Source organism: Homo sapiens, chromosome 2 (assembly GCF_000001405.40).
Source record: "Homo sapiens chromosome 2, GRCh38.p14 Primary Assembly".
NCBI lineage: Eukaryota > Metazoa > Chordata > Mammalia > Primates > Hominidae > Homo > Homo sapiens.
The window spans coordinates 120,621,238-121,184,022 of record NC_000002.12 but is presented as its reverse complement, the minus strand read 5'-3'; the positions used below and the strand labels follow the sequence as shown (position 1 = coordinate 121,184,022).

The window sequence follows — 562,785 nt, the reverse complement described above, 5'->3', positions numbered from 1 at the left end:
AATTCTATTTTTCTTATTGTTAGATTTGCACTTCGCCATCTTTGCTATTTAAATCTTAGTTGTTGATGGAAGTTTCCAAAGGCTTATATTGCCTCTCCTGAAACAAAACACGAGCTCTTTGAGGAACAAGACTTTGTATTTTCATCTTTGTACCCTCACAGCACCTAGTACGTTGTAGTTACTTAATACAGTTACTTAATACATATTTACTAATTAGATTCTAATTCTGCAGGGTCAGTAGGTTTCATGCTGCCTGGACTTTCCAAAAAGGATGTTTGCTGACGGGATGGCTTGTTGGAGGAGGAAGATTCTGTAGAAATTCAGTTCCCTTGTATGTTCCCAGCCTCTGGCAGGAGTTGGGGATAAAATTGAGCCCGTGGTACAATGGGGAGACAGGTAGGTATTTACTGTCATTACAGAGTCATCTGTGTTTAAATAATTATTTAGGAATGCATATACTCTGTTGTTCAGCCTATCCCTTAAGCCAGGTATCATACAAGTGCTCTAAATGTCTTCTCTCATTGAATTGTCACAAAGCTCTTCGAAGGTAGGTGTTATTATCAACCTGATTGTATAAAAGTAGAATTTGAGGCTTAGGGGCCTGCCCAAGTTCAAATAGCAAGTAAATAGTGGAGCCAAGGTTTGAACCCAGATGTGTCTGACCCCCAAATCCATTGCCCTAACCACTGCTTTGTGCTACCTTGATAGAGACAAACTCCTTGTTCAGGAAACCCAGAGGAGGGAATACCTGAATTGGCCAGGAAAGTCCAGGAAGCCTTCCTGGAAGAGGAGGTGCTTAGACTGAAATTTTAAAAAACCACACTTTTAAATGGACATGTTCAAACACCCGCAAAAGTAAAGAAGATATGAAATAAATCTTTAAGAAACGAGGCAGAGTTGGGGAACAGGTGCCTGCCAGAGTCCAGGATTGTTAAGCCTTGTGCATCCTGGGGACACTCAGAGACAGGTAGGAGGCCTTGCAGAGTGTAAGGTGTGACCAGAGGCAGTGTAGGGGTCAGATGGAGCTGCAGCGGTGGACACCCCTTTGGAGCTTGAGTTACTTAATTCAGAAGATGGCTGTTCCTTATGTTTGGACTTCCACCCATTTGTTTGGGGCAAAAAGAAAGCATCGGCACGTGGCACATGGCAGGTGAGGAAACGTGCTGTTTTTGGATTTCCCCAGCAGTGGGTAGGTAAATAATTTCTTGCAGTTTGGCACAGTTGGGTTCAAGGGTGAGGACTTCAATCTTTCAGCACTGATGGTTTGAGGCAAGTGATGGGAATCTGAGTCACTCTTGCAAAGCCTTAGTTCAGGGGAGGCTGAAGGACTTCATGGGAGCTGGGGCAGGCAACAGAACTGGGTAGAGCTGGGTGTGGCCCTGGGTTTTACAGCCATGGTCCCTGGGCAAAATCGTTTTCCCTCTTGGCATGTTTAGACAACAGAGATGGTTGTTGCTTGGATTAAAAAAGGTTTTATGGTTGGTTATAATTTTTGACATTGGAAATGTCCCCACGTGTGGTGGAGTGGTCAAACTTCCTGAAGAGCAGAGGAGGAGAAAATTTCCTGGGATGTCTACAGCAACAGAAATTGTCACTACGCCAGGATACAGCCAACATCACCATGTACCTGGCCTAGGGGCAATTTTGCAGTGTTCAGACTAATTTTTCCCCCTTTTTTCTTTTCTTTTATCTTTTAAGATTTATGTAGAGCCACTTTTGCTGTGTTGCCCAGGCTAGTCTCAAACTCCTGGCCTCAAGCAATCCTCCCTCCTCGGCCTCCCAAAGTGTTGGGATCATAGCCCAGCCCAGACTCATTGTTCATTCATTCTCTTACTCATCCACTTATTTCTTCTACTTGTTCACCCCTGATTTATGGCCTTGCCTTTGTTCTGGTAATTTTTCTGTTCTGATGTCCAGGTTTATACCTAGATGAAGAGAAAAGAGAAATAGCTAAGAAGGAATTCTCTGACATTCCTTCTTAATTTCCTCTGCCAGCCTGTCTTTCTCAGGTGAGGCTTTAAGTATTTTGGCAAGCAAAGAAACACAAAAGACAAAGCATAGCTGAACTTCACTAGCATGTGTGATAAAATCACTCAGTCTCCCTGTGGGCAAGGTGAAGGGAATATACTTTATTTACTTTAGCCGCATCCCACAAATTTTAATACTCTATGCTTTCATTCAGTTAAAAATACTTCCTAATTTGATCTGTGGTCTCTCCCTTTCCCATGAGTTATTTAGAAGTGTGTTGTTTGGTTTCCAAATGTTTGAGTATTTTCCAGAAAATTTTCTATTACAGATTCCTAATTTAATATCATTATGATCAGAAAACATACCTTGTGTGATTTGAAAACTTTTAAATGTATTGATACTTCTTTTATGGATTACAGTATTGTCTGTTTTGGTAAATGATTCTTGGGGACTTGAAAAAATTATATTTTCTTGTTGCCATTGTTGGGTGGAACGTTCAATTAGTGTAGTTGCTAGTGTTGTTCAAGTCACTGTATAGTTACTGATTTCCTGTCTACTTGTTCTATGAATTATTGAGAGAGAGATATTGAAATATCTAATGATAATTGTGAATTGGTCTATTCTTTAAGTTCTACCAGTTTTTCATTTATGTTTTTTTCAAGCTCTGTTATTAGGTGCATATTTAAAATGATAATGTAATCTGGAAGTAGTGGGCCCTTTATCATTTAAATAATGGCCTTCTTCATCCTTAGTAATATGATTTGCTTTGAAATCCATTTTTTTCTGATATTCATAGATCATTCTAGTATTCTTTTGATTGTGTTAGCATGGTATATCTTCTTTCATCCTTTTGCTTCTGACTTATTTGTGTCTTTATATTTAGAGTGCAATTCTGGTCAACAGGCTATAGTTGGGTCTTGCTTTTTTATGGCAAAATATACACAACACAAAATTCATCATTTTAACTATGTAAAGGGTACAATTCAGTGGTATTTAATACATTCACAGTGATGTACGACCATCATCATGTTCAAGAACATTTTCATCATACTACAAGAAAAAACTCTGTACCCATTGAGTGGTCACTCCCCATTTCCCACTCCCAGTCCCTGGTAACCACTATTCTACTTTATGTCCCTGTAGACAAGTTAAGCAATTTGAACTTTTAGTGGAGATGCCTAAAATAATTTTTTCATAAAGTCCAATAATTTTACTAGAATATATCTTGATATTGGCCATATATTTTACTTTTCCTAGGTATGTGATAATGCTGTTTCACTATGTAGTTATAAAATATTTTATTTCAGGAACATTTTCTTGAATTACAGATTTTAGTGTTTGCTGTCTTCCATTCCTCATGTTCTTCTTGAGAGCCTCTTATTACATATGTTAAATCTTCATTGCCAATCAGTTACTTTCTTTGAATCCTTTGTATCTCTTTTAAAATATTAAAAAACATTTTCCTCTCTACATTCTATTTATCTGAAGGCATCACTGTACTTGTTCTTTCTTGTTTTCTTCTAATGTAATCTTCATTTTTAAAAAAGTCTCTTTTTTCTAATTATATCCTGAGTTCTGCCCATCTCAAATCTTCCTATTCGCCAATCACCTCATTTATAAGGTTTTAAAGTTTTAATTTATATTGTTCTTTAATAATTTTTGTCATTTTCATAACATATTTTACTTGTTTTTAAAATTAGATAATTTTTATGTCTTTCATACATGTCTTTCATATGTGTTTCGTTGCCTTGTGTATTTCAATGTTGGGTATATTTATTGTCCTTCTTATTTTATTTTATTTTTTGAGATGGAGTCTCCCTCTGTTGCCCAGGCTGCAGTGCAGCGGTGCAATCTCAGCTCACTGCAACCTCTGCCTCCTGGGTTCAAGTGATTCTCCTGTCTCAGCCTCCCGAGTAGCTGGGATTACAGGCATGTGCTACCACGCTGGGCTAATTTTTGTATTTTAAGTAGAGAGTGGGTTTCACCATGTTGTCCAGGCTGGCCTCAAACTCCTGACCTCAAGTGACCTGCTCACTTCTGCCTCCTAAAGTGCTGGGATTACAGGTGTGAGCCACCGTGCCCAGCCTATTGTTTTATTCTTATATATTCCTATAGTACTCCCTATTCTTTTATTTCCTCAGGATAAACTTCCTATGGCGTTTGACTGTGATTATTTTCTGTTGCTCACTTTGCATATGCAATGAATTTTCTTTGTTTCTAGGATGGAAAGGCGTGCTAGGATAGCTTTTTAAGCTTCGTGCCAAAGCTCCCTCTTAGGTTTTTCTAACACATTTATTTATTTACTTACTTATTTATTTTTGAGACTGAGTCTCGCTCTCTAGCCCAGGCTGGAGTGCAGTGGCGCAATTTTGGCTCACTGCAACCTCCACTTTCCGGGTTCAAGTGTTCAGGACGGGGTTTCACCATGTTGATCAGGCTGGTCTTCAACTCCTGACCTCAGGTGATCCACCTGCCTCAGCCTCCCAAAGTTTTGTGATTACAGGCGTGAGCCACTGCGCCCGGCTTCACAAAGTAATTTAAAATGTGGCCTCCTATTTTCTGAGCTCTGCCTACTTTGCGCCCCTCCTCTACTTTAATCCAAACTTTCTTTTCTCATTGCTTCTATTGTCCCTGTCCTACTCAGTTTGGATTCTGTTCCCATCTGTTTCTTCTCAATGTGGATCTTTGTCTGGGGAAAGAGATTTGATTTGTTCATTTCATGGGGTTATAAGGCCCACGCTACTCCAGCACCATCAGATCCACCATATCATGGCCCCATTGCATTCACCCACGTACTGGATCTCTTAAAACCTTCCCAGTTTTTATTGTTCTTCTCAGATTGGCCCACGGTGCATTCCAGTTGGTTCATACTGGTGACTTTGGGGTTGTTCTATCCTTGGGATGTAGGAGTTAAGAAGCAATCACTTAGGCAGATAGAAAGGCATGAGAGTCCTCGGTAAGGCTTTTCTCTTTAATGAAAAGCAGCCCAAATCATTTTCTAACAAAGGGCAGCCTGCAAAGTCGAGCCGCAGACATAGACAAGCAAGCTGGGAGCTTGCACGGGTGAATGCTGGCAGGAACTCCGCACTAGACATGTTCAAGATGGCGGCTCCATCCTCCCTTCTCTGCCAGCCACTTGTACAGTAAGGAGCAGACAACATGGCGCTGGCCAAGAAGAGACAACATGTCGCTGGCCAATTGCTTATTAGGCAAATGCTGGCATGATCATTTGCCTAATAAGATCAGGGTGTGTGACTAGCCTTCCAGCGCTATATAAACATCATACCTGATCAAACGAATCTGTGAGTCCTGCATAAATCGGACACTGCCTCCTCAAGCTGGGCTATAAAATCCGGGCATCCACAATCAGCCGGTCTTTTCTTCTCAGAAGACCCCTCTCTCTCTAGAGAGAGGGCTGTTTTTCTTTCTCTTCTCTTCTGCCTATTAGACCTCCACTCCTAAACTCCTCTTGTGTCTGTGTCCTAAATTTTCCTGCCAGGAACAACGAACCCCAGGGTATATACCCCGGACACTATAGCCACTTCACTTGCAGTCATCAGAAGCCCAGGCACCTTCTGACTGCACAGACGTAAGACCACGCGGTCCTTTAGCTGCCAATGGTTTGTTCCCACCCACTTTTAGGAGAGTCTTGGGGAAACCGTATTACCTAGTTTTGTGGTAGATGTTGTCCATCGGTCTTTAGTTTTGCTATCTTAGTTACTCTGTTTGTTTATATGGGATAATCTGAGAATATTTAAAACTCCACCATCATCTTACCAGAAATCCAATGTACATTTACTTTTTTTTTTCATAATTCAGCTAGAGATATTTTCTACTGCTCACAAGTCAGAACTTGGACTGATACAGAGGTTTAATTGACTATCACAAAAGGAGTGGGGGCATGGCTGCCATATAAAGAGGTCACAAGACTGTCATTTCAGCCCACATCAAAGACAGCAGTGCATTTAAACCATGGCAGGTGATGATCCTACCCACTCTTCTCTCATCAGCCCTTGGGTGCTGCACAGCTCTGCATTTTGCTCTGAGCACCATGATTTTAACAGACACTCATTTGTGAAGTGTGTTTAGGAAGTCGAGGCCTTTTGAAATCTTGCTGCTTTAGTAAGAAACTACTAGGGAACTACTGGAACATCTCAGGGGGCAATATGATTGTCAGGCCTCTGAGCCCAAGCTAAGCCATCATATCCCCTGTGACCTGCATGTATACATCCAGATGGCCTGAAGCAACTGAAGATCCACAAAAGAAGTAAAAATAGCCTTAACTGATGACATTCCACCATTGCGATTTGTTCCCGCCCCACCCTAACTGATACGATAGTCTCCCCCACCCTTAAGAAGGTACATTGTAATATTCTCCCCTGCCCTTAAGAATGTATTTTGTACGCCTATCCCAAACCTATAAGAACTAATGATAATCCCACCACAGTTTGCTGACTCTCTTTTCTGACTCAGCCCGCCTGCACCCAGGTGAAATAAACAGTCTTGTTGCTCACACAAAGCCTGTTTGGTGGTCTCTTCACATGGACACGCGTGACAATGACCATCACCTTCGAATATTTGATAATGAGAAAAGCAAATAGCCTTGCCTGTGTGGCTCCAAAGAGTAGAGCCTCAACCATGGGTGGACACCACTGGGGGACACATATTCATTTTACTTGAAGAAGAAACTTTTCCTCCACTTAGAGGCTGTACATATGCTTGATGGGTACACCCTAAGGATGACACAACAGCAGTGGGGTTAGACTAATCACCTCTAAAGTCTCTGCAGCTCTAAGACAAGCTTTGGACTTTCCCCACCTTGGAGCCAGTAATGTTATTAAGCTTGAAAGAGATGCCTAGCATTGTACTAGGTGGTGTTGAGGCTTAAAGTTGGTTGTGGGATTATAGAAAACTAAATGACAGACTTCACTTTCTTTCCTTTTCTTTTCTTTCTTTTTTTTTTTGAGATGGAGTCTGGCTCTGTTGCTCAGGCTGGAGTGTAGTGGCATGATCTTGGCTCAGTATAACCTCTGCCTCCTGGATTCCAGAGATTATCCTGCCTCAGCCTCTCAAGTAGCTGTGACTACAGGCGAGTGCTACCATACCTGGCTAATTTTTGTATTTTTTAGTAGAGATGGGGTTTCACCACATTGGCCAGGCTGGTCTCGAACTCCTGACCTCAGGTGATCCACCCACCTCGGCCTCCCAAAGTGCTGGGATTACAGGCGTGAGCCATTGCTCCCAGCCACTTTCTTTTTTTTTCCTTTTCCTTCTTCTGAGGCAAGAGTGACAACTTTACTCTCAAGTAAGTCATGATTTACTTTATAAGATTTCACTGATGTATCCATGAAATAATAAGCAAATAAGAGTTAATAGCTATATTTTCTGAGTGCTGCTAGATGCTGTCTGTCTATATTATCTCGTGTAATCCTTGCAGCAACCCTGGGAAGTAGGTGCTGTTATTATTTCCACTTGATAGATGAGGCTTCAAGAGGTGAAGCAAGTTGTGCAAGGCTGTACAGCTATTAAGTAGCCAAACTGGGATTCAAACACAGCTTTGTCTCTAAATGTGTGCTCTTAAACATCTCAGTAGGAAAAATGTGAGATTTTTGGAAAAGCTGGTACCATAGGAGTCTAAGGGTATTCCAGAGGGAAGGCAAAGGATGAACACAAATTGAAGGCTTTGGACATGCCAGGTACCATACAATTTCATCCTCAGAAAACAGTAAGAAGCACATGTTGTTAGCCTGAAAGATCGGACAGGACCCAGTCAGGAGACAGAAAACACACCCATTATTTTTACAAAGAGCATTAATATAAATAGCATTAGCCAGGCATAAAGTTGGTAATTAGGTAACTGAAAAGGCAAAAAGAAAACTGAGTTGTTGGCCGGGCGCAGTGGCTCGAGCCTGTAATCCCAGCACTCCGGGAGGCCGAGGCGGGCGGATCACCTGAGGTCAGGAGTTCGAGACCAGCCTGGCCAATGTGGTGAAACCCTGTCTCTACTAAAAATACAAAAATTAGCCGGGTGTGGTGGCACATGCCTGTAATCCCAGCTGCTCAGGAGGCTGAGGCAGGAGAATCACTTGTACCCGGGAGGCGGAGGTTGCAGTGAGCCAAGGTCGCGCCATCGCACTCCAGCCTGGGGCGACAAGAGCGAGACTTCATCTCAAAAAAAGAAAGAAAAAAAAAAGAAAGGAAAAGAAAACTGAGTTGTTGTGGAGGTAATAACTGCTAGAAGCAGCTCCCACCCCCCAAGGCTGGGGGACTAGGGAAGAGATTAGAACTGTTAGAATTTAAGAGCTTGGAGGAGAAGCCCCCTTCGAGCCAAAACTCAGACCTCTGGGGGTAGGAGAAGGAGACTCTCCTGCTCCGCTGCTCTGGGGCTGGTGTCTCTGAGATGCAGCACCATGAGGCTGGTTCTGTGAAGGTTGGGAAACTGCAGACTAGATTCAGCTGCTGCTACGGGAGGGACCTGCTGCTGCCGAGGGGAAGGAGTGTGGCTGGAGCTACAATCACCTGAGCTGAAAGGAGACTGGCAGGACCAAACCCCGTCTTCCAGGCCCAGCACTGAGCTTCCCGTTAGCATCCCCTATTGGCTAAGACTACTATAGAGCCCGCTGGCAATGTAGGAACGTGGTTCGCAACATGGTTTTGGCATCAAAGAGACGGAGTCTCAGAGAGCTGAAGACATTTGCCTCAAGTTTCACACTCGCCACTCCACCACCCAGCCTTGTATAAGTGCTGTCTGCTTTTATGACCTCTTTGCTCATTTCTGGGGCTGCACTGGGGCCAACTTAGCCTCCTTCTGTCACTTCCCTGCCCTTGGTAGGAGCTCTTGCCTCAATGGGCAGCACAGCCTGACACTGGCAGACCCGGAGGCCGGGCAGGCTCCCCGGAGCCCTGAGAGTGCCCTCTTTGTGTTCCCCCGGCCCTGGAATCTCTCCTGACACATTCCCTGGCTGGGCCTCACCCCCTGTTCTGGCAGGCCCAGTCTGGCGGTGGTAACTGCCAAGCATCTGCTCAGCCTGCCTTGATGCTGGGAACAAAGAGACCAGCTTAGCCCAAGCCATTACCTGCCTCTCAGAGGCCTCAGGCACCGTGGCCGGGGCCAAGCCCCTGTGTCGGCTTCCCAGAAAGCGGGTCGGGTGGGGGTTAGGGCATGTCTGTCTCACGTGCTGAAGGAAGGAATACTTGTGCCAAGGGACAGGAGACCATTTTTGGGGTGGTGGGCTTATAGTGGGTGAGTCAGGGGAGCTCACCGCTGCTCATCCATCTTGTGTAGCCACCCCCGAAAATATTTACTGAGTGCATAGTATGTGTCAGACATGGTGCTTGTGGTGGAAATACAGTGCTTATAAAGGGAACAACTTTGCCACACTTAGTGAACTTAGGGTCAAGTGCAAGATACAGCCCATAGCTGAGTAAGAAAATGGGACAGGCATGGAGTTCATATCCTCAATCCCAGATTCGTAAAAAATAGAGCTTCAGGTTGGCCGGGCGTGGTGGCTCATGCCTGTAATCCCAACACTTTGGGAGGCCGAGGTGGGTGAATCACCTGAGGTCAGGAGTTCGTGACCAGCCTGGCCAACATGGCGAAACCTCATCTCTACTAAAAATACAAATATTAGCCGGGCATGGTGGTGCATGCCTGTAATCCCAGCTATTCAGGAGGCTGAGGTGGGAGAATCGCTTAAACCCGGGAGGCGGAGGTTGCAGTGAGCCGAGTTTGCGCCACTGCACTCCAGCCTGGGTGACAGAGCGAGACTCTGTCTCAAAAAAAAAAAAAGAACTTGAATTTTCTATAATTCACATTGATTTCTACTTTGAGACTCAATTCACTGGGAGACGAAAGGCGTAATGGATCACAGTTAGTTTAGGATAATTGTCTTTTTCTAGGGCTGTGTTTAGGTTCTAGGAGGCTTATGTAGCAACGTGGAATCTGAGGCATTAAATGAAGCAAAAAGTCTCTTGAGCCCTTTGATTCGTATCCTGTCGGCCTGGTTCCTCCGTGCACACATGTAATGTGCATGCATGCACACTTGCATACACAATCACAGTCATCCTCATTTCCCACTCAGCAGCCACCTCTATCTCCCTGCTCCCCTTTCGTGTCCCTCCCTTCACTAGCAGACGATTGGCTGAGTGGACCCAGTACATCAACACAAGTTCAGGATACATTCTGCAAAGGAAGACACAGCAAACAGACATCAGATAAGAGGCAGTCACACGGCAGACGTAGAGCCAGGCACTTGACATGCTTTTCTTCAGTCCTTACCATGACCCATTAAAGTAGATATGTTGTTATCCCCATTTTACAGATGAAAAAAACAGGTTCAGTGAGGTTAAGGGATACATCCCCCTCAGCACAGTGAGGATTCTATCAGAACCCCAAACCCTTCCCCCACTGCCATATCCTATGGCCTAAGTGTAGATCCTGGTGCCCCAGAGGGTCCAGATCAGGAAGGGAGTGGCAACAGGACTCCATGTGGTTCCTGGGACAGTCTATGAATGGTCTCTTCAGGCCTGGACTTGATCCATTCTTAACCCTTCACCTCCTGGACACAGGGTCAGGAATTTCTGCAGGAAGAGTCAGAGTATCAAGTGTGATGCATCCTGACAGCTTCCCAGGTGTTCGATGACAGCCTGGTGAAACGGAGAAAGCTGGGAGAATAGGCCCTTAGCCAAGGCACCCAAACCACCAGAAAATGGAAGAGACTCAAGTCTGTGGTTTTCCTGATGCATGAATGGACAGGGCTGAGGATGCAGCTGAACAACCTGGGGGTGGGGAGGGGACAGTGCCTGCATAGTCAGTCTGAGCCCCAGGGAAGGGATGGCAGCTCCCCACTTCTTACCCACCCCGTGCCCTTGTGTCTCACTCTGCCCCCATCCTAGAGGGCAAACCCAGGAGTGGCTGCACTCCCTCTTACTTCCCGTACTTCTGCTGCAGACATGATTAAATAAAACCAGACCTCGAATCCCAGAGCACCACTCAGGTCTGGAGCTCAGAAGATTCCAAATTTAAGTAGGTAAATCCCCACTAAGAACATCAACAAAATGTCAAGAGCCATGACAGCAGCTGGGCTCTTTGTACACGTGATTTGATAGAATCTATAATGAAATTTAAAAAAGCATGTATGTAATTATACTTTTAAACGTATTTGTACTTAAGTAGCATTCGACTACTTTGGTTGGAAAAAGATGGCAACAAGTAGATGTGTGTGATGTTATTTGTTCAGAGTAGAGACAATTGCTGGAGCAAATATGGATTCATAGGCCAATTGCAATTAGTCTCAGTTCCCCTGCCACAAGGAGAGCCTGGGTATGCACCCTACACTGCTACACCCCCAGGTCCATGGCCCATAGGCCGGGAGCCTGGAGCTGCAGATTGGAGGGTTCTAGTGACATCCCTTCCTGAACTTCCATGTGCCCCTTGGCAAGTGACTTGACTGCTGTGAGCTGTGGTTTTCTTATTCTTACCTGCTTGTTGGGGTGCTGGGACAGAATGAGACAGTGGCCACAAAACACATGGCTGGGAAGACACAAGCCTGTGGCCACAGAAGTTATTCCTCTCTTCTTGTTTCAGATGGGAACAAATCATATGTCCTTTTTTCTATCATTATTGAACCTTCAGGCTTGGAAGGGGAGGGGAAAGAAGAGAATCGACAGCCAGGATATTTCTGCCTCAACTTTTCCAGGAGGATCTTATCAGGGAGAAAGTCAGCTAGGACTCAGTCACCTTCCTGAAATTAGGGATTGTTTGGTTTTCCCTTCCACCTTAGGGGCTGGATCAGGTCCCAGGGGCTTGGTTAGATCAGTCAGGTAAGTTACCCTGAGCCACGGGAGTTGATGGAGCCAGAGGGTAGAGCAAAAGAGTTTTCAAGGAGACCCAGAGGCCAAGCTCCCTCGTTGATTTCTTCACCCATTCTTTTACGAAGCCATCCAGTAAATCCTTCCTGCTGCCTTTTCTGGGCTGGCTACATGCCAGGGGTGGAGGCCATGAAGCCCTGTTACCATTATCATAGAGTTCTGTGTCTGGGTGGTGACGCAGACGTGCTCACAGATAATGATCATACAATAATATGTGATAAGTGCCATGATCAAGTGAGACACAGGAACTGTGGGGGCAGAGAGGAGGGGCTCCTCATGCAGCTGTAGGTCACAGAGGGCTCCCTGGTGGAGGCAACAGTGGCGCTCACCACAAAGGATGAATATGGTCCAAGATGTGGGTGCAGGACTATGCTGCGTAGGGAGGTGGCAGAAGGGACTAAGCCTTCATTCACCAATAGGGTCCTTCTTTGGGGTATGGCCTCGTCATACATGGTGAGTTTTACCCGAGTGAAGGGCCCAGAGTCAGAGCAGACCGAAACCACAGAAACCACTTGCTTTTAGTAAGTGTGCCATGACTCCTCAGAAGCATAGGTGGGAGGACCCCAGAGGGAGCAGAATGACTTTAAAACATCAACAGTTTATGATTCTGAAGGTTCCCCTCTCTCCCTTTCTATTCTATGCTCCTTTTTTGGGTATCCTACACAGAGTCACCAGCTGAAATTTTTCAAAGATCGTATTTATCACACCATTCTTCTGCTCAAGAAGAAGATGTGGAGTTTCTTCTGTTTCTGACCAGGCAAAGTAACAGGGCCCAGACTTACCAAATTACCTAAAAAGGCAGTATTTGAAACAACAGTTTTAAAGACAATGAATATCAAGCAATGCAGTTTAGTGATCTCTGAGAAATGGGAAACAAATAAAGTCCTACAACTGCCCCAGCTTACAAGTTTCCAGGCCATGATGCAGAGAGGAGACCTAGAGAGACCCTGGGACTCCCTGAGTTGAGATGGGGCTGAGGGTACAGGGAGGTTAAGACCCCTAGAGTTCACAGGACTGAGTGTCAGAGAGATGAGAGCTGCACAGAAACAGAACCCCAGAGATCTGCAGAGGGTCCTCCTGGAGTATGAACCAGAGAAATGAATGATAGTGAAGAAACTATCCAAGGATAGAAAAGAGTTCGAGCTAACAGTGCCCAGCATGCATGCAAAGTCAGGAATCATGCGTGCACCTATTAGGCAGGTGGGAAAACATAATTCACAGCTCATTGGGTACACTCAGGAGGGACTTGCCTCAGTAGTGGGGAACAATTAGCTTTTAAATTAGACAGGACTCCATCTAAAACTCATGAAAGCAAGACCTTAAAGATTCAAACTGTTCCCAAGTAACTAAACTACATCTCAGAATACATCCCAAGAATCTTTACAGGAATACTAAAAATCCAGCACCCAACAAGGCAAAGTTAGCATTGTCTAGCAGTCAACCAAAGATTACTAGACATTCAAAGCAGCAGAAAAATACAACTCGTAATGAAGGGACATATTAATCAATTGAAATCAACCTAAAACTGACACAGATGTTAGAATTAGCAGTCAAAGACATTGAAACAGTTATTATATATTTTGGGAGGCTGAGGTGGGCAGATAGCTTAAGCCCAGGAGGTTGATCCCAGCCTGGACAACATGGCGAAACCCCATCTCTACAAAAAATAGAAAAATTAGCCAGGCATGGTGGTGTGTGCCTGTGGTCCCCAGCTACTCAGGAGGCTGAAGTGAGGGGATCACTTGGGCCTGGGAGGTGGAGGCTGTAGTCAGCCCTCATTGTGCTACTGCACTCCAGCCTGGCCAACGGAGTGAGACTCTATCTCAAAAAAAAAAAAAAAAAAGAAAGAAAAAAAACACCCTCACCACCTCCCCCAAAACAGTTATTATAACTGTTTTCAATATGTTTGAAAAGCTAAGTAGAGATATGGAAGATATAAAGAGACCTAAACTGAGCTTCTAGAAATGAAATTGCAATGTCTGAGATAAACAATACAGTGGATAGAACTGGCAACAGAGCAGACATTGCAGAAAAAAAGGATTAGTAAACTTGAAGACATAGCAATAGAAATTATGTAAAATGAAACACAGAGAAAAAAGAATAAAAAACTGAAAAGAGCGGCCGGGTGCAGTGGCTCATGCCTGTAATTCCAGCACTTTGGGAGGCCGAGGCAGATGGATCACTTGAGGTCAGAAGTTTGAGACCAACCTGGCCATCATGGTGAAACCCCGTCTCTACTAAAAATACAACAATTAGCCGGGCATGATGGCACGCGCCTGTACTCCCAGCTACTCGGGTGGTTGAGGTGGAAGAATTGCTTGAATGTGGGAGGCAGAGTCTGCAGTGAGCTGAGATCACACCACTGCACTCCAGCCTGGATAACAGAGTGAGACCCTGTCTGAAAAAAAAAAAAAAAAAAAAAAATTTTTTTTGAAAAGAACATCAGTGATTTGTGGGACAACTTCAAGTAGTCTAATATAAGTGTAACTGAAGTTTCCGAGAGGGGAGAAGAGAATGAAAAACATATTTGAACATATAATAGCCAGAGATTTTGAAATTTTGATTAAAGCTATAAACTCATCAAACTAAGAATCTCAATGAACCTCAAACACAAGAAATATGAATAAGGCCACACCAAAGTGCATCATAATCAAATTGTTCAAAACCATTAATAAAAAGAAAATCTTAAAAGTGACCAGGGAAATAAGTCATGCTACATATGAACAAGGGTAAGTGCTACAGCAGATTTCTTAAGAGAAAAAAAAGCCAACAAAAGGATATTTTTATTTTACTTTATTTTTGAGATGGAGTCTCACTCTGTCTCCTAGGCTGGAATACAGTGGTGCGATCCTGGCTCACTGCAACCTCTGTCTCCTGGGTTCAAACAATTCTCCTGCCTCAGCCTCCTGAGTAGCTGAGATTACCGGCACCCACCACCACACCCAGCTAATTTTTGTATTTTTAGTAGAGACAGAGTTTCACCATGTTGGCTAGGCTGGTCTTGAACTCCTGACCTCATGATCTGCCGACCTCGGCCTCCCAAAGTGCTGGGATTACAGGTGTGAGCCACCGTGCCCAGCTGTATTGTAGGGTTCATAACATATGTAGGAGTAAAATACATGCCAATAATAGCATAAAGTCTGGGAGGAGAGAAATAACTTTATCATAAGATTCTTATGCTATATGTGAAGTAGTATAATGTCCCTTGAAGCTAGATTTTTTTAAGTTAAAAATGCATGTTATAAGCCCTGAAACAACCACAAAAATAACAAATACAGATAATTATTGCTACTAAGCCAACAAAAGAGATAAAATGAAATCATTTTATTAATAATTAACATTAAAGAATCAGAAAAATAATCAAAAGGAACAAAAATATTATGACAAATAGAAATAATAAAATGTTACATGTAAGCAAAACACATTAATAATAGCATTAAACGTAAGTGGTTTAAACATTCCAATTAAAAGACAGACATGATCAGGTTGTGTAAAAAAGGAAGACAAATGTATGTTGCATATAAAAACATTTTAAACTTAAAAACACAAATAGGTTAAAAGTAAAAGGATGGAAAAAGGTATGCCATACTAACACTAGGTTAAAGAAACCTGGAGTGGCTATATGATAATATCAGGGATCATTAGATTATAATATCAGGGATCATAGATTTCAGAGCAAAGAACATTGCCATGGATAAAGAAGGTCACTTCATAATGATGAAGGTGTCAATTCAACATGAAGACATTACAGTCCAAATGTTTGAGCTTCTCGTAAGAGAACAAAACACATGAAGCAAAAACTGATAAACTGCAAGGAGAAATAGACAAATCCATAATTATTGTCAGAGTTTTTTTATTTTTTATTTTTTTATTTTTTTTTGAGACGGAGTCTCGCTCTGTCACCAGGCTATAGTGCAGTGGCGCGATCTCGGCTCACTGCAACCTCCGCCTCCTGAGTTCAAGCGATTCTCCTGCCTCAGCCTCCCGAGCAGCTGGGACTACAGGTGTACACCACCAAGCCTGGCTAATTTTTGTAGTTTTAGTAGAGATGGGATTTCACCATGTTGCTCTCTCAATAATGTATAGCAAAAGTAGACCAAAAAATCAGTAGGGTTATGAAATTCTAATGAACACTAACAACCAACTTGATACAACTTACAGACCATGTTTTTTGCCATTGGTCTCAATAAATTTAAAAGGATTCAAGTCATGTGTGGTAGGCAGAACAATGGCCTCCCAAAGATGTCATGTTCGAATCCCTGGAATCTTTGAACATATTAGGTTACATGAAAAAGGAGAATTATGGTTGCTAATCAACTAATCTTGAGATGGGGAGATTATCCTGGCCCAATGTAATTACGAGGGTACTCATAAGTGGAAGAAGGAGGGGATGGCAGAGAGCTGTAGCATGAGAAGAACTCAACCTGATATTTCTGGTTTTGAAGGTCGGGGAAAAGGGTCATGAGCCAAGAAATGCAGGCAGCCTCTAGAAGCTGGGAAGAGCAAGGATGTAGATTCTCCTCATCCTCCAGAAGGAGCACAGCCTTGCTGACACTTCAATTTTAGCCCAGTGACGTCCGTGTCTGACTGCTGAACTGTTACAGAACTGTGAGGTAAAACATCTGTGTTGTTTTAAGTCACTGCATTTGTGGTAATTTGTCATAGCAACCCTAGAAAGCTAATAGTATACGAGTATGTTAGAATTAAATTAGAAACCAAATAGACAATCCTCAAATGTTTGGAAACTAAATAATATAATTAATGGATCAAAGAAAAAATAAAAAGGAATTTTAGGAAGTATTTTTAATTGAATGAAAATGAAAACAAAATATCAAAGTTTGTGGGATTCCACTAAAGTAGTATGGAGAGGGAAATTTACAGCACTAAACACTCATGTTAGAAAAGAAGAAAGGTACCAAATCAATAACCTCAGCTCTTGTCTTAAAAAACTAGAAAAACTCGGGAGGCCGAGGCAGGAGAATGGCGTGAACCCGGGAGGCGGAGCTTGCAGTGAGCCGAGATCGCGCCACTGCACGCCAGCCTGGGAGACAGAGCGAGACTCCGTCTCAAAACAAAACAAAACAAAACAAAACAAACACAAACAAACAAAAAAACTAGACAAAGACGAACAAATTAAACCCAGAGAAAGAAAAAATAAAGGTAATAGTAAGGACCAAAACAAAAATCAATGAAATGAAAAGCAGATGAAGGAAACCAAAAGATGGTTTGTTGAGAAAATCAATAAAATTGATAAACTTCCAGCTGAACTGATCAGGAATAAAAGAATATACCTATTACCGATATCAGGAATGACAGAGGTGAGGTGCCATCATTGCAGTTTCCACAGATATTAAAAAGATAAAGGGGTATATTATCAGCAACTTTATGCCAATAAATTAAACAGCTTAGGTGAGCTGGATGAATTCCTTCAAAGACACACATGACCGCAGCTCACCCAAGAAGAAACAGATAACCAGAATAACCTTATATCTATAAAATAATTTGAATTTTTGGTTAAAAATCTACCCACAGGATACCCATTAGGTCCAAGTGGTTTCACTGGTGAGTTCTATCAAATATTTACGGAAGAAATAATACCAATTCATAAACTACTCCAAGAAACTGAAGAAGAGGGAATACCTACCAATGCTTTCTACAAGGCCAGCATTATCCTGATTAAAAAAACAATTAGCTGGGTGTGGTGGCACGTGCCTGTAGTCCCAGCTACTTGGGGGCTGATTTGAACCTGGGGGATCGAGGCTGCAGGAAGCTGACATTGCACCACTGCACTTCAGCTTGGGTGACAAAGTGAGATCCTGTCTCAAAAAATAAGTCAATAAAAGAAAACAAAAACAAAAACAAATAAATGAAATAATGTTACATTCCTTTTTTTCTTTTTCTTTTTTCTTTTTTTTGAGACTGAATTTTGCCCTTGTTGCCCAGGCTGGATTGCAATGGCACGATCTCGGCTCACTGCAACCTCCGCCTCCTGGGTTCAAGCGATTCTCCTGCATCAGCCTCCCAAATATCTGGGATTACAGGCATGTGCCATCATGCTCGGCTAATTTTGTATTTTTAGTGGAGATTGGGGTTTCACCGTGTTGGCCAGGCTGGTCTCGATCTCCTGACCTCAGGTGGTTGCCTGCCTCGGCCTCCCAAAGTGCTGAGATTACAGGCATGAGCCACTGCATCCGGCCCATTTTATTTTTCCTAATGAAAGAAAGTTACAGACCAGTATCTTTCATAAGTATATATACAAAAATTTTAAACAAAAAATTAGCAAAGTGAATCCAACAATATATAAAACAGATAATGCAAGTAGGGTTTGTCCTAGGAATTCAAGGTTGATTTAACATTCAGAATCAACCAGTGTAATCCATCATATTAACAAATTTAAAAAGAAAAACATGGTCATTTAAACAGATGCAGTGAAAGTATTGAAAAAAAAACTACCATTTTTTTCTGATAAAAAATTTTCAGCAAATTAGGAATACAAAAAAACTTCCTCAAACTGATAAAAGGCATCTACAAAAATCCCATAGCAAACACCATACTTCATCATGAAAGGCTGATGCTTTCACCGTAAAATCGGGAACAAGAAAGTGGTATCTACTCTCATCATATCTATTCAACTGGAGGTTCTAACCAGTGCAATAAGGCAAAAATAAAACAAAGCCATCCCTTTTGGAAAGGAAGAAGTAAAAGTGTCCATTTCTTTATTTGCCGTTGACATGATTGTTTATGTAGAAAATCTGATGAAATCTATGAAAAGTTACTAGAACTAATGAGCAAGGTTGCAGGGTGCAAGATCAATATACACAAATCAACTGCATTTCTATATGTCAGCAATAAACAATCAGAAACTGAAATGAAAAGACATGTAAAAATCTCTGCACTGAAGACTACAAAATATTGCCAAGAGAAATTAAAGACCTAAATAAATGATGTCATAACTCATTCATTGATTGGAAAGCTCTGTATTGTTATGATGCCAATTCTCCTGCAAATTGATTTATGAATTCAATGCAGTCCCAATCAAAACCTCAGCAGAGGCCAAGCACCATGGCTCATACCTGTAAACTCAATACTTTGGGAGGTTGAGGTGGGACAATTGCTTGAGGCTAGGAGTTCAAGACCAGCCTGGGCAACATAGTGAGACCCCACCTATTAAATAAAATTAGCTGGGTGAGGTGGTATGTGCCTGTAGTCCCAGCTATTTGAGAGGCTGAGGCAGGAGGATCACTTGAGCCCAGGACATTGAGGTTACAGTGACCTATGATGATACCCTGCACTCCAGCCTGAATGAGAGTGAGACCTTGCCTCTAAAAAAACTTTTTTAATTTAAAAAACAAAAACAAAAAACCCAGCAGACTATTTTTGTAGAAATTGGCAGGCTGGTTCTAAAATTCATACGAAAATGCTAAGGACCCAGAATAGCCAAAATAACTTTGGAAAATAAGAATAAATTTAGAGTACTAACACTATCAGATTTCAAGACTTATAAAGCCGTAGTAATCAAGACCAGGGATCAGCACACATTTTCTGAAAGGGCCAAATAGTAAATATCTTAGGATTGCAGGCCCTGTGGTTTCTGTCACAACCACTCGATTCCACCATTGTAGTGCACAAGCAGCCACAGACAGTATATAACTGAATAGGTGTGTCTCTGTTCAATAAAACTTTCTTTTTTGAGATGGGGTCTCACTCTGTTGCCCAGGATAGAGTGAACTGGTGCAATCACTGCTCACCGCAGCCACGACTTCTTAAGCTCAGGTGACCCTCCCACCTCAGGCATGCATCCTCATGCCTAAGTTTTGTATTTTTTGTAGAGACAGGATTTCCCCATGTTGCCAAGGCTGGTCTTGAACTCCTGAGCTCAAGCCATCCTTTCACCTCGGCCTCCCAATGTGCTGGGACTACAGGTATGAGCCACCATGCCTGGCTCAATAAAACTTTATTTACACAACTGGCAGTGGGCTTAAGGGCTGTCATTTGCAGACCTCTGATCAAGACAATGTGGTATTGTTATCAGGACAGACAAATAGATGAATGGAACAGCAAAGAAGGTACATAAATGTACCTACACATATGGAAAATGGATTTTTGACAATTATGTAAAGGCAATTCAGTGCAGAAAGGATAGTTTTTCATCAAATGGCACTAGATAGTTGTATGTCAAGAAATAAGCTTTGACCCATACCTTACACTATATAAGAAATTAACTTTGATAAGTGATATTCCTAAGCCATATTTAAAAGGAACTCATGGGCCGGGCGCGGTGGCTCACGCCTGTAATCCCAGCACTTTGGGAGGCCGAGACGGGCGGATCACGAGGTCAGGAGATCGAGACCATCCTGGCTAACACGGTGAAACCCCGTCTCTACTAAAAATACAAAAATTAGCCGGGCATGGTGGCACGCGCCTGTAGTCCCAGCTACACGGGAGGCTGAGGCAGGAGAATGGCGTGAACCCGGGAGGCGGAGCTTGCAGTGAGTCGAGATCGCGCCACTGCACTCCAGCCTGGGCGACAGAGCGAAACTCCGTCTCAAAAAAAAAAAAAAAAAAAAAAAAGGAACTCATGATGGATTATAGACCAAAATATGAAACTATTAAAACTATAGAAGTTCTAGAAGAAGCCACAAGAGAAAAATCTTTGTGACATTGGGTTAAACAATATTTTTTGATATCACACCAGAAGTATAATTCATTGAAAAAAAAATTAATATATTGGACTCAGCCCAAATTGAAAGCTGTGGTGAGATGGGCCCTGAGAGCTGGAAGTTCTGCTCTTCATAAGACACTGTTCAGAGAGTTAAAAGATAAGCCACAGAGTAGGAGAAAATCTTTGCAAAAACATGTATCTGTGAAGAACTTGTACCCAGAATATAAAAAGAACTGTTGAAACTCAGTAATAAGAAAACAGCCCAATTTTAAAAGATGAGCAAAAGATTTGAACAGAGACTTCATTCCAAAAAATATATAATGGCAGAAAAATCACATGAAAAGATTCTCATTAGTCATTAGGGAAATGGAGATTAAAACCACAATGAGATACCACTTCATACCTATTAGAATGACTAAACTTTAGAAAGACTGATCATACCAAGTGTTGGTGAGGATGTGGAGGAAAGGCAATTCTTACACATATCTAGGGGAGAATGACAAATCACAGATCCACTTCTGAAAACAGTTTGACAGTTGCCTAAAAACTTAAATATATACCTACCTTATGATCCAGCCATTCAACCCCTTAGGTGTTTAGGAGGAAAGAAAGGAATCATGTCTGGTAGGGCCCGGTGGCTCATGCCTGTAATCCCAGCACTTTGGGAGGCTGAGGTGGGAGGATAGCTTGAACTCAGGAGTTCAAGACTAGCCTGGGCAACATGGCAAAACTCCTACTCTACCAAAAATACAAAAAAATTAGCTGGGTGTGGTGTTGCCCACCTGTAGTCTCAGCTACTTGGGGAGCTGAGGCAGGAGGATTGCTTACACCTGGGAGGTTGAGGCTGCAGTGGGCTGAGATTGTGCCACTGCACTCCAGCCTAGGTGACAGAGTGAGACCCTGTCTCAAAAAAAAAAAAAAAAAAAAAGAGGGAACATATCCATACAAAGATTTGTACACAAACATTCATGGCGGTTTACTTTGTTCTTTTATTTTTTATTTTTTTGGAGACTGAGTCTTGCTCTATCGCCCATGCTGGAGTGCAGTGGCGTGATCTTAGCTTACTGCAACCTCCGTCTCCTAGGTTCAAGTAATTCTTGTGCCAAAGCCTCCTGAGTAGCTGGGATTGCAAGCGCCCACCACCACTCCTGGCTAATTTTTGTATTTTTAGTAGAGATGGGATTTCACCATGTTGGACAGGCTGGTCTCGAACTCCTGACCTCAAGTGATCCACCCACCTCAGCCTCCCAAAGTACTGGGATTACAGGCATGAACCACCATGCCCAGCCTATTTGTAAAAGCCAAAAACTGCAAACAAACTTCCAGCAAAAGGTGAATAGACAGATAAATTGTGATGTATTCATATAATGAAATACTACCCAGCAATAAAATATGAAATACTGATAGCATGCTACAACACAGATAAATCTCGAAGTAATTATATTGAATGAAAGGAGCCAGAAAAAATGGATACATACTGTATAATTCCATCCATGAAAAACTTTAGAAAATGCAAACTAATTTGTATTGATGGGGAGCAGATCCGTGGTTGCTGTGGGAGGGGAGGGGCAAAAAGAAAGGGTTACCGAGGGACAGAAGCCAACATCTGCGGGTGATGGATGTGTTTGTGCACTTGATTGGTGATGCTTTCTGAGGACATACAAGTAAAAACATAAGTATAATTATGTCTTGAATTGATTATCACAATTATCACTTTAAATATGTGAAGATTATTGTACATTGATTACATCTCAAGAAAGCTATTTTTAAAAAAATCCTTGTGGGCTCCCACTGCCCTTAGATACAGTTCAGTCTCCTCACCAAGTATACAAGGACCTCCACGGCTCAGTTCTACTTTCCAGAATTCACTTTAAAAAACTGGAAAGGCTTATTTATACTTCAACATGAAAATGCAAAAAAAGCTTCACCTACAATTTGTGGCAGAAATTTTGGGGGTGGGGGGGTAAATCATACTGCTTGGATGTAACTCACCCAGACATCTCTCTCTGTAGCTCAGAGTTTGAGCACAAATCAGGTTAAGGGTGAATAGGGAGCAGCTCAGAGAGGAAACAATGGGTTTGCTTTCTATCCAGTAATTTGCTCAGCTGAGAAATTATTTACATAAGATATAAATTACACAGTTATATAATTTTTATCATGGCTATTCAAAAATGAGAGCCATGGAGAATTATAAGTTGTGAGCTACCCCCAAACCATAGAGTCTTTTTTGCCGTGTTAATGATGAGGGGAAAGAAAACAGAAAGACAAGCCTCTCTTTGGAAGAACTCGATCTTTGAGTCAAATGGAGCTTTTCAAATGATGTCTCCTGTAGCAAATTGTTGCACACAAACATTCATGGCAGTTCCTTTGGCACAGGAAGTTTTAAGCAAGTTAGATGTCAAAGGAGATGTCAAGAGGCAGCCAGAAATCAGCCAGGGTCCACTGTGGAGGCCCAAAGCCAGAAGACTGAAAGAGTATGCAGTTGTTTTTTGTGTGTGTGCTTGTTTTTTGCATCAAAGGAAGAGAGACACAACATACATACACAGAGAAATGGGCTTACATGAATGGGATGGTATTGGTGTGTGAGGGCAACATTTCTTTCAGTCTTGCTCCGTGATTTTATCTGTTTCTTGCTGACATTGATTCCCTAATATTTATGTTATAAAAAGAGGAAGAAGAGGCGGAGGAGAAGGAAGAAGGTGATGTGATAGGGAAAGGATTTAGCTCATAAAGCCTAAAAAATTCACTTTACTATTTTTACCTTTCATAGAAAAGTTTTTCAACTCCTGCTCCAGGGTAAGCAGGCAAATACCCAGCATACACAGCAGTCTCCCATATTTTAGTCCCTTGCAGACATGGCTAATCCATCACAACTGTCTTTCTGAGCTGGGCTTCGACTGGGCCACAGAATCTGTCTCAGTGAACTCAAGGCAGCCATTCCAATCAATTGGAATGAGAGTGTGGGATGAGACTATTTACCACCCCTAGACTTGTGGGTATGCCTGAATTCTTCAATTCTCTTAGGGCCAAATGACGTGGAATCCAAGAGCTATGAACAATGAAACTCAGATTAACCGTGTAGTCTGAATGGTTGTGTCCAGGAGCCCTACAGCTCCCCTAAGAAAAGTGAATGGAAAGTGCGATATTAAAGTGAGCATAAAGACAAAGAAGTCTTTTATTTATGTGCTAATCCTCACCTCACACTTTCTAATCCATGATTAGCTAAGAACTGCACTACACAAACTTACCCCTAGCTTGAAGAAGTCCTTTTAACACGTTCCTGTGTCTCAGGGGTTGGCTATGAGCTGTGAGATTAGAATGTTCCTTTGGCATAGGAAATTTTAAGCATCTTAAATATGTAATGTGGAAAAAATAAGGACAATATAACCTTGTCAATAAACTGGCTCAAGGCTTCGTGGCAGGAGCTGGGGGTGAAATAAGTAGCTGGGGTAGAGTAAGTAGGACCTCCATGGAGTTAACATGCAAGGTGAACTCCAGCGCCCCCAACTAAAGAAATATAACCATTCATACACACATATACACACTTCTCATGATGTCTGCAATATTTACACTGGAGACCTTTTATTTACCCTGGAATTCTTTAACTGTGATGATAATGCCTGACAGAATGAATGGAAATTACGTGCCAGAAACTTCACATACTTGTTTCTGTTCCTTACAACAATCCCATGAATTAGTTTCTGTCATTCTCATTTTATAGAGGAAGTAACAGATATTTAGAAAGTTTAGGGAATGTGGCCAAAGTTACATTAGCTATTGAGTGCTTCAATGGGGTTTACACCCAAGACAGACTGAAATCAAACCGAACCCTCTCCTCCCTACCCTGAGCCATGCTGAGACAAGCAGTGGAGCACTGAGGGGTTCGAGCAGACCCTGAGGACCTGCTCTGTGGACTGCCCAGCTGGGCCAGCCAGAGGCCAGAAGATAAGCTGGGAGACACTTGTCCACAGCCACGTCCGCTTCTCTGCACTGGCTGGTCCAAAGGCCCCTGCCTATGAAAAGCCAGCTAGGCCAAGGGTTCGTCTGAGGATGCCAATGCAGGCCTTTCCATTGGCCTATTTTCTTCAAGACTTAATGAAGCCTTCAGAGGTTTCTGCACACCCTACGGCTTAGAGCAGGCCAATGACTTTTGGATTTTCACAGTGCCTTGGCCAGTGAATTCTGAAGCAAAACCAAATGCATGTCATGGAGCTCCCACCCATGTGGTTCTGGGATTTTTCTCCCAGGAAACTTGGAGGCTCTGAAAGGCTGAGGTGTTTGGGGACTGGTACCATTTTTTCTTCTTAAAAACAAACTGTAGTCATATCTTCCTGTCTCTGCCTCCCAACGTCAACTCCTCTGAGGAATGATGAGGCAAGGGAATGTGTCAAGGTGGAGAGTGACAAAGGGGCATGGAAAGTATTTAATGATGCAGAAAGGCTGGGACTCAGCAAGCAAGATGTTGTGTGGCACATGGAATATATTCCCAGCTAGCTGCTTCTTCCTAGGGCTCCCACCAAGCACAGCTAGAAATTCTGGGCATTATACACAAAACAACCTGAGAAGACCCTGGAGGGGGAAGAAGAAAGCAGCCTGGCTAAGGACCTCAGAGGCGAATGTCCCAGGATTGTTTGTTTGCCTAATATACCCTGGATGATGTTGGCATTGCCAGCAACCCAAAAAGCCAGGAAGCACAGACCAAAGAGAGCCCCAACAAAAGCCTGTTCTCTCTAGCCAAAGGACCAGAAGAGAGGCAGCCTAGTGGAGAGAAAACTTTTAGAAGATAATCACCTGACTCCAGTCAAACACACACAAAAAATGTGGCCTCCACCCCCAACATCTTCAGCAAAGGCCAAGTGGGAGCTGAGACTTTCATCCAGGCTAGAAGCCGTCCCCTGCTGGGGTGACAGCAAATGAGGTGAGTGGGGGAGCAGGGACTTTCATTCCTCCGTGGAAGAAGGAGGCCAGAAAATGTAAATAAGAAGTAGGGTCTCATAGCATAATGCCTAAAATGACAAAGGTACAGGGAAACACCACTTTCTATTCCAAAAACCAGGAGACTCTCACCTCAAATAAGAAAAAACGATCAAAACTGAGATGACAGAGATATTGGAATTATCCCACAAGGACTTTAAAGCAGCCATCATGAAAATGCTTCAGTGAGCAATTCTGAACACACTGAAAACAAATGAAAACATAGGAAGTCTTAGCAAAAAAAATAGTGATATAAAGAAGAGCCAAATGGTAATTTTAGAAGTTAAAAATAACTGAAAGACTCATTGAATGGATTCAACAGTAGAATGGAAAGGACAGAGAAAACAATCAGGAAACTTGAAGATAAAGCAACAGAAATCACCCAATCTAAGCAAGAGAGAGAAAGAGACTGAAAAAAAGAACAGAAGCTTGAGGCCTGTAGGGCACAACAAAAGACCTAACATTCATGTCATGAGAGTCTCAGAAGGACAGGACTAAGAATGTGGGGCTGAAAAAATATTCAAAGAAGCAGTGGTTGAAATTCTCCCAAATTTGGCAAAAAGACATAAACCTGCATATTCAAGAAGCTGAGTTAACTCCTAAGAGGAGAAACTCATTCATACCAAGACACATCATGAGCAAACTCTTGAAAACTAAAGGCAAATAACAAATCTTAAAGGCAACAAGAAAGAATCAACACGGGAGTGCTGGCTTCAGGCTCAACTCCCACTGTCCCATTTTCTGGTCTCTTTCTCACTCCATCTGTGGCTGATGTTATGTTTTTTCTCAGTTTGCTGTATCTGCCCAGTGCTCATGATTTACTGGGAAAGACAAGCATGTCCATAATGGACATCTGTCTGCATGGGTTTGAACCCCACTCCTGGTACCAATTTCCTGTATTAATCCATTCTCACACTGCTATAAAGAAATACCAGAGACTGGGTAATTTATAAAGGAAAGAGGTTTAATTGACTCACAGTTCTGCATGGCTGAGGAGGCCTCAGGAAACTTACAATCATGGCAGAAGGCAAAAGGGAAGCAGGTACCTTTTTCACAAGGCACCAGAAGAGAGGAAGAGGGAACGAATGGGGAAAAGCCCCTTATAAAGCCATCAGATCTCATGAGAACTCACTCACTATCATGAGAACAGCAGGTGGGAAACTGCCCCCATGATCCAATCACCTCCCACCAGGTCCCTCCCTCAATACATGGGAATTACAATTCAAGATGAGATTTGGGTGGGGACAAAAAGCCAAACCATATAATTCTGCTCCTGGCCTTTCCCAAATCTCACGTCCTCACATCTAGACCACCCAGGCTCAAGCAATCCTCCCACCTCAGCCTTCCAAGTAGCTGGAACTGGGGTGTGCCACCAAGTCTGGCTTATTTTAAAAAATGTTTTATAGAGACAGAGTCTTGCTATGTTGCCCAGGCTGGTCTTGAACTCCTGGCCTCAAGTGATCCTCCTGCCTCAGCCCCCCAAAGTGTTGGAATTACAGATGTGAACCACCATGCCTGGCCTAGGCATTTTCTTAATACATTTTACAGACAGATGTGCACACCCTGGCTGGGAATCTGGGGATGAGCAAACTGGCTCCTTCTTCAAGGGCTCGCCTCTGAATTACCCACCGTATTATGGAGTTGGATGTGAAGACTGTAGATCTGGCCCTGTTCAGAATTCTGGAGAAGGAGGTTTTTGCTATTTAAAACCCCAGCTTCTTTCCAAAAGAGGTGGATGGTGATGAAGGGAGGTGTCTTCTGCTGGGCTGAGGACTGCGTGGGCAGCACATGCCAAGCAGGGGATGGTGGGGGTGAGGGAGGAACTCAGGGGAGATGAAACCTCCCTGAAAGACCAGGACAAAGGTGGGTTTGGGGGGACAGGCAGGAAAGTCCAGGAGGAAAGGGGCTCGGAGGGCAGATGGACAGGGGAAGAGATGAAAGGGGCTGGGGTGTAAGCCTGAGGCCAGAGTGGGAGGAAGTGGCTACAGGATACTCTTGGTGGGGAAGGGGGCCGGCAGACTCCTGGAAAAATGACTGTCCAACGTTCCCTGTGACACGACTACAGCTTCCTCATCGCTCACCCCTTCTCTCCACCTACAGGCTCTTTAGTACAAGAGAGCCTTTCCCATTCAGCTGGGGCTGGGTCAAGCCTGAACTTGGGTCCTCAGGTCCTCGTGCACTACATAGAGACATGATGATGATCATGATGCATGAAGATGATCCCAAAACAGTAGTGACATGGTGGGAGCAGGCGTTTGGAGCCACAGGTGACCTGGAGAAGGCAAACCTTCTGGGAAATTGCAGATAACTTGGGGAGGGTCTTGGAAACCCACTAGCACAGAATGCGGGTTTTTAGGGCTGTTTGTCAAAGTATCTTCTGCTGTCCAAGAGAGAAGTGCCCACATTCTTTTCAGACTAGGATGTTTTCTTCAGTGATTCAACACAGACATGGTCCTGCCCTTCCAATGTGAGCGCATAAGTCAGGGCAATGAGCTAAAGGCCCGGGCCACCGTTGGGCACTGGGCAGGTGACCGGGTGCTGTGGCTTTGTCCCTCTGACTGCCTGGCCATGCCGGCTCCTGGTGGAGGCTCACACCCATCAGGGACCAGCCCACATCTTTCACCCCATCCCGGGCTGGCCCCTCTCCAGCTTTGATGACAGAGGCTGCTCTGGGCCCTGAACCTGGCTGGGGACCCAGTCCTTCTCACAGGGAGCATTCTGGGTTGGCAGAGCTTCCACAGAACCCCGCCCTATGGCTTGGGCAGACCTGCGCCTCCACCCCCACTTCATGCCACACTCAGAGAACAGGCTGCCTGAAAGGGTGTTTGTTCCCAGTAGGAAAACCTACTCAACTCACCTGCAGAGGCTCCCAGGACTGAGAGGGAGGGGGGCCAGTGGGGCCTGGCTGGACCCAGCTGTCCTGTGTGCACAGGGCACCTGCTTGCTTGCCACACCCGCCCTGTCCTCCTCCTCTCGGGCTTGCTGCGTTTCTGTCCCGGGCTTTCTCTGCCCTGTCTTCCCCTTCCTTCTGTCTCTGGCTGTCCCATCTGTCTCTTTCCCTGCCCTTCTTTCTCTCTCTTCCCTCTCTGCTGCCCACGTTGCCCCTTTCTTCCTCTCTGTCTCCTTTCTGTTCCTCTGTGGCCATTTTCGGCCAAGCTCTGGCTCTGTCTCTGTTTGCATCTCTGCCTCCCACCCCTGACCTCTGTCTCCTCTCCAAGCCCAGGCAGGTTTATTTGAACAATAAAGGGTGATATTTCTTTCAGAAAACAGCTTATTTTGGCTCACAAACAAGAGGTACTGGGCAGGGTCGTCCCCTGGGAACTGTGGACCCAGCCAGCTGGGGAGGGGCCTGGGGGTGTGGGGGACCCAGTGCTAGAAGTGGGCTTGGAGGAAAAATGTCCATAAGAGTTTCCAGTTCCTGTCCTTTGACCTTGCCCACCCCATCACCTGCAATGGTAAAAATAAATACATAATAATTACTATTTTTATTCCAAAGGTTGCCATTTACTGCCATGCCAACCATTTTACCTGCAATATAATATTTAGCTCTGGCAACAGTCCTACAAAATTGATCCCATTGTCCCTTTTAGCAAATAAGGAAACTGAGGGTCAGAGAAGTTACCCCACCCTTAAGTGGCAGCCCTAGTCCAACAGCCTCCAAGCTCCCCTATTTTCTGCACTAGGAGGCGTCCCTGCTGATGGCTTTCACTTTGGAATTTGAGGAACCTGGGGAAGGAGCTGGTGCCATCTTGTCATTTTCCAATAAAGGGGAATGTGTGGTGAGGTGGCGCCCTGGCCATGGCCACCCAGCGGATCAACAGCGATAGAGAGAGGGACCCGGGCCTCTGAGGTCCCAGAGAGAGGGGAGGAGTGGGCTCAGGCCTGTGACTCTGGGTGTCCTCCCTCCTTGCTGTGTGTCCTCTGTCAAGCCCTGCCCTTCTCTGAGCCGCACCTTCCCCATCTGAGGGGATCTTAGTACGCTCTCCTGGGACTCTGTCTAGGGTCCTGGCCCTGGGCTGGGGACACGGGGAGAGGTCTGAGTGTTTCCTTTTTGAAACTTAAATTTCATTATTCGATTAACTTGTGCATGAGGTTTTTGTAGCTGAGAGCGAATCCTTTTAAAGGAATTTAAAGAAATTAAGTGAGATGATGCTTAAAAAGAAAGCTCTATGTGGCCATACTGAAGTCGTTTGCAGGTCGGGGCTCCTCAGTGTTCCATAACCATGAGAAGGGGGATGATTCTGCCCCTCAGATTCCCCCTGCTTCCTAGGCCACCCTGCACTGAGGCTTCACAAGGCTGAGGGTGAGCTTTCTGATGTGTTTTGTTCATTCATTCGGCAAGTGTTTGTTGAACACCTACTATGTGCCACACACCCTTCTGAGCACAGGGGCTACTGCAGAGAACAAAGCAGACAAAAGTCCTGCCCTCATGGGTGTCCCGTTCTAGGAAGGATGGCAAGGGATAAAGATGATGAATGAATGAGATATGGCTGTATGTGAGTTTAATGTGATCCAAGGGGATGAAGCAGAGGAAGGCCCAGAGAGGGTGGAGGAGAGGCGGCTGTTTAGCCAGGGCGGCCGGGGAATCAGACGGTGTCACCCGCCCAGGCCCCTCCAGAGCTGCCCACTGGCCCCAGAAGGAAGCCCAAGCTCCTCTCCCTGGAACACAGGCCTTGGTTGCCCCCACTTCACACAGCAGAGGTGCTTCTCTGTCCCCTCTCTAGGTTCACATAAGCTGTCCCTATGGTAAGAAGGCCCCACCCTCTCCTCTCCACATGGCGTTTTCAACCTGATTCTTCAAAAGTCAGCTCAAGGTCCACTCCCTCCAGGACCCCCTCACTGACCTCCTCCAATGCCACCTGTGTCAACACCGTCCCTTTGCCCTCATGCCCCTGTGCCTTTGAGTGGACAATAACCGGACAGTCCAACGACCCCAGAGCTGATCTTCACAAGGAATTGGCCCAGTCTTTCTGGTGAGGGGCCCTTGGCGATCACCTCCCTGTGAGCATTCACTATGCTCAGAGAGGGCAGCGAGTTACCCAGAGCTACAGAGCAGGGCCCTGACTCCCAGGCAGTGTGCTGCTTATCGATAGCACTGCCAGTCTCACCTGGGACCCCTGACTCCATTGCCAGGGTAGGGACAATACCTGGGCAGCTGTCCCCATAGAGATGAAGAGGAGATGGGGCTTTTTTTTAATGTTCATTTTTTGTAGAGCTGGGGTCTCACTATGCTGCCCATGCTGGACTCAAACTCCTGGGCTCAAGTGATCCTCCCAACTCAGCCTCCCTAAGTGCTGGGATCACAGGTGTAAGCCAACGCACCAGGCCAAGATGGGACTTTAGGATTGCCCCACAGCCCTGCTTCCCCCAGAAAACCTCCATGAGGACCACGCCAGAGACATCCATTCCCTCCTGTCCCATCTCCAGGACACCTCCTGAGACCACTCCAGAACTCACCACTTATGCCCAGGCCTGGGGCCGCGAGGGACACAGAGTCATCAAGACATGGCCCCAGCCTCCAGGAGTGTGTGGTCTAGTGGGAGACAAAGACCCCAAACGCACCAGCAGCACAAGGGTGGTGGGAGCACAGAGGAGGCCTAAACAGCAGGAACAGTGACGTGCACCTGGAAGGAGGGCGGCAGGTGGAGAGGTGGGGGCAGCTGCTATCCCTGAGCAGAGGCAGAGTATCCACAGCATCAGACTACGTGAGCTCTGTGACTTCAGGCAAGTGCCCTATCTCTCTCTGCCTCAGAGTTCTCATCCGTAAAATGGGAAAGATCACATCTACTTCATAGGATTGCTGTGATTACTAAATGAGTTTCTTTTGTTGTTGTTGTTTTTCCGTTTTGAGATGGAGTCTCGTTCTGTTGCCCAGGCTGGAGTGCAATGGTGAGATTTCAGCTCACTGCAAGCTCCACCTCCTGGGTTCAAGCTATTCTCATGTCTCAGCCTCCCAAGTAGCTGGGATTACAGGCGCCTGCCACCACGCCCAACTAATTTTTGTATTTTTATTAAAGACGGGATTTCACCATCTTGGCCAGGCTGGTCTCAAACTCCTGACCTGAGGTGATCCACCCACCTCGGCCTCCCAAAGTGTTGGGATTACAGGCGTGAGCCACTGCACCCGGCTACTAAATGAGTTTCTAAAGGTCACACACGTAGAGCAGCCCTGGCCTGTGCTAAGTACCCCCCAAACTTTAGCTCTCATCACAGACACTTAGTATATACATGATTGTGCATGCATTTCAGCCGCATTTCTGCTCTTGATGCCTCTCTGAGTCTCGGGGACAGCTGTCAGGGGGGCAAATTCTGTTACAAAGGTGCACGAAAAGAGCATAGAGGGCTTAGCCGCGTACTGGGCTAATAATAGGTGCTTAATAAAGGTTTAAGTAGTGAGAACTAAGGGCTGCTGTGAGGCTGAGCTGGGGACAGAGTGTTTGTGGTGTTTTCTGGTACCCCGTTAGGGTCCTGGACTGCTCTGAGGATTGGCAATGTAGTTTTAAGATGTTACTCAATCGCAAATGTGTTTAGAGCAAGGAATGAGTTTTAGAAACCTTCGCACTCCCTGGGGCTCTCAGCACACCTTGCAGGGTGTGGCCTTCAAGAAACAGACTCAGAGACTGGTCTGGCAAGGTGCTCCCCCACACACCCGGGGCTTGCTGGGTGAGGCCAGGCCTTATTGCTTTCTGGGTTGCCAGCACCTCACCAGGAGCACACAGAAGGTGCTCAATGAGCATGCGTGCATTTCTTACCAAATCATTTTGTTTGCTTCAAAGTGTATATTTCTTTAATTTCTTTCTTTCTTTCTTTCTTTTTTTTTTTTTTTTGGTACCTAGATGAGCTGAAATTTTTCTTTTTTCTTTATTTTTGTTTTTGTGATGGGGTCTCACTCTGTCACCAGGCTGGAGTGCAGTGGCACGATCTCAGTTCACTGCAACCTCCGCCCTCCCAGGCTCCATTAATTCTCGTGCCTCGGCCTCCCAAGTAGCTGCGACCACAGGCATGCTCTACTGCATCTGGCTAATTTGTTTTGTATATTTTTTAGAGATGGGATTTCACCATGTTTTCCAGGCTGGTCTGAAAATCCTGAGCTCAAGCGATCACCCGCCCTGGCCTCCCAAAGTGCTGGGATTATAGGCGTGAGCCACTGCACCCGGCTGAGCTGAAAATTGTTAATGCTCCTTTACTTCATTTTTTTTCCAGAACATCAAAGTACTATGTTTGGTTTGATAATTAGAAAAATACAGAGAAGTGTGAAAGAGTCACATATACCAAAATGTTATTTTCTAACCTAATTCCTGCTTTCATGTTAATGTACGATATATATTTTATGTGCATGTCATATGTATATGTGTGTATATATATATGTGCGTGTGTATATATAATGTGTGTACACATTAAGAATTACAACTAATGCCTGGTGTTGATTGAGTCCGTCCTCTGCCAGGTACTGTGCTTAGTTGCCCCTGGCATTACCCCCTCTGACTTAGGCAAACTAGCTCTGGGGACAGCCCTTACCCCCGTCATATCCTGCCTCTCTAACAAAGTAAGGCATTAGGTGTGGGGGCCACAGGAACATGCATTCTGGAGACGTGAGAAGGGTGAGGTCACCTGAGCTAGAACAATCAAGGAAGGCTTCCTGGAGGAGTTGGGACTGAGCCTGACGTGGAAGGATGGGACAAATTGGAAAGTAGCCCCAGCCGTGGTACAGTGTGACAGGGGCCTGAAGGTGCAGATCCACACTTGGATACTTCTGAGCTCTGGTATCACATTCCCTGATGAGGGAGGGTGGTGCAGAGGGGTTCTGGGTGGTTAAAGCCCAGAGGCTGAATCAGGTGAACCTGTGCTGAAATCCTGGCCACTGAGAACTGGCTGCGGGAAGATGTGCAGGTCGCTTTTCCTTCCAGAGTATGTAGGGTCCTCTTCTGTACAGTGGGCAAGCCATGGCTCCTGCTTCACAGGGATGGCATGAGGGCTCAAAGGCAGCATGTGTGCCCTGACTCGAGCACAGTCCAGTCCAGCACAGGGTCAGTGCGCCATGAAAGCACACAGGGAAAGGTTGGTGGGACATAGATGGAGCTGCTTACAGAGGTACCAGGCTGGGAGGTGAGGCAGCCGTGGCTGTAACAGTGGTTACTGCAGCTTTCTCTCCAAGGCTTGTGAACACCTACTTCCCTGAAGATCACTGGAAATCCAGCATCACTTCAGGAGGTCTAGGGTGGCCGACGGTCTACCACCCTCTCTTCCCACTGCCAGAGCTGCCGAGCTGCAAGGATGTGGCTGACAGTGCTCTCTGCTCTCTTCCCCTGCACAGAAGCTCGGGGGCCTCTGCAGTCCCCCCGGGTGACAGGGGGCAGCAGCCCTGCTCTCCTGTCTGTCCTTTTTATAGCTGATCTCCTTCCCTGCTGGCTTTTCTCCCAGCTCTCCTTGCCACCTTGGAAGAGGGCACAGAGAGCCAGCCCCAAGGGGTGGGCCAGGGTCATCCTGATTCCTAGCCCCTCCCTCTGTGTCTTTACCTGCACTTTACTTCCTGAGCATGGGAAGAGAGTTGAGTGGGGAGTCCACGGCACAGCAACAGCTGACCACTTGCAGGGTGCCCTGTCCTCCCCACACCTCTTGCTCATCTTCTGGGAGTCCCAGCTGCACCTACAACCCTCATGGCTGCATGGCCCTTGGCCTCTGTGGGGAAGTGCCAGTCACTGTTCACCTTTATCATTGCTCTGAAATTCACCCACATTCGCTTTGGCTCTTCTGACTGGAACTGAGCAACTATTGCCAAAAAATCACCCTTGGCTGTTAACATAGAAGCACAGTCATCAGTTACATGCATATTTCAGAGGTATTGGGCCCACATATTTTATTTCACTTGATTCCCTCCCCATCCCCACTGTCTACCAGTCCAGCTTCATTGACTGAGGACATCTGCATGTTGCTGTCCTGTGAATTCAGCTGGGATCTCCTCCCGGAGTGACCGGCCTCAGCGGTGTGGCCAGCCCCAGGGGAGGCCCTGGGAAGTCAGGGTTTCTTGTAAGGTTTCTGTCCTCTGGGAGCTCCCATCCAATCAACGATACAAGATTTCTCTCTTGAAAGACCTTTCCCATCACCCTTTAAAAACTTTTCATTATGAAATAATCATAGATTTGTAGGAAGCTGCAAAAATAGTACAGAGACATCTTGTACTTTTCACCCAGTTTTCTCTAATGGCAACATCTTACATGGGTTTAGAATGATATCAAAAGGAGAATATCCGCATTGGCACAATTCACTGACCTATTCAGATTTCACTATTTTTGTGTACTCTTGTGTCTATGAGTATGTGTGTGTATGCAATTTCATCACAAGTGTAGATTTGCATAACCACCACCAAGATCAGTACTATCCCATCACCTCTCCATCATTCACTCATCTGCCTCCCTCTCCCTGTGTCCCTGACCCCTGGCAGCCACAAATCTGCTCTCCTTCACTATAACTTTGCCATTTTGGAAATCTTATATGAATGGAATCATACAGTTTGTAACCTTTAGAGACTGTCTTTTCTTACTTAGCATGGCGAACTTGAGATCTGTGTTAGGGTCCTCCAGAGGCACAGAAACAACAGGTGTGTGTGTGTGTGTGTTTGTATAGGCATATATATGTATGTATGTATACAAACATGTTTGTATATGTACACGTATGAGAGAGAGAATCATTTTAAAGAATTGGCTCACACAATTGCAGGAATAGGCAAGTCTAATATCTGCAAGGCAGGCTGCAGGCTTCAGACCCAGGGAAGAGTTGATTTGCAACGAGTCCAAAGGCTGCCTGGAAACAGAATTCCTTCTTCCTTGGGGGACTTCAGTCTTTTTCTCTGAAAGCCATCAACTGATTGGATGAGGCCCACCTACCCAGCAGATTAAGGAAGGTGATCTACTTTCTTCATTTTTTATTATTTATTTATTTATTTTTGAGACAGAGTTTTGCTCTTGTTGCCCAGGCTACAGTGCAATGGGAGTGATCTTGGCTCACTGCAACCACTGCCTCCCGGGTTCAAGTGATTCTTCTGCCTCAGCCTCCTGAGAAGCTGGGATTACAGGCGAGTGCCACCACGCACGCCCGGCTAATTTTTTGTATTTTCAGTAGAAACCATGTTTCAGTATGTTGGCCAGGCTGGTCTTGAACCCCTGATCAGGTGATCCACCCGCCTCAGCCTCCCAAAGTGCCGGGATTACAGGTGTGAGCCACCATGCCTGGCTGATCTGCTATTCAAATCTACTGATTTAAATGTTAATCTCATGTAAAAATATCTGCACAGTGACATCTAGACTGGTGTTTGACCACATATCTGGGTATTGTAGACTAAGCAGGTTGACATATAAAATTAACCATCACAAGATCCATCCCACGTATTGTGTGTATCCATACCTCATTCCTTTTTGGAGTTAAGTGGTATTCCAAGGAATGTATGTAACTAGTTTGTTTAACCATTCACCCATTGAAGGACATTTGGGTTGTTTCCGGTTTGGGGCTATTACAAATGAAGCTGCTATGAACAATTGTGTGCAGGTGTTTTTATGAACATTTTTTTCACTTCCCTGGGATAAATGCTCAGGAGTGTGATTGCTGGGCTGTGTGGTCAGTATATATTTAACTATTTGAAAAACTGCCAAGCTGATTTCCAGACTGCCTGTACCATTTTACATTCCCACCAACAATGTATGAGACAGCCAGTGTTTCTACCTGCTTGCCAGAATTGTTTTTTAGTCATTCCAATAGGTGTATCATGGTATTTTATTGTGGCATTCATTTGCATTTCCCTAATGGTTAGTGATACTGAACATCTTTTCATATGTTTTCTTGCCATTTGTGTGTATTTGGTGAAGCATCTTTTCGTGTCTTTTGCCCATTTTCCAATTGGATTATTTGGTTTCTTTTTTCTTTTTCTTTCTTTTTTTTTTTTTTGAGATGTAGTCTTGCTCTGTTGCCCAGGCTGGAGTGCAGTGGCATGATCTCAGCTCGCTGCAACCTCGCTTCCCAGGTTCAAGCAATTCTCCTGCCTCAACCTCCCAAGTAGCTGGGACTACAGTCACGTGCCACCACGCCCCGCTAATTTTTTGTATTTTTAGTAGAGACAGGGTTTCAGCATATTAGCCAGAATGGTCTCGATATCCTGACCTCATGATCTGCCCACCTCGGCCTCCCAAGGTGCTGGGGTCACAGGTGTGAGCCACCGCGCCTGGCCCAGTTTCTTTGGTTTCTTACAGCTGAGTCTAGAGAGTCCTTTATGTATTCTGGATACAAGTTGGGTATGTGATTCATTATATTCCTTAAAATGTGCTCCAGGGGTTTGTTCTGGCAGAAAAGGGGCTAATAGTAGTGGTAGCATTGCCAGCAGAACAAGGGTTTTTACTTTAAAAACATAAGGTCCAATTTGTCAATTTTTTTCTTTTATGGATCATGCTTTTTGTATATCTAGGAGGTCCTTGGCCAGCCTGAAGTCTCAAAGATTTCCTCCTATTTTCTTTTAGAAGTTTTACAGTTTTACACTTCAGTTCAGTGTCCCTTTTTGATTATTGTCTAGGGTGTGAGATTTGGGTCAAGTTTCATACTTTCCATGTCCAGTTGCTGTAGTGCCATTTGTTGGAAAGATTATCGCTGTTGGACTTTTACAACTTTGTCAAAACAGTTGGCTGTGCTTGTGTGGGTCTATTTCTAGATTCTCTGCCCTGCGCCACTGGTCTTTGTATCTGTCCCTCTGCCAATAGCACACTACCTTGATTAGCACTGCTATGTAGTAAGCCTTAAAATTAGGTAGAGGGATTTCTTCCACTTTATCCTTTTCTTTTTCCCAAATATGGTTTTAGGCCAGGCATGGCGGCTCATGTCTATAATCCCAGCACTTTGAGAGGCCGAAGCAGGAGGATCGCTTGAGCCCAGGAGTTCAAGACCAGCCTGGGCAACATAGGAATATCCTGTATCTACAAATGACTTAAAAATTAATGGGGCATGGTGGTTCCAACTACTTGGGAGACTGAGGCAGGAGGATCATCTGAGCCTGGGAAGTTGAGGATGCACTGAGCTGAGACTGCACCACTGCACTCCAGCCTGGGTGACAGAGTGAGACCCTGTGTCAAAAACAAATAAACAAACAAACAAAACAGTTTTGGTCATTCTAATTCTTTTATCTTTCCATATAAATTTTAGAAGAAGCTTGTCTATAGTTACAAAAAAATCTTGGGAGGAATATTGAATTTGCTTTAAAACTATAAATAATTTGGGGAAACTGACATTCTTACTTCTACATGCCAACATCCTTGCCAAAAGTTTCTTGGGATGATTTGCAGCTGTCTTTTTTTCTACTGAAAAGGCCTGTGACCATCAGGCCAAGACATGTAGATAACGTTTACTTGCATCAGCTCTCTCCAAAATTAGAGTTAAAACATAAAGTGGCATTTTACAAAAAGAAGAAAAGGTTTTACTAAAGTAAAAAAAACACATAATTATGTATTTGTCTGATTACGAAATATAACATATTCTAATGTGCAGAAGCATTGTATTTCTTTTAAATGCATTTTATTTAAAAAATTAAAAAAAGATCGATTTGACTCTAGATAGCCAAAACAAAAGTGAAAAAAGAAGAACAAAGTTGAAGGTCTCATACTTCTTGATAATTTGCTACAAAGCTACAGTAATCAAAACAGTATGGTACTGGCATAAAGACAGACATATACTCAAATGCGATCCAATACAGGGCCCAGAAATAAACCCTCACATGGTCAAATGATTTCCAACAATGATGCCAAGACTACTCAATGGGGAAAAAACAGTTTTCCACAAATGGTGTTGAGAAAACAGGATATCCACATGAAAAAAAAATTGTAGGTGAAGCCTTGCCTTATACCACATACAATATTTAATTGAAAATAGACCAAAGACCTAAACTTAAGAGTTGAAACTATAAAACTCTTAGAAGAAAACATAGGGTAAAACTTCATGACATTAGATTTGCCAATGATTTCTTGGATATGACACCAAAAGCACAGGTAAGAAAGGAAAAATAGATTAATTAGACTTCGTCAACATTAAAATGCTTTGTACATTGAAGGACACAATCAGCAGAGTGAAAAGGCAACCCACAGAATGGGAGAAAATATTTGCAAATCATATATCTGATAAACGATTAATATCCAGAATATATTTTTAAAATTCTACAACTCAACAACAAAAAAACAAACAACTTAATTAAAAACTGGGCAAAAGCTGGGCACGGTGGCTCACGCCTGTAATCCCAGCACTTTGGGAGGCTGAGGCAGATGGATCACCTGAGGTCAGGAGTTCAAGACGAGCCTGGTCAACATAGTGAAACCCTGTCTCCACTAAAAATACAAAAATTAGCCCGGCGTCATGGCAGGCACCCATAATTCCAGCTACTTGGGAGGCTGAGGCAAGAGAATCACTTGAACCCAGGAGGCAGAGGTTGCAGTGAGCCGAGATCACACCACTGCCCTCCAGCCTGGGCAACAGAGTGAGACTCTGTCTCAAAAAACAAAACAAAACAAAACAAAAAAACTGGGCAAAGGACTTGAATACACATTTCTCCAAGAAGATATACAGATGGCCAGTAAGCACATGAAAAGATGCTCGACATCACTAGTCATTAGGGAAATGCAAACCCAAACCACGATGAGAGACTGTTTCTCACTCATTAGAATAGCTATAATTAAAATAAATTTTAAAAAAGGAAAATAGAAGGTGTTGGCAAGGATTTGGAGAAACTGGAACCTTTGAGCATTCTGGTGGGAATGTAAAATGGTGCAGCTGCTATGGAAAACAGTATGGTGGTTCCTAAAAATTAAACATAGAATTACCATCTGATCTAGCAACTCCATGTCTAGGTATATACACACAAATGGTTGAAAGTGGAGACTCGGACAGATCTATGGTGTGATGGTTTATTCTGTGTCAACTTGGGGGCTGTTTGGGATGAGATCAGCACTGAAATCAGTGTGCCTTGTGTAAGGAGGTTGCCCTCAACATGTGTGGCACTCATCCAGTCAGTTGAAGGCCTGGGTAGAGGAAGAGCAACCTCCCTGAGCAAGAGCATTTTCTCTAGCAGATGCCTTTTGAGCTGTAGCTGCACGGTCAGCTCTTCTGCCTCTCAGGCCTGCCCCAGTGCACTTGCTGGAGTCAGGGATGGATTCCAGTAATTGACTGTGGATACACGACCCTGCATTCTCAGTGAACTTAGCTTTTTGTTCTGTTGAATCATTGCCTCAGGCGAAATTCTCAGGAGCTATACTCTTTGGTCAAAGGAAAGAGAAAAGGAACAAATCCTGTTGGTTTGAACTACCCTTAGAATAAACCCAGACTCTATCGCTTCTTACCGCCTCCCCAACTCCTTCCGTAGTCTAAGCCGTGGCCTCCTCCTGTGTGTACAGTTGTGGACACCCTTTCCTGGGCTCCTGTTTCCCACTTTGTCCCTATATTGCAGTGGTTCTTAACTGGGATGATTCTGTGCTGAGGGCCACTGGGCAATGTCTGGAGACAGTTTTGGTTGTCACAGCTGGGTGGAGGGCGCTACTGACACCCATTGGGTAGAGCCCAGAGATGCTGCTAAACATCCTGCAATGCGCAGGACAGCCCCCCAGCAAAGGCATCAACAGCACCGAGGTTCAGCGGCCTGGGCCCCGTATCTCATTGCCACACAGTGGCAAGAGTGTTGTTTTTCTCTGCTCGAAACTCTCTTGTGACTTCCAAGATTACTTGGCTTAAAATGCAAAACCTTTCTGTGATCTACAAGGTCCACTATGACCTGTGACCTCACCCCCACCGCTCTTCCGTCACCCTCTCTGCTCCAGCCTCACTGTACCCTGTTGATCCTCACACACACCCAGCACGCCCCAGCCTCGGTGTCTCCTGTTCTGTTAGTCTGGAATGGAGATATTCCATTCCAGATATTCACACAGCAAGATTCTTGGCTTCATTCAGGGTACATCCCAAATGTTATATTGGGCCTCCTCTTCGGCCTCATCTCTTGACAGTTGGGCCCAAATGTCATCATGGTCCACCTTCTCTGACCACCTCATCTGAAACACCACCTTCCCCACCACTCTCCCTCCCCTTGCCCTCATCATTCATCTCCACCTGAGCTTTATTTAACTGATTTTCATCAACTCACTCTTCCCATTAAAATATGAACTCCCCGATGTTTTGCTCATGAATGTGTTGACACCCCCAGATGAGTGTCTGGCACACAGTAGACTGTCCATAAATACCTGTTAGATAAATGAGTGTTTGTTGAGCACCTACGCTGTGCCAGGGTGTGCTGGGCCCTCCCGATGTGCCGTCGCATGTATTCCTCAGAGCCATGGTGTTTACCCCCATCCAGAGAAGGAAGCAAATGCCAATCAGCACAACCAGGCTCAGATGCCACCAGGCCTGACAGGGCCCAAACCTGTGCCACACCATCGCCCCAAATGTATCTATGGCTCGATAATCTGTCATCTGCTCTTTAAAGCGTTTTATTACATTTATAGCAACTCCCAACAGCTTTTCCAGGTGACATTGCTGTGTCACCGTTGTATTTGTTTTCAGACCTGGAGCCCATTGTGTTTCCATTTCTTTGTTGTGCTATCTGGGCCTGGCATCTGGGGCCCTCCTGCTCAGGTGGAGAAATGCGGAGCTAGCTCTGTCTGTGCAGGGCCACTGTTGATAGTAAATACAGTGTTTAAAGGAGCTGCCCGCACCAGGCTTAAGAATGCTGCTTTTAGGACTCAAAACAAGCCTCCTCTTGAGTGGATGAGAGAGCCTCTTGAGAGAGCTGGTGGACAAGGGGACAGATGGGCCATCCCCTCCCACCAACTGCAGGGTACAGCTGTGACGGGGGTCCCAGGTCCCAATTCCAGGGCTCTGGTGGGGTTGTCTGGGCAGCAGAAGCTCAGTCCATCTCCTTGACCAGGTCTGATGTGGCAGGTCAGACCCATCCTGGGTGCAGGCAGGGACTGCTCTGCTGACCTGTGGATCTTCTCTTGGCCTAGGCACAGAGCCTGATGACTATGGCTGCTGACACTGAGACTCACTGCAGAGCAGGGCAGGGCAGCAAGCTCTGCCCTGGAGCCAGAGACCTGGGCTCCAGTCTCACCCATGGCCAGCTGAGCTTCCTTTCCTTAGCTACTGAATCCAAAGCTACAGCAGTGGACTCATAGAACCCTTGGTATTTGAATGGGACATGTGTGAAGTTATTATTTTTAACTGAGATATAACTTATATTCAGTAAAATTCACTCTTTCGGGTGCAGTGCTATGAGTTTTATATAACCACCACCACCACAATCAAGATATAGAATATTTCCATCTCCCCTAAAAGTTCCCTCATGCCCCTCAGTAGTCAAACCCTCCCCCTACCCTTAGCCCCTACCAACCCTTCTGATTTCTGGCCCTATAATTTTGCCTTTCGCAGAATGCCATGTCAATGGAGCCGTCCAGCATGTGGCCTTTTGCCCCTGGCTTCTTTCTCTAGCATCATGCTCTTAAGATCCATCCATGTTTCTGTGTTCTTGTGTATTGCTGAGTAGTATTTCCTTGAGTGGTTGCACCAGGTTGTCCTTCACCTCTTGAGGGGCATTTAGGTCATTTCCAGCCTTTGGTGACTATGAATACAGCTGCTATTCAACATTTGTGTGTACCAAATAGGTTTTTGGGTGGACATCGTTTCATTTCTCTAGGCTCAGTGCCCAGAAAGATGACTACTGGTCATAGAGTTAAGTGCATGTTTAACTTTTCGAGAAAGCACCAAACTGTTTTCCATGGTATCTGTACCTTTTTGCATTCCCACCATAATTACTGGAGAATTCCGGTTTCTCTTTATCTTTGCCAGCAGTTGGAAGGGTCAGGTTTATTTGATTTTAGCCACTGTTTTGGACAGTTTGTTTGGACATTGTTTAGATAGCTGTTTTTTAACTGTAAATCAGCAGGACCCAGTTGTGGCAGGCAGTATTGAAACGTGGGTAGGAGACGGGGCTCTGGAGTCAAACCATTTGGGTTAAAATCCTTTTGTACTTACTCACTCTTTAATTTTCATATTTCTTGTAGGAAAAAAGTGGAGTTGGTAATGAGGTAATAAAGGTATTAATGAGGTAATAAAGGAATTAAATGTTAAAATGTATAACACATGCTTGGCTTTGCCCAGGGCTAAGCCACTATTACTACTCTTAAGAATATATTGCACACCTGATCTCTAGTCCCTCCAGCAAGCATCTGCTAGGTATTTCCATGTCCCTCTATAGATGAGGACACTGAAGGTCATAGAGGTCAAATAACGGGCTAGGGGTCATACAGCTAATTAATACGTGGTGGAGATAAGATTTGAATCCTGTGTAATTCCTGCTTCCTCATTCCTTTACCACATGCCTCACTCTGTCAGTTAGGAAAACTTTTGGCTCCAGGTTACACGAAACCCATCCTGCAGAAGTTGAATCCACTAGGACACTTATTGATTACACACTTAAGGAATGGAGCGGGAAGTCTCAGGTCACTCACAAAGACTCTTCTTGTCTCTATGTGCCACCAGCCTTCACCTGCTGGCATTTCCTGCTTATGCTTGACACCTCATCACAGATTAACTGACCACAAAAATGACCTCAGGCCTCCACCCCTCCTTCATTCAGCCCTTTGTAATATGACCTAGTGGCTCTTCCCATTGAGAGGTGGAGTCTATTATTCTATCTCTGGGATCCTGGTTGGTCTTACGATTTGCTTTGGCCAATAGAATGTGGTGACATTGATGGGGAGTTCTGGAACTCAGGCTTTGAGAGTCTTTGTGTGCTTCCACTCTTATTTTTGGAACCTAGGCCATGGGACAAAATCTGGGCTGGCCTGCTGAATGATGACAGAGGAGTGGCCAAGTCACTCATTGTTGTCCCATTTGTCAGCCAGCCAGCCACCAGACATGTGAGTGCACCCATTCTAAGTCAGCCAGCTTCTGGTCAACTTGCCAGCTGACCACAGATGCATAAGTGAGCCCAATCAAGATCAGCTGAGCCTACCATGTCAGCAGAACCCACAATTCACACATAGACATGTGACCAATAATAAATGGTTATTGTTACAAGCTAACAAATTTTGAGGTTGTTTGTTACACAGCAGTAGCTAACTGATACCTATCTAATGGTTGCAATGGGGTTGCTTCAGCTCCAGGAAAAAGTGGAAAGAGGATGCAAGTCTTCTTCTTATACCTGTCCCTTTTGCAAGGAAGCAAAGCTTTGTGATCTCAAGCAAGTAATGTATCTTCTAAGAACAATATGATCTTCATCTGTAAAATAGAGGAAATATTACCTGTCTTGTGGGTGTTTGGTGCAAACCAATAACATGTCATGTAAAAATAACTACACTGTGTTCTATGAATGTAAGTTATGCTTACTATCCCAGAAAAGCTGCTCAGATAATCTGGACATTTGTTTGTGTTTCTGACCCACAAAAGTGCACAGTACCTTGGGTGAATACAGCTACTGTATTAGTCAGTTCTCACCACAGCAATGCTGTGTAACAAACCACTTCAAAACTCAGTGGCTTATAGCAACAAGTACTTATTCTCATGGCTACAATTCTGCAGTTGACTGAGGTTCGGCTGACTTAGGCTGAGGTTGGCTGCGTGGCTCTGCTCCAGGCTGCGGGCTGCCTGGGCTTGGCTCTAAGCTGAGGGTGGAGTTTAGGTCTTCTGTATTGGTCTCCCATAATTCCTGGGCCAGCACATCATGGAAATGGCAGAAGTACAAGAGAACAAACCCAATTTCACAAACACATTTCAAGCTTCTGCTTGCATCACATATGCTAACGTGCCACTGGCCAAAGCACCTGGCCAAGCCCAACATTAATAGGGTGGGGAAAGATATCCTTTCTGTGGAGGGAATGAGCACAAGTCACGCGGCAAAGAGGATGGGTATAGGGAGGTGTGGAAAATTGGGAACAATGATACAATGCATTAGAGCTACACTGGGATATTAACCATTGTAACTGCCATTTTCCAAGATGGCAGAGGTATGATGGATATCAGACACAGCTCATAAATGAGTGCATGTGGAAAGCTTTTTAAAAGAAAAACATTGGGGCTGTTTTATCTAAAAAGCAAGATATAACTGCCCTACCCAAACAGAAATCTCATGTAGAAATAGGAAGATCTGACTTCAGATCTCTGGCCAGATAGGGAGTTGGTGAATTTCTCCAGGGTAAGACTGTGTATTATTCTTTTACGGTGTCTTCCCAATGCCTAGCACAATTCCTGGCATAGAGACAGAGTTAAATAAATGTTCATGCATTCGTTCGTGAGCATGACTGAGTCAGTTTTTTTCACCAAAGTTTCAATAAAACTGCTATGAGTTAATGCGGAGCAGGTTTCTTAACTACTGCACTACTGACATCTTGGACCAGGTAATTCTTTGTTGTGGGGCATTAAGGATGTTTGGCGGTGTTGCTAGGCTCTACCCACTAGAGGCCAGTGGCATCCCTCTCCAGGGGCAACAACCAAAAATGTCTCCAGATGTTGCCAAATCACCCCCAACTAAGAACTACTGATGTAAAGTGAAGAGCCTATGGGGCACATCCTACCACAGTTCTTAGAAGCGTGTCTGAAGTGCAGAAATTTAATTGAAGAGAAGAGAAACCACACATTGTATCGAAACAGCTTAACTCTCTCTCTCTGTCTCTCTCTCTCTCTGTCTCTCTCTGTCTCTCTCTCTGTATATACACATATGTGTGTATATATGTGTATATATGTAGATACACATATGTGTATATATATGTGTGTGTGTGTGTATATATATATATATACACACACACACATATATATATATACAGCTAAGTATAACTTGGAAGTTTGGGGATATTCTGTGCCTAGTTTTACAACCAAAGACCAGTAGGGGGAAATTCGGTGATCTGCAGACATCATCGTGGTGGTCATCAATTATTCCAGTGAAGGCACAGGATTTTCCATGGGTTGGCAAAATTCCACTTTGGTCATTTAACAAATATTTTTTGAGGGTCTGCTATGGGCCAGGCAATGTTCTACGAACTAGGGAGATGGTGGACAGCAAAACAATGTCCCCGCCTCACAGAGCCCTCATTCTAGTGGGAGAGAAAATGGTAAACATATAAATACTCCAATATATAATAGAATGGTGTAACTAAAATTATAATGAAATCTTATAAATTAAAATTATATAACTAAAAAAATGTTATTTATAGGTGCTAAGAAGAAAATAAACAGAGAACGTCTTGCAGTGGGCAGCCATTTCAGGAGGTAAATGCCGGGGGGTGGTGTTTGAACAGTGACGGAAGGACATGAAGAAGCGAGCGTGTGAAGGTGTGGAAGAAGTACAATCCATGCAGAAGAACCAGCAAGCCTTCTTTCCATCTGGCAGTATTATGCAAGATTCGGAACGAATCTCCTCCTCCTCTCTTGCCTCTTCTCTTTTCTTTTAAAAAACCAATTGAGATTATTAAAACCAAGAGGCCCCTATCAAAGTTCTTTTACCCAAAAACTTTTGTCAAGTAGAACTCATATCTGGCTAAGTCACCTCCCACCTCCAGTCTCTTCATCAGTCTCTTCATCTGTCCAATGTGAGGGTTGATCCAGATGCTCAGAGGGTTTTACGGGCAGAGGGGTAACGGGATTTGTGTTGCTCAACCTGGGTTTGAATCCTGGCTCTGCCATTTCCTACCAAAGCAGTTGTGACAGTGTTTTCACCTCTCCGAGCCTCGGTATCCTCAAAGCAGCCCTTTTGTGGTTGGATGAAATGCCCTGAGTCGAGCCTGGTATCTGAAGCCCACATCTGTTTCCCTACACAACTCAGACCCCCGGGCCTGAAAGATGGTGACTGCAATGAAAGAGGTTTGTTAACGGCTAAGAAGTCCAGGATGCAAGATTTTGCCATTGTGATGACTGTAGCCTTTCTTGGCTATTCAGAAGGATCCTCAATCTTTTGCAAGTCCTCAGGTTTAAAGGACTTAAATGTGGGAGTCAGGAGATTCTGAGTGTCAGGAGATAGAGGAACATTCAGGAGTCCAGTGTGTGAAGGAAGGTCCTTGACATTTGTGAAAAACCAAACACCATTTATGTGACAATCAGAACACTTTCATGAAAGGGAGTGTGTTCTGACCATGTGGGTTTCCCACGTGTGTAAGTTGTGGGAAAACAGGCATTTTCTGAGTGAAAATCAGGACCAACCGAGACTGCCAACCTTAGATGTTCATAGTAACCAGGCTCCTGCCAGAGGAGAAATTGACGCAAAGAACAGTGCCAGCTGCTCCACACACATTAATTCCTCAGCCTCCCCAGTTATCCTATGTGCAGCCAGATGCCACACCTGGATGAGGGAGAATGCCAGAGGCTTGGGAGGGCAGAGGGGAATAGCACAGGGGCTTGCATTCCGCAGGTGCTGGGGTCACTGTGCTGGCCCTGGATGGCTCACCTCTGGACTTGTTAATAAGTGAGAAAAAAAATAAAATCCATTCAGCTAAGCCACTTAATTGGGTCTCTGCTTCACGCAGCTGAATGCAGTGCTAACAGATTCCTGTGCAGGGACCTGTGCCCTGTTATTTTACTCTGTCCTCACGGCTCTCCTCAAGGGTCACATTCTGAGCCCCATTTGACGGATGAGGAAACTGAAGCAAGGTCCCCTCCTTGCTGTCCTATAGGTAGTAAGTGGAAGAGGCGGCATTTGAACTCAGAGCTGTCTTATTCCAAATGCTGCACTCTCCCCCTACCTCCCCCACCCTCTGCCACACACCAATTCTCACTGTCTTACTCTGTTTGGACTGCTAGAACTAAGGACCATAGAATGGGTGTCTTAAAAACAACAATTTATTTCTCACTGTTCTGGAGGCTGGGAAGTCCAAGGTCAAAGTGCTGTGAATTTAGTATCTGGCGAGGGCCCACTTCCTTGTTCACAGATGGTGCCTTCTTGCTGTGGCCCACAAGGTGGAAAGGCAGAGGGAGCCCTGGAGGTAGGAGGCAGAACTCTACTCTGGAGGTGTGGCTTAGATGCTGGACCAAATTGAGGACTAGCTAAAACAGGTCTGGGGCAGGAGCACCTGCCCCCATGACAAGTCACACCCACCCGTGGGCCATGTCAGTTTGCCATTGCCATGGCAACACCCAGAAGTAACCGCCCCTTTCCATGGCAACCACCCACCAGCAATCTGGAAGTTACTACCCTCATTCTAGGAATTGCCCCTGCATAAACTGCCAGTTAATTTGCATATAATTAAAAGTGAGTATAAATGTGAGTGAGTGCAGAACTGCCTCTGAGCTGCTGCTCTGGGCACACTGCCTCTGGGGTAGCCCTGGGCACACTGCCTCTGGGGTAGCCCTGCTCCACAAGGAGCAGCACCTCTGCTGCTGCCGTGCACTGCCGCTTCAATACAAGTTGCTAACACCACCTGCTTCTCCTTGAATTTTTCCTAGGCAAAGCCAAGAACCCTCCCAGGCTAAGTCCCAGTTTGGGGGCTTGCCTGTCTTGCATCACTCTGGTACCTTTTTATTCTGTTTTCTTTTTCATTTTAAAATACAAATTAATAGCTTCTTTCTTACCTGATGGTATCTCTTTTATAAGGACACTTGTCCCATCATGAAGGCTCCACTTTTATGAACTAATTACCTTCCAAAGGCCCCCACCCTCCTAACACCATCACCTTGGGGGTTGGGATTTCCACATACAAATTTGGAGAAGACACAAACAGACCATAGCACTAACAATTAACAGCATTCCTAGGCACAGCAGTTCTTGTGAGGCTGAATCCTGGCTGGCCACTTGCTAGTTGTGGGATCTGGGGAAGTTACTCAGAGCCTCTGAGCCTCAGTTTCCTTCTCTGAAACTGGAGACCATAGCAGTACCTGTCTCAAAGGGAGATGTTGAAGATTGCCACTGTCTGGCACTGAGCCAATACTCCCTGCATAAGAAACTTTGACTTATCTGGCCTCATGACAGTCCCTGGACTGAGTGCATTTTCAAGTGCTTGAAGATCCTCCCTGACTCTTGCATTAGCCCCTTGGAGGAGATATCATTGCTTCTTTTTGCAAGCAAGGAAACTGAGGCTCAGAGAGGGTGAGCACTCAGCTCAGGATCATCCTGCTGGTGTAAAAAGAGGAGCACCTCCAGTGGGGAAGGCCCAGGCTCTCAGGAGAGGGGCTGCCCCTCTAAGCCTCAGTCTCTCCATCTGTAAAATGGGGGTGAGACTAGTACCTGCGTCATATGGTTATTGGATTATATGAGACATGGTATGGTCAAGACTCAGCCTTGGCCATAGCTGATAGTAAGCACCCAATCTATGTAGCTCATGCTATTATTTGTTATTATCAGAAAGCTCCAGACTGACCACACCAGTCTCTTGCTTCCTCGCAACTGGGGATTCTGAGGGTGGATGTGTGTCCCCATTGCAGGCTGAGGTGGCCCTGTGGCCTGCCATCCGCCTCTGTGTTGGCTTTGCCGAGACCAAGACCACAGTGGTGAAGGCTCAAGCCCCTCACGCCTCTCCTCCACCCCATGGGAAGCAGCCATCGTGGGCCTTCCTCACAGCCCCTTAGTTCTGGGAGGCTGAAGATCATCTGCTCCCATGAAGCTCCTCCTCACAGATGCTCTGGACAGATAAAGAACCGGCTCTGACCCGGCCCACTGCCCGGGTTATCCTGACTTACAGAGAAATTCCACCTTGCAGCCTGACCTTGTTCATTCCCTGCTGGACCCGCCTGAGGTAGGGCCCCTGGCCTTCAGGTCACCTTTGTGTGGGGCAGTGGGGGTGGGCAAGGCACATACACACTCAGACACCACACACACCACACATACTTTCACACACACCCCACACACACACCACACACACATCACACATACTTTCACACACACACACCACACACACATCACATATACTTTCACACACACACCACACACACAGACACCACACATACTTTCACACACACCACACACACCACACACACATCACACATACTTTCACACACACACACCACACACACAGACACCACACATACTTTCACACACACCCCCCACACACACCAGACATACTTTCACAAACACCCCCCACACACCACACACACATCACACATACTTTCACACACACACCCCACACACATCACATATACTTTCACATACACACCACACATACTCACAGACACCACACACACAACCACACACACACACCACACACATACTTACACCACACACCACACACACAATCACACACACACAGACACCACACACACCACACAGTCTTTCACACACACACACCACACACCACACACTCTCTCACACACACACCACACACAGACACCACACACACTCCCAGATATCCCACCCGCACGCCCATGCACACTCACACACCACACACTTACACTCTCAAACACACACATACACCACACTCACAGCCCTATCTCTCATGCACACACTCTCACACTATCACCACACACACACTCACACCACACTCACAGCTCTCTGTCTCACACACACACTCACAGCTCACACACACACACTCTCTCTCTCTGCTGTGAAGGGTCCAGGGGGCAAGTCTGCCTTATATTCTCTCTGTGTCTGCCTAGCACTTAGCACAGTGCTTAGCACACAGTAGGGCCTTTATGGCACGTGCTGTGGCTGACCAGGTGGGTGGATGGACAGATGCGCCTGAGAACAGTAAGTGCGCACTCATCCACCCATGGGCTCAGCCTCTGTTCATTGTGCACCTACTATGTGCAGGCTCTGCTCCAGCCTCCGCCATGCAGTGGAGAGCCAGACCATGGGCGCCTGCTCTCAAAGGTCCAACAGGCTAGCCACGGATAGACGAGCAGATGAGTCCATCCAGCTGGAGCCAGGGGCTCTGGCGCCCCCACCCCCATTCCTCAGGGCAGAGCCATGATGAGTGACCGTGGCAGATGGCTGCATCTCCTTTTCTGGTCCCACATGCAGGGCCGCGTTAAGTGAGGTAGGTAAGCTGACCCTGCCCTTGCAAGAGCCCCAGAGTGGGCGCCTCCTTCAATGTTACGCCCAGGGCCCCTCCCTTGCCTTGCCAAGTCCTGGCCCTGCCCAGACGCTCATCAAGAATTCTCACTGACCCCTTTGTAGAGACACTGTTGCTGCCCTGGAGCTTCTACCTGAGTTGCAGGGCAGAGCAGGGCAGCTGAGAAAGGAGAGGCAGGTGGGGGATGAAGCTCCCAGGAGCTGACATTTTCAGGTTGATGGTGCACCAGGGACATACCCAGGTCACACACCTTCATGGTGATAACACGGCCCCAGTCTTCAGCTGCAGAGACTGATGCTAAGAGAGGGCAAGTGACTTGCCTTGGATCACACAGCAGGTAAGAGACAGGGTCTGGATTCCAACCCTCTCCTCTGCTGCTTGTGAAATGTGGAGGCAGGGAATGGAGTGATCCGGATGGTGAGTAGCTGGAAGGGTCCAGGCCAGCTCTCTGAGGAAGGGAGGACTTGGGGAAAACCTTGGAACATGTGTTCATCGGAATCGAAGGTGAGGAGGTGGGAGAATGGGCCTTTTAGATGAGGGCGCCTCCTGATAGCTGGGGTGGGGGTGGCTGAGCCTGGGTGGATCCTGCAGTAACAGACTGAGAGTCTGTAATATAGCCCTCCACGTGCACAGGGCAGGAGACGAGGCCCAGAAAGGGAAATGCATTGCTTCCTGCCACACTACACGGGGATGGCAGAGCCAAAGCTAGAACCAGCATTCTTCCACCAGGAATCACAGCAAACAAAGCAAAACCAAAGCAAAAAAAAAGAAAAAAAAAACACCCAAAACAATATTTCAGTCCACCAGCTAGTGAAGTTACAAAAAAAAAAAAGAGAATCAGTCATCCCAGTCATTTAGTATCTTGTGGGCAAAACAAGTGGCCGTGTGACTGCATCCTGCCCTTTGCATCCAATCCCACGTGGCCCCATCCCCCCCTGCACCCCCAACCCCCACAGACAGCCAGGTCCCTGAGGCAGCCAGCCCCAGACCCAGGCCGCTGACTTTCCTGAAGCTTAAAGTCAAGTTGCCAAAACAAACTTCTTTTGTCTTTCTTAGTTTTTCCGTGTTTAAATAATAATAATCTGAAAATGAAGTCATTGTGCTGTGGCTGCTGCCACCTGCCAGCACTGAGTCCCCAGTGTCTGAAGGGCAGCTCCTGGGGCGCACTGTGGCCGTCTCACCGGGTCCCACTCGGGGATCAGCCCCACACCCTGGCATCACCACCCTTTTCTCTCCCTCAGCTCATCAACGCCATCCAGCAGGGTCTCCTTCTCTTCCCCACGACGGATGGCATTGCCGCTTGCTGGGAGCTCCCTCCAATTTAAGACAGCTGCCTTCTACAGAGACAGGCGCTATCTGGAGACAGAATTCCCCAGCCTTAAAGGGGGATGCATTTTAAGGGGTGGAATTTGGGCCCTGGGCAGCTGACAGGTAGGGGATTTTTCAGAGAGGAAGGGTATTTGGAGCCCTAGCGTCATATAAGCACACACTCTGCCCAGCCCGGCCCCAAAGCCCCAGCTGCTCCCCTTACTAGGTTGACCCAGCAGTCCTTGGTCTTGGCCTTTGTGGCCAGGGTGGCCCTGGCCGGCTCCCTGCTGCCTTCTTTTCTCAGCAGGGACCTCTCTGGGATCATTCTCTTGGAATCTTACTCTTCCTCCACTCCTGCACACAGCCCCGGAGGCCTGGTACCCAGTAGGTGCTGCGTGGTGGTCACAGAACTGAGAAACGAAGACCCCTGAGCTCCCTCTCCTTGCCCAGCGTTCAAGTTTCTTCCCACGGGGCCACGGATGTTCCCTGGGAATCCGGGAGTGCCGAGGGTGAGGAATCAGCCTATGGCAATGGGACCAAGGCAGTCATAACACGCACCTCTTACGGTGCAGGCAGGATTAGAGGAGAGAATGTGTATAAAGTGTTTTGCAGAATTCCAGCTCCTAGTGGCATTTAATGATGGGAGATCTTAAAATACAACACTAGCCAAGATTTACGGAGCATGCGCCAAGCGCTATGCAAGCGCTTTACATCCCCTAGTGGGGCTATGCAATAGGCATCTTTACTGTCACCATTTTACTATGTGGCCTACCTGGACCTGAGGCCAGGATTATCATCTTTCACATACTGGAGGTTACTTCATGAACTCTTTTTTTCTGAGACAGGGTCTTTCTCTATCACCCAGGCTGGAATACAGTGGCATGATCTCAGCTCACTGCAGGCTTTACCTCCCAGGCTCAAGCCATCCTACTGCCTCAGCCTCCTGAGTAGCTGGGACTACAGGGACACATCACAGTGCCCAGCTAATTTATTTATTTATTTAATTTTTTTTTTTAATTTATTTATTTTTTATTTTTTGTAGAGGCTGGGTCTCACTGTGTTCACCAGGCTGGTCTCAAACTCCTGGACTCAAGTGACCTTCTTGCCTTGGCCTCCCAAAGTGCTGGGATTACAGGTGTGAACCACTGTGCCCGGCCTGTGCAGGAACTCTTTAAAGCCCTAGCCCTTGCTTGCAGGACAGACTGGGATGCAAAGGCTCCCCTGCCCGTAACACATACTGAAGGGGAATGAGAGAGAGTGTCCTCAGCCCACAAACCCTGCCCAGGACAGGCACAGAGACACACATGCACACACACACATGCACACAGGAACACTCACACATATGCATATGCACAGAGATACACGCAGACACATGCACACACAAACATAGACATAGACATACACAGACACACACACACACACACACACACACACATACACATGCATACACACATGCTTGTGGAAGATGAAAGCCATGACCAGGGCCATCCCTGACAGAAGCAGGGGGCTCTGCCAGGCTCTCTGTGATCTGTCCTCATTATCAGCTGCCTGTCTCTGGCTGAGAGGTGGGAGGAGGGTCCCAAATGTGCAGATGGAGTCAGGGCGCTGGGCCGCGGTGCCTGATTGCATCTGGAGGGTGAAGGCCCAGCTGGCCATGGGACCACAGGGGTGCTAAGCTCTGCAAACAGGAGGGCCAGCCCAGACCTGCTTGGCTAGAAACTGCTGACCTTGTATCACTGGAAGCAGTTGCTCAACCCCAACCTTCCTGAGGGCAGGGGGCAAGCACAGGGCTTTGGGGGTGATCCTGGCTCAGGGGAGCAAGGCTGAGGCAGGCTGGGTAGGTCCAGATAGGCCCAGGGTCCAGCAGCCTTGACCTGGTGATGCATCCACAGGTGTGTGCCACTCCCTACCCCCGATACCTTGGTCACCAAGCCCCTTATCCTCCCCCAACCTCCCCCAACAAGTGGAAAGGCACTCTACTCAGCACTGTGCACTGGAACTTCCTGCCATCATGGGCATACATGTTCTACATCTGCACTGTAGGACATGGTAGCCAGATGTGGCTACAGAGGGCTGGGAATAGGGCTAGTGTGTAGTCTAGCAGCTGCCACACTGGCTGGTGCAGCTCTAGACACAGCCCAGCAGCCTGGAGGCACAGGGCCTGAGCTCTGGGCTCGAGTGCCAGCTCATCTGCTTGATGGCTGTGACCCATCTGTGCCCATGTGAGTGTACCCCACAGGCCACCCCACGGCTGCCAGCATGAGGATGAGTGGCTGTGCCAGCGGGGCCTCCAGTCACCTGCTGGGCTTGAGGTCTGGGCCACAGACAGGCCCCAGTTCCCTCCTCTGAAAAATCCAGGAAAGCACAGTGCTGACCTCACGGGGCTGTGACCCTGAATAAGTGCCCAGGTGGTGTCCAGCAGGTTCACTGCTAGCAGATGGATCAGGAGTTGAACAAATGTGGCTCCATAGCCACAGGCGGCTGCAGACAGATCCAGCACTGCGGTTCCCACCCTTCTAGCTCACAGAAGTGCCAAGGGGACAGCTCTTAGGAGGCCTGAACTAACAGCCCCAATAGCTTGGGCCAGAAAGTGGGTGCAGGGACTAGCTGGTGGCGGCGGAGGGGCGGGGGTTGTACATGCTTAGCATCTAACAGGGGATCCCTGAGAGCAAGGGAGCTGTTGTCCACAGGCCCTGTCTTCATCTTATCAGAGATAACATTCCTCTAAACTCACACAGCAAATCCTCAAGAAGTAGGAGAAAAATGTTAATGAACTTCGATTAAAATTCCTTTCCAGGCTTGCCAGTCAAGGCAGGCAGGCCCCTGACCTGCTCAGGGAAGCCTGCATGTCTGGTTTCCTACCTGGGGCCCAGGAGGGCTTGAAGAATCATGGGGACTGCGCTTGGGATGCTGGTTCAGAGAGAGCATCCCATGTCCATGCCAGAGACATGCGCCAGGGTTTCACCATCAGATTCATGTTGCAATTTCTTGTCTTTTCATGAGGGTAAGACTTAGCATTTCCCAGCCAACCTGTATAGCGAGAATTTTTACCAGTCTCTATTCCAGAGGAGGAGACTGAGGTTCATAGTGGCAATGTAGCTTGCCCAAGCCGCAAAGTTGCAGTGCTGGAATTCTGTACTTGCAGAACAGGCACCTGCCCAGACACAAGACACAGCATCATAAACTAAGACCTTCCTTTAAGAAAATAAACACAATAGAACCTTCTCATCCAAATGCCTACTGCCCTTCCTCCCAGGCATCTCCCCTCTAGAGATGGGCAATACTGCCTCCAGCGGCGCCTGTCATCGTTGCTGTCAGCAACTTCCTGGATTTTCTTTGAGAAGGAGCTTCCGTATGGGTCTGTGAGCTCATTGCTTTTACCACACCTTGTTTCTGATAAGCCAGTATTGCCTAGACTGACCCCTGCCTGGATGGGTGAGTTTGCTGCTACATTTTGCCACAATGCCAACCAAGTGCTTTGAAGATGCTATTTAAGAAGGAGCTACAGAAATTCACCATGTGGTCAAGACATTGTCCCTCATCCCATTAGACCACCTTTATTTGAAACCACAAGAGAAATTACTTTCAGATTTCAGATTCAGGAAAGTCTATGTTTTGAAATAACTGGCTTGTTTATATCTTATAGAATCTGAGCACCCTGAGGCTGGCCATTTTCCCTCTTTGACCAGTAGGAAGCTCAGGATCACATAAGTAGCCCACTTCTAGCATTATAATGCATGTTTTTATGTATTGACTGTGCCCTGTTTTCAGCTTAAATTTTCATTTCTCCTTCTCCCCCATTCATTTACTTTCTTGCTCACACAGCTTTTTAAAATCACCTGTATAGGGAAAGGGTCAAATAAGCAGTATCTCAGCAGATCCTACAGAAGTTTAGGAGAGGGCAATATCACCAGGGGATTAAAGAGTTAAACAGAATAAAAAACAAAAACAACTCTTCAAAGCAGAGGACTTGATTGGAGTAGGATTCACACGAATGCATTCTTAGGGGTTCCTTATTCATTCATTCCCCAGGAGCACCTTGTTGGCCACCTTCTCTAGTTCAGGAGCTGTGCTTGGTGCAGGGAGACAGCAGTGAATAAGCCCCATCCCCTAGGCAGCAGCATGTGGAAGGACGAGTGAGACCCTCCCAGGCCAGTGGAGGCACCAGGCAAGGAGGCAGGAAGTACAGGTAGAGGTCGCACACTCAGGTGGATGGGCTATGGTGGCCATGGGCGCACCCAGGACAGAAGGGGCAGCTTCGCCAAAGGAAAGTGACCTCGACTCAGAGCTGCAGGGCAAGGAACTGGTTGCTGAGAACAGAGGGAGGGCGAGGTCAGGAAAACAGCTCCAGCAGAGCAAACCCCAAATGTCCTCAGCACTCAACACATATGGCAGAAAGAGGCTGGGATGTTCCAGGCAGAGCCTGGTTTCAGGGGAGCTGTGAGGTCTGAGCTTGGACATGGGAAGGGATGGTCCATAGGGCTTGGTCTACCACACAAATGGAGGAGACTCTTCTGCGGCCAGAGGAGCCAGAAGAGAGCGTTAAAGCAGAAGACGGATGTGATCAGATTTGCATTTTGTGAAGATCTCTCGGGGTACAGAACAGGCCTAGAGATAGGGGGTAGGAGGGGGTGCATTTGGGAGGCCAGGGCAGCAGCAGGTCATGGAGGAGATGATGGTGATCTGAGCTGGGGGTGGACAGATATGGTTCCATGGACTTCTTTCTGTGTGTGATTTATTTCAGTATTTTCCTCTTAATACTAGAGTGGTACATGATCATTTCCAAGCATAGAAAATGTCAACTAGCAAAAGAGTACAAAAGAGAAATTATTATTCACACCTCATGGCTCCTGAGTGTGCATGCACACACACATCACCACACCACCCCAGAACATCCTACCTGCTGTTTTGAAGCTCAGTCTAATTTATTAAACAAAATCCATATTGCTGGACATTTTTGTTTTGAATTTTTTTGCTATTATAGCTCAGAAAAGGACTAATTGGCTAAAAAGGAATCAAAACTAAAAAGAAAACCAGAAAAACAGCAACCCAAATCTGAAGGCAATACTTGCTTATACATGCATTAAAGGTTGAAAAGCCCAAGGTTCGCCAAACTCAGGTACATATGAACAGTCAGGAAGTGCCGGCAGTGTGCCCCAAAGCCTGCCCTTCTTCCGGTGGCCAACAAGGTCCACCAGACTGGGTGAGCAGTGGGTCCTGACAGAGGAGTCTGAACAGAAGAAACTGATCATTGCCAGCTGGGGTTCTGGGCCCCCTGGCCTCTTCAGGGGGCTGCCCTGGGCTCCTCTCCAGACAGGCCTAACCACGCTATGTGGTCCCTGCTTGGAGGTCTTTCCTGGCCCCTTGGCATGAAGCTCCTGGAGGGCAGGACTTAGCTCTTCTGGCCCCAGCACTCAGTACATGTCCGTCACCTTGTTGGAACTCACTAGATGTGCTTTCAACAAATGCATCGGGCAATAATCAACTTGATCACCTAAGGATGGGGAAGGATCTAACCGTCACGAAATGTGCTACATCCAGACACCAACAAGGCGCTCAACATAGTCACTTCAACCTGTGACACAGTCCTCAGGAAGAAGGCGCTGAATTTTAAAACATTTTAGAATTAAGGGGATTTCTCTTTTAAAACTGCTCTACTGGAATATAATTGACATACAATAAGCTGCACAGATTTAAAGTGTACTACTTAATTTTTAACATCCATATACTCCCATGGAACCATCATCACAGTTAAGATAATGAACATGTCTCTCACCTCCAGAAGCTTCCAAGTGGCCCTTTGTCATCCTTTCATTCATCCTCACACCTTACCCCTATCCTCCACAACTGCTGACCTGCCTTCTCCCAGTGTGATTGCTCTGCCCTTGGGAACACTTGCCCAAAGTCACACAGGATGCAAAATCAGATGTGTGTGACTTTTTCCATTGCATTAATTGGTAATGGGTCCAGGTAGAGAATCAATACTGTAGTTATTCTTTTTTTGCCTGCCTTCTTTCCCTGGGCGTAATCACCCCGAGACTCATTGATGTGGCAGCCTGCACCAACAGGTCTGACCATTATTCCCGTTTTGCAGACACTGGGCGTCACAGGTGCTAAGTAATTTGCAATGTCACAAACCCACGAAGTGGTAGAGCCAGAATTTGATCTCAACTCTGTTGGCCACAAAGCCCATCTCCTTTTTTTTTTTTTTTTTTTTTGAGATGGAGTCTCACTGTGTCTCCCAGGCTGGAGTGCAGCGGCGCGATCTCTGCTCACTGCAAGCTCCGCCTCCTGGGTTCACGCCATTCTCCTACCTCAGCCTCCCAAGTAGCTAGGACTACAGGTGCCCGCTACCACGCCCAGCTATTTTTTTTTGTTTAGTAGAGACGGGGTTTCACCATGTTAGCCAGGATGGTCTCGATCTCCTGACCTCGTGATCCGCCCACCTAGGCCTCCCAGAGTGCTGGGATTACAGGTGTGAGCCACCACGCCCGGCCCAAAGCCCACCTCCTTTCTATTCCATCACTGCATCTAAGAACAGCCTAAGCATGAATCCAGCTGCTGCTGCTACTGATTATTTCTTCTTCTTCTTCTTCTTCTCCTTCTCCTCCTCATCCTCCTCCTCCTTCTTCTTCTTCTTCCTCTTCCTCTTCTTCCTTCTCCTCCTCTTCCTCTTCCTCTTCTCCTTCTTCTTCTTCCTCTTCCTCTTCTTCCTCCTCCTCCTCTTCCTCTTCCTCTTCTCCTCCTTCCTTCTTCTCCTTCTCCTTCTTCCTCTTCCTCTTCTCCTTCCCCTTCCCCTTCTCCTCCTCGTCCTCCTTTTTTTTCTCCTTCTCCTTCTCCTTTTTCTCCTTCTCCTTCTTCTTCTTCCTCTTTTATTTTTATCTTTTTTGAGGCAGGGTCTCACTTTGTCGTCCAGGCAATGCAGTGGCATGATCTCGGCTCACTGCAACCTCTGTCTCCCAGGCTCAGATGGATAAGCTATGGCTGCCGTGGGAGCACCCAGGACAGCCTCCTCCCACCTCAGCCTCCTGAGTAGCTGGAACTGCAGGTGCACACCACCATGCCCACCTAGTTTTTTGCATGTTTTGTAGAGACAGGCTTTTGCCATGTTGCCCAGGCTAGTCTTGAACTCCTGGGCTCAAGGGATCTACCCACCTTCGCCTCCCAAAGTGCTGGGATTACAGGCATGAACCACCGCTCCCGGCCATGAACCCAGCTTCTAAAGGGTAACTGTGAGCTGCCATGCAGGGTCCTCCTCTGGTGTCCCAACCTCCTGCCCTGTCTCCCCTTCCATCGCCTCTGCACCTTCTGTGGGAAAATTAGGTCCAGGCTCCCTGAGTCAGGAGACACCCTGGACCTGGGGAAGGGGAGATGATGCTCTCATATCTGCCTGTGGGCTGTGAGCAGCCTGATGGCAGGGACTATGCTTAGCATTTGGGGCCCCAGGACACAGCACAGAATCCCACACATAATAGACCTTCACTAGATTTGTGTTGAATTCTCTACTCGGTTTTGTCTGCTCCCTGGAGAAGCCCTCATGGTACAGGTAGGCTCCACTCCAAGGCTATAGGCCACTTCCTGAGCAAAGAGTCCCCAGACCTACCAGGACAGTGTCTGTCTCAGGTTATCAGCTTCCACATGTCCTGTGGGCATCAGCCTTACCTGGCCCATCTGGCTTCTCCAGCAGCACATCCCTCCCACTGGGGTGCCCATCCCAGGGAGGCCCCAGGGGTCTGCCTCAGCCAGAGGCCCTTCTTGGGTATGGCTCAGGGCTCTGGACCAGCTTCAGCCCAGTGCCTGGGCAGGTCCCAAGCTCTCCAGTCCTCCAGCAGGCATGCAAAGCAGGAGATCTAGAGTGTCTCCAGCCAAGGATGGAACCTTAACTGTGCCACTGGGAGACCTGGGAAACTCCCTCACCCACCCACTTGCTCATTCATTCATTCATTCATTCACTCATTCCACTTACACAAACCTCTTGTCAGCCCAGAGATGAGTAAGGCCCAAGCCAGGGCTGCTGTGTGCAGTTGTGCAGGTTGCATCTTGCACAAGGACACCAGTCAAGGGAACACTCATGGAACCGTTACCCTGGAGTGGCATGGTACAGCAGCCCTCTGGAGAGGTGATTCTGTATGGTGGCCCTGACTCTGTCCCCGTCCTCAGGGAGTCCATGGTCAGGGGCCACAGGGAGAAGTGACAGGGAAGTATGCCTGCAGCACAGCACGATAAGGCTATGCGGAGGAACACTGAGAGAGGGAGAGTTGTCCCAGTAGCCTGAGCCTATCAGGGGAGGTTTCCTGGAGGAGGTGGCATTGCCACTGAGACATGATGATGACAGAATGAGGAGAGAGCCGATACAGCAAGGGAGACCCTAAGCACAGGACTGGAGGCAAGCAGGTGCACAATATATATTTCAGAGTGGCAGAAACAAGGGTGGGGGTGCTAAGACCCGGCCTGAGGGCAATGAGGAAATGCTGGAGGGTTTCAACTAGGTGAGTGGAGCTCTTAGTCTCCCCTCTCTCATCTGTGAAATGGGCACAGCAATTCCTGCTTCTCCAGGTCGTGGGATATGCCTGGCACGTGGTAGGTCCTCAGTAACAGGGGCAGTCTCTGTGTCTGCCCGCTAAGCCAGGGAGGGGTCTGGCATCACACTGGCTGGGCCTGGTTGGCACCACCTTTCATACTCCGCTGTCCTGCTGCCCTCCGTTGGTGGGATCAGATGATGAAACTAAAGCCCATCTCTGAGAAGAAGGACGACGTGCCTCTCTGCCACGCCACCCCCAGATGCAGGCTGTGGCCCTGGCACCCGGCTCACCTCCCCTGGTACCCAGCCCTTGAGGCAAGGCCAGGGCGACCGGGCAGGGCCGGGCTGGGCAGCATGTGTGATGGCTAGGCCTCCTGGGACTGGCACCCACTGGTGGGAGAGGAATCTGAGAAGCCTCAAGGTGCAGGGGGACCTGCCTGACCACCCCCTTGTCTCTGAGGAAGCAAGAGCACCTGCCTTTCCCATCCCCATCCCCATCTTGCCTGGCGAGGCTCAGTTAGGCAGCTGTGGGGACCCCCAGCCACACTGTATCTCCTGCTCTGTGCTCCCAGCATCTCCTGCCCCAATGGCTCAATTTGGCAAAGTTATACTTTAAACGTTTTACTAGTGGCTGTTTTTCTGATTATAAAATAACATAGTCGGGAGGTGTGGGTCATGCCTGTAATGCCAGCACTTTGGGAGGCTGAGGCAGGTGAATCACTTGAGCCCAGGAGTTTGAGAACAGCCTGGGCAACATGGTGAGACCCTGTTTCTACAACAAAAGCAGAATTAGCTGGGTGTGGTGGCACATGCCTGTAGTCCCAGCTACTCAGGGGGCTGAGGTAGGAGAATTGCTGAGCCCTGGAAGGGGAGGTTGCAGTGAGCCTAGATCATGCCACTGCACTCCAGCCTGGGCAACAAAGTGAGACCCTGTCCCCCTCACCCCCCAACACACAAAAGTAATACATAGGGTAGGTGTGGTGGCCCACACCTGTAATTCCAGCACTTGTAGAGGCCAAGGTGGGTGGATTGTTTGAGGCCAGGAGTTTGAGACCAGCCTGGGCAACATAGTGAAGTGAGACCTCATCTCTACCAAAAAGAAAAAAAAAAATAGCCAATCGTGGTGGCCTTCTCCTGTAGTCCTAGCTACTCAGGAGGCTGAGGTGGGAGGATCACATGAGCCCAGGAATTTGAGGCTGTAATGAACTATGATCACACCACTGTGCTCCAGCTTGGGCAACAAAGCGAGACCATGTCTCAAAAAAAAAAAGAAAAAGAAAAAGAAAAAAAAGTAACAAGTACTCACTTTAGAAACCTTGGAAAATACTTACAAATAAAAGAAGGAAACAAAAATAATCAATCCATCACCCAGAAATAAACATTGAATTAACACATTCGTTAGGGATCTTTTCACACCTATGTGGGTAGACACAGACACAGACACACACACACACACACACACACAATTGGGAGTTACACAATTCTGCATTTTGCTTTTCTTATTAACGATTTCACCAGTCATTAGAGATGATTCATAAAGAGGTTAAGGTTTTATTGTGGAAAACTGAAAACATACCCAAAGGGAAAGAGAGCCATGTAAAGAATACACAGAACCTGTCACCAGCACCAGGGTCCACCCGTCTACCAATAGTCTGTTTTACCTATTCTTCTTCCCACCAACTTTTTTGGTTTTTGCTGGAGTATTTTACAGTCAATCCCAGATATCCAATTGTTTTGCCCATAAATATCAAAAGCATTTTTAAAAGCACTGGAAGTGGTCTTCGGCATACCCAAGAGGCCCCTGGCCTGGGTGTTGGGAGACCTGAGTCCTAATCCTGCTCAGGCCCCTCACTGCTGCATGAACATGCTCTTCGGCTCACTTGCTCTGTCAGATGGGGGCAACAGTGCCTGCCCGCCCCTGTAGGGGGTCATGAGGGCTCGGGGAGATGCTAGACTCCCTAGAGTTCTGCTCCTCGCGTCTACCATGTGCAGGGCATGGTGCTGGTCCGGTTCAATGCTTTGCAATGCTCCAAGAAGTTGCTGTTGGAGATGCAACTTCAACAAGAAGTATCCTCATCTCACAAGGAGAAAACAGAGACTCAGAGAGGTTATGTGACTTGCCCAAAGTCACACAAAATCTGATTTTGCCCAAAGATGCAAAATCAGATGAGTGTGACTTTTTCCATTGCATTAATTGTTAATGGGTCCAGAGAGTATTTGCCTCTTTAACAGCTATATTTTGATGTCTCCAGAAGACGAGAGGGTTCGAAATGTCCCCTTGGGCCATGGGAGCAGGGCCGAGATGGGGGTGAGAAGGAATCTCATCTCATACTAAGTTTAGAAGTACATTTCCTAGAGGTGTGGCAGAGGTGTGGGCAGGGCTAAGGGGCCAGCAAAGGGCAGGAGGCCCAGGGAACAGCTTCTCAGAAGCCTGGCAGGGAGCTGGTGCTGGGCAGAGGGTCCACCCAGCAGGAGTTATGGCCACACAGCCTCTGTCCGTACCTGGGCCTGGCAGGAAGGTGCCAGGAAAATAAACCTCCATCCCCCTGCCCTCCCCTTCCACAGTCCCGTGGGAAGCCAGAGGGCACAGGGCCGGCCCTGCTGCAGACCTCAGCGTTCAGCCTGCTTGGCCACCTGGGGCAGAGAGCAGGGGCAAAGTCAGAGATGGGGCCCGGAGGGCATGTGGAGAAAACTCAGCCCAGGAGGGAATGGCTCGAAGAACTAAGACCGGAAACGGGTTGTCTGTGGGGAGAACTGGGGGAGGGAGCATGGTGGGTAGGGGACTGTGCTTCTCAGTGGCACCCTACAGGGGCTGTTTTAATAAAAAATTCAGTAACAACCAAAACAAAACCACCCCACCACTCACTTCTCTTTTACTCAGAAACTGGCTCCATTTGTGTAGTTTTATGACTTCTTAGAGTTGGAACAGGAAAAATACAGCATTCTTGGTCATTCTCACTAATGTCCTGGGGGGTGTTCCCTTCTCTTGCAGCCCCCCAAGGTGCGGGGGTGCCTCAGCACCACAGTGTTCTGTTCAAGTTCTTACAGGCCACAGAGGACGCCCGGCTGAGAAAGGGTTCAGAGGAGCCTAGCTAGAGTTTGGCCAAAAGAGGGCCTTTGTCACCGCCTAGCATCAGTGTATCATAGTCGTGAACAGCCAGGAGGGACCTCCGTTCACAGCCCCCCACTTTCCAGCTGAGTGACCCCGGGAAAACCTCATAATCTTCCATGTTAGCTTCCTAGGGCTTCTGTCCAAGGACCACAAACCAGGTGGCTTCAAGCAACAGATATATATTCTCTCACAGTGATGGACGCCAGAATCTGAAATCAAGGTGGGTGATATGGTTTGGCTGTGTCCTCACTCAAACCTTGTCTTGAATTGTAGCTCCCATCATTCCCATGTGTTGTGGGAGGAACCTGGTGGGAGACAACTGAATCATGGGGGAGGTCTCTCCTGTGCTGTTCTCACGATAGTGAACAAGTCTCATGAGATCTGATGGTTTTATAAGGGAGGGTTTCCCTGCATGAAATCTCTTTGTCTGCTGCCATCCATGTAAGATGTGACTTGTTCCTCCTTGCCTTCCACCATGATTGTGAGGCCTCCCCAGCCACATGGAACTGTGAGTCCATTAAACCTCTTTTTCTTCCCAGCATTGGCTGAGTCTTTATCAGCAGTGTGAAAATGGACTAATACAGTAGGGCAGGGTGGTTCCTTCTGGAAGCTCCAAGGGACAGTCTGCTCCATGCCACTCTTCTGGCTTCTGGCACTTACCGGCCACCCAGATGTCCCTTGGCTTGGGGCTGCGATATTCCACTCTCTGTCTTTCCACTGTGTCTGGGTCACAAATTTCCCCCTCCTTTCTCTTACAGGAATGCCAGTCATTGGGTTTAGGGCCTCCCTAAATTCAGGATGATCCCATCTGGAGATCCTTACCTCAATTCCATTGATAAAGACCTATTTCCAAATAAGTGCACGTTCACAGATACTGGGGTGTTCAGACTTGGACATGGATTTTTGGGGGCCACTATTCAATCCACTAAACCCTTGGAGCTGCAGCATGCTCCTCTGTCAGTGGGTGTGGTGGAGCCCCTGAGAGATGTGAGGATGGCAGCAGAGAAGCCCACGTGGTCCCCACCAGGAGTTGGCCGCAGCAATGGTGGAGTGGATGGCAGTGACTGGAGGGAGGGAGATGGGCCCAAGGAGGTGAGACCTTTCTTTTTCAGGTCCCCAGGCTGCTGGCACAATGAGGACAAGATTCCCCAGCCAAGCCTGTCATTCTCAGATGAGGGAGGACTGAGCAGGGCGAGGGTGGACCGGCAACCATCAAGGGTTAGTGGAAGGAGGGACTCTAGGCATAGGCTGTGCCCTGGGGGGATCTGGACAGGACTGTGACTGCTTTCCTAGGCCCATGGGACCAGCCTAGCCAGTGTCTCTCCTTGACCCTTCCCCTTATGCCTTTCAGCCTGTTCCTGTTTGCCCTAGGGCTTGGCGAGGCCTCTCCTGAGAGCTCCTTCAATGCGAAAGCCAGTGTTCTGGGAGGTTCACAGCTTTTCTCTCCTCCCAGCCTGGGACTGGGCTCCAAGCCGATGCTACCACTTCCCGCTGGGTGAGCTCCCTATGGCTCAGGGCTTCTGTCACAAAAGTGGGAATGAAAACACTTCCCTCACAGGGTGGGGTTGAAAATGATACCGTCCTGTATCCATGAAACTGCCTGGTGCAGGCTGGGCCACAGCAGGCAGTGGCCGATGTGTTCGAGATGGATCTTTGCACAGACAAAGGACCCCAGGACTTTTCCAGTTCAGAAACCTTGAAGCTCCTAAATCCCAAACTGCAGCTGTCCGCAGGCCCAGTGAACCTCGCTTCTCCCAGCAAGAGCTGGTCAGCAAGAGCTATCTCCAGCCTCGCTTGTTAAACTATTCGACTTGTTAAAAAAATTATGCAAGTATTATATGAAACACATTCTCTCTGTAAGAAAATAAAGCACTACAGAAGCATATAAAATCTAGAGTAAGAAATCCCTTTCCTGGCTGGGTGCAGTGGCTCACGCCTGTAATCCCAGCACTTTGGGAGGCCAAAGTGGGTGGATCACCTGACATCAGGAATTCCAGACCAGTCTAGCCAACATGGCAAAACCCTGTCTCTGCTAAAAATACAAAAAAATTAGCCGGGCGTGGTGGTGTGTGCCTATAGTCCCAGTTACTCAGGAGGCTGAGATAGGAGAATTGCTTGAACCTGGAAGGCAGAGGTTGCAGTGAGCCAAGATCGTGCCACTGCACTCCAGCCTGGGCTACAGAGCAAGAGTCAGTCTCAAAACAAAAATAAAAATAAAAAAAAAGAGAAATCCCCTTCCCCACCCACTATATTTTCACCTCAATCAGTCTCTCCTCCAGAGATAAGCATTGTCCAGAGAAGGATGGCTTCTATTACACACACACACATCTGTGGACAGACAGGGCCATACTTACTGCTCTGTAACTGGCTTCTTTCACATAACAGTGTGGTAGACATTCTGTTGCCGCATGTCAATCTATTTCATTGCATTTAACAACTAATTCACATTTTTTGCAGAATGTGTACACCGTACTTTATTAATTCCCCTATGATGGACATCTAGGTTATTTTTAATTCCCCACTCAAACAATGGTGCAATGCATATATCTGTGCGAGCATCTTTTTGCTTATGTGAGAGTATTTCTACTTGTCAGGTATCTTGGAATAACACTGTCCAGTGAAAGGCTGTTTGCATTATATGTGTGAATAAGCACCGATAAATTGCCCTTCCGAAAGACTAACCAGTTACCACTCTTTCCAAGTTGCGAGAGTGCATTTCCCCATGCCCATGTCAACACCCCACAATAGCAGTATTTTTCATTTTTGCCAGTTAAAAACTCTTTGTGGCATGAGTGACATTTCCCTGAGTATCCTACCATTGAGCATCTTTTCGTGGCTTCGGGCCATTCGTATTTACTCACTGTGGATTTTCTCTTTCCATCCTTGTCCGATCTTCTATTAGGTTCATTATTCATTTGGAAGTTTTGTCCCCTTTAGAAAAAAAAAGGGATCAGTGTACACATTGTTAAAAATTCAAATAAAACAAGATGGGTTTCGCCACATTGCCCAGGCTGGTCTCGAACTCCTGAGCTCAAGCAATCTGCCCACCTCTGCCTCCCAAAGTACTGACATTACAGGTGTGAGCTACTGAGCCCAGCCTAGTTCCTCAGTTTTAAAATGTGTTTTGCTACATGGTCGTTCATCTACGTGCTGAGTCGAGAGTAAAAAGGAGCCCTCCGCCCTGCCCGAGTTTGCTGCAACTGCCCAAAATCTCCACTGGCATATGGACACGGCACTGTCAGGGGCCTCTGAAAATGTTTTCATTTTAATTTATTTTAAAATCAGAAGGAAAGGCTGTGCACGGTGGCTCACACCTGTAATCCAAGCACTTTGAAAGGCCAAGGCGGGTGGATCACCTGAGGTCAGGAGTTCAAGACCAGCCTGGCCAACATGGTGAAACCCCATCTCTACTAAAATACAAAAATTTAGCCGGGTGTGTGGTGGCGCACACTTGTGGTCCCAGCTACTCAGGAGGCTGAGGCAGGAGAATCACTTGAACCTGGGAGGTGGAGGTTGCAGTGAGACAAGAGTGCATCACTGCACTCTGGCCTGACAACAGAGTGAGACTCTGTCTCCAAAAATTAAAATTAAAATCAACAAATAAAATAAAATCAAAAGGAAAAATAAATATAACCATAATGAACATATAATAATGTGTCCAGTCTGGATCACATTTGACTTTAGACAAGGCAGTTATAAAGTATCATTTGAAGTATTTTTTGATGGAGGTAAAAGTACTCAGGGCCTATGAAGCCACAACGCATGCAACCTGCCAGGGCCAGTCAGTTTCTACCTTCTTGGGAGCCATTCTAAAAATATTTTATGCAGAGTTGTTTCAAATATTTACATAGAATAAACTATTTTGCTTTTTTATTATGCTACATTTTAAATATATAGGAAAATGAAGGAAATGATATAACTAATACTTCCGAACCCAATACCCAGATTAATAGTAAATAAATTTTACCATATTTGCTTCAGAGCTCTGTTTTGCTTAATAAGAAAGGAAAGAGAATGTGATGTAAAAAGCTAACCCCAACCATTAGTTTGTCCTCTCTTTCCCGCATGATCCTGAAATTGCAGTGGGTCGCTCACTGCATGAGCATGTTTGCATGGATCATAAACCCTGTGCTGGATCCAGTAGTCCCTGGCAGCTTAGCAGGGCTTGACAGAGTGGACCACTCCATCTTCCTTGGGATAACCCCTTGCCTTGCTCCCAGGCCTCCAACCTGCCTGGATTTCCTCCTACTTCCCTGGCCACCCCTTCTCAGCCCCTCTCACTTATTACCCCTCATCTTCTGGATGGCTTACTCGTGGAGGACCCAATACTCAGTCATGCTCATCTCTGTCTAGCCTCTCTCGGTGATCTCATCCAGTCTATGGGTTTAAATAGCATTTACATGCTGACTGATATAGTATGGAGTTGTGCCCCTGCCCAAATCTCATGTTGAAATGTAATCCTCAGTGTTGAAAGTGGGGCCTGGTGGGAGGTGATTGGCTCATGGGGGTGGGTTTCTCTTGAATGTTGAAAGTGGGGCTTGGTGGGAGGTGATTGGCTCATGGGGGTGGGTTTCTCTTGGTTTAGTACCATCCCCTTGGTGCTGTCCCCATGATAGTGAGTGAATTCTTGTGAGATCTAGTTGTTTAAAAGTGTGTGAAACCCCCTCCCTCTCTATCTTGCTCCTGTTTTCGCCATGTGATGTGCAAGCTCCAGCTTTGCCTTCTGCCATGATTAGAAGCTTCTAGAGGCCTCCCCAGAAGCAGACGCTGGTGCTATGCTTCCTGTACAACCTGTAGAACTGTGAGCCAATGAAACCTCTTTTCTTTATAAATTACCCTGTCTCAGGTATTCCTTTATAGCAATGCAAGAATGGCCTAATACACTGACTGACATCCAAGTTAATGTCTCTAGCCCAATTTTCTCACCTAATTTCAAACCCGTATACCCAACTACCTATTGGACGTACCCTGCTGGATGTCTGGTAGGCATCTCCAACCAAAGGAACAAGACCAGACTCGTGAACTCCCTCCCATCTGCTCTTCCCAAAGTCTTCTACGTCTCAGTAGACAAAACCTCTGCTCTTCTGGTGGCTAACTCCTAAACCTGGATGTCACTCTTGATTTCTCTCACACTCACACCCTCCATCAAGATCAATGAGCAAATTCTGCTAGCTCTACCATCAAACCATATTCTGAATCAGACTCCTCACTCCCTCTGCTGCTGACGCCCTGGTTGGAGCTGCACCTAGCACCATCTGCTGTATTATAACATTATTTGTGTGTTCATTCATTTGTCTCCCACAATTAGAATATAAGTTTCAAGACAGTGAAGACATTATGTTTTGTTTATTATATCATCTGCATCTGGAACAGTGCTGATACACAGTAGGTGTTCAATAAATATTTGTTGGGGGCTGGGCACGGTGGCTCAAGCCTGTAATCCCAGCACTTTGGGAGGCTGAAGCAGGCAGATCATGAGGTCAGGAATTTGAGACCAGCCTGGCCAACATGGTGAAACCCCATCTCTACTAAAAATACAAACATTAGCCGGGCGTGGCGGTGTGTGCCTGTAATTCCAGCTACTCGGGAGGCTGAGGTGGGAGAATTGCTTGAGCCTGGGAGGCAGAAGTTGCAGGGAGCCAAGATTGCACCACTGCACTCCAGCTTGGGAGACACAGTGAGACTGTCTCAAACTGAATAACTAACTAAATAAATATCTGTTGGATGAATAAATATTTTAATAATCAGGTTTATTTCTATACTTTATTCTGTTTCACTGATTTGACTGCGTTGCACCAAGACCTCAGTATTTTAGTTCCTTATTTTATTTATTTATTTATGTATTTTTAGAGACAGAGTTCACTCTGTTGACCAGGCTGGAATGCAGTGGCACAATCATTGTTCATTGCAGCCTTGACTTCCAGGTTGAAGCTACCCTCCCACCTCAGCCTCCCGAGTAGCTGGAACTACAGGCACATACCATCATGCCCAGCTAATTTTTGTGTGTTTTGTAGAGATGGGGTTTCACCACGTTGCCCAGGCTGGTCTCAAACTCCCGAGCTCGAGCAATCTGCCCACCTTGACCTTCCAAAGAGTTGGCATCACAGGTGTGAGCTACCGTGCCCAGCCGAGTTCCTTAGTTTTAAAATGTGTTTTGATATATGGTAGTTCATATACATACTGATTATTATTCTTTTTCAAAATTGATTTTGTTCTCATGCATTTTCTAATACAGATGAACCTTAAGAGTAACTTTGTGAAGTTTCTCTAATTATCCTGTTGGTGTTTTGATTGGAATTACATTCATAGACTTACAGATTGATTTGGGAAGAAACAATTTTACCCTATTGAGTTTTCCTATCCTAGAACATTGAATGTCTCTCCATTTATTCAGGACTTTTATATCATTCAATCTAGTTTTAGAGTTTCCTTTATATCAATCTTGTACATTCCTTGCATTTCTGGGAAAAATTCTTTTGGTCACAATATATTCTTTTAATTTAATAGTCAATTCACTATGCTAATGTGTAATTTAAGATCTTTGCATGTCAGGATTATAAAAAGAGGCAGGAAGAGTTTTATCTTTGTTAAATTGTGGAACAGTTTGTATTACACAGGCATTGTATCTTCCTTGAAAGCTTAGAAGAATTTGCCTCTATGGCTGCCTGGGCTTGCTGTCTTTTGAGGTATAGATCTTTGACTATCTTTACAATTACATATATATGTATATTTATATATATATGGTATATACATACAATTATATATCCATATCTATCTATCTATCTATATACTGTATGTTTTTTTTTTTTTTGAAACGGAGTTTCGCTTTTGTTGCCCAGGCTAGAGTGCAGTGACGTGATCTCGGCTCACTGCAACTTCCGCCTCCTGGGTTCAAGCTATTCTCCTGTCTCAGCCTCCTGAGTAGCTGGGATTACAGGCATGCACCACCACGCCAGCTAATTTTGTATTTTTGTAAAGACAGGGTTTCTCCATGTTGGTCAGGCTGTTCTTGAACTTCTGACCTCAGGTGATCCGCCCACCTCAGCCTCCCAAAGTGCTGGGTTTACAGGCGTGAGCCACCATGCCCAGCTATATACTGTATTTTTTTAGAGCAGTTTTAGGTTCACAGCAGAATTGAATGGAAAGTACAGAGGGTTCCTGTCCCGTCACCACGCAATAACCTCCCCTATTATCAACATTCTGCAGCAGAGTGTTACATTTGTTATAATGGAACCTACATTGACACATCATTATCACCCAGAGTCTGTAATTTACTCTGGGGTTCACTCTTGGTGTTGTACATTCTGTGGCTTTGGACAAATGGATAATGCTATGGATTCACCATAATAGTAAACAGAGGCCAGGCTTGGTGGCTCACGCCTGTAATCTCAGCACTTTGGGAGGCCGAGGCGGGCAGATCACGAGGTCAGGAGATCGAGACCATCCTGGCTAACACGGTGAAACCCCGTATCTACTGAAAATACCTAAAAATTAGCCAGGCGTGATGGCGGGCACCTGTAGTCGCAGCTACTCAGGAGGCTAAGGCAGGAGAATGGCATGAACCCGGGAGATGGAGGTTGCAGTGAGCCGAGATCGCACCAGCCTGGGTGACAGAGTGAGACTCCGTCTCAAAAAAAAAAAAAAAAAAAGTAAACAGAGTAGTTTTGTGCAACAGAAAGCCAAACAGTGAAACACCATGTTTCTGCGGTGAAAGAGGTTTATTGTGAGTCAACTGGCAAGGAGACAGAAGGAAACACTCAAATCTAGCTCCCTGAGCTGGGGGATGGGGCAGGTTTTATAGTCAGAGTGTAATGAGGTGTGATCTGATTGGATCTTGCAATGAGGTGATGCCAGGGGGTGTGTTCTCACTGGATCCTGCCACAGGGTGATGCCAGGGCTCCATCTGATTGGATCCTGGATCCTGCCATGTTGTGTCCACTTCTTAACTTAACTTAAGTTCCACTCATGTTGCCTGCTTGGTTCATCTGGGCTTGCTCCAGTTAACGTGACCTGGGGATGGTTTATGGCTACTGAGAAACAACTCACAACTTTGTTACTTAAAGGTTGAACACTGGTGCAGTTATGGTTTCACTGCCCTAAAAGTCTTTTGTGCTCTATCTTTTCATCCCTCCTCCTCCCCAACCCCAACCCCTGGCAACCACTGATCTTTTTACCGTTTCCATAGTTTAGTCTTTTCCAGACGCCATAGAGTTGAAATCGTACAGTATGTAGCCTTTTCAAATTGGCTTTTAAAACTTAGTAATATGCATTTAAGTGTCTTCCATGTTTTTTTCAAGGTTTGGTGGCTCATTTCTTTTAGTGCTGAATAACGTTTCACTCTCTGATGTACCACAGTTTATTCATCCATTCACTTACTGAAGGGCATCTTGGTTGCTTCCAAGTTTTGGCACTTATGAATAAAGCTGCTATAAACATGCATATGCAGGTTTTTGCATGGACATAAGTTTTCAGCTCTTTTGGGTAAATACCAAGGAGTGTGATTACTGGAGCATATGGTAAGAGTATGTTTTGTTTTGTGAGAAACTATTAAACTGTCTTCCAAAGTGTCTATACCATTCTGTATTCCACCAAGAATGAATTAGAGTTCCTGTTGCTCCACAACCTTGCCAACATTTGGTGTTGTCAGTGATTTTAAACATGCTAGCAGGTGTGTATTGGTATCCGCTTGTTTTAATTTGTAATTCCCAATTCCCTAATGACATATGTTGACCATCTTTTCATATGCTTATTTGCTGCCCGTATATTTTTGGTGAAGTGTCTTTTCAGATCTTCTGCCCATTTTTTAAAGAGATTGGGATTTCACTCTGTTGCCCAGATGGGATTCAAACTCCTAGGCTGAAGTGGTCCTCCCAACTTAGCCTCCTGAGCAGCTGGGACTATAGCCGCACCTTATTGCACCTAGCTTCTTTTGTCCATCTTAAAATCTGGTTGTTCATTTTTTTATTGTTGAGTTTTAAGAGGTTTTTTTGTATATGTTGGATAACAATCTTTTACCAGATATGTTTTTTTTTCCAAAATTTTTTTCTGGTCTATGGCTTGTCTTCTTATTCTCTTGAATAATTTATATTTCCCTGGAAAATAATTCCAATTCCTTTGGTGGAATTGTTTTCTCACCTCCTCTGAACCTGCACCACCAATTCACCTTCTTTGGCATTTACCTACTCTCTAAATCACAGTGTGCTAGACTTTCATTGGTTAAGTGCCTAGGTTAGTTCCCTCTTGCCCAATACATGCATAATTTCCTTTGAGAAGCTACTGTTCACCATGATGTAACAACTTCATGGTTTGGGTGGGATTCAAACACATCCAGCATCAGGATGGGCCCAGACTGGGTTAATCCAATCAGTGCAACTCATTCCCCCTGCTAAAGTTTGAAGGCCCATAGTCCCTGTTGTTGGCAGTCACCTTGACATCAAGAGGAAATCAGCCTGAGGATAACATCAATAGAAAAGAGCAGAGCTGAGAGTATGGCAAAAATAGCAAGCTGGAGCCCTGATCAAACCATGCCTGAAGCCTGTGTGATTCTGGAATTTTGGTTTTTGCTAGCCAATAAATCTCTTTTATTTTATTTTAATGTTTTGGTAACTAAGTAACTTTTTTATTTCAAAAGTCTTAGACCTTCATAAAAGGTACAAAGAACTCCTTCATAATCTATATTCAGATCTCCCAGTTGTTAACATTTTACTGCAATGCTTCATTGTTCCACCTCTCTCTCTCTCCCCGCCCCCACCCCCCACATAATCCCTAGATACTCCAAGGTGTAGCTCTCCCAACATAAAGATGGTTCCTTACATTAAAATGATTCCTCCGTATCAGGAAATTAACATTGATACAAATCTCCCATCCAATCCAGAAATCTCATTCAAATTCCATCAACTCTCCCATAAATGTCTCTTGAGGGCAAGGGTTGGGTCAGGATCTGTTTCAGAATCTCACATTGTGTTTAGTTGCCCTGTCTCCTCAGTCTCCTTCCATCTGGAATAATTCCTCACCCTTTCCCTGTGTCCCTTGTCTGGAGAGTTTTAGAGAACCGAGGTCGTTCATTCCGTAGGTCGATCTCACCCACAGACCCCCCTGTGTTCACTCGTACCCAGACTCTGGCTGTCTGGTCTAGAAGGCGGCTACGGAGGCAATGCCACGCCCTTCTCAATGCCTGCTCAGTGCCTCCCCAGAGTGCTTTATGTCCTCCCATCCCAAGCCAGGTGATGCTCACTTTCGTCTCCTGGTCACATCGGTGCCTGCCAGGTTTCTCCACAATGAAGTCATCATTTCTCCTCCATATTTGATTAGTATTTTGTAGGAAGATAGTCTGATATTATGCAAATATTCTGTTCCTCATCAAACTTGTGCCCATCAGCCTTATGGCTCCTGCTGATACCAACTACCGGTGTAATGGCTGCCAAATGTGAGTGCGTAATTTTGTCGGTCCTTCTACTTTGTTAGTTGCCTTCTCTTATAAAGAATACCTTGCCTCCCATTTTGTTCATGTACATATGTATTTGTATCAGTGTGGACTCATGGATGCCTATTTTATTTGGTAGGTTGAACTTTGAACCTACTTTGGTAGGTTGTGCTCACTGCTCCTGGATGTCATTGCTTCTCAGTTCTCTCAGGGAACATACGCACAAAGCAGAATGCACCTACGCATGTATCTCTGACCGTTTCTATATCTATCTGTGTCAATGTATTTAAATACCCAGGAGTTCATCTGACCCTTCCAATGCCATTCCAAGCCCTCACCATTCCTTCCAGCCTTCCCGAATCCCATGTTTCTAAATGCCTCTTCAGACAGTAAGAAAACTGGCTCCCATTATCTTCAGCATATTTACTTATTTGCTTAATCGATTCACTGTTTGCTCAGGTAACACAGCCTTCAAAACCTGTCACCTCTGCCCCAGGTCCTCAGAGCTCAGGGAATGCTGAGGCCAAGGCAGGCCCCCTGCCTCCTGCTCAGCTTTCGCAGGTACAGACGTCTCCACGCTTCTAGGGGAAGGAAACGGATATGGGAAAGAAGATAATGATGCGAAGGCAGGCCTCTTTTTTTTTTTTTTTTTTTTTTTGAGAGGGAGTCTCGCTCTGTCGCCCAGGCTGGAGTGCAGTGGCGCGATCTCAGCTCACTGCAAGCTCCGCCTCCTGGGTTCACGCCCTTCTCCTGCCTCAGCCTCCCGAGTAGCTGGGACTACAGGCGCCTGCCACTACGCCTGGCTAATTTTTTTTTTTTTTTTTTTTTTTTTTTGTATTTTTAGTAGAGACGGGGTTTCACCATGTTAGCCAGGATGGTCTCAATCTCCTGACCTTGTGATCCACCCGCCTCGGCCTCCCGAAGTGCTGGGATTATAGGCGTGAGCCACCGCGCCCAGCCAGCAGGCCTGCTTTTTACAAAACAATTTTAGGATCGGCTTTCTGTTATAGCATAGCCCTTGTATCTGACACTATTGGGATTAGTAACTGGGACATTTTTTAAAAGCTGTCTCAAGTAGGGATTCATAAAACATGGCTCGAAAACCACGTGCATGTGTGTATTCTTTAAATCTTTTATTTAACTTTCAAAATACAGTTGTACCTTTATTTCTTAATATTCTGAAGTAGGGCTAAGGCCTTTTCTTGACGTGGGTCTGTTATGTAGGTTTTTTTTTTTTTTTTTTTTTGAGATGGAGTCTTGCTCTGTCGCCAGGCTGGAGTGCAGTGGCACGATCTTGGCTCACTGCAACCTCCGCCTACTGGGTTCAAGTGATTCTCCCGCCTCAGCCTCCTGAGTAGCTGGGATTACAGGCATGCGCCGCCACGCCCAGCTAATTTTTGTAGTAGTTTTAGTAGAGACGGGGTTTCACCATGTTGGCCAGTCTGGTCTCGATCTCCTGACCTCGTGATCTGCCCACCTCGGCCTCCCAAAGTGCTGGGATTACAGGCGCCAGCCACCGCACCCAGCCTGTTGTGAAGTTTTATATCATCTTTCATACACAGACCACACTTATTGGACATTGTATACAACTTCCAGTTATATTTCCTCAGCATGATCGTTAAAGACGTTTACAAATTCTCTGAATGCAAAGTTACTCTAGATTTGCACAATGCCTCCCAGCCCAAGCCTATATATCTCTCTTGCCCATACTCAGTTTAATGGCAATGATTTTTAGTGACTTGTGTTTACTGAGCTTTTCTAGGGCAATCTAATTTTCATAGAAATAACACTTACTTGTTACACTCTTATTTCATTGACCTAAACGCTAATTAATTAAATCATATACTTGCAATAATAAATACAATTGGCACAACCAGGCTTGGAGACATACAGCTCCTCAGGTAGTTAGTAATCATAGACCTAAGTGGGTAGGAGCAGAAGGATGTGATATTCTAGAGCAGACCAGGACACTTTTTCTGAGGGTCATGTAGTACATATTTTTGGCTTTTGTAGGTCCTGTGGTCTTCATAACAAAGACTTCACTCTCACGGTGGTGAGAAAGCAGTCACGGGCCATATGTAACTGAGTCCAAGAAAACCAAATTTGGCCTGTGGGCTAACCAGGGGTGGGAGTTTGATGACCCCTCCTCTAGAGAGTGACCTATCAGCTATGACATTTGATGTGCCCTGGGCATCCACTGCTTGTTTTGGTGGTGGAAATGGAGGACATTGGTTGGTTAAGTAGATTTCAGGCAAGAGAATTTTTCCTGCCTTGCACCAGAAAGAATCCTAACTTGAACTGCCCAAATCATCTTCTTGAACTGCCAGTCTTGCAGACCTTCCTACTCCCGAACTATAGTCAACTCCTTGGCATTTTTTCTGAGGACAAGACATCATATATATATATATATATATAAAATATATATATATATAAAATATATATACATATATAATAAATATATAAATATATATTTAAAATATATATTATAAATATATACATATATTTAAATATATATACTTATATAAATATATAAATATATACATATATTTAAATATATATATACTTATATAAATATATAAATATATATATAAATATATATTTAAAATATATATATTTATATATACATGTATACATTTATAAATATATACTTTAAATATATATTTATAAATACATACATATATTTAAATATAAATATACACGTATATTTAAATATAAATATACACGTATATTTAAATATAAATATATACACGTATATTTAAATATAAATATATACACGTATATTTAAATATAAATATATACACGTATATTTAAATATAAATATATACACGTATATTTAAATATAAATATATACACGTATATTTAAATATAAATATATACACGTATATTTAAATATAAATATATACACGTATATTTAAATATAAATATATATACGTATATTTAAATATAAATATATATACATATATTTAAATATAAATATATACATATATTTATACATATATATTATAAATATATATACATATATTTATACATATATATTATAAATATATATATATATATATTTTTTTGAGATGGGGTCTTGCTGTGTCACCCAGGCTGGAGTGCAGTGGCGCGATCTCGGCTCACTACAACCTCCGCCTCCCAGGTTCAAGCAATTCTCCTGCCTCAGCCTCCCAAGTAGCTGGGATTACAGGCATGCACCACCATACCTGGCTAATTTTTGTATTTTTAGTAGAGACAGGTTTTGCCCATTGGCCAGGCTGGTCTTGAACTCCTGACCTCAGGTGATCCACCTGCCTTGGGCTCCCAGAGTGCTGGGATTACAAGCATGAACCCCCGTGCCCAGTCTTCTTTTATTTATATTTTAAAAAACCTTTTATGATAGAACATTTCAAAGATATAGAAAAGTAGAGAGAATAGTAAATGAACCCGATGTAGCCATCTCTCAAGTGAAACAGTTACTAATAAATGGCTGATTTTTATCTGCAGGAACAGGGTAGCCTCTTGCTATCCTGGAAGTCTCCCGGCAGCTACAGAAGGATTGTCCTGGGAGGGCAGCCAGCACAGGCACACTTGAGAATCTTTCACTATCAGGGTAAGGGGCCTGAGAGCCTGGCAGCTAAGAGCAGCTGAGCCCCAAGTTCTCAGGGTCTACTGAGCTAATGCGTTTCTCCTCTTTGGGGTGGGGTGCTGTTTGTTTTTCAAGGACTCTCTCACTAAGAGGATTGATATGGTTTGGCCCTGTGTCCTCACCCAAATCTCATCTTGAATTGTAATCCCCATGTGTCGAGGGAGGGAGGTAGTTGGATAATGGGGGTGGTTTCCCCATGCTGTTGTGGTGATAGTGAATGAGTTCTCATGAGATCTGGCGGTTTTATAAGGCAGTTTTCTCTGCTTTTGCTCGCTTCTCTCTCCTGCCACCTTGTGAAGAAGGTGCCTACTTCCCCTTCCACCAGGATTGTAAGTTTCCTGAAGCCTCCCCAGCCATGCGGAACTGTGAGTCAATTAAACCTCCTTTGTTTATAAATTACCCAGTCTTGGGTATTTATTTCTTTATAGCAGTGTGAAAATGGACTCATACAAGGGTCAAAAGCTAAATGTTTCCAGGTGGACACTTGAAACCATCCACCACCTTTGCCTTCACAAAATTCTTTCCTGCCTTCATTCTTTTTACTCTCTGGAAATATAAAAGCTCAAGTGGGGCCAGGCGCAGTGGCTCATGCCTGTAATCTCAGCACTTTGGGAGGCCAAGGCAGGCAGATCACAAAGTCAAGAGTTTGAGACCAGCCTGGCCAGCATGGTAAAACCCCGTCTCTACTGAAAATACAAAAATTAGCCAGGCATGGTGGTGCATATCTGTAGTCCCAGCTACTCAGGAGGCTGAGGCAGGCGAACCACTTGAACCCAGGAGGCGGAGGTTGCAGTGAGCCGAGATTGTGCCACTGCATTCCAGCCTGGGCGACAGAGTGGGACTCCTTCTCAAAAATAACAAAAGCTTCAGTGTGCACCCTGGCCTTTCAAACAAAGATTTCTGAAGAGGCCAAACAGTGCAGTGGTCAAGAGGGGGCCCTTAGAGTCAGACTGCCCGAGTCTAGGTCTCAGCTCTGCCACTGACCAGCTGAGGAGAAATCACATAACCCCTTGCGCCTCCATTTTCTCATCTGGGAAATGGGGATGGTAAAAATTCCTGCCTCAGGGATTTTTGAGAGGATGAAATAAGTTAGATAATACACATAAGGCACCTAGAACAGGCGCCAGCACAGATTCAGCACTTAATAACATTAAAATGAGAAAAAGATACAGAAAGGTCCTACCCATCGGCCACTGGTGGTAAAAATGTTTACATCTACATCTGGACTAACCACTGTCCGTAGAGAGTGGGCTACCATAAGGACGAGATCTGACCCTTGGCCATACTCTTAACCAGCTTGGTGACCATGGTTAGCCCCAATGCCTTTCAGGGCCTCCCAGCTCCCATCAACAACAGGAGGTGTTTGAACAACCTGTCCCTTTCACCCTTTTATATTACTTTAGTCAGAAACTTGGAATCTCTTTGCATCAAGGAGACGTTCCCACCCCACTGTGGGCCTCCTCAGGCCCTGGGGCTTATTTTTAATTAACCAACCACGACTTCAGGAATGCAAGTGCTAACAGGTCAAGCACGGCAATGGGCAGCGGATCTCCCCTGGGCCCCCGGCCTGCTGCTCCTCCTGCTGCTCCTTCTCCGGGTGCAGATCTCCACTGACCAGCCACAGGCCTTCTCCAGCCGGCTGACTCATGGTGGCCACCCCTGCAGTTCAGCAGACTGCTGGCTGGACAGTTCCCAGGCTCTTACGGGGGCCCTGGCAGCTAAGAGGAGGGCGGGTACATCGTCCCCAAGACAGAGGCAGAGTGGAACATCCCCAATCCTGGGAGCCAGCCCCCTTCACCTGAGTTTCCTCCCTCCCTTCAGACATGAGATCCTAGAACCTCTCAGTCTAGAACCCAAGGCCCCTACAACATGAGGCCCCATGGGCTCCAGAATCCTGAAGTTAGTCTGCAGGACCTGGTCCTAAATAAACAAGGGCCTCTGGGCCCTCCCCTGACTGAACTCCTCTGTCTTTGGGGGTGCCTGAGCTCAGCTCTTAAGCCCATGGAATAAAATGATGGTGTTAGCCACAGGGCAGGTGCTTGGCTGAATACATCCAAGAAGAAGGGGAATGATCAGATGCCAGGAATTATGAGAGCCATCACCGGCCAGGGGCATGAGCCAGGAGGGTAATGATCATGGGCTTCAGTTTCCTCCAGGGGACTACATCTTGAAGGTCTGTGCCAACTCTTCCAGGATGAGTCTGATCTGCAGAAGAACAAGGCACAGAGACCAGAGCTTCTAAATGACACATTTCTGCAGCCTGGTTTGGCTTCAAGTTGAATGCCAGCCTTCCTCTCGCCCACTCCTGCACCCTTCCCTTTCATATGCTCCTCCCCTGAATCCTCGCCTGACCACCTACCCATCCCCCCAGCATGTTCCTGACATCATCTCTGCCTCTTGCAGCTTTAACGCCTTACATCATGCAGTAGGAGGCAGTTAGGCAGAGTTCACTCCCAGGCTCTGTACATGCTCATAGATCTCCCAGAGTGACCAGGAAGCGTTTGAGGCCCACAGAACAGAGCTCTGTCTTTCGCCTCAGGCTCTGGGGTTGAATGTGGGTGGGGCTCAGCTGTCCCTCAATGGCTACACAGGATGACACTCATCAGGTGGCCCTCGAGGGTCAGCCCAGATGAACTGAGAGGATCTCCCTGAATAAAAGTTCAAGACAGTCTTCATATGCCTGGTTTGGGCACCCTTTAAAAGCCACACATCCACCTAGAATCCCCCAAACTGGGCTCTCTCCATGGCCCTCGAGTTTTTGAACAGGTCTTCTCAGCTACCAGTCATTGGCAGCAGCCCACTTAGCACTCGGCTGTTCACCTCTGTCTCCCAAGGTCCTTGCCATAAATCCGGCATAGTTCTGTTTCACCTTTACCCACTGCATTTTCCAGCCAATCAGCATTAGCCCATCAAGCAAACAAACCACATTTGCATTGGGCAAATGGATTGCTACCCTAGCACAGGGGTCCACCCTTCCCCTCATTCTCTCTACCCCAAAGATGCAGTATCCAGTGGTTCTAAGAGCCACATGCACTTAGACTTGAATTCCACCGCATGACCTTGGGCTAGCTATGTAAATCTTTCTAAGCCTCAGTTTCTTTATCTATAAAATGGGAATAGCAATAGTAATAATCGTATGGGTTTATTAGTTGTATTGGTTTATTATGATAACCACAGGAGATAATGCATAAGATGTAATTTGCACAGTGCTTGGCTCAATGTATTTTATGTATTATTATTTGTATTCAGTTGCTCCTTCTCTTATCCCCAACAAGTAGTGAAGTAAATAGAACAGCTTAAATTATGCTTCTGGTAGCCTATATTTGTAGAATGATCTATTTCTTAAGTTACACATTAATTCAAGGTTTCATTAAGTAGCGCAATGCCTTAGGCAACAGATTACTTATAAATAGCAGAATATTTAGTGGCTCCTTAGTTTTGCAGTCAGACATTATTAATGGTCCATGACTTAGAATCAGGAAGGAGTCTGAACACACATCCCCACATGCATACACACATATGCACACACTGAATGAGAGAGAAACGTGCTCCCAAAGCTGCAAGCAAATCTCACCATTATTTTTGGAATAAGAAGGATCAAAAAGAAAGAGGGAGTAGACCCAGGTTGTCCTTCACCAAAGAATGTAGAATGGCATAGTCTAAGTGTTGATTAATACGTCCAGTTTTGCTTATACCTAATTATGGCCAAAGCACCCTTTCAGGACACTTTTTTGCAAATGTTATGAGATATCATGGGTAATTTTCTTTGCCAACGTTTCGCTTGTTAAAGAAAGTAATAAATTTCTCACAGTGAATTTAATCATTAGGTAATTTAGGTAGGAAGGAGATCACAGCGATTGAGTACACTCAACAGGGATCATTCAGGCCATCACCCATCTTGGTGCTGCTGGTGTGTATGATTCATCATGGACAGACTGCTGGAAGACAGTATCGGTGGAAGAGTGTCACAAAGAGATTGTCACACAACCACATGGAAAATACTTGACTCAGCACAGCAGCTGAGCAGGGGCTTTGAAGATGGCCTAGGTGTTCAAACTGAATCTTGGCTAAAGCTCTTTACATTATGCATGTTTTTTTGTTTGTTTGGTTTTTGGTTTTTGGTTTCTTTTTTCACTAAAAGGTCTGGAATGATTAGATTCTAGATGATTAGAGATGTGTTTATTCATGGGTTTCAAGCCCTAGGAAACTCTCTGAGCCTGAAGACCTCACCCCCTTACCCTGCATCCTCCAGTCCTGCCCCTTACACATGACCAGGGTAGCTCACACTTCAGCCACCTGCCAGAGAACAGCAACAGGACCTTGTAGGAGCCAAGTCCACCCACAAACCATTCGCTTCCAGGTACAGATGCTATTTCCAGCTTCCAAGATAAGGCATATGGAAAAATCCCCAACCAGAAGGTCTCATTGCATGGCTTTTTGTAGAGCACACAGCTCAGGGTATCTTCCCAGGCTCTGGGGAAACCTGAGAATTTTGATTGCTCTTGCATCAGTTGTGCTCCTGTGTGATTCTTGGCTCACCTTCTTTCTATCTGCTTCTCAGTGATTCCCCAAGTCACAGAACTTTACGGCTGGCAGAAACCTTAAAGACCATGTGGTCAAACCTCACAGAGCTGCAGAAAGAAAACAAAAGCTGCAGCTGTGGGCAGCATAGTGACCAGCAAGCAGGGCAGAGGCCATTTCTACCCTTCCTCATCCCAACCTTCTCCACCAGCTCCTGGAATCAATTCCTTCTCCACCACATCCTGTGTCTACCTTTGTGTCTGTGACCAGAGTCCGTAAGAAAGTCTTGAGAGATGTGCTACCCGCTCTATTCCACCTCATCAGTGATACTGAACAGATGCAGGAAAACCTGGATAAACCAAGTAAGCAGAGACGGTTGGTGCTGCAGCTCCTCAGCATATCCTTGACTTTTTCTCTCTGCTTTCTGGGAGGTGGTGGCAAATGACAAATCCAAGCAGACGTTCCTGGCCCGTAGCCCCACAATGCATCCAGCTGCACCTCGGCTGGAGCTCTCCCCACCCTGGGATGCCCAGAGAGTCCACCCCTCATGCACCAGCCGACCCTTCCGTCCAGCATGTCCCAGAACGCAAAGTGACTGGTGTTAGCTCTCCCCAGCCCTCTGCACCGTAGCTGGTTTCCCCTTTTTCATACTGGGAAATAAAACAATGGTAAACAGCTTTGTTCAGGGATGATAATCCCTGATTATTCCCTCAGGGTTGACCAGGGCCTGGGAGTGAACATTTACAGGGGCCTGAGCCCGTGGCAGATGGGGCGAGGGCATAAAAGAAGGAAGAAGCCTGGGCTGGACATCTGTTAGAAAAACTGAGCTTCTCCTCAGTTTGCCCTGTGAATCTCCAGGCACAGCTTCTACAGGGTCTCAGTTCCACAGACCCTCCACACTGCAGTGCTGGTAGGGTCAGAGAAATGCCTACAAACCAGGTCCTGGTGTCCCTGGGCCTCTCTGTGGGAGCCACCGCCATGGGAATAGATGGCTGTGTGTGAGTTCCCTGGAGGCAGCACCAACTTTACATCCCAAACACCGCCTGTCACTGTCTGGGTACGCATGGCTGTTGGAGAGCACAGGTGAATGCACCTGCTGGAGATCGGGTGGAGGGTGAGAGCTCCTCATCCACAGATGTTGCCCTGCCTGCTGTGGCCCCAGCCCCCCACCCAGCTGCCACCATGACTCCCTCAGGACAAGGAGCCAGTGTTTGCTGAGCCCCTGAGATGCACGGCTGGAGCTGGGGCTTCATGTTCATTGCTCCTGGTGACTGTCCTGCGAGGTAGGTATCATTGCAGCCACCTATGGAGGAGCAAACAGGGGCTCAGGGGACAGCAAGAGCACTTTCCCAAGACTGCACATGTAGCGGGGCCAAGCTGAGAGAGAGTGTGAGGGGGATTTGTATAAATTTAGAGCTAGAAAGTATCTCAGCCATGCCCACCTTTCAAGGAGGCTTTGCTGTGTTTGAATTTGGGGCAGGCGGCTTAAGAGTGAGAGAAAGTGAGATTAGGATTGACAGAGACAGACAACGAGAGAGAAGAGAGAAGAGAAAGAGGGAGAGAGAGAGAAAGGAGAGCCCGGTGTTGTTGGAAAGGGAGGGCAGTGTGGTGTTGAGATAGCAGGATGATGCTGAGAGGGACAGAGGCAGGGTAGGGTGATGGACACGCGTGGGGAGCTGAAGGATGCTAGTCAGAGTCAGATGTCCTACACTTGACCCAGACTGCGGAAACTTGGACCATTAACTTAACCTCCCTGAGCCTCATTTACTCATCGACAAAACAGAGCTATGAATACCTCAGTCACAGGCTGGTCAGCAAGAGTAACTGACATAATACACAGGAAGGTGCTGAGCACACAGCCAGTGCTCCATAAACACTTGCTCCCTTCCGGCTGAGCAGAAGAGGCCTGGCTAGCTTCACTTCTGGTGACAACTAGCAAGTGTTAGGACAGTGCCCCTGCCAAGGGCCCTCAGACCAACCCTCCAGGGCTTTTATGCCTCAGATGGCTCATTTGCATGCCCTGGTTGGAAACTGCTTAGCTGAAGAATGGAATGTTCTGGCCTCACCAATTTGATTTTCAAATCACTTCCCTCTGAGCAATAGCCTCCCCCAAGAGCAGCATCCCAATACTTGGTCACACCCATGGACTCGGCCTAGTGATTTTGGGACAGTGAGATTGGAGGGAGGGAAGGGGCTCACCCCACCCTTTCCACACCCTACTCCCAGTATGCATATTTCTAGAAACCAGGTTAAGAATCTGTAGATTTGGAGAGATGTCAGGGCAGGCTGAATGGGTGGCTGTAGGGAGAGGGCAGGATTCCTGCTTTGGCAGGGAAGGATGTTGTGTGTGCTGTTGGAGTCTCAGTCCCTATTTCTTACCCCAATTGTCTATCGCAGGCTTCTGTCCCAGGGGAAAAGAGCTGGCCATGTCAAGCCTCAGGAACTCTCCTTTGACCCTGAACTGCCAACCTGCCTTCTTCTTTCCTGATGATGCCAGCAGAGGGCACCAGGAGCCAGGGAGGAGCTGCGAGATGTCCTGGCCTCAGTGCTGCAGGGATGCTGCCCCCAGCCAGCCTCACCTGCAGACGGAACAGGGAGCCGCCTGGCTGGAGCCATCCCTCAGAGAGCGGTCCCTGCTACCTTGCACAAACCTCCCTCTGAGATCAGAAGCCCTTTCATGGAGGGCAGGTCTCAATTTCCAGTTCTTTTTGGAACAGGAAACAGAGGGACTTGTGTGTATTTATACAAAATTGCAACTGAGAAAGTGGAGGCTCAGAGAGTTTAAGCCACTCGCCTGACACCATCCAGCTGCTAGGTGACACCAACAGGGTTTGCGCCCTGATCGGCCTGACTTCAGAGGTGCACTACTGTTCTATCCGATTATAAATGGTGTGTCTTAGACGGCAGGCTCCCCAGAGAGGGTAGTAGGCCCTCTGAAAGGATGCAGTGGGGCCTGTCTGCCAGCCTGTCCCCAGCCCCTCTCCCAGCCTCCGCCCATGCCCTCCTCTCCAGAGGCCGTCTTATAACCAAAGGACTGAACCTCCCTGACAATGCCATCCTGCTCCCAGCCCAGAAAGCCTCTGAATAGAGTCACCTTCCTCTCCATTCAGAGGTTTCTTAGCTCTGGAACAAGGAAAAAATGTAAATGATTCCCAGAACATCGTGTGCAATGGAGGCACCGGGTTAATGTTGGAAACCATGGCTCCATGAAACCACGGTTTGATGCTGTGATCCACTGTTCCCCGAGAGCGAACGCTGGACCACCAGGATGTGGGTGGCAGATGTGATGATCCTGCAGATGGGCTGCCACAGTAGGAAATCCAAGGGCAGCTCCATCAACATGCCCCTAGTGCACCCCTGGGCAAGGTTGGGACCGAGGCTGTGTGCTGGGTCTGAGGTCTTAGGAAGCCCTGTCTTCCTTATGTCTCTCTTCAGGGCACTTTGGGTCTCAGGTGGGTGAAAAATGAGTTTCAGGTGAAAGAAGTTCTCTGGGCAAACCACTTAATTCCCAGACACAGGGTGTCATGTGGATGCAGTGACCATCTCCATTTTACAGATGGGGAAATGGAGGTTCAGAGAGGAGAAGGACTTGCTTGAAGTCACACAGGGAGAAGGGTGTGAGCTAGGGGGACCTGTGGCTTCTAAGCGGCTGCTATTGTTGCTGCCTCCCAGTGTTCACATACTCGGCAGGGACGATAACGAGAGCAACTTTTTCCAACCAAGTCACCATATGAGTTTCCGGTTGTTGATTTGACACATCACCACCAACTCACTAGCTTTAAACCACACACATTTATTATCGTACAGTTCTTTGGGTCAGAAGTCTGAATGGGATGAAATCAAGGTGTTACTGGAAAAAGGGGTCTCCATCCAGACCCCAAGAGAGGGTTCCTGGATTTTGTGCAGGAAAGGAATTCAAGGTGAGTGGAAAAGTGCAGGGAAAGAAGCAAGTTTATTAGAAACTGCTCCATTACAAAGTAGAGTGCCCTCAGGAAGCAAGCAGAGGCACGCACCATCTTTGCTTTAAGTTTTTCTTATATAGGGATCTTGTCTCTGTAAAGACTAAACCAAAGCTGTGCCTAACTGCCAGTGGGCTGACAGCATGACGTTTATTACTCTACTGATTTAAAGGAAGCTATCCTTGACATGTTCCTACATCAGCACATGAGAGCATAATTATAATTATTTTGAAAACCTATACTGTTAAGGGTATTGGGACATCTGGACTTTCTGTTGTTGGAGGAGTGTGTCCTTACAGGCATTACCAAACTGCTTCCTTAAATGTAAACATCTTAGGACCATGGGTAGTGGCTGGCAAGGAATGTGCCTTGCTAGTTTTAACATGGAGTTGATTTTATTTATATGTATTTATTTTTGAGACAGGGTCTCACTCTGTCGCCCCAACTGGAGAGCAGTGGCGCAATCTCGGCTCACTGCAACCTCCATCTCCCAGGCTCAAGCGATTTTCCCGCCTCAGCCTCCAGAGTAGCTGGGATTACAGGCGCACGCCACCACCACCCGACTAATTTTTGTACTTTTAGTAGGGAGGGAGTTTCACCATGTTGACCAGGCTGGTCTTGAACTCCTGACCTCAAATGATCCACCCACCCCAGCCTCCCAAAGTGCTGGGATTACAGGCGTGAGCCACTGCACCCAGCCAAGATGGAGTTGATTTTAAAATGGTGGCACTCTGGCTCTCCTATGCTTCTGCTTCCCTAACAAAGGTGTTGGCAGAGCTGGTTCCTCCTGAAGGCTCTGGGGGACAATGCATTTCCTTGGCTCTGGCTGTGCCGGCTTCTAGGGGGCAAGAAAGGCCATATCCCTTGGCTCACAGCTCCTTCCTCCATCTTCAAATCCAGCAGCGTGATGTCCTCAACTCCTTCTCTGACCCTCCTGCCTCCCTCTTATAAGGACTCTTGTGATTAGATTGGGCCCACTTGAACAATCCAGGATAACCCCCCCATCCCCAGGTCCTTAATCTAATCACACCTGCAAAGTCCCTTTTGCCCTGCAAAGTAACATATGCCAGGACCTAGGGATTCTGACAGGGATAGCTTTGGGGGCCATTATTCTTCCTACCACAATCACCCTGTGGGTTAGGAAAAAAGGCCTCAGGCAAGCAACCTGACCATAGGGCCCATCAGAGTCCTTGGAGCTTGGCAAGCTTGGTCTCTCAGGTCGTGGGAAGAGGCAGGGAGAGAGCGTGCCCGTTCAGGCAGGGGCTGTGGGACTGAGACTGGCTCGTTGTCCACCAAGACCTACCTCCTTCCTTCCTGGGCTGGCTCTGAGTCTCCATTGGCAGCCTCTGGTTAGGTTATGTGGAAATAAAATCCTCACGGCTCTAGGCTCCCTCTCTTCCTTCATCTTCTAGGTGGACATGGCCCCAAACTGACCTAAGTGTAAGAGTCATGTAGGGTGCTTGCCAGACACTGGTTCCCAGCTCTCCCCTGGAATGAGAATGTGAATGTTAACAAGCGCCCAGAGATCCCCGTGAGCTGAGAGTTTGGCAGACACTGCGGTAGATCACAGTGTTGCCGCATCATTCCTTGCAGCAGGGTGGGCATGGGGAATCCATAGGAAGGCAATGTGGGGGAGCACGTCCCTCACCCCTGCGATGGAGTCAGAGGGTTGCATGTGCAGTCCGTGGGCTTGGCCTCTGTGGGCTTCCTGAATCGATGGAGTCCCATTCCTGCAGAAATAGAAAGTGTCTGCTTGCCTGTATCTGATGGAAGTATCTTCTTTGAGCAGCTCACTTTTCTCCCTCGCCCAAGAGGGTTACCTGGGCCAGATGAAGGCAAGGGAAGGGGCATTGAGTCAGGGCGCTGTTGCGTGTGTTGGTACAGAGCCAGGCTACCCATTGCCCTGCAGCACCCTGGAAGCATTAACAAGCCCCCCAAATAGGAAGGGATGAGAGGACTTCAAATAGGATGGGAGGACTCTGGAATGGGATGCATGCAGCCTTGCCCCTCTGAATTTCAAGCTCACCTCTGCAGAGTACAGTGGCTGGGGATCAGCCCCCCGGGAGTGCTCACAGCCATTCAACAGGTCTGAGAAGCAAGGCTTAGAGAGTGAAGGGCTCTGTCACCCGGCCTCAGACTGGTTCCCCAGGCTGAGCTGGACCCACGCCACCTCTCCACTCAATGAGCATGCCACTGTGCCCAGACAGAGCTCAGGGGCTACACCTGCACTCCAGGGTCTCTGACACATGAAGCTGTCTGCCCCCTCCAGCCCCCGCATCGAGCATTGACCTTCACGGGGGGCAGCCCCAGGAAGGTTAGGGACACTTCCAGACGTCTCATTTCATCCTCAAATGTCCCCTCACCCTTAGTCAGGCAGGACAAGCCTTGAAGGTGCCCCATCTTCCAGGCAGCCCTCCCAGTCCAGCAGCCTGGCTTCTGGGGCCACCACCAGGGTCGGACTTACAAAGGCTTGGGCAGTGCATCCCACATCCCACTGTCCCTGCTGTCTGCAGCCTGCCTCTCCACACTGAGCACTGAGGCTACCAGAAAAAGAAGCCATTTGAACTCCAGGAGCTCCTGGGAAATCCAGCAGAGATGCGCATTTTCGTCCGTGCACTGCCGCCTGCTGGCCAGCAGGTGTTGAATTGTGGAGAGGCTGGAGGGAGGACGGACGGTCGAGGCTGTGGAAGGTTCACCTTCCAGCTCCGCCTCTCCTACGCTCGGGACTAGGGCCCAGTCCCTGGGGGTGTGACTGACCTACCACATTTCCCCTCTGCTCCTCCTGTCAAATCCATCTCGCATGCTGTGACTTTGTTTTTGAAAAGACTGTTAAAATAACTCACATGGAGGTGTTGTGACTGATGATGACTTTAATTTTATCCTTTACCCAGCCCCTCTGAGAAAAAAACAATTTGGAATCTAATTAGGATGATGTTTACCTCCAGATAAATGACTCTGTAATTGTGGAGTTTCAGGCTGTGCACTGAAACTGTGTTTTGGACAGGCAGGGCTCTTCCTAAGCATCCCGGGATCTCTGACTTGCCCTGAGTATAGAGGTGAGTCAGTGGGGCACATATCGTACCTGTCACCGCAGGATGTCATAACAGAATAGAATATTAGAGTTGGCAGTGGCCTTAGAGATCCAGCTATTGCACAGATGAATCCAAGAGGGGGAAAGGCTTTGCCCACAGGGAACAAACTGGAAACAGAATCTCTTCCCAAAAGGCTTAGGGTGAGGAAAATTCCTGGCTGATGGACGTTCTGAGAATTTTTTTTTTTTTTTTAGACGGAGTCTTGCTCTGTCGCCCAGGCTGGAGTGCAGTGGTGCGATCTCGGCTCACTGCAACCTCTACCTCCCGGGTTCAAGCGATTCTCCTGTCTCAGCCTCCTGAGTAGCTGAGATTATAGGCACGCGCCACCACCCCCTGCTTATTTTTGTATTTTTAGTAGAGACGGGGTTTCACCATGTTGGTCAGGCTTGTCTCAAACTCCTGACCTCGTGATCCGCCCAACTTGGCCTCTGAAAGTGCTGAGATTACAGGTGTGAGCCACTGTGCCTGGCCCATTCTGAGAATTTTAAGGGGAAGCATGATATTGAAATCCCAGAGAACAGCCTTGTGCCCCCCACCCCAACCCCATTATCCCCTATTCCCTCTCAAGGATACGGGCTGGGCAGAGGGAGGCATCATTTGGGCAGAGGGAGCACTCTTGCCTCCTCCAGCTCAGTGTCTGTTCTTCCATCCATATCTGCCTGCGGGACATGATCCAGCTCACGGCTCTTCTCCAGAAGGGCAGGAGAGGAATTCTGACTCATTTCCCATCTCTTTATCTTTCTGAGCTACATTTATGGATGATTCTCTCAACTTTTTTTTTTCAATTTATGAATTCCTTTGCAAATGTGCCTAATCTGATGTTTATGCCATTTTTTACTTTAAAAAAGTTTAATAATTATATATTTCATTTTGAGATGTATTTGGTGTCAAATCTGTTAGGTCATCTTGGATACTTTTATGTTCCCTGCATGTGTGTTTAATTTCCCCTTTTACTCCCATAAACATTGAAAACATGACTTTGAATCCTGTTCCTGATAATCCCATAATGTGACATCTTTGGTGGTCTAATTCTGACATCTGCTGCTCCTGCTGACACTTGCTCATGATGGATTGTTTCTCTTGTGCAGGCTCAATTTTTATGGTGAACTCATGTTTTGCAGATCTCAGTCTGTGGGAATCCTGACAGGCCTAGGCTGAGGGTTAGTCCTCTGGAGAGATCTGTCAGGAGGCCTGGAGTGCTTGTTTCCATCTTGGAAACATATTAAAATATTTCTCAGCTTGGATATTCTTCAGGGAGTGTAAATCCAGACCCGAAATCCACGTGAGGATGGCCTTTACATTTTCAGGGGGAAGGAAGAGTGAAATATCTCTCTTCTTTTTCCTCTTCCTTCTCTTCCCCCTTCTCCTCCTCCTCCTCCTTCTCTCTTTCTCTTTTTTTAACCCAAAGCTGAAGCCAGGATAGACACACTTTCTTGTTAGCTTCTTTTTCTATGTCACCTTTTTACCAAGAGTTAGCTCTTCAAGGATTCTAGCTTTTCCAAGAGTCTAAGTCCTGACACTCCATCTTGCCTGCATGGGCCCAGGGCCCTGCCTTCTCTCTTTTGTATGGCTGTTAAAACCAGTGACTATAGGTTTCAGATATTTCCAGGTGCTTCTAGGGCAGCCCACAGCATCAGGGGTCATTTCTCATTCTGGTTTCAGCCTCTTCTTCGGTTTTGGCCTTTGTGAGTTTCCTTACTTTCTTATACAATCAGGTAGTCATTTAAAAGATGTTTGTTTAGTTTCAATCAACAGGTCTAGGTATTTGTAGTGGAGTTTATTTTTTCCCCAGAACATCTAGCCTAGAAGTGGAAGTCCTAATTTTATATTTAAATATTCAGATGTTTGCCACATGTGAAGAGTTTAACCAACTGTGAAGTTGGAGGGAACACAGCCCACACAGAAAACCGTGCTCACTTCCAACACCAATTACAAGTTTTAGGGGTTCCCAAGACCACCTCTTCTGATACCAATTGCAAAGTTGGAAAGACTAGTTCCCCCAACCACTCTCAGTTTTGATAACTTGCTAGAAAGACTCACAGAGCTAACTGGAAGCTGTTAGACTCATCCTTTTTTTTTTTTTTTTTGAGATGGAGTCTCGCTCTGTCACCCAGGCTAGAGTGCAGTGGTGCGATCTCGGCTCACTGTAACCTCTCTGCCTCCTGGGTTCAAGTGATTCTTCTGCCTCAGCCTCCCAAGTAGCTGGGACTACAGGTGCATGCCACCACACCCAGCTAATTTTTGTATTTTTAGTAGAGACAGGGTTTCACCATATTGGCCAGGCTGGTCTCGAACTCCTGACCTCACGATCCACCCACCTCAGCTTCCCAAAGTGCTGGGATTACAGGTGTGAGCCGCCACACCCAGCAAGACTCATCTTATACTTCTGGGTGCAGATGAGCATCAGCCAAGGGAGGATGCCCACAGGGGGTGTCTGGGGACTACCCCATGCACAGCTGCTGTGGTCCTCCCTGTTGGGTCAGCCTCCTGTTCCCAGCATCCATGTGTAGCAGAACATAGGAGTGCTGGCAACCAGGGAGGCTCACATGAGCCTCAGTGTCCAGAGTTTTTCTTGGGCCTCATTGAGTAAGCATGGCAGATGGTGCACAGGCTGGTCTCCATCTCTAGCCTGCAGCCCCTCTGGGAGTGACTCAAAGCCACCACCTTACATTGTTGGACTTTCCGGTTTGACCAGTCCCTACCCGCAATCACATTGTTAGCTATTCAATGTGACCCACAGCAAACAAAGACACTCCTATCAGGCCTGATAGTCTTAGAGCTTAGGGATTCCCTCCCACAAGCTGAAAGCAAAAGCCAGACCTCTTTTTGGACAAGGTGAAATTATTTACTACATATCACAGGAGTTTTTTTGCTTTTTTTATTTGGTTGGCTTTTGTTTTGCTTTGTTTTGAGACAGAGTCTCTGTCACCAGGCTGGAGTGCAGTGGCTCACTACAGCCTTGACCTCCCTGGGCTTAATGGATCCTCTCACCTCAGCCTCCCTAGCAGCTGGGACTACAGGCGCACCACCATGCCCAGCTGATTTTTGCATTTTTGGTAGAGACGTGGTTTCGCCGTGTTGTCCAGGCTGGTCTCAAACTCCTAGGCTCAAGTGATCCACCTGTCTCAGCCTCCCAAAGTGGTGGGATTACATGTGTGAGTCACCACCAGACTATAGTATTTTGTCAAGCTTCTCTATTCTAGAGTTCTTCATTTTGATTCACTTCTTTGGTTAAATTAAAAAAAAAAAAAAAAGAGAAAGGGTATTCACTCTACCCCAGGCTGGAGTGCAGTGACACAATTATAGCTCACTGCAGCCTCGAGCTCTCAGGCTCAAGCCATCCTCCCACCTCAGCCTCTTGAGTAGCTGCCACCACAGGTGTGCATCCTATGATCAGCAGCCTTTTTTTTTTTTTTTTAAAGAGATGGGGTCTATGTTGTCCAGGCTGGTTTTCAACTCCTGGCCTCAAGCAGTCCTCCTGCCTCTGGCCTCCCAAGTACTGGGATTGCAGGCATGAGCCATTCCCCCAGCCCCTCTCTTCTTTTCCTTTCCTGAGCTCTTCTCGCTCACCTTCCCCCTCTTTGGGATGTAATCTTATATCTCTGCTCCAATCTCTTTCATATCTACTTTAAGCCTCCTCCCCTAAGGAGCCATGTTATCTTTCCTGGTTTTAAATATGAACTACTATGTATCTGATTTCTCCTTTACTCTGTTTCCCAGGGGTCACTGGGAGGTTCCTCTTCTGATGTGGTGTTTACTTGTCTTTTGCTCATCCTCCCGTCCTCTAGCTATGGTGCAGCTTTTTTGTTTGTTGCTTTGTTTTGTTTTGTTTTGAGACAGGGTCTCACTCTGTCACCCAGGCTGGAGTACAGTGGCACACTTGCAGCTCACTGCAGCCTCGACCTCCCAGGCTCAAGCGATCCTCCCACCTCAACCTCCCGAGTAGCTGGGACTACAGGCATGTGCCACCACACCCAGCTGATTTTTGTATATATATATTTTTGTAAAGACAGGGTCTTGTCATGTTGCCCAGGCTGGTGTTGAACTCCTGGGCTAGAGGGATCTGCCTGCCTCAGCCTCCCAAAGTACTGAGATTCCAGGCGTGAGCCACTGTGCCTGGCCTGGTGCAGCATTTTTGAATGGGAAGTGCTCTGGCCCTCTTCACCCTTGAGAACTTTGTAGACCCCATGCCATTGTTAGTGAGATTCCTCCACCTGGACTTGCCTACCCCGACTTTGAGGCTGGTCATGGAGGATTAACGGGGACACCAGTGCCCTTGCAGACACTGCAGTTGGCCCTCTTGGTCTCTTGGCAGCACTGCTCACGTGTGGCCACTGCGATCTCCTGGTCCTTCCCCCTTCTCTCTGCCTCTCCCCACCCAGCTTCCTCCTCAGAGGGCTACGATCAGGATATAATGAGGGCAAAAGCGAGGCGTGCGCGATGCACTGCTGTTACAGGTAGTTAGACAGGCATGAGCGGGGCAGGAGAGGGCTCTCCCCACCCCCCAGGAATGTCGGGTAATCGTTCCACGATGATCACATTGCCTCTCTAAAACTGACAAATTGGCAGCCGGTGCCAGGGAGAGGCCATTTCCTGATGGTCCACACCTGTTGCACTAAAGCATTAATTAAATGTAGAGGCTCTGGAGGCAACTTCCCAGGCATGCACATTAAGAGACAAAATGGCAGAGTATGAGCTTCCGGGGGCACGCCACCGGAAGAGGGAAGAAAGCCTCAGATAGGCATGCGTACACCTCCCAAGGGAAAGGAGGGCACTGTGCATGCAGGCAGCCCACCCTAAGGGAAGAATCATGGGAAAGGGGCCAGTCTATAAAGTTCTAGGGTCAAGGTTAAAAGTTGCACTTGACCTCGGTGCCTGCTTGAGTCTCTTCCAAGCGCACTTTCTTTTCTCTCCTGCTCTAAAGCCTTTTTTTTTTTTTTTTTTTGAGACGGAGTTACTCTCTTGTTGCCCAGGCTGGATTGTAATGGTGCAATCTCGGCTCACTGCAACTCCACCTCCCACGTGCAAATGATTCTCCTGCCTCAGCTTCCCGATTAACTGGGATTACAGGCACTCGCCTCCACACGTAGCTAGTTTTTGTATTTTTTCAGTAGAGGCAGGGTTTCACCATGTTGGCCAGGCCGGTTTCACACTCCTGACCTCAGGCGATCCACCTGACTCGGCCTCCCAAAGTGCTGGGATTACAGGCGTGAGCCACTGCACCTGGCCTCTAAAGTATTTTAAAGTAAACTTCCACTCCTGCTTTGAAACTTGCCTCAGTCTCTTTTTCTGTCTCGTGCCCCTCAGTTGACTTCTTTCTTCTGAGGAGGCAAGAATTGAGGTTGCGGCAGACCTGTACGGATTCGCCGCGGGGAACTTGGATACCTTCCACTGGTCACACTGTCTGGCACACGGCGCATGATGAAGATGGAGCAGTGATTCTTCTTACTGTCAGTTCACTGGCTGTCTGGACCCTCTATTTGATCGCTGCTTTCTAACCAACTGATTCGTTCTGTCCTCTACTTTTTCCTGCATGTAAACTTCTTATGAGCAATGACCCTGCCGTATGCACCCAGGGCCCATCTCCATGCCTGCTGCAGAGGCCTCCCTGGGTATTGCCAAGTGGGCTGACTCAGAGGCAGTTCTGGGGCAGGGGAGGTGCCCACCGTGTCCCACTCTGGGCCAGAGCCTGCGCCTGCAGGGACGCGCTCCAGTGGCTTCCTGGAGGTGCCTCCTCACTCAGGCCTCACCGCAGCATCTGGCAGGACCGCCAACACGTCCTTCCCCAGTCTCTGCCCCACCTGCCTTCTCGGCAGGGCTGTCTGCACGGCTCTGCCCGGGCTTCAGGCTCCAGGCTTCTGTCAAGGGGGTGGAGGACTCCTGACTGCAGGATAGACACAGGCAGCTATGGGCAGCTCACTGGAGTTAGGTCAGCGGTTCCCTGAGCCTGGGCCTCTGAAGGCAACGCTCAAGCCCTCCCCTCCCCTCAGTCTCCCACAGCAGCCTGCACCGGGGGCCTCTGGCCTGGACAGCCCCGAGCCTGCATCATGGAGTGGCATGATGAATGAAGCTACAGCCGGCTGAAATCAGGCTAAGAGTTGGGCAGACTCCAAGGAGCCCCTTGGGAGTTCCTGGGGGGTGGCCAAAAGTTGCAAACAGCTGCCCAGACATCTGTCGGGGGGCGGGGAGGGCGGGGCCCAGGCAGGCTCAGGGAGGCAGGAGGAGGGAGCCTGATGGGCCGTGGTGTGTGCCATTCCCCCTGCCAGGAGCTCACCGGCCTCACCCAAGCTCGCAGCATTGTGCCGGGAAAGGATGTTCTCGGCTCCGGCCTTTTTCCTCCTCTCCTGGGGACAGAACATGGATCCTGGAAGGCATTGAGGACCCTGTGCTCAGCCCCTGCCCATCCCTTCCACCACTTATCTGTCCTGTAGGCACACTGACGCGGCTTTCACAAAATGGGAGGCTCTGAGAGGTAAGTGAAGTGCCCACCCTGCACAGCTGACGGGAGGTGCCGCGGGGCTCCCACCCAGCCTGGTCTCCAGGGCCCCGGCCGCGCTCATCACCCCTGCCTCTGTTCCCGTCCTTCACAACGTAGGGCCTGGCCAGCTAGGCACATAGGCCTAGGACTGTGACCCCTCTAGGGGCCCCAAAAGTGTTTTATTTGTTTATTTTTTTTCCCTAGAAGGAGTGTCACTCTGTCTCTCAGGCTGGAGTGCAGTGGTATGATCTCGGCTCACTGAAACCTCCGCCTCCCGGGTTCAAGCAATTCTCCTGCCTCAACCTCCCAAGTAGCTGGCTCTACAGGCCCTCTCCACCATGCCTGGCTAATTTTTGTATTTTTAGTAAAGACCAGGTTTCACCATGTTGGCCAGGCTGATCTCAAACTCCTGACCTCGTGATCGGCCTGCCTTGGCCTCCCAAAGTGCTGGGATTACGGGTGTGAGCCACCGTGTCCGGCCTAAGTGTTTTAATTTTAATATATTTTAAAATCAAAGGAAAAAAGAATATGGTAATGAATATGTGTAACTGAATCCAGCTTAGTTATATTTGTATTTACACCAATACAGTCATAAAATGTGATATTTGCTACTTAAAGTGCCTGGAGCCCATGAAGGTGATAATGGGACCGTGGTCCCAGTGCCCAAGCCCCTCTGAGCCCCTCTCCACTGCCACCACTCCTCCAGCCCACCCTCCCTTAGCCTCAGAATGGGGCTTGTTAGACCTTGGGGTTGCCTGGGCTGTGGGTGCAGCCCTTGGGGCAGCTCACACCTGAGCAGGAAGCAGTTTGGGTTTTGTGATGGGGTCAGCCCTGCCGGGAGCAGCTAGGATAAGTGGAGAGAGATTTGTGGCAGGAGTCCCAGCTTTGGCTTCTTATATGTCCCTCCTCCTTGGGCTTAGGGATGTTCTGGGGTGTTTAAAGTATGAATGGGTTGTCCCCACCAAGAATCAACTTGCATAAAAGATGGAGGACTCTTCTGGGAAATAACTGACCCTAAGGGGAGAGACAGCACCCTGGCCTTGCTTGGTTGGAGAAAAACCGGCTGGGCAGATTGGAGAGGATAGTGGGAGACAACAGCTCCAGGTCACCCCGCTTGTGACCCTCCTGTGTGCGCTCATCTGAGAGAGTGGTCAGTGGCGGCCAATCCTTCCAAGCACCCATGGTGGCTCTGGTACCTCACCCACACGTGCCCACGCCCTGGAGTGTGGCCTCCCACGTGGCTTCAGGAGCTGGCATCCCACTGAGTTGCCATGTGATGTGGGCCTGGTGTTGGAAGATGTGGTGCCTTTTCAGGGGCAGCCCCAGCTCTGGCCAGAAGAACAGCCCACAGAGGTGACCTCTTGGGGGTGGGGGCCAGGACAGACAGATGGACAGATGGACAGGAGGAGGAGGCCCAGATCTGCCACATCAAGGAAACTCCTGGGGAACATGGCACCGTTCAGTTTCCCAGGCCCACTCCAGATCACTGAGCAGAGCCTCAGTGAAGGGCCAGGTGCCCCTCTAAGTGTGGGAAACACTGCTTTGTGCCACCTTACCCATCTTCCCTCTACATCCCTGACCCTGTGGGGAGGGCCCCTCTTCCTCCCATGACTCTGATAACAACTCTGCAGCTCAGGGAAATGAAATGCTGGGTTTAGAGGCCACAACTGGCAAAAGACAAAATGAGGATGTGACCAGGTCTGGCCAAATTCCAAGTCCATGTACCGCAGGGCACTGGCTGTGCCCAGGCTGGGAGAGGGGCATGTGAGCCACGCTTTGTTGGTGACTGTGGAGTCGGCCCATTCTGGGGGCTGCCTCAGGCAGGAACCCGCGGGGATGCACTCAGGCCACGGGGGACGGGGAGCTACAGCACACAGATGAACCCTGCTTTGGTGTCATCAGCCAGCTATGTGACCTTGAGCAGGTAATAACCCTTCCTGAGTCTCGGCCCTCCATCTGTAAAATGGGGGCAATACATCACACGGTTTTGGGGAGAGGAGCTCAAGCTCAGAGCCCAGCTCACCACCAGCCATCGGAGGGTCGGCGAGCAGTAGCTGACATGCTGGGGAGCAGGACGTTCTCTTCTTCAGGACCCTCCTCCTCCACTCTGGCATCTCTTCCTTGCCTTTTATTCATTCCCTTTCCTGAAATCCCTAGTCCTTCTAACTTCATCCAAATCCAAGATGCCTGGAGTGGAGAACAGGGTGGAAGGGGAGCTGAACGTCTCCCCCGACTTTGCCAGCTCCCCCTTCCTTCTGCCCCTCACCTTGTGGCACCAGGTGGGTCAGACCCAGCTGGAGGGGCAAGGCTGTTTTTAACAGAAACAGGGACCCCTTGAAGAATTCTGAGAAGAAGCCTTAAAGGGGAATTCCCTGGCTCTGATGTCATTTCAGTATTTCCTGGGGGAGCTGCACCTGCTCTTTTTCTGACACCTTCTTTAAGAGGCTCAGCCTTCATCCTTGACGAGGGGAAAGGCAAGGCAAGGGCGACTGCCACATGTAGTGCACAGCGCAGTCTAAAATCCTTGCACACAAAGCCAGTGGCACTTTGGCAGAGTTCCAGTGGGCTTGCTGGACGAGAAAAGCCCGGGAACTGCATTTGCTTCCCTTGGTCAGAGAGCAGCAGCCCACAGGGTGCATGTTGCTGTGGCTTTCCTCTGTCCTTGGGGATCTGCTGGTTCTGCCAAACTGGGCCCTGGAGTCAGGGGCCCTGGGGTGAGATCTCCGCTTTGACCTTGACCCTGAAGGCAGAATGTCCTGGTAATGAAGAGCTCCAGGGTCAGCGTCCAATAGACCTGGGTTCAAACCCCAGCTCTGTCAGTCACTAGCTGAGTGACCTTGGGCAAACCCCTGAACTACTCTGAGCCTCCAAATACCTTCTTCATGGGCTTGTAAGGATGCTTAAATGAGATTTTAAAGCTTCTGGTGGGCCGGGTGCGGTGGCTCACACCTGTAATCCCAGCACTTTGGGAGGCCGAGGCGGGCAGATCACGAGGTCAGGAGATTGATACCATCCTGGCTAACATGGTGAAACCCCGTCTCTACTAAAAATACAAAAAAATTAGCCAGGCATGGTGGTGGGCACCTGTAGTCCCAGCTACTTGGGAGGCTGAGGCAGGAGAATGGCGTGAACCCGGGAGGCGAAGCTTGCAGTGAGCTGAGGTCGCGCCACTGCACTCCAGCCTGGGCAACAGACTGAGACTCCGTCTCAAAAAAAAAAAAAAAAAAAAAAAAAAGCTTCTGGTGCCCGGATGAAGTACAGCTGGTATCCAAGATGCTTTACCCACGTCCCTCCCTTCAAAGATCCCCCAATACCCTGCCACCCCCACTAATGACGGAAATGTGAGACATTATGGTTATTTATCCTGGCTGATGCCACCCTCTAGTGGCAGGGCACAGCAACACAAGCCACCCCAAAAAGGAGCATTTCACCTCCTCCTGGAAGTGTCTGAACAATGGTTTGCGGTCCAAAAAACCATGATTTCTTACCGGAGTTAGGAATACTGTATTCAATACTACATGAAGGAAATAATGTGCTTTCCTTTGAAGGCCCATTTTTAAAACATTTCCAATGCATGCGCATTGACTAGTTCTTTTTTTGTTGTTTTCTCTCTCTTTTGCCCAGGCTGGAGTGCAGTAAGTGGCACGATCACGGCTCACCGCAGCCTCAAAATCCCAGGCTCTAGGGATTCTCTTGCCTCCCTCCCAAGTATCTAGGACTACAAGCATGCATACCACGCGTAGCTTATTTTTAAAACTTTTTTTTTTTTTTTGTGGAGATGGGAGTCTCGCTTTGTCGCCTAGGCTCATCTCAAATTCCTGGCCTCAAGTGACCCTTCCACCTTGACCTCCCAAAGCGAAGGGATTACAGGTGTGAGCCACTGCACCTGGCCAACAAGATCTTAATATTGATATTTTTTTCCCCAAATATTTCCATGTGAGATTGACTTGCTGTTACAGCTCGAATTTCTTACATACTGGAAAACCCAGCAGCTTCCTCTCCACCATTTAGAGCCAATGTGCCCCCGGCTAAGTCACTTCATTTTGCTGAGGGTTGATGACAGTCTCAAGAAGGGCAGGGAGGACGAGGATTGGCTCATCCACCACGTGCGGCCGTTTTGAAAAGTCTGTTTTGGGCCGTGACCAAGTGCTGAGGCAGCAGCAGCGTGCCCCTTGGCGGTGCCACCGCCCCCATAGCTCACACTCCCCCTTCTCCTCCCGGGGATTTAGAGCTCCCACTCATCATTTGGCTGAAGTGTCAAGGATTTCCTTTCCTGGAGGAAATTAACTTGCACTTTACACTTCACACCTATAGAAATTTAATCATCCGCCAATTGTTGGCATGACAGAGAGATGGCTGCCGGCCCCACTCCCGTCTATAAAATATGGCCTTCCCTACAAATCTAGGGGGCTAGAAGAGGGGGGCTTTGGCCTCAGCAGAGGGTGGGTCCTTCTTTTTTTTTTTTTCTTTTTTTTTTTGAGACGGAGTCTCACTCTGTCACCCAGGCTGGAGTGCAGTGCCACGGTCTTGGCTCACTGCAACCTCCACCTCCTGGGTTCAAGTGATTCTTCTGCCTCAGCCTCCTAAGTAGCTGGGATTACAGGCAGATGCCACCATGCCTGGCTAATTTTTGTACTTTTTGTAGAGACCGGGTTTCACCATATTGGCCAGGCTAGGGTGAGGGCGCACCCTTCTAAGTGTGCCTCTGGATACAAGCCCTGGAGTCAGTCGGTAGGTAGAAACTTACAGCCAGCAGGCATGACCAAGGGAAGAGAAGACTAGCAGCATGCACTGGTGTCCATCAGGCAACCCCAGGTGTCCCCAGTGCCCCTCTGCTTCATCTCAGTGGACTCTGGAGCCAGGCGCCTGGGGGTCCAACCCTGCTCCACAGTTGGGTAGCTTTGGACAAGTCACTTAATTGTTTTGTCCTTCAATACAACAATATCATGGCCAGGCGTGGTGGCTCACACCTGTAATCCCAGCACTTTGGGAGGCCGAGGCGGGTGGATCATTTGAGGTCAGTAGTTCGAGACTAGCCTGGCCAACATGGTGAAACCCCGTCTCTACTAAGAATACAAAAATTAGCCGGGCACTGATGGCATGTGCCTGTAATCTCAGCTGCTAGGGAGGCTGAGGCAGGAGAATCACTTGAGCCTGGGTGGCGGAAGTTGTGGTGAGCCAAGATCGTGCCACTGCACTCCAGTCTGGGTGACAGAGTGGAGACCCTGTCTCAAAACAAGAACAAAAACAAAACAAAAAACATCAGGTTGTTGAATGTATTAAATGAGTTAATGGAGTTAATGCATTGAACACAGTAAGTGCTCAATAATTGTTAGCATTTCTTTTTTTTTTTTTTTTGAGACAGAGTCTCACTCTGTTGCCCAGGCTGGAGTGCAGTGGTGCAATCTCGGCTCACTGCAACCTCCGCCTCCCGGGTTCAAACGATTCTCCTGCCTCAGCCTCCCGAGTAGCTGGGATTACAAGTGCGCGCCACCATGCCCAGCTAATGTTTTGTATTTTTAGTAGAGATGGGGTTTCACCATGCTGGCCAGGCTGGTCTCGAACTCCTCATGATCTGCCTGCCTCGGCCTCCCAAAGTGCTGGGATTATAGGCGGGAGCCACCATGCCTGGCCAGCATTTCTATTAATGTGATTCCTTCATCATCATCAGGTCTTCATAATCTGTCTCCATGTAAGTGCTGCTGCCTCCCTGCTGGCCCCTGCCTCCAGCCTCCCTCTTGTCCATTTTGCACCCAGCAACCACAGGATGCTTTCTAAAGGAGCTCTCTGAGAGGCAAACCTGACCCTACCCTACCCTAGGCCTCCAGACTACCATCCCCCCAGCCCTAGCCTGGCCCCTGCCTCTCCCTGTCTCTCCATCCCTCCCCAAGCTTCCTGTGGGTCCCAGCTTACCCCTTCCCACCCTGGACCTCTGGCAAGCTTCTCTTTGAACTTCACATTCTCACTTTGCTGTTGCACTTCTGCAGGGAACATCTCCCTGGATCCCCTCTCTTCCAATGGACCTGTGCTATGGTCTGAAAGTTTGTGTCTCCTGGAAATTCATATGTTGAGAACTAACCCCAAGGCAATGGTATGAGGAGGTGGGGCCCTGGAGAGGTGATGATGTCATGAGGGATCCACCCTCCTGAGTGGGATTTGTGTCATTATAATAGAGGCCCCAGAGGCTGCCTTGTCCTTTCCACCTCATGGGACACAGCAAGAAGGAGCCGTCTGTGAACCAGGAAGCAGGCCCTCACCAAACCTGCTGCCATCTTGATTTTGGACTTCCAGCTTCCAGAGCTGTAATAAAGAAACTTCTGTTGTTTATAAGACACCCGGTCTATGGCGTTTTGTTCTAGCAGCTGAACAGACTAAGACAAACTGTGTGCCTTAAGTGTGATTGTGTTACTGCCCAGGTCACGCGGGGCATGGGGGTAGTCGTGAGTGAAGGTTCTGTCTCCTCTGCTGGCAGGTGAGCTCCCAGGAGACAGGACCAAGGTCTGCCTTCATCCTGAAGTTTGCAGGGCAGAGGCCCAGATCCTGCAAAGGTGATGTGCTCAGGAAGCCACAGCGGAGCCCCACACGCACCATGTGAGTCACGCTGGTGCCACAGGCTTGAACTCTGCTGGACACAAACAGCCTGGGGGGTGTGGAAGTGGGCATTACCGCTGTGCTGTTCTTACTTGGGGCAGTGTCTCCAATATCCCTTTCCCATTCAGCAACTGTGCAACACCTGACTTCAGAAACAGACGTCTAGAGCCCTGCCTGATGGAGCCAGGACCAGCTTGCCTGGTGGATCTGTGCCCTGGGGACCCGCTTGGGCTCTAGCACAGCATGTGCTGTAGAGTCAAGCACACATGAGGTGGCCCCACTGCCCTGCAGACCACAGATGCAGCCCCAGCTCACCATTGACATCTGTCCCCAGTCAGACCTCTTTACGCAGCATTCTAGCCTCTCGTTCTCTGCCACACCCATTGCCCCACTCACCCCGCCCTCTCCACTCACTGGAGCTGCCCAGCATCCTCATCCCTCTTCTAAGCAACATGCCTTCCTCCCCATACCCAACATCTTTGCCTGGAATGAGTTTTCCTTGCCCAACTCTCTACCTATCCCTAAGGCCCAAGTAAGGGGAGAGGGAGAGGAAGTAGGGGGTAGGAGTGTTAGATTGTATTGATGACCTACGTTCTAGCCCCTCAAGAGGCACTTGACATCTGGTCCCTCAAGGACTCTACTCTGTGGGACATTCCTTGGCTAAACTTGTCTCCTAGACTAATTTCTCCCCCACACGCAGATCCACCAGTCAGGCTTCCCCCATTACCTCCAGGCACCCCTGGAGAAATTTGTCCCCACCCACCCACCACCAAGACTTGAGTCTTATTCACCAGTGATCAGTGACTCACTTTAAACCAGCGCTATCTGAGACGTAGGGCGCCAGCAATCGATGTCATTTTAAATTTTCTAGGAGCCATATTTTTAAAAGGAAAAAGAAACTGATTATTCAACAGAACATATCCAAAAATGATCATGTAGACGTGCGTTTAACATAAACACTTATTAATGTGGTCCTTTACTTGTATTTATACCGTCTTTGAAATGCAGTGCATATTTTACACTTTGAGCTTATCTCCATGTGAACTAGCCACTGTTGGCTGCACCTGGTCAGTGGCCACCGTCTGGAACAGTGCAGGTCTAGACTTTCTGTAATTCCCCTGGATACAGGGCACAGCGTTCACGTGGGAAGTCTCAGGTTCCTCCTCAGTGAAAGGGTGATGGCAGCGGTGCCTACATCATAGTGCTGTTTGGGGCAATATAAGTGTTCCATGAATGCTGGCTGTTGGTGGGCATGCGTGTCTGTATGCTCACACTGGGGTGTGCGTTAAGCATTGCCCTTGTCAGGTGAACTACTTTCAAATTGAATTTCCCTTGCTTACTCACTTAAGAAGAGAGTATTGCACATCTAGGACATGTCAGGTGCTATTCTACATGTTGGGTCACAGTGAACAAGATGGACACACTCTCTGCCAGGAGCGGGCGTAACACTGCAAGTTTGTAAGCCTAGAGATTCTGCTCAGCCCCCTCCCTGCACAGCTGCCCTCAGGGTTTCCAGAAATGCCCACCTAGGCCACCTCCTTTCTGGCTGTAATGTGGAGAAATGGACACTAGGTGGCGCTATTTGGCCACGTTCAGCTTTCAGCTCCTGGCTCTCTTCCGTCAGATCCCAGACCTTCAAACTTCCAGCTCCAGATTTCCCAAGACCACCAAGACTGAGACTCCAGACTCTCCCCAAACTCCTGTCTCCTAGACTCCTCATCTCCCAATTCTGCACCCCCACACCCTGTGACTTTCCATATGCTAGATTTCTAAGTCCTCAAACCATCCCAGAGTCCCAGACCCTTAAGACTGAATTCCAGAAAGCCCCAGACTCCATAACCTCCAAGCCTCCAAAACTCTCAGAACCAGATCCCCCAGGCCCCAACACCTCCAGCTTCCCAAACCCTAGTCCTTGGACCCCAAACCGTTTATCCCTCCTACCCTCCAGACCCTCAGACCCCTAGACTCTACAAACCCCTACAAACTGCCCTCAGTCTTCAGATCCTTCTAGACTCTTTACACTCCTAGGAACCATTACAGCCCCAAAGCCCCTCAATGTCCTAGACCCCTGGACTCTGCACACAGATACAGATCCTCAGGCATCAGGCCTTCCCAGACCCCTCAGATCCCCCAGATCCCCCCACCCCAAGATCCGGGACTCAAGACTCTCTCTACTTCCCAAAAGAGTAGAGCTTAGTGCGGGGACAGTGGGCGCTGATCACCCTCTGAAATGGAAAACAGGGCCCCTGCCTCCACTTGGCAAGGTCCCAAACACTGAAGCTCATGAATGCCACAGCTGTGAGGGACCCCTATCTTGCACGGATGAACAAATCCAGGCCCAGAGAGGGCAAAACTCTTGCTCAAAGCCCCCAGCATGTGAGTAGCTGAAATCCAGACCTGTGATTCCTGGGCTCACAGTAAATGCTCAACAAACGCTGGCCATAATCAGTGCATTGCTATTACCCACGCACTAAAGCACCTGTGGCCTAGCATCGGCCCAGCCTGATCTCTCGGAGGCCCGATGTGGGACCATTCTATCTTCCGGGGACTGAACGATCAGAACACCACCCAATTTAGCAACATCTGCAAATTTAATTAACAATCTGTTTATCTTCCTGGCTGAGCGATTAATAAAGGTGTCAGGCAGAACAAGGCCCTACACAGCTCCCTGCAGTGCACTGAAAATGCCCCTCCTTCTGCTCAAGGGGCCTGGCCATTTATCAGAGTTATGGGGAGGGATGGGCTTGCAGGAACCAGAATGCAAAGGCGGGGGGGACAAAACAGGGAGTTTCTCAGAGTCACCACCCAGGCATCTTGCCCTTGTTCAGCCACGCAGCCAGTGAGCACCCAACCCCTACCGCATGTGCCTGGCATCGTGCCACAGAGACTTTCGGCAAACACAGCACGTGGTTAATTGTCCCACCAGAGCTGTAACCAGTAGGAGGGAAAATTCAAAGTGCAAACTGAAGCGGTCTCTTTCTTTACCAGAATTAATCAGACAGACCACTCACCAAGCAGGACCAGTCAGGCCGCCGTCCCCAGGACAGTGAGTTGTGACCTGTGGACCTGCTGCATTCGGAGCCGGACACACATTCAATGAGGAGCCACAGGAAGCTGCGGCCTCCACTGTCAGTGGTGGCGTCTTGTCAGTCCCTACACATTGGAACTTTGCAGCTACAATCACCCTAAAATCTAATAGATTCTGTTTTTTCTGGAAGCGTCTGAAATGACAGGAATAGGTCCTGTGCAGCCGCAGCTGGCTGCAGTCAGCATTGCTTATGATCAGACTAGGGTGGTATCTGGGCATTCTGTCCCTGTAGCTTAAGGAAGAGTCTCCTAGACATGTAAAGATGGAAACAGACTCACCCACCCCAACACACGCCTCTTGCAGGTCAGGAAACAGGGACATCTGGAGGTGAGTTGGGGCTTGTCCAAGTTTACCCGGTGACTTCGAAGTGCAGTCACATCTAAATGTCACCCTAGATGCTCACTCTGGAACAAAATGCTACCCTTGAGCCTCATGATAATGCCCCACCTCCGCCCTGACCACAAGCCTGGACGGTGCTCTAGGCCTTGGCTGCTCACCCTGACACATGTACATCCTGGGGAGCCAGGGGGTGCCTGAGCAGGTGGGACACCAGAACATATGCTCAGCCTGATTGAGGGAAAAGATCCCAACACGCCCCCGTAGTGTTTTGGGAGACTTTTCCTCATCTTCGCTCTCCCCACAAAGGCACGGCAGCCTCTTCTTTCTCCAAACTCTCAGGCTGATGCCTTGCTTTCGAGTACACTGGAGAAAGAGCAATCTGAGCACATATGTCCATGGAGGGGCCACGTCTTCCCTGCTGTTGGGATGGACAGACCGTCCAGGCTCCCTTCCGAGGCCTTCCCCGCACTCTAGCCCATCCCATGATCTGCCATGCCCCTGGTTTCCCTCCCATCCCCACAGCACCGCCTTGACCTCCTTGACTTGTTCTTCCCTTCTCTCTATCTTAAGAGGGTTCTCAGGGCTGCATCCAAACACCTCTTCTCTTTTCTGCCCCTAAGTGAACTCATCCAGGCCATGGCTTTTCATGTTGTCCATAAGCAGGTGGTTCCCAAGTGTATGTTTCCAGCCCGGCAGCTCCCTGAGCTACAGGTTGGTAACTATGCATCCTTCTGCGATTGGATGTTTATATAAGACCTCAACTTTAATGGGGTCCCCAAACAAACTCTCAATGTTCCCGACTCCTCCTCAACCTGCTGTCTCCCATGTCTGTCTGCTGCATGACCAGTTCCACGTGGCTTTGGCCAACCTCACACAGCTGGGGTGGACAGCACCTTGCACCTGGCCCATGTGGGGTATGGTGAAACTGCTCAGCACCCACGCCTGTGTATCTGGAAGTGTGGGGCCACACCACGGGGCCACCCTCGAGCGGCAGGGGCAGAAGCAGCTGGGCAAAACTCCCTCCTTCATCCCCAGGCCGATGGTTCTGAGATGCATCCCAGACTCTGGAAGGTCTCCCCTAGCTTTCTTCCCTGCTGCCTGTGTCAGGCTTTCTCCTCAGGGGAACTCAAGCTAAGACCCAAGGAGATGGCCGCTTAGACTTCCCTTCAAGAAAGTACTGATGCCCAGCTGCGAACTGGGGTCCAGCTGTTGGCTTTGCCTGTTTCCGAGCTGAAGGCACACTATTCTGGGGTGGCCCCAGCAAGGACTGAGCAGGGCAATGATCCCCATCCCGGCCCCTTCCGCGGCCACAGGCCTCCTGAGATGGGACGGGCGCGCTTTGCTCCGGCGCCCTCTGCTGGCAGGTGCAGGTTGTGCAGGGAGGATGCATCAGGATGGCCGGCCCCGCCCACCTTGCTTCTTCCCTCTCCTCTTACAGGTGGTGCTCCCCGTTACGCTATTGCACCCCTCACTCCGTCTCAGCGTCTGCTTCCCAGACAATCCCACCTGAGACACAGTTTGATAAGGAGTTGGAGAATGAGAATACCAGTGAACTGGACTGAGTCGGGAGAGAGTTCAGACTTGCGGGGGGCGGGGGGCGGGGGGCGGTTACCTGAAGACAATGTTTAAATATTTAATGCCCCGATATTATGATTGGGCTCCTGCTCGGCTGTGCCCAGGACAGATGGAAGCCAGACTGTGATCACCTGGGTTCTGGGAATCTTGAAGAGACGCCTGGGGACTGCTTGGGTAGGGCTGGGGCTGGAAGCTCCACACCTGAACCAGCCAAGAGTCTGAGCCGGCGAAGTTAAGAGGCAGCGTCTGACCCTGCCTGACAGTGCAGGTCACTCTTCCCGTCTCCTAGAATAAGCAGACGCTGCACTGGGACAAGCCCCACTGGCAGGGGTGGACTTGGAGCCGTCTTTCCAGGTGGAACACTGCGTATCTTAAATGAGGTGGCCCCTGGATTGAATGCTCCTCTCTGCCTCTCCAGACCTGCCTTAGAGCAGGTGGTCATCCCGAGCTGCCAGGGCTCCCTAGGCTGGTGCAGTGCCTGTCAGGGGATGCAGGGAGCTCATGGGCCTCCTAGCAATCAACTCAACTCAGTGTGCACTCACTAGATGCTAGCCATGTGCCAGCAGGCACGGCGCATGGCAGGGGAGAAAACAGCTCCTGCGCCAAGGAGCCCTAGGTCCTGGGAAGAGGGGTGACAAATCCACAAACACATACATGCTTTGTCACACCCAAGACAGGTGCCAGATCCAGGAATCACGAAGGCACCAGGAGGTCTGAGGGCTTCCCTGAGGAGGTGATGCGCCCTGAGTCCTGAAGGGCTGGGGAGCCAGCCACGGGAGGTGGGAGGGAAGGCTCCAAGCAGGGGCACTAGGATTCCCCAAGCCCAGAGGAGGGAATAGCAGGTGTGTGGTTGTGATGGGGCAGGGAGGGCCCCAGGGCAGCGGGGACAGGAGGCGGGGTTTAGACTGGGTGGTAGGTGGGAGTGGTGCCTGGGACCCCAGGAAAGGCTGCAGCCAGGAAGGCTCTGGATTTGTGCCCGAGGCTCCTGCTAGCAGCTGACGGAATGGAGAGGGCAAGGAGGTGGGCAGGGAGGCGAGCTGGGAAACGCCAAGCTGGGCAGAGGCAGAGGAAAAGGAGAGGAGAGAAACTGAGGGGGCAGGGTTGGCAAGAGATGGGGAGGACTGGGTGGGTGCCAGGAGATGGGGGGAGAGCAGCCACGCCTCCCCTCCCGGCTGGGGTTTTTTCATGCTGGAGTTGGAGTTGGGGCAACTTTTGTCCTCTCTGCTCCTTGATCCAGGGCAAAGGCGGGGGGCGGGGAGGGGGGGCGGTGAAAACACGACCTAGTACCTCTCAGTTTTAGAATCAGCCACTATCTTTTCTGGTTAGAAATCGGTGGCGGGAAGCGGCTGGGAGAAATAAGATTTAGCCTCCCAAACAGGCGGCAGGGAAGGAAGGGACCAGAAGTGCTCCCAGCAGCTCATTTGCATTTCAAACAGCCCGTTTGTTTTATCTCCTAATTAGCATACTCACCCTCAGCTGAAAATGAGTCCATTAAAGGAGACTCTGCTCCAGGCTCAGCTCCTCCTTTAAATATTTTTAAAGCGTATGATTAATACACTTGCCTATTGCTGCGTGGACTGTGCTGGGGGGGTCAGGGGGCAGATAAATGAAAGAGGATAGCTGCACGCGGCGTTGACTGGCTGATTAATCACTGCCTGTTTTCTATAACTCATGGCAGATGGCAGGAGCTGGCTGCAGGCCCTCGTTGGGAATGAGGTGCTGCAGGCAGGATGAACAGGGGTCGGGGGAGACCCTGGAAGGCCCCAGTTGTGTCGTGTTTTTTTTCCTCGGCCCTACAGACCTCCGTGTCCACCCCACCCCCTGCACTTCGTGGCAATTCCCAAGTTCAAGAGCAGTGGCGTAGCTTCTGGGAAGACACAGGAAATCTCATTTCTCCCTTGGATTTTTTAGGACCTAGATAACGACACTGTCAATTTTGGGAATGGTCAACTTTGGGGTGGGGAGAGTCAGGTCCAGTGCAATACTTGTATATATTTTATCTTCAATTCTCCCAACAACCCCATTTTCTAGATAGGAATTGTGAGGCTTGGCAAGGCAGACACAGGTATTGTTCCCAGCTGGTCCCACCCAAAGCCTGCTCCTCGCTGTCCTCCCTTTTGCCCTCCCCAGGGGAGCATCATCAGCCCAAGGCCCAGAAGTGAAGGCCCTGGAGCTGGCACAGCTGCCCCCTCCCCGGGACCTCGGCCCTCTCCATCCCTGGGGGCCACTGCAGTCTTCCCCTGGTACGGGACACATTCTCCCCGTCAGGCCTGCATGGCTATTGCCCACCTCACCGTGCACATTCAATGGTGTTTTTGTCTCTTGACTTGTCTTTCCCAGGAGATGATGGATTTCCTGGAGGCAGGAAGTGTGGCCACCACCGGGAGTAGCTCCAGGACCCGGCATGGGTTAGGCTCTGGGGTGGTGTGACAGATGTGTGTCCGGTCAGCCTAGCTGAGCTGAACTGCAGCACCCAGAACTCCCTTCCCTGCACAGGCTTGGGTTATCTGGGGCCCCAGGGGAGGGGCAGAGGGAGCAGCAGTCATGTCTTCCTTTTACACTCAGAAGGCGAGAGGGGCCAGTGCCTCCCAACACACAGGGGACTCGCAGGTGCTGCTGATCTCAGGAGATGGATTTGGTGTCCAGGCAGCTGGGGCATAGCTCTTCCAGCCCAGCCAGAGCCTCCTGTGGCCTTCTTGACTCCCAGGCCAGGTATATGCTTAGTTCATGAAAGTGCCGGCTTCTTCCACGGGGTGCCCATCCTCGAAGGTAGAGGCTTAGAGCAGGGGACAGATTGACTTGGGGTCTGCCACTTCCCGGTGGGAGTTCCAGCTCAGCCTGTCAGGTTCCGTTTGTCCTCCTACCCCACTTCATGGTCATCCCCTTTTCCCCACGCCCGCCCTGCCAGCTCCACGCACCGGAGAAGCAGCAGTTCCCTTAGACGGGGTGGCCAGTGCCCAAGGTTTCACAAGGCCAAGTCCCTGTAATAGGTCGTGTGTGTGTGTGTCTGTGTGTGTCTGTGTGTGTGTGTCTACGTGTTTGTGTGTCTGCATGTGTCTGTGTGTATCTGTGTGTGCGTGCGTGTCTATGTATCTGTGTGTGTCTGTGCGTATCTGTGTGTGTGTGCGTGTCTATATATGTATGTGTGTGTGTCTGTGTGTGTGTCTGTGGGTGTGTCTGTGTGTCTGTGTGTGTGTCTGTGTGTATACGTGTCTGTGTCTGCGTGTGTCTGTGTGTCTGTGTGTGTCTGCGTGTGTGTCTGTGTCTGTGTGTCTGTGGGTGTCTGCGTGTGTGTGTCTCTGTGTGTTTGTGTCTGTGTGTTGGTGTCCGCGTGTCTGTCCGTGTAGTGCGTGTGTGTGTCTGTGTATGTCTGTATGTCTGTGTATGTTTCTGTATGTTCCTGCATGTGTGTGTCTCTGTGTGTGTGTTTGTGTCTATGTGTGTGTGTCTTTGTGTGTCTGTGTGTTTCTGTGTGTGCGTGTGTGTCTCTGTGTGTTTGTGTCTGTGTCTGTGTGTGTGTGTCTGTGTGTGTGTCTCTGTGTCTGTGCGTGTGTGTCTGTGTGTCTGTGTGTGTGTCTGTGTGTGTCTCTGTGTCTGTGTGTCTGTGTGTGTGTGTGTGTCTGTGTGTGTGTGCGCGTGCATGTCCTCTCACGTCCCAATGTTCCACTTCTCTGAACTCTGACTGGTGCAGGTGGCAGAGCCTGTAGGAACGGAATGGGAGGAGATGGGAAACCCTTGTGGGATGGGAACTGTCAGGTCGGGTTCTGCAGACTACGTGGGAAAGTGGAACACAGTGATCCTGGCAGAGGGAACAGCATGTGCAAAGACCAGGGGGTAGTGGGGCACAGTGCCTGAGCAGCCGTGGGTTCCTGTCCCGCCCAGAAGAGAAAAGGTCTGCAGAGGAAGCAGCGGCTGCCTGAGTGGAGCCCAGCCCGGCAATGGGCAGTGGGAGCCAGGCTGGGCTTTCCTGCAGGAGGCACCACGTGGTTGCTGCAGATGAGAGAGGGTGATGCCCCCAGGAACTCCAGGCTGGCAGGGGTTAGGGACGGAATTGACGTGGGCTGTACGGCGTTGGCCTAGTTCCTTGTTGGGGATACAATCAGGCGGGAGCGGCCTGTCCCTTAGGATACAATGACTGGGCTATAGCAGTCGTGCTCTTGATCAAGTTAAAAAGTGGCTGCTGGTATCACTGGCCCCCACCAAGTCGGGGAAGCCCTGCTCCCCATCACTCTGGAGAGCTGTGTATTTTCCCAAACTCCAAGCATTGGTGCTGAGACCGCTCCCGCAAAAAAAGCCAGAGAAGGGTAGCTGGGCTTCCCCCAACTCCAAGGGGTTGAACTAGCGACCCTTCAGGAGTCTCAGAAGACCCCCATTGTGCATTCAGGGAAATGGGAGCCCAGGGAGAGGATGGGCCCTGCCTAAGGTCACCCAGTGAGTTGCAAGAGCCGGTGAGAGCCCAGGTCTCCAGATGCCTGCCCAGCAGCAGTGCCAGGGGAAGGGGACGTGGGGCCAAGGCCACCCGTTGTGCAGAGATCAGGAGCAAGTGGTGCCGGGGCGAGACTACCCACAGGGGAGCACCTTCTCTGAGCTCCAAGGAGCCACAGGCCCTGAGCCTCTCTCCCTCTCTTGGGGACTCACCACCTTGAAAGAGATGGACCCAGAGGTAAATGACAAGATGACACCATAAATGCCACAACGCAGGCACTGGGGGAGAACAGGGGAAGCAGCCACCAATCCTCCCTTATAAGTATTCAAATTCCACTCATTCCTTCATGCAGTAACTAGCTACTGAGCACCTAGGATGTGCAGGGCTGGATGGGGCTGGGGACACAGAGCTGAACAAGACAGCCCCCCTGCCCCCGTCTTGGAGCTTGGCATCCTAGCACATATTAATATATAGTATTCGTACACTGTGTAATGTAATGCTGGTAATAACATCCATAAAGATCCCTCACAGCAGTCTGAGAGGGCGGAGTGATGGGGACCAGGGACCCTTGGCCCAGGAAGACAAGGACAGCCTCTTAAAGCAGTTGCCATTTGAGTCGAGACCTAAACTCTGAGAAGGAGGAGGCATCTGGACATTTGGAAGCAGACGTTTTTAGGGAAGGAAAACAGTGAATGCAAAGGCCCTGGGGTGGAGGTGAGCTCAATGCTTTGGAAAGAAGGCCCAGTCGGCTAAAGCGGAAGGAGCAGAGGAGGCCCTAAAAGGTGACCTGGGGACATAGGTGGGTTGGACTGCAGAGCCCCGTGGCCATGGGGACGTGCCTGATGTACATTCCAGGGAGCTCCTCTGGCCTCTGTAGGACAATGGGCTGTGCACCCACCTGGTGCTGATGGGCACCAGGGCTCTTTCTATGTTTGGGTACTCAGTTGGAAACCCAGAACTTCTGAGGTGTTACAACGTGGGGCGCCTGTGCCTTCAGCCTGTCTAGCAGTGTGGCCTGGGCAAGGCCCTTCCCAGAGCCCAGTCTCTGTCAGGCTGGAGGGTGAGTGATCCAGCCACACAGTCACAGTAACAGCCTGCTCCCTCCGGAAAAGGCCTCTGTGACCAGGGACAAGCTGCTTTCCCCGCTATGTGGAGTGCTGAGGCTGATCAGCAGGAAACGGGCGGGTGAGGGCTTTGACGCCTCCGGGCTGGAACCCCTGGGCTGTCTTGGGGAAGCCCTGAGGGGAGCGGAGGTGGTGCTGGGACTGGGACCCCTCCTGCCGTCCGCCCTAGGCTGGCAGTCGGCGCCGGGCACCACTGCCCTTCTTTCACCAGGGGGCGCTGGTGGGCTTTTGCACTCTGTTTTCCTACCTCTCCCCGTCCTTTTTTTTCTTTTCTTTTCTTTTCCAATTAAAAATCATCCTTGTAGGGTCCATTTTCAAACAGATTTTGGAACAGTCTCTTTGAGAAATCCAATACACTTTTTCTTGAGACAGGGTCTTTCTCTGTCACCCACGCTGGAGTGTGTGACGTTTGCTTACTGCACCCTCAACCTCTGGGCTCAATCTTCCCACCTCAGCCTCCCAAGTAGCTTGCACACCACTGTACCCGACTGAATTTTTGGTTTTTTTTTTTTTTGTAGAGACAGGGTCTTGCTTTATTGCCCAGGCTGGTCTCAAACTCCCGGGTTCAAGTGATCCCGCCACCTCAGTCTCCCAAAGTGCTGGAATTACAGGCGTGACCAATGTACCATTAACTTTGGGATTCAGAACTAACTCAGGAAGCTGCCAGCCACCCAGCTGAAGGCCAGGCCTGGGTCTCACCCAGTAGCCAGATCCTGGCAGGGGGTGGGGGCAAGGGTGGTTCTGGGATCCCTGTGGACTGGACCCACAATACTGACTTCTGACATTTGTTGGGTTTTTTTTTTTGAGACGGAGTCTTATTCTGTCACCCAGGCTGGAGTGCAGTGGCGCGATTTCGGCTCACTGCAAACTCTGCCTCCTGGGTTCAATCAATTCCCCTGCCTCAGCCTCCTAAGTAGCTGTGATTACAGGCGCCCGCCACCAGGCCCGGCTAATTTTTGTGTTTTTAGTAGAGATGGAGTTTCACCATGTTGGCCAGGCTGGTCTTGAACTCCTGACCTCAAGTGATCCACCCACCTTGGCCTCCCAAGGTGCTGGGATTATAGGCGTGAGCCACCGTGCCCGGCCTGACATTTGTTGGTTTTAATAAGCATGAAAGGAATTCCAGGGCACCTGTCCTCCACCCTGCCCCATTGGCTGGCCTCGAACCCCAGCGGAGCCAGAGTTGGAGAGTATTTTCCGTGAAAGATTTCCTGGGTTTTGGGGACAAATTGGGCTGCTCTCAGGAGTGGGGGACAGAATGGGGTGCGAGGTGGGGGCAGGGGGCCTTCTTCATTCTACTTCCTGCTCGGAAATATTTTAGGGACTTGCTATTTTAGTAAAGGCATTAATTGGGCACATATTTACCATCCTACTGTTTTTAATCACAATGTCTGTGAATTTCCCTCAGTGTGAGAGGGGCCCAGACTTCGATTTCCTGTCCCTTCAATGCTTGCAGATGGAATATTCCAGCACATGTGCAGGATCCATGCTAACTAAAACATAGTTACCCTCCACCACGGAACCACAGACAGGGCACAAGGACAGGGGCGGCTGAGGGTGGGTTCCTGATTCCCAACGTGGGATGGGCGTACCCCACCCCCTCCACCAAGGCATGGGGCTGTGTTCGCGGTTGACAGTATGGTCACGCGAAGGAGTTTTGCAAATGACCTTGGCCCTGGAGGCGCAATGACCGAATGAAGCTTGAACTTCATCACTGAACTCTGCAGGACCTGCAGGAGCAAGTTGGAAGCTCAGTTTCCTCATCTGCGAAATGGGGGAATAATAGTGACTGCGCCATGAGATGACGGTGAATGTTAAATGACATCGCCCATTGTTATCAGGGTTTTGGCTGTCACTATTCATCGAGTACCTCCCTCCTGTCCACTCATGCTTTACACACCCCGAGAGAAGCTCCTGCGGATTAGAGATGTTAAGGGAGCCGCCTAGGATGGCACAGCTTGGCAGAAGGGTGGAGCCAGGGCCCACCTGGGTCTGTAGAATTCCTCTGCTCTCCTTGGCCTGTCCTCTGAACTCCTGGGGATTTGGCAGATTCTCCTTTCAGGGGAGAAGTTAGAGGTGGAGTCTGCGCTTTGCATTCTGCCATCCCAGAACCCTGGGGCAGGTTGTGCCTGGGCCTGGCTGCTGGCTGGCACTGAGCAGCAAAACAGTCCCGACCAGAGCCGGGCACCTGGAGGCCAGTGGTGGGCAAAGCCCTTCCTCCTGAGAAGTACAGGTTCACTGGCCCAGCCCTCCCAGCCCTGCTGCACCATGCAGCGGGCTCCAGAAGAGGAGGGATGAAGCCTCAAGCCCTGCCCACTGAGAAGCCCAGTATTCCCCCTGGGATGGCAACAAATCCCGCCTGCCACGGAGGTGCCAGGACCCGCCGCAGAGAGGGAGATGAGAGAGGGCCCTAGAGAGGACTACAGAGGCCACTTGCAAGGAGTAGGGGATGGATGACAGGGATGAGGGGGACTGGGGAGAGGAGGAGGGAGGGAGGGAATTGCTCAGCAGGGCAAGGACACAGGATTGAGCACTATGTGGGGTGGGGGCACCTCAAGAGACAGAAGAGAGGAATGGGTACCGTGGTGAGGGTCGGGGGCATTCACTGACAGAGAGGAGAAGAGCCTGCCAGGTTATGAGTGGTTTGAAAGCTGGAGTTTAGACTTGATGTGATAAAAATGGGGAGCCACGGTAGCCTCTTGAGTGAGGGAAGGCTAGGGATGGGCTGAGGAAGGGGTAGAAATGAAAGAGACAGGTTACAGATGCCAGTCTCTGTGCCATCCACGACTGGTCTCTAACCCACTTCATCCCCTGGCTTCAGTTCATTTACTAAGTCACCCTTGGGAGCTACCCTCAGAAATCCCATTTTCAAATGACATGAGAAAATGCTCCTGGCATAACACAGAGTGAAAAGCTAAGAAGCAGTGGAAGCTGTGCTTTGTAATCTCGATTTGGTGAGAGAAGTCTGCAGGTGTGTCTGTGTTTGTGAGGATACCACTGCCCCGGGCTTTCTTGGTGATGTTGGTTTTTGTCCTTTTTCTTCTTTGACAAAATTTCCTTCACCTTGGGAGGGTTTCTCGCCTTAGCCCTCTTTGCCCTTGGGGTAGGAGGAGCCGGCTTCTGGTTACAAATGACCCAGGCTCTGGATTTTGTGGCGTTCCAAGTCCATTAGGGAAGGACAAGTATGGCAGGGAGAGGTAGAATGTCAGGAGAAGCAGGTGCTGGGGAGGGCTCCCCCAAACTTTCAGGGGTTTCTCTGGGCCTGGGCTGGCCTTGGGGAAGAGGGGAGTCAGTGGGCCTCTGGGGGCTGCTCCGCAGATGCCAGTTTCCAAATTCTCCTGAGACTCCCATGCCTGAGAGAGACACACACCACCGCAGAGCCGCGGTTCCTCCCGAGTCACCTATGTGGACAAACACAAGTGACAGGTGACCCAGGACCCCTTGACATCCCTCCCCATCCAACACACCTTGGCACTGTGTGGGATTCAGAACCAGGGACCATCCAGGGGTTGGGGGGAAGCTCAGAACCCACACTCAATGGATTCCAGGCCAGAGTGACGTGCTACTTCCTACAGGGCCAAGCTGGTAGCCCGAGAGGTCTCCCCATTAAAAGTGCTAAAAAAAAAAAAAAAAGAGCCTGGAGGGATTGCACCAACCCTTACTAGCAATTCTCTCTGCAGGTGGCATGATGGTAATTTTTCTTTTCTTCTTAATAATGAGCTATATTTTTCTAATTTTCTACAATGTGCAGATGTGAATTCTAAAATTAGAAGGGAAAGGAAAAGTAAAGTAAAGCAAAACTAGTCAGAAAGACTAGCTCTCGTGAAGCCAGGCTTAGGGGGACCAGGACAGAGAGGTTTTGCAGGAGGGCCAGGTTCCCAGTGTGGCTTCTGCACTGGCCCCAGGGGCAGAGAGACCCCAGGGCCCCATGTAGCATGTGCACACTCCTTGCCCCACTGCTCAGCTGCTCCTCCCCACCGTCACTCACTCCTGGAGGCCAGACAGTGTTGCCACCATGCTTCCAAATAGAGGCATCACCATTACTGCCCAGTGGAGGGGCACCAAGGGCTGTGCTGTGCACCCCCCACCAGCCCCGCCTAGGCCTTGTTCTTCAAAGTGTGTTCGAGCCCCAGGTTTCTTCTGAAGACATAGAACATCTTACCCCTTGTAGACTCCTCTGCCCCATCTCTTCTCCACCCTTCTCCTTCAGGGTCTCCTGCCCATAATGTCATCCACATCCTTCCAGTGTCTTGATTACAAGATTTGTTCCTGCTAGCCAACAAGACATTTAGTCCTAAGAATTAGACCTCACAATCCCTCTCACCAGCCTCTTCATCACCTGTGTTTCCCTATCTCTGACCTTCCTTTTGTTCATTCCAGTGGGCCCCTTGCTGGTCTCCTTGTCTCCTCTCCATCCACCACCCACAAAGCCACGCCAGGAAAGAAAAAGTACTGGGATTGAACTTCTCTGTTCAGAATGACTTTGATGGTATTTTCCTTCTATCAGTGCTTCTAGGATCAGATTCAAGTTCCCTTTCCTGCAGCCCGAAGGCCTCTGTGATCAGTCCTGGGAGAATGGAATGCCTGGGGCTTACGGTACTACTCCCAGCCCTCGCTTCCAGGGCAGACATTACTAATCAATGGCAGCACACTCCTCCTGCTAATCCAGGATGTGGCTTCCAAGTCCTTTTCAGCAAAGGTATCAGGCACCCCGTGACTGATCAAAGTTGGCCATCTCATATCCGGTTATAACCCACAGGCCTACGCTTCTTTCTCTTCCCTATCCCATTCCCCTACCATTCAGCCACATGGGATGTATTGGCACTCTCACATTGGGATACTTGAGGAGGTTAAAGGACTGGACCAACTTCACACAGGTACTGGCAGGCGAGGGGTGATGCGAGGGACAGTGCAGTGCTCCGTGACTAGCTTTGCTGCTACCACCCCTCTGCCTAAAGGGGCAAGGATCCCAGAAGGAGAGAGTTGCTTTGAAAAGAGTCATCTGGCTGAGGGACACAGTGAACCCCAAAGCAGCCCCAAATGGTCAGAGTCAGGGAGTAAGTGCCCTGGCCTCCTTCTCCCTCACCTGCCTGTGCTCCCATTGTCTGAGCCCCACTAAAGCTGGAGGGCGGGAGAGCCTCTTGCAGTAGATATCACAGGGTGGAGCAAGGCTTGGGGGAAGTGGGCACCACCAGAAGCTTTCAGCCCACAGCAGGATGCCCTGCTCGGCCCCACAGAGGAGACAGAAGGGACAGGCCAGGCTCACAGACAGGCTGTCAATGTGCTACCCGTTCCATACCACCGTGCTCTTGCCACCAAGTTCCGTCTGCCTGTCTGACTGTCCTGCCAGCTTCATTTGCCAAAACCTACTTCTCCTTCCAGCCAGCCCAGGAGCCACCTCCTCCTCGAAGCCTCATACATTGCCCTTTCTGCTGGGTCCTCAGTACTGCCCCAGTTAGAGGTCATCGTTCCTTCCTCTGGACTTCAAAAGCAGTTCCCCAGCAGGGGACGTCCGCGGGAGCCAGGCCTGTGCAGTGGGAAAGGAGAAGCCATCCTCCCACGCGATGGACGAGGACTCAGAAGCCAAGAGAGTGTTTCTGGTGTGGTCAAGGTGGCTGGCCCCAAATCCAGCATCCTCTCTCCACAGAGCCCTCGCCCCTGTCTTCAGCCAATGTCCCTAATATGGCTTCCCATCCACCTGGCTGCTGGGCACACCTCCGCACCATCCCACCTCCAACACCGTCTCTCCCCTGCAACCCCACTGCCACCCAGACCAGGAGAGCAGGTTTGAGAAGCGCCCCTTGGCTGCTGGTGGCTTGCAGCAGGCCCCGAGGCTCCTCAGCTTTCTTCTGGTGTCCTTTGGGGACCTTGTCCTATAGACTTGGGGATAAGTCACAGAACTCTTGCAGCCACACTGAAGAAGTACATGAGCCAACCTCTGGTGAGGCCAATTCTGCCACCACTGGACCTGTCCCTGGGCCATTGCCTCGTGTGCTCACTCTGAAAGCCTGCCTGACCCTCAGTCTCTTCTTTTGCTGCCCCCTAGCCTCTGTGACCCACCTGTGGACAACTGGTCGTGATCAGCTGTATGTGAGTGGACCCAGGCTCAAGTCAACTCAACTGAACAAACATCTGAAAATCTGGCATGTCAAGCTGTCCTGGGCACTGGGAGTGTCAAGGTGACCAGGACACAGTCCTTGCTTTCTGGGTCCTCACATCTAACCAGAGGGACTGGCATGTGACATGTAAAGGATACTAGCATATGCCAAGAGCAATAGTAGTAACAGTTACAGAGATAGAACAGGGAGAATGGATGTTAATGTGCATATTTATCAGGGAAGGCTTCCTGTAGGAGGTGGTAGGGCTGGGCTTTCCAGTTAAGAGAGGGGTCTTGTTCTATAGCTGCTCTAGTCTTCATATAGAAAAATAATTTCTTTTCTCTGGATGGCTAGACTGGGCAGGGTGATGTCTTGTATGAATCAAGGTCTGGGGCTCAGCCACAATCATCCTGCACAGTGGATGGGAACTGACCCCAGGAGTGGCATGGCTGCCTTCTTCATTATCAGGGTGGAAATTTCCAGTGTCCCCACATCATGGCCCTCATACTCATAACAAATTGTAGTGTCTCAGCCCCCAAAGCCCAGAGCGGCTGGGCACATTAACAAGAACCTCAGCTAGCAACAATATGCTGCCTCAAATATAAGCTTGGCCCTAAAGCCCCCTGCGCCAAGCAGCCCTCTCCTGTTTATTTCCATTCCTTACCTAAGCCAACCTCATTAGTCTCCCCCAAATATTCCCCCTAATTATGCTCCAACGGAGGTGGGGGGCACACGTCCTTATGGTCTGGGCAGCCGGGATTCCTAATAAAAAGTCACCATAATAATTAAGAACAATGATTAGGCTCCTTTCCACTGCCCCCGATCACTCCAGCCCCATCAAAACTGGCTCCAGACCAGGTGCTAAGCTCTGCAGCACCGCCCAGGCATTTATTCCGAGCATGCTGCCCTGGCAAGCGACTCCAGTCCCCTTTCTCCCCACCCGCTAATGAACATCTGCTGGTGCTTCCTGGGAGTTCAAGGACTTTGGGAGAGGTGGCTTAGAGGTGGTGTAGTCAGAAACCAAAACCACGTCCATCTCTACTCCCAAAAGCATGAAGGAACTTCGTCTGTGCCTTCGGGTCCGTGCTGTCCTTACCCCAGGGATGTCCTTCCTTCCCACCCACCCGTTCATGTGGCCCAGACCTCTCGGTATTCCCATACTCAGCTCTGGGCACCCTCCTCTGGACACCTATCCTGGCAGCCCTGGGCAGCTTGGTAGGCACCTCCCTTGGGCTCCCACAGCCTACCTTGCAGCCGCTCCTATGGCGCTCTCGTTGCTGTTCACTTGTGTGTCTCAGAGGTGCAGGCTCACTCATCTCTGCCTCCCAGGGCTGAGCTCAGTGCCAGGCAGTGAGTGGGCCTCATTACGAGTCTGTTGAATGAGTGACGAGAGCTATAAGATGCCCAAGAAGGAATTTCAGAAATAAACAGAATTTTAACATCTTCTTCTTCTCTCCCTTTGGATAAAGGTTCCCAGGATCTAAGCTGAGCTCCTAGAATTAACGAGGTGGAGGGTAATCATTGATGCTCTCCCTCTGAAGACATTAGTCACACTTGGCTTTACCCACAACAGACACAGCCAGTCTTAATACTCTCATGATGATGGCCACAGCCCAAGGGTGACTGCTGCGGTTGCAGGCTGATGATCTTCCAGCCCTCCAGGCCAGGGCAGCAGTGTGGCTGGGGGTAGAGCAGCCAGGCTTTCTGTAGAATTTCTCCATCTGCACAGTCTTTGAGTGACAGCAGGTGGTGGGATAGGGTTCAGGGCTCCCTCTTCACTTGGGATATCCCAATCGAAGTGGGGAAGGGTTTGAATCTTCCCTTTCCTCCCCACAGGGAGGAAAGTGGGGAAGATTCCAGAGAGGGTGCTCTGTTGCGTGCAGGCAGCCAGGAACTTGGAGATGAGGGTGCTTTCAAAAGTCTGGCAGGGTACAAGGGGCCAGGCTAGCCCTGGGCGAATAAAGCGCCTTCCCCCTTGGGATTCCAGAATGACCCGAACTGTCACCACCCCTCCCCAGCGGGATCATGTGGCGAGGGACAATGCCAGGGGTGTTTGTCCTGGCTGTGTCATCTCCATCCCAGGGTCAGTAGAAGCACATGCATGCACACACACATGTACACACACGTGCACACACACACATAGCAAGAACTCTGGAACTAAAAACATTTTAAACACTCACTATTATTCTGCGGCAAAGCACCTGTCCTCCTAGAGAACAGGAAGAAGTTCATTCATTGGCTTAGCAGGCGTTCTCTGAGCATTTGCACAGGCCGGGCAGCAGACTAGGGGCTGGTGCAACTGTGAGCAAAGTGTACCCTGGCTGGGTCTTTGTGAACCTTCCAGGGTGGAGGGAGAACGAGGCCTTAAACAAGCACACAAAGCAAAGTATCGTTAGAAACCAGGACAAGTGCCACGGAGGAAAGTGCCGGAGCGACGGGAAAGCTGGGCAGGGGCCTGGCCTTGTCTGGGGTCAAGGAAGGCCATCTCTGACAAACTAACTTTGGATGTAAGAGCTGAAGGACGCTCGGGTTATCCGAGTGGGCGGGGGAGGGGCGGCAGTGGGAGTAGGGAGTGAGGTTCTGGGATGAGAGGACTGCCTGGGCAAAGCTCCTGGGGCCAGCTAGAGACGCATGAAATGGAGAAGCCGGTGGGATGGGCAGCGTGGTGAAACAGGAACCAGAGGGGTCGCAGGGGTCATAGCACCGGGGCCCATGGGTGACAAGTGACTGCTGGTCCTTGTCGTGGATGCATGGGAAGCATGATTGAATCTCCTGGCTGTAGGGCAGAGAGCGATGGGAGGGCCAAGAGTGGATGTGGAGGGTGAGTGAGCGCTCTTTACCTGGCTCTGGGGAGAGGCGAGGGTGGCAGTCAGAAGCACAGAGGCAGTGGCGTTGCCTTACTAGGGGATGGGTTGACCAGGGAGATTCCAGAAAAGGCAGCATCAGGGATGTCCCCTGACGTGCTGACTTCCATAAGGGACGGCAGGGGTCTGTGGGGCTGCTCAGCATCTTGAGCTGAGGCTGGGGGTTGGGAAGAAGGCAGGAGGGGTTCATGGAGAGAGGGTGCTGGGGGCTGCGCTCCGGGGGCACCACATACTCCCCGCCTGCTCTCCACCTCTCCGTGAGCCCCGTCCCCACCTCCCTCTGACCTCCAGAAAGAGCGGGGGGAGAGGAGTACATCCTAAACCAGCTCTGAAAACAAGCAACCCTGTTTAAAAAACACTTCCATAAGAGATGGCCCTTTTTAAGCCAAAATATGAAGGATATTCAAAATAAGTAACAAACTATGAACAGAAACATGGAATGAGGACTTGAAAGGGGAATAAACATAGCCAAAAAGTATGAATGTGAGGCTGTGGCCGACCCCCTCCCCGCGAATATACTGTCCCAGAGCCCTCCTGCAGCCTCCCGCTGGCAGATGGCTCCAGCCTGGGCTTGATCCCGGCGGGGCCTCCCAGGGGTTCTGGTTACCTCCTAGGGAGTTCTTGAAGTGTGTTCACGGGACCAGCAGCAGCAGCAGCACCTAAGAACTGGTTAGAAACTTGAATTCCAAATCCAAGGCTCGGGGTGAGCCCAACAAGCTGTGGGACTTTCTCATTGTTTTGTTTTGTTTTGCTTTTTAAAAAATTGAGGCGAGTTGGCCGGGTGCGGTGGCTCACACCTGTAATCCCAGCACTTTGAGAGGCCGAGGTGGGCCTCAGGATCACCTGCAGTCAGGAGTTGGAGACCAGCCTGACCAACATGGAGAAAACCCATCTCTACTAAAAATGCAAAATTAGCCGGGCATGGTGGCACATGTCTGTAATCCCAGCTACTTGGGAGGCTGAGGCAGGAGAATCGCTTGAACCCGGGAGGTGGAGGTTGCAGTGAACCAAGATCACATCATTGCACTCCAACCTGGGCAACAAGAGTGAAACTCCATCTCAAAAAAAAAAAAAAAAAATTGAGGTGAAATTCATATAACATAAAATTAACAATTTTAAATTGTTCAATTCAGTGCCATTTAGTGAACTCACAATGTTGTACAACCACCAGCTTTCTAGCACCTAAACAGTATTCTCACCCCAAAAGAAAACCCATCCCTATTAAGTGGGGCTTCCCCAGGTCCCTACCCCCAGCCCCCTACAATCAGCAGTCTGCTTGCTGTCTGTGTGGATTTGCCTATTCTGGACATTTCCTATAGATGGAATCACGCACTGTGTGGCCCTTTGTGCCTGGCTTCTTTCTCTTAGCATCATGTTTTTGGGGTTCACTCATGTTGGAGCCGCATCAGCACTGGAGTCGTTTGTGTGGCTGAATAATAGTCTATGGGTTGTATAGACCACACGAATCTGTGTTTTCACCAGCCCTCCGGGTGATTCTGATGCACGCTCAAGCTTGGGAACCACCACCCTACAATACCAGAACTGAAGCGCCAGGAGGGCCCTTTCTCTCCCCTAGCGTGCACTGTCCACCCCACCACCTCCATCCACACACCTCAGACACCTGCCGAGCTCACCTACGGGTGCAGCTCATGACAGAGCATCCGGACCTGCAGATTCACATCCAGCACAGTACCTCGCAGGGCTCTGCTCAGAAACATTTTGGATGTGTTGTGATTTAAGCTTAAATGTAGTAAAAATGAGTCATTTTAAAAATGTTCCCTTGGGTCAGACCACTTGTTAGTTCAGAGTGGACACTCTTTCCCCCACAAAGCCAAATTAGCCAGCAGGGGGTCCGGGGAAAGGTGTCAGGGGTCAGAGGGACCAACAGCTTTAGAGCCCTGCTCTGGGCTTGAAGCCTGGCTCTGTCACTAACTAGCTGTCTGTCCCTGGGCAAGTCTCTATCTCTCCAAGTATCAGTTCCCCCATCTGGAAAGGGCTGCAGTGAGGAGTACCCAGAATGAGGCTCTACAAATAGAAGCCATTATTTGCCATTTTCATAGCTTCAACAAAGTTGCACACACACTGGGACAAACTTGTGTGGTTAAGAAGCTGGGATTTTATCCTGAACACGATAGGAGACATTGGAAGGCTTTCGGCTTTAGGCGAGTGAGCGACAAGAGCCCATTTACTTTCTAAGAAGATCCCTCTGGTTTCTGTGGGGATCATATTATAGTTCCCAGTGTCATCCCCTTAGTTCAGGCCCACTGGCACCCCCCACCTCCACAAGGCCACTGCACCTCCCAGAGCTGTCTGACCCTGGGGAGGACCCAGCTGAGATTCGCAGGGACCCCCCCAACCCTCACTGATCAGCCATCACCTCTGTGAGATAGTTGCTTCTCTGACCCTGAGTTTACAGATAAGGAGACCAATGGCTCAAGAGACAGACTCAGACCCAGGCCCATCAGCCTGCCAAGGCCAGGCACTTCCCCCGGCACACTGTGCTGGCCTGCGGTGTTGGAAGGGGATGCCCAGAGTCTCTGGTCCAGGCCTTCTGGTACCCAGACCTCTGCAGGCCTCCACAGTGAGGCACTTGGTACTCAGGTCCTCCAGGCCACTGTCAGGGCTGGGCAGGCACCTGGTCACCATCAGAGAAAGAGCTGGGAGCCAGGGGTCCCCTCAGGCACTTCCATAGCACCCTATTAAATGCTTCCGGGAGGGAATCTCATTTTGGACTTTGGACACACACTAGCTGTGTGACCTTGGCCAAGCCACTTAACCTTCCTGAGCCTCCACTTCCTGACCTGCAAAAAGAGTATAATAATAGCTGCTAGCCTTCAGCATTATGGGGAGAATTAGACATAAGAATGTATTTTCTGTTCCAAAAGGCTGGTCGAGGCAGGGTCCCCCTCTGCCGCCCCCCAGCCCTCCCACCTACTGCCCGGCCACTTCCAGCCGCCCAGCCTAGGTTCCTTCCACACAAGATGAAAACAGTCTGGTCTGGAGGCCACCAATGGCATCACTCCCAGCTGCAGCCACCTCTGCCCCAGGAGCCCAGGTGGGTGAAGGGCAGGTGGTGACTTGAAGGGGAAATTGTCCTGCACGTTGTCCTCAGAACCTCGAGGAAGCTGGTGACACACCAGAGTGTGGACATTAATGTAATCGTTGGGTAATTCAATCACTTTATAGAAGTTGATCTGTCCTTTTTATTACAATTACTGTCGGCTGGGGTGTTTCGTTCCATCACTGAAAATAAACATCATTTATCATACTTGTAAAGATTAGCACCCGACAGCTACAGCTCTTGCTTTGCATAAATGTGTATTAATGTTGGCCCTGCCCGCAGTGTGGGGAGAAGTCTATATTTCACAAGACTGATTAGGCCCTGTCACCACTGCTTTAAGTAATGTCTTATCATGACTGATACTCCCCGACTGCAAAACAGGGGCCGGGGGAGGGCGGGGGCTGCTCCAGGCAATTTATGGTGGCACCAGAATGAAAAACAGGCCTGGGAAGGTGGGCATCTGTTTCTTCTGGGCCTGATCCCATCCCCGAAGCTGGGTCTGCGCCTCCTCCCAAGGCCCCTGCCTAACAAGCAAAGGCTGCCCATAGGGGTGTCGGGGCCCAAGAGTTCCACGACCATGGAGGGGCCTCATTCCAGCCTTGCATGTCCTCCTCTGACACCACTGAGGTTCTGTCTCTCCTTTCCTCTGCTGCGGGGAGGCGCGTCTGCCAGGCAGTTATCTGTCAGGAGCCCCTGTTGCGTCGACTGCCCTCCGCTCTGCCATGCCCGCTGTTGGCACCCAGATCGGTCCCAGCCCGGGCCTCTCTCCTGTGCTCAGCCTGGTACCCACAACCTCCTACCTTGCCCATTTGCCCTCCACATACACTCCGGGACTCCATGCCACCATAGGACAGTGACCAAGCTCCTCAGGAGCCAAACAGAATCAGGGTTTTGGGCCCTCCAGGGGCTGCCTCCTGCCACCCTCATCCTGCTGCCAGACCCTCCCTGGCCTCAGCCATACCGGGCTCCTCCACTCTCCTTCGTGCTGCTTAAGCCCACCCTGTGGTTTCACATGTGCGTGCTTCTGGACCCGAGCAGACACCTTCTCCCTGCACCCACCTAAGGAAGCCAGCACCCACCCAGGGTCATGGCTTGGCTCCGGGCCTCCTGTTCCCCACCCCTCCTTGGCCGGGAGAGTCAGTCCCTGTAAGTATTCCAACCAGGAACTTAGGCAGAAATCCTCTTAGTCATCCCCAGGTCCCAGCACCCTGTACAGTGATTGGCACAGGGTGGGTGCTGAATAAATCGTGGCTTCAAACAAAACAAAACAAAACAGTATAAATGATTAAGAACTCATTTTGCTGAAGAGATTCTTTTTTTTTTTTTTTTTTTTTTTGAGATGGAGTCTCCCTCTGTCATCAGGCTGGAGTGCAGTGGCGCAATCTCGGTTCACTGCAACCTCTGCCTCCCGGTTTCAAGCAATTCTCTGCCTCAGCCTCCCAAGTAACTGGGATTACAGGCACCCACCATCACGCCCAGCTCATTTTTGTATTTTTATTAGAGACAGGGTTTCTCCATGTTGGCCAGGCTGGTCTCGAACTCCTGACCTCGTGATCCTCCTGTCTCGGCCTCCCAAAGTGCTGGGATTACAGGTGTGAGCCATCACACCCAACCTCTTCCATCTTTTTAAGAAGGCTGACCTAGATCCCGTAGAGCTAGCCAGAGCTACCCAGTAAGGTAGCCACGAGCCACAAGTGATGATTTACACTTAAATTAACTACAACTAAATGCAATTAAAAGTTCAGTTCCCCAGCCCACTAACAACATTTCTAATGTTCAATAACTCCTGTATTAGACAGCACAGACATAAAGCACTTCCATGGTCCTGGAACATCCTGTGGGTCGGCGCTGTCGGACAGTGTTCCGGGGTGCCTGGAAGGAGTGGGCCGCAGTGTGGTGGGGCTGGAGAAGGGACCCTGGTGGCATATTCCACCTGAGGATGTCAGCAGGCAGATTCAGGTCACTCATGGAGCATGCTCTGAAAGATGTGGGAGGCTGGCCTCAAAGCCAAGTGTCACCTCGAGATTTTGGTGCCCAGATAGGTGCTGGTGTGAATGCCAAGGTTGTTTTGGAGTGACACTGCTGTTACTGTCATGAGCTGACAAAAAAGATAGGATGAAATGACAAAGCCTGGCTGGCGTGTCCAGCAAGGAGAGGCGTGTGCCACGTGAAAGCCGAACACAACGTGGAGCAGGATTTCAGACAGAAACTGTGGAGGAAGGACTGACTTCAGAGGGTCCACGCTCTGCAAGACAGAACATAGGCACAGAACACTGACATTTTCATTGATTTTACGGTTGTACTTGATTACATTTGTAAACTCATCTGGGCTATATAATTCCGTAAGAAAAAATTTATGTCTTGTTTGGTGCTCCCCTATTTTAAAAACATAATAACTGCAATGTAAGATACTTGAATGTTTTTCCTTTAAGGTGTCCATTGCTGAGCAGGCAGAGATTCTTGTCTGTGCTGTCCACCTGCACCCCAGCACCTACTGCAGTGTGTGGTGCATAGTAGATGCTCATTAAATACCTGAGAAATGAGTGTACAGAATCATGAGAGGACAGTTACGTGGATGGTGAATGAAAATCTTGGAAGCACAAAGTAGACATCAAATGGATATTTGCTAGGTGAATAAATCACTGAATGAATGGGCAAATTTATGAACAAATGAATGAATGAATGGCTGTCAGGCAATGGGAGCACAGTTGAGGTAGGTGGGAGCAGGGCTCAGTCAGGCATCTGGCTGCCTCTGGATCTCACCTGGACCTGGAGACCTTGTAGAGTCTGCGGCTGCCTCAGTGTTCCCAACCCCTGCCGGACCTTGCCGTCCCTTTGTGCCATCCTCTCTCCATCCCCACTGGCCTCCTGCTGGCTCCTGCTGGCTCCCGTGGGCTGTTAGGAAGAGTCTGGGCCTGTTCTCCATACTTACGCCACCTTATAGGACAGAGCAGCTGCTCCCCTGCCAGACAGTAGCAAGGGCCTTTACTGAGATGTAATTCACACACCAAGCAATTCATCCCTTTAAAATGTACAACTCCATGGTTTTTAGTGTACGCACAGCTACGTGCAACTATCACCACAGCAAATTTGAGAAGGTTTTCTTCGTTTCAAAAAGAACCCCTATACCCTTTAACTATCGCCTCTATGGAGCCTTTCTCCCCCAACCCCCTGCCTCTGACAACCACTAACCTACTTTCCATCTCTCTAGCTTCCCCTGGCATGGATACTCATGTGAGCAGGGCATATGGCATGCACCCTTTTGTGAGTGGCTTCCTTCAGTCAGCACCATGTTTTCAAGGTTCATCACATGTAACATGTTGGTTCCTTTTTATGGCTGAACATTGTATGGATAAAACACATTTTACTTCTCCATTTGTCTGTTGGTGGACATTTCGATCATTTCCACCTTTTGACTATTATGAATAGTGCTGCTATGGATGTCTGGTTCTGGTGGATGTCTATTTTCAGTTGTCTCAGACCTACCTCTTGTAGTGAAATCACTGGGCCCTGTATAGGAAAAATAGTTTTCCCAGGATCCATGTCTCAGCATCCCTTCCTCAGCCTGAGAGAGAGATCTGCTGTGGGATGACCCCAGGGAACCCTCCCCAGGCCCCAGGAAGCCACGGCCAGGTAGGAGTGGGGTGCACAACTGCCTGCTGCTGCGGGAGGTGAGAGTTTCATATTGACAGACACAATTTCAGAAGCTTCCAGTTTTCTCTAGCTAGGTCCCTCAAGCACCCTGGCTTCAGACCTTCGCTTACAATGACTCTGTGTCACTGAAGCTGTTAGTGGTTGGGCTGGTCCATACAAACCATTCTGCCACTGAGCTGTCTGTGGGAGTCGGGTGTGTCACTTCGGGCTGGAACCCTTATTTGCTGATGGGAGACCCCTCCCTCACTCTCAGTCTCTCTTTCCATCTGCCACCATGAGCAGTGATGTTGGAGACGGTGGCTTCTTTATCAGCTTGGGTTCCCAAGTGACTCAGGAGCGGATGCAATAAGAAACAAACCCTTGATGTTGTAAGCCACCGACATAATGGGGTTGTTTGTTATTGCAGCATAACCTGGCCTTTCCTGATGGAAAATCCAGATGCCTGGACCTCCTTCCTCCAGTCCGTGGGCATCCTTGCCAGCAGCCAGTGCAGAGCACTACCTCATTCCCAATTCCAGATGTGTACAGACCCCCTAACTCCCCGACCCAGGACTGGATGGGATGGGGCCCCATCTCAATATCTGGAGCACTTGGAAGGGCCAAAGGCATTTCTTGCCTGGGTTACTCATCATAAACAGACCCCTCCCTGTGAACATCATGGAATCCACAAAGAGTCCTCCCTTTGGAGGATCTTGCATATTTATTCATTCTTTTTTTTTTTTTTTTTTTTTTTTTTGAGACAGAGTCTTGCTCTGTCAACCAGGCTGGAGTATAGTGGCACGATCTTGGCTTACTGCAACCTCTCCCTCCAGGGTTCAACCAATTCTCCTGTCTCAGCCTCCCGAGTAGCTGGGACTACAATGCATGCACCACACCCGGCTAATTTTTGTATTTTTAGTAGAGACAGGGTTTTGCCATATTGGCCAGGCTGGTCTTGAACTCCTGACCTCAGGTGATGCACCCACCTCAGCCTCCCAAAGTGCTGGTATTACAGGCATGAGCCACTGTGCCCGGCCAGATCTGGACTTTCTACCTCCTTTCACAGATTCCATGGTCTGTGAAACAAACAAACAATAAAATCCCTATTTAGTTGAGGCCCTGCAGTCCAGTTTCTGCTACTTGGTCCTAATTGAAAACATAAACTGAAACTCTGATCAGGCCACTTCCTTGCTCAAGAGGCAGCACAGGGACGCCTGTCTTCCACCACGTGAAGTCTAAATGCATTGGCCTGACACTCATGGCCATCTGCCACCCTTCCCCACAATCCATTGTGTCTCCAAGTTGGATGGTTTTGCTAGCTCCTGGCCCCTCTCCGTTCCCCAAGTCCCCTTGGCACCTTCTCCCCACGGGAGCTCCTCTACCATTTCATCTCCTCCTTGGAAAACTCCCCTCAAAACTTTGACCAGCTGAAATGGTACAATGCCTCCACTCCCCACTCAGGATCAGCCTCCAGAGGGCACAAGCCAAGTCTCTTCCTCTCTGCAATCCCTGGCCCCTGGGTGTCGTAGGTCACCTATGTCATGGCCTATGCATGTCATAGGTACTCCACAGATGCTTTAGGGATGGGTGGTATGTTAGGCTGTTCTTGTACTGCCATAAAGAAATACCTGAGGCTGGGTCATTTATAAAGAAAAGAGGTCTAATTGGCTCATGCTTCTGCAGGCTGTACAGGAAGTACAGTGCCGGCATGTGCTTGGCTTCTGGGGAGGCCTCAGGGAGCTTTTGCTCATGGAGGAAGGTGAAGTGGGAGCAGGCAGGTCACATGACCAGAGCAGGAGCAAGAGAGTGGGTGGGGGAGGTTCCACACACTTTAAACAACAGGGTCTCCCGAGAACTCACTCACTATCTCAAGGACAGCAACAAGCCCTGAGAGATCCACCCCCAAGACCAAAACACCTCCCACCAGGTTCCATCTCCAACACCGAGGATGACATCTCAGCATGAAATCTGGAGGGGACAAACATCCAAATTATATCAGATGAACACCAGTGATTCTGTAATGCTGTATTATATGTGATATGGAATATATTTTATGTTATACATAAAGGTATCAGTAAGTGTTACTTATTGGTCAACTATTCTGTAAAAAATACTGTAGTAGGCATTTAATTTTTTTAAAAATTTGTTGTTTTCTTTTGTATACCAAAAGAATAAATGTTATCTGTTGAATACAAAAAAATACATTAAATCATCTATCCAAGCCCCTGCACTAGTAACATTTGGATAAACATCTTTTAAGATAGACATGGCATATTATATATAGACAGGAAACGATAAAGAGGGAGAAAAGGGATTGCTATATAATAATTTTTTAGTCAAATTTCGAAGTGCCGGCTACCCTTTTACTAGATATTTTCTATTCATAGCTTCATGCATATCCACATTTTACGCATGAAGATACTGAGGCTGAGAAGCAAATTCATGCAGCTTCATACCCAAAGTCATGCAGCTAGGATAGTAGCAAAGTAGAAATTTAACAGAGATCTGTGGAACTCCAAAGTCTGTGTTCTTCCACTCCACTCAACTTACATCACCTTACATATATTTGACATCAGGTATTCAAACAAAATAAATCACGTGAAATGCATGCCACACCATTTACACACTAATGTAGCTTTTGGCAGGTTTTGCTTGCATCTATATGCACAAACCTGTGTACCTTTTGCCTGCAGTTTTAATCTGGAGTCTATGGGCCTCTCAGGACACAGACAGGCTTTGGTGGCCCATGAGCCCCCTGAAGAATTATTTAAAGTTTTCTGTGTAAGTCTGAATGGTAAGTTTTATAAGGGAGGATTTATAACTTCATGAGATTTTTACAGGGCCTGTGACCTCATCCTGGCCAGGAAACACTGACGTATTGTATGCAGGTGTTCATACCAGGTTCGAGGAGGCATAAACAAAGGCACTCGTCACCCAAGTGTGCAACTGTGTGCTGTGCCTGACATAGGCCTGTGAGCCCAGCCCCCAAGCTCTCACATCCGGTGGGACTGGCCTGGCTCAGCATATGGAAGTCCCAGAGTGAGTGATCAGGGAAAACCAATGCATTTGGAGCTGCTGCATGGGCCAGTGGGGACAGGGTGGGGGACATGGAAACGAGGAGGGGCTTGTCACAGGTGAGACACAGCTCTGAGAGAGGGGTCCCCCGGAGACTGAGCCACTGACCCAGGACCAATGCTCCCTGGGAAGAGGGAGGTTTTGCTTTTGGCTCTAGCTGGGCCTCAGAGGGCAGGACATGGAGACTGGACATCTGTGGACTTCAGCACTAGATCTGGTTCTAGCATGAACTACCCCAATCTTGGGCATCTCTTCAGTTCCCCACGCCTCAGTTTCCCCATATATAAAATTAGCTGCCTCGGTTAGAATCAAAGCATAACTAAAATATCATGCTCTTAGCTAAAGAGCCAGGCGCTGCGGCCAAGGTCCCAAATCAACAGTGCTGGCTGGCCACGATTGGTTAGTTTGTTCGTTGGTTTCGTAACCCAGAGGCACTGATAACGCCAGCCCAGTCATTCCCCAGAGGTTGAGAAAGGAGGCTGCAGGACGATGGGGGAAGGACATCTGAGAGGGGTGGGTATGCTGGCGGAGGCTGTGAACTTTTCAGATAGGGACATACCTGTTTCCTTCTCCACTGTAACCTCAGCTTCCAGAATCCTGCTTGGTGCAGTCGGTGCCTGTGTTAGTTCCTAGGGCTGCTGTAAGAAAGTGCCAACAACTAGGTGGCTTAAAACAATAGAAATGTACTCTATTACAGTTCTGGAAGCAAAAAGGTCTGAAATCAAGGTGGCTGCAGGGCCCCACTCCCTCTGAAACCTTTGGGGGAATCCTTCCTTGCCTCTTCCAGCTTCTGGTGTGGCCAGCAATCTTTGGCCTTCTTTGGCTCACAGTGGCATCACTCAATCTCTGCCTACATATTTGTCTGGCATTCTCCCTGTGTGCCTGTCTTTGCATGGCGATCTTCTTATAAGGACACCGGTCATACTGTATTAAGGGCCCACCTTAAGATTATGGCCGCATCTTAACTAATTATATCTGCAATGACCCTATTTCCAAATAAGGTCCCATTCTAAGGTATTGTTAGGTTAGGACTACAACATATCTTTTTTGAAGGAAGGACAACATTCAACCCATAACAGTGCTCAATAAATATTTAGTAAACAAGTGAGAGAGACAGATGGGCACAGGCTCTGTTCTTGGCAAGTCTTTGCTATGAGAAGATTGCCAAGGAGATAAAAATGAGCTTCTTGGGATATAATATCAAATAATTGCTACTCCTTGGGAAGAAGCCACAGTTTGCTGTGCTGGAATTATTGAATCACGAGTGGAGAGTAAGGTGCACGTGAATGAAGAGAAGCAATGCTATGCGCATATTAACCCGAGCGCTTGACTTTGAGGACAGGACAGCAGGATGTGGCTGAGTGGAGGTGGCAGGAGACGCTTGGGACCATGACACTCACAGTCTTATTGCTGTGGCGTTCTTAGTGCTGTTATTTTTGTCATTTTCCTAGCTTGATGAAAAAATTTCCTTTTTTCACTTCCACAGAACAAAACAGCTTGTGTTTTGTAATTTCATGTGGCTGATTTTGTGTACCTTTGACAGTTCAGCCACACTTTGGACATAACATTTCACCTTGTAACTCAATTTTTTTTTTAAGCCAGCCTTAATAAAAAGCTATTGTTTTAGTTAGCTGTGGCATTTGAAATTACCTGGGCTCCTTAAACCCTTTATTCTGGGGTTCAAGAATTCTGAACAGCTGGTGTATAAAGACCATCACATAAAATGAAGGCAGGTATCACTTGGTCCAGCTCTGTAGGACAGTGGTGATCGAGGTCGAAAACGTCTACTTCCAGGACAAGTCGCTTAGACCTTGGGGCAATTTATATTTTAGAGATGCCCAGACAGTAGCTCTGATTTAGGATTTACCTGCTCCAGCTGTTACTGACTCCTTGCTAGTCCAGGTTGAGTGTAGGGAACAGAAACCATGCCAGGTACTTTAAGCAGGAAGGGATTTAATACAGGCACTTAAAGATTTACAAAATCATCTGAAGAGGCTGATGGCTCAATTCCAGTCTGGGTCTCCAGGAATGACTACCAGAATACCAAGGAACAGGAAATTAACTCCAGGAACACGTTGTCATAGCTGTGACCCAGGGAATCGGGAAGATGGGATTAGGGAGCTGCCAGTGCCCGTGGGCCTAAATCCTCAGTCGTAGAGACAGCTGCCTTTTGACACAGAAAGCTGATGGCTGGCCATGGGGATGCTGAATCCAGCCACTGCTGCGACTGGAGCAGGAGGCTGGACACTGGTCTTTCCTGTTTGCCTTCTGTCTTCTAACGTCATGTAAGTGCTTCTCTTACAGAACTGATTTTGTAACCAGGACCCTGACTGCAAAGGGCTGTGGGAAATGTAGTTCAAGCTTTCAAATCTCTGTAGTAGGGGAAGGCACTCCAGAGAGGAAGGAATAAACGCCGAGGCTCATGGCTGTGTCCTGCTGACGACCCTTTCTTTGTTATGGGCCAGAAATAGCCATTCCCTAGACAGAGAGGAGGCATAAAATACATGACGTGCTCCAAGGAGAGAGAATGCAAGGATTACAGCCTCCTCACACCCACGTGGAACTCCACATAGGAGCTCCTTTCTCTAAGCTGGGCAGGGCTGTAAGGGCATTCAAAGGATGGAAGAATGCCTTAGAGCACAGCTGTCTGATGGAACTTTCTGCAATGATGGAAATGTTCATGTCAGTGTCATCCAATACAGTTGTCACTAGCCCTATGTGGCTGCTAAGCACTGGACATATGGCTAGTATGACCGGGTAACCGAATGTTTACTTTTCATTAATTTAAATTTAAATTTACTTAGTCTCATCCTAGTCTCATGGGGTAGTAGCTAGCACACTGGACAGTGCACTCTGAGGGGTGTCCAGAAAGGTGAGGCCAGGCACCCTGACTCCCCAGCTGTGCTCGAGGCTGGATCTGGTAGGGCCTGGAGAGAAAGCAGCAGAGACCGGCAGAGCCACCTGAAGAGGGAGCAGGACTCCTAAGGCAGGGGTGTCAGGGGCTTCTCTGAAGTGGCTGGTGTGTTAGAACTAAAAGAGATGCAGGGGCAAGGGCTCACCCTAGGAGACCAAGCAGAAGTCAAATCCTCAGTCTGAAGAAGATACTGGGGTCCAGGAGCCTGGAATGCCAGGAGGAGAAATCAGGGAAGAGTGAGGTTGGAGCATAGCAGGAGCAGAGTCTGGGGGACCCACAGTCAAACCTGTATGACATCAGCAATGGGAGGGGACAAAAGATTCACATTAGGCCACACCCTGGTGGCCTGCAGATGTGACAGGTGAACTCTTTAATTAGTCACTAAGAGTGCCAGTTTCCTACTGCTGCTGTCACAAATGACCACAAACTTGGCAGCTTAACCAGCACAATTGGATTCTCTTACTGCTCTGTAGGTGAGAAGCCAACAAGGATCTCACTTGGCTGAGCGCAAGGCGTCTGCAGGGCTGTGTTCCCTCTGGAGGCTCTGCAAGAGAATCCATTCTCTGGCCTTCTCCACATCCCACTGGTGGTCTGCATTCCTCGCCTGTGGTCTCTGTGTGCGTCCTTAAAGCCCATCACTGTGACCTCCGCCCCGTCGTCACATCTTCTCTTACCCTGCCTGCTACCTCCCCCGTGGTTGGACCGCATGATGCACTGATGCGTGGTAATTTAGAATAATCTCCCATCTCAAACTCCTTAATTAAAAATATATTTCTTTCTTTCTTCCTTTCTTTCTTTCTTTCTTTCTTTCTTTCTTTCTTTCTTTCTTTCTCTTTCTTTCTTTCTCTTTCTTTCTCTTTCCCTTTCTTTCTCTCTCCTTTTCTTTCTCTCTCCCTTCCTTCCCTCCCTCTCTTTCTTTCTTTTCTTTCTTTTCTTTTTCTTTCTTTCCTTCCTTCCTTCCTTCCTCTCTTTCTTTTTCTTTTCTTTTCTTTCTTTCTGTTTTTTGAGACAGGGTCTCACTCTGTTGCCCAGGCTGGAGTGCAGTGGCGCCATCACAGCTCACTGCAGCTTCAACCTCTTGGGCTTGAGCCATCCTCCTGCCTCAGCCTCCCCAGCGGCTGGGCCCACAGGCGCATAGCACCATGCATGGTGAATTTTTTTTTTATTTTTATTTTTTGGCAGCAACAAGGTCTCACTGTGTTGCCCAGGTTGGTCTCGAACTCCTAGCCTCAAGCAATCCTCCTACCTTGGCTTCCCAAAGTGCTGGGATTACAGGTGTCAGCCTCCGTGCCCAGCCAAAATCCTTAATTAAGTCACATCTGAAAAGTTCCTTTTGACATGTAAGGTAACATTCATAGGTCCTGGGGATTAGGCCCCAGGACATGGTCATCCTTCGGGGGCTATTATCCAGCCAGCCACTCCCCATTCTCCATCCCATGCTACCCCTGGCATTTCTCTTCCTCCCCTGCCCCAGTCAGCCTTCAGAAGTTGTCTCAGAGAAGGACAGCAGGACAGTAGAAGAAGTGGAGTCATTTATTGCCTTTCAAGTGTTGGAAGCCCAGGCTTGAGCGAATGGACAACAGGCTAGGAATGGAAAACTGATGGCAAGAGGCAGGCCTGCATCAAAGAAAACTCCCCCTGGTTGGGAGGGCAGGTGTCCCGAGAAGAGGGTCTCCCACTCTGCTGCTTCTTGGCTGAGCAATGGGGCATATTGGACCTCAGGTTGATCTGGAAGGTCAAGAGTAGAAGAAACTCGTGTCTCTGTAGCAGTCAGGGTGGTAGACTCGGCTGCAGTAACCAACAACCCCACCTTGCAGCAGCTTAACAAAGTAAGGTGAATTTCTCACTGTCACTCCACATCCATTGTGAATCAGCAGGGCCCCACGCTGTCTCCTCACTCCAGGAGCCCAGCTGACAGAGCAGGCGCCACCTAAAGCTTCACACTGATCGCCATGGCAAAAGAAACCACACTCTGGCTTCCAAAGCCTCTGCCAAGAGATGCCCCTTGTCACTTGTTTCTTTTCACTGGCCAGAGCAAGTCACAGGCCACAGTGAACTCTTAGGGGGTTCAGCCATGGTGCTCTGAGCCTGGAGGGATAATTGGAAATGTTTGGCCATCAGAGCCAGAGACCACCATGGCCCCCGGTCCTGGGCAGAGCTCCAGGGAGGTGGCAAGGCCTAGGAAAGAAGTAGCCACTCAGGAGGTCACAGGGGCAAGCGAGCCTTGGGTGAGCCCAGGGGGTTTCCCGGTCCCTGGTGACAAGGTGGCATTGGAGAAGGGATTTGAAGGGGCTGGATAGAGGCCAGGCCAGCAAACCAACAGCAGCCAGAGTGAGGGTGTCCCTGCCAAGGCCAGAGTGGGCCTGTGGCGGCTTCGTGTTCCCAGGAAAAAGCTGGGGGATTCTGCATAAACTGAAATGACCACAGTGGAGTAGAGGCCCTAAACGGAAGTTGAGTTTAGATACAGGAGAGTCCAGCTATGTTTCTTTCATAGCCTGAACAGTGAACCAAGATTCCCACCACCCTGTACCTGGAGAGAAACAATGGCTGACATTATGGGTCAGGTAGGTAACGTGGCTGACTTAGGCCTATGCACCACTTGACATGCTGGTAATGTTACCGAATGTCAGGGCTTTGATTGTGGTCCTGTAGCTCACCACACAGAAAGCCAATCACTGGGAGTATGGCCAAAGAAGGCTTTATTCAGGTGATGCAGCCAGAGAGACGGAAGACAAGCCTCAAATCGTCCCTCCCCTCCAATAAAGTTAAGGGTTTCTGTAATCCCAGCACTTTGGGAGGCCGAGGTGGGAGGATTACTTGAGGTCAGGTATTTGAGACCAGCCTGGCCAACATGGTGAAACCCCATCTCTACTAAAAATACAAAATATTAGCCGGGCGTGGTGGCTCATGCCTGTAATCCCAGCTACTCGGGAGGCTGAGGCAGGAGAATTGCTTGAACTGGGAGGCGGAGGTTGCAGTGAGCTGAGACCACATCACTGCACTGCAGCCTGGGCAACAGAGCAAGACTTTGTCTCAAAAAAGATTAATTAAAAAAATAAAGTGAAGGGTTTATATAGCTGGAAGGAAAACTGGAGGACCAAGGAGGAGGAGTTGGTCAATAGGCAACAGGTGGTCAAATGAGGAGCCTAGCATCTCACCGTAACCACAAGCAGGAAAATAGGAATGAGGGAGCAGCCGGGAAGAGGCATTGGTTAACAGGCAGTGGGTGCATAAGTTTCTCAAGCTTTAGTTCTGTGGGCATCTGGCTTGTTGAAAATCGTGCCAGTTTCAGTCATGCCTATGATGACCAGCACTTAACCACATCCTTCTGCCATTTTAACAACTATCCTTAGTGAGTAAAAGTTTTAACAACGATTTAAATCAGTTAAAATTTCAAACACAACTGACTCAACACTATCCTTATTTGGGTTGCGTTGGGGAATCTAGACCAGAGAAGGAGATGAGATAAGGGGCAGAAAAGAAGGTTGTGGAGGTTCCTGAATGTGCCAGGGACTGTGCTGGGCACCTTGGTAGACCCAAACTCACGTAAGCCTGTGAGGAAAGCAGGGCACAGGACGTTCAGGAACTAGCCCCTCCTCAGTCAGCCACCAGGGCCAAAACCAGGCTCCACCTCACATGTGTGTGCTCAGCAGCCCCCCACTGGTGCGGACCCTCACTACAGCTGTGCCCTAGAAGAATGTGGCTGGCCAATGCCCTCCACCCACAGGCTCCCCAGTGTCAGGGTCAGAGCAGAAACCCCTGGCAGAGCTGTCAGGGCGAGGACAGTGGGAGGAGTAATAGGGTGATGGCCCAGGTCTCCCCCACCTCCCGTGTGCCCTGCACTTTCTGCAGACGATTGGCGGTGCTCCCATGGGAGCCTGAAAAAGGATGTCCACAGTCAGAAGCAGAACTTTCCAGTGCAGAAAGGTGGATCTAGGTTACCATTTTGCAGAGTGGATCTCAGGCAGCCCCATGCAGTGGGGCCCTGAGCTCCCCACAGGGTGAAAATGAAAAGCCAGGGAGGCCAGCCCTACTCTGCTCCGGGCGTGCATGCTCTCCACTGTCCTGTCGGGAGCAGAGGGGGTCTGTGGCCTAGCGTGCCCTTGCACCACCACTCTGTCCATGCCAGGCTTGGGAAGAGTAGGAACACCAGCGTCCCAGCACTGGGGAGTCAGATCCAGTGGCCTGGCGCTCCCCAGAGATCCGGATGTTCTGCCAGTGGGCAGCCACCGCACAGGAAGCCCTTTAACTCAGGAATGAATCTGAGGTCCTGGCGCCTGACGACCAAGAGAGCTGAGGACAAAGCACCCCAAACCCGGCCGGCCACGGGGTGGAAGGCAGCCCTCGAGTCCATCCTGGTATCCTGGGTGCTGTGGTCCCTGCAACCCTCACCACAGCACTGTCTGGTGGGTTGAGCAGGTGTTTTCTTTTTGTGTTCACTGGTTTTAATCCTGACTGTTCAAAGGTTAGATCCAGGCACAGAAAGTTGGTGGCCACGTTACAGAAACAGCTCTGTGGAGCTTGGAGGTCCCGGGACAAAGGATTGCGGATTCCCTGTGGCCTCAGTGCTCCCCTCTAAAGTGTAACTAGAATATTTATGGGGCAGGAATACTTCTCAGGCCTGGCAGCAGGGCCATAAAAGAGGCCCCGCTATGCCCATGGTGCATTACCACATTGGTCTGGAAGCAGAGGTGGGCACCCACGGTTGGGACCTTGGCTTTGTCTGGTCCTATAGATCCTCCAGTAACAGAATCAGCTGGAAGAGCCCTCAGTGGCACACTCAGGGCTGGGATGGGGGCCTGCAGCTCTGGCATCTCCTGGGGGCCTGTCCCAAAGACAACACAGAGGAAGCCCACTTGGCCAGGAGGTGACAGAGTCTCTCTTCCCATCAGAGAATGACAAGAAGAAAGTATTTCCAGTCTCCCCTTGGAAACTAGCTCCCATGCCACACAGCTTCCCCAAACAATCCACTAAGAACAACGAATTTTTCCAGGCACTATTGTTTTCCAGACGCTATGAGATCCTTACCTGCGTGGGGGTTGATGCTCCCATGTCCCAGTGCCTCCTTCACCGGGGCCTGTGTGGCGTGGGCATTTGTGCATGGCAGGGGGCGCCCTTTCTTTCTTGTCTCATGAGTAGTATCTCCAGCCACCTGCAAGGGAGGTGAAGTCAGGCAATGATGGGGCCATCTGTGGGGAGGGCTCCTAGCTGAGGCTGGTCAGCTACTGCCCTGCTGTGCCTGGGCAGGGGGTACACCCCTCCTCCTCCTGTTCGGGGTGTTTTCTGAGCCTTTTCCAGAAGCCAGTGCTTGGTGGACCCAAAGGAAGGAATGTGTGAGTGGCAGAACCAAGGCTATTCCAAGCTACAAACTTTTCTCTTTGGGGCTATGCAAGTGTGGAAGCCTCTCTCACTGCCCTGGAACTCCTGGGGCCTGGGGGTGCTGTCCCTTAGAAAGCCCCTTTCCTGGCCCCTGCCCCTTCCCTCTTCCCTTCCTCACTTCCCAAGGTGCCTCTCTTTATACCTCTTCCTTTCTGGGGTCTCCTGCTCAGCCCTCTTTCCCAGGCTCCCAGAGGCTTCCCCAGAGCCTGCTCTGGTCGGGTTGAAAGTGTGCCTTGCAAGTTGGACAGCCTTGCATGACTGTGGCTGCACTCTACCATAACACCGAGGCTAAAAAAGCACTTGCTCCATCCTCAGCCCCTAGTGGTGGTGGTGGTGATGGGGCAGTCCACCACATACAGATGTTCTGGTTGTGTACTGCGCAAGGGCTTTACACCTAAGATGATGCCATTCTCATCAAAGGCATATACTAACTTGTATGAGAGATGTGGGTGGGTGTTGGGAACCCCAGCCTCCCATTTGGGTACTGAAGCTGTGTGGGGGAACCCACATGGGGCAGTCTCTCTCCCAGCCGCAACAGTCTGGGCCAATTTAAAAAAAGTACTCTTCCTATGTCCTTTACCACCACCTGCTTGGGGAGGTTGCAGCATTCACTGTATTGGTTGGCTCAGGCTGCTGTAACAAATACCACAGACAGGGAAGCTTAAACAACACAGATTTATTTTCTCACAGTGCTGGAGGCTGGAAGTCCAAGATCAAGGTGCCAGCAGGGTTGGTTTCTGGTGAGGGCTCCCTTCCTGGCTTGCAGATGGCCACCTGCTTGCTGTGTTCTAACCTCTGTGTGTACAGAGAAAGAGAGGGGTGGAATGCAAATCAATGTTCTGATGTCTCCTCCTTTTCTTTGAAGGACACAAGTTCTATCAGATTGGGACCTCAGCCTTATAACTTAGTTCAACCTTCATTACCTCCTTAAAGGTGCTATCTCCAAATATTGCCACATTGGGGGTTAGGGCTTCAACATAGGAGTTTTGGGAGGGACACAATTCAATTCATGGCCTCACTATACAAATGTGGGATGGCCGATGTCCAGGGTACCCCTGAGGAGTGCGAAGCACAGCCTGCCCAGGGCCGGCCCCTCTGGGGCTGCAGGCACATACTCGCCTGCATGTGCACACGCTTGCCACAACTGCACTTGCCTCCCAACCTGCCCTTCGGCAGTCATCTGGGGTCTTTCTCTCCCTAGACCCCCGGACTCCTGGAATCCAACTCACCTGGTGGGGTGGGGGTGTCATAGCCAATCACACTGCAGGTTACACACCTGAGGGTGTGAGAAGTGTGAGCCTATGGCCTTGGTATCCCCACCATAGACAGCTCTGGAAATGTCCTGCGAGCCCGACCAGGCAGAGCCATGGCCCCCCATACAACAGTCACTCTGCCCAACTCCTGGCAGGGTGCAATAACTTAAAAAGGATTTTGATTTATATGACTGCTGTTCTCATGATTTAAGCAGCATCCTATGGATAAAACCCCACAGCCAGCATCCCAGCCTCCACCCCCAACTCGTCTTTACTAGAGGGACCCTCCCAGCATCACCTCACCTGGCCGGAGGGGAGGCCACCTGTGGGCCCCCAGGCCTAGTGACAGACAGGCCTTCCCATGTATGCAGACACTCCTTTGGGCCAGGTCGGCATCCTTGCTTCATCATGTAGGCTCTGTTGTGGCGGCCCCAGGCCCCTTCCACTTCTCTTGCAGAAATCCTATCCTCTTCTCCAGAAGGTTCCTCTTCTGTTTGAGGCCCCTGCCTCCCAGGCGGATGCTGCCCCTGGCAGGAAGGCATGCTGCTTGGTGACACAGGCACCAAGGTGTGGCCCACTAGTTTATCTGAGACAAGGGCATGACATGGTCCCAGGTATGGCCCACTGGTTAATCTGAGCCATAGTGGATATTCTCTCCGTCTGCGTTACACTCAGGGCTCCACGCGTTTCAACTCTTTCTGTCTATACTCAAGCAGCTGCTTTCCTAGAACCTACGGCAGGAGGTATGGGAAGGTTGGGAGTTTCCAGAATCACCCACAGACCCATGGCCAGCCCCAGCAGACCCCCCCGACCCGCAGACCTTGGGCTCCTCTTTCCCCTAAGGTGGGTTTCCTTCCGAGGCTTCATGCCAGTTCCTGGAAGCTGGCTTTGAGCACAGCCACCTTAGTCAATCAGGCATGTTTTTGCCTCATCAAAAGCCTTTGGAGAAGGGTCAGGCTCCTATGCCCTTTCTTCCCTGAGTAACATCAGGGAGCAGGTGTGTATCTTGGAGAAGAGGCACAGCTCCTCCACCTGGCTGCATTCAAATCCCAGCAGGAATGACTGTGACAGGCAGCAGTGACACCCAAGTCCTCCCCAACTGCACCCAGCCCAGGCCCTTCCACAGTGGCCTGTCACATTTACCACATTCTGGAAGAATAAACTTGGTAGGTCTCCTTCATTTATTCAACAAACTTGCTTTGTAAAGGCTGTCCGTGCTCAGCACTCTGGGTATGAGATGGAAAAGACCCAGTTCCTCCTCTCAGAGAACTCACAGCCTGCAAGGGGAGACAAAAGAGTGAACTGGTAATTACAGCACATGAGGCTGCTGCTGGGCTTCCTGAGGGAGTCAAGGAGGGCTTCCTGGAGGAGGACACTTTTAAGCTGATTCTAAAATTTTTTTTTGTTTTATTTTGGCATAATCTCAGGCTTAAAGAAAAGTCACAAGAATAACAAGAAAAATTTCATACAGCCTCATCTAAATTCCCCAAATACTAACATTTAACCACATTTGCCATATCCTTCTCTCTCTCTCTACCTAACTACAACTAAATACATCAACTAACAACAAAAATATTCCTTTACATAATCATGGTACAATGATCACAATCAGGAAATAAACATTGATATAATATTATTATCTAATCTGTGGACTTCATTCAGATTTCTCCACTGGCTCCAATCATGTCCCTCAAAGCAAATGCAAATCCAGGACCACATATCCCATCTCTGTAGTATTCTTTAACCTGGAAGAGTTATGCAGCCTGTCTTTGCATTTTGTGACATTCTCACCCTTGTAGAGTATAGGCCAGTTATTTTGTAGAAGGTTCCCTGATCTGAGCTTAGTGATGTCTCCCCAGAGTTCTATCCAGGTGATGTCAGGAACCCCGCACAAGGGAGGTACGTCCTCCTCAGCACATCTCATAAGGGGGCATGGGCATCCATTTGTCCTGCTGAGGGTAATGTTCATTCTGATAACTTGGTTAAGATGGTATCCTCCAGAGTTTTCCACTATAAAGTTACTGTTTCCCCCTTGAAATTTTTTTTTTTTTTTTTTTTTTGAGACAGAGTCTCACTCTGTCACTTAGGCTGGAGTGCAGTGGCGCGATCTCAGCTCACTGCAACCTCCACCTTCCAGGTTCAAGCAATTTTCCTGCCTCAGCCTCCCAAGTAGCTGGGATTACAGGTGCCTGCCACCACGCCTGGCTAATTTTTGTGTTGTTAGTAGAGATGGGGTTTTGCCATGTTGGCCAGGCTGGTCTCAAACCCCTGACCTCAGGTGATCCACCCGCCTCGGCCTCCCAAAGTGCTGAGATTACAGGCATGAGCTACTGCGCCCAGCTCCCTCTTGAAATTAATCAGTGGGTGCACTAAAAAAAAATAAAGGCTGGTCCAAGGGCAGAGGTGTTTACAACTAACTGATCACAGCCAGTTACAGATTTCTTTGTCCTTTTCCACTCCCACTGCTTCATTTGACTAGCCTAAAAAGAAACAAACAAACGAACAAAAAACAAGACATAGTCCTGGTAACAAATCCAGTTAATAAAAGGCATCTTCTCTAATCCTGTGTCTAAAAGGTAACTCTTAACAATTTGGTGTGCATCTATATTTTTTCCAGAATTTTTCCCAATAGGTATGCATTTTTTAACAAATAAGAGTAGTGTCATCTTACACGAATTTTTGTTTTTGCAATTTAGCTATTCTGCTGTTAAAATTATAGTATTATTTATTGTTCTTCATTGCTTTAATTTGTCTTTTAATTATGACTAGGGAGGCACCAGGCACGGTGGCTCACTTCTGTGATCCCACACTTTGGGAGGCTGAGGTGGGTGGATCATTTGAGGTTAGGAGTTCGAGACCAGCCTGGCCAACATGGTGAAACCCTGTCTGTACTAAAAATACAAAAATTAGCCAGGCAGTAGTGGCACACCCCTGTAATCTCAGCTACTCAGGAGGTTGAGGCAGGAGAACCACTTGAGCCTGGGAGGTGAGGTTGCAGTGAGCTGAGATTACACCACTGCACTCCCATCTGGACGACAGAGTGAGACCCTGTCTTAAAATATGTATATATGACTAGTGAGAGTGAAACTCCTCAAATAATCCTTGACTATCAGCATTTCTTCTGTGAATGAATGCCCTGCTCATCTCTGTCTGTTAATTGGCCAGTTTGTCTCAGCCACACTGTGCTGCAGGCATCATCTGGACAGTGCCAATAACCCAGCCTTAAAGGACAAATGAGTTAATGAAAGGACTTCGTTCTGCAGGAAGTGGAAGGTTCCATGCATGGGACCTGCCCAGGTGGCCCTGACTTCTAGAAAGATTGGTGTGCCTCCTCTGGAGAAGGATGAGGTACGGAGGAGACCCTGTCTAGTGACATGCTTGCAAACCAAGAGGTGAGCAGGCTTTTCAAAGCCCCTTTCAGTTAGGGGGAAGTTTGAAGTGGTAGAAAGCAAAGTTCTGGAGAACTCCAGGAAACTGGCCATTGGAGATGAAGCTGGACCCCAGCCCTAATGGGCGTCTTTCATTATCACTGCCCTCATTAGTGCTTTATTGTATTAGTTATAGCTAATTTACATTTTACTGAAGCATTGAAAACAGATTGCAGATGTTTGGAAACAGATGTTATCCTAATGTTAAGGCAAAACCATGAATATTTATGACAATTATTGCCCAGATCAAATTACCTCGCTTAACCAGGGAGGCAGGCATGTTCTAACAGCTTTGGCCGGGACCTGGTGAGGGAAAGACAGAAAAGTATTGATGAACTTTTGGTTGCACTTGAATTTTCCTTCACCTGGGATCCATTTTTTTTTCTGTCTTCCTGTGGACCTAAAAACAGAGATTGGTTGTTATGGAACCAATTTAGGGATTTTCCTGCTGCTCGTATTAATTGGCCAAGTCAGGATTTTCCATCGTTTTTTTCCGCACTGTGTCTTAGAGAAGGGCCTGCCAAGGTCTCTCCAACCTAAGCAGCCATGGGTACTTCCCAGGCTGTAGGAGGAAGGCTGGGCTTCTCTGCCTTTCTCCCCGCCCACCTGCCAGGACCCAGGGAGCCAGCAGAGGCCAGGTGGGGCCTCAGGGGCAAGTGGAATTGGCAGATGTCCCTACAGGAGGTTGAGAGGGCTCCAGGCTGACTCACTGCCAAGCAGAGCTGATTTTTTTCCTGCCAGCCACCCCGGCAGAAATGCCAGCAATAGAGCTGTTTCTCTGCTGTCGTCAGGAGAACCCATCTTGGATTCTGGAACAAAGTTGAGGAGCCTTTGCTGAGTGTAGGGGATGAGGATGCTTGATCCAGGCCTTTTGTGCGCCCTGCCATGTACTTTCGAGTGTACCCTCATAACTGCAGCTCTTTTGGGGGGGGTGGCACCAGGTGCAGAGAATCAAGTGCCTGGAACTGACTCCCTACCCTGCCCTCCACCCTTGAGGGATGGTTGGAGGGAAAGCCCAGCTCTTCGGCTGTAGGGGAGGCAAGTGTGAGGCACTGCTTACTCTCCAGAGTCCCCCATGACCAGAGTCCTCATGGGTGAGGTTGAAGCTCCAGTCTGGCTTGGCCCCCTCCCCTTCCACCCTTCCTTGTCCAGCTTCTTCATGGGGAAATGCCAGGAAAGCCCCTGCTCTGGGGCTCTTGTCCCAGGCCTGTTTCTGGGGAGCCCCGCCGAAGACACTGAGGGTCTCTTCTGTGCTAGCCCCACACCCATGATGGACATGGGGAAATGATGAAGGGACAGAACTCATGTGTGAGAAGCTTTATAGACAAGGGATGGAGACAAAGAGGCCTGCAGACCCTTTCAGCAGCAGAAAGGCAGGACCCTAGCGCAGGGCGCCTGCAGCCTGTGCGGTCTGCCCATGGGCAACCGCCAGCAGCACCTGCTGGGCCCCTGTGCACCCACTGCAGGCCACACACGGGCCCAGGACCCTCCCGCTTCATGGCAGCCCTGCAAGGTGGATGTCATCAGCCTCACTTTCCTTCTGAAACACCTGGATCTCAGAGATGTTGAGAGACTCACCCAGGGACGTTCTTTTATTCTTTTAATAAACTTGTATCAAGTACCACCTAGGGGGTCAGGGACTGTGCTAGGCTCTTGGAAATGATGACCAGCCAATGGAGACTATCTCTGTCCTCATGAGTAGACTTGATGGAGGAGATAGCTGTTAACATACATAGTTAATATGGAAATGTATAATAAATATGTAATTCCTAGCTGTGATCAATGCTGTGGAAATGCATAGCACATTGTGAGAATATACGATGGGCACAGCCTGAGGAGGTAACCTCTGGACTGAGAGTGCAAGATGAGCAGGTGGCCTGGGTGGAGGACTTGGAATGAGGGCCCCTGGGCAGAGGGACAGCATGGGCAAAGGCCCCAGGTAGAAAGAGCTCAGGGCATCCCAGGAACTACAAGAAGGACAACGTGACTGGAGATGGTTGGATGGGAGGGAAGTTGGAGAGGCTGGCAGGGGCCAGGCCATGCAGGGCCTTGTCATGATGCCACTGGGTGGCTATCACTCTGAGAACCAATGGGGGCATCATGAGGAATCATGAAAGGAAGAGAGGGAGGGGAGGATGAGGGTGGAAGAGAGCTAAAAACTCAGCCATCCTAACAAGAAATCAATAGGTAATGCTAAAATGGATAAATCGATAAAGTAGACATTAACATATTACTCCACAGCAAGGGTCAGCACAAGAAGAAACAGCTAAAAGAGTCAAGAATCAAAAACAAATCCAGGGCCAGGAGTGGTGGCTAATGCCTGTAATTCTAGCACCTTGGAAGGCCGAGGCGGGAGGATCACTTGAGGCCAGGAGTTCAAGATGAGCATGGGCAACATAGTGAGACCCCATCTCTACTAAAAATTTAAAAAATTTGCCAGATATTGTGGTGAGTACCAGTAGTCCAGCTACTTGGGAGGCTGAGGAGAGAGGACTGCTTGAGCCCAGGAGTTGGAGGCTGCAGCGAGCTATGATCGCATCACCACACTCCAGCCTGGGCAACAGAGAGAGAACCTGTCTGAAGAAAACAAAAAAGCCATTGCTTTGTGTATGTTGGCAGGGAAGGGGCTGACAGGGCTCCTGCATAAGCCTTTTAGTAATAGTTGATTCAAAAACTGTATGCATACACTGTATAATTTTGGTAAATAAAGTTAATTCTAAAACAAGAAAATTAATTACAACAAAAAGTTGGGGAAATGAAACATTGTGAGTGTCATATTGTAGGAGGCCTGCCATGACAATATCAGATCATGCTAACACTCCTCCATCCCATGCAATTCTTCCAATCGATCTTCCTGCACCTGGGAGAATAGATGGACAGCTGAGAGCTGTCCGCAGAACAGGCTGCCAGCTCCAGTCAAAAAAACACAAAAAACAAAAAAAACTTTTTGATGTTTTGATTGTTTGGGCAAACAGTCAATCCATGCAAGAGATAAGTGTCTTTCAAGAGATAAAGAAAGGCTTTGGTGGATGATCCCTTCCAAACACTTTAAATAACCACCCTTGGTTAAACAGTCCCATGGCAGGGCCATGGATGTGTGATAGCAGGTGGCTGTGTAAACAGTAGCAGCAATTTGTAAAGTGGTTTAGTGCATGGCCTTTCCCTCTGCTAGTTTCTTTAAAAAGCAAGCTCTCTATTTACAGATTACGCAGCTAGAGGGCTGATTCAGGAATTTCATGTCATACAGGTACGAAATAGCCAGGCAAATATGGTGTCTTGTACAAAGTCATTTGTGTTAACACTGTAAATACATAACTAGCTACTATAGTTACATAGCAAGGAAAGGCTGCATGTTGATAGCTAGGCAAACAGAGTTCCTTGTAAGAGGCTGTTTGTTCAGTTCTGTATTTAGCTAGCTAGCCCCTGTGTTTTGGCAGTAGGAGATTCTCTGAAAGGTAAATGTAATATGAGTATACTTGAAACAAGCCCTGGCAGCTCTGCAAATACAGCCATTAATTGGTTTTTACAGGTTGAATTTGCAGATTTCGTACTTGTGAGTTTGACTACTTGCTAACATCTCTTTGTGACTCCCAACTCATACACACAGTGCTGTTCCTGCCACATGCAAACATGCGCGTGGCGGCAGAACGTGGGTCCTCCGATGTGTCCTTTCCCAGCCGGGCCGAGCAAGGCGGCACTCTGCTTTCTTGTTCCAGCTCTATTTAGTGCCACATTTTCTACATTGTGTGTGTGTGTGTGTGTGTGTGTGTGTGTGTGTGTGTGTGTTGTCGGTGGCTTTGCCATTTAAAATTGCCCCAAACCTAGTGCTGAAGTGCTGTTTGGTGTTCCTAAGTGCAAGAAGGCTGTGATATGCCTTACAGAGAAAATTTATATGTTAGGTAAGCTTCATTCACACATGAGTTATGTGCCACTGGCTGTGAGTTCCACGTCAGTGAATCAACAATATGTATTAAATAAAGTGTCTTTAAACAGAAGCACTCAAAGAACAAGGTTATATATTGATTAGTTGGCGAAGACGTTGTAACCAAGAGGCTCAAAGGAATCTAAGCCTGTATTTTCCCTGAGGGGCAAAGGCTCCGTATGCACTAATTTGGTGTCTCTCATGACATTGTAGACGACAACTACTGAGTATCATGAATAAACTGTGGTTGGTTATATTTAGTAACAGACCATGTGGTTGTCTCCCCCAAATCCACACCACCCTCCTCATGTGAAGCAACCAGTGCAAAAGCTTGGGTGGACTTGACGGCACCTTCAGATCCAAGGTTGGACCTTGATTGATCTAATCAAATCCTTATCCTAAGCCACTTGCCACATCACTGTGTTTAGGAAAAAGTGCTCTAAGTTGGTCCAATCAGAGTAAAGTTCATCTTAAATTAGGTTTCCTAGAGGTAGAGTTGCCAAAAACCAACAACAAAAACAACAACAAAAAACATGCCGTCCAATTAAATTTGAATTTCAGATAAACCACAAATATTTTTTAGTATAAATATGTCCCAAATATTGCATGGGACATAGTTATACTGAAAATTACTTGTTGCTTCTGTAAAATTCAAATTTAACCAGGCTTTTGTTTATTGTTATTTAATTTTAATTTTTATTATTATGTATCATTGTTAACTGTGTCTTTATTTACTAAATCTGGCAACCCTACCCACAGACCCTGAAACAGGGATTCCCATTCAAGGGCCTTATTAAGGAAGTGCTCCCAGGGAGTGATCTCAGGTAAGGTCCTGCAGTGGGTAGCTGGTTCTATAGGGGAGTTCCAGGAGCTGTGCTGTAAGGGCTGCACAGTATCCTGGGAATTAAGATTTCAGATACTTCCAGTTCTTTGTATAAGCCTCTCCAGCGGCCTCAGGGCAATCCTCCAGACACAGTGTTAGATGCAGGCAGTGAAAAGCAAAGGGACAGACAATCAGGAAAAAGGATCCAAGGGCGTGAGGTAGAACACCCACAATAACCACCCTAGAGCTTTCTTCCACAGTCGGGAAAGAGACTTGGATGTCAGGCAGGACGTGCATCCTGACTTGCCACTGCGGCCATCCTGTACCTCCAGGCAACTGGAGGAACAGTGTCCCCCAAAATTCATATCCACTGGCACCTCAGAATGTGACCTTATTGGGTGCTATGAACTGAATGTGCCCCTCCGCCATCAGTCTACATGCTGAAACCCTAACTCCCAAAGGTGATGGTTTTAGGAGGTGGGGCCTTTGGGAGGTGATGAGGTCATGAAGGTGAAGCTCTCATGGAAAGGATTAGTACCCTTGCAAGAAGAGACAGGAGAGAGCTTGCCTCTTCTCTCTCCTCTCTCTATCATGTGAAGATACAAGAAGAAGATGTCTGTCTGTAAACCAGGAGGAGGGCCTTTATCTAGAACCGTGCTGGCACCCTGATCTTGGATTTCCAACCTCCAGAACTGTGAGAAATAAATGTTCGTTGTTTAAACCACCCAGGTCTGTGGCCCCATTAGATAGAGAGGTGGCTAGGTGGCAGGTCGGTGTCAGAAGAGCGTTCTCATGGCCCCGTGGCTCCTCCCAGGGCTCTCTGCATCAGACTCCTGTGGACAATACCTCCTGGATGCTGCCACTTTCTCCTCCTGAATTCATAAGCAACATTTATTGGGAGTCTACAGCACATGGAGTCCTCAGTGAGCACTGAATTTTAAACGACATCTCTAAGTAACAGCCTCAAAGGGCCTTAGCAGGTAAGCAAGCCTCCCTCAATTCAGATTCAGCCCAGTGGACTACCTCAGTGCTTTCTGAGCCACCCCAGGAGACAGGGCAGGAGGCCCAGATCAATTGCTGACTGAGACTGTTCTCTTGGCTGGCAGTGTGCTCTGGTGAGAAGTCCCCAGCGTCCCTTCCACGGAGTCCCAGAACTTGTGCAGGGAAACACATGAAGGAGGCTCTGTTCCTCTTCCTTCTGCAGACCCAGACTGTCTGAAATATTTATACAATACAAGAGCAGGAGACTTCTGGGGAGGAAAGGCAAAGAGAGCTGAATTCCAGATGTGGAAAAAAATACGCAGAAACAATTGAACTTTTGCACGTGACCAGTTGAAGCTTTATCGGAGCTGATTTTGACATGGAAATCCCTTTGACGTCCACAGAGTGTGATGGAAAGATTGTAAAAGTTCAATTTTCTGAAAATTTCCCTCTTAGAATAAAGATTATTTAAAGAGGACTGGAATGTTTGGGAAGGGCGTGAGAGACGGGACTTAATTTTGATTCTGCTGCTTATTAACTGCATAACCTTGGGCAGGTTAATTACTGTCATTGAATCTGTTTCATCATCTGTAAAATCAGGATAATAGTTTCAAAATCTGGACTGTTGTGGTAATTGCATGGGCTAATTAGGGATTATTAATCCCCACCTCCTGCAGGGGCTCAGGGCTGGGGGTCACTTTAACTTTTTCATATCTGTAACTGGGAGCCCCCAGGGTCTTAGATTTATTCATTCTTATTCATTCTAGAGATGCACAAACAGGAGCTCAGTGTAAGTAGCTGTTGATCTCTAAGTTAGAAGAGGATATGAGAAGCCTCTTTGCTCAACCTCTAACTCTAACAGGGCATCCTTCTTCTTTGCAACCCCTGACACATGGCCCTCCATCCTGGGGCAGGACATCCATCCAGTGATGGAGAACGCAGTGGTCAGGAAGCCCCTCTTTCAGCGGAGCTGAAGATGGCTCCTGTAACTGCTGACACCTGGATCCTCTGAAGAGGCAACACCTATTTCCTTTGCCACATGCCGCCGCTTCAGCTCTCAGAAGAGCCCCATGCCTCTGTGCTGTGTTCTCCTGCTAAGTACGGTTCACGAGTGTGGTCTGAGGACCCTCCCCATCTTCCTGGGGGGGAGGAGATGGGGGGTGCTGTGAAATGCAGGTCCCAGGGGCTACACTTCATGCCTACAGATTCAAATATGCAAAAGCAAATCTCTGTTTTGGGTGTCACTTGATTTAATTTCTGATGCTCAGCCCCTCTTCTGTTTGACACCAAAGAAGAATCCTAATACTTATAAGTAAACCGAGTCAAATGCAGGGATTTCTTAGCCACTGTGGGCTTAAAACACCATCGATTCCGAAGACCCCCCCCCTCCAATCCTCTACCTCCTGGGACAGAGATAATTGTGGAGGAGGAGGAGCGGGTGCTAGGCAAATGCCCTGAGTGGGAGTTTCCACTTCTCAGTGGTCACGTGGCCTGTACAGAGCCAACACGTGCAATGTCCCATCCAGCCTCGGCTTAGGACATGGGGAGCACTGCCTTGCCACTGTCTGTGGGTCCCAACTAGACCATTCACTAAAGTCTTGGATAGAGCTGAACCCCCATCCCGGCTCCCAGGCAAGTGTCTCTGGGACATTTCCAGATCCAAGACCCCCGGTTCTCTCACAGGCCTGTTCCTGCAGTCAACCTCAGCTCCCCACTCCAGGCCCATGAAAATGTATAGGGTCTGCCACACCACTGCACAGGCAGGACCTCCTCTGGGGCTGTCTGTGGCCCTCTCAGACCTACTTGGCACCTGCCGCTCTTCTGCATTCTGCTGTCCTGCCAGGCCCTGTGGGGTTACGCTTCTTTCAGCCCCAGCTGCCACAGCTTCCCAGCTTGTGAGAGGGTATACCGAGCAAATGCAGAGGCAAGCTTACACTGCCAACCACAGGGCACCAAGAAGGCAAGGGCACCAGAGGGTCAAGGGCAAACACCGCTCCCTGCCTCCCGCAATGGACTGCCGGCTCTCCACTTCTACCCGACTCTGCAACGCGGCTCCATTCTTTCTGTGGACAGGCTTTTCCATAACATGCATGGTGCCAACTCTGGTTGATCAGGAAGGAAGTTCTTTCAACCCCCTCCACATCACCCACATGGCCCAGCTGTTCTGGCTCCCCTACCCATCTGGTGGGCCACATTTGCCCATGACTGCACTCTTGGACAAGCCTGCAGTAGCCAGGAGACAGGGCCCTGGCAGTGGATGTGGGTGTGCAGGGAGTAGTGAGCATTTCTACCACCCTGCTCCGGAAAGGCAACTGCATGAATCTTGCCCAAGGTCACTCATCAGTAACCAGTGTCCTGGAGACAAATACCAGCACTTACACGGTTTCCCGAAACTCCAGGCTGCTGCCCCTGTGACTGCTCTGCAGTTTTCGGGGAAGATCAGCTGTGGTGGCAGATGGCTGGTCTCTGTATCTGCACCTATCGGTGAGCAATTCCACTCCTACCCCATCACCTTTGCGATGACACTGCCCTCCAAGCCCGAGGATGAGCCCTTCCCAGGTTAAAAGCTGTTTATATGCACAGGCAAACCTTCCTCTCTGAAATGGCAAAATGGCGCTCTCCAAGGGCCTCTAGAAAGGACAGTTCCCGGGGTTGAATGGCAGGTTAATTCTGATCCACAAATTAATTTTGTCTCTTTGTATATCAAGGGTGCGTGAGACTTATTTAATTTAATTTGAAATAAATGTAATTATAGAAATGAATGAGCTATCAAAAATTTAAACGTATGATCCATCAATATTGGCATGATGTGAGTGGCTGGTTATTATAAATAAAATGGGTCTTTGGCAATATGGAATCCAATTTCCCCCACAGTGTGTCTCATTACGTCTTGACATCTGGGTTAATGCTAAATTACAATCCCTAATTTCCAAATCGGAGCTTAATTTCTAAATAGCAGGTTAACATAAACAAACTATCCAGCTGTGGGGCTTCTGGGAGCTCTGGAAAGAGGAACTTCAAGGCAGAGCAGTCTGTGTTTTTTTTTTTTGCAGTTATCTACTCCTCTAAATTCTCTGCCACAAGTCAAGTACTGGATGCAGGGGCAGACGTAGGAACCGTGGTGGCCAGTGCCTTCCAGGCTGGGTGTTTTCAGATACTCCCTCTGTGTGGTGTGACTGGGCCTGAGGCAGTGGAGAAGAGCAATGGCATCCCAGACAGATGGACAGATAGACAGCTGCTCTGGTGCCTGTGCATCCAGGTATAGCAAGTCATCCCAAGGGGGTTTGTCCAGTGCTACAGCCCAGTGCTGCTATCCAGCCCACTGACTATTACACAAGGGGACTTCATAACCGCACCCAAGGGTGAATTGAGAAAAGCAAACTTCTCCATGGAACCTACAGAAAATGCTGCAGAGCAAGAGGAAGGTAGATCGTTCTGAGGACTCAGAAGAAAAAGATTCCCGAAAATGGTTCATCGCAAGAGTCCAGATGAAACCTCAGAAAATTGTCTGGCAACCTGAAGAAGATGCAAGAAGACAGGGCGTCCAGGAAACAAGGACCCGGAGGGGAAGAAGTTGGGCTGAAAAGCCAGAGAGGCACAAGGGAAATGGGAGGGAGGATGATGAAGGAATCACTTGTAGGAGAAGAAATGAGGTCCTCCACAGCAGTAAAGAGTCCCATGGGCTGTGACAAATCAAATTGATGATGTAGAGGACATACTTGGCATGTGTTCCCAGATTGCTGAGAAAAACGAAAAAAAAAATAGATGCCAATGATGAAAATTAATATACTGTATACTTAGGGCAGAGAACAGATCCACTTCCATCATAAACACCTAGAATAAGTGTTTCTGAGAAAGGAAGAGGCCACTGCCAAAACGCTCCCTACCCCTAAGTCAGGTCCTCCCCACCCACTGCATTCTCCATCCCCTCACATGGCTCTATTATTCTCCAGGGCTCTGACAGCATCTGCTACGGAGTTCTAGTTTATTGTTTTCACTTGTTTATGGACCATTTCCCTTACTAATATGCAAGCTGCCTGAGGGCAGAAATTTTCTCTTGCTCACTACTCTATCCCCAGTACCTGGCATGGAGGTTTTCAATAACGATTTTGAATTAATGAAATCATGTAGAAGTGCAATCAGATACATTATTAAAAAACGATTTCTCAGCTAAAGAGTATGTGGATCAAAAAAGATAATCTGAAAACAAAAACCAACCAAGAAAGACATTTATACAGATTGAGTATCTCCAATCCGAAAATCCAAAATCTGAAGTGCTCCAATATCCAAAACTTTTTGAGTACCAACATGACGCTCAAAGGGAAGGTTCATTGGAGCATTTCAGATCTTGAATTTTCCGATTAGGGATGCTGACCTGTTTATAATTACCAGTTGTATTTGAAATAACAATTCAAAATTCAAAAAAGTCAAAAATCCAAAACGCTTCTGGTCCCAAGCATTTTGGATAAGGGATACTCAATCTGTGCTCACACTTTGCAAAACTTTTGGGATTACATTATAAAGAAAAAAATTTTAAGCACCTAGGCAGAAAAAGAAGCATTACCAGTTACATCTCAAGGAACAAGAATTGGGCTAGCCTCAGAGTTCTCTTCTGCTGCTTCAAATGCCAGAAGGCAATGAAGACACGAATAAGTGATTTTGGAGAAGTTGCAAAGCCCGAGTCATCACACCCAGATCAATCACCTGCCAGGAGTAAAGGGTCCTTCTGATTCTCAACCGAAAGAGTCCTGATTCTCAAGAGCTCCAGAACCTCCAATGAGGGCGCCCTAACGAAGATAGTTTGCTGAAAACACACTCTCTAGGCCAACCCAAAATTAGCTCTGAGAGAGCTTGTGTCAAATTATTATGTCTTTCACAATTATTTGATAGAATTCACCAGCAAAACCCTCTTCACCTAGAGTCTTCCTTGCAGAGAGATTTTTAAATTATAAATGTAATTTAAAAAATAAACATAGGGCTATTTAGATTTTCTGTTTCTCAGTCAAGAACTCAAGTCAAGAACTCAAGAAAGTTTTGTTATCAGCAAACACCAGGCTGTCAGCTCAATAAGCCTAACAGCACCAGGCACACCACTGTGGCTTCAAGAATATGGCAGGGCTGGTGCCTCCTCCACGGGAGCCTCTGCCTGAAATGTAAAGCAATTTAGTTATCAGGGGAGAATAGACATCATGGTGAGAATAACTGTAACTGACTGTAAAATAGTCCACTAGAAACTCCCCTCCTGGGGCAGGCAGGAGTTAACAGCAACCTCAGAAGTTCAGTTGAAGATGCTTAAAACTATGTAATAACAAAAATGGAAACAATAATGACTGTGGCCATAACAGATACAATAGGGATGAGAAGAAGGAAGAGGAGGAGAGGGACAATAGCTAACACTGAATGGACTTTCCACAAGCTGAGAGATTTTTGTTTCATTCTCACCACAACCTTGTTAGATCAATAATATCATTCATTCCTGTTTTACATTTAGGGAAACTGAGGCTCAGAGAAATTATGTTATTTGCTTAACTCATATGGCTAGTAAGCAGCAGGCCTGGATTGATTCAAGTCTGGGTAGTCTGCAAAACACATGTTCTTCCTAAATGCATATCAAGTGTTTATGAAGATAGGCTGTGAAATAGCTCTCAATAGACTTCAAGAGATTAAGACCTTATAGAATATATTTTCTGACAACAATAAAATTTATTTAGGAATAAAAAACCCAGAAAATCCCCAAGTATTGGATGTTAATATACTTGTAAACATCCAATAGCCTAAAGGTCAAAGAAAAAAAAATCATGAGGAGAAATTACACATTCTTTGAACTGAATTATAATGAAAACATTTATCATTATCAGAAATGAAAAGGGAAATAGCACTGCACATTTTACAGACATTAACAAAATAAAAACTAAATAGTATAAACAATATTATGCCAATAAACTCAGATAACTTAGATTAAATGGGCAAATTTCTTAAAATAACATGCCTGATCAAAGCTGACTGACTGAGAAATAGAAAATCTAAATAGCCCTATGTTTATTTTTTAAATTACATTTATAATTTAAAAATCTCTCCACAAGGAAGACTCTAGGTGAAGATGGTTTTGCTGGTGAATTCTATCAAATAATTGTGAAAGAAATAATACTAATTTGACACAAGCTCTTTCAGAAAACGGGACAGGAAACATTTTCTAACTTATTTTTTGAAGCCAGAATCTCCCTGATACAAAACCTGACATTTTGGCATGAAAATAAAAGAAAAATCACAGAAAAATATTTCTTATGAATTTAAACACAAAAATTCCTGTACCTGTTTCTAATTGCTGCTGTAACAAATCATCGCAAATTTGGTGGCTTAAAGCAATACAGCTTTATTCTCTTGTGATTCTAGAAGTCCGAAGTCGGAAATCAGTTTCACTGGGCTGAAATCAAAGTGCCAGCAGGACCGAACTCCTTGAAATTCCAGGGAGAGAATCTGTGTCCTTTCCTTTCCCAGCTTCTGGAGCCCCGGGCTCACCCCACCATCTTCAAAGCTACCCAGCTGAAGCATCTTGCTCCAGTTACCATGGTGCCTTCTTCTGCCATCAGATCTCCCTCTGTTCCCCAGGATAAGGACACTTGTGAGTACATTTAGGTTCTGTCTGGATAATCCAGGACTATCCCTCCATCTCAAGCTCTCCAACTTATAACATCTTCAAAGTCTCTTTTGACATAGAAAGTCATAATCACAGGTTCAAGGCATTAGGACATGAGCATATTCAGGGTCACTATTCAGATAACCACAGTCCTTAATAGAATATTTAATATTAGCAAATTCAAGCCAAAAATATATTAAAAGGTAATAATCACAATTAAGTGTAATTTATTTAATCACATTAAGTGTAATGTAACCAGGACTGCAAGATTGGTTACATTTGAAAAATCAAACAAGGGTCTAGAAGGGAAGACGAGAAAACTCTATGGGGGTGTTAGAGACATTCTATATATTGACTGAGGTGTTAGTTATACAGGTGTATGCATGTATCAAAACATATCAAATTTAACATTTAATGCTACAATTTCCTGTAAGTGAATTTTACTAGAAGCAAAACAGAGCAAAATATCAAAACTAAAACTACCACCACCACCACCGCCACCACAATAAAAAAACCCAAACAGAAGCCAGACAATCATTCACAACTTTTGGGCACAGGCATCTAGGTGAGTGATGGTATTATTTACACCACTGAGGACAATTGGGAGGGAGCCAGGTTTGGAGGGAAACCAAGAATTCACTTGTGCACATGTCATATTTGAGATGAGATAGCCAAGTAAAATGTCAACCAGGCAGTTGCCTGTGGGGACGATGGGATGAGCTTGTGACTGGATGTAGGGACAAGGATGAGGGCCCAGTTTCTGGCCTGGGTGACTGTGTGGCTGAAGGGGCCCTTCACTTCGATGGACTTAAGAAGGAGGGTGGGCCGGGCGCGGTGGCTCACGCCTGTAATCCCAGCACTTTGGGAGGCCGAGGCAGGAGGATCACGAGGTCAGTAGATAGATACCATCCTGGCTAACACGGTGAAACCCCGTCTCTACTAAAAATACAAAAAATTAGCCGGGCGTGGTGGCAGGCGCCTGTAGTCCCAGCTACTCGGGAGGCTGAGGCAGGAGAATGGCGTGAACCCGGGAGGCGGAGCTTGCAGTGAGCCGAGATCGCACCATTGCACTCCAGCCTGGGCGACAGAGCGAGACTCCGTCTCAAAAAAAAAAAAAAAAAAAAAAAAAGATGGAGGGTAATGTGGTTCTCCCTGGGGCATCTGCCTACCTCTCCCAGCCAGGGGAATGCAGACAGTGACTGCTGGGCGGCATTCCCACTTCTCTGTGTTACAGCTGCCTTCAGCTGAGATGGGGCTCTAGGCAGCCAGCTGCCGGCTCCACCAGGAGCCCAGTGCTCAGGTCTGTACCCTGATCCTTTGCTTCTCACCAGCTGCTGCTGGCCCACTCACAATGTGGCCACCACGGAGACCACTCCACCTTTTCCCACCTCTCGACTCCCTGCTTGGGGCCTGCCCTGAGCCAGCTAGGCCCTTTTCCTAACACCAGCACCTCATGGAGCGCTGATCCATTAACTTGATATGATACATTCAGATGCAAGTGCTTGACACAGCCACTCTTTATCTCAACATTTTATTTGAAAATAACTTCACACTTACAGAAAAGTTCCATGAGTAATACAAAGAACACCCATAGGCCCTAAACCCAGACTCACATTTTCTCTTTATCACTTGTGCTCTCTCTCTCCATATATATTCTCTTTATTCTCAGTAGCGACATCCTATAACTTCACCGTGACCTCTGAAGGCACATACAGAACCATTGCTCCTACGTGAAATATTGAGTTAGGTTCCCCTAAGCTTCTGGTCACAATATTTTGTCCACTGATCTGTACATAACCTTATTTCTGCTTAAAAACACCTTTTTGATAGGTATTATTTATCCATTGATACATATTATTGATCACTGAACTCACGGTTGAGAGCGTTATAACTCATGCCAGAACAAAGCTTACCTAACACACACAGTTTCTCTGTAAAGCACATCACAGCCTTCTTGTGCTTCGGCACATTAGAGAGCATGTTGGCATTATGTTTGGGGGCTATTTTAAACAGCAAAATCACCAACAGAACACAGAAAAATGTTAAAAACATGGCACTAAATAGACCACGATAAGGACACGTGTTTATAGGATGAGAGCTGAAACAAGAAAGAAGGCGGAGTGTCATCTTGCTCTGCCTCAGCTGAGCATGTGTGCATCAGGTGACTTCAATTTTTTGCCACTGCTGCACATGTTGGCAAATTGACCACAAAAGCACCATGAGCATTGGTTTTGGGGTTACAAAGAAATTTCACCAAGGAGGTAAATTTACAAATATGGAATCCATGAACAATGATGATCAACTCTATGTGTGCCTGTGTGTATGTACATACTACCCCACTACCATATACTACTATGCTACTACTGAATACACACACACACACACACACACATAAATATATATGTAGGAAATGAGTACCTATGCATATACCTGTACATGTGCGCACACCTGTACAACATGCACATGTGCGCACACCTGTACAACATGCACATGTGCGCACACCTGTACAACATGCACATGTGCGCACACCTGTACAACATGCACATGTGCGCACACCTGTACAACATGCACATGTGCGCACACCTGTACAACATGCACATGTGCGCACACCTGTACAACATGCACATGTGCGCACACCTGTACATGCACATGTGCGCACACATGTACAAGTACATGTGCGCATACATGTACAACATGTGCGCATACATGTACAAGTACATGTGCGCATACATGTACAACATGTGCGCATACATGTACAACATGTACATGTGTATATGCATAGGTATTCGTTTCCCATATATACATGTGTGTGTATATATATGTATACACACACACACACACACACACACACACATACAGGTATATGCATAAGCATTCATTTCTTATTACTGCTATAACAAATTACCAGAGCCTTGGTGGCATTAAACAACACAACTTTACTCTCTTATAGTTCTGGAGGCCAGAAGTCCAAAATCAGCTTCACTGGGCTAACATCAAGGTGTCAGCCCTTGTTCCTTCTGAAGCTTCCAGAAGACGGTCCATTTCCTTGTCTTTGTCCTGCTTCTGAGGGCCACCTGCATGCCTTGGCTTGTAGCCCCTCACATCCATCACTACAACATCTTGCTTGCCACATCTCCTACTGCTCACTCTGATCTACTGCCTCCCTTTGAGAAGGATCCTTGGGATGACACTTAGGACCTAGCTGGATAATTCGGGCTAACCTCCCAATCTCCCAATCTCAAGATCCTAAACTTAATCAGATCTGCAAAGTCCCTTTTGCCATATAAGGTAACATGAAAAGTTTTGAGGACTAGAATGTGGATATTTTAGCCTACATACACACATACACTATATTACATACACACACGTATACATACACATACACACATATATACACGCATACACGTATATACTCACACACGTATACATACAAATGTATACACACACACACACACACACACATACTCACATGTAGTTTTTTTTCCCTGAACCATTTGAGAGTAAATTCCATACATCATGTCCTTTACCCTTAAAAACCTTAGCATGTATTTCCTAAGAATAAGAGCTTTCTCTTACATAACTATAGTATAGTTAAAAACATCAGGAAATTTTAAATAGATACAATACTTTAACCTATTGCTCTACTGTGATGTGCCAATTTTGTTAGCTGACCCAATGCCACCCTTTATAGCTTCATGTTTCCTTCAGTACAGGATCCTGCCTAGGATCACATATGGCATTTAGTTGTCACATCTCTTTATCTCTTATCTGGAAAATATCCTCAGCTTTTATTTGCCTATTGCAAAGTTGATTTTTCTTTTTCTTTTCTTTTTTTTTTTTTTTTTTTTTGATACTGGGTCTTACTCTGTCACCCAGGCTGGAGTGCAGTGGCATGATCTCAGCTCACTGCAGCCTCGACATCCCAGGCTCAAGTGATCCTTCCACCTCAGCACCCCCGAGTAGCTGAGACTGCAGTCAAGGACCACCATTCCTGGCTAATTTTTTTTTACTTTTTGTAGAGACAGGGTCTCACTATGTTGCCCAGGCTGATCTCAAACTCTGGGTTCAAGCAATCCCCCCAACTCGATCTCCCAAAGTGCTGGGATTATACGAGTGAGCCACTGCACCTGGCTGATGCTGACATTAAAAAAAAAAAAAAGTACAGAACTTTAAATAAAAAGAATGTACTCATTTTAGGATTAGCTTTCTGCAACTCTGGCTAGAATACTACACCAATAACTTTGTATCCTTCTCAGGACTTTTCATCTGGAGGATACGTTGTCCATATGCCTCTCATGGTGACATAAATTTTGATCACCCTAAGATGTGGTCTCAATTCTCCCCTTTATAGAGTTTTCCTCCCTCACAACAAATAAGCATTTTGCGGGAGACACTTTGGAACATGCACATTTGCCTCCTCCTCGCTCAAATCCATCCCCTGGATTTAGCATCCAGATCCAGATGATTCTTGCCTGAACCAATCTCTAGGATGATAACTGCAAAATGATAATTTTCTCTTTCTTTCTTTCTTTTTCTTTCGTTCTTTCATTCTTTCTTTCTTTCTTTTTTTCAGACCCAGGCTGGAGTGCAGTGGCACGATCTTGGCTTATTGCAACCTCCACCTCCCGGGTTCAAGCGATTCTCCTGCCTCAGCCTCCCGGGTAGCTGAGATTACAGGCACCTACCACCATGCCCCACTAATTTTTGTATTTTTAGTAGAGACGGGGTTTCGCCATGTTGGCCAGGCTGGTCTTGAACTCCTGACCTCAGGTGATCTGCCTGCCTTGGCCTCCCAAAGTGCTGGGATTACAGGTGTGAGCCACCATGCCCATCAAAATGATAATTTTCGACTCAGGTGCACCCTCTACGTTTACCAATCAATACCCAGTGTTCTACTGTAAGCAAGAGCTCCCACTTAGTTACTTATCTGTTTATAGTTTTACCATTACTGTAAATGAGGGTTTCTCAACCTGGGCACTAGTGACATTTTGGACCAGTGAATTCCCTGTTGTGGGGACTGTCCTGTGCACTGCAGCATGTTTGGCAGCATCCCCGGGCTCTTCCCACTGGATGCCAGTAGCATACCTTCCTCTCACTTAACAACCAAAAATGTCTATGGACATGGCCAAATCTCCCCTGGGGGCCAAAGTTGTCTCCAGTTGACAGCCACTGGTATAGACTCAAGGATTCATATTTTTCTAGTGGTTTGTGACTGCTTTAGCGCTCGAGTTGTCCCAAATCTGGCCAGCAGGAGCTCCTTCAGGAAACTCCTGTGTCCCCTTGGCCTGCCCCTTCATTTTCTGGAGCCCTTTCTCACTTGCTGCCATAGCAAGTTATCCAGGCACAGCGTGCAGCTTTCCTGCCCAAGCCCTGACCTCAGCCATCTCTCCAAGGAGCCTGACACCATTGTTGTGACCCAGATTGATTAACAAAGCTGTGGCCAACTGTAGCATCGAGAGTTTTCAGCTGCATCCAGTAATGTTCTGGGATCCCTGAGCTATGCGCTCTGACCTCACCTCACCTTTACAGTTCCCCTTCTCCCCTGGCTCTCCCTGAGTCTGGTTCTGTTTCCAGTTCACGTCTGTCCCCTGTTTTGTGGGTGGGCGTGGGCAAGAGGCTGCTGCCTGGGGGTGAGCCAATGTCTGTTTCCATCATGCTTGGTAATATTTTTGGAAGCTGCAAGTTTAATGTTTATTTTTCAGGGTGGATTTAAAGAACTCCATGAAAACAAGCGTGTTAAAATGCTCCCGGCTTCAAAATGGGAAGCAGCCCCCTAAGACTGTATGGAAAAGGCACCTACCCATTTAGCACGAGCCTCAGCCCAACACCCCTGCACTCAGCAGCCTGAGCCCACCCGGTGCGCATCTGCCCCCAGCACGCCCTGCCTCTGCCCTGCCCCTTCCACTTCAGTCTACTGCCATTTTCTCCCGGCTGGGGGCATTTTGGGAGGAATTGATGTTTTTAGTGTTCTAAGGGCAAGGACTCACCCTATTACTCTCTTGTTGCCCGGAGCCCTTCAAAGGGCCAACTAAACCAGGGCCTGGGTCCTTAGGGGCTGGTACCAAGACTCTCAGGGCCACCCTCAACCCTGGATATAGGGAAGAGCCTATACATTAGAGGACTCCTCTGCCCTGTGGCATCTCCCTTGGTGCCACATGGTGACAGTCCCTTCCCTTCCTCCTGGCCTATTAGATAGCACAGAATAGCCAGCCCATAGAAGCTGTTATTTGGTATCCTAAACTTGGAGTCATGTGTCTGAAGTCAGAGAGAGCTGCTATAGGAGGGGCTCCTGGCCTCTCCACCAGAGTGTCCCTAGGGAAAAGCCTACTGGTTTGTGTAGGTGTGTTTAACTAAACTCTCTAGACTGTGAGTCTCTTGATAGGGATTCCATCTTTCTATTTCCCAAACTTCTTATTATTAAAAATTAAAGGCCAGGTGCAGTGGCTCACACCTGTCATCCCAGCACTTCGGGAGGCTGAGGCTGGAGGATTGCTTGAGCCCAGGAGTTTGAGCCTAGCCTGGGCAACATGGTGAAATCCCATCTCTGCAAAAAAACAGAAAAATTAGTCGGGTGTGGTATCATGTGCCTGTAGTCCCAGCTACTTGGGAGGCTGAGGTGGGAGGATGTCTTGAGCCCAGGGAGGTGGAAGATCACTTGAGCCCAGGGTGATCAAGGCTGCAGTGAGCCAAGATGGTGCCACTGCACTCCAGCTTGGATGACAGAGTGAGATCCTGTCTAAAAATAAAATTAAAAAAATTAAAAACAGAGAAAAAAAGTTGATAGTACAATGGACTCTTGCAAACCTTCCATCTAGATTCAACAATTGTTCATAATTTGCCCTATTTGCTCTGACAACATATATACACAGATCGATTTTTTTTTACTGACCCTTTGAAAGTAAGAGGTAGACATAAGGACATTTTTCACTTAAATACTTCAGCCAGAGTGCATCTCCTAATAATAACGACATTCTCCTACAAAACTATTGTCACACCTAAAAAATTAATAGTTTCTCTAATATCTTCTAACACTCAGGCCATATTCAAATTTCACAGATTGTCCCAGGACTGTCCTTGATAGTTGTTTTTTTCTTCTGAACGAAGATTCAATCAAGGTTGACATTTGGTCACTGGGTCTCTTTCATCTCTTGTATCTAGAATACACAACACCCCCTTTTTTCTGAGGCTACTGGCTTCCTGAGGAGCCAGGCCAGATGTCCTGCAGAAGGAGGGACCATGTTTGTGTCACCCCTATATCCTCAGTGCGTGTTGGGGGCCCCAGAGACCAGGCCTGGGCTGATGAGCTGGGAGGCCAGCCCCTTTGGGGAGGAGCTTCCCACTGAGCTCGGCTCAGCCTGCCTCCAGTTCCCCATGCCCCACTCAGATGCCTGCCTGACGACTCCTTCCTACCCACGAAGACTTCACGCCCAGGGCGACATGGGTTGATGGTCCACATACTCATTCCTTGGGAGGTTTAATCTGTTTTATTGAATTTTCAGATTCTCAAATCAATACCCATAATAATGCCCAGCAGAAATAAAATCTCGCTCCAGGTATTTTGCCAGATGGTTGATATTTACACATAGCAGGTTTCCCTTCACGGCTTCAGATAGCTTAATAAGTCTCGCCACAGGCAGTATATCCCAGCAGTTGGCCAGTGCACGGGCCAGGAAGGGGCCACTGCCTTCCAGGGGTCTCACTCCCCAGCCTCCGTGCTCAGAAACGCTTTCTGCAGGCCCTGGTGCACATCATTAGACCTCTCCACAGCCTCCTCATTTGTAAAATGAAGGACGTAAGAAGAATAGGAGATCTCTGCATTAGACGGGACCTTTACTGTGCCAGTCTGGCCCCAGTCCCCTAGAAGCAAGCAGCCTGGGCACAGTAGGAGCGTGAACCAGGGAGACGGCTGGGTGGAGGGGGCAGGGGCTGCTGTCAGATTCCCTCAGTAGGAGAAGCTGCTGGTTAGCTGGGGGCCTCGAGGCAGAACAGCTGTGCTGGGGATATGCAGAGGGTGCAAGCAGACTGGGCTAGGCTGGAGCGCCTCAGGGCAGGGGAATTCCCCGCAGAAGAGCTGGCAGGAGGCCGCTAGGCTTCTGAAGCACTGCCTTTGTGGAGTTCCAGGCCCTTTGAGGGCGGCCGCTTGTTCTGAGAGCCTTACGCTCCTCCTTACGAGGCCCCCTTAGTGCCTGGCTGGTTGGAAGGACGAGGCGCCTCTGAACCCACCCAAACAGGACGGCCTGAAAGGCTGCTGTGGGGTTGAGGCGAGGCGATGCCCGTGCAGGGCCAGCCACGAGGCTGGGGAACACTCGGGCGGAAGGCTCCAGTCCCTCCCGCGCCTCCCCGCCTCAGGGGCTGCTGCGGGCGTGAGCAGCAAATCCCACTCACCCGGAAGGGCTGGACTGCAGCCGCCAGGCCAATGGGGCGTCTGGCTGTCGTGTGGCCTCCTATCGCCTGGTTGCGGCCCTCATTGAGGGCTGACTGTTCTTCCTGCTGCCTCCGCCCCCTCATTCAGCAGCCCTGAGGGACCACAGCGTTCTGCTGGGTATGGCGGGAACAGAGCCAGACGCCGAGCACCTCCCAAGATGCCCGTCATGGGCCCGGAGCTGGACAGTGAGGACCCTCAAGGAGCCCAGCAGGACTCGAAGGCACACAGGCGGCTGGGCCTTACGCACCCCGTTGTGGAGACGGAGGAGGTGGTCAGGCATCTTGGGGAGGTAGGAGGTGAGCTGGGTCTTAAATAGCGGAGGAGGCCACGAGCTGAACTGACAGCCCAGGCGTCCTGAGAATGGTTTGTGCTGGGGAGCAGGAGTCTCAGAAAGCTGATGCTTCTAGAAGACCAGGAAGGGCCCCTGCTTTCATCTTACCCCCTGGGCAGAAGACGCTGAAAGGTCATTTGAGGCCAGCTCAGGACCGCGGGCAGGTGGCGAGAGGGGTCCACTCTCAGGGCAGGCAGTACGCAGGTGCAGGAGCTATGGCAAATTTAAAAGTAGTAATAAGGCTGGGCGCGGTGGCTCACCCTGTAATCCCAACACCTTGGGAGGCCAAGGCGGGTGGATCACCTGAGGTTAGGAGTTCGAGGCCAGCCTGGCCAACATGGTGAAACCTCGTCTCTACTAAAAATACAAAAAAATTAGCCAGGCGTGGTGGCGCGTGTCTGTAATCCCAGCTACTCAGGAAGCTGAGGCATGAGAATTGCTCTGAGGCACGAGAATCGCTCGATCGCTTGAACCCGGGAGGCGGAGGTTGCAGTGAACCAAGATCATGCCACTGCACTCCAGCCTGGGCGACAGAGTGAGACTCTGTCTCAATTTAAAAATAAATAAATAAAAGTAGTAATAAAACAGACTAATAATTGGTCTGCTTTTATTGATAACCTGCATCAGCCATTCTAAACTATGTCAATAGTAAGATTTTCCTCTGAGAAGAAAATCTTTTGTTGGTTTAAGTTGTAAATAATTGCTATGGTTGAATTTTAATAATGCATATGTGTAAGCTTCAAATGAGCACACTTTTATTAATTACCCTTTAATAAACATTGGGTTCTACATAGAAGACAATTTGAGGGCTCCAAGTTATACAATTGGCCTCTGTCACTCACTGGCCCAGCTACACCCATTGCAAGCCATGTTCAGATGTCCTGGAATCACTGGACTTCCTTTCAGGCACAATTTGTGTTTCCAGCTGCCGCTGCAATACGCTGCTCAGACACGGTGGCTGCAAAGACTGACGCAGAACTTGAGGCGTCAATTAGTGTTCAAAACTGAGAACAGTGAAGCAGCGCAAACTGCTGGCTGTAATGTTTTTGTCTGGTAAGCACAGGTTTTAGCTCATACATGAACTATTTGGCAGAATTTGAATAATGTCTTTAAAATCCGAATGTATATTTTTATGTTAGTTGGCTATTTTAAAACTCATTAAGTCAATAAAATAAAACACTACCTCATTGTGTGATTTAGTACGTGCCTACATTGTACACTTTGCAGATGTTTTGGTTTTGTTAAAATTAACTTATTAGTTATGAGACAATTCATTATACAAGTTAGTATTACCTCAACCTGGAACTAAAGGATTAAAGTTCAAACTGTTGGGTAGCTATAAAAAGTATTGAATAAATAGTTGAGTTTTTTCCTTTTGGGTACTGTAATTTTTGTTTTCTTTTCCTTTCTTTTTACTTTTTAAAAAATTGTCTTTACCTGAATGATCATATGTATAAATATTATATTATATATAAACATATAGTTAATATTAATATATTATATTAGTATATTATTATATAACATACCAAATAATATATAAATATTATATACTATGATTATATATAATCATAATTGAACATTATATGTTTTTCACTAGGGGTGTTTCTTTTCTGGCTGTTAATATTTTTCCATACTGAAAGTGATTTTTTTTTTTTTTGAGACAGGCTCAATTCCCCAGGCTGGAGTGCAGTGGTTTGATCTTGGCTCACTGTAGCCTCAACTTCCTAGGTTCAAACGATCCTCCCACCTCAGCCTCCTGAGTAGCTAGGACCCTAGGCACACACCACTACATCCGACTACTTTTTAAATTATTTGTAGAGACAAGGCCTCCCTATGTTGCCCAGGCTGGTCTTGAACTCCCGGGCTCAAGTGATTCACCTGCCTCAGCTTCCCAAAGTGCTGGGATTACAGGCGTGAGCCAGTGTTCCTGGCCTGAAAGTGACTGTGTTGTTTAGGGGAGAGTGTGTTATAAATGACCTGCCGTTCTCTCAATTCTCTCAGCACTTCTTTGCCAATCAGGCTGTGCTCACCATGGGAACTTGGGCAAGCCAAGGGACTTTTCTGGGCCTCAGTTGATCTGTGTGAGCACTCACAAGGCTGCTGGAAGCCCCTAGGTGATCAGTCTCCAAACTCCAGTTGGCCGAGTGTAACAAACAGGAACCCAGGCCTTGGCAGGAGAGCTGTGGTGTGGGGCTTGGGTTTTGACGTAAGGCAGGTCTGGTTTCTTCACTCTCTAACCAGGTGACCTTGGGCAAATATTTATCCTTTCTGAGCCTCAGTTTTCTCAGCTGTAGGAGGAGATCGTAATAACTTTCTTTGAAGTTTGTGGGGAGGGTTAAATAGAATAACACATGCCAAGAGCCCAACCCAGCCCAGCCCCAGGCCCGCGGCTGGTGTGCAGTCAAGAGAAGTCGGTTTCTGTACGTCACACACTTTGTGGGGAGAAGCAGCCCCTTGAGGAGTGATGGGAGACTTTGAGGGACTGGAGGAGTAGCAGAGAGGAAGAGAATCTGGTTCCCTGAGAGAAGGAGAAGCCAGGGCAGCTGAAGAACACAGTCCAGCCACTTCCACATGCTGGCCCTCCCTGCCTTCCCAAACCCACCTCCGCTCTCCCCACTGTGCTCCGGGCCCCAGCGACCCTGCAGGGAGCACAGCCCAGACCTGGCTGCCCAGTGGAATCACGTGGGATCTTTCAAATCACTCAGATTCCCAGGCTAGAGAATCTGCTTCCACAGGTGTGAGCTGGGAACTGAAAGTCAGGCTTTTTCTATTGAGGTAAAATTCACGTAACATAAAAATAACAATTTTAAACTATTTTAAAAATAACTATTTTTATGTTGTTTCACAGAACGTGAAAATAGTGCACATTTAGTACATGTACAATGTTGTGCAGCCATCACTTTTGACTAGTTCCAAAATATTTCCGTCTCCTAAAAAAAAACCATACCCATTAAGCAGTCACTCTGTCTCTCCTTCCCCTAGTCCCAGGCAGCCACTAATTTGCTTTCTATCTCTGTGGATTTGCCAGTTCTGAATATTTCACATAAATGGAGCCATACAGTGTGACTTTTTGTGTCTGGCTTCTTTCGCTGAACATAATGATTTCAAAGTTCATCCTTGTAGCATATATTGATGCTTCAGTCCTTTTTATGGTGAGATACTATTCTATTGTATGGGTATGCCAACTTTCTTTACACATTCATCTGTAGACAAAAATCTCGGTTGCTTCCACCTTTTGGCTATTGTGAATAATGCTGCTGCGAACATTCACGTAGAAGCGTTTCTTTGAATACCTGTCTTCAGTTGTTTTGTCTATTTGCCTAATATTGGAATTGCTGGGCCACTTGGTCACACTCTGTTCCACTTTTTGAGGAACGGCCAAACTGTTTTCCACAGCAAATTCCCCATTTTACATTCCCACTAGCAGTGTACAAGGATTTCACTTTTTCTATGTCCTTGCCAACACTTGTTATTGGCCGCCTTTTTTATTCTAGTTGTCCTAGTGGGCATGAAGTGGTATCTCATTGTGGTTTTGATTTATGTTTCCCTAATGACTAATGACTTTGAACATCTTTTCATGTGCTTGTTGACTATTTGTATATCTTCTTTGGGTAAATATCTATTCAAGTTATTTACCCATTTAAAAAATTGGGCTGTGGCCAGGCACAGTGACTCAAGCTTGTAATCTTAGCACTTTGGGAGGCCAAGGCAGGCAGATCCCTCAAGCTCAGGAGTTCAAGAACAGCAAGGGCAACATGGCAAAACCCTGTTTCTACTAAAAATACAAAAATTAGCTGTGTGTGGTGGCACACACCTGTAGTCCCAGCTACATGGGAGCCTAAGGCAGGAGAATTGCTCGAGCCTGGGAGGTCGAGGTTGCAGTGAACCAAGATCACACCATTGTACTCCAGCCTGGGCGGCTGAGCCAGACCCTGTCAAAAAAAAAAAAAAAAAAAAAAAAAAAAGCAAAAACAAAAAACAAAATGAAACAAAACAAAAAAAACAAATTGAGTTGCTTGTCTTTTTGTTGTTCAGTTGTAAGAGTTCTTCATGTATTCTGGATAATAGAATATTATCAGATATATGATTTGCAGATATTTCCCATTCTGTAGGTTGTCTTTTCACTTTTTTAATGGTATCCCTTGAAGCACAAACTTTTTAAATTTTGATAACGCTTAATTTATTTTTTTCTTTGGTTGTGTATGCTTTAGGTGTCATATCTAAGGGTCCAGTGGCAAATCCAAGGTTATGAAGATTCACCGCTATGTTTTCTTCTAAGAGTTTTATAGTTTTTGCTCTTCCATTCAGGTCTTTGATTGATTCATTAGTATTAAGTTTTGTGTATGGTGTGAAGTAGAGGTCCAACTTGATTGTTTTATGTATGTTGAAGACTCTATTCTTTCCCCATCTGATGCTCTTGGCACCCTTGTTGAAAATTTGTTTATTTCTGGACCTTACTTCTATCCCATTGATCTATATGCTTATTTTTATTACAGTACTACACTGTTTTGATGACTGTAGCTTTGTAATACGTTTTGAATCAGAAAATATGAGTCCTCCACCTTGTTTTTCTTTTTCAAGATTGTTTTAGCTATTTGAGGGTGCCTTGCAATTTCATATGAGTGATAGGATTAGCTTTTCTATTTTTCCCCACTTGTACCTCTGATTTTAGTAATTTGAGTATTCTCTCCTTTTCTCTTGGTCAGTCTAACTAAATTTTTTTTTCAATTTTGTTGATATTTTCAAAGGACCAACTTTTAGTTTCCTTCATATTTTCCATAGTTTTACTATTTTCTATTTCATTTGTCTCTAATCTTTATTATTTTTTCCTTCTGGTACCTCAGAGTTTAGTTTATCTTCTTTCTATGTTTCCTTAAGCTAATAAAATTAGGTTATTGATTTAGGGTCTTAAAAATATATATGTATATACTATATATATAAATTTTTCATATATATAGAATATATACATTTACAGCTATAGATTTCCCTCTTATCACTGCTTTCACTGCATCTGATAGGTTTTGGTGTGTTGTTTAATTATCATTCATCTCATTTTCTGATTTAACTTGTAATTTCTTCTTTAACTCACTTGTTGTTTAAGAGTGTGTCGTTTAATTTCCAGGTACTTGTGAAGTTTCCATTTCTCTTTCCTTTACTGATTTCTAGTTTCATTCCACTATAGTCAACAAAGATTCTTTGTATGATTTTAATCTTTTTAACTTTACTGGAGAATGTTCCATATGCACTTGAGAAGAATGTATATTCTGTTGCTGTTGGATGGAGTGTTCTACATATGCTTGTTGGGTCTAATTGGTTTATAGTGTTGTTCAGGTTCTCTATTTCCTCATTAATCTTCTGTCTAGCTGTTCTACCCATTACTGAAAGTGCAGCATTGAAGTCTCCAACTATTTTTGTAGAACTGCCTGTTTCTCCACTCAATTTTGTTGATTTTTGCTTCATATATTTTGGGGCTCTGTTATTAGATGCATATATATTTATAATTGTTTTATATTCATAATGGATTGACTATTTTATCAATATATAATCTCTTTCTTTGTCTCATAATAGTTTTTATCTTAAAGTCTATTTTGTCTGATATAAGTATAGCCACCCTTGCTCTCTTTTGGTTACTATTTTTATGTAATACCTTTCCCCATCCTTTCATTTTCAACCTATAAGTGTCTTTAGATTTAAAGTGAGTTTCTTGTGGAGAGCATATAGTTGTATCATTTTAAAAATCTGTTTTGCCAAAGTTTGCTTTTCATTGGAAATTTTAAATTCATTTACATGTAAATAATTACTACTAAGAAAATACTTATGTCTGCAATTTTGCTATTTGTTTTTTGGGTGTATTAAACTTTTTGTTTCTCAATTCTTCCACTACTACCTTCTTTTGTGACTAATTTTTAGTGTACTATATATATGTGTATGTGTGTATATATATATATACACGTGTATATATATATACACACATGTATATATGTATATATACACACACACATATATATACACACATATATATATATGTTTGTTTTGTTTTTTTTTTTTCTTGTTTTTTTGAGCTAGAGTCTCAGTCTGTTGCCCAGGCTGGAGTATAGTGGTGCAGTCATAGCCCACTGCAACCTCAAACTCCTGAGCTAAAGAGATCCTCCTGTCTCAGCCTCCTGAGTAGCTAGGACAACAGGCACACACCACCATGCCTGGTTAATTTAAAAAAATATATATATATATTTGTAAAGATGGGGTCTTGCTACATTGACCAGGCTGGTCTTGAACTCCTGGCTTCAACAAATCCTCCTGCCTCAACCTCTGTTTTTGAGTCTTATTCCTAGTAGTTACCCTGGAGATTACAATTACCATCTTAACTTTATAACAATCCAGTTTGAATTAATACCATTTTTTTTTTTGAGACAGAATTTCTCTCTTGTTGCCCAAACTGGAGTGCAATGGCGCAATCTTGGCTCACCGCAACCTCTGCTTCCCAGCTTCAAGCAATTCTCCTGCCTCAGCCTCCTGGGTATTTGTGATTACAGGCATGCACCATCATGCCTGGCTAATTTTGTTTTTTTAGTAGAGATGAGGTTTCTCCATTTTGGTCAGCCTGGTCTTGAACTCCCGACCTCAGGTGATCTGCCTGCCTTGGCCTCCCAAAGTGCTGGGATTACAAGTGTGAGCCACTGCGCCTGCCCTAATACCAACTTTAAATTTTGATAGTACATAAAACTGATCTTTCACAGCTCTGTCTCCCCACCCCATGTTGTTATTTTCACAAATTTTTATACATTGTGTGCCCATTAACATAAATTTATAATTATTGACTTATGCATTTGTCTTCTAAATCATATGGAACAAAAGAGAAGCTACAAACCAAAATTGCAATACTATTAACTTCTATATTTACCTATGTAACTAGCTACCTTTACTGGTATCATTTATTTCTTCATGTGGCTTTGGGTTACTGTCTGGTGTCATTTCAACCTGAAGGACACCCTTTAGCATTTCTTCTAGGGAAGATCTGCTAGTGACAAATTCCCTCAGTTTTTGTTTATGTGGGAATATTTTAATTTCTCCTTTATGCTCTCAGAATATTTTCTGGATACAGAATTATTGGTTTTCTTTTTTCCCCCTCTCAGTACTTTAAATATATAATCTTCTGGCCTTCATGATTTCTGATGAGAAAATTGCTATTAATCTTATTGAGAATCTCTTGTCTGTGATGAGTCTCTTCTCTCTTGTTTCAAGATGTTTTGTCTTTCTCTTATGTCAGCTTGCTATAGTGCATCTCAATGTGGATCTCTTTGAGTTTATTTTGCTTGGTGTTTGTTGAGCTACATGTTGGATGTGTAGATTTATGTCTTTCACCAAATTTGGGAAGTTTTCAGTCATTATTTCTTCTAATATTATTCCTGTCTCTTTTTTCTCCTTTTGGAACTCCCATTATGATATGTTTGTAAGACTGGTGGTATCCTACAGGTCTCCTAGACTGTCTCTGTTTATTTTTCTTCATTCTTTTTTCTTTCTGATCTTCAACCTAAATAATCTCAATTGACTTAACTTCAAGTTCACTGATTCTATCATTTGCCTGTTCAAATCTGCTGTTGGCCCCATCTAGCAGAATTTTTCATTTCATTTGTACTTTTCAGCACCCAAATTTCTATTTTTTTTAGAATAAGTGCTTTATTTTTTTAAATCTCACAAAAACTGAAACTATCATTTACATCAGTTGTAATAGCAAGAAAAATTAGAAATAAATTTTCTATACTCTTGAAAACATTTATAAAAACAAAACAAAATTAAACAAAAAGGAAAAACTATTCATTTTAAATTAAAGATAATCTGACTCCTTATGACATACCCACTTGCAGATGTATAAATAGCAGATGCATTCAAAACAGTGCAAGATTTAATTAATTTAGGACAATATTCCAACCAATCCCAATGCAGATTTTAAATTACGTGTGCACGTTTACATAGAATCGTAAAAATAAACCTCTAATATGTGATCAGCTTATGCCAACTCAGAAAACTCAACACTAATACGACAACTGTGGAAATCACAAGATATGACTGGGGGGAGAAAAGCAAACCCTAGCATCAAAAGTCAGCACCCAAATTTCTACTTGATTCCTTTTATAATTTCTATCTCTTTAACAATATTCTTTATCTGGTGAAGCATCGCTCTCCTGCTTTCTTTTAGTTCTGTCTCCATGGTTTCTTTTAGCTTTTTGAGTATACTCATTTAAAATCTTTTTCTAGTAAGTCTAATGCCTGGGCCTCTCATGGACAGTTTCTATACATTTATTTTTTCCTATAAATGTACCATACTTTCTTGTACTTTCAATGCCTTATAGGTTTTTTGAAAACTGGACATTTTGAATATTATAATAGGTTAATTCTGGAAACCAGATTCCTCCCCATTCTCAGAATTAGTTGTTTCAGCTTGTTGTGGGTTGTTGTGTGCTTGTTTAGTATATTTTTTAAACTATTTTTGTAAAGTCTGAATTCCTTGTCATGTGTGGCCACTGATACTTGTGTTCCATTACCTTAGTGATTAACCAATGTTTTCATAGCATTTCTTTAAATGCCTGAAGCCAAGAAAAAGCATAAAGTATAGTAATAGTTGTAGAGAAGATCCACCAATGGATACTAAAGTTTGAAGAAAAAGAGGGTTTGTATAAACTCAAAGTATATCTCCAAATATAATAATTACAAAGGGAAAGATATTAACTTTACAGTGGAAAAACCTGGCAGACGCCAGCATAACCAAATGATCAAGGTTAACGTGACCAGTAATAAGACATGTCAATATCATGAATCTCTTGATATGACACACTGAGAGAGGGACACGTAATTTCTGCTGTGTCATTTTGCCAAAAATGCATAATTTAATTCCAATCATGAGAAAACATCAGACATGCCCAAATAGAGGGACACCGTTCAAAAGTGTCAAGGTCATGTAAGACAAGGAGAGACTAAGGGACTGACAGATTAGAGGAAACAAAGGAGAAATCACAAATGCAATTTGGGATCTTGGATGAGATCCTGAAAGAACAAAAAGACATAGGAGGAAAACTAGTGAATTCAAGTAGGATCTGCTGTTTAGTTAAAAGCATTGTACTGGTATTAATTTTTTGGTCTTGATCATTGTATTATGGTTATTTGAGTTGTCACAAGTAGGGGTGAAGAGAATAATCTGTGCTATTTTTGCAACTTTTCTGTAAGTCTAAAATTGGTTCAATGGAAAAAGTTAAACACAAAGGTTATTTTAGTTAGCGGGAGTGAAGGGGTTGAGGGTTGCTGGAGAGGAAACCAGCGGTACAGGTGGGGCTGGATCCACAGGCAAGGAGTGTGGGTCTGCTTTGAGGGTGAAGACGCACCACAGGAGGGCGCCACATCTGGCAATGATGCCACCTGATCAGTGTCTTAGGAGGTCGCTCTGTGGAGAATGGGATGTAGAGAGGAAAAGAAAAGGCAAGGAGACTAGTGAGAAGGCTGCTGGGGTTGTCTTGACCTAGAGACAAAGAGAGGCAATCAGATTTTGTATATATTTTTGGGATATAGGTGACAGAACTCAGTGGTGGATTGGTTGTAGAACGGGACTGAAAGAGAATAGTAAAGGATGGTGTATTAATCTGTTTTCTCCAGAAAAACAGGACAGTAGTGTACAGTAGTCTCCCTTTATCCATGGTTTCACTTTCTGCAGTTTCAGTCATTCATGGTCAATCACGATCTGAATACATTAAATGAAATATCCCAGAAGCAAACAATTTGTACATTTTAAATTGCATATTTCTCTACATAGTGTGATGAAATCTTGCACGGTCTGCTCCATCATCCCCAGGACATGAATGATCCCTTTGTCTAGCACCTCCATGCTGTGTGTGCTGCTCTCCTGCTGGGTCCCTTAGTAGCCATCTCAGTTCTCCCATTGACGGTTGGGGCATTGCAGTGCTTGTGTTCAGGTCACCCTTATTTTGCTTAATAATGGCCCCAAAGCACAAGAGTACTGTGCCTAATTTATAAATTGAACTTTATCATTGGTATGTATATGTGTATGGTATGTATGGAAAAAACATAGCATATGTAGGGTTCGATAGATCTGCAGTTTCAGGTACCCACTCGGGGTCTTGGAATGCATCCTCTGCAAATAAGGGGCACTACTATGTATGTATGTATATGAGAGAGAGAGAGGTTGATTATAAGGAACTGGCTCATGGGATTATGGAGGTGGAGAAGTCCTAAGATCTGCACTTGGCAAGCTAGAGACCTGAGAGAGCCAATGGTGTCATTCCAATCTGAGTCTGAAGGTCTGAGAACCAGGAGAGCTGATGGTGCAAGTTCCAGTCCGAATCCAAATCCAAAAGCAGGAGAGGACTGATGTCCCAGCTTGCAGACAGTCAGGTAGAGAATGAGAATTCTTTCCTACTCCATCTTTTTGTTCTATTCAGGCCTTCAATGGCTTGGATGACCTCCACCCACATTGGAGAGGGCTATCTGCTTTATTCAGTTAATCAAATGCCTCACCCAGAAACCAACTCTCACAGACACACCCAGAATAATGTTTAACCAACTATATGGACACCTCACGTCCTAGTCAAGTTGACACTTAAGATATTCACCCCAACTGGCTCTTGGGTTCTTGCCTTAGTCAAACGCCAAATGGTGGTACCATTTACTAAGATGAGGGAGACTGGAGAAGGTGGTTTGGGGATGAATATTAAATTGGAGGTGCTGATGAGACCTTCAAGGGAGTGTCAAACAGGCAGTTGAATATAAGAGCCTAAAGGTCACGGGGGAGGTATGCATTTGAGAGTGATCAGCACATAGTGGTATTAAAGCCTTGGGATAGCATGGGCACACCCAGGGAGAGAATGTGGAGGATCTGCTGAGGACAGAGCCTGGGAGCCTCCACCACTCAGAGGGCAATGGGATGAGGGAGGGCCAGCAACAGGACCACAAAAGAAGTGGCCTTGAGCCAGCCCATTCACCCATTCTCAGTCTCAACACTGCCTGAGATGGGGGATCTACTAGCTGTAAATCTACTTACCTCGGCAGTCATTGATATGGTTTGGATCTGTGTCCCTGCCCAAATCTCATGTGGAATTGTAATCTCCAGTGCTGGAGGAGGGGCCTGGTGGGAGGCGATAAAATCATGGGGGTGGATTTCCCCTTTGCTGTTCTCCTGATAGTGAGATCTGGTTAAGAGTGTGTAGCACCTCTCCCTTCGCTGTCTTCCTCCTGCTCCAGCCATGTATTATGTGCCTGCCTCCCCTTCTGCCATATTTGTAAGTTTCCTGAGGCCTCCCCAGCCATGCTTCCTGTACAGCCTGCAGAACCATGAGCCAATGAGACCTCTTTTCTTATAAATTACCCAGCCTCAGGTAGTTCTTTGTAGCAATGCGAGAACGGACAAATACAGTCATCTAACCTTAGTTCTCTGCCTTGCTCAGTCCACACCAGTCCAATACACATATCTAAGACCCTCCTATGTGTCAGTGCCTCAGTGCCTACCTAACAAAGACAGGGCCCTGCCAGCAAGAGACTTCCGGTCTAACGGGGAGATGAACTCTCGGCAGACCCCTTCCGTGCTCAGGTAGCTAACTCTCACTTATTCAAGCATTCATTCCACAACCAGAGACTGAGTCTGGCCATGGTGCCGGCTGAGGTCAGGTAGCCTAGGAATGCAGTCAAATGAAACATGGCCCCACTCTCCAGGAGCACAGAGTCTACAGGGAAGTCAGACTGAAAACGGGCATTTCAGTAAAATGTTGTAAATTCTCTCATGGGAGATGTTACCATTTGTTCTGCTGAGAGCTAGACCTACCCAGGGAGAAAGGAATCCATGTGGATTTGACAGGACTGACCACCCCTGGTCACCTGCCCCTTCCTCCAAAACCTCATTGTCAGTATGTGTTGCAAAGGCCATATCCAGAAGGAAATGAGTCACTTTATTTCATTTCATTTTGGTAGTCAGCCTATAATGGAGCTTTTCTTGTTTTTCAAAACAAGTCAGGCAGATGAAACTGAGCACACACATAGTTACATGTGTGCATGCATGCAACACACACATACACATGTGCACACATGCATGCACGCACACACACACACACACACACACACACACACACACACTCTCTCTCTCTCTCTCTCTCAGGCTGTTTTCTGGCTTCCAAATTTCTTAAGTATGAGGCCATTTTCCTCCCTGGCCAAATGGCTGTCTGCAGAGTGCTGGGGCGGCCCATAAATTGTCCTGCCCATAATATAAAACACAGCCCTTATTGACAGCTCGTAAAGCAGGGCCCGGTGTCACTCCCGCCGAGCGGAGGCAATAAAGGGCACGGGGGAATTACCTCTAGCTCCAGCAGCTGGCCACGCTGCAGGGACACCGGCAGCAGGCCTAATGGGTTCTCCTCCCTGCCTTGTAAAGCATTACATTTAGACATTATTTCTCCCCCGCCCAAGAGCAATTTCTTTTAGGGAGAGAGGCAGCTCCTTGAAAGAGGCACCATCTCTGATGCTCAACCTGGCGCTGGAATCACAAATGCCCACATAAGAGGGCAGTGACGTCCTTGGATCCTCAGCCTCTTCTGTTTCCCTAAGGCTGCTGCCGCTCCCCAGTAACAACTGTCCCAGACCTTCTCCACCATTCTTGGGGCTCTGATTATCCCTCTCCCAGCAGAACACCTTGGTGCCTACATCAAGGGCTAGGATAGAAGCTCTCTTTTCTTCCCAGTCCCAAACCTACAAGCAAGCTCCAATCATCCCTCTTCTCTTTCCTTCCCTCCTGTTCCAGTAGGGCCATTTTCCATCCTGCTGTCTAAGGCCCACCCTCCCCAATCCCTTCCCATGTTTTTGCTCCCGCCACACACTCTGGTTATCTCACCCTCCACCCCCTATCCATTTGGCATCTCCCTCTGAGCTGGATCATCTCAGCGACTCTCCACATGCTCAAATCTTTCCCATTAAAAAATGATCACAAACAAAACCTCTCCTGCTATTGTTCTCTCTTCTCTTTCCCCTTCACTGGCAAACTTCTGGAAGGAGTGGTTGCTAGACGATTCTACTTCTGGCTCTCCCTGCCTCTCTCCTACCTGACACTGCTCCATCATGTGCCATCCCAGCACCTGCTTCTGTCACCAATGAGCTCATTTGGCAAGCGTGAATTACACAGTGATTTTGAAGCTTATCTGTGCTGTGAAAAAAAATACAGTAGGTAAAGAGATGGGGCTGGGGGGTGGTATTCTAATTTTAAGTAGGGTGGTTAGGATAGCAAAGACCTGAAGGAGGTGAAGTGTGAGTCACGTGGATACCTGGGGAACAGCCAGTGCAGAGGCCCTGGGGCAGGGTGTGCCTGGAGTATGCCTGGGGAAGCAAGGAAGCCAAGTGGATGACGTGAAGCATAGCAGTGGAGCAGAGCGCTAGTAAACCAGGAGGTGATAGGGGGAGGAAGGGGAATGAGGGCTGAGGGAGCCCGTGTGCTGGGAGGGACAGGAGCACAGCATCAGTGCTAAGCAGAGGAGTGACGTGACTTGGAAGAACTGCTTCGACTGGAGACTGAGCAAAGGCAATAGGAGACCAGGATGGGGAAATGTGGACCAATAAGGAGGCTTGGTGAAGAGCTTAGGATAAGAGGGGGATACAGCAGGGGAGCAGAGTGCTGGTAAACCACCTATCCCAGAAGGGGCAAAGAGAGTCCTGATCTGATCATTTCTTGGTTTCGGGCTCCAGCATGCCATGGAGGCCCACAGGGTTATGGTGAAAAGTGAATAGACTCTGGATATTCTTTGAAGTTAGAGCCAGAAGGATTTCTTGACAGACTGGCTGTGGGATATGAGAGAAAGCAATGGGCAAGGCTGACCCAAGGCTGCTGAAATGCACGGCAATGCGGGGGCCAGCCACTGTTGCCAACCCTCCTGGAAAGGCCCTCTCCCTGGAGCCTGGGGCACCCCCCCGGGTTCTTCTCCCCTTCTTCTTATGGTTTCCTCTCAAACTCCCTGGCAGCTGCATCCTTCTGGTCCTGGCCCTTCATCGCTAGCATTTCCCAAGGCTCCTGAGCAGGCTTTCTCCTCTCTGGAGCTCCACCTTGCCCCACGTGAGCTCACCTACAGCTCCCAGCATCTCTTCCATGCTCCAACTCATAGGTAAGTACCAGGACCCCAGGCTCTTGTCTGAGCTCACTCCAGACCCACCAAACCTAATGCCTCTCAGGCCTTTCCTCTTGGGTATCTCAGAGGCACAGCAGACTCAACGCATCCAAATTGTAACTCACGATGTCCCTCCACCCACCCTGCCCCATATCGTCCCCACCTAATCTCACTGGCCCTCGTCCAACACTCCTCATCACCACATCAGGCAAGTCAGAGACTAGGGCATGCTCCATACCACCTCCTTCTCTCTTATTCCTCGTGTGGAACCCTTGCTGAGTCTTGTTGCTTACATGCCTCACGTAGCTCTTTTTAAAAAAAATCTATAAAGAAAATAGGTTTATTTGGCTCACAGTTCTTCAGGCTGTACAAGCAGCATGGTGCCAGCATCTGCTTCTGGTGAGGACTCAGGAAATTTCCAATCATGGTGTAAGGCGAGGGGGAAGCCCATATCCCATGGCAAGAGCAAGCAAGAAAGAGAGAAGGTAAGTGCCAGCCTTCTTTAAACAACCTCTCATGTGAACTAGCAGAGGGAGAACTCACTCGTCATTATGAGGAAGGCACCAAGCCACTCATGAGAGATCCGCCCCCATGACCCAAACACCTCCGACCAGGCCCCACCACTAACACTGTGGATCACATTTCGACATGAGATTTGGAGGGGACACATATCCAAACCATATCATCCCACTCCTGGTCCCCCAAATCTCATGTTCTTCTCACGTTGCAAAATACAATAATCTCTTCCCAATAGTCCCTAGAAGTCGTAACTTGTTCGAGCCTCAACTTAAAAGTCCCAAGTCCAAAGTCCAAAGTCTTGTCTGAGACTCAAGGCAAATTCCTTCCAGCTGAGCCTGTAAAATCAAAAGCAAGTTACTTACTTCCAAGATACAATGGTGGTGCAGACATTAGATAAACGTTCTCACTCCAAAAAGGAGAAATCAACCAAAAGAAAGGGTCAACAGGACCCATGCAAGTCTGGAACCCAACAGGGCAGACATTAAACCTTAAAGCTCCAAAATAATCCTTGACTCCATGTCCTGCATCCAGGGCACACTGGTGCAAGGGGTGGGCTCCTAAGGCCTTGGGCATTTCCAAATCTGTGGCTTTGCAGGGTACATCCCCCATAGCTGCTCTCACAGGTTGAAGTTGAGTCCCTGCAGCTTTTCCAGGCTCAGGGTGCAAACTGCCAGTGGATATACCATTCTCAGGTCTAAAGGGCAGCAGCCCCCTTCCCACAGCTCCACTAGGCAGTACCATGGTGGAGACTCTGTGGGGGCTTCAACCCCACATTTCCCCTCCACATTGCCCTAGTAGAAGTGCTCTATGAGGGTTCTGTCCCACAGCACACTTCTGCCTGGGCACCCAGGCTTTCTCATACATCCTCTGAAATCTAGGTGGAAGCTGCCAAGCCTCCTTTATATTCGCATTCTGTGTACCTGCAGGCTTAACACTACATGGAAGCCAGCATGTAGTGGCCTGAGCTGCACATGGAGCTCTTTGGGCTGGAGTCAGAGCTTCCAGGATACTGAGAGCAGTGTCCCAAGGCTGTGCAAGGCAGCAAGGCCCTGGGCCTAACACTCTCCCCCTCCCCCTCAAATTTTTCCTTCCTCCTAGACTTCTGGTCCTGTGATGGGAGGGGCTGCCCTAAGACTTCTGAAATACCTTCAAGGCCTTTCCTGTTGTTGTCTTGGCTATTAGCATTTGTCACTCTTTCAGTCATGCAAATCTTTCTAGCAAGTGGTTGCTCTGCAGCTCCCTTATATTTCTCTCCTGAAAATGATTTTTCCTTCTCTACATGGACAGGCTTCAAACTTTCCTTTATGCTCTGCTTCCCTTTTAAAAATAAATTCTAACTTTGGGTCATTTCTCTGCTCCTATATCTGATCATAGGTCATTAGAAGCAGCCAATTTACTTCTTGAACACTTCTGCTTAGAAGTTTCTTCCACCACATACCCTAAGTCATCGCTTTTAAGTTCAAACTTTCACAAATTCCTGGGGCGTGGACACAATGCAGCCAAGTTCTTTGCTAGGCCATAACGTGGGTAACCTTCAGCTTCCAATAAATTCCTCATTTCCATCTGGGATCTCATCAAACTGGACTTCACTGTCCATATTTCTGTCAGCATTATGGTCACAACCATTTGGCTAGTCTCTAGGAAGTTCCAAACTTTCCCTCATCTTCCTTTCTTTTTCTGAGCCTTCCAAATTCTTCCAAACTCTGCCTGTACCCAGTCCCAAAGCCACTTGCACATCTTCAGGTCTTTATAGCAATGCCCCAATCCTTGGTACCAATTTTCTGTGTTAGTTCATTTTGCCTTGCTATATGGAATATAATGGAATATATAAGGGAATACCTGAGACTGGGCAATTCATACAGAAAAGAGACCTATTTTGTTCACAGTTCTGCAGGCTGTACAAGCAGCATGATGCCAACATTTGCTTCTGGTGAGGCCTCAGGAAGTTTACAATCATTGAGGAAAGCAAAGAGGAAGCCTGTAGCACATGGTAAGAGGGAGCAAAAGAGCCTTAAGTGGCTCTTGAATCCACCATGACTCCATTTCTCCACCATCCCTCCCTGGATGCCACATGCCAGGTGGTGTTCCCTTGTACATCCTGCCAAGTCCTTCTCTGCCTTGCAGTTAGAGCTTTGCAACATGCAAGTCTTATCATGTCATTCCCATGCAAAAACTGCTCTAATGCTTTCTGATGCTCTTAGGAGAAAGCTTGAGCTTACCCTAGGCTACAAAGCTTTGCACTACTGGCCTTCTTCCCCACTCCTTCAGCCCCTTACCCTCTGCCAGCCATGCCTGCTTTTTTTACTTACTCACTGGCACCATGTTCTGCACTCCTCCCTCAGGGCCTTTACAGATACTCTTCCCTTTTCCTGGAATACCTCTCCCTGCCCTTTTTGTATGGCCATCTCTCAGACCAAGGCTCAGTCGCCATTTTCTCAGGTGTCTTCTCCAAACTTCCCGACTTGCTCAAATCTGCCCATTATATTGTCTCATAGTACCATGAGCCTTCATGGCCCTGAGAACTGCAGTTCTCCTTTATTTGCTTAATGCCACTTTCCCTTATTGTCGACAAGCCTCGTTTTGCTCACCACTCTCAACACAGTGAGGTGAGGGCACAGGGGTTAGAAGTCCTGAGTCTAAATCCCCATCTGCCACTCAGTGGCAAAGTAATCTTGGACAAGTTAACCTAACTAGAGATAATATAGTTCCTACCTATTGTGTAGGGTTGTCGTGAGGATTGCAGAACTCCATTAATGTAAACTGTCTATCACAGTGCCTGCCACAGAGTAAATAAACACTGTGAGTGGTAGACACAATCATTGGTCCCTGTTCATCACCTTGCCTGGAGTCCATGCCCTGGCCTTGCCTCCTTAAGGGTAGGATGAAATTCCTTGCCTCTGTGACTTTGGGTCTGGCCATGTCACTTGCTTTGGTCAAGAGAAAGGGACGGAAGTAGCAGTGGACCAGTTCTGAACCTAGGCCTTAGGGGGTCTGGAAAATTCCTATGTCCTCTTAAACTTCTGCCATCACCACGAGAAGACTCTCCCTGAGGTCACTGGTGACTCTTCAGTCTGGACTCCAAAATGTGGAGCTGGGCCATTGAGCCTGGCCTGGCATAGGTCAGCCCATTCTTGGGAAACCCATGGAGCAGTGAGAACAAATGATCATTGCTTTAAGCCTGTGAGTTTTGGGATGCTTTTTCTCCACATTATTGCAGCAATATAACCTGCCCAAGAGAAGTAACGTGTATGGTATAGTGCTTGGGACAGAGCAAACACTGAGGGTAGCTCCCTGTCCACAGTAGCTGCGGCAGGTCACCAGGCTGGCCCTTGACATCCTTGCCAGACCTGCAGAGCTGCCTTCCTTCCATGGTCATGTTATCAGCCACAGCTTAAGCAGGGACACAGGACCACTGTGATGGATAGATGGATGGATGGATGGATGGATGAATGGATGGATGGATAGATAGATGTCAGACAAAGAAATCATGATAGATGATAGATAGATAGATAGATAGATAGATAGATAGATAGATAGATAGATGATACAGAGATCATACTAGCTAGCTAGATAATAGGTAGATAGATAGGTGGGCAGGTAGATAGGTAGACAGATGGATGGATAGATAGATAGATAGATAGATAGATAGATAGATAGATAGATAGAGAAATGGATCTGCTGCAAGGACCTGGCCTTTCACAGTCATGAGGGCTGGTCAAGCAGTCTCTGTAAGGCCTTTTTGCTGTGTCTGATGCTGGAACTCGAAGCCCACAGGCAGGTGGTCAGGAAGAGAAGATACCTATAGACTGGGGGAGCAAGGACAAGCTGGAGCCCACGAGGACAGACTGAGAGCTGTCAGTGCTTGTTGCTTCTGGCCTTGGTGGTATGAATGTCTTTCTGAAGCCAAGGCCCCCACCATGGCACTAAACATACACACCTGGCCTATGGAGGTGGGGCAGCGGAAGGAGGAGCCAGGGAAGGTGGAGGCCCAGATGGCTGCCCCACAAAGATGGGCAGAGCCCGCAGGTAATCGACTCCACAAATGGGCTGTGAAATGCCTGCTGCATCCCTCTGCCCCCACCCACCAAGTCTCCCGCAAGAATCTCTCTTGTAATCCAACCTAACGGAAACACCCAGGAGCAGGAATTCTGAGAAGCATGGATCAGCTCAGCCAAGTTGACATGTTGCAAAGTTACTGGGCCTCAAAAATACCTTCAGACCAATTTTTAGGAATGAAGTTACTGATGAAATGAGTTCTTGCAGTGGTGGGACTGAGGGTAATCTTTTCCAGGGGTATTTCTGCTCCAAATCTATTAGCCAAAGGAATATTTCTGTGATGATGATGTCTCTTGGCACAAAGAGGGGAAGCTTGTTGAACACCCACTAAGGCTGAGGAATATTACATATTTTGTCTCATTTCATCCTTGAAAGCTTTTTGGGATGGGCAATTTATCAAACCTATATCACAGATGAGGACAGTGGGGTTCAAGGCCCCTTGTCAGTTCTCATAGGCCAGGCCTGGAGCTCTGTAAGGAAGTGAAGATTTATCTTCACAGTGTAGGGAAGAGTTGCTGCCACGCAGATGCCTGGTGGCTGAATCTAACTGTGCTTAAATTCGTATTGCCCTAGTGGCTAAGGATGGTGAGCAGCCTTTCCTGTGCTCATGTGCCTCCATATATCCTCTTTAGTGAAGCATCTGTCCAAGTTTTTTTCCCCATTTTTAAGCTGGTTTGTTTTCTTACCATTGATTGTGAGAGTTCTTTATATAGTCTGGATACAAGTCCTTCATTGGATGTGTGATGAAATAATATTTTCTCCCAGTCTGTAGCTTGTGTTTTCATTCTCCTGTCTCTTTCAGAGAACATATTTTTAAATGTTATGAAATCCAATTTCCCAAATTTCTCCTTTTATGGACCATGTTTTTTGGTGTCATGTATAAAAACTTTTTGTCTAACCTCAGGGCATAAAGACTTTTTCTGCTATGGTTGCTTCTAAAAATGTTGTGGTTTTATATTTTATATTAGCTGTATGGTCTATTTTGAGGCAATTTTTGTGAGGTGTGAGGTTTAGGTCAAGGTTCATTATTTTTTTCTGCCTATGGATATCCAGTTGTTTCAACATCATATGTTTTAATTCTTTTCCTATTGAATTGCCTTGGCACTTTTGTTCAAAATCCATTGTTATATTTTGTGGGTCTATTTCTGGATTCTCTATTCCAAGGGTTGGCAAATGTTTTCTGTGAAGGGTAAAATAGTAAATGTTTTAGGCTTTGTGGGCCATATGATCTCTGCTTCATATGCTTTTATTATTTAAAAAAACCCTTTAAAAATGTAAAAACCATTATTAGCTCATTGGTCATACAAAAAGAGACCATGGCCAGTGTGTATTAGTCTATTCCCATGCTACTATGAAGAGATACCCTAGACTGGGTAATTTATAAAGGAAAGAGGTTTAATTGATACACAGTTCGGCATGGCTGGGGATGCCTCAGGAAACTTACACTCATGGCGGAAGGGGAAGCAGGCACTTCCTTCTTCACAAGGCAGCAGGAGAGAGAAGTGCCAAGCAAAGGGGGAAAAGTCCCTTATAAAATCATCAGATCTTGTAAGAACTCACTCACTATCATGGGAACGGCATGGGGATAACCATTCCTATGATTCAATTACCATAAAATGTTTTGGTTTTATATTTTATATTAGCTCTATGGGAACCACCGGGTCCCTACCACAACATGTGGGGACTGTGGAAACTACAATTGAAGATGGGATTTGGGTGGGGACACAGCCAAACCATATCAGCCAGATTTTGCCTTTGGGCTACAGTGCATGACCCTGCTCTGCTCTGTTCCATTGAGCTGTGTCTTCCCATCACCAATACCACCCTGTCTTGATGATGCCAGCTTTACAGTACATCTTAAAAGCAGGTTGTGTGAGTGCTTTATTGTGTCTTTTAATTGAGGCTTTTAGGCCGTTTTCATTTTATGTAATTATTTATATGTTTGGATTTAGGTCAACCATTTCATTCTTTGTTTTCTCTGTTGCTTCTTTTTGTTGTTATTATTCCTGTTACTCTTTTTTGCCCTCTTTTGGGTTATTTGAACATGCTTTTAGTATTCCATTTTGATGTCTCTATTGTGGTTTTGCCTACATCCTTTTGTATAGTTTGTTTGGTCTTTTTCTGATTGCACTAGGGATTAGAATATATATAACTTTGCACAGTCTGCAGAAGAATACTTGCCCACTTCAAGTGGAATGTAGTTCTAGAACCCCATACAGGTCCTTAACCCTCTCCACTTATGTAATACTTGTCTTTGTGACACCTACATACATGGAAAACTCCATCAAACAATGTTGTACTTTTTTCCTCTTAACTGTTGAACGTATTTTAAAGAACCCAGGAGGCAGGAGTAGTCTACTGTATTCCTGCAAACACTTACCACTTCCGCTGCTCTTCCTCCAGTCCTGATGCTCCACGTTTCCTTCTGGGATCACTTCCCTTCTGCCTTCTAGGGCAGGTCTATGGGCAATGAACCCTCATAGTTTTCCTTTATCTGAGAATGTCCATTTATCTCACAGTATCTATTTTACCAAGGATATTTTCATGAATAACGAGTTCTGGGTTGACAGTTCTTTTCTTTCAGCACTTTAAAAATATTTCACTTACTCCTGGCTTTCATGGTTTCTGATGAGAAATCTCCAGTCCCCTCAGATGAACTCCTATTAATCTTTCAAAATCTAAATCAGATCTTTTTTCTTTTTTAACTTTTATTTTAAATTCAAGGGTACAAGTGCTTGTTTGTTACATAGGTAAACTTGTGTCATGGGGGTTTGTTGTACAGATTATTTAATCACCCAATTAAGCCTAGTACCCTTCAGTTATTTTTCCTGATCCTCCTCCTCCTCCCAGCCAGATATTTTTTCTTATTCAAATCATTCTTATCTTTCATCCCTTCCCCGTTAGTTGCTCACTCCCTCCTACGAGAAACAGAGAGAGAGAGAGAGAAAAAGAAATAAGAACAACAACAAGAAGAGAATAAGAAGAAGCAAAAGAAGGAGAAGGAGGAGGAAAAGGAGAAGGAGGAGGGGAAGGAGGGGGAGGGGAAGGAGGAGAAGGAGGAGAAGAGGAAGAGGAGAAAGAGGACGAAGAAGAAGAAAGAAGAAGGAGAAGGAGAAAGAAGAAGAAAGAAGAAGAAAAAGGAACCCCCCTACTGTTATCCTTTTCTGGTTGTATTTATTTTTTATTTTATAGAACTGGGGTCTTACTCTGTTGCCCAGGCTGGAGGACAGTGGTCCAATCACTGCAGCCACGAACTCCTGGGCTCAAGCAATCCTCCTGCCTCAGCCTCCCCAGTAGCTGGGACTAGAGGCACATACCACTACACCTGGCTTCTTCTGGGTTTAGAACCAACTAAAATACAGACTCAGCAGACAGATGGAGGTTGCAATGTTGGTCTTACTGTTAAAAAAGCTGGATTGAGGATGTGGTAGGTTAGATGTTTGTTTGTTTTTTTGAGACAGGGTCTCACCCTGTTGCCCAGGCTAGAATCGCAGTGGTGCCGTCACAGCTCACTGCAGTCCCCACATCCCTGGGCTCAGGTAATGCTCCCACCTCAGCCTCCCAAGTAGCTGTGACTGCAGGTGCATGCCACCATGCCCAGCTGTTTTCTTTTTGTAAAGACAGGGTTTCACCATTTTGCCCAGGCTGATCTTGAACTCTTGAGCTCAAGCAATCCTTTGGCCTTCCAAAGTGCTGGGATTACAGGCCTGTGCCACTATGCCTGGTCTGGATTGTTGCTCGGATACCTGTCTCCCCTCACTGTATAGAAGTGAGCTTCTTAGTTCCACTGACCTGGGGCTCAGCCATATGCTTTGCTTTCGGTTCCTAGCCTAGGCCCAAAGAGGCTCCTGTGTTATTTCTTGCCCGTTTGTCCTTCTGCCATCACTGCTAGATGTCCGAACAATCCTCTGGTCCCAGGGAGAGGAGTGGCACAGGAGGAGAGCTGAGCTGCTCCAGCAAGCCCAGCCTCGCTAAGTCCACCTCAGCTAACTCGCAGACTTAGGAGCTGAACAGATGCCTCCTGTTGTAAGCATTTTTTTTTCGAAGTCTCGCTTTGTCGCCCAGGCTGGAGTACAGTGGTGCGATCTCGACTCACTGCAACCTCCGCCTCCTGAGTTCAAGCGATTCTTCTGCCTCAGCCACCGGAGTACCTGGGACTACAGGCGTGTGCCACCACACCCAGCTAATTTCTGTATTTTTAGTAAAGACAGGGTTTCACCATATTGGCCAGGCTGCTCTTGAACTCCTGACCTTCTGATTCGCCTGCCTCAGCCACCCAAAGTGAGCCACTGCGCTCAGCCTGTAAGCATTTTTATTAGACAGCACTACTGGACTGCAGTTAACTTATTCTGAAATTGGTACCTAGAATCGGAGGCTGCTGCTCCTAAAGTATGTAGCAGAGGTTTGGAACTGGGCAGTGAGGAAATACAGAGGCGGCTGGGAAAACTGGCAAGAAAGATGGTGACCTGTGTTATGTGGTGGAGAGACATCTGGTAAAGTTATTGCCTATGATACTTTGGGAGGGAGAAAATGGACCTATGAGTTAGTGGAGTTGGGCAGGACGGTTTCCAGGCAGAATATTGTAAACATGAGCTTTTCGAGCTGCAAATGATAAGGTTCTACAAGTAAGAGACGAGTTCGGAAAGGAACTAGCCAGTGTACAAGCAGAATTTAGAAAACAAAATCACTTCCCATCTCCGGGCTCTCCAGCCAGTAAAAGGTCCTCAAATTAATATTAGGTTGGTGCAAAATAATTGTGGCATAAAAGTAATTATTTTTGCACCAATCTAATATCTGGCCTGGGAGGCAAAGACCAGATCCAGAGCTACGTTGGTGAAGCATGCCTCAGAGTTGAGATGACATCAGGGATGTACCCTTAATGGTAATGCCCTTTGTCATCAGGTCCTTGCAAGGAATAAGGTGACATCAAGCATATCCTTTTAGTAACAACAGGGTGCCTACAAACTATCAAGGTGTGGCCTACAGCAGCCTGATGTGGGGGTACACATTGTCAGACGTAGAGAGGCATATTGCCAAAGGAATTTGGGTGTGGCTTCTGACACACAGTGGGCTGGAGTCAAATACATAGAAAACTCCTGAGATGCTTGAGAGATCGCTCTGGGCAAAGGCATCGCCCAGGACTCAAGGAAACTGAGACTGTTTGAACCTAAAGAACCTTAGGTTCCCAACTTCCCACAGGCAGGAAGAAGCTGAAAGTTACTCTGCTACCAAAGGGACTGTTTTCCAACATCCTCATCAGAAGTTGAAAGGACGATGGAAAAGGAAGAAGGCCCCAGCGGTGGAAGCTAGAACTGTGGCGCACGATGGCCTGGGGGCCGCTCGGAGCACCCCACCTCCAGAGCAGGGGCGTTGCAACATTTGCCCGGCAGGACTTCAGATGCCTGAACCAGGGACTGCTGTGTGCCTCCGTCTCCCTTTCTAGATGGGAGTGCTCATTAGTGTTATTCTAGCCCTGGTCCACCACTGTATGTTGGGTGTATGAGCAGGGTGCGACGGGCAGAAAACTTGTCTTTTTAGCTGGTAAGACTCTGGGTCAAGAAGAACCACACCCAGATATAGACCACAAGATCCTGGACTTTAAGCCTGAGGAAGTCTGACTGGAGAGTTTTTTCTTTTTTTCTGGGGGTGTTGATTGGGTATATTCTGCATGTGGAACATGAATAACTGTCTCTAGGAAGGCAGGCTGTGGTAGACTGGATTACTGTCGGGAAATATTTGCTCTCTCCTGCTCACTTCCGCAGGAGTACCCTTCCCTACTGCATGGGTGCTGGCCACGTGACTTGCTTTGGGGACCTGCAGCTGCTGGCTTGCCCTCCTGTGCTTCTGTCATTGCTAGTGTCTTGGTCCTGGGAGGAAGATGTGTCACACTGGGGGAGGCCAAGCCACCTAGACTAGATGACCCCAGCTGAGCCACAGTTGGAGACAGCCCAGGCAAGCCCGACCCGGGGCAGCCAACCTTCAGACCTTCAGGTTCATGAGCTAACTACATGCTTATTGTTATACGGTGCTGAGGTTTCACGGATGTTGTTATGCAGCGTGACTGTGGCCATCGTTACCTGACACAGAGGAGATGGCTCGTCTGAATGGCCACAGTGGGCTCTTAATTCTGTGGCTCGTGCAACCTCAGGTGGCACTGAACAACATTAGGCCTCACCCTCTCCACAAAGTAGGGCAGAGCTGCTTCCAGAGGCTTAACAAGTGGTGAAGCAGAGAAGGTGTGAGCCCCGAAGGTGGGCTTTGGAAAGAAGAGGAGGGAAGGGCAGAGCTGTGCATGCTTACTTCCTCCCTGGGAGCTCGCCGAGTGACATTGCTCCTTGGGGAGGAGAGGGGCCTTTCCACTAGGAAATGTTGGCCAGAGAAGTGGTGGCTCCCTGATGCACAGTGGAGGCTGTGGGATGCCTGCGGAAAGGAAATCTGCTCAATTCTATTCTCCTTGGGGGTTTCCTGCAAGTGTCTGACCACAAAACCCTTCCCCGGTCCATGTGTCTCATGCCTTCCAGGCAAAGATGATGTCCCATGTGTCTTTGGTGTCCACACTGCCCAGCCTGCGTGCTAAGGCTTCTCTCCTGGAGAGGAGAGGGTAAAGGGCTCTGGGCTCGGTGTTCAGAGGCCCGGGTGCCTGGCCCTTAGAAAGTGCCCTCTTCCCCTCTAGTTCAGTCCTGGGGCTCTGCTCCCTGCTCCGTCTCTGGCCCTACCCCCAGATGGGGCCTCATGACTCATTCAAGGGCTCCCTGAGGTTTACTGTAGGGGCCAACAGCTGACTGTCTGCCCACTGGACCCAGGCTTTCCCTGTCCACCTGCTGGGCGGCCCCCTAGAGCTCAGAGCCCCTGCTCGTGGTTGCTCCCCATGGGCCCCTTTGCCAAGGCCAACTGCTGGGCATCCTGGAGGTGCCACCTGCCTGCCCTGACTCCTTCTACCTGCACCAGAGCCTTGGGGGTTTGCCCATCTCACCCCGCCCCACCCTGATGAAATATGCTCCATCAGAGGGCCCACCAAAGGGAGGGTTCTGACCCTAGGAGTGTTTGGGTCTATACCCCGGTCTGCAATGCATATAGATGTTCAGAGTGGCTCACCGGAAGAGCAGTCAGATATTCACTGTGAAATGTCAAACCCTGCCCGGCCCCAAGGAGACAACAAACAAACAGCCAGTAAATGCCTCAGCATTAAACATTTCTTGGCAAAGGCGGGATAGTCAATTTTGACACTGTTAAGAAAAAATACAGCCTAATTTCTGCTCGAATGCACCAAATTTACTGCCCAGGTTCTCATTAACTACTGTCAAGGGGGAAGCAGATAGACAAGATAAATTATGAAAAAATTACTTTTTTAATGTACAAAAAGACTTATTTACAAGTTGAGCATGTCATCTCAATTCATAGCATGTAGAAAAAGCTAAAAATGTTTTGGAGATATAAATTTGGCTGGACGACTCACCTACAGTATATTCAGGGATGTCTTCTGTACAGAATATATACAGGTTGGGACTGGCAAGGGAAATCCTATCTCAGGAAGGCGATGAACACCACCACAGAGCCACAGACCCTTAGCAATGTTCCCTGGCTTTCATTTGCAGTTGGCCTTGTCTCTGGACAGAGTTTGATGTGCTGGGACGCAGCGAGCCCAGATGACGATGTTGGCCTTGTCCTCAAACTCTCCTAAGAAGTTCCTCATTAAGGCCAAGGTCACAGTCAGAGTCACACTCTGAGTGGTGCTGTTTGGCAAGGTTGCCACACATTCCCCATGAAAAGGTTTGGGGTGTGTGTGTGTGTGTGTGTGTGTGTGTGTGTGTGTGTGTGTGTATGGTGGGGAAGATGCACCAATTCACCCTACAGTGTGTTCAGGAATGATGTCTCCTGAAGCCAGTTCCAAATTCCATTTCCAGGTGGGTCTTGGTCACACTGAACAGGAAAATTCAACGATGCTCCCTCAGAGTCCTGAGGATCAACCCCTTCCCCTTTCCACCCCCAACCACACCACCTACACATGTCATCATTCTCTGCCCAGTGACTCAGCGGGCAGAAGGAAGGGAATCCGGAGGATACCAGGCATGCACACTGTGGCTTGGTGGAGAACACTGGGCTGCTGGTGAGTGCTGGGGGACCGGGCTGCCGTCAGGCCCTGGAGTTTTTGGTGGTAAAGTGGGTGGACGTTGCATTGGAGAAACAGGATTGGGTAAACACGCAACTTCCTCTTCCTACTGAGAGATCCCTAGGGCAGCCTGAGGCTGGGCCCCGGGTGCACCCTCACTCCTCGAGGCCTCAGTCCATCCCTAACCCACAGCGGCTCCAGCAGCCCCGAGGTATTTAGAAACAAGTCTTCTTTTCAGGAAGGGCTACATTCTACATGCAAACACTGTAAACACGGTCTGGAGAGGCCAGGGCAGCTTCTGGGCTTGCCCCAAGGAGTACATTTTTTCTTTCCTTTTTCTGGTGATACTTACATACTTTATTCATTCATATATACTTGGATGCTTTATTCATTCATATACACTTGGATGGGCTGCCAGTCCCAGACTCGGCTTTACGGAGTAGAAGAGCCAGCTCTACCAAACCTGGAATCAGAATGTGCTCCTGAATCATCCAGGTATAATCTGTGCTTTTCCTCTATGACAAGGTATGTTAGAGACCTCAAGAGTTAGGCTTCATAGAGGAATTCAGGTGGACCAGGAATTCCTTTTCCTTCCAAGTAGTAGAATAAAAAGCTCATCTTTCCGGAGCAGAGTATCCAGTATAGCATTCAGATTCAAACCCAAATGCTCCCTACCATCTTTCTGCATATCCTTTGAAAGGTTTTGGCCAAAGTAATCCCTCGTTAGCCGAATGTCAGCCGTGAAGAAGCCGGAACAGCGCGGTCCTGTAAGCACCAAAGGCTGGAAAGCACTGTGTAAATGAGTTTTGCATTCCTTCCTGTCCTATGGAGACTTTTTTCATTGTTCTGAGGAATAATCCAAAAGACCAGAGAGGATGCCCATAAACCTTCTCTTACAACATCTGTCATCTGAAGCGGCCATTGCGCAACAACCCCTCAAGCCTATTTAACACTTTTTTGGAAAAAGACAAGACAGCTGGAATCCCCAGGCTCTGGGCAGCGATGACCCCTCCGGGTGCACTCAGCACCAGGCGCTCGGGCCTCTAGGTCATCATGTTCAGGAACTTGCTCTCCTCGGCGAGGCTGGTGAGCATGGAGCTCATGTCCCCGACAGCCATGTTGCTGATGCCTGCGGGGATGGAGGGCAGGGTCAAGGAGTTTCGGGGGGTGGTGAGGCGGGAGGAGTTCTGGGAGAGGCTGTGGAGGAGGCTGGGGCTCAGAGCACCCGAGAACAAACTCGAGTGATCGCCATCATCCATGATGGCATCGAAGTCAATCTGGGGGGCCTCCAGGAGCTGGGAGTCCACAGTGCTGGACACCTGGTTGACCCCTGGTGAGGGCAAGGGCTGGGGCTGGATGCTGTCCTGACAGGCCTGTGGCTGTGGTGGCTGGGACCGCATGACCTGGCAGCTCCCGAGGTTCTCCAGGCCTCCATCCTGTTCGTACATGTGGATCTGGCCGTAGTAGTAGAGCATGCTGTGGTCCGGGGCCCCACCTGCGTCCTGCGGAGGCGGCTGGGGAGGCACCGACCCCATGTTGCCCATCGCTCCCTTGGGCACAGCCTCTGCTGTTTCCTGACTGGACGGCATGGCAGCCATGGCATGGCCTGTGGCCCTGGCGTAGGCCAGCTGCTGCTGCACAGCACGTACCCCACGGTGGCGGCCAGTGGGGCTGGGCTCGAGGGGAGGCCGGGGCTGCACTAGGCCAAAGCCTGCTGTAGCCACCCCCATCGGGCCTGTTTGGGGCTCCATGAAGCCAGGCTGGCGGGCAGGCAGAAGGCTGGGGACCTGGTGGTAGCCCTCCTGGCTCATGGAGGCTGCCAGGTGATGGCTCTGCTGTGGGTAGCTCTGGACTGGGTGAGGTGGTGGCACTCCAGCCAGGGCTGAATCGGGGACCCCAAGTTCCCTGTGGCGATTGCCCATCGTGGTGGGGTCAGGTGCCACTTCTGTCTGCTGAGGGTGCCCCAGATGCCCTGGCTTGGCTGGCATGTTGCTGCAGGATTGGGGGAACTGGTTGAGGGCCCCACTGATGGTGCTGGGGCTCAGCTGGGGGTGGACTTGGCCATAGCAGGCATGGGGGCTCATAGTGGTAGTCATGCCAGGACACTGGCTGCCTGCCACTGGCTGTCGCAGCTGCTGCATGTAGTTTACCCTGGGGATGCCCTGGGAGGGGGCTCCGCTGCGGGGCTGCAGGTGTGGCTGCGTGCTGTCCAGGCCCCCAGGGCTAGCCTGTAGGCCTTGCGGACTGTAGCCCGGGTACTGGCCAAAGGCAGGCTTCTGCTGCACCACCGCCAGGTTGCCCTGAGGAAAGGGTGGAGGCTTCACCTGGCTGGCCAGGGCGTCTACGGTGCCGGAGCTCACCTCATTCCACTGCACAGGCATGTTATTTTTGTTCAGGCTGGAGGGCGCCCCAAAGCCTAACTGGCATCCTCCCAGCATAGGGGCGGAGGGGCCCACGTTGGAGTCCGCAGCCACCATCCTGCGCTGGCCGTGCAGCCCCGGGCTGGGTAGTCTGGGGTTGTCAGAGAAGCCAGTGCTTTCCGTGGGATACACCTGCCCGGTGCCCTCGTCCAGAGCGCCACTGGCGTGCGCCTTGATGTACTGCACCACGTCGTCTGGAAGCACCAGGTCGTCCTCCGGCAGCCCCAGGTCGGCCTCGGGCCCCGCGCCGTCCACTCCTGCCGCCACGGCCTCCATCGCCACGTTCTCGCTGATGCTAGGCGGCCGGGGCGAGTAGGCGCCGCGGGCCAGGCCGCCGTCGGTGCTCGGGTGGCTCTGCAGGCGGAGGCCTCGCCTGTCGGCACAGGGCGGCAGCGGGCCGGGGTTCACGTTGTGGGTGCTGTGGAAGCGCTGCACCCGCGGCAGGGACAGGGCATCGGGCCGCCGCACAGGGTCGCTGGCCCGCCTGGCTCCGCCGCCTGGAGCCTCGTGGGGGAAGGCGGGCGCAGCCCCCGCGTGGCCGTGGCCATAGGTCGGCCCGTCGCTGCCACGCCGCGGCCCCAGTGGGCGTGGGCAGCCGGCGGGCAGCGTGCGCTCGGGCGCGTCCAGCAGCGCCAGCCTGGTCCGCAGGCTCATGCGCTCCAGGCCCGGCAGCGGAGTGGGCGGGGGGCCGCCAGTGGCTGCCGCGTACTTGGCCCGCAGGCTGTACTGCTGCGCCGGCGTGAGGTTGAGCAGCCCGGAGCCGCCGCTGCACTGGCTGGCCTCGCTCGAGCGCCGCGACGCGTCCGTGGAGATGGGGTCGTAGGAGTCAGCGGAGCTCGCGTTGTGCGGGCGGCCGGCGCCCAGGGGCGAGGCCTCGCTGGAGCGGCGGCTGGAGAAGTAGGGGGAGATGCCGGAGGAGCGGCGGCTCACGGTGTAGGCCGAGCTGACCGTGCTGGTGGAGCTGTCGCGGCGCTCCTGCAGCTGGCTCAGCATGGTCACCTCGCTCGCGGACAGCTCCGACAGCCGCGGGTTCGGCAGCAGCCCCGCGGGCCCGCCGCCCCCACTGCCACTGAAGTTTTCCAGGATGGAGCCTGCGGGAGAGCAGAGGGGTCAGCACCGGGACAAGGGTGGGTGGCTGCTTGCTTTGACCGTGCTCAGTCATCGCACTGGGCCTGGAGCCCGAGAAGAGGGCTTGCAACACAGCGCACTCAGGAGATGCATGCTTTCTTTCTCTCTTTCTCTTTTTAGAGACAGGATTTCCCAGGCTGGCCTTGAACTCCTGGGCTCAAGGGATCCTCCCTCCTCAGACTCTGGAGTAGCTAGGGCATACGTGGGCCACCGTGCCCAGTGAGCAGATGGTTTTTCAATTAAAAAGGGGAAGGAAAAAGCAATATGTAAACAAATGGTGGCACTTATTGCTAAGGGTGGGCGAGGGGAAGCCAGGAGGCCTAAGTCCCTATCTTCACTTTACCATTATCTGTCTGGCCTTGAATTCTCCTTTCTCTGGCCCTCAGTTTCTCTAGCTGTAGATAAATGTGCCTCTCCGTAGGACTGAGTTACGCAGAGGAGGGGATGAGCAGCTCAGGAAGGCCCAGGTTGGTCTCCTGGCACAGTACCCTCACAGTCTGTGGAGGTGGTGCCACCTAGGCGTCCCTGAGATGGAGTTTAAGGAGCAGGTTATTACAGGGAGTACCCTGAGGTCCATACCCATGGAAGGAAAGACAGGCTGCAAGAGTGGGCAGAGGAGACGTGAGCCCAGGATGATCTCACAGGGAGCCCAGGACCCCCAATGGCTCTTCAGTGCTGCCCTGAGTTGGGCACCTCTCTGAGCCTCATCTTGATGGCTGGGCCTTTACACTCCTGCAGTGACCAGTCATTGCATGCGGGGCTGCTGGGAAGGGGTGACCTTGGGTGGGGCATCTGTCTGCAACCCAGGACATCCCTGTAGGGGGCTGAGAGTTCAAGGCCATTTGCCAGTAGTCCCCACAAGTTGGGACAACAAATCCTCCCTTCAAGTGAGAGCAGGTGGTACATCAGTGTTGACCACAGTGGGCAGCCCGGCACAATCCTAGGCACAGAGTCAGTACCCAAGACATGCTCGTTAAAGACGCCTTCCATCTCAGAGCCTGGCCAACACCTCTTGAGACTGAGCACAGTGCTGCCTCCGCCATGAAGTCCTCCCTGCTCATCCCCAGCTCAATGTGCTTTCTCCTTCCTCTGCACAGCTCTACCCTAAGCTCTGGCTTTGGTGGTACCTGGCTCGTTCTGCAGTAGAGTGTGAATCTGGTGGCACAGCCTTCTAACCATACGCTCCTTTGGGACTGGAATTAAATGGCTCTCCTGCCTAGGGCCTTTGCCATGGTGCCCACAGCAAGTGCCTCATCAGTGAAGGAATGAATGGGTGAGGAAGAGGATGATGTGCGCAGGGTCTGCTTGTTTTGGGGGGTTATAAGGACTCAGAATGGTGCAGTTGAAAGAGCATGGCCTTTGGCTAATCTCACCCCTGCCATTGATTTGGGTAAGGCATTTCACCTCTCTGAGCCTCAGTTTCCTTTTCTGTACTGGGCTGGTAAGATCCTGTAGGAATCCGGTGAGATAGCACTGGTGCTTGGTGGGTGCCAGCCTAGTTGGTGCTGCCCCAGACTCTCTTCTGCCCCATCTGCAAACCCCAGGCCTTTACTCACCACTTCCCGGGAGGGGAGGCAGCTTGGTGTTCCGCGTGTGTGGAGTCGGCCCGGCCCATGAGCAGGAATCCTTGAGTGACTTGAGCTTCTCCTTCTTGAGCTGCTCGAACCGGTGCATGGTGGTCATGTGTTTGCGCAGCTGGAGGCCACCAGCGGAGGGGGCAGCCAGGGCTGAGGTGTCGGCCCCTGGGGGTGTGTCATCCAGTGCCGTCAGGTCTCCCAGGCTCCCGGGCCCCGTCCCCGGCATCTCCACGCCACTGTCATTGTTGGGGGCACTGCCCAGAGGAGAGGGCTCGCTGCTGCAGGACGACTGGGCCCCGGGGCTGGACTGACACAGCTGCAGGGGACGAGGCAAGAAGGCTCAGACTCAGAGGGTATCAGATTCCACCTGGTCCTGCCTCTAGGCCTGCACAGGCACCACACCCTCGCCCACCCTGAGGGGCTGAGGGTGAGGGAAGGAAGCTGCCTTGCGGAGGAGCACGTAAAGCGTCATGAGTCTGTTTGCTTAAAACGGTCAAGTCACTTCACTTCTCTTAACCTTGGCTTCCCCAACTATGAGATGGACCTGAACTGATTCCGGTGCAGAGTTAGTGGGTGGGTGGACAGCACGCAGCGTGCAGAAGGCACCCAGTATGGCACAAAGGAAGGCACTTAAACACTCCCACCAACAGCCATGTACCCTGATGAGGTGAGGAATGAAGCCTGCTGACTTGGTGGCTTCAACCAGACAGGATGATCTCAAAAGGCCAGGGGCAGGTTGTGGGAAAGGGAAAGGATGACCAGGAGGGGGACCTGTGGGATGCAGCCCTTGTGTAAAGGGCCACCCCAAAACAGTCTTCCCTCTGGGTTAGGTAGAGTGGGGCAGGGAGCTCATGGCACATGTACACAGTGCAGAATGCCACAGAACTCGGACAACATCCACTCGGACGACATCCACAGAACTCGGATCTGGGCCCAGATGAGGCTTGCACCAGATGCACCACCACCTCTGGGCTCATTGTTAGGCCAAATGGCCCCAAATTCCAGCTTTCTTGGGAAGGCATGATCTTCCTTCCCATGAGGACACAGGCTTAATGGGAGCAGGGACCTTCTAGGTGTTGTCCATGGCGCCACCCACATTTTTCTGTTTGACCCTCAGGACCTTCTGTAGCCTAGACGCATGCCTCCCTGTCACTCTGTCCCTGATACAGCCTGGCGCCCCTGCTCCCCACACCTGCCAGTTCCACTCCGGCTGCCAAGGCCAATGGCCCCACCTGCAGTGCCCTGCCGTGTGCCTGTCCGGGCCCACCTGCCTGGGCCTAGGAGGCCTAGACTGACAGGTGAGTCTCTGCCAGGCAGCAGCATGGACCGGCTCCCCAGCCACCCTCACTCCCCCAGCCCACCCACACATGCCCAGCTCCTTGGCTCACCTCAGTACCGTCTATCCTTAGGGGAGGTACAGTCAGGAAAAAGAGATGGAGACAAAGAACAGGTGGTTAGAACAAAAGGAGTGGACGCCAGAGGGGTGGGGATGCAGAGACAGGACAGAGGAGTGGGGGCTGGCAGTGGCACTTGGGTGCTGGCTGGAAAGGCAGACTTGCAGGGGCCACCCCCGCCCTGTGCAGGCCCACCGTACAGGGCGGCATCCCTGTCACCCAGCGTGCTGCCACACACCCAGCAGGAGCCTGGTCAGAGCAGAATGGGACCTGGACAAGATAGGTTCCATGTGAGGCCCAAGGTGGTGAAGGGGGAAAGCCAAGTTGGAGAGAGGAGGGATATCGCTGTGCCCCTAGAGGGGGGCCTTAGGGCAGAGCCCGCAACCGTGGCAAGGGGTGGCCCTGGGCACGGCTATGGAGTCGCCTTGCGTGGCTGGGCTGCCCAGCTCCGCTTACCCCGGAGCTCTCGGTCTTGATGGCTCTGACGTGCAGGCAGTCCTCCACGGCCTGGCTGGTGCTGCTGGCCTCGGTGCTCTCTGGGCCGCCAGGCTCCGTGCCGGCCTCACTGTCCCCATTCTCTTTGAGCAGCGGTGTGCGGAGGTGCACGTCATTGCGCTGCTTCTTGGTGACGTGGGCATCTGGGCCGTGGACCGTTTTCACATGCTTCCGGAGAGAGCTGGGGTCTGTGTATCTCTTGGTGCAGCCTGGGATCTTGCAGATGTAGGGTTTCTGGGGAGAGAAGCAGGCCTGTGTCATGGATAGGGGTACGAGGATCAACTCTGAAGGGGCGCTCTCCCTGTTCTCCTGAAGCTACCCACGCCCCTCAGCAGAGCCCAGCTGGCAACGTCAGTAGGTGCTGTGTCAAATTTGCAGCCAGTGCTCTGTGGATGGCACCATGCAGGAGCCTGGCCATAGCCTGGCTTGTCTGCACCTGTTCATGCAGTTAAGCACACGGCCACGGGGGGTCCTGCCACAAGAAGCTGGGGACACATGTGCCTCGTGTAATCACAATGCTGCCTCTCAATGAACAGGGCAGTGGGGTTTTTAGTACTAGTAGCAAGTGTACGAGCTCAGTGTACCCTCTGACAGCACTAGCACCCCTGATTTCTCTGATGAAGAAAGGCAGGATCAGGGAGGCAAAGGAACAGGTTCCAAGTCATCCAGTAATGGGGTGAAAAAACCCAGGATTTCCGAACCTCAGTCCTGGACTCATAAACATGCACACACACACACACACACACACACACACACACCCCACACACCACGTCTACAGAAAAACATACACTTACAAACACACATACACACATGTGCACACACACTCCCCTCTAAGGCTGGCTCTTGTCCATAGAGACTCTGAGGGGTTCAGATGCCTTTGAAAATTCCTCTAACTTCTTACAAGCATTGGAGCAAAGTCCCTTTGGGGTCCAGGATATGTCTAAGCTTTTAAAAACATACATTTCCGAGTAAGCCTGAGCGACAGTAATTGTGTGGCTGGGCCAGGATGCCACCGGCTCTTGCCCTGCTTTCTCCCTGGTTCTCTCAGCCCAGATAGGGGCTCTGCCTACCCAGGGAGACAGAGGCTGCTCTGTGCCCCATCTGCTGGGGCTGACAGCCACGGCAGGCCCAGGCAGCGCTAACAGCTGGAGCATGTCACTGCTGGCTGCCCAAGCCAACAGGCCAGGGGGCTACCAACAAACGCCAAGCTCAGACAGCACTGCTCTGCTTCCCTCAGGCAGTGGGGCAGCTGCTCCCCAGTGGAACACCTGCTTGTGGTGGAAAGGGAATTTGGGGGTGGGGAGCAGTGACCCAGGATGTTTTCACAGCTGCAGAGGGATCATCACTGCTCTGGCACTGGGGAAAGTCACTTCATCTCTGAGTCTTCGTTTCCTCATCTAGAGGATGGGGAGGCAGAGCCCACCCAGCAGCCCCAAGTAATAGGGAGCAGATGCATGTTAAACACTCCGAGATCAGAAGGGCCACTTCCCTGCTTCAACTTCAACTCTCGAGGACCTCATGATGGCCTTTGGGGAGGGCACTATTATATTTATTATGGAGATAAGGAAATTGAGGCACAGAGAGGGTCAGTATGCCATGGGACCTCACGGGGCATCTTTTAGAGGAAAGGATGTGGCATAGAGAAAGAGACCGGTCTGTCTAGGTCTCAAAGAGTCCTGGTCTGTATCTGAGGATGTATAGCTGGTCAGTGGCGGGGGCGGGACATGGGGCACCTGGCTATCTACTGGACTACAGATGCCTGGAAGCCATGGGGCGTCAGTGGGGCCCCAGTGTGCATGCCCAGTGCATGCCCCGCAGAGGTACCTCGTTGGAGTGGGTGCGATTCTGGTGCTTGGCGCGGTCCGAGGCGTTGGAGAAGGCTTTGTTGCAGCCCTCGTGCTCACACACATATGGCTTCTCCCCGGTGTGGGACCGCAGGTGTGTCTTCAGGTTCTCCAGGCGGGAGTAGGCCTTCGAGCAGCCCTCGAACTAGAAGGAGGCGGTTCAGTCAGTCAAGGCACCCCAGGGGGCCCAACCTTGAGGCCGGCTGCTGCTTCCTCCCCACCCCCTTCTCTGCTCTGCTCCAACCCGTCAGCGCACTCAGAAGCATGCATTTTAAGGATATTACTTTCCTTTCCTGAAAACATGGAAAGGGCTGAAAGGTACAAAGAGAAAAATGAAAACCACCGGTCGCCCAGGGGCTGCTACTGCTGACACGCAGGTAAGTTTCATTCTGGTGAGTCTGCAATTCATCTCCACATGTCTTTAAAACCAAAATTGGGAACATGTCAAGTATTCAGTTACATACTCTATTTTTTTAAATCAGCAGCATATTCCCATATCATTAAACTCTAAACTATGACTTTGAACTGTTTCCCAGTACCACTCTCGGTTAGAATTGTCCTGTGCTCTAAAACATGCTGAGAATAAAATTCAGTCCTTCAAGTCCTTGAGTGAGTCGGCCACCCTCATCTTCACTTTGGACATGCTGGTCTCCTTTCAGTTCTTTGACTCCACTAAGTTCTTTCTGGCTTGGGGCCTCTGCATACTACCGACCCCTCTGGCTGGAAACTTCTGCAGCCCCCACCCAATCCGGTTCCTGGCCCAGGTCCCTCCCTCTCAATCTTTTAGGTCATCTCCTCTGAGAGCATTTTTCTGATATTCTCAATCACAACACTCTATCCTCTCTCCTTTATACCCCTTGGCTCGATTTATAATGATCTTAATCATTTTGTTACCCAGCCTTCTTACTAGAATACCAGCTCCATAGAGCAGGAATCTTCTGTCTTGTTCATTGCTGTCTTCCTAATATTTAGCATCTAGGCACTCAAGAAACATTTTTGGAAAGGACGGAAGGAGGAAAGGAGGGAGCAAGGGAGAGAGGAAGGAAGGAAAGGAGGTGGGGAGAGAGGGAAGAAGGGAGGAAGGGGAGAAAGAAGAGATCATTGCAGGAAGCTCTGCAGCTATTCCAAAGATACTGTGGTTGCATTGAATGGATGTATGAAAACCGCCCTCAGGAGGACACGTACACCCGGCAGGAGCTGTCTCATTCCTCCCATCCTCCCCTTTATTCCTGACCAGTCTGATTGAGCATGCTTGGCTCCAAACGCCTTTTATCTGTTTCCACAACTCACAGCTCATATCATCAAAGGGCTATGGTTTGCCACTACTGAGGATGTTAAGAAAATAACTTGTTGCAATGAACCCTGAAGAGCCAGAACCATCTTGCAAAAGGAGGACAAATTTGGAGAACTCATATGCCCCAATTTACTTCCTACAAATTGACAGTAATAAAGACTGCATGTGGTACTGACATAAAGAGAGACATAGAGATCCAGGCAATATAACTGGCAGTTCAGAAAGAAACCCAGACACTTAAGGTCAATTGATTTTTGACAAGGATACCAAGACCATTCAAATGGAAAGAACAATTTTTCAGCAAATGGACTCAGACAACTGCGTAATCACATGCAAAAGAGTAAGTTTGGATCCCTACCTCATACCATGTACAAAGATTAACTCCAGCCTGGGCGTGGTGGCTCACGCCTGTAATCCTAGCACTTTGGGAGGCTGAGGCAGGGGGATCACCTGAGGTTAGGAGTTCAAGACCAGCCTGGCCATCATGGTGAAACCCCGTCTCTACTAAAAATACAAAAAATTAGCCAGGCGTGTGGTGCGTGCCTGTAATCCCAGCTACTCCGGAGGCTGAGGCAGGAGAGTCGCTTGAACCTGGGATGCGGATGTTGCAGTGAGCCAAGATGGCACTATTGCACTCTAGCCTGGGTGACAGAGGGAGACTCTGTCTCAAAAAAAAAAAAAATTAACTCCAAATGGATCAAAGACCTCAATGGAAGAGCTATATTATAAAACTCTCTATACACACATATATTCTTTTTTTAATTTTTAAATTTTTCAGAGTGCCAGTATTCAATATTTCTATAAATAAAAGTCTATATAAACTATAAAACTCTTAGAAGAAAACATAGAGGTAAATTTTTGTGACCTTGGATTAGGCAATGGTTCCTTAGCTATGACGCTAAAAGCACAAGCAATTAAAAAATTGTACAGCCTCAAAATTAAGAACTTTGTGCTCTAAAAGAAAGTATCAAGGAAATGAAAAGAAAATCCAGAGAATGGGAGAATTATTTGCAAATCATATATCTGACAAGGGTCTAGTAACCAGATATATGAAAAATTCTTACAATTTAACAGCAAAAAGACAACCAGGTTTCAAAATGGGCAATATTTGGGTAGACAGTTCTCCAGAGAAGATACGCAAATGGCCAATAAGCACCTGAAAAGATGTTTAACATTATTAATCACTAATTAGGGAAGTGCTAATCAAAAACACAATAAAATACTACTTTATACCCACTAGGATATGGCTAGAATAAAAAAGACAGGTAACAACCAGTGTTGGTGAGGATTTGGAGAAATCAGAACCCTCATTCATTGTGGGTGGAAAGGTAAAATGGAGCAGCGTTTTTGGAAAACAGACTAGCAGTTCCTCAACTGCCATACGACTCACCAATTCCACTCCTAGTTACACATACCCAAGAGAAGTGAAAACGTTCTGTCCATATAAAAACATGAACGCACATGTTCATAGCAGCATTATTCATAATAGCCTCAAAGTGAATACAATGCAAATATCCATCAACTGATGAATGCATAAACAAAACATGGTCTATCCATACAATGGAGTATTATGCAGCCACAAAAAGAAAGAAAGTACGCGTGCATGCTACAACGCAGGTGAACCTTGCAAACGTGTTAACTGAAAGAAGCAAGACACAAATGCACATATTGTATGATTTCAGTTTTTATGAAATTTCCAGAACAGGCAAATCCATACAGACAGAAAGCAGATTAGTAATTGTCCAGGGCTGTGGGAAGGACAGAATTAGGAGGGGCTGTGGGAAGGACAGAATTAGGAGGGGCTGTGGGAAGGACAGAATTAGGAGTGGCTGCTAATGAGTACAGGGTATCTTTCTGGGGTGATGAAAATGTTCTGAAATTAACTAGTAGTGATTGTTGTACAAATCTGTGAATGTACTAAAAACAACTAAATTGCACATTTTCCGAAAAGGGTGAACTTTATGGTATGTCAGCTATTTCTCAATAAAAAAACTGACTTGCCAGCAAAGGTAGCATATTTCATTGGATCCTGGACACCACTGATTTTAAGACAGTCTGACTTCAGAGATATTAAGGTGAAAACAAAATGTATGTCTCAGAATCTATGAAACAAGAATTCACAAAAAGGAGTTCCCAGATGTTTCAGCTACAGCTGAAACCACGTGTGCATTTGTGGGGCAGCAGTTTCTGTGTGTTAAAAAAATAAGTCTCTCCAACTATAGTCATAAATCCTGTTGACCTTCTAAAGGAGACCATAGAAAAGGTCTTATCATTGAGCTCACTTAAAAAAAAAATAACTCAGCTGGGAGCTGTGGCTCAAGACGAATCCCAGCACTTTGGGAGGCTGATGCAGGCAGACTGCTTGAGCCCAGGAGTTCAAGAGCAACATGGCAAAACCCCATCTCTACAAAAGAATACAAAAATTAGCTGGGTTGGTGGCATGTACCTGTAGTCCCAGCTACTCAGGAGGCTGAGGTGGGAGGATTGCCTGAGCCCAGGAGGTGGAGGCTGCAATGAGCTGCCTGGGTAGCAAAGTGAGACTCTGTCTCAAAAAACAAACAAACAAAAAAACCCTCAACCATTTTAACCCATCATTGCTCAAGCTCTGAATCACCAATGATGTTTTTTTCTCTGCAGAGCACTATGGAGCTGTCCCTCTTCCCAGCGTCACCCAGCCAAGCAAACTGCAGGGTGCAGATATGCCTTTGGACTCACAATCACAGACACACCCACACATTTTTGCCATGCTTACCGAGATGCTCACACCCAGAGAGCAAGTCCATCAAGGTCTGGGACGGCACGAGGCGAGGGGCCTCCAGGACCCAAACAGGCAGGGTGGGAACAGGCTCCTGTCCCAGAGCCCCTGCTGTGGTCTGCCCCACCCAGGTGTGCCTGTGGCCAGCCACCTCCAAACATGATCCCCCCGGCCTGGCTGACAGGCCAGTCTTGATGCTGCGGCGGGGGTGGGGAGAAGGCCACTCACCGTGCACTTGTGGGGCTTCTCGCCCGTGTGTCGCCGCATGTGCACCACCAGCATGTACTGCGCCTTGAAGGGCTTCTGCTCCCGCGTGCAGGCCTGCCAGCGGCACACAAACTCCTTCTTCTCCCCGTGGATGTGCTCGTTGTTGATGTGCTGCCGGAGGGACATGCCCAGAAGAGGGTAAGCAGGGCCAGAGGCCCACAGACCACCCCCTGCTGTCAGCTGACCACCTGCACCGGCACCCCCCCAGCCCTCCCCGACCTGTGTGCAGACCATCCACCCTGCTGACCACACCTATTATGTTCAGACCGTGCTCCTCATTGCCCATCCCACCTACTATACGCAGACCACTGACCCAACAAGACCACCCCTACGAGCCGGGCCACGCCTCCTCATGAATCATCACTAGCTGCCCTTAAATGAAGGCCTACTGCGTGCCGCTTATCTGCCCTGCATTTTCCAATCAGTCCTCAAAGTGACCGTCTATATTGGGCAAAGCCATCCTGTGCACCGCAGCCTGGGCTCTGGTGTGATGACGCTCCCAGGCTGCAAACAGTAGGCACTAACCGCAGCGAGGCAAACGTGCCCGTAGTGGGTGCATGAGAAGCCTCTCCTAAGCTTGCCCCTATTGTTTCAGAGGTTTGTAAATAACATATTTTGTTTCAATAGAAAAATAACACATGCTTATCTCTATTTTTGGCATTGACCCATGAGATAATGGCTTTGTCCCCTTTCCACAAAGGCACAGAGAGTTCAGTGGCCTGCACAGGGCCCTGGCAGTCGGCGTGGTGGAGCCAGAACTGACCTTAATGGTGGGCTCTGGGCACTGTGTGAAGCTTATCCTGGGAGAAAACGGCCCCAGGCAAGTGAGTTGGGACAGCCAGCGCAGCACGACTAACCCTGCCGCGTATCTCGGGTAAGGCTGGGTTTACTTCCCCAGCCTGGTGGCGAGGCCAGGACACTCAGGTCTTAGAGGCCTCCCCTTCCTCCTCTGTTCTCAGTTTCCTCCCCCGTCTTCACTTCCTCCCAGCCCCCCTCCCACAACCTCTAGACCCACACTGTCTAATGCAGTGACCACTTGCCCCATGTGGGGCTCTTGCACACTTGAAATGTGGCTGGCCTGAGCTGGGATGGGCTAGAAGTGCAAACTACACACCAGTTTCAAAGACTTAGAATGGAAAAAAAAGAATATACAATATCTCAATAACTTTCTTTTCTATTGACTACCTGCTAAATGATATTTCAGATATATTGGGCTGGATAAAAAATATTAAAATTAACTTCACCTGTTTCTTTTTACTTTTAAATGCACTCCTAGGAAATGTAAATTACATGGATAGCTGGCATTTGTGGCCTGTAATATTGTTCTGCTGGACATTCTGCTGTGGAACTCTGCCACCAAAAGAGGCTGTCCCAAGAGCCAAGCATCAGGCACTGGCAGCACCTTGCCCCAGAAGACAGAAAACTGCCAGGCCCTCATGCCCTGTGCGACTCGCCCAACTGTCACGCGTACAGATGCCCCTGCTGGAGCATGTGAAATCTCCAGCGCTTTGAACTTCCAGGGAAATCTTATCATATTAGCCTCACTTTCCATTTTTAAAGCCTTTCAAATGATAAAAATGCTTCCTGACAATGGCTTTCATTTTTTTCTTATTGGTTTACTTAGCAACAAATTGTTAATAATCGACCAGGGGCTCCAGCTCGCCTGTGCGCCTGCTCCATCCATCTTTCCAGGGAGCAGAGAGAAACAGAGAGAGACAGACAGACAGAGCTGGGTGAAGGGGTCTGCTTTTTCCAGGGCCTGGTGGAGGTGGCCACCTATAGCTCCAGGACAGTCCAGGGCACAGGCAGAAGCCCCTGGCTAAAGCCCTCCTCCCAGTTTGGGGACCCTCCGCATTCATCTGAGGAATTCCGTGCCTGCTCTTTGGGGCTGACCCACTTATCACAGAGCACGTCTTTGACATCCTCATCTGCATGCTCTGGCTTTGGCCTTCCCCTGGCCTGAGAGACTGTCCCTCTCTCCTCCTTTCATCTAACTGATTTGTTCTGCAACTCACAGCTCCACGGTCCCTGCTCCATCTAGGGCTTGTTTACCCCAAAGAGGTGGTACAAGTTGAAAAATTAAGTTTGAGATCCAGAAGGGGTTAGATAAGACCCTGCTTCACCAGCTGCATTCGTTTGCTGGGAAATTCTGGCCTTCTGGGTGAGAACTGTGTTTGGGAGGACAAACTCCAACACAAAAGAAACCTACGGTATTTGTGAGCAAGTTGCATAAGTGGAAGAAGCAGAGGGAGTCGGCGTGTCCTAAATGCTAAGTTCACAGAGCTGGGGAGAAGCAAGCGCCTCTGGACAGCTTCTGAATATGAATCGGAGACGCGTGCATGTGTGTGTGTGCATGTGTGTGCACGTGCGTGTGTGTCTGCTCTTCCCAGCAATCGAGCTACTAATTTAGTGGGTTCATCTTTATAGACACTCACTCACCAAGGAGCATGTGCTGGGGAGTTGGGAGGTGGCTTTCTTGAATTTAAGTTCTTCTCTGGATGGAGAAGAGAGAACCACTCAGGGCTGGTGTGGGGAACAGGCAGGAGGAGGAAGGAGGGAGCTGCTAGGTGCGGAATGTCTGCAAGGCACTAAGTGCTGACAAACATGATTGACCCTCCTGTGGGGTAGCATCAACCCCCTTTATAGGAAACAAATGAAGCTCACAGAGGTGGAGTCACTTGCTCAGAACCACTCAGCTGGTTGTGGTGGGGACAGGTTTGGAGCCAGGTGTCTCCCGTGCCAAGCCTCTGCTCTGCACATTGCACACATCACCCCTAACTGCCATATAAGGGACGCTGCAGTATGAGAGTTTGGAATGAGGACCAAGAGGCATATCCTGAAGGTCTCGCCGGCTCCCATGGTCATCTCTAATCACCTGAGCTGTCAGTACTCAGGCACTGTTAAGCAACCTCCTCTCTGATCTGGGTGTAGACGCCCACCTGCACCCATATCCACTGGGTATCTGTGAATAGTCCCCAAAAGGAAAGGATCAACTCCTTCCTTCATGGGAGAAGCTTCTTTCACTTATTATTGTGTAGATACTGGCTGGTTTAACTAATCGTATTTCCCTCTTTGCACTGGCTATTAGGAATCTCAGAAAAAAAAAATGTGTATATAGAATATAGCTCAAAGCACTCGGTTTTTAATACTAACTCTATTCCTGGTTTCACTTTATTGTTCTCTTTTCCCTGACAGTCTCATTTACTTATTTTTTCTTTTAATTGTTTGTATTACATATGTATTGGAAGCCATCTTAAAAACAGGCAGGACACACATAAGTAATTATGCCTCCCACTTGCAGGGGATGTGGCCCAGGCATCTCTGGGGGTCTCTTCCTCCAGCCCCTTCTGTCTAGTAGAGGCCCTGGAAGGCTCAGCATCCTGCATGGCCTGGGCCGTGCCCCGGTTGGCGGGCTGCTGGGGTTCAAAAGCTTACATGCACCAGCTGCTCCTGGGTGTCGTACTCCTTGGTGCAGTCTTCCCAGTGGCAGTTGGTCTCATAGATGACCACCTCAGCCTCCTGCTTACAGTCATCCCTGTCCAGATCTTCCTTGAGGTCAGCCAGCTGCTCCTGGGAGAGGGGAAGGGCACACCCACATGAGCCGTGTCCAGACACCTGGCCCTGAAAAGAGGTCGCTGTTAGTCCCATGCATTCTGTGCCAAGGACCCTGGGCTGTTACAGGTGTGGATGCAAGTGTGTGTGTTACAGGTGTGTGTGCACACACACAACACATGCATGCAGACACACACACACACACACACACACTCATCAGCCTTTTTAGCTCCTTTCCTCAACTCAGCCCCGCCCACAGCTCTCCTTGTCAGATGGCCTGTCCTGGGGCCCTTCCTCCTTCCTCTCCAGTGCACACTTGTCTTCATCGAAGTGCTGTGGGGAACCAGTTTTCCCTGCCACAGCCCTAACGCATGGGCATCTGCATTCTTGTACGATAGGGAGGATCCGAGGCCCTCCCCATGAATACACAGTGAGCTCGAGGCAGCCTAGGTCTGGACTTGAGTCCCCTGACCACATTAGGGCCCATGTGGCCATTTTAATGAGGCGAAGGAAAGACCCCTGAGACATTCCTTGACCTGATCACAGGTACCTGAAATTCCTTCACCTGATCACAGGTCCCTGAAATTCCCGTCAAAAAGGACAAAGTCTTTTTCTCTCAAACTGGCAACAGACTGAGAATTAACCCACAAGACCATCCCTACCCTCACTGATGCTAACCAGGGGCACCCTCTGAGCAGAGAACATGAGGACAGGTAGGAGGTACCTGCCTGGGGTCGGGGCACAGGGAGAGGCTCATACTCCAGGTAGGGACGGAAAGTCCACGGAGGGCCTACAAGGGCTGTCAAGGACTCCCCAGTATTCCACTGGTCTGCTAGGAAGGCTGGGAGCAAAGCCAAGCAAAGAGGCAGATGTTACCAAGATTGCTTCGCACTTCAAACTCTCTCCAAAACCAGCAGGAAAATGTTGTCTTTCAGAATAGTCTCTGGGGAAAACATGTATAGTCAGGCTCAGGGGGATGAAGGACCTCGCCCCATACTCAAAAGGCCTAACCCCCACTGGCTCCGGGGACTCAATGAGTGGTACCATAGCTGCCCAGGTCACAATTTCAGTCCTAATGCTGAGTCCCTTTCTGGGAATGGAAGAAATTAGCCTCAGGACGCCCTGCTGTCAATGGAGACTCAAACTCCACCTGACTTTCCATAAGAGCTGCAAAGACCTCTTCCGAGAAGGGTTCCTGATTGTTTCTCAAAGGACCTTTCAACGAATCCACTTGTTCCCAACAGGAAAGCAACAACATGTCGTACAATAGCTCCAGGGGCTACATTGGGAGCAAGTCAAAGGAAGGTGTGGGAGCATTTCCTTTCCAGATCTTTAGCAATGGGATCGTCTGGGGGCTGTTGGGGTGAGACCATGGGGAGAGTGGACCAGAGGGCCTCCCATCACCCTCTCCACTCTTTGAGAAGACCTGGAAGTCAGCCATCCACCTTACAAATGAGTCAGGGAGTCCTTGGTCAGTGAATCGGGACACTGAGCGACGGGGGGACAACCTCCTCATGATAAACAGCTTTCCTTGCACTGACACGTGCGCAGAGCCAGGCTGGGCAGGCAGGAGGCCCTGTATGGCCGGCCAGGGTTGGAGGGCGGGCATAGGGCCCTACCGGCGTGTGGCCATGGGGCTCCCAGGTGCTCAGTGCCTGCCTGCCGGCCCTGTCCTTGCCTTTCTGGCGTGTTTATCTTCCCTGGATATGTGCCGTCCTCATCAATTTCATTGGCTCCCGATGATGGTCGGCCCCGTGGAAACCATGCATCGTGCTGAGACCGGCTTTGGTGTCAGCAAGGGGAGAAGAATTTGTCATCAACCTCTCTGCTTGCTTGACGATAACAGAAGCCAATATTTCATGAAAATTAAGTGCCCAGAGCATGCCTGATGGTTCACAGTTTTGATAAAGGATGCTCGGCAGATGCAGGGGAGACAGGGATAGGAGGCCCTGAGCATCCTTGGTGTCCAAGATGCGGCTTCTGTGGTAATGAATGAAGACTGGGCCACCATGAGAGGGCTTGGGGGACCAGGGGCTTACTTACCAGGTCAACAGGCACGGCATGCCCTTTACAAGACAGGCCCCTGCTCCCAGAGTGGGGGCTGCCCGCATGCTGTCTTGGAGCAGAAGAAATAAGTGGCAAAGTTTCCAAAAGGATCAGCACAGGGTCTGGGCCACGTGGTAGGCCTGCACTGGGCTGTGGGCTGCTCCGCTCTTCTCTCCCCGCTTGAACTTGTCCTGTCTTCCCCCCTCACCACGCCACTCACTGACTCAAATGTGCATTGAATCATTGGAAAATACTGTGTCAGTGACTGCACACTTGCACAAACCCTGGTGGCATGGAACCCAGTCAGGCACTTCTCCCATAGCGCCACCTCTCCAAAGCTTAGAGTGCAGACAGGGAGACAGGTGTGCACACAGCACATGCCCTGAAGTGACCCCTGAGCTAGGCTGGGTGTGTGGGCCTGGAGCTCAGTCCTATCACCCAGGAGAATCAGGAAGGGCTGAAGTGGCAGCGAAGGAGCCAGGGTGGGGTAGAGTTCCAAGAGCGACAGCAGCCTAGAAGGGCCTGGGCCATTCCGGGGACGTGAGCAACTCAACTAGGCTGTGGCTGGTGCTGTACACAGGTCAGGTGTGGCGAGAGAGAGACAGATGCAGCCTGAGACAAGAGGGATGGCTAGGCAGAAGTTCATTCATTCACTCATTCATTCATTCACCATGTGTGATGGGAATGTAGTATGTCCAGGGTGCTGGGAACACAGTGGTGAGAAAGTCACAGCTCAGCATTCCCACCCAGTCCTCCCTGGGTCACTCATTCATCCATGCAGGCAGCCAGCCAGCCATCCGTTCACCACCAAGGGTACAGCCCCAAGGCAGCCCACAAGCCTGGTCCTAGCTGGAGGAAGGTGGTGCGGCTGGCAGCAGGTTACCTGCGTCAGCGCCAGAGGGGAGGCCGGCCGCAGGCCCTCAGGCTCGGTCTTGACCTTGCTGCGCTTGTGAATGGCGACAGGGTTGACGGTGCTGCTGACGGCCGACTCACTGCTCTGCTTGTTCTGAGGAAGGGTGCAGAGGACAGTCTGTTACTCAGGGGCAGGGCAGGGATATCCCAAATTTTTTTGGACTTTAACTCTAGGATCTCTCCGCACAGACCATCTGGGCTAACCCTGTGTTTAAAGTATCAGAAATAGAGTCCCCAGCTCAGTCCTGCCAGGGGCACATGTCCTGCTACAGGAGAGCACCCAGACCTGGGCATGCCAACCCCCATCTCTCCATCACCGCCTCCCCAAGACTTCTGGGAAATGGGAAAGAGACCTTCTCTTTGGAAAATGCAGGGTGCCCTTGCTCCTGTTCTGACCAGGCTCAACTTCTCAGCCCTCCAGAGCAGGGGACACTGTGGGTCTGAGAACAGGGCCTGGCCAGCCCAGGGCATAGGGGGCCAGAGCCCAGTTCCTCAGGAGAAGGGGCTAGAGCTAAAGTATCAGGTGATGTTTCCAGAGCTGACAGCCACTGTCGTGGGGAGGCTCTGGGGAGCCACCAGGAGCCCTGGGGTGGAGAGGGAGGACATTCTGGAACAGAGGACACTTCTAGAGGACATGGTGTCCTGTCTTCCTTCCAAGGGTGTAGCCACATCCAGGCTTTGCCATTTGCTGGTGGGTGGCCTGGGGTGGTCCCTTCACCTCTGGCATTGTCGTTGTCAGTGCTCCCAGGATCAGAGCCTATGGGGGCTCTGCACACATGAGCTTGTTTGTATGCACAGTGACCCCACCTAGGCATCAGGAATCCCACTCTGCAGATAAGTTAGCTCAGGCTGCGAGAGGGAAAGAGATGTGCTGCTTTCAGGCAAGTTGGGATCCCAAAGATGGTCTGACTGATGCTAAGGCCTGTGCCCTTCCATGTCCTTATTGTAAAAGAACACTTCATTTGCCAAATAATAATGGCACCTAGGATGTGCCAGGCACTGTACTAGGATGCCCAGGCATGCTCAAGGCCCGTTGGAAGGGTCGAATGAGGCAGTGTGTGAAAGCCTGCTGCAAATGCACATTCTACAACGAAACTGCACAGTCTTATAATGATTCACTCACCCACCCATGCTATGTGCTGTGCATGGAGTGCCTCCATGGTGCCAGGCCCTGGGAATCGAGGCTTTCTCCATCTACTTATTATGCTTCTTGGACAGGAGACGGCAGAATCAAGAAGCTGGGAGCTTCCCATGGACTGAGCCCAGGTCTCACCCTTTCTGTAACGTGGCCTCTGCCCAGAAGGCACCCTAGCGGCCAGACGTAAATCCAGAGGCCCTCCACAAGTTCTTAGCATGAGCTGGCAGTGAACAACCCTCATGTGTCCAGATGAGTACCCAGTGGCCATCCTGGCCCCTGCACCCACCTACCTGGTTGGTGTCACTCAGACAGTTGCTGCTGCTGCTGAGCTGGGTGGGCGTGGCATTGATGGAGGTGAGGGCCATGGGCTGCTGGGCCAGGAAGGTGGGTGAGGGCTGGATCAGGGGTGGTGTGTGTCCAAAGGCTGACCCCAGACCCCTCTGCTGGCTCAGAATCTGCTGGTAGGCCACGGGGTTGATGGGGTGGGGGAAGGTGAAGGCTGGGCTGCAACAGAGAGCAGACAAGGAAGTGGGGGTGGGGGATCGGGAGCTCTCTTAGGCTGACACTTCCTGGACAGAGAGAACCTTGCCCAGGGGATAGGGATGAGCATGTTGCTAGCCCCACCATCACCGTGGCTTCCTCACTCAAGAACCAGCTGTGGCTTCCTACTGTCTGCCACTCACCTTCTGCGATCAGCTCCCAGGTTCTGCCCCAGGATGTAGACTTCACCCCTGGCAGGCTGGCTCCCAGCAGGGACCAGGCTCCAGCTCATCCCCACACCCTGGCCTCTCCACTGCTGTGATACCTAGACGCATGTCTGTATCGCTGCTCCCTGACTACGTGAAACCCATGAGGCCTCCGAATCCTGTTCCAATGCCCCCTCATCCAGGAATCTTGCCCTGAGCCCCCCAGCTTGCATTATTCTCCTCTTCTTACTGCACTTCTAGGCTCTGTCACACCACTTGCATAAGAGCCAACCTTCACACAGCAGGATACCAAGGAAAGATTGGTGACCCCTGTGGTTGGGCCGTAAAAGACATCGTGGCTTCCTCCAGCTTCCTCTCACATCATAGGCTGCAAGGTGGGCTGGGACCCGTCTGCCATGTTGTGAGGACACTCAAGCAGCCCTAAGCAGAGGCTCACAGATGAGGAACAAAGGACACTGCTGAGAGCGCTGTGAGGGGGCATTCTGGCCCAGTCAAGCCTTCGGCGGGATGAAGCACTGGCTGACAGCTTGACTGTGGCCACCTGAGAGAGCCGGAGCTCAGCCTGTCTCAAATTCCTGACCCTCAGAAATGGGGGGAGAGAACAATTGCTTGTGGTTTTAAACTGCTATGCGTTGGAGCAATTTGTTAGGCAGCAAAAGATAACAAATACACTTGTTATTCCTTCCATCTCCAGGTCGTTGGGACAAACTCTCCTGACATTCCTAACTCCTCCTGGCCTCTTCCGGAGGTGCTGGAGAGGCATGTGAGTTTCAGTCAAGCTGGCTGGGGTCTGAGTCCTCAGACAGACTAGAGCCGCACAGAAGGGAGAAGGGTGGCTGGTGTCAGTGAGGCTTGGGTGTGCCACCATGCGGCTACAGAGGGAGGCCTGCTGCCAGCCCAGAGGCTTGCTGAGAGCATGGGCCATGTCAATGTCACATTTTGTGTGGTCTCCAAGGTTGGCCAATACTTGGCTGCTCCACCAAATTCAGTGAAATACTAGGAAAACCATCTTTGACCTCAAACACCTTTGATTTCACATTTGAGTCATTCATGACAGGCCTGGTCCATGAAGATGTACTCAGATATGGGCTCATTTCAATTTGATCATTATTGGTTTTGAATTCATAAAAAAGGTGCAAGTATGTGGATTCACAAATGCCACAGGTCCTGTCTTTCTCCTCGGGTCAAAAGCGCCCACTGAAAAGCCAGCGCCTCCCCACCGGGCCCTCAGCCCAGCTCTGGTCCTCAGCTCTCTGCTTGCAGGCGGGGCTCACCTGAGGGCACCCGCTGACAGATGCCCGTAGGAACCGCTGGCCGCCGAGCTGCTTCGGGAGTTGTTGATGTAGGCCACTAGCGAGTTGGGTGAGGTGCGGATCATCCGCTGCAGGTCCAGGCTGGCGTCTGAGAGTGGGGAGATGGACAGCGCCCGCTTGCGGCTCAGGCGGGGCGTCACCCGCGGGCTGGAGAAACGGGACACTGTGGGATAGTCAACACAAGACAGGTCAGCATCACTGGGGATGGGGGAGGGGGTGACATGTGGGTGGGGGATAGGAAGAGCCTGCAAGGATGGTCTAATGGGAATCCTAGCTTTGCCGACTTTCCAGCTGTGGGCTCTTGGGCGAAGGATGTCACCTCTCGGCCTCAGTTTGTTGATCTGTAAAATGGACTGAGCAGCGCAGGGTGTGGTGAGGACTGGAGAAGTGCATGTAAGGTGTTTGGGCGAGTGAATATGAGCACTGAGCATAGTGTATTTACCACTGGGTGCAGAGACCAGGGCTGGAATCCAGCAATGCTTACCTCATGACAGGAGTGTGCACGAATCATAAGTGAGCAGTTCGGTGGCCTCTCACCAAGTTAGCCCACCTGGGAAGCCAGCCCCAGGTCAAGAAACAGTGCTTGGCCATTGTCCACAGGCCCCCTCCATCTTCCAGCCCAAGGGCAGCTGCTATCCTGGCTTCTAACACACAGCTTCTTGTTGCCTACTTTTGAGCTTTGTGTAAATGGAATTTTTAAATACTCTTTCATATCTGGCCTCCTTCATCCACATGGTCAGTTTGTAAGATTTCTCCATGCTATTGTGTGTGGCAGAAGCTTGCCTGTTCCCACTGCTATGGAGAATTCCATGGGGAAGAGAGGGAATGGAAGTAAGTGCTCCAAGGTCACAGGTCACGTTGTACCTGGAATCACCACTAAAGTGCCCCCTGATAGGGCATTTGCCAAGCAGAGGCCTGGATGGCGGCCCCCAGACTCTTCGCAATGTCTGGGCCTTTGGCTGTCTCTCCAGAGCCTACTGGGCAGCCTGCTGTAACAGGGCAGGGAGGACACGAGGACATGGCAGCGAGAGGCATCCTGACACAGGCAGGTGCTTCTGCGTACTGAGGTCCTCAGTTCTAAAGTCGCCCGAGGCTCTGGGAAGCTGTTGCTTTGAATGTGCACACCACATGCATGCAGGCACACATGTACGCAGGTGCACACATCACCCATGCATGCAAACACTTGTGTGCACCCACACGCAGACATGTGTACACATGCATATGCACACATATGTGTGGACACATGGCTATGCCCTCAGCCCTCACCAGCTGCTGTCGCACACCTACATAACTGTGGAAGGGAAGAGGGCTTGCCCCAGACAAGAGTACCCTGCACCCTAGAACCAAAGGCTCTTCCACTGTGGTTCCAGACTGCTCCCCATCACGGTGCCCCCATCAGGATTCTAGGTCTCTGCCCTGAACAAACGGTGGCCTAGAAATGGTCTGACAACACTGCTGGATGACTCTCCACAAGCCAAGCTTCCTGCCCTGTCCAGATCCCTCAGAGCCAGTCTCCTCTTTTTAAAGGGCTCTAATAGTGCTGACCACCAGGGCTGGCATGAGGTGTAAATTAGGCGAAGCGTGAGAAGCACCTGGCCCATGGTAGGGCACAGTAAATGCTTGGGCCTGTCCTTGACTTTCTGGACACCTGCATGGAGCAGCCTCTTCTCATGTCCCGCTGGCCCCTGCCCACCCATCCTTTCCAGGCCTCCGGGTTCCCCATGGGCTGGTGGTGTTGCCCATAAATGATGCTGGGGGTTGCTCAAGCACACTCATGTCTGTGCTTGGCTGTTCCCAGGCTTATGATAACTGCGTTCCTCCCTTCTGCCTGCTCAGACCTGCTGAGACCCCTCCTGGGTGCCCCCTCCTCCAGGCAGGCTGCCCTGACTGCAGGGTCTGGCTCCATGGGCCTCCTGCTCACAGTACACACAGCCTCTTGGCGGGTGCTCCCAAAGCTTTCCTGATGGCTTTGACCACTGACCTTAGGGCCACTCTGAATCATGCACGTGGCAGTTCCTTATGTCTCCACAGCTGCAGGAGCACCGAGGGCAGGGGGTGATGGCCTACGAGCCTCTGAGCCCCCCACTCCACACCTACCAGTCCCCAAGAAGGCTGTGTGAGGGCAGAGCCCGCACCCACCTACTGAACAAGCCGCAAGCCCTGGGATCCATGTTGGCCCCTCGAGGCAACCATGCCCGGCCCAGCCCCAAGCTTGGCTGCAACCCTGAGGAGACCTAGGGATCCCTGGGGAGGCTCTTTCCTGCCAGGCCACCAGGAGAAGCACCTCTCCAAGGCATAGAGAGGACAGAGGACATCCAGGACCATTGGGCCGAAAGGGGCTTCCAGGGTTTTCTCTCCTAACAGCCTCTTTCATGGGATGAGGGGAGTCTGAGGCCACAGAGGGGAGTAGACAGCCAGCAGCCTGGGATGAAGGGACTCTGGGTAGAGGGATGGAGACCTGGACTGGAACAGTGGCCTGCAGTGGGGTGAAGTGGGGGCTGCACACCGGGTACCCTGGGCTGGAGCCATAAGTCAGCTGCATGACTTGGGGCAAATTGTTTTACCTGTCACAGACTTGGGGTCTTCATCAATGACACCAGCATAAAACAAGTCCCTGCCAGCTCTGGGGTTGCTGTGACCCAGTGGGATGATGGATGGGGAGGTGGCCTGGGCTCTCCAGAGTGGCTACAGTTGAGATGGTCATGTGACCCAGTACTTGGTATACTTTATTTTCAACGAGAAGAGTTAAGTGATGTTAGGAAAGCTCCCAGTTGAAAAAAAAAGTGGAGTTAATCAGAACATTCTTTTCTTTTGACATCCTTGTCAGCTAAACTTTCTGCTTTCGCTGTTTATTCTATTGGGCTATGAAGACTGGGGCTTACAGATATTTTAGTAAGCAGAGCTACAGTGGGTACACAGAAGACGGTCCATAGTTGCTTCTGGGGATGCCCACTTGCTCTGACCCCACAGAGGGGCCAGGGCAGAGCAGGTAACTCACTCAGACAACTCCTTCTTTCTCTTACAGCAGGAAGGATCCTAGGTCACCTGCCTGAGGACAGAAAGAAGCAGGGAGGCCCATGGAGCAGGCTACCTCCCAGCCAGCTGTGAGGCTGCACTGCAAATGTGATCACCCACTCTAAATAGGGATCCTGGACGGCAAACAGGGGCATCCTGGGTGGAGTGTGCCCCTCTGCCGCAGCACCTGCATCCCGGCTGGAGTGTGCCCCTCTGCCGCAGCATCTGCATCCCGGCTGGAGTGTGCCCTTCTGCCGCAGCATCTGCATCCCGGCTGGAGCGTGCCCCTCTGCCGCAGCATCTGCATCCCGGCTGGAGTGTGCCCCTCTGCCGCAGCATCTGCATCCCGGCTGGAGTGTGCCCCTCTGCCGCAGCATCTGCATCCCGGCTGGAGTGTGCCCCTCTGCTGCACCACCTGCATCCCGGCTGGAGTGTGCCCCTCTGCTGCAGCACCTGCATCCTGGCTGGAGTGTGCCCCTCTGCTGCAGCATCTGCATCCCGGCTGGAGTGTGCCCCTTTGCTGCAGCATCTGCATCCTGGCTGGTGTATGCCCCTCTGTTACAGCATCTGCATCCCGGCTGGAGTGTGCCCCTCTGTTGCAGCATCTGCATCCTGGCTGGAGTGTGCCCCTCTGCTGCAGCATCTGCATCCTGGCTGGAGTGTGCCCCTCTGTTGCAGCATCTGCATCCTGGCTGGAGTGTGCCCCTCTGCTGCAGCATCTGCATCCTGGCTGGAGCGTGCTCCTCTGATGCAGTATCTGGATAAATGCCTGCTTCTGAATTCTTATGCAAATAATGACCCAGTGACAACCACCATTTAGTGACGCTTAGATCCACTGACTCATTTAACAGCTACCACCATCCTCCAAGCAAACCAGATAAGCAGCAAAGCAACTATGCTTGAGAGGTCAGTGACTTGCTCAAGGTCACAGAGCTACAGAGGCAGGATTTGAACCCAGGTCCAAAGAAGCCCTGATGTCTGGACTTTCTAATGACTCTGTGTCTTCTCTGTCCATCTTCAGAGAGGTCAGCAGAGGCCCAGGGCCAGGCGGACGTCCCGTCCCACAAACACTTTTCGACCTCCCACTTTCAGTGGCTCTGAAGAGTGAGCCTTCTCAGAGCCAGCTGCCTCCTCGTCCTCTCCTCCTGTCTGCAAGGCAGCTCCAGTTTGGCACAGCCAGCCCCACACTCCTGCCCTGTGCCTGGACCAGCTCTTCCTACAGCACGTGCCTGCTACTTGCGCAGTGGCAAAGCGGGAGACCCGGGAGTCGGCCTTCCCTCCTCCCCTCCACCACAATGGAGCCCACTTACGTGTGGGCTCGTGAACGCCTCTCAAAATCTCTCCTTTCAAACTCCACCCCTAGCACAGCCCACCACTTGCTTGGATCATTCTGGGGCCCTCAGCTAACAGCTGTCCAATCCACAGTGCTCACTGCAAAGACAGATTTTCAACTTGGAAATAAGATCATGTCCCTGCCCTCTCCCCAAAACTTTCCAAAAATCCCCACTGCTGTTACAAAGAAGGCCTAGGCGGTGGCCCTGTGGAATCTCCTCACTCCAGCCACCAGGTCTCCTTCCAGCCCCTCCTCCATAACACCTGCTCAGGGACTTGCACGTGCAGCTTCCTCTGCCTGCTCAGACCTCAGCCGAGTCATCACCTCCCTTGGGATGCCTTCCCTGACCTCCTGGAGTTGGGCAGATCTTCCCTATGCTCAGGCCTCTCTCTCCAAACAAGGGTGGGGGTGAGCTTTCATCCACTGTGTGGTTATCTGCTTGCTCCTGTCTTTCTCACCATGCATTAGGAGCCCAAATCCTTTTTCCCACCTGACCATCCCCAACACTCGAATACAGGTGGCACAGCCATGAGCCCAGTGGGAGGTGCCAAGGGCTGACCCATGGCACAGACAGGATGTGTTGAGAAAGAACAGATTCACAGTCACCTAAACACAGCACTTACTCAATGCTATCATCGCATGCGCTAGGACTCCTTCAAACTTTAAAGTGTTAAGTAATTTAATCTTCACGACTGTCCCATAAAGAAGGGGCTGTTATGCTCATTTTACAGAAGACAAAACAGGACACTAAGTAACTTGCCCAAGGTACAGGGACACCAAAACCACCTGCCACAGGGCCTATGCCCAGGGTGCAGAGGAGGAGAGGTGTCTCAGGGGGCAGGGAGTATGACGGCAGGAAGGCACAGGGAGGGCCCCCTGCATGGGAGGGGGGCCCCAGGTGGAGACACACACACACACCCCAGGTGGACACACACACACCCAGGTGGACACATACACACACACCCCAGGTGGACACACACACAAACACCCCAGGTGGACACATACACACACACCCCAGGTGGAGACACACACCCCAGGTGGAGACACATACCCCAGGTGGATGCGCGTGCGCGCACACACACACACACACAAGATGCAGAGGCACACAGCCTCTGCCACTGTCCCTGTCAAGCCTGTCACTTTGTGGCTTCCTTGGAGCACATTTACTTAGCTTTCCTGAGCCTCTCTTTCCCCATCTGTACAATCAGGGCAGTGTGGCTTGCTTTGCAGGGCTGTTGTGAAGACACACATAGAATGCCAAGAATAGTGCCTAAAACCCAGCGGGCATTCCAAAATGAAATTGCTAATGAATGTGGCTTCTTCAAGGGCCAGGAGGACTGTTCCAAGGGGCAGGGTGAGCCTCCAGTCAATAATGGAGTGAAGGGCAGCAAGTCTAGGAAAGATGATTGGGCCACTCAGCAACACAGCTGTCATTAGACATTCACTCATCGGCTTGCATTCGGCGCCCTCTCAGCTTCTGGGTTTTTATTTACTGAGTCCACTCCTTGTCAATCCTCGCTTCAAAGGAAACTCAAAGAAAGATGCAGGAGTGAATTCTCTGAAAGGCTCCTATTACTTACAAACTGAGTGGCAAATACGGTAATGTGAGGGGAAAAACCACCTAACATGATATAAAGTAAGAAACACACACATCTTCGTAACACATTTTTTAAAAAAGAATCTGCCGCTAATATTTGGATTCCCACCCTCTCATGTGCCCCTAACAAGAGGAAACAGGCCAAATCTGACAGTGATATTCATCTCTGTTATCCCCGCCTCTCATGGGAAATATGTTTATTAATGCGCCTCTTCCCTTGATAAATTACTAAATAGAAAGAAAAGCCTGGCACTCATTTCCCATGGTTTCTCCTGTGATTTATGACCGGGAACATGGAGTATTCATCTGTGGAGGCGCCTGTTTTAATGCCGGTCGGCCACGGGTGACTGGCCACCTGCCCACCCTCACCTGGGCGGACGCCAACACCACCTGCCTCTGGACCTTGCTTCACCCACTAGCGCTTTCTGTTGCTCATTCACATGTTTATTCATTGATCCATCAGCCCCTCGTGTAGTGCTGAGAGCACACCAGGCATTGATTGGACATCATGGGGACTCTGGGCAGGGAAGCCTCTGACCCTGTCCTCATGGAGCTCACCATGTAGGAGAGAGATGAAGACAGTACTCCGAGGCACCAGGCAGGATTTGCAAGGTGCCATCTAAGCAGAATTATTCTAGAGAATCCCAAGGTGCTCAGGAGGGAGATCATTGTTTTCCCTGAGGCAGTAGGAAGGGCAGGAGATGCAAGAACAGGCCCTGGACTCAGGCAGACCCAGGTTCCAACCCTGCTTGCACACTCTGAACTGGGTAGCTTTGAGCCAATCACTGGTTGTCTCATGCAGAAGATGGGCTACCAGCACCCACCCCAGGGATGCTATGGGCTGACAACCAACATATCATCTATACCTGTGGGTGGACTTGCATGGAATCGGGGCTGGGGATCCCCCCACGGCCTGTGTGCCCAGGAGCCTGGGCTGAGGGGCAGGAGGAAAGAGCATCATCCTGGCACCTGGTCCCAGGAGCCTTCTCTGTGCCAGATGCCATCCTCAGCCCGGGGCTGGGTTATTTTAGGTTTGATGGAGACAGAGACAGGAACATCCTCCTCAGACAGGGATTAGGTTTTCCATTTCAGGAAAAAATACAAGGCCAGCAGGATGCAGCCTGGTGGTGGGGCTCGGGTACCCTGAATCCTCACTGGCTAAGATGTGTTCCCTGCATAGCCCAACTCCCTCACCCAGATATTTTCTGGCTTGCCGAGGAGATGCTCTAAGGAAATCTGACCTGAGGACCTTAATGCCCCCCACACCTAGCCATCCACAGCCCTCTCACCCCTCTGATGGGGGAGTAGCAAGCGCCTGGGCCGTGGAGCAGCGAGGCTCAGAGTTGCCAGGACCACGGCCTAGCTAAGTGATGAACACAGAGAAACAGGCTGTGCTGCAGGCTCCTGTGAAGCGGCTTCGTGAAGCTGGTGTGGCGGGACAGTCTGTGTGGCTTTACCAGATGGCCCATAGACACCGCTTAGCCCGTGCCTGTACACAGCAGCTCCACCATCTCACGCAGGGACCTGCAATGTGGCTTCCTTTGCCTCGGTTCCCCTTCCTGTCTCGGAAAGGGATCCCTGTCTGACTTGGGCCTCTGGCAGCCCCTCTACCAGCTCTTCCTGCCTCTCTGGGTTTGATCAATGTAATTGGTTTCTGAAAACCCCCCGGATCCACAGGCAGCATAAAGAACAGGCGTCAGAATGGAGGTGACATCCGAGCCAAATTAGTGTCAATATGACAATAAAATGCATGGCTTGGAGGCAGTATGAGCAGTAAACAGACAACATTTCAGTCGGAAACATCTCAATCTTCTCAATGTGGTGGAGGGGGAGGGGGTGGCTGTTCTGTCGTTAAATCACCAATATTCAACAGCATAACATGAGAAAATTCCATTTTAGGGCCCGGGTGACAACCAGTGAATTCTCCGCTCTCCAGGGAGCCGCTCAGCAGAATGATGACCTCGGTTCCCTGACTGGTTCTCTATCACCTTCCCACACAGCAGCGCTCCTGTCTTCCTGCTGTAAATCAGGACCCCTTTAAAAACAAGAGGAAATGGGCCTTCACCCACCACTGGGAGACCAGGGAGGGTGGGTTTTCATCAGAGCCTGGGAAATCCCTCTGTCCTGCCGGCACCCTGGCCTCAGTGCCCTGGGAGGAACGCAGGGCTTGGCTTTCCAATCCCACAAGAGCCCCGTAGAGGCCTCTCTAGCTTCTGGCCTTTCTTCCACCACTGCAGTGTGTTCCCAAATGTAGGGCCACACATGGCCCAGATGAGGTTACTTTAGGTTTGATGGAGACAGAGACAGGAACATCCTCTTCAGACAGGGATTAGGTTTTCCATTTCAGAAAAAATACAAAGTTCCATTTGAAGAACCATTTATTTAACCCCAAAAGGTGAGTCTGTTAAAAAATATTACTAAATACACAATTGTGCAGGTGGCACTCAGCTAAGGTAAAAACTGGGCTGGTGGTTTGCAAACCGGTGTACTGGGGACAAGGCCCTGCAGGATGAGGACCCACATGGAGTTCCCACCCACCTCTCCCTGCTCGCCCTCTTGCCTGGCAGAGCCCTCTCCATGCCTTGGCTGGACATTCAAAACCTCTGGAAAGTTCTCTCCCCTACAGTGCTCCCTCCTCTGGGACCATGAATGAAGGTGCTGAGAAAGGAGGCTGGGGTATGAGGGGCGTCAGGTCGGGACAGGCATTCTTGGTCCCGCCCAGGAACTCACACAGGGCTGCGCTGGAGCTCAGGCACCAGGAAGGCAGGGCTTGTGTGCTGCTCATGATGCGTTGCGTCCCTAGACCTAGAACCGAGCCTGGTAAATAGAAGGTGCCCAATAAACACCTGCCGAATCAACCAGCGTGTGTGCATGAGACACAACGACAGAGAAAGGCAGAGAGAGAAGGCCTGTTCTCCTTGGCTGTCCATGAGCTCTCCAGGCCCCCTGCGCCTGCACAGAGCTCACATGCTCAAGATGATGTGTATGGGGGCTTCCTGGTGTGAACACACATTCCTCAGAGAGAGCCAGGCCCCTTCCACAGGTCTCCTGAGCTGCACTGCTGGCGCCAGGGATGGCCCACACAATTTTCTCAGTGAGGATTTGAGCAAAAAGAAACCTAGTGGAAACGCTCATTCACATTCTCTGCTGTGTGGTCTGGAGCTTTCCGGGAGGGACTGGCACAGACCCATGGAGCAGGCACCCACCGAAAACACCTCCCCAGCTCCCATGGTTCACGGGAGGGGAGGGGCCGGGGGACACCCCACAGACAGGTCCAGCCCGAGCCGCCTGGCTGAGAGCCCAGGTGTTGTGTTCAGCGTCTCTTAGAGACATACGTGAGTAACCGTCCACACAGGCCTCGGAGCTAAGTGGAAGTGCGGAAAGCATTTTTAAAAGGTGAAGCGAAGGTTCTGGTTCTAGTTGAAACTGGTTTTGGAAAAAATGTATTAAGTAGCAATAAAAATAGGAGATAATCCTGGACTACTCTGATTTTCTTGGATTGTAACTGACTGGGAACAAAGGGAAAGAAGGCATCTGCTCCTGAAATCCATGGATAAGAAAAATGCTCCCACCCCCACCCCATACTGGAGCTGGAGAAACTGATATCCCTCCTCAGGTGGACTCTGGAATCTGGTGATGCTTCCCCGTTACCTCCATGTCCTGAAGCCAGATGTGTTCCCAAGGCGGAGGTGGAGAAGGCACAGCGGGTGGGGTGTGATGAGTTAACCAGCAGCTGCTGGAGGGCTGGGAGCTCTCGCGCCCACTGCTGAGCTCACCTCTGCACTCCTCTGCTGCTTCCCAGAGATGCTCAGCCCCCGGGGCTGCCAAATGCTGAGTGCCCGGAAGGCAAAGTTGCTCCCCAGCCCCTTCCAGTCCCCTGTGAGCCAACAGCTACATTCCTCGAGTGCTTCTTTCCTTAGCTGGAGCGCATCTTTCCATTCCAGGGTCTTTTCTAAGTGCCATTCACTCATTCACTCACTCACCCAACAAACACAGAGGACCTGCTCCTTGCCAGATGTGCTCCCAGACCTGACAGGGCGGGCCATCGGCCATACGTAAGGAGAAGTCCCAGCCAGTTCCAGTTGGGGGCGCCTTGGGTCCCGCTAGTGCAGTGGAGCTAGTTGGTGGCTTGAAAGGCCTGGGGCTGGATTCTTGTGGGGTCTCAGGAGAAGGCCTAGCGCACCGTGCACAGGACTCTGTGCAGGAATGAGCTCAGGGAGGTATCTGGGGACCTGCATGTGGGGCAGTGCATGGCAAGACCAGTGTGCAGTGGAGAGAGATGAGCTGGAGAGGAAGGCCTCTGGACGGGGGTTCTAAAGTCTGGATTTTATCCTGAGGGGGCTAGAAGTGGCAGGGGCTGAGCGCAGGATGGCGGAGAGGATAAAGATGGGGATGCTGGATGAGCAGCAGCCATGGAGCAGTGCTACGAGGGCGATATGTCACTGTCTGGCCCGGGAGGGGTGACACGCCACTCTTGGAGGCCTGAGGGACAGGATGGGATGGATGGGAGATGGCAAGGAAAAGGTCTGGGAGAACCTGGGGCCTGGGCTTAGGCAGCAGGTGGACAGAGCTGCCTACAATGAAGATACAGAATCCTGCAAGAGTGAGTGGATTTAAAGAGGGAAAGATATACTGGTGGAAAGAGACCTGCACCAGCATTATTCCAGCACCTGCTAGATGCCAGGCACTGGGCCAGGCTCACATGTGCCATCTCAGTCAATGTGTTTAATCCACACAGCTCGCAGGGCTTGGGATTGCCACTCCACACCCCTTCAGTCCTGTCACCACCTCTGAGCCCAGCTACCACAGGGAGGACACCGTGCAGCCAGGCCTGACCCAGGCCTGCCCTGGAGCTCGCTGTACTACTTCTCCCCTCTGGCTCCGGCCCAGCTGCTCTGGGCTGAGCTCAAGTCCACCTGGCCCGGCTGGCCCTCCCTTGGGCCAGGGCTCATGGTTGGTCAGGTGCATGTGCTGCTGAAAACTGCAGCCCAGGGAAGGGCAGATGGTGCTGGTAACAAACAGAGCAAGGCCTGGGTCAAGCCGCTAGATGCTGGGAGCCCATTTGCTCATCTTAAAGTAAGGAGCATATTTCTAGCCTCAGAAGGTGGCTAAGGGAATTACATGGAAGAATGTGTTTAAAAGCACAGAACAGAGGCAGTCTGCATTCCAATTCACTGTCTCTCACGTGTGCACGTACACACACGTGCACACACAGACGCTCATGCTGAAAATCACTGGATGACTCCCGGCTGCCTGGCTTAGCCTTTCCTGCCCTGTGGGGACACCTGCCTCATCTCACCTCTCTTGGCCGTGGTTTCTCTGCCTCGTCCACTTTCCTATTGGCCTGGTGCCACCCTCAGGCCCTTGGAAGAAGGGTCCTGCTTGCAGGAAGCTGACATTCGGGTGTGGCAATTTGCACATGATCCTTCATGCACTCGGTTGCTGCTGTTTGGTTTCTAATATTGGCAAGGAGCGTGTCTAGCACACAACTTTCTCTCAGTATCTCTGACACCTCACTGTGGCTTGTGGGAGCACCGTGTAGGGCTGCTGAGAGGAGAGGGGAACAGAGCACATGGATGTGTGTGTACTCAGAGGGACGTCAATGTCCTACAGAGCTGACAGGTGTTGTTGAACATCTGGATGGTGTGCTTAATTCTGGACTAAACACCATGCTGGGAAAGGCAAGGAAGAACGGGACAGACACAGGGACCAAATTCTGGTGGCATCACTGAGGCATGTTATGGCCTCCCACCAGGGCCTGGCGAGGACCATATCCATGAGGGGCCAGCCTCGGAGGTTGGCCGCCCTCTTCTCAGCAAAACTTTTCCTGGGAAGCAGGAGATGTTCAAGATAGCTGAGGAGCAATGTGAGGTGGTTGCTGTAAGTATGAGGTGGGCCAGGCAAAGAGTGAAGGAGCAGCCAGAGGAGGGAGCTGTCCCAGTGACTGAGGGGGGCAGGGGAAAGGGAAGGAGGAGGCTTCCAGAGAGACTTCCTGGAGGAGGCGAGATGTCAGCCAGGCCTTAGAGAAGTGAAGGGCTCCCCTGGAACAGAGCCCTGGGGGCGGGTCGGGGTGAGCAAGGCAGCAGCCCACCCTGAGTCTCATGGCCCCGCCTGGTCCCACATGATTTCCCACCAGCCCACCCCAACCTGCTACAGGCTGCACGGCCCTGCAGGCACCAGGGCTGCCCCTGCAGGACGGTCTCCCTGCAGGCTCCTGTCTCCCTGCCGTGGGCTATCAGGGAGTGAAAACGCCACCCCAGGCAGGGCTCCGGGAGGCTGGCTCTGCAGGAGGTGCCTGCCTGTTCCCTGTGGTGGCTTCCAGCTTTACTGGCTGCCCTGCCTCCCTGTGTGCCGCTGGCCAGGGCTCCAGGACCTGCAGGCGGAGTGGCGCTGACTGGGGGATGGGAGGGGGTGCTGAGCCTTCCACTCCCTCCACTATTCCTTGAGACGGGCTCCTTGCTGACCGCAGGCTCATGGTCAGAGGGTCACAGGTGTCCCTGTGAAAGCAGCTGTGAGGATGGCATTTGGAGGGTGGGAAGGACTTCGTGTCTAACAGGCACCAAAAGCTTCATCTACCCAGGATACCTGACTTCCCTCCCTTCCATGAGGGCCCCACCTATAGCCTCCCAGCTCAGTTACTACTCCATCCTTCAAATGCTCAGGCCCGAGACCCTGAGGTCAACTTCAACTCCCTTCTTTCTTTCAACTCTATATTCCAGCTGGGAGCACATCCTGTGGTTCTACCTTCAAGGTCTTCCCAAGACCTGGCCCCTTCTCCCCACCTCTACCAACTGGACCTCCTGCCTCCGTCTTGCCCCCAAATCAATTCTCACATCAGCACGGAAGGAGATTCCTTCTGTGAGTCAGTCAGCTCTCTTTTCTCCTCTGCCCAGCCTCATCTCCAGTGAAAGCCAGTCTCTTCTGAGGTGCACTGGCTGGCAAGACCCCACCTGGAAACTCTGGCCTCACCCCCACTCCCACCCCTCACTGCCAGCACTGGCTCCTGGCTATTTCTTGAGCTTGGCAGGCCCACTGCTGCCTCAGGCCCTTTGCACTGCAGTTTCCTCTGCCTGGAGCACTCGCCCCCCAGATTTCAACTTCCCAGTGAGGCTTCCTCTGACTTCCCCATTCCAAACTGCACCCCACTCACCCAGTGCTCGCTCCCCCCGCCCCTGCTTTGTTTCCCTGGTCCATTTATAATTGGCTACTTTCATACGTAATTCCTAGAGCTACTTGGCATCTGTTTCTCCCCATTGCACTGTAAGTTCCAGCTTTGTTTGCTGTGGTGTCTGCGATGCTTACAACGCCTCCTGGCCTGTGGTGACTCAGTAAGTGTTGTCCAAAGATTCAGTGCCTGTGGACAGCCATCCTGGAAGGCATTGGGGTACAGCCCGACCTCTCCTTAAGGGTCCTTGTCCCCAAAAGAAACAGCGAGTGACCTTCTCAGCCTCAAGAGGAGATCTGCTAGCCCCATCCTCAGCCCCTGGGGGCCAGCACTCACCGTCCACGGGGTTGAGGTAGTCGTGGAGATGGGGTGCGCTGGCAGCGCCCCCGCTCTGCATCAGCAGGTCCCCGTAGGGCGCGGGGTGGCCTGCCACGAGGGTCATCTGGTGGTAATAGTCTGAGGGGGTGGTGCCTGGAGCAGGAAGGCCAAACAGTCCCCTCTCCTTAAGGTGCTCCTGGGCCACTGTGGGCAGAGGGGAGAGAAAGAAGCCGTCAGAACCTGGCACTGGCTGTGCCTTCTCCTGCCAAAAAAAAAAAAAAAAAAAAAAAAAAAAGGCAGAGAGAAATGCACACCTGGTGTCGGGGTTTCTCTCCTCGGCATTTTCCCCCACTGCCCCACTGTTTGCACTGTGCTGGGCCTGGGCTTGGCCAGCACGAGCTGCGGTGTTGCTGCTGAAGGAGGCCAGACCCCGACCTCTGTACTCCACCACTTCATTAGACTCATAAACAATCTCTCCCTACTCTGCCTCCATGCCCCTCAGAATCCCGGAGCCCCATGCCAACAGGATCCATAGTCCAGCAGAGTCTTCAAAGTTAAAAGAAGGTGCAAACAGAGGCACTTCAGCGGCACGCGGCTGGGCCAGGTCAGTCTGTGCCTGAACATTCAGGGTGAGATCGCTGCCGGGGCGCCAGGCCTGGCCAGATAAAGCTCCTGGCCTGCACACATCCTTATCCCTGCAGCGCAGAGCCTCGGGGCTGTCTGCTTCAACCCTGAGGTCAGCCCTGCCCAGGTCTTAGGAAAGATGCAGCGAGGATGAAATTCAGAGCATCTGAGGGAGGCTGGCCCTCAGCAGGGTGGTGTCAGGAAACAAATGGGAGCTTGGAAACCTAGCACCCCCATCAAGAGTCCACAGGTGTGCAAAGAGGGCAGTCTGAATCTAGGAAGCAAGCTCCTAGCCACTGTGCACTACGGCCTCTCTGTTAGCAGTCTCGACAAATTCCAAAAGAGCTCTCTTATGCACTTGGCAGAGAGAGGAGACCAGGCCATGGAAGCTGCCGTCCTCCTCTGCCTCCTTCTTGCCATCTCCTGCTGCATCTCCCAAGAGTCCGGGCCTCCAGCCAGGCTGATCGCCCACAGCCTCTGCCTCCCCTGTCCATGCCTCAAGTTCCCTCCCCTACTCCTTCCTGCCTACCCACCTTCCCTCAAAACCTTCCGTGGAGATCCCATTTGTCCCCAGTCACACATGGTCTGGCCAACACTGCCTCGGATCGCTGATGAGCTTCCTAACCTCACATGGCAGGCTCTGGGGCTGATACCGAGCAGGGCACACAGGACTCGAATTCAGACCTCCTGCCAGCTGCTCTTGAGCCTAATCTGCCATCCTTGGTCACTTAGTAGCCCAAGGGCTGATGAGGCCTTGGCGTATCTGGTCTACTTCCTGTGGGAGTCAGGGCCATGCAAATTAGCCAGGTCCCTGCTATGTCGTGGGGCTGTAAGCGGGTACGTGGGTGTTCCAGGAGCTACCTCAGTGTTTATCTTGAACTCATGCATAGCATGGCACTCCATCCGTCGAAGGCCTCTCCTCCAGGGGCAGCTCTGTCTCACCACCCCCAGCTCCTTTTTAAAATTTTTTTTTAGAGACAGGATCTCACTCTGTTGCCCAGGCTGAAGTGCAGTGGTGCGATCCTAGCTCACTGCAGGCTTGAAGTCCTGGGCTCAAGCGATCCTCCCACCTGGCCTCCGAAAATCCAATTACAGGCATGAGCCACTGTGCCCAGCCCACCCAGCTCTTCATGGGCTACACTGCAATCAGTGGAATACAGCGTCTCTGCTTCCTGAGCATCTCCAGGAGGGTGCTCTGTTCCTTCCTCCCGTAGACGTCTTTACTGGCCCTCTGGCCCTGGCCCTGGGAGAGCAGCCAGGTTCCTTCCACCTCTTCACTGGAAGCCCTGTTACCATGTGTATTAGTTTCCCAGGGCAAATGCTGTAACAGATCAGCATAAACTTTGTGTTAACTGTTGTTAAAACAACAGAACTTTATTCTCTCACAGTTCTGGAGGCCAGAAATCTGAAATTAAGGTGCTGGCAGGGCCGCACTCCCTCCAGAGGCTCAAGGGGAAGATGGTTTCCCGCCTCTTCCAGTTTCTGTTGGCTGCCAGCTTCCTGCTTGTGGCCATATTACTCCCATCTGTGCCTCTGACTTCACATAGCCTTCTCCTCTGTGACTCTGTGTGTGTCTCTGGGCGGGCATGAATGTGTCTGCCTTCTCAGTGTGTCTCTTGTAAGGACACCTGTTATTGGATTTAGGGCCTGTGTGGATAATCTGGGATGATCTCTTCAGCTTAAGAGACCTAACTTAATGACATCTGCAAAGACTGCTTTTCCAAATGAGGGAATACCCACAGGTTTGGGGATTAGGATATGGACCTGTGTTTTGGGGGGCACCCCTCAGCTGCCATACTAGGTGTGACCATCAACCCGTTGTTCAGGAGTAGTAGGAAGGAACGCCAGCCTGGTCACTGTCCGAGGGAACCAAGGCTGGGGAGTTGACAGTGTTAGTGTGAGCCAGGCAGACTCTGGAACCTGACCTGTGTCCTCTCACTCTTGGTCAGCCCATCATGGGCTGGGCATGGTGGCTCACACCTATAATCCCAGCACTGGGACCTCAGGAGTGATGTGGATAGGGCTGGGCCCACTGTCCAACAAGACAGCAGCTGGGCATAGAGGCAGCACAGGCCTCAGGGCACCCCAGCTTGGTCAAGGCCACACAGGGGACGCACGCAGAGTTCAGGGCTGAGTTCTGACTTGAGGGGCCATTTCAGAATGGTGTCACATTCCAGCTAGCCATTTTCAAGCCCCCTGGCTACAACTATTTGCCTTGTTTGGTTTCTCTTTTGTGAGGACCAGGCAAAGTGCAAACCTCCGTGCCAGGAAGATGAGTCAACGATTCAGGGAGCCCTTCTGCACATTTGAAAACTGGATGCCTCCTTTTCATCGTGCAATCCCAGCCTGCACATTCTCAGAGCCAGGCCTCCGCTTCAACTCGTGGTCACACCCACCAGTTGGAAGAGGATGCATTCCTCTCGGGGAGAATGCTGGTAGTGATAAGAGACTCGCTGGGACCCCATTTCCTAGAGCCTCTGCCCATGGGGCTCTGAAGTTCAAGTTGCAGATGTCCTCTAGCCTGAGAGGTCAAGTCTTAGCTTCGTGAATTCTGAGAAGTTGCACTTGGCTGCTTTCAAGGATGGGGACAATGAGTGGCTAACAGCGCTCTCAGGGGCGGCACGGGGCCATGCCATGCTATGGATGGGGGTGCACTTCCCAGGGAGACGGCATGGTGGGACTGGCCCCTAAATGTCCGGGTTACTAATATGTGTTTGCATGTGTCTGTTGGTGGGGTGGGTGGGGACTAGAAGTGTAAAACTTTAGATCTGCTTTATACATATAAAGACATATTTGTACCATGTGACCCTGCCCTTTTCTGGCTGAAATTAGTCACACCGGGGTGGCCATCTGATCTCTGAGCCGGGCCAATCAATGTTCTCTCTCAGGCATCTGAACACAATGCCACAGCTTCATCCCCGGAGCCCCAGGGCCTGGGCTGCCACTTGGAGGCCTCCTGCGTTAACCTGCAAGGGGCAGATCCAACAGAGACGCAGGCAGCAGCCAGCCCACTCCGCCTTCCTTCTGCATGAGACACTCCAACACAACATCCCCTTTCCTAACACCAGCTTCTGCAGGCTTTGGTTGGTTACAACCAGTGGTTCTCAGCTACACAGGACCTACCTGGATAGACCCTTACTGTTATTATTACAATAGATCATATATGGTTTGCATGCAAAAGAGTGCTTACCAAAGGCTCTTTAATGAGCATAAAACCCAAAAACTTGTTGTTTGGAAGTAGTGTGAAGGAACGCCAGCCAGCCTGGTCACCATTCAAGGGGACCAAGGCTGAGGAGTTGACAGTGTTAGCGTGAGAGAGGCTGGCTGCGCCCTGCCCCAGTGCCCTAGCTGCCCCTCCCCATCCCCACACCCTACTCACCATCAGCGGGGCTGAGGCCCCTGGCTGCAGAGATCATGGAGAGCGTGGGGCTGCTGTGCACAGAACGGAGGTAGTGCTCCATGTGGGGGTTCACGTACGGGTGGGGGGCGTTGAAGGGGGACTCCCCAGGGCCAGCCGGGTGCGGGGAAAGCCGGATCAAGGAGATGTCAGAGATGACAGGGCTGCCGCTGAGGGCAGGGGGCCTGCAGAGACAATGGGCAGCCGTCTAAGAAGGAGGACACAGAGGGAACCCCACCAAGACCCCAAAACCAACATGGACAGTCCTTGTCTCTCCTGGAAAGACTTTCCAGAACAACCTGCACTTATTATTTGCTACACCGACATTCCCCTGGTCATCTGTGAATTACAGTCTGAACTCTCAAGCATTAGTCAGTGAATGCAGAGTGAAAGCTCCACGCTGGTGCGTGCACCCGCCGGCCAGTTCCACGCTGGAGAATGGACCTCGCACCCGCGACTGGACTTGCTGGAGCACACGCACAGCAGGCCGCCCACACGTCACAGTTGCACTGTGGCTTCCCCAGTGCCTCCTCGGGGCTAGGCACAGGCTTGCATGCTAGAAACATGTATGAAAACGAATATGAAAATACGAATACCACGGGTAAAACGCAAAGAGCTCATACTGCTAACAGGATATGTGAAAAAGAGAGGGATCAGGAGATGTCCTGCAAGTGGAGAGTTTCTGGCTTCAGTTGGATGGTTGGTTGCTGGTGTGACCAGCTCGGCCGCAGGGTCAGGATTCAAGGCAAGTTTTGAAATTGATGAGCCCTAACTAAAATCTTGGAATATCTCCTCGTTCTCCTTCCATGGAATTCCTCCTAGCGCTAACAGAACCACCCTTCTCAGATGCCCCAATAGTCAGGTGTGCATTGGGCTTGGTGCCGCTGGCTTGGGCTGGCATGGCCAGGGCCCACCCCCATGTCCCCAAGTCCGCCCACCAAGAGTCATGGAATCCATTCGATGTGACCTCAGGCCCTTATGTCAGGCCTGCTGACCTGGGGCCTCTATGCAGCTGCAGGTGTATTTTGAGGTAATCTACTCCAAAACTCACTCATTAAAGATGAATCAGACTTTATGGTGAAGCAGCTGCAAAACCACAGCTAAGTCACCAGGAACCACATTTACCAAGATTTCATTTTTATTCTTTAGTCTATAATTTGACATTGTGCAAAGAAAAGAGAGTGTGTTAGAATCAGACAAACCTGGGTTAGAATCCCAGCCACATCACACTGTAACCTCTCCGAGCCTCAGTTTCCTCATCTGTGGAATGGGGATCATAATAGTGTCTGTTTCATAGGGTTGTCGTGAGGATGAAAGTCCCCAAAACTGTGCCAGAGACATGGCAGGCAGTCATGAAAGGAGAACTGCTGTTAGAGGGTTAGAACCACACTTTGAGGGCTAACCTAGCATTGCCCGGGAGGCCCTCCCAATCTTCACACTGGATTGATGCTGGACGTGTGAAAGGCCACTGCTGGAACTGGTTATTTCAGGGAGGAAATGATTTGTCTGTTGGCTGAGCAAACCAGAGATAATTACTGATCATGCTCAATAGTGCATGAAAACTGGGCTTACAGTACAGTACAAACCAGGACCCAAACAGGTGACATCCAGATGTCCTCACATCTGGGTTTCACAAACACCCCCCTGGGAGGCCGCTGTGCCAGGCCTGGAGGGAGTCTTCCGCAGTTTGGTTGTCTAGCTTCAGCAGACGTGACTGCCCTGCTCATGTAGATCCCACGAACCTGCTTCTGCCTTTTTGCCTACACCAATCCTTGGCCTCCAATGCCTTCCTGCACCCTATACTGTGGTGGCAAACTCCTTCTCATCCCTGTCAGCCCAGCAGGTGGCACCCTCCCTGAAGCCCCTTCTCTTGGCTCAGGATCCCTTCTCTCTGCTCCCCAAGGGTGCACTGTTCCAGGCTCAAGCTGACAGGTGCATCTGCCAGGTTCCCAGGCTCTGCCTGGGAGCAGGGCATGTCCGAGGCTCTTCTGCATGCTCAGCACTTGGCATGGAACTGGCGTCATGCAGGTGCTCAGAGGTACCTTCAGAATCAGTGACAGCCACATGTCTGTGTGCCAGCCACTGAGCTCAATGGGAGGGAGACTGTGGAATAAGTCACAAGTCACAACCTCAAGACGTTCTCACTCACAGCCTGCCTGTAGAGGTGGGTGCCTCTGCATGGGAACTGCATGAAATGCGGAGGGCTTAACAGATAGCTTTAGCCTAGGCGGGGGCTGCTATGTGTGCCCGGGAGAGGAGAAGTGGGACCAGACTAATGCACCCCTGGACAAGGGCAGGTCCTGTGGGCTCCAGCCTGTGACTGCAGCAGGATGACACTCACATCCTGCCACGGGATGGGTGGGTTGTGAAGAGAAGGCTCTGAGACAACATCACGCCTCTATGGCTCCTGGGGGCAGACCTGGGCTGAAGGATACAAGTTCTGGAAGGCTGAGTGTGGCTCAGCAAAATGCAGGGTGTCTACAGGCTGAGAGAATAGCTAAGGTGCCTTCTGTCCTGACTTCTCGGTCCTCCCCAGACACTCCAGGCACGGCAGGTTCCCAGAGCCTGCAGGATGCCGGCCAGGGTTTGAGGTCACAGTAGCCTGTAATCAGATGCCGGTGGCCCTACGTGGCTTGTTCAGGTCCCGGGAATGCCAGCCTCCCTGGCACCAGGGTTGCCCTGTGGGGTGTGCCAACCACAGCTGAGGCCCCCTGCGATAGCCATTGATCACGTGGGGATTTCAAGCTACATGGTGAGGCCACACAGCAGGCCCAGTCTGTCCAAGGTGACCCAGGTCCCACTGGCCAGGTGAGCCTCCCCTGAGAGGCCCGGAGTGAGGTGTTGTCACAGCCACATGCACACCACTGTCTGGGGCTGCCATGGAGGCAGCTGGGCCTGGAGATGGCAGGTGGGGCCTGGGTCACACATGGAGGAGCTGGGACTTCCGCCTCCACGGTGCAGTTGCCACCATTTGGGGAAGGTAGACTCCACCTCCCCCTTCCCACCGCAAGCATCACCAAGGGAGTCAGGAGCCCAGGGGTAGCCCAGGGCAGCCTTTTCCTCTCTCAGGCCCTGGGCTCTGTAGGGACATCCAGGGGTCTCTGCAGGGATGCCTGGACTATATCCTCATGGCAGCCCCCATGAAGTAAGCACCGGCTGTGTGCCCCTCAGGAGGGTATGGAAAAATGGAACCAACCACTGCACTTGACCACGAGCACACTGCATCCAGACAGGGGAGTCATTCTCCATGCTGTGCGGCCAGTGAGAGGCAAGCAGGAGCTCCCTCCAGCGGGCCTCACTCCCAGGCTGGGACTCCCTCATCGAGGCACTACCCGCCCCATCACAGCACTGCTGTCCAGGACTGACTGTTCCCTTGGTGTGACCAGACAGAAAGCTGGAAGATGCCACTATCCTACCCCAGAACAGATTCTATCAGGGGCAGTGGAGAGACAGGCCAGCCTCCACAACAGGTCCAACTCAAGGGTACGGAGCAACCCTTGCTCTTCCCCTGTGCCAGGGAAGGCTGCAGTGCCGGGCCTGAAGAGGGGGATGTGAGCCACAGAGCCATCCCCCGGAGGCAGATACAAATGCTCTCGGGATGCAGCAAGGTGGGGCAGGATGCTGCACCTGGCACTGCCTGTCCCTTCAAGGGCACTGGCTTCCTAATCCTTCCCGCTTGGCTGTGTAGCCTCAGCCAGAATGCTGCTCCTCTCTGGTGCCTCACCAGGGTGGTGTGAAATGACCAGGGCCGGGCACCTGGTAGGGGGTTTATATGCATTAACTCCCTTTCCTTCTCTCCTCAGCAACAAGCCAATTTGGAATATAGAGTGTCTGCTGGCCTGGAAACCCAGGGCACACAATACCAGAGACAGGCCCACTGGCCATCGTAGCCATCAATGACTGTCTAGACACTTCCTCCAGGAAGCCTTCCGAGATGTCTCTTTTGCACAGGGCCAGTGAGATCACAGCCGTGCTCTTACCTGGTATCTCCCCAGGGTAGGGCTGACTGTGTGCCAGCCATCGGTGGGGCACATGCACATATTTTCTTTGTGAATTCAAATAAAACATTCACAACACAGGCACTTTATGCCCATCTTGTGGATGGGAACATCCCCAGATAGGCTAGGTCCCTTGGCCAAGGGTGCCCAGATAGCAGGTGGTAGAACCACAACCAACCCAGGTGGGGCTGGGCTGGAGCCCCTGCCTGTGCCCTGGCAGGGAAGTGGGCGTTCTTGATGACACTGGTTGGTGGTAAGCAGGGCTCAGGGTGTGGACAGGATAAGGGAGGGGGCAGTACCTGAGGGCAGGAGAGCTTTCTCCCCACCGTTTCAGCTTCTTCTCTGTCTCTGGTCCCCACCCCACCCCTACCAGGTCATCACATACAATCCCACCCTACTCTGGGTAGGGAGCTGGAACCCCCCAACCCCACTATGTTGTGATGACCGCTAAGGATCCAGGGGCACACATGTTCCCAGAGATGGTCATTTTGACAGACTAAACACAGCCAGAGGAATGGGCCAGAGCTGGCAGAACTGCCAGCATCACACAGGCATGTGGGGCCTGAGGGCGCTTCCCAGCAGCCCTGAAACACGCCAGCATTGCCAAACCACACAGCAGGTCCTTCAGGGTCCAGTGCCCCTCTTTCTTGGACACTTGCCCCCATCCCAGGCCCCAGCTGAGGGTCTCATGATACCTCAGTGTTGCCAGCGCCAGTGAGCAGACGATTGAGCCATGGAGACTTCACCAGGAAAGGCGACTACTGGTGAAGTCTGAACCACCACTTCAGGCTGACCCCAGCAGCAACCTCCCTTTCTTCTTCCATTTCCACACTGCTGTACTGCAGGGGCCCGGCCTTGGTGTGAGCCACGGCCATCCAGTCCTTGAATTCCGACAGCTAGGCAGAGACTCAAAGAGACGCCCTTCAGGATGGGAGGAGGAGCTGGCTGCATGAGCTCAATTTAAAAGATGGTCACAGTCTCCTACATCACAGATACACATGTGCACACCCTCACACACTCCCATGGCACAATCAACCAGTGGCACAGCCAGCCCTTCTGCAGGCCGCTCAGCTCAGTACACTGCCCCTATGCATTGCCTTCTCCCCTCAGTCCAGCTCAGAGCTCGTCTGAGCCTGATCTGACCAGTTGTTCCTTCTTACATTTCTTCACGCTCCCAACAGGGCTGTGCCTAGGGACCTGTAGGCAGCTCAGAGCCCAGGGGGAAAGAGGCAGACCCATGAAATCAGGTAATTACCAGGCAGTATGATAAGGGCTCCAGCAGAGGAGTGATTCTCTAACTCTGCCTGGAAGTGTGCAGGAAGGCTTCTCAGAGAAGGTGACATTAGGGCTGGGTCTTGAGGGATGAATAGGAGTTCACGAGGTAGTGCATTACCAACAAAGGAAGCAGTGTGTGCAAAGAAAGGCTGGAGCACAAAGCTGTGTGTGTGTGTGTGTGTGTGTGTGTGTGTGTGAGAAGGTTATGCCTGAGGGGCAGGGCACAGCCCACAGAGTGCTTTGGGCTGGGTCTATATTGAACCCACTTCCTTTCTGCTGCTCTGGGCAGGGGACACATGACCTGAGCCCAGGTGATCAATGTATTCCATATTGCTAGTACTGTGATCGGTTCAAAGATAGGCATGTGCCCAACACAGCAGCTTTGGCTAGAGTCTTTGGTTCTCTCTGTCCGCAAGGGTTGCTGAGCTCGTAGGGTGCAAGCGTGGGGCTGCTGGAGGCCATGCAGGGGAGAGCCCAAGAAGGAAGATGATACAGAGAACATCAGAGCTGAGAGAGGATGAGCCAGTTTCTTGACTTGAGTCCCTCTGTCTAAAGCTAGTATCCTTGGCCTTCTCAGTTATGTGAGCTAAGACATTTCTTGACCCACACAGCTTCCCACTGCCCAGAATGATCCTGGGCCTGGCACCCTGCAAGGCAGACCCCAGCCATAAGTGCTCGGGCCTGTCCATCCACCCACCTGCAGAACAGGAGAGGGTCCCTGGACATCCTGCCCACAGTGGCCGAGGCTGGAGGGTGCAGCTGGGCATGTCCTTCTGTGTCTGGGCATGAGGCACAAGCAGGGGACTCTGGGTAAGTAGGACAACCAACCAAAGCCCCTTTTCCTCGTGTGTGTGTGTTTGTGTGTGTGTGTGCTGTGCACATGTTAGCGACCAGCGGCAGCAGCAACAAGGAGCAGGAGCCCGGCCTCACGGCTGACTCCGCTGCAGTGGAGGACGCCTATGCTTCTTCCCGATGTTGGTTCTGGCCTGCTGACTGTGATTGGGTCCTTGCCCCAGGAGGCTGCAGGCAGTGCCAGGAAAGGCCTCTCCTTAGCAGGATCCTTCCTCTTCCCTCTTTCCCTCCCTCCCTAGTGGGAGATCCCTGGCAAAGCCCTTGGATGGGATTTCAGGACCAGGCCCAAGGGTCAGCATGGTGGTTAGGGGAAGTAAGAAAGAATGGAAGTAAGGAAGAGGGGAAAAGGGAGAATGGATAAAGTAAACTGAGGTGTCACTGCATGGCTGCTGTGTTAACTCTGTGGCTGCTGCCACAGGGATGCTGCTGCTGCTGACAAAGTCGTCAGCATTTGCAGAACGCCTACTACGTGCAATACATCCAGCAAGCCTGCAAGGCAGATTTCATTATCTCCATTTTACAGACCAGGAAACTGAGACTCAAGGAAGTCATGTGACTTGCCCACGGTTGCAGAGCTGGAGGTGGCCGAGTGGGAGTAGAAGGCCAGCCTCTCTGCCCCTGTGAAGTTGGATTGGGCACTGACATGTCTAATGGTCCACCCAGATGCAGGCTCGTGCTGGCTCCACCCTCGCTGTCTCAGTTCTCGAGAAGGTTGGCTTGGTGGTCCCCTGGCAGGCCTAATTTCAGCTGATCCCCAAGGTGACTCTGGGGCAGTGCAGACTGAGGGGGCCACCCCCACTGATAAGCAGAATCTGGACTCTGAAGTCACAGATCTAGGTCTGAATCATGGCTTTGGTGCTGTTGCAGCCTCAGTGCTATGTGCCCTGAGCCTCAGGATCCCTTGCCTGCAGGTGGGGCAGCTGTGAGGTAGGATGAGCCAAGCATGGAAAGCATGCAGTGTAGCACCAGGCACTTAGTAGGTGCTCAATTAGTGCTCACCCCGCTCATCTAGCAGATGAGCAAATGGAAGCAGCTCAGAGAGTGCAGCAGACCCAGGCCACACCTTTCGGCATCAAATCCCAGGACCCTTCCCCATCTGCTGCCATGAGATTTTTGGTGGGAGATAAAAGGTCAAGGTAATGAGCACTCTGCACAGCCATGTGTAACTCAGCATGCAGCTGGCTGGGCCTAAGCGAGCATGCCAGACCCTCGGAGTGGGTGCTGTCCCTGGGAGTGAGAATGATGGGGGATGTGTACCTGGACGGTGTGTAGCTTCTGCCTGAGAAACAAGTAAGACTTTGAGGGCTGGGGAGGAGAAAGGAGGGCATCTGGCCTGAGCACCGCCTGAGCCAAGGTGTGGGGGCAAGAACCGGCATGTTCCTTAAGGTGTGAGAGAAAGGGAAGGAAGTGCAGGGATTGGGGCCCCCACACCCCAGCCTCGGTGCCTGCTTGGAGAAGCTGAACAATGTGGAGCTGAGGGCTGCTGACTCACCCAGACTCAGCACCAGCCATCAGGGCGGGCTGTCCCACTCGGGGGTTGGAGTCAGAGGAGAAGCCCACCCTTGGCATGCCAGAGATGGCTTTGCTCCAAGATCTGTGCTGGTGGCTGGGGCCAGACACAGGCAGGAACAGCTCCTTCATGTCCCATTTAACAGACAGCACTGCTGAGTCCCAAAGCACCAGGGGCATGGCCACAGTGAGGCCAGCGGCAGCAGCGGGTGGGAACACAGGCACCCGGATGCCCCCAGACTGGTCCAACAGCTGTTGCTGATGAAGAGAAAAGGAGGCCCAGTCACTTGGGGATATGAGCCTACAAATCTCACCACCTGCCTGCTTCTCAGGGTGACTTATGACCTCAGTGGCAGCAGGCGAGGGGCCACAATCCCATGTGGCCAGGGCCTGCCTCTCCCCTCTGTGTCCTGTATGCCACTCTCTGGTCCTTGGCCATGCTTGCCTCTCACAGCTTTGCCCTTTGATGTCTGCACCTCCAGTCATGCCCTTCCCCTCTTCATCCCTTCCCCCAGTTAACTCCTGTTCTCCTCCCAGAGGTGCCAGCTCAGGGACCTCTCACCCAAGGTGCCCCCTAGCCCCAGGTCAAGGTCAGGATCCTCCTACGGTGCTTCTGTGTTAGGTGGCTCCTTCCTCTGACCTGAGCACGTCCATCTCAGCTGATGACCAGATATCCTCAGCTGTGAGCTCACAGGCCTCCTGTCTCCTGTATCCGTTTCTGTTCATACGCTGGCCCTGCACCTGGCTCCGCACATGCCAGGGACATACAGCATGCTCAAATACGTGTGTGCTGAATGAATGAATGAATGAATGAGTGAGTGAGGGCGTGAACGAATGAATGAATGAGTGAGTGAGGGTGTGAACGAATGAATGAATGAGTGAGTGAGGGTGTGAACGAATGAGTGAATGAATGAATGAATGAATGAATGAAAGAGGGCGTGAACGAATGAATGAATGAATGAGTGAGGGCGTGAACGAATGAGTGAATGAATGAATGAATAAAGCAGGGAGCGTGTCCAGGGAAGAGCACAGACACTACTGCAGAAGACATGGGTCCCGGCTCACCTCAGCTCACTCCTGCCTGGGAGCACGTATGTGCCGTCTCTGAACAGTTACGACAGTGATCTTACAAATCTGTTGTGAGGAGCAGAGGGAAGGCACGTGGGGGGCTCATGAGATCTCCCAGAGATATGTCCATGTTCTATCCCCGGAACCTGTGAACAAGAACTTACTGGGAAAAGGGATTTGACAGATGTGATTAAGACAAGGATTTGGAGATGAGGAGATTATGGGTTACCTGAGTGGGCCCTACATGCCATCATGGGGTCTTTAGACAGCAGAGTAAGATCTGAGACACAGAAGATGAGATGGCCATGCGACAGGGAGACAGAGACTACAGGGAAATGGCCAGGAGCCAAGGAAAGTTGGCAGCACCAGAAGCTGGGAAAGGCAAGGACAGAGTCTCCCCTGGGGGTCTCTGAGGGTGCACAGCCCTGGTGACACCTCGATCTTGTTCCAGTGATACTGATTTTGGACTTCTGACCTCTGAAACCGAGAGAACATATTTCTATTGTTTGAAGCCACTGAGTTCGTGGTACCGTGTTACAGCAGCCCCAGGAAATGAACTCGTCATGGAAAGCATGTTGCATTGGCCTAGAGTTGGCCCTAGGGAGGTGGCAGACATCACCGTCACTAGTGCCATCGTTCTTCTGAGACTAAACTCTTAGCAGGGCTCCTATTTATTGCTCGGAATAACCAGGTTCCAGTAGATGCTCCCTTTGAGGCAGGCTGGCAGGGTAGGGGAACTCCTGTGCTGGGTGGAGGAAGGTGTCTGAGTCCTGCGTTCCCATCCCCATGTGCACAGGGCTGTGGAGCGGGCTTTCCCCCCTGCCGCCTGGATTTCATGGTCACTGACTCCCCATAGCCAGAATCCACCCAGCACACAGCCCCAGCATGCCATTTCCTCCTGCCTCGGAACCGCTGGCTTGTGTACACCAGCCCTGCCTTTGGGCCAAGATGCCTACCACCCACCAGGATCACAGGGCCATGGGTGGGTCCACGGAGCTCCAGAGTGGAGACACTGGGACCTTTTTGCTGTTGCGGAGCTGCTCAGGACCAGGTGCCCACTTCCTCAGAAATGCTGGGCAGGCGTCCTCTGGGCCCACTGACCTGCTGGAAAGGAAGCTGGAGTCCCCAAAGCTTGCCCTGCATCTCTTCCTCCCCAAACTGGAACTTCTTACTGCCAGGACAGGGCGTGCATGTGTCTGCTCTCCCAGGGCCTCCCTGGAGAGCAAGGCCAGCTCCTGCCACCCTCGGCTCTACCGACAAATAGAAACAGAGCTCCAGAACGCTCCTCTGGATGGAATTCAATCTCCTCCCCAGGGTTTTCGTTTGTTGGTTTGAGTTTTGTTGTTTGGTTTTGTAGGTGAAACTGTACACTGGCAAGCTTGCTTACCATGTTTCCCATACATTTGTTTTAAAAAGTTCTAGAAATCAAGTCCTTTCCAAAATGTACTAAGGGGATTTGCATTTTTTAAGAGCCATACAGCAAATTCTTTTGGAAAACAATGGAGAACTGTCCCTTCCTCAAACTGAAGCGCAGTCCATGTCTTTTATCAATCTGCACTCTCCTGTGTGTCTGGTGGCAGTCTGTCCTCATGGGGAGGCTCTGTGTACGGGAGCTGAGGCCGCAGTTTGCAGACATTCATTGCTGATCTGTGTCTGCGTCCACACGTCACTCCCCCGGATCAGCTGATGTTTACTGAGCATGGGCCTCTGATGGCACTGATGGTGGGGAGCTGGGGGTCTGAGGCCGACTTGGCCAGGGCCCCACATGCACCCAGGTAGTGAGGGAGCAGGTGTGGGGAGCTGGGGTTCTGAGACAGACCCGGCCAGGGCCCCGCATGCACCCAGGTAGTGAGGGGGCAGGTGGCTGCAAACCTGACTGACAAGTGCTATGCCCCACATTCCCAAGGTCTACTCTGAATCCACAAGTGCACAGATCTCAGCAGACCCCCTGAGTGCCCATGAAGCCATGGTGATGGTAAGACAGGGTGCTGCTGCTTGGCAGGCATTCCCAAGACCAGTTACGAGCTCAGGAAATCACAGGCCCTCAATCCCATAGTTCACACTGGTGCTTTGGCCGAATCACCATGCCAGGACCTCTGGGGTCACAGAGAGAGAATGGACACTGACTATAGCCTTCTAACAGTATACAAGGTGCTGGAGCAGGAAGAGGGGTGGGAGGAAAATAATTCACCCACTCTGTTGGTGCAATCTGAGAGGGCTTCCTGCAGGAGGTGGCATCTGAACTGTGCCCAGACTCTTATAAGAGAATGGAATGGAGGTGGTGAGTAGTATAGGCCTGGTGTTCTGAGATGGGAGAATAGCTGAATAAGGACATGTTGTATTGGGGAACAACCACTATAGTCCAGAGGCTGAAGGTCTGACCAGACATCTGGGTGGGAGGAGAACATGCAGGGAAAAACATAGTAGAAATGTCGGTAACCTACCTGAGCTATTTTACAATGGGAACTTCTCTTCACCCAAACCTGCCATCAAGGCAGTGAAGAGACCAGGCACGAACTGGGAGAGGATATTCACAACACATGTTGCTAACCACATAATGAGTAACCTTAGTGTGCAAAATACTTATTCAAATAATGGGAAAAAGACGACCTCATAGAAAAATGGGCAAAATAGCCCAACAGACATTTCCCAAGAAGGAAACATTAGTGGCCCATAAGCATGTGAAAGAACACTCAAGGTTCATTAGCAATAAGGGAAACAGAAAATTAGAATCACAGAAAAGAGCCATTTTGGCAAAAATTAAAATGTAGAGGCCATCACCTCCAAAGTGATGGGGCAAGGATATCACAAGGATACAGGGCAAGGCCAGCTCTCAAACTCTGCTGGTGGGAGTGAGTGTTAGCAAAACCAGCGGGCGAAGTCTGGCAATGTCTAGGAGGGTGAGAACATGAATCCACTGTGACTCAGCATTTCCATTCCCAGACATGCATTTACCTTAAATAACCCCGCACTTGGGGCCCAGAGGATGGTATAAAAGTGTTTCTGCAGTCATGTTCAAATTAGCAAAAACAGACACATCCCAAATGCCAGTCAACATAGACTGCTTCGGAGCAGCCCAAATGAATGAAGAGCCCTACACATTAGCAGGAAAATCTTCGGAAGAACGTGGAGTATGAAAGCAAGTTCCCGAAGAATACCTCTGCAATGATTCCATGTATATAAAGCATGACAAAGCAAAACGAATTAATACATTGTTAGGGGAGTCAGACACAAGGTAAAACCGTCATAAGATGTGAGGGGTGATAAACTCTGAATCCCAAAGAATGGTGGGATGGGGAGGACCTGAGGCAGGAGATTGGGGAGCACACGGGACCTCAAAGGTGCTGGCATGTCCTCAGTCCTTAGAGTGAGCAGGGGATAAGGGTGTATATGTCATAATTACTCAGATATCTTAAACATGCTTTTGTTGTTCTTTTTTTTTTTCTGAGATGGAGTTTCGCTCTTGCCCAGGCTGGAGTGCAATGGCGCCATCTCAGCTCACTGCAACTTCCGCCTCCTAGGTTCAAGTGATTCTTCTGCCTCAGCCTCCCCAGTAGCTGGGATTACAGGTGCCCACCACCACGCCTGGCTAATTTTTGTATTTTTAGTAGAGACGGGGTTTCGCCATGTTGGCCAGGCTGGTCTCGAACTTCCGACCTCAGGTGATCCCCCTGCCTCGGCCTCCCAAAGTGCTGGGATTATAGGCGTAAGCCACCACACCTGGCCACTTTTGTTGTTCTTTTGCATGTTTTCAATAATCAATAAGACCAATTTTTTTTTTAAAAGGATGGCTGGGTAGAAGTAGTCTCTGGTTTAAGTTGGCTGAGTGGATAGGGATTCCGGGAGCAGGACGGCTACAGGGCTGGCGCTGGTGGGGAACTCAGGGCTGGTGGTGGTGGTGAATGTGTGTGACTGCTGGAAATCATCTGAGGCTCAGTCGTCTACATGATCACTCCATGGGCCCTCTTGGCCACAACATCTATCTGTTGTCCAGGCTCCCTCCAGGCCAGCCCTAGCCCCGTCTGCAGCAAACACGCATCCCATATATGCGACCTGCACTCACCCCGTTCCCATCAAAGACCCGGACACCACACCAGACCTGGCCAGCTTTCAGCTGTCACTCCCTATGCAGAGCTGTAATAAAGAAATCACCGTTTTCAGTTGACAAAGAGCAGATTTCTTACTAAGTAAACACTGATGTTTTGGTAGGGAAATTAAGTTATAAAATTGTGCCTACAAAGGAGGCAATACAGATGGACTTGGTTGCAATCTAGCCACGTGGTCCACAACAGTTGATTCATGCACTCACCCTTTATCAGTTTTCCCCTGGGAGCAGAATAAGAAGGTTATCAGTTTTTGCAAACAGAAAACCCAAAAAGCATAAAAGATAAGGGGATTATCAGGGAGACGTTTTTCCTAGCAAAGTGAAGACATTGGTGGAGCAGGGTAGGGAGGGGAGGAGTGAGGTGTGGGGCCTGTTGGAAGCCTTGGGTTTACTCCTTCTGTGCAGTGGAACCAGGAATGTGTCTGGGTCCGGGGAGGAGGCCCTGGGGGAGTCGGTCCTGCTTAGGCCCTCTCCAGGTGAACTGCACCACTGACCTCCGAGTACAGGGGGACTTTGTCTGTAATAGAAGCTGCCATGGGCTGAGCACTGCTGAACCAAATCTTCCAGAAAGTCAAGGGTTTAAAGCCATGGGCGGGAATAAGGAAATAGGAGATAAGATGTGCAGTCTTGGGAGTGGGGTTTGTGGGGAGCGGCCTTCGTTAGTGGGAGAGATTTCATTATATTTCACTGGAGGCCTGGGTTTTAGTGATGAGAAAGGGCCTGGGTGGCCGGCGGGCTGGATAGAAACTCCTCCACAGTGAGATTCTTAAACTCTGGCCCAGCCTGCCAAAGTGGTGTGTGGAATTTCCTTTCCTGGATGCCTGTCAAAACTAGCTGGAGAATCCTGAGCAGCTCACATATATCTCTTCTTCGAGGTGGGTGTGCTGCTGATTTTTACCAAGCCTTCATGAGTATGTGCTTTGAAAAGATTCCCCTCCTTAGTGGCACTGGTGTCTGCCTGGAAGTGGAGGCCCCTCATTGGAACAGGGCAACCTGAAGAAGGTGGTAGGGCCCCCAGTGGGTGGGGTTGGGGAAAGGCTGGGACGTGGGGGGAGGCCTTCATGCGTCCCCGCTGATAAGCGCTTTCTGTTCCTGTATTCCTGGTGCTCTGGGCTTCCCATACCCCCTCTTCCAGCATACCACCCTGTCATTGGCCAATTTCTGCCCTCTCCCCAACCAGATCATGGGGTCTATGTGGGCAGCAAGACTGTGCCTCCTGGAGGTAGAAGGGGCATGTAGTTTGAGAAATTAGTGGGTGCAATGCACACTATTCAGGTGATAGATACTCTAAAAGTCCTGACTTCACTGCTACAAAATCTATGCATGTCACAAAATTGGACTTGCACCCCATAAATTTATACAAATAAAAATTCTATTAAAAAAGACTGTGCCTCCTTGGGCCCGTATCCCCAGTGCCTGGCATGAGGCTGGCACACATGGTCCCTGGGTGAGTGTCCTCAGAGGAACGAGCATTAAGAACATTCCCCACTGAGTTAAGCAACTCTGAACTCTTGCTACTTTGTTTGGGCAGCACAGGCCAAGTGTACATTTCAGAGGTGCAGTCCTTGGAAGGAGGGGATGGAGGGATGGGGCTCCTGACATGTCCAGCGTACTTTTTGACGGGCACCAGACATACCATCAGTGCTGGCTGCAGTGACAGAGGCTTGAGGGCAGCAGCAATTTCTGACCTTTTTAAGCAGTGCCTCAGGGGCAGGGCACTGCTCACATTTTCCCTCAGCAACACCTTGACTCGGGCTGGCAGGAGTGGCCTCAAGTGACAGCACTTGGGATACAATAAATCCAGCAACAATGAGTTTGGCTGAATAAATGAATGCATCTGGCAGTGGCGTCAGCTTCCACCGAGTGGACAGTCTGAACATGTGCAGTCTAAGAGGACTCCCCACCTCAAAGGCCAATCCACCCCACCAATGCCTGAAACTTTACTGTTAGTGATTAATTCCTTTGGGTTGATTACTGTTCTGTTTCCATGTCTGCAGACAGAAACAACACACTGCAGCCCTGAGAACCATGGCGAGACTCTCTTTCCTCTCTGAGGACAATCACGGCATAGGGAAGAGCTCTGGCTTGGTGAGATCTCACAAGCTGGGCAATCTTGGGAAGTTCTTAAATTCTGGGAACGCCCAGTTCTCGCCTCTATGAATTGAGGAGAAAATCCCCCACCTTACAGGGTGTTGGGAGGACTGAATAGGACACCACTGGCCCAGCACCCTGCAGGGTGTCTGCAGTGAAACTTGGCTTTCCTTCTAATGTTAGCAGGGCAGTGATGAGAGCAGGGGTCTCTCCGCCACTCGGTATGTCCCAGGTGTGCTTCTACATGCTTTACAGACACCCATCTAGTCCTCACAACAGTTTCACATGGGGAGCCACTATGTCCCCATTTTAGAGATGGGGCCACTGAGGCTTGTGGGGCTAAGCAAGCCCAAGGATGTGAAGAGTATAAGCAGCATAGGCAAGATGTGAGCCCCGGCCTCAACCCTGTTCTGTCTACATACTGGGGGTGTGGAGGGGAAATGTCCGACAGTGGGGACCCCGAGGGACAGGAGAGGAACCGAATAGTTCATCCCGATCCTGCCGCAGCCCCTCCCCCACTGCACGCCCACCTCGGCCTGCACATCAAGATTTGCTCCACTCCCTGGCCCCTCCTGCTCTCGGCTGACCACCACGGCTCTCTCCAAAACCCAGAGCCAGCAGCTCCTCTTGTGCGAGGGCTTTGGCGTTCAGTAAAGATCAAAGACCAGCCCGTCTTATCACACACGCTCCTCGTTAAACTTTTACAGGCCAGATTCCATTATAAATGAGCTGTCTGTCCCACGCAGCCCAGCGAGTGCATTCTTGGCTTTGGAATCTGAAGCTCTCAGAGCTGGGGAAGATTTTAGCAAGGGGTGGGGGGTCAAAATGCCCAGTAAGTAATCTATGCTGCTTACTAGGAGTGTGTCACTGGAAAGGCAGTCAGCCTCCCCATGCCTCGGTTTCCCCAATTATCAAGTGGGAGTGATTATTGGGGAGTGATAATCCCACCTTGCAGGGAGGGTGACATGACATAAGCCGGCGGCTGGGCACAGACTCCTGCTACTGCTCCTCTGCTGGTCTGACCCAAGTATCCCACAGCCCAGAGATGGGGAGGGGCCTGCCTGATGGGGTCTCAGGGCCGTTTACATCACAGTGAGCCAAGGCTCCACATCTAGTCGGTCTACCCTCAGACAGCCGTGGAAGGATGTGCTGCCCGACACATCGCCTGGACCCAGGGTTTCTGGGCTCCCTGTCTACCTGCTGTCCAGTTGCTCTGAAGAAGTGGTCAGCAACAGCCGGTTTTAAGGAAGAGCTCCCTGGAGATGGAGAGGCAGTGTGGACCCACGTGGAAAGGAAGGACAAGTTGCCTGGTGGGTGACGCTGGGCCCACCCAGCATCTCATCCCAGGGGGCAGGTGGACATGCCTTTCGGAAGTCTCCTCCTTCCTCTAGGCTCTGAAAAGAAACGAGCATGTTTGCAGAGGGAGGAGAAGGTTCTTCCCAAAAAACAAACAAAGCCAATCCTCTATGAATCGTGAACCTCGGGTGCTGTGCCAAGAATCAAGAAGAAAATATCTTTCTGCTCAACCCACCCGTCTCAGTGAATGACTGAGGACAGAGTCATAAAGGCCCGGGATGACACTGGTGAGTCACAGGCTGAGCAGGCTGCTGTGTTCATTAATCTCATGGTGAACGGTGCAGTCTTTATGGGACACTGACCTTGGAAAAAGCAATCTTCAAATCCCCCCAGACTGGAAAGTTCATGAGTTCGGCCCAGTGGCAGCAAAGAAACTACTCTCTTAAGTGAAGGCACACCGACACCCGGCTAAACATCCCCATTAACATGCAGTCTCGGGGACCAAGTGGGGCTTCAGACACTCTTAATGCTGTCTCCGGAGGCCCTGGGTAATATGCATTTTGCGTGACCAAGCATGCAGATGAAAGGGAGGTGAGGCCCCCATGCCCACCAGCTGGCGTTCACTCTATTGCCCTAACATACCTGGGCCTGGGTTGATAGCTACAACCCTGAGCCATCTGTGCCAGCAAGAGCCCCCTCGTCACTCCTCCAGGAAGGGTGGCCTTGGGCCGTGACTGCCAATGCAATGCAAACCAACTACAGCTCAGGATCAAGAGATCTGCAGGAAGCCATCAGCAGTGGTCAGGTCGGGGGTGGAGTCGTGGATGTCAGAGGTCAGATGGTGCCAGGCAGGAGGAGAAAGGAAGGCTGAGATACTGCAGCTGTTCCCACCCCATACACTCACTGCCTTTTGCAAGCTGAGAATATGAATAGGTTTAGGTCATATGAATAGGTTTAGGAGGGACTTGTCTGTGAATGGGTTATCACGAGGAACCAGGGGATTTTTAACAACCCGTGTTTTGGCGGCGAGGCGCTGTCAGTGATGAGTCCAGAAAGCCAACAAGCAGCTCTGGGGCTGCTTTCCCGGACGTCAAGCAAGCAGCGGCGCCTGCAGTGGTCCCCAAACTCTGGCCTATGGGCGCCTGTAAATAAGCAGATTTCCGGGCTTCACCCTAGTCTGAAAATCAACAAGAACTCCTGGGGCCAGGGCCTGAGAATGGGCATCTTTAAGACCCACCCTGTGTGTTCAGATCTGCAGCCAGGTTTGGGAACCTCTGCATGGGGCAGTTTCTGTACGCCCTTCTGGGCAGGAAGCAGCTGAAATTGGTCTTCTCTGAAGCCCCAGGGCAGGGCAGGGCAGGGCAGGGCAGGGCAGGGCAGGGCAGGGCAGGGCTGGAAAGGTCCTCAAAAGCAACATAGGGAGCTGAAGGTCCACCCCAGCCCCCCGAACCAGGAGCATGGACTTCTACATTCCTCTCCAGGACACAAGTTAACGCTGGCCCAGGGCAGGCCGGACTCATGCTTGTGTGACCACATACACTGAGGAAATGGGGAGCACCAACTTAGGGACCCTTCCTCGCCACACCTCAGCCTTGCTCCCCATGACACCCTGGCAAGCCTATTTCTGGGAGGCAGGGGGCCCAGAGGGCATCCAAAGAGCTTCTCTTTCCTGTTAGCGTCACAAGGTTGGAGAGACTGCTGGGGGTGTGTGGCCCTATTCACAGCCGGCCTTCTCTTCTCGCCCTTGTACAGACTCTTGGAGACTTAGGGATGTCCCCATGGGGGCTTCAAGAGAACCTTGCTTGACCAGCAATCACACACCCCTGCCCCATTTGTCTCCCCATCACTTGTGGTTTGCACAGCCCAAAGACACTGCAGCAGGAGTCCACGGGTGGGTGGTGACTTTCCTCCCCTGGAACCACGTGAGCATCAGTAAGCCATGCAAGCCTGCTGTGCATTTGAACCTTAAGTGACCGGGAAGGGTGCTCTGCAGAGGAGTGGGCTTGGGTGTCTATGAGGAGGCCATCGAGCTGGGCTGGGCTGCAAGGCTGTCCTCACACCAACCTCCATGCCCTGCCTTCCCCACGTGCAGCTGCCTGTTTACAGCCGGGTGGTCAGCCCTGGTCCTGCTCCCCTCTCCCCAGGGCCACTGTGGCAGCTCTGGCAGGTCCTCTCACCACAGTTCCCGCCCTTCTCCTGTCTACTCCCTAACTACTGCTGTAGCTGCCTGAAAATAAATCTGACCACTCCCCGCTGCTCCTGGTTGCCAAAAGGAGGAAGTCCAAATTCCTCAACTGGGGGAAAGAAAGACCCCCACCACACCGCACCACAGCACTCCTTCAGCCCCATCCCCCACCTTCTGTGCCACAGTCCCCAGACAGTCAACTCTCCCAAGGACATGCTGTGGCCGGCCTCTGCCACCCAGTCTCCCAGCCTGCCGTGGCCCCCTTCTCAAATCAGCAAGTGAGGATAACAACAATGATCACGATTGTTGCTCATATCCATTGAATGTTTCCAAAGTGTTCTAGACGCTTTACTCACATTACCCTGTCTCCTTCTCAAAATAACTCAGTTGGCTGGGTTATGTGGGTTGTCTCAGCAGATCTGGCCCTTCTATAGATGAGAAAGCTGAGGTGAGTTAATTCATGTTAATCACAGCTAGGGAGGGTTCGGCAATGGGTCCCAGTGCGGGTAGCCTGGCAGGCTGAGAACTGACAATGGCAGGCTCTTGGGTGATGACCAAGGTACTCCGGAGGGGCAGAGGGCAGGGCAGAATGAGAGAGTGCAGGGAACACCTCTCTGGAGCCTGCACACACTGGGTGCGCCCTCCCTGGAGCTATCAGGATCCTGAGAGGGAACGGGGAGGGGGTCTGGGTGCTTGAGCAGTGGAAAGCAGGAGGTGCAAGGGCTGAGGGGCGGGCACACCCACGAAATGGTCACCAGCTCAGGGCAGCAGGCTCAGGCTCAGGCTCAGCTGACACAGAAATGAGATGACACCGTACCTCATTTGCTGTGCAAACATCTGTGTAATTAGACACATTTGGTGCTGGCAGGGAGAAGCGAGCTACAACATGGGCTTGATGGATCGGGATTCTCCACCGGGCTCCAACCACATTCATCATGGAAGCCAGAGCCACGGGGCCATTTTCCTCACAAGCTTTGCCCTGGTTCTCACCTGGGACACTGGGGGCGGAAGAGGTGAGGGCATGGGCTTTCCAGAGCCCAGGGCCAGCCCCGAGGCTCTTGCTGTGTCCCCCACTCAGTCTGGCGGGAACCAACTGTCTTGAGGATAGTGTGGAGCCGCTGGAAGCCCACCCCAGCAGGACCGCGTAGGGACGGGGGGCTCTGGGAGCACCATGCTGCTGCCCATCACTGGGGCTTAACCAGACTAGCCCCTCCTTGGCTGGGGAGGAGATCTGCACCCCAGAGCCTGGTCTCCTTGCCCTCACGGAAGTAACTACCTTGCAGGGATGTCACACAGAAGTCACTGTGCCTCTCTGAGCCTCAATGTCTGCATCTGCAAGATGAAGCTTAACCCCCATCTCACAGAGCAATCAGGAAGATTCACCAGTACAATATACCAGGGCCCAGGGCCGTGCCTGGCCTGCTGCAGACCCATGCAAATTATAAATATGATTTACTGTATTCTACAGGCTGATGCCAGACTCCACACTGGGGCTCAGTGATCCCAAATAACCTGAATAACAGCCCCCAAGAACATCCACACCCTAATCCCTGGCATTTGTTAAGTGTTTCCTTCTACAGCAAACGGGACTTAAGAGACATGACTACTTTAAAGATCTTGAAATGGGAGCCACAAGTGGATTATCCCAGTAGGCCCGAAAGGCAATAGCAGGTGTCCTTAGAAGAGAGAAGCAGGGGAGAAAACTCCCACAGACTAGGAAGAGGGCAAGGTGAGGACAGAGCAAGGGGGAAAAGGTGATGTGTGTGAGGACGGGGCTGTAAGCCAAGGAATGCAGGCAACCTCCAGAACCTAGAAATGTCAAAGAGTCTCTCCTGGAGCCTCCAGAAGGAACCAGCCCTGCCAACTCCTTGATTTTAAGTACCATAAGACTTATTTCAGACTTCTGACCTCCGGAATGATATGAGGATAAGTTTACATTGTTTTAAGCCATGAAGTTTGTGGTAATTAGTTACAGCAGCCTTAGGAATCTCTTCAGGAATCCAACCAGTGAAGGAGCTGTGTAGGCCATGAGGGACAAGGCCATTTCTGTGGGCCTCTGGCTGGGCCACTCCTCCCTGCTGCATGCCAGCATCCACGGCCCCCTTCTCCAAGTGCTCTGCGCACACCCCACCCTCACTGGCAAGGGAAGGAAGCAGGCCCTACCCAGAGCTGGAGCATGGCAAAGCCTGGTGAAGACCCAGGCCCCTTCCCAGCCCAGGGCTCCCACCTACACAGGGAAGGACGGCACTGAGGGCCTCCCTTCTCAGTGGGGGCTCTGCCTGTAGCCAGGGCTGTCAAGCTGGAGCCTGCAACTGCATTACCTGCAAGGCGTGGCACACATAGACACAGACCCCTTCCGTGGAGTCTCTGACTCAATGGGGCTGGGCTGTGGCCTGAGGATCTGCAGTACCCACAACAGACTCCCAGGGGACACTGCTGCTGCTTGGCCAGGGGTTCTGGGAGCGACTGGACTCGGGGCAGTGCCCTAACGAAGGGCCGAGGTGCTGTCAAGAAGGGCTCGGCTGGACTCGTCAGAGGGACCCATGGTCCATACTTACGCTCCCACAAGAAAGGCCAGCATGCAGCGGAGGGCCTGAGCTCAGGGGGCTGGAACTTGATTTCTAACTTGCAAAGTGGGTGAGCCATAGGGTTAGTCATCTACCCACTCTGTGCTGCTTCAGTTCCTTCATTTGTAAAATGGAAAAACACAAAATGACTCTTTTTTGGGTTGTTGAGAAGATTAAACGGCATGAACACATAAAAGCATTTACAGCAGGGCCGGTTCACAAGGTCAGTTATGATGAGGAAGGCAGTCATCGCTGTTGGGGTCTTCCTACACTTCTGGTGGTGCCTCTACACACTTCAGGTGTATAGGGAGAGGTGAACCAGGACATTCACCTGCAGGCAGAAGCACTCCAGCATGGACTGTCTCTGCACAAAGCTCTCAGCATTGCCCAGGTCTCCTGACCAACATCCCGTGCAGGGAGCACTTTGAGGCAGGCCTGCTATGCCCAGGATCCGTGTCATGGAACCAGCCAAACATGACTCATGAGCAAGAAATCAGCAACAGCAACCCCCTCCCAAATAGGGACTGAGCTCCCTGGATGCTCCTAGGAGTCTCAGACACCACTGACTGGGCAATTTTTGGGTGGCCCAACTAGTTCCAAACACATGCACCTTCCAGAGGTTTCTCCAGCTGTGGTCTCAGCCACCTGCAGGTGGAGGGGCCCTGGAGGTGAGCAGAGGGTGGAAATGACTCCAACACCCACCAGGCAGACATAAGGCTGCGGCAGCGGATCCTAGTCAAGTGAGAACCAGGTATGCACACCGAAATAAAACAAAAAGTTCCCAACATGTCAACGGGACACAGAGGACAACTGGAAGGGACCCCAACGGCCAAATCTGGGACAACTGGAAGAACACAATAAATATTGGTAGTAATAGAGTATAACCCATAGAATCACACAAAAAACCATGCATCCATGTGCATAACAATAGACAACCAAATATACAAAGAAATGTGGGAGGCGGGACAGCTTTTCCTTACAGGAGAATTCCAACCACTAAATGTGGACAAAATGATAGAAACAGAAAATCGCCATTTGGCAAACACTAGTAACGACTGTTTCTGGCAAGAAGCATCGATGGATGTATAAGTTAACGGATGAAAATATGATAAGAAACAGGATATTTCCATATCCTCTAAGTATTACCCCACAAAATACTTATTAATTACGAACGGGACAACTTTAAAGCGGAGAAGCCAGCAGACAGGCCCATAACCAAATGATCAACATTTCCAGCAGTGAGAAGCGTGAAGATCATAGGCCTCCTGACAGGATGCCTGCAAAGGACAAACATCACTTTTATAGTATTATTCCCCAAAACGCATGATCCGAATGTCATCATGAAACAGCATCAATCAGGCAAACCCAAACCCAGAGACATCTTATATAGTAACTGGCCAGTACTCTTTAAAACTGCCAAGGTCATGAAAGACAAAAGAGACTAAGGAACCGTCCCAGACAGGAGATGACGAAGGAGTCTCGGCAACCAAGTGCCACGTGGGATCCAGGATTGGGTCTTGAACCAGGAAAAAAAGACACTAGTGGGCAACTGAGCAAATCTGGATAAGCTCTGTGGGTGAGTGAAGAGCATTCTGTCAGTCTTGGGTTATGTAAGATGCCCACATTTGAGGAGCTGCGTGAAGCATATACAAGAAAGCCTTTATGGTTTTTGGAACTGTTTTTGTATGACCTTAATTATTTCAGAGTAAAATATTTAAAAGTAAAACAGTTTTTAAAAAGAAAGTAGAAGTCCCAGGTTTGCTCCGTCTTGGGGAGGCAATGGGTGTCCGGAAACAGGACTCTGCTGAGGCACAATGCTGTGAGCACAGTGAGGGCCCAGCAAGTGTTGACTGACTTCACTGGGATGGGAGATGGTAGAGGAAGGAGGATGTGCCTTCATAGGTGGCGGCAGGCGGGGAGAGGCTCTCCACTCAGCGAGCACTGGTTGTACACCTATTCATGTCAGCATTGAGACACAGAGGTGAGAGGAGAGCTCAGAGCTGGCTGGGAGGCAGGTGCAAAAACAGATGATGATGCTGTGGATTGAGGGCAGCAGCCCCCGCTCAGTGTGAAGGATCACACTGCCCCTGAGGAGGTGACTCCTCGGTTGAGGCTTGGAGGTGGCCTGTTGGGGGGAGATTCCAGGCACACTGGGCAGGCAGCTGGCCCCAGGCACAGAGACATGGGACAGAACCACAGACAGCACCTTGGCATGAACAGGTGAGGGGGCTGGAGGGTGTGGGCATGAAGATGCTGGGTCGAGAGGGGTCTTGGGGCTGGCTGACCTTTGTAAGAGCTCTCCTGGAGGCAGGTGCGGGGAGCAGTGGAGAGTTTGGGGGTAGGGAGAAGGAGGGGCCTTCTTTCCTGGAAGGAGGACGGATGGGATAGCCAGAGACCAAGACTTTTGAGCCCTAAAGGCCAAGAAATGACACCAGCCAATGGGCTTAGAGGCCCCAGGTGGGTATGACAGGGACAGGGTTAGGCAGGTGGAGACCACAGGGTGACCCCACACCTTCTACCTGGGGACTTCAAAGCTGGGAATAGGAAGGGCCCCAAAGCATCACTTTGAGCTTGTCCTTTTAAGTATGGTGACTATACAATTTACTATTCAAAGGGGGACACTTGAAGAAGTGAAAAAGGGTGCTCTGAATTATTATGCTGGAACAACAGATACCTAAGATCACCTTACTTATATGGGATCTTAGACCTAGAGAGGATTCCCACTTCATGGATGAAGAAAGAGCTCCAAACCATGTATAGATACACCAAGGAAGCCCAGAGCCTTATAAGTGGTGATGTGGGCTCGGGGGTGGTTGGTGTTTATACACTGCCCACGCACATGCTCACACAGGGTCCCAGGCCATGATAGCAAAGGTGATCGCCCGCTCAGGACAATGTAGATCAGGAACCCCCAAAAGAAAGACAGAGGCAGGAGATGTGGCTGAGGCTGCCGGCCCAGCCTCCCCATGGCAGGTGACTGCACGCCAGGAGCAGCAGGCAGAGGGCAGGACTTACCCGTGCACACCGTGGACAGAATGAGGCTCGTAATGGTACCTTCCTTCCTGGTGTCGCATGTCAATCGGTAGGGGCGCATGGAATGGTGGCAAGAGATGCTGCGGCACTGCAGAGGGGGAGAGAGAAACAAGACTTCAAAAACTTTCCCCCTCCCTCAAAAAGCTACTTTCAAAGGGCTTTAAAGCTCAATGAATTTCATAGCAAGAGCAGCCAGGACAAGGGGCTCCGCAGTGCCCGCGCGATCACACACCCACGAAGGGGGATGAATAAATAATCAAAGTCTGCCCGAGAATTCTACATCTTTCACATAAAAGATCCCCAACTGCGCTCTTGACAAAGACAAGCAGCTAAGCACTCTTTGAACTCGGGGAGATTACAGGCAGGGCCACAAAACTGGGCTCAGCCCGCAAATCAGGGCTGACAGAGCGACAGGCTCCAACTCCGCCGGCTTCTGCCCATGCCGGCCCTGGCTGCGTGTGGCTCCAGCAGCACCAGGTTACGGCATCCGGATGCTGCAGTGCACGCAGGCTGGAGGTGTTGACCTAGAGCCATTTGTGATGGCACGGCCCACAGACGGTGCCGCCAGCCTCAGGAAGGCCAAATCCCACCCAACTGCTGTCCCGTTTTGCTGGCAGTATAAAGTGGACATCTATGTGGATCTGTTAGTTCTCCAGCTCTTAATATTAATTCTTGACCCCTAAACGCTGTCGGGTGCCCCCAGGATCGAAAACGCCAGCACGTGCGTGTCAGTTTCCAGAGCTGAGTCAGCCTCCTGTCTGAACTTGGCCTGCCCTCGACAAATCATCATGATAATTGTAGGATGCTCTTTGTTTATTAAAAGAAAAAATTCCTGGGTACCCTGGAGGCAAACATAATTATAGGCTTTAGGAAAAGAAGGCTTTTAACAAAGTAGTTATACTGGGAAAAGGGCTAAGAAGTGGGGATTTCTTAGTCAACTCTCCCTCAGTCTGAAGGCCACAGGCCAGTGGGAAGCAGGGTTAAGTTTGGATTTCTGAATATTTTAAAGAAATGTGGATGGGTTTGTGATAGGTATGTACAGGTCAGCTGACTGCTAGGCTAAGAAATGCAGACAAATTTTTAGGAGAGATGGGGTTTCATCATGTTGGCCAGGTTGCTCTCGAACTCCTGACCTCCATCTGCCTCGGCCTCCCAAAGTGCTGGGATTACAGGCAAAGAGCGAAACTTCACCTCAAAAAACCAAAAAAGAAACAGACAAACAAAAAAATATAGAAAAATAATGCTACTAACTGTTTCTGTGCAAACAGATTCTGGTACAATACCATAAATACTATGAATTCTTTTTTTTTTTCTTGCAGTAAAGACATCTGAAATTTACCATTTAAATCTTTTTTTTTTTTTTTTTTTTTTTTTTTGAGACGGAGTCTCGCTCTGTCACCCAGGCTGGAGTGCAGTGGAGCGATCTCGGCTCACTGCAAGCTCCGCCTCCTGGGTTCACACCATTCTCCTGCCTCAGCCTCCCGAGTAGCTGGGACCACAGGTGCCCGACACCACGCCCGGCTAATTTTTTTGTATTTTTAGTAGAGACGAGGTTTCACCGTGTTAGCCAGGATGGTCTCAATCTCCTGACCTTGTGATCCGCCCGCCTCGGCCTCCCAAAGTGCTGGGATTACAGGCGTGAGCCACCACGCCCGGCCCATTTAAACCATTTTTTTACATGCACAGTTGAGTGGCATTAAGCCCCTTTGCATTGTTGTGTAATCATCACCACCATCCATCTCCACAACTGAAACTCTGCACCCACGAAACACTAACTCCCATTACTCTCCCCCAGCCCCTGCACATTCACCATTCTACCTCCTGCCTCTATGAATTTCCCATGCTAGCTATTCCATGCAGGAAAGATCAGACAGTATTTGTCCTTTTGAGACTGGCTTATTTCACTTCGCATAATGTCCTCAAGGTTCATCCATGTTACAGCCTGTGCCAGAATCTCCTTCCTTTTTAAGGCTGAATAACAATCTATTGTATTGGATAGACCACATTTTTTTTGTCCACTCATCTGTCAATGGATGCTTGGGTTGAACACAATGGATTCTTAATGGGAAGAAATTTTTCTCCTGAAATTTTAACTTTAATTTTTACATGTTCAACTCCATCTTCATAATTTCACAATACTGGCACTTTCCATGGGGACCAGGAAAAACAAAAAGCAAATCTTCTCACCCTGATTCAATCAGTTTCCCCAACTCAGACTCAAAGAGGAGTTGGTTGCAGGCACGTGGTCCAAGCCTCTGGGCCAGCTCTCACTTCCAGAGCCACCAAGTGCTGGAAGGACAACCTTTTCTCTGAGGCCCTGGCCCTGCACAGGTGAGCCGGGCATGTGGCTGTGACTAAGGTGGCTGTGACGGGACCACCAGGTGCTCCGGAGGCTGGGAACCCTGAGGGTCAGAGCTCACTCACCTGCTGCATGACTTTTGTAAGTTTCTTTGCCTCTCTGAGTCTCCATTTGTTCATCTGAAAATGGATAACAGTAACTACCTACATGGCTGTGGTGAAGACGTAAAAAGCCCACACACAGGAGGCGCTTCGCCCGGAGACTGTGCAGATAGGACACACTCAACAAGTGTCACTGCTGAGGAGGACAAGTAGCACTCATGTTTGGAGCCTCCAAAGTCCATCATCAAACTATGAATTTACTAATGTGGGGCACAGGAAAACTGGCTCATACTGGTTGCAAACCCTAGGGAGGGTGGGGGGCCAAGCACTGCTTGCTCACAGACCAAGAGACCACTGGATCCCCAGGGAGTCAGCAGGGAAACAGTGTTCGCTTTCCCAAATGTGTAGAAAAGGGCCTTAAAAACATGGCAGGGCAGACCAGATTTCAGTATTTTGCCAACAAAATAAAAATGGTTGTGTGTGTATGTGTGTGTGTGTGTGTGTGTATTTCTAAATGTTTCCTTGCACATCCAGAAGCCCCCTGATGCAACTAGTGTTACTATGCCCATTAAAGAGATGAGGAAACGGAAGCCAAGAATGATTCATGGCCTTGCCCAAAGTCACAGGACTAAAAAACGACAGTGCCAAGAGGAGAATCGAAGGCTCTGAATGGCTTTTCCCTCCACCCAGCCTAAATGACACTCGGAGGCAGCTCCCAAGTGCCAGGGTGATCCCAGACCCCCATCGACCCACCACGTCCCCACCTTGCTATGTACTTTAGTTAACAAATGCACACACAGTCCACAGCTCTGCTTTCAGCACTTGGCAAATACCAGCTCCTGGGTCTTCCCAGCGACCCCAGGAAGCTGCATTCAGTCCAGGATTCCTTGGTCTTCACACAGGCCATCCCCCAGCACCCTGGTGTGCCTACCATTCATGGTCTTGCTCCTCCAGAGGCTGAGGGGGGGTCTCCTAATGCCATCAGAGCCCAGACCACCCCACCCTACCCCCAGCTATGAGCTGACATGCTCTGCTCAGGATTCAGGATTCAGGCAACTTCACCCAGGTCTATAAAGTCTATGGAACATTGTGAGCTTCAGTGGTTTGCCAGGCAAACATGAAGTACAGGTACCACTGAGGCTGCCTCTCTGCCCCACAAGACTAAGCCATGGTGTGTGTGTGTGTGTATGTACGTGTGTGTGAGGTGTGTTTGCATATGTGTGTGGTATGTGTCTACATGTAGCGTGTGTGGGGTATGTATATGTGTGTGCTGCACGTGCATGTGTGAGTATGTGCAGTGCGTGTATGTGTGTAGTGTGTCGTGTGTGTCTCTGTTGTAGTACGTGTGTGTCTTTATATGTATGTGTATCGCTATATGCGCATGTGTGTTGTATGTGTATGTGCGTTGCTGTGTATGTGCATGTGGTGTGTGTGTTGCTGTATGTGGATATGCTGTGTGTTGTATATGTATGTGTTGCTGTGTATGTGTGTGCTGTATGCGTGTGTTGCTGTGTGCATATGCATGGATGTTATATGTGCATGTGTGTTACTGCGTATACGTGCATATGTATGCTGTATGTGTGTGTTGTTGTATGTGCATGTTGCTGTGTGTATATACATGTGTGTTGCTGTGTATATGTACATGCATGTTGTATGCATGTGTTGCTGTGTGTATATGCATATGCTGTGTGGTATGTGTCTGCTGCCGTGTTTATGTGCATGTGTGTGTTGTATGTGTACATATGCATTGCTGTGTATGTGTGTGTTGTACATGTATGTTGCTGTGTATGTGTGTGCTGTTGTGTGTGTGTGTTGCTGTGTATATGTGTACGTGTGTGCTGTATGTGTATAAGTGTTGCTGTGTGTATGTGGAGGTGGTGTGTGTATGTTGCTGTGTATGTGTATGTGTGCCATATGTGTGTGTTGCTGTGTGTATGTGCATATGGTGTGTATGTTGCTGTGTATATGTGTGTGTGTGTGCCATATGTGTGTATTGCTGTGTGTACGTACATGTGGTGTGTGTTGGAGGAGGGGCCTGAGGCTTCCAGAAAGAGGCCTGGGGAGGGTTCCCACAGAGTCCTGCTATAGTGGGGCCTGCCGTCTGTTGTCTGGCAGCTCCTGGGGTGGAGGCTGTGGAGGTCACAGGAGAAGCACTTTCTCTTTCTCCAGGTAGGCAGGGCTGCAGGTGGCACCTCTTACCAGCTCTGCTGCTCTCCAGGAGCCTGGGTCACCTGTGGAATGTGCAGGCTGCACCCGTGCACTCCTCTCTCACCCCCTGGAATCCCCAGGAGGAGCCTGGGAACACGTGTTAGTGGGTCCTCCTGTCCTGGCGGTGATGTGTGAGGTTGGCCAGGGCAGAGTGGCAATGTGCCCACTAGGGTTGCTGTTGTGGGGGCTCATCTCCAGCAAGGTCTGCTGCCTCATGGGGCTTTGCTGACAGCACCTTTAGTTTTACCATTAACCTTGTTCTTATTCCCATTTTTCAGGAAAGAACATCAAGGCTCAGGGTGGTGGGACTCTACTTCCATAAGAGCAATGATCCATTGGGTGGTAAGTGACTGGTGGTCTCATAGTCTTTTCCCCACACAGCTCAGCCCAGCACCCAGCATGCAGCAGGCCTTCAGTGAGTAGGGCCTCTGGCACTGCTATCCCAATACAGTAGCACAGTGTTTGCCCCAGGATGGACAGGGATGTATAAGGCCAGCTAGTCGGCCAAGTTGCAAGGAGTAAGACCAGGGACCTGCCCAGACCCTTCCGCTCACCCTCAGAGAGAAGACCCCATCTATTCACATCAGCAGTTGTGAAGTATGAATAGCTGTCATCTAGAAATATTCATTCACTCATTTATTTATGCATGCATGCATCTACCTTGTATCAAGCATTTGCTATGTGGCAGGCACTGTTCTAGGCCCTGGGAACAGTGTTGTGACAAGGCAGCCCACACCATGGCCCAGTGAGAGGAGACAGGTGGTGGACAAGTCAGCAAACATATTTATAACATAGTGTCAGAGGGGGATGAAGCTAAGGAGGAAATCCACCTGGGAGAGGGAACAGAGGAGACATGGATGAGGCACGGAGGTAAGTCAGCCTCTTTGGAGAAGGAGCTTGGGGCAGAAGGAATAGCAAATTCAAAGGCCAGGTGTCAGGAGAACTCAGTGATTTCAGCATGAAGGCTAACTTGCCAGGCACAGAAGGATGGATGGAGGTGGAAAGGCAGGAGAGAAGGTCCTATCACACTAGCCAGGCCATGGGAAGAACCTTGGGATTTTTTTCTGAGCAATCTGGGAAGCCCCTGGGAAGTCCTGAGCAGGCAGTCACCTGCTCTGATACAACTTTTGGAAATGCTGTACAAGGAGGGTCCAGTGCTGTGGGGCAGTGGTGCCCATCCGCCAGGAATCCCAGACTGGCCCTGCCGCTAGGTGGCCATGGGACTTTGGGGAAATTATGTCCCTTCTCTGGGTCTCACACTCCTTGTACAACAGGGATTAGAGGAGCTATGAGGTCCCTTCCTACTGGCACATTCCTGCTATCTGTAAATGGTTGCCCACTTCCCAGGCAAAGGGCCTCGCTTATTCCAGCCAGTGACACCCCAAGGCTTCAGGAGGGACCTCCTGAGCAGGCCCAGACCAGGGCTCTGGGTGCAGATGCTGGCTCATCTTTGTGGCCCTGTATGTATAATGACTGACCCAACGGCCCTTCTAACCCACTTGACACACCAGCCCCAGCCCCAGCCCCAATCCTCTGAGCCCAGGTATAATAGGACAGCACCCCAACACCCCCCACCAACACACATGCACACACGTGCACACACAGTCTCTACAGACCACCTTTTCTTCCCAAGTAACCTGAGGGATAAAGGTTGACCCTGACTCATTGGTGGTCTCTTTCAGACCAGCACGGATTGTCCCACAGCCCCCGATGGAAACATTCAGAGGTGAATGCCTTGCTCAGAGCCCCCTGGCCAGGCTGAGGAGGGAAAAATTCTGCTTTCCAACTCTGGCAAGAAACTGCTGCATCCAGAGGCTGCAGAAGCCCACGAGGAGCATGAAGATGCGTGGGAAGAATAGGCGCTGCCTTGAGTGACATCCTGAGCCAGACCCTTACACACACAGCTTTCATTGTTGGCTTTTGTGTTTTTTTTTTTTTTTCAAGTAAAAGAAAAAATCCAAAATTAATCATGTCCTTCCGGCAGAGGGACAGACACACCATCCCCCTGAAAACATACACACCCCGTATGCCATTTCAAAGAAATGACTCTCTTTTTAAGTTTCTGAGGAAGAAACTCTAAGATGGGAATTTTCAATGGATCATCACTCCCCTCTGGAAAAAAAAATGCACATTTGTTTTTGATCCTACACAGAAAGCCCAACAGCCTGAGAAGCTGAGGGTGGCGGCGGAGTGACGGCTTTTTCTTTAAAATCCTGGAACTTTTCTACGCTGCAGTTTCAACACCAAATGTTTCTTGCTGGCGGTCCCAGGGCGAGCAGACATTGGTGTGGGCAGTGTACTGGGTGTAATGGTCTTCTTGTGTTAGTGAGGAGGGCAGTGAGGGGGCAAGGACAGCCCTTCCCCGGAAACCTGGCTCAAGTTAATGCCCCATTAGAAATGATCCTGTGGATTCCTGGGGGAGAGAAGGAGGTAGGGGTCTGCAGAGTTCAGACAAAGAATCGGGAAAACTGGGTCATGGAAACATGACCAGGCGGCCTCCATCAGCAGCCGGAGGAATTCTCCTCGGATGAAGTCATGTGTTGCCACAACGCAGAGGCACTGCCCCGTGGCTGGGCTCCCAGAGAAGCCTGAGGGCCTGTTCCACGGCAGAGAGGCCAGGGAGGTGAAAGCAGCCACCTCCCAGGACAGAGTGGCTGTGTTGGGGATGCCCCAGCCCTCTGGGCTGTCCAGTCCTAGAGATTAGCACCATCTCCAGTTACCATGGTCTCTTCCATCAAGACTGCGGGAGGGAATTAGCTTGGAAGCATGTGGTCGCTGTGCACCAGGCCGGCCTGGACCAGAGAAGAAACCGGTTTCAGAGAGAAATCGAGTTGCCCCAGCACTGATGGAGGGAAGGTGAGGCCCAGCCTTGCACCATACAGGTCTGTGTTACGACGAGGCAGCGCAAACACATCTCAGTGCAGCTTGTGGGCCCGGGAAGGAAGGCAGTGGCATGGCTGGGGCCTGGATCCCCATCCTTCTTGGGCAATTGGCCGCTCCAGGGTCACCATGTAGGAGGCCAGTGCGGTAGCTGCATCCATGACCAGAAATCAAGGAAGGGCGCATGAGGCCTTTGGTTCCAAACACCAGGGCCCTCAGCCCCTTGGCTGTGGCCAGGATGGGGAAGCCCGGTGATGCTGAGTGTTGCTGTGGAGGGTTCCAGGGATTGGCTCCCATGCTGCAGGTGTGAATCCCAGGGGACAGTGCTGGAGCCACGTGGAGAGAGACTCCTTTGGAGCAGCCATGTTGCACCCACCGGGTGGGCCCCGTGTCAGGACCATAGGTCCCCATGCCCTGTCCACCTGCCACACTCAGGTGGCCTCTGTGATGCCCACATGCACCTTCCCAGCCTTCAGGCCAGGAGGCTTTGGTCTGTGTGGGACCCTGGCCAGCACTCGCACACAAAGCACTCCTGGGGTGCCTGCTCTGCGTCGGGTCGGGCACTCTTACGTGAGGAGTGGACTCCAATCAGCTGAAGTGGAGGCATTCTTACTTGGCACGTCTCTGGGATGACTGGAGAAGGGCTTTTTGACATCCAATTTTGTTCCCACTATGGGGGACTTTGGGATTCTCCAGTTAAAAACTAATTTATCATGTTCCTTTAACTTAGAATTCCTTGCATATTAAGTAACATCCAGCACAGTATTATTTTCTTAGAAGCAAACAGAACTTGGGAGTCATGGGAATGGATTCACACCAAAGTGTAGATGGCTTACTGGTTGCTTTTCTCCTAATGGAAGGACCTAGGCACAAAATACACCAATATCTTTGGCAAAAGAAGGCGCTAGTGTAGAAGAAAGAAAAAAGCAGTAGAGGGGCAGGCTGGAAGTCAAGGTAACCTTTGCAGTCAGAGTGAAGTCCAGCTTGCTCCAGTGTCACACATCAGCCAGAGGACAGTCCTACAGGACATCACCTGTCCCTGTTGTCTAAGGAGCTTGGGATAGGAGCAGAACGCACCTGAGCCATGAATCCAGACAGACCTGAGTGTGAACCACGGCTCTGTCATTCGCTAGCAAGTAATGAGTGTTCCAAGCTTCAGTTTCATCATCTGTAAAATAGGAATGACATCAACCCAACTGCTGTGAAGAATATTTATGGTGGGCTGGGCGCAGTGGCTCACGCCTGTAATCCCAACTCTTTGGGAGGCCGAGGTGGGTGGATCACCTGAGGTCAGGAGTTTGACACCATCCTGGCCAACATGGCGAAACCCCATCTCTACTAAAAATACAAAAATTAGCCAGGGGTGGTGGTGCAAGCCTGTAATCCCAGTTACTGGAGAGGCTGAGGCAGGAGAATAACTTGAACCTGGGAGCTGGAGGTTGCAGTGAGCTGAGATTGCGCCAATGCACTCCAGCCTGGGAGACAGAGAGAGGCTCCATATCCAAAAAAAAAAAAAAAAAAAGAATATTTATGGTGTCCATAGAGTAGAAACCCCTAATAAGTCATAATGCCCTTCCCCATCTCTGAGCAGATGTGACAAGGGTCCCGGTGCTATGGTAATGAAGAGAACTTTTCCTCCATTCCCAGTATAAGGGACATTGAGATGTATCAGATAGAAACTCATATAAGGCATCCACCGATGCTCCCTCCTTCAGCCATCCAGGTCTGATCTAGGGATACGATGTAGTTCAGACACATCACCCCACTCATATGGCCTTGACATACACAGGGTTTGGGCTCCACCCAGCCCAGCTCTGCAGCTGTCTCTGGAATCCACGGCGGAGCTGCTCACCACCCAGGGCAGAGTTCTCCATGCACAGATGTGTACTCTGTGCAAACTCACTGCTTGACAGAGTGAGGATGCAGGAACTGATGAAAGCCATGGCTTTGCAGGAAAGATCTTCTATAAATTAATCCCTGCTGGCCACTCACCCCTATTCCCAGATGACCAATCCCCAGGAGGCTTAGGCTGGCTACTACAAGCTCTGGTGGTTCCCACCATTCTTTCCCTAGTGTCTGTGTCCATGCTGCCCGCAGAAAATAAGCAGGGGAGGGAACTTGCAAGGTGGTCTGGGAGTTCAGGTGAACACTATTGTGAATTCCGTTTAAAAGGAGGGCTCCCACTCTCCTTGTCTGCATCAGCCACATATCCCATGGCTGCAGCAATAACTCCCCTCTTGGGAAAGTCAGCAGCAGGAGAAGCCCAAGGCAGAAGGGATGTGACCAGGTCCCAGCCTATGACATCTCATGAAGGCTCCTCCTGTGTGCTGCAAGGCAGCAGCAGTGCAGAGGATGGGGTCTCCTCTACAATTCAATTATTTTACACCAAACCCAGTACTACTTCCCTCCAGGAAAGGGGGCGCATGGATGGCCTGGACAAAGCTGCAAGGAGGGCAAGGCTGGGCAGGGTACTGCATCTTCAGGCTGCTTCTGGGCTCTGCCAGGAAGCACAGGCTCAGGAGAACAGAGTGGGGCCTGAATGCACACATGTGCCATCTCGGGGCCCTGGGCCAGGTCTGAGTTGTCAAACAAGAACAGATGCACCACTGGCTACATGGTCGTCAATGACTCCCCAGTCTCAACAGAGAGAAAGAAAGTGAGAGTGATTGCTACTTTCCATTCCACGCTTAATGTACAATTTGATCAGTTAAACCACTTAATCCTATATGAAACAGGAATGTGAAGACACCTTATGAAATGAAAAATGTTAACCTCATGGGTAAGGATGGCGATCAGCACCGTCATTCTGGTGATGAACCCCAGAAGGCCAGCGCCCTCCCAACACCAATGATGCTGGATGTCAGCTTGCTGTTTGCATGGCTAAGGTCGCTTCTGGCCATTTATTCTGGGCTTGTCACAAATCCCATGGAGCAAGACTCTGCTCTCTCCTATTCCTGTGGAGATCCCAGGCCCAATCCCCAGGGAAGTTGTACCTAAAGGCTTCCCAGAAGATACCAGAAACGACGACACCAGCTTCAAAGAAGAGGCTGGATGCTCCCTCCTTCAACCATCCAGGTCTGATCTAGGGATACGATGTAGTTCAGACACATTGTCCCACTAATATGGCCTTGACATACACAGGCTTTGGGCCCCATCAAGCCTGGCTCCACAGCTGTCTCTGGAATCCACGGCGGAGCTGCTCACCACCCAGGGCAGAGTTCTCCATCCACAGTTGGAAGTCACAACCACACACCCTGCTGCAGGTCAAGGCTTCCCCTACTCGCTCAATGTAAGAGGACGCTGCTCATGGGCTCTGGAGGCCACAGAGAACAAGAGGCATAATTCCTGCCCACAGGGAGTGCCCCGGGGCGCTGCTGTGTAAGCCACTGCCACAGCTGGAGAGCCTGACCCTGCGGGATTCAGCGAGGCCCACGCAGCACAAACTGCCCAAGTGGCCTCAAAGTCAGGAAAAGATTTCCATGAGGTCTGGAGCAGCCAGGAAGGCTCATTGGAAGAGGCCAGACCTGGCAGAGCCAGAAGGAAGGGGGAGGATGGCAGGCTCTTCAGGCTCAGGGCAGTGCGGACAGTGAGCCCAGGATGCCCAATTGTGCCCTGGCACTGAACCGAGTGAAGTGTAAGCCCCGGTGCAAAGCATGTGGCCTCTCCTATACATACAGGATGAGGAACATCTCTTGCTGGCGTCCTCGAGAGGAACACATGATGTAATACACATAGTAAGAGGTACATGATGAAGCACCCACTAAGCCCTGATATCGGGGTTTCTCAGGCTGTTGCTGGGCCCTGTTGCCAGAGCTCCTGCCTCAGTGAGCCTGGGCATGTCTAACAGGTTCCCAGTGATGCAGATGCTGCTGCTCCAGGGACCACCCCGGGAGGGAGACTCACAGGCCCTTTGGCATTTCCACACTTGCTGTGGCTCCATAGTTCCCAGTTGCACAGTAAGGAAGGGGAAATCATTTATCATGTCCATGCGCCTACTAGGCATTGTACTAACTGGAGAAACTCAACACAGAAGATCAGAGAGGCGGGAGTGGGGGAGACATTTGAATCCTGGTGACCATTTACCAGTGCTTCTGAGCAGCAGCTGCAAGGGGTCTGGGTGCCACTGGGAATGCAGGTTTGGAAGGCATCCAGGGGTCTGTGCTTTTCGATGGTACATGAATGAAAGTGCACACCAGGGCTGGGAGAGGCTGCCAGGGACTTTCTCCCCTTGCTAGGGAGCCTTGGTCTGTTCTGAGATCCTGACACTTTCAAAGGCCAGCCCTTCAGCCACGTGAGCCCAGGTGACCAGGTGTTCGTTCGCAAATGAGGACGAAGTCACTGGCCTAAGCATCAGAGGTAGGAAGCACCAAAAGAGCACGAATCATGGAAAACCTCCTTCCCCAGGGCCTTATGCAAATGGCACCATGATTTTCAATAATAAGCCACAGGACAGGAGAATTCCAGAGGCCCTCCTGATGCCCAGCCACCACCCCACAGGAAGCATTTAATAAGAATAATATCCTGAATGGCCACTCCACAACGTGCAACTAAAAAGTGCTTCTGTCTCACTTGGGGGAAAAACGTGGGGGGAGGAATTAAAATCAGACAGGAAATTCCAACACCACGAGCTGGCTGGTGTCCGGCTGGCTGAGGCCCAGGCCACTCACGCAATCAGGCCTGCCCTGCAGACACAGCCTAGCAGGACCCGTGGCCTCTGCTGGGTCCGCCCACGCACACTGCCCACCCCAGGCTGAGGTGTTACTTGACAAATTAGCTGCCGAAAGAGAGAGTGTGCTGGGCTGGGGCCAGCACAGCCACTCCACACCAGGCACAGAGTTCTGAGACTGGTCTCCTGGTGAGGGCAGGTAGGGATGCAGAGGGACCTGCACATTCCAGGGTGAGGAGTGTGCTCCAGCCAACGCCACGGGAGAGGCCAGCCCCGTGCCATTTGGGTCTGGCCGCTCGGGAGCCAGGCAGTCATGGGATCTGTTCCCTGCAACAGTGGCCTTGAAGTGACAGGAGACAGGCCACAAGAGGCGGCATAGTGTCCTGTTGGACAGAGCTGAGGCTGCCGCCAGTGCCACAGCCAAGTCTGGCTTGATTGCTGACTCACCGAACCTTCCTGTGCCTCGGTGTCCTTATCTGTAAAATGAGGATAGGGACAGGACCCATGTCAGAGGGAGACTGTGAAGTGGAGAAGAGCTAGTGCAGGGCCAGGCACGCAGTAGGGCCCCGAAGGGTGCCGGTGTGGCCATCCCTACAGACCCCTCTGCTGGGCTCCTGCCCCTTTAGCAAGGGGTGGGAGACTGGGGTGAGCTCCAGAGGGACACCTGGGAGATCCCCGCCATCACAAGGAATGGGAGGGGCTGCCTGTCTGTCTGGGTAGACATGTAGAGTCCCACATTAGAGAATTTTAGGGCTGGAAGAAACAATAGGGCTGGTCAAGCTTGCTTAAGGTTGAAAACTCTGTCTTGGTCACAGAAGGTTTCTAAAAAAGTAGTGTGCAGCCTCCCCACTGCAAAATGCAATAGATTTGAAGCCCAGAGGACCATGGCTCCCAGGGACCCTGGCACCTTGCAGAATCCAATGCAGAAAGCAGGAATCCAGCCCAGGAGCTGGAGGAGACGGTGCCCAGGCCCTAGTGCTCCTTCCACCTGTCACAGGCCAGGGCTAGGCCAGGTGGCCTGGGATGGATTCAGGCTTTCCCCTAAAATCTTGCTGCCCCTTGACATACTCATTTGACAGTATACACTGGCGACCCCGTCAGCTGGCAGGGACCTTGTCGGCTAGCTATTGCAATGCTGACTGGTCCCCGGCAAGAAGCCCACTTGTCGCAGGTGATTCTCCCTTTCAGGAGGATGACCATGCCATTCCTCTGTCTGGTCCCCACGGGTCGTGAAGGTGTCACTTGCCATTCTGTGTACTTAACTAGCATCCAGCCCCTTCCCTGCAGAGCCCAACAAGAGGTTTCTTGATCTGGCTTATAGGTCCTGCCTTGCGTCCTGCCGAGAGCATCAAGTCCCAGCTTTGCACTCTGCCATAGCTCTTGAGACGACAGTAAGGCCACCACATTTGGTCTCCACCAGGCCCTGGTGATGGTTTCCCAGGCTGAGCCAAGGCACCTCTTTATTCCAGGCTGCATTCTGAGGCAGGGCCTGCCACAGACAATCAATGACCTTTAAAACCGGGCAGCGGAATCAGCCACCTGGACAAGCAAACGAGCACTGGGGCTGGACTTACTGTCTTTCTGCAATCAACAGGGGAATGACAAAATGCTCTCCATTCTTTCATCCAAGCAGGTCCCGTAAGGGCCACTTTCTGGGAGCCTCTTGTCAGTCCCAATAATTATGTTACTCAAAGGGATCCTTTACAATTCTCTCTACCTTGGACTAGAATCTTCCCTAGGTGTCCACTCATCCAATGCAGCCCTGGCCAACAGAAATACAATGTGGGCCACATATGTTATTGTAAATTTTCTAGGAGCCACATTTAAAAAAAACTAAAAAGAAACAGGTGATTATTTTAATAACACAATTTAATTGAACCAGTACGTCAAAAATACTATCACTTCAACATGGAACCAGTAAAAAAATTGTTAATGAGATGTGTTACATGCTTTTATTCCTACTACGTCTTCAAAACCTGGTACCTATCTTGCACTCACAGCACATCTCAATTAGGATAGCCACATTGCAAGCACTCAGCCACACACAGCTCGCGGCTACCCTACTGAACAGCTCAGGCCTAACTCGTTATCATTATTGACTTTCCACTGCTTCAGAATTCTAGTCTAGCTTAGTAAAAGTCCCATCAATACACAAAATATGGTGATGAGAATTCTCCCCAAACCTCAGTCCTTCCTCACCTTTGAATCTTAGCTTCCTACAGACTTCTATTTGGTCGCTTACATTTACTGATGAAAACACAGTTATTTTTCTTCCCTCCTTTCCTCCCTCCCTTCCATTCATTTAACTCACAAACGTTCCCAGAATCGTAGGAGGGTTACTTGCGATTCTGTGGGTGAGGCCGGTGCCCCGCCCAAGGGATTAAGTCAGCCTGTGCCTCTCTCCCCACCCTTCCACACCCTTGACCTCTCCGCGCAGAGCTGGTCGACAGCACCTCCCTTGTTCTGCCCTGGATTGCTGCCCGCTGCGTTCTTGATAAGCTTGGAGTGTTCCCAGACACGGGAGTGGGTGTGTGGACTCCCGAGATCTTCGACAAATAAGAGGGTCCGCAGAAAGCAAAGCCCATGCCGGGGTCATGAGGGGCAGTGCGGCAGGACCGTGGAGAAACACCGGGCAAGCCGTGTTACACTTTCGGACGCCTGGCTCCCTGCCCGTGTGATTCTGGACCCAGTTAACTGAATGATGGTTGGAGCACATGCCATTCCCACCACCCTCCCCACTCTCCCCACCAACGACCACTGTGGCGCATGGAAACAGTATTTCTCTTTGCTGGGATACGGTGTCCACCAGCAGGACTGGAGGCCAGTCCATGAATCCGTGGGAAGAGCCTGCTCCCCTATTTTGTTGGTTCAGAAACTGAGACACAGAATATGTGGTCTCATGACCCAACCCTCCAGCCCTGAGCGGTGCCCAGAATCTTATTTCCTAGAATAAGACTGTAGAAGAAAGGGAGGAGGAAAACATGCCAAAGCCTTCCTGACATCAAAAAAAAAAAAAAAAACCTCTTGCAAAACAATATTTTGATGAGCTAAGCATGTGAATTAAAAGCAGACAGAGTCTACTTCTTTTTAAATAAACAGGGTTTAAGATCTAGGGGAAAACTCCCAAATACAATGTGTTTCGGGGCCGGAGAAACCAGAGCTGCCCTTCCACAAACCCAAGAGCAGCCTGGCCTGTGCACTCTCATCCGAGGCGTTTGTGGGCAAAGGCCCTGCTTTGTGGGTCCAGTCACACCTCAGTAGGGGGACCAGGAGGAGGGTCTGAGTGACTGACAGGTGGTCCCCAGGTCCTGCCATTGCCAGCAGAATGGAGTCAAGAGCCCCAGCCTGGCACTCAGGACCTCCAGATCCTGCCCCACAGACTCTCCCAGCCCCAGGGTCAAATGACAGCCTTGCAGACCCCATGCCTCCTAGGCTCCACCCTGCCTAGAAAGCCCCTCCCCACCACACCCCCTCATCCTCATCATGCCAACTCAGCCTGCCCTCAGCAACCCCAGTCCACACGAGCCTGCCTCCAGGAAGCTTCCTGGACCTTTCTTCTGCCACCCCCCTCCACCGCAGGCAGACGATACTCCCTCCACACCATTTCCTCTGAGTCAACGACCAGCCCAGCGAGTGGCATGGAGGAGGTGAGGAGTATGTGCCCAGTGAGTGAATGAATGAATACATGAATGAGTGAATCCTCCCACTATTGGAAAACAGAACCCGAGGATAACAAGGGTGGCCAGTAGCTACCGACTGTCAGTCTAAATTAATTTAGGACCGAGGAGAGAAAGCCATGCTGCTCGGGGCCGCAGTAGGAGACAGAGCAGTTTCTAGGAGTCAGCCACGCACTGGCCCTTCCTTGGAGACTGGAAACCGCAGTGGTTCTAACAGCCAGTGCACAGGGCTTCCTTCACACTGGAGCCTTCCTGAGCATGTTGCATTTGTTAACTCATTTCATCCTCATAGCAATTGATGAAGGTATTGTTACTATTATCTCCACTTTAGAGATGAGGAAACTGAGGCACAGGAGCGTTCAGTAACTTGCCCTGGTTCAGTCAAATGGCTAATCTGTGTCACAGCCAGACCTCATGCCCATTTCTCTGAAATTCCAGACATGGGTGGGGTAGGGTAGGGCGGTATGAGCTCTTCTTGGACCAGGAAGAAGAAATGAGGCCGGGGGAAGGCCCAGGTCCCAGTCTTTGCCCGACTCATCCCCTGTTCTCCTGGGTGCCCACTCCCCCTCAGGGCAGCCTGGGCCAGGCATTGGTGTAATAAGGGTCACAGGTGTGTGATGGAGGAGGGAGCAGTACTCTGTGACCCAGGCCCTGGTAAGGAGGTGGAGCACCAACAAACTCCAGGAAACACAAGGCCAGCCTTGGTATTTTCACTTCATTCGTGGTCTTTCCAAAAGGAAATGTAACCCCTTAAAACAGAATGGGTCTGCCATGCAGCGGCATCTAAGTGCTGCCCAGGTACCCAGCGAAGTCAGAGGCAAGTCCGGGAGGGACCCAGGGGAGGGGAGTTATCTGTTTCCCCAGCTGTGTTCCTGGTGGCTGCTAATAACCCCCATGTATCATTCTGCCTGGCTCCGAAAACATTCTGACTGGCGTTAAAAATGGGCCCCTCTTCTGCCCGTGGCTTGGCGCCCCTGCAACACGTGTGGGATGCTGGTTGTTAGCATGCTGCTTGTGTAATTAGGGCGGCGAGGATGGCAAAGGGCCCACCCCGGGTCCCCAAGAGTGATTGCAGTTCAGAAAAAGCACCCACTTGGTTCTGCGCTGATTAATGATGGACCCCGCTAATAGCCCTGCTTAACACAGGAGTTTGTCAAGATTAAGTAATTGCCTGAAACAAAAAGTGTATTATCTTTAAGGCCCCACTGATGAATGACTGCTGCTAGGAAATGGGGTGATGGATGTCTGTGACTCCCTGCCACCATCCCTCCCCCATTTGCATAAATTAAAATGCATCCCTTGATTAGGCAAGAAGCCCTGACAGACCGTGCCAAGGGACCAGGTGGCTGAGGGCCCTGCTGTCACCCCTGGCTCAGGCCTGCTGACCACCGGGAGGCCCCAAACGGCTTGTTAGCATTATAAGTTGTGGGATGGACATAGGCCTCATGGGCAGGGGTGGACCAGATGCCCCAGGGGGATCAAGGTTGGGACATGACAGCTAAAAGGAGGAAACCACAGCACAGGAAAACGGAGGGGACCCAGAGGGAAATGGGACCCACAGCCCCAGCTATGGCTGGACGGAGGCTCACTCCACCCCCAGCTGGGCCTACACGGAGGAGCTGTAGCTATGGCTTCAGTCATCGGTCCCTTATGGAATAAATCTGTAGGAAGGCCTACGAAGGGTCTGCTGTCCCCAGGGTTGTGGGGTCCCCACCTGTAAAGTGGATTTTAAAATTTTATTTTATTTTATTTTGAGACGGAGTCTCACTCTGTCGCCCAGGCCGGAGTGCAGTGGCGTGATCTCAGCTCACTGCAAGCTCCGCCTCCCGGGTTCATGCCATTCTCCTGCCTCAGCCTCCCGAGTAGCTGGGACCACAGGCGCCCACCACCACTCCCGGCTAATTTTTTGTATTTTTAGTAGAGACAGGGTTTCACCGTGTTAGCCAGGATGGTCTCAATCTCCTGACCTCGTGATCTGCCTGCCTCGGCCTCCCAAAGTGCTGGGATTACAGGTGTGAGCCACCACGCCCGGCCTAAAGTGGGTTTATAAATGAGGGGGTGTGCACGATCTAACCACAGTCACAGAGGCATATTTTTATACCTCTGGGCATCAGGTTGCCAGGTCTGGGGCCATGAAGTCAATGTCCTTTGAGCATTTCTTTCCTTCTGGATGGCACTTTGTAAAAGACAGTTCACAGCAAGGGACAGAGCCAGGTGCAGTGGGAGGAAGCTGGCATGGGGTAGGGCTGACCAGAGATAGTGGCTGAGGGAAGGGCAGCAGGGGAGGGGAGCTGGGCTTGGTGGGGAGGGAGACAGTAGGGCCACATTTGAGAAGAGGCTGCAGGGCCCAGCCAGGCAGGGAACACCAGGTGGGAGGCACCTCCAGGTGATCTCTCTGTGGGACCCAACCAGGAAGAGCACTTTGGGCAGGAGCAAGCCCTCCCCACGTCAGCCAAAAGGCGGAGGGTGCATTTATTCCCAATGAATGACAACAATCATGCCACAATCCTATGGCTTCTGGTGGCTCAGGGGACCGGGGAACTGGGGGAGCCTCACAGCCTCTCTGCTGGAGGTTAACTCCTCAGCACAAGCACAAGCCATAGACAACACTGCACCCCAATTCCCCACCCTGGGTCAGGGATGCCATTTTCCAGGCACAGGCAGAGACGGGGGGTGATCTAGGCACTAACGTGAAGCCTTCTCAGCCTGCATCTGACTCCTGTAGACAGTCTGTCCTCCAGCCATCAGCCATTCAGCACTCTCCTTAGTGGCTGGCTCCCCCCTTCCTTTCTGGGCAAAATAAGATTCCCAAACCAAACCACCCACCCTGAATCTGCCTCCAGGCTGGAGTGACACAAGCTAGAGCTGGGAGCTGTTCCCATAACATTGGTTTCCCCTAAACCACAGCTTCAGCTTCAGAGCACATGCTATGTGTGGCCCATCGGTGGGAGGGGCTGGAGCCAGGGGGCCCAAGCAGTGGCCAGGTCTGTTGGGGGGCAGGGGGTGTCTTCCCTCCTAGGAAGGGGAAACTGCCTTCTCCCACATCACAGATGGCTGCAGGGCCCTGCCTCATAGTTCTCAGCCCAGGACCCAGGCTTCTTTTCCCTTTTCAGGTGCTGAGAGGGACCCACAGTGGATGACTCTAGAGCATGAGTCTGCACGGGAAGCAGATCCAGTGCTCAGAAGAGGGGGCCTCCATATGCAAGGGGCTTGGGAAAGGGGTCCCCATGCAGCTGCCCACCAGAGGGGAGGCGAGGATGCCACTTCTCTTGTTCTACCCAAGTGTGCACAAATGAGTCACCCTGAAACCCATGTCCATGCCACGCTCTGGACAGTCTTGGGCACCTTCCCCAATGGCCAGCCCCACTCAGGCCAAAGCCAAGCACGGCTGAGTGCACAGACCACCAAACCAGGGCATGAAGGGTCACCCCTGGGTGACAGGCCCCCCAGGCCATGGCTCCTCTGCTATAAGAGTCCCCACTATCAACCAGTCCTGCTGACCCCACAGTGCCAAGGGCAGGTTTAATGACCTATAATAGGGCCCCATGTGGGCATGAGGCCATCCTGTGCTGTCCACACCAGGGCTCCTGAGGACAGTCTAGCCCCCTGCTGGGGGCTTTCACCAGGTGGTGAAAAAGGATCAATTGGCTCCCCCTTGAGGGCAGCACCCATCACAGCTGCATCGTTCCTGATAGTAAGATTGCTTTCCCATGCCCAGCAGTCCGGTGGGAAGCACTCAGTGTACCACACAATGACAAAAGCTGCTGCAAGTTCCCCTGCGGGCACGGTTGTAGGCACTTCATATTCCTGTGTTGATTTGCTCTTCATTTCAACTCTGTGTGTGTGTGTGTTGGGGGGGTTATGATCACCACCCCCATTTACACTGAGGAAACAGAGGCTTGAGGAGTACATGACCCATCCAAGACCACACAGTGAGGAACTGTCAAGGAAGATCTGAACCCTCGTCTGCGATTCTCCAGCTTGCAGCCTTAAGCAGCCACCTGCCCTGCCCACTGGCTGGCGAGGAAGATGCCATGCAGATGGTGACTGTTCTTTCCCATTACACAGCCCGGCTGAATAACGTGAGAAGCAAAAGCCCTGACTACAGAAAACGCACTCCCCATGGTAATGGATAAATGAGCCCTGTGGGATCTTCCTACGAGAGGCCATTGCCACCCAGAGCCCCAGAGTCTCCAGGCTCCCAGTTCAGTCTCCACCGTGCAGCCCACATCTTCAGGTCAGGGAAGTTTCTCTGGTTTACGGACCTCCAGCAGGATCTCGGGCCCAGCCTCTGCTCTAAAGATGCACAGAGGAAAAAGTGCTGGGCCAGGTCTCAAGGACCACCCAGGGCACCCGTCAACAGGTGAAGCCAAGCCGAGGAGAGGGCTGAGAAGGCACACACAAAGGCACAGGGATGAGGAGCAGTGGAGTCTTCTGGGACTCCGAGAGCCCTGTGTGGTCAGAGCATCAGCGGCAAGGCAGCAGGTGAGGGCTGGGCTGCGACTAGGCTTGTTTGATGTAATGACGCTGGGCACAAGTCTGCTGGTGATGGAGAGACATTAGGAAGGTTTATGCAAGGGGGTGACAGGGACAGGTTGGTGTGGAGGGTGGGGTGTGTGTGTGATGCTGCAGACAAGGGGATGAATTAAGACACTGGTCTTACCTTGTGACCACTGGGTGACAGATGGAGGGCCTCTACCAGGGCGGGAAGGGCAGAGGCGGCAAGGAGGGAGGGGTGCACTCATGCTCAATGCAGGATGCAGGGCCAGCAGGACTCTGCCACGCGGGGATGCAGGGAGGGCGAGTCAAGCATTCTGGAGGAAGGATGCTAACTACCTTAGGTGGGTGCTGGTGGCCTCAACTATGAGAGGGGACACAGGGGAGAAGGCCTGTTTTGAGGGCGAGAAAGTGCTGAGTTTGAGATGCTGTGGAACACAGAGTGGCTGTGTCCAGAGACTAGTTACAGAAAGGAGGCCAGAGCTGGGGGCTCAGCTCTTGGTGGGAGGCTGTCCTCTGGGAGACATTGGGTGGTGGCTGCGACCTTGAAGGAGGACGAGATTGTACACGGCCAGTGTGTAAAGAGAGGGAGTGCGCTGGAGCTAGAGCCTGGGGACAGGGCTCTTGCCTGAGCTGCCCGGTGCTCACCTGGCCCCTTAGTTTCTGACCCTGAGGCATATTCCTGAGCTGCCAGCCTTGCCAGCTGAATCTGGACCCTGGGTGCTCCACTCCTTTCCAGCCTGCCTGGAGTCCAGGGCAGGAGAGGGTGAACCCCATGGTCTGCACCCAGCACCCCTGGGCTCCGGGCCTGATGTGTGGAGTGGGCCTCATCACCCACCTGCTGGTACAGGCAGGGAGAGGGGAAACCACTCGAGGGATGTGGCCACCCAATCCTACTCCCACTGTCCCCTCAAGTCAGAGTCAAGGAGTCCTGGTCACCCCAGGGGCCCTGACTTCCTATTGAACACCTTGCCTGCCCCGCACCGTGCTGCCTGAGACCAGGTCCCTGGCCCAGCTCCCCAAGTAGGTGTGGCTGCTGGCAGGAGGCTGGGCTCAGGTGGCTGTGCCCACAGCGAGCAGGGCATGCCATCTTGGCGAGAAGCGCCGGCCCTCCTTGGGACTGCACAGCCCCATCTGGGCGAAGGGTGGCCTACGCAGGTAACCGGAGCCCAACGACGGGCAGGGGACGGGATAAGCTGAGTGCACTGACCACCTGGGTGGACACTGGGGCCCATGTGGGGGCGGGGGGGGGGCAGTGTAGCCCTCCCCCAATCAGCCCCTGGTAACCTCAGGGCAACAGCCAACACCTGCTTCACAATTAGCTAAGGTGTGTTGGGCACTATATTGGGTCCTGATGGAATAACAAGAACAAGAGAAGCCCAGGCCTTCCTGGAGAACGTTCGTTCCTGCTGAAGGGCCCTCCAGATGCGGGCCTGAGCTATGCCCCAAGCCCAAGCCCTGAGGAGCCACTGGACAGTGGGCAGAGGCCTGCCCAGGTCAGCCTGGTCTTTGGCAACTCCCTGCTCCCAGACACAGAGAACTCATCCCAGGCTCTGAGCGTCTGGAAAGGAGGAGGGCTTTAGCTTCCTAATCCTGACATTGCCACTTAACAGCTGGGTGACCTTGGGCAGATCACCCAACCTCTCTGAGTCTCCATTTCCTCCTTGCAGGTCAGCAGAAGCAGGATCACATACCCATAACCTCACTCCCTGGCTGGCTGGAAGTCGGCACGCTGGCCCCTCTGGTAGGCAGTTCTCCCACCCTCCAAGTCAGCAGCTGGAGTATGCACAGGGACAGGCACCCCCACTGATGCTGTGGGGCGCCCCGTAGAGGTTCCAGCACTTTCCCCACAGCAGTAGGCTGAGTTTGGGCTTCCCCTCCCCTCCTCCTTCTCTCCCTCCCTCCCTTCTTCTTTGCAGGAACTGAGAGCCCCCTTTTACAGCCCCTCACTGCAGGCCCCAAGGGAGCCTGAGGCTGCCAGAAATGACTGCTAATACTTCCAGCCACATTTACTGAAACCTTTTGACACTGGAGGATATTTTTATGAGATAAGTGCCCTGTGTCGGTACCAACTGGCAAGTTTCATTGCTCACATTTCAGTCCTGCAAAAAGCCTTTTTCAATCACTGTCCGTGGCAACGATAAACTTTAATGGCTGAGGGAAAGCCTGCAGCTCAGGCGCTCTGTCCTTCCTGCCTCCCTGCCCCACACCAGCCAAACTCCCTCCCTTCTCTCTGCTGGGCCAGAGGCCGAAGCACAGGGGCCAATAGAGTTGGGAGAGACATCATCCACCCCCACCTCACCTCCTTTATTTTCCAACTTTGGTAGATCGCAGGCTCTGGAGGCATAGGAGAAACACCAGGGAATCAAGAGAGGCCAAAACCCAGCCCAGTACAGAAGCAGACTCTCTGGGGTGGCTCCAGGGCACCAGCGTTTTAAAAAGCTCCCCAGTGGATTCCATCGGGCAGGGGGCGTTGAGAACAGCTGCGCCTCCTCCTGGAAAGGTGGGTCCCTCCTCCTGGGAAGGTGGGTCCTTCCTCAGTCACAGTGCCACTTCCCTTGGCAGGCCGCTCCATGGCTCACACATGTTCACACAGACCCTGTCCTGCACCCAGGAGGTGCCAGGCAGACGTTCTCCTGATGGGAGAAAACCAAAACCCAGAGCTCGTGAGGTCACAGAAAGCCAGGGACCGACAGGCTCTCAGAGCCCAGGGCCCTGCCTTCCCACCAGAGCAGGCAGAGTTTAGAACGAGCATCTGGGTGAAGACTGGTCCTGGGCTGCCCCCACAGCAGGCACAGGTTCATGCTCAAGGAATGAAGAATGAGTGAAAGAATAAATCCATGAATGATTTTACCTACAGTAACTGATTCAGCCATCTCAGTGTCCTACAGGTAAGGATACTGCTTGGTGTTCCAAATGCTCTTTCCAGAAGGGCCTAGAATGTTCCAGAACTCAGGGGTCTCCATCCTCCCAGTCACTCTTGGCACCATTTCTAGATACATGCCCACTGCCCATGGCTGTCCTCATGGGATAAACACATGCCTGGGGATGAGGTGAGCTGGGGGAGGGGGACAGCCTCCTCCCCACCCTTGGATCACACTCCATGCTTGTTATATTCCCCCAAAACTCTGCACTGCCCACCTGCCCCTCCCCAATCTCCCCTTCCTGAAAGCCCACCTGCAGCAATGAACCCCTGAGTTTCTTGGCCCATGTGAAGTCACCACAGTCACCCGCCCGCTTCATAAGTTCCTGGTCTTCATCCCTCTGGATCCTTGGGGAGGAACACATCTGGGCTCAGCAGGAAAGAGGGGCAGAACAGCAGCAGCCAAGGGCAGGAAGCACAAAGGGGTTTGGGAAGGCTGCTTGTCACTTGGCTGTCACCACCCAGATGTTACTGTGTGTTGTGTAGGTCACCCTGCATCTCAAGTGGACAGAGACTCACCCACCTTGCACAGTACCCGCTCTGGAAATGAAGGCAGGATGTGAAATAAAGGACCAGCGAGCTAAGTCTGACTCCAAGAGCCTGGCTATTTTTTCTCAGGCATCCTTAGCCAACCTGCCTGTGGTTATGCCAAAGTCCAGGGATCTAAGGCTGAGGGTCCTGGGGACAGTCAGTCAGAACTGACAGTGGGACTTTGTCTCTCTCAGTGAGGCCCAGGCCTGCCTGGGGGCTCTCAGGGGGAGGGTCACTAGCACCCAGAACCCACAATCAAGAGGCTGGTGGACTGTTTAAAGAAACTGTCTGAATTGCAATTTTTTTTTTTTGAGATGGAGTCTCACTCTGTCGCCCAAGCCTGAGTGTAGTGGCGTGATCTCAGCTCACTGCAACCTTCGCCTCCTGGGTTCAAGCAATTCTTCTAAGTGCCTGCCACTGTGCCCGGCTAATTTTTGTATTTTTACTAGAGATCGTGTTTCACCATGTTGTCCAGGCTGGTCTCGAACTCCTGACCTCAAGTAATCCACCTGCCTCAGCCTCCCAAAGTGTTGGGATTACAGGAATGACCCACTGCGCCCGGCCCTGAATTGCATTAAAAAAAGTTTATTCCCCCATGTTGTCTGGCCCCAAATCCTGCCATGGAGAACTGGCTTCAATAAATGCCCCCTCTGCCATTCATCACTTGAGTCTCACTTCCCTCTCCTGCCTCAGCTCATACCATTTATTACACCCACAGTCTCCAAATGAACAACTTCTGCAACTTACAAACATACTTGAGAGCTCCACCTGTCCTCCCCAATCCATCAAGGCAACAAAATTCATTTCTCCTTGGGAGCCTAAAGAAGCCCAGGCTTGGGGACTAATTAAGCATTTCCTTTGAAATGCATGCATGCTGTAGATTGCTGAGGGTGAACTCCAACCTCTAATAAAATAGGAACCAGATGCCAGGAACAGGAGGTGCACAGCATCCTGCTATCATGGCCATCACCCAGGAGGGACCCGGCGAGGGGCAGCACAGCCTCTGGAGGGCTCTGGCTAATGTCAAAGTTCAGGTTCACAGCACCAGCTGGAATTTTTATTTTGGCCATCATCTACAACAAGGAATGAGTGCCTCCTGACACCCCCATGAGCACACCATACCTCCAGCCTTCATTCCCCCTTCCCTCCTTATTTTGCACACTCTGGGGAATCTGGCTGGAGCTCTAATTCTCCTGCAAAGCCTTCCTGAAATACTCAAACCTTGAAGGGACTGTTTCCCCTCCCACTACACCCGATGAGTACTGCAAAGATACAGCCCTTGGCCACAGAGTGTCAATTATTATAATATTAACCACCATTGCTTCTTCTCTCACTGGACCCTAGGCTTTTCTTATTATTGTGTGTTTTCCCAGCAAGTCCTCTATAGCCGGTTGTTAAATAGCTGCAGTGGTATGCTGACACATGTTAACAACCAGCTTTTGGGGGAAGCAATGGGGCAAGGGGTTGGGGGTGGGGGGGGGTGGGTGTCAATGGCTTGTAGCATGTGCCAATTTCCATGGTGTAAATGCTCTCACTGTGGCTGATTTCAAGGTACCAAGGAGAAGACACTGAGCATATAGTTTGGGAGAGATGCGTAGAACCAGCTCTCACAAGCTGGTGTTAGCTGGTATGAGCTGGCTCCAGCACGCAACTGCCAAATTGAGTCTCCACAACACTCTTTTTATTAAAAAAAAGGCACAACAAATCTGAATTTCCTGCAAATTAATACGATTTTCTACCTAAAAAATTACAAGTATATGTTTAAAAATGAGAATACCCAATGCTGAAAAGAGTGTTGTGAAGAACCTTGCTGGAAACAGTTACTCTTTGTCAGTAATCTCACCTCCTTAATCTACTCCAGGGTAAAAATCTAAGTGGTAAACAGCACTGGAACAGAGATTTTAATCACAGTAGAACTTCTAATACCAAACAATTGTAGGTAATCTAATCTAAAAGCTCAACAAGGGGGAAGTGGTTAGATTCAGTCCAGAATCATTCTTTAAGACGATATTGCAAGGATTCTATCACAAATAATAAGAAACAGGATGTGCACTCCGTGGATGTTGCCTTTCATTGGTGTCTTTCTCCTAGTGGTCTATGAAGACCCCTGGACCTGTTCATGCTCCCCAGTGGCCTGGCTGGGGGCTGGGGCCAGGAAGACCTGCAGAGGCCACGGAGCAGCACCGGCCCAGCGGAAGCCGCCTCTCCACCAGAGGCCTCAAGTCATATGGGCCGGCCAAACAGATGGGATAAATCAATGCCAAGGACGCTGTCACCCCAGGCAATCCAGCTCCACTCAATTTTCATGTGAATTTAGCAGCTCTGCATGGTTTTTAAGAACCCAATTGTATCCTGACACTTTTTAAATGATGCCTCTTTAGATCCCGCCATAATTTATCTTTTACTTAGGACCAGCTCTGCTTCCATAACAGTCTGGAAGAAAAAAACACACACACAGTGACTTCCCTTAATTTACAATAGTCTGCACTCAGTAAAACACGGATGGCAGGGGTTTGCCAAATGTGAATTCCATGTCAGCAGTGCATTTTGGTAAAGCTTAAGTGGCTTTATTTTGAAAGAAAATACACATTTAAAAGCTGTTTACCTATGCAAGTGGGGGCGAGGGTAAGTATGTGGGTGTGTGAGAAAGAACATACCCTGGTACAAACAAACCCCAAAGTGAAGATTTACACCTGCCAGCCAAGAGGGCTCTGTTCTCCCTCTTAAAAAGAAAAAGGATCAAATTCTTGAAAAGTGCAAAGGAAAGTGAGTGACCAGACAGATTCTCTGATGGATCCGCATTCTGAAATCTGAACCCACAACTCTGAACCTGAACATGGAAGTCAGCAGATGTGGGGCCACCTCCAGAGCCGCCTCTACCATCCTGAGCAAACCGCTCAACATCACTGACCTCCGATTTTTGGATACAATGTCCGTCTCCACGCACATCCCTTGTCTATTTTACCCAGGGGCTGTGAAAGTAAAAGACAGAAGAAGACAGCAAATAATGTTTATCTAGAGCCTAAAAGGAACTGGGTGTTGTCCCCTCATCTTGTTTCTTCCACAGAACCCTCATAGGGCCAAGGGTTAACATCGCTAGGGTGCAGAAGGGAAACCAAGGCAGCGAGTTCTCAGATCCTATGCACAGGGTCACCAAGCTAGGTAATGAGAGCTTCATGGAGAAAATGCCATCTGAGTTTGCAAAACAGAAGTGACTTTACTATTTGGAAACTGCCTGTTTTGGTCCTTGCTTCTCAGCAGCTGCAGCAGTGGCCATCACCTGGTGTGTGTTTAAAATGAAGACTCCCAGACCCCATCCTGGACCTGTGGATTCAGAAGCTGGCAGTTTAGCAGGATCCTGGGCTGATTCTTTTGCACACTGAAGTTTGGGAAGCACTGGTTTAAGGGATATATTCTGTTAAAGAAGGAACAAGAAAGAGCCGGAAGGGAAAAGAGCAAGGCAGCCAGGATATCCACCATTCAAGAGGCAATGGGGGCTGCAAACAAGCTGGGGCCTCATTTTGTAACCACCCTCCCACCCCCAGGAGATTCTGCCTCTTCTGCCTTGCCTGCCTCAGAACTCAAAGTAAAGCAAACTTTCCCCAGCAGTTCCCAGTGTGGCCCCCGGCCGGCAGCCTCTGCATGTCCTGGGAGCCTGCTAGAGACGCAAATCCTCCGCACCTTCCCAGGCCCTTGGAATCAGAAGCTGGAGTTGGGGCTCAGCAGTAACAGGCTTGTGGGTGATGCAGCAATCCTAACAAAGCTCACTGTCACAATGGCCCCTGTCCACATAACAGGGTCATTTGCATTTTACTGCAGGTCCACACCTGGCTTGGACACCAGTTAGAAAAACAGCCTGCCTTTACACTCGCTGTACAAACCTCATTTCTAAAGCGTATTTTCATCGATGACTTCACTTAACCCTCAGAGTAGCCACAAGAAAGAGGAAGATGGGCACCGCCATTCCTATTCTGCAGAGGTGAGACTGAGTTCCGTTATATACAGGTCCCAGACAGGGCTGAACAGGGCCTTCTGAGACGCTGCTGTGACGCCCACAGTCACCCTCAGTTCACTGCAAGTTGCATCACACAGCCAACGAGACCTTTTCGACCCAGACAAGACTGGCTGATGGCCTTGCGCAGGCTCAGCTAGGAGCAGGCTCGGGGCACTCGCCTTCCTTGGGGAAGCTGCAGCCTGAGGAACAGGCTGTGGGGTGGAATGTGTGTGCATGTGTGTATGTGTGTGTGTGTGTGTGTGTGTATGTGTGTGTACACACAAGTGTGTATGAGAGAGAAAAAGAACATACTTCCAAAAAAGGAAGTCCTGGAAGCAAACCCCTAAAGTGAGAAACGTGCTCTCCCTCCCATCCTCAAGTGTTTGCTTCTATATTACACTGATCTGCAAAACCCATCTCCCACCAAGACGCCTGCTTGTAAAACACAAATGCACAGATGAGGCCCAGCTGCAGCCTGCTCTGGCTCACAATGGCTCACAATGAGCCTGCTCTCTGCAGATTGATCTCCAGGAAAGAGCTCTCCTGGCGGGGTGCAGGAGGCTTGCTGTCCTTCAGAGGAGTTTCCAGTGAAGGACCCAGTGTTTGGAGAGAGGCGTAAATGCGTGAGCAGCCAGGCCCTCCCGGAGGGAGTAGAGGAAAAAGGACTCCACCGCAGACCCTTTCGTTTCTGTGTCTGGAGGTGCCACGTGCTGACAACTGCCATAGCTCCTGGCTTTTCTAACCCTGGTCCTGGATTTAGAAAAGTCTTAGCACCAGCAGCCATGTACAGATTTGTTCCATAACTTGCTCTTTCATTCTGGGTGAGAACAACATCCAGCTACCCCAACTGGTAACTGTCATTTTGGACAAGTCGCTTCACCTCTCTGAGCTGCAGTTTCCTCATCTATTTTCTCTATCTGAGAAAATAACAAAGGACACTTTGTTATGATACAAGCAAGGGACTTCAGATTGGTGATGTCATCCAGAGGAGACTAGAAACCAACAGAATCCTCCGAAAACGCTGTGCCCACAATCTTTGCCCTCTTTACAAAGTAACACAGATACTCCTTGCCACCCAGAGCCGGGTGGTGATAAAATGAAGCTCTCTTTGTAAAGTGTCGAGCCCATAGTGGGTGCTCCATAAATGTTCATTTCCCCTCCCTGAAGCATGGCTCTGCACTCCGAGCTGGAAAGAAAGACAAACGCACCCCAATTCAGTGCGAATCCAGGCATGCACGCCCCAAGTGAGGCAGCCCTCGCTCACATCCATTTGCATTTCCTTCTGCGAGTGCTCCAATTTTAAAAGCTTAATATTTATTTAGATATTTATTTTCACTGTAAATACAACACATGTTTACAGAGATATTTATTTTTCTCTATAAACACAGTAAATGTCTGGGGAAAATATAATCCCAAACTCACAGGACTGGAATGATTTTCTTTATGACAATCATTTTGTGTGTGTGTGTGTGTGTGTGTGTGTGTGTGTGTGTGTTTTAATCTATATCAGTGCCTTATGCCATTGCGTTTTAACCCTAATTTCGAGGGAGTAGGGGGTGGATGGAAACCACTCCACAAAACAGCAACAAGAAAAGACCACAGGTGAAGGGGACCTGTGGTCCCCCTTCACTGAAAATCACAGTGTATCAACTCCTCTGAACGGTGGAAAGCAGAAAGGTGCAGTTCCCAAGGGTCAGCATCAAGATAAGACTTGCTGAACCTGACATTGATGCCTAATGAGTAATAAAATGTCCCTTCATGGGGTAGAGTTACTGGATGATATCATGAGACTTTAGCACCTTAAAGAGGTCTCATAAAATGTTAGCACCCTAAAGAGGTGACCATGTTATATAAATACAGGATAAAAGATACCAGCTCAGCATGAGTATCAGTCAAACCCACTCATTGTACAGAAAGGGAAACTGAGTCTCTAAGAGATCTTCAGGCCTGAGATCAGACATGTTAACGGCAAGGCCTAAATGGGTATTTTTTTCCAGAATAGAGTGGTAAAGATGTGAGTATCTAAGAAAATTACACAAAGTGTCCTTTGTTATGACACAGGTAAGGGATTTCAGGTTGGTGATGTCATCCAGAGGAGACTAGAAACCCAACAGAATCAATCCCCTGGCCTCCAAAAACCCTGTGCCTACAATCTTTGCCCTCCTTACAAAGTAACACATTTACTCCTCAACTTACCATGCCCCAGTAAACCCACAGTAAAGTCGAGCCATTGTAAGTGGAGAACTGTCTCTACTGTGATCACCTTTATTGCTTCAAAATTTATTTTTAGCCTTTAGTAGGAAAGCGGTAGTGTTCAGGCTCTTGAGCAAAACTGAGAGACGATTCTCTGAATCTCTGACAACTCTGGGCAGAGCCAGGGAGCAGGGGCCCATGCTGTTTCAGAGGTTTAGGACTCAAAGGATGGAATCCTCGTTCCCCTAACAGGAAGTCAACACGGGGAGTTTGCTACTTCTGAGGCTGACCCGGACAAGACCAGGAGCTGTGGCCACATTTGTGATGGAGAGGGCGTGGCGGCTGGAGCGTGTCAGTGGGGGTGGTGCTGGGGAGAGGCATGTGCCCGCAGGCAGCCCCATGGGGAACAGTGCAGGAATCTCTTCCCCCAGCCCCTCTCCCTCACACAGGCCACCTGGGACAGAGGTGGACACGTTCCTCCCCTGCCCCTAGGCAAGCACTGGCCTCAACTTCAACTTGTTAATTTCTATTTCATGATCCCCTTTTTTTCTTTCCCCTGATCTCCGCCACTTTTTGTTCAGCCCTGTTACACACTATGCATTTTTGGAGGCTGCCTGTAGAACTACATAGGGTAAAAATGAATAAACGAGCTTCTCAAGAGTTAACTCTTGGTGACTCTTGAGGGATTAACGCCCAAGCTGGGGATTCCTTGAGAAAAAGGGCCAAGGCCTCCGAAGAAGGCTGTGTGTGTGTGTGTGTGTGTGTGTGTGTGTGTGTGTGTGTATGGGTGTGTGTGAGTGTGTGGGGGGGTGGGTGTATGTGTGTGTGTGTGTGTGTGTGTATGTGTGTTTTTCAAAGGAAGCCATGGTAGAGACCTGTTGACACTTCCACCTTCAAAACAAAATGCCAGTTGTTGGTGGTGCTAAAATTTTTACTGCTGTTACCACCACACCAGCACTAGGGCCTTCAGAGTTTCACCCTTCAGAACAGAAACCACCTCCTTATTACTGTCAATACCCCCCCACCCCAGCTTGGTGGGCCTGGCTAATACTCATATCTCTGAGACATGCCGGATCCCACCCTGCCTCAGGCAGGGAAGACAGGGCCCCTCTGGGCTCCCTCTGGACCCCAAACAGCCTTCTGGGGTCATGGCCCTCGCCTACCCACACCCCTGGTGTGTCTGAGTCTCCCACTAGGCCTGGGGTGGGGCTAGGGGGCTGCCTTCAGGCTGACCTCAGGGTGGGGCGGAGAGAGGGTGGGGGAAAGAAGGGAGGGAGAAATCTGAGCCACACTTAATGCTATGAGATCCACAGACCATCAAGGCAGGTGAGAACCAACCTGCCCAAGATCACTCAGGGACAGAGAGGGACAGGAAAACTATGACAGTTCTAACTGTTGGCTTGATGAATCACAACCCTAGAACCTTCACACAGCTCCAGGACACCCTGGCCCTTGTCTGCCTTCTCCAATCTCAGTTTCCTCACCCATAAAATGGGAGGGGAGAGTCACATCTGTCTCACCAGGAGGTGATGAGCAAGAAATAGCTCTAATGACTTCAGAGCCCTTTGCAAATATCAAGGTGTTGGTTAGAAAACCATAGCAACCACAGTGGGCTCAAACCTTTCCTTTTAAAAAGAGGCAAGGAAGGGATTACAAGACGAGGGGAGACCAGTGACCAGACGAAGTGTCTCTGGGTTCCGGGCCCATCCTCCCAGGGAAACTTACTGAGAAGCATGTTTTTGTTTTGTTTTTGTTATTGTTTCTGTTCTTGTTTTTTGTGACGGAGTCTCGCTCTGTCACCCAGGCTGGAGTGCAGTGGTGCAATCTCAGTTCATTGTAGCCTTCACCTCCCAGGTTCAAGCAATTCTCCTGCCTCAGCCTCCCGAGCAGCTGGGATTACAGGCCCATGTCACCATGCCCAGCTACTTTTTGTATTTTTAGTAGACATGGCGTTTCACCATGTTGGCCAGGTTGGTCTCGAACTCCTGACCTCAGGTGATTTGCCTGCCTTGGCCTCCCAAAGTGCTGGGATTACAGGTGTGAGCCACTGCATCCAGCCCTGAGAAGTATGTATTTTTTATTCATAACAATTCACCCCAATTCTAAGGAGAGACTACTTCACTTCCCCTTCCTCCCCTTCTAACAAAGGACTGTTCCTTCCATCAGTTCCCCAGTGCCACATCCAAGCAAAACTTTTCTGCTCCATACTTACAGCCAAGTTCACACGTTTAGTTTTGTTGTTGTTTTTTCATTGTTGTTGTTTTCTTTTCCCTCCCAGTTTCCAAGGAGAGAATTGCTGGCTGCAAACGCTGGAAAGGCTGACACAGAGGGAAGCCAGGCCAGCCTGCAGGGATGGCTGAGGTCCATGCAGTGTCCACAGCCTGGTGGCCCAAGCCTCCACCGGGGAGCCCCTCCCCTCCCCTCCCCATCAGCCAGGTCCTCAAGGAGGCACCCATTGAGGCACTAGAAAGAAAACCATACTGGGCCGGGTACAGTGGCTCACGCCTGTAATCCCAGAACTTTGGGAAGCTGAGGCGGGCAGATCACGAGGTCAGGAGTTCAAGACAAGCCTGGTCAACATGGTGAAACCCTGCCTTTACTAAAAATACAAAAATTAGCCAGGCTTGGTGGCAGGCGCCTGTAGTCCCAGCTACTCCGGAGGCTGAGGCAGGAGAATCGCTTGAAACCAGAAGGCAGAGGTTGCAGTGAGCCAAGATCGCGCCACTGCGCTCCAGCCTGGGCAACAAGGGCAAAACTCTGTCTCAAAAAAAAAAAAAAGAAAGAAAAGAAAACCATATGGGAGGAAAGAGGTAAAATGGAAGTGGGGGGATTTATGGGGGGGCGGTTTGAAATCACTGGTACCCCCCCCCAAGGGTTAATGCATGTCTTCATTTGTGGTCCTCAAGGACACAAGACACAGATTAGCCCCCACCCCTGGCAGTAAGAACTGATCCCACACTGGCGCTCTAGAAAGAGAGTGAGAAGGGAACAGAATGCTCAGGAGGGAACAGAGCAGGCACTCTGAGCACTGGAGACTCCCAGGCTGCGTATACTCAAGGCTAAAGTCCCCCAGAGGCGTAGCTGAAACCCAGCCTGAGTCAGCGGAGCCACGCCGGTCCCAGGCAGCTATCAGCTACGCGGGCCCCAGGCAGCTATCCTTTCTAAGGGGTGTCCTTTCTAAGGGACATCTGTCACAAAAACACATTTAAAAAATATACTAATGAGTTTTGCTTTCAAAAAGTGCACAGATCTGAGAGACGGACAATTGCTTGGGAAGAACCAGGAAAGCAAGCTGAGCTCCAGGGTGAGATTGGGGCCTTTCCGGAAAGTCAGAGTGAGCAGCAGAGAGAAAGGAACTCAGCTGGAGCTGCCACAAAGCCCCAGGAGGACCCGACTGTCCCCACAATAGGCCTCTCGGGCCTCAGCCTTCGGCATTGATTAACATGCAGCGGGCTGGGAAGAAAGCGAGTTTATTCTGCAGGGGACGTTTGGGAGGGGCAGGGGTCAGGTGGCTCCCCCTTAAATCACGCTGCTGTCAGCCCCACACAATTCCCTCCCCTAGGGCTGGGTCATTACTCGGGTTTATGCAAAATAAACAGCTTTGCTAAATATTCCCCCAGACCAGGTCCACAAAGGCCTGGACTAAGGAGGCAGAATGCACTTGAAGACCCAGAAAACCATCCGCTTCCTCGCCCAACTGCTTTGCCAGGGAGTTCAGAGGCCCCCTGTCCACATTAGTTTGCTAAAAGTTTATCTTTTTTTTCTGTTTTGTGGGGGGTTGGGGGGAACTTGGTTTTGCTTTTCTTTTTCCTTTTTTTTTTTCTTTCTTCTTTTTTCCTTTCATTTCTTTTTTGGTAATTCCTCCCGAGACACTGCCACCAACCCTGTTCACTCATTCTTGGCCGGCTCTGACTCACTCCCTTCACTTTCTTTCTTGAGCTATGTAAGACTTACAATTCCTGGTTTTCTATAGGGGAACTGAGCCATGAGAAATCTCTTATAAACGCTCCCAGAAAAGGAGTCCGTTCTCAGAAGATCCTTCAAGACAGGCTGCTCAGCAGCAGGGCCAGCGGGGGCTGGGGGCACCCAGCAAGAATCTTAATTGTGCCAGAGCCACACACATACCCCAGGTGGGGGAGGGGAGGCTGGGGGGCGGGCAGGGGCCACCAGGGTTTGAAAAGAACTCTCCCTTCAGGGGCTGGGCTTGGTTATTCACCTTGAGCCCACCCTTCTCCCTCCACGTCATCCAACAACAAGGACAAAAACTAAAATAGGAAACAAGAAATAGAAGCCCCAGCTATTCCTGGCCATTCAGCCTTCCTCCCAAACTACAGAGGACAGGCTGAGCTGCTGAGATATTTGAGAAGGCTGTGGCAAGATGCCTTAGTCAAATAACTCATAACTATGCACGCTGGGGGCAGGAGCTCTGCCAGGCAGGGGTCATGGCCCACATTTCACACTGGCGGTCACTCCTCGGGTTAGCGGTGGTCTATCCTTCCTGACTTCAAATCCACAGCATCTATCAGAAAAGTGGCAACAACCCCATTGGGTTTGGGTCTCTTAGGGGCAGAACCTGAGACAAGGATGTGAGTGCAAGTGGTTTATTTTGGAGATGACAGGGCAGCTGAGGACATCAGGAAGAGACACCGAAGGTGGTGAATCAGGGACAATGGCACACCCCCTACCACTCTGGGCAAGGGCAGCTGAGCTCCACACAGAACTTCTGAGAACCAGAGTAGACCCAGCTGAGGGGTGAGGGAGCTGGGGTATTTACACACCAGTTCTGCCATAGACATTTGTTAAGTAGGGTTACTGATTATCAGTGTTAATTTCCTGGCACCCTGAACTGCCACCAGCGCAGCAGCAAGAAAAAGCCCCTCAGGCACAAACACGCAGGTGCAGGATCCAGTAAAGTGGTCAGGAGGTGGCGGCAGGAGAGGCAGAGCATGATGGCTCCTGCCACAAACACTAACCATCCAAGCTGGTACCGGGCCAGCACCAGAACTCTCCCCTCTGCAGCCCCTGGCTAGCTGGGACAGGATTTATGCACAGAGCAGGATTTATGCACCCACTTTTCCAAGGGGCAGACAGAGGCCTGTGCCCTGCCCAAGGTCCCACAAGGGCTTCCAACTCCACATCAACCACCGAATGACCACGTAGTTCCTCAGCCCAAACCTCAGTCCTCCCAGAGCAGGCGGCTCAGGCCCACCACCTGCAGAAACCTCTCGTGAAACAAACGTTTCTCCTGTGGCCCAGAAGAACCTTCAACAGGTCAAAAAGGTGGGGACATCTCTGTCACGTGAGCAAAGAGACCAAATCTTCCCTTCCCTGGCTGACGGGGGAGAGAGGTGGATGGGGGCCCGACAATGGGACAGTGCTTTTAATGAGCACCTGATCAGATGTCAAGCTTTGTCCAAAGTGCTGGGGTTAAGTAGTCCAAGGTGGTGACCACAATCCGCAGAGCCAAGCAGGAGGTCACAAGGTGCAGGGTGGGGTGGGATGGGAAGGGGGCTTCACCCACTGTGCTCAGTGAAGACTGGCATTGGTCACACCTGGAGTGCAGTGGAAAGAGGGGTCGCTGGTCCAGGAAGGTGCATCCAGCTTCTCACAATCTCCCAGGTATCTGGACTGAGTAAATGAGGACAGCCTGGTGTGCAAAGCCCCTCTCTGCTGCTTTTTCAGTGGGGTCAGGGTGCATGGAAAGGGCAAGTAAGGAAGAGAAGGGAACAGCGCCTTCCCCTGTAAAGAAAGCATGTGTGGTGCCCTCCACTCTACTGGAGCCAGGAGCATAGCCGGCTCCCCAGAGGAGAGGTGCCCATAAGCATCCAGGGGAAAGCCAGGCCCTGCCCTTTGCTGCTCCCCCTTCCCTTCACAGCCTGTACTCCAGCTCTGATTTCTCCCAGCATAGCCCAGGCTTCAATCACATTCTGTACGCCCGTTCATCTATTTGTGTGATTTAATTTATCAAACACTTACCCAGCATTCACCATGGGCCAGGTCCTGAAAAATGTGAACTGGTTTGATCCACATTACGATGCCTATAAGGTAGGGTCCCTTTTTGCCTTCATTTCATGGAAAAGGAAACTGAAGAAGAGAAGTTAAACAGAGACCAAATTCAAACCCAGGCAGCCAACTCTTAACCACTAGGCAACACTGCCTCTCAAGAAATTCCTTCTCTGCCTACACCCACTTGTTCAACAGGCAACACAAGCACCATCACCTCCAGCAAGGCTCCCCGATTTCTTCTTTATCCACCAGACACCCCGCCCAGTGCACCCACTCCTGGGTGAGGGGTGCCTGCTACTCTCCCATAGCACCTTCCTGTGTGGCATTCAAGCCACTGCCTGCTCCCCACCAGCCATCAGCTCCCTGATGCTGAAAGGTCCATCTTTTCATTTCTGTGGGCTCCACGTCTGGTGCCCAGTGGGTCCTCAAGAAATCCCTGCTGACAAATGGACTGATGAATGAATGAATGAACAAATGAACACAGTCCTGGGAAGGCATTAGGAGAAGCCATCCCCAAGATGCAAACTCCAAGAGGTGAAAATGACTGAAGGAGAACTGGAGGACACACATCCTCTCTCCTCCCCACTACCTGGGTACCAGCTTCACGAAGCCAAGCTTTGGGGGGACCCGTGCCCCCACCTCGCTATAACCCACCAGCCTCCAGGTAAGCATAGATGTCCCGAAGGAGGCCCAGCCCCTTGGGAAACAGCACGGCTTGCTTACTTGAGGACAAGCTAGTGAAGACACGTGACGTAATTCGCATTGCATATATTAATTACCTTGTTTATTTTTCGCTAATTTGAGATTCAAATGCAGCTGTAAGAAGTAACAGGAAGACATCCTGTGTATGATTTACCTAGATTTCCCCAATCATGTCTTGCAAAGCTACAGTGCAATATCAGAATCAAGATACTGATAGTGATACAATGCATCTGCCTTGTTCTAATTTCCTCAGTTTTACTTGCACGCAGGTATGTATGTATGTGAATGTGTATGCATTTAGTTTTATGTGTATATATATATATATATATGTGAATGTGTGTGCATTTAGTTTTATGCAATTTCATTAAAGGTACAGATTCAATATCTACCACCTCAGTCAGGATACTAAACAGTTCTGTCACGATGAGCACCCTTCTGCTGCCCTCCTCTCCCTCACCCCTACTGTCATTAAACCCTGGAAACCATTGATCTGTTCTCCATTTCTAAAATTTCATCACATCAAACATGTTACATAAATGGAAACACATAGTTGGTAACCTTTTGGGATTGGCTTTTGCACTCAGCATAATTCCCCGAAGATTCAGCCAAATTGGTACAGGCATCTATGGTTTGTCCCTTTTCACTGCTGAGTAGTATTCCCTGGTATGAATGTGCCACAGTTTGTCTAACCACTCGACCACGAAAAGACATCTGGGCTGTTTCCAGTTTGGGGACATCACAAATAAAACTGTTATAAATATTTGTGTACAGGTTTTTGTGTGAATATAAATTTTCACTTCTCTGGAATAAATGCCCAAGGGTGTAACTGTTGGGTCCTATGCAGTATGTTTACCTTTATAATAAGCTTCCAGACTGTTTTCTAGAGAGGCTGTACCGTCTTACATTCCCACCAGCTATGTGTGAGTGCTCCTGTTTCTCTGCATTCTCATTATGAATATTTTTTCTTTTAACCATTCTGATGTGTGTATAATACCTCGCTCAGTTGTAATTAGCATTTTCCTAATGGCTAGTGAAGTTGAACACCTTTTCATGTGCTTATTGGCCATTTATATAATCCTCTTTTGTGAAAGGTCTCTTTCTGTTTTTTGCCCATTTTCTAATTATATTGTTTCTTTTTTACTGTTGAGTTTTGAGTACATATTCTATGTACTAGTCCCTTGTCAGGTATGAGGTTTGCAAATATTTTCTCCCATTCTGCAGCCTGTCTCTTCACCCTCTCAACAGGGTCTTTCGAAGAGCAAAATTTTTGATTTTGGCGAGGTCCAATGTGTCAATCATTCCTTTTATGAATCATGCTTATGGTATCAAGTCTAAGAGTCCTGTGCCTGGCCTGAAATCCTGAAGGCTGTGATTTCTCATCCTTCCTCGATGGAGGAGCTGACTGTCTGAACTGGAAAGCATTCTTTCTCCACCTTTACTACCCAAGGTGTGTCTCTTGCAACCATCTTCTGAGGGCTGGCTCAAGGTGGGGTATGAGTTGACAGGAAAGACGTGATACAAAGAAAGAGCCATTTGAGTTTCCTCGAGCATCTCAGCAGGCTAACATCACCCACAGACTTCCAGCCCTTTCAAGACTTTTCTGAGACACAGGGGCAGAAAAGGGCTAAAAGAGGAGACTATGGCCACCGCACTTCTTTCGGAGGACCAGATAAAGATGCGTTCTGTTTCTCCGCGGTCCTGCAGCGCCCAACCCATCACCCTTGCTGGAGGGGCCCTTTCTGGACAGAGTCCTCACGGCCGTCTAGCCTGGGCCTCCTTCACTCTACCCTCCCCACCCCCAGGGAAAAGGAAAGACTTGGTCCCCTCTTGGGGACAACTCAACTGTCTCCATTTTAGCCATCAACATGGAGAACTAGAAACACGAAGTCACCACTAACTGATAAGCCTTTGAAGTGTTGGGTTCTCCTGGAAAAAAGACTTGCTACTGAGATGTCAGCCAACGCTGACCATGAGTCCTGACCCAGAACTGGAACATGCAAGCAGCGACCCTGAATAGAAGGCCCAACAGAGGAAACCTGGCATTGTCGATGCTAGTCAGCTTTCCTCACACGTTTCTGAACGAAGAAAGAAAAGAAAATCCCTGATTGCTCTGAAGACTGGTTGCAATAAAAAAAAACTCAACAATCTCCCCACCCACCACACCCTAGTAGGCCCTGTCCACACCAAACACTGTTTGTTAGGGAACATGGCCCTCACGGCCTGTGTGTCTCTCACTGGTGCCCACTCTCCCCTGAATCACACTGCACAGGGTCTCTCCTGTCTGAAGAGAAGAAAACACCCTGAAAATTAAGAAGATAAAAGTGATGGCGGTGCTGTTCAAAAGGAGAGAATGTGGAACCCTTGGGCTTTGTTCCTAATGCTCGGGGACGATGAGATTGAGAGAACTCATGGAGTCAACAGGTGTCACAGATGTCCCAGGAAAATACCAAAAATAAAACAAAAACACCTCTCGCCTTGCCAAACGAGAAAGCAACATCACTCAACTGCAGGGCATTTTGGCAACTAAGAGTGTTTACCCCCAGAGAAACAGCTGCCCTTGCCCCAGCGGGCAAAACAGGCCTCCCTTCTACCCCTCCCCGACTCCCTTCTCCCTCTGGAGGTTTCTTTTCGGCATCCAGCCAGACAGAAAGAAGGCAGGTGACAGAGCAGGGGCTTAACAGGTCCCACGCAAGGCTCAGCTGGGGAAGGCCACTCCAAATCACTTTGGCAAACTTGAACTGAACCGCAGGCCACCGCAGCCGGGAAAACAAACAAGAGCCTGTCGGCCAGGTCCTGCTAGCTGTGCCCAAGCTGCAGCTCCCCTCTCCCTGGCTTGGAGTGGAGCAATAAAAGGGGTTTGTGAATGCATGTCCCAAGCTTCTTAGCGCCTGTCATATTGATCTAGCACTGCGTTAGGATCCCCGGGCCCTCTCAAGGACCTGGGCAAACGCTGGTATTAGCGCTCCCCTTCCTCTTAAGAGTGTGCTGAGCAGTCACTCCACTGTTTCCCAAGGAGGAGACCCCCGACCCTGACAATCCATCAAGTGAATGCAAATTGTGGCCCAGACAAAACCAGGCAAACAGCACCCCGCTCCGGGATAATGGCCTCTGTGGGAGAAGGGCGCTTCCAACAATGATTGCTGTGTACATATCCCACTAAATACCCAAACTTCTGATTAGCCCCATCATGATTTGTGTGTGCACCGCCTCTTTTGAATGGCTCCCAAGTACATGGTACAAGTTGACTCAAGCCTAACCTCAAACAGTGGCCTTCCCGGGCTTCGCCAGCGCGGGGAGTGGGCTATACATAGCTCTCTCTGCTGTTGATTACAAGCCTTTTGGAAATCCAACACGCAGCCCAGCAAGGAAAAGAGCACGGTGAGAGGGTGATAATCACAGGCTCCAGGCTCCGGCTGGAATTGATCTAATTTGGTGAGTATCAATTCAGGTTCACTGTGGGGGAATATTCCCAGGTCGCCTGAGCTGCATATTTGCAGGAAGAGATCAAAAGCACCAGAATGGGATGTTCCCTCCCACAAGCAGGCTGGGGGATCTTGTGGGCGGGGGGTGCTCTGTGGCTTGTGACATCTACCACTTGCCATGTGGGAGTTTTCAGGCAGGGCATCTGGCCATCTGCTTTCAAGGACCACAGGCATTGATCGGGGGCCAGCGTCTGAGGTGTGCTTGGGAAGCCAGGCATCTTCCCACAGTGTCACTGGCACCTACGGAGGAAAAACGTGAGTGTGTTGGATGAGTATTTTCACCATGTGTTTCTGCATCTGCGTCTCGGGCCCAGATCTCTCTTCTGAGCCCTGGATCTCTCCGTCCAGCCCTTGCGTGAGCCCCAGGCATCTTGGATGTGCCTCGCCTGACACAGACAGACCGTGGCATCTTCTCCCAGCACCTTGTGCTTGCTCCTGGGCAGGGTCTCCTGCCTCAGCAAGGGCACCGCCATCCACCCAGCCAGCAACGTCTGGGGTTCCTTGGGGCCCTGGGTCCACCCACCAGGTGCGGCTTGGGGCCAGCATGCAGGCTACCGCAGTCCCACTCCAGGCCCCTTTATTTCCTGTCTGTCTCAGCAGCTCACTAAGCAGGCTCCCAGCCTTTCCACCTCTGCCTCACCCACTCACGCCCCTCAGGAAGGCTAGTATGAGCTCTCTGGAGCGCAGGTCTGACCCTGCCACTCCCTTTCATAAACACTTTGGGGCTGTGCCCAGTGGTTCATGCCTGTAATCCCAGCACTTAGGGAGGCCAAGGTGGGAGTATCACTTGAGTCCAGGAGTTCGAGATCAGCCTGGGCAAAATAATGAGACCTCTTCTCTACAAAAAATTTAAAAACTTAGCTAAGTGTGGTGGTGCGCGCCTGTGGTCCCAACTACTCCAGTGGCTGAGGTGGGAGAATCGCTTAAGCCCAGCAGGACAAGGCTGCAGTGAGCCATGATCAATGACACTGCACTCCAGCCTGGGCAAACAGCAAGACCCTGACTCAAAAAACAAAACAAAACAAAACAAAACAAAACAAAACAAAACAAAACAAAAACCCAAAACCAAAATATACACGCACACACACACACACACACACACACACACACACACACACACACACACACACTTTGGAAAAATTAGAATAGGGGTTCCAAGACCCTGTCTCAAAAAAAAACCCCAAAACCAAAACACACAGACACACACACACACACAAATTTACTTTGGAAAAATGAGAATAGGGGTTCTCACCTCCTGAGGCCAGCATGAGGATGGCACGCTAATGCATGTAAAATTATCTGGTATATAACAGGTGCTCAGTAAATGGAGTTACTTCCCTTTTTCATTTTCTTAGAGCCAAAGAATGACAGAAGTATGGTTTTAGCTCACGGCCCTGTGTGATAATAATGATCACTTGAATGTGAATGATAGTGTCCCACACGTGAGGCCCCGCTCCCACACATGACCAGGTAGAGGGGAGTTTGGTGCTAGCAGATTCTCCCTCCTCCTGTGTCTGTCATCCTCCAACTCCAAGTACAGAGGCCTCAGCTTCCAGGGAGCAGAGGCAATTTTATTTTTAATCCTCCCCGTGGCCTCAAGCCTGAGTCCCTCTGCCCACCTGCTAGACGCCTCCTGCTGCCAGCAGCTGCCTCAAGGGCCCTGTGTGTCCGAGTGGGCACTGGACGCTGCCTGTTGCTATAGCTGCCCCGCCCCAGGCCCCGAGGCCTCTGAGGCAGTCGGTGAGATGAACATGGGATCAGTCAGTGAAGGGCCATGAAAACACACGCTGCCCCAGAAGGGACGGGTGGAAAGGCCTTGTCAGCATTTCCGAGGCTGGGGTGGCCAGGCTCAGGGGAGCCACCCTCGGAAGGCAGCCTCCCCAGAGGCCAGCTGTGAGACTGCAGCTGCTGCCTTTGAGGTTGAGGGGCCATTTACAAAGCCCAGTGAGCTTGGCAATGTAGCTGCAGCTTCACTCTCTGGAGCAGGCATCTGACAACATGGCCCTGTGACAATGACAGTGTCTATTTACTGGGTCTCTTCCATGGGCCAGGCCCAGCAACAGAGAAAGGCATACAGAGAAAGGTTCACCCTCTAGGACCCGGTCTGCATGATGTGCAGAAGGGAGATCTCTTCCCTGGGGGTGATGAGATCGGGGAAAGCCTCCTGGAGGTTGTGATATTTGAGCTGTATTTGAAAGGCAATAAGCTCTAGAGGGGCAGTGAGGTTGGGGTGGGAGGATTCAGCAGACACTGAACACTTCCAAGATGGAAGGCAAGAAATGAATGGAGAGGGAGCCAGGAGCAGCCCAGCTGTTAGGATAGTGGGGAAAGCAGGAGTGAGGCCGGCTGATGATGCTCCCGCCATGGCAGCAATGGTAGGAGGTGGGGGCTGTGGGAGAAGATTACAGGAAGAACCCCACCTTCCGGCCCAGGGGGTGAGCAGATGTTGGGCCCCCACGCGCCACTCTCCCAGCAAGGAGGCGAGGCAAGGCTGAGCAGAAGCCTGTGGCTGGCAGGACAAACACTTGCTGGCTCCGTGCTGCCCACTCTAGCTGGACTCCGACGGCCACCCTAATGTCACTCAGCTTAGGGGCGGGTGAACTGCGGGGACCCAGCCTGATTAAATCCACTGTCTCAACCCAGGCCCAAGCTGTATATCTCCAGCGTGGGGGAAGTGACACCTCACAGCCTGCACACAGCTTCATTTCTGAAAAGAATGTGTGAGGGGGAAGGTCAGGAGACAGGCACAGCCGTAAATTTGATGGAAGGTTTAGCTGGAAACCCCATTAAATCCACACACGGCTCAATGCTGGGCAATGTCCTTCCTCCGAGTCTGCTGAATGGGGCCAGGGAGGTGAGGGACTCACTAAGTAATGTCCTCATTTTTTGGTGTCTCCTATTACCCAGGGGATGAAAAACCCATTACCCATAAGGTTTAGTGGCACTTGGTCCCAAGACTGCAATACTGTCCTTTACCTACGCTCTCCCCTTGGCCCGCACATGGGCGCGCAGCCTCTGCTGGCCTCTGTCCACTCCACCATCCGTGCGGACGACCTCACTCTCCCTGCAGCCCACGCCTGGGTCTCACAGACCCTGGATCCTGCTCCCCAAGGATGGGCGCTCTCTCCCCTTCATGGTGTGGCCTGGCAAAGTGTGACCTAGGCCAGGAAAGCTGGTGTTCTGTGGTTGTGAGCCCAGCACTGAGCTGCCCCTGGCCCCTAAAGTCTCCCCCAGGGCTGGGGCTGCCCTAACTTCAGGTGGTGGCTATGCAAAAGTATGAGCAGGAACACAGGGGTGGCCTGCGGAAGGGTGCAAATCCCCACTCTCCAAAATCAGGCCTCCACACACTCATCTGCTGCGGGGGTCTGGAGCACAGACAATTTTCCTTGGAAGGGAGTCCCCCGTAGAGATAGGGGCTAGAGGCCTGGATCTAGCGGCTTTCTTCTACCTCTCCGACTCTCCCACTCCCTACCCCCACCACCAGGGGCCAGAGGCTACCTATCATTGCAAGTATCCCTCATCCAAGACTCAGCCAAACAACCACACAGAATAGTGAGGATGACAGAAGTGGGTTCAGATCTGAGCTATGTGACCACAGTGAATGATTACACTTCTCTGAGCCTCGGTTTCCTCATCTGTTAAACAGGATTACAATAATAACTACCCTCATGAGACTGCTGTAGGGACTTAACGGGTCAGCGTAGCAAATGCTCTACAAATACCTGCACACACCAGAGCTTCCTGTACAGTGCGGCTGTCTTCTTCAAGGTTATCGTGGGTTTGTTTGTTTATTTGTTTGTTTTGAGACAAGGTTTCGCTCTGTCACCTGGGCTGGGGTGCAGTGGTGCGACCTTAGTTAACTGTAGCCTCAACCTCTTGGCCTCAAGTGATCCTCCCACCTCAGCCTTCCAAGTAGCTGGGACTGTAGGCACGTGCCACCATGCTCGGCTAATTTTTCTTTTTTAAAATAGAGATGGGGTTTTGCCATGTTGCCCAGGCTTGTCTCAAACTCCTGGGCTCAAGCGATCTGCTCACCTTTACCTCCCAACTTGCTGGGATTACAGGTGTGAGCCACCAGCCCGGCCAAGGTTATCTTTTAGGCTTGATAAAAGCATAGACCTTTTCATGAGAGCAGATGCAAACAAAAGGCTAAACCCACGGAAGGAACCTATTACTTCTCTCTCAAAAGCCCCAGCTAAACATACTTTATGATGCCATTTATATGATATTCAGGAAAAGGCAAAATTATAGGGATGGGAAACATAATAGAGTGTGCCAGGGGCTGTTGGGGGTAGGAGGGTGGGAGAGCAGCTACGGAAGGACAGGATGCCCGCTCTGGGGAGAGGGAACTGTTCTGTATCTTGGTTGTGATGGTTACACAACCGTATACATTTGTTAAAATTAACAGAACTGTATGCCTCAAAAGGGTGTATTTTACTATATGTAATTTACACCTTCATAAACCTGATTTTAAGATAGACAAAATGAGAAGAAAAAAAAAAGACCCACTTAAGACCAGATGTGAGACCAAACCAGCTATCTCAGCCCTGGAGGGCAAGGAAGATGAAGTGGTTCTGGAGTAATGCCAGCAGGACCCAGAGGGGACGTCCTGGATGGCGGTCAGATCCACATGTCCAGTGAGGGACAGAAGACCCAGGGATCCGACAGAGGAGGGTGGGCCCAGACACCCGCGCTCAAAGACAGCCCAGCAGGCCTGCTGCCAGTGCTTGTCGGCTTCGCGTTGCAGCCAAAGCCACCGCCCTCTCCCAAGCTTGACCTTCCCTCCATCTGCGTTCCACAAATTCACAGAGCTTTGGAGGGACTCCAGGGACACACACCTACATTTCACAGGCGAGCGAACTGAGGCCATGAAGTGAGGAGTGCTGATCACATCCCGCAGCCGGCAGCAGCTGACGCCTGCAGCGGGCGCCCTCCAGCCCAAGCAGCATCTCCCGGGTGATCCTTCACCACCTTCACTCCTTCCCTGTGGTGAGCTGCCCTGGAGACCCAACCCAAGGCCTCACGCCCTGGCTGCCTTCCCTCACGTTGTCCATGTCACCTGGCCTCCTGGAAGGAGGATGTGGCTCCTGGAACTCCCTCCTTCCAGAAGCCAGAGCCCCTAAAGGTCAAGTTCACTGTAGGCAGCCACATGGGTCCAGAGACCAGACGTAAACTCACAGCCAAGTTCAACTCCTGAAGTGGTGTGAATTGTTTGATCTGCAAGTTATAGCCACTGCACCCTGGACCTGGATAGTGTATTCTGGAATCAACCTACAGGGCCTTAGTTGTCCCCTATGACATTCCATCCCAAAAGACCTGGACCATTCGTTGCCAGCTATCTTTGGTTGCTGGGCTGACATTCAGAGCCCCAACTCCCTTTGCTATTCCAAAAGTTCATGATGCCGCCAGCTCCACCTGCCCTCCTTCCCACATGCCCCTCTCCCACCTGTCTTGCCCTCTACTGTCCCCACGACTGTTCTCCCCCACTGTCTTCTCCCACTGTTCTCCCCACTGTTCTCCCGGCGACCGTGCCACTCCGCACTGTTCTCCCCCGCACTGTCCTCCCCCACCTGCCCTCTCCCCACTGTCCTCCCGACTATCCTCCCCCCACCTGCCGTCCCCACACTGTCCTCCCCCAAACTGCCCTCCTTGCACTGTCCTCCCCCACCTGTCCTCCCCCCCGCCACCCCAGCTATCCTCCCACTACCTGCCCTCCCCTACCTGTCCTCCCCACCACTGTCTTTCCCCCACTGTCCTCCTCCCACCTGCCCTCCCTTGACCTGCCCTCTCCCCACTGTCTTCCCCACGACTGTCCTCCCCCAACCTGTCCACCTTCCACAGTCCTCCCACTCCTGCCCTCCCCTACCTGTCCTCCCCTCACCTGTCCTCCCCCCACCTGCCCTCTCCCCACTGTCCTCCCTGCCACTGTCCTTCTCCACCCATCCTCCTCCCCACCTGTCCTCTGACATTCAAGCAGGACCCTGGGGAAGGGGGCCAGGCCTTTCACAAGGAGATACTGCCCAGCCTCAGTGCTTCTAGGCATGGTGTAGGGAACTTCAGGGATGTGTTGACTATGACAGGGTATTTGGAGTAGGATTCAGAAGCCCTGAACTTGAGTTGCCTTTCTTGAAAGCGTCACATTGAAGATCTTGGAACCTCTGTGTGCCTGAAAGGGTGTCAGGTGCTTTAGATAAATTTGCTTAGTTAATTCCACCGACCATCTTATAAGGTTAGTGACTTGCCCCCATTTTACAGATTCAGAAATGGAGGTGCACAAGGTTATGTTATCATGGTAACAGGGGGTGCTGCCTTCGAAGGATGGCAAATAAGAAAGACAAATTTCACATTTTGCTCCCTGGTGGGGGCAGGGGGGGATATTTGCATTTCCATCCATGTAGCTAGGTAGATGCTATGCTGGGACTTGTGTTCAATGGCTGAAAACAATTATTCAACACCCCAGATTAAGCTCATTTTCACCTCACATACCAACATTTTAATTTTCAAAAGCAGTTCAAATCACAATTCTGCTAGAGAAAGACATACTTTAGCCAGGAGGTACACATTTATAATCTCTCTCATACGCAGATACCTCAATTGTCCTAACCTAGCCCATAGCTGCTTTTTTCTGGTTTTCTTGCTGTCTGGGGTGTTTCAGGACCTGGACAGAAAAACCACAGGCTCAGCCTCTTGGTGGGGCAAAGCAGAGCTATGTTTGTTTGTGAATGACCACAGATGTGACCTGGTTTCCCCTCCTGCGGGCAGAGCCGGGGCTGGAACAGGTGGTGGAGTTGGAAAGAGAGCCCTTGTCTGCGAGGCGGGGAAGGAGGAAGGAGGATGGCGGGGTGATGGGGACTTCAGGCAATGGGATTAAACCTCAGAGGCTGGACTTCGGTGGGGAAGATGGATGAATTTAATCAGCCCTCTTGCCTTAAACCTGAATGAAAAGTAATGAAGTTTGCCCAATTCTCTAATTAAAATTCCCAACTAGCAAAACTCCAATGGCTGTGCAGTGGAAATTCATGTAAAACAGAGAGAAAACAAAGCATCTGGACGACGGGCTCTAAGCTGGCGACCACTCAGCACTACCTGTTTGCAGAGACAAACCTTTCGCTTTTCCATCCCTCACACTCCAGGGTCCTTTAAGACAACTTTCTTTCCCCAGTAACAGCCCCCTACAGGATGAAGGTTGGGAAGTCAGACACAGCCCAGTTTAACACTGTGCACAGAGAGGGAATAAAGCAGCTTGAAGCGGCACCTCTGGCCACACCGATTTATTCCTACCCTCGTCTCTAGCATGATGTGCAGAAATATGAAAATATACACACTTCCCTATATGAGCATTTTAACCAGCACTTAAAATCCTAAATGCTGAAATATGGCTGGCCGTGGAGGCTCAGCTAGAGGCTGGAGAAAATGACTGGCTGGCTTCTCTGGCTCAAGAGCCCGCCTCCCGCGGCAGACGGGCTCTCATAGGTTACAAGCTCCTCATTAGAACAGGCGCGTGCAGAGTTTAACACACTCAATTGGAATCTACTGCTTTTCGTCCACAAACTCCTAAGTAGTAATTATGGGTTACTGCAGGGTGACAGCCCAGCCGTTAAGTGACTCCAGCCTGAGATTCATCCAGGCATCCAGCCCGTGGTGGGGCCGCAGCCAGAGGCAGGCAGGTGGCCACGTGTCACCTGAGAGTGCTGTCCAGCCCGCCGTGGCCTGGCTGGGGTGCCATCCGACCACTGTGGACACCATCCTCCTCCTAACTGCTCATGCTGCCTCCCCACGCACGGGTGAGGAACTACTGCACTGATCTCAGGTTATCTCCTGCCTGGCTAGGAGGTCTCTCTATGTTCACTCTGGGGCTCCCTCCAATCCACCAGAATGAGGATTCTAACACAAAAACCTGATCAAAACCCAAGCTCTGAAGCTGGGCACACAGCCCCTCCAGACCTGGCTGCAACTGACTCTCCAGCCCTTCCCAACACTCAGCTGCAGCCACTAAGTGCCTCCACTAGTACCAAGCCCTTTTTCATCTCACCCATTGTCCTGGGAACAAGTCTGGGCTGCACAGTGTCTGGCGAAAGGCCTCATGCTGGGCCCCAGGAAAGCACATAAGCCATAGAAAGTGAAGTCCCTGCCCCTCCTGGGGAAGGAAACTGATCCGCAACCGAGATCCATGAGCTAATGCCAGGCCCAGGCAGCCAGCAGCCAGCGCCATTCCAAACCCCACGGGGCAATGCCGGAGGAGACACACACTATCCTCTCCATGCTCGCAGACTGAGCTTCTGAGGATGCTGAGATAACAGAATTGGGCAAGAAGGGGTGAGCTGGAGGACTGCAGCCAGAAGAAAGATTTTTTTTTTTTTTTAAGATGGAGTCTCGCTCTGTCACCCAGGCTGGAGTGCAGTGGTGTGATCTCGGTTCACTGCAACCTCTGCCTCCTGGGTTCAAGCGATTCTCCTGACTTCCTGAGTAGCTGGGATTACAGGCACGCACCACCACGCCCGGCTAATTTTTTGTATTTTTAGTAGAGACGGGGTTTCACTGTGTTAGCCAGGATGGTCTCGATCTCCTGACCTGTGATCCGCCTGCCTTGGCCTCCCAAAGTGCTGAGATTACAGGCGTGAGCCACCGTGCCTGGCCGAAAGATTTTTAAAACCAGAAAAATGAGACCAAGTGTGTTTTTTCTTTTTGTGACAGGATATGAGTTTAAAAAAATAACTTTTATACTGTGTATGTAATTCTGTATCCTTTTTTTCCTTTTAATATTGTACTATGTCATTAAGATTCTTCATAAATATTTCAGTGGATTCATACTGTCTCAGTCCATAGCTAGACACTAATTTATTTAAACTTTCCCCTTTATTCAGCCAAGTCTTTAAACACCATAAAGTGACTTTACTGCAACCATGATTCTGCTTAGGCAGCTCTTCCTGGACCTAATTTTTTGTATAAAGAGATGGGCTTCCTCAGTTAGAGCCATTATTGGCAAGAAGAAATAACTAATACATTTGACGGTGGTATCGTAAGGAGAAAAGATTGTCTTGACTTCCTTGCTCTGCCCCTGGGAGGGAGGATACACATAATGAATATCTGTGGCTGAAGGAAGAACAAATAGGTAAGTGAGGGAGTCAGTGAATCACAGAATATTCCCCCAGGTCTATTTTTCTGAAGTTCACAATTCTTCAGTTTCTCATCAGGGACCCAGGCTCAGTCAACACTTTAATGTATCCATATTGATCTCAACAGTTTTTCCTAGATGTTAATATAAAAGAATGTTCGAGAAAATAAATCTTTTAATAGCAAATTCCAGTATCAAAACTAAGGCAATTGGTACAACCACTTTGGACAGCTGGCAGTATTTATCAGAGCTGACCACATGTGCCCCCTATAACCCAGCAGTTCCATTCCTAGGTATATACCTGGGAAAAATGCACATAGACATTCATCGAGACCGTACAAGGATGTTCATAAGCAGCACAGAATAGCCCCAAATTGGAAACAACCCAAATGCCCATCAACATCAGAAAACGTTGGTATATTGTGCTATATCCACAATAACAGGAAAAAATATTATTCAACAATAAGAAGAGCAAACCACGACTACAGGTAATAACACGAATGAATCCCCTAAACATAAGAAAGCAACCAGATAGAAAAGTGCACACACTGCATAATTCCATTGACATAAAGAACAAAAGCAAGCAAAACCAAGCTATGCTCTCAGAAGTCAGAAGTATGGTTGTCCCAAAATGGGGGAGTGGTGGCTAGTGACTGGGAGTGGGCACAGGGGGGCTTCGGCTCATGGTCATGGTCTGTCTCTTGATCTGGGTGCTGGTTACGTGGATGTGTTCAAACGACAAAAATTCACCACGCCCTCCACTTAAGATGCATGCACTTTACGGTTATGTATGTTGTATTTGCATATTTTTTTTGAAGGATGCGTGGCCATTTTGAAGCCACATCAAAATAGTTTAAAACTTTCTCAAATATCTACACACAAGGCCCTGGAGAAACAAATAAGTGACCCAGGGTCTGTGCATTGGGTCCACAGTCTGATCTCAGGGAGTTCAGACTGATGTGGTGTGATAGGCAAGCTGGGAAGAGCTCCAGGGACAGTGCTCAGGGGCAGGCTCTGACCTGCTGGAGGAGGAGGGGAGGCCAGGCAAGCCACCCCAAGGTCATGCTGAGGAGCTGGGCCAAGCCCCATGCAAATGCATCACCGGCTGACCCAAGGCCGAGGCCCCGCTCCTCCCAGGCCTTCTCAGGCCTCTTGTCTTCCAACTTACTGCTGCCTACTGAGTGAGCAGTGGACCAGCCCAGGTTCCATGGGGCCTGAAGCTTACACAGTTGGGGGCACGTCTTAAGTAAAAGAATATTAAACAAGGAACCTACAGTTAAGCACAGGGACACGGAAAGGGCCGTGCAAACAGGGCCCAAATCCTAAACATCATTCTGCAAGTGCATCTGCCTTTTCAGAATGAGCCTCCACCTGCCTCGGACCCCACGTGCCTGACCCTGACATGGGCGGCCTCAGCAGAGCCAGCAGAACCTTGCTCCTCCCTGCCGACCCACTGGGAGCTGGCACACAAAGCCCCAGTGGAGCCAGGCCTTCCTCAGAGGGCATGTGACTCACCTGTGTCCCTCCTCCAACCCTGCCAGCTGCAAACCCCTGCAAGAAAAGTCCCCCTCCTCCACCTTCTGCCATCCCCTACTTGTCTGATTTCTCCGGTGAGTATTTTAAACTGTATTAAGTGATTTTTAAATCTTCCTCCTGGTGAGATTTGATCTCATTTATCTTCGCTGCTGGGAGAATATCAGTGAGCTTCCGGGGGAAGTGTGGCTGCTGGAGCAGCTGAGCGGAGAGACCCACTGCCACCATTTTGGATGTTTAAGAAATTCAGCTCCTGATTCCACTTTGCATTTATTTATTTGTTTGTTTGTTTATTTTTTTGAGACGGAGTCTCGCTCTGTCGCCCAGGCTGGAGTGCAGTGGCGCTATCTCGGCTCACTGCAAGCTCCGTGGCCTGGGTTCACGCCACTCTCCCGCCTCAGCCTCCCGAGTAGCTGGGACTACAGGCACCCGCCACCACGCCCGGCTAAGTTTTTTGTATTTTTAGTAGAGACGGGGTTTCACCGCGTTAGCCAGGATGGTCTCCATCTCCTGACCTCGTGATCTGCCCGCCTAGGCCTCCCAAAGTGCTGGGATTACAGGTGTGAGCCACCGCACCCGGCCTGCATTTATTTTTGTAAGGAGCATTTGGCATGGCTTTAACTTTTCCCCTCCATAACCAATTGTCTCAGCACTGCCTACTGAACAGTCCATTCTTTCCCTAAGATTTGAACTGCCATCCTTGTTAAAAGAGAACGAAATCCCCAGTTGTACTTGTCTCTATTTCTGGCCCCTCCGTTCTGTCCCAACACTGTGTTTTAATCACTACAGCTTTATAGTATGGTTTAGCATCTGGTAGGCCAGCCCCCCCACCTCATCCCCCATCACTGTCATCTTTTAGTCCTGGCTCTTTGGCGTTTTGTTGCCTTCCATGTGAATTTTATAGTCAGCTTAGAGAATTCCACTAGAATCCTCCTGGGGTTTAGATCGTGCCTGACCGCCCAGAATTTATAGGTAATAACACACGCAAGGGTGTCCTGAGGCGAAGAAGAGGAATACTGTCTGCAGAAGCCTGGCTGCAACTAGTGCTCCATAAACAGCAGCAGCTGTTAGCACCGCCGTTAGCACTCGGCACAGGGCGGGGTCTGCAGGACAGGCTGTGTCTACTGTAACTCTCCTTGCAAATCCTTCCAAGACCGTCCTCTTCTCTGCCTAGCCTCAAGGGCCATTTCCCCACGGAGAAAGGACTTTGCTCCTTCCCCATATACCCTCCTCCAAGTGAGCAGCACTGTGGTCCCTCTCGTTCCCAGAGCTTGAATCCCTAGGCTATGATGGCCAGCCCAAAGTCACTTTATGGGCCTTCCCTCTAGATGTGGTCCACTTTTCCAGGCTCCTTTGTCCACACTGTGCCTGTTAGCACCCAGAGCCAACAACAGACACTGAGTCAGCCTAACTCTGCTCAGACACTGAGTGCTGACATGCATGGCACATGCCTGTCCCCAGGTCCCAGCTTAGGAAAAACACCTGCACATACAAAGTAGCCCCATGCCAGGCACAGGCACCACCAGCAGGCTCCCTGATGCCATTTACCCAGCACAGAACACAGGCCACTGGCGAGTCTCAGACACCCACAAAGGCAGAGGTCACCTCACCGTTTTATGGGTTAGGAAACAGGCTCCAGGAGCCGAGTGTTTCAGGCCGAAAGTGTCTGGGAAGCTAGGACCCTAACCTAGTTTGCTTGACACCCCCAAGTCGTATACCTCCTAGAAATGACTGGCACCAGGGCCAAACATCAAGTCACCTGCAGGGCAGACACTCAACTGAGCTGAGGTTCCCAGGCACCGAGTACCCTCCACCCCCAGCTGCAGCTTCTCCTAGCATTTCCTACTCTTTTCTTCTTGGCTGGGACAGCAGCTGCCACAGCGAGTGGCTGTTGACAAACTAGTCAGCATGCTGCCGAGGCGTCTTTCTGAGCTGCCTGCGTCCTCCTGAGCAGAGAGATACCTCATTAGCGTGCTATATTTCAGCCCCGAGAAAACAATGCATGCCGAGAGACCATAAACAAAAAGCACAAATGCTACAGGTCACGGATGATAGATGCCACCCGTAGACATTCAACGCCGGCCTGTCTACACAGACAGGAGCAAGGCCCGCTTCCAGGCACATCCGTCTTTCCCCAAATGCTGACGCAGGGAGAAGCCAGCATGGCTAGGGCTCTGCGCACAGACGGGGGCTGCGGCTGATGGGTGAGCTGCAGTGTTTTGTGACAACTTTCAGTGTTTCTCCAAACCCTCACCATCCTACTTTGACTACTGGTGCTTTTGATTATTAGTATAACTTTTTTCCCTCTTGCTACAGGCCCAGAAATTTTTCTCTTTGGAAAATAAAGTTTCATAACACCCAGCCGATTTTTGAAAAGGGCCGGCCAGCCAGTTGAGAAGACAGACCAAAGCCAAGGCAAACAGGGGCTCTCACACAGACCCACGGAGCCCGCACAGACCGGGCTCTGTTGGCTGGGAGGGGTGGTTCTGAAAAGGAGGCACCAGGCGGTTGAACACCGTCACTCTGGCCAGCTGTGTGCAGCCGGGAGCCTCTGGGGTGAGGAGGAGGCAGGAGTTGGATTGTTCCCCTGTGACCAAAGTCCTAGAAGATGAGCAAACCCCATGGAACCAGACCCCCAGGACTTGGGGGCAGCAGATTATCCCTGGAGCAGGTTCCCGACATGGGGATCTGGCCACAACATGGGTGTTCTAGGCAAGAGGGTGCAGTCTCCTGGCTGTCTCCCCACAAAGATGATTGTGAGAAGGTATGGAAATGTTCTCTGTCGTTACGAACTCTGCAAACAAGAGAGATTTTATGTCGGTCCATTTCACAATGATAGAGAGGAGAGCTCAGATGCTCTGTGGACACAGGTTCGGTCAGATGAGGAGGCTCGGGGAGCCTGTGGTTGCTGGAGGGATGTTCCCAGCCCAGCCTCAGGTGGGAAGGTCAAAAACATTCTGTAGGCATTCAAAAGCGGACCAAAATGTAGACTGCAGAGCCCTGGGGATCCCCAAGACTGCCTCAAGGGGTCTGCAAAGTCAAAACTATCTCTATACTAATACATTATTTGTGTTTTTCACTCTTCTTCTCTCTTGAATAGACACTGTGGGTGTCCAGAGGCTGCTATGCAACAGACCCAAGGCGGAAAAGCTAGGAGAATGCATCCTTCCACTAGGCCAGACAGCAAAGAGGTCTGTCAAATTGAAAAGTAATGCCATCTTTCACATTTTTGTTGTTGTTCTGGGAAATATTTTCCATAAAAATTGGTTGTTTTCATTAACATGAAATGGGTCTATTACTATTAGGTTTAAATAAGTTTAAAATATCTTTTAAATTTCTCAGTTTTAATTTCTAGAACAGTAAATACCAATAAATACACACTACAAAAACAAAAGCTCTTTGAAGCTACCAATAATTTTTGAGGGTATAAAGGGGTCCTGAGACCAAAAAGTTTGAGACTGCAACTGCAGAAAAACTTGAACGGAAAGGCATCAGTAATGACAGTATCCATTCTCAGGTGGAAAGGTTACGAGGTAGCAAGCACAATATAATCCCATTTTGTAAAAAGCAGGCAGGTATGTGTGTGTGAATAATTGTGCACACACTATATACAACACAGAAGACTGCAAGCATATATTCCAAAATCTTAACTCTGGCTCTCCCTGGGTGGTACACTGAGGGTAGCCTCTTTCGTGTCTGTCACTCACATTTATTACTATTGCCATCAAATGAAGTGACTAATTAATGTTTCGAGTTTAGCCTGTCACGTTCAGAGAAGCCTACTGAATAGTAATTGAACAAGTGACATATCTGAGCCCTTACCATGGGCTAGTACTATGCTGAGTGTTTCAAGCACAAGAGCTCATTTAACGCCAATAATACCTATGGATTATCAGCCCCATTTTACAGAAGAGACACTGAGGTTACAGCAAAGTTGAGCATCTTGTCCGCAATCACACAACCAGCAGGTGACGACACCTGGACTCCAATCTGGGCTGGCTTGTCACCAGAAGCCTGTGCTCCTGATCACTGGGCTAGGTGGCCTTCCCTGTGGACTCTTCCAGCCATGGAGCAGGGCTGTATGCCAGGGCCTCAGCCTGCCCACTTCTTGGTGTTGACCACACACAGCCAGCATGCCCACTTTGCAGTATGACCTTCATCTCTGGTAGGCAGGACCCTAACATTCTATGCATCCTGCAGCCCCTGTGTCCACCCCTAGTCTGGGCAGGTGGCGAAAGGACAGGACTAGGCAGCAGCCACTCCTCACTGGGGAGTGCACCATTCCAGGGGACCCCACTGTAAGCTGGTTAATTCCAGCCACCACTCTCTGTCACGGGGCACACCCTAAATCAGAACCTGGGTCCAGTCTCTGTGGCCTAAACTGCCAATACCTTGAAAGTGAGTTCATGGCTTAGGGGCCACTCTGGAAACATCTACCACCTCACCTCTGCTCCATGACCACAGCTATGGGCTTGGAGCAAGTGTCACAGCGTGAGGTCACTCCACCTCCTACAGCTCTCTGACCACAGCTGTCAGCCCACCAGCCACTGACCACCTGGCACAACAAACTTTGTGCTCCCTTCCAGGGCCCCTCACCCGCCTGCACAGGTGGCTCCTGTTTCTTTTGCCTCTGGCACAATGTGACGTCGTGGTTGTCATGCCCAGACCCCGGGGGTCCCTCCATGCTCACCCTGGGAAGGGCCACAACTCTCAGCTGATTTCTGAACTGGTAGGCTTGCTGTGGGAGTTGAGAAACATAATAAATGGGCCCGGCTCTGTTTGCAGCACCTAATTTGCAATAATATTGAAGTCTCCAACAATAACTCATTTACTCTTATAATAAATATATAAAAAAAGACAAATTGCTACATTGAACATGCATTTTCTTCACTGCAAGTAGCTGCTACCCCAGGGAGAAAGCCCTGTGCTGCTAACTAATAGTAAATCCTTTGGAAAATCATGTGTCATAATGATGGACAACCAGGGAAGAGGTATTAAATAGATTTAGAGGTTAGCTACTCTAACAGGAACAAAAGACGTCCTTTGCAAGCCATACCTATAAGAGCACAGATCAGCCCATGATTAGCACCCACGGTCTGACAGCTCCGGTGCACAGGAGGAAAGCAAAGTTCTGTCCTGGTCTGGGTGTGGCCAGCCAGGTGTCAGGACAGAGTGGCGAGGGGACGAGGGAGCATGGGTGACGCCTGGGCGTGGGTTCAGGCAGCTGTGTTTTCCAGCCCTGAAGTCTCATCTCCGTTTCTCAACATCAGCCAGCTCCCGTGCATCCTCACTGAGTAAACACTCATGGAGCGTCCACCATGCACAGCTGTGTGGGCACCAGGAAAGCAGGGAAGTACAGCCCTATCTTTGAGAAGGAAGCCATGGCTTTGGGATAAAGAGGCTCCTATGGACATCCATGGCAGGGGCTCTGGGAGCACAGGCCAACCTGGCTGCAGGTAGCTTCTGCAGGGGCTGCTGCCTGAGTCAGTGTTAAAGCCCAGGCTCTGGCCTGGAGAAGAACAGGGCTAAGAAAAGGACTGCCTTATTCTCCTGCTTTTACCATAATATTTCATGCACTAGTGCAGCCATGAGTCTTCCCAATCTCCTTATTCAAGTCCCAGGATTTGCCTTTCTCAATTAAGGAATAGGGGTTGACAGCTGTGTTCAAAATCCTGAGTGTTCCTTGCCTTCCCACCCAGCTCCTATCTAACTTTGAGTTTCTGTGGCGGCCCAGGACTCGGTCTAGAATTGGTGCCTGATGGCTGCTTGCTGGACTGAAGGTGGGCATGCAGGTTGCATGTATTACACGCCAGGTTCTGCAGGAAGAGTCTCTCATATCACAGAAGAGGAAGATGAGGCTCAAGAGGGTTATATGACCTGTGGAAAATCACACACCTATGATGACAGCAACCACAGTCCCACCCTAGGCTCTGGGATCGATCTGGGAGCAGGTCTGAAGGTGGCACATGGCGCGGTCACTTGAAATAATCAAGGGCAAGTGGTCAGCTCAGCAGCCTACACTAAGCAACACAGGTGTGAGCCAGCGCTATCCGTGAAGTTCACATTCCGGCAGGTGTCACTGGCAGTCACACCTCCGCTGAGGCCATACTCCAATCTCTTTCACCAATTCCCTGAGACCTGAACCAAGTCGCTGCCCTCTCTCGGGACTCAGTTTCCTCCCCTGTGAAATGAGGGCGTTGACACCACACAAGATCTCTACAGCTTCTCACCACTCATTCATCTATTCATCCAATGGAGGAGAATGTTTTCTCCTGAACTGATGATGCAAGTAATCTACAGCCATGAGGTTACTCATCCAGACTAAGGCAGTTCCATGGAAACACTGCTGCAGACCTTGTTTTGGTCCCTAAAACATTAGTTTCTCCAGCATCAACTATCACCTCAGCCCATGATGAACACTCATGGTCTGACAGCTCAGCGTACAGGAGGAAAGAAAAGTTCTGTCCTGGGCTGGGTGTGGCAGGCCAGGTGTCTGGACGAAGGGGCAAGGGGGTGAGGGAGCACGGGTGAGACCTGGGCATGGCCTTGATAGCTTTGCACTTCAATCCTCTTATACTTTTGAAAAACTTTGCTTTAAAAGCCATTACTGTATATTAGCCCAACATATTTATACATGTTAGAAATTGGAAAACTTTCCAAAACTGTCTAGAAAGAGAAACAGAACACTAAACCTACTGGTGAGAGCTCTGCAGCACCCTGCAGAGCCCTCTGGACAGTCCCCCTGAAGAACTCCCTGGACTGAAGGTCCCCCTGCAGGGCCCCCTGCAGCCTGGAGCTCAGGAGGGGGTGTCCTTTGACCTTGGGGAACGGGTTTGCTTGCATTTCCTTCCTTCCTTAGTACCCTGAGCCACTCTACTCCTCTGTCTTCAGAATACAAATACAGAGATTTGATTTCATTGGTGCTTTATGCCTTTGGTATTGCCAAATTGTTCTCTCTCTGGCTTCCAGCATCTCACTTCTGGAAACCTTTCTGTAGTTTAAGCGACACTGCCTGGTGATTGATGACTATTTTGCAACTGCTATCAGTTTACTATTTTAACCAATCTATCATAAATCAGGAAGAGGAATGCTGGACCCAAGTGGAGAGTGTAGCTTTTGCTCATTACCTAGGAGGATTATGGCCATTTCATAAAATCCATTATCTAGGGAAAGGATCCTATTGGTGAGGGCCAGCAAAATTCATTTCATGCTTCAAAAGTTTGTGATGGGGCTAGCTAGGGGAAAAAAACTAAATTGTTTGGAAGGTGGGGATCATGATTTGTTTAAAACTCAAGAACAGCCAAGACTGAGCTGTGCCCATTATACCAAGTGGCACTTTGTGTTCAAATGCAAAGGCACTGTTGCCCCCAGGGCCCAGCCCCCTGACCACAGCCCTCCCAGGTCTCACAAACATAGGACTGGCTAGGGAAGTGTGCCCCAGGTTGCTTCTCTCCCCTCCCTGTCCCCACTGGGGCCAGGCCACTCTCAGGAATTCCAGGCCCAGAAATGGTCTCCTCTGTGACCTCCCTGCCAAAAAAGCATTGGTACAAAAACAGGCACATAGACCAATGGAACAGAATAGAGAACTCTTGGCCCAGTCCTGTCTCCAGAAAGCAGCTAGAGCCATGTCCCCACACAACCACCTGGTCATGTCCTTCCCAGTGCACTGAGAGGATCCCAAATCTCATGACCTCCAATACGATGTGCCCGCCCCTGCACCTTGCTTCCTGCAAGGTCCAAGGGCAATGACCTTTCCCCTCTTCCTTGAGCTCCTCTTTCCCTCTCAGAAGATGCCACACGTTCTCCTTGCCTTGGCCTGGAAAGTCTCCCCACAAAATGCACAGAAGGGTCTTTCCAGGACACTGCTGCTGCATCCCTACCTGTTACCTGAGGGTTCCAGTCACCCGCCCCCTCTTCCCTCGACCATTTCTCTTCTAGCAAGTCACACTCTGACATGATTTGAGGTCACAATCACCATTTCCCAAAAGGCAGCTCCCAGGAAGGTCTCACCTCCTTACCTAACTTTGTTTCTGAATGGCAAAGGGAAAATGCAAGTGTCCCCAGGAGGGAGGGGGCCAGCTGCCCCTGCCTGTTCCTTCCCTGCAAGGCCTTAGGGGCAGCATCACCTCCCACTGGAAAAAGTCCTCCCACTTTTAGGACCTCTGGGGCCCAGAAGGCAGGGCTGGGTAAAGCCCTTTAGAAAGTCAAAAGAAGAAAGATTCGATAGATGTTGCAAAGAAAAAAGACGATGAAATAAAGTGTCTTCTAGATTTTGCCAAGCCTCCAGAACATTCCTGTTCGATATGATTTTGTTTCCTTCTCTCCTATACTTAACTTTCCCCAAATTCATTCCTCACGCGAAAACAGCATGGTCCCCCGGGAAGCTGTTTTAACACACACATGTTTTTCTAAGTAACCGTGAGCTGGGACTCGCAGACAATAAAGCTTCTTGTCTGGAGTCCTCCTTGCAGCTCAAACCGCGGGGAATTGAAGTGGCGAAGACTGAGCTCTCAGAAGCTCGGCTTTGCCGGATCTCAGAAGAAACTCTCAGTTCAGAGTTCTCACTGGTACCCCGAGAGTTCGAAGGGCTCGGAGTACATCCGTTGCGGGAGGCTGGGGGGGCAGGAAAGAACGCCTACGGCTGACAGTGTGAATCTTCCAGAGCCCCCAGTCCCTGGCACGCTCGCCTGGGTCCACGCAGGAGCCGCCTCACTTTCTTGCTCCATTTTCTCGGCAGTGCCTCCATGCCTCCCCACATTCCCTCTCTCTCCTCCCCTCCAGCTGTGTCCACCCAGTTCCTTCCTTTCCTCCCCCATCCTCCCTCCCTCCTTCCCTCCAGCTCCCCCCGCCTGAGGCCCAGCACAGCCTCCCTGCCTTGGCGCCTACTTATGCTTGCTGGCTTCAAACTTGGAGCGCAGCAGACAAGGGGAAGGGACGTGGGAGAAGGGCGCTGCAGGCCAGGCCTTCACACACAAGAGCGGCCTCATCAGCACTCCTTTCCAGGGAGCGTCTCCGGAAAAGCTGCCGTCCTCCTTCAACTTACCCAGCGTGCGGGGAGGGCGGAGGGACGCAGCACCCAGAGGGGCGGCGGTGCGGGGAGGGCACTGCCCAGCGGCGGCACTGCCCAGCGGCAGGAGAGGCGGTGGACCGCCGGGCTGGAGCGCAGGGAACATCAAGTGGCCGCCGAGGGAGGCGGGGCTGCATGAATCATTTATAACCGGCGGCGGCCAGGGTTTAGGAGCGCTCGCTGGCTGGCTGGCTAACGGAAAGGCTGGCTGGACTCGGGGATCCAGCCACACTGCTGGCGGGCAGCATGCTGTCCACCCTGCGGGTGCCTTTCTCAGACTAGGGCCCGCATGAATTCCGCCTCCCGGGAGAAGCTGACGTCGGCATGCCTTCCAGGGGCAGCGGCTGCCCTCCAGGGTCTGGAACTTGGGGGTCATGCTGCCTCCAACTCCTGACTCTGTGGCCCCAAGAGGAAGAGGAAGCTGGGTGGGATCTTAGGGGCCATGTGGACTAGGCAGCCCACTGGGTAAGAAGGGGAAATTGAGGCCCGGGAAGGGAGGGAGACTTGTCCAAGGCGCACAAGGCTGTGAAAGACATGACTGGCCCCCAGGCCACTGTGCACCTTCTGAGCCGGCTCCCTGCAGTTCCCTGAGGGCACTGAGAGCTGCAGAGCCTGGAAGTGGAGTCCCTGCGGGCAGTGCAGGTGAAGGTGGCTCCTCACACACAGGGGTCATGGGGGGATCTGAACCCACATCCCCAGCCAGCCTGAAATGTCACTCATCGAGTTTCAGTCTTTCGAATCAAGCTGTGGAAAATCACACCCACCCTCTTTTCCCTTCCGCAGGGAGTGGGCACGTGAAAAGTACTTTGGGACACGGAGTTCCAATCAAACAGAAGACTGGAACCTCAGCACCTCCAAAGCTCACGGACCCGCTGGTGAGGGCTGCCCGGACTGCTGATTCCACTCAGCCACTCACCACCCGCCCTGTCTGCCAGGTGCCATGTGCAAGGATGCTGCATTTTCTGCTAATGGGGGTGGGGGATGGCAGGAGACATAATGGGGTGGGGAGGGGTCATTGCTATTGTCGTCATCACTCTTTGTCACCCCAATGGCATTCTATACCTTCTTTTGCATCTGATCTCAAGGCATCAAGAATATGAAAAACAGCTCTTCTGTCCCCAAAAGGGAGATCTTACCTTAAGCAATGGGATTACCATTAAGTACAAGACATTTGACATTAAACCATTAAGCACAAGACATTTGACATTAATCCCAGGACAGGATGGGAGGAAGGGCCCTGACCAGGAGGGGGGCACTCCAGAGTCGGCCACCCGCTGCCCTTGCCCTGACCTGTCCCGTAGCTCTCCTCGTCACAGGCTCAGACTCCACGTCCCTACCCGAGACCCTCTGACTGTGGCCAAGCTCCAGCCCTACCCTATCCCCAACACCCTCTGCTACATTCCTGCAGAAGCACAGGCTGAGGCCTCTAGAGTAAGACATGTTTCTTATGCAGGAGGCGGGGGGCTATGGGACCCCATCTTAAGCCAAGAAATCAGCTCAGGCCTGCATGGGCCTTCCTCGAATCTTGAAGGAACTGTGGACATCTTTCAGCATGGGGAGCAAGAGTGAGTCCCATAAACACCAACTGCATCCCCACTCTGAGTCTGGGCAGTGCTGGCCCCAGGCACAGGGTGTTGGGCTGGAAATGGCCTGCTCTTCCCTCTCTTGAACAGGGGGGGTGCCAGGTCCAGAGAGAGAGCCTGGCCTGCCTGGGGTACCCGGAGTGGGACGCATGGCAAAGCCTTGAATGCAGAGGGGCTGCATGAGCAGGCGTTGGCTGGCACTATCTGAGCACCGCATATACCCTCCCCACGGCATACAGCAGCCCTTGAGATGAGTCAGGTGGCTTCCTGGGATGGCAGGGATGGGGAGAAGATGGTCAAACCAGACGCTGCTTCAGCGACACTTCTATAGGGCCATGGGGTTGCAAAGGGATCAGAGGTTTGTCCCGGTCACTTACACAAAAAGCTCAACCCCAACGCTCCCGGGTCAGCAAAACTGAAAAGCAGAACCCCTTCTTGGGTGGTACTGCCTCCAAGGGCACCGCAAAGGCCACAGAAAGAAAACAAGGGAAGGGAACCAAACTTTTCCTCAGCCTCGGGGGAGAACTAGACCATGCTGGAGGCTGGTGGAATGGAGCCTCCAACTCTTTCCTGATGGGACCCTTGCCAGAAGGACCCCGTCCCTCCTAGTGGCGAGGACAGAACTCCTTAAGTTCAGAATCCTGATCCTTCTGACAGTAGTCGGGTGGCAACTGTGTTACATGGGGGGCAGGGCATCTATGCAGACAGCAGGACCTGGCCCAGCTACTGTTTGCATGCAGTGAGCTCATCGATGAGGCTCCCCTCCATGCAGTGGCTGCTCTGGAACCGCGAAGGGCTCCACTGACACAGGCAAGCGCTCAGACACTCGAGCCACGTTTAGTCAGCCCTCCTGGCTCGGGCTCCCCAGCCCCGGATACTACCCATAGATGGAAGTGATGAGGCCTCAGGCAGAATCCCAGGGCACCATCACCAGCCCTTCCCCTCAGCTTCCCTGGGGCAATGTTCAGGCTCAGAATGAGGCACTACCGAGTTGGAAGAGAACTGGTTGGACCCCAACAGTGAATGCCCCACAGAAAGGGCTGCTCTCTGGACCCCACGGCCATCTCCAGAGAGACCCCTTCCCAAGGTGTCTGCAGCCTGGGCCAGGCCTTCCATAGGCAGTGATGATTCTGAGCTGGTTCTCTTCAGCCAGGCTTAGAGGAGGAGGGGTTTGAAGAAATGCCCTTCCATGACATACAAGTGACCCACAGAGAGCCAAAGCCCTGCTCAGGTAAGAGAGGATGGGGCCGGGCGCGGTGACTCACGCCCGTAATCCCAGCACTTTGGGAGGCCAACGTGGGTGGATTACGAGGTCAAGAGATCGAGACCATCCTGGCTAAAAATACAAAAAAATTAGCTGGGTGTGGTGGTGGGCACCTGTAGTTTCAGCTACTTGGGAGGCTGAGGCAGGAGAATGGTGTGAACCTGGGAGGCGGAGCTTGCAGTGAGCCGAGATCGTGCCACTGCACTCCAGCCTGGGCGACAGACAGAGCGAGACTCCGTCTCAAAAAAAAAAGAGAGGGTGGGAGTGCCTCTGGCAAGCCCACTCCAATCCCCATTCGACCCCTACCTTCAGCCATCGAGACACATGGGCTCTGCACAGAGCAGGACTTGCAGGGGCAGAGGTTGGAGATGGGATCAGCTGGAGCTGCCTTGGCCCTGAGCAACCCATGTAAAAAACAGCAGGTGGGAAACGGACACAGCCAGGCAACAAAACTACAGTCAAGACCAGCCTGTGTGCTCTTGTCCCAGGGGACAGTGTCTCCCAGAACTACCTTTCCTGGAAGCAGCCCTCCCGTCTGTGTGTGCCAGCCCTGCAGGAAGACCATGGCATCCTACCAGTGTCCCCACACGGGCCCTCACAGAGCCTCCTCCTGCAGGCTGCCACCAGGACTCTCCACACCCAGAACTTTCCCTGGCTCCACCAAAGCCCAGTAGGTAACCTCTAAGTCCAGTGACTGCCCTTGGGAATTTGTCTACTTCTCCAGCCGCCCTCCACACACAAGTCATTTTGCTGCCAAACTGGCCTTTCCATTGACCCTAATATGCCCGCAGACACAGCAGACACAGCAGACGCCACCCTCTCTCCTGTTCACATTGACGCCTCAGCCCCATCAACTCCTCCTCCAAGCAAAAGGCTTCCTGGAAGGGCTGCCTCGGCCTCGCCCTCCTGTGACTCAGCTTATCTGTGCTGTTCCCAGGACATATCAGACCCTTTATGTTGTTCTGAATACAGGCTATTCCCACTTACAAATGAGCTGTGTTCTCAAAGGTCGACATATTATAAATCAATGATTTGGAACTTAAATGCATTTTCCCATAAAAAATAATGTAACATAATATGAGTAGCTTTCCATGTTAGCCCACAAATGCCCAGATAATCCACATTGTGGCTAAGATACTACATAGATGCAGTTAAAACCTCTATTTAAAAAATACAATACTAGTAATTAAGTAGACTGAAAATCATTAAGCATCTGATTAAAACAGAATAAAGAACTGTGTGTTCTTCACGTGGAGTCCTAGTGCTTGAAGCAAGGCAGGCTCTCATCATAGCAGGAGAGACGGCCCGTGGTGGATTCTACAGCCCTGGGGTTGTGCAATCACAGGTGTGGGGTGGAGACCGCGGTCAGGAAGAGGCAAGCACTGACTGGGTCAGGCAGCCCTTGACCAGGGGCAACACGGGCACTGGCCGGAGCCAAGGCATGCAAGGGTCCTGAGGGGCAGTGGTCGGCTGCCGGAGAAATGCCTGCAATTGCTCCTCTTTAGGGAACTTGTGGGCTTCATGCTTCCAGGGTCTCCCAGAAACTCCTGTTAATCCATCAGTAGGCATGTTGTCCTCTCATTGGTCTTGACTAAGTCCAAGTTGTGAGTTGTCTAAGCCAAGTCCTCCAATGGCTCAACCACAGCAATAGCCCCTTCCAGGCGCTCTGGTCACCTTGCAGGCCTATGAAGCAGATGTTGTTAACATGGATGAAAACCCAAGACTTGAGTTTTTGCAGCTGGCAAGGGGCAGAGCTGATCCCCAGCTGCTCCACTGCCTCTGGAAGCTCCCTCCGACTGGGGAGCCAGGGAGGGAAAGAGATACGAGCTACAATCTCATGCTACCAATGAACACAAAGTACAATTTGCCACCAGCCCTATTAGCTGGAGGTCTGAGCAGGCTGTCCTCTTAGGCGGGAGGAGCCCCGCTCTGAGCCGGGGCCAGCCTTCCACTTTGGCTGTATTGCTAACCCCACACTCGCTCACCCAGAACCTCGGAGTGCCTGCCCTGCACAGGCACCAGTGAAGCGATAATGAATAAGATATTGTGCATTTCCTCAAAGATCTGAGAAGGCCCAGGCTTGGCCCCCCACCTGCCCAGCTCAGCACCCTCACCGGCCCACCTACACACAAAGTGCTCACGATGGACCCACAAGGGCTCCGGCTCCCACAGCTCTTGCCAATCCACCCCACAGAAGACAGAGAGACGGGGTCACGCACAGCTCAGCATGTTTTACAGATAAGGAAACAGGGATGCCTGAAGTCACACGGATACCTTAGTGGCAGGGCAGACATAACCCAGGAGTCCCTGGAGCCCCCAGACGGCAAGGCCTGCTGTGTCCCCAGTACCTCGTGCAATGCCTGGCACACAGCAGGAGCCTGGCGGAGGGGTGGGCGAACTGCATCCTTATGTTAGGAGGCATTTCCTGTGTAGGCATTTGTTTATTCCACAAACATTTAGCAAATGCCTTTGGGCCAGGGCTCACCCCACATTCATTCCAGGTCTCCTTGGAAGCCCTCCTGCATAGACATCTGCCCTCTATGCGATAATTTCCCTTTGCCATGGGGCTGCCTCCCCTTCACCATTACATAGCCTGTCACCCAAGCCTTGCCTGCCAAAGCGGGAAAGCTTTTCTTAGTTGTTTCTTGCAGGAAGAAAGAGGAAGAAAAGACTCACACACGGGCCACGTCACCCCTTCTGTGGTGCCTGCACATCTCCGTGTTCCTCCTCCCCATCTGGGGTGGTTCACCCCTCAGATGTATAATGAATCAGGCACTCGCTCATTAATAAGAAATGACAAGCGATCATCTCATTGAAATCTGCCGAGCTGCCAGAGCCTGCAGACACAACCCCTGCCTGGCTCTGCAATTCCACTGTGGTCAGGCGGTAATGAGTCTGTGGGGTGGACAGGCCAGCTAGTGAGCATATTAGCACTTAACGTGCAGGCAGGGAAGTCACATTTCTGCGGTGGACAGCCTCAGGACCGGCAGGTTAATGCCTTTTTCGTCTGTATTAACAAAGGGCTCAGCTCAGCAGGCCCCGGTTCCCCCAGGGTCAGCGAGCTGGGAGAATGCCACGGGCCGTGGAGGGTTAATCCCTGCTGTGGCAATCAGCAAACCCTGGTGTCCAAATTCTCAAGAGGGCCCAAGAGCAGCCCAGGCTTGGAGACTGAACCACTTGGATGCTTTTTTGTTTTAAAAAGCAAGTTGAGTGAGCAAAAGATCTTGACAGGAGACTGGATGACTATAGCGTGGGCGACTCCAGCCACAGGCCCAGGACTGGGACCCCTCCCAGGCTCCACCTGGAGCTGAATCACAGGGGCAGCAGGCCCATCCAAGGGCCATACTACAGGAGGTGCCTCCAGGAAGCCTGCAGGGGCCTGCTGAGCTTCTCTCATGGGGCACACCTGCTATTTCATATTCACGTCAGCACCCACTACATATGGGGTTTCACAGGCAGGGCTGGAGTCTGGTAGAATATGAACCACACTGAACAGACAGCACAGAATGGAATTCGCACTCCGTCACTCATGGGCTACATGGCCTCAGAGACATCAGGAAACTCGGGTTCCTCACCTGTAAAATGGGTGATAGAGACTCTCTTGCAGAGGGTAAATGGGCTCTAATCATCACCCAGTCATTGCATAATAAATGACAGCTCTCATGATTAGGGTGGGCATCTAGGGCTTCAGGATTTTAAAGGCAGAGTGGTCCAGCTTCTGCCTCATTCATCATCATTTATATCATTTGCATCACCATTGCACACTCCTGTGTGCTGGCCATAACGGATCTCTAATTTTCACAACAATCCTTGGGCCAGGTACATTAACCCTGGCCATATTAGAAATGGGGTAATCCACGCAGGGCCTCAGGAAACCAAGTGGCCGAGCCAGGGTCTGACCCTAGCTCCTTCCTCATCACCATGTGTCTTGTACCTGGGCTGCCCCCTCACTGCTCTAGAGTCCCAGACGGCTCCCTGTTAACAATGGGCCAGGCCCAGGATCCATAAGGAACCCTGCCTCTTCCACACAGGGCCTTCTTGCAGGCAAACAGGCTACACCCAGGTCCCTCCTGCATCTTTTGACCCACCAGAACCGTTGCCTGAAATGCCCTCCCCAGATCTCTCCCTGCAGCTCAGCCATTCATCCTTCAAGCTATCCAACTCCTCAAAGTGGCCCGTGACCACTCCAGGGTCAGTGACCGCTGCTGTAGTCTGCTCCCAGAATCTCGAAAGGGAGCCAAGTCCCAGGGGGCCCTCTGAGCTTCTGCAATGGACACTGACAGCTGGCCTGATCATGGGCAGCCCCAGGGCCTGTGTTGGGGGCCTGAGAGAATCTCAGGACCTGAGGACAGTGAGCCCCACCCTGCAGATGAAGAAGCCCAGGGTAGGTGATAGGATGAGGTGAGACCTTCATGCAGCTCCTTGGGGGTACTGGAACTGACCGAAGCCATCCTCAGGGCACGCTGTGGTACTGACCGCTTGACCTTACTCTAAACACCTGAAACTGGAAGACAAATCTGAAGCCCACCCTGGTCCATTACCTCTGCTTCTTGCCTAGAGGACCTTAATGATGCACTCCGATGCACTCTCCTTGGTCCCCTTCAATCCACCCTCACACCACAGCCAGGAGGAGGGCGTGCACCTGCCTGACCACCACCATGACCTCTGGGGAGCAGACAGAGGGGCAAGGCTTGTGTTTCTACACGTGCTTCAGTACTGTTTGCACATGTTCTAGAAAGTCTGTATAACTTATTAATAACAAAAAAGGGAGTATTGGCCGGGCATGGTGGCTCACGCCTGTCATCGCAGCACTTTGGGAGGCTGAGGTGGGCAGATCGTCTGAGGTCAGGAGCTCCAGACCAGCCTGGCCAAGAGGCCAGGAGGCGGAGGTTGCAGTGAGCTGAGATTGTGCCATTGCGCTCCAGCCTGGGTGACAAGAGCAAAACTCCATCTCAAAAGAAAAAAAAAAAAAAGGCCGGGCCCGATGGCTCACGCCTGTAATCCCCAAACTTTAGGAGGCCAAGGCGGGCGGATCACCTGAGGCCGAGAGATGGAGACCATTGTGGCCAACATGGTGAAACCCCATCTCTACTAAAAATACAAAAATTAGCTGGGTACGGTGGTGTGCTCCTGTAGTCCCAGCTACTCCGGAGGCTGAAGCAGGAGAATCACTTGAACCCGGGAGGCAGAGGTTGCAGTGAGCCAAGATTGCACCACTGTACTCCAGCCTGGTGACAGAGCGAGACTCTGTCAAAAAAAAAAAAAAAAAAAAAAAGGAGGGAGTATCTGTAGGGCTGTTGTGAGGCAGAGCTGCATTCACTCAACACAGCTTCCCTGCTCTTGTTTCAGGAAACAGCCCTTCCTTCAAGAGGGGAAGGGGCCACCCTTAAGCTCCAATGACATTCCAAGACAAAAGGAGATGAAGCAGAGCAAGCTCTGCATTTGCAGGCGGGAGGCCTAGGCTTCTGCTTTTGCCATCAACTCAATGTGTGATCTCAGGGCCTGAGTGGCCTCACCTGTAAAAACGACAAAGGCCTCTCCCATCCCTGACATTTTCAGACGTTTTGGAGATCCTAAGGCAGAGTCCCAGAAAATAGCAAGTAACTTCAGAAGCCCAGCCCTAGGCAGTCCCCTTTAGAAGACAGAATACTGCTTAAGAAAACCCTTGTAATGAGGCTATTAGCCAGGTCGAGGGGAGGGGGCACCCGCTTTACCGTGCCTCCGGAAAGCCTGGTTCAGGCAGAGGCACAGCCAGGGCAAGAACGCTCCGGTCCTGCCCAAGCCTGGAACACGCACACAGGAGACAACTCGTTGCAAAACCCATGGCCCTGGGGATAGAGTCTGCCCTACATTAAGAAACACTTTCCAAATGAGATAATTATTTAATAGGTAATAAATGGAGTTGGAGAGAGGACAGTGGGAATTCAGTTGATTAAATGCCTGTGCCCCCCAGCACTGCAGGCCCTCCCCAGAGCCCAGCCTCCTGCCCCACATCTCCTGACATCATCTCATGCTCAGCTCACCTCCACCATTTCCTGCTTATGGATAACCAGCCTCCGGCCACTGGGCTGCACAGAGGGCCTGAGCCACAGGGTCCACAGCAAGGCAGCAGGCTGAATCCAAGCCATCCTGCCCTCCAGCAACTCAGCAGCTTGTCTCTTCCCCCATCCTGCCCAGGGGACTAGCAGGCCGGTGGCCAAGAGGATGAGACAGGACAAGGGTGGAGGCGAGAGGCCAGAAACATCAGAGGCTGCCCATTGTTGTTCACTAGCTTGGCCCTGACCCAGAGCCAAGCTTCATCTATGCCCATTTTAACTCAACAAAGTAGCCTTGATCAGTCTTCAAATCTATGGACATGGCGGGGGCATGGGGAGAGACCATCACCCACTAGCCACATGCCAAGTACCACAAGGAGTACTTACATGTGCATTTAATTGTTCAGGTTTGTTTATATTTTGTTTCTTGACAAATAAAAACACTGAGACTCGGAAAGCTTAAGTGACTTGTTGAAAGCCACACAGCTGGCATCAACTCCGGGAACCAATCCCACCCCTGCCAGCTCCAAACATGGGTTCTTTCCCCAGCACCAAGCTGTCATTCTCCCCCGCCCCCTGAGCACTCAGCAGGTGTTCACCTAACGTGAGCTCCCTTCTCACCTCGACCACCCTACACAGAGGCCAGGTGATCCCAGTCTCAAACAACTGAAGTTTCCCAGTAACCTTTCCATCGACCCACAAAAGATGCTCTGAGCAACTCCTCCAAGGAGAGCTCTAAGAAAGGTGCGAGGGAATTAGAAGCAACCGCAACTCTGAGTGAAGGAGCTTACTATCTCAGTGGGCCACGAGGAGAAACAAGCAGAGTATCAGAAAATGGGAAGGAGGGTTTACAAGGGCCCAGGGCCACCATCAGGCTGTGCGTGCAAAAAGAGATCAGAAACTGGTGGTGGGGGTGGGGGTGGGGGGGTTGATCCCCTGTGGGCTACACTGAGGTGGGACCTGGATGAAAATGCTGGAATATAGCAGGTGATTGATGAAAAATGCATTGGATAGCGGGGTGGCCTGGTGGGTGGATGAATGGATAGGTGTTTGGGTAGGATGGATGGGTTGATGAGTAGGTGGGTGTTTGGGTGAGGTGGATCAGTTAATGGGTGGGTGGATGGATGGATAGGTGGGTGAGTGGGTGGGCAGATGGGTAGGTAGGTGGGTGGGTCGGTGGGTGGGCGGGCAGATGGGTAGGTGGGTGGCTGGGTGGGAAGATGGGTAGGTAGGTGGGTGGGTGAGCAGATGGGTAGGTAGGTGGGTGGGTGGGTGGGCAGATGGGTAGGTGGGTGGGTGGGTGGGCAGATGGGTAGGTAGGTGAGTGGGCAGATAGGTAGGTGGGTGGGCAGATGGGTAGGTGGGTGGGCAAATGGGTAAGTGGATGGGCAGATGGGTAGGTGGGTGGTTGAATGGATGGAAGCTCTCTAGTCAGGATATTTCCTCCTGTCATCTCTCTGTCACTACCCTCCTCCCCACCTCACTCCTCTTTCCTCCATAGCCATTTCAGTTTAGATCTTTGTGATGTGCAGCTGCCCACAGAGTGGGCAGTGGCTTCAGAGGTTAAGATCCACAGCCCTGCACGTCTTGGGTGCATCACTAAGCTCTAAGCCTTCCCCTGGTCTTTAGGCTAGCATGGCCAAAAGGCATGGAAGGATGAGCTTTTCTGCCCAGCTTTCCCTCCACCCCATCTTCCATAAGCCCCGGCCCACACCTTTATTATTTCTGCCTGCCCAGGCAGCTCCCACCTTGATATAAATCAGAGGGCCTCTGGGCCCAGTTCAACCCAGAGAGGGCTACTCCCTCCAGGCCTGAAGTGAGCCAGGCACACCAAAGGCCCAAGTCCTCATCAGAGGCCTTTCCGTCTGGATTTTATCCCCATTCCAGCCACACGAGGCTTCTTCAGACGCCCCTGAGGAATGCAGTGGGACAGCCAACAGAGCAGCCCAGGAAAGCGCTGGTCTGCAGAGCCATGGGAGGGCAGTGGTCAGGCAAGTAGAATGACAGAGGGCTCGGGACTGCAGTCCCTGGAGATTAGGGGGCCCTGGAGGTTCCGGTGCCATGAGAGTGTTCTGTAGGCAGCTGAGCCAGCTCCCTTACACAGTGGCTGGTCCCAGGTCAAAGCCAGGTCCGGACACTGCAAAGTCTACAGGCAGTGGAGATCGGGGCGGTGGGCAGGTCCACTTTAAAACGAGGCCCATGATGGTGAGAACCCCATCCAAATCTCTACCTAGGAGCCGTCCTGCTTCCTGGCCCGGGCACAGTCGGCCCAAACCTGCCATAAATGGGAGGCCTGATTCCCAACCTGGAGCCCCACAGGAAGGAGCTAGAAGGTGCAACAAAGGGTGGCAAGGTGAGTGGCACAGCAGCTCTGATCCCAGAAGGCGCTGCCAATGCCCACATTAGAACCTGCCTGAGCTGCTAGAGGTGGGCACCCCCTGCCCTCACTCCCTCCTGGCTGGCATCATGAGAGAAGCCAGGCAGGCAGAACAGGCAGCTTCTCAGCCTGAGGTGTTGGAAAATAAGTGCGGGATGGACAGCAGGGAGAACTCAGGCTGAGGAGTCAGCAGCCCAGGGATCAGTTCCAGTTGTACAGCCCTGCTCAAGTCACCTCCCTCCCTGAGCCTCAAATGACCCCTTTGTAAACTGGGGACAAGCACAGTGACCTTGCTTTTATCAAGATGGCACGAGATAATCCAGGTCCCCAGATCCAAGTAGGCGCTGCACAAATGGTGCCTGCTGGTGTTTTAAATAGGGTAACTGATTTTCCTTAATGAACCTAATAGAACATATGTGTGCCTTCCTGAGTGGAGAGGAGGCCCAGCACAGAGGCTCAGAGCAGAGGCCCAGGGTCAGAGAGCCAGGGCTGGAAGGCTGCTCCACCCCTTACCAGCTGTGGGACCTCAGGCCCATCACATCACCTCTGTGGTCTCCATTTCCCCCACTGTCCAGTGAGGATTATGGGACTGTTACCAGGGCTGTTGGAGGATTAAATAATCCAGTGCATGGAAAACCAAGCAGTGCCTGGAACCCTAAGAAAAGTGAGCTCGCAGTAGTTTCATCATCTCAATTCCCCTGGGGGGCTCCACGGTTTCTCTGGAGAGCGTCTTTGGGAATCCTGCTTTGGGAACTGTTTTTAAACCTTGTGAATATCCTTAGTGATGGGAAGAGGGTGTCACTTCACTGCACCTTCACCCATTCTGTAACCATGCTGAGTACTGGAGACACAGGGCCCTGAATTCACAGTGCTCCCTGGGTACACATGCTGATGGACAATGCACTGTGCAGACTGTTTGGGTAAAAAGCAGAGTACATCTGTGAAGCCACCTGACCAACCAAGTTTCTTGAGTGGCTCGCTCACTGGCTTTGAAGACAGCTCCAAGCACGAGAACAACCATGGTGCCACAGCTGACAGCTGCCTCCAGGGTCAGCGTGCAGCCGGAAAGCCCTCTGGGACCTCCCAGGGACCATTTTCTCATAGGAGCTGTCTGCACAAACTCCTTCCTGTAGCCTCTTCCCTGATCATCGGCAAATTGTTTATTTCTGTGAGTTTGCATGTCTGGTGGGTTCTGTTTTCCTCTGCTCATTTGCTGTGCTTTTTATTATTCCTGCCCAAATAAACCTCCTCTCAAATTAGATGAGGAAATCAGGGTCATTCCGCGATGACCTCGAGGGGAGCCTGCTCTGTGTGGAGGGTGTGCAGGGCTCCTGCCAGCCCACGAAGGGGTCCTGCCCCATGCTGGCCCTGGACAGGCCAGAGTGCCCAGCCCTGGGCTGAACCAGAGGCTTTCCAAGTGTGTTCTGGGCCAACAGCAGCAGCAGCAGCATCTGGGGACTTACAAATGCAAACTTTCAAGCCCCATCGCAGGCCTACTGAGTCAGAAACTCAGGATGGAGCCCAGAATCTCATGTTTAACAAGTCTCTTGGGTGATTCTGATGCACCTGATAATTTAAGAACCCCATGCTAGGCAAACAGCGAGCACTCAAGAAGTCCATTCTGGTGCACATGCCTTCCTTCTGGTTTCTCCTCATCTTCAGGCGTGTCCCAGGCATTGAAAGCAGAAAACCTCAGAACATACACATCGTGGAGACCAAATATAATGGGTGACATGAAACACGACCCCTTCTGCAGCTGTAGCCCCTCAGGGTTCCAAAGGTTCTTCTGGGATCCTGATTTCCCCTGATTGTCACAGCCTGCAGGGGAGGGGACTGCTCACACACTCAGCAGATGACTGGGGCAGCCCCCCTTGAAGCAGCACTGGGCAGGTGATATGACACATCCTGTCGGCCTCAGGAAAGGGAAGGCTATGCGCGGCTGGAACTGGCAGGCAGACCCTCTTAAAAGTGGGACCCAAGTGTGACCAGAGGATGGAGGTGAACTGACAGGGCCTGCCAGGGTCACTGCCTTCACACTTGCTGTACTCTTTGCCTAGAAATTTTTGACCCAAACTTCTGCTCCTCTTCTGAGACTCAGCTCAGGAGTCACCTCCTCCAGGAAGCTCTCCTTGACTCCCGGCCCTGCCCTTGGGCTGCCCTTTTGTGCTCTTACCTCTCTACACTGTAACTCCTACACTCTTGGCTGGTTTTTTTCCACCAGAATGTGAGCAGTTTGAGGGCAGGAATCTGTCTTATTTCCCACTATAGCCCCGATACACAATAGGTGTTTGATAAATGCTGGTAGAATGAAGGAGGAGACAAAAATGGGCTCGGGGGAGCCACAGGCCACCATGGACAGGAAGTGCCTGTACATCTTGGCTGTTACCCCCAAGCTGCTCCATCTCATAGGGGACCCACATCCCCACTACCACCACCGTGCAAATGCAGTCCCCTAGACCCACCCTAGCCAGCTGCACCTGTAACCATGCCATTCAGACAGCACCCCACACAGATGCCAGGAGGTGAGAATCAAAGCAAGTCCCAAGGTGGGGACCTGACCCCTGGGGCCTGCGAGGAGAGAGGCTCAACACATGTCATACAGAAACCATGTGCGTCTTTCTCCTGATAGCAACAATTTGGAAAAGCAAAAGGGAGACCTTCATTGGAAAATGAAGGAAAGTATGATTATGTCATCTTTTGGGTTTCACTCTCTTCTTTCTCTTAATATGCAAGGGACTAGTGACTTAGAAAAACAACAGATCCAAACAGCCAGAAAGCTCAGCATTGCAATCCCATGCCAGCCCTTGCAGACTGGCAGGCCTGCTGCTCCTGCTAGACAGGCCCAGGGCCTTTCTCAAGGGAGACCCCTCTGAGCTGCAGGAGAATCTTCTCCCCAGAACCAATGGTGGAACCATGTCACAGAATTTCTCTTCCACGACACCTCCTCTCTCCCCAGGCCCAGTCCCTAGTGACCTGAGGTGTCATTCTCTGAACTCAAATCTCCAGCTTCTGTCCTGGATCAAACTGCTCTTGGCAGCCCCATGCCTCACACCTTTGTGCCAACCTCCTCGTCCTGGTCTGCCTGCACCTTCTCTGTCCCTTTGAAGGTCTCCTGGCCCTCCTTTCAGCCTCAGCTGAACCTAGACCTACCCCCCTCCAGCCCCCGCAGAAAGCCTTTGCCAAAGACCCTCTGAGGGCCAGCACCTTGCTGGCCTTCACTCGCCTTGCAGAGACAGTGTCGTCTACTGTCTCCTGAGCGATCATGTCGAGGGCCAGAGAGGGTAGGGGATTTGGGATTTTCGATTTGCCCAAGGATGCACATTGCTGTCTTCTCTGTGCTCCTCTGTTCCTGGCCACTCTCTCACAGAATTCATTACTCATTATCCCTTCCTGCGTCTGTCTCCCCCAGAGTGGGTGGACAGCACCTGACCCTCTTCACACACCCAGAACCATCACAGTGGCCACACACTGGGCACAGCGAGTGCTGGCTGGCTGTCCTGTTGAATGGCAAAGGTCCTGATGACCTACCAAGGCATACGGGGTGCTCAGTACCAGTGACAGCTCAGGGATCACCTCCTCACTGGGATGTTTGTATTGCAAGCCAAAGGAATGAACCTATAATGGTGGAATTCTAGGCTTGATCCCAAAGTGGGCTGGGGAGGCAGGAGAGGTATCTGTGGGCAGAGAAGCCTTCCTCAAACCAACCACATAAACAGCTACCTCCCCTGTCTGTGTTTACAGGCGGCCCTGCCTCTGGAATGCTGGCACTGGTCCTGGATGCCATCCCTCAGAAACACACTCGTCCCTCAGTCCTGCCTCGACTTCATTGGCACGGACACGACATATCATCTGGGGGTCCTGTCGGAAAGCCAGCTGTCCCCCTGGCACCCCTGGTGGGGGTAGGCAGGAGTGCTATGTGTTTCAGCACCTCCTTTGGCCTGCAGTGGCCCCACCCAAGCCCAGCACAGAGCTGGCCCGAAAATGGAGCTCAGGAGGAGCCCCGCTGCATGGGGAACGACTCTCTGCCCATCCGTCTCTGTGCGATCCATAGGCCTGGGCAGGGTAGGGATGACTCCATGTGCTCCAACCTGTCCTCCTCCTCTCTCCAACTCCTGAAAGACTCCAAGCTCAGGTTCACCCTCCACACAGGCGAATGCCATCTGGGTTCTAATCCTACAACTCCCTTAGGGCCTTCCCCACTCACTCTGGGCCTGGGACTTCTCGCCCTTAGTGTGGAGTCAGGCTCCTTGTCCCACCTCTGGCCTGCCTTTCCAGTCTCAGCTCACTCCTCAATTGACTGGTGTATTTCTCCAAGACGTGGCAATGCTGCCCCTCCTACCAGATGGCACTGCTTGTATTCTCTGCAAACCTGCTTCCTAAGGCTCACGCTATCTAAGCTTTCAGTTCTCAAATGGGACCTCCTGGGAAAGGCCTTCCCCAGTACCCAGTGGGGGGCATCTCCCAGTTACCCTCTCATGCCCACTCTATTTTCTTCATAGCACCTCTCCCTCAAAGTGTTTCACCTGTGTGTTGACTTGTTGATTGTCTATTCTTCCTCACAGGAACAGGAGTGCCAGGGAGGTGGGGACTGCACTGGTTTAGCCCAAGCCCACTGCCTGATGCCCGGCTGGCACTCACTGCCTCCTCTGTGTTCGGGGACAGTGTGAAGACCTCCCTGGTGGGGCCTTTCAGTCTGCCTGGAGCTACACCAGACTCCAGTTCAGTACCAGCCAGGCCCCAAGGGCAGGGACCAGGCCTAAGTCACAGGCAGTCATCCCAGGATCTAATGACCCCAGGCACACAGCAGCCTTGACAAAGCCTTCCTGGTCATGCTGCATGTCAGACAAGCCCAACCACAACCTGCAGGCAACAAGAGCAGGGGCCACCTCCAGTCCCCTGGCCCTGGGGGCCCACGGGCTGCATTTTTGTGTATTTCCAAAAAAGTAAATCCAAACAGAGCAACATAGAACTGAAAACTCCTCACTTGAGAGGTCACTCCAGTCCCAGCCCAGCCTAGCCATCATGACCTCCCTTAAGGTGGCCCAGCCCATGGTCCCAGGAACACCACTGAGAGGCCTGTTCCATGCTGCCCTGAGTCCACCCCCAATGAGTTCTTGTTACAAACTGGGGCCCATGCAAGTTCTTTCATTTTAATTTTCATGATTCTTTTTCTTTTTTTAAAAAAATCTAAGCAATCCTGCATATGATTTTTACACTTGATCTTAGCCAAAAGGCTGAGAAAAGATCTGCGTATGATTTTTTAAAGAACAAATAGCACCAAAGGGCTTATAATGAAAGGCAATAGTCCCCTCCCTGTGCCCTGGAGGCAACCACTTTTAACTTTGAAAAAATGTTCCTGCTCTTAATTCCTCTGGCAGCTATCTGATCTATATAAGGAAGGTATTAAAATACCACGTTTTGATTCTTTAATCCTATGAGCTTAATGTTTCTGATTTATTGGTTATTTATACAGAGGACAACTCAATTCACTTGGACCTCCCCCACCACACACAGAATGGTGTATAAGGCCAACCCCTGCCTCTCGCACAGTGATGACAGCAGCTCCCGATCCTCCAAAGGCACCAGGGCTGCAGCCCTCTTCTGGAGTCCCTCCCCTGGAATCCCTCAAGCCTCTGCTCTGACTGTAGAGAGGGGGCAGCTGCACAGCCCCGGCCTTGCTATCATTCCCTTCTTGGGGGTCTCCCTCCTGGGACCTCAGGTCTTCCCTGCATTCACTTACTCCCTTACGCTGTAAGAGAGAATCCTTAAGTAAAGGCCAAAGATATACAGAAGGTAAATGCTTTGAGTCCCTCCTATATGACTGAAGATAGCCTTATTGTCCCCTCCCATCTGCCTGAGAGCTTGTCTGATAGTTTCATTGCTAATTTCCCAGGGCAAATTCACTGACTTGACACACTCACTGCTGTTGATCGGAAGGGTAGTAGTTTAGTCCTCCTTCGTTTGTAGATGACCTAGGCTGTTTAGTTTTGTTTTGTTCTGTTCTGTTCTGTTCTGTTCTCCCCTTCTCTAGAAGTTTTCAGAAGCGTTACTTTATTCTTGGTTATTTGAAATTTTACAATCACATGTCTAAATTATTTTTTTTCTTTTAAAGTGCTGGGCACACTGAGGGATGTTTTAATGTGAAGATTTTTGTCCTGATCCAGGCAATTTTCTTGTATTGTTCTTGTATAACCTTCTCCCGTCTGTTTTCTGTTTCAGTTTCTGAAACTTCCATTAGTCAAATACTCCATCACCTGCCTTTGTATTGCATCTTTCTCAGCTTTCCTTTCAGATGTTCCAGTCTTTGCTTTCTTCTTCTTTTCATGAAATGTCATGTATCCCTTTAATGAACTTTTTATTTCAACTATCATATTTTTAATCTAAAGCTCTTTTTTGTTCTCCAAATATTCTTATTTCATAGCATCCTGTTCTTGTTTTATGGATGCAATGCTTTCTTGGGCCTTTCTGAGGATACCAATGGGTGGGAGGTCAATTTTCTGTTTACATTTTCATCTCCTCCTGAATTCCGCTGCTTTGGGAACCATGCTTTCCCAGTCGTCCATGTGGACGTTGCTCTTTCACATAGCAGCCTTTCTTCAGATGTCACTTAAACCCTGGGTGTCCACTCACATTTAAAGAAGAGGGACTGGAAACTTGGTTAGAAGTTCTGCATAGATGAGTGGGGCTTGTCCAATGGTAGCTTTAGCAATTCCATAGGGAGACCCCCAAATGCCAGAGTGCTCCAAGCTTGGCACTAGGATCCAATACTCACAGGGTCTGCCCTGGTTACCCCAGAGAGTTACCTTACTTTCTCTACAAAAGAACACAATTGCCGCCATCATCATCATCATCATGATCATCATCATCATCATCACTATTGGCATAAAAGATAAACACCTGGATTCTAGTCATTCTATATGGGAGGTTGAGAGGAAGAGAGGAATCAACGACACCCATTTAATTTTTTTAAAATGATGGTAAAATATATATAACATAAGACTTACCATTTTAACCATTTTTAAGTGTACAGTTCAGTGGCATCAAATACATTCACATTGTTGTGAATCTTCAAAACTTTTCCATCTTCCCAAACTGAAACTCTGTGCACATTAAACATTAACTCCTCATTCCCCTCTTCCCCAGCCGCTGACAGCTGCGATTCTACTTTCTGTCTCTCTGAATTTGACTACCCTAGGGGCCTCATATAAGTAGAATCATGAGGACGTGTCCTCTAGTGTCTGGCTTGTTTCACTTAGCGCATATCCTTGGGGTTCATCCATGTTGCAGCATGTGTCAGAATCTCCTTCCTTTTGATGGTTGAATACTATTCCATTATATGGTAAGCTACAGTTTGTTTATCCTTGCCTTCATCATCCATTTAATATTAAAGCCACTTAGAGTAATACATGACAGAGTGTGCAGACCTGTCCTTGTCACACAGGGGCAGGAGTGCCGCTCCGCTCTCCAGAGATGGCATCCCAGCCCCTTCCTGCCACTCCTTCCTTCTTCCTAAGAAAAGTGACTATCTGTGAGCTTCTAGGCCTCTCCACAGAATGTGTGGCCCAGGGCCCACATCTTGCTGTCCCCAGTCCCCACACCCCAGTGTGGGTGGCCTTCTTGACAGAGGACTAGCTATTTTTAGTAGAAATGCAGAACTGCCACCATTTTTAGCAGGAAAGGCAAAGGTGCCAAGGAGACTTCTTTCTCCTCCAACTCTTCCCTCCCCAGGGTCTCCTTCCTGCCAGCGCCTTCTGCAAAAGTTGCCAAGAATAGGATGAACAATGAAAAACAGACCTAAGTTTTCATCCCTGTCCTGAGTACCCTGCCTCCACCCAAAATAAAGAGAAAGGCTGAGGCGACAGGGACAACCCCAGGGGCGAGTCGGTAGGCAGAGCACCACCCTGCTGCGAACTCCCTGTGTGGCCATCCCCACTCTGCTCGCCGGTCTCCTGGTGTGATAAGATGAGGGGTGAGGCTGCGTAGCTCCCAACGCCAAGGAGCTCTTAATGGAGGAGCCCCACGTTCTAGCTGGTGCAAACCCACGGGCCAGGGCAGGAGGCTTCTGCTTGCTCCGCCGCCCCTTCCAGGACTATTGCAACCAGGCGGCGGAGTCAGGCCCATCCCGGGAGCTTCCTTCTCAAGTTCAGAAGCCAGAGGCATTCAAAGTGCTTGCTCAGGTGCGCGCTGCGCGGTCTGCGGGGGCCGGACAAGCTCCGTCAAGATGCAGCCTGCATTATTCATGCCTTCTCCCTCTTCCCACAGCTTCTGAGGGAGGCCGCCACCATGGCCCGCTCACAAGGGCTGCTCTGAGCACTGCCCCTGCCTAAGCGCCTGCCTTTAATAAAAGATAAACAAGAAGTACCATGTGGGGACAGTGACATCTGCTGCACCCCCTCCCCACAGCGGGTTTCTCCCTTTCTGGGATTTGGAGCCACATGCGGCTGGGAAAGAGGGCTGGCAGGGATCCAGCTGCAGTCGTAGGCTCCACGCTGGGTCTTGGCCTCAGCTGTATTAAATCAACTCCCTGGCTCCAAATAGGAACCACCGCCCCCCCGCCCCTGCCCCCCACGCAGCCAAGGCAGGAACATCTGAACACCAGGATCTCCCAGCTCACTCTGGGAGGCCAGTGGCAGTTTCCAGGGCTGACATTCAGCCTGCTCCAATCCAATCCCCCAATCCATCCCCCAATCCAAGTTCACCAACCCCCCAATCCAAGTTCTAGGCGGTGGCAGGCCCAGAAACAGCCATTGCTCCGCTTCCTTCCATCGCTGGAAACTCAGGAGGAGCCTCGCAGGAGTTCTCTTTGGCTGTCTTCTCTTCCTCCTGATCTTCAAGAGACGTGGAAGGCAGGGGGTCCCTGGGTGCAGTGGTCTCTCCCAGAACTGCATGGTCCCTCTCATACCTCGAAACGCTTTTACCTGTGTGGACCTCCTCCTCCATAAGACACATTAAAAATTATATTTTACTAATGTGTTGGTTTAAAGACGAATATAATCCAGGCTTCTGGGCTGGATTATATTCATTTATTTTCTTCCGATTATTAAAAAATTAAAACGTTTTGGGCCCATCCCAGGATGACGAGCCCTCAGCACAGTGCCTGCTGAGCCTGATGGAGCAGTCAGCACTGTTCTTCCTTGCCAGAGCCTCAGGTTTTCCTAGGACTATTCCAGGAATTCCCTAAGTCCCAGGCAAACCCGGATGATTGGTTGCCCTCCTCGCACCTCTTGTTTCAGACGCAGAGCCCCCGAGAAGCAAGGAAAGCCATGACGGTCTAACCATCACAACCCCCAAACCTGGAGACTAAACCAGAGTAGCTGAGCTCTTGCCACAGGCCAAGACTTTATTAGGAGCTGGAAAGACACAGCTAAAACCCATGCTTGCTCCCAGGAGCTGCAAACAAACAGCTGCGGTGCCCGCGCTGTGCAAGGCCTGGGCTGAAGACACGGTCACTGTCACTCCTCTGAACACAAGGACGCTTCCATCTGCACAGCAACTCTGAGATGCAGCTAGAAACATGGGTTTTATAGGTGAAAAAAGAGAATCTCAGGGAGGTCAAGGAACTCACCCAACTGGCTTTGAAGGGAAAGGGCTGAGGACCAAGCTTGGGACTGCCCAGCTCCATGCCTGAGCCATGGTTTTGCCAGAGCCAGACTCATTGAGGGGAACCAAACACGGCTGCCTCTTGACCTGGTACACCTGAGTGGCCTGGAACAGAAAGGCAGGACAGGTGCTTCGGCACGACCAGGGGCTGTTGGAAAACAGCCCGGAGAGGTGCCAGCCCCTCAGGACCCCTGCAGAACAGGTACAGTACCACCACCTGTGCACTCAGCCCACACCAAATTACCAACTGCCCGGAGACCCAGCAGCTGTGAAGAGCCCCCTTAGAGAGCTTGCTCTAACGATGCAGATACCTGGGCACCTCCCAGGCCCAGCCAGTTATGGCTGAGGCCCACAAAGGCTTTCACAAAACCTCTTCTGAGTGATTTTTGCTGAGCAGCCAGAAACAGAGAGCCCAGAACTCCACCTATCTCTCACCAGACAGATGCACATGGAAGGGCCAGGGACCAGGAGCATGCTGTAATTAGCTCCATCCAGCAAGCTAGGAAAATGACCCCAATTGGGTGGCTTTGAAGAAGGTGGAAGGGAGGCCACTCCACGGCAAGAAACCAGAATGACTGACGGGGGAGATCTAAACCAGGCCCACTCCACAAATGACAACACACGAGTAGGTCTAGTCGTGCTTCGGACCCCCCTAGTGACATCTCCCAGCTGACCTGGGGAAAGGCAGAGCCCCCAGTGATGTCCAGTTACAGACCCAGATCCTGGCTCTGCCTCTAACCAGCTGACTGACTTAGATAATTCCACTTAGCCTCAGTTTTCCCATCTGTAAATTGGAAAGGGTTGTTGTGAGGATCAAATGGGCTAACCTGTGTAATATTTAGTCTGATGCCTGGCAATTAGGAAAACCTCAGCAACAATATCTACATAATACTACCACGTATTCCAGGCACAATACCTGGAACCTAATAAGTAATGAATATTTACTAAGTGGATGATTTGCCACAGAAACAGAGGTATCCATGCGGGTACCACCCCATCCCATGATTCCAATCAGGAAAGAGTCCAGGCAGTGTCCCGAGTTCATTAGTGGTAGAATGAGCCAAGTCAGCACAAGAAGCTGACCGGGGCTCCCGACTGCTGTGCCGTTTGCTTTCCAGGTCTCCCAGGGAGCACCTCTCCAGTCCCCAGGCCACCCAAAACTGGGCGGAGTGTCTGAGAAGGAGACTGGAGGCAGCCAGCCCCAGCCAACTGGCAGCTGCAGCATGTGAGCACGGCAGAAAGTCCAGGCCCACGTGGGCGTGCCTGGGCCTTGGCTGAACCAGGACTGATCTAGTTCCTTGAAGCCAAGTGGGGATGTTTCCTCCCTGTATAGCATGTCTTCCCTTGGAACAACCACAAGACATGTCATCGTCTTAATGAAGCCCTAGCGCTGTTTGCATTTCCAAAGCATCTCTTTCTCCTTCATTTTTAGTTTATATTTTTGAGACAGAGTCTTACTCTGTCACCCAGGCTGGAGTGCAGTGGCACAATCTCGGCTCACTGCAACCTCCACCTCCCGGGTTCAAGTGATTCTCATGCCTCAGCCTCCCGAACAGCTGGGATTACAGGCGTGCACCACCATGGCTGCCTATTTTTTGTATTTTTAGTAGAGACGAGGTTTTACCATGCTGGCCAGACTGGTCTCGAACTCCTGACCTCAAGTGATCCACCCACCTCAGCCTCCGAAAGTGCTGGGATTATAGATATGAGCCACCGTGCCCAGCTTCTTTCTCCTTTTTTTCCTCACCTGCTCCTCCCACCCAGTCTACACAGGGGGCAATTCCAGGTGGAGAACAGGAGGCTAGAGAGGTTAACGTTCATCACCTGGAATCATGCAGCAACTCACAGGTGAAGCCTTATTTTCAGGACACTATGTGGGCCAAGAAAGCAATAAGGATTATCCCTACCCAACTGGCTCCTGAGACTGAGGGGTCTCTGCTAGGATGGGGTGCCCCAGAAAGTAAGTGCCCTTTGGGGTGCAGATCACAACACCAAATTACCCTATCCACTTTGTCTTGGTGACCAAAGACACAAACTGAAACCACAACCTCCAGGGAAGAAAACGTTAATTTCCTTTCTAACTAGAATTCAGAACATTTTGGAGCTGGAAAGAATCTTTGAGAAACCATAGTCCAACCTTCCCATTTTACAGATGGGGAAAGTGAGGTTCAGAGCAACAAAGGCTGCTCCAGGCTAGTCAGTTAGCAGTTGGTCTTCTGATTTCCCAGCCAGCAAAGTGACAGGAAGGGACGGAGACCCTCCAAGCCCCACCTGCACCCACTATAAAGACACAAGAAATGGAGCTTGTACCCAAGTAGGGCTGGATGTACTAATTTTATGCAGATTCCATCTAATGCCATTAGGCAATCAAAGTAAGGATTAGCAAACTACAGCCTGAGGCCAAATCTGTCCACTGCTCATTTCACTGGGACACAGCCCTGCTCGATCATGCACATACCATCTATGCTGCTTTTGAGCTCCAGTGGCAGAGGAGAGTAGTTGTGACAGAGACCATACGTATGGCCTGGAAAGACTGAAATCTTTACTCTCTGGCCCTTAACAGACACGTGTGCTGACTGCTAATTTCGAACTAGGGAAAATGTCAAGCACCCTCTGCTAGGAGCTACTCAGGGTTCTTTGGTGACATCAGATAGGACCCTTGCCCTGATGTAAAAGGTGGGAAACAGGCCCAGTGAGAGATGGGTCCTGCCGGGGACCACACTGCAGGCTCCAGCAAAACCACACTCCTGGACAGGCACGGTGTCTCACGCCTGTAATCCCAGCACTTTGGGAGGCTGAGGTGGGCGGATCACTTGAGGTCAGGAGTTCGAGACCAGCCTAGCCAACATGGTGAAACCCTGTCTCTACTAAAAATACAAAAATTAGCCAAGCGTGGTGGCATGTACCTGTAATCCCAGCTACTTGGGAGACTGAGACAGGATAATCACTTCAACCCGGGAGGCAGAGGCTGCAGTGAGTCGAGATCGTGCCATTGCACTCCAGCCTGGGAGACAGAGGGAGACTCTGTCTCAAAACAACAACAACAAAAATAAACCACACTCCTCCCTGATCCAGAGCCCCTCTGACGCCCGTGGAACCTGCAGAGTCCCAGCTGCCCTGCAATCCACTACACAGACCTTAACCAAAGCGGGGTATTTGCTTTCCTTTTCAAAATATTTTCATGGAAGAAACAGGGGACATAATGTCCTTAAACGGCACCTCAGTTACCCTTGTAATCTCATTTGAGGTTATTTTTGTGAACTCCAAAACACAGACTGGGTACAGCTGTAAGTATAGACAGATCTTGTCCTGACGTCTAAGTTCTAAGTGTGCCTGGGTAGCCACAGTGATGGGCTCAGCTCTGAACAGCACTACCTCGGGGCTGGAAGCCTGGTATGGATCCTGCCTATGGGATCTTGGGAAAGTGACTTCACCGCCTGAGCCAAAGGTGTCTGCAAAGTGGCAGTAACAACAGGGTTGGGAGGACTAAATGGGAGCATCTTGGTGGGGAGGTAGCTCCGTAAAGGCTGGCTGCCAGCATTCATTCACTCCCACTGCATTCTGGAATATTAAAAGGAAAATGAGGCCTTTATTGAAGGGCACCTTCCCGTACACACAGCAGATAAGGTCTTATCTTGGGTTACGTCAAAAACAAAGTCTCTACCAAATGTGATGCTCATATTATTTTAGTGTCATCATAAATGACTTTATCTTTAATCTGGTGCACCAACTTGTACAACCCAGGGAATGATTCCCCAACCAGACTTCCAGCTGGGCCACTGAAGGTCTGAGTAAGCAGCTCTCATGGAATGTATTCATTTCAAAAACAACAAGAAAACTATTATTTGAATTCACAGGCAGATGGTCTGTAAGTCTAACAAATAAAACTATGTCCTATGCCTTCTGCTAAGGACAATTTCTCTGAAGTGTAAGTATTTTCATTCACTCATTCAGAAACTACACATTATATATCTGTGGCTGAGGGGCTTAGGAAAATTCTTGTAACTATAGGTTTAGCCCTTAGGAAGCTCAGAGGCCAGGCCAGCCCACGCCATGTGGGGCAGCCTTGCTATGGAGGGTCGGTTCTCACATCGGCATGCCAGGAGCTCCCTGTAAGCTACATCCTGCATCCCACAAACATGCTCTCAAATGTGGGACGCACCTTGGCAAGATGATTTCTCATGGCATTGTTTGAAAATAGCGGAAGATTGGAAATCTAAATATCCATCAGAGGGAGACTCGTTAAATAAATTACAGTCTGTCCACATAATGGAATACCAAACAGCCATAAAAACAAATGAAGAAGCGCTCCAGGTCTGATATGGACCAATTTCCAAGATACATTGTCATGCAAAAAAAACAAGATGCTGACAATTGCATTAAAAAACATATATATGTATGTATGTGTGTAAATTTATAGGTAAGCACACATATATAAATATAAACAAATAATGTTTTATTTATGTGTATACATCTAGAATCTCTTGCAAAGGATATGTGAGAGGCAGGGAACATTGGTCGTCTCCAGGGAGGGGAACCAGGGGGCTGGCTGAGAGGGAGATTTTTCACCATATAACCTTTAGTAACTCCTGAATTTTTTTTGGTTTCAATCTCATCAACTTTAAGCAAAGAAGTCTGTTTTTTTTTTTTTTTTTTTGAGTTGACAAATAGGTAACTATTGAGTTTGAATCATGTAAATTACTGTAGCTAAAATAATAAAATTTTAAAAAAAACTTACCAAAAGCCAAATACCTCCAACAGTTCATCCAAAAGTGAACTGGAGTGAAGGAGAAGGGCCTTCATTTATCTTTCCCAGAGCCCAGCATCACACACACACACACACACACACACACACACACACACACACCCTCCAGACTGGCTTGCAATGGTCCTCCTCCCAACTGGGGAACCAGAGACCCCAACTGGCCCACGCATTCTGCTCTGCACTGGAATCTAGGGACAGGCCTCTCCCCCACCATACTCTGAGCAGGCTAGAAGGCAAGTCCAGTTCTCCTCTGTCCTGCCAGCACCTGGCATACCAGAGGCAATGAAGCAATGTTTTAAACAGTGCCCAGGACAGTGCTGGGCACACAGAAGACCCTCGGTAAATACTGTTGAAATGAATGAAGACAGAAAAACTAGAATAGTCAAGAAGTCATCACTCTTGACTTAAGCTTACCTTAAGCTTGTGGATTCAGTGTCTGGGGGGAACTGCCATTACAAAAATAGCAGTTCACTGATAAGGATGTGTTCACAAAATGGTCAAGTGTCCTGCAGAGATCACACAGCAGAGCAGCGTGCAGGATGGCCCCAGGCAAAGTGAGATGAAATGGGCCCTCTCCTCTCTCTTCACTAGGCCCTCTGTAGAATCCCTCACATTGTGCCTTAGTATGGAGCGTAGAAGCCTTGGTCCTCGTCCAAGAGGGCTTAGGTGGTGAGTGACTTAGCCAGTGGATTTTGGAATAAGGCAGACGCCAAGGATTTCCTCCTCTGAAAACCGACCACTTCATGGGTCTTTTGCAGGGAGTGGATAATAATTACACAGTTCTTTCTCAAAATGTGTGTTTCTTTCTCCATCAACTTCATTTTCTACCTTTAATTTTGCATAGGAAAAACAACAGCGTAGCGACTTCGAGTTTCAGCCATACGATCAACAAGGGAAACTAAAGGCCCTCCAGCTCAATAAACAGAATGAACATCTGTTTAGATGCACATTTCAGCTGGCAAGGAAAGAGGCCACGTAGGGCCAGATAACAAAGGGACCCCAAAGACCAGACAGAGAGCTGACACTAAGCAGCCCAGGAGTGGGTGTTGGCCTCAGTAACCCAGTGGATCTCTTTTTAGCGACCATGCAGTGAGAGGACAGGAGGCCTGGAGTCTGGGAGAAACAAGAAGGGGGATCCGAGACCCCCACGTGCAAAGGCCATGGGATCGCTGCATCTCTAGTAACAGGCTGGATACCCTTCAATGCCCACCAGCACAGGGACACACCAAGATGCTTGGCTTCTCACGCCTCTGCTGGGAAACGGGCAGAGGAGCTGAAAAAGTATCTTCTGAGTGTTTGTAGCCACATGCTTGCCTTCTCGCTGAGTGATGGTTCAAATTTATAGTCCCCATGTGGTCCAGGACCCCTAAGCTATCAAAAGAATACAAAATTGATCTCACATCTGTGCTACTCCTGAAGAACCTGGTAGTCACACAGAAAAGCACTTTGGAGGGATAGCCTTAACTCATGCTGCACAGGTTTCCTTCAAATAAATCTCCACTCATTATCTGAAATTACAAAGTGCCCATGCACACGCGTGCATGCACAGACATGCAGACACACACACAAGAGTCACCAGATACCACAAAGAGCATTATCAAAGTCAGCTTGAGAGAGGATTAGAAAATGCATAACAGAAACATGGGTAATATAAAAACCAGGTGCCGACACATGGAAGACAGAATAAGAAAGTTCCAGGAAGAGAGAATGGACAGAAGCGGGGAAAGGCATAATTTGAAGAGATGGTTGGTGGAAATTTTTCAAAACTGTACAAAGACGTGGATCCTAAGGCTTCAAATTTAATAAAATTGCTATGTTTCAGAATGTGCGGGATGTAACTGAAGCATAACTTAGAAATATGTTTATATCAAGAAGAGTAGAAAAGGAGGAAGGCTAAAAATCAATCACATAGGTGCCCAATTCAAGGAATTGGGAAAATAATGTCAAAGCACACCTAAGAAAGAAAGGAAACGATATAATGACATCATTATAAAAGAAACCTGTAAGAGAGAAAACAAAGAAACGAGAAAGAGAATCAACCAACTCCTGAATTAGACCTTTGCAAGGATTAATAAAACTCTGTGAAAAGGCTGGGTGCAGTGGCTCACGCCTGTAATCCCAGCACTTTGGGAGGCCAAGGCAGGTGGATTACTTGAGGTCCAGAGTTCATGACCAGCCTGGCCAACATGATGAAACTACGTCTCTACTAAAAATACAAAAATTAGCTGGGTGTGGTTGCGCACGCCTGTAATCCCAGCTACTCGGGTGGCTGAGGCGGGAGAATCTCTTGAACCTGGGAGGCGGAGGTTGCAGTGAGCTGAATTCGTGTCACTGCACTCCAGCCTGAGTGACAAGAGTGAGACTCCATCTCAAAAAAATAAATAAAAAATAAAACTCTGTGAAGACTAACCAAGAAACAGGGAAGGGACAAATAAATAACATAGAGAATGAAAAAGGGGATATAGTTATAAACACTGCTGCTAAATTTAAAAACAAGAAAAATGAACACATTCCTGAAGACAGAGGTAGATTGATTGGTTGAATGAAAGATGACACAAAGAAATAGAAAACTGGAATTACCTCTAACCATTAAATAAACTGAATTAGTAATTTTTTAAAAAACGTTAAGAAACCAACAAACCCAGGCTGAGGTTTGGTAGTTTGGGTTTTTCCAAACTTTGTAACATGTACAAATATTTGACAACAATCCTTAACATATCGTTGACATATACAAATATGAACATATACAAATATATTAAAATATTTGAAGATAATCCATACGGTATGCAAATATTTGAATATTGGAAAGGGAAGCATTCCTTAGGACATGTTATGAGGTTAATTTAGTTGAAAATTCAACTAAATAAGGAGAAGAATGGAAATTTATGGGTCAGTCTCACTGCTGATGGAATGACACAGCAAGAAGGCCCTTGCCAGATGCAGGTTCCTCAACCTTGGACTTCCCAGCCTCCAGAACTGTGAGAAATACAGTCCTGCACCACTTAATGACAGGGATATGTGCTGAGATATGCATCACTAGGTGCATCACTAAATGTATAGCCTACCACACACCCAGGCTATATGATATAGGTTCTTCCTGGAACCTATTGACCCTGGCCTACAGCAGGTTACTATAGGGAATATTGTAGGCAACTGTAACACAATGGTAAGGATTTGTATATCTAAACATGTCTAAACCTAGAAAAGGTACAGTAAAAACATGGGATTATAATCTTATGGGACCACTGTCCTATATGCGGTTCATGATTGTCCAAAATATTGTTATGGGGTGCATGAGTGTAAATGACTTTTCTTTATAAATTTCCCAGTCTGATATTCTGTTATAGCAACACAAAGTGGACTAAGACAATGTGGCTATCAGAAATTTTAAAATTAAATGTGGTTCACATTATATTTTTATTAGACAGTGCTAATCTAGACAGCACAGTAAGAGGCAAGAAAATAACTAAAGAGAGAAAAATTGGAAAGAAAGGAAAAAGCTATCACCATTTGTAAATGACAAGATTAAATAAAATGTCTATAAAATTTGTAGGGACACATTTAAAACTAGTAAAAGATCAGCAAGATTGCTAGAAATACAATCAATATATAAAATTTAACTACATGCCTAGATGCCAGCAATAATGAACTAGAAACTGTAATTTTTAAACATATATATATGTGTGTGTATATTTTATATATATAACATTTACAGCAGCAAAGAAAACTTCAGAATACTTATGAATAAATGTAACAAAAAATGTGTAAGACCCTTATGATACAAATGATAAAACAAAAAGACATAAAATAACCAATAAGTATAGGGAGAAAGGCCGTGATCATGGGCGGGAAAACTCAAAATGACAAAGATGGCAATCTTCTCCAAATTCATTCACAAATAACTCAATTATAATCAAAACCCCAACAGGGATTTTCAGGACTCTAACAAGTTGATCCTAAAGTTCTCACGGTAGAACAAGGGCAGAAAAAGAGCCAAGACCATTTGAAAGAGGAACACATGAGGGGATTTTCCCTGCCATGCTTAACAGAAAGCTGTAAGACCTAAGACAATGTGAGATGGCACCAGAAGAAACTAATAGACCAAAGGAACAAAGTAGGGAGCCCGGAAACAGAGCTACATATGCAAGGAAAATTGACATGTGACAGTTTTTGCATTTAAAAAAATCATTAAAAATTAAGAAATAGAATAATTGCTACTGAGACGATTATTCACATAGATAAAGTAAAACAAATTTGATCTCTACATAATGTCAAAGACAAAACAGTCTCAGCTAAATTTAAAAGCTACATGTAAATGCACAATTTTTTAAATTTTAGAATAGGAGAATAGCCGTATGACCTCAAGGACAGAAAGAACCTCCTAAAATACAAACACAAGCCACAGAGGAAAAGAATCATACACTCGACTGTGTTAAAATGTACAACCGTTGTCTCAATAAACCATGCCATACCCAAAGATAATGGCCAACAGAAGACTGAGAAATTATTTATAACATGTCTAAACAAGATTAAGACTTTTTTTTTTTTTTTTTTTTTGAGATGGAGTCTCGCTCTGTTGCCCAGGCTGGAGTGCAGTGGTGTGATCTTGGCTCACTGCAAGCTCCGCCTCCTGGGTTCACGCCATTCTCCTGCCTCAGCCTCCCGAGTAGCTGGGACTACAGGCGCCCGCCACCACACCCGGCTAGTTTTCTGTATTTTTAGTAGAGACAGGGTTTCACCGTGTTAGCCAGGATGGTCTCGATCTCCTGACCTCGTGATCCGCCCGCCTCGGCCTCCCAAAGTGCTGGGATTACAGGCGTGAGCCACCGCGCCCGGCCTAAGATTAAGATTTTTAAGATTAGTATCTCTTAAAAGTACTTTCAGGAAAACACAGCAACCCAGTAAAAAGCTCAGCAAAGGAGATGGATAGGCAAATCAGGGAGAAGCAGCCCAAACGTCCAATACGTTGCAAAAGAGCAGAATGCAAATGAAACTAAGATCATTCACTATTAGACTGGAAAAAATTCCAGTCTAATATTGTCAACCATTTCATGAAAAGTGAGGCTGAAGAAACTGTGCAGCCACTTTGGAGAGCAATTTGGCAATATCTAACAAAGCTACAAGTGTGTACACCCAACAGCCCAGCACATCTACCCTTCCACTGGGCTTGGGCTTCTAAATGAGCAGTGTGATACAGAGAAAGAAACACACGTTGTGTTGCAATGTGCTCCAGGTGTCCATGCACACACACAGGCACACACACATAAATAAAACAGTCTGACAAAACTTTAATACTTGCAATGTATTGTGATATTTTCTATTGCATCTTTTTAAATGCTGTTTCCCATGAAATTGATTTTATAAACCCCTGCTGTGAAGAAAGTTCTCCCACAGGGACACAGGGGGAGGTGTGCCACCCATGGCAACAATGTCTGCAACAATAAAAAAGTGTAAATAATGTAAATTACCTCAACAGGCGAGGAGAGAAATCGGCTGTGGAATATTCATTTATTGTGGCGTCTACGGAGCTTTCAATGAGCAAATCAGAGCTTCAGGTAACGACATGAATACATCTCAAAAACATAATCTTGTGCACAGAAAAAAATATACACATATACACACACATAATAAGATAACATCTTAATCAACTTTTGAAACCCACCCTGTATGGGCATTTACATATAAAGTAAAAACGGGGAAATATGCCAGAGGGATGACAAACACAACATTCTCTGGTCTGACGCTACTCCTGGGGGGCAGGAGATAGAAGAGGGTGATGGAATCAAGGAAGAGCAATAGATAGGGGTTCAAATCAGGGTTTAACAGCCCAGATGGGGGGGCCATGGGATCAGACTACCCCAGTCAGGGCTGTGTCATCACTGACATAGGTTAAAATTGCCAGGACATAGTAATAACATATAGTAAACTGTTAGCCAGTTTGATTATTGCTTTTGAATTCTCTATAAACAATGCACACTCCCTAATGTCTGCATCCAGGGCAGAACATCCCCCACCTTGACATGCTGCAGACTAAAAATGGCAAAAAAAAGTTAAGCTGCATGGAGGTACATGTATTTGTTACATCTCTTTGGTGTGGTTAAAATATTAAATATTTAAATATATATGTATACACACACACACATACACACACACAAACGCACACACACATCTCTTTCTGTGCATATGTGTGTTCTCCAAAGACCAGACATGCCAAGGTAAGATACTTCCAGAGCAAAGTTACATGTAAGGTCAAAACAGATAGTCTGGGCCGATGCGGTGGCTCACACCTGTAATCTCAGCACTTTGGGAAGCTGAGGTGGGCGGATCACCTGAGGTCAGGAGTCGGAGACTAGCCTGGTCAACATGGTGAAACCCCATCTTTTCTAAAAATACAAACATTAGCCAGGTGTGGTGGCGGGCGCCTATAATCCTAGCTACTCAGGAGGCTGAGGCGGGAGAATCTCCGGAACCCAGGAGACGGGGGTTGCACTGAGCCGAAATCATGCCACTGCACTCCAGCCTGGGTGACAGAGCGAGACTCTGTCTCCAAAAAAAAAAAAAAAAAGTCTGGTGCCTGTGACTGGCTGGGGCCTGGGAGGACTGACGCCTCACCTGAGCAACAACGGGAGCCAATCTTCCCTAAGGCTGCATCTGATCAACTCCCACCAAAGCCTGGTATTGGTTGTGCTCAGCTCCTGGGCAGCTCTGTGGGGCACTGCCTAAGCTTCTTTTCCTGCTTCAGCTTCTTTGTCTATCAAATGAGTACAGCAATGCCACTAAAAGACCATTGGCTCCACCCATACCACCCCCAAATCCTGGTCTTCACTGTTTGATGATCACTTTCCTTCCCTCAGAGAGATTGTCTTTTTTTCAGTTTGGTGTGTTTGTCAAAAACCAGTCAATTTATCAAAATAGTAATGTTTGCTCCAAAAATGATAAGGCTGCCTGGTCACAACTCCACCCAAATGTCGCACACAAACAGTGGAAAACGAGCTGAAGAGTGAGGACCCATGTGGGTTTAGCCCAGAGAACATGGGGTGCAGAGCCCCTGAAATGCCACATGAGGAGTGCACCAGAAGGTCCTTACACACGACCTCTCAGCCTTGAAACCAGAACAACACCAGGATCATGCCTTGTGCATAACCCCCCACAGAAAGTTAGTGATGACTTGGATGACACGGTAGCCATCACTGCAGGGGGACACAGGCATCTGAAACCAGGTGCAAAAGAAATCCAGGAAAAGGTCTGTGAACAAAGGGGTCTGCAAGAACCCAGACCCCATCTCACAGCTCCTGATGATTGGTATTAACTCTACTTTCTTGTTTTCTGTGTTTCTAATGTTCTCACATCTGGGGCTTCGATGACTGAGGGAAGGCAGCCCCTCCCAAGGCTGGCTGAGTGACAGCAAAGCACTCACCCAGGAGTGAGCCTTTTTGTGTGCAAACCAACTGATCCAGAGTCCATACTCCAAACCATCTCCCCTACCTGGCTCTACACTCTGGGAGGCCACATGCCTCTGCCCTAACACCCCAGGGCCAGGTCTCAGACAAAGAGCGATGGCCCCTATGGCCCAGAGACTGCTAGAATCATTCAAACCGGCCAACCCTAAGCTTCTGGCCCTGCCTTGCCAGCCCTTCCACAAAAACCAATGAAGCCTCCTTCCCATGCTCTCCCCTGGATGCCTCACTGACTGACCCTGATGCTTCCCCAAGTAGTCCTGTATGGTGTGGGGTGTCCTCCCACTGGGAAGTGTGAATAACAAATCATCTTTTCAATGGCAACTCTCCCCTGCTCTACTGGCCTCACCATACCTGAATCATGCTAAAACCTGCATTTGAAAACATTTTTGTACATTGTGCAGAGGATGCTGGGCAAGATGATGTGGCGGTTGGGGGCGGGGGACTGAGCACCCCCAGAGCTGTGCAGCAGCATCACAGGTTACTTTGAAGCCAGACTGAGAGTTAGGCCAGTGTGCTGTGAGCTCTGACTTCAGCTGAGCCAGACAAGCCAATGACAGACCCACTAGGTGTTACTTTGCAAGTTTAAGAACTGCACTAAGATGACTTTGAAGACTTGTGGATTGGTTTCCAACTGAATTTTAAAACTGGGTTTGTGGGTTCTACTGAAAACAAATCTTAAGTTCAAATGCTGAATGTCCCTAAATGGCCTCCATGTTTCCTGCCAGCTAGCAGGTTTGGGGAGCTAAAGGATGCTCCCAGCCCAGGAGTCTTGGCAGTCCTGTTGATGACCAGAAGCGTGGCAGGAGCTGACCTCGGTGGTGGGAGGTGGCTGTTGTGATGTCTGAACACCAAAGTCCATGGACAGTCAAAATCTCTGTGGGTAGCTGCACATTTGAGGGGTCTGCTCATCCAAGGTTGGGGGATGAGGCTTCCACTCATGACAGCCCTGCAAAGGCAGCCTGATTCTTTGGGTGCTCTAGATGGGGAAACAGGTCTCAGAGAGGTGCAGTGCCTTGCCCAGGGTCACACAGCCAGGGCACAGAGATGTGAGAGGCAGGCCCAGGCCTGTTGAGCTGGTTCCCAGAACTTGGTATAGATCCCATGTTCTGGACCCATTGCAGACCCTCACCTAGCTCAGGGAGGGAGCAGACTGCCCTCTGCAGGGGGAATGTTTCTGGGGTTACAGCCCTTAGGAACCCTCCCCAAATGCCAGGCCCCCAGCTATACTGCCTCTGGCCCTGAGAATCCGCAACAGGCAAACACCATCTCGTAGGCCCTGGAGGCCTTAGGCACAAGCCGAGGAAGAAAGAAAAGGAGCTAGGACAGGGAAAGGAAATGCAGGAGGGTGGACAGGAGAGAAAGGCAAAGGCGAGGAGAATAAAATGAAGGAGGCCTGGAGGTGGGCTGGGAGAGGAAGAGTCCCAGAGCAATCCAGGCTGGTAAGAGGCCATGGGCAGCCATGTCCCTGGGCTCCAGGCCCCAAGTTTCCATGTCTGACCTGGTCCCTGAGCACAACCTAGTACATCCCATCCTTCAGGCAGGAAGGTCCTTTCCAGCTATTCTTGGCCAGCACCCGGCTGAGGAAGGGTCTCAGAGAGGAAAGAGACCAGCAGAGCCCCTGAGCCACCTGCTGCTGCCCTGTGGAGGACCAGACCTTCCCCGGTCTGCTGCCACCTAACAGCCCACCCGTCCTCTTGAAGACTCCATGGCCTAAGGCTCAGGGAGTGACGTGACCTGCCCATCACACAGCCTGCAGGGAAAGAGCTACCTTCCAGCCCAGGTTTGTCTCTTCTCAAAGCAGAAAGTCACAGATTTTCTCATTGCCCGAACACACTCCAAAAGAGTCACAGCCAGCCTCACCCTGGGCAGAAGCAGCAGTCCCAAAGGGCCTGAGGTCTGCTCAGCCCTGGGCTGGGGGTGGGAGAGGGACATATTGTTCCCTTACAAGGGCCCGAGTGTGCCTAGAGGAGAAGCAAGCGAGGTTTAGAGTTCTCCGCCACACAGGGATGACTGACCAGTGCCCAGGCTCAGGCCGCATCAGGAAGGGACACAGCCTGGGCCTCAGCCCCAGGCCCTGCTGCCCGGGTCAGCCTGGTGCCACCCCGTGCCTCAGGCAGCCTCTGCAACCCTTCCTAGCACCTCCTTTCTTCTCTCTGCCATCTCTCTAAAATTCTGGGTCTGTGGGGTAGGGTGATGGGGTTCTGGGTACTTCATTTTCAAGTCATTGACCCCAGGTCTCCTGGGTATAAGCCCCAGCACTTGCCAGGGGCAGCCAGGGGGCAAATTCAAGACCGATGAGCTCTTAAGACACAGAGATGAAGTCCTCAGTGGCCGGGGCTCTGACTCCTTGTGGGACCAGATGGTGCACCCTGTGCCAGGTGGGCATGGACTGGGGCCCCAATCCACACTGATTCCTCTCCACCAAGCAAGTACCATGCTGTGTACCTGGTGTTTACTGCTGATTGAAAGAACAAACCAAGAACCACCCCGCCTTGTGGTGCCCCATATGGGAAGCGATGGGTGGGCAGCAGACGCAGTCCAGCGTAGGTAATCCCACTGGCACTCCAGCCCCTGAGACTAAGTGATAATCTTTGAGACAGCCCTGACACTAGTGCCATTGATTTCATCCTTACTCCACGCAGGTACTTTGTGAGCATGACCTCACTGAATCCTCACAACAACCCACAGACAAATGCAGAAACTGAGGCCTGGAGAGTTGGGTGAGTTGGTAAGAATCAGAGCTGGATTTAAAGCCACACTCCCAGCCACCAGACCAGGAGGCACCTCCCTTCCTACAGACTGGGACAATAACCTGCACCACCGGGGGCTGTGTGACAACCAGAGAGCACACCCAAAGCTCCCTTCACAGGCCCCAGAGCACTGATACTGCTCTCAAAACGGAATCTACTATTTTACTGACTATCCCCAACCATAATAAGGAATCAAGTACTCTGAGCCTGGCTTTTATTTTCCTGGGTGTGAGCTGTCCTGCTTGTGGCCTGTCACCCAGGAAAACACAGGTGCCCTCTGGCCTGACATCAGCATCCCAGTGGATGCTCCAGCTGCCCCTGGACAACCTGTCCCCACACTGTGAGCCCTGTAACCTCCAGGGAGGCCTGGTGCCCACAGCAGAGCACCCTGCACTGTGAGGGTTTTCTTTGGGAGGAGCACTTGCCAATTGCCAGGTTAGTACAATTATCAAGCGCTGGACTGAATGCACCAGAATAACCTCAAGTCTTTCCAAGATGCCTTTGGCAGAAGAAGGGCCAGGCATCGGGACAGGGCCAACCTCCCAGCTGGGAGCAACCTTGGTGTGCAGAGACAGACAAGGAAAGGGAACAGAAGGACAAACATGGAGAATGACACAGAAAGAGAGAGGATGACAGAAAGAGAGAGAGAGAATGACAGAAACAGAGAGAGAGACAGGCAGAGCTGAAACTGAGGACCAAATGAGGGAAAAAGAATGACAGGAAAACAAAGAGACCAAACAGGCAAAAAAAAAAAAAAGAGACAGAGAGAGATACGGAGGCAGAGTGAAACCAGGACACAGAGACAGAAGACACAGAGACACAGAGTGATCCAGGACAGGGACCAAGTGAGAGAAACAGAATGACAGAGAAGAGAGGGACAGACAAAGAAACAGTGAGAGAGACAGCAACAAAGTCAGAGAAGGACAGAGAGAACCAGAGAAAGGAGGCAGAGAGAGTCACCCAGAAAACAGAGGGAACATGGTGGGGACCAGGACGGGCAGGGAGTCTCACAGGTCCAGCCATGAGGTTCTGGGAAGGGCACTCCCCCAGCCACCTGCACATTCTCCAGAGGGCTCACACTCTCTGCCCTCCCCTGCCCTGCTGGAGCCCCAACAAACAGGCCCCGTCCCTGCTCTGCCCTGAGCTCAGGCAGCCCAAGAGGCTGCTGTTTGGGGAACACATTACCAGCATGTGCTGCCCTTCCCATGGATGGACGTGGGGCCTGGTGGGCATCCGTGTATGTCTGTGTGTGTCTGGGCCCACTTCTCCGTACACACCAGCAGAAGCATGAACAAAAACCCACACACACACAGGCTTGGCAAGCATGCTGCCCCAGCAGGGCCAACCTCCTCCTCTACTCACCCTGTGCCCTAGACTGAGGGCCCCCTATGTGCCAGGCACTATGCCCACAGGGCTAGGGCACAGTGAGACCCTCAGAGGGCAGAGGGAGCTAGGCCAAGGCCACTTAAACAAACAGGAGGGCAAGGAGGGGCTCAAGACACGACCCGGTGATGGCACTGCACGGTGCAGGTGGCTGCACCAGGAGCCCAGCCAGCACTCACCCCCTGGGATGGCAGGTACTCAGACGGAGGGGCAGAGCGGGCCCAGGGTCTTGTGGCCGGTTAGAAAGACCACCTCCACCAGACTCCCACTCACTCAGCAGCACACTCTGACTTCCAAGCCTGCTACACTTTTCACCCAAGGCGCTTCTGCTCAAAAGCCACCTCTTCTAAGGAAACTTTACACACACGTGCACATATATACACACACACACACGCAGGCACACCTGCCCTTAGCAAAACATGCGCCCCCTCCCCTCTGAATGCCTAGCACAGTGCTGACTCAAAGGGACCAGAACTTGCTTGCAGAACTTACATGAACTCAGCCCTGCACTTCCCTCTGAGTGCCCCCAGCCCTGAGAACTGGGGAAGGTGCCCCATGAAGGAATGGGTCCTGGCCAGGAAGCAGGATCTCAAGGCCCACATAGGCCCTCCTGCAGCCACCCTGGTGGACACAGTCCCCTTCTCCCAGGCCCGGGCCCACAGCTACAGCCAAGTCAGCACTTGGAGAACGGATGGGACACCAGCATTACGGATTGGTGATAATAATGACGATATCAGCCAACTCAGATGAGAACCTCCTGGGAAACAGCTGTTAGGCCCAGCCTTGGTTTATTCCTCAGATGTACCCTATGAGGTCAACTCTTCATTATCACCACCTAGAGATGGGAAGCTAAGGCTGGGGGAACTCCTTCTACTTGACGAATGTCACACAGCTGTTAAGTGGCTGGGCTGGGGCTCAGCCCTAGCACTGTCCAACTCCTGGGCCTGAGATCTTAATCATGACACTGCCTTTGAGCTAAGTCAGCCTCAGAAAGACATTAACCCTGGTCAGAAACTTAAGACACTCACAATGCGCCCACTCTGTAAATGATGTGGAAAGAGATCGTTTATGGAAGTACTAACATGCTCTGAGGCATACTGCCCCTGGGGCTCTGTGTCCCTGTGTATCTGTGACTGTGTGAGTGCAGGCGTGTGCATGCGAATGTGTGCATGTGTGTATAAGTGTATGAAGGGTGCGTGTGGGTGCTGGGTGTGCACGTGGTGATGGTGTGTGTGACAGTGAGTGCGTGCATGGGTGCAGGTGCGTGGCTGTCCCTGTGTGCATGCATGCGTACGTGTGTGACTGTGAGCATGTGGTGTGTGAGTATGAGTGACAGCATGTCATTTTGGGTGACAGAGTGTGTCAGTGTGCAGGAGCAAGTGCTGTGTGTTTCTTCCAAGAGCCCTGGGCCTAGCTTCAGCGTGGTGGGGCAAGGAGGACCTTTCAGAGAAATTGTGAGGAATAGTGGCTGTGGATGATCTTTTTTTTTTTTTTTTGGAGTTGGAAGTCACGGCCTCAGCAGAGAATCCATTTTAGTAACAAGAGAAATGGAATGACGTGGCAAATTATAGTGTCTGACCAAATAAATTATTCCTTTCATTTTACCGTTTTGTTTGGAGGAGAGCTTTAAACCTCATCCTCAAGCATATTCAGCAAGTGCTTACTGAGCGGATTTGGCTGTAATTAATACGAATTTAACTTTCTTTTCTTTCCCAAGGCACTGAACTGGAGGAGAAACGGGGCAGGGCAGATTCCTCCGGGCTGTGGGTTGGGTGAAGGTTTAATAGCTTCACAGACCTGTGCAAGCTGCAAGGGCAAAAGGGAGAGGAAAAATATAAAACCTTTAATTGCTACTTCCCAAAATAACCTCAGTCCGCCTGTAATAAGCTTATGCTGGATTTTGATTCTTTTCACAGAGGAGAAAAAAATCAGGTTTAAATTTCTAAAACCAACATATTTTCCACAGGTTCCACCCTCAGCGTCTGTCTGGGGTTGAGAGCTCGAATGTCCTCGGAGTCTCCGGGCAGGGGCTCAGACAAGAGGCTGGCCTCACAGGTGCTTTCTCTGGTGAGAGAGCGGGGAGAACTAACGAACGTTTCCTCAGAGAAGCCACCTGGCCCGGGGGCCTTGGCCCAGCAAGCTGCTCTCATGCATAAAGAGGGCACTGAACCAGGGGGTGACACACTGGTCATCGATGGTGGAGGAACCAGGAGGACCCAAGGTTCACGGAAGCTTTAGAAGTCCATGGGTGTTTAGACCTGCTCCTCAGGCTCTCTTCAATAATTTCATTTTCTAAACTTGCAGGAAAATATACAAAACATAAAATGTACCATTTCCATGCCTTTTAAGTGTACAATTCAGAGGCATTGAGTACATTCACGTTGTTCCGCAACCATCACGACCATCCATCTCCAGAGCTTTTTCATCTTCCCAAATTGAAATTCTGCACCCATTCAACATGAACTCCTCACTCCTTCCTCCCTCCGGCCCCTGGCAATCACAACTCTGCTTTCTGTCTCTACGATTCTGACGACTCTAGGGACCGCGTATAAGTGGAATAAAACAGTATATGTCCTTTTGTGACTGACTTATTTCACTTAGCATAACGTTCTCAAGGTTCATCTGTGCTGTGTCCGAATGTCCTTCCTTTTTAAGGCTGCATAACAGCCCTCTGTATCACGCACCACATTTTGTTTATTCATTCATCCATCAATGGACCCTTGGGTAGCTTCCACTTTTTGGCTATTGTGAATAAGGCTGCTATGAACATGGGTGTGCAAATATCTCTTCAGGACCCTACTTTCAACTTTTCTGAGTCTAAATCCAAAAGGAGAATTGCTGGATTGTAAGGTAATTCTGTTTCATTTTCCAAGGAACTCCCATACTGTCTTCCAAAGTGGCTGCACTATTTCACATTCCCACCAGCAGTGCACAAGGAGGCCAACTTCTCCACATCCTCACCAGCACCTGTTCTGTTTTCTGAGTGTTTTTCTTAATAGTAGCCATCCTATTCACACAGTATGGGTATGAATCCCCACTGACTCTTCATCACCCGCTCACAGGCAGAGGCACTACTTAGAGACGCCGGGCTCACCACTTAGCAAGAAGCATATCAGCAGACACTCGGGTTTGGCTGTGCCAACTCCGCTGTCCTGAAAGAAGACAGCCACGGGTCTGGGCAACATAGTCATATGTTTGTGTTTCTGGGCTGGCTCTGAGGGAAGCCTAGAGGTCCCTGAAGCACTCATCCGGTCACGGATTTAGTCAACAAACCACTGGCATGGGCAGTGCCAGGCCCTGTTCTAGGAGCTGGGGACACAGCAGTCCCTCATGGACCCATGGGAGTCACCACACAGTGAAAGCGAAATGGTGGGAGCCCCACTTGTCCCGGGAGCCGCCAGTGGTTATGCGTGGCTGGGGTGTGGGGAGATGTGGCAGGCTGGGAAGTCACTATGGAGAATGTGCCAGCATTTGAAGGGGAGACAGAGGAAGCGGGAGCCGGGCAGGTTGCCCAGGCGGATCTGAAACGGGCTCTGAGCTGTCACTGGGGACCGCAGGTACAGAGGGACTGAACTGCCTGCTTCTCAAATCATTCCCGAAAGGCCTGGGGTCAAGAGGCCATAGGCATTGGAATCCCATGGGCCTGGGTTCAAAGCCACTTCCCCAACCTGTGTGACGCAGAGTACATGCTCTCTGAAACTCAGGTCCCTAATCTGTAAAACGGCAATGCAGGGAATCCCATCTTTTGCCAAGATTAGACACGAAAGACCATACATGAGATAAAAATCTCCACCACTCCAAAGCACCTCTGCCCACCTCAAGCAAGGTCCCACACGGAGGGGACCCCACTTCCTCCAGAGTGCAGTCCAGCGGTCTCCTCTGTGTGGAGACGCACACTGCCTCCCAGATCGAACAGCAGCAGAGGGAGGGGGCTGGCTGGGTTCTGGGCCTGTGCATGAAAACTGTGTATATAAACATCAGAAGCTGAATAAAAACTCCAGCTCTGGAGCCTGCAGTACAGGAGGCACGAGTAAATGTAAACAGGACGGCAGACCCTCACGCCCAACCTGGCTCTGGCACATTCAGACTGGGACGAGGGCACTGCTTCAGCTGCATGCACTCAGCCCCTCTCTGTCTCAGCTTCTCCCCTCTCTCCCTCTCTCCTCCATGCTGAACTTGCTAAGTTGGGTGCATGCAGATGCATGCCAGCCACAGCTCCCTCCCACCCCACCCAGCCGGGTTGGAAGCCTCGCAGCTGTCTCTGGACAGAGCCTGGCCACGGCCCAACGCTCTGCTCTGTCATAACAAAGGCGGCCGTCACCAGGCAGCCTCCCATCGTGCCCAGCAGTAAGGGCCTGTGGTGTTCTCACCCAGCATCCTATCCCTCCCTGGGACACTGCTGGGCCACAGCTGGAGTGCAAAGCTCTGAGCAGCCAAGGCTTGTGCAAGGCCATCTGCGAACCAGCAGCCACAGGAAGGAGCGCTCCTGTGATCCCTGGCCAGATTATCCAAACATCTCCTGGCCTTGGGGCTTAGCCCTAGGGGCAGGGGTAAGACTTGTCAGAAGACACCCACAGGGATCTGATGTCTGCAGGAAGCACCAGGAGGGGGACATGGAGGGAGGGCTGTCATCAAGGCAGCTTTCCTGGAAGGAGCAGGCAAAGGACAGGCATCTGGGCAGAAGGAGCTTACAGCCAGGTGCACACTCACAGTCCGGTGCACGCTCACAGTCAGGTGCATGCTTACAGTCCAGCACACACTCACAGCCAGGTGCACACCCACAGCCAGGAGCACACTCACAGCCAGGAGCACACTCCTTACAGCTAGGCACACACTCACAGTCAGGTGCACACCCACAGCCAGGTCACACTCACAGCCAGATGCACACTCACAGCCAGGAGCACACTCCTTATAGCCAGGTGCACTCACAGCTAGGCGCACACAGTCCAGCACACACTCACAGCCAGGCGCATTCACAGCCAGTTGCACACTCCTCACAGCCAAGCACACACTCACAGCCAGGTGAGGTTGTTTTAATGTGAGGGCAGTGAGTGGCTGCACAGGTGGACAGGGCCAGGCCTTCCTTGGGCTTTATCATGTATTTGTAAAACCTGAGTGATAAATGGGCTCCTTAAACAGGAAATGCATTCTTTCAGATTCTAAGTACTTGCTTCAATTCTCCCAAAACTCCCAAATCATGGCAGTACCAATGGCTATAAGAAATATCATGGGGGCCAGGCACAATGGCTCACACCTGTAATCCCAGCACTTTGGGAAGGGGACCACTTGAGGTCAGGAGTTCGAGACCAGCCTGGGCAACAAGTTGAAACCCTGTCTCTATAAAAAATACAAAAATAAGCCAGGTGTGATGGCAGGCACCTGTAGTCCCAGCTACTTGGGAGGGTGAGGTGGGAGGATTGCTTGAGCCCGGGTGGTCGAGGCTACAGTGGGCCACGATTGTGTCACCGCACTCCAGCCTGAGCAACTGAGCGATAACCTGTCTCAAGACAAAACAACAACAACAACAACAAAGAAATGCCATGGGGACATCCTTTGTCAGGTGTGTCACTGACAAGGGAGTTCAGGTCCTCATGTCCCACTTGGTTGGAACATCAGGCTGTGGGACACCTTATCTCAAAGCAAGGCCCTCAGGACAGGCTTACATCCTCAAAGACCAGCTGTGTCATTTGGGGTAAATGACTTGCCCTCTCTGACCTCCTCAGAGTCAGTTTGACAGGTGCTGGTGTAGACCCAAAGGGGGCCCAAAGGGGCTTACAGCCAGAGATGGAGCAGGGGGCAGTGGCTAATGACAAGCACCTGGAGGGACACTCTGGAGCCGCCATTCTGCCATCTCTGAGCCCCAGCGCTCGTGAACGTAAGAGCCAAAGCTCAGAGGGTGGGCCTGAGGATCAGCAGCTTCCCGGGGTGGCGAGGGACAATCACCTGTATCAGGGTGGGGGCCCACACCCCTGTAAGGGGGAAGGCTGCTGCCAGAGCACCACTCCACACAGTCCCCCTGGCCAAGGGGCAAACTCGTAACAGTCAAGGTCAACACAGCGAGTAAATTTGTTGCTGCCTCCCTCTTCCTCCCTCTCTATCCCCCTACTTACCTTCCCCATCCAACAGCCTTCACAGGGTCTTTTTCTCCTCCACCAGCTACGTGATGTGGGGTAAGTGACTTAGCTTCTCCGAACCTGGGTTCCACTGGTGCTTTAGCTGCTATACTGCCTCCCACTGCTACAAAGTCATCCCAACGGAATCCCCCCAAGATATGAACGTTTAGATCTCCAGAGCAGACGAATCAGAAAAACCTGGTTCTTTCTTTGTTAAATAAAGTTAATTCACCATAGAATTCCATTAATTAATGAACTGCCTTTATGCCCATAAAATATGAATAATTTTGGTCCATGCATGGTTTTACAGGAATACGGCAAATTACACAGTGACGTGGAATGGCAGGGCCACCAGGAATGTGAACCCTTTTGTGGGTGCAGAAAGGAAACCCCTCCCTTGGCCTGCATGGTACTGCGCCTTCGCCTAGGCCTATCGGAATCCCACACGGCTTCACTTCCGCACATGCCACAAGCTCCCAGGGAGTGGCTCCATCTGCCCAGAGACATCCCCGGGACTCCACCCTGAGGCCCAGCTCTCCTCTCCACAGCCCACAGCCGGGAGATCTTCCCATAAGAGAATCAGGGAAGGATTCCGATCCCTGCCTTCCAATGCTAGGCATTCCATAGATGTCCCCAGGCTACCCACTTCTGTGTGCTCCCCACATCCCACAGCAAAAATGCTATAAGAGGGCAGATCAGAAAGAATGTCACATCACTCTCTCATCCTCTCCCACTAGCAGCTCCAGCCCGAATGCTCTGTGGTGTTAAAGCACACTTCAGCGTGTACTGGGCGAGTGATGTCCCTCTCTGCCTCCTCCACACCTGCCCAGGGACTGGAACCTGCACCCAGAAATGTGGGTTTACTTAATGATGGGGGGGATTTCTCCCCCAGCCCCACACACAACTCCAGTCCCTTCCCCCCACTGTATGGCTAAATTTATAGATTTGGGATTGCTGTAAATTATAATGTAATTATATCACACCGGGGGCAGCTTCCCACGGCAGAAATTAAAAAGCAATTCAGGTAAATGATCTTTAGCTACAGTGGAGCGTCCCTGCAGAACTCATTAAGTCCGGGACCAAACGGCATACCAAAGACGGTGTGCGGCCGCTGCATGTCAAACACAGCCTCGCCTGGGAAACACACAGCCGGGTGGCGGGGGGTGCAGGGGGTGGGAGCAGGTTCCCTGTTGGGATGTCCTTCATCCACCTCTCACATCCACCTCTGTGCACACCTGTCCAGGTGTCTCCTCCAATGCCCCCTCAGCCTCCCAGTCCTAGACCACTCCTGCAAGATTCCCCTTAGAGAAGGAAACTCAAGGTTGCCTGAGGAAGAGCTAGGGTAAGGGGCAGAAGATGGGTTCAGAGTGTACTGAAAATAAAATCAGATGGGAAATTTGCCATTTGGGTTGCATTCGTACCATTTCCTCTGAAGCTTTGAATTTCAAAAGCCCAGGGAGTTACTTTTGTGTGTTTTGTTGTTGTATTTTAACGTCCTTAATTGAACCTTCCATTGGAAGGGAAGTATGGCATGGAAAGAAAGAACTGGAAAGAAACATACTAACATGTGAGTGAGGGTCATCCTTGGGAGGTGGAATCAGGGAAGAACATAATGATATGTTCATTGGGCTTTTCCACAGTCATCACATTTTCAATCACTTTAATAATCAGAAAAATAGTAAACAGGTGATTTGCGGAGGCATTTCCATTTGCTATCCTTGTGACCTTCAGCCACATGCAAAGGGGTGGAATGGGGACAGCACCATCTCTCTTGGTATTAATTGTGTCAAGTTCATGCAAGGACCCTGTGAGGGTCAGGATTCAGGGAACACAAAGGTTCTGGAGCCTTAGGGCCCATCGGGCTGTTTCCTAACACGCTTCTGAAAAGGTCATTTTGTCCCTGTCCCTTGAGCTGGACCCGCTGTGCAGGGCACTATGCCCATAGCACACTGCTGGGTCCAGGGACCACAAGAAGGCTGCTCTAACTCCAGAGACACTTTGTTGAGTTTATCACCTTCCAGACACTGTTCAGTGCTTCGCTGATAACAGCTCACTCAACCCTTGTAACAATCCTTGCACCCGAAAGGATGCTGCACAGACAAGAACTCCAAGGCCACAAGAGTTCACAGCCTTGCTCTAGGTCTCGTCCAGCTATCACTGGCATAGCAGGAACATGAACTCGGCCCACCGCCCGGTCTTAGCCACCACAGCCTCACCTCCATGTCAGAGGTGTGGAACACAGCAAAGGCCAGTTGACAAGCAGCCTGGTGGCATCCCCAGTGCCACTTTCTCCCGGCCCCCGTGGAGTCAAAGGCAAACAGGAACACATAGTGGGGGCCTCGGGTGGCAGCCCAGCCCAGGGGAAAGGAGGCTCGGTGTGACCCACCCCACTGCCATCCAGCTGGGCGGCCCTGGTGAAGAGCCTCAGCATCCCCATCTGTAAAATGGGGTTGCACCTGCCTCTGGGGGTCGCAGCACAGGCTTAGGCAACCTCGTAAAGCACTGGTTGGGGCAAAAGGGAAAAGAGGGTCTTTCTGAGTCAATGTAATAGTCCCCAAGTCTATGCACAGGCACCTCCCCTCTGTTTATTAGAAAGACGAGAGGGTGAGGAAGGGCAGTGGACCAGGCTTACTGGTCACCAGGTGTCCCACTGAGAGTGCAGGTCCCCTCCCCAGGGCCCACCAGGCTCTCTCTTCCTCATCCTCACGTTTGATGAGGCTAGGCCAGGAGCTGGTTTACAAGCCCATCCGAGGATTTGACAGTCTCGGCCAGAATGAGACCAAACTCCCTCCTCAATGCTGAGCTACCCTTCTCTGTCGCCCATAAATGTCCGCCGGATCTGCTATTTCTTTCACAGTAGAAGTTCACCCAGTGTTCTGCTCAGCTGAGCCATGGGCCCATCCCTAATTTGGACATTTTTCTCCCAACATCCAGTCAAATAGGAAAACAGATCGCACACCAGGCCTTTGCTTGTCCTAGTAAACTCTATCCATGAAGCCTAGGGGCCAAGAACCCTCCTGGCGCATCTGCACCTTTGCAACTCGAGAGAACCTCCCCCGTACAGAGGCCCCAGGAAACACTGTCCCCATCAGGTCCTGGTGGCTGCGAGCTCAGCCGCCCACGCAAGACAGGCTGCCAGTCAGGGAGGAGCAGATCATCCCAGGCTTAGTGTTCTGGGCCCTGAAAACACTTTTTGCATTTCCTCGAGGAGGTGGGTGGGTCGGCCTTGGCAAGGCATCTGAAACCACCGGGAGGCCACACACTAGTTACTGAGTCGGCACATGGCAAGCCCTTCGAAACGCCTCCTGGTCACAGACAGATGAGAAAACATGTTCTTAAGCCACCTCAGCAAACTGCTCCTCTGGCCACTCAAGACTGCACCCCAAGTGGCATAGAGAAACCCTGGAAGATGCAGTGTGGCCCACATCTGCCTGCTCCGTGGCCACTGGAACACTTGAGTGTTTGTTTAAAGAAGTCAGTCCCCTTCCCACTAGAAAAAAAGCTACCCTCTCCAGCGCTCACTCTTTCCTTCTCCACTGAAGTTTTTGCCACAGCAGAAGGCTAACTCTCACAAAGAGAAGAAACACAGACACACAGGGTGTGCACACACGTCCACACACTGGCGTGGACAGCAGCCGTCCCCGCAGGGTGTCCGGAGCCCACACATCCACAGCCAGCCTACCTGGGGGTTGCTGGGGCAGGGTCCCAGGCCAGGAGCCCACCCCCGGAGTGCCTCAAGGCAGCTCTCCGCCTCCTCCTGCCACCAGCTTCTTTGCCGCCAGCATCAGCCTCTGACGTTACTGCCTGGAGAGGGGGGAACTAATGCTCACCAGCTGGCTTGGTGATTTAACCCTCTCGGCTTCCAGGGAACTCCGGCGTCCAGCTGGATGAAAGTGCACAGTCCCCCTAACAGGGGCCCCTGAGCAAATACGAGGGCGACAGCTGAGAGTTTAGACTCGGCAAGAAAGCAAAGCCTGGGATGGCTGAGAGGAGGAGAAATTGGCCCCCAAACCCACCTTCGCTCCACTGTCCTGATTTTAAGGGAGCCAGAGAGAACTATCTTAGCTCAGAGAAAACCAGACAGAGGGCAAAAGGGACCAGCCTGGACCTTTCCTTCACTTGCCTTCATCAGCCTCAGTCTTTCTAAGGGTGGATGCCTCAGTAGATGCTGCTGGAGGTTTCCTCCAGCAAAGCAGCCAACCTTCCCCAGGTTCCCATGGCCTTGGCGGCTGGCCATCCTGCTGCCTGTGCTCGTATTCTGTTCTCTGGGCCCCACTTTTCTGCCTAGTGAACCCGTATTCATCCCTCAAGACCCAGCTCAGGCTGGGTCTGGCCTCCTCCAAGAAGTCTTCCCTGCCTCTCTTCCCCCAGCAGCAGGATGAAGTATCTGGAAATGACTTCTCTTGGAGTCGTTACCACACTAAGATGCTGTCCTTGCACTGATCAGTCCTTCTTCTTAGCTGGTGAGCTCCCTGGGGGCTTGGCCAGTGGGGTATTTGCCCCAGCATAACGGACTGGCACAGTAACTGGTAAATGCCTGCAAGCAGATGAATAAACTGCCTGTGGCAAAGTCCTTCAGATTTCTGGTTCTTGAGAACAAGGCTCAGGTTATAGAATTCTCTGTGCCTGCCATTGGCTTTCAGCTGCTAAAGGAGGAATGGCAAAGGAAGATTAAAAACGAGGGTGGATAGAAAATACAAAAACCGGTGGGGTGCAGTGACTCACGCCTGCAATCCCAGCACTTTAGGAGGCTGAGGCGGGCAGATCACCTGAGGTCAGGAGTTCGAGACCAGCCTGGTCAACATGGCAAAACCCCGTCTCTACTAAAAATATTAAAAATAGCCAGGCATGGTGGCAGACGCCTGTAATCTCAGCTACTTGGGAGGCTGAGGCAGGAAAATTGCCTGAACCTGGGAGGCGGAGGTTGCAGTGAGCCAAGATCACACCATTGCACTCCAGCTTGGACAACAGAGTGACTCCATCTCAAAAAAAAAAAAAAAAAAAATCTCTATTAGTGGCACTCTGTCACTCTGAATATCTACTATCAGTACTTTTAAAGTGCAACACAAACCTCACCCATCTGGAGGTCACTCACTCCTAAAAGGCAACTCTACCAGCTGCAGCCAGGAACCCAACAAGAGCCAAGAAGCCCCTGAGCCCCTAAACCTACATCTCAGAGGCTTTGCACTAAGAGTGTATGATAAAAGCCCCCTAGGCCCTTATTCAGTGCGTCTGGATTCTTGGCTTAGAAACTATTCTAACAAAATGATATGTTTCCCAGCACGTAACCTAGAAGTGGGTATCAGTAAAAGAGGGCGGGGGGCTGCGGCTGCTTCAGATAAGCAGGTTATCAGCATAAGGTGGGGGAGGCTCAGAAGGATTCAAGTTCAAATCCTGGCTCAAACCACTTACTAGCCGGGTGGCCCTGGTAACATGCTAACCAGTAGGCCTTTCGTAAACATCTAAATGCCTTTTGAATGAAACAGAATTGACTACTGAATTTGGCCTTGAAGGAGCCTTGGGATTTGGCAGGGCACAGGGCCTGGGCGGAGACACTGGGGGACTGGAGAGTCCCTGGAGAGACACGCCTGGGGCCCAGACTCACTCGGAATATTATCAAGACTCAGGAGTGATTCGTGTTGGGAGTGGGGTTTGGGGAGGAGGGGCAGGGAGAGACGCACTCTTGCTTCCTTCCAGTAGTGCCCAGCACCTACTCGGTAAGGACTTAGCCAATGCCAGTGCCTGGCCCAGCTCGGCCTTGTGTGGTTCAGTCCTTCCTGGCTCTTGGCTTTGTCTGCACTAAATGCACCCAGACTAGGCCCAGCCAGTTCAAAGGGTCGGTGCACACCATTTATCTCTGTCTCAGGCCACTGGCACGTCCACACTCCTTCCCAGGGGCTGATTAGAGAAGCAGATGCTACTTTCTTCTTGGAGGCTTCTTCTTGGATGGCAAACAAGAGCCCTAAATGTACCCACTGGCTGTCCTGGTGTTAGACTTCACCCTCCACACCCCTGCCCTGCAGGCTTGGAAGAGGCACTGCCACCCCTCGGGGATGAAAGCGGGGCTCCTTGGAGCTCTCCAGCTCCTCCCACCACCTCTCTGCAAGGCCCCAGTGTTCAGGCAGCTGTGAACCTCAACCAGATGCAGGCACAGGGCCACAGGGCCCTTGAACCAAGGGCCCTGGAAAAGCACAGGCAAGAGTGGAGCACGGGGTTTAGAAACAGGATCCCATCAAATCCCATGTGAGGCCCTGGGCAAACCAGGGGACCCTTCTGGGCCTCATGTGTAATGGCAGGACATGGAGGCCTCAGGAAGCTGTCCTCAGAAGGTCCCGTGCGGATCCATCCCCTCAGCCCTGCCACATGGTTCTCAGGCCGGCCGGGTCTCTTAGGTTTGCTCCATACGAGCGAGTGGGTGAGGACGCTACGCCCGCAAAGGAGTCTGGAGCGGGGCCAGGTGATGTGGGATGGGTGGGGAGGGGCACTGTGTACACAGCCTGGGACATCCAGCACCAGGCAGGCCAGTGGATGAGCAGTTGGAGCTGATGAGACAGATATAGGGGTCTGGGCAGAGACAGCTGAGAGGGTCTTGCTACCCAGGTGCCCCCGCGATGAGTTTCCAGTGACAAGAGAAGAGCACTCAGGACAAAGCCTGGGACCTTCACCTGAGGGAAAAGGGGCAGGCAGGAGAACACAAGGGGAGCTTAGAAGCCAGGGAAGGAAAGGGCTGAGGCGGAGCGGTGATGAGACTGTAAGAGGAGGAGGCAGGAGATCCCCCGATGGTCCACAGCGAGCTCATCAGCGGGGCCAATGGGGTGAAGTGAGGGGGCCTGTCATGATGGGCATGTGATGGAAGGGGTGACAGGTGGGCAGTGAGCATGGCCTGCTCCTTCAGGGCACAAGCGCAGCCAGACTGCGGGGCTGGGAGCTGGGGGAGAGACCCCACGGAGGCAGTGGGGGTGGCTTCATACCGAGGCCACTTCGCCAAGCTGACATTACGCACTTCCCTGTGTGGTTCCGGGTGAGGGCTGGCCACAGCAGAAATCTATGTGGGATTAGGAGGAAGGATGGCATAGAGCAGCGGTCCTCTCAAGAGATGGGCAAAGTCACATTTTCATAATAATCCTAAAACCTCATTTGTCTTCCTCGCTCATTGTCTCTGTATTTTCCAGTGTAGCTTTGGAAGATCTGGACTTCTAATTTGGAAGATGTGGGCTTCTAATTCTGAATGACTGATGCACGGTTATACAAAATAACGCATGGGTAAAAAAATATCCATTCAAAGTGCAAGACAGACCCATGGATTTTAACCAACAGCATGGGAAGGCCTTTGATCTGTTTCAGATTCCATAATGTCGTGTTTTGGTGCAGCATCAAAGAACATCCAAATTAGGCGAAAAGGCTTTTAAAATACCCTCCTCTTTTCTATCTCTAGATCTGTATTAGACTGGATTTCCTTCATATATTTTAACCAAAACAACATAGTGCAACAGACTCAATGCAGAAGTAGACATGAGAATTTAGCTGTCTTCCATTAAGACAGAAATTAAGGATATTTGCAGAAGTGTAATCCTACTCTTCTTACTTTTTTTTTTAATTTTGGAGAAGCTCTTTTCATAAATATAATAGTTGTATCATTGTTATTTTCAAATGAATTTGAAGACAAAATATTTTAAATAGTTCTCATTTTTTTAAGTTTCAAACAAGGTAAATATCAATAGATATAACCCACATTAAAAAAGCTCTTTGGGGCCGGGCGCCGTGGCTTATGCCTGTAATCCCAGCACTTTGGGAGGCCTAGATGGGCCGATCACTTGAGGTCAGGAGTTTGAGACCAGCCTGGCCAACATGGCAAAACCCCGTCTCTACAAAAATACAAAAATTAGCCGGGCATGATGGCACGCACCTGTAATCCCAGCTACTCAGGAGGCTGAGGCAGGAGAATCACCTGAACCCGGGAGGCGGAGGTTGCAGTGAACTGAGATCGCACCACTGCACTGCACTCCAGTCTGGGCGACACAGCGAGACTCAGTCTCAAAAAAAAAAAAAAAAGCTCTTTGGGGTCCTCAGTAATTTTTAAGTGTACAGGGATCTGTGGACCAAAAGGTTTGGAACTGCTACTGTAGGATCCCAGAGGCTCCCTCAGTCCCCAAACATCATCACTGATCTGTGGGGCAAAGAGGGTTGGAGCCAGCTCTTTCTCCCATAGAGCCAGGAGTGGATATAGTTCCAAGGGGGAGGGTCATACAACCCACCTCCAACCCCATGTGCATCCACCTATCCATCATGAAGCTGGAAGTACAGGAAGGCAGGCGTGAACTCTAACCATCCTGGTGGGTTCCAGCTTGTCCTTGTTCTCCCCCACGTCACACCTAACACCCCCTCAGATCGCCAATGCCACTGACCTACAATGACTTCAGCCCAGCACCAGAGGCAGAGACCGTGGCTTTGTAGAGATATCACTGCTCCCACGACTGGGCAGGAGCTGATCCTATCACCACCCTGGTTCCAAGTCTCTCACGGTGATTCTACTCCACTGATCGGACTCTAACTGGTATGGGGAGGGCATTTGGGTAGCCCTCCCAGGGGTAGAAAAGCAGGGGAAGGCACTCTGGAAGCAGGGAGCACCGTCAGAGGTGCGCAGGCACAGAGGCTAGAGAGGTGGGCCAGGGGGCACGTGACCACAGAGCTCAGGCTCAATCCCGTGGTACTTGGGAGCCACAGCAAGACGGCTGAGCCACACACACGGCAGCACAGTCCCTCTATCGGTGGAGGGAGGGGGCTGGCGGGGCAGGCAATGCTGTCTGCATGGTAGCAAGTCAGCTTTTACTCTCACTTCCGCCCCCAACTTTTGGGCAGAATCGTCTGCAGCCCACAGGTGATTTGCAGCTCCTGTTACAGATGGGTTGTGGCGCCATAAAGGCTGAGGTGCTTTCTCTCCCCGGCTTCACTGTGTTTTTTTATGAGTAAACACTTCCCGATAAAGACTTACTGTCTGCAGAGACCCCTTAATACCCCAAAGGTAAGGGTTTAAGTGGCCTGAAAACTGCCGTTACTTATCTTTACAGCGGTCAGCAAGAGCCTGCTCAATGGCAGAAACTTCCATTTCACTGTATGTATTTTCAATGACTGGTTATAGATCAGGCTCATCCCTGGGGCTCAGGGTCTGGGGTCTCCTCCATTCTAAAAGGCTTAGCTGGGAGAACCATCGACCTCTCCCTGTCTCAGGCCCGTGGACGCTGGCATCAACAGGACAGGACAGGACAGGACACTGGCCCTTGTCTTTGAGGATACACTCAGGGGATCTCCAGGACCATCACGCCCATTTCTGACCTCATCCTCCAAGAGGCAGCCTCTGTCCTGCCCTCTACCCCAATGGTCCCGAAGCTTTTTGGCACCAGGGACCAGTTTCATGGAAGACAATTTTTCCAGGGACCAATGCAGCGGGGGCGGGGGGTGGGGCGGGCGGGGGCAGGAATCCCAAAACTGTTCCACCTCAGGTGCATCAGGCATTAGATTCTCATAAGGAGCACGCAACCTAGATCCCTCAAATGCACAGTTCACAATAGGGTTCTTGCTCCTGTGAGAATGTAATGCCGCTGCTGATCTGACAGAAGGTGCGGCTCAGGTGGTAATGCTCTTGCCTGCTGCTCACCTCCCGCTATGCGGCCTGGTTCACAACAGGGCATGGACTGGTGCCAGTCTGTAGCCGGAGGATGGGACCCCTGCTCCACCCCACCCAACACTGCTCTCAGCATGAAATCTGATCAACTCATTCCCAGTGAGGCACTGATATCTGACAACAGCCAGGTGATCTGCCTAGAAGTATCCATTTTACCACACTCACACACCTTTCAGCCATCAGCATTCATGTTTAACCACAAAATCATACAGACACAGAAAAGGCTTCCTAAGCCCCCAGAAATCATGGCGATCAGCACTTACCACCCCCATCTCTGTAGGGCAGATCCTGTTGATTCCCACTCAAATCCCGGTGCCCTTACCCCTTTGGTGCACACATCCTTTCCAACCACCAGCACCGTGGTTAACTGAGGGTTTTCTGTCTCCAAAGCCCACTTTGCCCAGCTGTGCAACAGGTCTGGAGTGCAAAAGGAACCCTCAGTGGGGCACTGCCAGCAATTGGTGTTTAGAGCTGCTTCCTTTCTCTGGGATGGGATAACCATGCCAGCTCCCAGAGTCCCCCCAGGGATGAAGCTCCAGTTGTTCTCGGGGGCAGCTGACTCTCTTAGCCTCCCTTTATGGGTGCTTTCCTCCCGTCTCACCTCACCACTCCCTTCCCTACAACTCCAAATAAACCAGGTATACCAGAATCCTTCTCTTAAGAGCCTGCTTCTAAGAATGATAACTAAGACACCATAAGTTGAAGTAACCTTAGAAAATGCATCTTCCCCTCAAATCAGGGGCACAGACTTCCCTTGGATGGTGGGGAAGCTGAACATGACCTTCTCAGGACAAAGTAGCCCACTAGGCTGGCACCATCTTCCCTACTTGTCTTGGGGACAAGACTGCATGCAAGAATGGCAAGAGATGGAGGAGAAGTCAGCAGTGAGGGGCCAGGGTGGTGGTGGGGGACCTGGGGATCTGGGGCCAGCTGCAGCTGCATGTACAAGAACATTGTCAGGAGAATGGCCTGGCAGACAAGTGTGGTAGCACCCATCGCCCCGGGCAGTCACGCAGCTGCAAAGTCCTTGCACGAGCAGGACTCAGAGTTTCAATCGACACCTGGAGCTTGGCTCTCCCTCTCCCAAGACTCAACGCAGCTGAGGGGATCAGGCTGTTCCTCTGTGCGCAGCTGGGCCATTCTGGGATGAGGATGCTCAAGGGCACGTGGCAGCCATCACGTGGACTGCATGTCCATGGGCACCCACGCCATCCCCCACCTCCTCCGGGAAAAGATTTCAAAGGGGGTTCTTGCCTTCCCTTCTTCCCCAAAGCAATGCAGCTCTTAGAACCACAGCACAGGGAAACATTTTCTCTGGTTATTTTGTTTTGGTGTGGTTTTTAAGTCTTCAGAAGCCTCCAATTCCTCCTTGGGAACAGATGCACAAAAGAAGCATGTTTCACCACCCCGGCCCTGCCAGGACATTGTCCATATTAGTGGTGCTCAGGCGCTGGCCAGGAGCGCCAACACTTTACATCCTGTGTGTGGCATGCTGAAAATTCTTCGGGACCCTTTCACAGCCATCGTCTGGGGACCTCGCAGTGCTGGGGGTCCATCTCCCAACCCAGACCAGCGCTCTTTCCCTACCCAGGAAAGGCTCCACAACATGGCCAGGTGTCCCCGCCTTCTTCAGTGGGGACACACAGAAAGAAGAGAAGACTCTCGCCCTCACTGCTGTGAAGCATCCCCCATGTGGAAGAGGGAGAACAGAGCTCACACACTGGCAGGATTGGAGGGGGCACTCACCTGGGCCAGCACCAGAGGTTCAGAGACCTGAAAAACACAGCCCAGGAGAAAAAGTTCCAGGAAAAGAGAGGTCAGAGCCCGCATGCCAAGGACGGCAACAGGAGAAAGGGGCTCCCCGGCAGCCTGAATGACTAGGAAAGGTGATGTCCCCAGACAGAGACCATGGGTTCCACCATGACACGCCAGGGTGTGAGGGTAGGGAGAGGCCAGACATGCCCCCAGAAGGCCACTCTGGGAGTCATGACCCCAGTGATGGAAAGAAGGGCCTCAGGTCCCCCATGGTGGCAGCACGGTCAGTCCTTCGAAAACCCCTGTGAGGATGACCCTGTGGATCGTAATCCGGCCTGCGTCTCAGCTTCAGCCCTGACCACGGCCCTAGGAGGGAAGTCCTCATCATTCCCCCGTGAAAGACAAGGATGCACGGGAACCGCCACAGCTCCCACAAGTGGGGCCAGGACCCAGGGCATCTGCCTGCACAAGGGCCCATCCAGCGGCTCCTGGGGACACCGGACTCCCAACGCAGTGAGGGGACCGGGCCGCGACATGTGTGTGTGGCCCTGTCCTGCTGTACAGGGGTGACCTGAACCCGCTCTTCAGCCTGCAGCTGGCTTCGGGATGAGTTTCTTCTCCTCCCACAGCAGAGGAAGTGGTTTTCTATTGCGCCCTAACCAGCACATTTGAGAGAGACAGTGGCTTCAACAACCCTGGGAAAAGTGTTCCTGTCTCAAGGAAGGCTGAGGCCGCCGATCCCCCATCTCTCCCTGCCAGAATACCCATCTTACATCCTGTTCCGCACAGTCATTGATTTGGGTACTTGCCTGTGTCTCCCAACTAGAATGTCAGTTCCAGAGAAGTGGACCTTGCCTGTGTGTTCGCTGCTGCCACCCAGGGACTACACTGCCCGGCGCATAGTAGGGCCCCAGTAAACACTTGTGGAAAAAAGGAAGAGAAGGAAAGAGGGAGGGAAGGAGGGAGGGAGGGAGGAAAAAGAATCTTCTGAAAAGCAGAGCTGTCCAGCAGGATTTCATTTGTGGGTATGGAATGCTTCAAATCAATCAGCAAAGAGATGTGCTGATTCTAAATGCCCCTCCCCTGCTCAAAGCCCTTCAATGGCTCCCTACTACCCCTCCATCCAAATTCCTCTCAGGGCATCCCAGGCTCCCCACAGTGATTCCAACCTCCCTTTCCAACTGCACCTCTCCTCCTACCCCTAGTATGAAGCCTCCTCTCCAGCAGGCGCTGCTCCCTGCCCTGGCATGTGCCCTGTCATCCACCCCTCGTTGAGCCTCTGCTCACCTCCACCTTCCCAGTAGCTCTCTCATTCTTTAAGGAGCCCTCCTTAGCGATGCCACCCCTGGAACTTTCTAGCATTTCCTCTCCAAGGCTCTGGTCTGGCACTTCTCAGGGAGCACTTTGTGTACCCTTATGGGGAGCTCAAAAGGACAAGTAGGGGAGGGGGACAGCACCCCTGGTACAACCCAAAGAATGAGGCTGGGGGGATAGAATGACCAGAGGACTCCTTGCTGCTTCTGAAGGGCCCAACTCTGACCCCACCATCCACCAGTGGATGTCTACAGGTGCCCAGGCCTCTCCGGGTCTCCTGCCCACTCCTCCTGCCATCTGGCTTCAGGGAGGCGGACACTGGTATTTGGCTTGACCAGCAGCACATGGGCCACCCTTCTACGCACAGCTCCAGCAGATAAGGGGGCTGACCCACCCCACTTTGCACAGGTATGCATGGGACCCCACAAAATACTACATGGCTCGGTCACAGTGGATGGTTCACAAGGGTGCATGGGACCCAGGCCTAGCCAATAAGTTGCCCCCAGGGCTTTTCCTGGAATCACCCGGAATGAGACACTCCTCCATCTGAGCTCATGGGTATCAGGCACACATCAGCAACTCCACCCTCTGGTGATCAGAGCTATCAGAATGCCAGGCCAGCGGAAAGCCAATCGAGATCACGGACAGAAAGAGACATGTCCCAGTGACGTCACTGGAGCCTCAAGCTTAGCTAGTCCTAAAAGCAAATCTAACCCTGAACTTCTGAGTTACGGAGGACCAGAACGCCACGTAGCTTCAGAGAGCCAGAGCGGGCTTCTGTTGCTTGCAGCAAGTGTCCTAACTCAGTTTCTATCGAGAAGATCTGTCCCTTCAGGCCAAGGCACTGCTGTCTCCCTGTATCCTCATCCCTTCCAAGCGCCCCTATTAGCACATCCCATAAGCCTGGGAGCCTGCCCATCCTCTATATCCTGAGGGGTAGCACAGGGCCAGGGAGAGGAGAGAGGCTGTTGGCTGGGCCTCCCTGAGGACAGGATGAGGCCATGAGGTAGAGGGAGGAGGGACAGCAATGGAAGGGACTAAATGAGGGCTCCAGGCCAGGACAGGGGAGGTGGGCAGGTGTGCCAGACAGCCCCAGCCCACACCATGCCAAAGCTGGTGAACGCTGCCACTTCCGAGGGCTATAGTCTGTCTGGGGCTTGCCCACTGCAGATGTTGCTCTCAACACAGAAGACGGCCCAGCACACCTGGACTGGGAACACCACTCCCAGAAATCTCCCTACCAAGATCTGGTAGATACTCACCGCGTAGCACTGGCAAGACCATCCCCCTCCTTGGACCTCAATGGACCAAATGGCCCCTGAAGCCACTCTGGCTCAGAAGCCTGGCCCCCTCCAGCTGTGGGCAGCAAGGCTGTGAGGCCATCCCTGAGACCTGGCTCCCCCCAGCAGAGTAGTTAATTTCCAGCAGCACAGGGCCCCCGCCCCTGGGGCTCATCCACCTGGAGTTGGGGCCAGCAGGGTCACCCTGAAATGCTCACAGGGCATCTCTCTCAGCACCTGCCTGACCGCAGCCCCCACCACTGCAGAGCCTGCCACCAGCCACAGTCAATGATTCAGGTTCCAAGGAGGATGTAATCTGGTGATAAAGGAGTGGAAGTTAGCTGGAGGCTGGTGCTCTTTCTCGGTGATTTACTCAGCTCCCCTCCAAACTCGCACCCTTAATGTAATTATTTACTTTGTCATTAAACATCCCCCTTCCACTTCAGTTATTTTTAGAGCTTCTGGGGCCTATAGATTAGATGGGAAGGCTGCTCATTGGCCAGGGGAAGCAGGGTCCTCCCTGAGGGGTAGCGGTGCACAAGGCACTTGGAGATCCCAGGGGCTGTGAGCAGCAGCACGACCAGGCCCCCATGCCGCCACAGGCGCCCTCCCTCCCCCGCACTTCCTTCCTCTTTTCCTTCCTTCTATCCTTTCTTTCTCCTCCCTCCCTTCTTTTTTAAACAGAGATGTAATTCACATACCATAAAATGCACCCTTGTAAAGTCCACAATTCAGTGGTTTTTAGTACATTCACAGAGCTGTTGCAACCATCACCACTATCTAATTACAGAACATTTTCATCCCTCCAAAAAGAAACCCCAAGCCCATAGCAATCATTCCCCATTCCCTCTTCTCCCAGCCCCTGGCACCTCCTCATCTCCCTTCTGTCTCTATGGATTTGTCATTCTAGACAATTCATGGGAATGGAATCCTACAATATTTGTGCTTTTATGCCCGGCTTCTTTCTCTTAGCATATGTTTGCGAGGTTCATTTGTGTATACCATTGATTAGCACTTCACTCCTTTTTATGACTCAGTAATATTCCATTGTACATACATACCACGTTCTGCTCATCCATTCATTAGCGGATGGATGCTTGGGTCATTTCCATTTTGGGACTATCGTAACTAACATTGCTATAAACACCCATATACAAAGTTTTGTGTGCACATAGGTTTTCAATTATCGGAGGTAGTTCTTGAAGAGTGGAACTGGTGGGTCCTCCCTCCCTGATGACCTGGAGCTAGAAAACCCAGGGGGCCAGGCATGTGGGCGCTGCTGAGAACTATGGGCAGCTGGGAAGCTCCACAGTGCCCGAGCCACTGAAGACACAAACGGCCTCAGGTGCTTTCAGGCAAGGGTTGCCACTATCCCATGAGAATAACAACAGCAGCCCGCTGCCCACATGCCAGGCCACCCTGCACTACAGAGTTGGCTGAGGGGAGCCTTGTCACCCCCATTTCACAGACAGACAAGGCAAGGGTGGCCCCTGCTCCTACACCTAGATGTGAACTCACACTTGTCTGTCCTCTAAGTGAAGGTGCCTGTTGCTTTTCTTGTCACCAACATGGCGTAGAGGGCCATTGACTCCAGCGTGGAAACCTCACAGTCTGGGGACTGGCAACAGGACAAAGATCTCGCTGACATCGAGCCTCAGCAACTCACCCAGTCAGCAAAGTGTGTCGTTGGCAAGTTTTTCTTCCCTCCCTGACCCTCTTCTCTCCTGGGTGAGCTTCCCCAGGCACAGGTACTCCAGTGCTCAGAAGCCTGGCCCTCTCCAGCTGATCCAGGAGCCACTGGGGAGAGGTCACAGGAGGATGATGGACAACAGGGGCCTTTGCACAAACCCAGAGGTAAGGTGACAGCAAGGGGGTAAACACCTAATGGTGGGATTGCAGCACTCGGCGGGGGCAGGGACTTCCCCACCCTGGCCACCATCACACCACACAGAGACCACATGCTTGGCCCTGCAAGGGGCTTCTCCTGGACGTCCTTCCATTTCTAGAATTGCAGGGATAATAGAAGGTGCAAAGCGGTGTCCACTGCCCGGCTCCATACCAAACCCAAACTTCCTCTCAAATATCACTGCTGAAAACGAGATGGAAAGTCAGACGGCGGATGAGGCCCTGCTCTGCCCAGAGGCCTGGCTGTCTGGTGCCAGGGTTTCAAGCTTCACAATCCCCCAAAACACAAAGCAGAGGTCCACGCCCTCTGACAGCAGGGCCAGCCAGGACATATTCAAGGGGAAAGAGCCAAGGGCGGCTTCTCAAGACAGAGCCCCTCTGGCTCCCTCCCCACCCTGCCCACCCAGAAGGAGAAGAAGCCAGATGCTCAGGGTGGCGGGGGCGGGGAGGTGTGTGGGGGGGTGGTCCAAGCAAGCCGTGCACACAGGGCCTGGCTGAGTTACCAGCGTCCACGTGTGGCTGTGAGCAGAGGGAGGACACAGACCCTAGGAGGGGCCACTAGACTCGGCCTCAGATGTGAGCTTGTGCCAGGATCGGGGAGGGAAGGGAGCCCTTTGCCAAGGGGCTGACAAAACCAGCCTCATTTGCCAGTGCTTCCCGCTCAGCTCAGCCTCTCCAGCCATTCTCAGACCCCAGGACCTTTGCCCATGCTGTTTCTCAGGCTAGAGTGTGGTTCCTCCTTGCACATCACGGGTGAACTGCTAACTCATTATAGAGACTCAGCTCCTTCATTTGCTCTCTCAAATATTTTTAAGGAACGTATGCGCTACCCTCAGAAAACAGTTCTTGAATTAAGAATCATAATAAGAGCAAGAACCATAATACTAACAGCTGAACTACCATGTACAGAATGCCAACTGTGTGCCAGGGACCCTCTAAGCACTGGAGTCTCATTATTGGTCAGCCTAGCCCTCCAAAGATACGCATTTTGGCCTGCGTTTAAAATGAGGACACTGGGGTTCGGATCAGCACAGGATACCCAACCGAGAAGGGGCAGGGCAAGGGTTCAAACCTCACCTGTCCAAGCCCAGGCCCCATCCCCCAGACCATGCTGGTGTCCTGGGGCTGATGGCTCCCTGCATCGTCCCCAGGGGGCTTGCCCAAGCCCTGCCACACTTTGCAATCACACTTTGGTGACCCCCTCCCCAGCCCCCTGATCTGAGTGCACAGTGGCTTTCTGTGGGACTGACTGAGCAGCCAGGTCACAGGGCTGTACACAGCAGTGTTACCAGGTCCTACTGAGACCACACTCCTTCCCTAATGTTTTCCTGGATCACTGCAGGCAGCAGACAATGCCCACATCAGCATCGTAACTGGGGTGTCTGGTTTCTCCATGGGGGAACCACAAGCTTTTGGGGACAGGGCCATGGCCCCTGCTTCTTAAATGCATCTTCCCCCACTTCCTATCCCCCTCTGGTGTCCACACAGAGCTTCATAGAGGACAGCAGCTTCAAATGGCGCTTTCCCTCCTTACCCCTCAATGTCCATTCAAAGAGACTTCAGTGGAGCCTCCGGGACCTCGGCCTGCACCCTGGATCAGCTATGCACCCACCTGGGTGCCAGCCATCTCTGCGCCTCCCCGCAGGGCAACAGGAGCCTTGTCCTTCAGACCCCATATGCCAGGCAGGAGACATATGGACTCACGCAGGAGACATACAGACTGAGCTGATGGCGCCCAGTCCTCCCTCCCCACACTCCCAGGGGGCCACTCTGCCCCTCCTCCTCCCACCAGGGCCCACCCACCCTTTCCTCTTTCCACCTGGTGGAACCCCGAATGTCCCCAGGCTCAGACACTGCCTCCCCCGTGAAGCCCTATGGGCAGGATTCGTCACCATCTGCTGAGTGTCACCTCTAACTGGAAGCTCCTAGAAGGCAGAGGCAACGTCCCTGTCATCACCACCTCTCTGGTCCACAGTTCGGGACCATCTGTAGGATGTGCACATGAATGCAGGGAACCCAGAGGCACCCAGGCCCGGGTGCCCCACAGCCCCCACCAAATGCAGGGCTTCACTTCATTATCCTCAAAATGGTCCCAAGATCAGAGGCGGTGAGACCTGGCCACAAACATAAAATAAATTATCTCTTTCCCCCCCTCCCAAGTAATGATAAATGGTTCTATTAGCAATCCAGATTGTTAAACTCTGATATAACAGAATGCAGGAAACAGGGGCCCATCCATTCTCCCTCCGGCGCATACTGAGTTGTAAATAGGTTATTTTGTGTGTAAATAACACATTAAAACACAGCATTAGCTGTGTCTTTTGATAGAGAGGAAATTGTTACAAATAAATAATTCCGGACAGGAATGTAAAATAAGCCAGATTTAATAGTGCATGCCTGGCACAGCCGTGTTAAACATGACTAAAATGATAAACCCCAGAATATACTAATAGTAAACTATGCACTGACATCAAAGTAATGAGGCTGTATTTTTACCAAGCTTTAGAAATGCTAAAATTAGTTTTGACAGAACCAAACGTCAGAAAAATGTTTCCAACATAAACACAGTCACTTGGGAAGTTGGGGTTTGGGCCAGGAGGAGGGCCAGGTTGAGGGACAGCTGTGTCCCATGTGATGGAATGTTCCTGCGGAATTGGTTTCCAGTCCAAGTAATATCACTAGGCAACCCTCTGCATTTTGTGTCTCTGGACCTCAGTTTCCACATCTGTAAAATGAATGGATTCAAACTAGAGGATTTCAAAAGCTTCTTCCAGTTCTGTAAGTGGAAATGACTTTGAAGCTTCACCCAACTCTGCATCAGCTGAACATTCACAGTGAACCGTGAGAAATGAAGGAGTGCCGGCCAGGCATGGCCAAGGCCCCAGGGAGCACACAGGGGCAGGAGCCACCGGCACTGTCCTCTGACACTGTCATTCCAGGCAGGTAGGGTTCACCAGCTTATAGGAACCAGCCAGAAAACAAGGTGACACAGAGGTGACGTGAAACATGTGTGCCGGTCTCTGCAACCAAGGGGAGCGACAGGCAGGGGCCAGGAGAGCCTCCCAGAGTCCAGACCCCGGGCTGCGGCCAGAAGCAGAGAACAAACCTGTTGTGCTTGGGGAAATGGGGCGGCCAGGCTGATTCTGGACGGCAGCCGTTCTGAGTGGCAGTGAGTGTGAGGCCAGGACAGGCCAGAGGAATGCTCGGGTTTCCGTTATGTGGACATTTACTTCCTCCGTGCCCACATGCTCTGCTAGCCACCCTGCAGACCTTGTCTCGCTTAGTTCCATGGTAGCCAGAAGTAGTGACCACTACCATCGCCACTGCACGAATCTCAGAGAAGTTCCTTGATTTGCCCAGAAGACACGGCTGGTAAGCAGAGGGTAAGAAGAGCCCAGATCTGCCTGACCCCAAGCCATGCTCTTCCCACTAGACTCTGCTGGGAGCAGGAAGAAGTCTCCAACCTCATGCTCCCGCCCCAGGCGTCCAACCTTGCAGTACACTCCTGAACCATCTGAAAAACATCTGGGTGGTCAGCCTGCACCCCGCTTCCTGGGTGAACCAGGCTGTCAGGGGAACTCAGCTCTGCTCTCTGGACAAAGTCTGAGGGGAACTGGTTGTTCTGGATGGCTGGGCCATAAAACAAGCCCAGCAGCATCAACAGCCGTCCTGAAAATCACTTAAATAAGAGTAATTGCCCACTTAGTCACACCTGGGTGCATCAGGTCCAAGGCAAAAGTGTGTGGCCCCAGCAGAGAAACTCGGATAAGCCAGGGAAGGTGGCCCACTCAGCTCCCTGCTGGCCATGGGGCCTGGCAGGGGGGCCAAAGACCACGGCCAGCCTCAACTGACCCTTATACCCAGAGACAGCTGACCACACCAGCCCACCGGGAACACCTCTGGCATGATAGCATCAGATTCCATAATCCCCTATGGGATGTCTGCTGCAAGCGGGGATGTGGGGACAGTGGTGAACAAGCAATGCCCTGCCCACAAGGACATCCTGGAGGCACAGAAAAAGACAGAGTGCAAAGACACCAGGGACTTGGAGGTACGTACCAATGGAGGGGTATTGGACAGATTCCTAGGTGTGGTAAGGCAGGTGGTGGGAGGGGATTTTCTAGCTCTGGCCAACACAATGAAAATGAGTCGTCTAAATATTCTGCTATTTGCACAGCATTCCCATATAGACATGCATGCCTCGCCACTAAGCAAAACTGTGCCTCAGAAAAACTTTCCAAGAACCCAGCAGGGCCAATGAAGAAGATAGGAGGGCTGTCAGTATGAGTAGGTAGCACACACGCCTCCTGGAACACTGGAGCGCTCTGCTGAAAGTCGTCTAGTGCTTGACCCTAGCTATGCTAGCCTGGTCACAGCCCCGCCAGTACTACCAGCTGCAAACCGTAGTCTCCCCCCCTGAGACTCTTGAATACTCCAAGGGATCTTGTTCATGCCTTGGACGGACTGCGCCCAATGACCTGTGAAGCGTATTAAAAATACATATGCCCAGGCCCCAGCCCAGGGGCTGCCCTGGACCCTGCACTTACATAGTGATTGTCACGAGAGTCTAAGGCTTGGCCAGCTTTAGTAACCTTTGGTCTGGTCTGGTCTCCAGCGTGCTGGGGAAAAGACCAAGTCAGAGAGGCCAGGAGCCCACTCGGGACAGACACCCAGGACAGGCCCTGGGAGCAAAGCAAAGTGGGACAGGCACCCAGGTCTGATTTCCAGCCCAGGGCACCCACCACTCTCAAGTAGGAAGTCACCAGAAACCTGGGTTTCCCACCTGCTGTCAGCCTCAACGGGTCAGCAGGCAAGGGTTACCAGTGAAAGGGAAACTTTCTAAGTCAGGCAGAGTATGCAGATCTAGAAAAGGAAAACTGGTAGGAAGAATAGCAATAGTTCATAAAGCAAATACTCAACTTGGACCTCACACAAGGCCCTCTGTGCCCAACACTTTTCGAAGCACTTCCCATGTGCTAACTCAAGGAATGCTCACAACCAAGATCATGCCCATTTTATAGATGAGAAAAGTGAGGCACGGACCTGCCTAAGGTCAACAGAACTGGGACTTAACCAGGCAGCCTGGTTCCAGAGCCTGGGCTGCTTCTCACTACTTCCTTAGCACTGCCTGCACTAAGAGAGGCAGTGTTACAGCTACTATCCAGGAAGTGCCCTGGCAGGCCTGTGTAAGCACATCAGAAGTCTCCTGTAATCTCTGCACTGCAGCTCTGTGTCTAACTCCCATTTTATGTATGGGAAGACCCACCCTACCTCATGTAGTCAGAACATGCGGTTCTCCAACTTAGGAGTGTATCAGAATCACCAAGAGGGTTTGTGTAAACACAGCTTGCTGGGCTCTACCCCCACAGACTCAGATTCAGTAGGTCTAAGGTGGGGCTCAAGAATTAGCATTTCTAACAATTCCCAGGGGATGCTGATGTTGCTGGTGCGGCCCACACTGGGAGGACACCTGGCCCAGCACACAGTGGATGCTTCGTGGAAGAGGTGGGCGTTGGCCATTGCAGGTACATCCCAGGATGTCTAAAGCCTGTCTGGCTGCTTGATTCCAGAAACTAGCAAAACTCATGAGATCAGACCCAGCTCTGGGTTTCATGGCTCCACCTTTCATATTATCCCAGAGGCTCTGAATAGTAGTCCCTGGTGCTCAGTGAGGCACACAGAGAGGTTCAGAAATATTTTTGAAAGAGAACCCACAGTGGAGGAGGAAAATACAACAGCATTTGGACAGTTTCAGTATAAAGCAATGAGAAACATCTGAATCAAATTGCTTTTAAAATTACACCATTTTAGAAGTTAAAGGAGGGGAAAACCTCTGGGCCAAAATGTGTTTTAAAAGATTTATGGCCTCCAAAGTGTTAGCACAACAGCAAAAGAGACTGGGAAAGAACTCGCCCTCCCAGGCTTCTGCCGTCTGCTCTTATGAACTGCTCCAGCCAGATGATTAAACTAACCTTTCCCCAGTCTGACCACAGGGCTGCTTTTTCCTTTGGTCCAGCTCGGTCCAGCCCAGCCATGCTCTGCTCTGCAAATATATTTCTCACGCATATTCTGGCACAGGGAAATAGTGACTCTAAGTGGAAACACCCAGCCCCCAACAGGTCCGACCTCATGGACTCCTAGGGGAAGTCAGGCAACAGAGGCCAGTCGAGGTAGGTGACTTTGCAAATAACTCACGGCCCCAGACCTCAAATAACTGGCTGTTTGGAAGAGAGCAGGTGCCATCAGGGCCTGGGATGGATGAGGGAACTGAGGCATGAAGACACATGAGGAGACCTTACCAAGGCTGGACACTCACCCTGGGGTAGCAGTAGGACCTAAATTAAGGCCCAAGTCTAACAGCAATCTAAATAACAATCTAAAAGCAAATACCTGAAAGAGACTCTCACCATGTGAGAGGCAGGAGCCCCAAGCCCCGGGCCCAGCTCGTGGTTGAAGCAGCTGGTAGCCTTGGGCAAGCCCCATGCCCAAATGGGCCTCAGTCTCATCTACAATACGGGAGGTACTGAAGGAGAGGCTCTGACCACACCAGCCTGGCATCCAGGAGCTCCTGCCTGGGTTTTCCGAGCTTTCCGGCTGGGGCCTCCCACCCCCTTCATGTCCTCTCTCCTCACTCTGAACCTTCACTTTCTATCTCATTGCTAGGGGTGCTTGAGATCAATTGCACCTTCTTTTTATCCCACTTAATATTAGAATACAAGCATGTTCCCACCCTGTAATTGAAAAGTCTTAATTAACATTTTCAGTGGCTACATCGTGTTCCATTCAAGATGTTCCACAGATGAACCAATCCCCTATCAATGAACAGGTAGGCTGTTTTCAATTTTTCACAGATATAAAGAACTCAGAAGTGAAATCCCAAGGTGGCTCACGCCTGTAATCCCAGCACTTTGGGAGGCCAGGGCAGGCGGATCACTTGAGGTCAGGAATTCGAGACCAGCCTGGCTAACATGGTGAAACCCCATCTCTACTAAAAATACAAAAATTAGCCGGGCATGGTGGTGGGCACCTGTAATCCCAGCTACTCAGAAGGCTGAAGCAGGAGAATGGCTTGAACCCAGGAGGCAGAGGTTGCAGTGAGCTGAGATCATGCCACTGCACTCTAGCCTGGGCGACAGAGTGAGACTCTGTCTCAAAAAACAAGCAAACAAACAAAAAAGTGAAATCCTTCTGCCTGCAGGTATGTGTACTGTTTCAACCAACTCAAGCCATGCAATTCTAGCCGTGGAATGGAAGCTCTCGGAACTGGTGACAGTGAGGGGTGGGGGAGGCTGCATGAGGGGCCATGAGCTGCCGGGGAATGCAGGGTGCCCCCACATCTGGATACCTTACAGATGCCAGGAAACAGCCCCTGACAGCTTGCAGGATTTGGCTGTTTCCTCACCACTGCGCCCCTGACATCCTCAGATAAGACCCACCCACCCCACACCTTCTCTGATGTGTAATAAGTCAGGAAACACTAAGCTCGTATAAGTCATCCCTTTCGGCCGGGTGCGGTGGCTCACACCTGTAATCCCGGCACTTTGGGAGGCTGAGGCGGGCGGATCATGAGGTCAGGAGATTGAGACCATCCTGGCTAACACAGTGAAACCCCATCTCTACTAAAAAATACAAAAAAATTAGCCAGGTGTGGTGGCGGGTGCCTGTAGTCCCAGCTACTGGGAGGCTGAGGCAGGAGAATGGCGTGAACCTGGGAGGCGGAGCTGGCAGTGAGCTGAGATCGTGCCACTGCACTCCAGCCTGTGTGACAAAGTGAAGACTGTCTCAAAAAAATAAATAAATAAAAATAAAAAATAAAATAATAATAATAATAATAAATCATCCCTTTCCGCCAGACAGCAAATCAGGGTGTGAACCATGGGGGACAATGTCACGGGATTTGGAGGAACAAGCCAGGCCTCAGAGGAGCCAGGCTTCTAAGTGGTCACCTGCGCAGCAACAGGGGAGTCGACTCAGTCTGCTCCTGCCCCCAGCAAACAGGCCTCAGAGCAGTCGCCCAGACCAAGATGATTCGTCTTTGCCAGAAACAACTCGAGAAGAGGGGCCCCTCAACAAAAATTCTCAGCTCCCCACACCCTTGCATCCACCCGGGGTGCACCCTGCGGCACTGTCCCTCTCCCAGGCTTGGTACAGTCCCTCACGGCCCCTCCTCACCCACTGTCCACACCCAGCCCTGTGCCTGATGGCTGAGTGCCCAACTCCTCAGTGGCTGCAGCAAACGCTTCTGGCCCATGAAGACTTCCTCCTTCACCAATGCCACCCTTTCTCCTACACCATTCCAGTCCCAGAAGACCCTTGGGTACCCCTCATGCCAGGCCCAGCACCAGATGCTGAGACCTAGAGATGAACACAAGAGCATCCCCGCCCCTGAGGGGGACCCACGCCAACCACCTGCAGCTTCCAGGCACCTCCTTCCGCACATTCTCCTCACCTGCTGACAGGTCTGTACTCCCGCAGGCAGTGAGGCCCACATCCATGGCTCTTTGGAGCCTTCTGGGGGACTCAGGGTTGCTGAATACATGAGGATTCTTGCTCATGCACCTCTGCCACCATCCAGTAACATTTAAGGAAGACCCGAAGTTCCAAGATCATAAAGACTGTGGACAACACCTGTCAAATCCACTCTCGACACAGATTAGGAAAACTGGGACCCAGGCCAGCGCACCTCCCATCCCATCCACGAATGCAGCCGTCGCATTTTACCAGCACTAGGAGACTTGGCCCACGATGTCCCTGCTTTGCGCCACGCAGGGACAGCTGCTCTCCCCTGACTCCAGGAGGACCCTTCCCAAAAAAAGCTGCTCAGAGACAGGTGCAGGGAGCAGCGATGGGTGAGGAGGCTCTGGGGTCCTCACAACTCTCCAGCAGCAGACACATGGCCCAAGACTGCTCTGAAGCTAACAGGCCACCTGCCCTGTGGCAACTATGCTCACGAAGGCTGGGTCCACCCTCCGCTGGAACCTCACCAGCCAAGCCACCCTGCGATCAGACAACAAGGGCCTGCGGGGTGGGCAGGAAAGGGTGTGCTGCAGTGGGGTGGGGTTGGGAGGTGAGGGCCTTTGTGGAGGTGCTGTACTCCAAACTTTGGGCCTCCTGCCTGGCCCCTACTCCCGCCACAGATTGAGAATCCCTCAAGCATCTGTTGCTATTGCACCAATAATGAGAACTCAGCCTGACACTAGAGGGGCTCCCCGGCAATTACATTCTAATTACTGTCTAATTACTGCCTAAGTCTGTCCTCTACTAATGTGACACATCAGGAAATTGCACCATGGTGGTTCATGATCCACTCATGGCTTGGAGAGGCAGGGTGTGGGGCGGAGGGATGGGGGGATGGTTCCCGCTGAAAACCCTGGGGCAGGCCAGACATACACAGAGGCCAGGCTTCCTGGAGCTCACAAGGCCTCAGAGCATGGGCAGAGGGGCAGCTTTAGGTGCCCCCACAGGCCAAGGATGGCCCTGACCCAGGGGAAGGAAAAGACCATGTGTGGCCCCAGGACCAGGGCCGCTCCACCAGCTCTTCCCTCCCTGTGCGCTTGGCTCCTCCCACTCCACCTAAGAGCTCTTCCTCCACCCCCAGCTGGCCCCTCCTCACAGAGGGAGGGCCTAGAGAGTCCCCGTCCAAGGGGCACAGGGTGGAGAGGCATCGTCCAGCTCAGAAGGCCACCTCCCCAAGGGGCCTGAAGGTTGACCTCAGATCTCCCTTTCCTGACATGAGCCACACATCCCAATAATGACCTCCCACTTAGAACCGCAGGAAAAATAAAAGTAAATACAGTAACAACCCCCCGCAGGCCCTCAGGTCCACTCGTAGAAGCACCAACTCCTAAGCCCCTCCGAGGGTCTTTCCATGTTCCTGGGCTCCGGCCCCAGCGTGGCCTGTGAACCAGCAGCCCCAGCATCATCTTGGCACCCAACAGAAATGCAGAAACTCAGCCAGCCCTGCCCCAACTTAATTGAATCGGGGTCTCCACCAAAACAAGCCCCCAACAACTGTGTATACATCAAAGTGTGAGGGGCGCTGCCCAAGCGCCCGCCGGAAGAAAAGGCGCATTCTCTTCCCTGCCTGCTCTCTGAGCTGTGCCTCAGCCCTGAGAGCAACAGGGCCTGACTAAATGCACTGGAACAAAAAGGGAGGAAAAGAAATCGAAGTCTCTCCATTCCTCCGAGACAGAAATAGTTCTGTGGCCTCCAGATGGACTGTGCAGACACAGCGGAGGTCTCGCCTTCCCGCCAAACTTTCCCAACGGGATGCTGGCACGGATGGCCCAGTAGAAACCAGAGAGTCTTTCTCTTTGGGGCAGTAAAATGAGAGGCTGTGGCTCGTGTAGTCTCTTTTGTTATAATTAAGTTGGCCAAAAATTCACCTAAGATAGTAAATCCCGAACCTGACCCTCTAATTAGAGCCAGAAGGCATCAGGAGACAATTACTTTCCAAAACAGTCCTTGGCGGGCAAGAGGCAAGAAGTTCTCTGGGCACATTTCAAATGTGCCAGCTGCACGCACCCCAGGGCTGCCTGGCAGCGACCATGCCCCTCCTCCCTCTCTCCCCTCCTCCCTCTCTCCCCTCCCAGTACTCAGGCCCCACCCACCGCTGTCTGAGGCAGCTCAGCCCCCTGGACTTGGGGTGGCCAGACCTCTTAGCAAACTCACAGGTGACCTTCATGGTGCCTGGGATTCCTGGGAGCAGAGGTGCCTTCCTCTTCGCCCTCCATAAACCCAGCATGCCTCCCTGACGACATGGGCCACCACTCTAATTAAATCCTAACGGGCTAATGAAAAACACCCCTGCTGCCCTCCAAGTGTGCGAAACAGAAAGTACCTCCTTGGGCAGCTACCGCTGCTGCTGCCGCTGCAGCCACCACCAAAGGAGAGGCCTTTTTACCCGGGTCGGGGAAGCCAGCGGCCTCCAGGATCCCACTTTTGGCTTCTTGCTTCTCGGAGGCAGTGGCTGAGGCAGACGTCTCCATCTCAGCCGCTCATCGTCCTGGGTGGCAATCCTAAAAGAGAAGACAAAGACACTCACCAACACTGAGCCCAAACCCAGCCGGGAAACGCCGACCCAGATTCACACCGCCGCTCGCTCCTAAAGCAACCAACTTCATTCTAATTCTCTTATAATTGGGAAGGAGGGTTTAATTAATTTTGAGAATTATTAGTCCTGGGATTCGTCTGGTCTTCTGAACGACCTCACGGACAACTGCAGGCCATTCTCATCATCTTTTACCCAGATTTTACAAAATCTAAGTAACAGGTTCCTACTGATATGAGTGGCGGGTAGCCTCTGATGAGGGAAATAAAGTCAGAAACAATGACCTCTGTCTGTGAATCATGGGGAAAATAAAAACAAATATAGTGACAATGACCTAGAGGTCCTCAAAGAAAGGCCCTCATTTTCAGGTGGCTTCCCTGCTCACCAGAACCTTTCACTTATTCATCTGCATGTTCGCTCACTCCTTCACCCATTCATTCAATAAATGTTCATCCTTTATTGACTCACACGCACTCAGTCAACATATTTTTAAGCCCCTAGTATGCATCAGGCATCATGCCTGGTGCGGAAGATACAATATGTGGAGTTTACATTCTCCTTGGGGGCAAACAAGGGGAAAATAAATGTAGATTTAATCTCAGTGAGTGGGAGGTGGCTCAGGAAAAGAAAGCAGGACAGAGAGGGTTGCAGGGGCACAGCGGGGCAGCGCTGCCAGGCCTCTCTGGGGTAGGGATGGGATGCCTGAGGGGCCACCCCACTGCAGTCAGAGGGCAAAGCCAGGAGCCAGGGGCCTTGTGGGAGGAGGCTGGCTTCTTTGAGTAGTGGCCAGAAGGGAAGTGCAGGCATCAGAGGGTCTTGAGCAGGGGAGGGGCAGGACTGACTCCGGGTGTAAAAGGGTCACTCCATTGCTGTGTGCGGAGAGCAGGCTTTTCGGGGAGAGGAGGCTACTGCAGTGACCCAGGGAGAGACAATGGTGGTTTGGGTTAAGCAGGTGGCGGTGGAGCTGGTGAAACATGGACATGGTTTGAAGGCAGAGCCAACAGACCAGGCTACAGACTAGATAAGGAGGGATGGAAAGTGGCTGTGAGCAAGGGAGGAACACCCAGCGGGATTCGGGGCATGGGCAACTTCCGTCTCCAGCTGAGTGGTGGGTCAGAGCAGACACTGGCAATCCAGCCTTTCTATCAGAAGATAAATCTGATGGTCACATGTTTGTTTTTTGTTTTTGTTTGTTTGTTTGTTTGTTTGTTTTTGAGCTGGAGTCTCACTCTTGTTGCCCAGGCTGGAGTGCAATGGCGCGATCTTGGCTCACCGCAACCTCTGCCTCCCAGGTTCAAGTGATTCTCCTGCAATCCTGAGTAGCTGGGATTACAGGCATGAGCCACCACGCCCGGCTAATTTTGTATTTTTAGTAGAGACAGGGTTTCTCCATGTTGGTCAGGCTGGTCTCAAACTCCTGACCTCAGGTGATCTGCCCGCCTTGGCCTCCTAAAGTGCTGGGATTACAGGCGTGAGCCACCGCACCTGGCCGGTCACATGTTTTAAAGAAGGTGGTGGGGAAGATAGCTGGCATTTTTGGCTGGACACCTGGAGGAGTGGGGCAGAAAGGTTATGGGCAGCTGTGTGAAGGTCCTGCAGAGAGTGTGGGGACGGGGGTCGCAGTGTGCAGACACCAGTGGTCAGCTCCACTCCCGGGGCCCTCAGCTAAATCCACATTAGTAGGCCCTATAACTTTTCTGTTTTATGTTGTTTTTTTTTTTTTCATTTTTTTATTTTAGATAGAGTCTCACTCTGTCACCCAGGCTGGAGTGCAGTGGTGTGACCTCAGCTCACTGCAACCTCCACCACCCAGATTCAAAAGATTCTCCTGCCTCAGCCTCCTGAGTAGCTGGGATTACAGGCATGCGCCATCACACTCGGCTAATTTTTGTATTTTTTAGTAGAGACAGGGTTTCACTATGTTGGCCAGGCTGGTCTTGAACTCCTGACCTCAAGTGATCCACCTGCCTTGGCCTCCCAAAGTGCTAGGACTGCAGGCGTGAGCCAACGAGCCCAGCCAAGAATTTTTCTTTTTTAAGAGACAGGGTCTCTCCTGTCACCCAGGCTGGAGTGCAGTGGCACAATCAAAGCTCACTGCAGCCTCAAACTCCTGGGCTCAAGGGATCCTCTCACCTCAGCTGGGACTACAGGTGCACACTACCACACTCGGCCTAGAATTTTATTTTTTAAATCCACACAATACTCCCACATCTTTTTAAGTAGAAAAAAATGAGTACACAAGAACAATGGAGGGGCCACATGAAGGATGTCCACAGCTCCTGTCAGCTCCTGGCTCATCTGCACACACCAGCCTGGCCAGTTTCCACAGTCTTTCAAAACTCCCTGCCCAGAAAGCCCAAGAAAGTCAGGCAGATGGGGGAGAGAAAAATCTGCTTGCTGGTGAGTCAGGGGCCTCCTTTTGGCCTAGAAATTCAGGGATTGCTGCCTGCTCTTTTAAGCCCACTTTAAAATCCGCCCCTTAAGAGTCTGGCTATCTGAATGGCCTACTAGCACTATACACTGGTTCGTGCCTGCTGTTCCTCTGCCCCTTACCTGGTCACAGGCACCACCACACCAGCCACCTGAGCTGCATCCTTAAGACACCTTCCTCCTCTCCTCGCCACACACACGAAGACTGTGAGCCCCATCACTTCACCCCACACCCCCCAGCACTCGCACGCCTCACCAGCACTGCCTCTCCCGCTGGCTGCTCTGTGCCAGGCACTCTTTCCCCTCTGGGTCTTGGCACTTTTCACACCTCTGGTCCACTCCAGGTAATTCCCTGTGCTTCAGCCAGGCATCTTCCCAGAAACCACATATCACTCCATCCCTCCCCTGCTGAGCCCCTTGGCCTTCAGGTAAAGTCTTCCCATGTCTACCTAAAGCCTCCTCTCCCTACCAGCTCCCTGGCTGCCTGACCCTCCTAACAGGGATAACTGGCTCTGCCCTTGCACACAGCCAGGCCTCTGCCCAAGCTATGCCACTCACTGGAAACCCTTCACCTTTCTGTGTCTGATGAACTCTTACTCTCAAGATGCCACTCAGACGTCACCTCCTCCAGGAAGCCCCACTTCCCCTCCTAGCCCATGATTGCAGCCCTGAAGCAGTCAGATCATGTCCTACTCAACACCCCCGTATTACATTCATCACCTTCAGGCCAGGAGCTCTTCAGCACAGCATTCCCACAGCCAGGCCCAGCTCAAGCTGGTAACTAGAAGGCTCCATCCGTGAAGAACGGACCCAAAACACAGCAGCTGCGGCTTCCTCATGGCAACCCCACCTATTCACTTCAGCACAGCAGATGTCATCACCAGTTCTTATAGGGGAGGAAGCTGAGGCCCCCATGGGGAGTGAGCTGCCCAAGGCCACTCCCCAGGAAGGCACGGGGCCAGGCCTACAGTCAGATCCTCCAGCCAAAATGCCTCCTGACACCTCAGGGCGTGGTCGCTCCAGAAACAGGGTGAATGTAGTGAGGGAGGAGGGGCATTTATTCAGATGCCCAGCTCCCAGACTGTGGCTCAGGGAGAGGATGTGCACACAGATGCACCTGAGGTTTCGTGAACGCCTGTGGGGAGCAGATGCAGCGGGGGGATTCCAGGCAGTGCCCACTGCATCCGTGGCCTCGCCTTCCCACCACTTCCCGGAGAAGAAGATAGTACACAGAGCCAAGAGGCTGTGTAAATCACAGGAATTAGCGGGATTAGCACAATTTCTAGGTAAACACCAGGCGCCCAGGGTCCCAGGCAGCCACTTTCACTCCCCAAAGCTCATCTGAGGCAGGCCCGTCAAGCCCTGCAGCCAAAGCGGATAGTCTCATCTGGGCCTCCAGGGGCTGCCTGGGGACAGCAGGGAGGGTCTCTCCAGGGATGGCTCCCACGGGCTCCACAGAGCTCCAGAAAAAGAGGGACTGGGAGTCACAGCACCTACCACAGGGAAGGAGAAGAGTCAATTCCTCACTTTACCTTCAAAACACACAGCTCTGCCGCTGTCCAAACAACCACGAAGGAAACACAGCCACACTCTCCAAAATTCTGCTAAGGGGGTGGGAGCGGGCACCCGGGACCCAGGGCCCGGAGAAGCCCCCTGTCCGTTAGGAGGTTCACCCAGGTCACCTGCCCTCTGGGGCCTCAGCAGGGGCACTGGTGACAGCAAGATGCTTCAGGAGCATTTCTGGGCCTTCCCCTGGAGATTGTGATTCCCCAAGTCTAGGCAGGGGGTGGCAAGAAGAGCTGCATTTCTGTTAGTTGCACAAGTCTTTCTGATACAGAAGCAGGTATATGAAAAACCGAACGGGGTGCTCATAAGGTCCCTTCTGGCTTCCAAATAATCTACAAGTTCAGCCAGGTGTGGTGGCTCATGCCTGTAATCCCAGCACTTTGGGAGGCCGAGGCAGGCGGATCATGAGGTCAGGAGATGAAGACCGTCTTGACCAACATGATGAAAGGCCGTCTCTATTAAAATACAAAAAATTAGCTGGGCATGGTGGCGTGCACCTGTAGTCCCAGCTACTCGGGAAGCTGAGGCAGGGGAATCGCTTGGACCTGGGAGGTGGAGGTTGCAGTGAGGCAAGACCGCGCCACTGCACTCCAGCTTGGAGACAGAGTGAGACTCTGTCTCAAATAAATAAATAAATAAATAATCTACAAGTTCCAGTTAAAGCAGGACTATCTAACCTGATGAAAAGATACATTTTTATCTTTGCTAGTTTGGAGCTGAAGTTGGTGTCTCCCTCAGGCTGCCACTGGCATGAGTCGCAGCTATGCCCAAGCCCACCGTGGTGTCCCACTTATGCTAGCCATTCATTAGCCCCCACGGCTGACCTTGCTCTTTGATGTGTCGGTAAAGCAGCACATGTATTCTTGATCACAGATGCGGTGCCTTGAACGTTTTAGACATCGCATCATCACTTTCTTTCACAGTCCTGTGTCTTTTCTTCTATGCATTTATAGCATTATTGTAGGAGTCCACGAACTTCACTTGCTTGCCAAGGGGCCCACGGCGCAGAAAAGGTTAAGAACTCTGAGTTAAAGGACTTGCTTGAAGAATAAATTAGTAATCAGAGCAGAATGAGCGAATCACCCTGAAACCTGAAATCCCAGACACCCTCCCGCCACCTGGTTTCTTTGAACTCCTCTAACGAGTGACTCACAGGAATTAGAGCATTGTTCCCCAGGCAAAATCAATCTCCAGGAGAGAGATGAAGCCTCGCCTCTCAGCAGTCACAGCCACCACAGAGCCACGGTGTTCTCACCTCTGCTGTGATCTCAGTCGTGCGGCATGCGTGCCCAGGACCCACACGCATAGGCACACATGGATGCACACACACACGCAGGCTCACACACTCACACAGCACACAGAACATACGCCGACAAACCATATACACAGCCACACACATGCATACACCTGCACGCAGGCCACACACACACGTGCACACCGCATTAAAGTCACAGACGTGTGCATGGGCACACACATATATAAAGTCACACATGGTCACCTGCATCACACATACACTCACAGCACATATGCAGCCACACACGTGCACACATACAGGATACATGTAGTTACATGCAGAGGTACATGAACACTCACACATGCACATGTATATATTACAAGGACACAGACCCAGGCAAACACATGCACATACATGAGAGATAAACATGTGCCCTGCCTTGATCACAGACTTATTTTTAAGATCCAATGAGATAAAAAGTGAAATTTCCCAGAGTGAAGAGCACACCGCCACCCTGATTAAGGGAAATCGTCATTCTAACCTCATGACAGCTAAAAGGGAAGCAGCCGACTCACGGCCTGAGGCCCTGAGGACTCTGTCTTGTATCCACCAGGAGCTGGGCACCAGTCCTTTCCTCTCCCCTCACACCACTGTCTCCACTGGGAAAATGACCTCAGGGACACCAGTCCAGTGCCACAATGCCAAGGCTGGCAGCCTAGGAGCAAAGCGGGCTCTGACTCCTCAGGTCAGTCCCCACTGTCCCATCCAGACAAATTTACACTCACTCCTCCACCCTGAAGGAGATAGGGACGTGGGGAACGTAAGGGTTCCCCAGGACTTCTGGCATTTTACTGCCAGCGGCAAAATAATCCTATTTTAAAACATGAGGCATTGAATTCTCCCACAATGAGAGATGCATGTGTGCCTGGACCAGCATAGTCTGCATCCACTGTGTGTCTGTGGCCATGTTACTTCCCCTCTCGGAGCCTCAGTTTGCTCCCCAGTGATGCAGAGTACCCTCCCTCCCAGGGTACTGGGAAGACAGTCAGCCTTCCCAGCATGGCCCGTAACACCTATTATAGCAGCTGCCCCACATGGGCAGCTTCTCCCATTTTCTTCTTCTCCAAGAAAAGATCACCTGCCTGCAGGGCCCTGGGGGGACAGTCAGGGACTCCACCAGCTCCTCAGACCTGCCTGTGGGGTCTGAGGCCTAGGCAGCACCAGTTTCTGCCTTCTCTGTCCACCTTCCCATCACTGTACATGAAACCGAAGCCTGCCATGGCTTCACTAGGGCCCAGCAGGATAACAGCTCTGCAGAGCCCCAGAGAGCAGCACCAACAAGGAGCTCCAGGACTGGGGCCAGGCAGAGCTCAGGAAGGTGTGAAGGGTCTTCCAGAGTGTGGACGGGTGGGCAGCTGTGCAAAGGCCTTGTCCCTGACTCCCCCTCTTCCAGCCATTCCACACTGGGAGGGGAACCGCAAGCTCCTACCTGCGCTGGTCCCTCTTCCACCACTCCAGCCAGGGATTCCCACAGCCCCCAGCCTCCACTCTGGGTCCTTTGGGGAGATGGCAAACTCAGGAGGGGAGCCCAGACCCTATAAATGATGCCTGGACTGGTCAGATGCGGGGAGGCAGGGCCATGGTGTCTGGGTCAGCCCCATGCCCCTCAGGCTCCATAACCTTGACCTTGGCTTCCCACAGACAGTGAGGGGGATGCACCCCCAGCAAGATTATCCAGAAACTTGAAGGTGGCGATGTATGTGAGGCACCAGTGCACAGCCACTGCTCCCAACAGACCCCCCTGTTTCTCTATGGATTTGGTGCATGGCCCACCACCCCACCTGGTACCCAGTAGGCTGTGAGGACAACGAAGGGAGACACATCTGGAAGAAAAGAAATCGCTCTTCCGAAATCCCCTGGGATCCATGGTTCCCATGTTGACTCAGAGGAAGAAGGGTCCTCTTGAACTGCTCTGTCCTTCCTTAGACCCCCTCCTCTGCCTAGGGTGTCGCTGCACCGGGAGCCCCATGACTAGAGAAAGACAACAAAACCTTCAAGCACACATAGGTGTCCCGAGCTGGCTAGCTCCTCTCCTCAAGTAATTTCACCATTCACAGCAGCTACTCCTACTGGGCCAATATCTCGAACCTTGCTTTCACTTAAAATCAGAGGCCCAGAGAGGATAAGTAAGCTCCCCGAAGTCACACAGCTAAGATACGGCAGTGCTGGTGGGCCAGTGCATGTCTGCTGGATTCTAGTTTTCTACTTTCTCCATCATGGCCAACTCCTTTGTATGCACAGATGCCTGCCAGGCTCCAGAATTATTATAGGGGTGTCAAAAGGTATAAAAGCACAGCTATAGACACACATGTAAAGAGTTGTGAGGCAGGCACTTGTGTAGAGAGTGCTTCAAAGTCCAAGGCAGTATATGCTAAATGTCAAATAAGCAGCAGTGAGTTTCTACTTGTGGGAGCTCCACAAGGGCGGGCTACCTGAGGAGGTCAGAGGAGGCTTCCTGGTGACCATCCAGTCTGCCCTGTGGCTTCCAGTCAGAGAATGAAAGGGTCCTGAACTTGGCCCGGAGAGCACAAAGGGAAGAGCACTCCAGGGTCTGGGAACTGCATGAGCAAAGGGAGGGAGAAGCCCTTGGCACACTCTAAGGCAAGAAAAAAAAAGCGTTCCCACAGGGAGACAGAAGTAGGTGAGACTGGGCGCGGTGGCTCACACCTGTAATCCCAGCACTCTGGGAGGCTGAGGAGGGCGGATCACCTGAGGTCAGAAGCTTGAGACCAGCCTGGCCAACATGATGAAACCCCGTCTCTACTAAAAATCAGCCAGGTGTGGTGGCAGGCGCCTGTAATCCCAGCTACTGAGGAGGCTGAGGCAGGAGAATCACATGAACCTGGGAGGTGGAGGTTGCAGTGAGCAGAGATCGTGTCGCTACACTCCAGCCTGGCGACAGAGTGAGACTCCGTCTCAAAAAAAAAAAAAAAAAGAAAGAAAGAAATAAGTGATAAGCCAGATTGAAGGGGAACCATAGGGGCTGTCAGGGTATCTGGGGAGGGCAGGCTAGGAGGAGACTGAAGTTTAGGAAGGCCTCCAGCCCCTGGGTGTCTGACACGCTTCTGCAGCACAGCCTGGCCAGCCTGTGCCTGCTGTCCCCACCTCTTTCAGGGGATGCAGCCCAGGGGCCTGCAAGTTGAGGGGGTGGCCAAAGCCCTCACCCTCCCAGTGTGGCCAGGGGTGGGCACCATACAAAATCCCCATCCTAGCAGGTGCACCTGCTTCTTTATCGCTCCTTGAATTTGTTTTTCCAAGTACAAAAGCTCCCCTAATTTGCCCAGCTCCTGGGCCTGCTGGTGTCCAGGAAAACAGATAATTAACCCTAATTCACTGACTTGCTGGGCTGGAACAGGGGCCAGGGAGGGCCCCAATGGGAAATGCAGGCCCCTCCAGGGGCAGCCAGCCTCCGATAAGAGTTGATGAGTATCAGGAGGACTTTTTCCCTCTGGGAAGCTGTGGGTAAGACCTACTTTGAGGTTGACATTTGAGACGGCCTCAAGACTTCGTTTGTTTCCACTGGGATTTACTCCCTGAAAGCCAGCAGGCCCTCTCCAATCCCCATGCCTTCCTGCCAGGAACATTCTTCCCTCTGCTCTACCGAGGATGCCATGCTTTAAAATCCAGAAAGCTTGCTCTCACACCCTCCTTCCCAGAGTCCTAGACAGAGCTCACCAACCTCTTTGTGCTGTGACTGAACTTTGACACCACCTGTGCACACGTCAGTGGTTGTCACATTCAGCTGGAGGCCAGTGAGTGCAGACTCTGGAGAAGGAATGGCCATGTTCACCTCCCAGCTCTGTCAGGAACTGTCGACAAGAATCAACTTCTCCCTAAGCCTCAGTTTCCTCATCTGTTAAGTGGGGATAAACAGAATGTCTCACATGGGGCCTGGCACACACAGGCCTGGCCTTATCATCCCTGCAGCTGGAGAAGGCCTGCCCCTGAGCAGTGCCTGGAGGCTGCCCCACCAACAGAAGGCTCTGTCCAAGAATTGACACGACAGTCCCATCCAGGCATCCTCCTCCACCCACCCTGGTGCCAGCGCCTCTACAGTCTGACATCTAAACTCTCGGGTTGGCATCTGTTTGTAATGTGCTTGTTCCACTCGGTTCTAAATTCCTATTGTCCATCACCTTCCTCCCTGGAGAGCCCTGAAGCCTAGAGGTCCAGGGTCTCTCCCTGACACCACTCCCCCAGCACCGCTGACCCAGCAGAGGGTTGGGACGTGCTCTGAGGCCGCTGTCTGCAAGGGGAACAAGGGGCCCACTGTGTGGCCGGCCCGCCAGACCCAGATATTTTAACAGCTGCTTTGTGTATTCCTGAAGCGCGATTCCTGAGTGTGGAGGAAAAACAAGGCTGGCCTCTGCCCTGAGGAGGGAAAATCACACTGCCCCGGGCAGGCTGAGGGCTGGGGTGAAGGCCTCTCAGGGGCCCAGGGTGGCAGCAGACATCAGAAACAGACCCCAGTAGCCTGGCACACGGGAGCCACAGGCACCCAGACCCATGCCAAGGCCCCCTTAATCCAAGACTGAGAAGGCAGGGAGTTGGGGGTGGGGGCAAGGACCAAGGGCCACTGAGGGTGGAAAATCCTTGCAGGAGACTCTGAGAGGGGACGAAGGACCATGAAGGCAGTGAGTGCGCACAGGACAAGGTCCAAGTCGCTGTCATGGCCCCAAGGCCCTGCCTCAGGATCTGCACCCCCAGGTTCCCTGCCCCACCCCCATTCCACCGCAGTCATGCTGTCTGTGACTCTGATCACGCGGTTCCTCTGCCTGGAATGCTAGTTCCCCAATACCCACTATGACACCCCCTCAGAGAAGCCTCCCTGGGACCACCCCCTGCCAGGCCAGGCAGGGGTCTGTCTTGCCTGTGTGCCTGCCAAGGTCAAGGCTCCTATCTCATTGTGTTTTAACTACATGTTTACGTGTCCGTGTCCCTTTATGGCCACCCTCGACACAGACACCATCAATGTTTGTTGACTGACTCAGAGACGAACTGAACACATAAATGCTCTCAGGCACTCAAGTCTTCAAGAATCCTCTTCTTCTCCGAGCATCCCCTCAGGCTTCAATGCCCCACAAAGTCCACGTGGTGAGCAGCTTCTAGACCCTGAGACCCACAGGCACCTTTAAGGGAGGGCTGGGTTGGAGAAGGCATCAGGCTATCTCTTAGGTCAGGAAAAGTGCAGTAATCGACTTCTAATGTCTGCTGCAGGAGGCACACTAGTCAACTTGTACTGTCTGCCATGGGCAGTGTTTGCCAGCACTGCATAAGAATGCCTTCCTTCCCTTACATTGTAAACCCCTTGAGAGCAAAAGATTTGCCATGCATAGTACTTAGCACTGAAGCCTATACATATTAACTGGGTACCTGCTGAGCTCTAAGCACAACCATTTTCAAGATGAATAAAAAAGTGTTTATCTCTTAAAAGCGCTTTTTGAGCACTGACACACTCAAAAGAGCTATTTTCTCAGTGGAATTGCAGGTTGGGCGGGGGGTTGGAGGGTGGGGGTGGTATTTTGGGGTCAGGGGAATGGTGCAGGTGGCCTTTCCAGGCTCTTCCAATTAGGACCCAAACAGCAGGGATGATGGCGGTGGTGGGAGATGTCTGCAGATCAAGGACAAATCTCACCTCTTCAAACAATGTGATCCAACCGACACCAAGTCTCAAAGTCTTGAGAAAGGAGCTGGGCTGACCTGGGACCCTGTCTGGTTGGCAGGACTCTGGGCAAGCTACAGGGAGAGGAGCCTCCCATTGGCCCATCACACTGCTCCTCAGAACCTGGCGATGGGCTCTGACACTCGCTGAGACCCGTCCAGGGTGGTGGGGAGAGCTGCGTTTTGATTCCTCTGAGTTTGTCCTCTTACGGATCCTGGGATTGTGAGGCTGCCTTGCCAGGAGCCACCCCAAGCCCAGACCACGTGTTTCTAACCCCTCTGTCTTCTCCCTCTTATGACAGAGTCTGGCACCCAGAAAGGCCTCCAGGGGTCATCTCATCCAGCCCCCGGGCAGCTCAGCCCCCAAGCAGTCCTTTGCCAATGATGCAGCGGGGCTGTCACTGGGCCCCTTACCTGGTTTATAACCACAGCAGTTGGTTGCAGTTAACCACATCGCTATCCCAGCCCAGACTGGCAGTGCAACTCTGGGTGTGAGATAGGCAGGCTGGACCCCCAGGGAGTACAGTGTTATGCCATGATTGGATGGAGACAGGAATTTTGACATGTGAGGGGAGCATACCAGGATCCAAGTGCATGGATCCAAGCCACCTGCAGCCACGAGCCAGCAATCTCCAAGGCCTGAGGTCACCCTCTCCATGGGTGGTGCTGGGCTTGGGGCAGGGGCAGGGCAGGGGTGGGAGTGCTGACTGCAGATCCAGGGTGGTAGCTCTGCTTCTCGAGGCTCCAGGGAGAACCGGGCTGGTGTGTGGCCCTGGCATCTCCTGGTTTGGTCTCCTGCTCCAACTTGCCCAGCTGCAGCCCTCCCCACACCTCCCAGGTGATGCCTGCACCCAGCCCTTCTGTCTGTGCCTCTGCCAGCCTCAGCCACCGGCTTTCCTCCAAGTCTGCCAGCAACCAACAGCCAGCACCACCCTGGCCAGTAGAACACCACTTTTTCCTTGCAATGAAGCCAACAGGAGTGCCCTGCCTTCAGCTGGGATCTTCATGATGAGGTAGGAGGTAGCTCACGTGCTAAGCCGGCCCTGGATAAGCCTCGCTCCTGCCTGGTCCAGTCTCTCCCAGGCCCTGGCCTTCCTCTGCATGCCCAGGAGGCCACATGCCCTCAGCCACCCTCCCTCCCTCCTGGCAGCCACCTCATCGCAGCCCAGGCCAGGTGTCTGGGACCCGGATCCAATAATGTGGTCTGCTGCAGCCTGGACATGCGCCGGCTCAAGGAGGCCAGGAGGGTTTGACCAGCTCCGTGACTTGAGACAAGCTCGACGTTCTTTATTTGGGTGGCACAGGTTTCCTGAGGGCCTACTGTGTGCCAATCTTGAGTCTCCATCCTTGACCACAGAAGTGAGGGAAACACAGTACTACCGCCCCAGAGCTTCCAGTCCAGGTGTGGGGTGGGGAGACCGGCATCAGAGGAAACAGGCCGTGCCAACCCAGAATAAGCCTCCTAGCAGGGATAAGCTCTGGGGGGCTACCAGTCTTGCTAACCTGAGGGAGTCAAGGAAGGTTTCCTGGAGGCAGGGATGAGTGAGCATTTTCAAAGGAAGAACAGTTCCGGTCCAGAAAGGCCTGCTAAAGCAGAGAGGACCACAGCAGATGGAGGCTGTGTCTGGGGGGCGAGCAGGAGGCAGGGCAAGCATGGAAGCCTGTAGCTCTGAGTCCTGGAAGTCAAGTGTCCGGCAGACTGGAAGGGTGTGCTTACCCCTCGGGACTCCCCACTGTCTGCAGAATGACATTCAAACTCCTTATCTGGGCCCCCAAAACCCCCAAGGCCTGTGCCCTCCCTGCCCCCTCAGCCTCACTTGCCACCAACTCAGGACTCGCCCTTTATGTTATTTCTAGAAGCCTGCAACCCCCAGACACTGCCTGTCAGGCCTTTGCATTCATGCCCTTCCCCTTCAAAAAACACCTGTCTGATGAACTCCTAAGAGCTAAGGCTGGGATCTCTTCCACCCAGCACACGTGTCCCAGCCCTCCTGCCCCAGGCAAGGGCCTGGTGCTCCCACATGGCCCCTTATTAGCCTGGGAGACCCACAGCACAGCACTGGGTGAAGCTTCTACAGTGTGCTTCACTGCCTGTTCCACTGGATGGCTCAGATATTTGACTTTCATTCCCAGGCCCCTGGCACACAGTTGGCATCCAGTAAGCATGCCATGAGTGAGGGCCATCAGAGTGAACCCAGTGTTCTAAAGTCAGCTGTCTCCTGGATTGCCCCCGCACACCATGTCCCCCAGTGGCTGCCACCCAGTAGACAGCTGGTAACGGGATGTTTAACTGACCCCAGAGAGCCTCACACGAAGCCGAAGCCGCAGCCTAGCTCGTCGCTGGTATCTTGGAAGGTGCCAGTCAGATCTCATTGGCTAAACAAAAATCACTCTGACTCCCCACCTGAAATTCTACCACTGGACAGTCACTTCTTTGAAGCTTGCTAGTTTTCAAGAGCAACCGATTGAAATGCAAACTGCCCTGGAATAAGATCAGACTTTAAGTGGTTTTCATATAAAAAGTTCCCTTCTCTTAAATCAACGTGGATAGTATGGAGAGGGATGGAGGGAGGAGGAGGAGGAAAGCAAGGTGCCAAAAACTCTGTGCTGCCAGCTGTCCCTGGCTGTTACCGCTAAGGACACACCCTACTGATAAAAGGAAAATGTCTCCTGCTTGTTCCTGCACTTCGTGGTTTCTTGGCATGACACTGTGTGCAGAATTAAGTGCCTTTGCCGTGTGCTGCTTGCTCTTCCCCCTCTCCTTTCGATGACTCTCTCCAAGACACAATCAATCAAGCCTCTTTTGTTCCCGTGGCCTTTTGAAGGCTTCCGGAGAGGAAATGAGAACGCTCTTTAAAGCCCAGTCTACACGGAGCCTGCAAATCCAATCATGGTCTCCCTGCCAGCCCCCACTGTGGCCTGGCTTTGTGAGACCAGGTGCCACAGGTGGGCTTGGCTCTGGGTTCCTTGGCCAGGACTGTCCCTGGAAAGATACTCAAGGATGTCCCCAGCCCATATGGGAAGCCAGGGTGCCACATGAGACTTCCTAGAGAGCCCTCCAAGACGGCAGGAAGCTGCAGAGGAGGTCACAGGTTTAGGTGTCTCTTGGTCATGAGGCTGCTAGGCAAGGTCATTACTGGGAGCCAGTTCCCCTGCCCCAGAGCTGATTATTGTAAAGCTGTGTGCCCCAAATTTGGGTCTGAGCATGGAAGAGGTGCTCCAGGCTTTCTCCTGAGCCTGCATCCCATGACTCTTTGCAGTGTGCTGCTTGCTCCTTCCCCCTCTCCTTTCGATGGCCTCCCCAACAAGTCTTTCCAATCAATGGCCCACTGATGGGGACAGTCTGCCAAGGGAGCCCACCAGGTAGGGGAGCCTCATGGAGGTCCCAGGGATTGTAAGAGAGCCTGCAGTCAACCTCCTGTTCTACTCAGGAATCCTCTACAGCAGCAGTTCTCAACCGGGAGTGAATTTGCCACCAAGGGACATTTGGCAATATCTGGAGACATTTTTGACTGTCTCCAAATTGCGCCAGCGGTGGCCAGTGGGTTGAGACCAGGGATGCTGGTAGATATCCTGTAGTGACCAGGACAGTTCCCACAACAGAGAATTATGCAACCAGAATGTCCATGATGCCAAAGTTGAGAAACCCTCACCCAGAGTATTCTAGGCACTGTCATCCAGGCTCTGAGTGAATATCCTCCCAGGGATGGAGGTCTCACCACCTTAAGCTGTAAAGAGGCAGTGGTGCATACTGCATCTGAAGCCTGGGTCAGCCTCTTGCTGCAAACTGTGGGCAACTGACTCAGCTTCGCCACACCTCAGTTATCTTGTCATGGAAAATGGAGCTAACAATTTGATGCTCCAGGATTACTATGAATGAGTTCATGGCAAAAAAACATCTAGTACTGCACCCCACACACAGAAGGCACTTAAACCAAAGAAGGCCTGCTCAGGGGTTTCTGGTTTTAAAACACACTGAAGAGCAGAACTCCAGCTATCCCTGAAGGAAGTCTACCACCTGCCATAAAACACCTGCTAAGTCCCTGGCCTGCCTCAATGACACTGTCACAGGTAAGAAGAAACATGTAAGATGTTCACTACAGGGTTAAGTACACCCATTAAACCCTGACAACACCCCACATGTTTAACGGGAGGGAAATAGTTCTTAATAAATTGCTATCGTAGCGAGACAACGGGACAGTACTGTGCCTATTTTAGGTTATTATTGTAAAGACTTAGAGAAATACAGAAATGTTTAAGATCACACGTAAGTGAAAATAAAACAAAATTGCATACACACTATAACTGCAACTAGGAAAATGAACTATCTGTACAAGGGAGACAGTATATAAGAAAAAAATTTGTGTTTGAATAATGGGATTTTGAGTTATGCTGGGATTTTTGGTAATGTTCTTTTTTTTTTTTTGAGATGGAGTCTCACTCTGTCACCAGGCTGGAGTACAGTGGTATAATCTCAGCTCACTACAACCTCTGCCTCCCAGGTTCAAGCCATTCTCCTGCCTCAGCCTCCCGAGTAGCCAGGACTACAGGTGTGCACCACCACACTCAGCTAATTTTTGTATTTTTAGTAGAGACGGGGTTTCCCCATGTTGGCCAGGCTGGTCTCAAACTCCTGACCTCAGGTGATCCACCCGCCTCGGCCTCCCAAAGTGCTGGGATTACAGGCGTAAGCCACCGCACCTGGCCGGTAATGTTCTTTAATGTAAAACATCATTCTGCTTTTTCCATTAAAATGCTACTTATTAATAAATACAGAGAAAATATTAGGAGAAACTATAAATCGAGCCTGACTCCTGACCCGAAGCGAAAGAGGGTAGGAAAAATCTCAGAAGTTGACTGTGTGCTCCGCCAGTCCCAGGGGGAGCATCCCGGGCCTCAGAATGGGAAGAGGGGGCTGCTGCTCTGACCCCGGCAGGGCAAGGGAGGAGAATCTGCCTCTGCCCACCTGGTTTTGGCCCCTGGGTTTGGCCCCTAAGCCCCAGCCTCATTCTTCCTGGGAGTTATGACCACCACCCTATCAGAGGCCATTTCTCCTCATCCCCCCGCACTCAAAGGACTGGCCCTCAGTGCTGGGCAGTGAGGGTGCAGCAGGACCAGGCCAGGCCAGGCAGCAACTGCAGGCCAGGGGCATGGCTCCTATTCTCTCATCTCAGCCTCCCACCAGGCCCAGAAGCAGGGACAGCTTGTGTCTCCTTTTATAGACTATGGAGCAAGGTGAAAGAAAGGTTTATGCCCAGGGCCCATGCAGAGTGGAAGAGATATGGGAGCTGACACGATGAAGCCTCAGGGCTCGGATGCTCAGGACAGAGGGGTGAGCCAGCTCACAGCCCCAGGGCAGCTGGGGCTGCCACGACTATGACCCTGACGTTCATGGACAGAGGTGGGGTGGGGTCACCTCACTGGTGTCCAGAAGCTGTAACACAGCTCAGAAATACGACAGAAAGCCTCCAAAGAGCCTTCACAGGACATCGCTGGGAGAGGAGAGAACCACATCTCCAATAAACGTGCATCAGACTGGCAAGCTCCAGAGTTCCAGGCTGGAAACGACCCAGGACTGGCTCTGCCACTTACCAGCTGGGAACCCGGGTGGCAGGCTTAACGTCTCCAGGCTGCAGCTGCTGTGTCTGTAGTGTAGTGGACAGTGATACCATCTATTGAATAGGACACCCGCCATGGGGCCAGAGGCCTCCCCACCAGCCATGTCCCTCATCCCACACCACTCTGCCTGCTGGAAACTCCCTCCTCCTGCTGGGAAGGGGAGCAAACGACACACCCCACGCTGCTGGAAAAACTCCCACAGGTTCTGCCTGGAGCTGTGCTGAGCTTCTCTCTCTCCTTCCTTCCTCCTTCCCTCCCTGTCTTCCTCCCTTCCTCCTTTCACACTGGGCAAGGGTCCCTATATTTCAGTGGGGATGGTGGTCTCTGCTTCTCTGCAAGAAAGAGGGGAAGATGCCTGCTCCCAGGACAGGGCGAGCTCTCAGCCCCCAGCTGGAGCTCGGCAAGTGGATCTTCTTGGTCTCAAGACATCTGCTCATCTGGATTCAAAAGGAGTCTGCCTTCCAGCTGAAGGGGGCGTTATGAGTGTGTGTGGCACGCCCGCCCACATGCTCACTCCAGGCTTCCCTCTTCAGTGATAACTGCTAAGTAAGACCTGAGTAATAGATGCCTTTCTGAGAACCGAGAAACCCAAAGGTATTTATGTGCCATGAAGAAAAAAAAAAAAGAAACACAACCTGCTGCACTGAATCCACATTCCTTCACCATGCAGTGATGTCTACGGGGCTGAAAAAGAATGCGGGTGTTGTTTTCTTTCCCCATTTGCCTAAACACAAACACACCCGTGACACATACGCACACACAAACACACACTCACACACGTATACACTCTCTAAGCTGCCACAGCTCAGACCTGCACTCTCCCGGGCTGGGAAGGAGAACAGAGCCCGAGGCTGCCAGTCCTGGCCCGGGGAGGCAGGATGGCGGAGTGGTTAGGAGCAAGGCTGAGGGGGTCAGGCCGCCCTAGTGTCTGACCCCGGCCCTGTCTTAACCTACTGTGTGCCCTTGGGCAAGGTAATTAACTTTTCTGTGCCTCAGTTTCCTCCCTGTGAATAGATAATGGACATGGCATGCCTAGCACAGAGAAAGCCCTCAGTAAATGTCAACCATTATTATGACTGAACCACAAGAGTCTAAATCCTCTTGCTGGGCAGGGATTAGGACCAAACCCTCTGGGCAATGGCTCCCAACTCTTGGGCCATGTTACCGGCAGACCCACCCTAGTTCCTTCTCCAAGTCAGGTGTGTGCACTCTGTGGCACCTTTGCCGTCATGCACCACCATGCTCAACACCTGCACCTTGCAAGCCTGTCCTCAGTTGCCTGTTAGGCCAGGAACGAACTGCAGGAGGTCCTGGCCCTACTGCCCAGCACTGGCCAGGGGCTCACACACACCCTGGTGTAAGATCCTTCGTCAGCAGGATTTCAAATGTCACAGCCTGTCTTAGGAGGCAATGGGACCTGCTGGCCTTTCCAGATGGGACCTTGAAAAAACAGCTCAAGCCTCCTGAGCCACAGTTTCCTGATCTGTAAAATGGAAGGATGATAGTCTGTCTGTAAATGTTTCACATGAGCTGATGCGTGTAAGTACTCTGGGCAGTGCGGGCTCATGACAGTGCACAGCGGATATTACCTTGGTTTTTACTTTACATGGGAAGGGTGTGGGTATATAGGGAGGGGAAGTTTATGCTCTTCCTTCTTTGTGCTTCCCTGAGAGCCTGGCTCCTGAGTCAGCCATGATGGGGCCTCTTAACCCAAATTTTCCCCTGTCCAATTTCCCCTGAAGCATCCCCAATCCCATTTGCCGGGCAAGCCTGGTGGCCCAAGTGACCAAATCAACCCAGGGTTACACCTTCCTCTGGTTCAACCCAGCACTTCCACTGGCAAAGCCGGAAGCATATTTTACAAAGCCTCTTGTATTTGCAAGCCAACCTGGTGGCTTCCCTGTCGCAGCTTCAGGAGCAAGACAAGCAGGCCAGAGGCCATGGGTGTGCCAGGTTCTCCATCCAGCACTTACCTGGCCATGTGGAAGGTCTCTGTGCCCTGCCTACCTGGACTGGCCCCCAGCCTGCTGTATACCCCCTGGGCACAGACAGCTAGACAGGTCCTAGGGTGACTTCACCCCGTCTCACCCCACCAGCCACATGTGGAATCTGAAGCTCTGCCTGCCTGCCACTCAGATGCCCCAGAACTCAGGCACAGCACCTGCCCTCACCGTTCACACGCCCCGCCACACAGTCCTGCGCCACATCACCTGCCCTAGGAACCCGGCAGGTAACCCACCGTGCCCCCTAATTGTTTTCTCTGGCTGTGTGTGGGTGATGGCAGGAGCTGCAGGGACTGAATCAGGAGCGACGATGGGAGCACTCTGAGTCACAGGAAAGGAGGGACGCTGTGAGGAGCTAACGTCGAGTTCTGAGATACAAAGGAAGAGGAGGAGGAGTGGGCCAGGAAGCCCAGGGCTGCCAAATAATTGGGCATCTCACAACATAGGGAGGAGAATCGGGAGCGAGGAGGCCAGGACAGCCCTGTCAGACCCCACTTTCTTGGCCATCATCTGTGGGGGCTACAAGGCTTCAGCAGCACAACTCATCAGTTAGGTGGCAGCAGCTCTGTTTACAGTGGGTACTGGGCCACCTTCCCTCCTCCAAACAAAAACAAGCCCTGCCCCATCACAACCATGCTGAGCCAGCTGCACGCTGCCAACCCCGTGTTTGATGCCACCAACACAGCTGGGCCTAGCCGGGTGGGGGCTGCCTGCCCCCCATGGCCTCCCAGCAACTTCTGTACCCCCAGTGAGTCTCCGTGCTCCCACTCTGACCACACTGGGCTCTGCACCCCAGCCTGGGGTGCAATGGCCCAAGTCTACACCCCAGATGCAAGTCCTCAATGGCCAAGTCTCAGGCAGCAGAGACCCTGGGCCACTCATCGCTGTCCCTCCAAACAAGTAGCCCCCCAGAGGCAATGTCTGCAGAGACCCCCCAAGCTTCTGTGCTCCCACTCTGACCACACTAGGCTCTGCACCCCCGCCTGGGATCCAATGGCCCAAGTCTACACCCCAGATGCAAGTCCTCAATGGCCAAGTCTCAGGCAGCAGAGACCCTGGGCCACTCATCACTGTCCCTCCAAACAAGTAGCCCCCCAGAGGCAATGTCTGCAGAGACCCCCCAAAGCTTTCCTCCAGCTGCTGCTGCACCTGCCTGCCGCGCCCCTCCCTGCCGCGCTCCTCCCCAGGCTGTGTGGGCACACATGTCAGGTCAGCATATCCACACAGGCCCCCACCCTCTAAGCCTGCAGCCCAAACGGCACTGGAAACAGGGACTGGTGCCACCACCTCCCTGTCCCTCATCTCGTTCAGACACGCCTCACCCCCACACACGCCCACTCCGTCTCCCACACTCACTCACACACGGCTTCTCACACATCTCCTTGGACTCACAGGAACTCACACTCTCACCCTCACTCACACATAAACACACTCGAACTGACACAGCACACACACACAGTCATACTCTGGCTCACGCTTACACACACTTGTACACTATCACACACACGCATAGTCATATGTTCCTAAAGACACACGCTGGTTCCCACTCTCACATTCATCCACTCTCACATCATACACACACTCACGCAATCAGCTGCACATGCTCAAAAAGCCATGCACTCACACACACGCGTGCACACAGCTCCACTGACAGCACCGCCCCCTGCCCCGTGTCAGGTGCCCACCTCTCACTGCTGGGGAGGTGGCAGTGGGTCCTTCTGGAGACAGGAGCTCCCAGCTGTGAGAGGAGGGAGTTTGCAGGTGGGAGAGGTCCTGGCCCACAGCTCCCCACGCAGACCCTTGGGCCCTCTACACGCTGCACTCACAGGGTGGCTCAGAGGCAGTCCCCGGCCCACTGGAGCCTTCCCTCAAGACCCCACTCGGCCCTCTGGCTCCTCTTGGGAGAACGCCGGCTAGGATGCCTCTGCCCCGGCTCAGCCCCAGGCCTCCACAGCCCCTGACCCAGCTGCTTCCTCTAACCTCACAGCCTCACAGGGAGGGCTGGACTGGAGAACCAGAGTCCAGGGATAATCCTGGGTCCTGGATCTTGGTGAGGTCCCCCTGCATTCCACCCTCTTACTGGGATGACCCCAGCTTCCACCCAAGGCTCACTGTGATGCCCCCAACCAATCAGACCCCACTCCACCGCCCAGGCAAATGTGTCTAGGGCAAGGAAAGGGCTCGAGGCAGAGGGAGGGCTAGAAGTCTACTGGGAACCCAGAAGAAAAATATGCATCTACACAGCCACCAAACACGCCAGAGCAAGCAGGCAGGCTAGACTCAGCACACCCTGGACCTCACTCACAACCAAGCATCCCAGAGCCCACTGGGCCTCCCTTTGGAAGCTGACAGACTGGAAGGAGTCAGGAGCTGGGTTCCAAAGCTAATAGAGCCTCTTACAAGCTGTGCAACCCAACCTCTCTGACCCTCAGTTTCCCATCTAGAAAGCGGGAACAACATGTCCGGTGCTGCGAAGATTAAATGTGTCAATATGTGTCAAGGCCCAGTGCCCAGAAGGTGCTCCATGCCATCGCCTCCTGCCATCTCATCCCTCACCTGCCCAGGCACCTGATGGGGGTGGTCCGGGCTCAGGAGCTTCCATCCCTGGAAAAACAGCATCCAGTTCAGAGGGCTAGCTGGGGCCCTGCCTTGCTGATGGGACCATCCCAGCCCCTGGGCAGGCTAAGCCCAGGAAAGCGATTTGTGCCAGCCAGGGCGAGAGCGTTAGAGGAGGCCTGGGGTCCAGGGCCGCAGAACACAAAGGGATGGGAGCCCGGGGGAAGGCCGGGTCTGCTGTTACTTGGCTGATGCCTCCTGCCCATCCCCTGTGCCCCTGTACGACATGGCATATGGAATCTGCCAGCCTCACATTCCCCCCAGGGGAACACTCCCCTTCCCACCTTATAGGTGAGGAAGCTCTGACAGCATGCCCACCCTCATGTTCCAAACCCAAGTCCACAGAGAGTTCCAGACCCCAGGCTCTCTCTAGCGCTCTGCTCCCCTGCCTTGGAGGATCAGGTTTTTTAACTAGGAAGGCCATTCCCTAACTAAGCAAACCAGGGGCTCTTAATTACTCTGGGGGGTACTCTCCCTAGTGAGAACCCTTCGGCGCTCTGCTGAGAGGTGCATGGGGGAGCAAAATGCCTCCACCCCGAGGCAGGCACTGGGGGGCTCTTTCAAACGCCAGGAAGGGCGTCTCAGCACCTCCGGAGCATTAGCGCACTGTTCGCATCAGAAGCCATCCAGCAGGCACACGTGACACCACCACCAACTACCCCTGATGGACACCACTGAACGGCACCGGGAGAGGTGAGGCTACATAAATAACACACGCGTCACGAAGCATAATTATTAAATGTTGTCATTTCGGAAGAAAATTAATTAGCAATAGCTGTAGCTGTCTTGTGTCTGCTTAAGCAGCGTGCATCTCAATTAAAATTTAATTGCCACAGCTTCAATCACAGCAGGTTAAATGGCTTGAAATGCTGAGCGGGCCCATATCTACACAAAGCTTAAATTAGTGTGGAGTGGAGGAGCTGTCACAGAAGGGGAGGTGATAGGTAGGAAAGTGGGCAAGACAACAAGGTCCCGGCATACCCACGTCCCTATGTCGACCAGTCCTGGCAAGGGGCAGCATTTCCAAGTGTAGAGATGGACATGGAGGATGCTTCCTGGACCACCCACACAGACTAGCTCTTGGGAAAAGAGATTTTAAGGCTGGCATGAGTCTGGTGGGCTCTCATGGGAGCCCGGGCTTTGGGCAGGGGGCCACATCACAGAAAAGGATCTGGGGTGCAAAGGCTGGCAAACAGCTGACAGTGTGTCACCCCTCAGAGGAAGCAAAGGTCTCAGGCAAGGACTGCCAGTTCCCATACCAATGGAGTCATGCAGCAGGGCTGGCAAGCCTGGGGCAATAGGGAGTGGTGAGGACTGTGGCAAACTGGAGCACACAGGCCTTGTCAAAAGCAGACAGCTGCTGCTCCCCTCTGGCCAGCTTTTCCCACACAAGGATGAGGACTCAGTAAACCAAACCCTCAAAAAAGTCAAGAACAGGGGTTTTATTTCAATTTTCCTGTATAGTAAAACAGCCTGGTGATGACCAGGCCACGGGTTACCAATTTTCCACTTCCTGTCTAGGAATTTGTGCAAATAAATACACATGAAAAGGTGTCATCTTAGATAGTAAATTAGTGGCTGCCAGGGATGGGGAGCGACTGCTAATGGGTATAGGGTTTTTTGAGAGGGTGATAAAAATGTGTAGAACTTAGATATGTGGTGATAGTGGTTTAGATAGTGGTGGTGGTTATTCAGCTTTGTTAATATTCTAAAAAGCAGTGAATTGTACACTTTAAGAGGGTGAATTTTATGGTACGCGAATTACATCTCAATAAAGCAGTTATTTACAAAAACAGCAGGGAGGGGATGCAGTCTTTACCTCAAATGCACCCAAAGCTGCCAGATTTCTCAGCAGAGCATCTTTCACTTGTACTAGTTATTGGTGAATGGAAGGCCCAGTTCAGCCAGACTCTGGGTTGAGATCTGGACAGACAGCAGGGCGGCCGCATCCACACTGCCTCCAATGCACTTCTAAATCCTCACATCCTATCGGGGTGCCTGCTCCTCACCTTGAAATTGGGCTGCTTGTAAGTGAAGGGTAGTGGATGATGGAAGGGAGGGAAGAAAGGGGGGAGGAAGCCAGAGAGGGAAGGAGAGAGGGAAGGAGGGAGGGAAGGAGGGAGGGAGGGAGGGAGGGAAGGAAGGAAGGAAGGAAGGAAGGAAGGAGGGAGGCAGGGAGGGAGGGAAGGGAGGTAGGTAGGTGAGGTCCCCCTGGCCAGGAGGCACAACCCAGCAAGCTCCTAATGAGCCTCCAACACCGCTGAAGCACATCTCCCCCTCCATGAAGCGGCCTGGCTGAGCTCATTATCCTGCCCCACTTTGAGCCCCAAGGCCGTGCTGCCTGCCACCTGCCACCTGCGACTATGCACATGCAGTTCTGCTGGCCCAATCACTTCCCTCACCCCACAGCCAACTGGGGGCTACCTGAGGGCAGATACTGTGCCGCTACTGTACCCAAGCACGCAACAGACGCGCAGGGCCTATCATCCCTCTTCAGCACCAACCAATGCCCAGCCTGGCACAGCTGGCAGCCGCAGACAGCATCAGGGGCCGGCATGGCATCTGAAAGCAGGGACAAGGCCAACATCAGCACGTCAGGCTGCAGTGCCTGAATGAGGAGCCCCCAACGGCTTTCCCATCCCTGCCTGGGCTGTCACCGCGGGTGACAGGATGCCACACATAATGTGTGGGATTCTTCCCCCTCACACTGCAGGGCTTGGCTTTCCTCTCAGAAAAGCAGAGTCTCAGAATGCCACTCACCATCAGGCACACCGATATCCTACCCGGGCCCGGATGCTACAGGCCTACGCTCTAAGACTGGCTCTTTCTCCCCTTTTCCCCCAAAAGACTTATTCAGAGCTTAACAAAGTTCTCACTCTGACCCACTTGTTACACTTCGAGCAGTCTACTCCACAGGGACCTCAAAAGAGCTGTCACCACAAAGTTGTTTGTCACAGGAAAGCACATACTGTCAAAATAGTGAAAACAACTGCAAATGGCCAAAAATAAGGGGCTGGTTAAGTAATCACGGCATGTCCACACAATGGGATATCAGACATTGAGAGCAATATTTACACATTGATATAATAACATGGGAAGGGTTTATGCTAAAATATCAAGGAGAGGGGAGGGAAGGCTCCTCAGAGGAAGGAGACCTTGCGGGGTACCCAAGAATTTGAAACCCAGATGCAAAGTTGCAAATGCAGGAGGCTGTCCTAACGGTGGCTGCATGCTGGAGAAGAGGCCCCAGAAGGAAATGTGCCTCTTACCAGCATTGCTGCTGAAGAATGCCACGGTCAATGGCTTCTTTCTTCTTCATCTATGTTTTCCTGAACTTCTACATTATTACCTTGAGCACAAATTGTTTATAATTATTAGGAATATACTCTTAAAACATTTGTCCACAGCAGAAGATATTCATTCCGCCTTCTCCAACAAGGGCCAAGGGTCAGGCAGGCAGACCTGGGAACCTCTGGGCCTATGGCCAGGCCCGAAGGGCTCAGCAGGCCTCCTTCCTATCACTCAGCCAGGAGTGGGCAGCCGGGGTGCTCCTGGGGACTCAGAGTTAAAACATTCCCTCTGCCATTGATGATGCTGGTGTGCTCCCTGGCTGCGAGGCTCCACACTAGCCCATATAGAAAGCAAAACAAGTGTGCTCTATGACCTCTGGAGGCTTGCTGAGTGGAAACAAACAAACAAAACACAAGACCAATAGTGACTTGCAGAACAGGGTGCTGAGTCTTGGGGAGCTGGAGATGGGGAGGGAAGGCTCCTCAGAGAAAGGAGACCTTGCGGGTTACCCAAGAATTTGAATGGCATCCAGTCTTGAGGTTCACACAGGACCAGCACTGTCTACCCTCTCCTGGTCCAAGGCAGGCATTGCTAATCAATCACAGTGCTTCTCCCAGCAGCCCCTGGGGTCCTTCTCACTCAGGGCACCAGGCAATCTCTATCAATCAAACTGCCCTAGCACAGAGACAAAACCCAGCCTCCATCACCCTGCATCCCCCTCCATCTGTGTGCGTTAGGCAATGGGAGTTTAAGTCAGGGAGTAGCATGACCTCATAGCATTTGACAGGGGTCACTCCGAAAACAAGGATGGCCTGACAGCAGGGAGGCCAGTCAGGAGAGAGTTATACAAATCCAAGCACTGGAGGCATAAAATACGACTGTGCAGTCTGCAAGCACCGTGGGCGTTGGCCATGGAGGAAGTGGGGAGGGCCACACCACCTACTTGGTTGCTGGCTTCCACTCCCCTTCTAACTTTGAGGAGTCCTGGTCCAGCAAGCCCAGTGGCCCCTCTGGAAGGCAGAAGACTCAGTGCTTGGCTGAGCATCTGAATGCTGCTAGTCACAGACCCTGTGGCCACAAGGTCTGCATCAGACAGCCTAAGGCTGGGACAGGCAGAAGGCCCCCTAAGACAGCTCTGGGCTCCAGCCCAATGACTCACAGCCTCCCGACTGGAAGGGCAGTCAGAGCCGCACTAAGTCACACTACTCTCCCAGAGCACTGGCTTTCAACAGAAACATCTTCTGTCTTCACAGAAGATGGCAAAAGTCTTTGAGAAGGAAGGCCTTTGATCGACCCCTTAGAATCAAGAACTCTAAGTTGAAAGGAAGGACGCTTGGAAAACAGCCAGCCTCACCAGTCATTTTACAGATGCGGAGGCCAAGCCTCAGAAACCTGAAGCCATTTGCCCGAGGTCACAGAGCTGGTGAGGAGCAAGGCAAGTGTCCGCCCCAATCGCACAGCATAGCTCTCATTCCTTGGGCCCAGAAGAGTGCTGAACCCAAGCGGCACGTGCTGGACACCTGCCAATGGGCTGAGCGACACAGGGAAGGGTCCTGCCTGAGCTGCTGCCACCACTCTCTGTGCCGGCCCGCCTCCTCATGCAGAGCACAGTGAAGAGGGCTGAGATCCTGCAAAGCCAGGACACAGGCAGAGCCCACCAACGTACCCCAGGGTGGTATCCATGGCTGCCTTTCAGGTTCACTCTGGCAGGCTTTCCAAAAGTCTCTGATTCGCTGCCACAGAGCCACAGGCAGCCAGACAAAATGCAGATTCCTGGTGAGTCTGGGCCTGGGCAAGTGGGGCAAAAATGGATGTCATAACTAGGCTCTGAGCTCAAAGAGTTAACTCAGGCTCGGCAGGTGGGAGTCTAAGGGCGTGGACGGTGTGGTGGGCATGCAGAGGAGGCCCCTTCCACCAGGTCCCAGCAGCCTGGAGGGTAGGTGGTCAGCACTGATGGCTGAGCCCAAACATAATCATTATAGTTTGAGAACACCCAACAGGCACCTGGCCCGCTGCTGAGCACTTTCCATTGGTGACCATCCCTGAGCTGCACAACGCTCTGTGCTACCAGCTTAATTCACAATGAGGAAATTGAGGGTCCCTGAGGTTCACTGCCTTGCCCAAGACCTCAGAGCACGAGAGAGGCAAGCCAGAAACTGCACCCATGTCCCACCTCACATCATTCCTGGCTGTCAGGAAGCAGGCAGCGTGTGGCTGTCGTCCAGCAATGGCAGCCCAAATCCCAAATACAGAGCACCTTCCCTGGTGTCATCCAGTGATCAGCAACAGCTCCTGGGTCCCCTGATGCCTGCATCAGGCACCAAGATGAGACACACACACAAAACACTGCTCCCACCCTCAGTGCACTCCTGGTCCAACTGGGAAGACAGACAGCTAAACCCCTATGGGTCCTGAAGCTGGGCCCCGTGCTCGGGGACCCACCACAGGGCATGGAAGGGTAGGAGATGGGGGCAGATGAGGCATTCCAGCAAGAGACAGCCAGGCAAGGCCTGGACAGGAGGAGGCTGGGGGTGGGGGATGGAAAGGCAGCCATCAGGGAGAACAGTGGATGTGTTTGTGTTTGGAGCTGGGTGCTGGGAACATGGAAGCCTCATATGGGGCCACCGAGGTGTTCAATTCTAGGAGCCGCCAAGCTATATTCTTTGTGATTTGGATCCCTGAATACAACCCGAAAACAGTGATTATCACTAGGGGCTGGGGCCAGGAGAACTGAGCACCAGGCTTCCTCTCAGTCAGCATGACCCAGGCAGCTCCCTCCTTCTGCAGGGCCAAAATGAGGGGACAGGAGGCAGCAGGCACCTACTTGTCAGCCAGGACCCATCCAGTCATGCTGCCTTCTAGAGGCTGTGCCCACACATGCACATGCACACACACACACAGTGTTTGTGCACCCAAACTTCCACACACTTAAAGCCCATGCACAAGCAGACACACATTCCCAACACACTCCCAAACAGGCAGAGACGCACACTCCCAAACACATGCACACTCAGAAATGCACTCACATACAGACGCAAGCAAATGCACACAGAAGCAGTCACAGACACACCCCTACATTCACAAATGTGCCCAAACACACACACGCTCTCACACAGCCGCACAGCACATGTGTACATGCATGCACGCACATGCATGAGCACTGCAGGGGCAAGACTCTGAGCTTGCCTTCTGTAAGTTATTTCCTAGAAGGACCTAGTGTTAAACCCTCATTGTCACCTAGGGTGAGCATGGACAACTCCCCAGTAGCTGGGAGCGCTGGGCCAGGTCTCTAGGGCCTGGAGGGGTCCTTCTACAGAGACAACTTCCAGGAGAGAAGGAACTAAATGCACAGGGCACTGAGGTTCAGGGGATGCCCCCAGGCCCCGGCACCCATGGAGCCCCGGAATCCCCCATCCTGCAGCAGAAAGGGCTCACTGGACTGGGACAGTACTTGCTGCCCAACACTGGCCATGGGCTCACCAAAAAGTTAGGGGCCTGTGCGCTTTAGCCCTCTCCTGATTTTCCTCCATTCCTCCCATCTACAGCTTTGTCCTTTCATTCAGTCAACACTGGCGGCGGGAGCTAGTGCCAGACCACCAGGCTGGGCACCAAGTGGGGGCTCCAGAGAGAGTGGATTCTGGAGGTGAGCGGTGCTCTTTGGGAGGAAGGAGCTACTTCCTGTCAGAGATGCTCTTGCTGTTGGATCGTTTTCAAATGAGGACCCTTGTCAAGTCTTCATCACTGAGAAGCCACAGGAATAGGGCCTGGCCAGCCTGGGGAAGGCTGTCAAAGTTCCTGGTTGAATGAATGAAGAGCTAAAAGAATGGTCAGCTCCCCAGGTTCACCACCAATCTGTCAAACAGTGCCAGCCCACCACCCTTCCAGAGAGCCCATCCCCAGAACTTGCCTACTTCTGGTGGGGCGGAGTGGGGCAGGGTGCACACACACGCACACACACACACACACACACACACACACAGGGGCGGGGCCTCTTTCAGGCAGGAGGAGGCTGACCCAGTCCCTGACATCCTGGGAGCAGGACCACAAGTCTTAGCAAGTTCCAGGGCTCATCCAGCCAGGCAAGGCAGGGGAAGAGGGGCTGTCCAAGCCACTACTATTATTTCATCTTTGAGACTCCCTGTGAGGCACCAACAGGACCTCCCTTCCATAGTTGAGGAGACAAGCTCAGAGGGTCGCAGAGTGCCCAGGTCATGCCAAAGGCGTTGGAGAATGGCCCCTCATTGTGCAACAAGTCACTCTGTAGACGGAGCCCCTTCTGTTCCCAGCAGCGGGCCAGATGCAAGTTTTGTGGTCTCCACCTGCTCTCAGCCTGCAGGCCAGCTGGACAGAAAACAGTTTCTCACCTGCAGTTCAACAGGCCCACCCACAGTAGCCCACCTTCCCATGGAAAGTCCCTGCAAGCAGAGCTCAGTGGCCTCGCCAGGAACCCCAGCTCTGAGGGCGCTTCTCCTCTCTGGCTCAGTGCTTCCTCTGAGACGGGGATAAGTCCGCCCACCGCATAGGGCAGCTGTGAAGATCGAATGGGAAAGGCACAGGGGCTCTGAGCACAGGGCCTGGCAGCCGACGCCGGGTAAAGGCGGGCTCCTGTGATCATCAGTGCTAGTAGAAATACTGCTATTCCAGGGTAGATGCTGCAGCTTTTAATTTTTAAAATATGCCAAACTCGAGCTTCAGACAAGAGTAAAAATAGTTTGGGGAAGAAGAGCCTGGGGTGGATTTGAGGTTCCAGGAGCGTCGGGACAGCCATGAACTGAACTCTGAGGAGTATCAGCAGCACTGACTGTGGTGGGGGGTGAGGGTGGCAGTGGTGGCAGCCACCAGGCATCGAGTCCTTCTGATGTGACAGGGGCCTGCACTTCCTAGATTTATCTCCCTCCCACAGCACAATGTCCATGGGAATTGAAGTGGTACTGAAGTCTGCTTTTCCAGATGAAGACAAGAGGCACAGACAGGCAAAGAACTTGCCAAGGGTCACACAGCCGGCTTGCTGGACAAGCGCCTGGGTTAAGGCCCAGGTGGGGCCAGAGCCCACGCAGGCCACTGTGGCTGGGGCAGGGTGACCCAGGCGAGGCAGTGGGGGCTGGGCAGAGGGGCATGGCCTCTCAGAGCGGGGGGCACAGGCAGACGGTGGGAAGATGCTCCCACTGCTCCCGTGCCCCTGTGCCAATTTGGTGAGTGTATTAAAAAGTTTCTTTTCAATTACCTCTTTCTTGAAAATTACTAATAGCGCTCTGATGGAGATGCGACTTAATTTCCCAGTTGGCTTGGAAATGAGGAGACCCATAATTGTTTGACCCTCTCACCAGCGGCAGACTGGGAGAGGGAGCTTGGCTCCTCAGAGGCCGAGCGTGAATAAAAACATCCCCACTGAACATGCTTGCCACCCGCCCCCGCCCCCAGCGCCAGACTCCGGCCACCAGCACCCAGCCCAGCACCCTGCTCAGCACATCCAAGAGCCCGGCCTCTCACTCAGCTGTACCCTTGGAAAAGCGATCAGTGCTGGCGGCAATCTCCACAGGGGCCCCAGGCTCTGACTGGCCTAGTCTCTCCCAGCAAGGAGGTGGCTTCCACAGGGCCCCAGCTCCTGCCTTGAAGGCAGGCAAGCCCAGCCCCTCTGGAGGAAAGAACAAGTTACGTAGAGGTCGGTTAGAGCCTGCTGTATGTCTGTCGGGCCTTCCCGGCAATTTCGCACTTCACATTTGCAAAAGCCACAAGAGAAGGGCATGATTATAGCCCTGGGCAGCTAAGGGGACCAAAAGCCAGGTGTCCACATTCCTACAGGTGTGGCCTGTCGGTTTCCCCAGCCTCTCTCCAGCTGCCCTGTCATGGTCCCTGCCCAGTGACACTGCAGACCTGGGAACAGGCCCTCCATAGCGAACTGCCCTAAGTACAGCCTCTGGAATTTTTCCCAGGAATTTCACTGAACTCTTAAGAATCTACTCACATAATAATATAATGATGATGGCCACCGGTTTCTTTAATGTCAACTCTCTCATGTCATGTTTTCTCAGTGACTCCTACAAACCACCCTGCAAGGATTCACCATTATGTCCCTAGTTTACAGATGCAGAAACTGAGGCATAAAGACCTTAAACAGAAGAGCCAGGATGCCACCAGGCCAGTCTGAGCGTAGAGCTAATGCTCCTCCGCTGCTCTCACCACCTCCTGGCTTCCTCCTGCTTCTGGTGAACACAGAACCTCAGGCTATCAGGGGAGGGCCTTTCTTTCCCATTTCTATGGTGTGGTCCCTCCTGACCACTGACTTTTCTTCTCTGCCCAGGGCAGCCTCCATACTCTTCTACTCAAGGGCTTCCCCCACAATCCTCTCCAGCCCGGAAAATGCTCCAGGAGCCACCTTCCCTCCACAGGTGGGGAGCCTAGGGTCAGCCCCAGGGGCGTGAGGCCCTCTCCGTCCAGTGGATGGGCACATTATGGGGCCTGCGAGGGTATGCTGGACGCTCTTCACACTGTCTGGGTGGCAGGAAGTGACGCGCTTGCCTGCTGCATTTCCTGGAGAGACTGATGTGTCCAAACTGAGGCGCCACAGCTGGACCGAAGGCTGCGAGGTCACAGAGGGTCAGCTGGCTGCAGACATGCTGAAGAACAGCAGGGATAACTCATCCCAGCCCCAGCCTTGCCGCGTGAACCTCCGAACCCTCCCCATCGTGATGCAAGGAAACACGATCCAGCCACGCGAGAGGGGAGCTGGGCAAGAGCTCCAGACGTCTCCGAGACCTTGCCCACAGAGGGACTTTTGTTTAGAAAACAGGCGTTATCACTGTGACAAATGCTGTCTGAATTCCAGGAGGAGTGCTTTTCCTGCTGCTCTGTAAATTCCACATTCTCTCTTCACATCAACATCTCCTATCTCATTCCCTGAGTCTCCTGCAGCCGCCTTAGCGCGTGCCAAAAGGAAATCAGGCAGCGAACTTCAAAAACACAAGGAGACAGCGGTCTCAAAGACGCCTGATGGGCTCTTCTCACCTCCACCTGACTGCAACGGAGAAAGAGCTTTGCTAGGCCAAGGGGGCCCATCCCACCCTGCAGAATCTCCTGTCTCCCTGAAGCCTGTTCCCCAGACCTGCCCTAACGGGTCCTGATGGAGGGGGCGTCAGCTCCAAGGTGTCACTGGCAGGCAGGGGAAAGGTTCAGGCACACCCCTGAACCAGATCCTGAGGGGCCCTTCCAGCCCCGGCCTGGGTACAGACCAGGTCCCTGCCCAGTCAGCTGGGCACAAAGCCAGCTGGCCCTCTCCCTTGGCGGCCCTCTGTTCCGGCTCTCCCAACACCAGGCCTTCTTGCTGCCTCCAGTTCCTGCATTTGACTCCCCTGGGTTGATCGCTCTTTAGCCACTTATTCATACCTCCGGGCTTGGCCTCATGCAAAGGCATGAAGAGGCCACCACCAAAGTCAGCCATCGGCTGTGCAGCCCAGGGAGACCCTGTCCTTAGAAGTGCAAGGAAAAGGACAGGCGGCCCGTCTGCCCTCTCCCAGTGGCAGCTAGGACTGGACTGGGCTCAGGGTGTGAAGTGGGGTTTTGTCCCCTGAGGGCACATGAGAGAGGCCCAAGGATCCCAGACTGGGGTCTAGAGAGACAGTGGGACCAGCAGAGAGGAGCCCTCAGCCCCAGGGGCAGGGGGAGGTTCAGGGAAAGCCTCCTGAAGGGGGTAGGAGGAAGGGAGGGCAGGAGTCATGGTGCCTGGAACTAAGGTGGCGCTCACCACATACAGGAAGAGGAGTGATGACCACCTCTGCCACTTCTGCTGGGCAAATACTGCATGAATGGACGGTGAACAAATGAACAAAATGTTACAGCTCTCCATTTCCTCAAGAGACACAAAGGCAGAGCTAACACAAAGACACTAGAGCTAACTCAGAAGCCTTTTATTAGACAAGCACAGAGCTCTGGGACACAACAGCTTCCTGTTCCCAGTCAGATGTTCCACGTTATGTGAATTTTAGAAATGCTGGGCAAACATGCAAAAAGTTTCTTTACTTCAGGATTTTTCAGAGTCTTCGAAATAGCAACACGCACTTTTAACATCTGGAAAAACCACAGAGCACGTGGCTTCTCCCACATTCACATGGACCCCAGCCCTTTCTACCTGCAGCAGCCTGCGCAAAGGGGAATGAAAAGCAAACTCTGGGCAACCCTGTTCCCTTCTACAACACAGAGCAAAGGACACCAAGTCAGGCTTGTCTGCAGCCAGTGGTCCCTCCAATACCCAGCTGTGACCCGGACACTCACTCCCACTCAAGTAAGGGATACAAGTGAGGGTGACATGCAAAGGCAAACCTGGAAGTAATCCGTTCTCTTTTTTTTAAAAGATTAAAGCATTCACAGAAACACCTGAAGTGTACCTAGCTTAGCAAATTTCTGGGGACACATCTCACAAGCGTGTCAAGAAGCTACAACCAGAAACCCTGCTCCTGACCGCCTGGAGGTGAATTCTGGGTCTCCTCTGGACAGTCTTGAGATCCTGTAACCTCCCTCCCCAGCACGGTGGAAGGTGTCCCCTGCAGCCTCCGGCTGCGCCACGAGCCCGCCAGTCAGCTCTGCCACTTCGCTGGCACCTCTTCTGTGCCCAGTGCCATCAGGGCAGAGCCTACCCTCCCTGAAGCCCTGAGAGTCAGCAGGCATGTCCAGGTGACAATGCAGGAGAACCAAGGGGGCTTCTGCCCAGTGCACAAGGCCTGGGGGACATGGAGGGCCCACATCACCAGTGTGGCTCTTCTTGGGACCCGGTAGGAAAGTTCTTAGAGGGAGATGTCCCCACAGGGCTATGCAATTATCTCCCCGGACACACTGGCTTCGCAAAGCCCTGGCTGGCTTGGGAAGCATAAAAGGCCCACTTGTTGACAAAACCCACTCCTTTGATGGATCCTGCCCCAAAACCTTTGAAAATAATTTTGTTTTTGGTCCTGACTTGCCTTTCACAGCCCCACCCACAGACACATCAGTGGCAGGCCCAGTCCATGCTCCGCCCCTTCAGCAAAGCGGTCCTGAGAACCCGGCAATGCTTCCGGGCGTGGGGCAAGAGGGCACGATGGCTACAGGGCGTGGCTTCTTGTCATTCTGCCCAGAGGGCTGTGAGTAGAAGGCAGGCCCCTCTGTCTGCAGGGGAGTGGGTGAGTGGACCCACAGCACACGGGGTTTCTGAGCTGGCCCCTACAGCATTCCCCAAGGGCCAGACAGCAGTGAGCCCCCCAGAGCACCCACTGGATGCCTGGTCTTGGCTGCCACCAAGCCTGCTGCTCAGGACAAGCCCATCCACAGTGATGGATCAGATTCTTGCCAAGAGACAGTTCCCTTTATCCCCACTTCCCCAGGCTTTCTCTGCCTAGTGGCCCTGCCACTGTGGAGGCCTTCAAGTCCCCTCAATCCAACAAATGTGTCCATCCATTCCATCTATCCATCTACCCATCCATCCACTCATTCATTCATTCAATCGTTTATTCAGCAAACACTGATAATGGACAGGGGCTCCTTTAGGTCAAGAAAACACACAGATCTGAGAGCCAGTTAATCAATCAAAAGCATAGCAGCAATCTGATAGGAGTCAGACCCAGAGGAGAGGGAGGCACAAGAAAGGGCCTGTGGTGGGGGCAGGAAGGGCACATTCAGAGAACCCAAGATTAAGTCCAGGTAACAACAGAGCACAGTGGGAAACAGAGAGGGAGCAGGGCTGCCCCTCAGTCGGAGTATGCCAGGCTCCAGAGCCTCCCAGGGCTTTGCCCATGTGGTCCCCCATATGGAAAGCCCTGTCCTTCTCTTCATCCTGCCAACCCCTAACCTTGGCCTCAAAGTCCTCTCGAGTCCCCAGCCACTGAAGCCTTTCCTCCTCGGATCCCTTCAGCGCCGAAACTTCACAACACTCAGCTCAGGACTCCACTTCTGTCCACTTCTGAACCAAGGGCCCTCAGGTGTCTCCTTAGCCCTGTGCCTTCACTAAAGGGAAAGAAGCCAAGCCCCCAAGGCAGCCAGACCCAGCCACGTCTCTGCAGGCCTTCCTTTCATGGTGGGATGGTGGGATGGTCGAAGACAGGGGCCAGGGCCTGGGGGCTGGTGCTGAGCCTACACTAGCTGCAGGCCCTCGACGCTCTCGATGGGGAGGCCTGTGACCTTCTCAGGGAGACGCGGAGGCACAGGAAGGGAACGGCTGAGTCTGTTGCAGATGAGACAGGGCTCCCCACCAGCTATAAGGAAGAGGTGTGCTTGTGCCTTCCTGGGACCTGCCCCTTCCTGTGACTCTCCTCCTGCCTGTCTCAGTCACTCAGCTGTGGACCCTGGTACTGGGGAGAGAGCCCAGCCTTGGCACCAGCCAACCTGCCTGCAAATTCCAGCGGGCAGGCTTACAGCTCTGTGGTCCCAGATGGGAACCTTAAGGATGTGGCACCTCCGTTTTTTCATCTCTGAAACAGGTCTACCAGCAGGAACCACCATGCAAGTTAGGTGCTGAGGTCACTCAATGAGAAACACAGGCAAAGTCCCTAGCAAGCTCTGACCCCTTGCAAAGGCCAGCCTCAGGCCCATCCATCCCCCAGAGCCAGGGACCCTGCCCCAGTAGAAACCCCTAAGCCGGAGACCCATCATTAGAGGCCATGACTGCCACCAGCTTGGGCTACTCGGTCTCATTATGTCCCTGGGTATGGGTGGCAGCCACTTCCCTGTGCCCCCAGCAGAGTGTGGCACCAGAACTGCCCGGCTCCGTGGGTGCATCTCATTATCTGAATGTCTGCCATCAGCTGTGCTGAAGCAAAGCGGCACTGGGAACTCACTCTGTACTTTTGCCTAATGTTCTAATTTGCCCCTGCAGAAGGGGAATAACCCTTTTCTGGAGGCTGCTCCCTCTGGCTAAGGACCAAGAGGGTGCAGAACCTCCCCACAAGCAATCACTGCCTCCCCAGAGCCCCTGTCCCTGCCCCAAGCCATACACCAAGAAAGCTGTCCTTGGCACTGGAGCAACACAGAGCCCTGGGGAGAGAAGGGCCTGGCATCCTGGAATGGCACAAGCTGCTCCTTCCCAGCACCGTGGGGCAGGCAGGAAGCTGGAGGAGCAAACAACGGGCCGGCAGCTTGAGGGAGGCAGGGGAGGTGGCTCTCCCGGGCTGGGACTAAGTGCTCTCCCAACCCCCGACCCCCCAGACCCTTCTGCCTCTGCCTCCACACTCCTCCTAGCCCTCTCTATCCCACTACGCCCTCCACCTCTGCACACACACCCCCTCTGGGTTCCAGTTGCAAATTCCTCTGTCCACCTTGTCTAGAGCCAATCTGAGGTGGGGAGAAAAGAACAGGGAGAGAAGCAGCCACCCCCTGGGCTGGGCCATAAGAATGCTTGGCCTCACCCACTGGGCTGGGCTGTGAGAATCCTTGGTCTCACCTCCTGGGCTGGGCGGTGGGAATCCTTGGTCTCACCTCCTGGGCTCTGGGATCTCAACAAGCCCATGGCTGCTTTCCCGGTTCTTCTCTCCACTCAGGTCCACTCATGTCCCCACCCAGCCCATATGTCCCCATCCCTGGGTCAAGCCCCAAGTTTACCCATGTAGCCCAGATTCTAGCCTGAATGCAGCCAGTGGAGTCTGGTAAACAAGGTAATCTTCGTCCCTAGCCACCTGTCTTTTTCCTGCCACCTCATTCTCCTTTATTTTGAAAACCTGTAAAACTACACCAAGATCCAAACCAGCCATAGATGGAAAGAAATGTCTGGCCACAGCGTTCACTGCAGCAACCCCAAGGTGCATCCAGGCCCAGCCACTCTGCTCTCCTTCCCACCCTGCTTTTCCTGTGCAGGACAAGGCCCACCTCAGCAGACCTCACAGTCACTGGGCTGCCCAGCAGGATTGCGCAAGAGGGCGTTCAGGGTCAGGAGAACCTTCTCGGGACAGGCTTGGAGGAGAAAAGCATGCCTAATGAAGAGGAATTAAAGGGTGGCATTCCACAAGGACCTGAAAACATTATGACAGTTTTGTTTTGATTTTTGCAAGGAGGCAGACACCACCGAACTTAGGGGCATGAGAAAAAAGAGCCAAAAGAGACAGAGACGAGGCCTGAGCCACTGGAAAAGATTGACTTCTGTGGTCCAAGAGCTAACCAAGCAAGGCTCAGTGGCACCAAGCATGCGGGCAGGCAGACAGGGGGACGCTGCATCCCTGGTCTGAGACAAATGACCAAGGAGCTCAGGTGATGATTCAAATGTGGTCACCTCCCCAGAAACATCTAAACATATGTCTCTACATACAAGTGCCAAAGGGGAAGAGTCCCCCAAATCTCCTAACACAACCTCCAGAAGTCACTCCAGGCCTGGGGAAGGGTCCACCCTGCCTCCACTTCCTGGGAAATCACTTGTCCCTTCCAGTCCTGGGAAGGTTCAGACTTTCAGTTTTCCCTCAAAAGCACAGCGATGGCACCTGGGAGGCCCCAGACCTCCTTGGACCCCCCACATAAGACCACTCCACTGGCCTGGCATCCCTAGGAGGACCTATATCCCAGGAAAAAGGGAGAGCCTCCGAGAAGTTGTACAGTTGGGATGGGCCCCAGACTATCTAACACATCCCATTCATCAGACAGAGACAGGAACTGAGGCCCACGGGGGCCAGGGCCTCCCCTGGAGCAACAGAGCTGGCCCATCACCCTGCCCCTGGGAGGTTTACCCAACACTGCAGGGAGGGAGGCCGGGGGATGCTACTGGAGAATCTCACAAGGGGCAGCCCCAGGGCTAAAGCCCCTCCCTCATCCAAGAGCTCCCCCAGGGCTCTCACCTGAGGACACACAGGCTTAACTGTCCAGCTGTGATAGTGTAAAATATATATTTTGTAAAATACATATTTAGTCTTCCTCCTGTTTCCTGGCATAAAACCTTTGGAATCTCCAGAGAAATGGGTGTCTTTTTGTATGCTGATGAGTTGACTGTAACTAGGTAGGCCCTAGGTAGTTTCAGGATGGAAGCCGGTCACCTGAAAATCCAAGGCAGAAGAGAGGGTTAGGACTTTTCAGCCCTACCTCCAACCTCGGGGGCGGGGACAGGGGCTGAAGGTTAAGTTGATCACCAATGGCCAACGGTTTAATCAGTCATGCATAAGTAATGAAGCCTCCATAAAAACCCAAAAGGACTAGGTTCAGGAGCTTCCAGAGATAGCTGAGCACATGGTTCCTAACAGGTAGTGCACCCAAAAGGGCATGGAGGCTCTGCACCACCCCCCATGCCTCACCCTGTGCATCTCTTTACCTTTATCCTTTGTAATATTCTTTACAATAAGCCAGCAAACAGAAGTATTTCCCGAGTTCTGTGAGCTGTTCTAGCACATTAATCAAACCCAAGGAAGGCGGCATGGGAACCCAGATTTATAGCTGGTTGGTCAGAAGCACAGGTAGTTGAAGAACCTGTACTTGAGACTGGCATCTGTGGGATGCCACAGATGTGGGGCGGTCTTGTGGGACTGAGCTCTCAACCTGTGGGATCTGATGCTGTCTGCAGGTAGACAGGGTCAAAACTGAATTGAATTGGAGGACACCTAGCTGGTATTCACGGCAGAAGTGCTTGCTTGCCGTGGGTATGGAGAAAAACCCCCACACATTTGGTCACACATGTTTTCTGTGTTGACAGAGTGAGAGTGTAAGAGAAACTGAGTCTGTTTCTTCCTACATTCTCAGACCAGCTCTGCTGCTGCATTTGCTCATGAGGCCTCACATGGCCAACCACAGCTCCATGAGCAAAAGGAAACCTGCCAGTGTGGGGGTGGGGGAGGGTGCAGGGAAGATCATGCAGGATTGGGCACAGAAAGGGCCTGGCCCCCAGTCATCGTGTCCACTTCCTCCAGAGGGGAGAGGAAGGCCAGCTGCACCTCAGCCTTGATCAGGCTGTATGTCCCTGGAAAAGTCACCACCACTGCCCCTCCCCTTCTGTGCAACGAGATGGTAGGAGTGGCCAGTCTCTGGGGCCCGCTGACCCTCACTCTGTCTCTCCCACGGCTGGCCTGGCCTGACCTTTGGATGGTGGGCTCCCCAGGGCCCACCCACGGCCCTCACCCGCAAGCCAAGGAGGCCCAAGGGCAGCTCTCACAGCCTCCTGGATGATTTACAGCCACCCCGCCCGAAGCTGCAGGCCGAGCAGATATTTTCCATTTTCCACTGTGTAGCTGAGCTCAGACGTTATAGGGAGCCCTGGGTCTAGGCCTTGGGCCTGGCCGTGGCTTCCCCTCTCCTAGGTATGTAGGCAGGCCAGGGGCGCAGGCTGAACATCTGTGCCTAGGCCCCAGCACTCCCTCACAAGAGAGGGTCCTCGGTCCTGCAGCCAGGTCTGAGAGGCCCGGTCAGGGGGAGGAAGCCAGGCCTCCCAGCCAGCACCATTCACATAGGCCCTTCCCACTTCCGCTTTCCCCTCTCCCCATGACAGCATCATGGAAGAGTGCCTTTGCTGGCAAGCCTGAGCACTCTGGGGCTTTCTGCCCTGATGCAGCTCCCACGCTCAGCTGTGCACAAAGCCCTCAGAAAAGCTGCTGAGATTGTGTGTGGTGCTAGGAGTAAAATGCAAACCTCCAGCCCACACAGATGTTCTGTGAGGCCTAGTCCCTCAAGGCCAGGCGGCCCGGATAAGTGGTGAGATGTCCCTGCCCCTGTCAGCTTCAGGCCTCTCCCCAGCCATCCCTCCTCACACCCGCTGGCCACACCAGCCTCTCCCGTCAGGTCTTAAACACATCAGGGTGAGGACTATCCTTACAGTGGACCACTCACACCACTTAAAATCAGAAAGGCCCTGCTAGTGAGAAAAGTGCAAGGTGAGCTCTCTGCTTCGGCCAAGATGGAATAACAGGGACCAGATGTAACCTCCCTCCCAAAACCATCAAATAACCAGCAAAACCATGGAAACAATGGCTTTTCAGGACAATGAACATCAGGCAATGAAGGAACGAAAACCAAAGAGGTGAGCCTTAGCCTGCCCCAGCTTCCTTTCCAGAGAGTGTTTCCAGGCCACGGCACAGGGAGGGGTAACCAGGCAGAGCTTGGTGGATTCCTGAGTTAAGGAGATGGAGATGGAGTTGGAGAGGAGGGAGACCAGGGTAAGAAGGGTTTTGCATGGCAGAACACCAGACCAGTGGAAGAGCTGAACAGAAGGGGAACATTGGTGAACTTGCAGAGGGTCCCCCTGGAGCATTGCAGAATAGAATCAGCACATACTGTTCTTGCCCCAAGGCCAGGAAAAGATCCAGCTGAGAGGATGAGAGGGAAGAGTGCCCAGTGTAGACAAGGCCAGTGCCTATGCCCACCAGCCAGACTGGAAAACCTCAAAAGTCACACAGCCTTGGGTAGAGAACTCTGAAGGATTTTACCTCAATAGCAAGGAATAATTAGCCCTAGGCTCTGGTCCCATCTAACAAAGCTAAAAAAATTAAACTTTGCAAGTAAATGAATCATATCCTAGAAGAAAGCTCAAGAATATTTATAGTAAGACAAAAATATTCAACATCCAATAAGATAAAACTTACAATATTCTAGCATCTAGCAAAGATTACCAGACATGCCAAAAAAAAAAAAAAGCAGAAAAGTACATGAGGAAAATAAACATCAATCAAAACTGAGCCAGAGCAGGTACAAATGTTAGAATTCGCAGATGAGAGCATGAAAACAGTAGTTATAAATGAATTCCTGTGTCCAAAGAGTTAAGTGGAGACATGGAAGATACAAAACGACCCAATCAAACTTCTAGAGATGAAAAATCACTAGATGGAATTGGTGGTAGATTAGACATTGAAGAAAAAAGATCTGTAAACTTGAAGAAATAGCAACAAAAACTATCCGGTATTATAAACAGAATAAAACATTAAAAAAGAGCATATGAGCTGTGGGATAACTTCAAGCTGCCTAATATACATGTAACTGGAGTCCCCAAAGGAGAAACAGAACATAGAGGATAGGAAGAAGAAATATTTAAAGACATAAAAGCTAAAAATTTTCCAAATTTGATAAAAACTACAAACCCACAGAAAATCATAAAAGCAGCCAGAACAAAGGATATTAGTAGAGATGATAAAGAAAGTCATCTGATACCATGACAATCCTAAACATCTATGCACCTAATAACAGAGCTTCAAAATACACAAAAGAAATTTTAAAGAACTGTTTTAACAGTTGAAAACCAACTAATGAAATTTATTATGTTATCCAATCTAAGATCAAAAACAAGATAAGAATAAGAACTCTCACTACCTCTAGGCAACATTGTACTGCAGGTTCTAGCCAGTGAAAGGCAAAAAACTAAATAAAAGGAATTCAGATTATAAAGGAAGAAGTAAAACTATCTGTATTCACTGATGACATAAACACATGTATAAAATCTGACAAAATCTACAAAAAGCAGGATATAAAAGCAATATAAATAAACCAATTATATTCTTTAATATTAGCAAATTGAAATTTTAAAATAACACAACAGTATCAAAAACATAAAATATCTTAGAATAAATCTGAAAAAAGATGTACAGTACTTGTACACTAAAAGTTATAAAACATTGCTAGGAGAATATGAAGAAGATGTAAATAAATGGAAGGACATACCTCGTTCATGAGCCAGATTACTCAATATTATTAAGATGTCAATTCTCTCCAAATACATCTACATTTACCACAATCTCAATCAAAATCTTAAAAGCAGGGTTTTTGGAGAGATTGCCAAGATGATTCCAAAATTCATATGAAAATGCAAAGGACCTAGAATGCAAACTCTGAAAAAGAAAAAGAATACTTAGAGAGCTAAGCTACCTGACTTCAAGACTTGTTATAAAGCTACAATAACCAAGAAAGTGTGCTGTCACTGTCAATGTACACAAATAGATCAAAAGAATAGAACAGAAAGTCCAGAATAGGCCCACACATATATGGGAAGCAGATTTTTTTACAAAGGTGCAAAGGCAAGTTGATGCGGACAGAATAATCTTTTCAACGAATGGGGCTGGAACAATTTTTTAAAAGAACTTTGATACATACTTTGTATTATATACAAATATTAGCTTAATTTAATATATATCATATATTAAATTTAAAACCTAAAACTTTAATACTTCTTAAAAGAAAACATAAGAGAAAATCCTTGTGACTTCAATTTAGGCAAATATTTCTTAGATGAAATTCCAAATGCATGATATATACAAGAAAAATTTGACAAACTGGAGTTCATCAAAACTAAAATCCTTTAGTCTACAAAAGACACTGTTAGGAAAATGAAAAGATAAGCCACAGGCTGGGATATCTGCAAAAGACTTCTATCCAAAATATATAAAGAATTCTCAAAACTAAGCAATAAGGAAACCACCAACCCATGTTAAAAAAAAAATTGAGCAAAAGATTTTCTTAGACTTTTCACTAGAGACAATATACAGGTGGCAATAAAGCACACCAAAAGAATCACATCACTAGTCATTAAGAAAATGCAAGTTAAAACCACAATAATATATCACTATACACCTATAAAAGTGGCTAAAATTCAAAAGACTAACTATTGCAAGTATTACCTAGGATGTGGTAGGAATGGAACTTTCAAATACCATTGGTGGGAATATAAAATGGTACAGCTGCTTTATTAAACAGTTTTGTGGTTACTTAAAAAGTTAAATAGGCTGTGTGTGGTGTCTCATGCCTGCAATCCCAGCACTTTGGGAGGCCAAGGCGGGTAGACCATTTGAGGTCAGGAGTTCAAGACTGGCCTGGCCAACATGGTGAAACCCGTCTCTACTAAAAATACAAAAATTAGCTGGGCATGGTGGTGGGCGTCTATAATCCCAGCTACTTGGGAGGCTGAGGCAGGAGAATCCTTTGCACCCGGAGGCGGAGACTGCAGTGAGCCAAGATTGCGCCATTGCACTCCAGCCTGGGCAACAAGAGTGAAACTCTGTCTTAAAAAAAAAAAAAAAGAAAAAATGGTTAAATATACCAACCCTCTGGCCCAGACACACCTACCTATGATCCAGGCATTCTACTCCTCGATGTTTACCCAAGAGAAAAGGAAAGCACATGCGCATACAATGACTTATACAGAAATGTTCAAAGCAACCTCACTTGTAATAGCCCAAAACTGGAAACAACCTAAATATCCATCAACAGGCATCTGGACAAACAAATTATGATATATCCGTATGATGAACTACTACTCAGCAATAAAAATGAATAAACTATTGATACGTGCAGCAACATGGATGAATTCCAAAATAATTGTGGTGAAAGAAGCCAGACAAAAATGAGGACATCCTGTATGGTTCCACTTTTATAAGCTCTGGAAAATGACAGGAAGCAGATCAGTGGTTGCCAGGGAAGGCCAGGGGGTGGGGTGGGGGGACAGATTACAGAGGGGCATGAGGAAACTTCTGCGGATGATGGATATGTCCATTATCTTGATTATGGTGATGGTTTGCACACACGAGTCAAACTTTATCAAACTGTACATTTTTAAAAAAAAACTCCGCTGAAACATAGTTTCTCTTCCAACTATCAGATTGGCAAGGATCGACAAGTTTGATAACACTCCCTGTTGATGTGGATATGGGCAGATAAGCACTCTCGTACGTTGCTGGTGGGAGTGTAAACTTCTATGGAAAGTGATTTACCAATATCTGTCTAAAGTACAAAAACACCCACCCTTATGAGAAATTACCAAATGGTTATAATGTACCCTATACGGTGATGGTTACACTAAAATCCCAGACTTTACCACTACGCAATATATCCACATAACACACGGCACTCGTACCCCTAAATCTATAAACATAAACACAATTTTAATAGAGATGGCACAAGAAAAAAATGTTTGTAACATGTGAGAAGCAGAGGAAATAGTTGTTTTTTTTTTTTTTTTTGAGATGGAGTCTCCCTCTGTCGCCCAGGCTGGAGTGCAGTGGCGCGATCTCGGCTCACCGCGTGAGCCAAGATCACTGCAAGCTCCGCCTCCCGGGTTTCCGCCATTCTCCTGCCTCGGCCTCCCGAGTAGCCAAGACTGCAGGCGCCCGCCACCTCGCCCGGCTAATTTTTTGTATTTTTAGTAGAGACGGGGTTTCACCGTGTTAGCCAGGATGGTCTTGATCTCCTGACCTCCTGATCCGCCCGCCTCGGCCTTCCAAAGTGCTGGGATTACAGGCTTGAGCCACCGCGCCCAGCCTGGAAATAGCTTTAATTTATGATAAACGTACAAATCTTTAAGAAAAAACAAAGACACTGACGGAAAAATTGCTAAGAAACACAAGCAACTAACAAACACACAGGAAAATACAACATAAAATAAAGTATTTAAATATTTAATATTACTGATGCTAAAAAATGAAAATTGAAACAACCAGATTTTTTCTTCTATCAAATTGCAAAGATTAAAATCCGTAGAGAGGCCAGGCACAGTGGCTCACGCCTGTAATCCCAGCACTTTCAGAGGTCGACGCAGGTAGATCACCTGAAGTCACGAGTTTGAAACTAGCCTGGCCAACATGGCGAAACCCTGTCTCTACTGAAAATACAAAAATTAGCTGGGCGTGGTGGCGGACGCCTATAATCCCAGCTACTTGGGAGGCTGAGGCACGAGAATCCCTTGAACCAGGAGGCAGAAGTTGCAGTGAGCTGAGATCGTGCCACTGCACCCTCCAGACTGGGCAACAGAGCGAGACTCTGTCTCAAAAAAAAAAAAAAAAAAATACGTACAGAAAAAAAAAACACCCACCCTTATACCCCGAAGTTTTACACCCAGAAGTTCTAGGAATTTATCTACAAAGAGATATTCATGTATGTGAAATGACATAAGGTTATTCAATGCAACCTTGTTTATAGTGGCAAATGTTCATCAATAGCTACTAAATAACCGATGGTATAACCATACAGTGGTATCCCGCCCAGACACACAGAATGGGAAGCTGTTTATGTGCTCACAGGAAAAGGTGAGTGAAAAAGGCAAGTTCCAATACAGGCTGTAAAATATGCTTCCATTTGTGTACAAAAAAGTAAAAAAGATTATATATACTCATTTCCATGCCACTTACACAAAACTTATTTCAGGAAGGATACACAAAAAACTAGCATTCTTGAGAGGTTTTGGGTGGCTGGGCTACGGCAGTGGTACGAAAACTTTATAATGTATGTATAACCTTCATGCTTTCTGAACCTATTAACCATGTAGGTATATTACTATTCAATAAATAAGTATAAATAAAAATTAAAGATAGGGCCAGGTGCGGTGGCTCACGCCTGTAATCCCAGCACTTTAGGAGGCCGAGGTGGGCGGATCACGAGGTCAGGAGATTGAGACTATCCTGGCTAACATGGTGAAAGCCCATCTCTACTAAAAATACAAAAAGTTAGCCGAGCATCGTGGCAGATGCCTGTGGTCCAGCTACTCGGGAGGTTGAGGCAGGAGAATAGCTTGAACCAGGGAGGCAGAGTTTGTAGTGAGCCAAGATCACGCCACTGCACTCCAGCCTGGGCAACAGACAGAGACTCCGTCTCAAAAAAAAAAAAAAAAAAATTAAAGATAGGTGAGAAATAAAGTGAATGAAGATGATCTACACACATATACATACATGTACACACGTGGATAGAATGCCAAGACATATTGCTAAATGACCACAAAGAAAGCAAACTGCCAAACACTGCAGTAGTATGATCCCACTGGTGTAAAAATAAATGATAATAATAAAACACTGGTCTATATCAATAGAGAAATGGAGACACAGGCATACTCACTATCAGCCGTTCTCTCTAGTGGGGGTCGTGCTCACTCAACACTATACATTTCTGCAGGTTTAACCTTTTGTATCTTTATTACTTTTGCATCAGAAAGAAACTGGCTTCATGGGCTGCCTTCCCCTGGGTAGTTACATTTTTAATCACTTGCCCAGAAATATGAATAAAGAGCCTTAAACATGATCTCACCTTTGATCAAGAATTCTACCTCTGGAAATGTATTCAAAGAATGTGGTCAGAGACATATCTGTGGGAAAACATGCACACTAATACAGTGTGAAGATTGCAAAACAATATGTGTGCTATGATCCCATGAGTCCAGAAGGTATTCATAAACATAAACAGAAAAAGGCCCAGAAGGAACTCACCAAGATGCTAGGGCATTACCCACAGAGAACACCAACGTGGGCCTGGAGTCCAGAATGCCTTCTTTTCCTCTTTTCAAGAATTTTCTCATAATTATTTTATAAAGGATCTGCTTTTATTTAAAAGAGAAAGTTATGCACACTAATAATCTCAGAGTATTTATATATAAGCGTGTTTGGAGAATAATTACTTATGATAAAGAAAAATTGGCTTTTATGTCCAAAATAGAGTAATCATTTTGTCAGGGCTACGACAAATGCTTATCAAAAAGTATTAAGTAAAAAGTACGAGATGCAAAACTGTAAACCATACAATCTAAAATCTGTAAAGTTTGGGGGGAAGGGGAGAACGGTGGAAAGGATAAATATTCACAGGAAAAAAAGACTAGAATTAAACAGGCCCAAAAGATAAAATAGAAAAAAAAATCTAGAAGAACAAATGTTATTTTAGTATTTGGGCCATCATGATCCCTAAGTTGGGGTAAAGATGGGAAAAGGCCAATTTTGGGCAAGGGATCCTTCCGGGGCCCTTTCCAGCTGTCCTGTCCTTCAGAATTCACATTGAGTAGCTACAGGGGGCTGGCCCTGTGGGAGCCACACAGTCAGTACCCTCAGGAGGCCACGTGTACCTTTTCCAACCGGCAACAGTCTCCACAGCTGGAGCAGAGTTGGGGGCCACCATCCTGGCTTCCGGAGGGATCTGGCTGGAAGGCCCGCTTTGGAGAGGCCTCTGCAGAGCAAGGTAGAGGCAGGCGGTACCGGGGCATCCCCCTGGGGCCCAGTGCAGCCTCCAGCAGCATGAAGGTGGAAAGGTAAAATGCTGTACCAGGCACATCTTAGAAGTGCTCCCTGGTAAACATCGGACCCCTTTCCTGGCCACAGAAAAGAGCACAGAAGTATCCAAGTTCTGGGAAGGGCAGGCTCTGCTCCCTGCCAGGATGTCTTTTGTTGTTAAGGCCCAGCAAGATGGGAACTATGGTGTAAACCAGCAGCGCGTGCTAAATGAGAATGAGGACTTTGCCTAACGAGAGCCCAAATGAGTCAGTAGAGTGGTAGCTGCCAAATATATCGTGCCCACACAGACTGCCTTTTTAATAATAACAACCAAGATGTACTGTGTGCTTACTATGCGCCAGGTAATTGTCTCATACTAACTCTTTTACCTCTAACCCTTTGAGATGGGTCTTAGAGTTATCCTCATTTTACAGATGAGAAAATGGCAGGCCAGAGCTGGATTTGCAGTCTATCTCCAGTGCCTGCTCTGAGCCCCTTGCTCCACAGAATCTTCCCTGATGCACCTGTCCCTTCCCAATGGCCATGCCACAGCTGGACAGTCCCCCTCGGGGGAGCACTGGCTCTGGGGCCAAACTGATGCCCTGCTGGCTTATGCGGAAGTGCAGCACCCAAACTTGCCCCCAAAAGGGGGTGGTGAGCTAGCCTGGGAAAGAACTAGCCTCAGCCCTCCCTCAGAGAGCTGGGGACTCAGAAGGAATGAGTGTACCTCCTCCTGGAGTGGGAGGGGCTGAGGCTCACGACAGGGACACGAGGGGCCACCCAGGCAGAGGATGTCTCTGCTGAGACAAAGCCTGCGCCCTGCCCTCCCCTCAGAGGATGAGGCAGAGGCTCATGTCCCTGTGGATATCCTGGCGGATGAGAAACAGACCCCAGGGAGGAGAGGGAGCTGTGACGTTGATGTTCTATCTTTGGGACTTAGAGCAACTCCAATAAAACCACAAAGTCTCAGTGGCATCTGTAAAATGCTAGTGATAATACTGACTGCATCAGGCTGTCACCACTGCATGACACATGTCCTATACCTAGTGGTGGGGGCTGATGCGGCACTTGGTCTCCAAGGCCCCCCTCTTGAGATGATGCAACAGCATTTAAAGACATGTGCACTTCCCGAGGGACTACTAAGGTCAGGGGCTGCTGCCTTATTCAAGTACATCAGTGAGATGACTGTCAATGAGTCTAAAAACTCCAAATACAACCCTCTGTAATCACGAACAGAACAATTATGATCCCAGGCTCTGACTGTCATAGCTTACAGAGTCCTAGAAAAGATCTGTCCTGAGAAATGAACAAGTGGAGACCCAGAGAGGCACAATGGCCTGCCGCCTGAGGTCTCATGTTAACTCACAGGCAAAGCCAGCCTGGAACTCTGCTTATCTCACCAACTTTCCAATTCCTCATCCACCAAAACATCCTGCCTCCCACCTAAGATCTCTCCAAAGGGCATAAGAGTATTGTACAAAGAGATTATGTGTGGGGTCCAAATGAACTATACCACATGCTTAGATTTTTTTTTTAAAATACAGCTCTACTATATTAAAACTAATCACTAATTAATAATTGTGCTTGCTTTCTCAAACCAAGGAGGTCAATCTGGAGACTACCTGGTTAACTTATATTTTTTAAGAGAGATGTCAAAGAAAATGGGAAAATGCCATTTTCTTCCCTTGAAACATTTCCCAAAATTCATTTATAAACAAACACGTGTTAAGCACAAATAAACAGACAATGGCAAGGCAGTATTAATGAGTGTTATAAGCAAGGGAAATCCCAGAGACAAGTGAGAGCCTAGGGCTGTGGTAGGAAATACTTTACAGAGGACATGACCCTTGGCTTCATGGATGGGGAGGAAGGGTACACCAAAGACCAACAGCAAAGGCCTTTAAAATCCTTGCAGTCAATGAATGTATGATGGATGGATGGGTGGAAGGATGGATGGATGGATGGATGGGTAGATGGATGGATGAATGGGTGGTTGGATAGTTGGATGATGATGGATTGAGGATGGATGGATGGATGGATGGATGGATGGATGGATGGAGAATGCAAGATCACTATAATCTTAATCTCAACCTATAATCTTGACTGGGGATCATAGTAGAGAGCATTCTGAGAACCACCACCCACCAGACAGAAAGATATAACTTTAGAAACTGAGCCCAAACCCAAGACGGGGAGAATGAGAAGGCAAAGCTGATGATCAATCTCATTGCTGCACATCAGGATCCCAAATGTTCCAGCCTCGGAAAGAACCTGGGCCTCTGCACATTTATGTCCCATGACCTGAAGCTAAACCATGGATAGGCAGAGGAGTCATCCGGGGGGACCACAAAGCCACCCCTTGGAGGCAACCCCACGCTGACTCTCCCACATACCAGAGGCCCCAGAAATGCCACACCCTGTCCAGCACTTGCCCTATGAGGTCCTCTGCCCAGATTGCCCTTCCTTCCCCAACCCCTCTGCTGGCAAAGTCCTCCTCCTGGAAGACCCAGTCTGGCCCTCTCTTTGAGGAAGCCTTCCAAACTGCTCAGGCAAACTGGTTAATTAAAAGAGCCACTGCTCAAGGCCTTCACTCTGGGGCTTTTCATTATACTGACAGGACTTTGCATTCTCTGACTAGTAGCTGCAAGCATAGCTCAAAACAAAATTCATTGTGAAGTGGAAATTTGTCAGCCTGGAGCCAGGAAAACAGACCTATCCAGGGTCTTGGGGAAAAGAGTTTGGGGCAATTCCTGCTCCTGGCCAATATTCCCATGATGCCTTTCCAGATCATGCCTTTCCTAAAGTAGGCTCCGTCCTAGGCAAGGGGGATAAGGAGGAATACGCACATTTGAGAAACCTGCTGGGATTTCGGAGACTGCCGGCTCCGTAACCAAGTTAGCAAGGTGTGCCTACAGCCGTGAGCTTAATAAGTGCCGGGCACATAACAGATGTTCCAGTAAGTACTGGCTGATTGACTGATGGATTACACAAGGAATTCCTCTTGATGGCACCTGCCACACTGTTTCAAATTCAAGGCACAGAAAAGGTTTAAGATTTCCAGCCTGGTGTGAGAACTAGGTTTGAATAAAGTACTGCTGCCTGCTTTGACAGCCCCACTGTCAGAGTCCCTGGGAAGCCCCAGTGGCAGAGTCCTGTTGTGTCAATAGGGGAGGGGTCCCCTATGATGTGCCCCCACTCAGGGTTTCTGGAGAGCAGCACTGCTGACATTTGGGCTGAAAATTCTTTGTCATGGGCTGCCTTGTGGTTTACAGGATGTTCAGCAGCATCCCTGGCCTCTACCCACTAAATACCAATAGCATTCCCCTTGTTGTGACAACCAAAAATGTCTCCAGACAGGTCAAATGCCCCCTGGAGACACTGCCCAGTTGAGAAATCAGTGCTATAGCCCTTGTTTGAGGCAAACCAGCTGCTCCCAGGGCAGCCCTCAGGAGCCAACTCTGGGAGAGGGTCCTGGCTTGGGGGTCAGCAAACCTGCCTCCGCTCAGAGCTCTGCCCCTACTGCCCAGGTGAACATGGAGATCCGCCAGTGTCTCTGAGGCCCTGCTTACCCATCTGCAAATTGAGGCCCTATTTTGCAAGTGGCTTGTGTGTGTCTGAGCATGCAGAAGGCACAAAATAATTGTCTTACATTGATTTGTGCATAGCTGTTCTGAAAACCTCTAGCTAGCACCTCCCATCTCTTCCCCAAAGCTAGGTACATACTGCTGGAACTCCATTAACGCCTAACAAGGACCTGAAAAACAGCTGTCCAAATATTCTAGCTAAGTTATTCCACTTTTGGGAATCTATTTAAGGAAACAGAATTTCAGGTAAACATTCCGACACAAGGATGTCTATCCCAGTATTATCTATAATAACAAAAACTAGGAACAGTCTAAATGCCCAATGGTATAAGGATGATAAAATAAAATACGAGAGAGGCAGACAAAGGGATATTATGTAGCCAATAAAAATCACACTAATAAAATTATTAATAACATGAGAGATCTCCATGATATAATGTTAAATAAATAAGGAGTTACAAGACTGTATTAATGTAACCTCAATTTTGTAAGAAAGGATAGAGCAAAAAAAATTTTATATTAAAAAACAGAGACTAGCAGGAAATTTAACCAAATTTCTCTTTTCTGCTTCTCCTTATTTTACATTTTCAGTAAAAAGGCATGTCTTAGTTTTAAGATCTTGGGGGGCAAATAATGTTTTGCGGCTTTTTTTAGTATTTTTACATCAGGAGAAAGAGGTTTGCTTGAATCCAAGTGCTAAACCAGAGTCCAGACCTTGAATACAGAGACCAGAGCCCAGCAAAGAGATAGATCTTCAAACTTAAATAAAGGAAAACCCAAGAAAACAGAAGCAGAAGAAAGAGGGATAGGCATGGCTCTGGGCCACTGGGAAAACCAGAGGCACCCACAGGGGAGGAGGGTTGGCCGGGGAGCAGAGAGACCCAGGCCTCTCTTAGGCCTTCTACTTTCTGGCTGGGCAGGTGGCTGGGCAGCTTCTGGGGGGGTGCAGCTCGAGGTGGACACAGGTGCTCCACAAGGCTGCCTTACTGATGCCCACGGCCAGGCACTGGTCTGGGAGCTTCGCTTCTCACTGCTACAATCACTGTAAGCATGAGAACAGGACTTCCACCACCAGGGCAGGCTTGGGACCCAGAAGCCCAGCTAACCCAGGCTTCCAAAGGAGCTATCAGTCTTTTGTAAGCTGAGCCCTGCTCCAGCTTTTCCTGACCACCCATGCAAGGTGGCCCCTTGAAGACGGAGAGAGATGGCACTGAAGAAGCAACGCACTGGATCATGGGGCCTCTGCTGCTCTTGGTAAAACAGATGGGCTGGGCACCAGGTCCTACGGGCCCAGGGGCTGAGGGTTGCACCTGCAGAAGGATGTGGCACCCAGGTCTTGCACACCAGAGACCCAGAGGAGATGGAAATGGCACCAGCCCACATCCCACCTCCCTTCTCACGGGGCCCCCAGTGCCAGCAAGAGCCTGCAATCTACTGTACATATCTGCCTGCGCAGAAGAACTGCAAAAATGTGGACAGAAGGAATCCTGAGCCTCTTCAGACCAGCAAATCCCACCACATGGCCACCAGGTGAACCAGCTGCAGGGTGGATGAGGACCCACCCACATCACAATTTCAAATGTTTCCAGTGTGTTCTTCCATGCACTCTTGAAGTCCTGGCCCAGGTGCACTTGTAACATTAGCATCAAGCAAATGAAGTCTGCAGTGCAAAACTGTATGAATCAAAGCCCCAGAAGCCACCCCACATGGTCACAGCTGCGGGTGTGGAAGAGCCCAGGTCTCCAAGGCCTGCAGGACAGTAGTGAAAGGAAAAGTCTGTTCCTAGGCCCCTAATCTTGAGTGAGGGCTCTGCTCACCCTCAGGGCAGGCTCCTTCCAGCTCCCAGGCCTGACGCCACCACACAGCATCCTCTTCTGCAACTTCACCCCTATTGGACAATCTGTCTCCTTCCTACTTTTCTTAGGGACCATAAAGGTGTCCACAAGGTAGGCCCTTCAACCAAACCTAAGTGTGGGTCAAACTTCCAAAAGACCTACTCAAACTGTCCAATGCCAAATTGGTCCCACTTCAGCCACAAAGCATCCTGATGGCGCTGCAGTTCCTTACATGGAAAAAGAAAGGAGGCATCCCAGGGACACTTGGGACAGAACCTACAGCACATAAACCAACATGTTAACTTAATATACTCTCTTGTTTCTCTTGGGGGCCAGTAAAAGCAAGTAACCACCAGAGCCACCTTATAGTCTCAGCTACTGTCCTGTGAAAGAGAGACCCTGCTCTAGAGCCTACTTCTAAGAGCTGTTTTGGAGCAGAAGCACCTCTGTTTTCAGCTAGTTTCCTTGCTGCAACAGCTGTCCAGGCAGCTGCAAGTGCTGCAATTGGCTGAAAATCCATTCCTGGACTGTCCCAGATCTGAGGGACATCATAGTAAAAAGACATTATTCCTCATCACCCCACCCTAAAAATCCTGGATAAAATGCAGATTCCTGGACCCACTCTGCAGGAATTCTCATTCAATGGGTTCTCCCTGGGGAACCTAAGATTCTGCAATATTTAACAAGCTTCCCACCTGAATCTCATCCAGGAGGCCCATGAACCCCACCTAGAGACCTTTGCAGCCTTATTCTCAGATGTGCCTCTTAATTTCTTGTTCTTGGGTACAAGCACATTTTAGGAGAAGAACAAAAATCTAATTCTAAAGGAATCTGGTAGTTAAAGTTTTAGCCATATAAATGTCTATCAGCATAAATATACATGTCGCACATCCCTCATTCACACTGAACAGCAGGAAGGGTAATCTAACATACTATACTGTGTATGTAAATTACTATATTATGTACCACATCTTCGGTAGATGAATGTACCTGAATTACATTCAAACTCTACAATCCTGTTCCAACTATTGATTCACATACCTGAAAAGTATGGAAGTAACAGAGTAGCTACTGAGTCCAATTTTTCTTTCAGTACATAAACAAGGCAACATATGCATTCTCTCAAGCCCAAGAGCACCAGAGATGTCCCCTCACCTTGATCTCCACAGACAGCGAGGGCCAGCCCTAAATATACTGTCACTGCCTGGACACACACAATGTATCATGACAGCACAACCCACAGCTGTCTGCAGAAACGTCTGAGTGATGTGCCTTCAACCTGTCATCAGACTGCAACGACCTCAATTTTTTGAGAAGTGAAGTCAAAACTCCACCCTTATCATCTTCAGAGATCCAAGACAAATTTATGTGTCAGCCCTTCCTTCACTGATCTTCAGCCTCGAGGAAAGTCTGAAAAGACCATCACAGGCTTCCGCTCTCTACCAATGTCCCCAAGGCCACTCCCATTTACACTGACCCTGTGACCACATCCCAGAGGTACCTGAGCACAGCGGCTGGCTAAGAAGAGTGGCCAGCAAGGAGAGGCAGGACATATTCCTTGACAGGCACCCAACTCTCCCCAGGGGGTACCCAAGACCTTCCCTTTCTCCAGACTCTGATCTTCCCACCCTACCCGCTGTCTTGACTCTTAGAGATGGCTGTCCAGTGGGCAGGGTGTGCTAGCTCAGAGGGTTTTGAAGCTGGGAGGACCTGAGAGATGACATCTACCAAGCCCCGCCCCCTTCCCAGAGATAGGCGAAGCAACTTGCACAGGGTCACCCAGCTATTGAGTGACTGGGTCTCCCAGTCCCTGGGGATAACTCCAAGGGGTTCGGGCTAATTATCTTTATATTGCAGCCATCCATCACTCTTGTGCTCTTCCTTAGCTTCTTCCAGAGGGAAACAGCCGGGAAGGATGGTATATATAAGAAAGTCTTCCTAACAGTTATCTGGGTAGTCCTCTGGCCCAACTTTCTACACCAGGGTCACCTTCATAGGCCGGTATTTAATGACTGGCTCTTAAGATGATTTCTTTTTTTATTTTTATTTTTTTGTAGAGACAGGGTATCGCTATGTTGCCCAGGCTGGCCTCGAACTCCTGAACTCCAGCAATCCTCCCACCTCAGCCTCCCCAAATCCTGGAATTACAGTGTTAAGATGGTCTTAACTAGCAAAGGACAAAGGACAAAGAAGCAGGAAGGGGAGCGGGGAGGCGGCACATCAGAGCCCTTTACCCTTCTCTACCTGGCAGTTACAGTTATTCTTCAAGACAAATTCAAATGGGAAGCCTTCCTTGGTCCCCAAAGCAGAGAGAGTTCAGTCCCACTGGATATGGTACATTGATGGTCACGATGGAATTATGTAAATGCATTTGTGTCCTCCCCCAGATAAAACTTGGTAAGTCTTCTTTCCCCTGCTCCTTAGGCCACTTGGTATGGTGAGCTGCAGATTCCCAGAGAATCAACAAATTAAGAGCTATTTTCTGGTCATCAAGGGTTGCTGCACTGCAAATATTTGCATACTAATCTCCCCATCTGAGGTTTAAAAATATGGACTTGCTTTTTTTAACTCCAACATAATGAATGAGTTTAAATATTAGAAGTTGAAATTATTAAGTAAATCATTTCACCTGCACAGCTTCTATTTGCATAACATTAATTCATGATGGCAGCTAAAACAAATTCGTCACATTCTATATATTAGAAGCTGATTTATGTAGGAATTGAAAAGAAATCATGAGCTCAAAATTACGTTGACATGATGTACGTGCTCAATGGAGAAAGATTTTTCTCTTTCCCTCTTTCCTTTTTTTTTAAAGTCATCCTAACAACTGAATTATGGTGAGATGGAAAAGGATTTGAGGAGAGAAAGGACTGGCACCTCGGAAAATGAATAATGCTACGGCCTCACGTGTGTGGCGGGCTCTCGGCGTGCGTACACACACACTCCAGTTATTAATGTCAAGTATGCCAAAGATACGCTGGAAAATCATTACCATTCATCGCCACTAACCGCCATTAAATTTCAATCAATTCAACTTAGCACAAGTGTACTTGAGCGGCCCTTACAGTTCCTTATAAATGTGGCTCAAAAGTCTGGCTGACTTACTGCATTGTCCAGCACACAAAGAAGCATTGCTAAGCGTCTGCTGAAGGGGCTATCTTGGACCCAGGGACGCTCTTTTAACATCAGGCATTCAAAGATCTTTTTTCTGAGCGCTAAGAGGTTTCGAATCCCTACAGGTCAAGACGAATGGAAGAGAGGACCGCCCTTCCTTTCCTGTCGCCGGGAGTGGACAAGGGCAGAAGGCGGCCTTAGTGATTACTGTCTGCAGATGCCTTACAGAAAAAGTTTCAGACGCCACCAAAAGTTTGGTCACGGGGCCTCTCTCTTCCCGGCTCCCGTGGAGTGCTCTCATTCACTTCGCCAGCTGTAAAGGCAACTGGAAGCCCCTCCTGGGGAAGCGGGCAAGAGGGCAGGCCAATGGGAAACGGGGTCGAGGAAGACCCGGGGCGCCCCTCGGAACCCGCGCCCTTCCCGGGTGGGAGCCGCTCGCGCGCTCCGGGCGCGGCTGTGGGGACCTGGCCCGTTGGCTTTCTTCCCGACTCGCCACGAGCAGAGTCCGGCCTCCCGCCACTCGCCGGCGGCGGCCGGTGTGCGGCTGCGACAATGTGGCCATTGTTTGGGAGCTGCAAACCAGGCCGGCGCGCAGGTGGGAGGGCCGCAGCCGCGGGCCCGGGGCGCTCGGGGCACGGAATGTCCCCCGGCCGCGGCACGGTCGGCGCCGCTCGGACACGCGGCCTCGCCAGCCAGCGCTCCGCGTGGCGGAAAAGCCGGCGCGGAGGGAGAGGAAGGTCCAGACGGCGGGGGCGGGGAGGAGGCGGAGGGAACGGGAGGGAAAGATGGGAAAAGATGAGAAAAGACAGAAAAGAGAGGGAGAGAGAAGGCGGAGGAAACGGAGGAGGGGGAAACGGAGGGAAAGAGAAGAAAGGAGAAGGGGAGAGAGAACGGAGAGGGAGAGAAAGGAGAGACCCAGAGAGAAGAGGGGGTGGGGGCAGGACAGAAGAGAGAGAAAGGGGAAGGAGAAAGAAAAAGACAGAAAGGACGGACGGATAGCTGAAGGGAGAGGAAGAGAGCCAAAGGAGGGGGACAGGCGGACATGTGTACAATAGAGGTGCACCACAAGCTGCCCAGGAAACCTCTGGGAAGAGCAAGAGTTCACCCTGTTTCCTAGAGGGAATGGCTCCAAACCCAGCCGAGTCAGCAAAGCGTAATCACATCAGGGGCTTTGCTTAATTACAGGTTTGGGCTGGGTCTGGAGGAAGGGAGATACTTAACTGTGTCCCAGGGAAGGCCCAGCACTCAAATGGTTTGTAAGTCTGGGAAATACAAACAACACCCCCCGCCCCACCTCCCCCAAGCCCACTGAGCCAGGACCCAGGAGGACATGGCGGGTAAGGGCTGCGGCGTGGTTGCATACAGGCTCAACCGGCACAGCCATCGCGGACAAGCTTTCAGAGTTCACTTGGGACAGGAGTGCAGGGCTGCGCCCGTGCTGCTCAGCCTGGAGGCCACAGGCCTGTGGAGTCCCCGCCTCAGCCTGCAGCCGGGCCACCCTCCCTCCTCCCTCTAGCTGCCTGCAGGAGGCCTGGGGCCCTCGGCTGCCCAAAGAGGGAATCAATCCCAATCCCGTGCTAATGAATAAAAAGTCCCCTTTATTTCACTGCTGTTTTTGGTTCATTAAATTTTCCACAGATTTGTAGAGAAGAAAACATAATCAATAAACCTTGACAAAAGTGAACGTGTGAAAAAGGCCAGAGAATGGAAAAGCGAGATAAAAGTGATATCCGATCACAGATTTCAGAGGCAGATGACGAGCTCGGGGCTGCAGAAGAATCTCAATGGACCATCACCCTTTTGCGGCTTTCCTTCCCTTTGCTGAACTCTTCATTCAAGACAATGGCAAACGCACTAAAACTTTTTTTCTTATGCTAATAGCTGAAACCCGGCACTCACAGTTAAAACACACTTCCCAGCAACCTGTTTTTTTTTTTTTAAACAACACACATGTGCAAGCACACACACAAAACATTATTCAATTTAAACCCAAATCCCCAAAACAGTTTAATAAGTACTCTTTGGTCACATCTTAAATGAGTTACTTTCCCCCATGTGTATGTTTTTTAAGAAACCAGAAACAACACAAACAGGATTATTGAGAATTACTGTGCTGATGAAAGAATTGGGGGAAAATAAGATATTAAATGCACAGAAAGTATACCGTTATCATCTGTGCATTTTCCCAGGTTTTAAATACAGTTTTGTGGGTTAAGGATGCTTTTGTCATCCTCTAAACCTAAAAATAATAATCAATGATTTTTTTTTTAATTCTTGATATTCCACAGCAAACCCTCAAATTAATTTCAGAGAAAATGATTAATGTTGAATCCGGTGTTGTGTGTTTATTTGAAAACCAGAAAAGTGTTGAAGGTGCCACTCTTTTTCAAAGGACACTCTCAAACATCAATGTCGGATGACCCTTTCTCAAATCTGTTAAACAAGCCTGAGGAAACAATTAGAGAGCAGTTTTTCCTCCCCGATTTCTTTAGAAGTGCAGGAGCAATTTCAGGAGCAACTGAAATCACTGTACATTCTGGTTGTTGGTACAATCACCTATTCTGCCTCTGAATTTTCTGGAATCTGAAAACACTGTTTCTCTCTTTGGCATTCTTCACGTGTTTCACTTGTCCATGCCTCTGACACTTAGTGAAAAGAAGAAAGGGGGGAAGTGCTCCCCCGGGTTCCTTTTCAAAGGGCCCTGGCCCAGCGGGAACAGCTGCAGCTGTCCACAGCGAGGTCCACCTGGCCTGGCTGCCCCTTGTCCACTAGGAAACAGGCTCTGGCCCAGGTAGAACCCCTTTCTCCTCCCCACAGCCTCCAAGAAGCAAGGCTGGTTTGCTCCACCTCCCTGCCGCAAGAGCCATGCAGATGAAAGGAAGCTGGGCTAAACACACTTTCCCCAGGAAAAGGCCAGCTGCCCTACCCAAAGAGTACACAAGGATGTAGGACTCCGATTCTAGGCTTTAACAAGCCAGCTGGGTGTGAGGGGGTCACACAAGCTTTCAAAGTGCACATGACAACCTCCTACTCCCATTTAAAGGGAACTGCTGGCATCTGTGGAGTGAAGTTTTCCCGTGGAGTACCCCCGGGGCAGGGGTGGGGGACAATGGAAGAAGGGTGTTTATTAGGCAAATATCCAATTTTGTCTGCCTGCCTGCTGAATCCCTGGTTTGCTAATCCAGCCCCAGGGGCTGCACTGTGTACAGGGCACTTGTGGGAGTACAAAAAGCGTGAAGTATTTGTGTATTTTTCAGTCTGCAGTGCAAACAAGCCAGCTACAGTACACAGCCCCCAAGACCCCCGCAGCCAGGCAATGAGCCACTGACCAGAAGCCCTGCGGCCCCCTCTTCTGACCAAGCAACTCAAAGGATTGACTCTGCATTCGGTGCTCTCTCCACCAGTGGACCAGAGCATCCCTGGGAGAGTGAAGTGGCACTCCACTCCAAGGCTGCCTGGCCACAAGGGCCTCGCTAACTCCACACAAGCTTCAAGGAAGCCACGAGTCAAGAGTCCCCTTCAAGGCCAGAGCAGAATGAGTTTGGGAGCAGCCCGGAAGTCTCTGCTGAAGGAATCTGAACCCACTGCAAATTCAGTCAAATCGATTCCCACAGAGGATAAAACCATCTCTAGCAGTCTTACCTTGTTCCTCGGTGGCTTGGGAGGCTCTTTCTACTATCATTCTAATTCTTTCTACCTATAATTCTAATTCTCTCCAAGAGGCTTTGCAAATAGACCGTTCTGACCACAGTCTCTCACTCAGATGCTAGCCCAACTGAAGGCTGGTTCACCTGAGGGATACCTCCTGGGCAGCTGGGCTCTTTCAAATGCAGGATCTTCCCTGTATTAGCTTAAATCCCCTAAAATCACGAAACAATTTCGTGAAACTGGCATATTTCTCGAAGCAGAGGAGAAAATAAAACCACCCTAAATCTTACCAAATATAATTAACTTTAAAACTCATCAGACAAGCGACAACTTTCCATATGGCTGGGCTTGAGTGGAATTCGAATCCCAGGGAAAAACATCTCCACAATTTCCTGTAACCCTCAAGAGAGAAGCAGCAAGTCTAGGAAAACAAAAGCAAGAACGATGAAGAAAGAGGCACAAGAAGCATAGTCAAAAAGAAGAGAAGGCCCCTGATGGATCTGGATTCCACATTCTAGAATGACTGCCCCAGGACAGACCAGAAGCTGGGAAAAGCCTAAATAAAGAGCCTCCAAACTCAAAGCAGCCAGGCATAGCCAAGGTGCCCCCCGTCCCTGTGGAGTCAGGCCCAGGTAGCCACACCGTGAGCTTCCCCCTAAACAAGCAACTGCAAAGCCGTTCCCAGGCCCCAGGGAGGGCCTGTCCCCAGACACAGGGAAACCCAGCCAAGGGAACTCCCAGCAAGGTAAGGAAATGGGCGGAGAGAAAGCTGGCAGGTGAGGTGGCTGGAACAAACTGGTCTCATCAGGGAGGCCTGTGACAAACCCGCCTATTCCTCCGCTTTCCCCGCTGTATATTTTGGATTTCACAGTTTATTTACTTTACTTTTTGGCACCGAGCCCCCTGAGCATGCCAATACAATATTTGTTTAAACACTATTTTATGCTGCTTGCGAGGGAAACGTTTACTTTCAAATTCTCCTACATCCCCCAGAGCCTCGTCTGCAAACAGCCTATGAGCGTTTTACAACTGCTCCCTTTATCTGAAGCTGTCGGGATTAAACCTTCACACGCCCGGCAAGAGCGGCGGAGAGGGGGCCCGGGACACCGCTGCGGCCACCGAGCTGCAAAGCCCGTGCCAGAGGTCGCGCACCGAGCGGGATGCCCGGGCTGGGGGACAGAGGGACGCCTACAAGACTCCCAGGGCGCGGGACCAGACAGTAGGGACAGGTCTACTTTTCCAGCTGGGATCAACTCTAGGAGCCACAGAACAATTACACAAAAGAGAAGGTAGTGGAAAGAGGCACCCTCGGGGGGGCTCGAGGTCCCCGAGAGCCTCAGCGACCGATCACCCAGGGTGAGGCGCACGGGCTCCATCCCCAGCTCCCCGCGCGGTAAAAGTCGGGTTTCCTAGGAAATGACAGCAGTTACCGCCGGGCTGAAAAGGCGCCGAGCTGGGTGGACTCCCAGCTCTCCAGCGCGGCGGGCGCGCTCACACTCACACACGCAAGCACACGCTCCCTCCCAGCTCCCCGCCCCCGCCCCGTCCGGGGAAAAGACTCCCCTCTCTAAACCCTTAATAGGATTGGCGCCCAACTCTCTCCGCGCCTCTCCCCATCCATCACATACAGATCAAGTTGCAGTAGTGGATTTTTCAAATTCCTCAGCAAATATACTTGTTGAGAGATTGTCGGGGGTGGGGAGAGACGATGAGTAGGGGGGCAGGGATGAAAGTGAGGTGGAAGGGGGAACCGGAGGACCCGGCAAAGGATTACGTGCGGATCCCTTTGGGAAGTCAAGCGGATCTCAGGGCCGAGGGCAGGAGAGGAGGAGAAGAGAGGCAAAGAGGGGGGGCCGAGGAGGAGAGCCCAGCAGAGGGGGAGGGGGCGGCCGGGCCGGGCGAGGGGGAGGAAGGATTGAGGAAGGAAGAAAGAAAGGCAGGGCTCCGGGACGCGCAGCGCGGAGAAGTGGAGTTCGAAGTTCTCAAGTGGCTGGCTGCAGCCCCTCCGCGCTCAGTACGCCCGCAGACACGCTCCCATGCCCACCTACGGCAGCTTCGGAGCATCCCAGCCTCCGATCCCACCCTCCACCCCCTGAAAAAACAGACCCCCGCCGGCGCGCGGAGGCCGGCTCGCTGTGCACCCCGAGAAGAGTGGTGCTCTCCCCCAGGTAGGGAGAGGGTGCAACATCGACCTCTGGCCACGAGCTCCAAGCCCCAGGACTCTCCTTACGTCCCCGCCCTGCTCGTCCAGAGCCCCAGGCGGGGTCGCGCCTACTAGCCTCTAGTCCCCCGAAGCCCAGGGCCCCGATCCCAAGGCCTAGGCGCCGGTACCCGGCCGAGGGACCCCCCGAGACGGCGCAGCATCCCAGTCGGCCCGCGCTTGGCCGAGGTGGGAGGCGCTTCGTCACGAAAAGCAAGCAAAAGAAGGCCAATGCAACTTTACCGAGAGAGACAAAAGTTTGCCTCTAGCACGCAGGTGGCCTCTCGGGCGCCGGGCGGTGGCTGTGGGCCCCCATCCCACCTTGGCTGGCGCGGCGACCCTCGGCTGGCTGCCTTGTGCCGGGGCTCCAGCCAGCCGGGGCGGGGCGGGCCAGGCAAGAGAGGGGACCGAGAGGCGGGCGGGCGCCGCGCAGCCCCTACCGCCGGCGAGCAGGCGGCTCCCCGAGGCTGCGGCGCGCCGCGCGGCCCAAGCTCTTTCCTCCGGCTCCTCCTGCGGCTCCTGGCCTTCCTCCGCGTTCGCAGTCGCAGCCGCCGCCGCCGCCCGCTCCTCCTCGAAGTCTCATTGATGGGAGTTTGAAAAAAAGTCCGCGGAGCCGTGCTGCCTCGGCTGGCAAGCGCCGGCACTTCTGCAATCCATCAGCGCCGCCGGACTGCGCAGCGCCCCCGCGCGCACGGTGCGGGCACACCCGGGCCCCAAGAACCCGCCAGCCAGCCCGCCCGCTCCCTGCCGGGGGACGCAGGGGGACCCGAACGCCGCCGGGGCGGGGGGAGGGGAAAGGGGGAGCACAGGGACTCTCCCCACCCAGCACCAAGGAAAGAAAACGCACCTACAAGGAAAGTTCGAGAAAGGAACCAAAGGACGCGCCAATCTCCGACACTTTTTTTAGACGACTAGGTGTGGGGGGGGGGGTTGGGGGTGTCGCTAACTCAAGTCAGATGAGCTCCGGAGCTGAGGGGCAAGGGCTGCTCTGTTTTCAATCTCTGAAATCCCCCCGCCCTCCCCACCTCCCACTTCCCTCCTCGGGGAGATGCCTGGGTCGCTGTTCCCAGGGCGCCCGCTTCTCTGGACGCCCGCGCGGAAGCCGGGGACGCCAGAGAAGGGACGCGGGGGCTGGGTCCACGCGGACCCTCTTCCCGCGGGCAGCGAGCGCAGGTGCCGGGGGTCCTGAGGCGTCCCCCGCCGCCGCTAGCCCTCGTCGCCATCTGAGCACACGCTGGCGAGAAACGAAGCAGCCTTCTAGGTTTGGTGCATGTGGCTTGCAGGGTGGGTTTTTGTTTTGTTGTGTTGTGTGTTTTAGAGACTCCACTCGAGCCGCTGAAGCCAGATGGAAGTAATCAGAACCCAACAACAACAGAGAAAGAAGGAAGAAAAAACTCCTCATTGAATTTTCTAGCCAAAGTGTATATGGGGCTGTGTGTGAAAGAACTTGCTTAAGCAAGCTCAGTGAGGAGCCCTGGGCCCTCAAGCCACACCACAGCCCGGAACTGGGCCGCCAGGCTTGGAGGAGAATTGGGGGCAGCTGGCTAAAGTGTCCTCCCCACACCCCCGGGCCTGCCACCCTCTCCAGGGCCCCTGGGCCTCACCCGAAGAGGGTCTTGGGGGGAATTTCTGGTTTTATTCTTCCTAACGTTTGTAGAACACTCTACCAAGTGCCAGGTGATGTTATATTTTCTTTGTATTATTGGACTTTCACAGCTCTGTAAGGAAGGTTCTCTTCTCGTGTTTTTACAGGTGGGAAGTCTGATGCTTTAAAAAGTTAAGTAACTAGTCTAAGGTCAGAGCACTCTGCCATCCTCCCAGAGCTTCGGGTGGTTGTACTGTAAGTTCAGTTAAATTTGCCCTGTTGGGCCGGGCGCGGTGGCTCACGCTTGTAATCCTAGCACTTTGGGAGGCCGAGGCACGGGGATCACCTGAGGTCAGGAGTTCAAGACCAGCCTGGCCAACATGGTGAAACCCCGTCTCTACTAAAAATACAAAAAATTAGCCAGGGATAGTAGCGCGCGCCTGTAATCCCGGCTACTTGGGAGACTGAGGCTGGAGAATCTCTCAAACCCCTTGGGAGATGGAGGTTGCAGTGAGCCATGATGGCGCCACTGCACTCCAGCCTGGGTGATGGAGCGAGACTCTGTCTCAAAAAAATAAATTAATTAAATTAAATTTTTAAAAAATTGCCCTGTTGAGGTGGGTGGAAGTGTCTCTCCCTTCAGCCCCTGTTCCTAAAATTGCATTTTATTTGAAATGCAAGGGACCCAATGCTACCCTCCCTGAGGGGATGTGACCTACACAGGCCCATTTCACCGGTGCAACCCTTTTTGTGGGTGGCTCTCTCCATATACCTTTTATCCTCTGCTAACTTTATTCTTTTACTTTTTAATCAAAGAGGATGCATTAGAACTTCATTCCTTAAGATCCTCCTTCCTCCTCCTGACATTCACTTATATGATGGAGCAACAATTTCTTCTTGACCTAGAGAAAAAAATATGCAGAAAAATATTAGAACAATTTGATGCTAATTTTGTTTGGGGGGAAAAGGTCGGCAGCATTTTTAAAAAGCGAAACTTGCATAAGCCAATGATTTAAAGAGAAGTTTGAAAGGGGCTTTTTCTTTAAAGATGATCAGATTCACCATTCCTCCGTGCTATTTGTTTAAATTCCTGCTGAGCTTTCAGAACACAGACTCTAAGGAGACAGAAAAAGTAAACTCTCCCTCCCCTCCTTGGCCATATTTTAATGACCCTATTCATATCTGCCCCATGACATGTAGGGAATCATTTCTCATTGCTGGAATATTAGCCGCGTTGGCTGATTACTTCATTATGAGCTTGTCTCTGTTGATTTCCTTGTGTTGTAAAGTTTGTGAAGAAGTTTAAACAAATCAATGTTTTAGGATATTTCCTTCTTCTCTGTTTTTCTTCTCAGACCAGCTCAACTCCTGCTGGACTCCAGGCACTCACATAACCTTTCCCGGCTTATTTTGGCAAGAAGATGGCTGTCGAGATGAAGACAGAATGTTTTTTGGTTGGAGGAGAACTCTGTAGACACCGTGCCTGAATCTCTAGATGGTCAGAAGTTTGGGCGCTGAAAAAAGCAGCAGAAGGTTTGGAGTGGAGGCAAACTGGTGTGGCCAGGGAAGCCTTCGACTGAGCGCTGGGACACCAGGTCCTAGTCCCAGATCTGGTACTAAGTGTATGACCTTTGGCCAGTCTGGTTCATTCAATCAGTACCAGGCACTGTGCTAAGTGGCTCGACACCACAGTGAGCAACACCTACAAGATCTTTCCCCTTAGGGAGCTTATGTTTCATTAATAACCACAAACAAACATATAATCACAAACTGGGTAAAGGAAAATCCACCGTGCTGTGGGAGCCGGTGATTGGAGACCTGAGCAAGCTGGGAGGTGAGCTTGGGGAGGGGAGTGGTACAGAGAAGGAGAACGCTTTCCTGGGGAGATGAGGTTGCACTGATAAGAAGGAATGAGGAATGAGGGAGGGTGGACTAGGAGAAGGGGAAGTGGAGTGTTCCAGTTCTTCCTTCTCCCTTTCTGTGAAATGGGCCTGAATGACGAGAAAAACCAGGCCCAAAAGGAAGCAGCTTGTTCATTATTTCCCCGTATTCTAGTGACTAGTCATAGAACAAATCACCCGCAAACTCAACGGAAGGAAACAACCATTTCTTATGTTCGTGGCTTCTGCACATCAGGATTTTGAACGAGGTATAACAGGGGCAGTTTGTCTCTGCTCCACAGTGTCAGGCCTCCACTGGAAAGCTTCAGGGCTGAGGCTGGGATCCTCTGAAGACTCTGGCTCCGCTGCCTGGCGGTCTGTGCTGACTGTTGGCTGGTGGGGGGCCTCAGTTCCTTTCCATGCACCTCTTCATGTGGTCTCTTTACTCAGGCTAGTTGGGGTCCCTCATAGCACGGTGGTAACTAATATGCAGGGCGAGCTTAACAAGAACCAGCCAGGGAGAAGGCCTTTGGTCTTCTATGAAACCTCGGCAGGCACACCGTATCACGTCAGTGCACTCTATTCTTCAGGGCAGACACAGAGATCTGCCTCGGTTAAGGGGAGGGAAAATAGACTCCATCTCTCTTCTTTTTTTTTTTTTCAGACGAGTCTTGCTCTGTTGCCCAGGCTGGAGTGCAGTGGCGCCATCTCTGCTCACTGCAACCTCTGCCACCAGGGTTCAAAGGATTCTCCTGCCTCAGCCTCCCAAGTAGCTGGGATTACAGGCACGCACCACTACACCTGGCTAATTTTTGTATTTTTTAGTAGAGATGGGGTTTCACTATGTTGGCCAGGCTAGTCTCAAACTCCTGACCTCAAGTGATCCACCTGCCTCGGCCTCCCAAAGTGCTGGGATTACAGGCATGAGCCACCACACCAGGCTAGACTCCATCTCTTGAGGGGGAGTGGCATGATTCTGAAAAAGCACCTGGGAGCAGAAAGGTTGCTGTGGCTGTTTTTGGAAAACACAGTCTGCTACACATGGCTAACTGGAGACCCGTGGAAGACTAGATAGGCTCTGAGATAGGTGTACTGCTTCATGGTTAGGCTACAAAGCCTGTGTCTTCATCCACTCAGGCTGCTATAACAAAACACCCTAGACTGGGTAATTTATAAATGACAGAAATTTACTACTCACAGTTCTGGAGTCTGGAAAGTCCAAGATCAAGGCACCAGCAGATTCAGTGGTCTGGTGAGGGAGTGCCCTGCTTCATAGATAGCACCTTCTTGCTGAGTCCTCACATGGAGGAAGGGGTGAACAAGCACCTTCTTTTGTGAGGATACTAATCCTATACATGAAGGCTCTGCCCTCATGAGCTAATCACCTCCTAAAGGCCCCACCTCTTAATATCATTGCATTGGGGATTGTTTCAATGTATGAATTCCCTGGACATGCCCCCATGTCCATGGGGACATGAACATTCGACTATGGCAGCCTCATAGCAAGCACTTAGGAGTTCTAGAAAGAATCAAGAGACCCAATCCCTACCCTTAAGGAGCCTACACTCTCAAGAGATACATAGATTTGGCCGTGATTAAAGGACACAAAACGGTGCACTGAGGAGTGGGCTGGGTAGCCAGTTCCCACCTGGATAGGGTGGACTAAACAGCCACTCAGTAGCCAGAGAGGAGTGGCAGGGAGGGTGTCCATACAACAAATACGGACCAGTCCCAAGCGTGGATCCTGTCCATCTGCTGTCCTTTCAGGGCTCCTGAGATGGCCCTCAGCCTCACCCTCCACTCCACCTCCCATAGACTCTGCAGAGGGAGCCACTAGTCTCAGGCTATGTCTGTTATCACAATGCGAGTACATCTGAGAGGGGCAATCCAGAACCTTTCGGGTGATACTACTTAACCACTGTGAGGAAATTTACAGACCTTTTCCAAAGAGTGGACTTCTAAAGGAGTAAGAAAAGTGAGGATGCTACCTGTGGGGGCACTACTACAGGGACAGTTACACAAAGGGAGGATGCCAGGCGGGCCAAACACCAGCAAGCATTTCTCATTTGCAACCTGAATTTTCAACCCTCTCCCAGACAACTTTGTGGAATAAAGCAATGTAGAGATGCACACAAGGGGTTGTACAAACTTGGAAGATGTTAGGGACCCCCCCCCCCGTGCCCACCCCGCCAACCACAGAAGCAACTGGCAAAACCTCTTTCCTCTTCAGGATTGCCCTGGAGGACACAGCTGGGAGAGAGTCAAGTGCAGATGTGCCAAAACTCTTTGGCTAATGAACTCATGCACGCATCCATGCATTCATTCATTCATTCACTTAATCATCTGTGTTGAGCTCCTACTATGTGCTTTGCACTTTAGAAATAAAAAGATCAGCTGGGCGGGGTGGCTCACGCCTGTAATCCCAGCACTTTGGGAGGCCTGAGGCGGGTGGATCACGAGGTCAGGAGTTCGAGACCAGCCTGGCCAACATGGTGAAACCCCGTCTCTACTAAAAATACAAAAATTAGCTGGGTATGGTGGCGCGTGCCTGTAATCCCAGCTACTCAGGAGGCTGAGGTAGGAGAACTGCTTGAACCGGGACCTGGGAGGCGGAAGTTGCGGTGAGCTGAGATCACACCATTGCACTCCAGCCTGGGCAACAAGAGTGAAACTCTGTCTCAAAAAGATAAATAAATAAATAAAAAGATCAATGAGCTATGGTCCTTGCCTGTCCTCTACCCTGTAGTCCCCTGGCTGGGTAATACTCTCACAGGCCCCTCTGTCAGCCCAGAGTGAAGGGCCATGAGGGTAGATTATAAGTGGGAGGGACTAGGGAAGTGGGCCAGAGGACACTGCTGCAGCCGTCCTGGGGTGGGGAGGCAGCAAAATCAGCAGGGCTCAGAGATCCAGTTCCCAAGAACTGTTCTCAAGATACAATGGGTTTCTTAACAAAATTGAAAAAGATAGCATCCTCTCACAGCCACTAATGATTCTAAGAAATATCAACAGTCCTCACTACCACATGATAATGACAGATACTACTTCAAGACAATTTAAAAAGGAATAATTCAAAACATCTAATGAAAACATGATGGAATAGTTATAAGGTACTAGACTGGCCTCCACATGGATCTAAGGATAGCCACTCCCTGCCCATTTGCAGTGTATCAAATTGCATGTAAGTGAGTCACCTCTCTTAGGAGGGGGCAATGAAGAGGCAGCGTGGGAGATGGCCGGTTTCTAATACTCCCACTTGGGTTCCATCCTCTCCACTCGTCTCCAGCAGAAGGAAGATAACGTGGAAGTCACTTGAAATGCACTTCATTAAAGTGCATTTCAATCCGAACCTCCCCCAAATGTATATAGATCATTTTTCTCCTTCAGCACCTCCTCTGTTATTCATTATTTTATCAGCATTTCAACTTGTCTTTAAATGTTCAGTGTCAGAGGTTTGCTTTGTGTCTGTGTTACTTGGTGAGCTTTGTTCCGCCAGTAATCAACTGGGGAGAGGCAAGTTCTCACTGTCTTTTGAATAAGTGGAAGGAGAGAGAGAGCTGGAAGAGTCCCAGATAGCAAAGTAGAGGCAGAAAATTGGTTCACAAAGGCAGAAGTTGGTCCACAGCTAAGGCTAGCCCACGTGAGTGTATTGGATAGCAAGTTTTCTCCCTGAAAATTAACGTATAAATCAAAGGTTTTTATATTAATAAGTAAAACCAATCGAAGATAAAACAGAAGATCCCAATTATGATAGTAAAGGAAATGAAAGTGTAAACTAACTAGACTCGTTAAAAAGAAGTCCAAAACCTATATGAGAAAAACGATAACACACTACTGAAACACATAAAAGTAGACTTGAACAACTGTAAAGAAATATATTCTTATTTAGGCAGATTCAGCATCATAAAGGAGTTAGTTCTCCCTAGATTAATATATAAATGATTGCAATCCAAAAAATAAAAATACCATCTTTTCTTGGAGGGGAGGAGTAGGCTAGATAACTTAATTTTGAAGTTCATTGGGATGAAGAAAAAAGGAAGAATATCCAGGAAAAATCCTCAAAAGAGAAGCAACTTGGAGGGAGGGGAGAACCCTATCAGCCCTACCAGACCTTAAGACATGTTATAAAGCCTCCATAGTTAAACAGCTTGGTAATGATGAATGAATAAAAAGACCAATGAAATGGAACACAAAATTCAAAAACAGACTTAATTGTGTATGGAAATTTCCATTTTGATGAAGGCAGCATCCTGAATGAGTGAGTGAAAGACGTGCTTTTTAGTAAGCTGTATTGGGATAACCAGATAACAAAATGGAAATGAAAACTCTGATGCACACACACAACTTGCATCACACTGTACACCTGCATAAGTCAAACTTAGATCACGTTGTACGCCAGTATAAATTCCAGATGTAATCATTATTTAGATGAAAGAAAATTAAACTGTGCAAATACTAGAAGAAAGCATGAGTAAATTCTACTAGAACCTGCGAATGGGGAAAATTTTCCTAGCTATGACTCAAAATCTAGAAATAAAAAGAAAAATACTAATGTTAGATTACATTTAAAAAAAAATGTGAACACCTTCATGGGAAATACTAAAAATACTAAAAAAGTAAAAAGTCAAATGACAAACTAGTAAAACTATATGTAACTTATTACAGAGAAAAGTTACTATAACTTATGTATTTAAAAAAAAACTTCTAAAAATACAGAAAAATGTAACAACGTTATACAAGATGTCAGTTCTCAGAAAAAGACCTACAAATGGCTCTTCTGTATGTGAAGAGATGCTCACTCTCTCATAAGAGGAATACAAATTAAAGTTAGACCAAAATACTATTTCTCACATATTAAATGCAGAAAACCCCAGCCGGGCACGGTGGCTCATGCCTATAATCCCAGCACTTTGGGAGGCCAAGGCGGGCAGACCATTTGAGGTCAGGAGTTCAAGACTGGCCTGGCCAACATGGTGAAACCCCATCTCTGCTAAAAATACAAAAATTAGCTGGGCGTGGTAATGGGTGCCTGTAATCCCAACTACTCGAGAAGCTGAGGCAGGAGAATCGCTTAAACCTAGGAGGTAGAGGTTGCGGTGAGCCAAGATCACACCATTGCACTCCAGCCTGGGCAACAAGAGCAAAACTCCATCTCAAAAAAAAAAAGAAAGAAAGAAAACCCGAAAGCTTCACTACATACTCTGTTGGTGAGGCTGTAGGGAAACAGGAATTCTCATACACTGCTGGTGGAAATGCAATGTATGAGAACCCCTATCAAGAGAAATTTGGCAAGTCTAGTAAAATCACTTAGGCATTTACTCTTTTGACCTACTCATTTCTAGGTATCTATCTCAAACACAATTCAAAAAGTCATACAGAGACGACTATTAATAGCAGCCGTATTCATAATATCAAAAAACTAGAAGCAACCCAAATATCTCCATGTGAAGATAGATTGAACTATAGGTGTTATATAGTTATAGTATAGTATATCTTCACACTGGAATATTATACAGCTGTAAAAAGAAAAGAGAAAATACCTTTATATGTATTGTGAAAGAAGTAAGGTGGGGTAAAATATATAGTATATTAGTGCTTTTTTAAAAAATGGGGCCTTGCTGTGTGGCCCAGGCTGGAGTGCAGTGGTGCAGTCATGGCTCACTGTAGCATTGACTTCCTGGGCTCAAGCAATCTTCCCACCTCAGCCTCCTGAGTAGCTAGGGCTATAGGCATGTCACCATGCCCGGCTAATTTTTAAATTTTTTGTAGAGATGAGGTCTCTCTTTGTTACCCAGGCTGGTCTCAAATTCCTGGCCTCAAGCAGTCCTCCTACCTTGCCCTCCTAAGGTACTGGGATTACAGGTATGAGCCACTGTGCCTGGCCATATACTACTGTTTATACACACAGGATTTGTTTATATTCTTAAGTAGATAAACCATAGAATGTTTTAAAATTATCTATGGGGGCAGTGAGGGAATAAAATGGAAGGAACAGAAATGGAAGCTAGACTTCTTTGAATATATCTTGGGTTTTTAGACTTGACTTCAGAAACATGAAAAGAATTTACATGATTATAATATTAAAATTTTATTTTTTGTAGTATAAAGGATATATTTTTTTATTTTATAAAAATAATGTAATTATTTTTTAAAAAGTAATCCCCAAAAGTGAAAGTAAAATGAAACAAATGAGCATAAATATGTGTCTAGTTAGTAGATACAAAGGGACAAAAATTCTATGTGACTATCAAACGTACTAATTTGACTGCACATGACTGTGGATATGCTTTTAGGACAAAAGGAACTGGTTATGTGGAAAACAAACTGTTTTCAGTAATTATATTGTTGGTAGAGTGTTGATATTGTTCTCAGATAATGAATATATAGTATGAAATCATGCAAATTAGTAATTATGTTAGTATGATGGATAATTAGAATTGTTCAGCATGGGAGAGAGGAGAAAGAGAAGTAAAATTAATAAAGTTAAACTCTATGGTTCTAAATTTGAATTGGAAACATCATTATGAACTCATGAGTATTTTATCTTTTTTTAAAATTATGTTTCTTAGCCCTGTCCACTGAAAAGTCTTAAAAACAATGATCAACCCAATAGCAGTGAGCACCCTGAGAGTCTAGATTTGGTTTCTAAATACCATTTCTCACTATAAAGAACCAGAACTCCTTGGAGAAATGATTGATTCTAGGTTTGGGAAGAAAATGCCCAAGAGGAGCCTGCTATGTACCCATGTCTGTGTCCATTACCAATGTGACAGTATTTGGTAATGGAGCTTTTGAGAGGTAATTGGGTTTAGATGAGGGATTCACGATGGGATTAGTGCCCTTACTAGAAAACCAAGAGATTTTCTCTCTCCCTCTCTCTCTCCCTGCTCCCCCTCTCCATCTCTCTCCATGCATAAGCACCAAGGAAAGTCCATGTGTGCACACAGCAAGAAGGCAGCTGTGTACAAGCCAGGGAGGGGACCTCAGCAGGAACCACATCTGCTAGTACCTGGATCTTGCACTTCCCAGCCTCTAGAATGGTGAGAAATAAATTTCTGTTGTTTAAGCCACCATCCTGTGGTTTTTTGTTACAGCAGCCCGAGGTGACTAAGACAAAACCTGATATTGTCATACCAGAAAGGAAGGCAGCTATCAAAGACAACTAGAGTTGTGTCAGAGGACTCAGGGCCAATTAAAAAGGCTTCCCTGACCAAATGTGGGACACGTGAGTTTGCCAATGGATTGTACACATCACATATCTTTAGATCCATGCACATAGAAAGCCACTTGGAAAAAAGTTCATCTCAGTGGTTTCCTTGGACCTGTGCTTTTCATTACCCACTAGCCATGCATGACTACGGAGCCCTTCAAATGTGGCTAGCCCAGCTGAAGAACCATATTTAAAATTTTAGATGTAAAAGAAAATCTTTTAAGTGTGTTTGGAACAACCTGGGTATGTGACTTTACATTTTCCACTATAAATTTTGTGAAATCTGAATGCAAGTCAACTATTTCTGATGAACATTTAAGATCTGAATTGAGTGTAAAATACACACTGGATTTTGAAGGTTGAATACAAAAAAAAAAGATGGAAAATTGCATTTTTTTAATGTTGACTACATGTTAGAATGATAGTACTTTGGAAATACTGGGTTAAAAATATATCATTAAAATTAATTTCAGCTGTTTTTCATTTTCTCATAAGGCAACTAGAAAATTTTAAATTACGTATGTGGCTGGCATTATATTTCTGTTGCATAATGTTGTCTTAGAGGATGCTATCATGATTTGATAAGTAAGAAATAAAGTGGAAAAATCAAATGTTTGTCTTGATTTTCCTATACTAACTGTACCTCAGAGTAACCAAATAGTTAATAAAGGTAAGTTTCTTCTTTTAGAAGAAGTATTCTAGTTAATAAATGAGGAGGGAATGACAGGATCAGACATTTTGCAACTCCTAATGGCTTGATGGATCTGGGCTGCCAGTACCCCCCAAACAGGGACCTGTGAATCTCCTGATGGAAGGAGACGGCACACCTATGAAGTATTCTTGTTGAAAAAAAAGCAAACTTGTTTCTGGTCATCCTGTGGAGACTTTTAATCTAACTGCAGTTTAGTAGAAGTTTAGGGGATAGAAGAACGTGTTAAACACTACCACAGAGACACAGTACAGTCTCCTCAATAAATAAATTTCAAGGGCATAAAAAGCAGTTGGAGGCAAAGCTAAAAATTTAGAGATTTAAAAGACATAACAACCAATTGCATTGATGAATCTCATTTAAACTAAATGAACTGAAGAAAAAAAAAGTATAAGGCAATAGGGCAATTTGTTCGCTGACTGGAGGGTTGTTGACAATAAAGAATTATTGTTGATTCTTTAGATGTTGCCATTGCTATGGTGTGGATATCTGACCCTCCAACTCTCATGTTGAAACTCGATCCCCATGGAAAAACAAAGTCAGTGGAAAAATTAAAAACAGAAAGAAAGAGAGAAAGAGAAAGGAAAAGAAAAGAAAAAAGTTCATTCCTCAGTGTTGGAGGTGAGGCCTAGTGTGAGGTGTTTGGGTGTCATGGGGGTGGATCCCTTGTGAATGGCTTGGAACCCTCCTGAAGATAATGACTGTGTTGTCTGTTAGTTCCCAAGAGCCTGGCACCTTCCCCATCTCTCTCTTGCTTCCTCTCTCACCATGGGATGGGATCTCTGTCCACGCTGGCTCATCTTCCCTTCCACCATAAATGGAAGCAGCTTGAGGCCCTCACCAGATGCAGATGCTGGTGCCATGCTTCTTGTACAGCCTGCAGAACCATGAGCCAAATGAACTTCTTTTCCTTGTAAATTACCCAGCCTCAGGTTTTCTTCTACAGCAACATAAAAACAAAGACAGTCATATATTTGGGTGGTTTTTTTTTAAGAGTCCTTATCTTCTAGCCATACATATTGAAATATTTATGAGTGAAATTATATAATGTCTGGGATTGGCTTCCAGATGATCTTGGATGGAGTGAGTGGTGGAGATACAGATAAAATAAGATCAGCCATGAGTTGATGATTGATTCAGAGTGATGGGTTCATGCAGTGTATTGTGCCTGACCTGTTTGAAATTTTCAATAATAAAAGTTTTTTTTAATTCCAAAAATATATATAAATAAATAAATAATGAAAATGGGTGAGTCAGATTTTAAAAAAGGAGTTCCGGATTAATATATAATAATATATAATATATATATAATTATATATATATTATATATATAATTATAAATATATATATAATTATATATAATTATATATATTATATAATATATATATAATATATATATAATTATATATATAATTATATAATATATATATAATTATATATATTATATATATAATTATATAATATATAATATATATAATTACATAATTATATATAATATATAATAAGGAGTTCTAAATTCTTTAGAAGGCATGCAAGGGACTTCAGGATGGGGTCCTGTGCTGCTGTCTCATGTAGCACACTGTGATTCCCCTGTCCCCACACCTTTGAACTGGTGCTGCCTCTCTCTGAAAGGCCCTTCACCCTCTTTTCTACTGGAGAGTTCCTATGCAGTCTTCAAAACCCTGCTCAATGTTCATCTCTTCTGGGATGCTTTCCCTGACTCCTCCAGACAAAGTGAGGCAGTCCCTCACTCTGTCTCTTTAGGGAGTTTGCAGCAGCTGTGACAATGTGTTGTTGACCTGTGGAGGTCCCACCCCTACCGTGCTGCCTTCACTTGCTCTCTGAAAGCAAGATCCTGTTAAGAGCTCTGCTGAGGTCTCTAGCTTAGAGGACAGTGCTTACCCCTCAGAAGGTTCTCCGTGCAAGCTGAGTGAGTAAACAGGTATTCCACTCTGACCAGCCCCTCAGTCCTGACTGCAGGGCACTGCAGCTTTCCACTTCCTTCGGTGCTTTGTTTAACACATCCAGCCCTGCTACATCTCGCCTGACTCCAGTCTAGAAACCTTCATTTCCTCACAGCCTGGCTGTTAGGAGTATTGGATACACAGGCATGACCACAGTTTGAAATTCCAAAGACAGGGAACAGTATCTTTTTATAGCATGTTCAGAGGGACAGAGGCAGTGCTGGGGCCAGTGGTTCCCAAGGGCAGGAACATTGTCTCGTTTATCTTTGTTGTGTCATTTCCTGGATGACCCCCAGTGGGTTCTCCCTGAGGAATGTTAAGCCAGACATTGAGGAAAGAGAGAATCACCCGATTCTGACGTCGCACCATTCTAAACAATACTAATGATCTTCAGCACCAAGGGGACTGAACAAATAGGAGTAAGAGGAAAGTGGCCTCATCGTGGCTGAGAAGGTCATCAGAGAATTGAGCCAAGATGAATAATATCTTTTCCTCACATCCGGATAAATCACAGTCCAGAGTACCATGAAAACTTGTGGGCAGGGATGCAGAATTGCTCCCTACAACTCTCTAGGAAGTGCGAAGCCTGGGAGAGGGGCCAGAAGATGGAATAAATGTCTGGGAGAAATGCTCTCTGCTTCTTCAAACGAGGCAAAGATGCAGACTGAGAACAGATAACCAGATTGCTTGATGGTAGATCCTGACGCGAGTCCCGGATGGCGGATGGTGTATGAGCCCCACCCAGAGCCCCTCACCCGGGGGGCGGGCAGGAGCAGGAGAGACACGGTTGGTGGATTTGTAGCTGGAGATAGTCCAACAACTGTAGGTGGGTGAGGTCTGGGCAAGGAATTGCTGCCCCGGGGAGCCAGGCAGGAGTGTCACCTGACTGCTCAGCCCTGCCCTGTTCTGCAGTTTTGCTAGTGACTTACATGAAGACAGAGCAAGGCTGCTGATCATACATGGGGATGACACAAAGCTGGAATTTAATTCTTGGGATGTAGAATCAAGATTTGCAAAGATAAAGACCCATCACCCTAGAAGAATGAGAAGAAACTGGCAAAATAAAATCTAAAATTCTGAGCCTCACGCAACCCACTCTATAAGGAAAGAATGGAGAGCTCTGGCTAAACACCATGCTTGTGCAGGTAGCAGGTCGGGGGAGAAAAAACCGAGTGTCCTCAGTTCAACCCAGACTTTTAAACACTGTCACGAAAGCTGGTGGGCTGCACTTTAGAGCAGCGTCCCAAACATGTTTTCGTGGGCCACCTCCATGATGCTTGCCGTGACTGCAGACCACCTGTGCTCTTGGTAACCTTTGTTTATTCATTTATTTATTTATTTACTTTATTTGATTTTTGAGACGGAGTTTCGCTCTTGTCACCCAGGCTGGAGTGCAATGGCACTATCTCGGCTCACTGCAACCTCTGCCTCCCAGGTTCAAGAGAGTCTCCTGCCTCAACCTCCTGAGTAGCTGAGATTACAGGTGCCCACAGGCTAATTTTTGTATTTTTAGTAGAAATGGGATTTCACCATGTTGGCCAGGCTGGTCTCGAACTCCTGACCTCAAGTGATCTGCCCGCCTCAGCCTCCCAAAGTGCTGGGACTACAGATGTGAGCCACCAAGCCCAGCCTCCTCGTAACCTTTAGGTCAACTCAATTCCTTGTAAAGGAAACTCTAGGTAAGGCCAGAATGCTTGCCATAAATAGGAGGCATGCAGACATCCAAGGGCCAAACTACTGCTTTTAAAGCATTTGTCTGTGGACACCTACAGGTCGTCTCCCCTGCCACCTGTGGTTTGTGTGCTCTCTCTAGGGAAACAGAGGCCCAACCCAGGGGAGTAAGTGCCTGCTCCTCTCTGCCCATCAGACCAACCCCAGGGCCTTGTGTTCAGGGAAGGGCTGCATTCCAAGAGGAGGGTAACAAACTGGAAGTGCCCTGACACTGATTGGAAGAGAATGGCTCGGAACTCTGAGCCATGGCCAGCAGTGGAACGAACTGGAACAGAAAGACCGACAAGTGATCTTGAGCAGGCCACTTTGGTTACCAGCATCTGGTCACTTCACCCACTCAAACCTGAAGCTCTTCATCAGAAAAACCAGAGGGAGAGGGACCTACCTTGTGCAGAGAGTTGGACAGGCCCTGCAGACCCCTGCCTGTCTCTCTTCACATGGTGCATCCAGGCTCCACCTCTCCTCCTCTTGGTGCCTCTGATAGGGACAGATGGCAGTGGGGTGCGAGCCCTGGGCTAGGCTCACCAGAGCTCTGATGCTAATTCACTGTGCACTCCGATGATGTGTCCCCACCCTCAGGGCCTCGGTGTCCTCATCCGTAACACCACAAGTTGGGTGGGACAATTCACGGGCTGCTGGCTGTCTGAAGCCTGAATCTGGCCCACAGATGTGTTTTGGTTGGCCTGAATAACACTGAATAATTGTATTTTATTAAAAAAAACTTTCTTAGAGATAGAGTCTTGCTCTGTCACCCAGGCTGGCATGCAGGCATCATCACAGCTCACTACAGCCTCAAACTCCTGGACTCAAGCAATCCTCCCACCTCTCTAGTAATTGGGACTACAGGCACACATCACCTTGCCTGGCTTCTATTTTTAATTTCTTGACAACATTCAAAAACCAGGAATAAACACATACACAGATTTCTTTATTCCCCTGAAAAACTCAAAAGCTCTGGTCACCCCAGGCCTGCCTCTTGGCATAGCACCGCCCAGCTGGCCCTGAAAAGTGCCCGCCCCTGTAGAAAGAGCCAGAATGCCTACCTGCAAAGCTACTCAGCCAGTGCCTTGCCCAGCCCTCGCCTGGCATGGGGCTCCTCCTGGGACCAGCAGGACGCACTTGGAGGGCTGCTATGCACTGTACAGAGTCAGTACTCCACGTGCCCTTTGGAACCGTCCCTTTCTGGCCCTAAGGACGTGGCCAGGCCTGGACTCTACTTCTCTCAGGCTCCCATTTCCAAAGTGCCAAAAGTGACTGGGGGGGCTTTTATTGTAAATTTCAAGACATCAGAGGACACTGCTAAAGTATGTGAAAGAAATTTTCAACTTTTTGGATTAAAAACTATTTTCCTTGGACAGAGTCAGCAAGTCTCATTGCTCTTGTTAACTGGTCCCTACAGAACCTCCTCGCTGATGTGGCAGAGCTGGGTCTCTTGCCTTGGTCTGCAGTTTTTAAGTAACTGAGACAACCTTCTATTCTTTCCGCGTCTTTGCATTTCACATGTCTCTTTTGCCTAGTTCTGGAAAAGACGGATGCCTCCATGACCTGGGAGCCGCGTCTAGAGCCTGTCTCTGACATCCCACCAGGAGCCCTTTGTAATCAGGGTCTTCTTAACTCCATGGGGGCGTGAACAGGACCCTGGGCTCCCTTCATACACCCTGTGGTCGTGTTGCTTCATTCACTCACGCCATGAGGTTTCCTGAGCCCCCCCACGGTGTGCCTTCCCTGGGCTGCTCACCACTGTATCCCAGCACCAGGGTGGGTGCTGGCACCCCACGGAGGCCCTCTGGAGGTTGGTGGGATACATGAAGAAGCTGGGCCTTGGCAGGGGCTGTGGGCAGGCTGAGGTGCAACTTCTGCTCTCATGGGCAACCAGCTATCGGCCTGGCAAAGTGCCTGCTGTTTAGACATTATATCGGGTCAGCCAGCAGTCTTAGAAGTGTGACCAGAGCCTTCCAGACCCATCCTGGAATGCGGTGGCACAGAGGAGAGGGGCCCTTTGAATCTCCAGAGCAGCCTGTGGTGGGGGGACCATATGATATATCACCCAAATTGGGACACGGCATGAAGGATGATGCCAGGAGAACATTTGCAAATGGAACTGTTCCAGAAGACCTGGGATGAGTAAGTCACAAGAACTTTAAAATGGGTCGTACTCTTAGGTCCAACAATCCTACCTCCAAGAAATGCATCCTAAACCAGGGAATGTTTTACGAAGAATATGTCCATCAAAGTATCATTTACAGCTGGGTGCAGCGGCTCACACCTGTGATCCCAGCACTTTGGGAGGCTGAGGTGGGAGGATTGCTTGAGGCCAGGAGTTCAAGACCAGCCTGGGCAACATGGTGAGACCCTGTCTCTACAAAGAATGCAAAAATCAGCCAGGTGTGGTGGCATGCAGCTGTAGTCCCAGCTACTCAGGGGGCTGAGGCAAGAGGATTGCTTGAACCCAGGAGTTTGAGGCTGGAGTGAGCCATGAGCATGCCACTGCACTCCAGCCTGGGCAACAGAGCAAGACCTAAGGGTCCCACCACAGGAGAGTCATTCAGTCAGCTAGAGTATAGCCATCTGCACAACAGAATAGTAGGTAGCCATTTTAAAAGGTTTTACAAATAATTTATTTCAATGTGTCAAGGTAGGTATGATACAATGCTATGTGAAAAAACACCAAAATACAACTTGATTACATGTGATTACAACTCTAGTCTCAAAAAGCCAACCCATGCATAGAGTAAGAGACTCGAAGGAAATTCAGCAATATGCTAACAGTGGTTGTTTTGGGGGCTGGAAAATGTTTTCTTGCTTTTTTTTTTTTTTGTATTTTCTAAACTTTCAAAAGGTTCATATACTTCTTTCATGATAGGAAAAAATCATTCTCTGAATCACATCAAGCAGCCTGGTGAAGGCCAGGGAGACCCATGTGGGCAGAGCCAGGAGTGGCCACTGTCCTGTGCCGAGCTTCGTCACCCAGTGCAGCTGCGTGAAGCTGTTTGGTGAGGCTGGGAGTCAACTCTGTTTTTGGTCCTCTTGAAAGTGAGCAAGGCATTGTGGTCCCCAGAATAATGGTCCCCAAAGATGTCCATGCCTGAATCTCCTGAACCTGTGATTAAGTTACCTTATGTGGCAAAAGGCATTTTGCAGATATGGTTAAATTAAGGACCTCGAGCTAGGGAGAGCATCCTGGATTATCTGTGTAGGCCCAACCTAATCACTTCAGTCCTTAAAAGTAGAAGCAGAGGCCCAAGAGTGGGTCAGAAAATATGACTAAGAAGGACTCTAGCAGCCATTGTTGGCTTTGCAGATGTAGGAAGGGACCATGAACCAGGGAATGCAGTGACTTCTAAAAGCTGAGAACTGGCACAGTGGTTCACACCTATAACCCCAGCACTTTGGGAGGCCCATGTGGGTGGATTGCTTGAACCCAGGAATTTGAGACCAGCCTGGGCAACATAGCGAGAACTTGCCTCCACAAAAAAAAAAAAAAAAAAAAAAACCAGGTGTGGTGGTGGGTGCCTGTAGTCCCAGCTACTCAGGAGGCTGAGGTGGGAGGATGACTTGAGCCCAGGTGGTTGAGGCTGCAGTGAGCTGAGATCACACCACTGCACTCCAGCCTGGATGACAGAGTGAGAACCTATCTCTCAAAATAATAACATTAATAAATAAAAGCTGGGAACTGCTCTCACTTTACAGCCAGCAAGAAAATGAGGACTTCAGTACTGTAACCACAAGGAACTGAGTTCTGCCTGCAACCCAAGTGAGCACAAAGCAGGATGTCTCCCAGAGCCCCCAGGAATGAAGCTCCACTTGCTGATACCTGAATTTTACTCTGGTGAGATTCGTGCTGGACTTCGGATCAGTAGGACAGTGACATTAAAAAAATGTGTGTCATTTAAAGCCACTAGATTTGTGTAATTCGCTATGGCAGCTGTAGAAAATGAACTCAGACACAGACAGAGCACAGGCTGGGAGTCAGGACGTGAATTCCAGGCCTGGCTCCACCATCGGGAGTCTGTGTGTCCTTGGTGAGCCCTTGGTTCTTTGGATTCCTTCCACACGGTGTGGGGTAACCCCTCGGCCCCTCCCAGCTCTGACCCTCGATTTTGCATGTGTGCCTCATTGGCCCTGAAATCTGAAGAGGAAGAGGGGTTTTTCCTGCTGCAAAGCCTGGGATCCCTAGCCTCATTCATTATATGGGATGTGTGGGGTGTGGACAGGGGCAAGAGAATACTGGAGACCAGGGCCTCCCATCCCAGAGCTGCCAGGAAGGGCCACACTCTCTGGCCACAGGTGTCTGGCCAAGCATTGAGTTCTCTGCACCTGCACTTCAAGGTGAGGTCAACATTTGCTCACAGATGCTCCTAGACTGCCCCACAGTTTGCTGCCAGCCTGGGCATGGGGCTCCGGAGGACAAGTAGAAGTTTGGGGGCAGTAGGTTTCCATTGGGCAAGCAGAGTCCCTAAAAGAGACTTGCTGGGGCTCAACAGCCTCACCTCACTATCCTCCCAGACCTTTGCTGGGGCACCGAGTGAGAGGGTGGGCCTGGCTTGGACCAGGGGAGGCAGGGTGGCTCTCTGTGGTGCCCCAGAAGCCGCCGCCCTGCCCTGCTCTGCAGCCTCCCACCCAGCGCTTTGATCCTTGCAGACAGGCCCCCTGGTGCTCCCTGTCTGTTCGTGTCGCTGGGCCTGAGCCAAGATGGAATGTGGGAAGCCTGCTTAGCTTGGGGCTCCCCACCCTGCCCAAGCTGCACACCTCATCCTGGGGTGGCCCGTGCAGGCGGGTGGGCCCCTTCTCAGAGTGAGATCCCAGAGTCTCAACCTCAGTTTCCCCAGGGTCAAACGGAGATACTAAATTGCACCTACCTCAGAGGGTCATGACAATGATAGAATCAGAACATCACTAAGGGGCATTTAATGTGCCAGTGCCTGGCGTGCCATAAGTAAATGTTCAATACATGTCAACTTTTAAATTATTAATTATAGTGTTAACCAAATCATTAATTCATTGTACGCACTTGGGCAATTCCCTTCTCTCTCCAGGCCTGTTCCTACATCTAACAGGAGCGAGTCGGACTTGCCGATGATTTCTGGAGCCCTGCCTGCCTCTGAGATTTCAGGCTACCTCAGTTTCCCCACCTCCTAGTCTAACGGGCATTCATCAGGCACAGGACAGAGCCCTGAGGAGACAGCAGCCCCCAGGAGGCTGGTTCCTGATCTGCTGCCTGCTGCCTGCTGCCTGGGAGGCCCCATCAGAAAACTGGGGCTGGCAGCATGTTAGACTCTCCTGCGCCTGCCTCTGCCTGTTTTCACGAGGCACCCTGCAGGCTTGGCCAGGACTGCTGAGGAGTGGGGACGTCTGGGGAGGCGAGCTCAGCCGAACTGCCGTGCAGGCTGGGGCCTGGTGCTGCTGGAGTCAGCCTTCATCAGGGTCCCTGGCTCTGGCCTCCTCTTCTCTAGGGCAAAATCCCAACGCTGTAATGGCCAGGATCTGCCCCTCCCCACATCCTGCTCTTGATGGGAAACATGCCCATCATTGGGTGTCCCAACCAGGCAGCACCCCTTTCATTCTCTTTGTCTTTCCATGCACTATTTGACTTGCCTGGGGTGCATCTCCCTCGCCCCCTACAAAATTCCCCTCCCCTGGAAAGCTCCCTGGTGACTCCCTGACTCTCCCCTCTGGATGGACAAGGTTAGATGCTTCTCCCAAGCTCCCATACATGCCCTCTCGTCTTCCCCTACATGTATCCACCTCCCTCTCAGATCATAAGCTCCCCAAAGGCAGGGGCTGGCACCACTTTATCTTTGTTCACGGCGCTTGGCCCAGAGCCTGCCAGAAATGCTTGTCATATAAGAACCAACAGTGAACACTGCATGAATAAATGAGTACATGAGTCGTTTGGGCATATGTGAGGGCACGTTGATTGCACAGACCATCAGTGTGGGCAGCTCAGGGAAACTGTCCAGGGATGGGCTGGCTCTGCAGATCCAAGTGAGCAGTCAGCAGCAAGCCGGGGCGTGACCGTCCAAGGGGCCAGGCCTGGGCTGAGGGTAGAACTCCAGGAGAGGGGATCTGAGGCTGGGGAAATGCCAAGCCCCACTTTCCTCATCTGCATAAAAGGGAAGAATACTAATCCTTGCTTTGGAGATTTGTGGTGAAAATTAAGCAAAATAATATCTGCACGGAGCCCAACACAGACCTGCTGTTCTGTAAATGGCAGCTCACCTGGGATTTGGATCCCAGACTGGTTTTCATTTTGTAAAAGTGACGTAAAATTTTCTTGGCCAGGAATTTTCCCTTTTAAAAGAAAAATACGATGTTTACTAAGTGCACACGTGGTCTGAAGTTACGAGAAAACACAGTAAAGCTGGCACATATGACAGGGGAGGTCTGGGGACACATCCTGGGTCCAGTGTCTGCCACAGCTTCTGGTGCAGTGTGGAAAAGTCCGGTTGTCATTGAACTCTAGCTACTGCCTCTCCCTATGCTGTGTGCTCACAGCAGACATTCCTTACTCTCCAGGTGGGTATGTAACTTTGGGGAAAGCAATGTGGGGTTCTCTTTCAACATTTAAAGTAGGTGGATGTCATTTCACCAACACTTGGACCTCTGGAAACCTGTCATGTGGATCAGTGTACTTTGTGTCCTCTGTGGCATTCCTAATAATAGCAAAAATGGAAACAATGTATATGTTCCTCAACAGAAGCATAATTAAACACATCATGTTACATCCACGGGGCAGGCTATTACAAAGCCCTTGAAACAAATGGTACCGATCTTAATGCTGATATGGAAACGCATCCAAGAAGAAAGGCAAGTGTCAAACAATATGTATGGGAGCAAGGAAGACCAGCTGGCCATGACCATGGCCAGGGGATGCCTCAGGAGGGCCTCTGTGGAGATTTGGGGACAGAAGCACTATGGGTGCCCTATGAGTGCAATTCCCCCAAAGGAGATGGAAGCACCAGGTGTGGCCCTATTGATGGTGAATATTGATCAAGTCTGGGCAGGGCTGGTGAGGAACCGTGAGACTCATCATCACTCCAGCCCAGTGTCATGGTCTGGACTGCTAAGTTGTATTCATGGACTTGCATGACCCGGACAGCTTTGGGAACTGGGGCAGTGGGCAGAGGTGCTATGTGGGTACCCTGCCCACATTCCCTGACCCTTTCCATTATGTACATTCTGGCCTGGGTCTGACTTCCACGTGTTTGCCTGGGAGGTCTCTCTGGACACTGGAGGCCACTCTGCCTGCACACCAGCTGGAAGCCGCAGGGAATTGTCTCATGGCAGCAGCTTCCACCACTGGCACATGGGAGCTGGTAGATAAATACCTCAGCTCCCTCACCCCTCAGGTTCTTCACTTTTTCAGAGTTGCCCGTGGGATCCCAGCTGCCCACAATGAAGACTTGCTTGATAAGAGTTCGTCACCAGCTTCCCTTCCCTGCCTGTCTCCCTTCACCCCTGTTGCAGGTTGAATTGTGTCCCCAAAACTTACGTAATGAAGTCCTAATCCCTAGCACCTCAGAATGTGACCTTATCTGGAAATAAGCTTGTTGTAGATGTAATTAGCTCAGTTAAAGTTAAGATGAGATCATGAAGGTGGGCCTTAATCCGGTATGACTGGCAGCCTTTCAAAAAGGGGAACCTGGGACACAGAAACAGGGAGAACACCATGGGAAGATGACATCGGATCAAGGTGTTGCATCCACAAGCCAAGGAATGCCAAAGATGGCCGGCAGCCACCAGAAGCCAGGAGAGAGGCATGGAGCAGGTCCTCCCTCACAGCCTGCAGAAGGAGCCAACCCTGATGACCCCGTGATCTTGAACTCTGGACTCTAGAACTGTCAGATGGTAAATTTCTGTTGGTTGGGCCACCCAGTTTAGGGTACACTGTTATGGCAGCCCCAGCCTACTAATTCAAGCACCACACTGGTGTTTTCCAGCTTGCCAAATAAAGAATTTGCACTCAGTTTTTGTCTCAGTGTCGGGAACTAAGGGACAGGGGAGAGGACAGAGAGGCTCATCCAGCAGAGCAGGAAGATAGCAAGAGGCAGTATAATTAAAACGCCTCAGGGAACTGGGGGTGGGGCAGATCAAAGGCCATACCCCCACCCTCTGAATCAGAACCCGGGGATGTTCCCTGAATTCTGTGTGTTCAGGTAGAGGACATCAGGGTGGGGAACTGGCTCAAGCTGGCAAGGCGATTGCCCATTTAATATCCCCCGACCAACCTTCTGCCCATGACTGAGGGAGGCAGGACTGGGTGGCCCACTGAGGCAGGGTGAGGGCTTGGTGGTTCACATGAGTGCATAGCAGGAGCCTCCTGCAGAGACGCCAGCCTCCTGCTGCTGAAGACAGGTATGCAGCCAACATGCCAGCTCTAAATAGGGTCCCCTGAGGGTATTCCTGTTTAATAAGGCAGAGACCACTGGTAAAAATGGAGACAAAAACATCTTATAGTACAGTCGTGGGAAAATGAAAAATTTGGTTTTTGTTAAAAAATCGAAAGTTACTTTTTGGGAGCCAAATGTTCATCGTGAGAGGAAAAATTAAGTAAACAATAGTTCCTATTTCTGACGTGGCCAAGGGCTTAGCTCGTATGCTGCCACCTCCCGAACCCTGGTCCCTTCTTGATGGACACCTGGCTCCAGGTGTTGGCACAGGTGTTGGCTCTGTCCTGGCTGGATATCCAGGGCTGATGACCTAAGAAAGAGAAGGGTTGGAGGCTTGGCTGTGCCAAACCTAAGTCCCTGCAACTTGGGCCTCAGGTTCCCTCTCCTCAAAGCAGACACAACACTGAAGGGGTGCAGCTGGTTGGGCGGAGCCTCCTGGCCCTTCTCTGAGATCCTGCCCACCCCAGTCATGGGAAGCAGGCTGCGGAGGCCCCTGAGGGTGGAGTGATGGTGGGAGGGTAGCGGGGAGGGCTGATGTCGGGGGCGAAGGCAGGCTTGGGGCTGAACGGCAGGAGCTGATCTGAAACATCCTGTGGGTGCTGGAGACAGAAAGATTCTTGGTGGTTTGGGTGTAACTTGAAATTCTGCCATCTTCCCTTCTTATCTCATCATCAGAAGGAAATCAGACAAGAGAGCATGAGCTCATGCTAATAGAAGCCATTTTTTGCCCTTTTGGTTCCTATCAATTAAATCCTCTCCCTTCTGTGGATCACCTTCAGAGGCTCTCTGCAAGGCTTTTCAGGACCAGATGGTGCAAAGCTAGTTTGGCTGGCAAGCACGTGTTAAGGGCTGTCTCTGCAAGGGCCCAGAACAGCTTCATGGCCTTTGACACCACTGAACTTGGATTTGAAGCTCAATTCTGCCATCAGCCAGCCGTGTCACTGTCAGTGGGGTACTTAGTTGAGACCCTTCTATGCAATACCTTCTGGACATCACTACTTTGGCTTGTATAGGAACCTCAGACTCAACTTGTACAAAACTGACTTGACATCTTCCTCCCCAAGCGTGCTCCTCTGATTCAGTAAACAGCCCTATCACCAGCCAAGTTCCACACCCAACGCCTTGGGCAGAAAGCTGTAAAACTAACTGATTACCACTTCCTCCAGGAAGCCTTCCTGGACCACAACCCGTCTCCTGGATCACAGCCCATCTCCAACAGCTTCCATGCCATCATGTGTGTCTGTCTGACGCACTCAACACTTTACATTTTGATGATCTGTTGGTGTGTCTCTCTTACTAAATTGTGAGGCCCTGGAGGGCAGGAGCAATGTCTTAAGTTTTGGGAATCCCACGACCTAGCAGAGGGCTTACTTTAGATAGTTTGGGGGAGTCTAGACTCCATTTTCTCCATCTCCCCCTGCTCTTTCCTACCTCCAAATAAACAGTCAATTCAAATCATAAAACAGTGGATCTGCTTCAAGACAAGTCCCTTAACCATAGCCCTGGACCAGACTGCAGCCCCAGAACCTTCCAACCTAGAAATCCTATGCTGCCAATGAGGAGCTCAGGAAGAGACAGGGCATGATTGGTGAATCCAGGAGTTCCCTTAGTGCCCTTCCTTTCCCTCATGCAGCACATCCAACTAACCCAGAGTCCTTGCGCCTCTTCCTCCTAAGCCCAGCTGCTGGGTCGCTCTCCTCTTTGTCTGTCCCGCCCCATGCTGGCCTAGGCCCCCAGCTCCACAATCCCCCCAGTCTCCTCCAGAGTGGGAAATGCTTATGACCCTCTCCAAGGACCAGGGTTCTGATCAGGGCACCCGTCTGTTTGTAATCCCCTTCCCTGTCTTCTTTTAAGGAAGCTCAGCTCAAAAATTCACTGTTCCCAAGGGCCCTCCCACCCCTGTCCCTTCTGCCTTCGACTGTCTCTTCTGTACTGACCTCTAGCACATCTCCTGGGACACACAGCTGTGTGGTAATAGCAGCTCTGCCTCTCTCAACCATAGGACCAAGGTCCCAGCATCTGACGCTTAGTAGGCCTTCAGCTCTTGTCTGTTCTCTTTCCCAGGACACTTGGCTCCCAGGCCTCCTCAGCAGGGACCTGCTGCGTGAATTTTTTTTTTTTTTTTTTTTTTGAGATGGAGTCTCACTCTGTCACCCAAGCTGGAGTGCAGTGATGTGATCTTGGCTCACTGCAACCTCCACCTCCTGAGTTCAAGCAATTCTCCTGCCTCAGCCTCCCCAGTAGCTGGGACTACAGGTATGTGCCACCACGCCCAGCTAATTTTTTTTGTATTTTTAGTAGAGACGGGTTTCACCATGTTGACCAGGCTGGTCTCGATCTCCTGACCTCAGGTGATCTGCCCGCCTCGGCCTCCCAAAGTGCTGGGATTACAGGGGTGAGCCACCACGCCTGACCCTGCTGTGTGATTTTAGCTCTGTCCTCGGCGTGCTCATGAATCACACTGGAGAGCCCTGTGTGGTCCTTCCACGGCTGACGCATCATGAGCCTGTTCAGGCATTTTTCTCCGCTTCACTCTGCCATCTGTGTGTGGGATGACGAGGAAAGCCCATGTGAAGCGACTGTCTCCTGCCTGTTTATTGAGGGCTCCGGAGTGCTCTTCAAAACCATCTTCCTGCCCTTTTCGGCAGACAGCAGCATCTCAGGGATGCCTTTGCCTCCCAGAGGGGCCGGAGGTGGGCAGGGAACAGAAACCTCAAAGAGTCCTGCAGCTCTCTCAGCGAGAAGCCGCCACAGCCCTTCTCGAGGCGTGCGCCCGAAATGCACTTCTTCTAGCTGGAGGTGGGTATCAAATCCTATTTTACATTCGCCTCAGAGTTTCAATTCAAAGACGGCACTTCCACAGATAGAAATTTCAAATTCTTAACAAAAAATAAAGAGAGGCTCGTGTGAAGGAGGCATTCTGGATTTGACAAGGTGTTATCTGGGCATTTACCACCTCTGTCCTCCTCCAAGCAGGGTCTCGGGGCCCACAGTAGCATTGGCATCACCTGGAATACGCACTAGAAATGCAGACTCTCAGGCCATACCCCAGATCTGCTGAATGGACGTCTCCGGGGTGGGGCCCAGCAGTCTTTGTTTCAGCAGCCCTCCGGAGGCTTCTTCCGGCTTGAGAAGCACTGTCCTAACCTACAGCTTTGAGTATTTGGAGGAATTACCTAGTTCTGAAATATCCTAGGAGAATCAGGACAGGGACAATGAATGGCTTGCTTTCTTTTTAATTCAAGCCTAAACCAGATGTCCTGAAATTAACATTAGCTGCATCAGAATCCCTGGAGGGCTTGTGAAAGCACAGCTTGCTGGGCCCCACCCTGAGAGCCTCTAATTCAATAGGTCTGAGGGCTGGAGGGATCTGGGAATTTGCATTTCCAAGTTCACAAGGGATGAGGATGACGTGTTGCTTGTCCACATTTTGAGAACCATTGTCCTAAGCAATTTCCAAAATAAATCGACTGTCGGATGGACACCAGCATGGGCACTCTGTACTGAGCATCAGATTAGTACCATGTTGGTTGATATCCTATTCTTTCAGGGGTTTGAAAATTTTTGTTTGTTTTAAAAATAAGGCCAAAGAGGCGAGGCACCGCGACTCACACCTGTAATCCTAGCACTGTGGGAGGCCAAGGTGGGCGGATCACCTGAGATCAGAAGTTGGAAACCAGCCCGGCCAACATGGTAAAACCCCATCTCTAATAGAAATACAAAAATTAGCCAGAAATCACTTGAACCCAGAAAGCAGACATCGCAGCGAGCCGAGATTGTGCCACTGCACTCCAGCCTGAGCAACGGAGCAACACTTTGTCTCAAAAAAATAAATAAATAAAAGTAAGGTCAAAGGCTTTTAGTGGTAATGTCTCATTGTGCCTCAGCTTACTCACCTGTAAAATGGGCAGGTCATAGTTCCTACCCCAAAGGATGGTTATGAGTGTTAAACACACAAATCCACCAAAAAGCACCTAGCCCTGTGTCTGGCACACAGGCATGGCGCCTCTAAATATTAGCCATAGTGTTATAATCTCACGTTTGTATTGGACTGGAAAATGAGTGCCATAATTCCTTGTGCAAATCCCAAATCATAGGGAGCACATACGCAAAGTGAGAGTGAATTGCATTTCTGTTCAAAGAAGTGAGTAGGAAGAAAGTTTTTCTCAGCCCTCATGGGCACGTCCCTGGAGGCAAGTGTTCACACATGCTCAGCCATACTGGGCTGAGCCAGGGTTTAGGGTCCCAGAGACGAGCTTCAGATAGAACAGCATGGATGGACGAAGAGCAAGAAAAGGTGGTGTTAAAACAGAAGGTTTCCCAGGCCCAATTTTTATTTAGTTTTTTTGGGGTTTTTTTTTTGTTATTTGTTTTTTTTTTTTTTTTTTGAGGCAGAGTCCTATTCCGTTGCCCAGGTAGAGTGCAGTGAAGTGACCACACGTCATTGCAGCCTCGACCTCCCAGGCTCAAACGACTCTCCCACCTCAGCCTCTGGACTAGCTGAGACTACAGGCGCACAACAACATGTCTGGCTAATTTTTTATTTTTTTGTAGAGATGGGGGTCTCACTGTGTTGCCCATGCTGGTCTCGAACTCCTGGACTCAAGCAATCCTCCCACCTTGGCCTCTCAAAGTGCTAGGATTACAGGTGTGAGCCACCATGCCTGGCCATATTTTTTTGTTATTATAAAAGCAATATACACACTCATTGCAAAAAGTGACCAGGTTACAGGCCTCTGATTCCTTCAGCATCCCGGGTGGTGACCACTCGTGATGTGTTGGGTGTTCTCCATTTTCTACTAATGCAGAAGTGTACAGGAATAATATCCTTGTTTTTCCTCCTTTGGGGCAAGTGTAATATCCACAATACTGACCACAGATGATGTGCGTTGGTCTTCAGAAAGGTGCTTTAAGAGATATGAGTTGGTGGTTTCAGTGATGTTTAAGGCATAAAAAGTGTCTGCTCCCACACTCCCTGAAAATCAAGACATCCTAATAATGAGTCAGGATGGGGAAGTCTCTCCTCTTCCAAGAGAGGCAGAAATGTTCTCCAGCCCCAGGCGACCGAGCTGATCAACACAGCTCAGTTAAGTCATGGGGAAAGGGTCAAGCAAACCCCTGAGGGGAGAGCCTCACTTGAACAATGCCTCACTGGGGAAAAGAACCCCCAGCTTCATTTTAGAGGAGAAGCTTCTCTGCTCCCTACTTTCTCAATTCTGGCATGTCCTGTCTGCAAAGTCCTGCCAAGTCTGCCCCCAAGATGTCCCTGCATTACAGACCTGACCGCAGACCCAGGGGTCATGGGCATTGTACCAGCAGCAAAAGCAAGTGCCCCTGGCAGGATGGAGGCTCTCTGGACCTGCTTCAGAGCAGCCTGTCCTCCTGACAGCTTCTGCTCGCCTTTCCAGCCTGCCCAGGCTGCAGAACACTTCTGTTTCGCTTTTCCTTTTTAAGAGAGAGAGATTATCATTATTTTTTCCAGCTACCCACCAGCAATTCTATAACTTACCCTGTCGTCCCTTCGTTTACAATCTCTATAAGGCCCCATCTTGGTCTTAGCACACACAGGTCCCATAGGATCCTAGCCCTCCCTCCCACTCACCTCTCCTGCCTCTGCCCTCCCACTTCAAGCTCCAGGTCCACTATTTGGGTCATTTGTGCTCCCACCTCAGAGGCTTCACACCTCCGTTCTCCCTGCCAGGATCCTCTGCTCTGCCCTCCACCTTTCCCCCTCCCAGCATCAGCCGAGATGTCTGCCACTCACCCCTGGAAGCCTCACCTTCTAAGTGCTCCCATTGTCTTCCCCTCCACTTTCCAGAATTACCCATCCTTTCAAAAAATATATAAACTGGATTGTATTATCCGTGTTGTTCTGAAAGTTGCTTTTCTTTTGGACATTTTTCTTGACCACTCAGAGATGCCTGGTATCCCACAGAAAGGAAGTACCATGATGTAGTGGCTGATTCCCCTGCTGATAGACACTTAGGGTTGTTTCTATGTCCATCACTACAGAGAATGTTGCGAAGACCATTGGTGTGCACACACCTCTGCACAGATGTGGGAGAATTGTTTAGGATAGAGACCTGAGGGTCGAATTGCTGGGTCAGGCGGTCTGTGCACACTTCGCATTTTGAAAAGCAATTCCCAAGAGCTCTCCAAAATGTTAAGTACCTGTTTTTACTTCCACCAATTGTGAAATGGCCTTCACTTCTTCACTACTTCAAGGCTGAGTAGTAAAGCCTTTTGGAATTGAAAACTGGAACCTTGTTTTGATAGGGCTAGTTGGCAGTGTCTCACAGTGGTTGAGTTCCCTTGACTTTTCCTCTCCTTCCCACTAGCAGGGATGCTCTGGGCTTTAGGATCAAGACTGTCTTTAGGGGGCTGGGGCACAACTGAGATGGGGATTAGAAGAGGAACCCAAGACCTTTAGTACTTTATGGAAAAACCATTTTGTTTTGCTGATTGACTTGCAGGAGTTCTGCCAATGCCTTTTGGTTTTGTTTTGCCATTTCTGTGGTCTTGGAAGTGGCAGGTGACCAGATAATGTACATGAGAATCTGCCAGTGGGTCAAAGGAGGTGGCAGGTGGGGAACCTGGTGGTGGCAGCCACAAAGGCTTCAGCTCGGAATAGCTGTGTTGTGGTCTCATTTTCCTGCATTCACGCATTCATTCACTAAACAGTCCATTCACCCCTAAAATAATTACTGAGTGCTTTCCTATGCCAGACACTGTGTTTGACTTTGGGATGCAGAGTCATTAAAGAAAAAGGGGGGCAGCTGGCAGCAAGGAGAGGGTGTTCCTAGCCCCAAAGTAGGAAGGTGCAGAGTGTGGGGATTGAGAGGGGGGTAGGCAGAGCCAGGGCCCACAGCTTTTGAAAAGTGTCACAAGAACAGTGAGAAGCCACTGAAGAATGTAAGCAAGGGTCAAGGAACAGGATTTGGTTTGTGATATTAAAAGACCCCTACATTTGCTCAGGGACATGAGGGTCCAGTCGACTGCAGGCTTGGAGGAAGGAGCCCGGGGTCAACACTGGCTCAAGCCAGGAAACCCTGGGCAGTAGACTCGCTGGGTTCCATTTCCTCTGGATAATCTGAATTCCTCCTGTGTTCCTGGTGTGGGGCTAGAATTAAATGACCGTGGCCTTGGAAATGGGTAAGTGCTGGGAAAAGGGCTCCTGGCGGCCAGCCACCGCACTGCCAGGCCCACGGATGTGTGCTCCATTTGTCCTTGGAGAAGGGCAGGGAAAGGACACTGGAGGGACCAGCCAGGCGGGACAGTAGGCCTGGAAGCATCAGGGTTTCCCTTTTACACCCCTACCTTTCCACTCTGCCCACCCAAAGCCCAGGAAATACAGCAGAGGTTTTCCAACTTTACTAGGCAAAAGTGTTGCAAAACGCAGTTGCAGAACCTATCTGACATCACAGATCAAACTAGTCCCTGTGTCCATTACCTCCTGTAATGCTCAAAGCAGCCCTGCAAGAGGTGGCATGTTCCCTACTTTAAGAAAGAAGCAGCCGGGCGCGGTGGCTCACACCTGTAATCCCAGCACTTTGGGACTCCGAGGCGGGTGGATCACGAAGTCAAGAGATCGAGACCATCCTGGCCAACATGGTGAATCCCCGTCTCTACTAAAAATACAAAAATTAGCCAGGAGTGGTGGCATGAGCCTGTAGTCCCAGCTACTTGGGATGCTGAGGTGGGAGAATGGCTTGAACCTGGGAGGAGGAGGTTGCAGTGAGCAGAGATGGTGCCATTGCACTCCAGCCTGGAGACAGAGCGAGACTGCGTCCAAAACAAAAACAAAAACAAAAAACCCAGGTCTAATTGGAGTCTCCTCACCCTTCTCTGGCCTCTCAGAGGCTTGGCCTGAAAGGCCTTTCCAGGTGTCCAACGACAGAAGGGTCCTTCAGGCCCCTGACCTCTGTCCTCAGCTGAGCCTCCCATGCTCACTGTCCTGGTGGTCAGCACATATGAGGCCCCTCCAAATGCAGGTGAACCTTGGAGGCTTGTCCAGATCCCTGGAGTGTGTGCTGCTGGAAGACCAGCCTCTACTGGGACTCACCTGTCCCTTCCCCCACAACACTGGAGCCTGGCCTGGCACAGAGCAGACCTACAAGGGGGCACAGTGAGTCACTGTGGGGTCACCGAGAGACCTTGGCAGAGATCCTGGAGACCTGGTGTCTTTCAGCCTGGCCTAGTGAAAAGTGAAAAGCCCAGGTTCTGAGCCACAGCTGGAACCCATGGATTCCAGGAGTGCAGAGATAAAGGCTTCTGTGGGGGAGGGGGTGGAGTGCTTCAGTGCATGGCCTCTGGGGCCAAACGAGGCCATACACTAGTCCTGTGACTTGGACAAGCCACCTGGTTTCTCTGTGTCTCAGTTTCCCCACCAGTAAATGCGGATATATTAGAAGCTACCTCATAGGGTTTCCTTGAAAGGAAATGCGTTAACATGTACACCATGCTTAGACCAGTGAACTTGTATAACGTGCTTAGAGTCTGGCAAATGCATAAATAGTTGTTAATTCTGTCCTGCCCTCAGGGGCGTAGAGTTTAGCCGAGGGACTGATACACAGCTGTGAGAGCATAGATACACTCCCCAAGAGGGGACCGCATCCCTGGCATAAGCTTGGACCTTGAGTTTTTGAAGCCATAGAGGCCCATTTTCAGATCCCGACAGCTTCTGATTCTAATTGGGGAAAGATTGCTCTTTGCTTTGGGAATGTTTAAAAATCAAAGTCAGAAATCCTATTTCTGAGCTGAAAGTTTTCACCCCTGAGCTCAATTGTCCTGTTTGTAACTGTAAATGGTCATTCTCACTGGGAGCACTGTTGGGTCCAAGAACGTGAACTTGATAACAAGGGAGGAGAGCCTGTCACCGGGAATGAGGTAGGCAGTGTGTATGGCCGTTGACGGGCAGAAAGAGGGCCGGGGGTGGGGCAGGGCAGGATCCTGGTTCCAAGGATATGGGCCAGGTGGTTGGCTGCCCCGGTGCAGGGCAGCAAACCAGCCTGGGGAGCACCCCGTGGGCTTATTGGGTGGGCCTGACCAGCAGGCCATAGAGCAGGGGCCCTGTCCAATTTGAAGATTTTTCTCTTCTGCACCATAATTCCCTCCTGCCATTCTCAAACCTCTGGAAAAGTTTGTATCTGGTGCTCGCCATGTTTGGGGAATCATGGAGCCACCTGTGGCAGTGGGACAAGGAGGCGAGGAGCAGTGAGGAGTGAGAGATGGCAGGACAGAAAAGGTGGCTCCAGCAATGTGTGATGTAGCCAGCAGCAATGACAGTGTCAGCAGCTGGGCCTGAAGCTGTCCTCAGAAATACTCGGGGGCAGGAAACCAGGCAATGGCTGGCCTTCCTGGGGTCTCAGCCCATTACTCCTTGAGCATTAAAGGGAAGGATGGCCTTGAAGGCTAGAGAACTGATGAGGTAAAGGGTGGATTCAGAATTGACTCAGCTGCAGAGTGAGGAAGGCCAGGGCTCAGAGGGCTTCCCAGAGGAGATGACTCATGAGCAGAGTTTTGAAGGATGAATAGGAGTTTGGCAGTAAACCAGATGAGGGATGTTATTTCTACTGCTCTCTTCAGTTGTCCCCCATCACGCCTCAGCTGGAAAATTTGTGCAGGCCTTTAAGAGACCCCCAAATCCCAGATGAAGGCCCCCACCCACTTGGAGCAGAAGAATGTGCCTTTTTGAGTTGTCTGTAGGGAGGGACAGGTTTCTGGCTCCCCTGGGATCTGTTGGGCTTTATAAGTCTGGCAATGAATACCATTCTCAATCCCATCTCAGGGATTTCAGATTCAGTAGAGTGCTTATAGATTGCTTTTGTCAAAATGTGTGAATTATCCTGGGGGCGGGGAGATTTATTCAGTCTTCCTCTTTGCCGAGTTGGCTCTTATTTGCCGTTACCTGCAAAAATATATTTCTTGGGCCCAGTTCCCAGAGGAGCAATGTTAGGTCATTACTCCGTGAATTGTTAGGCTGTAAAGGAGCCATTCCTCACTCACCCTCGACTCCGCAGTGGTGGCTCGGCCCCCAGGTCACTTCAGGCCCTCCTGTTATGACCGTCCATTGTGGTGTCAGCCGATGATGGCTCTGCATGCGCAGAAAGTGGACACTTGGGAATTATTTGTGGGTGCACATTAACCACCTCACCCCGCCTCTGCTTTAATATATGATGCAACGGAACCAGCCACGGCAGAGGAAGGAGCAGAATGAGGTCGGCATTCAGAGTTGGTCAGAAACTTTGAGTGTTTCTGCCCACGATCCCTCGAGGGGGAAGTCACTGGGTACCCTGGCACCCGTCTGCATTCTTTCCTCTTCCAAAATGTGTCACGGTCTGCAGGCACCAGGGCCTGGGGGTGCCACTCACACCCCTACCCACATCACCCCGTTACTGGTGAGCTGTGAGCGAGCAGTCCATACGGAAGTTGTCAAGGCTGGACACAGAGTCCCACAGCAGGTCAGGAATGTGGGTTGCTTCCACTGTCACCTCCCTTCCCCCTACACAGCAGCCCCTCCCCAGTGATAAGCCCTTTGCATCCACCCCTCCTCCATCAAAGCTGGCCTGAGCAAGGACCCCTGGCCTCAAGGCCTGACTGGGGTCCATGGAGAGACCCACTGAGCAATTAATTCCCCTCAAATGTTAATGGCACCCTGTCCCCTCCAGGGATGTTCCGTCTTCAGTATTAGCACAGGCCTGTAGTTAAACCAGTGGTTCTCACACAGAGCATTTTGCTCCTCCCACCCTCACTCCCCTCTCAGAGCAATTTGGCAATGTCTGGAAAGATTTTTGGTTGTCACAACTCAGGAGAGGGAGGCTATTGGCATCAGTGAGTAGAGGATGCAGATGCGGAAAAACATCCTACGGGGCACGGGACGGTCCTCGCCGCAAATAATTATCTGGGCCCAATGCCAACAGTGCCAAGGTTGGGAAACCCTCAGTTAGAAAGAGCTGATTCCAATCTGGCAAAAAAGCCACCTTCTGTCCCTTCAGGGAGGGTGAGCCTAGGAGGAGAAGCAGCTGGAAGGCAGGGTAGGGAAGGGACCTTTGCAGCCCCCTATCCCATCCTCAGGTTGCAGGATGGTCAGGGGCTCCTCTGGGTGCAGTGCTGGCCAGTAGAAGTTTATGCGATGGTAGGAATGTCTCATACTTGGGCTGTCCGGCTTGTGAGCCACTTGCCACCTGTGGCTGTTGAGTAGGGCTGAGGGTAGAATTTTTACACTCATTTAATTTTGATTAGTTTACAAGTAAGCATAAATAGCTGCAGGTGGCTAGTAGCCGCCCTATTGGACAGTGCAGGTCTAGAGCCCTCAAATAGTCCCTGCCCCAGTGTGTCTTACCCGCTGGGAGATGCTGCATTCACATGAGGTGCTAATGGCTGCTAGGGAAAAGTCCAGTCCTCCTTCCCATAAGATTTCCATCTGAATGAGGGGGCTAAAATCCAAAGTCCCCAAGCAGGGACACCTGGGAGCTGCCCATGCAGTGTGGTGTGGCCAGCTTACCTGTTGCAGCCTGTATGGAGGTGCCACACGGCCCCAGACCTCAGTAGCTCTGTCTGCAGAGCTTGGACCCAATTCTGTCCCCAGGAGGCCTAAGGAGTTTTCAGGGCTTTTTGAAGCTTTCACTCCCAAGTCTGTCACAGAAGAAGGTTAACCGAGGGAGCTGGGGAAGATAGCCTCTGGCCAGACTCAGGACTTCAGGGAGGGCTGAAACCTACAGGATCCCAATGTTGACCTGTTAGACGCTGGCTCCAGCTCCCCCGCCACTGTCACCCCAGGGTGAGGACGCCGGAATTCCCTTAGAAGTGTAAGGAGGCTGAGAGGTGACCCCCTGCTCTCCCCACCAGGCTGGGAGTCCAGACGTTCAGATGACAGTGAGACCCTCTCAGGCTCCATGTAAAACTTAGATTTTTTTTAGGAGACTTCGATAGTTTAGAAATGACTTTATTCTACCTTTGTAATAAAATATTAATACTGAAAAGGCAAGGGTTAAATCCCCAGGGGAGACTTGATTCTGGCAGAGGAATTGGAGGATTAGTTCAGGCTCTTCCTAAGGCATCTGGTACTACTCTTCATAATAATAATTTTTAAATAACAGATTGCATGGTGACTGGAGTTCCAGCTACTCAGGAGGATGAGGCAGGGGGATCGCTTGTACGCAGGAGTTTGACATCAGCCTGGGTAACATAGCAAGACCCTGTTTCTAAAAGTAAGTTTTTTTTTGTTTTTGTTTTTGTTTTTGTTTTTTTGAGAAACAGGCTGGTTCTACTGGAGTGCAGTGGTGTTATCTCTGCTCACTGCAGCCTTGACCTCCCGGGCTCAAGCAATCCTCCTGTCTCAGCCCCCCAAGTAGCTAGGACTACAGGTGTGTGCCACTACGCCCTGCTAAGTTTTGTATTTTTTGTAGAGATGAGGTTTTGCCATGTTGCTCTGGCTGGTTTCCAAGTCCTGAGCTCAAGCGATCCATCTATCTTGGCCTTCCAAAGTGCTGGGATTATAGGCATGAGCCACTGCACCCTTCCTAAAAAATTTTTTTTTAATTGGCCAGGTGTCATGGTGTGTGCCTCTAGTCCCAGCTCTCAGCTACTTGGGAGGCTGAGGCAGGAGGATGGCTTGAGCCCAGGAGTTTGAGCCTGCAGTGAGCTATAATTGCACCATTGTACTCCAGTCTGGGCAACAGAGCAAGACCCTGTCTCAAAATAAACAAACAAACAAACAAATAAAATTTTAGTGGAAATATACAGATTTCTGCATGGTGTTAAGGAAAAAATTTATTTAACAACACTTCTTCAAGCTTGGTAAGGAAGACTTTACTCAGGACCACTGAGAGAGGTAGAGGGGCCAATGTAACGGAGCCCTGCAGTGGGGGAGGGATTGGGTTCAACTCCAAAAGCAGCACAGGCAAGTGGGGCTGTACAGCCAAGGGGCCGTGTGGGGTCAGCAGATAGAAAATTACTAAGAGTCAAGTTCAAGGGTAAGGGGGATCCTGGCTAAACCCAGCCAACAGGATTCTTGATGAAGGCAGGCTGAGGTGATCAGACATCACCTGGGGGAGGAGGAAACCTACTGAATATTAAGGGGAGCATATGTTGAAAGTGAAGGTTCTTGCTAAACTGGGTTAGCAGGGTTCTTCCTAAAACTGGATTTTACAAAGAAGTACACTAATGGGCCTAGAGAAGGTTCAGGAGCTGGACTGAAGTTTGGTTAAGCAAGGACTCTTTGTCAGTCGCTAATTTCCCAACTGCCTTTATGTCTTTGCTCAAATATCACCTTCTGTAAGCGGTCGGCCGTGACCACACCCCCAGGATGCCTGGGCCCCTGCCTTGCTCCGGTTTGTTTTTCCCATAGCACGTCTCATGCCACAAATCCCTCTAGAATATACTTATTTACTCAATGGATTTCTGTTGTCTGCCTTGCCCCACCAGCACCCAAGCTTGACAAGGGTGAGGTTTGGGCCTGCTTTGTCCCCATCAGGAGCCTAAGTGTTAACAGTCACATCTGCCAAGTGAATGACCAGATGTCAAGTGCTGTGAGTGAGCCGATGTGTGCCACCTCCTGGCTTTTGTCACACCAGGAGGAGGAGCCAAGCTTCGGTGACCTGCCCAGGATGACGCAGCCACTGTGCAGGAGTTAAGCCCCTGTGCCTGCCCCTGCCCACAATTCTCCTGCCTCCAGACCCCTTGCAGGAGCAGCACAGTCACAATCATGGCACTCCCTGTGGGCCTGGCAGCAAAGTCACACATACCTCACCTCTCAGAGAGATTTCTAGCTTCCAGGGAAGGATAAGGGATGTTTAAACTACTGGAAGTAATTGTCCAACAGAACATAACCTGAAAAAGCCAAATGAACGGAACACAGCTCTGAAACAAGAACAGGAATCAATGAGAGAAGAAGATTCTAATTATAGAACCCTGAATCTACTCACAACTTTCCCCAGAAAGCATCTTTTAAGTTGAGTAAGGCCAACTTCATTTCCAAGCACTGACTCAAAGGACGTTTCCAGAGCAGAGAATTCTAGAATGTTTCTTGATAATCCAATCTGGGTCACTCTTAAAAAAGATTTTAAATTTACTTCTTATCTATCTCTGTAGAAAGTGAGAAGAGAGGGGGTAAGTCCAGAAGACATGAATGGGGAAAGAAAACGTGCTATCTGTTGAGATATTTCAAAGGGACACCCATTTCCACCTACATGTTCCAGTTACTATGCTGCATAATGCGTTACCCAGAAACTTCACAGCTTGGAGCAACCCTCTTAACATGCTCACAGATTCTATTGGTCAGGGCTTCAGACCTGTTGGTCAGGGCCCAGCAGAGGATGGCTCCTCTCTGCTCCATGCTGTCCGGACCTCAGCTGGGAAGACTCCATGCCAGGACTTGAGCTGGAGCTGCTGAACCAAGCATCTTCCCATGGGCCACCTGTGACACTTGGGCATCTTCCCAGCACGGCCACCTTGAGGGGTGTTTAGACTTCATCCTTGACAGCTCAGGGACACAAAAGCTAGTGACCCCACAAACAAGCAGAAGCCTAATGGACTTTTCAAATGGACCCAGGCTTGGAAGTCACTCTGTGTCATATCTGCCACACCATTTGGGTGACAAATTAGTCACACAAGTCTATCCAGATTCAAGCTCCAAGGGGTAGAGATCACTCAAAGAATTTGTAATCATACAAAGGAAGAACAAACGGCTCTAAATCAAGTCACCCCCATTAAATTTTTTTTAACTAAAGACATCGTCTTCAGTCTTTTATTGTTTACTCCTAATGTGAAAAATTATTTTATTTTTAAAAATTGTGTTAAAACATATGTAACATAAAATTTACCATTTTATTTTTTTTTTTTTGAGATGGAGTCTGGCTCTGTCGCCCAGGCTGGAGTGCAGTGGTGCGATTTTGGCTCACTGCAACCTCTGCCTCCAAGGTTCAAGCAATTCTCCTGCCTCAGCCTCCTGAGTAGTGGGGATCACAGGTGCCCGCCACCACACCCGGCTAATTTTTTTGTATTTTTAGTAGAGATGGAGTCTCACCATGTTGGCCAGGCAGGTTTTGAACGCCTGACCTCAAGTAATCCACCCACCTCGGCCTCCCCAAAGTGCTAGGTTTACAGGCATGAGCCACTGTGCCCGGCCCATTTTAATTATTTTAAACTGTACAGTTCAATGGCATCAAGTACATTCCCATTGTTATGCCACCGTCGCCACCATCCATCTGCAGAACTCTTGCATCCTGTAAAACTGAAGCTCTGCACCCACTAAACAGCAACTCCTAGTTCCCCATCTCCCCAGCCCCCAGCAACTGCCATTCTACTTTCTGTCTCTATGATGTTAACTACTTTAGGATCCTCACATAAGTGGAATGCAGCAGTATATGTCCTTTTGGACTGCCTTATCTCACTCAGCATAATGGCCTCAAAGGTCTATGTTCTAGCATGTGTCAGAATTTCCTTCTTTCCAAGGCTGAATTATATTCCATTGTATGGAGAGGTCACATTGTATTTATCCACTCATCCGTTGATGGGCACTTTGGTTGCTGTACCTTTTGGTTATTGTGAATAATGCTGCTATGAACTTCAGTGTACAAACATCTCTTCTATCTCTGCTTTCAATTCTTTTGGGTATATTCTCAGAAGCGCAATTGCTGGATCCTATGGTAATTCTATTTTTATTTATTTATTTATTTATTTTTTGAGACGGGATTCTTCTCTGTTGCCCAGGCTGGAGTGCAGTGGCATCATCACAGCTCACTGTAGCCTCTGCCTTCTGGGCTCAGGTGATCCTCCCACCTCAGCCTCTTGGGTAGCTGGGACTACAGGCATGCATCATAATGCTTGACTAATTTTCTGTACTTTTAGTAGAGACAGGGTTTCACCGTATTTCTCAGGCTGGTCTCGAATTTCTGGGCTCAAGTGATCCACCCACCTCGGCCTCCCAAAATGTTGAGATTACAGATGTGAGCCACCATGCCTGACGGTAATTCTATGTTTAATATTTTGAGGAATAGCCATATGGTTTCCATAGCAACTGCACCATTTTACATTCCCACCTACAGTGCACAACAGTTCCAATTTCTTTCCATCCTTGCCAACTCGTGTTATTTTCTACTTTTTTGATGTTAGCCATCTTAATTGGTGTGAGTGATTAAATGCATTTTATTTACATTTGATCCTGAGAAAATCTCTTGAGATACCTACCATGATGATCACCCCAAGTCTTAGAAAAAAGAAAACTAAAGAGAAGAGAAGCTAGTAAGTGGTGTTGCCAGAATTAAAATCCAGGCCTGCCAATCACCAGTCTCTCCTAGTGGGGGCTGCTTGGAACTGAAGATCCCTCAAAATTCTCCAGTTCTTCTGGGAAGCCCCTCCCTCCCTTCCCCAGCCCCTGTCCCATCTCTCTTGCCTTGCCTGGCCACCCATCCTGTCTGAATTCACTAACCCGGAACCAGGTTCTAGTGGGACTCAGTGATGGCCACATTGACGTAAGCAGCCAAGGGAAGCAATATAGTGTGTAGAACAAGAGTCCTGAGGCTACGAATCAGATGCTAGGGTTGAAGGCTTGAGTCTGAGTGTGAGATTTCAGGCATTTACCCAAGAAACTCAACCAGTCTGGAGCTCAATTTGCTCTTCCACAAAATGGGAGGAAGCAAGGGGGTGGTGAGACCACGGGGAGATAAAATGAAGTGCTGAAATGACATGCAACGTGAGCCTTGTTGTTTGCAGTGTGCCATTTAGCTGTCGTTTTGGGGTGTTTTCCCTTAGAGGCTTCAGCTTATCCCTCTGCACTCCTAGCTGCTTTCTGCCGCTGGGCCGCAGCCGCGTTTCTGATGCCACCACGGAAGGGGAAAGCCGAGCAGTCCCTGCCATTTCGTGCTTTTAGGACGCAGCACAAAGTGTGCTGGGCAGAGCTTGGACTTCGAATGCAGACGGCTGGCTTCTGATTCCCCCTCTGCCACTGAGCAGCGGGGCGTTACTCTGCCTGGCTTCCTCTGCCACAAAATAGGCTTCCAAATGCCGTTTTGCGGGGCTGCTGCAAATGGAATTTGCTCATAGTTGTCCGGGGCCCAGCACTGTGTCTGAAATGCTGTAGATGCTCAATAAATGCTGGGTTATTCCCCTTGGTACAGAAAGAGGGCTGCAGGATGCAAAGGCCAAAATACTCCAGGAAATATGACGCTGAGCTGAGAGCGCATTGCTCCCTCTACGGTCAGATCTCCGTCCCGCGGTTTTTGCGGTCCCGACTATTGCTGTCGGAGGACGGCAGTGGAGCGACTCTATTCTTAATTCGACTCTTCCACCTGGTGGCGGATTGCTAAAATGCACTTTTGGAGTTGGGATCCAATTTGAATGCCCTGCTCAGAGCAATTTGAGGACTGGAGCCAGAATTGTCACTCTGTTCCACCCTCTAGCCATCCACCCACTTCGTTATTTCCATTGTCCTCCGGGACTCTCCTCTTTCCCCGAGCCCCCCAGCGGAGTAGACGCAGCTGTGAGGCTGCAGGACCGGAAGATTTGCGGTGTTCTTCCCGAGAGGGCTTTCTATGCCCAGAGATCAGGAGGATGGGAGAAAGAGAAGGGAAGGATAGGGGCCACGTGGACTGAAGGAGTAAGAAACCCGGGTCTGGAGACGGAGCTTGCAGTGAGCCGAGATCGCGCCACTGCACTCCAGCCTGGGCGACAGAGCAAGACTCCGTCTCAAAAAAAAAAAAAAAAAAAGAAAAAGAAAAAAAGAAAGAAAAAGAAGAAGAAGAAGAAAAGGAAAGAAAAGAAACCCAGGTCTTCTGGGGGCTGACGGGTTTCCATGGGGGGCCTTCTCACTTTTTTACTCCCTTAGGAGAGGCAACCGCCTTCCTTGGAGGCCAGGTTTGGAGGCTTCTCCACGAGATCACAGAAGTTCTGCCAACTCCCCAACCTGTCCAATGGGTCCTAGGCTCTTTATGCCTTAGAACAGAAGTCAGGGGACTTGGACACATTGTGGAGTGATATGGGACACTCTCTCCTCTGAGAAACAGATGACCCTCCAAGAGGCGCCAGCAGTGGAGCACTGTCTGGAGCATTTTGGGGTCCTGCTTGGAATGCTGCTATCTAATAAGCCTGGGGCGTTCTGGGGTGGCCACCTGGCAGCTTTTGGACCTGAGCCAACAAGTCTCTGTGATTTACCTCGTAGGATCATTCCTTTTGGGCAGTAGGTGGTGAGAAGAACAGTGTGAGGACATCAGCGCAACCAGCCATGGTTGGGAGCAGGAGACAGGGGCGCCTTGTATGTGCTCTCCAGGCTGTCCCCACCTCCTTCCATGTGCGATGTCAGTGCCCTGAATCAGAGTACTGGCTGGAAGGCCTTCCCCCCGAGCCCCTGCCACTGGAGCAGGTGGGAGTGTGGGCGTGGGGGGATGCTGGAGGAACATCCTCAAACCTGACACCCTGGTACAGCCCAAGGAAGAGGGGCTGATCATGGCTTCTCTGCCCATCTGAGCCCAGTCAGCGTCAAAAGCCCTTTCCAGGCAGCCTGGAGAACACCTTCCCACCAGGATGTCTTATTAATGAAATCAATAATGAAATCATTACCGAGGACATTATCAAATGCTCCTGCCTCTTCTGGGAGCTGCTGCTTAGAAAACAGGAAGGATGGGCTTTTCCCAAAACTCATGTTGAACGGTTTCAGACATCCAGAAAAGTTGAAACAACAGGTCTATGTCACTTAGATTCTACAATTCTTAATATTTTGTCATGCTTGGTTCCTTTCCACCTTTTCCATAGATGTAACACAGATATATGTAGATACACACACACACGCATGCACACATGTTTTTATGTGTGTGGGTCAGTTTGAAAGTTGCTGACTCGGTGACATTTCACCCTCTTTAACAGACATCTCTTAAGAATAGGGATATTCTCCTCTGTAACCATGAGACCATTACTGTACTTAAGAAAGTCACCAACAGTTCAGTAATACCTAATATTGAATCCATTTTCAAATTTTCAGAGTTGTCGCCTAAATGTCTTTGATGGCTGATTTTTTTTTTTTTTTGAGCTGGGATCCGATCAAGATCACATATTACATTTGCTGGTTATGGTTTTTTGTCTTTAGTCCCTTTTAATTTAGAAGGATTTAGCTGGGCGTGGTGGCTCATGCCTGTAATCTCAGCATTTTGGGAGGCTAAAGTGGGTGGATCACCTGAGGCCAGGAGTTCGAGACCAGCCTGACCAAAATGGTGAAACCCAGTCTCTACTAAAAATACAAAAATTAGCCGGCATGGTGGTGCACACCTGTAGTCCCAGCTACTCGGGAGGCTGACACAGGAGAATCACCTGAACCTAGGAGGCGGTGGTTGCAGTGAGCCCAGATTGTGCCACTGCACTCCAACCTGGGTGATGGAGAGAGACAGTCTCAAAAAAAAAAAAAAAAAAAAAGGAAAGAAAAAAAATTAAAAGGATTCTCTAGCCTTTTTTTAAAAAAAGAAATCTTCATGTCATTGACATTTTCAGAGCATGCAGATCAATTGTTTCGCAGACATTCTCTCACTTTGACTCTGTTGGGTCTTTTTCCTTCGTGACTAGAATCAGGTTTTCTGCACAAATCCTATGTGGGGAACGTGGGGTCCTTCTTGGTGCATGGCTTCAGAGGCACATGAGGCCAGGTTGTTGGACTAACAGTGATGCTGGTGACATCCCCTGGTTAGGGTGATGTTAGGCAGATCGATGTGTCATCTCCATCAGTATTGTTTCTGATGTCCTCATGGCCCCAGCATTAGTCAGTGGAAACCCATCAGACAACTTCCTATGTCTGTTTATCCTGGCCCTGATTAGTCTTCAATAACACCCTTGTTTCTGGCACCAGACATCCAAGATTTGCCTTGTCTCTTCCAGCCCAGACCTGGAACCACCTATTTCTCCAGGGAGGCCTGGTTCTTTGAGTGGAGAAGGGTATTTAAAAATCCAAGACTGGGACCTAACTGTGCTCCTCACTAGTAGACAGAGCTGGGCAATGGGCATATTAACTCAGGAGTGGATGCCGGTGCCAGGAAGAGGGTGTGGGACCCAGGGCAGAGGCACAGTCAGAGGTGTTGGCTGAGTGTCCGAAACCAGGGTCTGAGAAGGTCTGGAGTTGCTGGGAGAGCTGATAGGTGCCACCTTTGGGATTTTTCCTGACTTCAAACTCGATGACTCCACAGAGCCTGTGGCGAGATGCCTAAGTGATTAACTTCTGAGCAGGGCTGGAAGAAAGGCTTTGGGGCGCTGTGAGGTTGAGACCTTGGTGTGGAGGGAAATGTGGGCCTGTACTGCTCAGTCAGCCTCTAAGATGGGTGGGCTGCACACAATCACCCCTTCCCGGTCAGTGCTAGAGCTGGGAGTGGGGTGGGGAGGAAGTTGAGGGCCAGTCAGAGAAGAAGGAGGGGTGAGGGGGTGCCCCACTATGGGATCCCTGCAGTTGGGAACCCCATAAAAAGGCATCAAAACAAACCTGAGGCCAGGTGCGGTGGCTCATACTTGTAATCCCAGCACTTTGGGAGGTTGAGGTGAGTGGATCACCTGAGGTCAGGAGTTTGAGACCAGCCTGGCCAATGTGGTGAAACCCCGTCTCTACCAAAAATACAAAACTTAGCCGAGCATGGTGGCACATGCGCCTGTAATCCCTGCTACTTGGGAGGCTGAGGCAGGAGAATTGCTGGAACCTGGGAGGTGGAGGTTACAGTGAGCTGAGATTGCACCACTGCACTCCAGCCTGGGCGACAGAGCGAGACTCTGTCTCAAAAAACAACAACAACGACAAACAAACAAACAACAAAAAAACCCCACAAACCCGAGCATCACCACCAGCTTCCTAGGACTCCCAAAAGCAGGGTGGGAGCCAAGAATTCTCCATGGAGGGGAAGAGGTCCCAAGCCCCCACAGATTGGGGCTCCGCTTTGATCTGTCTCAGCTGGTGGGCCCAGCGCAGCAGAAGGGCCAGCAGAGAGGAGCACGTTTACAATGAGCAGTGCACCTTGGAGGTTGTTTTGTGGCTTTGCACAGAGAGGCGTCTAAAGCTTCTTTATGACTGCAGCGTTCCATTGTGTGGATTTACCAAATGTTATCTCATTTTATCCAACCAGCACCCTATTGATGGCTATTGAGGCTGCTCCCAGAGTGTTTTGCTATTACAAACTGTATTCTGATGAATAGTCTTGTACATGGGTTTTTGTGCATTAATAAGAGTTTGTCTTGGGATACATTCCTACAAGTTGAAATGCTGATTCAAAGGCATTATTTAATTCCTCAAGCTGCCTTCCACAGAGGTTGCACCCTCCTACTACCATTGGCAACATGAGTGTCTGATTTGGAAGGCTGGCGGAGTAAACACATTGTGGTCCCTACCAACATGGCTGCTGTGGTCCCTACCAAGATGGCTGCTGTGCTCCGGGCTGGGTGAGCACACTAGATGTGCACAGAATCCATTTTTGTTACAGATCAGGTTTCAAGCACAAACGCACAGGTGCCCTTCCTGGCAGCTGCTTCCAATGGCAATGCCCCAGCAGCTGCCTGTCTCTCCTGACATGCTTAAGGGTGCAGGCCGAGGAAGGCCCAGTGGGCTGTCTGCAAGTTGAGGGAGGCACTCAAGGCAGAAGTCAAGTGCTCCTGGGTTGCAAACCTGGAATAAACTGGAATGGTTGCTAGGACAAGGAGCCTCATGCAGGCAGGGGTGGCATGTTTCCAGTGTAACCATCATGGAATATATGTAATCATAGCAGTGTAATGATAATGCTATGCAATTTTTGTCTCCCCTTGACTCCAAATCCACGCTGGGGGCCAATTCTTTGCCTAGCCCTTTGTGAATTTCAGGGCATTTCCCCATGACTTTTCTTATCACCCTTAGGTAATAAAAAGTACTCTGGTTCCCTTAAGTCATACAAGACAGACCCAGTTCTGCATAAATGTGTTCCGTTCAGTGTAATGAGTAAAACTTTCATTAATAGGCATGCTTCTCCATCCCCAGCCTGACACACTGGCCTCCTGGAGGTGGGTGGGAGTGGAGCTGCTTCTCTCCTTCCTCCAGGATCCCCTTGCCTTTGTCCGCCACCTTGTCACTCCTGTGCTCTGGGGTGAGGGTGGAGGGAGGAGAGGTGTGTGGGGCAGGGCCGGGGGGAGGGATTCTGACACGCTGATCCGATGTTGGTTGGGCACTTGGGCTGGCAGGTGGTGGAATCTGGCATTTCGGTACAGCGGCTCTCTAGCTCCAACTTCCCTTGACCATTCTAACGCTGCTCTCTGGCTCATTGCTTACAACTCTCTCCGTAGCCCCCAGGCGTCCAGCCATGTGTCTGTCTTCCCCGGGTGATGTCCTCTAGCCTCTGCAGGAGGCCTTCTGAGGCAGGAGCTATGAGGAACCCACATCAACCTCTTTCGTCCCAGTATGCTCTGAGTGCCGCGGAACTCCCCATGACAGAGCAGCCAGCAGCCTCTCTCATCCTTCCTGTTCCTCAGGTGTCACTCAGACGTCTGCCTACTGTGCCCAAACTGCAGCTCTCCAGTCGTCACCTGAACATCCCTTGTTTTTGACTTCTGGTAAAAAGAAGAGCTGCCAGCACCCCAGTGACGTTTTCCAAGGAAACCCCCGTCCCCTCCTCCCTGACCTCCACTTCCCGCTAAACCGCTTTTTGAATATGCGTTCTTTGCAAGTCCTCGTGGGGTTCTTGCACCTCACCTTTACCAGGTCATAACTCTTGTTTTGTGGCCTCAACCAAAATGGAAACCCAAATGGCTGGCAATGTCTGAAGAGGGACTGACATTTCAGATGACTGTAAGTGAAGTTCCTTGGCGTCATTTCCATCATAGCACTTACCCTGTAGTGAAATGAGCTTAGTGAGCCGCTCTCACGGACAGCCAGTCTTGTGGTCACTTAGGGTTTTTTTTCTTTTTCTTTTTTGAGACAGGGTCTCATTGTGTTGTCCAGACTTGCCTGGAACTCCTGGGCTCAAGAGATCCTCCCCCCTCAGCCTCCCATGTAGCTGGGACTACAGGTGTGCACCACCGCACCCGGCTCCTAACTCACTTATGTTTACATGACCAAAAATACACATTTGTTTGCAGGGTTTCTTAACTATCAATGTGTCCAGCTTCCAGTGGAAATTGACTTATGTTTCTGCTTTTTAAAATCTGCAGGGGGGACCTCAATTATTTCAGCTTCCTGGTACATCTCTTCCTCTTTCTGGAACTCTAGGGAGGAGCGGCTTTCTTTCTGCTGGGGTTGCTGAGCTGCTGGGGTGTCAACCAGGAGATGCTGTGGGCCCTCTTCATCCCTCATGAAAACAGTCTGCCTGACACCAAAGGCATCTCAGAGAAAAGCAGAGGCAGAGGTGGAGAGAATCTGAGCTGGTGCCAGACAGCACCCGTACACTCAGATCCAGCTATACGTGAAGCTGTGGCTCTACCCAGGACTTTTTACTGATGTGAGTCAGGATCCAAATCTGGAGGCTTGAAAATCCAGCCCTTTCCTTCTTTCCTCCTTCTTAGTACAATCATGGAATCTAACATTACATGAGACCGTCCATATTTGTTGAGCTGATATTGACTAAACTGGATTCCATGTTGTGTGGTAGGTCCTGTGCTAGCCACTGCAATCCAGCACTGAATCAGACATGGCCTCTGCTCATAGGCAGCACCCAGTCCTGTTAGCAGCCAGTATTCTCCTCCAGACTTCTACCTTGACTCTAAGCCCTCAATTTTCAAAAATTGGACTTAGAACTGGTGTGGGTTCCACAAAGATTCCTAAAATTTGCTTCCGCATTGGCTTCACTTGTTGTTATTGTCCCTGCCTTACAGATCTCTTCATATCTTCACTCCCAGCCCAGGGAAAGAAGACAGGAAAATAAAACACAGTGGGCACTGGTAGGGTGGGGTCTTGTGACCAAGACAGCCTCAGTCCATCCTCCATGGACTAACACTCCAATTGGTCAACCAAGTGGTGGTAAACGTAGCAGTAGGACTTATGATTGAACCATCAAAATTCATGAAATTAACTGTGTAGTTGGTGAAACGTATTATAGTTCCATCTGTCCTGGGACAATGCTAACTTCACCACATTTTAATCCTGAGTGCTGAAATGAAGGTGTTGCAGCTGGAGAGGTGTGAAATTAATGAGAGAGCATGGAGGTGAACCAAGAAAATAACGAATCAGTCCCTTCCCTGCTCTCTGCTGGTTTCAGACTCCTGAGGGCAGAAGTGCTCGAATGGGCAGACATTTGTCTGGTAGCTCTTAGGTGAACTATATGGAACTATCGATACTCAACTGTTGATCTGCAAAAATGGCAATTTCATATGGTCTGAACTACTCCTGCCATAATCTTTTTTTTTTTTTTTTTTTTTTTTTTTGAGACGGAGTCTTGCTTTGTCACCCAGGCTGGAATGCAGTGGCACAATCTTGGTTCACTGCAAGCTCCACCTCCCAGGTCCACGCCATTCTCCTGCCTCGGCCTCCCAAGTAGCTGGGACTACAGGTGCCCACCACCACGCCCGGCTAATTTTTTGTATTTTTAGTAGAGATGGGGTTTCACCGTGTTAACCAGGACGGTCTCGATCTCCTGACCTCGTGATCCACCCACCTCGGCCTCCCGAAGTGCTGTGATTACAGGCTTGAGCCACCGCACCCAGCCTACTCCTGCCATAATCTTGCAAAACTGGATATTCTAAAGGAAACCAATCCTGATTGATAAAGTGTGGAATTCAGTTGCTCTGTGAATCTTCTACCACAAACACGAAATTTAGTGTCAAGGACATTTTGGTGGTCTGGAGATGGGGTGAGGATGTAATGGTACATTAGAAACATCCCTTCCCCATGCTGTGTGTAAGGTGGTCACATGAGGGCCTGACTTGGAGAAGACCCTGCAACAGGAAGACTCATAGAACCTTGCAAAGTCTCTGCTTCAAGTCAGCCTTAAAGGGGGAACATGGTCCCATTCTTATGGTATGGTGTCACCACATGGCTAGAGAATTCCAATGGCCTCCTCCTCCTCTGGGTCATCACTTTAACTAAGTACGGATTGAATTCTTAGAAGTAAAGGATGGTTAAGCCCATAGCATGTGGTTTGGTGTAAAACAAGAACTCAATAAGCCTAGCTACCATTATGTTTCTAGTAATAGTTTTTAGACACATTCTAAATTTCTCCCAGGGTTGAATCAGGGAGGATAGGATGACAGACATGGGCTCTATATAAAGAAAAATGTTCTCCCAGTCAGAGCTTGCTGAGGTTGCAAAGGCTGCTCCACAGAACAGAGCATCCGCCATTGCTGGAGGAATGGAGCCCAGTTGCTTTCTGTGTGTAGATGCTGCAATAAGTGCTTTCTATCTCTTACCTTAGTTTGTTTTTCCTAAAACCTTCAGGCACACAAAGATGGCACAGCTTGAAAGTAATGAGCCAGGGTTCCAATTCACAGCCCATCAATAAGCCACCGCCCTTCCCACACAAATGACAGCATGAAGATCTGTGAACAGTACAAGAGGACCTATGGTCATCCAGAATAAACACAACAGAACATTACCCAGAGTTCCTTTTAGGGTTGGTGTGGCCAAATGGCTCAGCAGAATGTAAAAGATGGTGTTCTATGTATCTTTCAGGAAGTGTCTTCAAGGGAGGGGTTGTGCCTTGTTTGATATCTTTCTACTTCCTACATGCTAGAATGTGGATGTGATGGCTGGAGCTTGAGCAGTCAACGTGGCCCATGAGGCAATACCCTAAGAATGGCAGAACAGAAAGAGAAAAGCTACTTGAGTCCTGAAAACTTGCTGGAGCAGAGCTGCCTTACCAGCTCTGTGCTGCTCATCTCTGCACTTCACTATGAGAAAGAAAGAAACTTCCATCTGGTTTTAGCGTTTGTCATTTCAGTTTTCTGTGACAAGTAGAGTAATCTAACTGAACCGATGTGTTGTGCGAATACAGCAGTGTGCTGTATTCATTCTACTGACGGTGGTCATTTAGGTTGGATCCACCATTTTGCTATTACAAACAAGGAAGTTCTGAATACCTGGGCACTTGTCTGCCGGTGTGCTCATGAGAGGGTTTTGCTAAGGTGTTAGCAGATGTTCATCTTCAGCTACCCCAAACTGTGCAAACGCTTTGTAAAGCAGTTGCACGAATCTACCCTACCACTAGGGGGCGTGCGAACCCCCTCCTCCCAGGGCCTCCACTCCCACCCTGGGTATTGCCAGACTTGGGGCGGTTATTTATACTCCTGATACATTGAACACAATTTAAAATTCCTATAGGGTGAGCCTGGATAGGTAAATTACAACTGTATATGATGAAACACTGGGCAGCCATGAACAGGATGCTGTTTTCCAGGAACGTCTGACGATGGGAACGTTGATCTTAATCATGCCAGGTGAAAAGCTTGAGGAGCCGTGCGCACAGCAGGTGAAATGATCATCAAAGAATGGGCTGCGGCAGGCTGGACGGTAACGAAGGTGACTTTCATGTTCTTCTTCATCTTTTGTATTATCCAAGTTTTTCACAGATGGCCCCATCCTGTTTTGTTCAGAATAAAAGGGTAGAAAAGATGATGGTTTTTTTTTTTTTTTTTTTTTGAGATGGAGTCTTGCTCTATTGCCCAGGCTGGAGTGCAGTTGCATGATCTTGGCTCACTGCAACCTCTGCCTCCCGGGTTCAAGCAATTCTCTGCCTCAGCCTCCCGAGTAGCTGGGATTACAGGTGCCAGCCACCGCTCCCGGCTAATTTTTATATTTTTAGTAGAGATGGGGTTTCACCATCTTGGATAGGCTGGTCTTGAACTCCTGACCTCTTGATCCACCTGCCTTGGCCTCACAAAGTGCTGGGATTACAGGCGTGAGCCACCATGCTCGGCCGATGATTATTTTAAAACAGCAGCCCCAGGTAGCTTGGCAGACAGGAGGGAGAGCCCAAGGGGCTGGTCAGATGGAAGTGGTGCACTAGGGGACAGGCTCCGGGGCGCGTGTGGGAAGCGGCACAATGGCGGTGAGGCAGTGGGCTCTGTGCCACTCCTGCTCCGTGCCGGCAAGGCTGGGCCCTGGGCAGGGGCTGTCACCACCCCTTGGCTCAGTTTCCTCACCTGTGAACCGGTCACAGTGATGGCGTTGACCTCATGGGCCGTGGTGAGGCTGATAAGATGCTGAGGGACAAACTCCAATGCAGATCATTCACTCCAGGGTCATAGCCTTCCACCCGGCCCTCCACAGGGCAGACAGTGAAGGACTTGGAGGCAGCTCTGTGGCCGAATGCCAGGAAGGGATTTCAGCACTCTTTGTGGAGGGATATTGGAGTAGAGGCTTGAGAAGCTGAGGCTGCAGGGATCTGATGTGCATCAGAGGGGTGGGGCTCTGGAAATGGACTCCTCTCCATGCCCTTGGGGGCTCTGCTGCTTTCTCAGCAGATAGAGCCTCGAAAAGGCTGCCATTGCAGGCATCCATCAATATCTGCCAAGCACCTCCATGGGCCAGGCCCTACTCTGGGTGTGGGACTGAAGAGACTTGAAGACCCCTTGTCAGGCTGGCACTGCAAGGTGGGGCTGGGGCTGTGGGTGTGGCTGGGGCCATGGGAGAGGCTGGCTTTGCTTGCTTGTAGCCCCAGTGAGAAGATTTGGAAAGCTCTGTGCCCTGCAACATTTGCCTGGGCCTTCTCCGGCCCTCAGCTGGGATCCCTGCTGCCCTCTTCACACTCCCAGCCCACTCCCTGTGTATAAAATGCAGGTTGCCTGGGACCTTCAAAACCCAAAGCTAATCTTATGCCTGGCCTTGGTCATGGATGGTGACTGATTCCAGGATTATCACAGGGAAAGGAGGCCCTGGGACCCAACACCCTCCTGCAGCCTCTCCCCCAGCCCAACACACCCCTGCAGCCTCTCCCCCAGCCCAACACACCCCTGCAGCCTCTCCCCTAGCCCAACACACCCCTGCAGCCTCTCCACCAGCCCATCACCCCACTGCAGCCTCTCCCCCAGCCCAGCACACCCTTGCAGCCTCTCCTCCAGCCCAACATCCCCCTGCAGCCTCTCCTCCAGCCCAGCACACCCCTGCAGCCTCTCCCCCAGCCCAACACACCCCTGCAGCCTCTCTCCCAGCCCCTGTCCTGTGTGTCGTTGCAGTGCTGGGATCTGTGGTGGGAGAGACAGGAAAGGTGCTGTCACGCTGGGGTGTACAATCTCGTCTCTGGCCAGACTTGGACCCCAGCGTGGCTTGGCTTCTGCTCTGCCTTCCAGCCATATAACCCATAAAACCTCCTTAATCACTGCTGCCAGATCCTTCTGTTGGCTGAGAGGTGACTCCTTTTAGGAGGAATGTCCTGGAACTTTTCATGAGCTAACAACCCAATGAATAACAAGTCAGCATTTATAAAGTGAACATTTTCACTCAAAAAAATGCTGCCTGGTTTTATTCAACAGAGCATTCGTGAAATGATTTTTTCCCCTGGAAAAAATGACAATTTATAGCTCAATATAAGTGAAGCACATCAGATATGGAAGAAATAAAGAGCCAGATAAACCGGATGCTGGCCCATGTTTTGATCGTCAGCTGTAAATATGAAGGTTGGGAAACAATTTGTGTGAAGTGAGCCTTTTTTTTTTTTTTTTTTTTTTTTTTTTACTTGCTGTTCTGTGCAGTGGGTGGAGATTTTGGCAGGATAGATAATGCAATCCAGTTCATTTATGTTATGCTTCTGATTCTCCAGAAAGTTATGTAAACCCCTGTGAAATAAAACATGCTAGTCTCCAGATCACGGAGAAGAAACTGATTGTGACTGAATTGTTCAGCAGTCAGGCCTGGATGCGTAGGGAGCTGACAGAGTGGGAAAAGGTTAAATGGACCTAACTCACCAAACGCAGACACAGAGTCTCCAATTCTGAGGTGTCAGAGGCAGAGGCCTGGGCAGGCAGAATTCTGAGATCGCCTTGCCAAGGTCCCTGGTACACATGCCCCATATGATCCCCTCCCCTGCAGTGTGGGCAGGACTGTGAATATTATGGGATTTCCTCCTGTGATTAGGCTACATTATATGACAAAGGCAAAGAGATCTCACAGATGTAATTAAAGTCCCAGATTAGTTGACTTTGAGTTCATCAACAGGTAGACTATCTCGGGTGGGCCTGACCTAATCAGGTGAGACTGAAAAGGGAGTGTGATGGGAAGGAAGAGCCCTGAAGCCTGGAAGACTGTCCTGCTGGCTGTGAAGAAGGGAGCTGCCCTGTGGTGGGGGGCGGGGCATGTGGTAGGAGCTGAGCGTGAGCCCAACCAGCAATCACCAAACCACCAAAACCAATCCACAACCTCACAACCCTGCATCTCTTGTCCCTGGGACCTGGCTAGCCCCACGCAACACCTGCTCACATCTCTGGCAGCTGGGAGGAAGCTGGAAGCAAGGACAGATGGGAGCTGGCTGGCTGGACAAGGCCAGGACGGGCACCCACAGCAGAGGGAGAAAAAAGGCCAAAACCAGTTTCATTAGCACACACCATCACAAAGAGGTTCACTTCACAGTATCATCCTTCTAGGTGGCTCAAAGTACCACTTGTGGTTTTCCTACTTTGTACATATAAGTCTGTGCCACAATTGTAAAACATTTTGACAACTGTTTTTCAGGATCATTGGTTTCCCTTGCTGTCCTTGCATCATTTCAGAATCTAAACACACTGATCTGAGGAAGGCACCATAGGCTCCCAGAGGGGCCAGAAGCTCCGGGACACAGGGCAGGCCAAGAGCCCAAGGCAGGGCCAGAGAGAAGACGGCGGGAGGCAACTGCAGCTTGGCTATGATGCTCTGATGGCCTAGCGTGGGATGGGGAAGGAGACAGAAAGGAAGGATGTTTTAAGCTGTTTTAAATTAAAGACTGCCCTCAAGCCTTCAGACTAAAGCAATGTGGTCTAAATAACTGACCAGAACACTGACCAAAAAAAATGTAGCAATATACAACTAAAAATTGGAATCTACCGCAGTGTAGTGTTAACAATTAGAAAAGAGGCGAGAAATAAGTGAATTAGAATTATAAGTTACAAATAGTTCTAGGAACGTCAAATTTTGGAGAAGCCTGGAGATCTTTTCAACTTCTGCCCCTCATGGATCGGGGTCCATAAACCCCAATCCAAAACTCTTGGGGCCAGCTGTGGTTTGGAACACAGAATGTTCAGATTTTAAACAACACTGCCAGTCACAGAACACCCTCAGGGGGGCCTGGGGAGCACCGCTCATCAAACTCGCCAAGCTTTCTCCACCGTGATGAACGACCTCCCACAAAGCGGGATGAGTCAGACCGGAAATGGCTGCAGTTTGGGACAGGGCAGGTGTCGCTACCTAATGATTTCCTTTAAAAATCGAATTTTGGGCCGGGCACTGTGGCTCATACCTGTAATCCCAGCACTTTGGGAGGCCATGGCGGGCAGATCACCTAAGATCAGGAGTTCGAGACCAGCCTGGCCAACATGGTGAAACCCCATCTCTACTAAAACTACAAAAATTAGCCGGATGTGGTGGCAGGCACCTGTAGTACCAGCTACTCAGGAGGCTGAAGCAGGAGAATCGCTTGAAGTGGGGAGGTGGAGGTTGCAGTGAGCCGAGATTATGCCATTGCACTCCAGCTTGGGGGACAAGAGCGAGACCCCATCTCAAGAAAAAAAAAAAAGAAAGAAAAAAGAAAAAAACTGAATTTTGGGGGAGCTTTTTGGATTTCAATATTGAGTATGAGGAGCTGAGGATCAGGAACAGAGGATAAGTTGGCCTGTACCTCTCCAAGTTCTGATGCTCCCAGAGCTAGAGCTAGAATACTCGCTCAGCACTGATCGGTGTCTGCAATTCACAAAACAAGTTTATCTGTGGGGTCTCATCTGATCATGCCCCAGGTAGATCAGGGCAGAAACCCCGAGCAGGTGTCTGGGGCCATAGGCTTTCAGCCTCTCACCCCGCCCGCAGTCCCTCCTTGTTCCCCTGCGTGACCTCTGTCCCACGCCTCGGCCCACGTGGCTTCCTCTGCTGTGGATGCCTGTCCTGGCCTTGCCCAGCTAGTGAGCTTCCTGAGTCCTACAGAGGAGCAGCTCCTCTCTGCTGCTCAGGATGTGAGCAGGTGCTGCATGGGGTCAGCCAGGTCCTGAAGAGAGAGGGTGGAAGATTGTGAGATGTCCAAGATGGGTCTGGCTGGTGAGTGGAGCGTGGACCCAATCTCTCCTCCTGGGCAGTTCATGCAGGCTTGGGTGGGGCAGCCTGAGCTGTAGAGTGGGGTTGGCTGGTACCCGGGGCGCGCCTGCCTTCTCTCCTTTGGTGAGCAAGTGTACTCTCACTACCACAGGGAAAACCTCCCCTGGAGCCCTCTGAAAGCCACTGGCCATATCATCTATTTCTAATGAGGTATAATTGTGGACAGGAATGGGGGCCTTGAGGCTTATAAGGAAAGCACACTCCACATCTGGGCTTTGCAATTGGGGCCCACTTTTACTGGCTGTGCCCCTTGGGATAAGCCCAGCCCAACCCTCAATAGCTGGCAGTGACCCATTTGGCCGGCCCCTGGGCTGCTCCCCAACCCTCTCCTTGCTCTGTGCATCTGCAGAGGCCTGAATGCCCCCTCAAGGCACACTCCAGGCCCTGTTCAGGCAGACCAGACCCTACACTGAGCTGGCCCTGCTCCCATCCTGCCGAGCCTCCATTAATGCTGTTTGGTATGGAACCAGCTCCAAACAGACAGCAGCCCTCAGTTAAAAGTATGAACAAAGAAGGCACTAGACCAAGCACATCAGCCAGGGCTTGTGCTGGGCTGAGGATGGGTGCCCACTGACTCCAGGGAGCTCCTGCTGTGAGTTCAAGACTGCACTCGGTGGTGAGGGATATGTGAGGCAGGAACATGACTGAGAGGCAGCGGGAAGAAACAAGAGTCATCCATCATGAAACCTGTGCCCTCGTGCAGGAGCCGGCCTCCCGTGTGAAAACAGCACTGCTGACCATGGGTAGAAGAATCGGTGGTGGCTTCAGTTTATGACCACCCTCCAACAACCCAGTAATGGAGGGCATATTATTATTATTAATTTTACTATTATTTTTAGGGGTGAGGTCTCACTCTTGCCCTGGCTGAAGTGCAGTGGCGCAATCACAGCTCACTGCAGCCTCTTATTCCTGGGCTCAAGTGATCCTCCTGCCTCAGCCTCTCTAGTAGCTGGGACTACAGGTGTGCACGACCACAGCCAGCTAATATATTTGCTTTTTTAGCAACAGGGTCTCACTATATTGTCCAGCCTGGTCTCAAACTCCTTGGATCAAGTGATCCTCCCACCTCAGCATCATGAGTAGCTGGGATTACAGGTGTGAACCACTGTGCCCAGCTCAAGGGAAGGAATACTATTATGCCCATTTTCCAGATGAACAAGCAAGCTCATAGAATTTAAGTCGCTTGTCCAAGATCAATTATTAAGTAAGTAGCAGAGCTGGGATTTGAAATCAGGTTTGCCAGGCAGTAAAGGCTACTCATTTCCAAGCTGCTCCTGGCCAGTGGCCCATTGAACTCAAATGGGGACGGGGACACACACACACACACACACACACACACACACGCACATGCGCGCGCACACACACACACACACACACACACACGGGTTCAGGAGGAACAGTACTATGCATAATGACCACCAGGTGGCGCCCCAATGTCACAGTTGGGACACCTGACTCCACAGCAGTTCTTCCGAGAAGAAAATCGAGGGCCGGTCTGGAAGGAGGGGAGGGAGGCCCGGGACAGTGGGTTCTGTGCGTCTGACCTAGCCCTTGTCCAAGAGCCCAGGTGTGTTGGAGGCTTGAGTCAGGATGAACCCAGCATAGCAACAGACACCGAGTACAGGGGCTTCACCTGCAACGGTCTATGTTTCGGTTTCTTTCCCTGCCTTGTGCGTGTGGCAGGGAGCCCCAGGCTGGCCTGAGTTTCCTGGTCGGCTGTATGTCTGGTGTTTCTGGCTCAGTGCTGAGCCTACAAGGCCGCCTGCTTCATGGCAGGCATTTCACGGCACGATGCTGCCTCCTGCTTTCTAGTCTTTTAGAAAGCACACACGCAGGTGTGCCAGAGGGGGCACTTCGTGTATCTCCCAGAGCTGGACATGGATTCTATTTCTTGTGTCTGCTGCACCAGGACGCTGGGCCTGAGTGCATTCTGGTTCCCGCTGCTCACTGCCATGGGCTCTGTGGTTAGGGCCTTGGGTGATGCTTCAGAGTGTGAGGACTGTGAGGAGCGCACGTGCGTGTGTGAGCGCCTGGTCTTGGATGTCCTCAGAGGCATCCATGCATGAGTTCCACTGTGGCTGTGCCCACAGGCCCTTCAGGCCCCCAAATTCCCCTGCAGCTTCTCAGCCACCCTAGGAGCATGGGCAAGGAGAGCACGTGATGGCTCCCGTGCCCCTCGATGGCACAGGAATCTCCGCAGTGCCATGGTCATCTTCTGACACTCAGGCACTCCATGGGGCACAGGCTCAGTTCCCCTCTGCCCTCAGGTCCTGAAAGCCCATCTTGGGCTTTTCACCTTGGGATCCACCACATGCCTCCTCCTGTGGACCCTCCCTGTCTCTTCATTCTCCCCTCGGCCTGGGCACCCATGGTCCGGTCTGGGTAGGGTGGAGAGGCTGATGTTCTCCCGCTGCCCCTTCCCCAGCATGTTATCGCACCAGGTACGTGCTACCTCCTGCGACAGCAGATTTTTGGCGACGAAGACCAGGAAAGGCCAGCATTGTTGTTCTCCATGGTATGCACACATTTTTGGTGGTCCCAGCGACTTAAGGTGTGGATGGCTTTTGGGGGTGTCCAGGCATGCAGAGCATCCTGCAACACAGAGGAAGATCAGAACTACAAACAGCAGGCCTCCTCTGCACCCCCACCGGGAGCCGGCTGGGCCAGCAGGACACTCTCACGCTGCAGCGTTCCTCCCAGGGGAGGAAGAGGAAGCAGGGCTAGGGGAGGGGCTTCAGGGAGACGTGGCCAGGGACCTCAGGTTAGAGTTCATTTCTCCCATAAGGGCAGGGGCAGGTGGGTGGAAACGAGGACCCTCCACTGAGGGCTTCTTGAATCAGGATTTGGGGGATCAGGGTTCAGCTTGGAGAGGAATCTGAAGAGGCCCCGGGCTGGCTGAACAGGGCCTGGTGGGGACAGACACTGAGAGGGGAGGGTATAAGGGGCATGGCAGGGAGTGGAATTGGCCATCCCTCAGGCATCTTCCTTCCCCTCCTGACCAGGCCAAGAATTGCCTCTGGAGGGTTTTGTTTTTTTCATTTTTTTTGTTTGTTTTCATAGAGATGGGATCTCACTATGTTGCCCAGGCTGGTCTCAAACTCCTGGCCTCGAGCAATCCTCCCACCTTGGCCTCCCAAAGTGCCAGGATTACAAGAATGAATCACTGTGCCTGGTCTGGATTTTTTTTTTTTTAAACTTATTTTGGAGACCTACACCAAAGTGAACAGAAGAGAATAATGAGCCCCGGGCATCCACCCTCTAACTCCACCAACCCTAACGCCCTAACCCCCAGCCAGTTCTGTCCCATCTGCACCCCCGACCAACTCCCCTCTCCTGCATTACTTAGAAGCAAAACCAGGCCTCACAGCATTTCATCTGGAAATATTCCAGTACACGTCTCTAAAAGGCGGCAGGGCCAGGCCGTCATCATCAGAGCTCAGGTTCCAGATGTTTCGTCTGAGGGTGGCAGAATTTCCTTTCCCATTTGCTTGAGTCAGGCCCCATACCAGCTCCACCCAGAGGGACTGAGTGTGGTCTCTCTCCAGCCTCTCCTTCTCTTTCTTTTTTCACTTTTCATTTTGAAATAATTTCAGACTTACAGGAAAGTTGCAAAAATAGTACAAAGAATTCCCATTATACTCTTCACCCAGATTCTTCAAATATTAACATCTTACATAACACAGTACAATGATCAAAATTAGGAGAGGAACATGGGCACGATATGATCACCAAACCTACAAATCTCACTTAGATTTATCTCATTGACAGGTCTCATTTAGATTTGCCCATTTAATTGTCTACTTTAGTCTGAAAGAGCTTCCCAGTCTCGCTTTATCTTGTTTTCTTTTGTTGTTGTTGCTTTTTTTTTTTTTTGAGTACTGGCCAGTGATTTTGTAGAATGTCCCTCCATTGGGTTATGTCTGATGTTTCTTCATGATTAGATTTGGGTTATGCATTTTTGGCAGGAATCTCGCAGAAAGAATGCTGTCCTTCTCATTCTCGGAGGGCTGGGATGTCCAATTTCTCCACTATTCACTTACCATTCTTTCCCTTTGTAATTAACAAGTATCTGTGAGGAGATAATTTGAGGCTATGTAAGTAGCTTATTTCTTATCATATTTTTGCCTACTAGTTTTAACATCCATTCATGATTCTTGCTTAAAACAATGATTGCTGAGGTGTTTATGGAATAGAGATTTTTCTATGTTCAGCATTCCTTTTACATTTCATTAGTGGAATTCTTCTGTGAGTAAGAGCTTTCCTTTCTGCCTCATGTGTGTATTCATTCATTTCTCCATATCCATATAGACTTATGGATTCTTATTTTATTCTATGGCTATGGACCATGACTTTTGTTGTTCAAATTGTCCCAGCTGTGGCCATCAGGACCCCCTTCCCATGGTTCCTGTGTGGTTTGTCACGGCCGCATGGTTTTGAGTTTGGGGACCCCCTTCCCATGGCTCCTGTGTGGTTTGCCACGGCCGCATCGTTTTGGGGACCCCCTTCCCATGGTTCCTGTATGGTTTGCCGCGGCCACATCATTTTGGGGACCCCCTTCCCATGGTTCCCGTGTGGTTTGCCGCAGCCACATCATTTTTGGGAGCTTCCTTGCTCTATAGCATCAAGAGATGCTGCCGACTCCTCCTGTCCTTTCTCTGACCTGGCCCTGGAACGAGCTGTTTCTCTTGGAAGCCCTGGTTTGTTGTATTGAGACTGGTGTTTAGAAATCAAGATCTGGGTGCTGGCTGTGCTCATTGCCACCAGGCTCTCATTACCTCTAGGCACTCCCAGCAGCTAGACTAGGAAATACACACACACACACACACACACACACACACACACACACACACACCTGTATACACATTAAAAACCACGAGTTCTTACTGACACCCCTAATTCTAATCCAGTATCACAGGGTTCTCCGTCTTGGTGTATCTTTGATCTCCTTATCCATCATCTATTGACTGATTTGCTCAGTTCCAGAAGGCATGTAAAATAGTTTCAGAATCAGTGACCCATACCCTTGTGAAAAATTGACCAACTAGTCATGGTATGATATGTGTATATACGTCTTTTCATTTTTAGCCTTTGAGGATGCAATAAAAACACTGTTTTCCAAAGTTTCTTAGGTTAGTTCCCCCATCTTTTCAGTGGAAGTATATAAATCATTTGTAAAACTATTAGTGCCACTTATTTCTGTTTGTATTCTATTTTGGGTTTCCTCTCATTAAAAAAAATTTTTAATCTAGTACATGAAATATGCACATGATTCTAAAAGTCAGAACGATTCAAAAGGTATACACAGTGTCACTCCCTCTAATTCTTCTGTGTCATTCCCATCATCCACCCTTTTCCTACCTATGCCCACACCCTCGAGGAACCACCCCCGACAGGCAACCCGTCTTATTGGTTTCTGATTTATCCTTCCTCTGTTTCTTCTTCACAAAAGAACAGGTTTCGTATATTTTATTTTCCTTCCCCTCTTCCTTCGATGAAAAGTAGCATGTTACAGATATTCTTTAGCACTTTGCTTTTGTATTTAACGATATAATCTAGGAATCACTCCACCCTAAAGTCTCTTCTAATCCAAATATTCCCCTCCACGCTTCCATTTCCCCTGTGTCACTGAGTTGTTGGAGAAACTGGCAGTCTGTCCTGTGGAGCTTCCTACCATTGGGACTTTGCTGATTGAACCTGCAAAGTGGAGCGTCACCCATCCCCCTGCCCTGTCTTTTCTTTAACGGGTCATTGGATTTGGAGGCTTGGTCGGAGTCAAGTTTGCTTTCTTGGGAAAAGACTCAGAATTTAAAGAGATCCTTGGCAAAGCAAAGATAACTTTTGCGTAGGTCCAAATGTGTGTCCACAGGGCCCGGCTAAGCATGCTCCCAGATACTGTCGACCTCTGGGCCACTCCCTCTGCACAAGCTCTGGCCTCTTTGTCTAAAATGGGGGTTCCTTTCCTCCTGATGAACTTTGGGGTGTCGACATGCCCCTGGGGATTTACACTGAGTTTCTAATTCCTTAAAGCGGGTGGGTCAGGCCATCCTCGCTTTCATCCTTTCCAATCTGCGGGAGCTGGAGGAGAGGTTTGCACGTCTCAGTTATTGTTGTGAAAATGCAACGGATTCTGCAATTCCTGCCTGTAAAGTCCGAGGTGGCCGGTAGAGGGGGGTGTTACTCCCCAAGAACCGGCTCTGGCCTCGGCTGGGCTGTCTGGCGGCCTCCCTCCCTTCTACCGAGACTATTCTTGTCTCGGTCATTACCTGGGTATGGCAGCAGGGACAGGCCGGTGCCTGCCACGCAGGGGTGTCCACCCCCTTCTTGGTAAGCCGCACCCCGTGGGGCTGACGGGGTGTCCTCGAGCTCACAGAGAAGGATGGTCACGTGGGCCCAGGGAAGGAGCGGGCATGACTGAGGGCGGCCGTCCCCACTGTCACCAGGTTCCTGGGGCCGGCTCTCCCCTTTCCCTCCACTCCCCTGCACCCGCCGGCTTCCCCCATGCCTGGCCTGGTTCAGACTGGGCTTGGGAAGTGAGTCAGGGCCTGACTATATGTGATAAAGAGAAGCTCCTTGCTTTTAAAGGACAGTAAGGGGGTCGTCTTACACTTAGCAGCCCGGACAGAATTGATTTTTTTACAGACCCCTCTGTGGGCGAGTGCCTTTTATGAAAAAGGCAAAAATATTTAATAAGAATGAAACCCCCTGAATGGTCCCGGGTCCTATCAGAAGCGGGAAGTCCCCTTTTTAAATGGTCGCAGGCATCTCCTTTGATCACACGATATCACTGAACATGCAGTCCTCACACCCCCAACTTCATTCTCATCTCATTTTTCTCCACGGTGCATGCCAGCCTCTGACACGTGGTGGCCCTCTCTCGAGGGGGTGCTGGTGCCTGACTCCTTTGGACACCCTGTGAAGGCAGGGCCAGACAGGTCGCAAGGGAAAACCATCGGTCAAGGTGAGTGTTGCAGGCGCCCTGGAGGAAGGCACCGTGTCACCTGCTGGCCCAAGGGCTTCCAGAATTCCATGAATTACAACAGGGAATGCATCTGCCAAGCATCCTAGACCCACGTTTCTGGCCGGCACAGCCTCGCCCTCTGTGGAAATCAGCATGAGAGGTGCCACACAGAGGCTGCCTGGAGAGTGGGCTGAACAGGGGGAAGGAGTAATCCCCCATGGCCGTCTCCACCCTCACATCTCCATCCCTGCCACGTGGGGCCTGGGGTCTGGGCTGCTCTCTGGATAGCCAGGGCTGTGCTAGGCGCTGCTCAGGCTGGGCTCTCTGATGGCCCCTAAGATGTCAGCAAGACCTACCCATGACACCGCCCAAGCCCAGGGCCTGAGGACGGGAGCCTTGTCCTTCCAGAGCACCGGCTCTGGGGCCTGTGCAGGTGGTGCCCATCTCTGAGTCTCAGGGTTCTCATCTGTGCAGTGGGGACATCAGTGGTGTCTGCAGGACAGGCTGTAGGAGGGTGAAGTTGAAAGCAGGTCTGAGCTGCCAGAGGCCCTGGGTCTGGCCCGCCACACACCTGGGGAGTCAGGGACTGCCTGTCCCCCCAGCAGCTGCCCTCCATGCCCATGTGCTGGCCAGAGAACCCTGGTCAGGGGCTGAGACAGTGGTGTGCTGGTGGTCACTAATACTGACCGTCATTAAACGTTTAGGAATGCTGACAGCCATTGTTACAAATTAAATTCTACAAACTGATGATTAAATAAATTGTATTAAAAACAAAGGTAGTGAATATTCCACTCCCTGTCCTTCCTGGTTGCCTTTCTGCATCGTCTGTGCTCTTACAGCGACGTCTGCTGCTGGGTCTGTGGTGAAAATGCTGTATGAGGCTGTGCTACTGCTCTGCCTGCAGTGACGTCTGGGGACAGCTGCAAATGGGCACATGTGGAAGCCAGAGGACTGACTGTCAACCTGTCACCGGAGTGGGCCTGGATTCCACGGCCAGGGGAGGGGCCGCCAGCCTGGGATGCATACAGTCCTCACAGCTCTGGGAGCTGGCTTTCAGGGACTCCTCCTGCAGGGTTCTGTGGGTGCTGCTCTATGCTCTCTCTCCTTCTGCTGAGGCATAGGGCTTCTCTACTCGCCCTGGGCCAGAGGAGCCAGGCAGCTGGGCAGCGGAAGGCTCGGGTGCCCTGGACAGGCGTCTGCCTAGCACTGGCTGGCCCGGCCCAGCCAGACGCCTGCTGGCTCATCCGCACAGCCACCCTGTGGGTGAGGGCTTGGTCTGTTCGAGGGATGGGGGACCGAGGTTCTGGGAGGGGCTTGCCAAGTCCTGGCAGTCAGCAAATGGCAGGCAAGGACCTGAGCCCCTCCACTGGATGTGAGGTCAGTGCTGCCCCAAGCACCTGGGGCTGCCTTCAGTGACAGGAGCAGCGTGGTGATGTGGGGAGAGGTTCAGCTGGAGGCAGCCACACCACGCAGGACGCTAGGGCATGGTCCAGGAGCCCTGCACTGGCTGACATGCACTCCTGAAGTTCTGCCTTTAGAGACTGATCCCTCGCAACACCCATCTGCCCTCTCCTTGAGTCCTCCTCCCACGCGCGCGTCCCCAAGAAGATAAGCATCAGGGCACCAACGTGCTACTCAAGGTCCTGGGGGCAGCAGCATCAAGGGAAAGGAGACCAGCAGGCAGAGCATGGCTGTGGGTGACCTGAAACAGCCACCACTCTCTCCCCCTGGAACCCCGAGGGCCAAGGGAGCAGGAGGGCCTGGCCCTGAGCAGCCTCCCTTCTGCAGAGAAAGGCAGGCATGGGTGGGCAACACTGGGGCCAGACAGATGGGGGTGGGCTGGTCTTGGGGGCTCAACTTGGAGGGCAGGGCACTGCCTGACAACGTGGGCATCATGCAGAGGGCCGTGCGAGGGCAGCTCGTGGAAAGCGCCCAGAGTGGAGCGCTGGCCCTGGAGAGCAAGGGATGCTCACGCACGCTGCAACCCGGATGAACCTCAAGGACATCGTGCTGAGTGAAATAAGCCAGACACAAAAGGCATGGCCTGCATGATTCCACTCACATGAGGCACCTGGAGTAGTCAAATGCACAGCCGGGAAGTAGAATGGCAGTTGCCAGGGGTTGCAGGGAGGGGAGTTAGTGTTTAATGGGCACAGGGTTTTAGTTTTGCAAGATGAAGGGTTTTGTGGATGGGTGGTGGTGATGGTTGCTCAACAGTGCTAATGTGCTTAATGCCTCTGAACGGTGCACTTAAAAATGGTTAATGGCTGGGCGAGGTGGCTCACGCCTATAATCACGCTTTTACCAGGCCCAGGTGGGAGGCTGTCTTGAGGCCAGGAGTTTGAGACCAGCCTGGGCAACATAGTGAGACCTCATCTCTACAAAAAAAAATTTAAGAATTAGCTGGGCGTGGTGGCACACTGGTAGTCCCAGCTACTCAGGAGGCTGAGGTGGCATGGGAGTGGGAGGGGTGGTGGGGTGCTGGGGGGTGGGGAGGTAGTGCAGTGCAGCAGAGCAGGGTGTGGGAGGGTAGGGGGATGGAGGTGTGTGTGTGTGTGGAGGGGGGAGAATCGCTTGAGCCCAGGAATTCAAGCTTGCAGTGAGCTGTGATCCAGCCACTTGAATTCTTTTTATTTTTTTTATTATTTTTAAATTATTTTTTAAGACAGAGTTTCGCTCTTGTTCCCCAGGCTGGAGTACAATGGCACGATCTCAGCTCACTGCAACCTCTGCCTCCTGGGTTCAAGCGATTCTCCCGCCTCAGCCTCCCGAATAGCTGGGATTACAGGCATGCGCCACCACGCCTGGCTAATTTTGTATTTTTTAGTAGAGACGCTGTTTCTCCATGTTGGTCAGGCTGGTCTTGAACTCCCGACCTCAGGTGATCCGCCTGCCTCAACCTCCCAAAGTGCTGGGATTACAGGCGTGAACCACCGCGCCCAGCCCAGACTCTTGAATTCTTAAAGCACAGCTTGCCTTAGGGGCTTCATAATGGCCCTAGGGCCCCTGGGGCATCACCCACAGGGTGTGAGGACCCTCCCCTCACCTCCCTCTCTCCCTGCCTCACTTCCTTCTTTCCTCCCTCCCTTCCCTTCTCAACTGAGCCCCCTACTCAGTGCCAAGCCCTGGGCGCCCTGCCTGGAGGAGTGGGCAGAATGATGGGAAGGCAGGCGAGTGTGCTGCAACAGAGGCGAGCCATGGGCTGTGAGGCATTGCAGGCAGACAGCAGAGGCAGGAAGCAGGCCTTCCTTCTGGGAAGCAGGAGGAGCCCGGGGAGAGTTGCTAGCTGTGGCCTTCTCAGCCCAGGCCCTCTAGCAACTTGGGGTTTGAGGGTCAAACTTCTTTCTTTAGGTAGGTGAGGATAGATGTGGAGGCCTCAGAACCCTGAGTTCAAGTCTGATCTCAGCTTCTTGCCTACTGCGGTAGGGCAGTCGCTTCTCAGTGACTCAACTTTCCCAGCCACAAGATGGGTCCAGGAAGAGCCGCTTGGGGAGCAGCGGGGCCGGGAGGATGGGGTGAATGACTGCCTGGCTGTGGGTATCTGCAGCTCCTGCTGGCAATCCTTCTCACCCGCTCGGTCTCCAGCCAGGGGACAGGGACCTGGGGTCCACACCTCAGCCTGAGGTCCAAGGCCATCCTCGGAGGAGGCCCCACATTCGTCCCCCAGGTTGGTGCCCACGCCTGCCCTGGCATGAAGCCACCCTTTCTCAGGAAGTCCAAGTTACTGAAACAGATAAATCAATCTGTCAAGAAGCCTTGGAGAAAGAATCTCTCAACTCGCTCAGCCAAGAAGCTCAAAAGGCGAATTGTTCCCAGAGATGAAGAAGGAAACAACAGACACCTTCTTCCCAGGCTCTGCCTGCGGCTCTCGAGGCCCTGCCCTCCTCCCCCTGCCCCCAGAGAGCACCTGTAGGCTCAGGGCCAGCCCAGGGACAGGCATGGCAGCCCCTCGCTGGCTGCTGGGGTGGCGCCCAATTCCAGAGCCCTGTCTGGGGAAGGAGAGGGCCGAGAGCCACTGTTTGGCTCCTGTCCCAGACCTGACTGGGAGACCTTCTGAAAAACTCAGCCTCCTGATCAACAGAGGGCAGAAGACCTGAGCCACTGGCCTCCCCATGGAAGAGGCACTCAGAGCGGTATGAGGAGTAGTGCTCACCCTGGACAAACTCCCGGAGTCAGTGTGACCGTCGGAGCTGGAGGCTGGGGTGATGGGGGCCAGGGAAACCAAGCAATGGCCCCGAGGTAGTGAGGAGTCTCTGGAGGCCAGATACCCTCAAGATGGAAAAGGAACATCCTTGGAGGATTGGGGTGGCTTCTTCCTGGAGGGAGGAGGGACACATGCCGGGATGACAGCCAGCTCTGCCGCTGACCAGCTGTGTGACCTTGTGAAAGTCACTTGATCTCTCGGCGCATCAATTTCCTCATTGTTGCCTGGGCCTCTTGTGAGATCTTCCTCATGGCTTGCAGTGAGGATTGAATGAGTCGATCTGTGCCCCGTGGCCCGGGACATGGTGAGCATGTGGTAATGGCAGCCGTTTTATCCTGTAGTGTAATAACGGTGTGCAGCTAGACGTCACTCTGGGCACCTTTTCTCACAGAACTGTCACTGCCGTGCTGCAGGATGCGGATGGTTGTCTTCACTCTCCAGATGAGGAAACTGAGGCTCAAGGAAGGGCGGAGCTGCCTGAGGCTTGACAACTCTGCAGTCTGCAGCTGTGAGAGGGGGCTCTTTCTAGCCACACAGCTTTCCCTGGTTCTCGTGCGCTCTGTGAGCAGGAGGACGGGAAGGGCCGCAGCCGCTGAGGGAGCAGGAGGGGTTCGATGCAAGCCCAGCTCCCAGCACGGGAAAGCCAGGTCAAGAAACACACGGCCTCTGCTGTGGGGCTGATCACAGCTTTGTCAAAGAGGAGATGTGGGAGGGGGGAGGTGAAGGGAGCAGGAAGAAATGAATGTCAGAAACATAAATAGCCCTGGAACTGATGGACAGTCTGAGATCTCTGCGCAGACCTGGGCGCCTGCAGGCTGCCACTCAAACCTGAGCAGAAGGGTGAACCCGCCCTCACCCCACTCCCGGTTCCCTACACGCCCCAGGAAAGGGCTGTTGTGAGCGGAAGGCATTCGTCGAAAACTGGGAAGGTTGCCCAAGAAAGGCAGAGCGGGAAGCCCTCCGTGGGCAGCAGAACCGGGTGAGTCAGCCCGTCGGAGGGTCCCCCATGTGGCAGGAAGGGGAGGCACAGGGACTGGGCTCGGCCACCTGGAAACACAGGCGGCAACAGCTGCTCATGCATGAAAGGTGACAGCTAAGTGTCATCAGCCTGGGAGTGCCAGGATAACGTCACCAGGGCGAGGTGGGCCGCGGGGGTGCAACAGAGGCCCCCTAACTTCCCAGGGGAAAAAGCTCACCACTGTCAGGGACATGAAAGGACTGTCAAAGAGCCATGAAACCAGCTACGGGGATTGGGAAACTTCAGACTCACTTCTGTTTGTTTTGTGACAACATGGAAGCCACAGATGTTCTCTCAAGGTAAAAAGAACCACCAGGGACCTCTCTTGGTGTGACCTTCATCACCTCCTCTGTGTCACCTGTCCCCGCCTCCTGCTTCTCCCCCAGCACATTCCAATAGGGCCACACCCATGCCTGGAGTTTGTGGCAGGAATCACAGGAGGGGAGGGGCCGATGGTGGATCTCAGGGTGGGGGCAGCAGGTGCCATGTGTCAGGAATCAAGGCTCAGATGAAAAGTTATATCACGGCAAAGGCATGTGGCTGCTGAGGACCAGAGCCTAAGGACTGGTCAGTTACCAGCTGTCAAAGGCAGGCCAGAGGCCAAGGAAGAGTGACCAAGAGTACCTTGAGCTAGGAGCTGCGAGCAAGAGGAGGGAAGGGAGGGTGCACATTTGGAGGACTACCTCTGAACCAGGTGCCATGCCTGAGGTTCCTTTCCATGGTTCCATTAGTAGTTCCTCCTCCTGATCTTGGGAGATGAACATTATTATCTTGATCTTGCAGGTGAAGAAACTGAGTCTCAGAGAATCTCAGTAACTCACTAAAAGTCCCACAGCTTCTAAGTGACAGGGTCTGTGTGACAACACAGTGAGAAGTCGGGCTACAGCAGGGACTGGCCAAGGGTAGGTAGTCATGGGAGGATGGTCTGTGTCTTGAGAACAGACTCAAATGATGGGCTTCTCTCTGGAAAGGAGGGGCATGCCTGAGGTCAAGAATTAGGAAGTCATTTTATCAGAGAAATATGGAATCCATCATTTCTAGACCAGGGATTCCCAAAGAGGTACTGATGAGAACTAATTATGGCCAGTAAATAACAAAGCACTATTTTAGAGAGTGCATGACCCATTTTGGAGCTCACTACTCTAGAAAATGGTACACGCTGGAAATCAGAGAAAGGTTTCCAAATAAATCTGTGATAGGAGATACCAGAGAGACCATGAAATGTCCATGGCATGGAGAGATTCTGAATGGGAGGCACAAGGAGGCTGATCAAGGCTTGGCAGGCTGGGCTGCCCAATAGGAAGAGACAGGCTTTCAGGAAGAGGTGGGTTCCCTTTTGAAAAGGACAGCAAGTTTTTCTGCTTGACAGTATCCATCTCCCTCATCTGGTGTAAGCACTTCTTCTTCCTTAGGGACTATCCCTCCTCAACTCTCAGACTGCGTGGCTCTATAAGATTGACCCTGCCCCCTGGCTCCAAAGAAGCAACATGACTCAGGCATGGCCAGGGAGAGTGACCATGTTGAGTTTAAGGAAATCTAGTCAGAAAGAATTAGCCCCAGGGCTGTAGTGGGAACCTCTAGGAAAGGAACTTTCTGGGCCAGGTTTGCTCATCGATGGAGCTGTTGGGGAGCAGTCATCTTGGTGTATGTGCAGGCAGGTATGTAAGGGGACAGGGTGTAGGGGGGGACCTCATGAATCAAATAAAACTTCCCTAGCATCTGTTGTTCTTTCCTCTTCCAATGGCCCATTTGGTGATCCCACTCCTCCATACCAAGCAGACTGATGGGGCTCCACCACAGGTAAGGCCAACTAGCATATCTCATTCCCATGACTACAGTCATTGGTGCAGAGATGGGCATGTGATCTAAACTACACTAAACAGAGTTGATCTCAGGATGTTTAAAGGAACTATTAGAAAGAAGATTCTCAGCCCGGTGCGGTGGCTCATGCCTGTAATCCCAGCACTTTGGGAGGCCGAGGGGGGCGGATCACAAGGTCAGGAGATCGAGACCATCCTGACTAACAGAGTGAAACCCCATTTTTACTAAAAATGCAAAAAAAAAAAAAAATTAGCCGGGCATGGTGGCGGATGCCTGTAGTCCCAGCTACTCAGGAGGCTGAGGCAGGAGAATGGTGTGAACCCGAGAGGTGGAGCTTGCAGTGAGCCGAGATCGTGCCACTGCACTCCAGACTGGGCGACAGAGCGAGGCTCCATCTCAAAAAAAAAAAAAAAAGAAAAAAAGGAAAAAAAAAGAAAGAAGATTCTCTTGCTGGCCATATTTGAACCTGGGAGGATGGCGGAATCTCTGCTTCTGCAGCTGTTTTGTCACCATGAGGAGTCATCTATCTGAGAACAGAGCCAGCACAGAAGAAGTGGATCCAGGAGGTCGAGAAACAGAGAAATTAGGCCCTGGGTTTTGGTCCTGAATCAAATGGACTAACTGTAACTACAACTCTGGACTTTTCGGTCATTAAGACAATTAATTCACCTTTTCTTAGGTCTGTTTATGTGGGCTTTTCTGTTCCTTACAATTAAAACAATCTTGAATAGAGTCAACAAAAAGAGGACTCTTATTCCAAGAACTAGAAATGATTGAACAATCTAGAATTTAACAATGAAAAAGAGAAATCATAAAATAAATATGATTAAAACATTAAAAAGATAAACTAAGAAAAGAATCATAAAAGACAAACGTGAACAATAATCAGATTTCAAGAAACAAACAAAAAAAATAACATTAACAACTCAATAGATCAGTTAAAGAGATGGTTTAGTATAGCCGAAGACAGAAGTGGGGAGTTGGTTGGTAGATTTGAAAAAAACTGCAAAACACAAAGTTAAGGAAAATGTGGCAGTGATGTGAAGAGACTGGTGGACAGAGTGAGATGGTTCAGATGCATATTCTCTCCAGAATGAGGGAGTAGGGGAAAAAGGTCAAATAAGCACATCAAGTTCCAAGCAGGTGAAATATAAACAACACATAGACACGTCATTATAAAACTGCAAACACAGCAGACAGAGCGAATGAAGAGACAGACCGATGAAAAAGGAATGATAATTAAGCTGACAGCAGACCTCTCAGCAGCAACAACTGATGCCAGGAGACAATGGGATAAGATCATCACAGAACTAAAGATTTGACTGAAAAGCACTGATGTCCACTAAACAATCATTCAAGAATGAGGATGAAATAGACAGTTTTGAAACAAAGATTGAATGGATTTATACTCATAACCTCTCACTGGAGAATTAGAAAAGGATTTTCTTCAGTAAGAAGAAAGCTGAATCCAGAAAGAAGGAATATGATGAAGGTGGCAAAGTAAGCAAAGAAATGAGTCAGCATGTTGGTAAGTCTAAGTAAGCATTTATTGTTTTAAAAAATACCAATTTATGGGGACAGTTAAAAGTCAGGTGAAAGTGAAATGCTATGTGGGAATAACATGAAAAATGTTAAATGATTGATTAAAGTTGAATAATTGTAAAGCCCATTTATCACTTGGCTGCAGGATAGAGATGTTGATTAGCCTTAGATATGCATGCTAAAATGTAGGAGTTTGCACTACAGAATAGAAATAGAAGGTATAACTTTCAAACAAGTGGAACGGGGAAACAGAAAGGAACAAAGGGAACTTAATCAATACGATGAAGACAAAGAAAGAAAAAAAATGAGCAATGGAAAAGGACATATAAAGAAATCACAAAATTAGATGATGGAAATAATTCCAGATAAAATCTCCTAGAGTTCTCACGAATGCAGCCTCGTATCTCTTCCTTCATGCCTGTATCAGAGTTTTGGGCCCAATTTTTGCCTCTTTGTCTTCTCACCATTACTACAGGTCAGGCTCTCCAGGAGTGAAGCCTGTCCCATTCGTTTCTACGGCTCCCGCCCCATGTAGCACAGTGCCTGGCCCACAGTCTGGTTAGGTTTGTCTTTTAAAAAAACCTGCTTATTTATTTGAATTAAATTGAACAAAGGAAGCAAACAAAGAAATGGAAAACTAACATCTTAGTAAATCACTGCCATAGTAAAACAACATAAGAGAGGAAATTCAATGTTAAAAAATTCATTAAAAATTCAGTCTCACTGGAAATAAAAATAGGTGAATTAAAACTAAACATAAAATTGTACTGTTTTGCCTTTCAATCAATTTGTAAATGAAAATATGGAATGTTGGAGAGAGTAAAGAGGTCTTTGTAGGGGAGTGGTCACTGTAGGGTAGATTATAGATTGTTGCAAATTTTCTGGAAGGCAATTTTATTTCCAAGATTTTGTATTACTTGGGGTTGTTTTGGTTGCAAGTGACCACAAACGAATTCAAACTTGCTTAAGAGTTTTATTGTCCCAATAGTCAAAAAAGTTGTGTACGTGTGTGTGTGTGTCTGTGTGTGTGTGTGTGTGTGTGTGTAGTGGTGGTGGTGGTTGGTGGGGGGGCTATCATTGGCTTCAGGGCATGCCTTAATTGGATGATCTAATGAGAGCAGGACCCACTTTCTCTCTCTTTTATGGTGTCACCTTCCTCCCAAGGCTACTCTTTTATGCTCAGAAAATAGCTGCTGCAGTTCCAGACCTCACATTCCACTCCCCAGGGAAGATGATATCATCCCTTCCAAGTTCCCAGAAGCCCCCACAAAATGTTGCTTCTTGTCTCACTGGTGTTGTATGTGGCTAATCTCTGAACCATAATTGTCATGTAAAAGTGGCAATTAGGAACAAAAATTATGGGAAATAGAATGGGGAAAGCAAAGACAAAAGAACCCAGAAGCTTGAACTATTTGGAATGGATTAAATGGGAAGAGCACATACCTGGGAAAATTCTCAGCACTTCCCCCTTAGATAGGGCTCCTGCTCCATTCTCCCTCTTATCTTCTCAGATTCCAGGTAGAAGCCTTGTATCTTCTCCATATCTCATATATCTCTCATGCTTTTTTCTATTTGCCCCATCTCTTTGTTTCACTGGGCTTTTCTCTGCATATTTTCTTCTGATGTATTTTCCATTTCACCAATCTTCTCTGCAGCTATGACTAATTAGCTCTTATGTGCATCCATCAGATTTTTAATTTCCTTTTTTTATTTTAGGAGTTTTTATAGTTTCTATTCTCTGCTGAAAATTTAATATTGTCTTTCATTTCCTTGAGCATGTGCAACAGGAATTTAAAGCCTGCGTCTGCTAACTCCACTATCTGGATCTTCTGTGGGTCTGTTGTTTCTATTGGCTGTTTTTTCTCCTAGTTTTTGTTTATGTCATCTGATCTTTTCAAATGCCTCATTATTTTTGATGGCATGCCAGACACTGTATTTTAAACACTCTAGTTTAATTTGAACCCCTGGATGATGTTATAATTTTTAAGAGAGGATTTATGCTTGATTCTAGCAACCTACTAGGCTGGGGGGGGTCCCACAATTCTAGATCACCTGAATCCAATCTAATGTTGGGCTTCAGACTCAGTGAGAGTGGGAAATGTATTTGGTTCACTCTTATTCTTAGGGTATGGCCCTTTTGGGTTTCAACTGGAGGCCTACTATATTTACCAGTGGGCCCTGAATTCCAATATTTGTTCCAGATCCCTGTGAATCTGCTGAAAGCCCAAGTCAGCCTCTCATCTCTGTCCTCAGTTTCTTCAGGGGCTCCTGGACAAAAGCAACCACATGCAGGAAACAGCACCCTGGGCTTCTCTGCACTCCCAGATCTTGGAACTACAATTCCCCACTGCTTGGGAGTGCTCCAAAGCCTTCTCCACAGATGTTTACTTTCCATTTTTCTAGCTTTACTGGTGGTTCTCAGCGGGAGTCTGCTATCACTAGAGTAGAGGTCATAATGGACTTCAGGATCCAGTTAGATATGAGTTCAAATTTCACCTCTACCTTTCAATAACTGAGTAACTGGATGTTGTTCAAACTTTCTGAGCCCCAGTCGTCACTCCATAAGAAGGAGAAATGCCTGCTCTACAGGACTGATTCAAGATATAGAAATTGTATATGTGGCATGACCGGGTGCAGTGGCTCACACCTGTAATCCCAGCACTTTGGGAAGCCAAGGCAGGCAGATCACCTGAGGTCAGGAGTTTGAGACCAGCCTGACCAACATGATGAAACCTCATTTCTACTAAAAATACAAAAATTAGCAGGGCGTGGTGGCGGGTACCTGTAATCCCAGCTACTTGGGAGGCTGAGGCAGAAGAGTTGCTTGAACCTGGGAGGCGGAGGTTGCAGTGAGCCGAGATCGCGCCACTGTACTCTAGCCTGGGCGACAAGAGTAAGACTTCGTCTCAAAAAAAAAACAAAACAAAAAAAAAAAAAAGAAAAGAAATTGTATATGTGATACTCTTGAGAACGTTTGACAAGTGGCAGGTAGTCAAGACATTCACTTTGTTATTGTTGATGTTCTAATTAATTAGTCAGCCTGGCTCCTTCCTCAGAGCTTTGGTGTCTGAGATGGAACCTGGGGATTGTGTTTGTGTGAAGGTCCAGGAAGTTTCTAGGGGCAGTGTTAAGTGGCTGGGGCCTTTTTGCTTGCTGGGATGAAGTTGATGAAACCATGCTTCCTGGGCGAAGGTCACCTAGGGGTCACTGGGGCTTGTCTGGGCCTGGGGAGGTGGGCAATGATGGGCTGAGAGATAACTCAATTCATACTCACAGGAGGGACAACAGGTCCTGGGAACTCTGGCATATGAGGAAGCTGAAGCTGAGTGGAGGCTGAGAAGGGAAAATGAGTCAGGAGGTCACATACAGGGGCCCAGCCTGCATCGGAGACAGGCTGGGAGGCAGGAAATGGGCTGAGGTGGAGTTTTGGGACTGAAAGTGGCAGTGCAGGACACTGCGGGCCCCATGGCTTCCTTGGCCTGCACAGTTGGGGGCGAGATGAGGTGCTCTATATTCCCTCTGGTTCTGCTCCTTTGATGCCAAGGCTGTGATCCTAAAACCACTTGAATATTTATATTTTAATAGGATGATGTCAACACGGATGAACTCTCGTGAAGAAACTGTTTTTCAAACCAAATCCCATGCTAATTTAATCCTGGGTTTTTAGTACAGTACAATTACCCTTTCTGTTATGCTTTCTTTTGATATTTTATTGAAATGATTTTCATCAAGTAAGTTTTCTGTTTAATTTTTATAAGAAAATTTTGCAACTAGTTCATAGATTGGTTTTGCCCATTTATAATTTTACTGATTATAGCTTCTGCTATTGAGAGTGTGTATGTGAATGCATTGTGTGTGTGCATGAATGCGTGGTGTGTGCATGTGAGTTTAAGAGTGTTTGTGCATGAGTGTGTGTGTGTGTTAGCCATTATTTATGCCAAGTCCAATGTCCTTTGGTCACATTGTGCAGGTCTCAGCCTAATAAGATTCAATTGTTGGTCAATTGTACTTTTTCCTTTAAGTGCTGTTTTCAACATGGCCTTGACTTCCTTTGTGTGAATTATTTCTGTAGACAATTTTCCTTATTCTTTGTCTAAAAAGCAGAAAGAGTTCTTTGTTAATCTATCAGAACCATGTGAACAATTTTGTGAAATGGAGACAGAAGGGGAAGAGAAGGAGGTCCGGTCAGTGAGGAGAGGAAAATTCCAAAGGATTCATTCAGTACAATGCGGATCCAGACCCAGAAGCTGGGGAGTGGTTGAGCGGCGACCTGTGTGGACAGAGTTGCCAGCCTTGGGGTCTGCTGGGAGAGGGCCCCAAGGAAATAAAGACCCCAGTATCAATCTTCTCCTTTCCATCCCTGCGGGGGCTTCCCAGGGCCAAACCCAACGGGGAGGCTGAGGGCCAGGGCGCCTGCTGGTTCTGACCAGACAAGTCTGTGTCCTGGGGCAGAGAACAAGGTGGGTGGAGAGTGGCACTGAGCTGCAAACTGTGGATGCCTAGCACAGACCAGGAGCGAATTCTTTCCTGTGCCTGTCTCGCTCAGCACGCAGCGCATCTCCAGGCTCTGGCAGGGAGCCTTGGTCGCTGCAGAGCTGGCTTGGATCTGAGAAAGGCTTGTCCCATTGGGCTGTTTCCCAGTGGGCGTGGCTCGACCATCACGTTCTTCTTGGGAAGGTCAGGGGTAATGTATTCCTCCTCTCACAACTCAAGGCACAAAGCCGACTCGCGCTGCGGACCCCTCAGCGTTTCAGGTTTTGAATAATTCAGGCGGGAGTATGGCTGAAATTTATCTTTGCTGTATTTACACAGAAAGACCTTACAACGCTAGTCGATTGTGTAAACAGGGATAATTATAATATTTCAGAAGAAAGGGTTTAATATACCAAAGGAGGGGGGGATTTTCCAGCCCAGCAGTCAAACCCATTTCTGCATAATGAGAGAATTATTGGTTGTCCTTTTGGATAACAACTGCTCAGATGTGATCCCATACGATGAGGCAGATAGGATGTAGTCCTATTTGGTCAGTGCCCCAAGCAGCTGATACCCAGCCCTGGCTACCAGCCCAGCCGAGGTCAAAGGCAGGCTCTTTCCACACAGAGGGGCGGCAACAGGGAGAAGGCGCAGTCCGTGGAGCCAACATATCTGGGATGGAATCTGCATATCTTTTGGGGTCCTGTGATCGTGCTGAACCTCTGTTTCCCCACCTATGAAATGGGTGAGGCTTTCTCATGGGCTTCCTCTAAGGCATACCAAGATATTTTGGAGACAGCCCTGGAACACAGCAGGTCCTCTGCTCCTAACCCGCTCCCGGAAGGGTCACTGAAGGAGGGGCTGGGTGCTTCCTGAGGACACGCCCAGTTTCAAACCCTCCACCCCTGCCTGGCCCTGCCCCCAACCTGGAGGCCCGCCAAGGAACACCAGCTGGGAGGCACAGAGGTGGCCCACCCTGTTATTTGGCTCAGGCCTGACCCAGCTCCTCCCCGGCCTTGAAACCAGCCTCTGGGTTCTGTTTCTGTCACAACAAACTCTGACCCTCTGAATCACATGGGCAGAGTTGCTCATGGAAAGAGCATGGTGGGCTTGGGAACCAGACAAGCGTCGTTTCTAATCCCAGCTCAGCCACTTACCAACCAAATAGCAAGGTTTTTAACTTCTCCAAGACTCTGGATAAACGAGGTGGCCAAACGTACTTTGCAGGTGGGGTAAAGTGCCCTACACAGCACGTGGTCATTATAGTGACTGTGTTGTTGGTGGCTGTTATTATTGCTATTGTTTGTGTGTTATGTTTAGGCATTTTTTAAAGGCAGGGACTTGCTTTGTTGCCCAGGCTGGAGTGCAGTGACGCAATCTTGGCTCACTGTAGCCTGGATCTCCGGGTAGGGACTCAGGTGATTCTCCCACCTCAGAGATTCTCTCCTGAATAGCTGGGACCACAGGCACGCATCATCATGCCCAGCTAATTTTGTTTATTTTTCATAGAGATGGAATCTCACTCTGTTGCCCAGGCTGGTCCCGAACTCCAGGCCTCAAATGATCCACCTGCCCCAGTCTCTTAAAATGCTGGGATTATAGACATGAGCCACTATGCCTTCCCTGTTCAGGCATTTCAAAATTGGTCAGAAATCTGGCTTTGCCTTTGGCGGTTTTCCCTTGATAGGAAGTTGCAGGCTGTCAAGAATCTGCTGGTATGGGGGAGAGGTGATAGTGGTGGGGAGAGAGGTTGTGACTTGCCACAGTGGCCTGGAAGGGGCCTGTGTTCATTTAGCCTGAGCCCTGCTTTCAGGCAGGGACACACTGAGCGGCCAGGCTCCCTTTGAGTTAGAGCATCTGAAGTTCTGCTCCCACATCCTCTGTTCCCAAGGATGTGAATGTGGTCCCCAGGGCTTGCATCCTGGCTAGAGGAGCACAAGACACCCCCTTTGCATGGTGACCTCCCTGCGGAAGAGATGAGTAATGAAGCTCAGCAGCCTGCCCAAGCACCAAGGAAAAAGGCGTCCATCATCTTAATGGTACCTTTGAGCTGTCTGGCTGACCTGCGGCCTCTTCCTCATAGGCACCCCTCCCGAAAGCATTTGATGTGAGCTATTCCTGGCATGTCCTGTGGTACAAAAGTGCGGTTCATCTTTTCAAGGAGACGTGAGGAGGTTGAAAGTCAAAGCCATTGGAACAAACCTTGGCTTTGGAGGAGAGTCAAGTGCTTATTATGCAAGTCCTTGCTCTCCCTCGGCTGAAGGCAGCACAATGAGCAAAACAGAATTTTGGGGGGATTTGGCAATAAGGACAAAAAGGAAACAAGATCTACGCAGTACATACCGTCTCCACAGGGAGATTGTGGCTCTTGGGCACTAGCCCACCTAGAGCAAGTCAGTCTCCACATCACCTAGGATAACCCAGGTAGGGAGGGAACACGTTGGGTCACTCTGCCCTGGAAAGGTTTAGGGGAAGAGTTGGGGTTCTGCATGGCCTGGCCTTGGAAGAGAGATGTGTATCCCTGCTCCCATGCCCATGGCCACCATCTTCATGCATGCAGTGGCTGATACTGCTGTGAAGACAGGCTTGGACTGGGGCTGGAGAAATCTCTACTCTTGTTTTACTGAGAGCTTGAACCTCTTTGGGTCTCTTTTTACATTATAGGACAACAGGCCTCATATATACTAGTTTCCTTCTCCACCAGAAAGGGGCCAGAAGCAAAGGCTGATAACAGTGTCTCTTGGCAGAAAAGTTATTTTAGCATCCCAGGAGGGCTTGCTGAACCATGACCCTTTGTCCTTTGGAGAAGGAAGGCAGGGTGTTGCCCATCAGTGAGGATGTGGGTACTGGGGCCACCCAGGGCCTTGCTTACCTACTGAAGAAGGGAAGGTCCTCAGAGTATGTAACTTTTCAGGGCTGCTAGGGACACAACTCCACACTGTGGCCAGGATTCTCCCTGGATTAGGGGAGTGTGGATGAACAAAGTCTGCTGTGATTTTTTTAGGGAGGGAGAGAGAGAGAGTTAGATCTGGGAGATCAGGTGGAGAGCTCATTCATTTCCCGGGGGCTGCTGCAGGGGCACGTGGCAAAAGGAGAGCTTGGTCAGGCCTCCCACTGTTTCAAAAAGAGAGCCACTGTGCTTTTGTTTCTTTGACATATCAGAGATCTAATTATGATTTCCAGTGGGCAAAGGATTCCTTAGCTAAGTTTAGAAACCGCTGCTCAAAACTATTGGCCTGTTGGGCAGGAAACTCCTTGAAAACCTCTTGCTTTTCGTGCCAGGGCCTCTGTTCTAATTTCCTATCACTGCATTACAACACCACCTCCACCCCCAAACTTAGTGGCTTACATTAGCAATTTATTGCTCTTTCATGGACTGACTGGGCTCAGCTGAGTGGTTTTCACTTGTTTGCAGTTAGACTGTGGCTGAAGCTGGAGTCCTGAGCCTTACCTGGGCAGGTCTTCCCACATGGCTTGTCACTCACGTGTCTGGTGCCCTAGCTGGGATGGCTGGGAGGGCTAGCGTCTAGCCAGGCAGCACTCTCCATGGGGCCTTGCTATGGAGACTTCCTCACAGCATGGTGGAGGCGGAGTAGTTGGGCTTCTCACATAGCCTGGCTTCCTCCAGAGTGTGTGATCCAAGAGACCCTGGCAGAAGTTGCAAGGCTTTTTACGACTTAGTTTTGGAAGTCACAAGCATCATTTCCATGACATCCTGCTGGTCCAAAGCTAATTACAAGTTGAGCCCATCCATATTGGAGGGGAGGGGACTACGAAAGTGAATACCAATAGACTAAGCTCCTTGGAGGACCATCTTTGGAATCTAGCTATCCCCATCCTGGAAAGAAGGAAGAGAACATGCCCTTCCACTGTAAACACTGTCAGAAGCTGGATTTGGGGGTCTCAGTCAATGAAGAATTGTCCAAGCTCCAGAACTGGGGTCCTCAGAGTGGGCTAATGGAAGTCCACCCCTTGCTACTTGTCTAAAGTTCTTTTTATAGAGAATAAAGGCTTCTGTTGCATAAACAGTGAGATTTAAAATGCCACTACCCTTTCAGAAGAGCAAACCCAAACCCCTCTGCCTCAGAAGGCAAGTCACATTTCCAAATAAATCTCTAATGGAATTAAGCAGGGATGTCTGCTTTCCTGTCCAGGCTGAGAGTCATCCAAAGCTGGCCTCTTATTTCTGACAACTGCCCCTTGTTGTCAGAGGGGCAGTTTTAGATTTGCCCCTCTAGATTAAATCAGTTTTAGATTGGCAAATCTAAAAGCAGGAGTCAGCTCGAAGGTGAGCAGGAGAGGGAAGCAGGGAGTGGCCTGGTCTTCCTTGCCAGGCCCACACTAGCAGGAGACTCCTGGCTCCCTGGAATTCCTGCTAAAACTCAGACTCTCGTAATAGTAAGTTTCAGACACTGTAATTTTTCCCCAATAATTCTTCCAGGCCTAGCTCAAAACCAAATCCCTCGTTTTGCTTTAGCCATCATAATTCCCAGGGACTTAAAGGACTCCCCCAGACAGCCAAGCACAATCATTTGACAAATGCACGTTTTCAGCAGATTGGTAGGAATATCAGTGTTCCCTCTGTCACCACCATCCACTGATGCCTCATGATGCCTGAGAGCCCACCTTTGGGGGAAATGTTTGTGCATGGGTAAGAGGCACAGGTAGACAGACTGAGAACACTGGGAGAAGAGCTGCCTGCAGATGTGACTATGGCGGCTGTGGTGGGGGATGCAGGTGCAGATGAGGGGCAAAAGTGCAGGTTTATGTCCTCTCTTGCTAAACTGTGGGGAGAGCGCAGGGGGCTCCTGGCTGCTGTGGGCCGCATTGGCATTTTCAGGGATCCCAGCTGACCTCTGATGTCCAGGGCACCCACTCTTTCTCATCCCACCAGGAGAGAGAGAATATCCTCCGAGTGCCGTTGCTGCTTGGAATCGAGTAAGCAGAGAAGGGAGAGGGAGAGGGCCTCAGGCCCCATGAAAGCAGCTGCCACTTTATCTTAGGAGGGGACCCCAGGGAGCCCTTGAACCCGATGTCATTTCTGTCATACATAGGGAGAGGCGCGGGTGAGCGTGTGTGGGGAAAGAGAAATGCCGAAGAAACAGTTAGCCTCTGTTCATATTTGATAGGCAGCCAAAGCACTTTTGTTCCCAAGCCCGGCGAGCTACCCGTGAAAAAATAAATTGCTTTTCAAGAACATTCATCACAGCAAGTGGCTCGTTTCCTTGTCCTCAAACAACCCCATTCCTAGGCCCTTTCCCCCATTAAAAACTCCTCAGATGTGGTAAAATAAATAAAGAAGCCCAGGGGAAGTGTGGGGCGGTGCCGGGCGCTGTGGGAAGGTGGTAGGGAAGCGGCAGACACCCGGGCCTTGGGATAGGGCCCTTTCCTGATTCTCCTCCCTGAGCAGAGGGCCCTGGGCTCCACACGTGTGATTCTGAAATTCAGGAGCAATGTGCTGTACTTTACTAGGCCTGTCCTCTAGATCCCCGTCCTTTCGCCTGCTCAGAGAGTCCCTCTGGAACACCCCTCTATGGGGGAGCTCTCCCTCCCTGTCACTCTGTTCTGTTATTCTGCAAGTTTCCTTCATGATCTCGTCCCGATATGCAATTATGAATTCATTTGCTTATGGTATACTCCCCAATCAGTGTCAGCATTGCCAGGCCTGGGTAGGGACACGCTGTCTTGCTCATGGGTGTATCCCCGGCACATAGCAGATGCTCAACAAATAAATGAGCAAATCCAAAGTGTGATGCTTAGGGTCAAGTGTACTGCCCCATCCACAATCTCATCTTCCAGAGACTCTTTTTTCGACATCCAATTCCCAGATTAATTGCTGTGTCTGGGGCCTGTTGTGCAGCCCCTATGGGATGGGCTTAGCTAGTGGGTGTGAGGGGCAACTTGCTACAGAGCAGGTCACTGAGCTGTGGTTTCATTGCGTGAGCTTGAGTAAGTCACTTCGTCTCCCTGGGCCTCAGAGTCCTTTTCAATGAGATGAATTACTTACCTTATGGCATTTCTGTAGAGGTTACCGTCAGTGTGGGGAACATGGAAAGCCATTTTGATTATGAATTTGATAACCATGAACTCTCTAACTCAATAAAATATCAATAAAATATTCAGGAATTTCTGGGCATCTAGACCATGATGGCTCTAGAAAATTCTCCAGGTCTGAGATGTTGGCAGGAGCTTGTCTTCCTTTTAGGTGTGTGCAAGAGCCACACAGGCACGTTTAGACCACAGCTTCACCCAGGCTGGCATTTAGTAGAAGGACCCCACCTTCATATATCCCCCCATCAAGGAGGATTTTCCTTCAGGTGGCTATGGAGAATAAGGCTGTTAGTCAGACTCATCACTCAGCAACAAGAATGGTTCCAGAAGGGTCTAGGGCACCTAATGCCATATTTTGGATTTGTTCATTCGTTCAACAGGTATTTGCTGAGCGTCTACTATGTTCCAGGGTATACACCTGTGAACAAGGCTGCATGGTGCCACCCTGGTGGAGCTGGCACCTAGCTGGTAGACCACAAACGAATGAATGAATGATTGCACACTGGCATTAGCCCGTAAAGGAAACGCAGAGTGAGTGATGGAGAGTGAAGGGGAGGAGATCCTGAGTTCTGAAGCAGAGTGGGGGAAGGGCTGGGTGCAGAAAGGAGGCCAGAAGGTGGGCGGTGGACAGGAGGGGCAGAGGTGGGCGAATGGGCCCTGAAAAAGCTGGAGCAAGGGCGTGACTACAGCCGAGGTTCTGACGTCCGCAGTGCCAGCGCCAGCCCTGCCTCCTGGTCCCTTCTTAGGCCGGCGCAGGGGCATAGCCAGGGAGAGAGCTGGGGAGTCCGGAGCCCGAGAAGGGCTGAAGCCCCCCCCTGCCAACACCCCGGTTGGCCCCAAACCAGCCGATTCTCTTTTCGCCACAGCTTAGCAGAGCAAAGAGCACCTGGCTCCTGGCCAGGAGGCTCCTTTGGGCCCCCAGCGACCCGGCGGCTGCTCGGGCCACCTCTTGCAGCACCGGGCGACCCACATCACTGTGCTTGGGTTTGAGAACTAGAGACGGACGCAACTTTGTTTTCTTAGTAGTCAGAAAGGGCTCCTTTTCAGGCCCTACTAAGAATAGCTTAATTTATTCCCGCTCTCTCGGGCTGCGAAGCGGGGCTTGGTGGGGCCAGTGGCTGGCCTGGAGCGGGGCCTGCGCGACGGTAAAAGAGCGGGCCAGGCGGGGAGGCCCAGACGTTCCCCGCATTCAGACAGGGCACTCAGCCCATTCCGCCCCCGGCCTCGCCCAGGCCCCGCCCCCTGCCCCACCGCCGCGTCCATTGGCTCGCTCGCCGCCTTCCGCGCTCTCATTGGCTCTCACGAGCCCTCCCGCAGCTGCCTGACCTCTGCGCCCTCCGCTGCCCCGCAGGTGAGAGCAGCGAGAGGCGCGGTCTTTGGGTGTGCGGTGGCAGAGAGAGAGCACGCGTGGAAGGATGCTGACACTGACCCAGTACAGGGCTAGGACCGGGCGGGAGGTGTCAGGGGGCGCACAGGGACGGCTGCCATTTACTATCTCCCACGTACCCCAGATTTCCCGTTACTTCATTCAGCCCTTACAACAACCTTGCAAAGCAGATATTATTATCCCCTCGGCTTATAGATGAGCAACGTGGTGGTCGAGAGTTAATGGGCTTGCCCACAATCACACAGCTAGCACGATTCAGAAGTATGATTTGATCGCTCTTGTGTGTGATTTCAAGCACTGCACCCCCCGGCACCTAATAGGGTGGTGCGCCTATCCTAGGGATTGGAGGGATGACAACAGCCGGAGGGTGCACGGAGGTACCGCCACACTAGGTACCGGCTTGGTCTGCTCAAGGGAGGCATCCCAGGGAAATGACGTCCCAGGGAGATGGCACTCACCTGCTCTTCGGAGACACAGTGGAATTTAGGGTGGCACTGACAGCCAAGATGGCATAGGAACAAAATTGGCCAGAATGGGCCTTCACATGAGATCAGTCATTTGGCGACTCAGTCAGCGCAAGAGTCGCCACTGACATGGGCACTGAATATTCTTTTTGCACAGCATTTTACATCTGAAAATCCCTTCACCTCCATGGTCTCATTTAACTACAGTACCAAAACAATTCTGTAAAGTTGGCATCATCCTAATTTTGCAGAGGACCAAAAGAAGGGCTAATGAAGACCGATGAGGACAACATACTGTTTCCCGTATTTGGGGAACTTTACATCTCACGTAAGTCTCACCACAGTCCTAGGAGGTAGGCATTGAGCAAACCAAACTCAAGGAGGTTGAAGAACTTCCTTAGGTAACATGGGGGTTTAAGAGCAAGGTTCTACCTGACTCCAAATGCACTCGCCTTCAATCAGTTATTCTACTGTTCTTTCAGATCCTGAGCCAGCCTGAGGAATAGATGAAGTCAGTAGTTACTGAATGAGAAAGACTTGAGGAATGACAATAAGGCCCTATGCCCCCAAATACCTTTTACCCCCTTCAACTCATTGTAGATAGCTGAAACACTACCATTGACAATTGTTTTGTTGGGTTAAACATTGAGCCACGAGAATCTTAAAACGCAAACTTCCCTGTATGGGAGGAAGGCAATAATTCCATAGCATGATTGAGAAAGGAAAAAATGTTTGGAAGTTCCACTAGAGTTATTCACCTAGCTAAAGCATCTGCTGAGTTATGTTATTGTCTTGACAACCATCACCCATTTCACCACCTCCTACATAAATAAGGATAGTTCTGTGATAGATCACAGTGAAGATAAAGCATCTAGACAGGTTCCACTTTAGGGTAGAATGTAGTAGGTAGCAGCAAACCACTTCTCATCCTGTGGCACCTAGAAAAATTTGAATAGATTACATAAAATGTATTTTGAAGACATTGGATATCAGTGGAAGTTAAGTGGGCAAGATAAAACTAAAGTTTCAGAGATGGGAAAAGCATTGCTAGCTGAGTTGACATTACTGGTCCTTTTTCCTCCATGAGGTCTTCTGCTGACTGAGTGTTGGGCTTGCTGTAAGTAGGGAGGGCTCCTGGGGGAAGGAGATAACAGCAGAGATTTTGACAGCCATGTGGACTGGCCTGGCTGGCCAGAGAGTAGTGAAGCCTCAAATTCACTGCCAGCTGTCCCCATAGAACACGGAGTGCTGGGGGTGGGGGTACGATGATGCTGGGGGACTGGGTTACCAAGGCAGAGTTTTCAGTCCTTGGAAGGAAAAATTCAACTAGAGTAAAAGGCCTTCAAGAAACATTCATAAATATCCTCCTTAAAACGTTTGCCAGCTACTTTCCTTGCATGTGCAAGGAGGCAAAAGAGCTAAGCTCAGAACCCTTGAAGAATAGAACTTTCAAGGCCAAAGAGACAAAGTCTGGTCTCACAGTCAAAAACTCAGGAGGGTCATGCTTGAGAAGGAAGCTGAGCCTCATAGACTCATGGTGCTTGGGAGGTAAAGTCCTACTAGAAGGAGGAGGCTGTGAGGAGCCCATGACATACCTCATCCCTGAGACATTGGAAACCAGAGCTGGACTGACTCTGACACCAGAATCCACCTCCAGCCGGGCTCAGCTCCTGATTGGATTGGAGTGATCAACCCTTCACCTGATCTGCCTAATAGGAGATGAGTGACTGCTTTCTGTGGAAGAATAATAATGACTTTAGGTTCTAGGACTCTTTTATACATAAAGTCAGAAATTCATTATAAAAATTACAAGACAGAAATAAGTAGGAAAACATGACCAAAAAGCATAACTCATAGGGAAAAATACAACAGAAATTCTCAAATATGAATAACATTTTCATATCCTCTTGGTGTGTGTGTATGTGTGTGTATGTGTGTGTGTGTGATGTCATCAGTCTTGACATTGAAGCCAAATTTGGGGTTTGTCTGATTACAGATTACAAGTCTGCCTGAGTCCACTCAGGCTGCTGTAATGAAATCCCATGAGCTGGGTGGCTTAAACTACAGACATTTATTTCTCACAGTTCTAGAGGTTGGAAAATGCAAGGAGCAGGGTGCCAGCAGATTCAGTTCCTGGTGTGGGGCTAAATTTTGGCTTGTAGCCTCCTAGCTTCTTTCTGTGTGCTCACATGGTGGACATAGAGAAGTCTGATGTCTATTTCTTACCTTGCAAGGGCACTAATCCCATCAGAAGGGCACCAACCTTATGACTCCATCTAAACCTAATTACCTCCCAAAGGTCCCACCACCACACACCATCGCATTGAGGGTTAAGGCTTCAACATATGAGTTTGAGGAAGACATAAACACTCAATCTATAATGCAGATTGTCATAAAAAGTCTGATTCCATTAAACATTTTTAAAATTTCTTTTCTATTTTTTTCTTTCTTTCCTCCTCCCTTCATTTCTTCCTTCCTCCCTTCCTTTCTTCCTTCCTTCTTTCCTGCCTTCCTACCTTGAGGCCTTCCTGCCTTCCCTCCCTCCCTCTTTCCCTCTCTCCCTCCCTCACTCTCTCTCTTTTTCTTTCTTTCATGGCTAGCCAAATGAAGCAGTGGAAGTGAAGAAGGAACAAGTAAATCTGTCACTGTTTATGATCAATTAGTTGTACATACCACTAAACTCAAACCACTCTGACTCCATTTTTGATATTTGAGTGCTGACAGTTTTAAAGCTCCACCACCTTCTCTTTCTTTTACATCAGGTCTTACATCTGGGCCAACTAGTAAGAAAGCCCAGGTGCTCCCTCCTTTAGCCTCAGCAGGAAGTTTAAACCATGCAAGTGCTGGCCCATGCATGGAAACCCTCACCCTCAGCTCCACCATCTAATAACCCCAAAGCCAGTCTCCCTTTTCAGCTATCTGAAGCCATTTTTGGTCTTTCTTGAGAAGTTTCCAGGCTCTTCACAGAAATTCTCAAATATGAATAACATTTTCATATCCTCTTGGGGTGTGTGTGTGTGTGTGTGTGTGTGTATGTTTGTGTGTGTGTGATGCCATCAGTCTTCACATTTAAGCCAAATTTGGGGTGAAGGTGTTTATCTCACCACCACAACACAGATGATTCAGCTATTGGAATTATTAGGAAAGAATCTGAATGAAGTTATTATAAATAAATAGACTATAGAAAGATAGACAAGATAAATTAAAAGATAATTTCTACAGAGAATTGGAATCTATAAAATTCAAATAGACAGTTCAACAATGGATTGTTCAACAACAATCTGAAATTAAGAATTCATCGAATGGATTTAATGGCAACTTGAACACAAAAGATGATAGGATTAATGAGCTCAAAAACAGGTATATAGAAAATACTTAAGCTGAAATACAGAGAGAGAAAATAATGAAAATAAAATATCTGAGTAAAAGACACATACTGGGACACAATCAAAAGGTATAACACACATATAACTGGGTTCTTAGAAAGAAAGAAGGGAGAAATAATAAGGCAAGTAATATTTGAAAAGATAATAGGCAAGAATTTTCAAAATCAGATAAAGAAATCAACTCACAGATTTAGAAAGCTTAGTAAATTCAAAGGAGAATAAATACAAAGAAAATTACACATAGAAATGTCATAGTCAAACTGTGAAAACCAAGACAGGAAGAAAATGTTAAAAGTGGCCAGGAAAAATAAAACACATTACATTTGAAGAAGTGACAATGAGTTATGGCTGACTTGTTAATAGCAACTATGAAAACCAGGAGACAATGGAATGGCAACTTTCAATGCAGAAAAATTCTATACCCAGTGAAAATTATCTTAAAAAATGAGGGCGATTCATGTTTCTCTTTCTATTGCCTTCCCTTTTCTTCCCTTCCTGATCAATCTAGTTCTAAAGCCATTAGATGGGGCAGAGCAAGGTAGGTATCTGTGGTTTTGGGGTAGCGGGAGTGGAGGAAGTCACCACAGCTCAGAGCAGGGTGTCAGGGTCAAACAGATTGAGGCAGGGTCAGACAGATAGGGGCAGCCCCATGTGGGATACAAGTGACTCATCAGGATGAAGAGGGCATCCACTCAGAGAGGCTGGCTGGGTGTGGTGTGGAGAGTCAAGGCCCAAGCAGGGTGAGGAGGGAATCCTTTTTTTTTTTTTTTTTTTTGAGACACAGTCTTGCTCTGTTGCCCAGGCTGGAGTGCAATGGCACAATCTCGACTCACTGCACCCTCTGCCTCCTGAGTTCAAGCGATTCTGCTCTCTCAGCCTCCCGAGTAGCTGGGATTCCAGGCATGCGGCACCATGCCTGGCTAATTTTTGTATTTTTAGTAGAAATGGGGTTTCGGCATGTTGGCCAGGCTGCTCTCAAACTCCTGACTTCAGGTGATCCACCCACCTCGGCCTCCCAAAGTGTTGAGATTATAGGCATGAGCCACCACACCCGGCTGGGAATCCTCATGTTGGGGGAAGCAGGTTCAGCTTGGGGAGTCAGAGAGAGAGTTATGAAGGAGAAAATAGAAAGAACTCTGTGATATTGGTTTGGAATAGGATATCTGTGTGGATTTATGAATATATGTGCCACACACATATATAATATACATACATACGCATACATACTTATTACCCAGATTTTGGCTTCTAAATAACATTTTTCACTGAAAGGGAACTAGGAATCCTTGGAGAAATGGCTAATTTCAGGACTGGGGCAGGGAAAGGATAAGATGAGTTCACAACACCTGGTGCCAAAATGCAAGGAAGTGCCCAAAGAAGGATGGGGACATGTCAAAAGGACACAGGAGCCACCTCAAAGTGTCCCCTACTGGTCAAACCAGGCACAATCTGAACATCAAAATAAATAGTAACAATGGATTACGACCTTTCTTTCTTTCTTTCTTTCTTTTTTTTTTTTTTTTTTTGAGATGGAGTCTCGCTCTGTCACCCAGGCTGGAGTGCAGTGGCGTGATCTCAGCTCACTGCAAGCTCCGCTCCCCAGGTTCATGCCATTCTCCTGCCTCAGCATCCCAAGTAGCTGGGACTACAGGCGCCCACAACCACGTCCGGCTAATTTTTTTTTTTTTTTTTTTTTTTTAGTAGAGACGGGTTTTAACGGTGTTAGCCAGGGTAGTCTCTATCTCCTGACCTCGTTATCCTCCCGCCTCGGCCTCCCAAAGTGCTGGGATTACAAGCGTGAGCCACCACACCCGGCCAGATTATAACCCTTTCAATAAAACAGGAAAACATGAGCTTATACAACTATAAAGAAAATAGGTTGGACATGGTGGCTCACGCCTCTAATCCCAGCACTTTGGGAGGCCGAGGCAGGAGGATTATTTGAGGCCAGGAGTTCGAGGCCAGCCTGGCCAACATGGTGAAACCCCATCTCTACTAAAAATACAAAATTAGCCAGGCATGGCGTTGGGCACCTGTAATCCCACCTACTTGGGATGCTGAGGCAGGAGAATGGCTGGAACCCAGGAGGCAGAGGTTGCAGTGAGCTGAGATCATACCACTGCACTCCAGCCTGGGCAACAGAGAGAAACTCTCTCTCAAAAAATAAATAAGAAATAAAGTTCAGTGAAGAGCAGGACTTTAAACATAGTTTAAAAGCACCTCGACTGGGGCACGGTGGCTCACGCCTGTAATCCCAGCACTTTGGGAGGCTAAGGCAGGCAGATCACGAGGTCAGGAGTTCGAAACTAGCCTGACCAACAAGGTGAAACCCCATCTCTACTAACAAAAATAAGCCGGGTGTGGTGGCACATGCCTGTAATCCCAGCTACTTAGGAGGCTGAGGCAGGAGAATTGCTTGAACCCAGGAGACAGAGGTTGCAGTGAGCCAAGATCATGCCACTGCACTCCAGCCTGGGCAACAGAGCAAGACTCCATCTCAAAAACAAACAACAAAAAAAGGCCTCTCCACAACAGACTTACACAAAGGGGGAAAGAATAACATTATATTAGAGAAGACTGGCAGACCACATTTTAATCAAATGATCAAAGTAAACATCACCAAGGATGGGACAAATTGCTATGCAACACCCGCTAGGATGCAATGAGAAGAATGCAGCCCCCCTTCCTTGATAGGTCTGCTGAAGACCCGTCCCCTGAATATAATGCTGCAGATCAGATTATGAGAGAAATGCAAATTGAGGGCAATTCGGTGAAGTATCTAGCCTGTAATCTTCAAAACTATCAAGGTCAGGAAAGCCCAGGAAAGATCAAGAAGCTGTTCCAAACTGAAGGAAACTAGAAAGACATGGTGACTCGTGCCGAATGATTGCAAAGCATGATTCCTTTTCTAAAGACGTCATTGGAACAATTGGCACGTCTTAAACAGGATGTCAGCTAAGATAGTAATGCATCATTGTTAATTTCCTGATGTTTAAGGTTGTACCTTGGTTTGCCAGAGAATATTTAAAGAAAATATATGCTACAGCATTCAGGGTGATGAGGCATCAGGCTGGCAAAATACTCTCAAATGGTTCAGGCAAAAAAAATTCTTCATATTCAACTTTGTACTTTTCTATAACTTTATGATTGTTTCAAAAATGTAAAAAGGCTAAAATTTAAAAAACAAAGGCAAAGTAAAGACATTTTCTTACTAACAAAAGCTGAGAGAACTTATCACTGGCAGACCCACACTACAGGAAACAAAAGGAAACACTCCAAATGCAAATGCCTCTTGAGTAGCTGGAACTACAGGCACATGCCACCATGCCCAGCTAATTTTTTTTTTTCAGTAGAGATGGGGTCTTACTGTGTTGCCCAGGCTGGTCTTGAACTCCTGGCTGGGGTCAAGCCATCCTCCCATCTCAGCCTCCTAAGTAGCTGGGACTACAGTCACGTGCCACCAGGCCCGGGCTAAGACACACTTTAAATATAAAAACATAGAAAGATAAACAGTCAAAAGATGGCAAAAGTTGTGTCGTGCAAATACTAACCAGATGAAAGGTGTGGCTGAAATAATAGCAAAGTAGACTTCGTGCCAGAAGTAGTAATGGAGTTGAAACATGACATTTCCTAATGATAAAAGAGTTAATTCAACAGGAAGACATAACAATCAGAAACTTGTATGTACCTAGTAAGAGAGCTTCAAAACAAATGAAGTAGAAAATAGAAGAAAGAGAAATAGGCGAATCTGTAATCATAGTTGGAGATTTTAACAAATCTCTTTGAGCAACTGATAGGAAAATCAGATAAAAGGTCAATAAGTATATAAAAAAATGAACAACAGAATTAATCAACTTGGCTTTACAGACATTTATATGGAACACTACACCCAGCAACTAGAGAACACACAATCTTTTCAAGTGCATATTTACCAAAATAGAACATGTGTTGGACTGTAAAGCAAGTCTTAACAAAGTTCAAAAGATGAAATCACGCAGGGATGATCTCTGACCAAAGTGGAAATAAACAAGAAATGAACAAAAGAAAGATTATTAGAAACCCCAAATGTTTGTGCGTTAAGCAGAATACTTCTAAATAACTTGCAGTCAAGAAAGAAATCGAACAGAAAATTAGAAAATATTTTGAACTGAATGCAAATAAAAATGCTATATACAAATACCTGAGATAAACAGCAAAAGCAGAGATTAGAAATTTGTAGTTTTAAATGCATACATTATAGGAGAAAACAGTTTAAAACCAGCATCTACATTTCTAGCTCAAGGAGCTAGAAAAATAACAACGTAAACCCAAGGAAAGAAGACAGAAGGAAATAAAAATAAGAACAAAAATTAATGAAATATAAAGCAGATACAGAACAGAAAAGTTTAGCAAAGCAAAGAGTGGATTATTGAAAAGATAATAAACTTGATAAACCCAAAAACAAGAAAAGAGACAACACATTACCAATATCAGCAATGAAGAAGATCATGTAGATATTAAGAGATAAAAAGAAGTTATCATTACCAAAAAAAAATCTATAATTCTGCAAGTTAAAGAACTAAGACTGGGCTGGGCTCAGTGGCTCATGCTTGTAACCCCAGCATTTTGGGAGGCCAAGGCAGGAGGATTGCATAAGCTCAAAAGTTTGAGACCACTTTGAGCAACATAATGCTACCCCATCTCTCCAAAAAAATAATTAGCTGGGCATGGTGGTGCAAGACTGTAATCCGAGTTACTCAGGAGGCTGAGACAGGAGGATTGCTTGAGCGCCGGAGGTAGAGGCTGCAGTGAGCCATGGTCACACCACTGCACTACAGCCTGGGTAACAGAGCAAAACCCTGTCTCAAAAAAAAAAAAAAAACAAAAAAAAAAAACACCAACCAAAAAAACCCTAAGACTAAACATTGATGAAGTCTAATTTACCTAATTTTTCTTTTGTTGCTGGTACTTTTGGTGCCATATACATGAGATTATTACCAAATCCAATGTCATGAAGCTTTCCCCTTAATGGTATTATAGTTTTAGTTCTTAAGTTTAGATTTTGATCCATTTTGAGTTAACATTGCACATTGCATAAGGTAAAGGTGCAACTTCATTCTTTTGCATGTCGATATCTAGTTTTCCCAATATCATTTGTTGAAAGGCTGTTCTTTTCCCCATTGTGTGGTCTCAGCATCCTTGTCAAAAATCAATTGACCAGGCCGGGTGTGGGCTCAAGCCTGTAATCCCAGCATTTTGAGAAGCTAAGGCAGGAGGATTGCTTGAAGCCAGGATTTCAAGACCAGCCTGGGCAACATAGAGAGGCTCATCTCTATAAAAAGTAAAAATAGTAGCTGGATGTGGTGGCCTTTGCCTGTAGACTCAGATACTCAGGAGGCTGAGGTAGGAGGATTGCTTGAGCCCAGGAGTTCAAGGCTGCAGTGGGCTATGATCGCACCACTGCATGCCAGCCTGGGCAACGGAGTGAGAACTTGTCAAAAAAAAAAAAAAAGAAGGAAATCAATTGACCATATAAGTAAGGGTTTATTTCTGAGCTCTCTATTCTACTTTCATTTTTAACAGTGTTTTTCCATATATGATTGTCCTTGTGCCAACACTATAGCATTTTATTTGTTTTTTTATTTTTTATTAAAAAATTTGTTTTTCAGACAGAGTCTCACTCTGTCACCCAGGCTGGAGTGCAATGGCGCAATCTTGGCTCATTGGAACCTCCGCCTCCCGGGTTCAAGTGATTCTCCTGCCTCAGCCTCCCAAGTAGCTGGGATTACAGGCACCTGCCACCACACCCAGCTAATTTTTGTATTTTTAATAGAGACGGGGTTTCACCATGTTGGTCAGGCCGGTCTCGAATTCCTGACCTCATGATCAGCCCGCCTCAGCCTCCCAAAGTGCTGAGATTGCAGGTGTGAGCCACCACGCCGGGCCCACTATAGCATTTTAATTACTGTAGCTTTGCAGTAAGTTTAGAAGTCAGGAAGTGTGAGTCCCTCAACCATTTTTTAAAGATTGTTTTGACTGAGGCTCCTTGCAGTTCTATAGGAATTTAAGGACCCACTTTTCTTTTTCTGTGAAGAAGCTATTGAAATTTTGATAGGGATTGCATTGAATGTGTACATGGCTTTGGCTTATGTATGTAATCTTTTAAAACACAGAACAATCGTATCTATTATTTATGGTCACACACCTATGTAGAAAGAATAAAACCCTGGACACACCAAAGTTGAGATGGTGGTTCCCCCAGGGGCGGTGGGGTTAAGTTTAGGGAGGGGAAAGGAACTGAGTAGGGATTCACAGGGACTTCGAATGTACCTGTAATTTTTTGTGTCTAAAAAATTGGAAGCAAACACTGCTATAATTGTCACTACTGAGCGGGTGAGAAATGGCCATGGCTAGGACTAGGCTTATCTCTCGTGTAAGGATGCATGACCCTTCCTTGGTCACCCCTCTCAACTTCTGTCCAACTTCCCAGGTTGAAGGCATGGAAACTGAAGCCCAAAGAGGGGCAGCATCGGGCCCAGGTCCCCACCAGATGTGTGAACGGAATCTTTCCACGGTGCCTGACAGCATCTCTGGATTAGGCAAGGCCCCTGAGGGAACTTGGAGCTGTACTTGCTCAGAATTCTGGGAGCAGAGGGTGGGCTTATGTGAGAGAAGAAGGGCCCTTAGAGCCAACGCCAGTTAGGAGCTTCTGCAGACCGCAGTGCAGGCTGGACACTGTGCAAGAAGCTTCAGGGCTGAGGGTAAGAGGCGGGTGGGGACCCCAGGGATAAGGGTGAAGGGTCTTTAGGGCCACTGGAGTAGCCCCTCAGGACTCACCCGAATCACCCATTTAGGAGCTGCAGAGTCACTAGGGAATGAGCTGCTCCACGTCCGTGAATGTGGTAGACGGAACAATGGCCCCATCAATGATGCCCACGTCCTACTCCGCAGAACCTGTGAACATGTCACCTTACATGGCAAAGGGACTTTGCAGAGTAAGAGGTTATCCCAGGTGACCCAGCTGGCCTCTATGTCATCAGGAGGATTCTTACTAGAGAGAGGTGAGAGGGCCAGCATCAGAGGAAGGAGGTGTGACAACAGGGGCAGAGGTTGGAGTGACGTGCTTTGGAGACAGAGGAAGGCCAAGGAGTACAGGAGATCCGTAGAAGTAGGAAAAAGCAAGGAGACAGATGCTCCCCAACACCCCCAGAAGTAGCCTGGCCCTGCTCACCTCTGGATTTTGGCCTTCTGACCTTCAGAGCTGTGAGGTAATAAGTGTGTGTTTTTATAAGCATTAAACTTGTGATTATTTGTTATGGCAGCAATAGGAAACGAATACCATGATTTTTCCAGAATATGTTATACTCAAGTATTGTGATAGTTTGTATCAAAAATGACTGTAACAACATTTCCAGTCCCACTAGCTTTTCCAGAGTTTTGACACTCCTCCATTAATGGTAGGGTCTATTCTCCTTCCTGTGAAACTGTGTGGGCCTCTGTGACTGCTTTGAGGAAAGAAATAGTGTGACTTTCAATACTCAATCATAAACATTGACATGGCCTCTGCCCAGGTTTTTTTTTTTTTTCTCTGGGACATGCACTTTGGGAGCCCTGAGTCAGCATGTTAGAGATCCACCTGCCCCGAAACCCCCGTGCTGGAGAAACCATGTGGAGAGAGCTCATAGGGACAGAGAGAAGCCCAAAAGCCTCCAGCCATGCAAAGCCCAGACACCAGGCAAGTGAGCCAGAACTTCATCCACCTGTCTTCAGGCTCCCCAGCTGCTGCTGAATGGAGCAGAGATGAGCTGTCCCCACAAAGCCCTGTCCAGTTTGCAGATTCGTGAGCAACACAAATGTCGTTTTAAGCCACTGAGTTTTAGAGTGGTTTGTTCCACAGTGGTGGGTGGCTGGAACAAGTGCCAAAGGCCCACCCATATCACCCCAGGTGAAACTCAGGGAACAAATCCAACCCAATGGAGGGTAAGAGCTTCCTGTCAATTTTCCAGTGTTCCATTCTCAAATAGAAACACATACACTAAGATTACCAGACCTATGAGGACAATTCTAACATAAAAGAAATAGATCAAAGAAAATAAACAAATGAAAACAACCTGAAAGAGCAGACTATGCAGAAAGAAGAAAACTTTTAAAGAAACAAACAAACCAGAAAAAGCCACCAAAACCAATAGTATTCACATCTTTAGATTCCTAAGGGAAGACACTACATCCATAACATAAGCACAAGATACTACCAAAAGGAAACACTCTGCAAAAGCAAGAACAAAAAGGGGGAATACAGAACATACAGAACAGAAAATGAAATACAAATCTTATAACAAGATGGGAAGATAAAGATATTACCCAGAAAGCAAGGTAAAAAACCACATAAATGGAAAGGAGAGAAAAATCAAATGGTGAGTAAGAAAGTGAGAACTCATCCAGGGAATCCAAAATGTGAATAATAAGGAATTTTAGGAAGAGACAATAGAGAAAATAGAGGGTAGAGAATTGTCAACAAACCGATTCAAGAAAATTCCCCCAAACTGAAAGACAGGCCCATCAGGGCCCCAGCACAATGGAAATGGAAAATGCAGACCCAACAAGGCAAACCAATGGGCACTTTTTGAACACCTGGGATGGAGAAGGTCATGTGCAAAAATTCAGAAATCAGAATTGTTTTGGCTTTCTGAGTAGCAGCCCCAGAAAGCTAGAGGGCCTTAGAGTAAAGCTTTCAAAACTACGAAGGAAAAGGATTTCCAACTAGATTCATTGTCTATTGCTGCATAACAAATTGCTCTGAAATTTAATAGCTTAAAACAACACACATTTGTTATCTCACAATTTCTGAGCGTCAGGAATTCACCAGCAGCTTAGCCAGGCTGTTCTGGCTCAGGGTCTCCCATGCGGTTGCAGTCAAGCTGTGTGACAGAGTTGCAGTCATCTCAGGGATCAGTAGGGCTGAGCATTTTGCTTCCAAGCTCACCCATGTGCTTGTTGGCAGGAGGCTTCAGGTCCTTGCACATTGACCTCTCCATGGGCTGCTCCAGATGTGGCCTCCCCCAGAGGGAGTGATCCAGCAGATCAAGAGAGCCCAAGACAGTCTTTTATAATCTAATCTCGGGAGTGACATTCCACCACTTCTGCCATGTCCTGTTAGTCACAGACCAATAGCGCCGGGGACTATTACACAAGGAGTGAATACCAGAAGGTAGGAATCACTGGGGCCATTTTGGAGGCTGCCTATACTATACCAACTGAGAATTCTATAGCCAGCCTAAAGCATCAACCAAGTGTGAAAATATAATAAAGGTATTTTAAGACATGCAAGGTCTCAAAAATGTTACCTCTGTAACACCCTTCTTAAGAAAGCTACTTGAGGACCACCTCCACCAAAACAAGGGAGTAAACCAAGAAACAGAAGAGCCAGCCCAGGAGAGAGACTGAGGGATTTCCCCAGAAGAGGGACTGAGAGATTTTCCCAAGATTATGGAGAAGAGAGATAGCAGGATGAAGCTTTGTACCCAGCAGGTCAGAAGGCTTGGGGAGGGTCTTCTCCATGCTGACAAAATTGACAGAATACCTGATGGGAAAGAACAAATGCAAAGATAGCTAGACAATGGAGAGTTTGGTATTGAATTAGTGATCAGTACATAGAAAAGAAACAAAACAAGATAATTATTAACTCTTGGGGTGGCAGCAGGGGGGATGTGCAGGAAGGAAAAGCAAATGTAGTTTATTATATAGCTCAGTTCTGAACAAATCGCCGTAACACCATAGACAGTGAATCTTTATCCAACCAATGTCCCACGAATCTCTGCTGGGAGTTTGAGGGAGAGGCAAGTGTGTGTGGTGGGAACAAAGGGTGGCGATGTAGGGATGAGGAGAGCTAAACTCACATCTTCTTGTCTCCCAGAGTTGGGGTCAATGGATAATGCCTAGAATGAAAGCATCAGGAAGTAGCAATACTCACATGTTTTTTGTAGAGATGGAGAGATAAATAGCTAAAAGGGTTGGCATGATAGCACGTAGTGAAAAAGGAAAGGGAGAGGGTAGTGGAAGAGGTCTGGGAAAAGCTTCTTTTCTTAGCAAATCCAGTAAATCTAGTCAACCCTTTAAGTCGTGTCTGTATGTTCTTTTTTTATCATGCATACATTTTAAAATATTAATTCTCTCATGTCAAATATCCAGTCAGTTCAAAATTTCAATTTTTGAATGCATGTTCCTTTTTAAAAAGTTTGTTAGAACTTAAATCAGGGGCCAGGCGCAGTGGCTCATGCCTGTAATTCCAGCACTTTGGGAAACTGAGCAGGCGGATCACCTGAGGTCAGGAGTTCAAGACCAACTTGGCCAACATGGTGAAACCCCGTCTCTACTAAAAATACAAAAATTAGCTGGGCGTGGTGGCACATGCCTGTAATCCCAGCTACTCGGGAGGCTGAGGCAGGAGAATTGCTTGAACCTGGGAGGCAGAGGTTGCAGTGAGCCAAGATTGCGCCACTGCACTCCAGCCTGGGAGACAAAGCAAGACTCCGTCTCAAAAAAAAAAAAAAAAAAAAAGAATCAGGATCCAAATAAGGATCTTTCTCTCTCTTTCTAGTTCTCATTCTCACTTTTGTGCATCCCTCTCCACTTCTGTGCCAGCTATTTGTTTGTTGAAACAGGCCATCTGACCTACAGCTTTTGCTGGATTTTTTTTTTTTTTTTTTTTGAGACGGAGTCTTGCTCTGTCACCCAGGCTGGAGTGCAGTGGCACGATCTCGGCTCACTGCAAACTCCACCTCCGGGGTTCACGCCATTCTCCTGCTTCAGCCTCCAGAGTAGCTGGGACTACAGGCGTCTGCCACCATGCCCGACTAATTTTTTGTATTTTTAGTAGAGACGGGGTTTCACCATGTTAGCCAGAATGGTCTCAATCTCCTGACCTTGTGATCCACCCGCCTCGGCCTCCCAAAGTGCTGGGATTACAGGCGTGAGCCACCGCGCCCGGCCTTTTGCTGGATATTTCTAATTGTGTCTCCATGAACTTGGCTAACATCTCCCTCTGTCCTCTGCACCTGCCGTAGTCTTGTAGTGCAGTCTTGATCAGTTTCAGCGTTGGTGTCTCTTTTTGGCAGATCTTTATCATAGGGGATCTTATATTCTTCCATAAGAGACATATTGGGGGTGATTGTTTTTCATTTTGTGATATTAGCAGTTATTGATCAGAGCTTAGATTCATTAATTCACTAGAGGGTGATGCTCCATCATTCGGCTTTCATTTCCTATCCAGAATACTTCTCTAAAAAGACACTTCTCATCTATTTGGCTACATTGTGATACAGGTCGTATAGGAAAAACAGGGTAAATGTTTGATTCTGTCATTTTATTTTACTAGCTTTTAAAATAATGACTTAGTTCATGAGCCTCCACAGGAGGTGACTAATATTTCTTAACACACTCAGTAAAACTAGCTGACACTTTCTACACCTTTTTAAGATTTTATTTTTATCAAAAACATACACACAATAAAATCTTAAAAAGGTGTATAAAGAAGGAAAAAGAAAAGGAGGAAAACAGATCATTTTTCAGGAAGCTTAAACATTCTTTCATGTCAAGGGCTAAATTTATTCCTACGCTTCTTACCAGCCGATGCCAAGAGGGGAAGAGACGGCCCACGCAGTGTACTCTGGGTTCCATAAGTCAAAGCCTTCATTTGGTCTGAACAAACAAATTTTCTTCCTGCACAAAGAGCATATTGGACATGGCCACCTCTTTTGGCTTGGGGTCATCAGCCTGGATGGTGAGGCTCCTGGGGCTGTGGAAACATGTGAGGATGTTTATCCTTGTACATCACGTGCCCAAGTGTGCTAAGTCACACCTCTGTGCGTTCACCCATACCATTCCCCTGCTTGACCTGCTTGCACTCCAGCATCTGGCCAGTCTCATGCACCCTTCCTGGCTGAGCTCAGGGGTCATCTCCTCCAAGAAAGCTTTCTCATGATTAGGCCAAGTGTCCTCCCACTTCTTCCGGCTCCCGCTGGGCCCTGTACCCCTCCTTGGCTTTCTCATTGCCAAAGCCTTGCCACCTGGAGCACACCCAGCTCATAGTAGGTGCACTGTCCATGGTTTCTAAACTGAGCTCAAGTGCTTTCTAGTGGAATTTCTTCTCTTTCTTAAGCATCAGGCAGCTAGTGGTCATGCGGTGCCTGGCCCCTCACTTCTAATCTGGAACTTTCAGTAAGTGAAAGACCAGAAAACAAGACATGCAGCAAGTTATGACTGTCTGTTAACCAAGAGTCACTAGATTCTGAGGAGGCCCAAATACCTGCTGGAGTAGATCTGACCGAGTTTAGGTCATGGACTTAGCTACGTTCCACTTCTCTCTCCACATTTGGGCTCTGAGTGTGCTTGGTTTGACTGAAGCTGCCAGGATGCTGGGTAGATGCAGGCCCCTGTTGTGAGTGTGAGTGTGGGGTGTTCGTGGTCCCCAAAGCCCCTTCTCAGCCCCAGTCTTACTCAATCCTCACCATCACCTGTGAAGCAGATGTGTGCAGGAAAGGTCGGGCTGTGGCTGCCCGTGCACACGTCACTCCACTGCCTGGGTCTGACCCTAGAGCCAGTGCCTGGAAAGGAGAGATTTTGACTGTGGATGTTTGGGCCCTGCCCTGCCTGCTTTGACCCCACTGGGGTGCTGCTCCTCCCCAGGGCCGCCTCTGCAGGGAAGCTGGCCTTCCTGACCATTTCCAGGACAGAATTGATACCACTGGGCTCTTTCCTTGGTCCGATTTCTTTCCAATTGTCTGAAGTGGAAGCAAATCTCAGGCACGCAAGAGATGTGACTTTTTAAAAATAAGTCAACTCCATTTATGTTTAGGCCCCAAGTGCTCTAAGTGGTAGACCTCTATTCTCAGCCAACCTAGGCTTTTCTTCTCTCCAAAGCTGCCCTGGAGTAGGGTATCTGGCCCTATGTGGTGTCGTCTTTCCGGTCTGGCTTCCGTCTCGTGCTGTCTTCATCTTTGTCCTGGTCCCTGTCTTCGGGCCACTCCAATTCTGCTGAATTATAGAGTCAAGTCACAGCAACTCCAATCTCATCCTCATGGGCAAATGTCTTGCTGTGGTCTGTGGCATGCGGCGTACTCAGGGACTCAGAAACCATCTCACTCTACCTGTGTCTGTCCTCAGAGCCGCATCTATGATCAGCCTTTCCTCTAAGCTAAAGCTGGGAACAGGGCTGAGTGATGGGATGATACCCATGTTTTCCAATTGTCTGAAGGCTCAGTGTTCGTGGAGAGCCGAGATGGGGAGGATGCAGTTGGCGAGATGACAGGCTGCAGGGATATTCCCATAGTTTATGTGTTTCCTCTTTCATGGGACACGTCCATGCTGATTCACTAGAAATACAAAGATAAAACATGGACCCTATGCTTGAGGGCTCAAGGAGGGAGGAGATTACAAGCCAATAATTCCAGTACCAGAAGGTGAGGGTAGCGTGGATGTAAGAAAACGAACAGTTAACATCCCTAATATGGAACAGACTTCTGAAAATTGATAAGAAAATCCAGACTTATTGTGCCAATTTCCTACTGCTACTCTAACAACTTATTACAACCTAGTGGCTTAACACAACACAAATTTGTCTGTAGTTCTGAAGGTCAGAATTCCAAAAGGGGTCCCACTGGGCTAGAAAATCAAGGTTTCTACAGGGCTGTGTTTTTCCTGGAAGCTCTGGGGGAATCCACTTCCTTGCCTTCTCCAGCTTCTAGAGACCACCTGTACTCCCTGGCTCTTGGCCTCTCCTTCTATCTTCAAAGCCAGCAAGGTCAGGTGAGGCCCACGCTGCCTTCTCTCTAGTTCTTTCTAGTTCCCTCTCTCCATTTATAAGGATGCTTGCAATCACATCGGGTCCACCCCAAGCATCCAGGATAAAAATCCCCATCTCAAGGTCACCTGATTAGCAACTTCACTTCCACCTGCTCCCTTACTTCCCCTTGGCCATGCAAGGTGACATAGTCACCACTTCCAGGGATTAGGATGTGGATGATTTAGGTGGGCCATTGTTCTGTCTGTCACACCATCCCAACAGAAAAAGAACAAAGATTATGGAAAAGGAATTCACAAGAAAGGTACAAATAGCACATAAATCTGTGAAAAGATGATCACCTTTCCCAATAGTCAGGAAAACAGAAGTTGGGAATAGCAATGCGGATCTCATGCTCAACCTCCTGGTGGCTAGAATTTAAAAGGTTAATTAACGCTGTCTGGGGCTGATAGGGATGTGGGAACGAGCATTCTCATGCCTGGTCAGAGTGCAACAGCAACATTTTGGGGAAAGGAATCTGATAATTTATCCAAAGTAAGATGCACTGACATTCTGACTTAGCAACCCCACTTATAGGAATCTATTTTCTTCAGAAATAACACATTGTCACTTCATTCAACAAGTGTCCTTGCATCAGGCACTGAAGGTGTGGCCATGGACAGATCAGACAAGGCCCTGCTCACACAGAGCTTACGGTCTCATGCGAGAGGCAGACCACAAGTCAACAATGAAAGAAAGAAACTAGAAATAGCTGCATTGGGATTAGGGCTGTGAATTCTGCTCCTAGGGCTGCTGTAATGAATGATCACAAACTGGGTGACTTAAAAGAACAGAAACGTGTTCCTTATAGCTCTGGAGGTTGGCAGTCTGGAACCAAGGTGTTGACAGTGTGCTTCCTGTTGGGAGCTCCAGGGCAGTCTGTTCCATGCCTCTCCTAGCTTCTGCAAGTTGCTGGCAATCCTTGGTGTCCTTTGGCTTGTAGACACGTCACTCCAATCTCTGTTGTCACATTACATTCTTTTCTCTGTGTGTCTTTTTGTCCAAATTTACCTCGTCTTATAAGGACACTAGTAATTTGACTAGGATTCATTCAAGTTCAGTATGACCTCATCTTAACTTGACTACATCTGTAAAGACCCTATCTCCAAATAACGCCACATTCACAGGGACCAGGGACTTCAATGTCTTTTTAGAGGACACAACTCAACCCACACCAGGCTGTGCAGATAACTTAGAGAACAGAAGAGAGCGAGGACGGTCACTTAAACTCAGATGGGCAAGAAGACCTCTCCCAAGAGGTGACATTTCAAACCTGAGCTCCAACTAAGGAGAAAGCAGTCTCTAAGAATCAGGGAAGAGCATTCTCATAGAGGGAACAGCCAGCCACGCAGCAGCCTCAAGGCAAGATTGGACTTGGTGAGTTTTGAGGACTTGCAAAACGGCCAGCGTAGCTGGTGCCTAATGAGCATAGAAAGGGTGTTACACAGTGAGCTCAGAGCAGGCAGCAGGCTCAGGTCACGCAGGCTTGAACACCAAGGACAAGGAGTTTGTGTTTTGTCTTAAGGGAGTCAGCGACATGAGCTGACCTGTGTTAAAAACTGTTGAATATAAGAACATATGTCCATGGGTGTTTATTACATCACTATTTGCAAAAAACTAAAGCAACTTGTATGTGCATTAATAGGTTGGAAATCTATGTTCTATCCATTCTACAGATTATGAGTTTCAGCTCTACGTATTCACCCAGAAAGATGTTCTTGACATACGAAGTCAAAAATAAGTTGTGCGGTAACCTGTCTGGTATACGTATGTACTAGCCCCCATTGCTCTCCAGGTGTGGACACTGGGTTTCAATGTCCAGACAGGTGTGGGCCAGGTGCTCCTTTAGACAGGGATAGAAGAGGTCCTGGTGCCTGCCTGGCCGGGGGAGACAAGGAAGCCAGGAGACTCAAGTGTTTGGAGGCACTTTCATAAAAAGGACTGAATTAAATAATTTCCAACTGACTCTGAACGAATCCTCCTCCTTAGCCCATCCCAAAGACTGGAAGCCCTCCATGACCCAGAGCCTGAGGCGCTATGCTCCTGTGGCCCTGCCTACTGGGCGTGCCGTTCTTTCAGACTTTCCAGATGCTCAAAAAGTCTTTGTTGATCTCTTGGCCCAGAAAGTTAAATGACCCTGAACCTCCATTCTCTGAGAGGCCCAGGAATGGTCCCCTCAGTAGGACTCCGACTTCTCTGGTTTCCCCATGTTCAAGTTGTTTATTGGATGGTAAAAATCAGACATCTTCTTGGAAACTGTGGTAGCACAGGAAGGGTTATTCATAATCATCACCACCTGGGAACAACCCAAAGGCACATTCACCATGGAATAGATGGAATGGAATGGAATGGACATGGCCATTGTAGTGTGGTCACACAATGGAGTCATCTACAGCACCAGAAGGAACCATCTCAGCCACACGCGAAACAGGATTTAACCTCGAAACTTACATTAAGTGAAAGCAGCTAAACTCAAAAAAACATGAAGTTATGATTCCATTTATGTAAAGCTAAAGGAGGTGGCAAGGCTGAACTGTGCTGTTTCCAGTTGCATGCCTTGTTGGCTGCATAAGAGTATAAAGAAAAGCCAGGACTTCCGGTCAGCCTGGGGAAGGGGAGCTGCCGAGGGGGCTTTGGGAGTGCCATCTCCCAGCTCTTGAGCTGGCCTGGAAATTGGCTTACTAAGTAATTTGTTAAGCTTTATGTTTATTTTTATGCAAGTTTCTCTCTATGTATTATATTTCAAAATATAAAAGCCTAAAAAAAGTCCATACAGTTTTAAAAAGAATGGGATTTAATGTAAGATTTGTGGGGACCAACACTGGGGCCCTGTGGAGGTTGTTTTGGGTGTGGATGGATCTCCCCGCTCCGCAACCTTGTCCTTTTCCTCTTCCCCTCCTTCCTTAGCACCCTTCCTCTTCCGCTGTCCTGTGTCTACCACAGAAAGTCCCTGTGTCCCCTCTCCTCATCACCATTTTGCTTAGCACCACTGCCCTCACACCCAGCTTTCATCTCCTGTGAGAGCTGGCAAAAGCTTTCCAAGTTCACATCCACGGAAAAGAGCACCCGGGGCACCAGCCACTCCTGAGTCTGCCACCCTCTGTCAGGCCCCTGCCATGGGCAGGGAAGGGGAAGGGGGGCAGGCTCTGGCCAAACCCTGGCAGCTTTGGGAGAGAGCTGAGGTGGCCATGTCTCTGAGAGGGCCGGGCCCCTCCCCACACAGCATAAGCACAGTGCAGTGTGGAGCCAGGCACATGGTGGCCAAGGGCAGTAAATCATTTCAGGCCCGAGCAGGAGCAAGAGGCCCATGAGGCCCAGAAGAACGCAGGACCCCTGGCTGCCCAGGCTCTCCCTGCCTGCTCCGAGCTGCTTGGGTGCAGAGTCCCCGAGGGTCCCTTGAAACCTGGCCTTGCTCCAGGCCTGTGTTCACAGCGAAGCCTGCTCCTCCCTCTGTTTGTGTTGGCGGCTGTCTCCAGGGGCCAAGTCCTACCCCCTTCCTGGGGGAGCACATCCACCAGTGGCAAATATTGGCATCTCCCCAAGAACTGTCATTTTTTGTGTTTCAAAAATATTTCTCTTCTTCTCACCTTGCCAATGTCTCCCCTCCTCCCCCTCCTTTTTCTGGATGTCAGCTGGGCAGGGGTGGGTTTTCCTTATGAACACTCCCGCCTCCTCCAAGGAGCGCTCCTTGACCTCCCCAGTCTCCCCGCTCCACCCCCGCTCTCCCTACCCCTGCGGCTTTCCAGAGAGCCTTTCCCCACCAGGCCTTCTCTGCAGCCCTGTGTACTGGCTGGAGCCATCTCTCCATGTGCAGCTCTGTGACACATGGTGAGCTCCGCAGCGACAGTGGCTGTTACCACCAAGCACCAGCAGCCACAGTGTGAGCTTCGGCACACGGAATCTCTTCATATTCACAGTGCCCTGCCAAGGAGCAACTTCCTCTCCTGATTTTGTAGTTTACGTTTAGGGGGGTTCAAGAAATGTCCTTAAGGTTCACTGGACCACATGTGGTAGAGCCAGGACCTCAGACCTCATCACTGCCTGAATTTAAGGCCCTTGGTCTATTCACACTGTAAACTTCTACAGGGCGTTCTCTTACACTCATCTGCTTACCCCTGCGAGGCAGGCCCTGTTATCGTCATCCTCTTCTTACACAGAGGAAAACTGAAAATCAAACAAATGGGGTGACGAAGGCTACACTCAGCCCTCTGGTTTCCAGGCCTGAATCTTTGCTCTTCAGTGCCTTCTCCCTTCCCCAGCTCCTCTGTGCTCCCCTAGGGACAAGAACTGCCTTGGATCCTGCCTTCCTTCCTTCCGTGTTAACTAAGCCCATTATGAACAAATTACTCTCTTAGTGTCAGAGGGATGGATCTATCCATCCGTGCATCTACCCATCCATCCACTCACCCACCCATCCATCATCTTTCTCTATCTGTCAATTCTCCCATCCGTCCCCCATCCATCCATCCATCCATCCATCCATCCATCATCTCCCATTCACCCATCCACCTACCCATCTATCCATCTCTCTATCTATCTACCTCATGGTCCATGTCAGTGCAATTAAGGAATTCACAATCAAGCGGATAAAAACAGACACATGTATACCTCATATACAAGCATGTATATATTCACGGACATACATATAAAAATAATTACTTATAGACATGTTTAAAATACTGCCCAGGAGAGGTGCATGTACTGTGCCATGGGATTTTGAACTTGCACCTAGTAATAAGAAGTCAGGAAAGCTTTGTTGTTTTAGCAACCCTGTCCTGGGCCCCTCACATCCCCAGCCAGATGTGGTGCTGGATACCAGGAAGACAGAGAAGTGAAGCAGACATGATCCCGGCTCTCAAAGAGAGTGCCTCAGACTGACGCTGTTGTGGGTTTTGTGGGGAGGGGCAGGAGGCAGCACCGGCATCAGGGCCCTTATTTATTTCCTAGGGAGAGGCTGAGAAGTGTCTGAGCAAGAGGTGGTCCCAGCTTGCCTGTCACTTGCTCTGGAAAGGGACATAGCATGTCTGGGCTCAGAGCTCTGGTTTCTGAGTCACTTTACCAATGTCAAGGAAACTGGGCTTAAAGGGAGGAAATGAATGAGAGAGGGGCTCCCCCACCCCGCCACCCTAGCTCAAGGCCTGGCTCCAACAAACCTAGGACCTCATTTCTGTTGTGTCCCCCTGTCACAGCAATCCTCAAGCCAGCCTGGACTCAAAGTTGGGGAACAGACCCCCTTGAGGAAGGTGCTGCAACATCCTTGACTACAGTCAGGGAGAAGTAAGGGATGTGGCCACTGTCTGCAGTCTCCCTTTGGTCACTACAGCAGGCTCCAGCCGACACCCACTATTCCACCCGCAAGCCCAGAAGGGCAGAAGCACGAGGTGCCACATGTGGGAAGAGGCTTGGGTGGGATTGCACCAGGGCCTGGTGACTCCAACTCAGAATGTCTCTGACTGGGTCAGCAGCTTCTCTCTGAGAATTTAAAAATGCTGTGTTTTCATTTTCATGTTCGTCTAAAAACACATTTAAACATGTTCTAGGCCATCTGCAGAGCCTTGAGCCCCAAGAGGAATTTCAATATACTTGGGTCTGCATTTCTTTCTAATCCGTGGTGCCAGGGCTAAGCAGTAAAGTTTTCATGGTCTTGGGAAATTGAAGAAAGAAGCAGCCAGATGCCATCAGGATGCAGGGAGTGAGCTTGGCTCCTTGAGAACTTCAGAAGAGCAGAGCAGGGGGAAACTTGCCCTAGCATGCAGAGCTGAACCGGAAGAACTTTCTGCCAGCAGCTAGGAGTATTTCCACTTCATTGTGGCAATTTCATACCCACCAGCTTCCTCTCCAGACATCTTGAAGGGGGGCTGTTCATGTCTGGCAGCAGCGAGGCTGGGAAGAAACACTGGGTGGGCAGTGAGGGGACACGTTTGGACAGCACTCATTTGTGAAGGAGACTGAGGGTGGTAGCGGGGTCTCTGGAATAGATGAGCACCCCCGCCACCCTCCCGCAACAGCTTGACCACATGAGGACTTTGAGGACTGGGTGCTAATCCTTCAACAACCTGGCAAGGGAAGTAGTGCTATTTCCACTTAGCAAACAAAGACAGGTTCAGAGAGGTTAAGTAAGCTGCTCAAAACCACACAGCATTGTAACCAGCTCTGTCCTAGACAGCCAGGCCTCTTCCCAGCCCCGGCTCAGTGTCCTCCCCAGAGACGCTTGTATCCTGGGTTGGGAGCCCACCTCCTGGGACTTCTCAGGGCCAGGCAAGAGGCTGAGGCATTTGCCCTACCTTACTTCTGCCAGCGTGTCGGGCAGCCCAGCTCATACTTAGGTAATTAAGTCTTCGAGTAAACACTGAAGAAGTCCAACCTGTTTTTATGTCATTTCAGGAAAACAAAGTCCTAGGAGCTTTCCAGAAAGTTCAGAGAGTAAACAGGGACAAGTAGCTTGAGCCCCGTCCCTCCCCACTCTGCCACCCCCTTCCCTGGCTCCTTAGCTCATCAGTTACCAAATCAGCGTGTCATTTGTTCTCCAAAGAGTGCTTGGCCTGAGACTGGGTTGGTGACAGCAGCCTGTTCCCTGGGGGCTTTGTTGCCGGGATTCCCCAGGTCAGGACTTAAGGATTTAGGGATATCAGTCTGGGCATTTGGAACACTTCAGGGCCAGCCTTGGGGGTCAGGCAAGGCCTCGGGCCTCAGCGTTTTCTGGACCCCCAATGTCCAGTGAGATGATGGACAAAGGGTCAGCGCTGGAGAAGGGTTCGTTGAGCAAAGCACCGTTGAAGATGCCTCACACAGAGCACTGCCTAGGGCTCAGAAACCCCCACTGTGGGGAGACCTCAAGCCAGCAGTGGAGAAGGAGGGGCCCTTTCAGAAACCCACCCCAGGCTCCTCGCTTATGCTTTCTTACTAAGAGACAAAGCCTTCATCACCAGAGGGGAGGCTCAGAGGCTGTTGTCTGGGCCCCGAGAGCAGACTGGGGAGCTCTCAACAGCCAGGAGCCCCTCCTGGAGGCTGTACGGACGGGATGGGGAGGGTGTGAGGAGACCAGGTCCTGCATCAGGAGAGGGAGCAGGACCCAGGACAGCAATGGGCACAGGAGGAGCATCTCCCACCCCCGGGACAGTCCAGGGCTGGCACTGCCAGGAGCTCTTGATCCATAGATTCATTTCTCCACCATGTTAGAGAAGGGCTCTTCTGGAGATGCCCCACAGCAGACCTCGCAGCCGCCTTGCCTGTCCCCCGACCCCTCTGATTTGCATGAAGGGCTAGCTTCTGGGCCCCACAGGCTCCTGTGCTGGCTGTCCCCCACCTGGGACACCTGCCACCCCATGTCCTAATTATCTGCAGACTTACCTGTCTCCCCACCAGCCCTGGGCAGCTGGAGGGCAGGATCCACATGTGACATGGCCCTAAATCTCCACCTCAAGCCCAGCACTTGGTAGGTACAGGGTCTCAGAAGCCCAGCACCTGGTAGGTAGGAGGGTCCCAGAATTCTTCTGTTGTGGAATGAGTGACTGCTGATGATGGAGATGTGTCCATGGAGACAGCACTGGACCAGGCATCAGGAGAGCTGGGTTCTGCTTCCTCCTTAGTCACTAGCTCACAGTGTGACCTCAAGAAAAGCATTCTACTTTTCTGTGCTTCAGTTTGCCCAGCTGTGAAAGAGGGGATCAGATGACAGGGAAGTTTTTCTACATTTCTGATAGTATGTGTATCAATCAGGGTTTCAACTACAGAACCATTGGAGCAAATCAGTACAATAAGGTGGAGATTTTAGATAGATTGGATAGGTAGGTGGATGGATGGATAGATAGATATATAGATAGATACATAGATAATAGTAGATGATAGATATATGATAAATGATAGATGATAGATAGTAGATGATAGATAAATAGATGAAAGGTAAATAGATAGTAGATAATAGTAGATGATAGATAACAGGTATATAAATAGATAGATAATAGATGTAGATAGGTAGGTAGATAGATAACAGGTATATAAATAGATAGATGATAGATAGATATAGACAGATAGATAGATTTATTACAGGGAATTGGCTTACACCCATTGTGGGGGCTGATTAAGTGTCTCCATGTCTGTTGCTAGATCTTGACGTCCCCAAGGCAGCAGTCAGGAAGGGAAGACCACGAGCAGGCTGGAACCCCAAGAGCATGATGGACTAGAACCCTACAGGATGGACTGAAACCTGGGTCCATTCTTGTTACCTCTGACCTTGGTGACAAGGGAACCTGGCAGAAGCTGGGGGCCTTCATCTAACACACGCTCATGTGACCCAGCTGCTGCTTCACACCAGTGAGGCAAGTCAGCAGATCAGCACTCTGTGTGCTACACAGCAGTGGCTGCCTTCCTTCCTCCCTCCAATTCTCCCCCAAGAGAACGTCCCTTATAGCCCACCCTAATCAGAAACATGCAAGAAAAAGAATTCTGGGAGACAAGAGTTCACAAAGCTATCACAGTGTGGTTATGATTCATTTCTTGTGTAAAAAAATCATTAAAAGAAAGTTTGGGGGAAAAAACTATCATTCTGAATTTCCTTAGCAAATGGAGATTATCACCAAAGAAATGACTGATTTTCTAATGTGCAGCTCCCAGGTCATTAATTCAGAATTAGATACAGCCATGGATTTTTAGCTCCCTTAGGATGGGCCTGGGTCTCCTTCTCCTGTAACCTCCATACACACAGGCTGTACAGGCTCTGGTCAAAGGAGGCCTATAAAGTGTGTTAAAGTAGACTTATTTATTCATCAGGGCTGGTGTGCAAGTTTGTCTCATTTCATCTCCATACCAACACTTTGAGAGAGACACTAGGTCCCCATTTTACATATGAGAAACTGAGGCACAGAGAGAGGCTAGCAACTTGCTCAAGATTACATAGCCAGTAGGTAGTATAGCCAAGATTTGAACCCAGGCAGTCTGCCTCCAGTGCCTGAAGCCAGACCACACCATACACTGCCTCTGAGACTGAGCATGTGATGCTTGTCGTTTTACAAGACTTGCCTTAAGGTGTACTGAGGGATTGTGAGCAGAAACTGTCAGGGCCAGAAATGTGGTTCATTTTCACATTTGTCCCTGGAAAACTGAAACAACTGACCCTGCTGACAAGGCAGTCAGTGAATGTCTATGGTCTCATCCCTTAGCCCAGTGTGCTGTGTGCTGGGGATTACCAATTGCCTCCTTAGTTAGGTAATATTCCTTACCTAATTCTTCAGTAATAGAACTCTCAGTTTTGAGTTGAGCATATGGTTGCCTATAAAATAGGCTATTTCCCAGCAGCCTTTCCCGATGGACATAGGTGAGGCCATGTGGTTGAGTTCTGACTAGTGGGATACTAGTGGAAGTGTGCAAATTCTGATGCATTCTTAGAAGGAGGAGGCATGCTCTTCTGCTATCAGGTCTTGCTTCTGGAGAAAGGAGCAGGCTGAAATGCAAACATAATGGCTGGAGCTCCAGCAGCCATTTTGGACCCCAGGAAGCACCTTGGTCCAATGGGAGTCACACATGGGAGCAACAAGTAGAAGGAATGTGGGTCCCTCACACTATGGAGCACCACACCAGCCCTGGACGGACTACTTCTGGACTTCAAGAGCATGAGGAAAAATAAACTATTTTGTGTACGTGCTTACTACTCAAAGTATGCTCCAAGGACCGACAGCAATGGCATCTCCTGGGAGCTTGTTAGAAATGTACAATCTTGGGTCACACTCACACCTACTAAATCAATATCTACAGTTTAATAAGCTCCCAGTGATTTGTATGAACATTAGAGTTTGAGAAACACTGATTTAAGCCACTGTTATTGGCTGAACCTAATTCTAACTGACTGTGGCCATGACGGCCCTGCTGATGCTGGCAACTTGAGTCTCTCCTGTTATTCTTACAGTCTACTGAGGCTGCGGCTTCTGAGGAAGCCACCCGTGACTCAGGGGAGTCATTCTTCTGACAGTCCTTTCCTCATCCTGATCTTGCTGTACAGGACTCTGCGTGAAGAATGGACCCATTGAAAGCATTGGGAGAAATCAGGAGTCCCGAGGCTGTGTGTGGGTGTCTGTGCACATGAGTGGCTCTGTGTGGGCCTGCATGTGTGTGTGGAGAGGCTGGAGAGAGGAAGGGCGTGTGTTTACCCACTAGTTGTGTATGCCAATCTGTAAGGAAATAAGAAGAAGACAAGATGGGGACATCCAGCCTATGAAGAAATATGATTTAAATCAGATTGGCTCTGTGGTGAGCGCCTAACTGCGAGAATTCTGTGAAGCTAGGCATCTGGGAAGGTGCCATCATAAGAAACAGAACTGGGGACCTAAGTGGGGTGGGACAGGGATGCTGGCCCCTTCTGAGGATAGAGGCCATGTGGGCTGAGAGGCTGATGCTCCCCATCCATGGGTGTGGGAAGGCTGCCCGCTGGCACAGATCACGGATGTTAACATGCGGCCAGAGGGTAGGTGCAGAGCATGGTTTATGTGTGCTGGCCAGTGTTTCCATTGTCACTGGTGTTTCTACATCTCTCTCACCCTCTTTTGTCCCTCTTAGAAGAATTCCTTAACGCCTGATAGCCAGAAGGGCCCCCAGTTCCGAGAAATGTGGGAGGTGGTGAGGCTGGTGCTGTTTGTTTTCTTGCTGCTGGTGGCTATGCCAGCCTCCCCTTCTCTCTAGGAAGGGAGGGTAGCAGCCAGGGACCCAAGAGGTGATGTCATGCGACTGGCAGGTGTGGCAGCTGACCAAGGGGTTCTGGGATGGGTGCTTGTTTTCATGGGCAGTGATTGTAGTCACTCTTTGCTGGACAAACACACTCCCTGGACTCTGGCCCAGAAAAGCAATGCATAGCCAGGTGGGAAGGGCCAGCCCGCACCTGGTGACCCACACCCTGGGCAGATTCACAATTATAAATAATTGCAAGGCATTTTTCTGCCACAGAGGAAGTTGCTGTGTGACTTTGGGCAACTTACTTAATCTCTCTGGGCCTCAGTGTCCTCACCTGTAAGATGAAGATGATAATGTCTCCTTCTGGAGTTGTGAGGAGAACCTGAGTTAATAGATGTGAAGCACCTAGAAAGGTGACTGGCAACAGTAATCTTGGCAGTTTCTCCCAGTTGTTATTGATCACGGCCATTACTACTATTATTGCTAATATTCTTATTACAGCTAGTTCAGGGTCCTAGAGAAGTTGGAGGAGGGGCCTTCCATGTAGAGGGGCAGAGGGAAGGTAACGCTTTCCAGGAGGGCTGAAGATAAGCAGAAGTTTGCCAGGCAGAGAGAGGGGAGAGCATTGAGGTCCAGGGGATGGATGACATCTGCCAAGGCACGGAGGAACAAAGTTGTGGATCGGGAGGAGATCAGGCATGGCGGGGATAGAAAGGTCAGGGGCAGGCCAGGAGTGTGGGTGGGGCCTCATCCAGAACCTCTCTCCTCTTTGGATTTTCCAGACGGCCCAGCCTGGAGCCCTCTGCCCTCCTCAGCTGCACATGCCCTTGGTGAGGACTCTCTCGTGGTCTGGCTGCCCCTTGCCCTGTGCCTGCCTGGACCGAGAGCTCCAGAGGGCTCAGTGCTGCCGACCCTTTGTGGTCTGATTCTCTGCTGCAGCACGGGGCCTTGACGCCGGATACCTCCCTGAGGTTTTGTTAAATAAATCAGTGACTCTCCCTCTTGGTTCTACCAATCCCCCAGTACCTCCCCACCACCCACCTGCAATGCTCTGTCTACTTCCTCAGTTGCCCCAAATTTTCTAATTCTTCGGGACTCAACTGTCCTTTGCACAACATCCTCTGAGACGGCTCCAGACTCTCTCTGACCTCCCGTCCTCTCCTGTTCCATAACTGCTCTGAGCCTGGGCCTGCCCCAGGCTGCCCATGAGCACTTCCTTCCTTGTGTGGGCCCTGCAGTGGGTGGAAGCCTGGGCGCCAGCATCGGGCAGAGGAAGAAGCCTGCAGCCCTGGGGCCCTGCCTATGCAGCTCTTGTGCCCCCACCAAAGACTAAGCTTAAAGACCAGAAGGGCTAGAAGCTGTGAGGACAAGGTATTACTTTCCTTACAGCCCAGCGTCACTGTGCTTCAACACTGAGGCCTTGTTTGCATCCTCAAGCATTGACTACAGGTGGCTGTGGTCACAGTCCTGTTGCTGACTGCTGGGGCCCATCTGGGGCATGTGGCCACGCAACCTGGGCTTGTGCCAAAAGGGAGCATGTAGAGTCCTCCCAACCCACCAATTTCTGACTTATTCCTGTGCTTCCTGGGTAAGGTGTTTTGTTTTGCTTTTCAAATCCATCTCTGCTGGACTAATAACCCATAAACAGGACAAGAACCTTGTCTCAACTAACAACCTGCTGGGCTGAAAACAGCAGCCTCTGCAGGGCTAATTTGCTTGCTTCTGATGGACAGGCAAGTTTGTGCCGTGAGGACTGGGTGGTCTCAGGACAGGGCTTTGCCATCTGGTTGCTGTCACCAAGAGTGGGAGTGCTGTCATTGAGCTATGAGTCGGTGAGTCAGTGTCCCCTTCTCTCCTCTCTGCACTGGCGGCAAGACCCAGAGTCACAGTGGATGCTCGCGGGGGAGCTGGGATCCCAGCACTCACTCCTCATAGTTTCCTCTTCTGTCCAGGGCCATGGGAAGCAGTATCCACCTGGGCAGGCTACATTCCTGATGAGCCAAGATGGAGTTTCCGCCAGGAGGTTCCATCTAGAGGGGCTGCACTCTGAAGCCCATCGTTGTGTGCAGGGCAACTTACTTGAATGTTGAATCCTTAACAACATGGCAAGTGGATCAAATAGCTTTTGGTTATCAAAAGACACCTGGCTGGTTGAAACCTTCCATCCCAAATGCAGCATCCCTTCCTTCACTCCTCCACTCAGATTTGACTCCATAGCGCGGAGGACCTGAAGTAAGATGGGAGGGTGTGGTCTCTTCTGAGACGTACGGTCCCTCCCACCCCACCCTGCCTTCTGGACATGGCTACTGTACAGATGGCACAGGAGAGAAAACACTATGTCCTGGGACCTGGGTCCATGCCGGTGATTGGAGGCCTCCCTACTGCAGTCTGTGGCTGGCGCAAGCCCATGTGCTCCCTTCATCCCCAGGGACAGGTGTTCTTCACCTCAGGACCCTCTCTCACTGACATCCTCCCCCAAAGGGACAATCATGTGTGGTCCCCATTCTGGCCTCCACCCTGGCCCTGTCTAGGCGGGATGCCTTCTCACCCGGGAAGCCCACAGCTCTAGCCGCTCTGATGTTGGCACTCCTGCAGGTGGAGTTGTGGAGCCCTTGGGATCTTCCTCCATGCCTGGCCAGAGATGTATGGGTCTGGGACAACACGGGGACTTCCCACACTCCCCTCAGCCCTCAGCCTGTAGGGGGTTCTCTGCTCAGCTACTGAGATTACACCCATGAAGCTTCCGGCTTCAGAAAACTCCAAAGGAGAAGAAGGCGCCGCGGTTATGCCCTTGGCCTCCTGAAATGCTGGGGCCGTGGCCAGCTCTCACAGGAAGCTCTTCACCCTGCTCCACGCTGATGAACAGCCGGCAGGGGCCTGCAAGTGAGGAGCAGAACGCCAATGACTCCCTTGGCAACCTGCATCATTTGGCCTGGCTCAATGCTATGGCCAGGGGCAGGGCAGGCGGGGAAGTGGCCCCCCTCTTCCCAGGGAAAGGAGGGGCAAGCTGTCACCACGAAACCTTTCCTTCCACAAGCCGCCCTCATTCCTGCTCCCTGCCCCATCTCCAGGTGCTGTCCTGAGTGATGGGGCTGAGCAGAGACGGATGACGATAGCAGACCACAGCTCTATTTCTGGCAGGAGGAGCCTGGCCTCCGTGTTCAGCCCCTCTCTTCACACTATGGGGTATTTAATGCCTCCTCGAGTTCACCTATAGACTCAGTTACCAATTCCTGAGCACCAGGAAAGGTGCCCCTGGATGCAGCATTCAGCAAGGTTTGCTGAGTCACCAGGCAGGACACTACAACAGGACATGCTGTAGACAAGTCATTTTGTATTATACCCAGCTAACTTTTCAATAACTTTCACCAACACTTTCTCTTTTGATCCTCTTCACCGCCCTGTGAGATAAAGTCTCAGTGCTGTCATCAGTCCTTGGGTAGGAGTACAGAGTTAACTAGCGTGCCTGAACTTCAGCTGCCTTGTCTGTAATACCGGGGCCAACAGAACCCATCACACACGGGTGTTGAGAGAATTCACTACAAAGAGGTACGCAAGGGCTTAGCATGGAAACCTCAAAATGACCATGGAGGCACAGCGACTGCATCTGGGATAGGGCAGGGCTGGGGAGGAGGCAGAGTGGGGAAGCAGGACAGCTGGAAGGGGTGAGGTGGCAGGAGCGTGGCTCGGGGACCAGGCACACATGGACTTCAACCACACTTTGTCACTTATTAGTTGTGTGATAAGAGGCTCGTCACTTAAATCCTTTAATCGTTAGTTTCCACTTCTGCAAAGTGGGCACACCCACCAGCATTTATCTCTCCACTGCTGCTCCTGGAGCTTTGCCCTTGTCACTAGGCAACATGCCATCAACTAGTGTGAAAATCTACCTTGTCACTAGATGACGTGCCATCTACCTAGTGTCACTCGACAAAACCGGGAGTCACTTTGGACATCTTCTTCTCCTCACACTCCACATCCATCAGCAGTCCTGTCAATTCTATTTCTAAGCACCTTCCAAACCAAACGGCTTGCGAGCAAGTAAAATTGACCATATTGGGGTCCTTTCCAGAGATTCAGGTTCACTGTGCAGCCTTGGCCAGCTGGGAGCATTTCTTGTCTTTCCCTCTGCTGGGTGATGGAAACCCGGACTCAGGCATGGCCTACACTGAAACGCCAGAAATTCTTTATAAAATTATAGCTCTGAAGTGAGATTATTATGCGTAAACCTCTCTCTAATTTTGTTCTCCAAGAGGACACAACCTTCACTAGAACTACAATGGTGAGGAGAGTGCTGGCCCCATTGGGAAGTAGGATAATGGCCTTTCTCCGAGGGCCGGAGATGCAGGTCGGAGAGAGTGTGGTGGAAACAGGCTCCTGATTTCAAGACGGAAGATCCTAGAAGGGCAGAGACAAGCAATGGTGTGTGACCACCAGAGACAGCAGCAGAGAACATCAGATGGAACCATCACAGAGAGTCGGGCTGGAGTGATAACGGTCTGACCCACGGGGATCTTGGTTATGGCTGTTTGGGTTTAGGAACCTAAAGACTGAAGTAGATAGGTAGTCTACTAAGGTTTCTTTGGATTTGACTGGAGTCATCGCGATAGAAAATCATGGCTTTTCAACTAATCCCTAGGTAGGCTTGATTCAATTCACAGATTCAGTCCCCCCAGGAATAAATCCATTGGCCTTAAGGCAGGACCTTGTAATAACATGAATCTTTCTCCAGGTCTATCACAGAGTGACCTGGGCCATTTGTCAGGTAATTCTGCACTGGAGAAAGAACTGTTGAACATTGGTTCTGAGCTAAGACTAATTCCTGGAAACTTATAACATCACTGTGGTCTACCAGTCAGAGGATTT

General features: G+C 50.0%; 1 protein-coding gene and 5 long non-coding RNA genes across 16 annotated transcripts, besides 64 other annotated features; 3 read left to right on the top strand and 3 right to left on the bottom strand.

Annotated features, from left to right (window-relative positions):
- Positions 1-43,313: 43,313 nt before the first annotated feature.
- LOC105373588 (uncharacterized) lies at positions 43,314-45,961 on the top strand. The gene is made up of 2 exons (XR_923269.1): positions 43,314-43,398; positions 45,688-45,961. It is a non-coding gene; the product is annotated as an uncharacterized LOC105373588 (long non-coding RNA).
- Positions 50,409-50,910: an enhancer, noted in NCBI's record as "H3K4me1 hESC enhancer chr2:121890689-121891190 (GRCh37/hg19 assembly coordinates)". NCBI's record gives its function as "activates a minimal SCP1, AML or CMV promoter by ChIP-STARR-seq in primed H9 embryonic stem cells {active_cell/tissue: H9 hESC(primed)}" and the evidence as "EXISTENCE:reporter gene assay evidence [ECO:0000049][PMID:30033119]".
- Positions 51,367-52,005: an enhancer, noted in NCBI's record as "H3K4me1 hESC enhancer chr2:121889594-121890232 (GRCh37/hg19 assembly coordinates)". NCBI's record gives its function as "activates a minimal SCP1, AML or CMV promoter by ChIP-STARR-seq in naive H9 embryonic stem cells {active_cell/tissue: H9 hESC(naive)}" and the evidence as "EXISTENCE:reporter gene assay evidence [ECO:0000049][PMID:30033119]".
- Positions 107,912-108,763: an enhancer, noted in NCBI's record as "OCT4-NANOG-H3K27ac-H3K4me1 hESC enhancer chr2:121832836-121833687 (GRCh37/hg19 assembly coordinates)". NCBI's record gives its function as "activates a minimal SCP1, AML or CMV promoter by ChIP-STARR-seq in naive and primed H9 embryonic stem cells {active_cell/tissue: H9 hESC(naive and primed)}" and the evidence as "EXISTENCE:reporter gene assay evidence [ECO:0000049][PMID:30033119]".
- Positions 107,912-109,614: a biological region, named in NCBI's record as "VISTA enhancer hs522".
- Positions 108,282-109,181: an enhancer, noted in NCBI's record as "VISTA enhancer hs522". NCBI's record gives its function as "enhancer in: hindbrain (rhombencephalon)[7/7] | forebrain[6/7] | other[6/7]" and the evidence as "EXISTENCE:transgenic organism evidence [ECO:0001131][PMID:17130149]".
- Positions 108,576-108,870: a silencer, noted in NCBI's record as "tiled region #14857; HepG2 Repressive non-DNase unmatched - State 20:ReprD, and K562 Repressive DNase unmatched - State 5:Enh". NCBI's record gives its function as "represses a minimal TATA promoter and a strong SV40 promoter by Sharpr-MPRA in HepG2 and K562 cells {active_cell/tissue: HepG2 | K562}" and the evidence as "EXISTENCE:reporter gene assay evidence [ECO:0000049][PMID:27701403]".
- Positions 108,764-109,614: an enhancer, noted in NCBI's record as "OCT4-NANOG-H3K4me1 hESC enhancer chr2:121831985-121832835 (GRCh37/hg19 assembly coordinates)". NCBI's record gives its function as "activates a minimal SCP1, AML or CMV promoter by ChIP-STARR-seq in primed H9 embryonic stem cells {active_cell/tissue: H9 hESC(primed)}" and the evidence as "EXISTENCE:reporter gene assay evidence [ECO:0000049][PMID:30033119]".
- Positions 112,633-113,196: an enhancer, noted in NCBI's record as "H3K4me1 hESC enhancer chr2:121828403-121828966 (GRCh37/hg19 assembly coordinates)". NCBI's record gives its function as "activates a minimal SCP1, AML or CMV promoter by ChIP-STARR-seq in primed H9 embryonic stem cells {active_cell/tissue: H9 hESC(primed)}" and the evidence as "EXISTENCE:reporter gene assay evidence [ECO:0000049][PMID:30033119]".
- Positions 112,789-112,948: an enhancer, noted in NCBI's record as "active region_16462". NCBI's record gives its function as "activates an Ori minimal core promoter by ATAC-STARR-seq in GM12878 lymphoblastoid cells {active_cell/tissue: GM12878}" and the evidence as "EXISTENCE:reporter gene assay evidence [ECO:0000049][PMID:35858748]".
- LOC105373587 (uncharacterized) lies at positions 126,239-134,563 on the bottom strand. Of its 4 annotated transcripts, none has more exons than XR_923264.2 (5): positions 134,442-134,563; positions 133,033-133,860; positions 131,942-132,020; positions 127,438-127,636; positions 126,239-126,919 (listed from the first exon to the last, which is right to left on the bottom strand). It is a non-coding gene; the product is annotated as an uncharacterized LOC105373587 (long non-coding RNA). The 4 variants fall into 4 exon arrangements; XR_923266.2 differs by having other exon boundaries at positions 127,438-127,569; XR_923265.2 differs by lacking the exon at positions 133,033-133,860 and having other exon boundaries at positions 131,942-132,048.
- Positions 164,195-164,814: an enhancer, noted in NCBI's record as "H3K4me1 hESC enhancer chr2:121776785-121777404 (GRCh37/hg19 assembly coordinates)". NCBI's record gives its function as "activates a minimal SCP1, AML or CMV promoter by ChIP-STARR-seq in naive H9 embryonic stem cells {active_cell/tissue: H9 hESC(naive)}" and the evidence as "EXISTENCE:reporter gene assay evidence [ECO:0000049][PMID:30033119]".
- Positions 164,815-165,434: an enhancer, noted in NCBI's record as "H3K4me1 hESC enhancer chr2:121776165-121776784 (GRCh37/hg19 assembly coordinates)". NCBI's record gives its function as "activates a minimal SCP1, AML or CMV promoter by ChIP-STARR-seq in naive H9 embryonic stem cells {active_cell/tissue: H9 hESC(naive)}" and the evidence as "EXISTENCE:reporter gene assay evidence [ECO:0000049][PMID:30033119]".
- Positions 181,082-181,645: an enhancer, noted in NCBI's record as "NANOG hESC enhancer chr2:121759954-121760517 (GRCh37/hg19 assembly coordinates)". NCBI's record gives its function as "activates a minimal SCP1, AML or CMV promoter by ChIP-STARR-seq in naive H9 embryonic stem cells {active_cell/tissue: H9 hESC(naive)}" and the evidence as "EXISTENCE:reporter gene assay evidence [ECO:0000049][PMID:30033119]".
- Positions 191,370-448,155, bottom strand: GLI2 (GLI family zinc finger 2). Of its 8 annotated transcripts, none has more exons than NM_001371271.1 (14): positions 447,738-448,155; positions 386,555-386,732; positions 256,557-256,662; positions 232,578-232,780; positions 228,593-228,778; positions 215,108-215,309; positions 213,417-213,630; positions 211,960-212,082; positions 208,914-209,099; positions 205,440-205,589; positions 201,143-201,307; positions 199,280-199,552; positions 197,409-197,745; positions 191,370-195,815 (listed from the first exon to the last, which is right to left on the bottom strand). In NM_001371271.1, the coding sequence occupies exons 2-14, from the start codon at positions 386,700-386,702 to the stop codon at positions 193,348-193,350; spliced, it is 4,761 nt and encodes a 1,586-aa protein (NP_001358200.1). In that variant the 5' UTR covers positions 386,703-386,732; positions 447,738-448,155; the 3' UTR covers positions 191,370-193,347. The 8 variants fall into 8 exon arrangements, with proteins under 8 accessions (NP_001358200.1, NP_001361282.1, NP_005261.2 ...); NM_001374353.1 differs by having other exon boundaries at positions 208,914-209,048; NM_005270.5 differs by lacking the exon at positions 447,738-448,155 and adding an exon at positions 391,585-391,742.
- Positions 200,742-201,252: an enhancer, noted in NCBI's record as "H3K4me1 hESC enhancer chr2:121740347-121740857 (GRCh37/hg19 assembly coordinates)". NCBI's record gives its function as "activates a minimal SCP1, AML or CMV promoter by ChIP-STARR-seq in primed H9 embryonic stem cells {active_cell/tissue: H9 hESC(primed)}" and the evidence as "EXISTENCE:reporter gene assay evidence [ECO:0000049][PMID:30033119]".
- Positions 218,054-218,594: an enhancer, noted in NCBI's record as "H3K4me1 hESC enhancer chr2:121723005-121723545 (GRCh37/hg19 assembly coordinates)". NCBI's record gives its function as "activates a minimal SCP1, AML or CMV promoter by ChIP-STARR-seq in naive H9 embryonic stem cells {active_cell/tissue: H9 hESC(naive)}" and the evidence as "EXISTENCE:reporter gene assay evidence [ECO:0000049][PMID:30033119]".
- Positions 218,595-219,136: an enhancer, noted in NCBI's record as "H3K4me1 hESC enhancer chr2:121722463-121723004 (GRCh37/hg19 assembly coordinates)". NCBI's record gives its function as "activates a minimal SCP1, AML or CMV promoter by ChIP-STARR-seq in naive H9 embryonic stem cells {active_cell/tissue: H9 hESC(naive)}" and the evidence as "EXISTENCE:reporter gene assay evidence [ECO:0000049][PMID:30033119]".
- Positions 219,137-219,678: an enhancer, noted in NCBI's record as "H3K27ac-H3K4me1 hESC enhancer chr2:121721921-121722462 (GRCh37/hg19 assembly coordinates)". NCBI's record gives its function as "activates a minimal SCP1, AML or CMV promoter by ChIP-STARR-seq in primed H9 embryonic stem cells {active_cell/tissue: H9 hESC(primed)}" and the evidence as "EXISTENCE:reporter gene assay evidence [ECO:0000049][PMID:30033119]".
- Positions 223,619-224,118: an enhancer, noted in NCBI's record as "H3K4me1 hESC enhancer chr2:121717481-121717980 (GRCh37/hg19 assembly coordinates)". NCBI's record gives its function as "activates a minimal SCP1, AML or CMV promoter by ChIP-STARR-seq in primed H9 embryonic stem cells {active_cell/tissue: H9 hESC(primed)}" and the evidence as "EXISTENCE:reporter gene assay evidence [ECO:0000049][PMID:30033119]".
- Positions 239,696-240,282: an enhancer, noted in NCBI's record as "H3K4me1 hESC enhancer chr2:121701317-121701903 (GRCh37/hg19 assembly coordinates)". NCBI's record gives its function as "activates a minimal SCP1, AML or CMV promoter by ChIP-STARR-seq in naive H9 embryonic stem cells {active_cell/tissue: H9 hESC(naive)}" and the evidence as "EXISTENCE:reporter gene assay evidence [ECO:0000049][PMID:30033119]".
- Positions 240,283-240,871: an enhancer, noted in NCBI's record as "H3K4me1 hESC enhancer chr2:121700728-121701316 (GRCh37/hg19 assembly coordinates)". NCBI's record gives its function as "activates a minimal SCP1, AML or CMV promoter by ChIP-STARR-seq in naive H9 embryonic stem cells {active_cell/tissue: H9 hESC(naive)}" and the evidence as "EXISTENCE:reporter gene assay evidence [ECO:0000049][PMID:30033119]".
- Positions 248,367-249,566: an enhancer, noted in NCBI's record as "P300/CBP strongly-dependent group 1 enhancer chr2:121692033-121693232 (GRCh37/hg19 assembly coordinates)". NCBI's record gives its function as "activates an origin of replication core promoter dependent on BRD2, BRD4, P300/CBP, MED14 and CDK7 cofactors, with strong dependence on P300/CBP, by STARR-seq in HCT116 cells {active_cell/tissue: HCT116}" and the evidence as "EXISTENCE:reporter gene assay evidence [ECO:0000049][PMID:35650434]".
- Positions 267,933-268,706: an enhancer, noted in NCBI's record as "H3K4me1 hESC enhancer chr2:121672893-121673666 (GRCh37/hg19 assembly coordinates)". NCBI's record gives its function as "activates a minimal SCP1, AML or CMV promoter by ChIP-STARR-seq in naive H9 embryonic stem cells {active_cell/tissue: H9 hESC(naive)}" and the evidence as "EXISTENCE:reporter gene assay evidence [ECO:0000049][PMID:30033119]".
- Positions 268,707-269,480: an enhancer, noted in NCBI's record as "H3K4me1 hESC enhancer chr2:121672119-121672892 (GRCh37/hg19 assembly coordinates)". NCBI's record gives its function as "activates a minimal SCP1, AML or CMV promoter by ChIP-STARR-seq in naive H9 embryonic stem cells {active_cell/tissue: H9 hESC(naive)}" and the evidence as "EXISTENCE:reporter gene assay evidence [ECO:0000049][PMID:30033119]".
- Positions 271,772-272,715: an enhancer, noted in NCBI's record as "H3K4me1 hESC enhancer chr2:121668884-121669827 (GRCh37/hg19 assembly coordinates)". NCBI's record gives its function as "activates a minimal SCP1, AML or CMV promoter by ChIP-STARR-seq in naive H9 embryonic stem cells {active_cell/tissue: H9 hESC(naive)}" and the evidence as "EXISTENCE:reporter gene assay evidence [ECO:0000049][PMID:30033119]".
- Positions 275,024-275,760: an enhancer, noted in NCBI's record as "H3K4me1 hESC enhancer chr2:121665839-121666575 (GRCh37/hg19 assembly coordinates)". NCBI's record gives its function as "activates a minimal SCP1, AML or CMV promoter by ChIP-STARR-seq in primed H9 embryonic stem cells {active_cell/tissue: H9 hESC(primed)}" and the evidence as "EXISTENCE:reporter gene assay evidence [ECO:0000049][PMID:30033119]".
- Positions 275,761-276,496: an enhancer, noted in NCBI's record as "H3K4me1 hESC enhancer chr2:121665103-121665838 (GRCh37/hg19 assembly coordinates)". NCBI's record gives its function as "activates a minimal SCP1, AML or CMV promoter by ChIP-STARR-seq in primed H9 embryonic stem cells {active_cell/tissue: H9 hESC(primed)}" and the evidence as "EXISTENCE:reporter gene assay evidence [ECO:0000049][PMID:30033119]".
- Positions 296,586-297,153: an enhancer, noted in NCBI's record as "H3K4me1 hESC enhancer chr2:121644446-121645013 (GRCh37/hg19 assembly coordinates)". NCBI's record gives its function as "activates a minimal SCP1, AML or CMV promoter by ChIP-STARR-seq in naive H9 embryonic stem cells {active_cell/tissue: H9 hESC(naive)}" and the evidence as "EXISTENCE:reporter gene assay evidence [ECO:0000049][PMID:30033119]".
- Positions 311,259-312,181: an enhancer, noted in NCBI's record as "H3K4me1 hESC enhancer chr2:121629417-121630339 (GRCh37/hg19 assembly coordinates)". NCBI's record gives its function as "activates a minimal SCP1, AML or CMV promoter by ChIP-STARR-seq in naive H9 embryonic stem cells {active_cell/tissue: H9 hESC(naive)}" and the evidence as "EXISTENCE:reporter gene assay evidence [ECO:0000049][PMID:30033119]".
- LOC124907880 (uncharacterized) lies at positions 316,621-317,643 on the top strand. Its single transcript, XR_007087220.1, has 2 exons — positions 316,621-316,913; positions 317,232-317,643. It is a non-coding gene; the product is annotated as an uncharacterized LOC124907880 (long non-coding RNA).
- Positions 327,013-327,662: an enhancer, noted in NCBI's record as "H3K27ac-H3K4me1 hESC enhancer chr2:121613936-121614585 (GRCh37/hg19 assembly coordinates)". NCBI's record gives its function as "activates a minimal SCP1, AML or CMV promoter by ChIP-STARR-seq in naive H9 embryonic stem cells {active_cell/tissue: H9 hESC(naive)}" and the evidence as "EXISTENCE:reporter gene assay evidence [ECO:0000049][PMID:30033119]".
- Positions 337,364-337,864: an enhancer, noted in NCBI's record as "H3K4me1 hESC enhancer chr2:121603734-121604234 (GRCh37/hg19 assembly coordinates)". NCBI's record gives its function as "activates a minimal SCP1, AML or CMV promoter by ChIP-STARR-seq in primed H9 embryonic stem cells {active_cell/tissue: H9 hESC(primed)}" and the evidence as "EXISTENCE:reporter gene assay evidence [ECO:0000049][PMID:30033119]".
- Positions 350,112-351,104: an enhancer, noted in NCBI's record as "H3K4me1 hESC enhancer chr2:121590494-121591486 (GRCh37/hg19 assembly coordinates)". NCBI's record gives its function as "activates a minimal SCP1, AML or CMV promoter by ChIP-STARR-seq in primed H9 embryonic stem cells {active_cell/tissue: H9 hESC(primed)}" and the evidence as "EXISTENCE:reporter gene assay evidence [ECO:0000049][PMID:30033119]".
- Positions 358,294-359,101: an enhancer, noted in NCBI's record as "H3K27ac-H3K4me1 hESC enhancer chr2:121582497-121583304 (GRCh37/hg19 assembly coordinates)". NCBI's record gives its function as "activates a minimal SCP1, AML or CMV promoter by ChIP-STARR-seq in naive H9 embryonic stem cells {active_cell/tissue: H9 hESC(naive)}" and the evidence as "EXISTENCE:reporter gene assay evidence [ECO:0000049][PMID:30033119]".
- Positions 359,102-359,909: an enhancer, noted in NCBI's record as "H3K4me1 hESC enhancer chr2:121581689-121582496 (GRCh37/hg19 assembly coordinates)". NCBI's record gives its function as "activates a minimal SCP1, AML or CMV promoter by ChIP-STARR-seq in naive H9 embryonic stem cells {active_cell/tissue: H9 hESC(naive)}" and the evidence as "EXISTENCE:reporter gene assay evidence [ECO:0000049][PMID:30033119]".
- Positions 359,910-360,717: an enhancer, noted in NCBI's record as "H3K4me1 hESC enhancer chr2:121580881-121581688 (GRCh37/hg19 assembly coordinates)". NCBI's record gives its function as "activates a minimal SCP1, AML or CMV promoter by ChIP-STARR-seq in naive H9 embryonic stem cells {active_cell/tissue: H9 hESC(naive)}" and the evidence as "EXISTENCE:reporter gene assay evidence [ECO:0000049][PMID:30033119]".
- Positions 360,210-360,421: a silencer, noted in NCBI's record as "fragment chr2:121581177-121581388 (GRCh37/hg19 assembly coordinates)". NCBI's record gives its function as "represses an EF-1alpha promoter that drives an FKBP-Casp9 reporter gene in an ReSE screen in HepG2 liver carcinoma cells {active_cell/tissue: HepG2}" and the evidence as "EXISTENCE:reporter gene assay evidence [ECO:0000049][PMID:32094911]".
- Positions 361,554-362,219: an enhancer, noted in NCBI's record as "H3K4me1 hESC enhancer chr2:121579379-121580044 (GRCh37/hg19 assembly coordinates)". NCBI's record gives its function as "activates a minimal SCP1, AML or CMV promoter by ChIP-STARR-seq in primed H9 embryonic stem cells {active_cell/tissue: H9 hESC(primed)}" and the evidence as "EXISTENCE:reporter gene assay evidence [ECO:0000049][PMID:30033119]".
- Positions 375,251-375,751: an enhancer, noted in NCBI's record as "H3K4me1 hESC enhancer chr2:121565847-121566347 (GRCh37/hg19 assembly coordinates)". NCBI's record gives its function as "activates a minimal SCP1, AML or CMV promoter by ChIP-STARR-seq in primed H9 embryonic stem cells {active_cell/tissue: H9 hESC(primed)}" and the evidence as "EXISTENCE:reporter gene assay evidence [ECO:0000049][PMID:30033119]".
- Positions 378,893-379,542: an enhancer, noted in NCBI's record as "H3K27ac-H3K4me1 hESC enhancer chr2:121562057-121562706 (GRCh37/hg19 assembly coordinates)". NCBI's record gives its function as "activates a minimal SCP1, AML or CMV promoter by ChIP-STARR-seq in naive H9 embryonic stem cells {active_cell/tissue: H9 hESC(naive)}" and the evidence as "EXISTENCE:reporter gene assay evidence [ECO:0000049][PMID:30033119]".
- Positions 388,074-388,737: an enhancer, noted in NCBI's record as "H3K27ac-H3K4me1 hESC enhancer chr2:121552862-121553525 (GRCh37/hg19 assembly coordinates)". NCBI's record gives its function as "activates a minimal SCP1, AML or CMV promoter by ChIP-STARR-seq in naive H9 embryonic stem cells {active_cell/tissue: H9 hESC(naive)}" and the evidence as "EXISTENCE:reporter gene assay evidence [ECO:0000049][PMID:30033119]".
- Positions 393,347-393,978: an enhancer, noted in NCBI's record as "H3K27ac-H3K4me1 hESC enhancer chr2:121547621-121548252 (GRCh37/hg19 assembly coordinates)". NCBI's record gives its function as "activates a minimal SCP1, AML or CMV promoter by ChIP-STARR-seq in primed H9 embryonic stem cells {active_cell/tissue: H9 hESC(primed)}" and the evidence as "EXISTENCE:reporter gene assay evidence [ECO:0000049][PMID:30033119]".
- Positions 395,169-396,091: an enhancer, noted in NCBI's record as "H3K27ac-H3K4me1 hESC enhancer chr2:121545508-121546430 (GRCh37/hg19 assembly coordinates)". NCBI's record gives its function as "activates a minimal SCP1, AML or CMV promoter by ChIP-STARR-seq in primed H9 embryonic stem cells {active_cell/tissue: H9 hESC(primed)}" and the evidence as "EXISTENCE:reporter gene assay evidence [ECO:0000049][PMID:30033119]".
- Positions 397,014-397,936: an enhancer, noted in NCBI's record as "OCT4-NANOG-H3K27ac-H3K4me1 hESC enhancer chr2:121543663-121544585 (GRCh37/hg19 assembly coordinates)". NCBI's record gives its function as "activates a minimal SCP1, AML or CMV promoter by ChIP-STARR-seq in naive and primed H9 embryonic stem cells {active_cell/tissue: H9 hESC(naive and primed)}" and the evidence as "EXISTENCE:reporter gene assay evidence [ECO:0000049][PMID:30033119]".
- Positions 397,956-398,250: a silencer, noted in NCBI's record as "tiled region #398; HepG2 Repressive non-DNase unmatched - State 20:ReprD, and K562 Repressive non-DNase unmatched - State 22:ReprW". NCBI's record gives its function as "represses a minimal TATA promoter and a strong SV40 promoter by Sharpr-MPRA in HepG2 and K562 cells {active_cell/tissue: HepG2 | K562}" and the evidence as "EXISTENCE:reporter gene assay evidence [ECO:0000049][PMID:27701403]".
- Positions 399,781-400,702: an enhancer, noted in NCBI's record as "NANOG-H3K27ac-H3K4me1 hESC enhancer chr2:121540897-121541818 (GRCh37/hg19 assembly coordinates)". NCBI's record gives its function as "activates a minimal SCP1, AML or CMV promoter by ChIP-STARR-seq in primed H9 embryonic stem cells {active_cell/tissue: H9 hESC(primed)}" and the evidence as "EXISTENCE:reporter gene assay evidence [ECO:0000049][PMID:30033119]".
- Positions 409,930-410,440: an enhancer, noted in NCBI's record as "H3K27ac-H3K4me1 hESC enhancer chr2:121531159-121531669 (GRCh37/hg19 assembly coordinates)". NCBI's record gives its function as "activates a minimal SCP1, AML or CMV promoter by ChIP-STARR-seq in primed H9 embryonic stem cells {active_cell/tissue: H9 hESC(primed)}" and the evidence as "EXISTENCE:reporter gene assay evidence [ECO:0000049][PMID:30033119]".
- Positions 414,955-415,490: an enhancer, noted in NCBI's record as "H3K4me1 hESC enhancer chr2:121526109-121526644 (GRCh37/hg19 assembly coordinates)". NCBI's record gives its function as "activates a minimal SCP1, AML or CMV promoter by ChIP-STARR-seq in primed H9 embryonic stem cells {active_cell/tissue: H9 hESC(primed)}" and the evidence as "EXISTENCE:reporter gene assay evidence [ECO:0000049][PMID:30033119]".
- Positions 424,757-425,618: an enhancer, noted in NCBI's record as "H3K27ac-H3K4me1 hESC enhancer chr2:121515981-121516842 (GRCh37/hg19 assembly coordinates)". NCBI's record gives its function as "activates a minimal SCP1, AML or CMV promoter by ChIP-STARR-seq in naive H9 embryonic stem cells {active_cell/tissue: H9 hESC(naive)}" and the evidence as "EXISTENCE:reporter gene assay evidence [ECO:0000049][PMID:30033119]".
- Positions 430,230-430,745: an enhancer, noted in NCBI's record as "H3K4me1 hESC enhancer chr2:121510854-121511369 (GRCh37/hg19 assembly coordinates)". NCBI's record gives its function as "activates a minimal SCP1, AML or CMV promoter by ChIP-STARR-seq in primed H9 embryonic stem cells {active_cell/tissue: H9 hESC(primed)}" and the evidence as "EXISTENCE:reporter gene assay evidence [ECO:0000049][PMID:30033119]".
- Positions 437,881-438,382: an enhancer, noted in NCBI's record as "H3K4me1 hESC enhancer chr2:121503217-121503718 (GRCh37/hg19 assembly coordinates)". NCBI's record gives its function as "activates a minimal SCP1, AML or CMV promoter by ChIP-STARR-seq in naive H9 embryonic stem cells {active_cell/tissue: H9 hESC(naive)}" and the evidence as "EXISTENCE:reporter gene assay evidence [ECO:0000049][PMID:30033119]".
- Positions 442,428-443,069: an enhancer, noted in NCBI's record as "H3K27ac hESC enhancer chr2:121498530-121499171 (GRCh37/hg19 assembly coordinates)". NCBI's record gives its function as "activates a minimal SCP1, AML or CMV promoter by ChIP-STARR-seq in naive H9 embryonic stem cells {active_cell/tissue: H9 hESC(naive)}" and the evidence as "EXISTENCE:reporter gene assay evidence [ECO:0000049][PMID:30033119]".
- Positions 443,070-443,712: an enhancer, noted in NCBI's record as "NANOG-H3K27ac hESC enhancer chr2:121497887-121498529 (GRCh37/hg19 assembly coordinates)". NCBI's record gives its function as "activates a minimal SCP1, AML or CMV promoter by ChIP-STARR-seq in naive H9 embryonic stem cells {active_cell/tissue: H9 hESC(naive)}" and the evidence as "EXISTENCE:reporter gene assay evidence [ECO:0000049][PMID:30033119]".
- Positions 443,869-444,705: an enhancer, noted in NCBI's record as "H3K27ac-H3K4me1 hESC enhancer chr2:121496894-121497730 (GRCh37/hg19 assembly coordinates)". NCBI's record gives its function as "activates a minimal SCP1, AML or CMV promoter by ChIP-STARR-seq in primed H9 embryonic stem cells {active_cell/tissue: H9 hESC(primed)}" and the evidence as "EXISTENCE:reporter gene assay evidence [ECO:0000049][PMID:30033119]".
- Positions 444,706-445,543: an enhancer, noted in NCBI's record as "H3K27ac-H3K4me1 hESC enhancer chr2:121496056-121496893 (GRCh37/hg19 assembly coordinates)". NCBI's record gives its function as "activates a minimal SCP1, AML or CMV promoter by ChIP-STARR-seq in primed H9 embryonic stem cells {active_cell/tissue: H9 hESC(primed)}" and the evidence as "EXISTENCE:reporter gene assay evidence [ECO:0000049][PMID:30033119]".
- Positions 445,950-446,450: an enhancer, noted in NCBI's record as "H3K27ac hESC enhancer chr2:121495149-121495649 (GRCh37/hg19 assembly coordinates)". NCBI's record gives its function as "activates a minimal SCP1, AML or CMV promoter by ChIP-STARR-seq in primed H9 embryonic stem cells {active_cell/tissue: H9 hESC(primed)}" and the evidence as "EXISTENCE:reporter gene assay evidence [ECO:0000049][PMID:30033119]".
- LOC124907881 (uncharacterized) lies at positions 446,362-453,682 on the top strand. Its single transcript, XR_007087221.1, has 2 exons — positions 446,362-447,462; positions 450,435-453,682. It is a non-coding gene; the product is annotated as an uncharacterized LOC124907881 (long non-coding RNA).
- Positions 446,451-446,951: an enhancer, noted in NCBI's record as "H3K27ac hESC enhancer chr2:121494648-121495148 (GRCh37/hg19 assembly coordinates)". NCBI's record gives its function as "activates a minimal SCP1, AML or CMV promoter by ChIP-STARR-seq in primed H9 embryonic stem cells {active_cell/tissue: H9 hESC(primed)}" and the evidence as "EXISTENCE:reporter gene assay evidence [ECO:0000049][PMID:30033119]".
- Positions 448,070-448,239: an enhancer, noted in NCBI's record as "experimental_52581 CRE fragment used in MPRA reporter constructs". NCBI's record gives its function as "activates a minimal promoter by MPRAs in K562 erythroleukemia cells, with activity observed for both the introgressed and non-introgressed 2:121493445 variant alleles {active_cell/tissue: K562}" and the evidence as "EXISTENCE:reporter gene assay evidence [ECO:0000049][PMID:34662402]".
- Positions 448,879-449,526: an enhancer, noted in NCBI's record as "H3K4me1 hESC enhancer chr2:121492073-121492720 (GRCh37/hg19 assembly coordinates)". NCBI's record gives its function as "activates a minimal SCP1, AML or CMV promoter by ChIP-STARR-seq in naive H9 embryonic stem cells {active_cell/tissue: H9 hESC(naive)}" and the evidence as "EXISTENCE:reporter gene assay evidence [ECO:0000049][PMID:30033119]".
- Positions 449,173-461,004, bottom strand: LOC124906073 (uncharacterized). The gene is made up of 3 exons (XR_007087219.1): positions 460,778-461,004; positions 459,643-459,815; positions 449,173-449,981 (listed from the first exon to the last, which is right to left on the bottom strand). It is a non-coding gene; the product is annotated as an uncharacterized LOC124906073 (long non-coding RNA).
- Positions 472,909-473,776: an enhancer, noted in NCBI's record as "H3K27ac-H3K4me1 hESC enhancer chr2:121467823-121468690 (GRCh37/hg19 assembly coordinates)". NCBI's record gives its function as "activates a minimal SCP1, AML or CMV promoter by ChIP-STARR-seq in naive H9 embryonic stem cells {active_cell/tissue: H9 hESC(naive)}" and the evidence as "EXISTENCE:reporter gene assay evidence [ECO:0000049][PMID:30033119]".
- Positions 473,777-474,645: an enhancer, noted in NCBI's record as "NANOG-H3K27ac-H3K4me1 hESC enhancer chr2:121466954-121467822 (GRCh37/hg19 assembly coordinates)". NCBI's record gives its function as "activates a minimal SCP1, AML or CMV promoter by ChIP-STARR-seq in naive H9 embryonic stem cells {active_cell/tissue: H9 hESC(naive)}" and the evidence as "EXISTENCE:reporter gene assay evidence [ECO:0000049][PMID:30033119]".
- Positions 477,651-478,366: an enhancer, noted in NCBI's record as "H3K4me1 hESC enhancer chr2:121463233-121463948 (GRCh37/hg19 assembly coordinates)". NCBI's record gives its function as "activates a minimal SCP1, AML or CMV promoter by ChIP-STARR-seq in naive H9 embryonic stem cells {active_cell/tissue: H9 hESC(naive)}" and the evidence as "EXISTENCE:reporter gene assay evidence [ECO:0000049][PMID:30033119]".
- Positions 513,829-515,028: an enhancer, noted in NCBI's record as "MED14-independent group 3 enhancer chr2:121426571-121427770 (GRCh37/hg19 assembly coordinates)". NCBI's record gives its function as "activates an origin of replication core promoter dependent on BRD2, BRD4, P300/CBP and CDK7 cofactors, and independent of MED14, by STARR-seq in HCT116 cells {active_cell/tissue: HCT116}" and the evidence as "EXISTENCE:reporter gene assay evidence [ECO:0000049][PMID:35650434]".
- Positions 514,116-514,410: a silencer, noted in NCBI's record as "tiled region #7764; HepG2 Repressive non-DNase unmatched - State 4:PromP". NCBI's record gives its function as "represses a minimal TATA promoter and a strong SV40 promoter by Sharpr-MPRA in HepG2 cells {active_cell/tissue: HepG2}" and the evidence as "EXISTENCE:reporter gene assay evidence [ECO:0000049][PMID:27701403]".
- Positions 514,177-514,678: an enhancer, noted in NCBI's record as "H3K4me1 hESC enhancer chr2:121426921-121427422 (GRCh37/hg19 assembly coordinates)". NCBI's record gives its function as "activates a minimal SCP1, AML or CMV promoter by ChIP-STARR-seq in naive H9 embryonic stem cells {active_cell/tissue: H9 hESC(naive)}" and the evidence as "EXISTENCE:reporter gene assay evidence [ECO:0000049][PMID:30033119]".
- Positions 521,642-522,590: an enhancer, noted in NCBI's record as "H3K4me1 hESC enhancer chr2:121419009-121419957 (GRCh37/hg19 assembly coordinates)". NCBI's record gives its function as "activates a minimal SCP1, AML or CMV promoter by ChIP-STARR-seq in primed H9 embryonic stem cells {active_cell/tissue: H9 hESC(primed)}" and the evidence as "EXISTENCE:reporter gene assay evidence [ECO:0000049][PMID:30033119]".
- Positions 528,594-529,094: an enhancer, noted in NCBI's record as "H3K4me1 hESC enhancer chr2:121412505-121413005 (GRCh37/hg19 assembly coordinates)". NCBI's record gives its function as "activates a minimal SCP1, AML or CMV promoter by ChIP-STARR-seq in primed H9 embryonic stem cells {active_cell/tissue: H9 hESC(primed)}" and the evidence as "EXISTENCE:reporter gene assay evidence [ECO:0000049][PMID:30033119]".

Coding starts and splice junctions, on each gene's coding strand:
- GLI2 (NM_001371271.1), bottom strand. CDS start 386,702: ATGGAGACGTCTGCCTCAGCCACTGCCTCCGAGAAGCAAGAAGCCAAA. Junction 213,631..215,107: donor CTGTCAGCGGGTGCCCTCAG/GTGAGCCCCGCC, acceptor TCTCTGTTGCAG/CCCAGCCTTCACCTTCCCCC. Junction 205,590..208,913: donor CCCAGGAGCAGCTGGTGCAT/GTAAGCTTTTGA, acceptor TCCCTCCGGCAG/CACATCAACAACGAGCACAT.